Source organism: Lissotriton helveticus, chromosome 5_1 (assembly GCF_964261635.1).
Source record: "Lissotriton helveticus chromosome 5_1, aLisHel1.1, whole genome shotgun sequence".
NCBI classification, from domain to species: Eukaryota; Metazoa; Chordata; class Amphibia; order Caudata; family Salamandridae; genus Lissotriton; species Lissotriton helveticus.
The window spans coordinates 1864667906-1865215637 of record NC_136065.1 but is presented as its reverse complement, the minus strand read 5'-3'; the positions used below and the strand labels follow the sequence as shown (position 1 = coordinate 1865215637).

Below are 547732 nucleotides of genomic sequence, written 5' to 3'. Positions count from 1 at the left end.
AGCAGCTGTTGAACAGCACTTCGGTATTGAAAGCATTCTGTATATACTGTTGTCAATTTGTTTAAAAACTGCATCAAAGAACCGATATACATTAAATATTTTGCTATGCAATGACATTCTTAACATAAAATAGTCTGTAACAGCATTATGCATAGGAACTGTGTCTAATATTTTGCTTTCCTGATTATGATTAAAGAATACATATGTGGAAGAAAACAATATGTTTAAAGGTATGTTTAAATAGAAATAAGCCACACATAGAATTGCATTTTGAAGTAGGTGCATTAAATAGTGGAAATTATTATCTTAAAGATTTTTAGGCCAGGAATAGGCTCAGAGGATTAATAGAAACAAAAACAATATACAATATTTTGTAAATTGACTCTCTTTTTGGCTCTAAGCGGCATATGTAAATGTAAATGTTTGTATTTTATATAGCGCACTTCTACCCGGAGGCCTCGTAGCGCTGTATTCATACCACTGCGGAACCCATCCTGGCTTTCCTGTGAAATGTCCACTCCTGGGCACCCCCAAGGTGAAGCCAGGCATCCACAGCGCTGCTGGGGCCGTTGTGGAGATTAAGCAAGCTATTGCCCAGAGTCACAGAGTGGGGCCCATGATTAGACTAGGCACCGAGGCGAGAAATATCAGGTCCGGGGAAATTGAGCCCAAGACCCGCCGAGGCGGGACTTGAACCCTGGTCCCGGCCAGACCTCTGCATCAGGGTCTGCCGCTCTAACCATTGAGCCACACTTCTCCACATATTTGTAATCTCTAATTTCAATAAAGCATCTCTTATTTCTACATTATCTACATTATCACATATAAATTGATGTTATGTAAAAAAAGACTGTGAAATGGTTAGAGTTTTAAAGCTACTATAAAACTTGGCATGAACAGCGGGAAAAGACTGGTCTGACATTAGTCTCTTTAGCAATATTTAGGTTTAGGGACACATTGGGTTCCTGTCCTCCTTCTGATTAGATATGCCACATCATTAATTCCGCATAAGAATGTACATAAATAAGGGCATTTTTTCACTTAAAAAAAAAACCATTAGGGCGAAGTACAGCCTTTCAACCAGAAGCTGAATTAGAAGGAAATTCCTTCATATGCAGTTTTCAAATATGTGACATTACTGTGTACCGCAAATCAATGCATAGTGAAAGATTTCGATTATCATGTTTGATAAACACATTCATGATCTTAAAACATTGTTATGATTTTTATTATTGGCACAGTGTAGCAGCATTACAGTGTGTCTGCTGTGTGCTTGGCAATGGCAACCAGGCCCATATCCTGCTACCCTGATATCTTGTGAAGTGTCCTGTAAAACTAGCGAAACTAAGTGTTAATTGACAAAATAAGGTGCTTTTATATAATTGTACTTCCATATCAGAAACCCATGCATGTGTCTTTCTGACCAGAAGAGCTGTGATGTGTCATGCAAAGGCAATGCTAACAACTCCTTTAATACAAATATTCCACTATATAGTAAAATGTTCAGCGTATTTAAAACAAAGTACTTTTACGTTCTATTTCTTTTAAATTTCTATAATCAACCCCGCTTAACAAGAGCACAGTATCCAATTATTGAAAAGAAACCAATTTCTTATCTGATTTCCTACACAGACGGGGAAATCTAGACTACTTAAGTGCTTTTAAGACGAAACTTTGAATCAAGGTTTTTTTTCTGCAAGCACTGTATTTGAAATAGAAGATCAACATTTAGAATGCATTTATTTAGAGCTTGTTCATTTAATAAAACGGATTGCCTTAAGTTGTACATATGTATGTCAGTTAGATGTAACTGTCCAAATCGTATTGCCTTGCTTCAAATTTAGGACAATGCCATGTTATTGCTCACAATATATTCCATCTCTTAGCCTTTTTCACATTTTAACCTAGTGCATAATAATATCTCTTCTCAAGCGTACTGCGGTCTAAAAGGAAAAGTTTGCTTTGAAGTAAATGGACCTGACTAAATAGCATGGTGTTGCCCATGTGTAGTCATGCTGACTTCTGCAACCAAACTAATGATTGATAATTTGCCTTGACTGTAATTTTTGCTGAGGCTGATATTGGGGAATTTCTGTAATAGTTCTGGGCCCATTAACCCTTTAAGCAACAAAGAACAATGACAGAAAAACCGTAAAATAATGAAACAAGATATCCTCATGCATGTTGAAAAAGTAAAGTCAATAATGCATAGCAAACTCGCTTTGACAATCCTGCTTATGATAAAAGGAAAGCAAATTCTAATTGAAGAAAAATGTTTCCTTTTAGGTTTATACCATATGCTCTTGACCTCTTTGATTTTGGGCTGCTCATTGTTAACAACTAAAAGGTTAAAAGGCTAAAGAATGAAATTCTCATATCAAAGAAGAAACAGAAGTTTTTTTTTAAATGTGTCTGCCTACAGGTTTAAAGATGCCATAAATAATATTGTTGCTAAAGTCAAGCTGAGGGTCACTAAGCGCACCAGATAAGTGGCATACTGAAGGTTTATTTTAAAGTTCAAAATGAGGGGAGGTATTTTCGTGTATTACAGTAACAAGGAAAACACACCTTACGCCAGAGAATATACTGTTGGTTTAAAATTGTTGTGCTTGTTTAAAAAATACTTCCATCAGGAATAAGAATCAGTTGCTTTATTCCCTGAGAAATTTTTTGCTACTACCATAGGAAGTTAAAAAAAACTTTTACGGATCTCTTAGAACTCCTTTTCATTTAGCTGCATAGATGTCCAAGTTGTGATAGAACTAAACCTGCCTCTGAAGGCTTTTCATAACAACTGTTGATGATGCAGGTCATATGCTAGTGAATCCCTAGAAAACGCAAAAAATCTATTTGCCGAAACCTATTAGGAGCTGTACTAAAAGTTTCAGAGAGCGTTGCCAAAAAAAGATTCAATCAATGTTTAAAGGTATTGGGGTGGCAAATACATACAAACTAGCAAACACTCATAGAAATGTGTAACAAATACCCGTAGACATGTATTGAAAAACAAATTGCCATTTGAAACTCAGTGATGTGTTTACTGTTAAACAAAGCAGGGTAAATACACTTACAGTTCAAGTTATTTTAAAACTTTCGTGATCATTTCCACATTTCTATTTGTGCTTCTAGTAAAACAAAGTTTCCTCTTAGGCAAACACTTTGGCCCGAAAACTCAGTTTAACTGGCAAAATGTTTATGAATATGCCAGAAAACAGGGGCATTAAGGTATGTTGTGTGTCTGCATTTAGATGTTCTGAATTTGACAATTAGTCACTCATCATTTTAGTTTTTACCACCTTTCTCTTTTAATATACACAAATAATTAAATTAAATAATAGAAATATACTATTACAATTATCAAGACGAAACTGCTACTAATTTGCTGTCGAGTAGAGATATCTAGTACGAGGAATATGACAAAGGATGCTCTCACCAAAAGAACTTTGAGTTTTTATTGACTCCTTGTCTCAAATTAGTAACAACCCCTCAGGATACAGGTCCCATCTACCTTGCATGTCTTCAGGACCAGAGCATTGCAGTACACTCTGTGTTTCTCACACCAGTAAAGCATTGATATCTGTATCTTGTTTTGACGTTTCTGTCGCAGACCGGACATGAAATCATATTCCATGTTCATACAGTTGTTTATTTAAGAATGTCTTTAGTTGAATATTCCCTATTGATGACAATGTTTGCAGAATCATAATGTGGAAAAAATTGAGTTGTCTGTTTAAACTCTCTTATATTGGAGCAGCCAGGCCAGTAGGAGGAAGACAGTAGTGTGCAAGTAACAGGGACAAATTAAATTCTTACACTCATAATCTTGTTTATTGGCTATCACACAGTAATGTAATCATGTTAATATTCAAAACAAGTCATCCTGTTGAACTGAACATTACTTTGTTTCTATGATCTGGCGGAACAAATAGAGGAAATCAAATGCGGACATCATTGTGACTTTTGCTGCATGTTTGGAATTGGACTTTGGAAGTGTGACTAGTTGGCACAAAGATCAGAACAAACACCAGTTCACAAACTGAACTGCTAAAATTGGTCATCATTTTGTGGGAAAAATGTGTGAACATAAAACATTAAAAAAGTAACACGAAAAACTGCATTAACATTTTAGTGTTTAAATTCTACAGCATAATACCTTAAATAGCTATGACATAATTTTGCTCCTGTTCTCAGACGGAAGTAATATTTTGTTTGCTTTGTATATTTGGTTAATGTCTGCATGTGTTAATTTATATTATTTCTCAGTGGAGGTTAAAATCGTTATATATTATTTAGGATAAGCACTTTAAAGTCTTCAAATGTGATGTAAAAAAACATTTCGCCTAAATGATTTAATAAAACTTTATTCAAGTAAACTCTGCAAAGTGTCTGTAAAATGTATGACTCATGTTTGTTTTATGTGCAAGGTTTTGCAGTTAGTATTCAAATTTTTGACACCTGAACAGTATAATATTTTAATGCAAGCAACAATTTAAATGTGCTCAGTAAATGCATAGGTAAAAAAGATTGCTTTGCTGTGCATAGTTAAAATTGCTAGGGTACTAAATTATTAGTTAAAATAGCCGATGTTTCAAATGCATCATAAAATCAGCGACCTTTATCACTTTTATTCCATCACGATACTCCATTCCTAACTCTTGGTTAGGAATTCTACTTTTTATCCATAGTTGTTGACATGATATTGAGTTCTCATTTATTTTTTAGGTTTTATGGAGCATGTAAAGGTAAACGGGTTACAACATGCAGCCTGATTTGGAGTATGGCGGGCTGTATTTACTCTGTCCGGGCAACCGAGTAAAGTACTTGGTCAAGTACCCGTCTCACACATTTAGAGACGTCCGCTAGCCTAGTGGACATCTCTTGTATTTACAGGAACTGCAATTAAGGTGGTTCCTATAAATGCATTCAAAGTGTGCCGTGCAGCTCCTTCAACCTGAAGGATCTATATTTTTGTAGCTTAAGACCAACTTAATTCAATTAAAACCTGTTGTTAAACTGATTTTGTCACTTTTAACTTCGACAAAGTGGTAAATACTCAAAAGAGAAAAAGCTACACGGGAAATAGATTTTATAGAAATATCACTTTATATGTAATTTTCATCATCAAGGGTACAGTTTTATAAAAAAGAACAATGAAAATAAATCAACAATGAACAAATGGACAAGAAATAAATAAATTGTTCTTTAAATCCCCTTGCGTTGTGTTCCACTCTATATAGAAAAATGACAGTGTATCTTGCTGACTATACACAAAGATATCACTGTACAGAACAAATCTACGTAGAAAGATGTGGACAAGTAAGTCGACGTTTCGGCCTTATATTTGTAAAATCCTTAAGGCCATCTTCAGGACATTCAATCTTGTCAAAATTATGACCCCCTGTATATCCAGTTGATCGTCACCTACCACGTGATTCGTGTGGGACAGAGATTTCTAAATATCCTTCAAGTGTTGAGGTTTGGACATGCGAACAAGACCGATACAGCGTGCCCAGTCCGCGTCAACAGTAAATGTTTTAATGCGAAGCAGAACCTCCTCCGGCGTGGCGTAGTCTCACGGGAACTCTAAATCCTCGTTCATAAATGAATAACACACTCAAAATAGCACTAAGAAACAGGACATGTATTTTAAAATATTTATTTTAAAATCCTAATCTAGTTCTTAAAATATGAATGGTAACCACACGGAATGCAAAAACAAATGCAACTAAGCATGTTATAGTCCAGGAGAACAGCAGGAACATGGTTACTGAATTCTTAGCATCCTAACACCCGTGGGCTTTTTCTATGGGCTATGCTTAAATAGCAAGCCTTTTGAGTTTCTAAAGATGGATCACACTGTCACACAGTATACCCGTGTTCAAATAGCAAGTTAACTATTCTCTGTCAAAGCACGTTGAGGGCTAGAAAATAAACGGCAACAGGCTGAAGGGCACTTCTCGCTGTCTCCTCCAACTGAGACTGGTTGGCGCTGCAAACTGGCGTGACCTCTCGCGTGATAATCCTGCCGCAAAGTCCCTCTCTGACTATGGTTAGAGGTATCCTAATATCTGCCGATTTTATCTTTTATTCATGAAAACAAATGTAGCTCTTTCACACACTTAAGAATCAACAAGAATAAACGGTCATGGCGACAAATAATTCAATTTGATTATCATAATGATTACAGGTAATCAGCATTGTATTAATAAAAAGCCTTATTAGAGAGTAGGTGACCAGAATGCAAACATTTCTACAAATGCCTTTAGAACATCACAGTTTCTAAGAAGAAAATAACAAAGTCTGAAAGTAGACGTAGAAAAGAAATAGTAGAACCTGATACTACCAAATGATGGTAAACACAAAAGCTGATGTGGGAACGTGTTCTAGACATTGTGATAAAGAAAGTCATCCATCTTTTGGTGACAAAGGAGACAATGGGGATGAGTTCTCCCCTGAATATGATGATGATGACAACTTCGATTTGGACCTACAAGAGGCCATTGGATTGGACACTTCCCCTGAAACAGGGCTGGGTTCTCACCGTGGTTAGTAATTGGAAAAGACAGTCTCATTTGCTGTAATCATTAAATGAGCCGCTGAAGTTCTGGACTTACAGTTGCTGTCTGTTGAGGTGATAACCAATGTCCTCACTGCATCCTTGCAGCCCGGGCAGACCTCGTCCTAGCCCTTGCTTCCATTCAATGAAGCACTGACTGACACTCTCATGGGTACTTGGAATATGCCTTGTTCCTGCCCAACTGTGAATAGACAGATGGCACAACGCCAAAAACCTGCTCCAGGTGTCCCTACTTTCTTGATGTAGCACCCTAGTCCTAAAAGCCTGGTAGTTTAGACTTCTACTAACAGGATTAATCCCAGCCCATTCCCTAGCCCTAAGCTCCCCCCCACCCCCGATAGACAGTCAAAGAGAATTGAGGCATTTGGAAAACAAATGTTCCCTCAGCTAGTCTCACCCTTCGGTCACTCAGCGCGAGCTGCTTGCTCACTAGGTACTCCCATGCATTATGGCCAGGGCCACTGAAATTATGCGGCAGGAGAGCACCAAATTATGTGGTACATTTTTAAAATGTATTTCATTATTTTGTAATTTGTACAAATGGTAATCCAGTCTGGACAAAGATCTCACCATATAACCATCATTTTAACAACCAAATACATAAATAAGCAACTGAGAATTGACCAATTAATCTTTGCAATATCCAATGCGGTTGAATCTATATCGTCAAATTTTTAGTAACTTTTGATCCTTTCGAGCTGGAAACACATTTCGTTTTAATCTGCATATTACGCGGAAGATGATAAATTATGTGGCGAATTTAGCAAACCCTTACTCATGTTAAAAAAATCTGTGGCTGCAGAATTGAATAATTACAGAAGTCACGATTACGGCACATGGTTGCAGAGATCTTGCTAGCAGTTCCAGAGGAATTCCATGCCAATCTAGCACAAACTGTTTAGATTGGCCAAGACAATGCTAAATATGTCAGACACTTCAGTCTTTCCAGCTGTGTTAGGGATTCACCAGATAACGTCCAGGCCCATGGTGACAGTGTCCCCAACCCCTCTAGTAATAGTCTCCTATGTGCCCTTAGTGGCACATAGCCACCATGTGGGAGGCTGAATCAGTCATTTTCTCCTGGGGCAGCCGGCCAGTGGTGTAACACAGGCCCCTGCAGCCCCCACGGTGTGGGGGGCCACCCAGCGGCAGGGGGGCCTCAGCACAGCACTCTGGCCTGAGAGCTCCTGATTAAATCTGGGGCTGGAGCCCATCCATGTATCTTGCAAGGGGGCCCCCTCAAGTTTCATTACGCCACTGCAGCAGGCCATAACATCCGACAGGTGGGCCCTACAAATAAGTCACACTGACATTCCCTTCCAACACACCATATCTACCTCCCAACCAAATTGACTTTCAGAGGAGCGCTTTTGAATTTTGCTGCAGGAAGTTCAGGCTCTTGTGTAAAAGGAGCCATAGAGAGACTCCCAGCCTCGGAAATCAGAACTGAAATTTCTCCCACTTTTTCGTAGTGCTGAAGAAGAGTGGAGGCCTTCTTCCAAACACTCACAGAGAGTTTGGTGTCCCAAGCTGCATGGTCTTCGATCACCCAATCAGACTGCCCCTTCAGGAAGAACTTTTGTCACAGCAGCAGTGGGGGGTCCTCTACCCGAACCTGTCAACTCTTAGCCTTCTTGAGTGGAGATTGAGCTACAATAGTTGATAGCTTTCAACTGTCCTCCAATGTCTGTAGCATGATCTTGGCAGCCAGGCATCCCTCCACCAAGATAGTGTACACCTGCGGTTGGGGACAATTTGAGGCATGGTGTACAGAAAGACAAATCAATCTCGTTTCTGCCCCCATTTCTCCTAGTTCTCCTTTTCATCCTTTCTCTTGCACAGCAGGGCTCTGTTCTGGGTACTCTAAAAGGTTATCTCTGCTTTTTTGTGGTTGATTGACCAGCCATTCCTCTTCAAATCACCTATTGTAAATAGATTCCTGAAAGATTTGCAACATTTGTTTCCACCTTCCCCTTCCATTATTCCCCAGTGTGTCAGAAACCATCAAGGACGACACTGACGAGGCGATCTTGCAAGAGACTTCAACTCCCATAAGTCTCTATGACGCTCACGTCTATGACGTCATCGCGCTCCTGGTTGGGCGTATTTCTTCTTATGCGAGAGAACAGCAGTTGCCGGTTACTCATTCTGCTGAGACGAGTCCGTGAGGTCTGGTAAGGGTGCTTATGCACCGCGTTTCCTGATAATTACCTGTGTGCTATTTTCGTCATGTTGCTCAGCGGAAGCGGCAAATTCATAGACCCTCTTATTATTTTAACTGCTTTCCCGTTGGTTGAACCTTCCGGGTTCTTGCGGGGAAGAAGATTCTTTACTCCACTGCTTTCCCGCTTTCTGGGTTCGTGCGGGTGAGCAGAAGAATTAAGCCTGCATTTCCCGACTCCACGTAGGAGTTAATTTGGTTCAAGGAGGTGTTCTCTTTCCGAGAATAAGATTTCCTTGAGAGACCGCCTTGATACTTTTTGAGATCCGTGCTGATAACGGAGGGGAGCTTGTGTTTACTGTTTGACTCCCTTAATTCTGTTACCAACCTTAGTTCTGAGAGGAATCAGAACGCAAGATACATTAAGGAACAATCTATACACTTAAACCCATTGAGGAGTTGGATTGCTTCTGCCTTATGTTATTTTGGAGCATCACATGTGTGATTTGCTCAGTGTTTAAACTCCTGTGCCTGTACCTTGTATTCTTATGCTGTTTTGCTACAGGGGTTCCTGAATTTATCTACAGTCAGCCCTGCACCCCTGTAAAGCACAGTGCCACATATCCTTGGGTAGGTTGTTAGAACCAAGAGACAGGTGTTTGGGAAACTACATGATATAGTGCTAATGTGTTGTCTCCTTCTCTTAGATGTGTGCTATGAATTGATAACCAAACTATGCTGACAAAAATAAGAGAGAAGAGTATTTTCTTTCACAGGTATTTAGACCAGGTCATATATCATAGTGGAATTCAAATAGGATCTTGAGTGTATCGTGAAAGTGTATTACCAGAGTGTTCTTGTCGTTGCAGGTCTCCCTCCCTGCTGTCCCCTTCCTTTCCTTCCCCCACTTGATCACTCCATGGAGTCTGTATGTTAAGTCAGACCATGGTGGTATCAGGAGGTGGACCATAACGAGCAACATACGACCCTGAGGATCCTAGGCTGCGACACAGTGGGACCTCAATCTCGCCTTTACTTTTCTTATGAGGGCTCCTTTTGAGCCTTTGCACAATTGTTCACTTAGACTCCCTTCCATCAAAACTGTATTTCTTGTGGCTGTAACATCTGCCCAGAGAGTCAGTGAACTTCAGGCTTTATCACCCAAGACTCCATTCTTCAACAGCTACCCAGACAAACTGGTGCTTCGTATGAGAGTTTCCTTTCTACCGAAAGTGGTCACTCCCTTATATAGGCCAATCCATCACTCTGCCTACTTTTTATGCTTTGTTGTATCCTTCCAAGGAAGAGGACCGACTTCACTAGCTGCACTCAAAAAGAGTGTTGTCATTCAAGCTTGGCCGCACATGAGAGTTCCAAGTGGACGACCAATTATTTGTGGGGTATGTCAGAGCTAAGAAAGTATGGGCCGTGCAGAAGTGGACCATCTCCAAATGGATTGTGTTCTCTATCAAGATCTGCTACACTTTGGCTAAGAATCAACCCCCTGAGGGTTTGCATGCTTACTCCACCAGAGCGAAACCCGCAACCACTGCGTTAGCATGCAGAGTTTCGGTCCTGAACATCTACTAGGCAGCTATTTAGCACATGTTCACAAAGCACTACTGCCTGACAGTCAGGTCCGTTGAGGTAGGCATTTTGCCCATTCAGTCCTGCAGGGTTTCCGTGTATGAAATTGGTCCACAGATCCACCTCTAGGGATGGTATTGTTTGATTATCTTTTCTAATTACAAAACAAACAAATAACAAAAAAAGAGTAAAAGACAATATAATCTAATAATACCATAACCAGCAGGGGATCAGGAATGGTAGCAGGTATAACTAAAATAGAAACACACACATCATCAGGCTGCGGCAATACATCAAATAAGGAGGGAGAGCAAACCGAATCATAAAATTCCTGGTATCCGGGCATTTCACACGCACAGGCAATAATGATGTACAATCCATGATACCTACATGAGCCACTATACAGAAGGTCAGGGCTGCTCCGTCATTTCCAACATTAACAGATAGTCTCTAAGCAGTTACCAAATGTATTTGGTTCGTGCAGTAGGATTTTGCAATATCTGAAAGAGACACGTTAGTATTAGATTCCTTACCTTAGAATATCCCCAGGCGTCAGACTGGATCCGGAAATTTTTGCGTAGCAGTACCCTTGCGCGTCGGTAGGCGTCGTCTGCGGCTCCGCGTCCGTCGTCGGCGTCGTGGGCGCCGTGATGACGTTGTCGGAGTACTTAGACGCCGCCTCCGCGTGCTGACGTCAGTTCTTTTTTCCGCGCCAGCAAGCGCAGATCTGGAAAAAGCAGTAACCCTAGTCAATTTTGACTAAACTTTTTTGATCCTTTTTGATTACTATTTCGAAGTCTCTCGACTCCGAAAAGGTGCCGATAGGGATGCCCGGCTTCAAACCTTGTGACGATTGCGACCGGCTGATGTCGGTCACGGATCCTCACTGCGTCTGTTTGTCGTGTTTGGGCGTCGACCACGACGACAAGGCCTGCTCCGACTGCCGGGCCCTCTCTTCGAAAGCCAGGCGGGAGCGGTCCCGTAGGCGCCTCGAACTCCGGCAGTCGGCCCCGCGCCGTGAGAGGTCCCGATCCCATGGGAGGTCGAGGGACAGGTCGCGGGCCCGGAGCCACCACAGTTTCAAGAGTAGGCCGCACTCCTCCCGGTCGAAGTCGTCGTCAGGTAAGAGGCACAAGAAGTCCAAGCGGCGTCATCGCTCCTCGGACTCCCCCCGACGCTCGCGCGATGCGGCGGGGGGTTCGGGTGACACCGCCCACGCGGCTCCGTCGGAGTCGCGGGCGCCGCGTCCAGCCCCATACCCTACGGTCCCTGGGCTCAACGCGTCGCCGGAGGAGGTCGAGCGCTTCCTCATGGCCATGAGGAAACTCTCTCCTGCGACGGGCTCCGCGGCGCCTCCGGGCCCAGCGGACCCGTCTGGGAGCCCTAGCGGGCCGGCGGCTCCGGCCCCGACGCCGTCGGGTGCTTCGGCCCCGACGCTGCCGATGCCTTCGGGCCCGGCGCCGCAGGTCCCTGTTATCCCGACGCCGCCGGCGCCTTCGGGCTCGGCGCCGAGGGGTCCAGTTGTTCCGACGCCGCCGGCGCCTTCGGCCCGACGCTGCTGGTCCTCCTTCGGGATCTGGTTCGTCGCCAGTGGATCTGACGACCTCCCCGGCGTCGGACCCTCAGGTGTCGCCTCCGGTGCCGTCCTCGGGCGGCGCCGACCCCGGTCCTCCTTCCGTTCCTGTTCGGCCGTCGGGACGGCCCCGTTGGGCGCCGCTCCAGACGCCGTTGGGTGATTTTCACTTTAATGAACAGGCCCCATTGGTTGAGGACCCTGAATTTCAGGAGATGGGTGAAGGAGAGGACTGGGAGGGGTCTGAGGACCCTCTGACCAGAGAGTGTCAGTCTCGTGAGGACTGGACAGAAGACCTTGGGGAGGCCAGTGGCCTGGACACCTCTCCAGACACTGGGTTTGTCTCCCTTCCTACCGTGGCTTCGGAGGAGGGGGCAACATATGGTGTGGTGCTGATGAGGGCTGCCAAGGCCTTGGGCCTTGAGCTCCCCGTCGCGGCCGTGAGGACTCACCTCCTCACTGAGGTCCTTAAACCGCAGTCAAGCTCGGCCGAGCCTCTGCTGCCTTTTAATGAGGCCTTGACCGACGTTCTGCTGGGCACTTGGTCCAAGCCCGCTACGGGTTCGCCCGTAGATAGGAACGTGGCCAGACGCCACCGCCCGGCCCCGGGCGACCCATGTTTTCTGTCCTCCCACCCTACCCCCGAGAGCCTGGTCATCCAGGCCTCCAATTCCCAGACCGCATTCCCGTCCGCACCCCCGGACCGGGAATCCAAGAGGTATGACCAGTATGGGAAAAAGATCTTCTCCTCTATTAGCCTCGGCCTGCGGTCTTCTAACACCGCCTGCCTCTTGGGACGTTACACCCACTCTGTGTGGGATAAGTTCGCGGAAGTGCTGCCAGAGTGTCCGTTGGAGGTACGGGCCAAACTCGGCCAAGTCCTTGTGGAGGGCCGGGATGCAGCCAAATATTCCATCCGGTGTGGGCTGGATACCACTGACTCGCTGGGGAGAGCGATGGCAACGACGGTGGCGGTCAGGCACCACGCCTGGCTGAGGTCCGCCAACTTCTCGGCAGATGTCCAGAGCACGCTTATGGACATGCCGTTCGATGGCCGTCGCCTCTTTGGCGACAAGGCAGACCATGCGCTTGAGCGTTTTAAGGACTCCAGGGCTACGGCCAAGTCCTTAGGCCTCTCGGGCCAGCGCCAGCAATCGGCTGCCTATCACTCCTTTCGTGGCCACGGAAGGGGTGCGCCCACACGTGCCGCCAGCCACGCACCGCAGGGCAATACCCAACGCGGTGGCGGCCGTGGGAACCGCCGTCCTGGTGGTCGGGGGCAGCGGCGAGGTCAGTCCACACCTTCCCCCGCAGTATCCGCCTCTAAACCCTCCTAGTCCGTGCTTTCAGGCCCATGTGACGCCAGTGGGAGGCAGGGTTCGCCATCACCACCTTCACTGGCGCACTGTCACGTCAGACAGGTGGGTGCTGCAAATCGTCCGAAGGGGCTACTCCCTCCCCTTCGAGGCGACTCCTCCAGCCATGCCACCGCAGAACCACCGTGTATCGGGGGATCACTTGCAACTTCTGCGGGAGGAAGTTACGGCCCTCTTGGCCAAGGGGGCCATCGAGCGCGTTCCTGGGCCAGAAGTAGGGTGTGGTTGCTACTCCCACTACTTTCTGGTACCCAAGAAGGGCAAAGGGGGCCTACGCCCTATCTTGGACCTACGGAACGTCAACGGCTTCCTCCGGAAGGAGAAGTTCAAGATGCTGACACTGGCTCAGGTCCTGGCTGCCCTGGACCCAGGAGACTGGATGGTAGCGTTGGACTCGCAGGACGCTTATTTTCATATCCCCGTCCTGCCTGCCCACCGGCGCTACCTGCGGTTCATGGTGGGCCACGAGCACTTTCAGTTTACCGTGCTCCCCTTCGGCCTTACCAGCGCCCCACGGGTGTTCACGAAGGTGATGGCGGTGGTCGCAGCTCATCTGCGCAGGTTAGGGGTTTCAGTCTTCCCCTACCTCGACGACTGGTTGTTGAAGGCGGGCTCGCCCCAGACAGTCGTCAGCCACCTCCAGACGACGGCAGACCTCCTGCACCAGCTGGGGTTCTCCATCAATGTGCCGAAGTCACACCTGTGTCCCTCTCAGAAGCTCCTCTTCATCGGAGCGGTTCTGGACTCGGCGAGGTTTCTGGTTTATCCTCCCGAACAGCGGGTCCGGGAAATTCAGGCTCTGATTCCCATCTTTCAGCTGTTATCCCGGGTTTCGGTCAGGTTGACGCTGCGGCTTCTGGGGCTGATGGCCTCCTGCATCCTACTGGTGCATCACGCCAGGTGGCGGATGCGGGCTCTGCAGTGGGACCTGAAGTTTCAGTGGGCCCAGCATCAGGGCAACCTATCCGACCACGTCCTGATCTAGGAGGGCACTGCGAGACAGCTGCAGTGGTGGCTTACGGACCGCGATTGGGTCAGCGGCAGATCCCTCTCCCTTCCCCAACCGGAGCACGTAGTTGTGACGGACGCGTCCCTCCAGGGCTGGGGAGGCGGAGATCAGAGGCCTCTGGTCTCCGGCGGAGACCCGGCTCCACATCAACCTGTTGAAGCTCAGGGCGATTCGTCTAGCGCTGAAGGCATTCCTCCCCTCTGTCCGGGGGAGTGTAGTGCAGGTGTTCACGGACAACACCACCGCCATGTGGTACTGCAACAAACAAGGCGGGGTGGGGTCGTGGATCCTTTGTCAAGAGGCTCTTCGCCTTTGGCAATGGCTGGAACGCCAGGGCGTGACCCTGGTGGCTCAACACCTGGCAGTTTCTCTGAACGCCAGGGCGGACGAGCTCAGCCGTCGGTGCATGATGGATCACGAATGGCGTCTGAACTCGGACGTGGCGCAAGGCCTCTTTCAGCGATGGGGAGAGCCTTGGTTAGATCTATTCGCCACCGAAGAGAACGCGCAATGTCATCAGTTCTGCGTTTTGGAATTTCCAAGGCGGCACTTGCTCGGAGACGCTTTTCGTCGCGAGTGGAGTTGCGGTCTGTTGTACGCCTTTCCGCCTATACCACTTCTGCCCAGAGTGCTGAAGAAGATCAAGCGCGACCGGGCCCAAGTCATCCTTGTGGCTCCGGACTGGGCACGAAGGTACTGGTATCCAGAGCTACTCAGTATGTCAGTCGATCCCCCGGTTCGTCTGCCTCTACAGGAGGACCTTCTGTCGCAACAGCAGGGGATGGTCCTCCACCCGAACCTGTCTAGTCTCCACCTCCATGCTTGGAGATTGAGCGGCGACAGTTGAGGCCATTTGACTTGCCTCCTGAAGTCTGTAACATCATTCTGGCAGCCAGGCGTCCCTCCACAAAGTCGGTATACGCCTGCAGGTGGAACAGATTTGTGGCATGGTGCACAGCAAAGGCTGTGGATCCACTTTCTGCCCCTCTTTCTGAGGTTCTTCTCTTCCTTCTTTCTCTTGCCCAGCAGGGCTCTGCTCTGGGCACTATCAAGGGCTACCTTTCTGCCCTTTCAGCCTTTCTCAGGCTACCTGATCAGCCTTCTTTGTTCAAGTCCCCTATTGTTAACAGATTTCTTAAGGGCATCACTCACACGTTTCCTCCTGTTCCTCCTGTTCCGTTTGTGATGCCTCAGTGGGACTTGAACCTGGTTTTAACATTCCTGATGTGCGCTCCCTTTGAGCCACTTCACAACTGTCCTCTTCGCCTTCTGACGTTGAAGACTGCTTTCCTGGTTGCCATCACCTCTGCCAGGAGAGTGAGTGAGCTCCAGGCTCCAGGCTCTTTCTTGTACTCCACCTTTCCTTTCTGTCCATCCGGACAAAGTGGTGCTTCGTACCAAATCTTCTTTCCTGCCCAAGGTTGTCACGGCCTTTCTCATCGGGCAGTCTATCACCTTGCCAACCTTCTTCCCGCCACCGCATCCCTCTAAAGAGGAAGAGCGGCTCCACCGCCTGGACCCAAAACGTGCGCTCTCATTCTATTTGGATCGCACACGCCAATTCCGGGTGGATGACCAACTCTTTGTTGGTTACGTGGGCGCTAAGAAGGGGAAAGCGGTGCACAAGAGGACCATCTCCCGGTGGATCATCCTGTGTATCCAGGCTTGCTACTCCTTGGCTAGGAAGGAGCCCCCGGTTGGACTGCGGGCTCATTCTACCCGAGCGACGGCGACCACCACTGCCCTGGGCAGAGGTGTGCCCTTACAGGACATCTGTCAGGCAGCTACGTGGGCATCGCTGCACACGTTGGCGAGACACTACTGCCTGGACAGCCAAGTCCGGAGGGATGGCTTCTTTGGCCGTTCCGTCCTCCAGGACTTTCTGGTGTGATTATTGGTTCGCAGACCCACCACCGGGGTTGGTATTGCTGGGGTATCTATTCTAAGGTAAGGAATCTAATACTAACGTGTCTCTTTCAGGTGCACAAGTTACTACTTGTGTAACGATATATCTGTAAGAGACATTAGTTAGTATTAGATTCCTTACCGACGCACCCATCCTCCCCGTTCTGCGAACCAATATTCAGGGCCTTAGTTTCAATGGCACCAGTGTTGGTTTTTAACATGGCTCTGCGTTTCTGGCGCGGAAAAGCTGTGTCTAAGAACTGACGTCAGCACGCGGAGGCGGCGTCTAAGTACTCCGACGACGTCATCATGGCGCCCACGACGCCGACGACGGACGCGGAGCCGCAGACGACGCCTACCGACGCGCAAGGGTACTGCTACGCAAAAATTTCCGGATCCAGTCTGACGCCTGGGGATATTCTAAGGTAAGGAATCTAATACTAACTAATGTCTCTTACAGATATATCGTTACACAAGTAGTAACTTGTGCGTTGCGTAAACTTCACTTTTATTGTCACAATGAATCATTTTTTTCAACCATGCGTCTATGAATGGAAGATGACCACTACCCCAATGCAGGGCAATTTCCCTTTGAAACATGAAAAATGAGGGCCTACCCTGAACCAAATAGCTGAAGGGAAACTTCACAAGGGTTGTAAAAAAGCACTTTGCTTTTGTTAGTGTAACCCTCACCCACTAGGGTTTCCCCTGGGTGGCATGCTTCATCATAGGGTTCCTCCTGTTCCGCTGCGGAACCGGGCGTGCTGCTACCAGTGGAGTTACGGGAGCACTTAAATGTTAAATACCCATGGGTTGATGGAATAGGAGTAGGAGGGGTAGGAGGTGTAGGATCTAGAAATACCTGCCAGATAATGAAAAACTATGTTTTATTCCGTTCTTCAAGCGGTATAGTTAAAAAGGGAAGAAACAACCAAACCCTAGGTTATAATGCACATGGTTTCTGTATGATCAACACGTTTCAAGCCACTCTTCGCAGGGGCTATCTTAAGGACCAAGGAACTAAACTCCCTGAATCCACTCCTGAGTTCAATTGGTAGGTTGTGAACAATACATACACTGCATGCTTAAATAAGCATAAGTATCGATTTATTAAGATACAGTGTTGGTTTAAAAACAGGACATAACTAATGCCCCAAAGATCAGATGGTGGTGAGATGAACCTGTTTTCACACTTACTCCAAGGTCACATCCTGGCTCACTAGCCTAGAAAAGTCCACCGGGGTCTGAATGTACATTCATATCCCATGGTACTTCTCTAGGCTAGTAAGCCAGATGTGACCTTGCCACTGTCAGACCTATAAGTTAATTTTTAAGCTAGCCACTGGGGAGAGTTGCTTGAACCCCTATGATGAAGCATGCCACCTAGGGGAAACACTGGTGGGTGAGGGTTACACTAACAAAAGCAAAGTGTTTTTTACAACCTTTGTGAGTTTCCCTTAAGCTATTTGGTTCAAAGTAGGCCCTCATTTTTTTGTGTTTACATAGTCATGAGGAGGAGACCCCTCTAGGAATTCTTCTACTCTCCGTCTTTAATTCAGTACAATTTCCCTTTTAGCCAATAATAATACTATAGCAGTAAACCTACGGACCCCCTTCGGAACATTCCCAACGTACCGCAGGAATGCCAGAAGAAGATTAGGAGAAAGTGTAAAGTTTATCATCAAGGACAGTTGGGAGAACACCTTGATCCAGTATCCCCCACGTGCATACATGTCTATGTCAAATGTACAAAATCTGCTTCGTCTACATGGTACTTGGGACATTGAGGGGACCTAGAGGGGTCTTGTTTAGCTAAGGCCCTTGGCGTAGTATGCGCCCTATTCAGAAATTCATAATGGAGGCGCTTGTGTGTATAGTTGGGAGAGATCAATTTGATCTGATTACAACAATAATACCATATGTTGTCGGTCAAGGGGCAGCCTAGGTCCCATTCCAAGTTCCCCTGCACCTTCCCATTTAGCGCCAGGCATCATGGCTACGCATATATAAACACAAAAGTGCCCTCTTGCTCGGTCTGATCACTCCTTATGAGGTCACTATCCTTTAACACTTGTACCACGCAGACGTACATATTGTGTATTTATATTGATAAAGGAGCAGTACGTCTTTGGGAGAATTATGCTTCAATAAGACCCTAAAGTGTGTTTGCATCATGGCTATGCAGGCATGGTAAAGTCTAGAGACCAATCACCCCCGTCCCATCTTTGTCTATTATCATGAGTGTCAAAGTGGGGGGAAGTCATCAGGGGGCAGTGGATAGGAGGATATTTATGCTCGAAGCACACTGTGGATGTGTCTCAGAACACATAGATCCATGTATGTGGAATTTGTGAAGAGGGTATCGTCAGCATGAGCGAGGACATGCTCATCAGGGCAAAAGTTCCTAAATGTGCAGAAGTCGTGCAGTGAGAGAGTGTGTTGGACCAAAGCTTCTAGGGTTATTAGAATCTAAGGGTTATTCGCTAGGGAAAGAGCAGGTGAGTATAGAAGTCCTCCCTCCAGGATCAGGAGGAGTTTCAGCCATGCCCAACCGGTAGTTGAGAGTTTTTGGATGGCCATAGAATCCATCGAGATGCCCTTTGGGAGTATGGCCCAAAAGGGCACATTTCCTGCCTGAGCCGTCTTAGGTTTGGCATATGGGAGACATGCAACTGGGTGATACCAGTAGTGTGTGAACTGAAATTGAGCTGCGAGATAGTACAGTTGGAAATTGAGCACCCCAAATCCGCAAGCTGATACGAAAGTAACAATGTGCTCCACTTGATCCGGGACCGATGGCCGGCCTAGATGAATCTTAATCAGGCTTCTTAGAGTGGCAATGGAAGTGTTGGCAAGTGGGATGGATATGTTAAAAAATAAATATAAAAACCGGGGTAGCACCACCATTTGTATGATGGCGATACGGCCTGCTATGGAGAGCGGGAGCCGAAGCCAGCGGTCTATTTGAGTGGACAGCTTGTCAATGGACAGACCAATAGACAGACCATAATTCAGGCGAATCACCTGCTCCTTCTCAAAGTGCAGTATGATTCCTAAATATTTAGTTTACTCATTGCACCAATTGAAAGGATAGTCACTGGATACAGGCGAAGTGGTGTCAGTGAGAGGGAACAGTTTGGACTTGGACCAGTTAATATTGAGACCTGAAAAGATGCCAAACCAAATGATCTCCTGAACAATAGGGGTAGGTTGTCTGATTGATGATGGATAAACAACAAAATATCAGCCTTAAATAGTAAGAGGAAAAACAACAGTTGATGGACAGAATGAAGAACAATGTAATAGTCACCCTAGTACAGAGATCTGGGCCTAAATCCATCGTGTTTTTGCTCACCATGCCATTCCAGTTTGAACCCTGCCATATGCAAATCAGTCTTGACCCTGTGCCCCATGGGAACAGTCCAGCCCGAACTGCCAAGCCAGGTCCTCCTTGGACTGGAAACAAGCATCCAAGGACCGGTTTTGGGCTTTCTGCCCTCATCAGCCTGGATAGCTTGATTCCAGTGGCATGGAGAGCACGGGACTCACGTCTGAGCATACCCGTCCCACTCGGGGTGACAAATGAAAAACAACAGTTGATGGTCAGAATGCAGAACAATGTCATACATTCACCCCAGTACAGAGATCTGGGCCTAACTCCATCGTTTTTTGCTCACCATGCCATTCCAGTTTGAACCCAGCCATATGCAAATCAGTCTTGACCCTGTGCCCCATGGGAACAGTCCAGCCCGAACTGCCAAGCCAGTGGTCTATTTGAGTGTACAGCTTGTCAATAGACAATCACCTGCTCCTTCTCAAAGTGCAGTATGATTCCTAAATATTTAGTTTACTCATTGCACCAAGTCAAAGGATAGTTACTGGATACAGGCGAAGTGGTGTCAGTGAGAGGGAACAGTTTGGATTTGGACCAGTTAATGTTGAGACCTGAAAAGATGCCAAACCAAATGATCTCCTGAACAATGGGGGTAGGTTGTCTGATTGATGATGGATAAACAACAAAATATCAGCTTTAAGTAGTAAGAGGAGGGGTAGGTATCAGTATACAAGGGAACCCGTAAAATTGGCCAAGGACCACGGGTGGAACTAGTTATTTTTGTTTAACAGAGGTCCTAGGTTTTATGAGTAATATTTAGACAAATAATTAACACAGGCTCATGATGAAGGCTGTGTTTATCTTCTTCAATGTCCAGCCGGACCGAGAAGCATTTATTTTGAAAGCAATTTTTTGTATAGGCAGAATAAAGCGAAACAGGTCGCACATTGGTAACTGGGCACAAGCCTGTACCTAGTCAGAAGAAAACAATACAAGGGGAAAGAAAAAGGAGTTTACAGGCAAACAAGGAGAACAGGGTGGCTTATAATACAATACAAACAATTTTTAAGTAAGCACAAACCCACAGTAACTGCCGTGAAAAATCTGAATCATAAAACAGGCAGTACTGCAAAACAGTCGACGAACGTTTCGATCCCTATCTCCTAAGGTATAGTGGGATCATCTTCAGGACTATAACACCAGGCCATCGAGCCTCCAGACGGGAACCCATTGCGGCCCCACTACGAACTAATCACGGTTCGCACGGATAAGGCCCACGCTATTGAGCGCCATGCGGAAATTACAAACCGCTTATTACGGTTGAAACTTTCATTGAAGTTCCCCGTCGAGCCAACGCTAGATGCTAGGCTCCAAGGGTCTGAACTGAACCGACCTAACCGGGGTTATATCCGCACATTTCCTGACGCCGCTCGACCACGAAGCGGACACGGTAAACCCGGCCCTCCCAATTCTCTTTATTATTCCTCCCTGAATCTGCTATTTGCCTTGTATGATAAAGATATCTTCTTATAGGCATCAGCTATATCGGAAGCCTATTGCCCATTCGAAGTGTCTCCAGCCACTCCCGGCCAACATTGCCTCGTTTGTGGCTCACTCGACTAATCAGGCAAAGTCAATTATAGTCCTGAAGATGATCCCACTATACCTTAGGAGATAGGGATCGAAACGTTCGTCGACTGTTTTGCAGTACTGCCTGTTTTATGATTCAGATTTTTCACGGCAGTTACTGTGGGTTTGTGCTTACTTAAAAATTGTTTGTATTGTATTATAAGCCACCCTGTTCTCCTTGTTTGCCTGTAAACTCCTTTTTCTTTCCCCGTGTATTGTTTTCTTCTGACTAGGTACAGGCTTGTGCCCAGTTACCAATGTGCGACCTGTTTCGCTTTATTCTGCCTATACAAAAAATTGCTTTCAAAATAAATGCTTCTCGGTCCGGCTGGACATTGAAGAAGATAAACACAGCCTTCATCATGAGCCTGTGTTAATTATTTGTCTAAATATTACTCATAAAACCTAGGACCTCTGTTAAACAAAAATATTAAGTAGTAAGAGGAGCATGGGGCCATGCCTGAAGTGTGAACACGATGCAGATGCTTTTCTTGCAAATGACGGACCTTTTCTATGATAAAAGAAATGGCAACAGAGGACCTCCTTGTGTTGTTCCACCAGTAATTGTAAAGGGATCCGAAAAGGAACCATTGACCCACAAGCGGGCCTAGGGGTTGAAGTATAATAGCATAACAAGGAAGATGAATCCACAGGGCACTCCCAATTTGTGCAATGTCACCCGAAAGAAAGGGCATTCTAAAGAGTCAAGTGCTTTCTCTGCATCATGAAAGGCCGCAGCCGCCTGCAGTTCCGGGGAGATCCTATTTAATACTGCAAAAATAGTGCGCCGGTTTAGGGCCGTTGATCTGTGGGGAACAAAACTAGTTTACATGGGTGAGATAATCTTGTCAATTACCTTCGACAACCACATTGCGAGGACCTTGGCCAATATTTTATTGTTGAAATTAAGGAGCCATAGTGGGTGGTAGGAGGTGCTGAGGTTGGGTCCTTACCAGGTTTCAGTAGCAAAGTGGCCACTGCTTCGCGCAGCAATGGTGGGAGGACCCCAGCCTCAAGAGCCATGGCATACAAATCTGAAGGAGATGAGGTTGAAGAATTTATTTATAGGCTTTGTAAAATACACCTGGTGGCCCCTCCAGGCTGGGAGCACTGGAGCCATCCAAAGAATCAATTGCCTCACATGAATGGTCTCGCTCAAAAATTTTCATTGGCTGTCTGTTGATCAGACCAGCGCTACTTCGGCCAGATATTCCATCTGCGCTGCAGCGTTTCTGCTTACTTGCGATGTATATAATTACTTGTAGTATTGAAGAAACTCATGAATGATACCTTGATTGTCTGTTATGCACCCCCCCTCGCCCAGGTGCAAATCAGGGATATAGCTACTACCAAGGCTTGGTTGCAGGAGTCTCGCTAGTGTGTGACCAGGGCATTTCCCCTCACCATATTGTCGGGCTTTGGCATACTTCCCCAGATATGCATTTTCCCACTCGGCCAGGTCCCGGAATTCAGTGCGTAGTGTCACACTGAGGTTTAATTGTTGCCCATACTGCTGATGGGAGTCTGTCCTATTGATTGCTTGCAAAACAGCTTCTATACACGCTAAATGATTTTGCATATTCCACAACACTCCAGCACGTTTAGAAATGCACACCCCACGTATATATGCCTTAAAGGATTCCCACAGCGTTGCCTGCTGGGCAACAGAGCCAACATTGAGCGCAAAATACTTGACAATGGAGTCCTGAAGTTTGGAGTGAAAGACTGCGTCCAGCAGAGCATTACCCAGAAAGCTCCATTGGTGTTCTAGGCCCCTCCCCCATATGGCACCCTTAGCACCATCCGTATCAGGGAGTGATCCAAAAATGTATGTGGGAGATTCTGCACATCTACCAGCCATGGTGTGGCAGTCGCCAAGAGCAACTAATAGTATATACGTGTCCAGACCCCATGCGGTGCAGAGTAGAAGGAATACCCAGGAGTGGTAGCATGCTTCAAAGTGCACGCATGTCTCAAGGCATATGTGTAATAAATATCTCAAAGTAAGCGAAGCGATTGTGGTGTGCAACTCAGGCCGCTCCGGTGGAGTCCAGTGTGGGGTCGATTATCAAATTAAGGTCCCCTCCCAGAACAAGAATGTCAGTGTCTACCCGTCCTGGGATGGCCAAGAGGTTCAAGAAAAAAATCGAGGTAGTCTAAACTCGGTGTATACACATTAATCAGAAGGAGTCGGTGCCCTGCCACAGTGCCTGCAACCAGTATATATCTCCTATTTTTGTCAATGAAACTGGCGGTATGATTAGTAGGAATACTCATATATAAGGATGTATAGTCCATGTGAGTATGTACTGTAACTAGAGAAGTATCTATGGGGACTGAAGGAAGAGGATAAATTAGGAAACCTCAAGGTGGGAGATGCGTCTCCTGAAGAATGGCTATTTTTATGCTGTGTCTGAAGCCTGTTTTACAGGTGATTTATCAGATTTTACCACAAAAGCACACTGTCTCCCCTACCTTGCAAAACACCATACAGCGTATCTTGACAAGTTCAACACTGCCTTCTATTTTGCAAACGTAGGGCACTCTTTAGGTCTTGCCTAGCGACGCAGCACATGCGCTGCTCGCCTTGATGAGATCTATTGTTCCCAGGTTCCTGCGTGGACACGGATCCTCTGTATCTGTCGGCTTATGTGACCACACACTGGCCTGTTTCAGGGCCATTTTCAGGCTGGTAGTATTCACGACACTGGCTTCTGTCAGCCTCTGGCCTTCCTGTGAAGGGGAGGGGGAGACACAAGTGTGTGTGCTTAAGTGGAGATCAATTGGACCAGAGACCGCCAGACAGCAACTCCTGTTGCTTCTAACAACGTGTAAGGTCGTCACTATCTAACTCCCTCCGCTGCAACCCCCTCCCCCGAGTTTTCAGACATTTAAGGCCTGACATCACTGCTCGTGAAAAGTTATTCGCAGACTGTTACCTCGAAAAGCGGGTACGTCCACACTGCTTCGTGCGCCGTGTTTTTAGGAAGAAGGTGGAAAAATGACGCGGCTAGAATTACTCCGGCGTCTTGAAAGAGTTGACTGTGACTGCAACTTTCCCGGCATTGGTTTATTTTCCTTTCAATTTTTGATTTTTTTGCATTTTTATTTAGCGCGATCATCACCCGAAGTATGGGATTGCTTTACTTGAGACACAGTTACTTTACACAAGGACGCACCTCTTTTGTAGACATAGGGAGAGTAAGACATGCCCAGAATCGCAGGATGCTGAGCCAGCGCCGAGACTTGAACCTGGTTTCCCAGATGTGTAGTCAGCAGCTCTGACCGTTATGCCACATCCTCTACTTTAGGTTTACATACACTGTCATTGTCACTTTTACATTACAGATGAACTCCAGGTGTAGAGCAGCTGTCTTTTGTGGTCATTCTGTAGCCCTCGGTCGTGCAGGGAGGCCAGATTGTCAGAGAGCAGCATTTACTCACCAGGGATTCACTAATTACAGGGACCAATGAAAAGCCACCCCGTGGAGAACTACGGATGGGCTCCAACACCCTCTATGTTCTTGATGAGCGTACAATGGGACAGATTTACAAGAAAGTGATGCATCTATAGAGATGCGTCACGTTCCTTGTGGCACCCTAAAAAATGCTTGCGCCTCCATGGATGCGCTCTATTTACAATACGGCGCACCATGGCGGAAGGATTGACAGAGGCGTCAGAAATTCTGACGCATCTGTTGGGGCAAAAGTCACGCATTGCTGGAGTCGTGTCGCAAGCACAACGCTACTCCGACAATGCATTTTGTGGCTTATTCCCACTACACTGCGTCACTCCTTATGCCAGCTTGAAGCAGGCATAAGGTTTTGACGCAGTAGCATCCTAAAAGTGACGCAGTGAATCTTGTAGATTTCACTGCGTCACTTTTACAAGGCTTTCCTGTGTAGGAACGCCACCCCTGCATACATTATACCTGACGCAGGTATAAGGTGATGCAGGGCTTTACAATGTGACGAGTCTCCCTACATGCGTCACGTTGTAAATATGGCGCATTGTTTGCGCCGCCGTTGCATCACAACAAGTGACGCAATGGTGGCACAAAGAGGTGCAAGGGGCTTTTAAATCTGCCCCAATATGTCTCACAACTGTCTAGTAAGAGATACATAAAAAGGTTGCACTTGATACATTGTGTCTGATTATTACTAAAATATATATTGTCTTATCTTAAACACCAAGGGCCTGATCTAGAGTCGGATACTCCTTACCCTTCACCTTATTGCAAGTGCACTGTCATAGCCCTAGTAATAAGGCGGACCGGCTGTCCGTCACGTTGGGATGGAAAAACCCATCAGCCAAACTCTAAATCAGACCCCAAATCTCTTGTCACATTTCTGGCAGCCTGTCATACTGTGTGTAATACAATTTAAATAATGGCTTGCATATTCACAGTGCTTTCTTGCCGGCTGGCACCTCTTAGTACTATAAATACACATGCCAATATTCCCCAGTTCACCTACCAAGATTCAGTTCTGTGACTTGTTGAACACAGACAACTGCAGTGGTCTCATTACCCAATTCACCTCTCATAACATCAGGGCTTTAAGTGGGACGGATCTCACCGGTGCTGAGCACCACTAGTTTTTAGGTCTCACCTAGCGACGCAGCTCGTGCGCTGCTCGCCCAGAGGAGTCTATTGTCGTCGATTTTCTGCCAAAGGGGGACAGGAAATGTGCACACACCCGGACAGGCGATGTGCACGTGTACGACTCGCCGGCGTTTCAGCAGAACGCGCGCATGACTCACTTTCACTTTCCCAGGTTCCTGCGTGGACATGGATCTGCTGTATCTGTCTGCCAAAGGGGGACAGGAGATGTGCACGCGCCCGGACAGGCGATGTGAACATAGACGGCTCGCCGACGTTTCAGCAGAACGCACGGATGGCGCGCTTTCACTTTCCCAGGTTCCTGCGTGGACACGGATCTGCTGTATCTGTTCTATAACGCTATTCGGCTGCGCTTCAGCCGAACTGTAGACCATGAGTAACCTCTCAATGCTGCATTCCAGCTCGGCGCTTTCATGGGCTGGGTGTCTCCAAGTTGGGTTTTGTTCTGTGCACATGTGATAGCAGTAATGAAGCGTGTTCTGTGAGCCTCCGGCTCTCAGCTGTCTGCACTTGAGTAATTTGGCCCATACTGTCCATTTCCGCCTTTGGAGCGGCGCAGAGCATTTCCGGCAGCCCGGCACAGCCAGGACCGCCAGCCGAGCCAAAAGTGTAAAGAGATGAAGGGAAGCTCTGTGGCAGTGCATCTTGACCACGGAGTGGGTGCTGTCATCGCAGTAGGGGCTCACGATAAATACCAATGCCATTTATGCAGGCCGAAAAGAGGCGGAAACCTGCCAAGAAAGTGTAAGATCACCCTTGTTGTTTTCTGTCTCGTCTGTGTCATTTCTGCGGGGTTACTTCAGAGCATTTTGCATAATCGCCTCCTCGTGCAACGGGCTGTAATAAACAGTCCTGTCCCAAGAATAGCTGCACGCACGGGCACCTTGCTTTGCTTACTGAGATGCAAGCTGTGATACGTTGCGTGCATTCATTGCTACTGAAGTTAACATAGTATAGCACAAATACATTAATTTGTATTGCGGGCTGATAAAACTCATGCTTGGAAAAAGCAGGGGAGTGCAGTAAATACTATGGCTGATATAAGAACTAGAAACTTTCTCGAATTCATAAGAAAGGATTAGTTTCTGACAACCGCATAAACATGATAACTTTGTTTCCCAAAAATAAGAAATGTATCTCTAGAGTCGCGGAAACAATAGATAAGTATTTCACTCAGTCACTCGTGCATGCTTCGTTTCTACAGAGGTATAGAGAAATGGGCGTTTTCAATAAAAGGTTTTATTGAACAGTCTTCTTTCTCATGCAAGTAAAGTGAACTGCTACAATCATAATGCAGACTGCAAAGTATAATGTGTACAGCGAGAACAATATTATGAAATAATACTGTTAGAGCATTGTATGATTTCTAAACCATATATAAATACATACATAAATAACAAGGGCTAAAAGTACTCCACTGGTGCTTCTAAAATACGCCTACCCCAATGTACCTAACCTAAGTCTAGTACGTGGGAAGGAGTAAGTGTGGTGTAGCATAGGTTTCGTTTTTCCTTTCCAATAATCTATCCAAGCTTTCTCTAGGTTCTAATCAGCTCCATACCTTTAGTTTAGAATGAAGGAGGTCTGGTATCTCAGTCCCGGGACTCGATTCCCCAACACCACGCAAGGAGACCTTGGAAACACTGGAGCTGGATTATCGCCGAGAGAAATGCAGCGTCTTGATCAGTGCGTCAGCTGGAGGGTCGGCTTCCTTCGGCACTAGCTGTAGTGAGCTGCGTCGGGTAAGTAGATAGTCTAACTGCTCCGAACACCATCCACTCCGGATCACCAACCGACCCGTGCCCCCACCTAGTCTTCAACAAGGCAGACTCCACCATCGCACCCCAACTCCGGAACATCATCAACTCCTCCTTCAACACCGCCACCTTCCCGTAGTGCTAGAAGCATGCCGAGCTCACCGCCCTACTGAAGAAACCAACAGCGGACCCCACCGACCTCAAGAACTTCCGCCCCATCTCGCTCCTCCCTTTTCCTGCTAAAGTCATCGAGAAGATCGCCAACAGACAGCTGGCCTCTGTCCTCGAGACGAACGGACCTCTTGACCCCTCGCAGTCCGGTTTCAGAGCCAACCACAGCACCGAAACCGCCCTCATCGCAGCCACTGACTACATCCGAGCCCTGCTCGACAACGGGGAAACAGCGGCACTCATCCTCCTGGACCTCTCTGCAGCGTTCGACACTGTCTGTCACCGCACCCTAGTTCAACGCCTCAGCAACATCGGCATCCAGGAGAAGGCACTGGAGTGGATCGTCTCGTTCCTCGCTGGAAGAACACAGAGTTCGCCTCCCCCCGTTTCGATCCGAGGCCACTGAAGTCATCTGCGGCATTCCACAAGGATCATCACTCAGCCCCACCCTCTTCAACGTCTACATGAGACCTCTTGCAGCCATCGCACGCCAACACAACCTCAACATCATCTCCTACGCCGACAACACCCAGCTGAACCTCTCCCTCACCAGGGACCCCTCCACCGCCAGAACCAGCCTACATGAAGGGATGAAAGACGTCGCCGAATGGATGAAGACCAGTCGCCTGAACCTGAACTCAGACAAAACGGAAGTCCTCATCCAGGGACCATCACCCTCCGCCTGGGACGACTCCTGGTGGCCCCCCGCCCTGGGCACCGCTCCCAAACCAACAGACCACGCACGCAACCTGGGCTTCATCCTGGACTCCTCCCTCTCGATGACCAGACAAGTCAACGCCGTCTCATCATCTTGCTTCCACACCCTACGCATGCTCCGCAAGATCTTCCGATGGATCCCGACCGAAACCAGGAAGACGGTCACCCAGGCACTCGTCACCAGCCGACTGGACTACGGAAACACCCTCTTCGCCGGAACCACAGCCAAGCTACAGAGAAGACTCCAACGCATCCAGAACGCATCCGCCCGACTCATCCTGGACATCCCCCGACGCTGCCACATCTCCAGCCTCCTGAGGGACCTGCACTGGCTCCCCGTCAACAAGAGGATCACGTTCATGCTCCTCACCCACGCACACAAGTCTCTCCACGACCTGGGCCCCAAGTACCTCAACGACCGCCTGACCTTCTACACACCCACCCGCCAGCTACGATCGACCAGCCACGCCCTCGCCGCCGTTCCACGCATCCGAAGAGCCACCGCCGGAGGAAGATCCTTCTCCTACCTGGCGGCCAAAACATGGAACTCCCTCCCCATCCACCTTCGACTGACCCAGGACCATCTCGCCTTCAGAAGACAACTCAAGACCTGGCTGTTCGAACAGTAGCGGACCCCTTCCCCCAAGCGCCTTGAGACCCTCCCTTGAGACCCTCTGAGTAGCGCGCTATACAAGTGTTATGATTGATTGATTGATTGTCTTGCTAGAGCAAGTGAAGGCATATTTATACCTTGAAGGTGTCTAGTTTGACGTAAAGTCTGGCATAATAAGGTCAGGAAAGAACCCCAAAGGAATAGTAGTTCTTTGTAAAGTACATGAGTTCTTGGACAAATCAATATTCAAGCAAGGAAAGGTCCCTGACTGCTTAAGCCGATTTTCCAAGAAATCGTTGTGACGTTTTTGGTATGGGTAGAAGTAGCCATGCCTGTATTTGGTCTGCATGGGCTATGTCTAAATAAGGGAATGATTTATATGCCTATAGCAGGGCAGTGTGAATTGTACCTATATAAGGGCATGAATCGGGAAAATTCACTCGGATTCTAAAACGCCATACAACAGTGCGCTTGAGAAAACCTTCTCCAGTGATTGATTTAATAAAGCATATATTTTTCATGTGTAATTAGAACCCAGTCCACCCAAAGAGTGCACATAACAATTGACGTGCCTCTTAGTTCACTATTGACAGTGTTGTTGTCGGATTAAAGGGAAGAATGGATGTTTCTAAATTTATGCTTGATGCTATCACTTAAAAAAAAAAAAATCTCAATGTACTGATATAATATTATTTACTGAGATGAAATAGTTCTGCATGTTAATGACATATACTTTTAAAATTGGAAGAGACTTTAGCATATTTATACACTTTTGCTGCAAGATACTGTTAACATTGAAGGTCTTCCCAAAGTTAAGCGGTGCAGGAGACCCTAGTTACTTCCTTTCTTTAACTTCAGCTAACTTTTAAATACATTCTTACCTGTTGATTCAGCATTTTTTAATTTTAGTGCTAAATGAGTAAAAAGCAGCTTAATGCTGCTGTTGACTAGGGGGCCACATGTAAAGGTCAACAGGGCCTCATTCGGCCCCCAGGCCATACTTTGAGTATCAGTGATCTAAAGCAACAGTTCAGAAAGGTAAAAAAAGCTTTGTCAATATGGAATACCTCTACATGGGGAATACATAAAAGCCATAGTTGCAATGCCCTTGGCACCAAGGTCATCATATTAATAAATCTCCGTAACGCTGCATGCTTTTTCACTCAAATGTCAGCTTTAACTATATTTTGGAAATGCAACCATTATTCCTCAAACAGCTTATAAGTTCTGAGAATTCATGCATTTCATCCCAGATATAAGCATTGCAAATTTGGCATAATTAATTAATTGAACCAAACAAAAGCTTCTAATTTAGTTGGCTGAGCTGCACATAAGAGCTACTTCTGGGTAGCCGGAGACCTACCAGTAGCTCATAAGCTACTCATTGGAGAAGGCTGTTATAATCCCCCATGGAGTTAAATTATTCAGAGGTGCTTGAAAGATACTTATGTATATTCAGTAATGTTGACTTGTTATAAGAATTTGGTTGGGAACATGCTTTGTTGAACCATGCAATGCACGATAAATGGAAGCTTGGCGGGTTTCTATTGGTGCAATAACACATGCTTTCAATTAATCTTTTGCCAGGCTGTTAAAATAAACTGTTTCCAATTTCTCGAAGTGTAGTTCATTTCACACTCATTCACACGATTGTATTAACCAGAGTCTGAGAGTTTATGTTCAACTAGACATCCCCCATATTAGACTTGTTTTTACCCATGGTACCTGGTGTTGTAGGTGCTAACAAAACACCCCCATGTTGTGAAGGGCATTCTAGAGCAACCCAAAGCTTTTTACTGAAACAGTTTGGCATTGGTCATATGGAATACACCCCTCGATTATCTTATAGCATCCCTGTACATCATAATCAATCCATCATCCTCAAACGCCCCATCCCTTTCGCTACAAGCTCTTCGTCTCAATGTTTATTTATTTATGCGTTTTTATATAGCGCGGACTTTACCCAAAGGCGACAGAGCGCTTCACAATTGGAACAGTAATGATACATCAGGAGAAAATTACAAGTGAACAAATTACAAAAGCAGACGTTAAGTTACATGAGGTAAAAGTGACAATTGTGAGCAAACAAAATACATGAGGTAGCAAATAGTGCATTACAGGAGGAAAAAGTGACAAGTGTGCAGGTTACAAGAGAAAACAAAGTGCAATTAGAGGTATAATACTGCAATATTTGCTAGACACTCGGGCACAAGAACAAACGTTACGTAGGCAATGGTGGCACTTGTGCAAGTATCAAAAGCAAACAAAATGTGAGAGGTAGCAAACAGTCTGTTACAAGAGAAAAGTGGTGTGTGCATGTTACAAAAGAGTAGCAAACGCAGGTACAAGGATAATACTGCAATAAATGGCAAACACTCCAACCACAAGAACACACTGGGAAGGCACTTCCATAGTCATGGAGAATAGCATTTTCAGTAATGGGTCTTCCTTCAGATAATAAAGAGGGCGTGAATTACTTTTGGAGGTGTCTTTGGAGGAGGAGAACTTTGAGGTCCGTTTTGAAGGCCTCGGAGGAGGTGGTGGTGCGGAGCTGAGGCGGAAGGGAGTTCCAGATTCTCACCGCGTTGCCTGACAAGGATTGGGCCATCGATTATTCCTTTTTAAAGTGGGAGGCTCAAGCAGTAGATTTTCCACATTACGTGATGGTCTAGAGCCTCCAGGGAGGTAGCGAGGAGAGGAGGAGTGCAAGGCTTTGTGGGTGATACAGGCAGTCTTATAGATAACGCTAGCCTCGATGGAAAGCCAGCGGAGGGTGGATAACATCGGTGTGATGCGGTCGCTTCTTTTGGCCCCATAAATGAAACAAGCTGCTGAATGGAGAACAGATTTAAGGGGGGACAAGTGGGATTTGAGGAGGCCAGTAAGAAGAGAATTGCAGTAGTCCAGTCTGGAGAGGACCAGCGATTGCACCAGGGTTTTAAGGTCCTGCTCCGGGAAGAAGCGACGAATTCCCCAAAGAAGGCGCAGTTGGTATCGAGCAGACTTAGCAATGGAATTGATGTGGCAGATTAGATTTGAGTTTTTTGTTATTGTTAAGTAGATTCATCTGATCCATCCATGATTGAACCGGGGGAGGAGAGAGTGAGGAGGAGAGGAGGAGGAATTCAGTTTTGGAGGGATTCAGAATCAGTTGATGAGTTGACATCCAGTTTTGAATGCAGTCGAGAGTAGAGCTTAGGATGGAGAGATCGTGAGTAGAGGCAACCTTGAGGTAGATTTGAGTGTCGTCTGCATAGAGATGATAATGGATCCCGGATTTACCCAGTGGTTCTAAATAGAGATTGAACAATGTGGGTGCAAGTATAGAGCCTTGAGGAACACCTTGACCTACCGCCACAGGAGATGAAAGACTGTTCGCTATTTTGATCATTTGGGATCTATCAGAGAGGAAGGGAGCAAACCATTTAAGCACAGTGACCTCAATGCCCATTTTCTATTCAAGAGTATTGACAGGGTGTTGTGATTGACAGTGTCAAAGGCTGCAGAAAGGTTAAGGAGAATTAGAAGACAGGACCCCCCCCCCGAATCGAATATCCTCAGCGCGTCATCAACCACTTGCAGTAGGGCTGTTTCAGTGCTGCAGTTTTGGATGAAGCCGGACTGACAATTCTCAAGAAGATCATTGTCCTTGATATGACGAGAGAGTTATTTCGCTGCACATCTTTCTGTGATCTTTGCAAGAAAGGGTAGGATAGAGTTTTGATTAATGGTAATAAAGATTGATTGTCATGGTTTTGTATACAGTAATATTCAATGTTAACATGCAGAAAATAATATATGCAATAAAACATTCTCTTCTATACTGTTTAGTAACAAAATAGCAGTTAAAGAAATCACATGCATGTGTGTGAAAGGCTGTCTGTGCTTTCTCACTGTTACTTCCAGTATACCATGCCATGCTCTAACCCTTTTATCTGTATGTTTGACATTCTAGCAGTGGAATTGCTGAGTTCAGCTGCAATCTAACGAACAAAGAAAAATATTTCTTTCCCTAATAGAAAACCAAAAGATTCAAAACAAAGATCAATATTGGATTTGTTCGCTAAAAAAAGGAGTACCAAAGACCCTCCCACAGGTTCAATTGAATGCAGGCGAACAAAAGAGTTGTCTGATGTTGCTCTGTCTAGCAGGGAAGGCATATGCTCACATTCATATGACATCCCAGAAACATAATCTGCTGCCATTGGAGCTGCTTCTCCCTGTGCTGATGATAGTTCTGCCATTTTTGACATTATATTTCTTCACATGCTGACAGTGCTGAGTGTTCATTTCACGCTGAGGTTGAAGATTCATCTTCTTATGTTGGCAGCATCAGTACTTGCTTTTTTTTTTTAAGATCAAATTTTATTGACGTTTTGTGGTACATTATGGACAAAGCTGATTATATTAAAAATAAAATAATATTTCAAGATGAAATACGTTACAGAATAGTACCAGTATATCAAAACAAAAGCAAAAGCCTGTGAATAAACAGGCCAACGAAACAACCTTGGCACAGGCTACACATTTCGCTTCCCCACTTGCGTACAAGGCCGGGCGCTACCAGTCCAATGGATATGCAGAATTTAGTGACTGTACTGCCTGATTATGCAGGGTCTAGGGATGGCGGGGGGCTAAGTCTATACCCCTATCGATTGCCCAACAAGACGAAATCTTACTATGTTTTTGCGGACAACCTGGTGCTTGAAACACGGCTGTTTCCTTCCCCATGCATCTGTACATGGCCCGCTTCCACCCACTTGTCGATGGCGGAGAGATCCCCTTCCAGGATTGGGCAATATCCCGCTTGGCAAGTATGAGGCCTAAGAATAAGAGATGTTGCTTATAGCAGTTTACCCAATCCCCTCTGTACTGTGAAAGAGAAATTGTTTGGGTTCCAGGGCTAAACGCCAGGATAAGACCTGTTCCAGACAGGAGGATACCTTTCACCAGAACGGCTGAAGTGCCCCACAGCTCCAAACTGTGTGCAGGAAGGTTACCTCTACTTCGCCACATCTAAGACAGGTGGGTGACGGGATTGACACCCATAAGCCATAGGCTAGAGCATGTATAATATGCCCTGTGTACACAATTAAATTGAATTAAATTATATTGTGTGGCGATGGCAGCATCGCGGAGGCTGGCTAGGGCCTCAGTTCAATTGTTATCTGTGAGGTCTAGGACGTCTGCCTCCCATGCTGCACTTGTTGTGTTTAATGTAGTTTGGTTATGGGTAATCAATGTTTTGTAGATTTGCCGGATTTAGTGGGCACCTAGATAGCCCATCATTAAGCGTCCCTCAAGTGGGTGGAATTCCGGCATTCCTTCCATAAAGTGGATTGATGGAGTTAGGGCGTGACTACGCTGTAGATATCTGTAGAACTGTGTGCGGTGAAGGTGGTATTCGGTTTGCAGCTGCTGGAAGGACTTACATGTTGTCCCGTGCATTATGTCACCTAGCGTTGAGATCCTGATAAGATCCCATGCCTAGAAACCTGGGAGTGCGGAGACTGATCGTAGGTAGGTCCCATGCCGTAGCGGGGTCGTCTATGTCAGCACCCACCCCAGCTCTGCTTCCTCACTATGTGGCGCCAAAGCTGTATGACTACTTTAAGCTGGGGGTAAATTTTCGAGATTCGTTTGGCTATAGAGGAGGTCTTGGAGAGGGGTATTGCACATCGCGTTACTCTCCACCATGAAAGCAGGGTCCGTCTGTTAGTGTTACCACCACTCGTTAATGTTTAGTAAATGGGAGGCTGCACAGTACGAATATATGTCAGGGGGGCGTGGCCAGCAGTCGGCGGAAATGGTCGCTAGTTAGAGCGACTCCCCGGCCCTAGCCTGTTTATCCGCTACAAAGATCCGTTTCTAGGCGTGGGATCCCCGTAGTCGAGAGATCCCCAGCATCTACATCGTGTGCACGACCTAGATCCGAAGCGAAGATCTCGGAAGACGCTGATGGGGAGAGCGAGCCAAGTAAAGCACCGTCCCCGGTGGCTTCCCAAGATGGCGACCAGTACGACGGTGCATCTCGGCGCCTCATAACACCAACCACACCGGAGCGTGGACGACTCCGCCAGAGTGAGGGCGCACTCACCGGCTGTTTCCGGAACATACCTGGCGGCTCCCCCAGCTGCCTGGGGGACACCACATCCTCAGGAGGCCCCATGGTGGCCATGCGGTAAGGAGGTGGCTACCTGCATCCTGACATCGGGGCATTTGAGGCCTGCACATCTGCCGCTCGCAGCACTCCCGGGACCCTTGTATTGGAGCGCCCGCTGTGCCTCCCGCTCCAGATCACGACCGGAGGCCCCCCTGATCCCCGAGACTCCCCCTGCATGCTGGAGGGCACTATCTTGCCCGGATCTTCCGTGGCGGCGCTGCGGTAGGGGAGCGGCTGCCTCCATCCAGGCTCAGGGCGGCGCCTACGCGAGTTCCCCGGCATTGGGGCGTGCACGTCTGCCACCCGCATTACTCTGGTGACCATTGCATTGGAGTGACGGCTGGGCCTCCCGCTCTCGAAGACGGCCACCGCCTTCCCCTCCCCCCTGCAACCATTTTCAGACCCACACCCGGACACAGTGGTGGTTCCTGCTGAGGGCTTACGCTTGTGGCCTCTATTAAAGTAGGCCTACGCCGAGGGTGGCTGTACACAACGTGCTGAACCCTTAACAACCTGAGCGGCCCAGGAACACCCGTGGTCATCCTGGGGCGCATACGACCCCACCGGGGACAGTGTGGCAGTATATCTCGACCTTGGTGGCCAAACCCCGGTGCTGCGGCTGGGTGTGATGAGACGGGGCCCTGGGCCCCCTAGATATCTTCGGCCTGCGTCCTGCTGCTGGGCCCACAGGGCTGCCCTCCACGAGGAGCCTTCACCAGTGAGGACATTTGGCAGCTTATCCGTGAGTGACACGACGCTTTCTGTTACAGAGAAAACGTCTGGTGATAGGGTTCCGAGGATTATCAGTTCTAAGCTACAGATCCCCCAGGTCTGCCTTTCTAGTGGGGAAACGGATCGGCTACTCCTGCTCTGTTGGTAATTGCTCCTCCTGTTGCATAATTGTCCATGCTTGCTGTCGCGCCCGAGCAGGGGCGATTGCATACCTTCCTGATGGCCTCCAATAGAGGGAACAGACCGTCCACACAGAAACAGATCAACAAGCTTTCTTGGGGCCAAAGGGGATAGCAAAGACATGACTTCTGATGGAAAATCAAAGGTGGTACCCTCCTCGCCCGCAGCGAAGACACTTACCCTGGAGGATGTTTTGGAGGCGATAGCTGGGGTTCGGTCCTCTAGACTCTGTGAACATTCAGGTCACCTTGCTGCGGGCAGATCTTCGCAAAATGGACTCCAAGGTGAAAGACGTCGAGATCAAAACTGCAGCTCTCATGGACGACACTTCCACTCTTCAGCAGCAGGTGGCCCAACTCCAAAAGCAGCAGCGGCAAATGGGGGAACTCCTGGATGACTATGAAGGGAGGGCGAGACGGAACAACATCCGCATCCTAGGAGTTCCGGAGCGACTGGAGGGGCCGGCGGCCGATCTCTTTGTTGAGGACTTGATCTTGAAACATCTCCAGCCCAAACATCTGTCCAGCTACTTCTCGATTAAACGGGCGCATAGAGTCCCAGGAGGAAAGCCGAAACCGGGGGCCCTCCCACGCCCCATCATCGCAAGGGTCTTCAATTTTCGAGATCGAGACGTCATCCTCCAGACAGCATGGGCAGGGCCACCGCTGAAACTGGAAGATACCCGCGTTACAATTTTCCCCGACTTCACGATGAAGGTGCAGGCACGGAGGCGCAGCTTCCTGGAAGTTAAAAAGGCCTTACGAGACAAGAACATAAAGTACTCTCTGCTATTTCCTGCGAAGCTGCATATAGAATCGGATGGTAAAGCCTGTTTTTTCTGTCCCCGAGCGAGGCATGGGAGTGGTTGGAGGGATGGTGCCAGATGGGGAAGACTTCGAACAATCACAGGGCCTCAGAGATGCATCCTAGTCAGGACCCTCGGTCGGGGAGCCAGGAACTGTTCACTGAAACTAACCACGATGACCAGTGAGGTCCCCCCGCCACTATAGATATGGTCTGCACCATGGACAAAGTAATGTCTGCAGGCACTGAACTTGTTGGCGTGACTTTTAATCCAGGCGGCGACCTGCAGTTCGGGACTAATCCCCGCTCTTGTCGAGATATTCTGCTTGTCCGGATGTTATTGACTGACCAGTTTCAGCTGTGTTTTTGTAGAAGTTCCTGTGCACAATGGTATGTTTTGTTATGAATCTTATTTACCTGTATGATCACAATGATTTCAGGCAAGAGGCACCAACGGCTCACCATGTACCCCGTCAATGGTTGAGACTCTGCCAAGTTGGGGTGTGGATAGTTTAAGGTCCGCGGGCAGGGGGGCAGGGAGGTGGGGTGGAAGGGGTGGAGGGGGGGGAATGTGGTTTCAATTTTTGGTTCAGTTTCTTTTTGTTAGATGCAGAGTCTTCCTAGTTTTTGGGCACAATAGACGACAATGTCCGGCCCTGCATGGCCCTCTGAATCCGAGGTCTAGACATCCTCGTTCCCATCTGGGTCTCCCCCGGATCGCGACTTCACTAGCATTGATGGCTTCTAGGAAGTATGGGACTCCTTTGGGTGGGATCTCCAGCCAACTTTCACCCCACACGCCACCATGACACAATCCCCGACTAGGGCGCTCACCCTCATGACATGGAATGTTAACGGCCTTGGTAGTAAGATAAAGAGAGGGGTGGTATTGCAATACCTCAAGCGCCACACTCCTGACTTGGTCCTGCTGCAAGAGACACATTTGATGGGCAACACTTGTCAGGCACTCCGCCGGGGGGATATAACCTGCTAGTTCATGCGGGATTCACCTCTGGTTCCCGGGGCACTGGCATTCTTGTTAAGAAAAGCCTTGCACTTACATGCACGAAAACGTGGGCTGACCCTCTCGGTCGCCTTGCAGTGATAGAGGCCACTTGGGAGGGGCGACAGTTGAATGTTATCTCAGCCTACATCCCACCGCCACTGGGCAAGGAGGCGCTGCAGGCCCTGGAACGACTACTACTAGACCTCCCCCAGGGCTCACTGATTATCGGTGGAGACTTCAACATGACAATGAATGATGTGATGGACAGGCATCCCCAAAGCAGCCCCCATAGGCAAGGATCGGACCTCCTGGACTTTACACAGGCGATGGTACTAGAGGACTTATGGCGGACATTTCACCCTGACACTTCCTATTTCACACACTATTCCAATGCACACAATAGCATGTCCCGTATTGATTATTTCTTCTGCCCCACGGCGGACATTGGGCTCTTTCGCCATCCAAAGGGACTCCCTCGGGGTATCTCAGACCACTCCCCACTTACTGTTGAGCTTACATATCAAGACAAGCAACCCGAGGACCTATAATAATTAGCCCGTGGCTCCTGAAAATCCCTGACATTAAAGACAGCCTGCTTGACCACACAGAGTATTACTTTGCTGAGAACGTTGGATCTGTGCAATCAGCTGTCACGAACTGGGAGGCCTATAAAGCTGTGATCAAGGGGAGGGCACTGGCTCTCAAGACTGGATACCTATGTAAAAAGAGTGAACAGCTTCTCCAGGCTGAAACTGATTTGCTTCACCTGGAATTGGCCCACAATACTAACCCATCCGAGGAGACGGCTTGCCGTCTCCGGACCAAACAACTTGAATACAAAGCGTTGGCCCTGGGAAAGGCACAGGCTAAACTCCTTAAGACTCGCAACCGGGTCTACGAACTGGGTGATAGAGCGGGTAAAATGCTGGCTTGGCTAGAAAGACGCGAAAAGGGCTCCAGATGGGTCCCCCTGCTGGTCCGCTCCGATGACACATGCGTCACAGATCCGCAGGAGATCGCAGAGGCATTTGCGGACCATTTGGAGCAGGTCTACTCGGCCAGAGCACACTATACAGCAGACAAGTCTCAACTACTCCTAGAAGAAATGCGTTTGCACACTCTCTCTGAGCTTGATAGGGACGAATTAGAAGCGGATCTCACGGTGGAGGCGATTGGGAACGCTCTTTTCGCAATAAAATCGGGCATGGCCATGGGGCCCAATGGCGTCCCCATTGAATTCCTGAAGGGAATGGCCCAGGAGGTAATCCCTCATCTGAAGACTATGTTTGAGGAAAGCCGTGACAGAGGCAGTCTGCCGCTTGATCAGCGGCTGGATTCCATAGTTTTGATTCATAAACCTAATAAATCAACCACAGAAAGCGGCTCCTATAGGCCGATCTCTTTGATCAATGCTGAAGTTAAGATTTTAGCCAAACTTTTGGCTACCAGGCTCTTGACAGTCCTCCCCTCCCTAATCTATGATGACCAATCGGGATTCCTTCCGGGCCGAAATACGGCCCTGAACCTCTGCAGGGTGCGTAATGTTCTGGGTAGACAGCCTTACATACAAGAAGATGCCGCAATACTATCCCTCGACGCCACACTTGCGTTCGACTCAATAGAATGGTCTTACCTCTTCGAAGTCCTGGTACGCTTTGGTTTCGGTCCCAATTTTATTCAATGGATTTGATTGCTTTATACGGATTTGTTGGGCCAGGTACGAGTTAACAACCACACTTCCAGGCAATTTTAACTGCACAGGGGGACTAGGCAAGGATGCCCCCTCTCCCCACTACTATTTGCACTCACCCTAGAACCGTTAGCCCATAGGATCCAAACAGATGCCTCCATCAGGGGTCTTCGGTGGAACAGTGACACGATTGACAAAATCTCATTATATTCGGACGATATCCTTGTCTACGTTTCCTCCCCTAGATTCTCCATTAATAGTCTACTGCATGTCCTCACCAATTTTGGTAAATACTCTGGTTTCTCAATTAATTGGTCCAAATCGGTGCTCTACGGGCTGCGTGGCTCTCCGCCCGCCCTTCCGAGAGGATACTCGATTGCTGTAGCCCACGATGGGTTTAAATACCTCGGAATCTTTGTCACCCCAGATCCCAAATAATTCTATGACCATAACTTAAAAGGCCCACTGCAAAGACTCCACAATGATATATCTCACTGGCGTTCGTTGCCTCTATCCCTCCCAGGCAGGGCAGCTCTCTTTAAAATGTTGGCGCTCCCGCGATTTTTATATGTCCTTCAGAACTGCCCATTTCCTTGCCGATTCTTACTTTCGTGCGCTGGAGGGTGACCTACCATTCCTCTTATGGGATGGTAAGGCGCCCCGTATAGCCCTTCATAAACTCACCCAAGGATGGTATGATGGGGCATTGCCTTTCCCAATATGCGCCTTTACTACTGGGCCTCCCAATTGGTGGCCACTAACTCTTGGCTTCATGGATCGCCTACAAACCCGGCTTTTCATTTAGAACGATACCAAACGGGACGGGAGGGTTACCTAAGAGCCCTTTATAGTAAGCTTATATAGTAAGCTTCCCTGTGGTCGCTACGTGGGGCCCATGACACAAACTATAGCTATTTGGCACCGCGCCAATAAGAGTCTGGGGTGGTCCGACACATTTACTAAGGCCACACCGCTTTGGGCATCACAAAAGCTCGGTTCCCTTTGTTACCACCTGGGTTTTGATAAATGGGACATGATCGGCATCTCCACACTGGGGGACCTGATCCACAAAGGGAAATTACTCACTTTCACTGACCTCCAACAGAAATACGCCCTCACTCAGGGCGAGGCCTTCCAATACCTCCAAATTAAACATGCTATTCTCACGAACATATCCGATCTTTCCTCCCTTCCGGTGGCCTCACCTCTTGAAGATAGATTGCTCTCAGAGCCCCTCCAGACAAAGGTGATATCATGCACCTATTGCAAACTATGCAACAACATGCCTGACTCCTTCCAGACCTTGCGAGACAAATGGCAGGGGAACTTAGGACACCTAGAAGATGACGAATGGCGATCGGCATTGATGTCCCCCAGAGAAACGGCGATCAATCACCGTTTCAGACTGATCCAGCTTAAGGTTCTACATAGAGCCTATATGTCTGCTCCCCTCTTGGCTAGAATAGGTAGGCGCCCTGACGATGTATGTCTCCGAGGCTGCAGACTCACAGGCTCCTTTTATCATATCCTGTGGGACTGTCCTGTAATCCAACAGCTATGGGAGCGGGCAACCCGGAAAATGAATTAATTAATAAAATATTATTTAAAAAAAAGAATATATGTCAGCTGCGGCAATCCCTCTACAATATATAGATTGGATACAGGTTCGCAGCACGACCCGAATAACTCCACCCCCCTCCACAGAAAATGATTGAGGCTTGTGTTTACTTGTTGAAACCATGCTTGATAATGGTGTTGGGGAAATTTCGGAGCCGATATAGAATTTGTGGTAGAGACACCATTTTGAAGATTGCTGACCCCCCGAACAAAGACAAAGGTAGGGGTGACCAACCCTTTGTTTTCTCTCAGAGACAAGATGGTAGTGGGTGAATATTATGCGACCAAGATGTCATTGGACATGGCGAGATGTATACACCTAAGTATTGAAAGCACTCTGTGGCATGGGACAGCTGAGATTCCCATGCACCTCGCCCCTTGTCTCTGCATACTGGGAACAGCACCAACTTCGCTGAGTTAGTTCCGAGACCTGAAGTTTCCCCAAATACACAAAGTATTTGTAATATTCGCAGCCCCGAGAACCCAGGGTCTGTTAGGAAGAACAACACATCATCCGCGTATAACGCGATCCTGTCAGAGGCCTCTGCTGACCAATCATAATCCTGCACCAAGGGGTCCTGCCTCACCCATGGTGCCAGTGGTTCTATTGCTAAAGCAAATATCAGCAGGAAAGTGGACCCCGATTTGAAATTGCTCTGACTGTACTCCTGCCACCCACATGGAAGCAGAGAGATCCGTATGTTATAGCTGTATATAGGACAGAAAACGCGGTCCAAAGTTGATTGCTCAGAGGAGCTGGAATAAATAAGTACAACTCAGGGAGTTGAACGCCTTATCGATGTCGGCCGGCAAAAGGGCTGCAGGACGGACAAGTTTTGGGGCCTTCGCAATGGTGTTATGAACTCGCCTGATATTGTGTCAGGTGGATCGGTTTGGCAGGAACCCGGCTTGGTCGGGTGGGCAAGCTCATGGGCGTAAGTCCGAAGGCGATCAGCAAGAAACCTTGCCTAAAAGTTTGGGTTCAAAGTTCAGAAGAAAAATTGGATGGTAGGATGAGGGTTCTTGAGGGGGACTTCCTGGTTTTAGGAAAACCACAATTTCGGCGTGACGCCAGTCAGGAGGAAGAATGTGTTGTTTCAAAGCTTTGTAGAGCGCATTCAGGAGGTGCAGGCCTAGCTGGGGCATATGAGGTCATAAGAATTCACTCGGAAATACATTGCGAACCGCTGCACGGCCAGGGCGTATGCCCAACAGGGCCACACCAAACTCTTCCACCATGATGGTTGTGTCTAGTTGACCTCAGATATGATCAGGTAACACTTTAGGTGTTATATCTTTTAGGAATTTCTCCTATTTGATCAGACAATATAATTTCCTTTTTAGCATAGAGAGATGAATAATAGGATGCAAACGCTTGGGCGACACTGTCAGGGTGGTGCATAGAATCCCTTCAGCATTTCGCAGCACAGGCACTGGGGCAGGTGACTGCACAGCTTGACAAAGGCGATGAAGCACCTTACTCGACTTACCACCCCCTTGGTAAATTCTAGATTGGGGCGCTTGGCACACCTCTCGTTAGTGAGGTGTTGGTGTAACTGCTGTTGTGCCAGGAGGAGGCAGCATTTTGCAGCGGGGTCTTTGCCCTCCCCAACTTCAGCTTCCAGAACCCGGTGGCAATTTTCCTGGTCTACCATCCATACCAGGCGGCGGTGTTTTTCACTGAAGCGATAACTGATGGCTAGAAGCCAGCTCCTTCGTTACTGCAGTGAGTTTGTTTACTTTTTGTTGTAGTGTTGCGGCCGTGTCTTCAACAGGCGAATCCCGAGTTTCTGCCTCCGTAATGCGGTTGATGGCTTTCTGAGGTCTTGCCTTAAGAAGGAGACCTCTGATCCCACTGTGCTGATCTTCAAGTTCAGTGTGTCTGGGTTATCGCGGCGAGCAGGGCAGCATTGTAAGGAACTGGCCCCCACTGTCAGCACTACTTGCCGCGCCTGGGCCTGTAGTTAATTGGTCCAATGTACTCTGCTTCGAGGTGGGACCTGACGATTTGTCCTTTGTCGTGTGGCAAGGAGGGGGGCAACGTGCAGGCTTTTTCTCTGCCCCTGACAGGAGTAGCTTCCTTGTGGATCACCCCGTTGGGCTTCTCATCACCTCGGTGCTCCTCGATCTATGCGGCTGGATGAACCACTGTGGACCGGGCCTCACAGAAACAGACCACCCCAGGCCACATGCCTCACCGGGCCTAGCCCGGCAACCACTGCAACCTGGGGATGGACCGCCAAGTAGGCCCTCTAAAGGGACCAGAATCGCCGGGCCCCCAGCCCTCAGCACCCACCCGTGCGGTCACTGTCTGGCGCTGGCACCAAGACAACTATCTTTCCCATGATATGGTTAAGGGAAGTAGTCCAGACCCACAGGCCTTACATGACTGTTGTGGATCTGATGTCCCCACAACAGGAAACCAATCCGGGGCCCAGCTCCAGGTGCCCACCGCACCTCGTGTGAGCGGAGGTCCACCCGTACTCTCGGCGTCTCAGGGGAGGGTCCCGCACTGCAGGCCTACCTTACTTTCGCTGTTGATGTTCAGAGGATATGCCGAGCCCTGCCTGAGGCCCTGGAGGAACAATGGCCTGCGCTGTCTGTGTGCTGGGTGGGTGTCACAAGTGGATGCTGCTGCCGATGGGGCAACCACCTTCCCCATAGGGGTCTCCAAAGGCTGCCACTGGACTGACTTTAATGCCTGCGGCGGCCTCACCGTTCAGACCACTGCAATCTGGGCCACCGCTCTGTCTCTCCTCACTGCCTACACGGGCATCTCAGGCTCTCCACATGGTCTCGAGGCGAACTACAGCAATCCAGGTCTCTGCCGGTGCCAATCTCGCCGGGCCGCACCACCGGCACTCGCTTTCTTCGCCCTCCGGGCTCCTCGGGGCAGTGCAAGCCTCGACTGCAAGGCCGCAGCACCTCTCCCGCAGAGACGGGACACCTCGTCTAGCAGCGCACCTCCACTCCAGGACCAGACTCGCCGGATCCCACCAGGCCACTCCGAGACAGGGCTCACTAGATCTCGCAGGCCCGCAACTCCGGCTCTGGATTTCCAAATCTGCTGGGCTCCCACAGGGCGATACATGCCTCGATCGCAAGGCCGCATCTCCTCTCCTTCAGAAATGGATCGTCTCGTCCCACAATTCACTGCTGCTCCGGGACCAGAACATCAATCAGAGATTCCACTGCAAGAGGTATTGTTTCCCAGTCCATCGAGTGGGATTTTACGGTGGATTTCATTGGATCGTGGGCTTGGATGGTCGGAGCTCAACTAAGTGCGTCCGCCATGATGGCTGTCCAGGCCACGCCCAGTACTTCCCTTTTTTGAGGAGTGACATACAGAGGCACCTCGAATCAAAGAAACTAGTTAGACACAAACATGGCAGATGACTTGTCTCTGAATCATTATAGCAACCCAGTGCCACCAACACTTCAAACATTCCCCTTAACTGCATGCCGTAGGTTTAATGGAGAACACAAACCCCATCCATAGGTAGAGTATTCTGTTCTTAAAGATGCTGTTTATTATTTTGCATGCAGTGATTTTAGTGCTGCTTCTTTTTGAGGCGGAGGAGGACGTGATCCTGGCACTGTTGCATTTGTTGATATTGGCTTCAGTAAGTGGGAAAAGCTTACTCGTTCTTTGTCCAAACATTCACAGTCAGAGGCGCATAAATTGCCAGTTATTGCTTGGAACAACTTCAAAAGATTACAGCAGCCTAAAACCGTCAGCAGTCAGATTCTTCCATGATAGTAAGTGGTGCGAAGCAAAAAATTGAGAAGAATAGATAAGTGGAGAAGCTGCTAAAGCTAATATGTTTCTTAGGTAATCAAGGGCTTGCATTCCATGCCCCATATGAAACTGAGCATTCTCACTATAAGGGACATTTCATTGAATTATTAGAGATGATTTCTGATAAAGATGAGAGGTTAAAAGAAAGAATTTCCAGGAAGTAAAGGCACTATACCTCTCCTGATTACCAAAATGACAGGGCATCTGTGGTGTGGCAGCGTTTGTCTGTGAGCTTATTGTCAAAAAAGTGACAAAATATTTTACGGTGCTAGTTGAAACCAAAGATGTCACACATAAAGAGCAACTGAGTTTTATTATCTTCTTTGTTGATAGTGATGGAAATGTTCAGGAGAATGCACTAGGGTGTTACCATATGGAAACTTTAGATGCCTCCAGCCTTGCTGCAGCTATTGTTCAAGCAGTACAGAAAGCTGGACTTGACTGAAAGAAATGTGGTGCCCAGTGCTACGATGGAGCAGCTGTTATGAGTGGCTGTTTTAAGGGTATCCAAGCAAAAATAAGAGAGATCGCATCACAAACAATTTATATACACTGCCATGCCCATCACCTAAACATTGCATTAGTGCAAACAGTAACTAACATACAACCAGTACAACATTTATTTTTACCATTGCAAGCAGTTTGTTTTCTTTTCACAGGGTTCACTAAGGCAAGAGCTGAGCTCTTTGTGAAAGCTCAGAAAGAGAGTAATCTGTATATAATAGCGCTAGAAAGATTCTCAGGTACGAGGTGGATTTACTGGTACTCCTGTGTTAGAAAAGTACAGATGCTAGTTGATTCGATTATTGTTGTTGTCCGTGTAATAAAATCACAATAGTGTGACAAGGAGGCTAGTTCAGAAGCCAAAGGACATCTTAAGAACATTGCCAACTTTGGTTTCTTGCTTGGTGTATGGAACTCATTCTCTGAAAGATTCATAGTCTATCTGAAGTACTACAGAGCAAAGAAATTGTCTTGCTGAGAGCATGTGATCTAATTATGTCAACAAGAAGTGATTTAGTGAAACTCCGTCAAGACAGTCAGTGGACCGAATTGTTAAGTTAGGCTAAGGACTTAGCAGAGCAGTGTGGAATTGAGATTCAAGAAGAATCCAATCCAAGTTCTCCACCTTTGAGACACCGTAAATTGAGTAACAAACTGGCAGATTATTTTCTCAGTACCTCTGTAGAGGAAAGAACCAGTCATTTTGATGTCTCAGAAAGTAAAACTCCACTATCAGAGCGTTTAAACTGGAAGTTTATTTCTCTACTTTGGATAGATTTGTAAATGAGATTGATGCTTGATTAATAGACAACATGGGCCTCATGCCTTCTGTCGGAATGTTCAATCCATAAACTGCAAATTATTTGGCACTAGTTTTTGTTGACAAATATCCAGAGGCAGGTGCAGTAGACTGAAGTTTTCTACAATACGAACTGGAAACTGCAAAATTGGATCTTTCAGACAAGAATGTACCAGGTATTCACTCTGTTAGGCAGTATCACATGTATCTAGCAGGAGCGTTTCGTCAGGTTTTGGATCTTTTACATCTAGTTCTTATATTACCTACTATTACTGCTACAAATTAGAGATTCTTCTCCTGTATGAAAAGGGTAAAACATTATTTGTGCAATAAATATGGAGACAAGAGACTCAGAGATTTAATGATAATGGCTTGTGAACCTAATGAGGTTAAGCAGCTAAATTTGAATGCAACCATCGGCAGATTTGCTGACCAGCGCCAGAGGAGATGTCCTCTTAAAAAATTAGCTTGTCCTTTCCCTTATTCAGAGAAGCAGCCTCACACTTTGCCAGGCAAACAACAGTTACTCCTCAATCAGTCTCTATTCCCCCTTGAGGTCTATGCCACCTGAAGAAATCTGACAGTGATGACAGGCCAATCGCCTATGCAAGAGCACAAAGACAGCAGCTACCATGCAGCCATGCAGTACCAGCTTTCTCCTGATGGCCAGGCAAACAACAGTTACTCCTCAATCAGTCTCTTTTTCCTTGATGCCTATGCCATCTGAAAAAATCTGCCAGTGATCTTAGAAGCCAATAGCCTACGCAGAAGCACGAAGACAGCATCTCACACAGCCATGCATTATCAGCCTTCTTCTGATGGCCAGGCAAACAACAGTTACTCCTCAATCAGTCTCTATTCCTATTGAAGCATATGCCACCTGAAGTAATCTGCCAATAAAATCTCGTGAGCTAATACCCTATGCAGGGTCAAGAAAATAGAAGCTATCAAGCTTCCAAACAGTATTGGCCTTCTGCTGATGGTTAGGCAAACAACAGCTCTTGCCCAGTCAGTCTCTGTCTCTTCTCATCTTGAGACATATGCCCCCTGAAGATATCCGCCAGTGATCGCAGAAGTCAGTATCCTATTCAGGGGCACAGAGACATCAGTTACCATGCTGTCAAGCATATCCACCTCCTCAACATGGCCAGGAAAGATACTGCTGCTCTCCAGTAAATTTGTTTTCATCTTGAACCATTTGGTGTCTGAAAACATGAGCCAGTGATCACAGAAGTAGGTATCCTCTGCAGAGGCAAGAAAGATAGCATCTACAATGCTGCCATGCAGTTTCAGACTTCTCCTGATGGCCAGGGAACAATAGTTACTTCTCATTCAGTTTCTATTTCCCTTGAGGCCTATGCCACCTGAAGATATCTGCCAATGATCGCAGACGTCAGTGAACTATGAAGGGGCAAGAAGAGAGCAGCAGCCACCCTTCTAAGCACTATTGGCAATGTAACACTTGATGTCCATTTTGTTTCTTTCTGTCACAGTGGATATGCAGCCTCATCACATTAGCTTGTCATGTGTAGAAATATGTAAACAGTATTACAAAGCACTTTTAACCACCTTGATTTCCTGTAGCCATGCAGCTACTTGGCTATTTGTTAGACTAGCAATTATCAGTACTGCAGAAATTCTTTGAACCAGACAGTTGCCTATTCAGAGATCTGCATAAGATATCTGTGGCACTGACAGCCTCTTCCGGATTTCATATTAGCTGAGCATCAACTTACCATCAAGTTAGTCTCTACATAGGAGGATGCCTTAATCATCACTAGAATCAGCTGCTGCTCCTACCAGCAGATACAATTCTTTATGGGCGCGTGAATTGTTGGCCTCTTTCTATCCCCCAGTCAGCACCTTCTTCTTTTCCAGGAAACTGAGCAGCAGCATCTCTTCTTATCAGTAATGCAGTATCAACATGACAGCCAGGATCTTTGCCCATGTGAGTAAAAATCTGCCCAAAGTTTCTTTACACTCTTTAAATTTCTATTGGAGACATTGATCGACACAAGTTTACTGTACCGGTGATGTGCATGTTTTCTTTAGATGTAATTAATGATCACAAACCTGCAAAGGTTCAATGGCTCCACAGATTTAGAATTATGGATACCATGTCATGGAAAGGAAGGTTTCTGGGAGAACTATGAATGAATGAATGAATAAAAACTTTATTTTTGGTTACTCAAAACCATTAAATAGGGCGTCAAACTTCAAGACATTATTATCATATCAATGATAGAGAGATAACTTAAAAAAAATGAGTAAAAACATGTTTAAAGACTATCAGCTAGATTCATCATAGTCCAGTTTTGCGAGTCCTTAATAGCGAATATTAAGGAATCGCTATTAAGGACTTGCAAAATGGGATTCATGTAGGAATAGCAAAAAATATTGCGATTCCTACATCATTCCTATTTGCGATTAGCAAATTGCTAATCGCAAAAAAGGAATAACTTCCCATTCATTCCTATGGGCCTACAGGCCCATTGGAATGAATGGGGAGTTATTCCTTATTTGCGATTAGCAATTTGCTAATCGCTAATAAGGATGCGATTTCAAGGGTGCCAGGGGTGTCCAAAGGACACCCTGTAGCACCCCTGAAAAGCAAATGTACACAGGTGTTGCGCACACACAATGACCAAAGGACATGTGTGTGTGTAACATGCAACTGAGAAAAATGCACTAAAGTGCTTTTTTCTATTTTTTCGCTATTTACCACGAAGTCAGACTTCGTGGTAAATAGCGGCCGGAAATTGCGAATTCGCATATTTTAAAAGTTTCATGAATTGCATTTAAGGAATCTCAAATAGATTCCTTAAATGCAATTCCTCGCAAATATGCGATTTTGCTATTAGCGATTTTTGCATTTGGGATGATGAATCCCAAATGCAAAAATTGCGCTCGCAAAGGGCCAGATTCTCAGAATCTGGCCCTTTGCGAGCCTATTTTCCAATGATGAATCCAGCTGTAAGTTCATTAATCCATTTCTCCATGGGGTGATAAATCTCGTTGGCGGTTGTCGGCCAGTAGCCTAGCTGTGCGGGGCCATCAGCTTCCGGCGGGTCTGTTGGATAAATTTGCTGAACACAGCCATATCTTTCACTGTTTCCATTGTGAATAGATAGTAGACGGCCTCCTTTATCGTTCTCATTCCTTGTCTTAGTAAAATTGGTTTTAGGTAGCGGGAGAACTAGACCTACATTATATATCACTGTTATCTGCGTTCCAGGGCGTAGATTTAATTACATGATACTCTTAGTTTCTTAAACAAATGATAAAGTGAAATTGTTTTGAACATTATATGGCCATCAACGTTCCCATTTTATAAGTTATTTGGTATTGAAAATGGCTGATTTCAACTTGACTGGTGTATTCTCCATTGTTGTACACTATTTGATAGATTCTTAATCAATGCTACATTATCTTAATTGTCTATCTGAAGATACTACCTGAAACAATGTATGCAGTTGTAATTTCATTAAGATTTTAAGTATTTCTGTTTATAAGGTACTTCTTTTGTATAGGTAGAATTTTTCCAGCCTCTGTGTGTGATGTAAATAACCAAAAGGTAGATGCATCGCTTCCTTTGATAGCAGCAAGTCAAAGGTCATGCAATGTCGCTTACTTTGATTTCATGGGGGTCCAAGAATGGGTAATGTCACTTCCTGTGATGTCACCAGGTAAAAGTTTGTGTGTTGTCACTTCCTGTGACATTCTCACGGTGGGTCAAGGGGCAGGTGATGTCACTTCCTGTGATGTCATTAGGTCAAAGTTTGTGTGATGTCACTTCCTGTGACATTAGGCAGGGTTCACATGGCATGTGATGTCACTCCCGCTGCCCTTGGCATTTTGATGAATGTACATGTGGTTATCGAGGAGTGCTGGACTTGAGTAGGAGAGAAAGGCAACAGTCTGATGGACAGAGTAGATGATAGATAAGGAAGTGGTCAGATGAGCAGGTGGAGGCATAGGCAAGCTTGTAGCTTCCTGTGACAACTTGGTTTCTGGGAACTGCAAACTCAAATAGGGCCTTTGTCAGTGGAATAGCATGCATGGGAGGGAGGTAGATGGTTTGACCTCACGGTTTAACTTTAAGATAAAGAGAAGAACCGACATTGGGCCTCTAATCTATGTTTGGGTGGCGTCAGTATTGTGTAGGATGGTGTTTAGAGGGGATTGCATTAGCTTTCTGCCAGTGGGTTGGTCTTTGAGGGGGCAGAAGCATCAGCAATATGACCGACTTCCCATCCCATTATAACTACTGTAGGCATTTTATCACCCTTATTTGATCAGGGCTACAATTTTATCTTGCCTTCTGGTTTGTTTTGCATAGGCCCTGATAAGCCGGAGCTGTGCTAGTCTAATGCAACTGCTGGGGGCCTGACAGGCTAACAGAGTTATTGACACTGGGCCTGCTTCAGTACCCTCTGTGCTAAGGAATCCTGAAGGTTTCCTTAGTACATAGGAACCCGCAGCTGATTCATGCGCAATGAGCAGACTGCGGGCATTTAAAGATTGACATCCTTCTGTAGAGGTGGCACTCGATGTCTTGCTAAGAAGCTAACCAATGCAGCATCACAAAACGACTGCAGTACTGCAGAGAAAGAGATGTTACTGTCGGGAGGGCTCTGTCCACAAAACATTGCATCTCCAGAGCAGGAAGCAAGAATATGCAGGGAGAAGAAAGCACTTTCCATCTCGGCAGGAACTTTCAGCACCAATCGAGTGGTGTTAGTAAGCAAAGCAAATTTCAGTCAAATAGCAGCACCAAGTACATCGGTGGTGTCTAGCGAATATAAACAGCTGAGGCATAAGTAACTCATCAAGAAGCAAGGAAGCAAGATCTCCGTTGTTCCACGTCAACCCCAAAATCAAAGTAGCGTAGGTACCCCCTTGTACTTCAACACCTCTACATCTTATCCTCTACTCCAGTCCAAAATAACTTTAAAAAGTGGATGCATATTTTAAATAAAAATTTAATAAAAATATCATAGGTGTTACATGCTGCTTTGTAGTATAAATCACAAATTATTGCATTTCATGGTCTGCCGAGAATGTGCTATCCTTGCTATACCCAAGAGTGTTCCTGGGGTTTCACGTGTGTTCCCTTGCACCATTTTTTTTTAACATAATTGGGCCCGATAATGCATTTTGCAGCACAATTTCCCAAATGTTCTCAAAGCCTTTTGTTCAAATGCCTTGGGAGTGCCATATGACATGGCTGCCTACCATTTTCCAGAATGCTTTTATGTATTCTGATGGATATTTCTAACCACAGGTTCCTCACCTTTAGAATATTCCAAGAGGCCAGTCTGGATTGTATACAGCAGTCGCGCTTGTGTGCTGGTTGATGGCACCACTGAAATCTGCAATGACCTTAAGCTGCCCTGGAAATTAAGGTGCACAGACACCAATGCGTACTTGGTAATATCCAAAGCTGACGTCAATTTAATTTTTTTCCATGCCCTTCTACACGGATCAGGGGCGCCTCTCAACTTCATTGGTTCTACTGAAGCCTTAATTACACATAGACAGTGTGCCAGGGAAATGTCTTCCCCTTAAGACAGGCTTTAAAACATGCTGGAACTGCAGAAAGTGGATATCTGTTATGGCACTGCATGACGTGTGTTTGTAGTGCCTGCGTTGTAGTCAAGAGTCAAAGTCATGCGACAAATGCTCCCTAACACCCCCAAAGGCGAGCAGCAAGTGAAACTCCATAGTGTCGAAAACAAGAAGATGTTGTGTACAAAATAACAATCTTGCTCCAAGTTGTGGTGCCGGCGCCGCTCTGGTACCAAATTCTCATCTTGTTCAAAGTCTTCGGGTAAGTCCAAGTCTAAGTTGTGCCATAATCGCTGGAAGGCCTAGCAGACTTAGCACCCCTCTTGCCTCTCCAGAACAGGCAAGAAGCTGTGTAATTACCACTCCAACAGCCCACATCAGCAGATGTCTTCTGATTCTGAGTCCATTCTAAGGCTGGTCCTAGCAGGCCCAGAGTGCTCTGGGATGGCATCAACTCTGCAGTAAATAGAGGACTGCAAAGGGACCATGCTGCAAATCATTAAGTCGAAGCCAGATCCCTTTGGAGAAGCTTCAAGTTCCATGGAGAAGTGAGAATCTCAAAGTGGCACATCTACAGACCGATTATTCCTAGGTGCCAGCTAACTCTATTGGTCCTCCTCCCAGCTGCTTGCCGGAAGTAGTTGACAGTTACACTACAGCCCCTGAGACTACAGTGGTTCCTACCTCAAAGGTGCCAGCCCTGATTCTGGAGACCCTTGTGCCAAACCTATCCCGTTATCGGCGCATGTGCACCCTCCAATATTAGATAATCCCCAGCCTCTTCCCCAATGCTAGTACTACAGAAGGTTGGAGATCCTGTTTGGCTCAGATTCTGACAAAGTTCAGGGGCTTCAGAATACCAGATGGCAATGACAAGAAGGACAACTTGCTCCTCCCTCACTGCACTGATGCTGGATTTCATCTGGAACTGCAAAATACTAGTGAGTTAGACATTTCTCCTGACACTGAATTGAAATCACCACCAGGTCCACCCACAGAGGAAAGTGCCTCTTTGTTGATGCTTGTCTGCAGGGCAGCCAAAGTTCTTACAACAACTCCATGGTTGAAACAAATAATGTATTGATTGACTAAAATGTTACAACCTGAGCCTGCCACACTGGAGCCTTTGATACCTGATGCCTTTCAACGAGACACTGACTGAAATTGTAATGTCTACTTCAACAAAGCCATACTTGGCTCTTCCAGTAAGTCATCTAGTGGATTGAAGATATAGGCCAGACCCCGGAGACCCAGCTTTTCTCACCCAGCATCCACAGCTTAGTGGTGCAACATCCACAAGTCAACCCCAACGCCTTTCTTTGTCCACCACAGTGGACACATTTGGGAATGGGGTATTTTCTGACACCAATTTGGCCCTTCAGCCCTCAATGAGGTGTCCTCCTACTTGGCCATGTATACACATGCTCTCTGGGACATGAACAGCGAGATCTTAACCTCAGGATCTATCCATGACAAGTTAAGAAAAGTCTTTGTCAAAACAATGCAGGGCAGAAAAGACACTGCCAAATATGTGTTACGAACTGGTCTTGAAACAAAATATTGTATGGGCTATGCCATGGGCACCAGTTTTGTGATCAGGCAAAATGCCTGGATGTAGGCTAGTGAGCTATCTAGGGTGATGCAGGGGTCCTAAATGAACATGCCCGTCAATGGATCAAAGCAGTTGGACACGGCCCACTCTGCAGGATCACCCCAAACCTTTTGTCTATACTCCCTTCCTGTGCTGAAGCCGTTTTTGTTGGCTTTCAGAACTCTGTGCACTTTACCACTGCTAACTGGTGCTAAAGTGCTAGTGATGTGTCCCTAAAACGTCACAATTGGAGTATACCTTATTGGTACATTTAATTTACTTGTAAGTCCCTGGTATATTGTACCAAAGGCACCCTGTGCCTGTAAATAAATTAAATCCTGCTAGTGGGTAGGAGCATTCATTGTGCTACTAACTAAAGTAGCCTATTAAAACATGTCTCAGGTCTATTGCTGCAGCCTGTATGTAGTGCAGTTTTAATTGCCATTTTGAACTGGCATAATAAACCTTTTGCTAGGCCTAGACCTTACATTTAATACGTATAGGTCACCCCCAAGCTAGGCTCAAAACACTCAGAAGACATGGTGCATTGTATTTAAAGAATTGGACATGTGGTTTTAACCCCTTGTATGCGGGACGGATTCCCCCGCCGTGCTGGGGTGCGAGGGGGGGGGCAAGCACAGCGCTCCGGTGCTCATGACGAGCTCAGCTCGTCATGAGCCACGGTGCTCGTGTGCTCATGATGAGTTGAGCTCGTCATGACCACACCCGTTTGTGTAGAACGTTCGCACAGCAGGGGAATTTCCCCAGCGTGCGAGCGTTCTAACGGTCATGACGAGCTCAGCTCGTCATGAGCACACGAGCATGAGCATTCAAGGGGTTACGTTTTACATGCCCTGGTAGTGAAACTCCTAAAGTAATTTTCCACTAAGGCCTGTCTCTTCCATTATCTAACACTGGGCTACCTTATTACACGTAATAAGAGCTAACCTTGCATTGGGAACAGAAAAAAATATGCTGTGTAGACTCAAATGAATTTCAATTTAAAATTCTCTTTAATGGTAAAGTCAGATTTTATGTCTCAATTTTGAAAAAGTTGGCATTTTCTTGCCCTAACCATTTGTGCCTTCTGCCAGTAAACCCAGTCACATGACTGTGAATGACTCTGCTGTTGGGGTTTGTATATTCCTTACAGATAGTGAGCCAAATGAGTCTAGGTGTGGGCAGAATGGGCCATCCTCTCAATATAACTGCAGGCGGAGATATGCCTGTCCCATTTATACTTCAAGGGTTTGCCTCCATCACACACAAAGGACACTGACATCAGACTTTTGTCTCCCTCAACTTTCCAGAACCAGATACGGGGGTACGACAGGGTGTTCCCCCTCACCCCAAAACAAATGCTGGTACCTGGTATAAATATTGGACGTCCTGAGCCACTCATCAGCATACTCCTATACCGATGGACATTACAAAGGAATGTCTGCCCTGCCTCCAGAGGACTGACCTGCTTTTTGTGAACTGGCTTGCTCTCTGAGAAGGATGACTGGACCTTCTCCTTTCATCCCAGGCTAACATGAATAACTCCAAGGGTCAGTTTGCTGACCTTCTGTCTGGGCTACAGGAACACAAAAAGCTCCAGAATCCTCTATGCAACTACCCAGCTGACCTGCTGCGCTTGACCTGCCTGGACCTGCAACTAGATCTGCCTGAGCCCTTCTGGCCTCTGCTGAAGTGAGTTCCTGATCCCCAAGAGGTTCATCTCCCGGCCCTGGATTCTTGGCTGGTATCAGTGGAGCTGTTCTGGAGAAGAAAGGTGAAATCCTGAAGGTTTGGGCTCTTCGAGACCATGAACAGGCCCATTCGTGCCGATACTCTGCTGCCTGTGATGACCACCAACATGAAGTGCAGGTTAACCCGACTTTTTGCACTACAGCGACTCCCAGCAACAATGCCAAATCTGCACTTTACACCACAGCAATGACAGCTAGCAATGACCACCAATGTAAAGCTCCAACGACAGCCCTCGACGCTTAACCAGTTCTACACACTACAACAATATCAGCCTGCACTGCCCGGCCTGCTCTTTGCACTACAGCGATGAACATCCTCAATACTCTCCCTCATTCTCGCAGCCTCCTCCACCGCAAATGGAACTCTTCATGCCAGACTTTGAAAAAGTAACTTTTTCAGCAAGGCTAACCTGGTCTCTGTATCTGGCCCAGGCTCCATTGTGGTTAGACTGAACTTTTGACTTTCCCTGGTCTGCAATGACCAGATAACTGCAAGTGTCGCTGGTGTTTTGATGTGCTATATCTACCTAAAACTTTGAAATTGCATCTCTCCAGTTCTACTACTTGGATAGTTGTTGTTCTGCTATGCATTTTACTTATTAAACTATACTCTTTTTTTACTTTATTGCTGGTTGTGTGCTACATAAATACTTTGCACTTTGCCTCTAAGTTAAGCCTCATTGCTTTCGTGCCAAGCCAACAGAGGGTAAAGCAGATGTTAATTTAGTACCGTTTGTGGTTCACTCTGACAAGGATTATCATTGCTGCCTGAGTGGGGCTTTCACCACACCCCCTAAAACCAATAACCTGATTTCTTACACAAACTCTCTTGCAAGAGGCCCATTTGGCACTAGAAAGTTTCAAAGTTAATGGTGTTACAGCCCTCTTCCTAGGTATTGTGGTCCGCAGTGCTTGATTTGAAAAATGTTAAGTGCCATTCCACTAGTCTCTGCGGCACCCTCAGGTGCTGCCACTACTGCAGAATGGCAGTGCCGGCATTACCTACTAACCATCATACTTAAACAAGTGTGGCATTTTGACTTTTGCAGGTCATCCCAAGCTGAAGGAATGTCCTGGAAGTGTGAGTTTTATTATTTGATAATACACTGAATTACCAAACAGTTCTGCTTGCTAAAAAAAGAAAAATAGACTGAGAGTGCCACCATGTGGTGTACTCTCATAGATAAGCACCAGTGTTTATAAATTAGTGCCAGTGTTGTGCACCGGAAAACACCTGCACAATTGGCATTGTGTCTGATGGTTTTATTAGCAGTTCAGAAAATTCAGAGGATACTAACAAGGTCTGGCCTATTGACAGCAGCAGCCCTCACAATCAGATCAGCAGCCGACCCACATTTTTCGTGGCTTCAGAGGAAATGGTGGTGGATGAGGTTATGGCACATTGGAAGGAAAATGCTCTACAACCTCCTCTTCTGATGCAATAGCTTTTAAGTTACTTTGATTTCTGCTTGCAAGACCATGCACAGTGAGAGGGTGCAGAATTGGATATTTTCTACCCAGCTAGAAATTAATCACTTAGGGTAGGAGGGTACTGCAAATTGTTCAAAGAGTATTTTAATTGAACATCTTTTCTTCCCTCTTTGGATCACACCCGTTTAGGCTCAAGTGTCAGTAGATCATGCCGCCATCCTTTTATAGGAATTCAAGGCGAAGGGGTGCTCCAGAGGGTACTTAAATCATAAAAGTGCAAGGGGAGTTACTGCTGTTATTTTCTGGTGCCCAAGAAGGATGGAGCGCCCAAACTGATTTTAAACCTTCGTCTCCTTGAACCTCATTCTATGTAAGGACACATTCAAAATGCTAATACTGGCCAGGAACATTCTGCCCTGTCCCTGTAGACTGGATGGTATGCTTGGACTTGCAGGATGCATAGTTTCATGTGCCTGTCCCACAGACTTCAGATGCTACCTTCGATCCGAGGTGGAGTCAAAATATTATCAATCCGCTAGTCTTCCCTTCAGCTTCACTTCCAGCCCTTGGGTGTTTATGAACGTGATGGCAGTGGTTGCAGTCCACCTTTGCAGGTCTGGGATGCATCTGTTCCAATGCCTTGATGACAAGTTGCTCTAGACACTTTTGTCACGGTTAGTGGCAGACCACTTCTGAATGACAGCTGCCCGTCTTTTGTTGCTTGGAGTTTTCTATCAGCGAACCAAATTCCCAGTTCATGCCAATGCAGAGGATTCCCTTCTTAGAGGCCATCCTGGACACAATAGTGTTATAAGTTATTCGCCATGTTTGCCAGGGTGACAGCCCAGGTCAAGAAGCAGCGAGCGGATGTGATTTTCAGTAACTTCTCTGCAGAGAGCCCAGATGTGGTTTCCCATTCCTTGGAACCGTCCTAGAATTTTCCAATCCTCTTCTCCACCAATGCGATACAACTGTTGCACTCTTGATTTTCGAGGACTCGCTTCAACCTATGGCTTGGAGGATTACCTGAATAGTGGGTCAATTCTGAGACTTCTAAACAAGGGTTTGACTTTATCAACAGAAGTATACCAAAAAGTGATTGATGGAATGCTTGAATTGTTCTCAGCCAATGCAAATTGCTTAGGGCTGCATCCTAGTCTAGCATTATTTTGCGCATCAATTTGAATCCAGCCATATGCAAATCAGTCTTAACCTTGCTCCAGTAGTGTCAGTCCAGTCTGAATTGCTGGACAGGTCATTCCTGAACCAGAAGATGAGCAATGCAAGACCTGTTTTGCCCTGATTGGCTCTCATCAGTTAGGCCCAACTTGGTTCCATTGGCACAGTGAACACTGCACCTACATCTGGGTATACTCATCAAACTTAGGGTGTTGCACTGAAGTATACACAAAAACGTGTTGGATGGAATGCTTACATTTATCTCAGCCATTTGTAATTACTCAGCCCGCCTCCCAGTCCATAGTTACTTTGCACATGATGCCACCTCAGTTTGGACCCATTCATCTGCAAATCACCCTAGACCCTGCTACAACAGAAACAGTCCAACTTGAATTGTTTGCCAGGTCTCCCTGAACCAGTAGACGAGTATTACAAGACCGATCAGGATCTCATCAGTCAGGCCCAACTTGGTTCCATTGGCACAGTGAACACGGGACCACAACTGGACATACCGATCCAACTCAGGGCGTTGCACTAGAGTATACAAAAAAGTGATAGCTAGAATGCTTGAATTAATCTCAGCCACTGGTAATTACTAAGTTCTTACTTACTTTGCACACCATGCCACATGAGTTTGAACCCAGCAATATGCAAATCAGCCTTCTCCCTGCTCCATTAGGAACAGTCATGCATAATTGCCAGTCAAGTCCTCCTTGAACCAGAACACAGGTGACTTAAGACCAGTTTCAACCTCACTGGAGCTTATCAATTGGGTGCAGTTTGAATCCAGTGGCACAGTGGGCACGGGACCCACGTCTGGGCATACCTGTCACACTTAGGTCATCACACTGAAATATACAAATAAGTGAAGGATAGTATTCTTGAATTAATTTAAGCACATTATCTGTGTTCACTCCATAAGTGTCACACTTTTAACAGGTGGTTGTACAGCTCTCATCTTAGCAAGCCAGAAGGCATCCAGCCATAAGTCATTACGGCCTTTAACATTCAATTTTAGTTTATGACTGCCCATCCATTGCCATCTAAATCGCAGGGTTGGTTGTAGTATGTCAAGGGTTTGTGGTGTAGTCGAAGTAAAAGCTGGGAGTCGTCAGCTTTAATAAATGATCTGACATCCATTTCCGTTTCAGCCTTAGCTAAAAAGATCACATTGATATTGAACAGGTGGTAGGAAATTGAAGACTCTTAGGGGATTTCCCATGGCAACCCTAATTTTTGTAATCTAAACTCACTCCGCTTGGTGATCTGAAATTGGTCAGATAAAAAAAGATGTGAGCCACATTAGAGCCTGTGTCCAAATGCTGAGACCCTTGACACAATTCAAAAGGAAAGAATGATCAACCAGGGCCGGCTTTAGCGCTGGTGGTGCCCAGTGCGACAATGTTAGTTGGCGCCCCCAATGACCACCTCCACCACGGATTCTGTCACTAGCACCTTTTAACAGTGACCAAGTTTCCATGACCACTCTCTCTCAGATGATTTGAATTTGCTATAGCGCAACTCATGCCACTAAAGGATGTCAGAGCACTTTGCATCACACACACATTACACAGACAATCAATCATACATGTGTAAATCGGTGTACAGGAAATGTTACATAAGCCAAAGGACTAAAAGTGTAGGAGTCACATGACCACCATACTGGTAGGCAGTATAGTTTAGGAGTGCTTGATGTATGAGAAGCACAAACTCAAAGTCAAAAAAGAAACCGCATAGTTGGGAGTTTTCTTTAATAATAAGAATCAGTTTCCACCCAAATTAACCTTTTTTGTGACATTAATCAATGTTCTATACTTTGCAGAGTGTATGAAGTTCTATGATGAAAGTTAATTAATACCTCACTATTCTATATTAGGACTTTAAGTTATAAATTGCATGTAAGAAAAGGCTGGATCTTTTAAAAGCAGTAACCTGCTGATCTATTTACATTAAATGCACTCTGTAATCTACTTGGTACACGTTCTTTGCAGTAGGCATATTAACCCTCTGTGCTACCTTCACATATGTGAAAAACCTCAACTACACAAAACTTTGATCTCTGTCCAGGACGACCATTAATAACAGGAGTTATCTTAACATTTTTGTGAGGCCCCGTAATTGCAGGAGGAAAGGAACTCTGCAGTAGGTGCTTTAAAAGCATAATTAAGTTGTAAACATGGCGCCCCCCGGAAGCCAGCACCCGGTGCGATGGTACCGGTCGCACAGCCCTGTGATCAACTGTGTTGAAAAAAGAGAAGAGCTAATATAATTGATTAAAACTAAAACAAGGGCGACCCAAATATCCTTGCCAACTGGGTATAGCTGTGCAGTCATCGACAGCTAGAACAAGCTTTGGCATAGCCAATAGGTCTCGCCTCTGGGGACTTATAAATGTTTAGCCAGAGCTATTGACTTTGCCAATGTCTTTAAGCTGTGCTGTAGAGAAGTGTGGCTGCTGTGCAGCATGCTGAAAAGTTTCAATAAAAAGTGCCAGAAGCATTTTTGTTACCTATATATGACCAAGAAGGCATTATGTACAACTGAAAGACCATATTAAAAAAAATATTTACAAAAAAAAAAAATCCTCAGTTTTCTTTTGTTCTTGCAATGATGGCAACTTGTTTCTGCCTATTCCAATGGTTGTTTGTTAAAGCTTTTTTTTGAGGGGGCATAAACAATCGGAGGGTGAAGGTTGGGAACTAGTACCTGTATTATAACACTAGCAGCGGCCAGACGCTAGGGTAGAATCAACAGATGCCAGATTCCGAGAGCAGGCTCAGGTGGTGCTGAGTGATGCTGAGGTGGTAGTGGTGGTGGTGGTGGTGACTGGTGCGGAGATGATGCAGAAGTGATGCTGAATGATACTCAGGTCTGGCTGATTGATGATGATGTAGTGGTGTACTAGTGCAAAGGCGAAGATGAGTGATACTGATGTGGTGCTGAGTGATGCTGTTGTGGCGCTGAGTGATGTTGTGGTGGTGCTGAGTGATGCTGTTATTGCGCTGAGTGATATTGTTGTGGCACTGAGTGATGCTGTGGTGGCCCTGAGTGATGCTGTGGTGGTGCTCAGTGATGCTGTAGTGGTGCTGAGTGATGCTGTTGTGGTGCTGAGTGATGCTGTGGTGGTGCTGAGTGATGCGGTAGTGGCGCTGAGTGATGCTGTGGTGGCGCTGTTGGCGCTGAGTGATGCAGTGATGGCGCTGAGTGATGCTGTGGTGGTGCTGAGTGATGCTGTGGTGGTATTGAGTGATGCGGTGGTGGCGCTGAGTGATGCTGTGGTGGTGCTGAGTGATGCTGTGGTGGTATTGAGTGATGCGGTGGTGGCGCTGAGTGATGCTGTGGTGGTGCTGAGTGATGCTGTGGTGGCGCTGAGTGATGCTGTGGTGGCGCTGAGTGATGCTGCTGTTGCGCTGAGTGATGCTGAGTGATGCTGCCGTGACACAGTGTCTTTGCTAGTTACAGTGGTAAAGAACTCCCTCCAAATGTGCACGAGTGAATAACTAGTGCTGATATTTTGAAGCACACAGCTAATGTTACCTTGCCCTGTGGGATAATAAAAGAAAAATAACAGATTGCGCAAACCACAGAGTGAATGGTTAATAAAAAAAAGAGAGCTGTGCACGAGTAAATAACTAATGCTGATATTTTAAAGCAATGCGGATACTTTAAAGCGCATTCACTAATGCTGATATTTTGAAGCAATGCAGATATTTTAAAGCGCACGCCACACGCGTGCTTGTCACAGTAAAAGAAGAACCAGAAAAAGAAGCCGTAAATCAACTGTCTGTTTAGTGTGCAAAGAAGTTTGGCAAGCTCAGTAGTTTGTTGTTGGATAGCTTTGTGTGCATGTTTAAAATGTCCAGGAAGCATTCAAAACAAGGAGGCATTCGTGGCAAGTGGTGTGCGATGTGCGCGCGATGCAAGGGTGCCCGCCAGCGATGCGCTTAATGAGCCATGACGAGAGAGGAAAGCCAGATGGCGCCTGTGTGCGTAACCGCACGCTTTAGGCCACACAAAAAGCATGTGGTCAGGTTTTTGAAGCCCCCTTATTAAAAGTCTCGCCAGTGCAGCGCATGCGCTGGCTCAGGCGAGACCTAAAAAGGGCGAGTCCCAGAATACTAGAAACATAATCTAGAAAAAATGATTCCATCTGATATCCTAAGGACATCCCTTTCACTTCAATAGTCAATCGCCTGTATTATTACTGTCACTCCTGCTACTTCACTGTTTTGGCTATGGTCACATAAATCCCGTTTCAATACAAAGTTGTAGTTGGTGTGAATACACAACAGAATTCTATCTTTCCATTTTTGTCGGATTGTGATTGCAAATAAAATACGCTCACTTTGGCTGAAGTGAGTGTAGTAGAAGTACTTCTGTTTGTGGGCTGTTTTCTCATAAGTCATATAGGTTCCCTAGAATAAAAGAAATTATATTGTGTAACTATAACAAATGATATACATACTAACTCTATTGCATGCCATTTTTGGCTTAAATCGCGCAAGAAACTCACTCATTGCTAAACGTGTAATTTTTTGATTTAATGAGTTCCTTGTGAACAATTGTATTTTGGCTGCTCTAATATAATTGAGGCACTGGTGTGGCTGATGCCTTGATCCCATTTAGTTTCGTCTATAATTGACAAGAGCACTGTTTCCCTGCCATGGGCTGGTTCGAATCCTGCTGGGGTGTCAACACTTCTTGTTGCAAAGGTAGTTTCAAAGTTGTTTGGCAACATATCCTTCTGGTGTCTTGACAGTAAAACGTAGGAGGGATATCAGTTGAAAGATTTTCAGACCACATGGATTGACCCCTGGCTTTTTAAAAGCTTAAGGAACAATACTGCTGTCCAAGGACGCCTTACTTAAGGAAGTAAACACACTTCCTATCACTTGCATGAGCTGTTTAAAGACAGCCACTGTTCAGAGGTAATTCGTTAACCCTGACTCCTGATCGAGTCACTGCATATGATATGAGTCCATATAGTGCTTGTATTAAAAAGGTAGAAAACTCCCTGGGCAAAATATCATTAGATGAGATTGTGTTTGCAGGGAAAATCTGGTCCATCAAAGTCTTCATTTTATAGAAAAAGTGAGCATTAGGCTGGCTGCACAGTTTTTCTGAAGGAAGCATGTTAAGTTGGAGGCTAGCATCAGAGGTGGTTTATTATCTGGAAAGCTGTTTAATGAATATTGGTAAAAGATGTTATCGGGCTTTAATAAAATGCCTGTTTACATTTAAAAATCATTTGCTTGTAAGATATCATTTCAGCTTTATATGTGTCCTTATCCTCAATCTAAAGTAGGAAACATGCAGCAAATCATTGAAGGTGCCCTTATGATTGTCCACCGAATTCGGTAAAAAAGAAGGCCAACTTAGTCATTACAGCTGTTGCCTCTGCCAGGTTTAGAGGTCCAGTAACTAATTGTGCTTCTGAATGAATTGTTTAAGACCTTCCTAATATTAACAAGAACTGACCTCTTGAAAGGGGAATGGCCAGATGACAGACAGTGATTTACGGAAGTGATCCAAAGTGTGATCTTTCTCATTGGTAGGAACTTTCATAAGTTGATAAAGAGTGAGGGAGTAAAAAACTCACTAAAGTTAGCAGCGCTAGGTCCTCATTAGGGCAGTCCATCCGCAGATTAAAAGCTCCTACTGCTCCAAAGAGAGCATATGAGCAGGGGCGGCTCATCCATTAGGACCGAGGAGCGTTGCCCCACTGCTTTCTCACAGTGCGAGAAGCAGAAACATAACAAGGTATTTTAAATACCATTTTATGTTTCTGCTTCTCGTGCTGCGAAAAAACAGAATTGCTCAGACGTGAGTCCCAGGCTCTCCACGCTACTGGAGTCAAGCTATCCAGGCTGATGAAGGCTGATAGCCAGAAACCGGTCCTTGGATGCTTGATTCCGGTTCGGGAAAGACATGGCTTGGTAGTTAGGACTGGACTGTTCCCATGAGGCACAGGGTCAGAGCTGATTTGTATATAGCCAGTGTCTAACCCAGGGTGGTGTGGAGTGCAAAAAAACGATGGATTTAGGCCCAGATCCTTGTACTGGGGTGAATGTATGACATTGTTCTACATTCTGTCCATCAACTGTGTTTTTTGCAATTTTTACCCCGAGTGGGCTGGGTATGCTCAGACGTGAGTCCCAGGCTCTCCACACCACTGGAGTCAAGCTATCCAGGCTGATGAAGGCTGATAGCCAGAAACCGGTCCTTGGATGCTTGATTCCGGTCTGGGAAAGACATGGCTTGGTAGTTCGGACTGGACTGTTCCCATGAGGCACAGGGTCAGAGCTGATTTGCATATAGCCAGTGTCTAACCCAGGGTGGTGTGTAGTGCAAAAAAACGATGGATTTAGGCCCAGATCCTTGTACTGGGGTGAATGTATGACATTGTTCTACATTCTGTCCATCAACTGTGTTTTTGGCGAAAAAACAGAAGGCAGGGTATGCCTGGTTGAGGCCGGGCGGGAGAGTATGCCTGGTTGGGGGCGGGTGCGGGAGGAGTGGCTTGCCCACTGTTGTGGGCCCTAACTGTTTGGTTGGCCCTCTAGGGCCGACCAAACTAGTTATGCACAATCTAAATTTTCTCTATGTAGGCTGCATGCAGCCTACATAGAGAAAATGGCCTCCCTACAGGCGCCCGGCTGGACGCTAAAAACACCAATCACAACACTACCATTGCAGTGATGTGATTGGCTTAGGGGAGGGGAGGGAGAATGCCTGTTCCTGGAGAGCAGAAGGAAAATGCCAAACGCAGACCCGGCCAGGAGCCGAGGCGGCACGGGACCCAGTAAGGTATGTTTATTTTTTTAATTTTTAACCGCCCCCACCCCCTCCGGCGACAACCCCTGCATGACCCCCCACCAGCCCCCCCACCCGCGAGTCATGTGAGCCGCGACTGCATTTGAAGAGAGTCTGGGGCTAATCAAATCAAATAACTTATCATTTAAATTACTCATATCACTAGGAGGGTGATAATTAATAAGAATTAATATACTGAAATTGTTTAATCCTACGTTATTGGGCAGATCCATGTTAGTGATTTACTGCTGAGTCACCCATAAATCGTTCTTAAAAATGTACTATTGAGGGCAATATCTTATACTACTGTCCCTTTTTTTCTTCTGAAGTGTCAGATTCTCTAAACCATGAGATCATAACTCCTCAGAATCCAGGCGATGCAATAAAGGGTCCATCTCTCGACATCCCCAACTCCGATATTTGTATCACAGAGTATTAGGGCGATCAAGCGAGGGAAGGATTAAGTAAGGAAAAGCGGGGAAAGGAAACCTAGAAAACAAAGAACAATGCAATGAAGATATACATACACATTAGCTACTCTCATATGATCTCACTAAAAACCCACTCTACCTTTACCAATGACGAAAGCCACATCCAATCTTCCATTAACGAGGAAGGCTAATATTCTGTCAGGTTGAATACTTCTACACAGTAAAAAAATATGATAAAACAGAAAACCTTCTTTCTCTTCATTTGAAACTTCAACACCTCATATGACCCAGATACATACCAGTTCCTATATTAGAAAGGATATGAAGAATGAAAAGATGTCCAAGGAAAAAATGGATAAAAAAATAATCAAGAATCACAATCCAAAGTCTGATATAAATGTTCAAAACACAAAGTACACAGGGATAGGAGGATGAAGTGCCACAACCTTTAGCTATCCCTTCCTTAGAAATATTAGAACTCCTCCTATGCTATTTCCTCATAGCAACATAACGATGAGTCAAGAGAATTTACTGAATCCCAAGACTAGAGCAATTACATGTCTTACTATCTACCTGGAAGTAAATGAGGCAAAATGATGAAATTGGAAAATGTCCAGAAAACAAAGGCTAGCAGAGGCATTACGCTCCTACCTCCTATTGGGCATCTACGCAGTTCCACTTCACCGCAGCACGCCAAACTGCCAACAGGAATATCCGCCAGCAAAGCACAGGTTGTTGCAGTGCATGACCCCGAACGGCGTCTATGCGGTTACTCTCACCGCAAGACGCTGTGACTGCAACCAGTATCAGCAGTCAGCGCAGCTTGGTAGAGTGCAGCGCACGAATCCGAAGAGTGTCTAAGCGGTTCCTCTTCACCGCAAAACACTGGAAACGACCACCGAACAGGAAATACCGCAAAGCCCTCAACAAAACAAAGTAAGGGCTTCTCCATAAGTATTAAACTCTCTCGGCCAAGAGGAGTTCCAAGAATCGAGAATTACGCACGGTAGCCAGCGTGCGTCGTGGCATTATATAGCTGCTCCACCTCTTCACCCACAGCATTCTGGAAAAGGTAGTTCCACTGCAAGAATCACACATAGGACATTGAAATGTCACCAAGGAACCCCATACTGCCAAAACCAACATCCAGGAAGGAATGAAGGCCGTCGCCGACTGGATGAGGAACAGCCGACTGAAGCTAAACTCGGACAAGACGGAGGTGCTCATCCTTGGATCCACCCCCTTGGCCTGGGACGACTCCTGGTGGCCGACCGCACTGGGAACAGCTCCAATACCCACCGACCACGCACGCAACCTTGGGGTCATCCTCGACTCCACCCTCTCCATAACGAAGCAGGTCAACGCCGTCTCTTCCTCCTGCTTCAACACCCTCCGCATGCTCCGCAGGATCTACAAGTGGATCCCCACTGAAACAAGGAGAACGGCCACCCAGGCCCTCGTCAGCAGCAGACTAGACAACGGAAACGCCCTCTACGCAGGAGCCTCGGCCAAACTCCTGAAACGGCTCCGATGCATTCAGAACGCCTCCACACGTCTGATCCTCAACATCCCTCACTGCAGCCACATCACAGCCCACCTGAGAGACCTGCACTGGCTCCCTGTCAACAAGAGGATAACCTTCAAGCTCCTCACCCACGCACACAAGGCACTCCACAACACCGGACCAGTGTAACTCAACAGCCGACTCAGCTTCTACACCCCCACCCACCAGCTTTTCTCCGCCGACCTCGCCACTGTCCCCCGCATCCGAAGAGTGACCGCCGGCGGCAGATCATTCTCCCAACTCGCCGCCAAGACATGGAACACCCACCCCATCCGCCTACGGCAGACCCAAGACCTACTGACCTTCAGAAAACTCCTCAAGACCTGGCTTTTTGAACAGTAGCAGCTTCCCCACCCCGTAGCGCCTTGAGACCCTTACAGGTAAGTAGTGCGCTTTACAAATACTATGATTGATTGATTGATTGATTGATATGCAAACATTGAAATGTCACACGTAAGCAGGCTAAAAACTTGTCAGGCCTCTAGTATGCAGAGACCTCAATGCGAGTGAAAGTCAGACATATGGATATTGGGTTGAGCTCTCATTCACTCCTGGTAGGATGAACTAGAATATGAGCTCTAGCAGAGGCTGAACAGCAGCCACGGTGGTGTACAACATGGCTAAAACCATTGGTCGAAGTGGGTGAGATCGAAGGGGCACGACATGCCGCTACTTTTGTAATTTAACTAAAGTAGTTCCCCTACTTTCTGTGAAAAGATAACTGTCCCGGGATGGTTAAATCCGAGAGCTGAAATGCTTCAGCTGCAGTGCAAGGCAGGGACTATTTTGTGCTGTGAAACAGAAGGTGGGCAGGCACCTAAACAAGCCTTCTTCTTGCCAGAGTGCCTCCTGCTTGCATGAAAGAAATGTAAATGGGTCAATCTGTAAGTATAAAGAGAGCTCATATGCTGGTAGTGGTTTTCATTAATGGAATCACTTGACACTTCCTGATGACACAGATGTATTATTTTTAGTGGTTTTGGAAATGAGTTACCAGCTGAGTTGTGAAGTATGTGCTTTTTAAAGGGGCGTAACACAGGCCCCTGTGCCGGAGTGCCCTTTGTTACGCCTTTAACTATTCTCCACTGCTCCAATCTGGATTCAATTCTGTGGCTGTCTGGTTACAAACACAGACCTCTAATAGAGGTCTCATATAGTACGATAGTGCATTTCCCACTGAATAACTTTACTTGCACATAATTAACATTTAAGCTGTGTGCTATTTTATATGATAACTCATGGAAAGGGGGAGAGGGTCAATAAATCTCCGCTACCCCGAACCCCCTAATATAACATGTTAACACAGAGAGGGGTAGAGAGGAAACAACCAACACAAATACATTAACAGACGTGCAGTGGCACAAATCGTGTATTTTGAAAACTGCCCTCACTCACACACAAATGTGTGTGACATGCTTCATCATCGGGTCTGCTAACAAAACGCCCTGGCGTAGCCACACACAGGACGGAGCATAGGGAGGAGGAAACATAAAACAACACAAATGTGACAAAACAGTGATAACAAAGTGAGTGTTACCCTGTGACTGGGTGCAGTGTAAGAAAAAAGTGCAGCGATAGAAGTGCTTAAAACTGGCTCATGGATACCCTTCAGGTCTTTATTCATGGGTTCCACGGTCAGGATTAAAATAGTAAAGGATGGGAAGTGTTTATAGAGAATGTCAAGTTCCCAAAACACCCCTCCTTAAAATGCCAATGCCAACATGTTTCGACCGTCTTACTGTGCCCCCGCTGAGCAGGTCACGCCGTGTTAGGACCCGGAGCTCTTAGGGCATGTATTGAGTGTGTTGTACGGTATATTTTGCCTGGCAGGGACTACAAGTCCCAGAATGCCTTGGGGCGCCTTGCAGAAGACTATGATCCTCATGCACCAATCAGAGGCCGACTGGGAGGTTCTTATGTCTCCTTTCCCCTATCGGCGGTGCTTGGTTTTCAATTGGATTCCTGCCCGAGACCCAACCCTTGGATCATCAGTTGCAGTACTTGCTCCGTTGAACTGGTTTGTGTCTTTTTTCCTCGTCCTTGCATCTGAAGCCGCACGCGGCCGCGTCGGCTCAGGCAGTCTACTCATCTCTACTCTCCACGCGGCTTTGTGCAAGTTTTCCCCGCCGCGGTGAACACTGGATTGTTTGTGTCCTTCTTTCCTACCCGCTGCTGGTGGATCCACGAAGCAGCGTTCCTCGACGTCACCCTGTGAGCCTCCACTGGGCCCCTGCTCACTCTTCCCCGATACCGGGATAGCCGCAGAGGTTTCCCTGGCGTGTCAGTTACCTGACAGGACACTTGCCGAGGGATTTTGTTTTTCCTTTTCTTGTTTTTTGAAAGACGCCGAGTGTTAGCGTCCTGCATCTATTTCTTGGCGAGAAACGTCCGAGAAACAACTCCTCTGGAGAGGACTTTATTTTGTTTGCCTTGAGGATTCTGTGAGGAGTATCACGACCCTGGTGTACATTTCCTTCCTGACTCTTCCGTTTTGGGAAATATTCGTGACTGTGTTGCACACCTTCATTTCTTCAGTGGAATCATTCCATAAGAAAGAGAGACCTGAGTATCCACTCTCCTTTTTTTTTGGTTCGTATGTTTTGTTTTATGTGGATACCTTTTGGGTGCATTTCACACGTTGGGCAGGTAAGAGCCTTGCAGCACACTCAATGCAGAAAGCTGATACTAGAAGTTTATTATAGTATACTAAGCAGTGTGTTGTATGCTTGTGTTCTTCTCTCCCCTGCAGGCTGCGGCTTCCTATTTTGTGTACCACGTCCGAGTACCCTGTCTTCACACTAGGAGACCTAAGGGTTTTAGGTCTCTCTCTTTTCTGGCGTCACCGCCCTTCCTGTGTGTGCTTGCTAACCGCAGGGGGCGTTGTGTCGTAGGGACAGAGGGGGACACTGTCTACACTTCTGAGGAGCCGGTTTCTGCCCGGAATCTGTTGACCGCCCGACAGAAAACCAAGCCCACGTTTATTTCTCCTCCCGAGTGTAGACAGTCATGGACGACGCGGTCATGCAGGGAGAGACAGATGAGATATCACTTAGAGACCTAGCTACCACGGTGGTGAATCTACAATCTGAACTGAAATTGATGAGACACGAAAACCAGAGGTTAAGCGCAGAAAACACTAGACTGATAGAAGCAAGTAGAACACATGAGGTACAAGCTAGACATAGAAGAAATTATATACACCCTTCCCATTTTCAGGTGCCTAGTGGTAGTACCCATGAAGACCCCTCTCCTTCTGCCTCATCCGCCTCTCCTGTTCAGGTTACCGTAGTCACCCCACCTCAAACACCGTTAGCTATGCCAGAAAGGTTTAGTGGAGATAGTCAGAAATTTAAGATTTTTATGAACCAATGTCACCTAATGTTTTTGTGTAAAGCCTCCGCTTTCCCTGATGATGCGGCAAAGATCGCCTTTATTATTTCGTATTTAAGCGGGAACGCCGCCTCTTGGGCGGTAACACTGGTCGAGAATGACGATCCTGTCTTATACAATCTCACCCTATTCAAGGAGCGTATGAGAGGCCTTTTTGCTAGGCATACGTATATGCAGGCAAGTGATAATGAGCTCCTTAATTTGAGACAGGGTTCAAAGGATCTGTTGACCTACATCACCACCTTCAACCGCTTGGTGACAGAGACTAACTGGCCTGACGACAAAAGAACTTCATTATTTTACAGAGGGTTGAAAGACGAACTCAAAGATATCTTGTCACAAATAGTGGACCCCCCTGAAAATTGTTCTGATTTCATTGATCTAGTGGTCAAATTAGACCACCGACTGGCTGAGAGGAAGGGTGAAAAAACTCGCGGTGACCTCCCCAAATTTTTGATAACCAAACCTGAAAAAAGAGAAACCAAAGACACAAGTGAACCAATGCAGATAGGAGGAATACGCGGCCCCCTAACACCAGAAGAAAAAGAGAAAAGACATAAGTTGAATCTCTGTCTATACTGTGGCAAGGCTGGCCATTTCGCTCGAGAATGCCCGGTGAAACCCAAAGGCTCTTTGAGAGAAGGGGTGCCTAAATTCACTAAATCTATGCCATCGGGAAACTAGTTGACTTGGGGAGTATCGAGGTCGCTCTTCCAAGTCCTTTGCTGTCCCTGACCTCCAATCATGTGGCGAACGTCTATTCAGCCATTCCCAAACCCTTTACCATCTCGGTTGTATTTGTGTTGCCTTCGCAAGGAAGGCATACCATGTCTATTCTTCTGGATTCAGGAGCCACGGGAAATTTCTTGGATATTACCCTAGCTAAATCTTTGGGAATCCAGTTTATTAAGAAAGATATCCCTGAAAACGTTAGAGCTGTGGACGGGTCTGCCCTGTCTTCGGGAATGATAAAACACCACACCCCTGAGATCATTGTGTTGTGTGACAACGGACATAGCGAAAGTATATCATTCGACTTGATTGATACACCCAACTTCGGTGCGATACTAGGAGTGCCCTGGTTACAGACCCATAACCCCCATATCGATTGGGTCGCCAGAACTGTTACCCTACGCTCCGCTCACTGTCTTACCCATTGTTACAGAGACATCAACCACTGGCACACTCCGGTGTATTGTTCTGCGACCACCATCGATGGGGCTACGTTACCCTCTGAATATTTGCAATTTTCTGAGGTTTTTGACGATGTGAAAGCTGTAGCTTTACCGCCTCATCGTCCCTACGATTGTAGGATAGACCTTATACCAGGTGCGGATTTACCTGTTAGCCGCATTTATGCGCTTACAGAAACAGAGACCACATATCTACAAGAATATTTGCAAGACATGTTGGCAAAGGGGTTTATCAGTCATTCCACCTCTCCTGTGTCCTCCCCCATTTTTTTTATTCCCAAACGGGAAGGGGGATTGCGGGCTTGCCTGGATTACCGGGTGTTAAACAAAGCCACTATCAAGAACAAATACCCGCTCCCCCTCATTACCACTCTGCTCGATCAGGTTAGGAAGGCCACCATTTTTACCAAACTTGATTTGAGAGGAGCTTACCACCTTATCAGAGTCAAAAGAGGGGACGAGTGGAAAACAGCCTTTAGGACGAAATTCGGGCTTTATGAGTATAACGTCATGCCCTTTGGGCTCTGTAACGCTCCCGCAGCGTTTCAATTCTTTATAAATGAGATACTGCGGGAATATTTAGATCTCTTCGTCATCGTGTATATCGATGATATATTGATATACTCCTCTAACGAGTCTGACCATGTATCTCATGTTCGAGCCATATTGAGCAAACTGCAAGAACATCACCTATTTGCTAAACTCGATAAGTGCATCTTCCACACCCACCGTGTAGCCTTTTTGGGATTCATCATCTCTCCTAAAGGAATACATATGGATCCGGCCAAAATAACCGCTATCCTAGAATGGGCCAGTCCAAAGTCCGTGAAGGACATTCAATCCTTCCTGGGTTTCGCAAACTTCTATAGGAGGTTTGTGGATCACTTTTCAGACCTAGTAGCACCCATCACTCGCCTGCTCAGGAAGGGGGTTGAGTTCCATTGGGACAAGGAAGCAGAAAATGCCTTTCAGGCCCTTAAGGCACGTTTCACTTCTGCGCCCATCATGAAACATGCAGACGAAACACAGCCCTACTTCCTGGAAGTAGATGCTTCTCAATATGCGGTGGGAGGTGTGTTATCACAAAGAGATCATCTAAAAGGCACTCTCCATCCTGTGGCGTACTTCTCCAAAACCCTGACCCAATCAGAGCAAAATTATACCATCGGAGAAAGGGAACTCCTTGCAATCAAACGTGCTTTCCAGGAGTGGCGTCACTATCTGTTAGGGTCCTCCCATGTGATTACTGTTTATTCGGATCATCAAAACCTGCAATATTTTCGCACTGCGAAAGCCCTTACACCCAGACAACTACGGTGGGTTGCCTTTTTTGGGGAATATGATTTTTTGATACACTTCAGACCAGGAATTCGACAGGGCAAGGCAGATGCTCTCTCCAGGCTTGGAGAGGAGAACAAGTGGGTTCAGGAGAATCCTTTGCCTCTTGTTCCCGAGAGTAGAATAGTGGCCTTAGGAGTCCAGATCCCTGATTCACATACCTTCATGAACCTATTAGAACAGGCTTATGCACCCCTAGATCAAGTCACTTGGTTACAAGATCCAAACAATACCATCGTGGACCATCTGTGGTATCACGACAATAAGATCTTTTTGCCAAATGAAGAATTACACCGCCTTGTTCTACAATGGTGTCATAACACGCCCTTAGCTGGTCATCCCGGGGAGAATAAGACAAAAAGTCTTTGCCAACGATGGTTTTGGTGGCCGCAACTATCTCATGATGTTAGGCAACACGTCAAGGCCTGTTCTACCTGTGCCCGTCAGAAGGCCTCCCATACTGTACCTGCAGGGTTATTACAACCTCTTCCCGTGCCCAACAGCCCCTGGACTACCCTTAGTATGGACTTCATCACCGACTTGCCTAACGTTCATGGGTACACCACAATCCTGGTTGTTGTGGATCTGTTATCCAAGATGGCCCATTTCATCCCCCTGAAAAAGATCCCCTCAGCGGTGGATTTAGCGGACATATTCATCAAAGACATAGTCCGGTTGCATGGTTTACCTTCTGTGTTAGTATCAGATCGTGGTCCCCAGTTTATCTCCAGATTTTGGCAAGGGTTGTGTAAGACTCTTTACATTGATCACAGGTTGTCCTCCTCATACCATCCCCAGACCGATGGTCAAACCGAAAGGACCAACCAAACCTTAGAGCAGTATCTCAGGTGTCTGATAACTACTACATGCCAAGATTGGGTACAAGTGTCAGGGCCTCGATTGCTTAGCCCCCCCCTTTCCTGAGTTTCTCAGGAGCCTTACCCTAAAGCCTGCTAAACTCTGAATACTGGGATTCCCAGTTTACCTTGACCAAGGAATAAAACAAACCATAGAAGAACAAAAAACAAGAGTTGCTTTCCACCATGTATTCTTTATATTCAGGGTAATGAAATGGGATAAGTTGACCCAGGCAGAAAGCAATTACATTCATAACACATTACTCTCTAAGATTCATTAAAGGTTTCAACATCAGAATCAAGGTTACAGTTCTCAGCATAATACGTATTTATATTCTCAAGAACACTGTTCAATTCACAGCAATAATAGGATACTAGACATTTCTTATACTAGAGAACAAATAGGAAATCCCAAGGTAATTTGAGACTCAGCCTTCCTCTGAGAAATGCGTTTCTAAGCTTTAAGACGGAACCAGAAACTAAAGCCAGTTAGCCAATATCACTACGAAGACCTTAGTCCCATAAATCAGAGTTCAGTAAAGAAATGTCCAAAGAATGACAGAGGAAACGCCCTTCGCGTTCCCCCTCTACGAGCCTCTTGAAACTGTCACCAGCCGGTAAACAGAAGTTGGATAAATCCTACCTGCGTTTTCAGCAAGCGGATTTTCGCGGTAGACTACTACCATTCAAGCAGGAAGCTGGATAGCTGGAAGCCTCTTCGAAGTCCTCCGTTGACTGGAATGAAGAGCAGACCGAAGCAGGAAACCTCCGATCTCCGGAACCAGGAAGGAATAATCCGCGCGGTGTTTTGGGGCGTGGCCGCTTTATAGTCCAGGCCTGACACGTACGGAGGCTGCGGAGGAAGAAAAGACCTCGGCAGCAAACTCGAAATGGGAACCCAAAGACAGGGCGTGAACAAGCATTGGCAAAACGTTACCATACGAGGCAAAGGCGAAGAGCCGCAGCAACAAGCATTGGCACAGTAACTAGAAGCAGTAACACAGGAGCATTATAGGCACAACGAGCATTAACGCATCAGCATTAACAGGCAAAGATAATCGGCACAATGAGCATATAAATCGGCACAATGAGCATTTAACAAGCATAGGCACTTCACATAATAATGAGCATAATGGCACAAAGAGCATTGAAACGGCACATGCGCAAACCAAGGCGCCAGAACAACGTTCAGAGAGCAAGGATCCTGACAGTGCCCCCCAACAAAAAAAGAGACACCCCCCCTAGGACCCTAAAACAGAGAGACTGGGTGCCGGGTATGAAAAGAGCGCACCAAACGGGGAGCATGAACATTGGACTCGGAGACCCAAGAGTCCTCCTCAGGGCCATAGCCTTTCCAGGAAAGCAGATACCACAGCTTCCCCCTAACCCGCTTACAGTCCTTAACACAACGCACTTCGAACTCATCTTGACCTTTCACATGAAGTGCAGAAGGGCGAGCCCGCCGCTTGACAACTGCTTTCTTCAGCAGAGAAACATGGAACACAGGGTATATCCTCATACCTTTAGGGAGGAGCAGTTTGTAAGTCACTGGGTTCACACACTGAACAATTTTATATGGACCAATGAATTTGGGATGGAACTTGTAGCGTTTCCTGAACTGAAAATTTCTGGTAGAAAGCCACACCACATCTCCTACATGAAGGTCTGGCCCCTTTTGACGCTTCCTGTCCGCAAACTTTTTGTACGAGGCTTTGGCTTTTAATACATTTGTCCGTAAAGCTTTAGTGATGCGTTCCATTTCCCTGAAATGCAAATCCAAGGAAGGTATGTGAGTTTTGTGATGAGCCAGTAGCAGGGGTGAAAAATGAGGATGTCGACCATAGACGGCAAAAAAGGGCGACAAACCCGTGGAGACATTTTGTAGGTTATTGTAAGCAAACTCAGCTTCCCATAAGAGAGTCAGCCAGGAACCTTCTTTCTTGAACAGGAAACATCTTAGATACTGTTTCAGGACTTGATTAACTCGTTCAGTTTGTCCGTCCGATTCTGGATGAAAGCTCGTGGAGGTGTTGCAGGTGATGTGAAGAGCTTTACACCAGGCCTTCCAGAATTGTGAGACAAACTGTGAACCACGATCTGAAGTAATGGATCTGGGAAGCCCGTGTAAACGAACCACATGTTCCAGGAGTAATTGGACCAATTGAGACGAAGTAGGCAGCTTAGAGCAAGGGATGAAATGGGCCATCTTGGATAAACGATCTACCACCACAAGGATAGTGTTCATACCTTTCTCTTCCGGTAAATCAGTTATAAAGTCCATAGCAATGTCCTCCCAAACCTGTGTTGGGGTGGGAAGCGGGAGAAGAAGACCTTTCTTTCGACCATGTTCAGATTTAGCTTGGGCACAAACATCACAATTTTGTATGAAAGATTGAACATCCTTCTTCCAGGTTGGCCACCAGAAATTTCTCTGTAACAGTTCTTTGGTTTTTGTGATTCCAGGATGACCAGCCAAAAGACTAACATGGCACCACTGCAAAACCTGTGTTTGTAGTTTCTTGGTTGGAACAAATAAGAGACTGGAAAAGAAGGGTAGGTTCTGGTGAATGGTTCTATGTGGTCCATCCTGGATCCAGGAAAGTAGTTTAGGTAAAGGCATTGCTTGTCTAATCTGTTGAAAGAAAACATCGGACATAGTGGCTCCTATAATTTGTCTTTCGGAGAGCATACTAGTAGGTCTGGGATTTGAAAGGACATCATCTGGCTTATGGTCATATCGAGACAGAGAATCTGCTTTGTTATTCTTGATTCCAGGTCTAAAAGTTATGATGAAGTCAAACTCAGCAAAAAATAATGTCCAACGGAGTTGTCTGGGAGTTAAAGCTTTTGCACATCTTAGGAACTGCAGGTTCCGATGGTCTGTATATACGGTTACGGTGTGTCTTGCTCCAAGTAGATAGTGACGCCATTCTTTGAAGGCATAACGAATGGCCAAGAGTTCTTTCTCTGCTATGGTGTAATTAGATTCCGCAGGTAAAAATTTTCTGGACAAAAAGGCAATGGGATGTAGTTCATTGGTTTCTTGATCTTTTTGTGATAGAATTGCTCCTACTGCGAAGTCAGAAGCGTCCGCTTCTACAATAAAAGGTAAGTTCGAGTCAGGATGTCGTAAAACAGGTGCTTGAGTAAAGGTTCTCTTGAGATCTTGAAAAGAGGAGTCAGTGTCTGAGGACCAAGCGAATTTGACATTCTTCCTTAACAGTTGGGTTAAGGGCGTGGCCAAAGTTGAAAAATCTTTGATGAATCGCCGGTAGAAATTTGCAAATCCAAGGAAACGTTGGATATCTTTCACTGACGTTGGGGTAGGCCAATCTATGATTGCTTGGATTTTTCTTGGAGCCATAGTAATTCCAGATGGAGAAAGAATAAAGCCAAGAAATTCGACTTTGGTGGTGTGAAACTCGCACTTAGATAGCTTACAGAACAAACCATGAGACCTCAAGGTGTTTAAGATGATCTTCACATGTCGAATGTGTTCTTCCATTGAAGATGAAAAAATTAAGAGGTCGTCGATATAGGCTATGACGAACCTATCCAGGAAGTTCCGTAGGACGTCATTAATAAAAAATTGGAAAGCAGCCGGAGCGTTGCATAAGCCAAAGGGCATTACACGATACTCGAATAAGCCAAAGCGAGTTCGGAAGGCAGTTTTCCACTCATCACCTGGCCTAATACGGACCAAGTGGTAAGCGCCTCGCAAATCAAGCTTTGTAAAAATTGTGGCTGAGCGCACTTGATCCAGAAGCACCGGAATTAGAGGTAATGGGTACCTGTTCTTGATAGTGATGTTATTAAGTGCTCTGTAATCGATACAGGTGCGCAATTCTCCATTACTTTTAGGTACGAAAAAGAGCGGAGAAGCTGCTGGAGATTTGGAAGGTCTGATGAAGCCATTTTTCAAGAACTTATCCAAATATTCCCGAAGGTGGTTGTTCTCTAGGTCGGTCAAGGCGTAGATTCTGCTACAGGGTATCTTGGCCCCAGGTACTAGGTCTATGGCACAATCGTAGTCTCTGTGTGGTGGAAGGGATTCTGCCTTTTGTTCACAGAACACATCAGCATACTCTTCATAGATGGGAGGAAGAGCTATGTCTTGCTCAGCGGCTGTGGAGACATAAAGGGCAGATACTGTGCGCAGAAAGGAACTTGGAGAGTCTTTGGAATCTTTTGCCGATCCCCCATAGCATTCCTGTTTGCACCAGGAGGAGGTAAAATCAATAGTCCGCTCGGTCCAATTGATGGTGGGATTATGCATTGTTAACCAGGGGATGCCCAAGATAACTCCAAATTGGGGTGCGTCAATAACATCAAAAGATATTGTTTCTTGATGTTGTCTGGAACCCATATCACAAACCATTTCTAAGGGAGTGGTGCAGTGAGTGATCATGCCTGAAGTTAATTGGGTTCCGTCGACTGCGTAGACTATTTCGGGTTTCTCTTTCATGATTATAGGTATTGTTGTTTTTGCAATGAACTTGGAGTCTATGAAATTTCCGGTGGCACCAGAGTCAATCATAGCTGCCACCAAGATCTGGTTTAGGTTAGGTAGTCTGAAAGAAACGTTCAAGGTGAGATGAGGCACTGTTAGTTGCAAGGTATTTGCGATGACTTGTTCAGGAGGAGCTAGCCAACTCGAAAAAGTCTCCTGATCCAATTTCGAGTTCTCTAGTTTTCCGCCTTAGTTTCTTTTCTATCTCGAGGCCAAGGAGTCTTAGGTTTAAGCGAGCATTCTCTAACGAAATGTCCTTTCTTACCACAGTAGAGGCATAGACCATTCTTCCGCCGGTTTTCTTTTTCTTCGAAAGTCAAGGGCTTCCTCAAACTTCCTATTTCCATTGGTTCTGCAGATTCTTGGGCACTGGGAAGGGCCCTATCCTTAGCTCTAGAAAAGATTCTGACTTCTGTTCTTTTTTTATCTCCTTTGCGGTCAGCAACTCGGTGGTCAAGACGTAGACTGAGCGCAATCAGATCTGCACATGTTCGAGGTTGGGGATCGATTGGTGCTATAAGGTCTTTCAGCTCATCTCGTAACCCTTGATAATAAAGAGCTGCCCTCTTGGCCTCTGGCCAGTCAGTCTCTGCAATTAGACGATTAAATTGAGTTAGATAGTGTACTAGTTCCTTGTTTCCCTGTCTTAATTCTAGTAGTTCTCTATCGGCTGATCCAGTAATGGTTCGTCTATCAAAAATTCTCTCGAACTCTCGTTTAAACTGCAGCCAGTTAGACAAAATTGGGTCATCTGATTGGACCAGGGGAACCGCCCACATGGCTGCGTCACCACTCAAGAAAGAAATCAGAAAGGCAACTCGCGACTGAGAGTTCGGGAAAGAAGCTGGTTTAACCATGAAATGCAACTGCACCTGCGTTAGGAAAGTTTGGAATTTACTCGGTTCCCCACTAAATCTCTCAGGCTGGGCCAGTGGAACAGTAGAAGGAACAGTAACTGAAACAGTGGGCGATGAACCTGACACATTTGTTTGATGTAGACCTGCAGACGAAGTGGAGTCCAAACGTGATTGCAAATGAACAACCTTATTAGCTAAGGTTGCTGTTTCAGTTCTGCTAACAGTCAATTCAGTTTGTAAGCTCCCAATCATTGCACACAGATCTTCCATGGAGACATCCATTTGGTTTGGCTCGGGAGAAACAGAATTCGTGGGCGGATTATTCTGTCAGGGCCTCGATTGCTTAGCCCCCCCCTTTCCTGAGTTTCTCAGGAGCCTTACCCTAAAGCCTGCTAAACTCTGAATACTGGGATTCCCAGTTTACCTTGACCAAGGAATAAAACAAACCATAGAAGAACAAAAAACAAGAGTTGCTTTCCACCATGTATTCTTTATATTCAGGGTAATGAAATGGGATAAGTTGACCCAGGCAGAAAGCAATTACATTCATAACACATTACTCTCTAAGATTCATTAAAGGTTTCAACATCAGAATCAAGGTTACAGTTCTCAGCATAATACGTATTTATATTCTCAAGAACACTGTTCAATTCACAGCAATAATAGGATACTAGACATTTCTTATACTAGAGAACAAATAGGAAATCCCAAGGTAATTTGAGACTCAGCCTTCCTCTGAGAAATGCGTTTCTAAGCTTTAAGACGGAACCAGAAACTAAAGCCAGTTAGCCAATATCACTACGAAGACCTTAGTCCCATAAATCAGAGTTCAGTAAAGAAATGTCCAAAGAATGACAGAGGAAACGCCCTTCGCGTTCCCCCTCTACGAGCCTCTTGAAACTGTCACCAGCCGGTAAACAGAAGTTGGATAAATCCTACCTGCGTTTTCAGCAAGCGGATTTTCGCGGTAGACTACTACCATTCAAGCAGGAAGCTGGATAGCTGGAAGCCTCTTCGAAGTCCTCCGTTGACTGGAATGAAGAGCAGACCGAAGCAGGAAACCTCCGATCTCCGGAACCAGGAAGGAATAATCCGCGCGGTGTTTTGGGGCGTGGCCGCTTTATAGTCCAGGCCTGACACGTACGGAGGCTGCGGAGGAAGAAAAGACCTCGGCAGCAAACTCGAAATGGGAACCCAAAGACAGGGCGTGAACAAGCATTGGCAAAACGTTACCATACGAGGCAAAGGCGAAGAGCCGCAGCAACAAGCATTGGCACAGTAACTAGAAGCAGTAACACAGGAGCATTATAGGCACAACGAGCATTAACGCATCAGCATTAACAGGCAAAGATAATCGGCACAATGAGCATATAAATCGGCACAATGAGCATTTAACAAGCATAGGCACTTCACATAATAATGAGCATAATGGCACAAAGAGCATTGAAACGGCACATGCGCAAACCAAGGCGCCAGAACAACGTTCAGAGAGCAAGGATCCTGACAACAAGCCCTGCCTCTTGCAGAATTCGCATACAATAATTCCACTCATGCCGCCTCCAAGATCTCTCCGTTCTTTTTTACCACTGGTTACCATCCCAAGATAATACCTCTTGAGGTACTCCCCTCTGACACACTGAATCCTGCGGTTCTTGACCATCACCAAACACTGTCACAGATATGGGAGCTGGCGACAAAGGAACTAAAGCAAGCTAAAGAACTAATGAAGGCCCAAGCAGACAAACATCGAAGACCTGCTCCCGTTTATGCAGTGGGCGACAAGGTTTGGTTATCGTCCAAGAACCTAAGAATAGAAGGGCCACGCAAGTTACAACCCCGCTATCTTGGGCCTTTTGAAGTAATGAAAGTTATTTCTCCTGTTGCCCTCAAACTGGTACTGCCACCCGAGATGCAAATACATCCCGTTTTTCACACTTCCCTTCTGAAACCCTATGTGGCCCCAATACTTCCTGAACCCCCTCCTCCTCCTGTTTTGGTTGCAGGCGAAAGTGAATATGAAGTTAGGCGTGTGTTAGACTCACGTAGACACAGAGGCAGACTCCAGTATCTTATTGATTGGGTGGGTTATCCGCCAGAGGATAGAACTTGGGAACCTGCTGAGAACATACATGCTTCTAGACTAGTGCGTAGGTTCCATGCGCTCAATCCCTCCAAGCCTAGGCCCGTGAGAAGACCTTTAGGGGGGGGTACTGTTAGGACCCGGAGCTCTTAGGGCATGTATTGAGTGTGTTGTACGGTATATTTTGCCTGGCAGGGACTACAAGTCCCAGAATGCCTTGGGGCGCCTTGCAGAAGACTATGATCCTCATGCACCAATCAGAGGCCGACTGGGAGGTTCTTATGTCTCCTTTCCCCTATCGGCGGTGCTTGGTTTTCAATTGGATTCCTGCCCGAGACCCAACCCTTGGATCATCAGTTGCAGTACTTGCTCCGTTGAACTGGTTTGTGTCTTTTTTCCTCGTCCTTGCAGCTGAAGCCGCACGCGGCCGCGTCGGCTCAGGCAGTCTACTCATCTCTACTCTCCACGCGGCTTTGTGCAAGTTTTCCCCGCCGCGGTGAACACTGGATTGTTTGTGTCCTTCTTTCCTACCCGCTGCTGGTGGATCCACGAAGCAGCGTTCCTCGACGTCACCCTGTGAGCCTCCACTGGGCCCCTGCTCACTCTTCCCCGATACCGGGATAGCCGCAGAGGTTTCCCTGGCGTGTCAGTTACCTGACAGGACACTTGCCGAGGGATTTTGTTTTTCCTTTTCTTGTTTTTTGAAAGACGCCGAGTGTTAGCGTCCTGCATCTATTTCTTGGCGAGAAACGTCCGAGAAACAACTCCTCTGGAGAGGACTTTATTTTGTTTGCCTTGAGGATTCTGTGAGGAGTATCACGACCCTGGTGTACATTTCCTTCCTGACTCTTCCGTTTTGGGAAATATTCGTGACTGTGTTGCACACCTTCATTTCTTCAGTGGAATCATTCCATAAGAAAGAGAGACCTGAGTATCCACTCTCCTTTTTTTTTGGTTCGTATGTTTTGTTTTATGTGGATACCTTTTGGGTGCATTTCACACGTTGGGCAGGTAAGAGCCTTGCAGCACACTCAATGCAGAAAGCTGATACTAGAAGTTTATTATAGTATACTAAGCAGTGTGTTGTATGCTTGTGTTCTTCTCTCCCCTGCAGGCTGCGGCTTCCTATTTTGTGTACCACGTCCGAGTACCCTGTCTTCACACTAGGAGACCTAAGGGTTTTAGGTCTCTCTCTTTTCTGGCGTCACCGCCCTTCCTGTGTGTGCTTGCTAACCGCAGGGGGCGTTGTGTCGTAGGGACAGAGGGGGACACTGTCTACACTTCTGAGGAGCCGGTTTCTGCCCGGAATCTGTTGACCGCCCGACACGCCGGTCTTCATCAGGACTTCTACCAGTCCCAGTCCACTCTCCCACCTTACCTCAATCTGGATAATCGATGGGGTGAAAAAGATCACTATCGATCAGAATCGTGTGGAGGTAGTTCCTGCCATCACTGGTTACATATACTGTAGAGAAACACAAAAATATAAACATATGATATAGCTATCGCATATGCTATTTGGAGCATCCAGTGCAATTGGTGTGCTTCCTAGTGAATCTCTTCCTCCTACTGTGTTGCTATCAGTTAGTTTAACAGCCCCTCATTCAGACCTATAGTATAACAACTGTCCTCGTACAATTTGTATTGCTCTTTTATTGTTATTTTAAAATCTATTGCTGCTGAATAAAACCTTTACATCCTCTTTTTAGTATAAAACAAACTCATTAATTAGAAGATGGCACCGGGGAGTAGAAGCAATACCACCTGCAACATTCTGGCAACTCACCGAGTTTATCTGCGAGTCAAACTCGAAAAAAGCGCTAGGCAGGGAGAACTCCAAAGAACACAACCTGTGTTCGTAAAAGGAAATGAGCATAGCCGTTAGAGATTACAATAGCACGCTGGGTTCTCATGTTACACAACCATCCCAGAGTTTCCTCCATACGTATATGGCACACTCAAGATGGTAAAGTTAACTGAAGTACACCCCCCAGCCTCCTTACTGTTCCGATGGAAGTCCGCACCGATAGTGCCTGCTCCTGCGGCGCCGCGTAGAGTAGTAAGTAGAAGCTGACTCTGCCATTAAATGAGCATCTTCCGCATACGCCCACGCCTCCACCATCCGGTGTGCGCCTGCGCCAATGTGCGTGCTGACGTACAGGGCAGCCGGGTAATGTAGTGCCACAATGTTAGTACTGCGGTTACCTCCGTACTAATAGCACAAATCGTTATAAATGTGTACCAAAAACAATTGCCCAATCGACTAAGTCTGGCCCAGGTTATCAGATTACCGGACATTCTATTTTTGATCACATTTCTGAGCAATTACCCCGGTGGCTGTTAGTCATTGTTATTACCCTCGAACGTCTCCGTAGAATTTCTTCTAATACTATAAGATATATCTACGGGCACTGAAGCCCGATCCACTGGAGACTGAGATACTAAAAAAGACATCCCATCCTAGTCTATGTATAGCCACCTAGGATGTAGTGTAGTTCCTATTTTCCCAATAGGCTCTACGCATTGGAATAATATCTTCAATAGTGTAGACGTAGGACTGTGGTTAACTAGGTCTTCTACTGACGATATTAGACTTAAAGTTATGTGTGCCAGCTAGCTCAGAGTTCACTAGAAACTTTCTCGAATAGGCAAGGAGGAGTTTAACCTCCCTGGATAGACAAGAAGGGATTTAGTTTCTGACAACCATAGAACATGACAACTTTGCTCCCCCCTAATCAAGAGTATATCTCTAGAGTCGTGTGAAAACAAAAGACAACTATTTTACTCAGTCAGTACGTGCATTCTTAGTTTCACCAGTTTGTAGAGAAATAAGAGATGGGCGTGTTTCAATAAAAAGATGTTATTTATTGATCAGTCTCTTTTCTCATACAAGAGAAATGAATCGCTATTATTGCAATACTTATAGTTAAGTAAAGTGCATACAGTAAAAACAGGATTATAAAATAATACTGTAAAAGCATTTATATGGTTTCTTAGCCATATGATACTTAAAATGGATAAAAGATATACATACATATATACATTGACTAATCGTTCTCAACTGGTGCTTCTAACTACGCCTACCCCGGTGTACCTGACCTAAGCCTAATACGTGGGCGGGAGTAAATAAGTAGCAGTTTAAGTTAAGTTTGTTTTGCCAAGGATCTGACTCAAGAATTCTCTGTAAGGGGTTAGTCAGTTCAGTACCTGGGATTTAGAAGGATGGAGGGTTGGTATCTCTGTCTCAGGACTCGATATCCCAGTTACCCGCGAGGGCGGCTGGAAACGCCGGAGGCTGGTTTTCTCGGCAGGAGAAAAGGCAGCGTCTCTCTCAGCGCGTCAAAAGGGAGGGGCAGCGTCCGTGGGCTTTTCTGCATCAGCTGGGCTCTCCGGCAAGTAGCGCTGCTCCAAGCTCGTCACCACCGTGTCTCTGCTTAGGGCAGCGTTGGTATACTTATACCTGAAAGGTGCCGAGTTTGACGTAAGGATGGACATAAGACGTCAGTAAGAATGTCATAAGGACTGGTCGTTCTTACATTCTTTTCAGGAGTTCTCGAGCGAAATCAAAACAATAGCTGCGGGGGATTTCCCAGGTCTGCTGGAGGTTTGATTTGTTTTGAGAACTCGGTGTGCTTTCTAGGGGGCTGGAGGGATAGTGCTTGCTTAATGTGACAGCATGCGCTATGACCTAATCTGAAAACGGGTTTCTGTGCCGGTGAATTAATAACCGGACAAGGGTCAGAAATAGGAGTATCAATATAGGTACCTAGATAAACACACTACACCCACTCCACGATTTTATGTACATATTTACTAAACTAAGCAATAGTTAACATAACTAACAGTGCATGTGTATACCGAACCACCCCAAAAACATTTTTTTTTTTTGTGTAGTTGAAAAATGGCGTATGCAAAATGCACGAAATGAGTATAGGTACTGTATGCATTCAAGCAGTATAATCATTCAAAAAGGAGTTGCACATATTATATCAGCATGAATGAGTTGCGAAATTACACATGAAATGGCTCTTGATACAGAAAAAAGTTGCGAGACCATCTCATCACATATAAACAAAATTAATTGCATATAAGCTAGAGGTTGAGGTAATGTAATGTCTCTAGAATTCCTAAGAATAGAAGCTCTGTTCTCTAAGAATAGTTTTACTTTAAGCAGAAGATAAGTGTAAAAAAGGTAAATATTTTGGAATTGGAAAAAAAGTTTTCGTTTTTCAGGGGAGAAGAGAAACAATAGTTCACAGTCACTTTGTTTTCAAAAGACTGAAGGCCAAATTCAGAGTTCAGGGAACGCCGTGTGCAAGTTTGTTTAAAGTTATTCTCTCTGTTCCGGTGAAAACATCATTTCAGACAGACTCTCGAAAAAACAGTCTACAGCTTCTGGTGAAAGTTCGACCAGGTTGGAAAATGTCGCTACCATGCAGTCATGCGCATGATTGCTTTCAATGATGGTTCGATCAGAACTACTTACAGAAGGTCGTACCTGGTCGATGCTGCTTTCATCTTGTACTTCACTACCCTTCAATCGTAGTGGTGAAGTCTCCACGAATGCCGTCATCAGGATAGGTAGCCGCTGGGGACAGCACAATGCATGAGCCTTTACTGGACCCAACGAAGTATCTGCATCCAATGGTACTTCTGATTGTAGTGTAAGACAGGTGTCCAACACGCATTCTTCGCCGCATAGCATGCACCTTAATACAGGCATAACACAATTCTGCCAGATGGGTCTGAATGAAAGAAACCAGGTCATATTTAGATCTCGTAGCCGGGCTAAGCCAAGGACTTTAGTTATGCGGTCCCGGTAGCGGATAGCTAGGATCGTTTCTTCCATTGTTGCTGGAGTCTTGTCTGTGACATGGCTTGCCATAACGAAGCAAGAGTAGCAAGAATAAAATGCCTGCTACGAGTCCCAACAGGAGTGGAAGTCCCCCAAAAATGGAATGGACGAAATTTGGAAAAATACCCAGGATCGCTTTGAATGGTGTTAAAGCTCCTGAAAAAACTGTCTTAAATACACTTGCGATACAACTTGTATCAGAAATATTTAAGATTTCGTTCAGCATTTCTGCGAAGTGTAGGGGGCAATTTGTTGATAACATTGAATGAATCTCTGCCGTTGTCCTTGCAACTTGGAGATCATACGTTTCTTTTGATGACGTCAACTGGGTTGGCGTCTGTAGGAGCACAGTCTTCATTCTGCTTAAAGTATCAATTCGAATAGAAGAGATTTTTAAACTGGGCCATAACCTTCCCTCCCTGTCTGGAGCATCATTCGGGAACAATACTCTTTCACAGCACATGACCCTGGAAGTCACGCTTACAAGATAAGGTTTTCCTGGCAGCAAGCCACAACATCTGTGATCTACAATTAGAATGTAACTCCCGTTCGAAAGTCTTCTAAAGAATGGTTCTATTTGTGTTGCAGGTGTGCCTAACTGGTGACATGAAAGGTTATTTGAAGTCCCTTCACAGGCCCCATGTAAACTTATGCCTTGACACAGAAGTATACCACTTAGTGATTTTTCACAATTATTACCACTAAGAAATACACGTTGTCCCTTATTACTGTAACATGTGTGTGTATAAGGTAAGTTCCATGTTGACTTAATGTATCCTTTACCCAACCTTTCATACTGGCCTGCCTCTATATATTTTTGGCAGTATTGAAACTGGAAAGTTGTTATCGGAATATTTATTATCCCATGTATTATCCATTCAATGACAGGTCGTTCTGACATTGTCAATGGTAATCTCTCAAGTTTTTCAATGCTCAGAATTGTATAGTCAGCACCCTTTTGTGCCAAACTGATTTGTTTATCAGTAAGGTTAAAGATATTAAATAGTGACGTTGCGTTGATTAAACGCCAAGGCACATAGCCTGAACGCAGATTTTGTAACGTCCAGCCAAGCTTTACAATAGAACGTAATTGAGACTGACCGTGTTGCAACATCAGTAAGTCTTGTTCTATTATATCGATTGCAGAAGATACAATACTGTCCAGTGAATATATTCTGGAAGACAGAGTCATTAACCCATTGTCCACAACAGAAAGTGATTTTTCCAAATTAACAGGGTCAATTTCCCGTATTTTTTCTGCTGTCTCAATTTGAGTTACTTTCCAAGCTTCATTGTAAGCTGCATATATAGAGGCCGCTATGAAACGTTTCTGATGCTGTTTGCGTGGTCCGATGATGAAATCACGCAAGACAGCACCTTCTTTAAGTAAAGTTAAGTGTTGCTTAATTTCTGACAGTGTGGATGTATGTAGCCATTGAAGGCAGAGTTTCCCCACACTATAAGTAGTTACAATCCCTGGATGTTGTCTCTGGGAGTAACTTGGGTCTGGCCTGGTCAATGTGAACCCCTGTATTTTGTTCAGGAATCTGTCTTGACAGTTATTTGTGTCTGTGGGCCAGATCAACCATTGTTTCCAATCAGCATGTGTTCTGTTTTGGTTTAAAATATGGGATACGTCTATCTCAACATCCGTAGTGCTACTACTGGTAGGTGTTGGTTTTGGAATAGACGGTTTATTTAAGTCTTTAATTTTGGCTAGGCCAAGACAGGATGTTTGTTGAATTGTATCATTCAAAAATATAATTTGTTCTGGGATCATGCAGGCTCTAAATAATGATTCTATACCTTGCACTTGCCAATCTTTTGTGTCCCAGATCGTTTTCGTTTCAATGTTATTGTTCCAGAAATCAAAACCGAATGTATTTATTTTTTCAAAAAATGAGTCCGAATATATCAATTTTGTGTTTGTAAGCATGGTTTTCACTCCTGTCTTATTTAACAATTTGAAATAAAATGATTCTGCATTACTTGTGTTGAACCCTGAAAAGTATGAATATTTATCAAAAAATGTCTTTGAACTGCCTTTTGGTGGAGTTGCACAATGTTCCCATTGGTTAAAATTTAAAACATTTCTAGGTTGAGTAGATTTATGCAGATAATGGTTACCATAATGGTTGTAACAAAACATTTGATCGTAATTAGATGAACCTTGCAAATAATCATGTTCTGTAAATTTAGCTGACATTACTAGATCAGACATCATATCATTAATACTTTCAAAGTCCCAATCATCAGCGAATGTGCTTGGTTTTACAAAGTCACTTATGAAATCTTGAATTGATGAGGATACTTCAGGAGCTCAACCGGACCATAGATTTCGTAATCAGTTTTGTCCCATGCTACCCCACCGGGTATAGGATTGGCTGTGAAGTTTACTGAGGAAAGTTCTCTTTTCTCGATGTGTGAAGACTTGTGTGGTTTCAGGACCAAGTTGATGTTCTGACTTGCTGTGTCCATTGTAGCATATTTTCCCTCAATGAAATGTCCCAAGCATAGTACCATGATGAGCCAAAGTATGAGGACAAATACACCTAGTGACACCCAAATTTCAATCCATGGAGAAATCAGATAGGTTTCTTTTAGTTGATGAAAGAGTTCCTTTGCTTTGTCTTTAAAAGTTTTTGTTGTCGGCTGTTCCTCAGGTTCACTCAGATCCTCAGAAAAATCATCGAAGTTGATGAAGTAGCCGGATGCTGTTCTGTCAATTGTTTCAATTGCTTCTGGATTCCTTTTTGCTTTAGGTATTTGCTTTGTTTCATTAGCATAGTCTGTGGTTACATCATTGTATAATGGAGTTTCTTGATGTAAAGCTTTGATTTGGGTTTCAAGAGGTTTAAGTTCCATCGCTTTGTTGCATAGTCCTTGTTGAATCACTATAGGTTTATCAGGTGTGATTAGTCTTTCAGTTTGAACCTCTGTGTTTGTAGCAAACTTTGGTGTTCTACTACTTCTTGGGAGTCCACTTGGCCTACTACTTGTTATTGGCCACATGATTGTGGTTTAACCAGGTCGAGGGATACAACTCGGTTCTCAGCAAGGGGCGGTAGTACTACTGATCTTGTCCCGTTGACAGATAAGACAGGAACTGCTTTTCTGTAAGAAGGCCCAAATTCCTTCTTCACCGCGATCTTCTCTTTGACCAGATCCCCGAATTTTGGAATCCAGACAGGCATTGCTGGGACAGGTGGTTTCTCCTCAGTGGTTATTGGCTGCTGTTTCAAATTTATGTTGCTCAGGTCTTTTCTTGTTTCGTTTAAGTCCTGTAAAATAGCCAAACGATCTTTGATATCAAAGCATTTTTCTTTAACCACTGAAGTTTGACTATCGAGGTCCTGGATTAACATTCTAGTCCCAAACAATAGTTTGTACGGACTGAGACCTCTCAGAGAATTTCTTGGCAGATTATTAAGACTACGTTGAACACTTATTAAATGTTTGACCCACCCAGCTCCTGAACCTAATACCTTTGCCGTTATAGATTGCTTTATGTCACGGTTTTTTCTTTCCACAATTCCGTTTCCCTCAGGATGAAAGGGACAAGAGTACTGCAATGCAATGCCCATGCTGGTCATGGCCTCCTTATAAGCTCGAGAGCTAAAAGCAGGACCCTGGTCAGAATGTAGCATGCCAATTGCGTATGTGCCGATAAAGACTCGCAAATCTTTTATAACAGTTCTGGTGTCAGACGATCGCTGGGGCCACATCCATATGAATCTCGTGCATGAATCCACTGCGACCATGATATATTTATAGTTACCGTCCCTTTGTAAGGGACCGCAGTGGTCCAGGTAAACACAGGCTAATCGTTTATCTGAGATTAGAAGGGGCGTCTGGGCTGGTCGTTTCACTGTTGATACCTTCATTCTTTGACATATTTCACATTCTAGAACATAGTTCCTTGTTTGTCTCCTCATTCGTGGCCACCAGTATCTCTGTTTTAATAACGATACTGTGGCTGAAACGCCAGCATGTACAGAAGCAAGCCCTTCGTGTGCCGCTATAATGAGTCCTAACCTATTTTCCATGTTCGGAATTGCCCTATCCCCCACTCCAGGGATTCGAGCAAATGGAACGTTATTAGCATCAGTTATGTATGAGTACTTTACTGGAAAGCCTTTCGGGAGTGTTTCTATCGCATCTTTTACCGTAGCGCAGACAGCCTGTAATATTTCGCTGTCTATTTTTGTTTTTGACCGGGTGATGGCAGCTACGGAAGCCGTTTGCACAGCTGCCTTCGCTGCCTCATCAGCCAATGAATTCCCTGCAACGTGAACGCCATCACATTGATGACTCAGTGTATGTATCACATGAGTCTTTTGTAGTTCTCTTTGTAAAAGAACCACTTGTTCCCAAAGCATTTTATGCTTGATTGTGCCACCTTTTGCATCTTTAAAACCGTTCTGAACCCAGATCTGCAAGTATTCATTGTAAGACTGAACGCAATAGTATGAATCGCACACTATGAGTGTGGGGAATTCGCGATCTGTATTTTCAAGCGCCATCTTAAATGCTAGTAGTTCAGCTCGCTGAGCTGTACAGTCTCCTAGGGATTGCGTTTTAGTGACCAGTGGTTTAAATTTTCCCTCGTGCCACCGACCTTTAACAATCGCGCACGCAGCACTGTAAGCTTGTTTACCCCCAACTGCGGGTTGTGCTGATCCGTCCGTATATATTATACAGCCGTAATGTTCTAGAGGCAGAATTTCAGTCGGCAGAGGACATTCAAATTCATATTGGAGAAATTCTTGTGTTTTTAAATTATGGTCAAATTCGTATACCACGTCTGTTGCAGCAAGGGAATTAGCCCACTGTATCCATCTCGGATGTAGTGCTTTAGCATTCGGAATGCTTGCCTTTGTTACCGCCTCCCGGGCTGGTATTGGTGTCACGATGATTATTCGTTTACCTTGTGCTAGGGCTCTTTCTTTAGCTACAGCAGTCTGTACCGAGGTTAGAATTTTTTCCGTTGGGCTACATTTCATTTCAGCTTTTGTGTACAAGTGTGATTTGTAAGCTATTGGTACCGTTTCTCCCTCATTAGAGGTTAGGTATGTGAATCCGCATCTTCCTGGGATGACTCGAATCACAAGGTTGCGTGTGTTATCGCGTGTTTGCAGTTTTGTTTTAACTAACATGTCTGTTTGAAAAGATCTCAAAATTTCTGTGTGTTTTTGAGTCCAATTGATTGCAAGTTTTTCAGTGTTCTAGGTGCTTGGATTACAGCACATTTCTCTAGGAAATTGTCAGTCAGGCATTTGCCTTCACTTGATAATTCATATCCTAAAAATAGGACAGTCAGATGGGCAATTCTTGACTTTTTGAAGTTGAATTTGTAACCCTCTGCTGCGAACCCAAGTATTATGGTGTTCACTCTTTTCAAGTGAGTCTCCAAGTCATCATCTGTTAGATAGATGTCGTCGACATAAGATAATGCCTCATCATCATATAATTGTAGTAACTCTGTTACTCTCGCTGAGAATAATCCTGGGCTTTTCTTGAACCCTTGGGGCAAACGACAGAAATTTGCTGCGAGCCATTTATTGAGAAAGCGGTCAAATATCTGCTTTCTGGTGCTATATTTTGACAAAAGAATCCATTAGAGATGTCTAATGTTTTTTTTTTTGCGCACTATGCTATTCATTAGTGCGGCACTGTGTGAGTTTTGCACTGCAAACGTTTTGCAGCATGAGTTAAGGTGTCTGTAGTCCAAAACTAGACGATATGAATCATCTGGTTTGGAGACAGGAAACAAAGGATTGTTCATTTGTGAGGTGCATGTTTCAATCACCCCCTGGTATTCAAGTTGATCTAAGATCTCCCTGACCTGTTTTTTAGCTTCTTGCCTAATTGGGTACTGCCTCTGTGCAGTCGGTTGAGATTTTAACTGGATCTTGTGAGGAGGAGAGTCCTCATCCCATCCCACATGATTTTTATATAGTGCAGAAGCCTGGGCTACTGACCACTTTCTTGCAAGTGTATATTTTTTATGAATTGGAATATGATTTGAGAAGGCAGGCATAATCATTTCTTCGCCATGAGGGCACTCCCTGACAAACTCTGGTGGCCAGTCTTTTTCAGCTAGAAGGATGTCATAGCCCTTGGAGAGATTATCCCAAAATAGACCCCTTATTTTCCTAGTCTTATCTCCCTCTATACGTAAGGTTATTTCATATATTTTATGAGGTTTGCTAACTCTGGTATCTGCAGTTTCCACCTGAATGTATTCATTCGTGTCCACTGTCTCCAGATGATTCATCAGGATCTTGCGAGCTATGCTCACTTCTGCTGCGCTGTCTAGCATTGTCTGAGCCCACTCTCCGTTTTTCAGCTGTGTCCTCAGGATCCTCGGCATGTGTGATTATTTTAATGCTGGCTACCTTCTTCTTTGGAAATTGTAACTTTTTACTCTGATGAGCAGGTTCTTTGTCTTTGGACTTGACGTGCTCTTCCCTGTGTTCTGACCGTCCTCTTCTTTCCGATTTCTGCGAGGAAGTCTGAAAAGATCGAGAGGGACAGGTATCAATATCTTGATATCTATCAGGTTTCTTCAAATTATCCCTATTTCTAAGGTTGTATTGTTTCTCAGAGGGCTCCCTCTGGGGAGACTTGTGTCCTTGGTCCGGAGATCTTTCTCTCCGCCGAGGAGACCTTCCTCTGGACTGGAATCTTTTTTCTTTGGGAGTGGATTGTTTATTTCCATCCCAGCTCTTTTTCGAAGTGTTTAGATTATTTTTAATAAATACCTTTTCAGGATTTTCTATTAGTTGGGGTTTCACTGGTTTCCCACCCAAACTATCTCTTCCTAGTTCTTCATAGGATTTTTCTATGATTCTGGCAAGTTCAAATGGTTGTTCTGCTATATCTGTTTCCTTCAATCTTTCGCGGATTGCCACATTTGCTGCTTCCCCCTTTATGTTTGCTAGTAATATTGCCGAGACCTGCTTAAAGTCTTTCAGTAATCTCATACCCAGAGTTAAAGCAGGTTCCGGACCGTATTCATTTTGAATCTGTTTTAGCACCTCTGGTATTACCGACATGGACGGAACACCATGTGTTTTTGTGTAAATGGAAGCAAAGACTGTACCCCAAGTGTCACAGTCCTCCACATGTGGTGCGATCCCATTGGAAGACAGATAGTCAGAATTCTGTGTTTCTCAACAGGGGTGGTATCTGGAAATACCGCCTCTATTTGAGTGATTTTCTGTGCTAACCAGAATGGAATTTGTTCCCGTTTAATAGGTACTTTACCTAGACAGGACTGTATGTTCTGTGGTGTAATTTTATTTGTGTTCCCCTGATGAGGGGTGAGCTGTGGAATTTTAATAGCTGGTTGGACTGTTGAAGTCCGCATTACATATTGGACTAATTGTCTGGGTATTTTAACCAGTTGTTCTAGCTGTGCTAAAAGTTCTGGTTTGGACATTTTTCCAATGTCTGGATGTGGTGTGTAGCCGGCTAGAACCGGCCATGTTGCTCCTGGTCTACCTAGTGGACCGAGGCTGGTGATGTGATCATTATGTTTTAGGGCGCCTTTAAACCAGAGCAGATGCTCTTGGTATTTGAGTGGTATTTCCACCTCCTCGAAAGGGGTGTACTCATCCGGAGGTTCCTCTATCTTGTAATAGTGGAACTCCTTTGTTACAGCTTTTGCTGCTGGAAAATGTATCCATGAATAGAATACCTCTGTCTGCCGATATTCGTGTGCCTCAATTACGAATATGACTGTCCCACCTCTTGGTGTTAGTCCATTGTCTATAAGTTTAAGTGTTATAGTTTTTCTTATGCTGACCGGGATGAGTATTGCATCCGGGTCCTGCTCTAGGAGACTTCTGTCATCCGCTAGGAGTTGAGCTGCTATTCTAGCTGTCTCCCTTTCTTCTTCAGTTTCTGACATTTTACTGTCAGGAAGGGTTTTTGTTGCAGATCAGGTTTCCACGGAAACAAAGATTAGATGCACAATATTTTGGAACACTGTATCCTTCAACGTTGAATAAACCAAAAACCATACATAGGAGTCTCCTCCTACTAAGTTTGGCGGATTTAACCTTTCACCCACTCCAGACGTCTTTGGAGTTTTATGGGAAAAAGGGGACTGTGTGAAAAAGCACGACTGAGTTACTCTAATGTCTTGCGTTAGATTTATCGCCTATCCAAACCGTTGGGCGCCATGTAGTGTAGTTCCTATTTTCCCAATGGGCTCTGCGCATTGGAATAATATCTTCAATAGTATAGACGTAGGACTGTGGTTAACTAGGTCTTCTACTGACGATATTAGACTTAAAGTTATGTGTGCCAGCTAGCTCAGAGTTCACTAGAAACTTTCTCGAATAGGCAAGGAGGAGTTTAACCTCCCTGGATAGACAAGAAGGGATTTAGTTTCTGACAACCATAGAACATGACAACTTTGCTCCCCCCTAATCAAGAGTATATCTCTAGAGTCGTGTGAAAACAAAAGACAACTATTTTACTCAGTCAGTACGTGCATTCTTAGTTTCAACAGTTTGTAGAGAAATAAGAGATGGGCGTGTTTCAATAAAAAGATGTTATTTATTGATCAGTCTCTTTTCTCATACAAGAGAAATGAATCGCTATTATTGCAATACTTATAGTTAAGTAAAGTGCATACAGTAAAAACAGGATTATAAAATAATACTGTAAAAGCATTTATATGGTTTCTTAGCCATATGCTACTTAAAATGGATAAAAGATATACATACATATATACATTGACTAATCGTTCTCAACTGGTGCTTCTAACTACGCCTACCCCGGTGTACCTGACCTAAGCCTAATAGGTGGGCGAGAGTAAATAAGTAGCAGTTTAAGTTAAGTTTGTTTTGCCAAGGATCTGACTCAAGAATTCTCTGTAAGGGGTTAGTCAGTTCAGTACCTGGGATTTAGAAGGATGGAGGGTCGGTATCTCTGTCTCAGGACTCGATATCCCAGTTACCCGCGAGGGCGGCTGGAAACGCCGGAGGCTGGATTTCTCGGCAGGAGAAAAGGCAGCGTCTCTCTCAGCGCGTCAAAAGGGAGGGGCAGCGTCCATGGGCTTTTCTGCATCAGCTGGGCACTCCGGCAAGTAGCGCTGCTCCAAGCTCGTCACCACCGTGTCTCTGCTTAGGGCAGCGTTGGTATACTTATACCTGAAAGGTGCCGAGTTTGACGTAAGGATGGACATAAGATGTCAGTAAGAATGTCATAAGGACTGGTCGTTCTTACATTCTTTTCAGGAGTTCTCGAGCGAAATCAAAACAATAGCTGCGGGGGATTTCCCAGGTCTGCTGGAGGTTTGATTTGTTTTGAGAACTCGGTGTGCTTTCTAGGGGGCTGGAGGGATAGTGCTTGCTTAATGTGACAGCATGCGCTATGACCTAATCTGAAAACGGGTTTCTGTGCCGGTGTATGGACATTAGTGAATTAATAACCGGACAAGGGTCAGAAATAGGAGTATCAATATAGGTACCTAGATAAACACACTACAAGGAGAAGGAGGTATACATACACTGGAGCGGCGGCTTCTGTTGGGCTCTGTCATTCTTGTTTAAGTGATTCAGGACACTTGCCACCCCGTTCATTGCATCTGATTAATTATCCCCAGCAGTGGACACCCGACTATACTGCAAGTCCATAGCAAAGGAACCTGAGCCTCACCACCCCACAAGTCCAGAGGGGGAATTCTGCAGTCTGTACAGGCCCAATCATTGTCATCTGTAACCCGAACAAGTGGCGCCTCCAGGTATGGAAAACATATGAGGAGTTACCTACTCAGGGCATGCCATGGGATGTCATCATTCAGACCTACAATGTGACTCCTCAACCGGTAGACCCATTTCTGTTCTCTCAGAAGGAGCGCTCTGTTGTCACCCACCACATGCGCCCCCAGCTGTAGTTTTTCAATGACAGTCCACTCAAAGTCATCAGTGGTGTGCCCTGCCTCTAAGAAGTGTGTAGTCAACTTCGTATTAGACCTGCCACAGACAATAGTACTACGATGTTCCATAATTCGGGTCTTGACCTTCCTGCTAGTCATGCCTACATACTGTTTATGATACGGGCACGTGATCAAGTAAATGACTCCCTGCGAGTTACAATTGGTATGGCATCTCTCTTCCCATGGGGAAGACAAGCCTATATCAATGCGTTTCGTGGTGTGGGTCAAATGACACACACTACACAAGCCAAACCATGTATGGCCCGTAACTCAGGGCAGGCCAGTCGTTGTAATAGCTCCCCCGATCATTGATGGAGCCCGTGGTCTGGTGTGAACCAGTAAATCTTTCAGATTTTGGCTCCATTTGAATGAAAAGAGCGGTTTGTCCACCTTCAAACCACCTGAGTTCAAGATCTACCTGTTCCTCAGGACAGTCCGTCTGATCTGTTGCGAGGCAGTATTAAACGTTGATACGAACACTGGTTTGTTCATTGCTGGTCTGATGGTTTTAGACAATAATGATTCTCGATCGACATTGTAGGCCCTTTTCCTGTCTCGTTTGATCACCCTGTCGGGGTATCTCCTCTGTTGTAATTTTTTAGACAGAAGTCCCGCCTCTTCAATAAAGTCCACCCATTCTGAACAGTTCTGACGTAGTCGGAAGAAATGTCCTACCGGTAAATTTTCCCGCAGGGACTTCGGATGGAAACTGTTAAAGGCCAATAGCGCATTCTTATCAGTAGGTTTGTGGAAGACTTTGGTGTGTAATACTCCTTGAAGAACTGTAATCTTCAATCTCAGGGGTCTCACTAATACAAAGAACTTGGCACAGAAGCTGAAATATGAAAAGACATCTTTATTAAACTTAATTAAGTGAGACTACGTCACACAGGAGCCTTAGCAACCGAATGAGGCAGTCTAAAGAGTACAAAACACAGAGGCCTTTTATATGCTTAGGGTTACAAACTCAGCACAAAAGTAAGGGGCAGTCCTAGCTTTTGCAAGCATGCAAAATACCTAATATGGACATACAAGATCTGCAAAATATTAGCCAATAGGAAAACATTCAAAACAAGGCATCATATAACCAGAACGTCCCCTTTACGTCGTGTTTCTGCCCAACCCATAAGTGAATCAATTACAGCACCTATAGGTCAATCAGTAATGGCAGAACATGTCTGTATGCAGTTAGGCCAGCTGGTGTCTGAGATTGGTTTCAAAACAAGGACAGAGGGGGTTTTCAACACGTTGCAGTCCAAAGGGCAGAGACACTTCATGAATAGAGCAGCCTGTGTAAAGGCAGCGCATAACGACGACAAATGTAAGATGGAGTCAAAATTAAAGAACCTCATCCTCCTCTGGGTTTGATCACCAAATCCAAAAAGGGAAGGCTAGTTTTGGTATTAGTGGATGTGAAGTGGAGTAGGGGATTTCTTTGGTTGAGCCATTCTACAAAAAAAGGCCACCCGATGGTTTATCACCCTTCCATACCACCAGGACGTCATCGATGTATCAACGCCAGAGTTTTATATTCGGCCTCCATGGGCAAGAGATGTCATTAATCACAGAATGTTCGAAGGCCCCCACATACAACCCCGCCAGGCTTGGCGCAGAAACGCTCCCCATGGAGGTACCATGGGTCTGCAACTACAGGGTACCTTCAAATTCAAAAAGTTTTTTGTTAGAGCAATTTCTGCCAGCTGTAAAATAAATGCCCTGGGAACCCCAGCAATTTCTGCCAGCTGTAAAATAAATGCCCTGGTAACCCCCAGGGCATTTATTTTACAGCTGGCAGAAATTGCTCTAACCAAAAACTTTTTTGAACTTGAAGGTACCCTGTACTTGCAGACCCATGGCACCTCCATGGGGTGTTTTTGCGCCAAGCTTGGCGGGGTTGTATGTGGGGGCCTTTGAACATTTTGTGATTAATGACATCTCTTGCCCATGGAGGCCCAATATAAAACTCTGGCGTCGATACATCGATGACGTCCTGGTGGTATGATAGGGTGATAAACCATCAGTTGGCCTTTTTTTTAGAATGGCTCAACCAGAGAAATCCCCTACTCCACTTCACATCCACTATTACCAAAACTAGCCTTCCCTTTTAGGATTTGGTGATCGAACCCAGAGGAGGAGTATTACACACCAAAGTGTTCCACAAACCTACTGATAAGAATGCGCTATTGGCCTTTAACAGTTTCCATCCGAAGTCCCTGCGGGAAAATTTACCGGTTGGACATTTTTTCCAAATATGTCGGAACTATTCAGAATGGGTGGACTATAATGAAGAGGCGGGTCTTCTGTCTAAAAAATTACAACAGAGGAGATACCCCGACAGGCTGATCAAACGAGCCAGGAAAAGGGCCTACAATGTCGATCGAGAATCATTATTGTCTAAAACCATCAGACCAGCAATGAACAAACCAGTGTTCGTATCAACGTTTAATACTGCCGCGCAACAGATCAGACGGACTGTCCTGAGGAACTGGAAGATCTTTAACTCAGGTGGTTTGAAGGTGGACAAACCGCTCTTTTCATTCAAACGGAGCCAAAATCTGAAAGATTTACTAGTTCACACCAGACCACGGGCTCCATCAATGATCGGGGGAGCTATTACAACGACTGGCCTGCCCTGAGTTACGGGCCATACCCGGTGTGGCTCGTGTAGTGTGTGTCATTTGACCCACAACACGAAACGCATTGATATAGGCTTGTCTTCCCCATGGGAACAGAGATGCCATACCAATTGTAACTCGCAGGGAGTCATTTACTTGATCACGTGCCCGTATCATAAACAGTATGTAGGCATGACTAGCAGGAAGGTCAAGACCCGAATTATGGAACATCGTAGTACTATTGTCTGTGGCAGGTCTAATACGAAGTTGACTACACACTTCTTAGAGGGAAGGGCACACCACTGATGACTTTGAGTGGACTGTCATTGAAAAACTACAGCTGGGGGCGCATGTGGTGGGTGACAACAGAGCGCTCCTTCTGAGAGAACAGAAATGGGTCTACCGGTTGAAGAGTCACATTGTAGGTCTGAAAGATGACATCCCATGGCATGCCCTGAGTAGGTGACTCCTCATATGTTTTCTATACCTGGAGGTGCCACTTGTTCGGGTTACAGATGACAATGATTGGGCCTGTACAGACTGCAGAATTCCCCCTCTTGACTTGTGGGGTGGCGAGGCTCAGGTTACTTTTCTATGGACTTGCAGTAAAGTCAGGTGTCCACTGCGGGGGATAATTAATCAGATGCGATGAACGGGGTGGCAAGTGTCCTGAATCACTTAAACAAGAATGAAAGAGCCCAACAGAAGCCGCCGCTCCAGTGTATGTATACCTCCTTCTCCTAGGTGGCTACACATAGACTAGGATGGGATGTCTTCTTTAGTATCTCAGTCTCCAGTGGATCGGGCTTCAGCGCCCGTAGGTATATCTTATAGCATTAGAAGAAATTATATGGAGACGTTCGAGAGTAATAAAAATGACTAACAGCCGCCGGGGTAATTGCTCAGAAATGTGATCAACAATAGAATGTCTGGTAATCTGAAAACCTGGGCCAGATTTAGTTGATTGGGCAATTGTTTTTGGCACACATTTATAACGATTTGTGCTATTAGTATGGAGGTAACCGCAGTACTAACATTGTGGCACTACATTACCCGGCTGCCCTGTGCATCAGCACGCACATTGGCGCAGGCGCACACCGGATGGTGGAGGCGTGGGCGTATGCTGAAGATGCCTACCTTGAGTGAAATCACTCCCGGCCACTGTGCACTGTTGCAGGAAAAAGTTTTCCAATTTTATTTTTCAACCAAAAATATGTTTACTTTTAAGTGATAAGAAATTTGCTAATACAATTCCATTTTCAGCAACTCAATACATTGTGTTGATATTTAAACATTCATTTTTCATTATTTTGTTCATTATTACATTCATGAGCTATTGACAGCACAAAAGTTAAATCAACAGAACGAAAATGACTAGTTTTTCAGGCATAAACATTATATCCACTTTTCAAGAATGCCCGATGCATTTCGAGCCCAAGGTGGCTCTTCTTCCGGGGCCTGAAATCTAAACAAATAAAACACTCTATTAAATTGAAATGTCAGACAAGCATGGGGCCATATGATAAACATTTGATCATAATGATTGTGGTCCCTTGCGTGTCTGTTGTTTTGACCTCTTGAATTAACAAGTATATATCAGATGCTTGTTCTTGTGTATATGCTAATGTACTTGCCCTATGCTCTGTTGTGTTTGAAATTGCGTCAAATGACATGGCTGGGTGCTTTCTCACTTAGAACAAAGTAACTGATGAGAATACAGTGGAGATGCACTCCTCTGTGAACACAATATGTTTTAAATCTTAACAAAGTTTAGAAGCTCAAATGTGTGCGACAGTGGTAGCACGGTTGTCCTCACGTGCCTACTACTGAACCTTCCTACCTCGAGTGAAATCACACCTGGCCACTGTGCACTGTTGCAGGAAAAAGTTTTCCAATTTTATTTTTCAACCAAAAATATGTTTACTTTTAAGTGATAAGGAATTTGCTAATACAATTCCATTTTCAGCAACTCAATACATTGTGTTGATATTTAAACATTCATTTTTCATTAATTGTTCATTATTACATTCATGAGCTATTGACAGCACAAAAGTTAAATCAACAGAACGAAAATGACTAGTTTTTCAGGCATAAACATTATATCCACTTTTCAAGAATGCCCGATGCATTTCGAGCCCAAGGTGGCTCTTCTTCCGGGGCCTGAAATCTAAACAAATAAAACACTCTATTAAAATTGAAATGTCAGACAAGCATGGGGCCATATGATAAACATTTGATCATAATGATTGTGGTCCCTTGCGTGTCTGTTGTTTTGACCTCTTGAATTAACAAGTATATATCAGATGCTTGTTCTTGTGTATATGCTAATGTACTTGCCCTATGCTCTGTTGTGTTTGAAATTGCGTCGAATGACATGGCTGGGTGCTTTCTCACTTAGAACAAAGTAACTGATAAGAATACAATGGAGAAGCACTCCTCTGTGAACACAATATGTTTTAAATCTTAACAAAGTTTAGAAGCTCAAATGCGTGCGACAGTGGTAGCACGTTTGTCCTCACGTGCCTACTACTGAACCTTCCTACCTCGAGTGAAATCACACCCGGCCACTGTGCACTGTTGCAGGAAAAAGTTTTCCAATTTTATTTTTCAACCAAAAATATGTTTACTTTTAAGTGATCAGGAATTTGCTAATACAATTCCATTTTCAGCAACTCAATACATTGTGTTGATATTTAAACATTCATTTTTCATTAATTGTTCAATATGCATCGGGCATTCTTGAAAAGTGGATATAATGTTTATGCCTGAAAAACTAGTCATTTTCGTTCTGTTAATTTTACTTTTGAGCTGTCAATAGCTCATGAATGTAATAATGAACAATTTATGAAAAATGAATGTTTAAATATCAACACAATGTATTGAGTTGCTGAAAATGGAATTGTATTATCAAATTCCTTATCACTTAACAGTAAACATATTTTTGGTTGAAAAATAAAATTGGAAAACTTTTTCCTGCAACAGTGCACAGTGGCCGGGTGTGATTTCACTCGAGGTAGGAAGGTTCAGTAGTAGGCACGTGAGGACAAGCGTGCTACCACTGTCGCACGCATTTGAGCTTCTAAACTTTGTTAAGATTTAAAACATATTGTGTTCACAGAGGAGTGTATTGTAAATATGGTAGTCCTTTGTAGTCAGATGTGATGTAGATAAATAAGGTAGATTTATTGTTAAGATAGTTACATCAATTAATTACAGGAAGATGGTAAATCCATATAACGCCCCACCAGGAGCAGCCTCTGTCCTGCTCAGCCTGCCACCAACTGACACTCCACAGCTCCCTCAGCACCCAACATTCCACGATCACATCATACTCTCAACATTCTAGACATCTTCAGGCACATCCACTCACACACTGGCTGAGCAGTAGATAGGGGAACCATAGAGAAGGGAAATGCAGCAGTAGATTATAACAGAGTGCTTCTCCATTGTATTCTCATCAGTTACTTTGTTCTAAATGAGAAAGCACCCAACCATGTCATTTGACGCAATTTCAAACACAACAGAGCATAGGGCAAGTACATTAGCATATACACAAGAACAAGCATCTGATATATACTCGTTAATTCAAGAGGTCAAAACAACAGACACGCAAGGGACCACAATCATTATGATCAAATGTTTATCATATGTAGGTTGTGAAAGCAAGGCTAGGGGCTGAACGTCGTCTCGCACAATGTTCATGTGCCGATGGAGAGATTAGGGTCTACGCTCGCAGCGCGTCCTGGCAGTGGAAGAGACATTACATTTTAAAATCGGGCTGGTGGAGAGATTGGAGTTTGCGCTCGCAGCGTGTCCTAGCAGTGGAAGAGACATTACATTTTTAAATCGGGCCAGCGTATCTTTCAATGCTTGCCAACTCACCGTTTGTCGAGTCGGTGACGGTTGGTCTGCGGAGATCCTCTCAGTTCCCCTGTTGGAGTCCAACTGATGACGCATTTAGAATTCATCGACGACTTGGTGATGGGGATTCATGGGTAAAAACGAGACCTATTTCCTTAGGAAAACGACGTAAACGACGCTTTGGCGGCCATCTTAACACTTTGGGATAGATCTTTTTGATTTCACTGAGGATCGCGACGTTTAAGATTAACTGTTCTCTGAACATCGAGTCATTTGGTGTTCCTACTTCATTCACGATGTCTATCCGACTTCTCTTCACTTGTATTTGTCTTGGAATGCAGTGCTTGATTGTGACAATGGATGGTAGGATTTTCGTGTCCTTCTTGGTACCGCTACAAGACAATGGATTTCTTGGGCTTTTACCTTGTGGACTGATTGGAGCCACAGACTCTATGCTCGGGGATTTTGACTGAGGACACCCTCGCTGGTCATCAGAAGTCACTCAAATAAGGAATGTCTACTGAACGTTGTCATCAAGACTCGGACTATGGTACTTTTTGCGCTTTTGCGTACATCTGATAACACTGGTTCTAGCTTGTACCACATGGACTGCACATGAACTTTGGATGAGAGCCTACAAGAATTTCGGGTGAGGTATCACTCATCGATCCTAGACTACGGTGACCACGTTTGTTGTTTTAATTTGTTTTGTTACTGTTGCTTTGTCCCTATTTACAACTGGGTGTTACAATATTGTAATGGAGGCATATTGCAGTTGTCGCAGGATCTTTCTGATTATTTTAAATTTGTAGGGAAGAGAGGAGGAGAGAATGTGTTATGTTTATTGTTCTTGCTTGCAAACTTGGGTTGGTGAGTACTTAGTCTGACGTGGTTTTCTGTTATGGGTTGCCCTGAGTTTAGGGTATAGTGCTCATTACTGGTTTTTCCTAGATTTACATTTTTGTGTGTTACGATTCTAGTTAGATTGTGTTACAGATGACACATTCTTGTGAGATTTCACTGCTTCTTACCTGTTAAATGTTTGAATTGAAGCAATCTTGGGTTTTACCTGGTTATGAATCTTTTTGAGGTTTTCTTGTTTTACCTACGTAGTATTGGATTGATTTCTTTAATATGTCTGAATTTAATGCTTTCCGGGAACTCTTTTATTGTGATTCAAGGTGTGTGATTTCATTGACAATTGAATTGGCTTACATTTTCATCTTTGTTATATGTACTTGATTCATTTGTTCAGTGTATTTTCATGCATCTTTATTTATCCTTCATTATGTTTGGTTTCCTTAGGGAGGGGGATGTGTTATAATCTACTGCTGCATTTCCCTTCTCTATGGTTCCCCTATCTACTGCTCAGCCAGTGTGTGAGTGGATGTGCCTGAAGATGTCTAGAATGTTGAGAGTATGATGTGATCGTGGAATGTTGGGTGCTGAGGGAGCTGTGGAGTGTCAGTTGGTGGCAGGCTGAGCAGGACAGAGGCTGCTCCTGGTGGGGCGTTATATGGATTTACCATCTTCCTGTAATTAATTGATGTAACTATCTTAACAATAAATCTACCTTATTTATCTACATCACATCTGACTACAAAGGACTACCATATTTACAATACACTCCTCTGTGAACACAATATGTTTTAAATCTTAACAAAGTTTAGAAGCTCAAATGCGTGCGACAGTGGTAGCACGCTTGTCCTCACGTGCCTACTACTGAACCTTCCTACCTCGAGTGAAATCACACCCGGCCACTGTGCACTGTTGCAGGAAAAAGTTTTCCAATTTTATTTTTCAACCAAAAATATGTTTACTGTTAAGTGATAAGGAATTTGATAATACAATTCCATTTTCAGCAACTCAATACATTGTGTTGATATTTAAACATTCATTTTTCATAAATTGTTCATTATTACATTCATGAGCTATTGACAGCTCAAAAGTAAAATTAACAGAACGAAAATGACTAGTTTTTCAGGCATAAACATTATATCCACTTTTCAAGAATGCCCGATGCATATTGAACAATTAATGAAAAATGAATGTTTAAATATCAACACAATGTATTGAGTTGCTGAAAATGGAATTGTATTAGCAAATTCCTTATCACTTAAAAGTAAACATATTTTTGGTTGAAAAATAAAATTGGAAAACTTTTTCCTGCAACAGTGCACAGTGGCCGGGTGTGATTTCACTCGAGGTAGGAAGGTTCAGTAGTAGGCACGTGAGGACAAACGTGCTACCACTGTCGCACGCATTTGAGCTTCTAAACTTTGTTAAGATTTAAAACATATTGTGTTCACAGAGGAGTGCTTCTCCATTGTATTCTTATCAGTTACTTTGTTCTAAGTGAGAAAGCACCCAGCCATGTCATTCGACGCAATTTCAAACACAACAGAGCATAGGGCAAGTACATTAGCATATACACAAGAACAAGCATCTGATATATACTTGTTTATTCAAGAGGTCAAAACAACAGACACGCAAGGGACCACAATCATTATGATCAAATGTTTATCATATGGCCCCATGCTTGTCTGACATTTCAATTTAAAAGAGTGTTTTATTTGTTTAGATTTCAGGCCCCGGAAGAAGAGCCACCTTGGGCTCGAAATGCATCGGGCATTCTTGAAAAGTGGATATAATGTTTATGCCTGAAAAACTAGTAATTTTCGTTCTGTTAATTTAACTTTTGTGCTGTCAATAGCTCATGAATGTAATAATGAACAATTAATGAAAAATGAATGTTTAAATATCAACACAATGTATTGAGTTGCTGAAAATGGAATTGTATTAGCAAATTCCTTATCACTTAAAAGTAAACATATTTTTAGTTGAAAAATAAAATTGGAAAACTTTTTCCTGCAACAGTACACAGTGGCCGGGTGTGATTTCACTCGAGGTAGGAAGGTTCAGTAGTAGGCACGTGAGGACAAACGTGCTACCACTGTCGCACGCATTTGAGCTTCTAAACTTTGTTAAGATTTAAAACATATTGTGTTCACAGAGGAGTGCTTCTCCATTGTATTCTCATCGTAAGCGGAAGATGCTCATTTAATGGCAGAGTCAGCGTCTTCTTACTACTCTACGCGGCGCCGCAGGAGCAGGCACCATCGGTGCGGACTTCCATCGGAACAGTAAGGAGGCTGGGGGGTGTACTTCAGTTAACTTTACCATCTTGAGTCAGCCATATACGTATGGAGGAAACTCTGGGGTGGTTGTGTAACATGAGAACCCAGCGTGCTATTGCAATCTCTAACGGCTATGCTCATTTCCTTTTACGAACACAGGTTGTGTTCTATGGAGTTCTCCCTGCCTGGCGCTTTTTCGAGTTTGACTCGCAGATAAACTCGGTGAGTTGCCAGAATGTTGCGGGTGGTATTGCTTATACTCCCCGGTGCCATCTTCTAATTAATTAGTTTGTTTTATACTAAAAGAGGATGTAAAGGTTTTATTCAGCAGCAATACATTTTAAAATAACAATAAGAGAGCAATACAAATTGAAGGAGGACAGTTATTATACTATATGTCTGAATGAGGGGTTGTTAAACTAACTGATAGCAACACAGTAGGGGGAAGACCTTCACTAAGAAGCACACCAATTGGACTGGATGCTCCAAATAGCATATGCGATATCTATATCATATGTTTATATTTTTGTGTTTCTAATCAGTATATGTATCCCGTGATGGCGGGAACTACCTCCACACGATTCTGATTGATAGCGATCTTTTTCGCCCCATCGATTAACCAGATTGAGGTAAGGTGGGAGAGTGGACTGGGACTGGTAGAAGTCCTGATGAAGACCGGCGTGACCTGCTCAGTAAGACGGTCGAAACATGTTGGCATTGGTAGTTTAAGGAGGGGTTTTTGTGAACTTGATATTCTCTATATACACTTCCCATCCTTTACTATTTTAATCCTGACCGTGGAACCCATGAATAAAGGCCTGAACGGTATCCATGAGCCAGTTTTAAGCACTTTCTATCGCTGTACTTTTTTCTATCACTGTACCCAGTCACAGGGTAACACTCACTTTGTTATCACTGTTTTGTCATATTTGTGTTGTTTTGTGTTTCCCCCTCCCTATGCTCCGTCCTGTGCGTGGCTACGCCAGGGCGTTTTGTTAGCAGACCCGATGATGATGCATGTCACACACATTTGTGTGTGGGTGCGGGCAGTTTTCAAAATACACGATTTGTGTCACTGCATGTCTGTTAATGTACTTGTGTTGGTTGTTTCCTCTCTACCCCTCTCTGTGTTAACATGCTATTTTATATGTGCATACATGAAGGTCAAAGATTGCAACAAGTTACAGAATATTTTCATTTTTTAGCCACACCTTTAACCCCACCCCCAAACTTACTTGCCCTGCCCCCATTCAGCAGAGCTTCACAGTTCCCTTACTTTTCTTAATGCACTTCGACAAGTGGCTAAAACATATAGGCAAAGCCAATAGCTCTCACATAGGCGAGACCTATGGCTTTTCCAATGCTTGTTTAATACACTTCGAACTGGCCATTTCCTATCTCACGCATGAATGCTCCCCCTTTGGTCTAGCCAACTATACCAGTGACACTCAAAGTACGGCCTTGGGGCCGCATGGGGCCCTCCTTACTTTTACTTGTGACCCCCTCCTCAACAGCAAAACTCGGCTGCTTCTTCCCCAACTCAGCACCAACAGCATGGAGATGTTATGTAAACACGCAAGCATTTACTTAAAGGGTAATTGAAGTTAAAGAAAGGATGTAATTAGGGTGTCTTCCATGACTTAACTTTAGGAACACTGATTTTTAAAGCTAGCTTGCAGCAAAAGTTAAACAATATGAAGAAATGTCTACGAAATTCAAAATGTATATTTTATTAACATGCAGAACTGGTTCACCTTAGCACATTAGATTACATCAGTGCATTGAGAAGTATTTTTTTAAGTGATAGATTTCAAACATAAATTTAGAAACATTTATCCTTAAATCCCCCCCCCTCCCACTCCACCTGACAACAATGCCAATAGTGAACCAAGCGGCAAGTTAGTTGTTATGTGCACGCTTCGGGTGTCCTGGGTTTCTATACATTAACAACATTATAGTTAATTAAATCAAACACAGGAGAAGGTTTTGCAGGGTGCAAATCCTGAAGTAATGTATTTTGATGTCTTCTTATATTTAATAATGAAGAAAAAGGAGAGAAAGTGCACAAAAACAATTGCCTAGGCTGACGCAATTTGATTAAATGGACAAGCCGTGAATAATCCCAGGTTTTCTAGTTGCACACTGCGCAATTAAGCCACTAGATGCAGTGCTTATCTTATTGTGAGCCAGTGGTTTCTAGTGCTCAGCACCAGAACTTTATTGTCAACACCTAGTCTTAGAGCAGCCTGCCACATGGTGGCACTGTTAGTATAATTTTGTGAAGCACACAACAACAGTTGTTTAATAATTAAATATACATTAAAAATCACTAATTACTGCCACCCAAAGGTAAAAGAATAGTGTAGGTGGCATTCATTAGTAATTTTTAATATATATTTAAAGCGTGAATTGTCACACTTGTATGATTGTGATGGTTAATTATGATGATAATGTCATTGGCAGTGCTGGCAGGGTCAATTGGTGGTGCAAGGTGCAGTGGCCTCCTGACAAGGGCACTGGAACTTTTTTTTTTTTTTTTTACAGATTAACCCTGACTAGATGTATATGCTTTGCTTCCTCTACACCTTTTATTTATTTATTTTATTTGAAGAGTTTTATATAGCGCTGGCTTGACCCGGAAGCATCAGATCGCTTTACATGAGGATCAGTGAGATTACAAGTTACACATCTGTTACAAGAGCATAGTTAAACATAGGACAAAAAAAGCAATGTTACGGTAATTCGGCGGTGGGAGGGGGAGGAAGGAGACATAATAGGGAGATGGGGAGAAATTGTGCCCAATGTCCGGCTGGGTAGGTGGCGGTCGCGAGGGTGTACCAGGGCAATCTCCTCTATAGCTGTCTAGGCAGCTCCACCGGGCATCAGCCACATTGCTCGGACTCCGCTGTCAGGATAATGATCCATAGCTGCCAAGGTTTCAGATGACTTATGTGTGACATTTTCAGAATTTCATTGTAATAATGAGTGACATTCAACGACAATGAGTGACACTTTCTTGCGATCAAAAATCAAATAACGGAGACAAGGGAAATCTATAAATTTCAGAAATGACACCCATTTGAGCAACGAGAAACTCTAAGATTATCTTAAAACTGCTGCAAAGGACCAGAAATGGAAGGGCAGTCCCCCTCAACAGGTAGCAAAAGCAACACCACATCCTTCTTTGGCTTTCTTCCATGTACATACTCTTTCAAAACACCAACTCTCTCCTACAAAACTCTCATACATTAGCACAATCTCCTCTCATCCTACACTTTACACCTGCTCGCACCACAGAACCGCAGATAATTGACACTGCTCTCTGTTTTAAATTTGCCATTCCAAGCTACTACACCTTACCAGAGTGATCAGTAAATCCAAGGGCTGTCCACTATAGGTTCAGAAGGGCCAGTTTGGGTTAAGGTTTTCTGGCTATTAACATGAGGTAAATGTTCAAACTAATGATCTGAATCAAATTGTGTGTGAGTGGTTGTGAATGTATGTGAATTTTGTTTGTGGTGGGTGAATATGTGTGTATTAACATGTTTAGTCTGGGAAGACAAGCTCACAACCACCTAATGGAGTCAAGCCAGGTCTATGTGCACCATAGGCAGCATAAGTACATCTTACAGGGTTTGCTAGACCGAGGATGAGAGGCAGATGACTCACAGAACACAAGATAAAGATCCTCCAGGCATGGGAGAGCAGGCAGTCAATGAATACTGCAGGTGAGAAAGCAAGAGGTTGGGGGCGTTCAAGCATGGATGCTAGGGGTTTTACAGACTATGGATAATAAACAGGTTTCCTTGGCACTGAAAAAGAGGTGTTGAATAAAATCTCATGGATTTTGAGACACAGCAGAAGATGTCCAAGAAAAAGAAAAGGAAATGAGTGGCTTGAAAAAGAATGGTCTTCAAAATAACGCACACTCTCATGGTACATACTGACTTTAATGTTTATGACTATAGTGTGATTGAGTCCATGTAGAACCTACTCACATTCTGTCTTCTTGTTCAGGCACTTCCTCAACCCCTTAATTAAAAAACAAAATGTGTTTACTGAGCCTCTCACACCATAGGTGATCTTGAAAAGGTGTGATTATGCATTAGGCGTGGTGCTGTCCTATTTTTGAAAAACTGGCCCAGGCCAGCATCTCTCTAAAAAAAGGTACTATAGAATGTTTGATGTCAGACCGAGTTTTGAGATCTAGTCTGACAGTATTCATTAGATGGCCTCTTTAATTTGTTTGTGTGTTTTACAATGAGAGGTATCAAGAAACAGAGGCGAGTGTGCCTGTGTTGCAGTAAAGCAAAGCTTTAATTAAATTTAGTGAAAATCAACCCAGCCTTTGCATTCTGGGCCAGTATTATAGCCAGAGTCACTGTTGTTTGAGGAAGTCAGGCTGCGCATAAAGTCCAGACTGCACATAAAGTCCAGACCGCGCATAAAGTCTTTGTTGGTGACCCATTATTTTGGAAAGAAGAGAAGCAGGGGTGGAACCTTCTTTGTTTTTTGCACCTTCCATATGAAGCTCTTTTCTGAAACCAAAATGTTTTTTCCCAATGTGTACGCTTGTACTATCTAGTGGGATGTTGTAGGGAACACCCAAATGCTAGAAATTTGTACTAACATCACTTTTGCATCTCTCCAATGCCCAGGAGGCCTGGTCTATGCCACACAATCTGCTTTAAAATCCCATGGTATCCTGACCTTTAGGTGCCCACTATACCTAAAATGTGCTGGATTTATCTAGCTTTTACATGCCTTGCACATCTTCTGTTTGCTTGATGCAAGCTGCACTCGCCTCTCCCACAGACCCAGATTACTTGCTTTACTCAACCGGTCATCATCTAGACCACCATGTACTCACCTGTGCTTGACTCACCCATCCTGTAGTTTCCTTGCCAACCCTTGCTTACATCATGCAAGATGTGCTTGGCTCTTCCACTCTATATTGAGAAACTGTGTTTGATTTCAACCTGCCTTCCCTGATCCAACCTTTCTCTCCTCAAAATTCTCACCTAACCCAGCCAGCTCAAGGCACATTTGCCCTGCCTGTGCTTACCTTGCTTACCCTGGTGCCTCTCGTTGTTCATTTCATTCATTTTACATTGACATATGCTAGTTCAACTCATCCCATTGCGTTCATCTCAGCCATTTATATTAGGTACCTCATGCTCCCATTCAAGGAGCTGTGGATGGTTTTGATTGACCATAGTGGGTGCCTGCTGTATAATAGATGATGGTTGAGGAAGTATTGTAGTCTGATTTGTGTTCAAGACCAAATTTAAAATGTTCCCTTTCATTTGGGTTGGTTCTGTGACTTCACTTTTGATGTTTACTGTGTGAAAAGTAGAGGAGGCAACAGAGAGGAAAAGGATGTAAAGATGCAACGTGTACCCTGAAGAATGGAGGCCAAAAGGAATAGGCCTATCGTTAGCCAGGTTTCTTAGTCAAATTGCCTACAATAGCTGTTGTTGTGCACAATAGGAAAATTCATGACTTTTATGTTTCAAATGTGCAATAAACGTAACATTTTGCACATGGGAGGATAAACCAAATACTCTACAGATATCCGAAATCTTTCTGTATTATCAAGCACAATTGGCACCAAGAAAATGTGGCTCCCCTTAAATGTCTGCCTCCAGGCTCCGCCTCTAGCACCGCCCACAATTGTGCCGCCTCCATTCACTGCTTAACTTGACCTACACTTATTTTTTCCCATTTAAAGCCCTGATCTAAGCCCACCTTACCGCCAATCCCCTCTACCAACCTCACCCCGCCAGTGAGGGGGGGGCTGTATATAGAGATAACTCTTATCACTAGTATATGCAGTAGACCTCTGTACTCTCTACCATTCCTATGTGACTCTTAGAGTATATCCACTCGTATCCCTTCCCTATGTATATAGAGATAACTCTAATCACCAGTATATGCAGTAGACTTTTGTACTCTCTACCATTCCTATGTGACTCTTAGAGTATATCCATTTGTATCCCTTCCCTATGTATATAGAGATAACTCTAATCACTAGTATATGCAGTATACCTTTGTAATCTCTACCATTCCTATGTGACTCTTAGAGTATATCCATTCGTATCTCTTCCTTGAGTGACTTTACATCTTGTACATTTGCACATTTTTCTGTTTGTATCTTTTATGTAACGCATGTAATTCTAAGTCCTTATGTTTTGCAACTGGTTCTTATGTAAAGTGCTCTGACACCTTCGGGTAAAGTTCGCGCTATAGAAGATCGCATTAAATACAATAAAATAAAATAAATATCACTGGCTACATTTTTTTGGCCCCAGGAAAATCTTTGTGCGGAGCTCTAGGCACCACACCTCCTCGCCTGCACCACTGAGGCGCTCTAAATGCGGTCGATTCTAAATACATTTGAAGTCGCTGAAATAGGAGGCCGGCCCGGGGAGAGGCTTAACCGGAAAAGGCGGGTCTGATGGGCGGGGCCAGAGAAGGGGAGGCGGGCCTCTTACCTGCTGACAGGCGGTGGTGAGGGCTGGGACGCGTCAGAGCCACTCCTACTTTTCGGTTGCCCAGTCCAGGCGGGGGCCATGGCTTGCGTGCAGCCTAGGAAGAACTTTCGTTTCCTAAGGTCTTGCCTTGCGAGGGCCTCTGTAAAGGTGAACCGGACAGGCCGAGCCGTAGCCCAAGGGTTCCGAGCCCAAAAGTGACGGTAGGTGGAACTCGCTGTCACACGCAGGCCTCGGTAACATTTCGCAGTCACATGTGACGCATACATTAATCTCACTTCCCGAAATATGTGTACAGCACTAAATCTGACAGATGGCAGTGTCAACGCTCGTTCAAGACAGCACTGTGTGGTCCCCGAGAGAGTAATTTCAGATTACCCTTTAAACCAGATATTAATGTTGAGCAGTGTTTGAGGTAAGGCTATTTAGCATATAATGGCGTGAGGTTGCAAACATGAACCAAGCTTATAGGTTCCCGAGCTTGTGGACGTTACTGTAATCTTATCGTATTTACATTTTTAGAGGTACTTGTCTGCAATTTTGCTGAACATTTTTTCTATGCCCAGATATGCTTTTTACTTTAACAAGACTCTTACACAAATTATATAGGAACACACTCATTTCAGATTTCGCAGTCATAAAAAAATATATAGCAACCCTTACCTAGAGCTTTCAACCCACTGTAGTTGCATTGTCCACTGCCTCCAAATCAGTCACAATAAGCTCTCCGCCGTCCCTAAAATAGTGCGTCAGAACAAGGAGTCTTTCGTCTTGCTACTGTCATATTTGGGCATCAGTAGGCGATGGATACAGTGTGTGTTAAGAAGCTTCCAGGGCTTCGACAGTTTCTTTTTTTAATAACTTTATTGTTTTCCACATTGCAAACACAAACCTAATATATGTCAATAACATCTCTGCCATATCTCATACAACCTGATCGTCAAAATCTACAAGAGAAAAACCAATTAGAAGATGCTGAATTATTTAATCCATAATCGCCATATTCAGCTTCCTGTGGGGTGCAGGCATTTGAGTTCCCTTTAATACTCTCCACCAGTGGCCACCAAATATAACGAAGAGAGAATGGAAATCCGTCTGATCGCGTGGTCCCACCAGATGGTAAGCATGTTAACGTTGCCCTGTACGGCGACCTGAAGATAGCCGGTACTTCCAAATAAGTAAGCAATGGGGTATCCGATAAAGAGGATGTGAGTCAAAAAGCAGAATCTGACCTCAGGGGAATGCCCTACATTTTCTGGGTGGTGAACTGCATCTCTTGCGTAGGGAAAAAGGCAAAGAAGGTGGAAGGGAGTGGAGATCCACCAAATAGAATGGTTCTTACTGGTCATCTCACCATGTACCCAGTGAAATAAATAGAGGGGCAAAGCGTATAAAGGAAATAGGCTGGCCAATCCAAATTATTTTTCATGCAAGAACTACCTCAGCCTCTGCTTCTTTCCTGGAAGACTATGTCCACAGGTTGGGGCACCAGTGACATGCCAAAATAGTAGGATATTGGGATGTCCACTGATGGTGGACGACACCTTACAGAAGAGATGTAAAGCAGCTTTTCTTCTGGCAAGCATGGACTACAAGTACAAAGAGGCGCAGTCACTGCCAGCCTTGCTTGTAAGCACCGCCTGTAATTACAACGTGCGGTTTACGCACCACTTGCAGGTTTTCGAAACACACAAATAAAAGGCATTGTCATTTACAATGCCAATAGCTCAAACTCTCGCAAATGCGAGACCTATTGCATTGTAAATGCTTGTTTTTATCTTGCCTGCTGGATGCCAGCTAGATTTATTTTGTTTTCACAGTGTTCTTCTTTGCTGTTTCTAAATCGGATATCAAGGCCCAAATGGTGGATGGAGAAAAGGTCAATTAATTTAGAAAAAAGATCAATAATTCTCTCAACTAATTCTTTACAAAAAATTGTAAGTCTGTCGGGTACAAATATAATTTGCTTGAAAGAAGTCCTCCTGAAGTTTTAGGATTGTGTGTTGCCATTTGAAAACATTCAACAATATACTGTTCACCTACAATGTCAAATTAAAAAAAATTGTTACTTGCATGCTAAACCAATAAGACACCATACCAGACCCGACAACACAATGGCCAATTTAGATGTGCTGCACAATCATGTTATTCGCAAATCAACATATCCATGTACTTTGCTAATTCGCCGCTTAAGAAGATGCGTCTCCCAAACATCTCTTGCACCTAAAAATTTTCTTTTTCTTCTAAACAAATGTGTGCCTTCAAATTCTCTTGCTCACCACACCTTCCTATCAGGGGTCACACAAGCTTGATAGATTATATTTTAGTGAATCGGGAATCTTGGCAGCTGGTCGACGACTTTGTAATAAAGAAAACCATTGGAAGTGATCATGACTTAGGGATAGCATGTTTAAATGTTCCAGCAAGGATTACATCGAACGATACTCGCGTCCCAGAGTTGAGGAAAAGTGCACTACAATTAACAGCTATTAGACCTATAAACTTTTGGCATGTTTCCCCTGTCTTTTTGCTTTCTGACCTCCTGTTTTTGATGGTTTTGCTGGACTTTGTTTTTGCTAGTTTAGTGTCTCTGCGCACTTTCTCACTGCTGCTCAGTGTTAAAGTACAGTGCACTGTGTGTGCCCAGGGCCTGTAAATCAAATGAATGCTACTATGGGCCTGCAGCACTGGTTGTGCCACCCACACAAGTAGCCTTTCAAAGGTGTCTCAGACTTGCTACTGCAGTGTCTGCACATAGTTTTTATTTGCCATGTCGACTTGGCAAGTGCACCCCCTTCCCATGACTTAACCTTCCCTTTTCTTACTTGTAAGCCACCCCTCCGGTAGCCCCAAGGTAGCCCTGTGGTCCAGGTGCAGTGTATGTGAAAGGTAGGACATGTGCTAGTGTGATTGACATCCTGATAGTGAAATACAGCCAAGTTCGTTTTTCACTATTGCATGGCTATCTGTCACATATGTTAACATGAGCGCTGCCTTGCAACATCTTACAAGCGTAACTTTCCATTGGGACAAGATAGAGAAATGGAGGTTAGGCTTCCTAAACTCAGAATTTAAAAATATATCCTTTAGTGAAGATGATTTATATATTGTGTGTTAGAAAATGGCACTTTTAGATTGTTGGCTTTTCCTTGCCTGACCATCCTGTGTTTGTGTATTCACTGTCTGGGTTGAGAGTGACAGGAACCGGGGATGTGCATTCACACTAGACCTCCCCCTTGTGTCTACAAGGGGGAGGTTGAGGTGGCTCCTGCCTTTCCTGAGCGACTCCTAGCCAGGCTGAATGAACCTGACTGCATATGGAGTAGTGGGAGTAGTTGTCGCTTGCACTTGAATGCACTGTGGCTGCCTCTCTCAAAGCTGTTTCCCCCTCCTGGAGTGAACCGGGTCTGAGCCAGGCAGAACTGGTTTATGTATTTCAGAGGAACTTTGTTTGTACCAACTTCAAATGGAATTGGGGTATAAATATTGGGGCCCTGACCCCAGGACTTTAGAACTCTTGAGGATTAAGGAACCTGCCAAGAAGAAGAGCTTGAGAAGCTGTGAGGAGAGACTACAACTTAGCTGTGTGCTTTGCTGTGTTGGCCTGCAGTGGCTGCTTCTGTCTTGGGCAGTGAAAGGATTGGATTGAAACTTCTACAACTCCTTTTATTGAGTATCTCCAAGGGCTTGAGATAGAGCTAACCCCCTGTTCAAGAAGTCTCAGGAACAGCAAAGACTTTGCCTACCTCTGGGTACCTGCATCTGGAACTGTGTGTTTCAGCTGCCACAGCAGGGAAAAAGCAATCCGACGCCTCTGCCGGATCCATGACCTGAAGGCACCGCAGAGGGCACTGCCGCACTTTGCACTGCAACCCCGGTCTCACCGTCGCCGCCTGCCACTGCTTCACCCTGACTTGTGGGCACCACACTCCCCACCGCCTCGATTCACACCGCCACCATGTTCTCAACAACGACGCTGTAGCAAATTGACACTGCTGCCTGCACCGTGGTTTGAGGGCACCACAAGTAAGTTATACGACACACTGCCCCATCCCACACTGTCCCACCGAGGCCATTACCATTGACTCCACATCGTCAACCTACGCCGCAGCTCGCACTGAGACCTGTGGCCCGCACACTGCATCGCCCAGTCTTGCACCTCAGCTTTGGGTTTACTGACGACAGCGCTGTAGCACCGATGATACCGCTGCTTACACCATGACCTGCCAGCACCGCGGCGAGCACCGGTCCACTTTGCACCGTAGCCCTGGTCTCACGACGCCGCTGGATGACAGTCACCAAGCCGCTGCTTGCATCGCAACCTGAGGACGCCGCACCGCTACACTTCACGCCACTTGCTCGACGCCTGCCGGTGCTCCTGACTTAAACCTCACAGAGTTCGACCTGCATGTGTTTGACTTCAAGAGCCCGAAGACTCCTGAACCGACCTCTGGAACCGACGCCGGCTCACTGCTAGGTCCCCGATGCCCTGCATTTCTATAGGTACTGCTTTGCAGGTTTTCCCGACTTTGTTTCTGGTCTACGACGCCGCGGCTGACCTCAACCATTGGATTTGTTTGTTGATGACGCTGTTATAGCCCCAGACGCAGCTATCGACTTCAAGGAACTGTATTTAAAATCTATTATTGCATTATTCGTATCTTGATAACTGTATGTTGGAATTTCATCATTTTGGTCTTGTTTAACCCAAACAAATACTGGCGATTTTTCTAAAACTCTTGTGGTGTCCTTTTGTAGTGTTTTTACTGTATTACTGTGTGTTATGTGCACATGCATTTTACATTGCCTCTGAGATAAGCCTGACTGCTCCTGCCAAGATACCAAGAGGGTGAGCAGGAGTTAATTTAGAAGTGTACACCCTTATCCTGACTAGGAAGAAGGATTTCTACTTGGACAGGGTAACAACCTGCCAACTAGATACCAACATTTCTAACAACAGCTAATAGGAAGTCCATTGCTTGGCATAAATATAGCAGACCAGACTTGGGCCCCAACAGAGCTCGAACCCTCCTGCAAAAAGCAACCGGGGACTTCCAGGAGTCTAGTGACTTCAGTGAACCAGAGATCAATATAAGATTTGAGAATTTAATTAAATTGTCCCAGAGGCCTGGTGGTCGACAACCAGACTGTGGAAGCGGGCACACCAGTAATTGTAACAAGTTGCATATAGAATGGTTTGATCAGGATTGCAGCAAGTTAAATTCTGCACTTGTGTTGAAAGCAACAAATGTCACTCCTGATGGGGACAACCAGTTGAAAGAACTTAGGCAAAGGTACAAGCATCTCAGTACATATAAAAAACGCCAAGTCCTAGTAAGGCATAAAAGCACTCATGGAAGCTCTCCGGAGTAAGAACACCAGGTGCTTCAGGGAGCTAGTAAGGTGCGGATTGTAGGAGAGTGGGGTCTGCAATCCTATGGTCACCCCAGATTTTTGCTTTTTGCTTCACTGGTTTACGACTTTCCCTGGCTGTGGGCCTGCTAATCAGACCCACTGCCTAGCTGTTCTCTCTCTAAATTGACAACCATGTACTTTAGGTGCATTTACCAATTGGTACTGGGCCACCTTATCAGTCCCTGTACAGTGTACCTTAGGTATCCAGGGCATAGTTGTACCCAGGGCCTACCAGGGGCTGAAGCATGTATTGTGCCACCCCTGGCTGGCCATCTAAAACTGACACAACTGACTGCAAGACAGCTGGGGCAAGGTGGTGTAATCACCCTTTGCTATAGATATAGTATACCTATAAATGGACACATATATTCATATCAGTCACTCCTATGGCAGGCCTTATCAATCCTGAAGGCAGTGTGCTTGGAATTATGTGAGATGGTGCTCTGGCATGGGCTGAGCCCGTCTCCAGCTTGCGGAACCAAGTCCTAATAGCTGTTCCATGATAACGCTATACCATATACTCTTAAGTGGATTATCAACCTCGCGGTTAAATGCTAACTCTGGTATAGCATTATCAAAACATGTCGAGTAAGGTGTCATACGAATTGGAATACTACCCCCCTGCCAATTCTGGCGACGGGGGTAGCATTCCACCCTTCTGGAGGGACACGACATGTATGTAACTGTGAACCCCGGTTAAAGTTAACTCGAGCCTTGGCATCACAAAATGGATGCTGCCACCACAGACACAAGTCCGACCTCCTGCTGCTGGGAGTCCATCCAGCGAGGTAGGCTTGGACAAAGGGTTTCCTGCCTTGGGAGGTGCTAGCACCACCCCAGACAGGATTTTGTGTATTGGCTAGGATAGGCCTGAAAGGAGGGAGACATGCCTGGGGCACACAAGGTGCCCTGTGCATACACCGGTTCAAACCAGTTGCTGGGGCACTCCAGCCCCAGCTCTGGCGGGAAACCGGACAAAGGATAGGGGTGTAACCACCCCCCTTCCTGGTCCCACCCAGGGGAGGGACCTAGTCAGTAGTGCAGCCCCCTTTAGCAGGATAAAGGTAGGAGCTGGTCCCATTCCAAATTAGATTATCCTGAACAATTCTACAAGAAGAAACTCTGGACTTCGACGTTCTGCTCCACAGAAGACTGAAGAATCTCCCTTGTGGACAAGGAGTGTCCACCCTGCAACTGCAGGCACCATCAAGCGTCCAGCGGATTCACTTTGTCGTCTTCCCTCGAGGATCCAGACTTCAGAGCCCGACGAGACCCGGATTCCCAGACCTCTCCGACCTCAACTCACATCTGCAGCAAAGCTGAGACCCGTGGGTGCGACGAGACACGTGGGACCGGCCATCTTGAACGAACCTGCACTTCGCTTCCAGCACGACTCCCGAGGTAAACTCGACCAAGAGCTTTGGGGCTTGAGAAGCCCCAGCCCCGAGCAGCCCCTGCACCGAAGATCAGCCCTCCAGCTTCCACAAGATCTGGGCGGGGCCCTTCTGCTTGTTTGCTGCTCGACGCGTTGTCTGGTCACTTGCCGGCTGGCTAGTGGCCTCCTAGATGACGAACTTTGAAATCTTTGCTGCTGGTCTGGTTGCTCCAGACTGGCCCTTGCTCCCTTCCAAAAGAGGGGCACCCCGGACTCTCCTAGTCCGCACCAGACGTCTTTTCCACTCACCGCGTGGGTTGCCTTTGCCAAGGCCTGTTGACTCCAATTCCAGATCCGACACCGCCGACAGCGAGAGCCTGCGTGGGACAGCTCGTGCCTCCATCCTGGTCGTCGAAGACGCCTCCTGGTCCACGTGGCTGCAGAGTCAAGCGTCCACTCTTCACCTGATCGCGACAACAGCACCTGGTTCCTTCCTGGTTCCACACAGGTCACTGGCTAGTGACTTTGAACACTGTCCCCTCTGCTTTCAGGTCCTCTTCTTCACCGATCCAACCTTGGATCGCACCGGACATCTTCCTCCTGGTCGCCTGCAGCATCTTTTCTTTCAGGCTCCATTGACTTCAACGCGAGAACCCGACACACTTTGACACCTATGCACCCGCAGCCCGTGGGTGAGGTAACGAGAGCATTTGGGTGCTCAAGGGTAGTTTAACTGTCCTAGTGTCCAGTTCCACAGTCGTTTTAGTCCTACCTAGTCAGGATTGTCCGTACTTACCTTTAACTTGAACTGTACTGTCCATAGACGTCGTTACGCATCTCGCGTGTGAGTTCACACTCTGCACATGCGTTCCGTGGGCCTCCTATTACTTACCTAGAGTTATTGTAGCGTGGTCCCATCGATCCTACAGCCTCTGGACAGCTCCATTCCTTCTATCGACTTTCACATTCCACTTACTTAGTATATGGTTTGTCGTGCCCCTAGGGCACCATTGTAATTTTGTGCAACTTGTCGTATTTTTCCTAAGAGATTGTCATGTGCTTAGCCCTCTGACCTCATAAAGAGTTCAGAGGTGTTGTTATTAATAAATATACTGTTTATTTTCATAACAACCTGGGTGGTGTCCTTTCATCTGGTATTCAAGGGGTTATATTGTGGTAAAACAGCTGGCTTCACATGCCAAAAGAGTTTAGCTTAAGACTGCTTTGTCCATGCTACCATTAGGATAGCTGGTCTATAAGGTTGACTCACAACCAATCACCATAAGGGTTGTTTGGACTGATACAAGGTGATCATTAGAACTAGTGAGCATCATATATCAGGCCAACTTCTCACATTGGTGTGCAGCGGTTGGGATTTGAGCTTGCTGTTGTTTTTACCAAATATAATCTTGAAATATCATTTGAAAGATCACATAAGGTACTCTAGGGACATATAACAAGCTTAGAAATACTCTGAGTTCTACTGAACCAGCTATTGGAGTAGAAAGGGCCTAGCACACCTTGACTACAACTCTTAGCAAAGGATCAGTAGGAAAACCCCTAGTGTAGGTAGGTGCATCACTTACACCTCACTAGAAAGCATGTCTACCCATGAAGAGTCTTCAGAGACTCCCCTAGTGGTTAGTGACCCTCCACAGGTCCTTTCCAGATATGCAGCTCTCAGTTTCCAGGAGATGAGACAATTGTGTACCTCCAGGAAATTGAAACAGGGTTCTAACCCTACCACTCCTTTTCTGTTAGGTCTCTTAGAGACATATGATGCCAGGAGGGCTGCTACTGCAGGCCCCTCTAATCCAGATGGGAGCATGACCCCCTTAGAAGGTACTCCTGGAGATCCAGACCTCCCTGAAACAGAGAATGTAGATGAGGAGGAGGAGAAAGAAGAAGAACCATCTGGGGATGAGGCAGACAAAGGTTCTGTGATAGTCAGCAGACTCACAAGGGCCAACTTGGACCTACATAGGGAAGGACCTGGGGGACCCCCCAGTGCTGACCCTAAGCAGGCCTAACTTTGCAGTTAGAAGAGATAGATCTCATTCTAGGGACTCCAATAGATCTGTGCACTCTTGTGCCTCTCATGCATCTGCTCAGAGGAGGATGACTTCCCCTCAGAGGAGAGAGCATGAGGCAAAGATGAAGGAGGCTAATCTGAGGATCCAAAGGGAAGAACTTGCCCTTGCCAAAGAGAAGCTTGCCTTTGCTAGAGAGCAACAGTTGAGTGGGGTAGTCCCCACTGGTGGCAGCAATATCCCTAGGGATAGAGAAAGAGGTTTTGATACTAGAAACCTGAGTAAACTAGTGCCCTCCTATAAGACAGGAGATGATATCCACAAGTGGATAACTGCTTTGGAGAGAGCCTGCAAAGTACAGCAGGTACCCCAGAGTCAGTGGGCAGCTATATTGTGGCTCTCATTTGAAGGTAAAGGTAGAGATAAGCTCCTCACTGTTAGAGATGAGGATGCTAATGATTACCAAGTCTTGAAAATGCACTGATTGATGGGTTTGGTTTAACCACTGAACAGTACAGGTTAATGTTCAGAGACACCCAGAAAACTCAGGCTCAAGATTGGACTGACTTTGTTGATTGTGCCACTAAGGCTTTGGAAGGCTGGTTACTGGGAAGTAAAGTTACTGATTACACAGGATTGTATAATCTAATTATGAGAGAGCAAATCTTAAATAATTGTCAGAACCAGTTGTTGCATCAGCACTTGATTGACTCAGATCTGACCTCTCCCCAAGAATTGGGAAAGAAGGCTGACAGATGGGTCAGGACAAGGGTCAAGCAGCAGAACCAGAACCAGGGTGGTGGCCAGAAGAAAGCAGACCAGAAGGGTAATGAGAATAAGCAAAATGACCAGAAGTCTTCAACAGGGCCCCAACAACCTAAGGAGGGTGGGTCCCAAAATTCCCAAAAGAAGAATGATGGTCCTAAGAAACCATGGTGCCAATACTGTAAAAGTAAAACTCACTGGTTTAGTGAGTGCACCAAGAAAGGCCAAACTCCTACCACTACTGTCCCTAAGACACCTGCACCCCCTAGTACAGTTAGTAGTGGTAGTGTACCTCCCAAGGCTATAGTTGGGTTAACCCTGGAAACTGAGGTGGGTTCTGACTTAGTCAGAATTCCTACTCAGGCAGTTCTTGTTTGTACTGGGGACATGGATATGACCCCTACTGTAAGTCCTAGTACTCTGGGCAAATACAGACAAACGCCTTTAATCAATGGAAAAATGGCTCAGGCCTACAGGGACACATGTGCCAGTGTCACCATGGGACACCAACATTTGTGGACCCTGACCAGAACATGCTAGGTTCAGATTACCTAGTGACCAATGCTAGCAATGTCACTACCAATCACAGTATGGCAGTTGTTAATTTCTCCTGGGGAGGGGTAACTGGCCTCAAAAGGGTTGTAGTTAGTTCAGACCTCCCAGTAGATTGTCTTTTGGGCAATGATTTGGAATCCTCACTGTGGTCAGATGTGGAGTACAGGACTTATGTAGAAATGCTAGGTCTCTCCCCACATGTCCTTGCTGTGACTAAGTCACAGTCCAAGAAATGCCCAGCTGAACAAGTGCTGGATCCTGGAAGAATGGACCAGACACTACCCAAGAGAAGGAATGGTAGGGTTAAGGCAGAGCCTTCCCCCCTGCCTCAGGTTGAGGATCAGCCCTCTCAGGAGGCTGACCCAGAGACCCCAGAAGGAACTGTCCTAGAAGAGCTTGAACCTGATCAGGTTGATTTTCTTGGGACAGGGGGCCCTTCCAGGGCAGACTTGAGACAGGCCCAATTAGACTGTTCCTCTCTTGAACCCCTCAGACAGCAGGCTGCTGCTGAGGCTGCAGGGAATGCTACAGGTGCCCATAAGGTATATTGGGAAGATGGACTCCTATACTCTGAGGCAAGACACCCCAAACCTGGTGCTACCAGGAGGCTGGTCATCCCCTTGTCTCTTAGAGGTTTCCTTCTCACCTTAGCCCATGAGATTCCCCTTGCAGGTCACTTAGGCCAGAACAAGACTTGGGACAGGCTTGCCCCACACTTTCACTGGCCTCATATGTCTGAAGACACTAAAGAGTTTTGTCGCTCATGTGTCACCTGCCAAGCCAGTGGCAAATCAGGTGGCACAACAAAGGCCCCCCTCATACCACTACATGTGGTGGGGGTACCCTTTGAAAGAGTGGGGATAGACATTGTTGGACCAATGGACCCCCAACAGCATCTGGGCACAGATTTATACTGGTGGTAGTGGATCATGCCACCAGGTATCCAGAAGCTATTCCCCTTAGGACCACTACAGCTCCTGTTGTGGCCAGGGCCCTGCTTGGAGTTTTCTCCAGAGTGGGGTTTCCTAAGGAGGTTGTCTCTGACAGAGGTGCAAACTTCATGTCAGGATACTTGACTGCAATGTGGAAGGAGTGTGGTGTCAATTATAAATTCACCACACCCTATCACCCACAGTGCAATGGGCTTGTTGAGAGATTCAACAAGACCATCAAAGGGATGATAAAAGGGTTACCTGAAAAGCTTAGGCGAAGATGGGACATCCTTTTACCCTGCCTCCTGTTTGCTTACAGAGAGGTCCCACAGAAGGGGGTTGGTTACAGCCCTTTTGAGCTTCTGTTTGGGCATCCTGTAAGAGCACCCCTATGTTTTGTGAAGGAAGGATGGGAGTTACCTCTCAAAAAGCCTAAGCTTGACATAGTGGACTATGTACTTGGTCTCCGCTCCAGGATGGCGAAGGCATCTAAAAACCTTGAGGCCAGCCAAGAACTTCAAAAATCATGGCATGACCAAAAGGCTGTCCTAACTGTTTACCATGCAGGACAGAAGGTGTGGGTGTTGGAGCCAGTGGCCCCAGCAGCTCTCCAAGACAAATGGTCTGGACCCCATACCATCATTGAGCAAAAGGGAGAGGTCACCTACCTGGTGGACATGGGAACTCACAGGAGCCCCCACAGGGTGCTTCATGTAAACAGGCTCAAGGCATTTGTCAACAGGGAGGACATGGGCTTGCTCATGGCCACAGATGAGGGGCAGGAGGAAGAGAGTGACCCTCTCCCAGACCTGCTCACTCAGAACCCTGATGATGGGTCAGTAGATGGTGTAGTCTTTTCTGACAGCCTCTCTGAACATCAACAAGAGGATTGTAAACAGGTTCTTCAATCCTTTAGACAAATGTTCTCACTGACCCCGTCAGACAAACTGGTGCACCCATGAGGCGGACACTGGTGACAGTCTGCCTGTCAAGAGTAAAATCTACAGGCAACCTGACCATGTCAGGGACTGCATAAAGAAAGAAGTTCAAAAGATGTTGGAATTGGGAGTCATTGAACCCTCAGAGAGCCCTTGGGCTAGTCCTGTAGTTCTAGTGCCAAAACCTCACACCCAGGATGGTAAGAGAGAGATGAGGTTTTGTGTAGACTACAGGGGTCTCAATGCTGTCACTAAGACAGATGCCCATCCAATACCTAGGGCAAATGAACTGATAGACAAGTTGGCTTCTGCAACTTTCTTAAGTACATTTGACCTAACAGCTGGTTATTGGCAGATCCGGTTAGCTGAGGATGCCAAGGCCAAATCAGCATTTTCTACCCCAGGAGGTCATTACCAATTTGTGGTGATGCCCTTTGGTTTGAAAAATGCACCTGACACTTTTCAAAGGTTGGTGAACCAAGTTCTCACTGGGTTGGATGACTTCTGTGCAGCATATCTAGATGATATTGCTGTCTTTAGCTCCACCTAGGAGGATCACCTGATCCACCTGAGGAAAGTTTTGGAGGCCCTGCAAAAGGCAGGCCTCCCTATCAAGGCCACCAAGTGCCAGATAGGGCAGAGTCAGGTTGTGTACCTGGCCTACCTTGTGGGTAGAGGCCAGGTTTAACCCTTGGAGAGCAAGATACAGGCCATAAAGGACTGGGCTCCTCCACCCACCCAGACACAGGTCAGAGCTTTCCTGGGCCTGTCTGGTTACTATAAGAAGTTTGTCAAAAATTATGGGCCTATTGTGACACCACTTAATGACTTGACAAGCAAGAAAATCCCAAAGAAAGTTCAGTGGACAGTTAGCTGTCAGAAGGCATTTGATGACCTAAAGCAGGCCATGTGTACTGCGCCTATTCTCAAGAGTCCTGACTACTCCAAAACCTTCATTGTCCAAATAGATGCATCTAAGTTGGGTGTGGGAGCTGTTCTATCTCAACTGAATATTGATGGTCATGACAAGCCCATTGCTTTTATAAGCAGAAGGCTGACCCCTAGAGAGAAACGTTGGTCAGCTATTGAGAGGGAGGCCTTTGCTGTGGTTTGGGCCCTGAAGAAGTTGAGGCCATACTTGTTTGGAACTCACTTCAAGATTCAGACCGACCATAAGCCCCTCTTATGGCTAAATCAGATGAAGGGTGAAAACCCCAAACTTTTTAGGTGGTCCATTTCCCTTTACAGTGGAGCACTGACCATGGCAATGCAGATGGTCTCCAGGTATTTCCACGTAGAACAGGAAGACTCACCTGGTCAAGGTTAGTTTAATGTCCCTAACTTGGGGGGGCGGGGGGTTATGTAGGAGAGTGGGGTCTGCAATCCTATGGTCACCCCAGATTTTTGCTTTTTGCTTCACTGGTTTACGACTTTCCCTGGCTGTGGGCCTGCTAATCAGACCCACAGCCTAGCTGTTCTCTCTCTATATTGACAACCATGTACTTTAGGTGCATTTACCAATTGGTACTGGGCCACCTTATCAGTCCCTGTACAGTGTACCTTAGGTATCCAGGGCATAGGTGTACCCAGGGCCTACCAGGGGCTGAAGCATGTATTATGCCACCCCTGGCTGGCCATCTAAATCTGACACAACTGGCTGCATGACAGCTGGGGCAAGGTGGTGTAAACACCCTTTGCTGTAGATATAGTATACCTATATCTAACCCTAAAATGGACACATATATTCCTATCAGTCACTCCTATGGCAGGCCTTATCAATCCTGAAGGCAGAGTGCTTGGAATTATGTGAGATGGTGCTCTGGCATGAGCTGAGCCCGTATGCAGCTTGCGGAACCAAGTCCTAATAGCTGTTCCATGATAACGCTATACCATATACTCTTAAGTGGATTATCAACCTCGCGGTTGAATGCTAACTCTGGTATAGCATTATCAAAACATGTCGAGTAAGGTGTCATACGAATTGGAATACTACCCCCTCGCCAATTCTGGCGACGGGGGTAGCATTCCACCCTTCTAGAGGGGCACGACATGTATGTAACTGTGAACCCCGGTTAAAGTTAAACTAAGCCTCAGCATCACAAAATGGATGCTGCCACCAGAGACACAAGTTTGACGTCCTGCTGCTGGGAGTCCTTCCAGCAAGGTGGCCTTGGACAAAGGGTTTCCTGCCTTGGGAGGTGCTAGCACCACCCCAGACAGGATTTTGTGTATTGGGTAGGATAGGCCTGGAATGAGTGAGACATGCCTGGGGCACACAAGGTGCCCTGTGCATACACCGGTTCAAACCAGTTGCTGGGGCACTCCAGCCCCAGCTCTGGCTTGAAACCGGACAAAGGATAGGGGGTGTAACCACCCCCCTTCCTGGTCCCACCCAGGGGAGGGACCTAGTCAGTAGTGCAGCCCCCTTTAGCAGGATAAAGGTAGGAGCTGGTCCCATTCCAAATTAGATTATCCTGAACAATTCTACAAGAAGAAACTCTGGACTTCGACGTTCTGCTCCACAGAAGACTGTAGAATCTCCCTTGTGGACAAGGAGTGTCCACCCTGCAACTGCAGGCACCATCAAGCGTCCAGCGGCTTCACTTTGTCATCTTCCCTCGAGGATCCAGACTTCAGAGCCCGACGAGACCCGGATTCCCAGACCTCTCCGACCTCAACTCACATCTGCAGCAAAGCTGAGACCGGTGGGTGCGACGAGACACGTGGGACTGGCCATCTTGAACGAACCTGCACTTCGCTTCCAGCACGACTCCCGAGGTAAACTCGACCAAGAGCTTTGGGGATTGAGAAGCCCCAGCCCCGAGCAGCCCCTGCACCGAAGATCAGCCCTCCAGCTTCCACGAGATCTGCGTGGGGCCAACGCGTTGTCTGGTCACTTGCCGGCTGGCTAGTGGCCTCCTAGACGACGAACTTTGAAATCTTTGCTGCTGGTCTGGTTGCTCCAGACTGGCCCTTGCTCCCTTCCAAAAGAGGGGCACCCCGGACTCTCCTAGTCCGCACCAGACGTCTTTTCCACTCACTGCGTGGGTTGCCTTTGCCAAGGCCTGTTGACTCCAACTCCGGATCCGACACCACCGACAGCGAGAGCCTGCGTGGGAGAGCTCGTGCCTCCATCCTGGTCGTCGAAGACACCTCCTGGTCCACGTGGCTGCAGAGTCAAGCGTCTACTCTTCACCTGATCGCGACGACAGCACCTGGTTCCTTCCTGGTTCCACACCGGTCACTGGCTCGTGACTTTGAACACTGTCCCCTCTGCTTTCAGGTCCTCTTCTTCACCGATCCACCCTTAGATCGCACCGGACATCTTCCTCCTGGTCGCCTGCAGCATCTTTTCTTTCAGGCTCCATTGACTTCAACGCGAGAACCCGACACACTTTGACACCTATGCACCCGCAGCCCGTGGGTGAGGTAACGAGAGCATTTCGGTGCTCAAGGGTAGTTTAACTGTCCTAGTGTCCAGTTCCACAGTCGTTTTAGTCCTACCTAGTCAGGATTGTCCGTACTTACCTTTAACATGACCTGTACTGTCCATAGACGTCGTTACGCATCTCGCGTGTGAGTTCACACTCTGCACACGCGTTCCGTGGGCCTCCTATTACTTACCTAGAGTTAGTGTAGCATGGTCCCATCGATCCTACAGCCTCTGGGCAGCTCCATTCCTTCTATCGACTTTCACATTCCACTTACTTAGTATATGGTTTGTCGTGCCCCTAGGGCACCATTGTAATTTTGTGCAACTTGTCGTATTTTTCCTAAGAGATTGTCATGTGCTTAGCCCTCTGACCTCATAAAGAGTTCAGAGGTGTTGTTGTTAATAAATATACTGTTTATTTTCATAACAACCTGGGTGGTGTCCTTTCATCTGGTATTCAAGGGGTTATATTGTGGTAAAACAGCTGGCTTCACATGCCAAAAGAGTTTAGCCTAAGACTGCTTTGTCCATGCTACCATTAGGATAGCTGGTCCATAAGGTTGACTTACAGCCAATCACCATAAGGGTTTTTTGGACTGATACAAGGTGATCACTAGAACTAGTGAGCATCATATATCAGGCCAACTTCTCACACGGATCACAAGCATCCTCAAGACCACTGGAAAATACTATTATGCCTATTTTCTGATTCTTCCGTTTCCCTTGCTACATAGTCCTCCAAGACAGGAAAAACCTTAGTGTTGGGGGATTAAAACTGGGGAACGGAGAACACCTGAATAATGATTATCCTATGGAGGTGTCTCAAAGTACTATAACTTTGAAGCCCTCATTAGGATGTCGGTCGTAAGGCGTCCGACCGCCACCCTTGGTTTGAATTCCGAGAGCTGTATTAGGATTAAGGCGATCGGAATTCAAACCGGCCTGTCATTCCAGCTGGCTTCCGACAGGCTTATGGAGCCCATCCACCAGTCCGAAACCAAACACAATCCTGTGTAGACGACGTTCCCACTGTCGGGATTATGATGTCTGTTTCCGACAGGCATTCCATGTTGGGCTTTCCGACATGGAAAGCTTGACGGAAAGCAACTATCGGGCTTCCTTCTCCCTGTGGCCTCTGGCTGGGGGCCGGTAGGGCACCTGTGGTGACCCCCTGTAAATGCTTGCACTGTATGGCAGACACCGTGAGGTGTCTGCCACCTGGTGCAGGGATTTACACAAAATCCCATAGAGAAAAGGGAGTTTGTCGCATCGAAATACGGTGTTCGGAACCTCCTACCTACGGTCGGTCGGTTCCCACACCAAGACCGTGTCAGTCGAAGGCACCTCCAACAGACATCATATTAGGGGCCATAAGGTGGTAGAAGCCGAACCAACATACAAGGAATTTTTTGAGAGTGAAGTTTGATTGGCAATTCTCAGCCAGTAACCAAATCAGGGCCAAAGGTCCTGATTAGATTCCAGGAGACGGGTATTGATCGGAGCTTACTTCTTGGGTACCTATTTTAACTGCAGTGTACAATGCAATTTGGTTCCAGGAGTTGGTATCCGCATCATGGAAAGCTGCAATCATTTTCCCTTACACAAGAAAGGCCCATGGAACAACACCTCTAATTATCAACCAATCTCCTGTCTCGATGCAGTGGGGAGAATATACTCCAAGCTTTTGCACACTCGTCTAGATGACTGGCTAAATGATAATGGATCATCAATGCTTCACAACAGGTTTCCAGAACTGGCGAGGAATAATCGACCAAGGAATGCAACTATTTAATATCTGCCTGAAATCCACCAGCATCAAAAGTCAAAACTATACCGGACTTTTTTAGAACCAGAAATTACTTTTGACATTGTAAGCTGTGAGCTACTTTGGCAAATATTATTAGCTCAGGGCTGCCGAGCAAAATAAGTGTCAGCTAATAGGGAATTATATAGCACAAATACTTAATTGATCAGGTAAAGCCCAGGGGCGAAATTACTGAAAACGTTTTGGCTCCAGCCTTGTTTAACATTTTTATCAACAATGTTGCCGACTACCTGAGGGCCCTAAATCTTGATGTTCCGGTCTGTGGGAGACAAAAAATGCCCATTTTGCTTTTCGCAGATGATGTGGTGCTTCTGTCCTGTATAGACCTAGGCATGCACAAGCTCTTGTACGCATTTGAAAACTATTGTAACAAAAAGGATTTACGGATCAATACCAAAAAATATATGATTATAAAGGGAAGTCCTAAAATGAGGTACTCTTGAAAATGTCTGAAACATCGCTGGGTTGTGTTGACCACTACAATTACCTAGGAGTAAGGTCTGAATCCAAGTTTGCTTAGTTTGCCCAACTACGTAAAGGAGAGACGACATTGAGTCAATATGTTGGCGAGGTACTCAGTTTTGCCAGAAGAGCCGACTTATTAGCGCCTTGAAGCCTACTGAGCTCAAGTCCATGCTGCAGGCCTATATGGGGCTACAAAAATGTGAAAGGAGTGGCTAACCCGGAGAACCTCTTTCTACGTCACCTTCTTCTGCTTGGTCCTGGGACTCTTACAGATGCAGTGAGGCACGATCTGGGTGTTAAATTTATTGAGCCTTATGTCCCATTCAATATTGGGTAAGAATTTGGACTAAATCGGAGTTGGAACCCTACTTGGACATTATGCTAGAGGTAATGATGCCAAGTTATGGTGAGTCCACCGATCTCCAAAGATATCCTGTCAGCGCACCAAAATTGATGGTTAGTTGAGGTCTGTATAAACTAACAAGAGTTCATCTCAGAATGAAGGTAGGGGCCGGCATGTAAAATATCAGCTTATTTAATCGTATTTCTTAAGGCAACGTCTCTTTTCCTAATTTCGGTATATTTTGAGCAGATCCTTCAATCCAAAAAGGTTAGCAACACAGTGCCTTCTCCTAAGTAATAGATGACCGCTGTGTTGGCCGCCCAGTGACACACAGCGAAAACGAAGCCTTGCAGAGTTCCCCTTCCTCACATAGCCCAGCTGATGTGTCCAGACCCCATCCTCATGAACTCTCACTGAATCAAAGAGCACCCTTTAAAGTGTATAGGGGGAGCCTCTCTCTCTGCCTCCTTCTGTATGTACCATCCTGCTCACAGGAATGTACCAACACTATCTATCTGGGGGATTCTTCTACCTCCTCAGCTTCACAGTTCAGGCCTGGGCTTATGAAAGTGGAAACCAGGAATCACCATGTAATGTATCATTACAGGCACATCTGCACTCAGTGTATGTACACAACACACACACTGTCCAACACTGTTACCTCCATGTATTGAGCCACTCCAGGCACACATACATTCAGCACACACATTCACTGTACGTGCATTGCTCAGCACTGTAGCCTTTCTGCATTGTGCCACTTGGAGGTACACATACAGCCAGCACACACATTCACCATGCGTGTGCTGCATAACACTTCACCCTTCTTCTACTGTACTCCTCGCATGTCAAATACACCCAGTACAGGTCCTTACATGCATGCACTGCCTTGTATTACATCACTTATGTACTTTACTCCTCACAAGTACACATAGACCCAGTACACGCAATCACAATGCATGCGCTGTCTAGCACTACATCTCTCATGTACTTTACTCCTCACAGGTACACATACTTCCAGTACATGCATTCACCATTCATGCACTGCACAGCGCTCCTCTATCCTTGTAGCGTATCCTTCGCGGCACCCATACAATCAGTGCAGAGTCACCTCTCCTGCACTGCACAGCACTTCACATCTAACTGATGTAGGCCAAGAGTAAGTTAAGCACACAGCAGCAGAATTTTAAAAAGGTGAGTGAGCCTGTAGGCCTCACAACAGTAACATAAGTTAACTAGCATTTGCAATGCAAAAGGTCTCGCATTATTAAAGTTTGAGCTATTGGTGTTGCATTATTTAGAAATGCCAATAGCTCAAACTTTAATATTGCGAGACCTATTGCATTGCAAATGCTTGTTTATTTCACACTGTGCAATTCTGTTTTGCTGGTGCATAATAAAAGAGAAGCATTTATAAAATGCTGCAATTACTGCAAAAATATGAATGTATAGGTGAAAGCTGACATTTTGGACGCATGCATGAGTACGTCCAAATCCGGCCAATTGCAATGAGGCTCTGCTTATGGGGTGTCAGTCTTAAATCTGAGACCCAAATCCATGCAAGATTTTCAGCATAACACCAACTATGTAAATAGGTTCCATCCAGATTCATTATGCGCAAATTTATTTTATGGGGCTATCCCAAAAGTATTGCCAGGATCCTGCCCTTTTGGGCCAACATAGGACATTTCTGCTCCAACTGTATTCTGTGGCATATGTGGTTTTGAGCACCCATTTATTAATTTTAAAAAAGGGTATGTTTATTGTCGCAAAAGTCATGATTTTCAGGAAAACGCATCAAAGTCGAATTCTTTACAATTGTAACATTTTCTATAAAACGTTCATGAAGGTTGCAGAAGAAAAAAAAATCTTGCCAGCATGAAACACGCCTAATTTATATGCTCCTTAGGCACAGTAACTCACCTTCTTGGTGCAAACTGATAGACTGTACAATGCTGCAGGCCCAAAGCGCGAAAGCTCAAAAGTTGGCGAAAAACAGCAGGTTTGTTGAAACTACCAGAGTTTGCACCTGGTGCCTAGTCCAGCATATAGGTCTCTGTTTGCCAGGGACCAGCTGCCTGTATGCCAGTACCCTGTATTTCCCCACACGGCTCCCTCTGGGCCAGCACCAGGCACCTCTATGGCATTACCCACAGTGTACGAGCAGCGCGCCCTATATGCCAGAGCCATGCATTCTAACATTAGCCCAGTCACCAGTTTCCCTTCATTCCCATGCTCCCACCAACCAAAACTAGGACTAGTGTTTAGCCAGAGATATTGCCAAAGTTTTTAAGGTATGTTGTAGAGCAATGTATCTGTTGTGTTCAATACTGTAAAGTTTGTGCACTTTACATGAGCACTAGTTACGTTACACAAGGACACTTTAATGAGCCAGTGCACAAAGTTAGTAGCAGGGCAGCATCGGTATACTTCCTCAGCGGATTGAAACCCTGCAACACTCCTTGAAATAAAACAATAATTGGCTTTCAAGTAACTTATGCTGTAGCTGCTCAAATAATCTCTTGAAGCTGTTGTAGCCTTACTGGGTAGAGGGCTAGGCTGTGCTGTGCTATAAATGGCGCATACTCATCCAGCGACCGTTTTGGCCCTTCAGCATTGTCAGAAACAGAGCTTCTCCTCCCTGTGGCTATGTAGAGAGAATTGGTACTTCAAGACTAATTAGTCAGGAGTGAAGGGTCGAAGCCCCAATCTCAGGTCTTAAAGCTTGGTATATTAGGTTGGTAGATAGCTTAGTTATTTCAGTACCTGTTTTAGATATCTTTGTAAGTTCTCAATGAAACAGTTTCAGGTCCTTGAAAGGCCCAGAGATCTGGATATGCCGTCACACCACAACAATGATTCCCCTTGAAGCTGTGCCCTGAGGGCTGATGTGACATTGCCTATATGTAGCCTACCGCAGCTCACAAACCCAAATACACTGACAGGCTTCCCACTCCCATAATAAGACATTATGCCAGACCAGAGGACAGTCTCTTCACGCTGTTACCCAGGTACTAGTGGTTGTGGCAACATACTAACAGAATAGACTTTAACTTTACCTATCGGGACAGATATGAAACTACTCTATCTAAGTCCACGTTTAACAGTGCCTGGTGGCAAATATTATGTTGGATGTTCCATATAAAGTAAATAGAATATTGTTATGTGAATGTAGATCTGACAGGAATAAAGTCTTTGGACCCACTCATGCTCGGGCATCGGTTCCGTCAGGTGTGCTCACCTTCTCTGTTTGGAGGGAGAGGATTTCGCCAGCTTCAAGTGTCCCAACGACCCAGGGGTGCTCTGTGCCAGCCACAGGTGTTCTTTTTTAAACTTTATTTTTTGTTTTGCAACATGGAAAAGAACAATTCCCCCCCGAACTTGGCATCGAGCATGTGTACACAATACGATAACCTCATTATGGCACTATATGGTACAGTGAGTACAGTTCAGGCTAGCCACAGGTGTTCTTTCACGGGATCTTTTAGGAGGAAGGATTTTTGTGTGCCCGGAGTGCCCCCACCTCCTAGAAGGATTGTGTCAGCCTCAGGTGTCGCAGAGTCCCGTGCTCAGCACATGACAGCCTGCCCCTTACTCAGAGTACACTCGAGTACAGCTGAAGTAGCACAAACAAACACTCTTACTTCCTGCTTAAAGGGCCAGTCCCACATTCTGGCACCGACAACTTCCTGGACAGAGCGCCTGCTGACACTGTCAGGCAGTCTGCAACTTAGTTATTTTAAGATTTCGTTTCACATGACGTGACCCAGAGTTGCTGTTTATGAAGTGTGTGCAGGAATGCAAACTGTTAGCTCATCAATATAAACCATACATTTCCAAGAAAAACAACGAGCACTGTAACAGAGCCGGGGCATTCAGAAAGTGTGGCGGACACAGATTGTCCATCTTTTAGACGTGTACTAAGTGCTTTGAGGAAATTATAGATGAAAGTTGTAAATGTCACTGTTTAAGACATTTCACTGCATTACAAGGAGCATCAAGACATCAGCGGTTCTTTCCTTTAGTTGCTTCCCTGTGAAATGAATCCAAAAAAGAAGAAGCTTGCAAGTGGTGCGCGCGCCACAGCGAGCCATGTGTTTTGCATTATCGTGCACATGTCTGCGCACGATAATGCAAACCACATGTTACCCTGCGCGGGTAACAGACACCAATATGCCATGGGTGGAGCAATGCGCCCGCCTTTGGCCTATTGTGTATTCTGTTTCTGAAATACCAGCACGCAAAAGCCAATCCTGTCACAAAAAAAAGAAAAAGTACACGCACGAGCATGTGCAATTTCTAGGTACAGTTTTAAACCTCCTACAAAAGGGCCCTCGCTGCGCGAGCCCTAAAGAGAGCCTGTTCACTCCTACTGATCACTACACTGTATGTTGCCACCACTGCGCTCTTGTTGCATAACTCTTGATGAAGGCAGTGACATTCCACCACTTTCATGGTGTCACTTTGGGGGCCCCTTCTAGTACAGCAGTACGGCAATTCATGAGACAGGCCTTTGTCATGGCGCACATGGATGATCCATGTTTGCCTATAACAACAAAAATCAGCATTCCAGATCCAGACAACAGTATAGTTAGGCATTCATGGGAGGGGTGCACATCCATTACCATGCAGAAGACTTTTCCGTCCCAACAGAGATGATCATGAAGTTAAGATCATATAATATCATGACAGAGTGAGAGCAGGAGACTGGATAGGGGAACATAAGGGGAGGCATGGTACCTTTGCTTGTGTTATTTGGAATTTGGTACAAAAGGGGGTGGTGATGGACGGAGCATCTGAACCAATCAACACTCACACCCAGTCAACAGATCTGGGTTTAATCCATCACCGTTCTTTAGACCACTCTGCCACCCCAGTTCAGACATGGCCATATGCAAATCAGTCTGACCCTGTGCCTCATGGGAACAATCCAGCCCGAACTGCCAAGCCATGCCTTCCCTGGACCGGAAACAAGCTTCCGAGGACCGGTTTCTGGCATTTCAGCCGTCTCCAGTCCGGCTTGCATGAATCCAGTGGCAAAGTGAGCAAGGGACTCATGTCTGAGCATACCCTGCCAACTTATGGCGAACAAATTGGTACAAAAGGGGGTAGTGATGTACGGAGCATCTGAACCAATCAAACACTGACACCCAGTCAACAGATCTGGGTTTAATCCATCACCGTTCTTTAGCCCACTCTGCCACCCCAGTTCAGACATGGCCATATGCAAATCCGTCTGACCCTGAGGTCCAGGGAAGGCATGGCTTGGCAGTTCGGGCTGGACTGTTCCCATGAGGCACAGGGTCATACTGATTTGCATATGGCCATGTCTGAACTGGGGTGTCAGAGTGGTCTAAAGAACGGTGATGGATTAAACCAAGATCTGTTGACTGGGTGTGAGTGTTTGATTGGTTCAGATGCTCCGTCCATCACCACCCCCTTTTGTACCACTTTGTTCGCCATAAGTTGGCAGGGTATGCTCAGACGTGAGTCCCTTGCTCACTTTGCCACTGGATTCAAGCAAGCCGGGCTGAAGACGGCTGAAATGCCAGAAACCGGTCCTCGGAAGCTTGTTTCCGGTCCAGGGAAGGCATGGCTTGGCAGTTCGGGCTGGACTGTTCCTATGAGGCACAGGGTCAGACTGATTTGCATATGGCCATGTCTGAACTGGGGTGGCAGAGTGGGCTAAAGAACAGTAATGGATTAAACCCAGATCTCTTGACTGGGTGTGAGTGTTTGATTGGTTCAGATGCTCCGTCCATCACCACCCCCTTTTGTACCACTGTGTTATTTGGAAAGCAGAGTAGAAAAGGGAAAATATCAGTTAACACTCAAGACGTATGTATGAAGTTACCACGCGAGTCAGTACAACGCGTGCTGTTACATCGCGGTCGTTACAATGACTGCAATGTTACCACGCTATGCCATTACAACACAAGTCTTTACATCGACTTGCGCTAGATGGCGTGCTAACATTAGAAAAGTGTAATTTACTATTCCAACTCCAGTCCACTTAACAGTAGGGAAGGTATTGGGATACTAAACGTCACTGTTTGTAATGTTAGCACGCCATCTAGCTCAAGTCGATGTAAATACTTGCATTGCGTGGTTACATCGCGGTCATGGTAACGACCGCGATGTAACAGCATCGCGGTGTACTGACCGCGATGTTAAGGATGTTTCCCCTCAAGACTGACATCTGTTATAATCTGAAGATCAAAGCTCAGATCCTGACAAGGAAGACTTTGCCAATACAGCACGTAGAAATGACAGCAGTAAGGTTCTGAACGAGGTGCTACAGAATAGTACTGGTTATTGTAATGAATCTTGAGGAAATTGAAAAGGTTAAAGGAGCGGCAGTATTGTGTAAATAATGGTGCATGAGGGAGCAAGGTTCTTGCATAGGGCAGGGGTACATATGTAGGAATGACCTTTGAGGGAAGAGAGGCTGTTGGACATGGGTTGGGAATTAGGGAGAGCAGTGTTAATGACAGTGTAAATAAATACTATAGGACATGAGGGAAACACAGCTAGCAAGGAAAAAAAGGCATACACATGGAGCACAAGGCATAAGAGAAGTGCAAATATAGCTAATCCTGGGAGGGAGAGAGAACAGTCTGCTTAACCGGGCCACAAATGGTAGGACCACAGCCTCCGCTTGTGTTTCACAAAGGCAGGGTAGAAAGGGAGAGAGGCGGCTCTGCCAGCTGGCAAATTGGGTTAGTGAGGTAAGGTTTGCATCGTACATTTCATGTGCTCTGCAGTAATTACCTGAATGACCTAAATCTCGCAGGACCTTCATCTTTCTGAAGTCAGTAAATTGGTTATAATTGAACCAAGCAATTGTAACATCCATTATTTGTAATACTTACAATATTAGTCTTGAAGGGCTCCAGGATGATGAAGAGGTAATACTGAGGAAATGACAGGGCTATGTAAAGTATACTCCACAGATATGAGTATGTTCAAGGTACTTTATTAGCAACTCTGCATCTCATCTTAGCAGTCCAGCATCTTCAAATCATCTCCCAACTGTCCCCACATAGAATTCCCATGCCCCGTTAATTCGGTCTTCTACACAGTGTTGTAGGATACATTCCAAACATGGAATGTATCAACACCTAACATCCCCCTCCCGTATATGATAATAATACAACATTGAAAAACTATATACAAAAAATATACAATAAAACTATGACAGCACATAATCTCGGAGCTTGTGAGGAATATGAATGACTCTTCCCAATCTTCTTAGGACCCATTTCTGCTTGTTCTTGTACTTCTGCAGACCTCTCTATGGTTCTAACTCACCAAGTGTTTCTTCTAGCTCCACTCCATCCTCAAACTCATCCTCCCACAACCAATCATCAAATATGGCTGTAGCTCCCGCAGCATCTTCCTCCTGTGCTTTTTCAATATTCCTACACTTGGCTATACAACTCATATGCCATACACGATCGTCACTCAATCTTGCTGAATTTTTTAAATACTACCACCTTAAGTGGTTTAGAAAACACACTTTCTCCTTTAGCTACTTTTCCCCATTTTTTAGATTTTACCCAATCTCCCACATTTAGATCTTCCATCTTTGTCACATTCTTTGTATCAAAATTCTTTTTATACACTTGTGCCTTAATCATGTTCTCTTTTACTTTCTCTGGTGACCATTCAATATGTTTAGTACTATCCACCCATCCTATGTTATCTTTAGTGAATGGCTCTCTTCCTCTCATTAGAACAAATGGACTGAGACCTGTGACAGATGGTGTTAAACGATAGCCCCACAGCATTTGTTTTATCTCAACTTCCCAATTCTTTCTATTTTCACAAGCAATTGAATAGTGCCCTTAATAACACGATTAAATCGCTCAACTGCACCGTTCCCTGATGGATGATACACCGATGTTTTTGCGTGTACTATACCATTTCTTTTCGAAAATTGTTCCACTTTCAACGCCGTAAAATGTGTCATTGTCACTTACTATTCTTTTTGGCAATCGTTCTTTTAAAAACACATCACTTAAAAATGTATTTACTGTATCTGCATCAGCTCTCAACAATTTCCAACTCCACCCATTTACTCAAATAGTCTATTAAAACTATGATAAATTTACTTTCTCCATTTTTGGTTTGCACAGGACCAACAAAATCTACTGCTAATAAATCCCAAACCATTTCTGGACTTTCCATGGGTAACAATTGTGGTCTCATTGTTATTAAGCTCTTATCTGAATCCGCACCCTCCTTGCACTCCCTTACCACCCTTTCTACCTCAATATCTACTCCTGGCCACCAATATGAACATTTTACTCTTTTCTTAGTTCTCACAATACCGAAGTGTCCTTCATGACACAAATCTATTATTTTTTTCCTCAATCCTATTGGTGGTACCATTTTTCCTCCTCTGCTCATAAACCCTAATTCTACACTTAACTCACTCCTTACTTCCCAAAAACGTCTTTCTTCTACCACATCTGGTTTTCTTTCTCCCCATCCTTCAATAATTCTTTCTTTAATTATTTTCATCAACTCATCTTTTTCATATTCTAAAATCCATTTTTTCCTTTCAATAGATTCCAAACTATCATCCTCAACAACAGCAACTTGATAGTCATCCCAGTTGCTCCTTAGTACTTCTTTAATCGGTAATGGAATCCTACTTAAACAATCTGCAATTTTGTTTTGCACACCTTGAACATATTTTATACTGTAATTATAATCTTGTAATCTCATCGAAAGTCTTGCTATTCTTGCCGATGCTTTCACCCTTCCTCCTGCAGTTAACAAATTCACCAAAGGCTTATGATCTGTTCTCACATCGAATTCATTACCCCACAAAAATGCTCTAAAGTGTTCCATTCCGCACACACATCTAAGAGTTTCTCTTTCAATTACAGAATATAATTCTTCCGTAGGTGTCAAACTCCTGGAAGCAAAACCTATCACAACCTCCTTATTTCCACTTTCATTCTGTGTCCGTACTGCACCCAAACCCTTTCCACTTGCATCCACAGTTATTATACTCCTTAATTCTGTATCAAATCCCTTAATCGGTGTAGCATTACAAATATCTCTTTTCAAAGTCACAAAACTCTCTTTACATTTAACATTCCAATCAAATTTACTTCTTTGTTTAAGTAATTGTCTCAAATCATATGACTTTTCCGCAAAATTTCGTACAAATTTGGACTCCGCAAGTCCTAAAAACGAACGCAGTTCTTCTTTGTTCTTTGGTTCAGGTGCCTCTTTCACAGCTTCAATTAACTCCTTCTTTGGAGAGATTCCATCTTTCCCAATATTGTGACCTAACTATGCAACTTTATCTTTTGGCAAACTTACATTTTTCATATTCAGCTGTTAATCCTTTTTTCCTTGAACACATCTTCCAATCTCTGATCATGTACTCTCTTGTTTTCATCCATTATCAAAATGTCTTTTTGAAAATACAATACCCCAGGTATGTCTTTCAAAATTTCACTCCTTAATCTCTGAAAGACTGCCGTCGCGGAGGCTAGTCCGAAAGGCATCCTAATATATTGGAAACCTCCGAAGGGGGTTATAAATGAGGTTATTTTTTTACTCTCCTTATGTAATTGAACCTGATGGTATGCAGATGATAAACCCACTGTAGAGAACCATTTCATTCCTTTGGTTTTTGCCAATAGTTCGTTAATTTTTGGTAAAGGATATTTGTCAACTTGAATTTCCTTATTTACACCCCTAAAGTCCACACATAACCTAATTTTTCCATTTGATTTTCGTGCCACTACGACCGGAGACATCCACTCTGACGATTCAATCCGTTCAGTCACTCCTGCTGTCTCCAACCTAAGCAGTTCCTTTTCTAACTCACTCCTCACTACAAATGGAACACTCCTTACTTTAAAATTAACAGGTACTGCATTCTCCTTGAGTTTAATTTTATGTTTGAACCCTTTGAGCATACCAATCTTCCCTTAGAATACATCTTTTAAATCTTTTCTTATCTTCTTATCATCATCATCACTTAGTACTAATACTTGTTCTTTGCTGTTAGGATTTGGAATGATTTTCAAACTCCCTTGATCTTTCCAACCTAACACACTTGGTCCGTATTCAGCAACATACATCCTTCCTTATGCTTTCCTCCCTTTAAATTCAAACGTTACATCTCTGCATCCCACCATTGGAATACTTTCACCAGTGAAACTCGTAGGATTGACATCACATACATTAAATTCCTCACCAATTTCATTTATGAATTTCTCTTTCCACATATCCAAATTTACAATAGTGTAAGGCGACCCTGAGTCAGCCACTAATGTCACTTTCACTCCAGCCACAACAGTCTCACAAGATGGTTTGCTTCTTCCTTTACTCTTCACGTCTAAAACAGCATCATTTATCATGAAAACCTCATCATCCTCTTCTGAACATTGCTCTTCACTTTCTTTCTCTTCCCCTTTTTCTGTCACATATTTTATTTTTGTTGTTTTCTCTTTCCTGTTACAGGCTCGTGCATAGTGTCCAATTAATTCGCACACAGCACATTTTTGTTCTCTTGCTCTACAAGCTTTGCTGTTAGCTAGATGATTATAGCTTCCACACCTACACAGGCTAAATTTGCTTGAGTTTCTTTTCTATATTCAGTTCTTACTGGATAATTAGTTCTTCTTTCTCCTTTAAACTCTTTCGATTTATCTTTTTCAGGATGTTTATTGCTCGCCTTACTCTTTCTTTTTACAACACAAACTTCTTCTTTCTCTTTTCCTTTATCTTCATCTAGAGCTGCTTTGGCGCATCTTACAGATACTTCTGCTTTCCTCACAACTGCAAGTACTTTGTTCAGTGTGCCATCACCCATGGTCCATAATCTTAATTGTACTCTTTTATTATTCGTTAACATAATGATCTGATCTCTTATCAATTCTTCTTCTATTTGACCTAATCTACATCTCTCTGCCATCTTCCTCAAAACACTCCAATAATCATCTATTTTCTCGTTCTGCTCCTGTTTTCTTCTGAAAAATGTGTACCTATCAATAGCTTCACACGCAGTTGGTGCATAGTATTTTTCTAGATCTTCCAAGGCATTTGCGTAAACATCCACCTCATTTTCAACTCTTTCTTTTGCATTTGATGGTATTTTCTAATCCCTTCCGTTCCTAAGGAATGTAACAATATACCTTTTTTTATTTCCGATGTCATATTTTCGTTGTTTATAGTGACGATGTAGTTTATGAAATACAATTTCCGTTCTTGCCATTTAATGCGTGGCTTTCCTGGTTCTGCTAAGAATGATATTGGTGGTGGTAACGTAAAAGTTTGTGCTGCGCACATTTTACTTCCTTTTCCACTTCTTTTTTAAACAAATTTTCTTTTTAGTTTCTGGTCATCACACCACCTTATACATGTATATGTAAATTGTTTTTATTTCTTTTCCTTTGAAAATATCACAATGTGTTTCTTCAGACAAATCACGTGTGAATAGTATATGCTTTCCTTTTAAAATACCATAATGTATTATTTCAACAATATATATTAATAGGTGTGCATGTCTCCAACATGTAATTCATCTGTATAGATGCAATCTTAAACTCAACGCGCATATGCTTTCTACGCGCCCAACACAGAGGTCATGTTAAAGTGTTTACACACGTGTACCTCCATGCGCTACAGACCGGGTTAACGCGCTTTGTTTTACATTGTTTACATGCGTCTGCTTCAAAGCGCTTGACAAAGTATTGATGGTGTTACTCACCATACTCCAATGATAGTTCCCTTATTCGTCCAGTCCTTTAAACGTGGGGTTGTTTTATTTAACGTTTGTCGTAAATCAAGAACGTGTTGCCTCTTTTTATTTATTTTTTTAAACGCTTTCAATTTTTAAAAAAATGGTTCTTCAACACGTCGTCATGACGTCTTCCAATGCACTCCTATGACTGCTATCCTAATTCAAAATGGCTTCTGTACGTTTTTTGTCACTAGGTTGTGCGTTGCGCTTCAGCTTAGTGCCTCTTCTCTTTTTATTGCTCCTTTCGCCTGCCTCGCCTCTCGCGCTGTCTCGCATTAACTCCTTGTTGCCTCACGCTTGCCTCACACGTCACTTCAATCTTCTTGCGCTTCTCCTCGCGCTCGCAACTTCTACTGTAAGTACTTTCAACTTCTTTCTTCCTTTATTTTAAAATTTCAATTCCACCACACGCTTTCTTCCGCGTTTATCCTGGCTCGCACTCAGCTCACCTTGGTACCGGAGTTTCTTCTTTCTTTTTAAAAAAAAATGTGTTTTACTCTAAAGCTCCCTTTTCTCTTTTCATTCACTTCCCATTTCGTGCGTGGGTTCTTGCAGAGCTGCTCCCCTGTCACCAACTTGTAAAGTATACTCCACAGATATGAGTATGTTCAAGGTACTTTATTAGCAACTCTGCATCTCATCTTAGCAGTCCAGCATCTTCAAATCATCTCCCAACTGTCCCCACATAGAATTCCCATGCCCCGTTAATTCTATGTTCTACACAGTGATGTAGGATACATTCCAAACATGGAATGTATCAACACCACAGGCTGTCATTGAGCAAGGTTCTGCCCCAGACCAAGAGTACTGCAGTAGGGATGACGTGGTGTTAGATTAGAGGAGGGAGATCAAATGTCGGAGTGGCTGACATGGGGAAGTGTAGTGTTGGGTGCAGAAAGAGTGCAGGATGAGTTCTTAACAAAGGAAACACAAGAAATACCAAAGGCACATAGACCATGGCGTGCTGGGCACAGGAGAAGGAAGTGCCCTATGAGGGAGGGGTCTGAATCTCAGGATAAAAGGAGAGTATTTGAGTGAACCAGGCCACAAAGAGGAACACTGCAGCTTTTGCTTGTGTTACACGCATGTATGCAATAAACTGGAAGAAGCAAATGACCAAGAGCACTCCATAAGTTAAGGCTTACATTGACATCTAGTCTGGCCTGCTGATCTTCTCTTTCCAGCCTTATGAGGTCAGAAGATGCAGCTACGTTGCATTAAATTCGACTTTGATAATATCCGTTAGTTACAGTTCGTTGAAACTTGCAGGAGTGAGTATAGCATACTATAGAAAAGACCAATGGATATTATTCGTGAAAAACTGGAAGAGTCGGAGCACATCAGTTCTGGTGCTGTTGGCATCGGAGCTAATCATGTGGTATCGGGCGAGGTTGAGTCTGTATAAAGGTGAGCGATGTGAAAAGGATATTCTGAACAACTTCAAGAGAGACCACACATTAGCAAAGCCAGTTGGCCTGGCGTTGGCTGCCAGCCTTTTGCCAATTCTAGTTTTGTCATGGTTTTTGCAAACGTTTATTGTTCAGGAAGCTGCTGTGCCCTCATCAATCTAAACAAAAACATTGGCTGAAGGCAAAACATGTGAAAGGAAGAAGAAAGGAAGAAAGACACACAAGGAAAGAGAGCAAAGAAAAAGGAAAGAAGAAATAGAGGAAGGACAGAGTATGTAAGAAAGAGGAAGGCAAGAAAGAAAGAGGGAAAGAAAGAAGCAAAGAAGGAATGAATGAAGGAAGTGGGAAAGAAAGGAAAAAAGAAAATCAAAGAAGGAACGACAGAAAGAATGAATCACAAACAGTGTAGCAAAGAATAGGGCACCCTCATGAGCTTCTATTTAGATTTCTTGTGAGTTGCTGGTTTGGTGTGAAAAAGCAGCAGTTAGATAAACGAAGGCCTCTTCAATATGAATTCAGCGATGGCAAGAGACGGGAACTGATAATTCTGGTTTGTGTCCTGTGCTCTCATCTGGTAGAACGCTTTCTGCTATCACATCATTCTCTACAAACAAAGACAACACAAAAGTAATAATAAAGTAAAAATAAAAACACTGACACTGAAGGTAACTACTTTGTGTGTGGATGTGCTCCTTGTTAAAGGACTGAATGTAGTCACTCAAACTTAACTTAGCCAGTGGCTGAAGTATGCTGACCTATTTCTCCATGGTGTATGTTGTAGTTCGTAGAAGCAAAATGTGAATTGCACAAGAAAAGACCAATGTATGAAGAGAGGTGGCAGAGAAAGTGCCTTTATTTAAGTATATAACACAATAGACAATGTTCCTAAAGGAGTCATTCAATATTATTTTTTCAATTTTGTCACATAAGTGAACATTAATTTCACAATACTCAAGAGAAATGTATACAATGCCTTAGTTCTTTTATTAAATCATCTTATTTTTCATTTGCAATGTAAATCATAAATCCATCCATATACGGCAACCTAAATCTATACTGCTACTCAATTTAATGACATGCGCAGTATCTTGTGACACTTTTGTACATAATATATATGGACATTATTTACATATCTGTCATATATGCATCATTCAGCAATTCGATGTACAATTCGGATTCAGTGAGTGATGATACTATTTACAAAGAAGTGTCATGTCGTCGACGTTTCGGTCTCATACAATACAATTCATCGAGACCATCATCAGAACCCGTGTTGCGCCATGGACAACGAATAACACTGTGAGTCATCTATTCCTTCTGCCTCTTTTTTTAATTGAAACTCGGTTCGAGGGTAATCACAGAAGTACAATCTATCTGCTTCTTCGGGTATGAAGGGGAACAATCACCGCTCTGTAAACTTCACTTATTCGACAACCGCAAGCTTATAGCTTATGTAAGTGTAGCATGTATATAATTTAAGTATAATGACCCGTATTGTGCACAGGAGCGCCCGGCACCAATTGAGGGGGTAAGTGGGAGTAAAAAAATAAAAACAAATAGCTTTTCCCCCTTCCCTCTCTGCTATCCTCCCGCCGTCTATTATCCTGGCTGGTCTTCCAAACCGGAAGCACCCGGGCTGAGGCTCCCCTGAGCCAATCACATCACTGCAATGCAGCGTTGTGGTGGTTCCCCATAGCAAATCACAAGGCTGCAATGCAACCTTGTGATTGGTCTGAGCACCGTGGTTTGGCGGTCAGACAGAGGCTGGCGGCCTGGGCATGTTCTCCATGCAGGCTGTAATGCACCCTGCATGGAGAACATACAAAGTCCGAGACAACCAGCCAAGCAGTCATGCGCACTTTTTGGTGTAGGCAAATCACTCCTTTCCTGCTCTTCTGTCATCGGAGCAGCCCCTCCCGCAAAGCTGCCGACAGCAGGGAAAAATAAAATGATAATAACTTGTAGTTATCATTTTATTTTTGCTTTCTTTCACTGCTGCAAAACCGTGGGTAGACTCGCCTCCGCTTTAGTGGAGGAGCCCCCACTGAATGTGCCGAAGTGCTGCTGGTAAATTAAGTGAAAGTGAACAGATTATCAGCAGATGTACTAGTGTGGAAAGGTACATGTTATGAAAGGGAGACCGCTGTAAATGACAGCTAGTGTAGGAAAGCACATATTGAGTCCATGTTCCATGTTCGGTCTTAATTGAAATTAAACTTGTAATGCACGCAGCATGAAGACAACATGTGGGTGCAAGTAGTGTGCTCTGAAAGGCGACGCGGAGGAAGGAAATGTAGTATGGGCTTATCCGAAGAGATTGATGTGAGGAAAGAGCAGATACGAGAAGTGACTGGGTGCGAGGCAAATTAGAGCAATATTGCAAAGGCATTTGCAAGATAAGGCGGACGAGGGGCTCTCATGGGAAAAATCAGGAGCTTCGAACAACACTGCTCAACTCCAGTTAAAGGTTGTATGTGGGATATTCAATGCCCCAGAGCTCAGCAGCAGTGTAGAGAGAAAGTAGAGCACGTACAATTACCACTCATTTAAACATCAAGTGCTTGCCATGTGTGGACAGGAAATTGACTATGGTGGGCAAGGCACAATTCCTAATGAATTGTGTGCGGTTTCTAATTTTCAAATGCAAGTTATAATGATGTCACAGAAAGTGATTTCAAAAGAAGTGATATTATTCCCTTTTAATAATCCTAACATTAATGGTCAAGTGTCTGTTTTTAAAAAACAACAGATTAACATAATCGCAAAGGAATGTGAAAAAGAACATTTTTGTGTTTTTTAATTTTTATAGATCACGCATAATTTTTCTTTTTACATGTCAATTTGTAAATGACCACAGAAATGGCTGACAGTGGCAACATTTTTAAACAGCATTTTTAAACGTGGAAATTACATTTTGTTTTCCTTAACACATTTTATTGCATGTTTGTGATCATACAGCACGCCGGGCTACATACATATAAACATATTTTCATGAGTAATATTGCATCCCAATTATAATAAACTGTAACGGTGTATCCCGTGCACTTTTGCTGGAAATTACATTTTTAAACTGACTTTAGTGAGTAAACCAAATGTACTGGGTGTATTTTTTAAATAGTAAACTTAATGAGCGTTCGCTTCCTGATGATGTCCTTTATCAGACAATAGTTTAAAACATGACCCCCTCCTGGGCCTTTCTCACAAATGTAGGGAGTGCTGCCTGTGGAATAGAAGTTTACAAACATCCTGGGCCAGGTTACATGCATGTAGTATGTGCAATCCCAAGCAGCTACAATGCTGAAGCACAAGGTGACATTAGTAAGTGGTGGTGGGACTCCATACACCCACATCCACCTCGTGCCCTGGTAGTGGGTAAGTTCGATTTGACCAAAGCAGTCTGCATGCAAAGCAAAATGAATGCAATCAAAAGAATGTCTAACCACCCGTTAGCAATCACGTAGCTCAATATTGCTGGAAATGTCAGTCTCGCCATTGAACGCCGTGAATGGATCCCATGTTGCCCAACTATGCTTTAATAAGCAATTTACGTGAGTGCGAGTTATATTACACCAGCTCACATCTTATTTTTATAGACACTGGAAGAATAGATGATTTGTCCAGAATCACAGGATGTTGAGCTGACATCATCCCTGCTTGGACAATAACACATTGACAAAGCGAATAAATCTTGCATAGCCAACATCTATTGGATTTGCTAATGCTTGTTTAAAATCTGCAGAGAAGCAGCGGTTCCTCTCATTCTGTCTATCTATGTGTCAGGCACATGTCCTTGCAAGGATTCTACAGTAAATATTTTCAGAGAAGCAGTTCTAAGTTTCCCTCTTTGACCAGTTCCTTCAAGACGGGTACATGATTTTCAGGCACCTATTCTGTCCCCAATGCCATTCCTCAATGCGTCCTTGTGTTATACTTATGTGACTTTATAACCACTTAATGGTGTATTGTTCAAGTATGATTCTTCTGAATCTTCTTGTCTTCCTCATATAAACGTTATCACATGATATGTAAAGCTCTCTGATACCTTCGGGTCTAGCTAGCAATATATAAAACTCAAAATAATAAAAATAATTAGAGCATGCCACAGGTATTCTGTCTTCTAGGCGGCATGGCACTGCTTATCAGGTTTACTGTATTTTCTGATGGAAAGGCACATAATCAAAGATTTCATATTCCAGTCGGACTTCAGGTCTCTGTGGTTATACTAGGGCAAAAGACTCTACTTGTCCATCATACTATATAACATTACATTATGTTCTCCTTGACTCATATTCTGGGCATTAAGGATCGGAATTCCACATTTCGACTTCTCTTCCACAACATCCAAGGGTGCGGCTTCCTCTGAGATAATGACTTGGGAGTACAACCCAGCCACCAGAGAACCCATCTTAACTGTGGGAAGAATCTTTTCTGCAAATGTATGAAGTGGTGAAGTGGATAGAGCCTTGCAAGAAACTGTAAGAATGAAAGCGTGTCAACATTCGGCTTATTGCAGCATACCCCTTCTAACCCAGGCATGCAGAGGAAGGATGTCGGGCTCCTTTATTTTGATACTGACTGAAGAAATCTTCCAGAGGTCAGAAGTACGGCCAGATTTCCCCCTGAGTGCTGCAGCACCTCACTATGCTTACTAAGATGCAGTATGATTCTCTCTAATTCAGAAATAAAAAAACAGGAAGTGAAGTATGACTGCTTCCTCGTTACATTAGGCAGCAAGAAGAAGTCAACCATGCTCTGTGGTGGTCGGTGACCTTCAAAAGTGGAGAGTCGTTGAGCCAGTGCCAAACCCAGTGCCTGGTGCTGTGATGGATCACAATGCCTTTAGACTCGCATTCCAAAGCTCTCAATCATGGCTCATTAATAGATTTTATACCGGGCCGTGACTGAGAGCTCTGGAATTAAGGTTGAAGGCAATGTGAATTCGTCAGTGTGGCAAAAAATTAAATTTAAAAACCTACTTGCCTACGCTTCCTCGAGTCCTCCTGGAACCTCTGCCAATGCTCTCCAAATCCCAACCATGCTCTCATACTGCAGATGGGCAGCACGAGAGAATCGCCAGGATTAACTGGAGCGGGCCGTTTCGACGCACGGGGCCTGTACCTGCTCTCCACCCAGCTGTCTAAAACAGCTATGTGGAGAAGTTTACACTGCGCGTGTCAGACAGGCAAGACAGCTGGTCAAAAAGACATATACAATGTAAAATGATGGATTGAGCACCACTCCCCTGCTGTCATTCTGCAGCTGCCTCGCCCAAACACTGCTTGGCTGATAGCTCTGGAAAATAAAATAATTCATTTTACTACCATTTTATTTTTCACCTTTGCTGCCCTGGCAGCAGGGGGGTAACAACGCTCCTCTGCCCTAATGGGGGGCGAGGGGGGGGGGGGGGTACAGGCATGTGTTGCTCTCTCACTAATTGTATTAACTAGATCTTCGTTTTTGAAACTTTGCAGAGAATGGTCCGGTTTGGTGACTGGATCCTTTCTCAGATTACAAATTCCAGATAGAAAAGCTGTTGTTTTGGGCTAAATTGTTTTGTCAAGTTTACAATTAGAGTACAGATCTCCTCTGTTGTACCAGATCACTATCTGAATCCCACCTTGCATGGTGATAAACTGTTGCTTCTGTGAATTTTTGAAATTATTTCACCATCAACTCGCAAATGGAACTCTAGTGTTGGTTGTTGAGTAACCTTTCTAAACCTTGTCTTGAAAATCAGAATGATCTGTGCCAAAGTTCGTCAATTTTTATTCTAAAACCGTCCTCAAATATAGGGACCTAAAAAACCCTGCCATGGGGAGAAACACATTAGTTCATTTATTTTGGTCTAGAGAAATCTATTGTGCACCTGTCTGTATTCCAATTTTCAGATGGCTCCAAGCCATCATTCTTTGGTAGTTCCCACACACTAACGTTTGTATTTCAATTGCCATTCATTTCCTTCCCAGCTATTTAAGATTTGCCTACAGCCAGAGGTAGGATATGAAAAAGTTTATCTGCAAAGTAATCTGTAATTAATTTTTTTTTATTGTTTCCCTAGTTTAAGCATCTTTGTGTGTTCCTAGGACAAACCCTCAGCCGATATATACCAACCACTCTTCTCCAGTTCATATTTATTTTTCACCACATGGGTCTGCTTCTCTAAGTGCGCCCCCTTTTTTGACACTTCCTCACTTTTTTTCTCTCATTCTGCTTTGAAAATGGCAATTTCTATATTTTGTTCTTTGTCAGTTGGCTAAAAACATTGCTTTCTCTTTTTTTATTTTAGTCCGTTGATGGTAGGTTTAATGTTAAGGATTTCCAACAGAGGCCCACGAAAGATCGATCTATGGAAGCTGTTTATTAAAGTGAGTGGCTAAATGAATTCTGTGCGGATTCATTTAATTTACACATTTTTGTGTGGCTATTCTCACAATCTGGCTTGGAGCCAAACTTCCATGACCTAAGTTAGACACCCCTGCTTTAAAACAATGCATTGTAGGCAGAAGACAGATCCCTGCGACTGCTCCTCTCAATGCCTGCGTCTAGTGGCTGAGAAACTACTACCTGGTAAAGAGTTGGTAATGCATTAAAACTTAGGAACCGTCCAGTGCCTAAGAAGACTGTTGTCCTAATCATGGAGATGATGCTGTTATACTTGGGTAAATGGAGGTTAAGGATTTCAGAGATAATTCCAAAGTGAAGTCCCATTGGCATATCTGTACTAGACGCTGGTACTAGGGCAAGTCAAGAGAGGATAAAAAGTGGCTGGCAGGCAAATGTGTATCATAATTGGTATCTGTATTTTTACACATTTGTGATCTTATTATCTTCAGAAATGTCAAGTCTCTTCTTTACTACTGAATCTTGCAGCAAAAACATCAGTATCTTTTTATCTGAATCCATTGACGAGTCCGATACAGGAAAACACATATAATCTATTTGTATAATGACTGTTTCTTCACACTTCTTTAAGTTGAGATGGCCGTTCCACATTTGTCACCCAATGATTTATGCTGTCCTTTTTCTTTGATTTCCGAAAAGCCCGTAAGTGTTCTCACTAATCCTAAATACCCAGACCCAAAGGTACTAACATTTTTCCGTAAACAAAAGGTCTTGGTTTGATTTCCTCTCCTTCTGCAAGGTCAGCAAAATGTTCTGTCTCGAGAAGAGGAGTCTGCCCTCGCTGGAGTGGGTATGGGTGCCACCTCCCTTGCCTGCCACGATCAGATGGTATTCTGGACTACGGGGGGACTGCCTGACATCACAGGCTGTTGAGATCCTTCTTTTAAGAATATTTTCTCTAGTTCAAGAATTTATCTGACAGTCGGTACTGAAATTGTGTTTGGAGGTAGCATGGGCTGTCTAATGGATGCTGAAAGTATCCATGAAAATATTGTTTTGCTTAAATTCCTGATTTTGTTTTTGATTGCAGATGTGCTGCACATTTGATTTACCCCGTCGTCATTTTTTTAAATCACATTTCTGTGTTGGTCTCTTCCACCTCTCGTCAATGGTCCTTTCCCCAGTCTCTAGTGCTTAATCTGTTTCTACTTTTGAACTCTCAGTTCTCTAAAGTTTATCTTCAGCTTTTCATCCCTGCATAACTGTACACTATATTTGGCGTGCACATCCTCCTCCTGTAGCTAACTGTATGTAGTCTGTTTTCTGTTCCTCTCTTCCTGAATACTAACTCTGTTATATTGGGTATGGGTTTCAATCAGTAGAAGGGGATGATTTTATTTCTCTTGATACTTTGGTGATGCGAAATTGCATTTTATTTCTCAGCAATCCGTTTATCTGTCCCTAATTACTTCATTTATATTCTGCTACTACTGTTAATGATTTGTTCATAGCGTAGCACGTATTTGTACTTGCTGTGATTCATTTAGCCATTATTCCGCAAACAGTTCTTGTGCTACTCTATGAAATTCATTGCTAAATAGTAGCTTTTTATACTACAGAGTAATGCTTTTATGGTGAACCTGCTATAACTGCATATGACCAGCTATTGTAGTATATGTGGTCAGTCTTACGTCACGTGTCCTCTGAAGGCATTCTTATTGGAAGAAGCACCTTCTTTTCAACATCTCCTACAATTTGTTTCCTTAAGTTTCATCTGGATGTTATGTCCATCATGCCAAAGAGAAAATGACCTCAATCTTTTAAAGTAATGTACCCAACTAACCTATCCAAATATGTAACAAAAGAATATCAGCAGTACACACTAAAAGTATTTATTAAAACCCACCTCTCTGACCAATGTTACTACGTCCTTGAGTTTGTTCTAATACACACCTTATATTCTTCAGGCTTCTAATATTCGTATTCCCTAAAACCTACATGTAACACGCTGGCGCTTAGTATATGGTGCACACTTAATTATTCATGGTGATTTTGGTGCTCTTAGATAACCATAGAAAGCTCTCAAAATGGTATATGTGGAGAGCAGCCTTCAGGCTTATTCCAGAAGGAGTGATAAGCAACTAGTTTTACCAGAATGAATCATATAGTGTAGGTTAAACGAAACCACACAGTGTAGTTATAAAAATAGTATATTTTTTATACACACTCACTAACACATTGATATATTTCCTTCCCGGAGATATCAACACAATATTTCTAATGTAAAACAGGTAAGTAAGCACAATTGCATAGTGGTCTCCAGGGGGAGACCAACCCATATACTAAAGAAATGGAATGCGAACTACGACCGAAATCAGGACTTGGACCAGGAGACTCAGAAGAGCTGGGGACACAAGGAACCACCCGAGGTAAGTTACCAGGAACCCAACGGAGGCTGTGTGCCGAGTGGAAACACATCTGCTTACTCAATGAAAGTCAATGGGACAGTCGTGGTTGCAGTTTTTAAGAAGGACCCTTCCCAGTGGACCCTGAAGAAACTCTGTGGAAGGCAGAAGGTTGGAGTCTCACCCCACCCGTGGATACCAACACCAGGGAATCTGGGTGCAGAGGTGTGAAGTGATGTTGGAAACCCCCGTAGACCACAATGGAGGACTTCAGAAAAGATGCAGCTGGCGAAGAAGGTTAAAGAGTCCGATGGAATCCAATGATGGATTCTTGAAGAGGAGTAACCTGGAAGCTGAGGGTTATATGACACTCGTAAGTGACCATGAGGCTCGGAAAACTGATGATGGAAGATGCAGGAGTGATGACCTTGTCGCAGTAGCGGTGATGACCAGGTGACACTGTGGAAGACCAGGAGCTGTTTACGAGCTGTCCCTCGTCGTGAGTCACCAACCAGGGCGTCGGTGTCCGGCGGTAGCACCAACAAGCCTTGGCAGCAGCAATAGACGTGGTAAACGAAGAAGGTGCAGTGTTTGGACCAGCAAGGTCCAAGGGACTCACCAAGTGCAGGAGAGTCGGAGCAGGCCCAGAGCAAGCAGGAGAGCCCACTGAAGCCAAAGAAGAACCTCAAGAGGACCCACAGGCCGAAGGCACAGGAGTCTCAAGAGGACTTTGAGCAGCTCATCAAAGATGCTGGCCCACGGTGCAGAGGATGTGGTGAGGAACAAGATATTGTTAAGACGAGATGCTGAAGGTTTGAGCTTCTTGTAGCCCGAAGATCTCTAAAGGACAGAGCCAACAGGCCTTGGCAATGGCAAGCTGATGTGGTGCACATGAGTTCTGTTCCAGTGGTTCCGACAAGGGATTCTAGCCTCAAACTTGCTGAGGGGACAGTGCAGGCCTGAGGGAGTAGCAGAATCACCACCTGCGTTGCTGGGCCTTTCACAGTCTGTAGAACGTCTGGAGCCGCAGACTGGTCAGCTTCGTTACGGTGCCTGCAGACGCAGGGGAGTGAGAGGAACCTGGATGGAGCACAGGCACAGACGTTGCAGAAGACTGGCAGGACGACGAGACCAGGAGTAGCAGGAGTCTTCCTTGGTGCAGTCTTGATTCCAGGCGAAGTCCAACGAAATCCAAGGTGCCCAGGCGGTTGAAGTTGAAGTGGTTTCATGTTTGTATTTTGTCCCACGACGAATCTGAAGAGCCACCTACAGTTAAGCCCTTAAGTATGCTAGGGAAAGCGTTGGGACAATTCAAGGATTCCTTCCAGAGGAGGGTCTGGACAGAGGGGAGGATACTCCCATGTCTTTTGTCCAGTTTTGCGCCAGAATGGGAGCCAACGGACAACTGAACTTGCTTAAACTGGAATATGCAAGAAGGGCACCAAATATGCTCGGTCTTGTGGCTCAGTGGGCTAATGTGTCCTCTGCAGGGCCTTGTGTTTGACCTCATGGTCACCGGTTCAAATCCTGGCTGGTCCACTCAACCTTTAATCCATCTGAGGTTGATAAAATGAGTACCTTTTGAGTGGGGTAAATTAAACATCTGATATTCAGTCCCAATATAGCTACAGGTGAACGTGCGCTGTATAAATACGTGTTATTTTATGTTATTATTATGTTAAAGCAGTCTGGTGGCACTGGCAAGCGCCCCCACCCCAGCCCAATACACTAAGTCCTGTCTGGGAGGTGGTCACAACTACCTGTGGCAGGAAACCTATTGTTCTGTCTTCCCCTGCCCGAGCACAGCTCCGCAGCAGGAGGGCAGAAATGTGTCTGTGGTTGACAGCAGCGCTAGATTGCTGTAAGACCCTGACAGGCTGGAACTGGAAATACAGGGGGCACCTTGAGGAAGCCCCTCAGTACATGAGATCCTACATCCAACACTGAAATTGGTGTTAGGCTAGGATTCCAAACATGCCCGGTTTCAGTACAGCCAATATATAGTTAGACACCTCGTAATTGACTTGATGTCCACTATGTGTATTAAATGGCTGACTGCACTTAAAAAGACTGACAAATCGACTCCTGTGTTTGTAGAGCTGGCCTGCTCAGCACCCTAACCCTCAGGACTGAAGAGTCTGCCATAGGGGTGACTTATAGGTTTTAAGTTTAGTGACATCAGAAATAAGGAAACTTATATCTGTTGTAAGTGGTGCTATCACCAACTTAAACAGGCTGCAATGGCAGGCCTGTAGTCACAGTTAGATGGGTCTCTCATGGGTGGCATAGTACCTGCTGGTGCCCATGCGAGATCCCTGGTGTACCTATGCCCTGGGTACCTTAGTACCATATACTAAGGACTCACAGGGGCACACCAGTAGCCAATTGGGAAGGTCCCAAAGTACTTACCACTGTCAAATTTAGGGAGGAAGCACAGTGACTGTCCTGATTAGCAGGATCCCAGTCAGACTAGTCAGAAAACAAAAAGTGGGGTAACCATGAAATCAGATCCTACTTTCCTTCACCACATTTGGCTGCCGATAAGGTTAGCTGAAAACAGACATCATATTCTTCATCAAAACTCAGTTACTTAGAGGGGCGTGGCTTGGACGCTGGTGCAATGGCGGCATAGTTTTTGACCTCCTCCAAGCGGCTACAATCTCGCGCTCCTTAGAGCTGCCTTTTCGATCCCTTTTCGAATCCGACGGAAGAATCCAATGTCGGAACTTCATCTGAGCAGATCCTGAAATTTTGGGCGTAATTCGAACACGGAGCACGGTGAAAACCACCCTTTGTCCTGACCGCTGGTTCCCCGGACTCGACCGGAGCCTAAACCCGGCCGAGCCCCGTGAGACCTCTTGGAGCACCACGGAGACCTTGCACGCTTCGCTGCCGGGAGACGTCGGACTCAAACGGCGATGTCTCCACTTCGATTCCGCCTAGCAAAGGACCCATGAGTACAGGGTGCCTCAGAATAGCTGTGAAATACTTTATTTATGTAAAAAAAAAAACGGCGCGAAGACAAGGCTCAAAATGGCGGCTTGTCGATGCTCCTAACGCCACATATGAATACCCAGTGGCCCCGTGGCAGGATACATGCTCTCAAAACCAGACTTGCAGACAATGCTTCCTGATGTGTGATTTCAACTTGTATTAAATGGGACACTGAGCTGGGGTTTGGCGCCAACGAGGGAATACCCCTGAAATAACTGTGAAAATACTTTATCTATGTACAAGAACACTGCTTAAAAGGGCGGCTTACCGATACTCCTGACTCCGCGTATGATCACCAACGGCCCCGTGGCCATGATCTATCCCATGATCTATGCTCTCAAGCCCAGAGCTGCAGGCTGCAATACAATGCCCCCTAATGTGTGATCTCAACTATTACTAAATGGGACACTGGGTGTTCGGCGCCAACGAGGGAATACCAGACCAATGCACGCTATCTAACATTTTTGCACCAATGAGTTTCTGGGCCCTATTTGACTACAGCTAGTGGGATCAGAGATTTTATTGTTGTCCTTGTGTCAAGGTGAATGCCAGTAACCGGTAACCGTTGAAAGTTAATCACGCTCTGCAACACGTGAAGTAAGTCTTACAGTGGAACCTTTTTCTTTTGTGTCCCTCTGTGAGAGGTTGTGTTTTGATCACGACGGGGAGGTACATGTAACTGCCCACGCAAAGGAACCCACTAATATATGTTGCTGGTCTGATATAATCCTGCCACTACGTTCTAGCCTGGAATCATTGAGGAATTTGCCATAAGTGGAGTCTACTGTGTGTGAAAGTTGGGAAGAGTGCTGCTGGAGTACCCTCAGAGTGCCTTCTATACCGCCATAAAGCAACTGCCGCCGCCCGGTCCTACGATGGGTGACAAGGACAATGGGAAGACACCTAAACGCCTGAAATCTGACCCACCCACTCCAGTCAAAGGGAGGAAAGACATGATGGAGGCCATGGAGACCATCTTAAGTAGGCTGGAGGAAGTTGGGGACCTAGCCAAGTCAACCAAAGAGGAGGTTGTTGCTGTTCGCCAAGACATTAAAGATATCAACTCGAGGCTGATGGAATCTGAGAGCAGAATAGGCAAGCTTGACGATTTCGAGAACAAAGCCTGCGGTGCCATCAAGAAACTCACAGTATGCTCAGATCACCTGGTGAGGAAAGCTGCGGAGTTGGAAGACAGAAACAGGAGGGGGAATCTAAGAATTTTTGGTATGCCGGAAAAAGCGGAGGAATCCCTAGAATCATGTATAACCTTCCTGGAAAAGTGGTTCACGCAGGCCACGAATTTGACTTTCGCACAACCACTGGAGTTTGACAGAGCCCATAGCGTTCCGGGGCGAATCACCAAAGATCAGAAGGGCCCGAGAGCGATTGTGTGCAAACCACTGAGGTATCAACACACAGAGCAGATTCTCACATTCATGCGTAAAAATAACCATATTCTATGGAAAGGCCACAAGATCTTCATTTCACAGGACTTCAGCAAAGAAACCATGGAAATAAGGAAAGCCTTCCTTGCACTGAGAACGCAATTGAAATCTATGGGGTACATGTATGGTTTTATTGGCCCGACGAGATTCAAAGTAACCCTACAAGGCGTGACCCAGGTGTTCTCTGACCCACAAAAACTGCGACACCTGCTATTTAACCAAGGGGATGGCAACATGGAGGTTTCCCCTACATCTCAGATGAACGCCTCTACGTCTGGCCTAGGATGAGCTCTTACCTTTCTGCCATAATCATCCAATGCTCTCTGTTGCCGCACAACCTGCCTGATTGAGCTTCCACACCCTGGCTCAAGAACGTTGACTACTGCTACCTTCCTATGGGTTTGTGCTGCCTAATGGACTCCACTTGCTAGATATTCTGTACTGGTTTGACTACCCAAGTTGTGCAACCCTTTCCGATCACTTTTGCTACAGGTTTGCCCCTGGCAGTTTAGTCTGCCTGGACCTTCTTACATTTCCCAATGTTAAGATTGCTTTGCTAGTGTTCTTGCGCTTAGTTATTAATGCAACATGTTTTCCCAATGCTATTTGTCACGATGAGTAATGTTGATTCTACTTACACAGGTAATGTCAGACCTAAATTTATTGTTTGTTCTATGGCTCTGGTGATCGGTACGATTGCTAAGTTTAGTAACCGATGAACGCATTTACACCCTGTTTGAGCAGGCCTATGTTTACCGTTACTAATGGCCTTGTCCTCATTACATAACTCACCACTTTGTTGTCTGGCACATGCTACGCACAACTGCTTGGCTGTGGTTCACCTCAGGCCTCAGACTTCAAACCTCAAACTTTAACAGACCCTGGTCAGAACTAGTTATAGTGCTCAGTGGTGAGATTTTGTGCTAATAGTTTTACGCCAGTTTACTTGCAGATGTTTGCAGATTTTCACAGACTGTATGCTGTCTGTGCAATGCTCTTGTTTAGCGGACTGTTATTGAGCGACCATGCTATACACAGTACCCAACCAAGGTATAGTCCATGTTGGTTAGACAGATATGAGACTCTTGATATGTCTACCGGCCTGCTTACTCTAAGGTCTGTTAGATCACTACTCTGCAAGATGGTTCGGCTGATACGAGATTCTTGCTATGTCTACCTGCTCACTTACTCTAGTGTTTGTTGGACCTCTAATCTGCAATATGTTTTGCAGCTCCTATGAATATTATGTTTGAATAAGCTGCTTGGAGGCGGCCTCGCGGTCGTTCCTGAGTCGCCATGTTCTTTTTCTACTATTGGGGTGGGAGGGATGGGGGATGGGGTGGTGGGAGGTGGGAGGAAGGGAGGAGCGGGGGGGAGGAGTTGTATTTACACTGATTGTATTATTTGTATTTGTATTGTTTTGTTTTGACTTTGCTGATCCTTCAAATTTGCGCCCCATTGTACAATCTTGCATACCTCTTGCAACCATTTTGACAGTTATTTACGACATGTGTATCTTCTGCGTAGTGCTATGCATAGACCTACACACAACCTTTATCGACAATACAGCTCATGGCAATAAGCTTGATTATCACACATGGAAACGACGATGACTCACATTATAGATACTCCTATAGGGACGACGACCATAAATAACCTTAAAGTGCTATCACTGAATGTAAAAGGCCTGAACCAGCCGTTTAAACGGCAAAAGGTACTCGATTATCTCCGAAGACAGCATGGTGACATTGCCCTATTGCAGGAAACCAGACTAGAGGAAAAACAATTTCATACCCTACGCAATAAATTCTTTACTGAAGTCATAGGCTCTAGTGCTGTGTCCAAGAGAAATGGAGTAGTAATTCTGCTAGCTAAGAAGTCGAATGTGGAGGTGCTTTCCTCCGCTATAGACAACAAGGGGAGATGGGCCTCTGTGAAACTAGTTAAGGACGACACTGAGTTCTACGTTACAACGATATATGCCCCTAATACACATGAACCTTCCTTTTGGTCAGGGCTCACAAAACAGCTAGACACTATCCCAGACTCATCGGCCCATATACTAGCAGGGGATTTCAACCTACCCTTTGATCCAGCCTTGGATAGGGACTCTAGATGCACCTTCAGACCTGGCAAAGCGCATAAGGAATTCACTAGGCTTTGCAAAAAATTCCAATTGATAGACACCTGGCGTATCCAACACCCCGTTGGTAGGGACTACTCCTTCTACTCCCCCGCCCCATGACTCGTTTTCAAGAATTGATTACATTTTCATAACTAGAAATGCAGTTCCCAGAATAGATGAAACAGATATCGCACCGAGGCTTGTTTCTGTCCACTCCTGCGTTTCACTCACTCTGTCAAATGTCAAGCCAACAACTCGCCAATCAATGTGGCGCCTTAACGATGCCATTTTGAGTGACGAGAAACACAGAGAAACTATAGAAGCCGCCCTAAAAGACTACTTAATAATTAATAAAAAAGGTGACACCTCTGACTTAACTAGATGGGAAGCGCTGAAGGCTACAATAAGAGGACTGATCATAAAGATATCATCAGCAATGAACAAGGATCATAATGCCGCCCTACTAGCCCTGGAAAAAGATATATCTGTCCTACAACGAGAATATCTGCACAACAGAAATCCGAAATCACTATCTGATTTATCCAATCGAAAATACACCTATAACAAATTAGTGAGCGAAAGAGCGGGAGTCTGGCTAGACAAAAGGAAACACTTTAAAATTTGTGACTCTAATAAGGCGGGGAAAGGTTTGGCATCCTACCTTAAATTTAAAATTCAAAAGAACGCGACAGACTCACTAATGGATGACCAAGGCAACCCCACCTCGGACCCCAATAAAATTGCAAATCTATTCAAAGACTTCTACGAAAAGCTGTATGCTAAGAACAAAAAGGTAAATAAGGGAAAGGTGGTGGACTTTCTTGCCAAATGTACACTTCCAAAACTTACCCCCTCGGAACAGGAGTCCATAAACGAACCAATATCTGAAGCTGAGGTTACAAATGCGATCAAGTCCCTTAAGAGTGGGAAGGCTCCTGGCCCTGATGGGTTCACGGCAAAATTCTATAAATCCTTCTCGCACACGCTTACAGAACCACTTCGGAACGCGCTCACTGAGATCAGTGATACGGGCGAGGTAAAGGGAACGATGGCTGAGGCGGTGATAGCCGTGATACCTAAAGAAGGGAAAGATCCCAAACTGGCGAAGAACTACAGACCCATTTCACTGATAAACCTAGATTGTAAGCTATATGCCTCGATCCTCGCAAAACGCATTCAAAGAGTCCTACCCTCCCTAATCCATCCCTCACAAGCGGGGTTTTTGAAAAATAGATTGTCTAGTGACAATACCAGAATTCTAAGCCATGTCATAGAAAAGGCTAAGCTCCTCCCCTCGCCAACTGTGGCGATAACACTCGACGCAGAGAAAGCGTTTGACAAGGTAGACTGGTCATACCTGGAAGCGGTATTACAAAAATTCGATTTGGGCCCACTTTTAACTAAAATGATAATGTCACTATATACCTGTCCCACCGCTAGAGAGGGCTGGTGGAGCCTTCTCGTCACACTTCAAACTAGAACAAGGAACCAGACAAGGCTGCCCCCTGTCCCCATCTCTATTCCTCCTAGCAATCGAACCCTTTCTGTACCGTATCCGAGAAAATCATGACATACAGGGAACCCCATTCAATGACTGTGTTATAAAACTCACGGCATACGCCGATGATGTTTTGGTACTCAATGAACAGGCTGACAAAGCTGTACCCGCATTACTTTCCACGATCGAAGAGTTCTCCGGTGTATCCGGGTACTCCCTGAATAAGGACAAAACTGAGGTAAAATTGCTAAATAATCTGGGTAATAGTACCTCTTGGGTGACTCTTGGCTCACTTGGCAGCCTAAGAGCTTCAAATACCTTGGCCTGGAATTCGAGAAGGACCTGATTACGACGCTGAAAATCAACGAGGATATACTCTTCAAAAAAGTGAGCAAACTCCTGGAAGGGTGGTCCCCGAAATTCCTCTCGTGGTGGGGTAGGGCGGAAACGTTAAAGATGATGATCACCCCCTTGATCAACTATATGGCAAGCATGTTCCCTATGACCTTCACGGAGGACTTTCTGAAAAAAATAACCAAATTAGTTAGTATTTTCCTATGGAAAGATAAAAAACCGAGAATCTCTATGAAAAAACTGCAGCTACCCAAACAAAAAGGTGGACTAGGACTGCCAAACTTTCGGAATTACCAAACGGCCTTTTTATGTAAACAAGGAATCTCTTGGTTCCATGAAACTCCCGGCTACATGCCGCTATGGGTAAACATTGAGAAAGCTATAATTGGTAAGGCCCCTCTGTCAGCTATTTTAACTATGGACTTGTCCCACCTCACACATTCCAAATACATCATGCTTAATACTAAACGGGCTCTTCTCAGCCTTGACCGAACACATAAATCTGGCCTACAGATAGGAAAGTCGACGTCCTCATCTCTATGGTGTAATCCACTCATTAAGGTTAATGGCTCGTCCCCTCTTTGGAAGCATTGGTCAGACAAAGGTCTCAATGTTGTCTCTGATCTCTACGACAACCATGTACCACTGCCCTTCTCGTCTATTCAGTCTAAGCATTCCCTTGAACCAATTGACTTCTATGTTTTCCTTAAAATAAAGTCAGCTATATCTACACGCACATTCATACACGCGACACCATGGTTAGGAAAGATGCTCCCTCTCCTGCAATCTTCAGGTCATTTTGTATCTAAAGCCTACAAGCTGCTCACACCGAACCTGAGTAAAACACTAAGGCGTAACGAAATTAAATGGGAATCAGAGCCCAATGACACTGGTATAATTATTGACTGGGATAAGATACACGCATCAGCCCTTACACACAAAATATCGCCAATCCTCTCGCAGACTAAATACATGGTACTCAATAGGGTGTTCTGGACTCCCCAGAAATTATTTAAACTGAAACTGAGAGACTCCCCCACTTGTTGTTATTGCTCCCTGGCTGATGGAGATCTTCCGCATATGCTGTTTCACTGCACCATGTTGAAGAAATTCTGGTCTGATATATTCGACTATATTGAGCGCATATTTCACATCAAACCTGAGAGGGAATTTATTTACATTATTCTGGGGGCCATTGACCCATTGGTAGTTAAAGACCACGACCGACATCTCCTGGACTTGTTCCTCACTCTGGCCTGCAAGGTCGTCCTCTGCCACTGGAAGGCGGCTTCTGAGGTTTCTTTCAATGCCTGGAGGGAATGGTTGGCTTGTATTAGAGGGGTGGATAATCCGGCCCTAAATTCATCCCCATGGCGCACTACAAGCAAGAGACTCTGGTCTTCGCTGGACGCGACCTCTCTATCCTTCAAACCACCATGAGGTCCCCTCAACTAGGTATGCACATCATATTGTAATAGGCAGCCCTGGCACACGCTTGCATGTTGAATTCATTATGGTTGCACAACTAGGCTCGTAAGCTTTATAGACGCATAAACATATAGTCGGCAAGTGACCTTTTATAGTTTACAGAATTGATCATCAATCTAAGCCCACAATGTCATCATAAACACGTTGTTCTTATATTATTGCTTTGTTGCAGTTTGGCAATGTGGCCCATGACCAAACATTTGACACTTTACTTGTAGATCCATATCTCACACATCAATGTCAAATGTATGTCTGTCAAATGCTAATCGATGATGACGCTGTGGCTCTGATCTCCCTTATTTTCATCTCTTAGTTTCTTTTTTTCCTTTCTCCGTTTCCTATCTTCTTTTCACTTATTGATCACCGTAAATGTAACCTCATGACTGTATCGTATCAAAGCCTGTACATTTGCTTTCTGTTTTATTGAATAAAAATGATTTGAACACAAAAAAAAAACTCAGTTACTTACTTGGAAATAAACAGTCTCTAATAACCAAAAGATCTCCCATAATTAAAAATACCTTATGAAAGAAAAATAACAATTGCTCCTTTGATGTTAGCCACTTCCATTTTGAAGTTCAGCAAAGTCATGATTCAGGCTTTGAAAGCTAACCTTTAAACCTTTGAAATTCAATTCTAATCTATTTTGAACAAATGGGAGACATGCTGTCCTCCTACATCGAAACCAATTGCTACAGACCACGCTACACCAACTAGCAGCAGTCCTCCTTCTTCACACCTTAATTGTTCCCATTATAAGTCTCCAGTATGACCATATCTAGGTCCTGCATGGTCATACACTGTTCTTCAGACATGCAACCTCTGGAGACTGAATTGTAGGCTGAAGCTGCACTTTGTATTTGGATATATCCTTGAGCGCTCCTCTCTTCCAAATCTTAATAATTCAGAACTTACTGAATCTGTGACTATTTCCCTTAGCTCCTTACTGAAAGCAGTGTTAGTGGGACTTTGATATTTGCTTGTCTGTGAAGATAATCTGCTGAAAATGGAGGGCTGCTCTCAATCTTCTACTTCTTTCCCTCTACATAGTTGGCCGGAGCAAATCTCGTAACGTGCCTCTCTCTGAGAATGATCCCCTGGTGTTGGAACCAAATAGAAGCTCTCCGAATAGCAACCCATCTTCCTCGTACCAGCTCTGCCTCAGAATTTAAATGTTTGCCTGGCGTCCTCTACGTTAACTTTTACAACAAGCATGAAGTTGTTATTGAGCGAGTGAGACAGAGACTTGTAAACTTTGAGATCCCGAGAGGGGGGGTGGGGTGGGTTGGGGGGGGGAGACAGGAGACAGGAGACCACGGAAGAGAGACTCCAAGCGAGAAGGGGAAGGTTAAGAAGGATGCGACGGCGCCGGACAAGTAGAGTAGACAAAGGGTGAAGGGAGGAGACCCGGACACGGAAGGGCAAGTAAATAAGGGAGACATTGACAGCTGTTGAAAGGGAGAGTAGATAGGAAGATTGGGATGCAAATGATACGAGAAAGAGGCAGATAACGAGAACAGGGAGACATAGACGAGAAGGAAGACACAGGGCGAAGACCAGCATTGAAAATGTTAAGTCAGGTGCTGCTGCTGCCGCCCTGAAGATTGTCATGAGTCCACTAGAGGGCAACACATCATAAATTAAGCTGCATTCAAGTAAACTCTGGGCCGGAATTTAAACAAAATGGCATCGGCCTGTCCACATGCACTTGCACATTTCTGTCCATCGGTATGGGTGCATATTCCGCTTTGGCTGAATCGATTACCAAAGACCCTCGATAGGCAAGAGCACCGCTGTGCGCTGCAAACGCCAGGCGAGACCCAATTATACAATAAAAGGAGGAGATTGTCCACGTTACACTGATTTCCATACCACCCACCCCCACCCCCATTCCACCCATTCATGCTCCTCATGATTTGTTCTGTATTTGGTCCGTGCAATCCATATCTTTTCCCACTTCTAGGGACAGCCCCTGCTTTTGTAAATAACCTTTTCGGCCTGCTGGCACCAGTCAACATCTTTCTTCCAGTCTCCAGTCTTTGGAGCAGTCGAATTTCCCCAATCCCTCCCACCCTCCAAACCATGATGCCCCTGCTATATTCCTTTTTGCAACCTCGGTTACCAGTCTGAAATGGGTTCACTTTTTTGTTTTTAGAAATTGGGCTACTAACTTATTTACATGTTGCCCGTTATTGTTTTACACTGATTCCCCCTCAATTGTTTTGAAATGGCATGCATCAAACAAGTTTTACTAAATGACACCTCCAAAAAATGTTATCTAAAGTTAAACAATTTAGAAAAAATGTTTTATCAAGCTGCAATATTTTAAGCTGCAATAATATAAGTCCGAGGTGTGCAAGGAATTGTGGGTAAGGCACACCAACATGGAATTCCCTGGTAATGTGGTGTTAAAAAATGTCTATAGTTCATAGGTTTGCATGGGTGACGCCACAGCACTGCCTCAAATTCTGCAGCTGTCCCTATTGCTTATCTATCAACTTAGCACTTTAGGGCTTTTTGTCTCGAGGTCTCTTGGCTCACCCATACAAGTCGGGTACCGTACTTATCGGGGGACATGGGGGAACTCAGGGTGGTATGTGATTTGTGGTACCCCACAGATTCCAGAACCTTCCATCACAAAAATGTAAGGAAAATGTGTATTTTTTATTAAAGTTTTGCATTTGTAAGGGCTTCTGGATAAAATTACCTAGCGATAGCCACACAAAGAATACACCTCTGGACTCCCCTAGTTGTCTAGTTTTGGCAAATCTGCAAAGTTTGCTAGGTTTTCCTTGGTGCTTCCTGAGCTATGGCCCAAAATCCGCAGCTACCCACACTACAAATAAAATAGATTCAGTTTTTAGTGGTGTATCCATTATTAAAACTGTTTATTGATTTTTAGTTTTAGCTGCGTTTGCTTGCATGTTACACATTTAACATTTTGCTTTACTTTACAAGTGATAAATGGGTCTGATACATGCCAAGCAATAATTATGAACATACTGTCCCATTACATCAGAGTTGTCCAAGGCTTATGTGTACATTCAAATAGACCATACATTTGTGAAGCCAATCCACTAAACAATTATGTAACAGATTAAAACGTGAAAAAAACAAGAACCTTTGAGCATACTATTGCGGTTTCACTACACTGTGTGAGGTAAGCTGACTGGTTTGCAGCTCCCCCTCGAGTTGTAGACCATTTAATACCAAGAGGTTCGAGGTTCAACTTAACTGCGGTGGACGGCGCATGTGCTGCTGATAGTGTTTTTGGTTTATGTTGGGTATTGTATGGTGGCTGTGTGAGTTGCCACCACTAGGCCCATTCTGTTTGTGCCCTCTCTCCCATGCATCGTAACACCCCACAATCCCTGGTTACATAGGAATGAAAAAAAAAAAAAAAAGAAAGGGGTGGGGTCTTGAGAAGACAGGTGAGGCAACAACCTATTTAGTGGTGTATCCATGTTGCGTTTTGGTCAGTTTTCTGCAGCGGGCACTAGGCTTACCCCCGGACAAGTGAGTGGACCAGTAACCAGCAGCGGGCACTTGGCTTACCCAAACAAGTGAGTGTACCACTAAGATCTAAATGAGGCCGTTAGTTTCTTTGCGGAAACCTTGAGAGATTTACACATATGAGCCGTTACTGGATTTTGTCTACTTTTTAGAAAGCTATAGCTTTCCTGAATCGTCCATGGGTTTCATACTGGCAACTAAAAATAGGAAAAATTGTCTACCACTTTGAAAAAATACCAGGCACTTTTGTATGGAGCACTTTTTCCTATTTTTCTCAAAAACCAGAAAACTTTGCTATATTTTGCGTAGTTTTTCTGTGACCTCTAGGGAATCCGTAAACCTTTAGATTCCGCTGTAAGTTGGGGGAAAAAAGGACTCAAATTTGGTGTGGATAGTTAAGGTGGAAAAAAGTTACAAAGCCCTGACTGCAAAGTACTCCACATAGCCATTAACGACTCAAACCTGGGAAGAGGTGGGGGCGAGAAGGGGGCGAGAGAGGGGGTGCATGGGAGAAAAGGTCCAGTAGTTAAGGGTTTAAGTCACAGTAACAACAATATTAATATACCTGTTTATATTTGTATTCTTTGCAGTTAAGGTTCGAGCATAAAGGTAGACGCTCGTTCTTGCTGGTAAGTTTCATTTAAACCATTGTGGATTGCAGTGACATGGCTGAGAGTTCACGGCATCCAGGTGAAAACATATCTTTCCTCTGTTTTGATAGGTTTGCTGAAATTCAGTTACACAGCGACAGTCCAAGAGTACACCAGTATGGTTTGAGGATATGCAGCACCAGCTAACGTTTTGCTAGATAATTATTCTCAAGTCTGTGACTGCATTAAAACCTTGTCTGCGTCGAACGTTCAGCTCCAGTGCTGAACGTTCGAAAAACGGGTGGGGCACCGTCAGCCAACGGACGTTCGCAGCACTACCAAGGTAGTGCACGTGACGACCGTTGGCCGACGGCAGCAGCCAAGAGGTTACGGTCAGTAGTGCACTTCAGAGGGACCAGGAAGTAAGCATGTTTGTGAGCCACGTGCTATGTTGTTGCATAGATTGGATTTGTTTGTGTCCACTTTTGGCAGTGTATGAGTGATCTGTACTTTTTAATGTTTCTGTGTTAAAGTGGCAGTTGTTTGAACCTGGTCTAGGTCTAGGGCATTGCTTCCTAATCTTTTTACGATCACAACTGACTTCTGATTTTGACACACTTTAGCAAACCTACCTAGCTTTAATAGACATTAGGTAGGCGATATTTTAATGTAACCAAAGCATCATGTGGCAGCGCATTGTCATTCACATTTAGCAAATTTTCCATTGAAATGGTTACTGGATTGGCACAGGCATAAAGTTTTAATGTTATATAAAATAGAAGAGGGGACTGGTAGCTAATAAAACTCCAGGACCCATGCTGCGAAAACTCTAAGACACTAATGCATGGAGGTACTCTTCCTATACAGAAAGAAGGAGGTAGATCTTTAGGATAATTTCTTGGTGCCCTCACACATCAAAAAGGATGTCATGCTTCATCATAGAGCATGCTCCTCATAGGGCCGGCACTGCAGTGCCGTACGGGCCCCACAAAGGGTCATGCTATCGGAGATCTTTTTATTTTAAGCCGTAATGAAGCATGCATGTGTAAGGGCGTGGAATGTGTGGTGTGAAGTAAGTCTGTGAAATAGGGTGAAGTGAAGCTAAAACTGTTTAAGGGTACCAAATTAAGTTTAATGAGGGTTCTGTGTATGGTTTTGAGTATGCAGGAAGAATGGCGCCCTAACCTGGTAGCGGTGTGTTCAAGCAATTTACAACAAAAAGGAGGGTACGGTGCTACTAGGTCAGAGGAAACCCCTATAACCCGTGATGGGAGTGGCAAGGGTCCACTCAGTAAATGCGACAAAAGTCCTGTGCACACGTTAAGGTAGATCTAAGTGAGTGTCTGTTCAAATATATTTTCACCTTAAAAGAAACCGTCTACTGGTGTCTACCCTGTCTCCATTTCTGCTGTTACATTGTATTTCTTGAAACAGACACTCACTTATATCTACCTTAACGTGTGCACAGGACTTTTGTTGAAATTAAGTTTTATGTTGTGGTTCCCTCGGAAGGGTTCAAATCGGCGAAGTGAGGCAGTTGTAAGGGCTCAATATACTCAAATAGACTAAATGAGTGGATGTGGTCAGGTCACACGTTGAGCGCCTTATGGTCCAGCCAGATCCTCGGCGCTTTCAAAGGACCTATAAAATATCCCTCCACCACACCTAGGAAGTGATATATAGTGTTGGGTACCCCCCTATAAAAAATACCTTAATAAAATGATGTTCCAACCTAAATAAAAAAGAAATATAAGAAGACATTAGGTAAACCAATTGTCATATTACATGGTGAGGTGCTTCTAAAGTTTAGCACAATATTTTATCATGTCTCCTAATGGTAGACATGCTCATGCTATTATTGGCACTGACAAGTTGTCACAAAGTAAAGAGGTGTACACACAAACGCACACAAAAGACAGGTCAGGGAAGTGGACACACATTGTACGAATAGAAGTCCAGCTTATATTTATACATATAGAATGTAGTGAGCTGTCATCAGGTGAGAGCAAAAGATCTTACCCTTTGGACCAGTCTGTAGTTCCCCTTAGGTCAAAAGCAAAGGGTAGCACACAGCTACTAAACTGTTAAAAAATGACAGTAATACCAATTAAGGCATAGTAAATCTAGGAGACCTGGGAGCGACCTTCGGTAGGCACTGGAAGGTGATGGTAAACTAAGGTTCAAAGTCACAATGGTACTCAAGTGGTCCTGCACGAAGAGCGCCAGAGACCTGCGCTCTGCTCGCCTGGATCGGGAGTGAGCAGAGGATAGCAAGCGGTATATAAAGTACCTGTGATTAAAGAAATTGGAGCCAGGTGTTATAGTTGCGGCCGCAAGATTAGTGGGCAGGGTCAGGCATGGATGTACGGTGACCAGTGGGCAGAGTCACGAGCACAGTCGAGGTATTTTGGGGCCAAATGTGATTAACGGCTAGTGTACATGCATTTGCTTGCATCAAGGTAATAGCGGCAACCATCTTGGAGTGTACATGAGGGCGTCTATAGCCCTAGAAAATGTTTCACTGGGAGCCTCTGTAGTGGCACTTATTCTGACTCAATGCCTGGAAAAAATTAATAGAGACGTGGTCTAAAGACCAAATGTAAATATAAAGTATACATCACAGGGCTTGGTCGCCCCACTCACTGCTGCCGCTCCTGCCTGCCTTTGCCGCCTCCTGCCTGCAGATTCCTTCGCTCGCTGCCCGCTGCTCCTGGGAATTTCCCGCTGCTCCTGGGAATTTCCCGCTGCTTCTTGGAATTTCCCGCCGCTGCCTCCCTGCGGCCCCGCCCCCCTGTGATTCCATTCGTCGCCCCGCTCCCGCCACCCAGCTGCTCCTCCCTCCCGGCTCCTTACTTATGACGCCCCCAGAGCGACTGCGCAGCGGACGCGCGCAGCGGGAGCGCCGATTGAGCGCCGAAGGTGCGCCAAAGGTAAGCCCGTCTGCGCCCGGCCCGCGCCCAGCGCCAGGACCCCTGGCCCTCCCCGCCGAGGCAAGACGACCCGACTGACCTACGATGCCGCCACTCTCAACGCACTCAATGCCGGCCGGACCCACGCCTGCTGCCGAGCCACCCCGATACGCACCCACGGACCCTTCACCTGCTGCACCTGCAAGTTCACCTGCCTCCGAACCTGCCCCGCACCCGCCAAGACAAACACCAGCAGCAACCACCTCAAGTGCATCCTGATCAACACCCGCTCCGTCCACAGACACGCCGTGGAACTCTGGAACCTCCTCGACGCTACATCACCGGACGTCGCCTTCCTCACGGAAACCTGGATGAATGCCTCCTCTGCACCCGACATCGCCATCGCCATCCCGGACGGGTACAAGATCATCAGGAGGGACCGCATCAACCAGACCGGAGGTGGCATCGCCATCGTCCACAGGAACACCATCCGCATCACGACCGACGCCAACAACTCCTTCGCCACAGCCGAACATCTCCACTTCCAGATTCACACCGACCCTAAGACGACCCTCAGAGGCACCCTCGTCTACAGACCCCCGGGACCACGCACACAATTCAGCGAAGACATCACAGACTTCATCAGCCCGCACGCCCTCCCCTCCACTGACTACATCCTCCTCGGGGACCTCAACTTCCACCTGGAGAACAACAAGGACCGCAACACCACCGCCCTGCTGGAAAACCTCACCAACCTCGGACTCAAGCAACTGGTCAACACCCCCACCCACGACGCCGGCCACACGCTTGATCCCGTCTTCTCTTCCAGCAAGTACATCACCTTCAGCCACACCACCGGACTCCACTGGACCGACCACAGCTGCGTCCACTTAGCTTCAAAAGATCCACGACCCACCACCACCCGCAACAGGTACCTCACAGGAATTGGAGCAAGATCACCTCAGACCAGCTCACCACCTCCCTCAGCCAGAGCCCACCCGCCAACACAACGGACCCCAACGAAGCAGCCCGCAACTTCACACAGTGGCTGACCGCCTGCGCCGACGACCTCGCGCCACTAAAGAACCCTCCCAGCAGACCCAGAAGCAAGAAGGCATCCTGGTTCACCGACGACCTCAAGGACTCCAAGAAGACCTGCCGCACCCTCGAGAAAGCCTGGCTCCTCGACCGGACCACCGACAACATGACCGCCCTCAAACACGCTACCCGCAAGCACCACCAGCTCATCCGCACCACCAAGAAGATATCCCTGAAGGAACGACTGGACAACAACGCCCACGACAGCAAAGAGCTCTTCACTATCGTCAAGGAGTTCTCCAACCCCAGCGCCGGCACCAACGACATCACTCCGTCACAAGACCTCTGCGACTCCCACGCCTCGTTCTTCCACCGCAAGATCGCCGACATCCACAACAGCTTCGGCGCCCCACCCACGCACCCAACCGTCGAACCAACGCCCCCCACCGCCACCCTTCGCACCTGGACCACGGTGACCACAGAAAACACAGCCCGCACGATGAACACCATCCACTCCGGATCACCGACCGACCCGTGCCCACACCACGTCTTCAACAAGGCCGAGTCCACCATCGCACCCCAACTCCGGAACATCATCAACGCCTCCTTCAACACCGCCACCTTCCTGGAGAGCTGGAAGCACGCCGAGATCAGCGCCCTCCTGAAGAAACCTACAGCGGACCCCACAGATCTCAAAAACTTCCGCCCCATCTCGCTCCTCCCTTTTCCTGCTAAAGTCATCGAGAAGATCGTCAACAGACAGCTGACTGCCTTCCTTGAGACGAACGGATCCCTCGACCCCTCGCAGTCCGGCTTCAGAGCCAACCACAGCACCGAGACCGCCCTCATCGCAGCCACCGACGACATCCGGACCCTGCTCGACAAGGGGGAAACAGTGGCCCTCATCCTCCTGGACCTCTCCGCTGCGTTCGACACGGTCTGCCACCGCACCCTAGTCCAGCGCCTCAGCAACATCGGTATCCAGGAGAAGGCACTGGAGTGGATCATCTCGTTCCTCGCCGGAAGAACACAAAGAGTCCGCCTCCCCCCGTTTCGCTCCGAGGCCACCGAAGTCATCTGCGGCGTCCCGCAAGGTTCTTCACTCAGACCCACCCTCTTCAACATCTACATGAAACCTCTCGCAGCCATCGCACGCCAGCACAACCTCAACATCATCTCTTACGCCGACGACACCCAGCTGATCCTCTCCCTCACCAGAGACCCCGACACCGCCAGAACCTGCCTACACGAAGGGATGAAAGACGTCGCCGAGTGGATGAAGGACAGCTGCCTGAAACTGAACTCGGACAAGACGGAAGTCCTCATCCTGGGATCCTCGCCCTCCGCCTGGGACGATTCCTGGTGGCCCCCAGCCCTGGGCACCGCACCCAAGCCAACCGACCACGCACGCAACCTGGGCTTCATCCTGGACCCCTCCCTCTCGATGACCAGACAAGTCAACGCCGTCTCCTCATCGTGCTTCAACACCCTGCGTATGCTTCGCAAGATCTTCCGCTGGATCCCGACCGAGACCAGGAAGACTGTCACCCAGGCACTCGTCACCAGCCGACTGGACTACGGAAACGCCCTCTACGCCGGAACCACAGCCAAGCTACAGAAAAGACTCCAGCGCATCCAGAACGCCTCTGCCCGACTCATCCTGGATGTCCCCCGACGCAGCCATATCTCCAGCCACCTGAGGAACCTGCACTGGCTCCCCATCGACAAGAGGATCACGTTCCGGCTCCTCACCCACGCACACAAGTCTCTCCACGACCTGGGCCCCAAGTACCTCAACGACCGCCTGACCTTCTACACGCCCACCCGCCAGCTACGGTCCACCAGCCTCGCCCTTGCAGCCGTACCACGCATCCGAAGAGCCACCGCCGGAGGAAGATCCTTCTCATACCTGGCTGCCAAGACTTGGAACTCCCTCCCCATCCACCTTCGGCTGACCCAGGACCATCTCGCCTTCAGGAAACAACTCAAGACCTGGCTGTTCGAGCAGTAGCATACCCCTCCCCCCAAGCGCCTTGAGACCCTCCCGGGTGAGTAGTGCGCTATACAAATGGCATGATTGATTGATTGATTAATAGCACGCAGGAGCATTGTGAGGGCATATTGAAGTCAATTGTGATGGACTGTTGGTGCATCTGCTTACGTCAATGTTACAGCGGCCACCATGTAGAAGTGTCAAGGGGTAGTCTGGAGACCGTAAATAATGTGCTATGTCAGTTAGAGAATTGGTGTTGGCAAGTTGTTCAAACTGACCACACCCACTCATTTAGGCTATTTGGGTACATTGAGCCCTTACAATAGTCTCCATTCGTCTATTTTAACCCTGCCTAGGGAACCACTGCATAAACATTTGGCATCGTTAGATAGTTTTAGCTTCACTTTGCCTTATTTCACACACTCACTGCACCCCACATGTTCTATCCCCTTGCACATGCATACTTCATTAAGGCTTAAAATAAAACGATCGCCTATAAAGTGACCCTGTGTGGGGCCCATAGGGTCATACAATTTGAATGTTCAAACTATATTGCACATAATGTCTTGATATGTTCTGATCATTTTAAAATCTTTATTTCCATCACACTTCAGAATTACCCAGATATTTACTTCTTTTTTTTCTTTTCTAACTGCTAAATGTTTACAGTTCACTTCAAGGTATTTACCTTTTGTTGTGTGTTATAAAAATTGGCTACTTTTTCACTTCATGTGCCCCAGCGTGATGATCACATAAGTCGTTTTACTTTTCTTTCTCTGACTGCACATTGACAGAAGTTTGTAAACGTTACAAAAATAAGCAGCAAAAGACATAGCCTGTCATTGGACCAGTCTCTTTAAAAGCCAAACCAATAAAGACCAGGCGTCTTTATTGGTTTGGCTTTTGTGACCCACCAAGAATCAGCTCGCAACCCACAGTTTGTGAAACGCTGGTCTAGGGTTTCCTGACTGGATGTAATACGTTCTCTTCATCACCTAAATTTCAGTGAAACTTAACTGTTCTTGTAGGCCAGATATTTAAACATTTGGTACATGGTTAGAGGGCATTTCACCTCAAACTTGTGTATACTAAACTGGTCAAGCATTTAGTTATCAAAACATCCATTCCATCTGGTTCGTGGTTCTAATTGGCGGAGGACGTAAAACCACTTTCTCACCCTTGCTGAGTGGAGTATGTAGACTTTGACGAGCAACATGGGGTTTGCTTGAATTCTTTCAAGAGTTTTGATTTCAATTAAGGGCTTGAAGACTGTTCAGTTTACATTATGCAGTTTGGAAATTTAATTGATCAATATTTTCTTTTAGGTTTAGCGAGTAACAGTAAAGTATGGGAAATCAAATCGACACCCTAAAAAATGGAGAGGTCACACCTATTTTATCGAGCCAAAGTTCTGATGAGGAGAAAATCTCCCCCTATTTGAGCGTTAATGAGGAGGGAGGAGCTTCACCGTCCTCTTACGAGATAATTGAAAGTCACGCCACCTGCTTCACATGTCAGGGAACAGGACGAATTCCCCGGGGTATGTATACATTTCTGGAGGAATCTAGAGATAAATATAAATGTTAATTTTCACCACACTTTTTTCAAGTAACAGAAACAACATGCAAGTTCTGATTGTTTTTTTTTTTAAATGGTGGTTCTTCTTTACAAAATGGTATACATTAAACAGATGAAAGTGGGAGTAACAATATTTAGGGTAGTGAACATTTTTCCTCTTAGAGATAGTTTTGGGAGGTGGGTAACTTAGGATGTACCTTTTTTATTTGATAGTTGTTTTCAAGTAAACGCAAGAAAATCTAAATACATGTTCTTCTGGATTAAAGGAATTGTCCTTCTTATGAAATATGCTTCCAGAAAACAGATGAAGGTGGGAGTAACCATATTTAGGGAATAATCTTAGGCATGCCATTCAGACAGTCACTAACTGTAGGCATTCTAAAATTAGAAAACTTACCAGAGCGTTTCATTTTTTTTATGAAGAGTTTGCACTTTTAGTTTTACCGAAACATGGGCTAGGGACTCGTCCGAACCGGATCTGTTAAATGCTATCCCTGATGGGTACTCGCTGGCCAGGATGGATAGAGTGGGTCGAGTGGGAGGAGGCTTGGGTATATTGTACCACAGCTCCATAAAATGTCGGACTGTCCATCTGTCCTCCCCGCTCGAACGCCTTCAGGCAATGCATTTCACTCTCAACCCCTCCCCCACGATTTCCTTCTCTGGAATACTGATCTATAGACCCCTTGGTCTTAGGTCCGCGTTCAGTTTAGAACTCCTTAAGATCATAGAGCCCTATACTGATGGGCCTAGTTTAACCATCTTAGGGGACTTTAATTTCCATTTGGAAAACTACAATTCCCCTGACACAGCCCATCTGTTGGACTCCTTATTCTCCTATGGTCTGCCGTGCTAGTGACTGGGCCTACCCACTTAGCTGGGCACACCCTGGATGGGGTTTTTAGCAACGATTCACGCCTCCTAACTGGTACCCCTTTCCCCCTGTCGTGGTCGGAGCACTTTGCTGTTCCCTTTGATTTTTTTTTCTCCTCCTAGCGGCCCTCGGTCTGATCACACCAAGTGGGTATTGAGAAGGAACTTTGGGGAGATTACCAACGACTCCCTCACTCCTTTTCTGGCCACACTTAAACCCCATTCTACCGGGGATGTCCACATAGCGGCTCTTGATCTCTCTAATACCCTGACGGAGGCCGTCCACTCGCTTGCCCCAGCCGGCAAATCTATTCTGCCAGGAAACTACCTTCCGCCCCATGGTATTCTGAGTCCCTTAAGACTCTCAGACAAGGATGTAGGAGGCAGGAAAGGCTTTGGAGAACACACTTGGACCCCTTAGAGAAGGATAAACATAAATCCCTTCTCAAAGGTTATAAGGCTGCGGTGCTGACAGAAAAACAGGCCCACTACTCCAAACTCACGTCCTCGCTCAAATCTCCTAGTGACTTGTTTAAGATAGTTGACAACCTCTCCCTTATTCAGACTCCCGACCCCATAACAGCCTCCCAGGTTCTGTGTGACCAGATCTCCACATTTTTCCATGAGAAGATCTCGGACATTTACACAGACCTGGAAACACTTAATTCCAGCTCCCTACTTGCCTCCTCTCCGATCTTGAGTTCGGAAACCCAAGCTCCTGTCCCTTCATATTCTTTTTCCCAGTCCCCCCCATTATTCCTACACATCTCAGTACGTTGTTGGACGAGCTAAAGTACGGGTCACCATCAGACCCATGCCCCTTCAAGGTCCTCAAAGATTGCAGACATACTATTCTACCCCCTCTGTTGGAGGTTATGAATCTGGCCATTTCAGAGGGGGTATATCCCCTCTCTTGGAAACTGGCCACTGTCAAGCCACTATTGAAAAAATATACCCTGGGATATTAAAGAACTTCCGGCCCATTTCCCTTCTCCCTGCCCCTGCTAAACTCTTGGAGGCCCATCTTAACCTTCATCTGAGTGCTTTCCTTGATAGTACCAACTCCCTTGATCCTTCACAGCACGGCTTTTGTAGGACTCATAGCACTGAGTCGCGCTTACAGTGGTTGTCGACAGCATCCGGTCCAGGGTCGACACCGGTCAGACCACTCTACTGGTGTTACTCGACCTTACGGCGGCTTTCGACACCCTGTCCCCTACCATTCTGGTTAGCTGACTCAGTGAGCTGGGAGTCAAGGGCTCTGCACTCAGCCTCCTAACATCCTAGCAAAGGGTTAAGCTAGGCGAGTATATGTCACCCATTAAACCTGTGAAGTGTGGGTCCCTCAGGGCTCCTCGTTGAGCCCGACGCTTTTTAATATCTACGTTGCCCCACTCGCCAAGCTCATAAGATCCTTTGGGTTAGAAGTTCTTTCCTACGCCGTCGACACGCATATTATGGCCTCCATATCTCAATCTGTTCGCATAACTGCTCTCAATTTTAAAAACTGTATGGAGGCGGTCGCCGGATGGATGGTTAAGAACTTCAAGTTGAATGGGGAAAAAACGAAGGTTCTCATTTTTGGGGGCAAAAGTGAGACCTGGTCTATGGAATGGTGGCCTTCTGTCCTTGGCGCCTGCCCCTCGCCGTCCCTTTTCGCCCGCAACCTCGGGGTCATTCTGGACACTACTCTCTCACTAGACAAGCAGGACTGTGTCCACCTGTTGCAATGCTCTTAGGATTTTAAGAAAAATCATGCATTATCTTTCCCCTGAGGGTAAGATAATGCAGGTAGTAATGGCGCTTATTGCCTCCAGACTGGACTATTGCAATGCACTATATTTTGGCATTAGCAATGGTCTGGTCCAGCGCCTCCAGACTGTGCAGAATGCGGCTGCCCGGTTTGTTGTGGGTGCCCCCAAACGCTCCTCGGGTACAGCCATCAGGAAAAACCTGCACTGGCTTCCCATGCAGGCGAGGATTAATTTTAAGGCCTTTTGCCTTATACATTGTGCCCTTAATGAGTCCGGCCCGGAGGCTATCCGTGCTCTTGTTGCCTATTATACCCCTGGTAGAGCACTTCGCTCTTCCAGTAAAAGCTTACTAGTTGTCCCTCGTATATCCAAGGCCAGATGGGGTGGAAGGCCCTTTCGCTTCCTTGCACCCAGACTCTGGAATACACTCCCCAACGACCTGAAGGTGATCTCTTCCCACACTCTGTTCCGTAAAGCGCTCAAGACCTGGCTATTTCAAGAAGCTTATCTCTAATCCTTCTTTGGGTGATTTTTGAGTTTTCAGCCTACCATCTTCCAGCGCCTTGATGCCTACGGGTTTAGTTGCGCTATTTACAAATTTCTTTTAATAATAATAATAATAATAATAATAATAATACTAATAATAGTTTTACAGAACCCACAGGGAGTAGATAGTTATAGAAACATCTAAATTTATAGTAAGACTAATTCAGTCTGACTATTTTCTGCCTACCTTGCAATTAATTTTATTGATCAGAGTTTCAGTTTAAATTTGTTCTGGTGTCCTGTGGGGAGTTTGATATTTTTCTGCTGATCTGCACATAAGCTGAAATGCTCGAGTGGGAAAAGGCTACTCATGATGGAGAAGTAGGATTGCGAGAAAGTAACATTTACTTCCTTCCTTTTTAAACATAAATGTAAGAATTTACATTTATTTATTTAATTTGTCAAATAGCACTATATAAAAAATCTGAGTTGGACTTGGTGGAGCTTTCCCTTTTTTTAACAATATTACTGTGCTCACTAAAAGTGCATGGTATTTGCTTATGTTCATCCATCCCTCACAAGAAATCCTTCACCCATTGCAGTCCTCTCTTATTCCAAGTTTGTGGTGTGTATTACTCTGGGAGGCAAATGGCTGTACTGTAGACACGTTGATCTCAAACTAGATACCCAAGTGTGTTAGGCATTGCAAAGTGTTTGCTTGGTGATTTCTTAAGCAGATTTTTATTTCATGCTTTCAAATCTGGACTGAACATGCTGTCTTGTTCTACCATTCATACATATGACATAGGATCCCCTGATGGAGAATGCACAATGACCTACTTGTAATCTTAGTTCTCGTTCACAGGTATTTTTCTTTAGTTCATCAGTATGCCCCCTAAGTGATCAGAATCATAGTATTGGACTAATGTCTTGTTAGTTCTGATGGACACTACTAGCTGCAGATTCCTTACCTTTAGAATATTCCCCAGGCGCAAAATTGTATATGAAAGTTTTACAATAGTGCCCACACATGCTATTGGGAAACGTGTAGCTCACATGGACCTTGTTCTGCCCCGGGTGTGATGCTACTCCTGTGCTCTCACATCAGTTCTTTCTTTCTGCGCCTTCAAGGGCGGATCCGTAGCACTGCTCACCATTTGTCGGTTGACTTTTTCCTTTCATAATTGTTTCCAGTGTTAAAGGCCACAGAGTTCAAGTGACTACTGGAAACAGGTGTTGGGGATGGACCCACCGAGGTGGGACGCTGGTGTATGGGCTCAAGGCACGTAGTATGAAGAGTGTGCCCTCATGCGCCCAAAGGCAATCCTGGACTGTGAAGCTAAGCTGTACCTCCCCAAACACTGAAGGAAGTCAGGAAATTGCATAACTCACATTCCAGCTCCAGGTCCACTCCTGCTACACTTCCTCTTTGCAGTCGAGGTCATTGGTTAAGTCCAAATCGTAATCCAAGAAGCAGCAAATTAAGTTGAAGCAAGACTCCACCCCAGCCCGCAACTCTCTGTCTGAAGAAATGTCAGGGGGGCATCAATGTGCCATCCAAACTCCTTCCCGATCAAAAAGCCGGTACCTCAACTGGTCGCCTTGCGCCCAGGATTTCTTGAGCCATCAGCGATGCTACAGTAGGCAGAGGATTTTAAGGTGGCCAGGTTTGTAATATCTAGCACTCTTCCATTTCCCTGCTGTGCATCTGTACACCTCAAACATCTTCAAGGGCCTATAGTTGGAATATCGCTGCTGGATCCATCTTCATCACCATGTGGGCTTCTCAAAACTGTCTTGGGTTCCACACAGACTCCCTTGCTGACGTACATTTAGGCCCCAAGATCTGCATTGGTTCCTTCTCCGCTGATACTGATGTCTCCAAAGCTGAAGGATGAGATTGTGCTAACTCCATTGTTTGACCTCAATCAAAATCTGCTTCAACCCCATCCAAGGTCACTTCTTGAATCCATTCTATCTCTGATTCTGACAAAATACTTTCTTTTCCACAAGGTATTCCTCAAAGCCCTCATTATCTTTTTCACTTGGCTTCTGATCAACCTGATTATAGAGATGATTTACCTCGCATTATTATGATGTTGATGTACATATAGATTTGCAGGAGGTCCGTATGCTGATATCTAACCTAACACAGCAACGGAGAAGAGTGCATCATTTACAGTAGTGATTGGAACTTCAGCTTCAATCAATCAATCAATCCATCATTTGTTAAGCGCACTACATACCCGCGAGGGTCTCAAGGCGCTGGGGGGGAGGTGGGGGCCGCTACTTTTCAAACAGCCAGGTCTTTAGTGTCCTCCTGAAGGTCAGCAGGTCTTGGGTCTGTCGTAGGCTCAGTGGGAGGGTGTTTCATGTCTTGGCGGCGAGGTGGGCGAAGGATCTCCCACCGGTGGTTGTTCTTCGGATGCGCGGGACGGTGGCGAGTGAGAGGTCGGCGGAGCGTAGCTGCCGGTTGGGGGCGTAGAAGAGCCGTTTGTTGAGGTAGGCTGGGCTGGTCTTGTGGAGGGCCTTGTGTGCGTGGATGAAGAGCTTGACGGATATCCTCCTGTTGACGGGGAGCCAGTGCAGATTTCTCAGGTGGTGGGGGGATGTGGCCCTGTCGTGGTACATCGAGGATCAGTCGTGCCGAGGCGTTTTGGTTGCGCTGTAGTCAGTTGATGAGCTTGGTCATGTCTCCTGCGTAGAGGGCGTTTCCGTAGTCGAGTCGGCTGCTGACGAGGGCCCGGGTGACTGTCTTTCTTGTATCTGTCGGGATCCATCTGTAGATCTTGCGGAGCATGCGGAGGGTGTTGAAGCAGGAGGAGACGGCGTTGACTTGCTTGGTCATTGAGAGCGTTGAGTCGAGGATGATTCCCAGGTTGCGTGTGTGGTTGTTGGGGGTCGGAGCTGCCCCCAGTGCCGTTGGCCACCAGGAGTCGTCCCAGGCTGACTGGTTGGAGCCGTGGATGAGGACCTCAGTCTTGTCCGAGTTCAGCTTCAGACGGCTGATCTTCATCCAGTCGGCGACGCCCTTCATTCCTTCATGGAGGTTGGCTTTGGTGGTGATGGGGTCCTTGGTGAGGGAGAGGATCAGTTGAATGTCGTCGGCGTAGGAGATTATGTTGAGGTCGTTCTGTCGGGCGACGTGTGCAAGCGGGGCCATGTAAATGTTGAACAGTGTCGGGCTGAGGGAGGATCCTTGGGGTACACCGCAGATGATCTTGGAGGCTTCGGAACGGAACGGGGGGAGGCTGACGCTCTGGGTTCTGCCGGAGAGGAAGGAGGTAGTCTATTCCAGACCCTTGTCTCGGATCCCTGCTGCGTGGAGCCGTTCCCGTAGTGTGCGGTGGCCGATAGTATCGAAGGCGGCGGAGAGGTCTAGGAGGATTAGTGCTGCAGTCTCCCCGTTGTCTAGCAGGGTCCTGATGTCGTTGGTGGCGGCAATGAGGGCTGTCTCGGTGCTGTGGTTGCTGCGGAACCCTGACTGGGAAGGGTCCAGGATTCTGTTCTCTTTGAGATATCGGGGTAGCTGTCTGTTAACGATTTTCTCGATGACCTTGGCTGGGAAGGGAAGCAGAGAGATGGGTCGGAAGTTCTTGAGGTCTCTTGGGTCTGCCTTGAGTTTTTTTAGTAGGGTGTTGATCTCGGCTTGTTTCCAGCTCTCTGGAAAGGTCGTGGTCTCAAGGGAGAGATTGATGACGTTGCGTAGGTGGGGTGCGATGGAGATTGAAGACGTAGCTCTGGAATGGGTCTGACGGAGAGCCAGAGTGGATTGTGCTCATGGTCTTGATGGTGTCATCGAGGCTCACGCTGGTCCAGGCTAGCAAGGGTACGTGGTCGATGGTGAGCGGAGGGTCTGTTGTGTTGCTGTCAGTTGGGGATGGCCGGGTGTTGAAGCTGTCGTGGATGTCTGCTATCTTGCGGTGGAAGAAGGTGGCGAGGGAGTCGCACAGGGCTTGCGACGGCAGGATATCGTTGGTGTTGGAGTTGGTGTTGAAGAGTTCCTTCACGATGTTAAAGAGCTCCTTGCTGTCGTTTGTGTGTTGTCTTTGAAGGAGGTCTTCTTGGCAGCCCTGATGAGGTGGTGGTGGTTGCAGATGGCGTCCTTGTGTGCTGCGTGGCTGTCCGGAGTTTGTTCACTATGCCATTTCTTCTCTAGTTTCCGGCAGGCTTGCTTGGAATCTAGGAGTTCTGCGGTGAACCAGCTGGCCCTCTTGCTGGAGTCTCTGTGGGGGGGTTTCTTCAGCGGGGCGAGGGTGTTGCGCAGTCCTCGATCCAGCGTCTGAGGTTGTGGGCAGCGACGTCGGTGTTGGATGGTTCGGTGGGGGGGCTGAGAGCGAGGTTTGCATGTAGTTGGTCTTCGGTGATTTTGCTCCAGCGGCGGCGGGGGATCTGTTGGGTGCGGTGGTGTGTGGTGGGTTTCTGGAAGGTGAAGTGGATGCAGCAGTGGTCTGTCCAGAGGTGTTCGGTGGTGTGGCTGACGGAGACGTGCGGGCTTGAGGAGAAGACTGGGTCGAGCGTGTGGCCTGCGGAGTGGGTGGGTGTTGGGACGAGTTGTTTCAGTCCGAGGTTGGCGAGGTTATCGATCAGGGTTGTGGAGTTGTTCTTGTTCTCAGGTCTCTGAGGAGGATGTAGTCGGTGGAGGTCAGGGCGTGCGTGCTAATGAAGTCGGCGATGGAGTCGCTGAACTGGGGGTGGGGTCCGGGGGGTCGGTAGAGGAGGGTGCCTCTGAGGGTGGAGTTGGGGTCTGTGTGGATTTCGAAATGCATGTGTTCGGTGGTGCTGAGCGCGTCGTCGGTGCTAGTCGAGACCATGATGCTGTTCTTGTGAACGATGGTGATTCCTCCTCCGACTCCGTTGGTGCGGTCTCTGCGGGTGATCTTGTAGCCGTCTGGGATGGCTATGGCGATGTCGGGTGCGGAGGAGTTGTTCAACCAGGTCTCTGTCAGGAAGGCGACGTCGGGGAGGTTAGTTTCTGGACCTACAGTTGCCTTCCGTTAGTCAAGACAAATGTCCTCATTGAGCTTTTATACCCCGGGTCTGCTTCCTCAGAATCCTTGTTCCTATTTAATGAAGCCATGGCTGTCACTCTTATGGTTATTTTAGCAAATCTTTGTTATTCCACTGCAGTGAACCAACAGGCATCCAGGCTCCACTGACTGCACTGGCAAACCATACTTCTTTTTTATGCAACTCCTGAGAGATTGGTGGTCCAAGCATTGATAAGCAAAGTGAACTCTAATGCATTCTCCATGACTTCTCCAGATATCAAGTGAAAGAGGGTTGAGGCGTTCGAGAAGTGGGTGTCCTCTTATGCCAAATTGCTGTTGAGGTCAGTTAGTATAGTCTGCCTCTTGGGCAGTTATATGCATTCTCGAACATACAGTAGAATGGGGGCCCAACGAAGCCCTGCCTGTTTGAGGAAGAGTGAGACCAGTGAGTAAATTGGCCCAAGGGAATACACTCTTCCCTAGTGTTTTAGTACGAAGTCAAACATGGGGTATTCCTTGCCTGTTTAAAGAAATTCCTTTTCAACGAGGATACCCAGTCAGTCATTAATTAGTATTTCATTTCTTTTTGTAAGACCCTCATCCACTCTAGTAGTGACATGCTTCATCATCGGGGTCTCATCCTGGCCCCTTAAAACCAGGATGGGCTTGACCATGTTCCAGGGAGGTCTTTTGATATTTCTGTGACCAGGGTGACCAGAAAGTATAAAAATACCTTAGACAAACATTTATTGATGGTTAAGGTGTGGGTATAGATTAAAATTTATATTGAAGGGGGCTAGGATGTTTTGTTCCTATCACCCTAAAATTACTGTCAACTTGTTTCAGCCCTTTCTAAGGCCTCTAAGGTCCAGGAATTTCATCAGGACCTTAGAATATTGTCTGCCCCCGTATTGCATTCGTTCACTGCTTTTTATAAAAGGGCATGCAATGCTAAATTGGATACCAGGTGAGTTATTTCACTCACTTTGTTGTAGGATCTATGTTCCTAGGAAGAAAAAGCAATACATCATCAAGGTATCCGATTAATTTAATCTTAATGTGGGATACCCCCCTCTCCCCAACAGGAAAGAAACTGGAACAAATTAATGTATTTGTTCCCAACGCACTCATTTGATGGTATATGTGACCATCAACTAAGGATTGACAACCTGTGCATATTTGTGTTGAATTGGTGTCAAACTCATGTGAGCCACCCCACTTGATCATAGACCACATGTTTTACTCGTTGTTTTCGTACTTAATGCTACACATATTTTGTGATCATTGTTTTCATGCCTTAATCGCAAACCATGCTTTATTTCAAATATGCAAAATAGCATATACGAGGTACAAGCACCTCCAACTGTCTGTTGGTCACTTACAGCCTTTGGGATTATAGTCCTGCTACTCAGGAGTTAGGGGGAAGCATGTCCCTGTAGTCATACACTTGTATTTTTTAGCATCCATAAGGCTTGACAGTTCACTACCGTGAGAGAAACAACAGTGAAAATGAGTTTTACTGGACAATAGTAGAAAAAGGCCACAACACATTGAAAATACGAAATTACTCATGTAAAAGGAACAACGATGGGTGTACAAATTAAAGTCACAAAACCAGCCTCAGTGAGGAGATCCCATGGAACCAATTAAATTATTTTCATTTATGAGGACAATAGAAGGTGCAGCATAGTCCTGATTAACATTGGGACTCGCACACTTTTCCTCTGCAAAGTTTTTTTCCACCAGGCCCACTCTTGAAGTATAAGACGCACTGAGGTCCCACACCACCATCCATGGGCCGATATGCATACTGACTCCTTAAATATACCCCCTCTACCCCACCACTGCCCCACATCCATAAAGTGGCTCATAAAAGGGTGATATTTAAAGAAGTAATCAACATAATATAGAGGGATCGCATCTCTTCAAAGCCACGATTTAATATCAGAAAACCGGGGTTTTTAGAAAGCGAGGTTCATTATGAAGGCTGTTTTGATTAATGGGTTTTTATTTTCCTTCCAGCTCATGAATTATATCTCAACATACACACATAGAAAAGAAGAGCTCAACACAAGTGTCATAATCAATAAAGTTTGGTTATAATTCGGTTCTGTTGACTGTAGGAGTAATCACTCCATGCATATACCCCTGGTTCATTCAAATCTTTTCAAGTAGCGTAATTGAACAACACTTACCGTGATAAGGGAACCCTGATTCTGATTCCCATTATATTATATATATATATATATATATATATATATATATATATATATATATATATATATATATATATATATATATATATGTATATATATATGTATATGTGTATGTATGTATATATATACATATAATGCATATACCCGCCGCCGCCGCGCATATCAAATTGAGACGAGCTAGTAGAGTATGGTCACTGAGGTAGGTAACAGAGAGGCCTGTTAGCCTTGATGTGGTAATTGGAAGACTCTGTCGTCTTAACTTCGGCTATTACGCACATTGTTTTGTTTTTCTCACTGTTTAATACCTTGACTCCACTATTTACCTTTCGGCGGTGGATGAAAAATACCACTGTGTAACCCCCTCCCCCGCCCCCACTCCCGAGTGGTAGGAAAATAATTCCAAAAGCAGTAAGCGACCAACAGTAGACAGTGTGAATGGTGGTGCTTGCACCTCGTAAAAGATGTTGGGTATGTTGCTTTACTGCCACTAATGACACATGGTTTGAGATTAAGGCACAACAACCATGATCACTAAAAATGTGTAGCATTAAGTATGTAAACAACAAGTGAAACACGTGGTGTAGGATTGAATGCAGTGGCTCACATGAGTTTGACACCAATTCTACACAAATAAACATGGTTTGGCACTCATTAGTTGATGACCAGGCCCAAGTCATCCTAGTGGCTCCACATTGGACCAGGCTAGTGTGGTACCTGGAACGTGTAGGCATGAGCATTTGTCCTCTGATTAGACAACCGCTTGAGGAGGCTCTTGTGTCCCAGTAGTAGGGCAGAATTCTGCACCCATGCCTGAGCAATCTACATCTTCATGTGTGGAAATTGAGTGTTAACTGTTTTCATTCCTCCACCTGCGGCTGTGGAAGTCATCCTCTCAACCAGTTGTCCATCCACACAATCTGTTTGCATTGGAACATATTTGGGGCCTGATGTGGAATCTACAATACAGACCCCCTGCGAACCAAACTGTCGTATGTGATGTTGTTCATTTTATCTTTGGCACAGTAAGTGGGCTCCATTCAAGGTTTCTTGTCTGCTCTTTTGGCCTTATAAAATTGGCCGGACCCACCATTCTTGTTTTAATTCACCTGTTGCTATCCGGTTCAGTAAAAGCTGACACGCATGTTCCCTCCTAAACCGTTTGTAATCCCGCAAGGGGATCCTAATTTGGCCCTCATGTTCTTCATGTATACCACCTCTGAGGCAATGCACAGCGGCTCATTGTCTGTTCTGACTTTCAAAACAATTTCCCTCATCGCTATCACTTCAGCTTGTTGCATTAGTGTGCTCCAATCTCTCTCGATGCAGTTGCTCCAAAGAGGAGAGACTCCATCTACTAGACTCAAAAGAGCTTTGAACGTTTACATCAATCACACCAAAGACCTTTGAGTGGACAAACAGCTTTTTGTGGGGTCTTTTTTCGGAAGGACTGAGGACTCATTCCTCCAGGGTCTAGGCTACTACCACTGTGTTGCCACGCTGAGTGCTTCTTCTTGACCTCTGCCATGCCGCTATGTGAGGGTCAGTGCACACCTTCACAAAGTACTACTGCCTTGGCAGCCACTTCAAACGGGAAGGGCATTTTGTATGTTGGTCCTTACAAACTTTGTGATCAGAGCACATGCCACATACGCTCAACTTGGGTATTGTATTGGTATTTGTTCTAAAGATGAGGAATAGGCGATTAAAAGTATCCATCATTAGAACAAGCTTCATACCTTCAGTAACGCTTTTTCTACGGATACTCTGTCTAACCACAAATTCCTCTCTTCTCGTTCTGTGGAGTGGCCTCTTTTTTCCTATCAAAAGGTCCCAAATTTGAGTTCTGGCCAGTAGTACGGACCGTTATTTTGAACTCTTTGTCTGAACGTGCAGAAAGAGTCATAGAAGAGTCTGACACCAGCGTGCAGGCATGGTGCCTATGGTTTGCAGCCATTATCCCGCATTTTTTATCCCGCGGACTTTCAGGCCGCATACCATTTACCTGCAAGGACATTGACCTCGCATACCATCATGCCGCATTTTTTCAAAACGCATGTGTATTTATCACGCATGCCTTTACAACGAATTACGTTGTAAAGACATGTATGGTAAATGCATATGCGTTTTGAAAACCACGATGACGACAGAGGTAAGGGGGTTCGGGTAAATTTTTTAGGTGTGGGGGTTGTGCTGGGGTAGTTATTGTGTAGTGTAGTGTTGCGTTAATGTAGTGTAGAGTTGTGGTGGTTGTTTAGTGTAGGGTCGTGCTGGGGGAAGTGTTATAGGGGTTAGGGTAGTGTTGTAGTGTAGGGTCATGCTGGGGGTAGTGTTTTAGGGTTTAGGGTAGTGTTGTAGTGTTTGTGTAGTGTAGGGTTATGCTGGGGGTAGTGGTTTAGGGTAGTGTTGTAGTGTTTGTGTAGGGTCATGCTGGGGGTAGTGTTTTAGGGTTTAGGGTAGTGTTGTAGTGTTTGTGTAGTGTAGGGTTATGCTGGGGGTAGTGTTTTAGGGTTTCGGGTAGTATTGTAGTGTTTGTGTAGTGTAGGGTCATGCTGGGGGTGGTGTTTTAGGGTTTTGGGTAGTGTTGTAGTGTAGGGTCATGCTGGGGGAAGTGTTATAGGGTTTAGGGTAGTGTTGTAGTGTAGGGTCATGCAGGGGTAGTGGTTTAGGGTAGTGTTGTAGTGTTTGTGTAGTGAAGGGTCATGCTGGGGTGTAGTGGTTTAGGGTAGTGTTGTAGTGTTTGTGTAGTGTAGGGTCATGCTGGGGGTAGTGTTTTAGGGTTTAGGGTAGTGTTGTAGTTTTTGTGTAGTGTAGGGTCATGTAGGGGTAGTGTTTTAGAGTTTAGGGTAGTGTTGTAGTGTTTGTGTAGTGTAGGGTCATGCTGGGGTGTAGTGTTTAAGGGTTTAGGATAGTGTTGTAGTGTTTGTGTAGTGTAGGGTCATGCTGGGGTGTAGTGGTTTAGGGTAGTATTGTAGTGTTTGTGTAGGGTCATGCTGGGGGTAGTGTATTAAGGTAGTGTATGTGTAGGGAAGTAAAGTGCTTTATGGTAGTGTTGGGGGGTCGTGCTGGGTTGTGTAAATGTAGGAAAAGGACTGTGTGTCAAGGGTGGGTGGTGCAGGGGTACTACATTACAGTGTAGGGTTGGGTAGGGTATTCTTACCTTAACTACTTTAACAACGAGTATACCTTCCTAATATGCATGCCTTTTCGTTGTAAAGGCATGCGTGTTAAAGGCATATTCGTTTTAAAAGTATTCGTTCTTTTTATTTGCGGCCTAATAGTACTTGGGGGATCAAATTTGCGGTATGATGGTATGCGGGATGTTTGTCTGCGGTCTGACATCATATATTCGGTGCCTATATATGACTCTGCTCAGGTTGTTCTCTGGAGGGACAAGGTCGACGTGGAGTCATAGAACTCCACCAAGTGGCGGATGGGAGCACTCCTTGAAAAACCTCCGGATCCAGTCTGGCAGCTGTGGAACATTATGAAGGTGGGGAATCTGTGGTTACATAGTGTCCACTAGACAAAGCGCTACTGAAGGTAAGTAACTTGTTCATCTGACCATCAAGAACAGACTATCCGATTGAGTCTCCACATATATAATGAGCTGTGGCTGCTTCAAGTATTTTGAAAGTGTACAATCCGATTTTTCACTCTTCCATGGACTAGGTTTAAGGATATGATTATCTTCCTTGTTTTTCTTTCAAAAATGCTCTTTGGTGAAATTCCATTTTCATCGAATGCATTTCATCATTTCAAATGTAGGTATTTGGAGCATTTTAAAAATAGAAAGAAAATGGTACAATTTTTGAATTCAGAAGGAATTGCTTTAATATGAAACTAGGATTGAAAGTAAGTAAATGTAGTTTTCCAGCCACAAAACAGGTAGAACTGTGGTAGGAAGCTCTATGCAAAAATAAGTTACAATGAATAGGTATAGTCTATATTTGAATGTGGTCATTGAGGTCCTATTGTGTCTCATTTTTGTAGTCTATTAATTTCCAATGCTCAAATTGTAGAACAACAAACCGACGGTAAGAATGCTTGAATCATACTTAGCCCCTGGTGATCACTCGGGTCACGAATACCTGAAATAATCTCATCCACTTGTGTTTCATTGCTGGACTTGGATGCAGCACTGAGTAACTAACAGTGGCTGAGGGGATTTCGAGCTTTCCATTCATCACTGTTTTGTTTTTCTCAGTTTAACACCCCAGGTGCGATGGGTATGCCCCAGACGTGGGTCCACAGAATATTGCATACCACATACTATAAAGGCAAAATGGCTTATGACACTACAGCTGATATCGCCATCCTACCTGACTGGAGAGCATATTCTGCAAGTTATTGTAACTACTCCTTCAAATGTGCCACAACATTGTTTTCTTTCATGACCGCCTAGAAAGAGGTGCTGCAAAGTTAAACATCTGTAGCTCAACAGACCATAATGTTTGTTAATTTAAAAATACCTCAGATTGAACAATATCTAAACCTGTGTTGAATTTAACGTTTGGTTTCATCAAACCAGGATTAGAAGCGCCAGCATGTATGACAACCGTGATCTTACTTTTTTTAGGAACTCTAAAACACCTTCAAAGTGAGAAATTCTTAATAACTCGCCTGTAACTTATGTAAGAAAGGGGCATTTCAGCGGGCGCGCCGATTGTGCGCCGAAGGCATGCCAAAGGCAAGCCCGTCTGCGCCTGTCCGCGCCTGGCCTGCGTCCAGCGCCAGGACCCCTGGCCCCCGCCGCTGCAAGACCACCGACGGACCTACGACGCCGCCACCCTCCACGCACTCAATGCCGGCCGGAACACAGCCTGCTTCCGAGCCACCCCGAAACGCACCCACGGATCCTTCACCTGCAAAGCCTGCCGCTTCATATGCTTCCGAACCTGCACCGCACCCGCCAAACCGAGCACCAGCAACAAACACCTCAAGTGCATCCTGCTCAACACCAGCTCCGTCCACAGACACGCCGTGGAACTCTGGAACCTCCTCGACACAACTTCACCAGACGTCGCCTTCCTCACGGAAACCTGGATGAACACCTCCTCAGCCCCCGACATCGCCATCCCGGACGGATACAAGATCACCCGGAGGGACCGCGTCAACCAGACCGGAGGAGGCATCGCCATCGTACACAAGAACACCATCCGCATCACGACCAATTCTGACAACATCCTCACCGCCGCTGAACACCTCCACTTCCAGATACACACCGACCCCAAGACGACCATCAGGGGCACCCTCATCTACAGACCCCCGGGACCACGCACACAATTCAGCGAAGACATCGCAGACTTCATCAGCCCGCACGCCCTCCCCTCCGCTGACTACATCCTCCTAGGGGACTTCAACTTCCACCTGTAGAACAACAACGACACCAACACCACCACCCTGCTGGACAACCTCGCCAACCTCGGACTCAAGCAACTGGTGAACACCCCCACCCACTACGCCGGCCACTCGCTTGACCACGTCTTCTCCTCCAGCAAGCACATCTCCTTCAGCCACTCCACCGGACTTCATTGGACGGACCACAGCTGCGACCACTTCAGCTTCAGAAGAACCACGACCCACCACCACCCGCAACAGGTTCCTCGCAGGAGCTGGAACAAGATCACCGCCGACCAGCTCACCACCTCCCTCAGCCAGAACCCTCCCGCCAGCGCAACGGACCCCAACGAAGCAGCCAACAACTTCACACAGTGGATCACCAACTGCGCAGACACCCTCGCACCACTGAAGACCCCTCCCAGCAGACCCGGCAGTAAGAAAGCCTCCTGGTTCACCGACGAACTCAAGAACTCCAAGAAGAACTGCTGCACCCTCGAGAGAGCCTGGAGCAACAACCAGACCAGACAACATGACTGCCCTCAAGCACGCCACCCGCAAACACCACCAGCTGATCCGCACCACCAAGAAGACCGCATTCAAGGAACGACTGGACAACAACGCCCACAACAGCAAGGAACTCTTCAGCATCGTCAAAGAGCTCTCCAACCCCTGCGCCGGAAACAACGACATCACTCACTCGCAAGACCTCTGCGACTCACTCGCCTTGTTCTTCCACAGCAAGATCGCCGACATACACAACAGCTTCGGCGCACAGACCACGCACCCAACCACCGCGCCAACGCCCCCCACCACCACCCTCTGCGCCTGGACTCCGGTCAGCACCGAAGACACCGCCCGCGTGATGAACACCATCCACTCCGGATCACCAACCGGACCCCTGCCCCCACCACGTCTTCAACAAAGCCGACTCCATCATCGCACCCCAACTCCAGGACATCATCAACACCTCCTTCAACACCGCCACCTTCCCGGAGAGCTGGAAGCACGCCGAGCTCAGCGCCCTCCTGAAGAAACCAACAGCGGACCCAACCGACCTCAAGAACTACCGTCCCATCTCGCTCCTCCCTTTTCCTGCCAAGGTCATCGTGAAGACCGTCAACAGTCAGCTTGCCGCCTTCCTCGAGACGAACGGATCCCTCGACCACTCGCAGTCCGGCTTCCAAGCAAACCATAGCACCAAGACCGCCCTCATCGCAGCCACAGACGACATCAGATCCCTGCTCGACAACGGGGAAACAGCGGCCCTCATCCTCCTGGACCTCTCCGCAGCGTTCGACACGGTCTGCCACCGCACCCTAGTACAGCGCCTCAACAACATCGGAATCCAAGAGAAGGCACTGGAATGGATCATCTCGTTCCTCACCGGAAGAACCCAGAGGGTCCGCCTCCCCCCGTTCAGATCCGAGGCCACCGAAGTCATCTGCGGTGTACCACAAGGATCATCACTCAGCCCCACCCTCTTCAATGTCTACATGAGCCCCCTCGCAGCCATCGCACGCCAACACAACCTCATCATCATCTCCTACGCCGACGACACCCAGCTGATCCTCTCCCTCACCAACAACCCCGCCACCGCCAGAACAAGCCTTCACGAAGGAATGAAAGATGTCGCCGAGTGGATGAAGAACAGCCGCCTGAAACTGAACTCCGACAAGACGGAAGTCCTCATCCTGGGATCATTGCCCTCCTGGTGGCCCCCCTGCCCTGGGCACCGCTCCCAAGCCAACGGACCACGCACGTAACCTGGGCTTCATCCTGGAGTCCTCCCTCTCGATAACCAGACAAGTCGACGCCGTCTCGTCGTCGTGCTTCAACACCCTGCGTATGCCCCGAAAGATCTTCCGATGGATCTCCACCGAAACCAGGAAGATGGTCACCCAGGCACTCATCACCAGCTGACTGGACTACGGAAACACCCTCTACGCCGGAACCACAGCCAAACTTCAGGAAAGACTCCAACGCATCCAGAACGCCTCCGCACGACTCATCCTGGACATCCCCCGACACAGTCACATCTCCGGACACATGAGAGACCTGCACTGGCTCCCCGTCAACAGGAGGATCACATTCAGACTCCTCACCCACGCACACAAGGCTCTCCACGACCTGGGCCCCAGGTACCTCAACAACCGCCTGACCTTCTACACTCCCACCCGCCAGCTACGATCCATCAGCCTCGCCCTCGCCGCCGTTCCACGCATCCGCAGAGCCACCACCGGAGGAAGATCCTTCTCCTACCTGGCAGCCAAGACATGGAACTCCCTCCCCATCCACCTCCGACTGACCCAGGACCACCTTTCCTTCAGGAAGCAACTCAGGACCTGGCTCTTCAAGCAGTAGCAGACCCCCCCCCCCCCCACCCCCCCTAGCGCCTTGAGACCCCTCCGGGTGAGTAGCACGCTTTACAAATGCCATGATTGATTGATTGATTGATTTCACAGCTTCCTTATTGGACAGTCAACTAAATAGAAGGAGAGGCGGAAGATGAGGAAAGTCGGGTAACCTGTTGGTAAAGTGCAAGCAAAGTCAGGTGGTACTGTGGTTAATACTGCCACATGTTGCTGTATGAAGAGGAATGCCAAATAACATTGTGTAGAGTTGGTGAAGCAGCTGGATTATTGTTTACTGATTTGGTTCATTATTCAGGTTTGCCCATCAGCTGGGGGTGGAAGTAGGTGCGGTTTCCTTTGTACATATCAGGTTATTTGTTCATTTTTAAACGGGTCTGCAGATTTGAGTTCATATGACAATTATTGTAATGGCTGACCATCCATACATTTGTTGAAAAATACAAAGTGATCATTTTTCATAGCAGCAGTACCAATGGGAGGAGGGCAGTCATTAACCTACATGGATTTTTAGGTCTGGCTTGACAGTGCAACTGTCACCTGACCTTTAAACCTTCACCAATATTATTCTACAGTTCTTTGCTTTCACACAAATACTTATCAATACTCGTGCTATTTACTGGTGATGCTTCACATTACTATACAACATTCCTTTAAAGCCATACCTACTGGCATTGCCAGTGCTTGGTCTTGAGTGCTGGAAGTGTTACATTGGATACAAGTTAATTATTTGTCATGTAAAGTCCCTTTCAACATTGTTTGCACGAAGGTAAAAATGCAGCCTGACAGGTTTAAATTAAGTGTAGACGAAAAGGAAGCCTTGCCCTCTAAACTGCTTTGAACTAGAAACTGTTGTTTACTTGTCTAACTAATTTTTTTGGCCTGAATGCCATCCATATTCACCAGCTGCCCTTCATCTGAAAGCAAAAAATCAGCTACTGATGCCCACAAGGTCTGCGTAGTTTGCCTACCGGTGTTTCATTCAATCAAAGAGTGTGAGATTTGTATTTAAAAAAAGACAAGTTACAAAGGACACTAAGACAGAGAAGGTATTAGACTGAGAGGCTTGTTGTGGATATGAAGACCAATGGAGAAATAGAAAAAAAAGGATGAGGATCAAAAGATGTGCTTTTATTGTAAGTATACCTCCATCTGAGAGAGACTTCCACATAGAGATCTTTGGACAAGAAAACCCCTGGCAAACACAGGTTGACCGCATTTCCACTGGCACCGATCATCGACTTTGAGATCTACAGCGTTGCTCTTGGCGGGCTCAGTCCTGGCCTATTTGTTATCACAAGATATGCAGTAACTCATTGAGACCGCCATTACCTCAAAATCTTTGCTGTCAAGACTTTCAAGATCAACATCGGGGAGATCATCGTTGCTTCCAATGTCAACGGCACAGGTCAGATGGGTGTCAACCCATTTACTGCTGCCAAGTAGACCGTGATCGAGGTCAATGCAACCCTCTTTTACATGGAAGAGACCTAGGTTGCCAGCGTCTTGGTCCCCATCACACGTCAAAAAGGCTAGAAAGATGTCAGCTCCTTTATCATCAGTGTTAAAGATATTGCAGATCATACGATCATCATCACTAGGATGGTCTGGGTATCCTTTATTAAACTCTGGACGTTCTCTGCTACACACCACCACCAGTTAGAAAAGGAGAGAAGAAACTACAGTTTGACAATGGCAGTAAATCCGAACCCGGATCTATTACGGTTTTGACAATTGAGACCTTTCATCGATTAAGAAGACTTGGAAGGCAACATCCATGTCTTCTCAGAGTAGGTGGAGGTCTGCTTCTCCTACAAGTACACCCATCAACAAAAGAACGAGATCGTATTCACGCTCCAACTCTCATTAATTCTGATACAACTCATTTGTCCTGCAGACAAAGTGGCTCCCAGCCTGCCCTTGCAGCCTGGAAAGACGTTTTATACTGCTAGTCCGACTTTGCTGTGGATGCCCAAGTCGACTTGTATGTCCCATTGAAGCAAAAGGAACTTTTGGAAAGTTGCCACTTTGTTGCCCAGTTTATATGGTGGCCATTCACAGTTGTGGGCCTCCAAACTGCCTTCTGTCCTCGTGGAGAGTAGTGTGGATGACTCCCAGGCTCAGGAACAATAGAAGCTTGCCATAGAAGGTGTTACCTCCCCTTTGCTGGAAGTCACACAGAGTGTTGGCCCAAACGCCGAGCTGCAAATCAACCTGCCTTTGGTGGGCAAACAGTGATCACCATTAAGGAGGGTTGCCCCTTTTGTTTAGCTGGCGGCAGGAACAGAGCAGGGAAGCCAATTGCCAAACCGGTTTTCCCCTGGGCATGTAGACCAAAGGTAGCCACACCAAACCCCTAACAGCCTAGGAAGGGTTAAAACATATTGAGAGTGGGCAGAATAGTGCATTCTGGGATTGCTAGATGCCTCACATAGCTGCAAGTCATCAGGGGTTGGAAAGAATTCTGGTATCCCATTGGCAAGAGACTGCATCATTTCCCTAGGGTACTTTCTGGCCTTAAATACGGTACCCCTGGCACCTTGGACCTTCGATCACATTTGGACTGGAGAAAGGACTGCTCTGCTGACCCCTGGACCTAGAAAGGGAGGCTGCACTATCCTTCTGGACTGCACATGTTGCTCCTTATGCTAGAGAGGACTGTGCCTGTGATGCCTGCCTCTTGGTAAAGTCTCTCCAGAACCCCAGACAGAAAAAAATTGGTCGACTGGCCCCTGTTCCAGCACCAGGGTCATAAAAGCTGAAGTAGCCCGCTCTGCCAAGTCAGTAGCTATCTTCAAGGAGTAACTGCTGACTGTCGACGTTTAGCCAAGAAGACCTCCCCTCCCCACACTCAAACTGTGCACTTGTGTCTGCCGAACTTGGAAGAGTCATCAGAGTGCAGACTGGTGATCAAAACTGGACACTAGTCCTTACTAACCCCTTGCATGCCCATCCGACACCGCGGTGGGCGTGTGCGGCCGGGAGCTGTCCGATCTGCGCATGTGTGGAAATTTGACGCACCACAGCGTAATTTCGGCCACGCCCAAGGTGTTAAAGGAAACCGCTGGACTCACTGGCTGGAGATCAGTAGTCTAGCGGTCGCTGAATTTTCATCTGCTCAAAGAGGGCATCCAGGGACACCGATTCTTGTGGCCAAAGTCACCCAACCTTACCTGTAGACCGAGGAATAACCCCAGGAAGACCCCTGTCCACCCCAGAACCCCCAGAACATCTTTCAGAATCCTGTATCCCCAGCATCAGGACCACTCCATTGAGATCTTTAGCTGTCCTTGCTTAAAGTGTGGAACTGCACTCAAGACTGCTGTGGTGACCAGGTAACTGTCCAAAAACTACTTTCTGGCCTGTCTAACCTTCTCTGTGTCAGAATTGGTCGCCCAACCTGGGCTGGAATAGTTAAACACAACTCTTCCAAATGTTTCAAATGTTTAAAAACGTTACGGTTACTAATCCTTGTTGGTACTTTGGATTGAAAAAACCCTGAGATTTATATTTTACTCAACTTGGTGTCTAAAATTCATTAAAATGTTTTTTTTTATAAATTGGTGTCGGGTTTATTTTGTGTTCGGTAACTTTCTTATTCTTTTTGGTGCATGTAAATGCATTACACTATTTCCTTAGTTTAAGTCTTGCTGATCAAAGCCACAGCTACCCAGGGTTGACCTAGAGGTTTTACAAACGAGCCTGACTGGACCCTATCTCGTTACAAATGCTTCAAACGAGAGCAGCTCCTAGACCACTTTTACTTCTCCTTCCGGGTCTTCTGGATATTGCAGAGGAAAAATACCTCACACCTGCAGCGGTTAAGGCAGCAACCTCTAATCTTCTAAAACATATATGCCTTCTCAACAAGACCCTGAATTCCTTAAAACCGATCCAAAACCAGACTTCTTCACTGTCACAGTTGTCAGAAGGAAACATGATTCAATCCCAGTGTGGGCTGCTCTACCAGAGAGGGAAATTAAAAGGTTGAATGCAACAGGAAGAAAGATATGTGGGACAGCCTCCACATAATAAACAAGCATTTGCAATGCAATAGGTCTCGCATTAGGAAAGTTTGAGCTATTGGTATTGTAAATGAAATTTTTTTGATTTATGTGTTGGTTTTGAAAATAGCGAAATGAATAGCTTTGTCACTTACAATGCCATTAATTTTAACTTTTGCAAATGTGACACCTACAGCATTTGTACTGCAATATGTGTTGTATTTACGTGACTTAGATGTATTGATATTACAAATAACAATGGCTTTTTATTTTTTAAATATTTAATACTTAAATGAGTTATTGTAATTTATAATGGCAATAGCTTAAACTTTTGTAAATGACTTTTGTGAAGATTATGTTTAGTGTATTTTATTGTGATGAAAATCCAAGAACAGAAGTGAAATATTAACATCTTTTTGTGACATTTGTAATAAAGCTTGAAACATTGAGAGAACATATTTGAACCAGTTGTTGTTGAATGGTTGCACAGATTGATGCTGTGGTGGTGCTGAGTGATGCTGTGGTGATGCGATAGATAGATAGAGGGAGGGCGATAGAGTGAGGACGATAGATAGAGTGAGGACGATAGATAGAGTGAGGACGATAGATAGAGTGAGGACGATAGATAGTGAGGACGATAGATAGAGTGACGGCGATAGATAGAGTGAGGATGATAGATAGAGTGAGGACGATAGATAGAGTGAGGACGATAGAGTGAGGACGATAGATAGAGTGAGGACGATAGATAGAGTGAGGACGATAGATAGATAGAGCGAGGACGATAGATAGATAGAGCGAGGACGATAGATAGATAGAGCGAGGACGATAGATAGATAGAGCGAGGACGATAGATAGATAGAGCGAGGGCGATAGATAGATAGAGCGAGGGCGATTGACAGAGCGAGGGCGATTGACAGAGCGAGGGCGATTGACAGAGCGAGGGCGATTGACAGAGCGAGGGCGATTGACAGAGCGAGGGCGATTGACATATAAGCAGACAGACAAGATATATATATATTTATATATATATATATATATATATATATATATATATATATATATAGATAGATAGATAGATAGAGGGCCATAGATAGAGTGAGGGCGATTGACAGATGGAGTGAGGGCGATTGACAGATGGAGTGAGGGCGATAAACATATAAGCAGACAGACAAGATATATATATATATATATATATATATATATATATATATATATATATATAGAGAGATATAGAGAGATATAGAGAGATATAGAGAGATATAGAGAGATATAGAGAGATATAGAGAGATATAGAGATATATAGAGATATATAGAGATATATAGAGATATATAGAGATATATAGAGATATAGAGAGATATAGAGAGATATATAGAGATATATAGAGATATATAGAGATAGATATATATATATAGAGATATATAGAGATAGATAGATGGCCATAGATAGATAGATAGATAGATGGCCATAGATAGATAGATAGATAGATAGATGGCCATAGATAGATAGATAGATAGATAGATGGCCATAGATAGATAGATAGATAGATAGATGGCCATAGATAGATAGATAGATAGATGGCCATAGATAGATAGATAGATAGATAGATGGCCATAGATAGATAGATAGATAGATAGAGGGCCATAGATAGAGTGAGGGCGATTGACAGATAGAGTGAGGGAGATTGACAGATAGAGTGAGGGCCATAGATAGATAGATAGATGGTTGTGTGTGTGGGGGTGTTGTGTGTGTGTGGGGGTGTTGTGTGTGTGGGGGGGTGTTGTGTGTGTGGGGGGGGTGTTGTGTGTGTGTGGGGGGGTGTTGTGTGTGTGGGGGGGGGTGTTGTGTGTGTGTGGGGGGGTGTTGTGTGTGTGTGGGGGGGTGTTGTGTGTGGGGGGGTGTTGTGGGGGTATTGTGTGGGGGTGTGTGTGTGGGGGGTTGGGGGTGTTGTGCGTGTGGGGTTGTGTGCGTGGGGGGCTGTTTGCGTGGGGGGGATTGTGTGCGTGGGGGGGATTGTGTGTGTGGGGTGTTGGGTGTGTGTGGGGGGTGTGTGGGTGTGAGGGGTCTGGGTGTGTGTGTGTAGAGAAAGGGAAACGGAGAAGCGAGGTAAAGAGATGAGCATGAATGTTGTGATTGGTGAGGTAGAGAGAAAAGATACCTGATGACAGATTGGGAGGTACGGGCGTGAATAAAGATTGTGGGAATGACTGCAGGGGGTGCACTAATCGGGCGTTAGGGATGGGAGAGGAAAATCCTAGGACCAGAGGAGTTAGTGAGAGAGGGAAGGCATGAAAGATTAGGAATTGTGAAAGAAGAAAAGGGAACAGAACATGGATAAAAATGATGGGCAGACTCGAATCTGAGCGACGTCATGGTATTGGAGAAAGCTAAAGAAGTGAGGGATGGGAAACATAAGGAGCAGGAAGGAGCGAGGATCTTGGAAAAGAGGACTCGTTTTATTAAGAATACATAATTCAATAAAAAAGCTAACCTGTATTTGACGATTTATCTCCTGTTGTGCTTCAGTTCACAAGCGGCCCATGCAGCCGGTGTCTGTTCACGAGAGGCCCTTACAGGAAGGAGCTCTTGGTGCACAAGCGGCCATTACAGCAGTGTATTGTGCACATGTGATGTTTACGCTTTTATGAGAATTTAGGCACGTTATAATGGGCTAACCGAGAAGAGTAAGATATTTATTTTTCTCCCCGGAGGATTATTACACCCCTCCTCCACCCTCCTAAGTGTGGCCAATTATTTCAGAATAAGACATTTCAGCCCGACAAACATTTATCATTTGGACTGCCATTTCCCTAACACCCACCGGTTGCTACGGTCGGTGTCACAATATGCACTGTGTTGAGAAATTAGAACAAGCATACCGTGGACTAGATGAAGATTCGCGTCATCGGAGAAGATAAAAGTCCTGTGTACAGCAGTGCAATAAAGAAATGAGGATCCGTGCAGTTTGGCTGTGGGAGGAGCTGCACATGGCATTTCCTACTTCAATCTGGGGTGGGGTCGAACTGCTCTGAGGACCGGCTTCACTTCCGACCTCACTTTCGTGGACAGATAGGAAAGTATGTTTAAGTCAGTACTTCTCGCGTCAATGACCTGTGGAACTGACTTGCCTGTATGTGTAACACTTCTTGTGTGGGATGAGGAATCAAAGCAGCCTTAGCTCAAAGGGGGTCCGGGCCGTAACTCTTGATGGGCAGTTCCTGCTTATGTTACCACATAGAGGGAGGGGGGGGGGGGTGCAACTACCCACTTCGGTTTACGTAGAGATTGGCTTCGCGAATAGACAAACTAACTACCTATTATACGTAAGAGGCGCAGTGTGCTCCCACTTTAACCCAGGTCGGTCAGGCTAAGGACCTCAGATCATTGAGCTGGGTGACAGTCTGCCAGTCAGAGGGCGGAGGGAGGGCTGTCTGGTTTATCTAGCTTTAGTGCAGAGCAAAGCTATGCTTACCTAACACAATATTTTCAGACTAGAGTGTTTAATGGATCATGAAAACAACAGGGAGCCGTCTCATATTCCCATCGCTCATCACAGAGTAGAGTCAGTTCGCTACCAGTCAGGGTGTCAATCAAACAGTTTCTTATTTAAAACAGGAAGGAGAACCCCGTGACTTCAATGTACCCACAACTACCCACTTCGGTTTACGTAGAGATTGGCTTCACGAATAGACAAACTAACTACCTATTATACGTAAGAGGCGCAGTGTGCTCTCACTTTAGCCCAGGTCGGTCAGGCTAAGGACCTCAGATGGCAGCGGGTCAAATAGAAGGTAGGGGATACATTCAATGAGTAATCCAGAATAAAAGTGGCGGCGCGAACAAATACGCTTTAAAGGGAAAGCGCGAGACATTCATGTCAAAGTATGGGCTAACTGAATATTAGAAAAGACCTTCAAGAAGCGTTTTACAGTTTCAATAAAAATAAAATGTATCCTTTTTGCCTTTATCTGGCCGTATTTTTTGCGGTATTTGTAATGCGCAGTAACATCATTCATTCTTGATGACTAAACATTATATTTTGCACGAGGGTTGATTCAGTGACAGGTCGCTATACCAACATGGCCGCCGGTTGGGAAAGAAAACGAATGTCCTACTTCCATGACAACTTCCCTGTGTTCAGTCGAACTCTCACAGGTGTTAGCCAGCTGGAAATATTAAACAGTATGAAAGGCGGGGGTTGTGTGCGTTGTTTGGGTGGGGGCAAAGATAACTCCGTCAAGCACAGCTTAGTTAATTACAAGCAACAGTTTCCAACCAGCAACACGAAAAAAAGCGAAACCGAAAGCAGCCCGGGCTGAGTGAGAGGGCGGGGGCTGCCCGCGCATGCGCGCTCTTTGTTACGTCGATTGAAGTCCGGCAGCTGAAGTCCCAGTGCCAGGAGGGGGCCCGGGTGAAGACCAGCGCTGCGGAGGCAGCTCGAGACTGACCCACTGGCTGACGAGAGAGACAGGGACACGGAACACGCTGAAAGAGCCCGGTGAATGGGGGGGGGGATGTGTGCGCGTGTGTGCGTGCGTCTGTCTGTGTGTGTGTTGTGTGTGTGCGTGTGTGTGCCTGCGTGTGTGCCTGCCTGCGTGTGCATGTGTGTGTGTGTTCAGGGAATCTGAGGCAGGGGATGTGCACGGCGCCGGCCTGGACGTGCGCGTCCCCATACACCAATCGGCGCGCGTGCCCGACCCCTGTCTCAGATTCCCAGGAGACGGGCGACTATAGTTGTCGAGCTGGATGCATGCTTCGCATGATATAGATATATAGATATAGATAGATAGATATAGATATAGATAGATAGATATATATAGATAGATATATATAGATATATATAGATATCTTTTGACTCTGATTTACTATCACATAAACAAGATTTCATTGAGATACTGAAAGAAGGTTCTATGCTGTGTAATCAAGTGATAACCACTGCAGTGGACTCAGCTGAACTTTCTACAGATAGGTATTGTCACGGACCTTCGCTAAAAATATTCTCATGGCTTGTTTATCTTCTTTGAAACCTGAGACACAGCTAAAGATGTAAAACTTACCATTCTGGAGATCAGTACTCTTCAGCTAGCACACAGGAGAAGAAATGATAAGAATGAAAAATGAAGTGGAAACTTTGAAAGCAGCAGGTCTTGAAAAACAGAAAAAGGGTTTCAAACACCAGTACACACCAAAAAACAAAAGGTATTTCCATTAGGGGGATACAAACCCCACAATACTAAATTTTGTTACAACACAAAGACAGTATAATTGAAGACAACAAAAACAAAAAACACTTCCCCTTAAACAACTCACTCGAGGGAAAAACTCGTCCAGCAACGGACAACTACAGACCAACATTCCCCCCCTGAGTTACCCACTCTTGTAGTGGAAGCTTTGACATCGATCTTGGAAGAGTGGAAACCCATTACTATGATGGATGGGAGTTAAACATCATTTAGAAGAATTACTCAATCCAATTCAAGGCTTGTCTTCCACCTGCTCCACCAAAAACCATCAAAATGTCATCTGTCTGATTTGCAACACTCCATACACCCACAATTGTGACATAAAATGTTCTAGCATTGTGGTGTACCAGTGGCAGCTCCAATTCAAAAGAAAAATCCAACCCATACCATAGTCACGGAGGTCTCTCTACCATAGTCACAAATGCCTCTCTGTCAGGATGGAGAGCATATTGGGACCATCTGACAATTTTAAGTCTAAGGTTGGAAAAAAAGGAAACCTATCACATCTGTTTACTGTAACTGAAGGCAGTGCACTCGGCTATCAAAGCCCTTTTACTATTACTCTCAACAAAATAATTGGTGATTCAAACAGTCTACACCACCATAATATATTATATCAACATACAAGGAGGAACCAGATTAAGACAATTCCTTGCTGGCTCAAACCTTGTGGAATTGGGCCCACGCTAGAGGTCTAACATGCACAACTTGTCTTGGGCGATTATGGCAACTTTGGACCTGGTCAGCCTGATACTCTTCAGAACTCGAGGCAGGAAAGGAAGCGTTGGGAACATCTAAAGGAGACATTGCAGTCAGAATGCATCTGGCAGGGACTTTCTTGAAGGAAACTCCAGTGTGCAGTAGATTTAATACTGCTTGTACTTGATGGTGGCAAACTATTCTAACAGGGCATCCCCCAGTGGTCGAAGATGCCCTTTGCAACCTCAAAATGGAGATGCCACTCATAACCACCTAGCCAACATCTTAACAGCTTCTTTGCTCTGGTATTTAGAGCTCCTCTTAGATTGTTGACTGGCTACCAGAAAGATGTTCTGCTGGTCCAACAGTCTTTTAGGGATGTAGGAACTCCTGACACAGGATCCAGGGTGCCACTCTTACCTGTTTGTTGCAATACTACATGTTGGTCATATTGTCTGGTAAAATCTGCCTCAGCCTGCCCTTAATGAACGGCCAGAAGGTATTCAAGGCTGCATGGAATGCCTAGAGCTCCAGAAGATTGCTAGAGCATTGGGTGTCTGCTGGAGGCCAGAGGCCTCGTATCTACACCTTCCCCGGTAGCAGTGATGCATGTGTCACAAGTGATTAGTTTGGATGGTGATTTGAGAGTGGCCTTCCTAAGTAAGGTAGGCTCTAGTTTGTCACCAACAAAGGTTGTGAGCTTGTCTCCTGCAAAATATTGAGGTTCTGCTTCAGGCCCTGCATATGCCATCTTATGTCTGGAACGAGGAGGATGCATTGCCAGGAGTCCAAGAAGCCTCAGAGCTGTCCTCACTGACACACAGAATTGAGTCGAAAATCATAACCGGATCATATCTTAAATGTCTTGAACTCGTTGGTGTAAAGTTATTGAACGCTGCTGTGTTCAGAATAGCCCCAAGGAAGGAAATCCTATATGAGGGGCTCATGTGGGACTTTGGCTTGTCGATGGAAAACACCGCAGATGTCAAGAGTTTGACTGTCGTTTGGAGGTTGCCTGCTACAGACTTTGATGAGTCTGGCTTGAGCAGGCAAATGTCGAGGTACTGGAACAGATGTATCCCTATATTTGAAGATTGGGAACGACCACGACTTTCATGAATGTCTGAGGGGCTAAGGTAAACTTGAAGGGGAGCACAGCAAATTAGAAGGGCTTCAACGCCATTGTGAACGACAGATAACGTTTGACAGATATATGAAAATACATGTCCTGCAAGACTGGGGGCACATCAAGTTTCCTAAGTCCAGAGCAGAAAGAATCCGAGACTGGGTGAGCATTTTCACTTTCTTTCCTCAAAAGGGTAACTAGTGGGTGGAGGTCCATTATAGGTTTGAGGTCTTCATAATTCTTCGGTAAGAGAAATGAGCACAAATAGCACCCCTTTCTTCTCTCTGAAACCCGCACCCTTGGCCTGCAGAAGGTTGACTTCCTGCAGCAAGATTGCAGAGTAATCCACTGAGTCGTTCTTATATGTGGAAAAAACTAGATGGAGAAGAAATGAAAGGAAGGGTGTAGTTCCATTGTACTACTTGCAAGACCCATCTGTCCGATGTGAGGTATCTCAGTCTGGGATTAAATCTTTTGTCCTGCTTCCGAACCGCGAAGTGTCATGGCATCAGTTTTCAACCATCTATCAGGCTGGTAGTTCGGAAAAGCATTTGGAGTGATTTTGTTTGTTGACGCCTGTGCCACCAGACTTTCAGGTGTAGGATTCCTTGTGAAAAAATCTGAATCACCAGGGGCTAATTTCTCACTTGACCACATGTCGACAGACCGAAGCCTCCGGGCGCGACTAAGACCAAGTGATCATAAGAGTGTCTGTAAGAGAGTTGTTAAATAACAACAGTAACTTATAAGAGGTTGGACCTGATTGAACAATCTTAGTTAATACATTTGTTTTACTTTCAGCAGCAGGCAATTGTAAGTCTAGCACTTCTGTTTCCATTCGTGCTACCATTGCAAAAGAGTCACATACTTCCGTTGTGGGCCAGGTAGCTAGTCTAGCTTAGTCCCTTGAGATGTATCTAGCTGACTGGCATTCTGTAAATCGTGGTATAGCCCGTTATTGGTATAATGAGGGTGGATCAGGTTGTCTGCCTTTTTCTCACTGTCATGGGGGACATTTTGCATACCCTGCAAGTCTGATCCAGAAACGGCCTCTAGCCTTAGATAGCATGGGCATTGAGGCAAAAGTCATAAATTGTTGGCAGGTTGTAAACTGACTGTTTGCACTTTTGTAAGGCCATAACTCGACATAGACCTGGAGCGAGCCAACAAATGCTTGAGGTCGGGAAACCAGCATTGAAGTTGGGTCTGGGGTTATATTCTGCTACGGTGCCTGCACAGAAGGGACTGGTATGGACCAAGGGGTCAGATTGGAGGTCTAAGCAGGCATAAGTACAGGCCCGGGAATGGGTACCATGGTGTCAGTTGGTGTGGCGGGAGAGTCCTCCAGCAGAGCTCAACTTGAGCCTCTTTTGGCTCCATGGGGCGTAAGCCTGAGGGGGCCAAAAACATCTGAAAGTGCTGTGTTATGATCTCACCGAATTCTGCTATTTATTGCAGGGTCGACAACAGCCAAAGGAATTTTGCCACTCCAAGAATTTTGAGTTTTGGGATTGGGTCGCGTCTTGCATAGCCAATTTACTCATATAGTGTTCTCGACATACCAGGGAACAGAACTTTGCGTTGGTCGGGCTTCGTGACCAAGAATGCGAGCAGGCTGATGACTTGGAGTTGGAGAAATTGGACTGTGACCTCTACTTATGTCCGGCGATGTAGAGATTCCTCTCCCAGTCGCTTATCGCCTTCAGGTGGATGAGGAGATATTTATAGAACACATTTTAGTGTTGTGACCCACGCATCAGCTTCCTCTATTTGCTACATGGTTTAAATCCTATCACTTTTGAACTCAACGGCATCCCTAGCACACTGTGATAAATTAGGAATCCCAGAATAGGCAGGTAGTGGACCACTTTAAGGCACTGAAAGAAATTAAATTACAGCAGGACGCAGGGGTGACACATACATGCAGCTCTACTAAACTGTTTCTCTTGGAATCTGGACCCATCAGTGTGTAGGAGCATTGCAGAAAAATCTACAGGATCGAGTCTGGAGACTGGAATTATTCTAAAAGTGGGAAATCTGTAGTTATTACTGTTCATCAAAGATGTGTCTTTTGCAGCGGTTCCTAATCTGTGCTCCCTTCACCCTGGTACGCTGACAAAACTAGCCAGAGGCGCCGCAAACAGATGCCCAAGTAGTGACAACAAGCCTTGGTAAATGCATAAGTTGTATCTTGGTGAGTAGTTGTGCAATATAAGTGTGCTGACTTGTTTTTTGAGAGGCAATATATTGTGCAGTAACTGGTGGCAGTATTAAGCAGGAAGATTAGTTAAAGGGCGGAGGACAAAGAAAGAAAAACGTGCAGGCGACCAGTATGCTTGAAATGCATGCTGATACGAGGAGATTCAATTAAAAATGTCGGACAAATAAGACGGCACGGATGTCACGTAGCAAGTTAATTCGGAGCTGGTATGATGGAGGCGTTGCCCTCCCAGATATCCAGTTGTATTACTGGGACGCCCATTTAAAAATAATAAATCAATGGCTGCACGCATCACAAACGGAACCAGCATTCCAAGCTGACAGATATGAGATTGGGGAGGCGGGAATTCGTTCTGTACTGTATGACAAAAAGGGCACATCGTCCCTCCTTGGCCCAACAGCACACACAGTGGGCATTTGGTACGCTGCACAGACTCGTCTCCAGTGCAAGGACACAATTACTCAAATGACTCCGCTATGGGCCACACACAGACTGGGCAAACTACACAACAGCAAAGGTTTTAGAGAATTGGACCTGATGGGAATCTCGCCGGCAGGCGACCTATGGAAGAGAGGTGCAATTATACCATTTGACCAACTTCAAACCCAATATGACTTAACGCCCACTGAAAAATTTAGGTATTTGCAGATCAGCCATGCCCTACGGTCGGTTATCCCACCAAATACTGATTTGCCTGAATCAACTCCGTTGGAAGACAGGTTACTTACTGAACATATGCATAAAAAAGCGACGTCTTTTACGTATCGCAAGCTAGTCAACAACTTGCCAGATCCAACCCTGAAGCTAAGGAACAGTTGGTCTAGAGACTTGGGGGAATTTGACGAGGCGGACTGGCAGACAGCATTATATTACCTGAGTGAAGTGGCCATACCCTCTAGACTCCGCCTGATACATTTAAAAATACTCAATCGTGTGTACTACACTAGGACTACTCTGCACATCATAGGACGTGCCACACACCGCCTTTGTCTGAGGGGCTGCGGGGAGGAAGGAACATTCTTCCATACCATATTGCAATGCCCTCTGGTCGCTGTATACTGGACTAAGGTCATGAGGACGATGTCGCAGGTAGTGAATTCATCTGTATTACCTGAGCCACGGTGTTGTTTATTAAACATCTGGGACCCGAATGACCTTACTCACTCTGCTCAAGACTGGGTGACGTTGGGTACAATGTTCGCCAAGCGAAATATCGCCAAATACTGGGGCGCTGGGGAGGTACCCACGTTGAGAGACTGTAGCACAGATTTGGATGCGGCCATGCTGGCAGAGAGAGTGGTATACCTGCACCGGGGTTGTCCCCGAAAATGGGATAAGATTTGGGGTGCCTGGAATGAATACAGGGGGCATCTGTGCAATCCACGGAGGCCAGATGAGGAGAGTGATTCTGAAGTTTAGACGGGAGGGGGTGGGGGGCTATGGGACTGTACCAATGGACTTTGAGCAATGTTATTTGACTATTTTACATAATGTACTGACACTGCCTTTTACATTGAACTGCCTTTCATGCTGTATGTACCACTTGTCTACTAGGAGCCCTATTATTGTTCTCAATAAAAACAATAAAAAAAAAAAAAAAAAAATGCAGCCAATAAGCTTTAATTGTGCGTTCCAATGGAGTGCAAGCTACATTGTAGGAGTTAAAGAGACGTACAAGATGTCAAAGAGAAATACAAGATGAAAGAAGATGGTTAACAAGGGCAGGATTCTAATGAAGTCTTCTAATGCTGTAATTTACATTTTAATCCATTATATGTCTCCACACCAGTTATAAGCCAAACATAAATAAAGCCCTAGAGACTGGTTACATTTTTCCAAATATGTCGCAGTGGGACGTGCCACTAATTGTTATGAAAGAAAGCCACTTATTTGATGATCATACATAAATATCACTGCCATTGGTGTTGAGTGCAGTGGCATAGAGTGCATCTGTATAAATTTGAGTGATGTAGTGGCATAGAGTGGATTGGTGCATAGTGGAATAGAGTGGCGAAGACTGCAGTTGCATAGAGTAGATTGTTTCAGAGTAGAATGAAGTGGCATTGTGTATAGTGTCATATAGTGCAGTGCTGCAGAGTAGAAAAAGGTGGATTGGAGAAGAGCTCTGAGGCGGAGAGAGCAGTGTTGCAGAGTAGAGTGACCTAGAGTGAAGTCACAGACTGGAGTGGTGCATAGTAGAGTGGACAGGTGTGGTTCCTTAATTGGGGCGCCAGGGCATTGCGCCCCCTATTGATTTTGTCCCTTTAGCTCTGCCCTAAATGAAATGTAAATTTACAATTGGACTACGGCTGGCATTTTTTCCCAGCCGCTGCCGGGCCTGGTTGCAGACAGTAGCTGGAGAGTGACGGTTATGAAGCATGCAGTGGTAAGGCTTAACCGTGACATCAGATAGCCAACATGAATGTGAATTGCTTATTGCATGCACAAGTGCGCATGTCAGGGCGGCCGGATGCCTTTCGGTGTCCGGTCTGACATGTGCACTGGAGTCTAGAAGCCTCATCCTGCGCAATTAGAGAACTGTGGTGGGGTCTAAGCACCAGCCCCCCAGACTCCTAGAGGGTGCTGGGTTCGCCTTACCAAGCCAATCCTGGTGCTGCTCTCATGTTTTAAGAGCAAGGGAGCAGCACTTGGATTGGCTTAGGCAATCGGTTAATACGTAGGTCTTGTCTAGTGTAGTTTTCACATCAGCTGCCCATCTGCACTGCCTGGGCAGGTTAAATCCGCTCCCGCCTGGACTGCTCCTCCTTGTTCCTCCCCGGAAGCTCACGGTCACTATCCCATGCCCTGCTGTGTCTCGTCTCCGTCCTCGGACACTGTCTGCCCTCCCACAGCGGACCCCATGCTGAGGAGCACCTCACTCCTGGTCGGGTACTGAGGACAGCGCACAATGTCTCGGCTGGACTTTCTCAGGGGAGTCTGGCAGCTGCCGTCCTGCTGGTACAGGCTGATAGTAAGCACCCTTTCCTCTCTGAAATTTAACGCAAGCTGCTATAGTATGGAGAACGTACCAGTGGAAAGGAAAGGGCTTTAAGTGGGATGAAAAACTGGGGGAGGGGGTCTTTCAAAGGGGCGTTGCCGATGTAATTAAGCTTGTGGCTTAAAAATACAAAGCAAAAAATCTGTGTTTAGCTTAATGTCCGCACGACTGGTATTTTGCTATTTCTTTCGTTGTATCCAGATATATAATGCAACAAGTAACAGTAACAAGTAACAGTATACCTACAACAAGCCAGCACTATTGGCTTTGCCAAAGGTAGTTAGTTGCATTAGAAAAAAAGCAACAACTGATGAGACTGTAGAAGAACTATACAGATTCTCTTTAAGGTTAAATCAAAGGCAGTGAATGGTGGTACTGCTGTAGAGGTAAAAAAAATGTCTCCCCTGAGGGCAAAAACGGGAGCCTGATAGGTACCCATCTCAGAAGCTGCTTTTTTAGGTCTCGCCTACTCAGCGCGCATGCGCTGCATAGGAGGAGACCTTTAGGAATCTATTCACTTTTTAGGCCAAAAACGTGCACGCTTTGCATTGCTTTCAATGGCAACTCGTGCACGTTTGGCAATTCCCTTGTGGGAGGGAGCTTTGAAATCGGTTTGTAATTAACTTGCAACCATATAGTGCCCCTGCTCGCTCCCGCAAGGGAAACATGCGAAGGCCCCCTCCCCCTGCTGCCTCCTCCTCTCCTTGTTCCGTTTGGCATGTTCTTCCCGGACACCACATTCCCCTCCCTTTAGCTCTCTGTGTGGATTTGAATTGTTTTGGAGGTGACCCTCCCTGCTCGCACCCGCAAGGGAAATGCGCCACTGAAACACCTATGAGTGGTGCAGGAAGGGTTAACCGGCTAGCATTGGGTCAGGTTCAGTGAGTCCTGCTGCGGAGTCAATCCTCACTGCCTCTTCACTGCATTCCTTCCCTCTCAGCAGCAGTAGTCCCAGCTCTTCCCCTTCTTGGAGTACAGAGAGCAGAGACCTACAGACACCTGGGGAAGAGGCTGACAAAGAAAACACTTTTGTTAACCCCCTTCCATTTACCATCTACATTTGAGGGCTAAAAAAACACAGCCCTAAAAAAACATAAGTGCAGCTTTTTCACTCAAGCTAAAGGCGATATGTAACCCTCTCCAGCGCTCTGTGTGGAGGAAGAGGTGCCTAGACTGTGGGTCGAGACATTTTTTGTTTAGTGCAAGTTTTCCTGGTGACCTGGGCAGCTGCGGGGGCAGACACGCTGCACTCGAGTAGCACAGACAACACGGAGCGCTATCTTTGGCGCAGTGGTGAGTACAGATTTATGGCGCATGTGGCAACATTTTCCAATTCATGTATGGGTGCGCTACCTGTTTGTATTTTCAACTGAAAGTGCGTAAAAGAGTTTTAAAGAACGCACTAATGGAGGGGTGAGTTTGGGGGCATGTATGTTTTTTTATCTCTGTGCTTTTGCGTTCCCTACTTGTGGAATAGTCCGGCGTGTTTACAAATCTGTTTTCCCCTAAATGGCACGCAGAGGGAGGCACCATCTGTTTTGTATGTTGGGCTGTGGTGACCCTGTGTTCCTGTTTGGCTACCACCCCACCAACCCCCTTTCGGATACAAGCAGAGAATGGCATCATTTTTAGTAAACCACCCTCAGTGGTTGTCGGTCCGTGCACCAAAAGTTGGTAAAGCACGTGAATTAGTAGTATGATGACGTAGCAGGGATTTATGACCGGAAGGAAACGTTTATAAGTGTTGGTGGTTTTTGCCACTATTAATGAGCTGTTTTGCAAGCTTTTAAGAATATTTAATGTTCAGGTTTGAACTGGGAGTCACTACTGAGGTAGTTCACTAGCACTTAGGTGGCAAAGAATGCTTTAAGTGTTATTGTTAAATGCAGGTGCACGCCAGTGGACTCTCTCACTGTGGTGCACCTCGGGTTTCGCCCAGCACGCGTGACAGTCTTGCAAAAAAGTTGTGTGTGAAATTCCATTGTTCAAAACTGTATGTGTGCACAACGCGTCTGTAATAAAAAAAAAACACGCAATGCAATCATCATTACACTACTTACCAGAGGAGTGAACAATTTAGGACAGAACGCCACCCAACACACAATTCCGAACATATACACAAAATGCAGAAGGAAACTAGTTCACCAGAACATGTAATTTGTATACAACAATTCAGTTAAAAGGGAGTGCGTGTTTTGGTAAAACTGTCTGTAAAAAAGCTGACTGTCACACAATAACTACATTATTTCAGCATTTCCCAAAGGTAACATTTTACAGACTGGCCCAATAAAAGACAACTAGACATTTTGTTCACTTTGGATATGCCTTCTTTTATAACAAGCATTAGCATATCTAATAGGTCTCGCCTTTGGGACATTATAAGTGTTTAGCCATGCAACAGTTGATGTTGCACCAAAGATATTGTGCTGCATAATTAAAAACTTATAAGGTCCCAAGGGCAAGACCTATTGTCTATGCCAATGCTTGTTAGAACTGCAGGTGCTGAGCCCCGACAGGACCCAGCCCACTTAAAGCCCTGGGAAAGAATGTCATGCTCGTTACATACAGATCGATGCTCGTTCTATTTCTGTGAGTCTGCAAAGTAGTGCTCTTCTGTGTATCCAAGTCTCAAATATGCCATCCCGTGAGTGCCCGCCACTGCTGTGAAACTCTGCTGATGTACATTCCAGCTTCACTCACTATAGTGCCAGAACATCAGTGGTATTCATCCCCGGGGGAGTGGTCTAGAGCCAAGGTGAGAGGCTCGATCAGAGAAAACATTAGTGTGGTGCCAATATTTGGATGAACTCCGTATCTTTGAAGTAAAATAGAACAAATAATAATGGACTTGTTTTTTTGATTTTCATTCTTTTTACACTGATTACATTGTAAATGAATACTTCAGTGGTAAAGTTGACCCATGTACGAAGCATTGAACAGGCCCGTGCTTAGACTGGGTGAATGGGGCTCTTGTTTATGGTCGCCGTGGTATCTTTGCGAGCTGGAGCATTAAACATCTTAAAGATTTTGGGGGCCCGTGCCAAATGTATTTTGGAGGGCCCTGTTTGAAATGGCTTTGAATTTATGATCTAATTACAGTTTTTTCATGCCCACTTTGGCCAAGTCCCTGACTCGCTGACAGACACACCAGCTCCAATTCTAAATATTTTCCATCTAATAATGAGGGCCCATGATATCTACTTACAAATATGGCAACTTTCAATTTGCCCCCACACTCTTTCGACCCAATTGACTCAAGTGCAGTGTAAAGTCAGTGGAGGAGTAGGAGGAGGGTGAAGCCTGGGCATAAATATGCCTTTATTATTTTTCACTGGCTCCCATCAAACTGTTGTCACCGAAGTTAACGTAGTACCCGCCTGGAGACAAACCCATCAATCCATTTATAAAGCCCTCATCCAGTTAGACTTTGAAACTCCACAAGCCATTGCCATCTCCAAAATGTACTTTGAAAAGAAATAGGATTGGCAATAAAACACGCTTGTCAGCAAAGCGTTATTTAAACTACTATTTTGAATTGAATTTTATTTGAACAATTGCTTGGTTACTTAAAACCCTTGAAATATTTACAGAATATATATTTACATAGTAAGTTACGATCTCAGTAAAATCTTCATTTATCAAATATATCCGTAAATATCTACAAATCAGACACTCATTACACACAGCCTTTCCATCCACCGCAGATATACCTGAGTCGTCGCCGCTGGAAGACCGACTACTCAATGGACCCCTTCGAACTTAGGCAATATCCCTAATTTACAAGAAAATAAGCAATAACCTCCCAGATACTTTTCCGAAACTCAGGGAATGCTGGCAAGAGGATATAGGCCCCCTCGAGGACGAAGACTGGCAGAAGGCGCTAATGTCCCCAAGTTAGGCGGCCATACCTCAGAGATTTCGTTTGATCCAACTTAAAATACTCCACCGGTCATATATCACTGGGCTAATATTGGCCAAAATAGGAACCAGGCCGAATGACAGGTGTGTAAAAGTGTTTAAGGCCCTGGGTAAAGACATAACATTAACCCCACAACTCGGACTACCAAACATCTGGGAGGCCACTGACTTAATGGAGATCGAACAACTGTTCACAACACTGGGATACACACTGGTGAAGAGGGAAATAGCCAAGGGTTGGGGAGATCAGAACCCACCCCGTGTCACTCTATGGGTCAGGGCAGTGAACAGATGCATGTTGGCAGAGACAGAGGTCTATAAGGCGAGGGGCTGCCCTAAGAAATGGTACAGGAAATGGTCACACTGGAACAAATACTGGGGGGACCTGTGTATTTCACCCACGGTTGAAATGGAACTGCATAGACCGGAGAGGATGATAGGAGATGTATCCAAAGTAACCTTGAATGATGTTGAACGGAAAATTTTATGGTAATGTGCAATATGTCATTCAATCCAATCATGTAATGTAATTCTGATTTTCATTCAATAAACAAAGTTTTAAAAAAAAAATATATATATATATATCAGTAAAATATTCATTTATCAAATGTAACATATTAAAAAGTCTAGTAGCTTCAACTTAAAATTGAAAAAGCTAGTACGCGGAAACATTTCAATTTGAGTATATGCCCAAAGATTAAAATTCGCCCTAACGGCCTACCAATTTAATATTGTCATTTGATAGTGACTTATATATACATAATAAAACCAGAAATGCATAATGAGGCGGAGTTCGAAAAAATTATCTGTAATATCCAACTATTTCTAATGGAAGGGGGGAACATAGGTCTAGAACATTTACATTTGTTGGTTGTCCTTAAGGGGGTTCAGTTAAAGTCAATAGTTCAACCACTAGTAATGTTATGGGGACTCTAGTTTGCTTCTAATTGTTTGGTAAACAGTTGAATTGCTTCTATGTAAAAAACACTGAGTGATTTTCATGTTCTTTGCTCCACTTTCAGTAGAAATTTGACAAAACAGCAATTTAGTTGAGTGTCCCCTGGATCGAACCAGGCTAAAATAGCCTGTCTTCTTGTTCGGATTCCCCTTTGGTTGAAAGCTTTTGTTAACAGTTGCTTTCTTTCTTCCCTTACAATGTTGTAGGAACAGACCAAATGCAAAAGATCCTCCTTGCTGCTCCCACAGAGGCGACAAGTGACTGGTAGACTACCGCGTTGCCAGGGAGCCATATGTTCTTTGGCTGGTAGTAACCTCAGCCGATATCTTAAAAATTGCTGCTTAATAAAAACTGGATATCCGGTGGCAAAGTAGTCTTGTGGTGAGACGGACTTATAAATGTTTAGTGTCATCCACCCATGTGCCTTTTGAGCTAGTGTGGCTTTTTCTTCTGTTGCTGATTGAATTTTAAGAGACTTATTTACTAAGCGTTTAAAAGCCTGTTGGTCAATTGACATTTCCCAAAGCTAGACGAGACCTGTATGCTCAAGAGACTTTTGCAGATACTCTCTGCCTGGTGATATAGGACGATTCTGTAGCTCATCCCACAGCATATATTTATTGTGTTCAATTCTGCTTTCCTGATTTTTTCTCAGCATGTTATATATGAGCAGTGCCTGGCTAGTGATTGCTTGACAAGTCCGAATTCAAGCCTTATCTGGGCCAGGGAGGTATAAGCTTGGGGAACATCGTTGTCCAACGTGGTTGCATCCTGCCCTCTTAAAGCCTCACTTCCATATGTTATTGTTGGAAGGAATTTGGCTCTTATGACTTCCAGTAGGGGCGACAAAACCGGTCCAGCAACCTTTTTCTTCAAATTTTTAAAAGTTGTAGCTAAAACCAGGCCTTTCTTTTTGATTGCCTCCGTCTGTGCAGAAAAGTTCCCTTTATTGTCTATGATTACTCCAAGATATTTGTATTCGGCTGTATTTTTCAACTGCTCTTTACCCTTAAACCAAGATTGTGCTTGTGTTGACTAGCGCTTCGCTGATATGTTTGCAGTTGCTCATATGATACACAGGGAAGTTGTACGGATTGTGGGGAAAATGTGTAGTTCCCGAAGGGCCCTACTTTCTAAAAGACCCGCCCCCTATTCAAAAGTATTAGGCTCAGTGCTGACGGTTCGGGCTGGATTGTTCCCATGAGGCACAGGCTTCAGACTATAGCTGGGTCTGCACCGGAGTGGCGAAGTGAGCTAAAGAATGATGATGGATTCAACCACGATCTGTGATTGGGGGTGAGTGTCTGAAAAGTTTCAGCGCTCCATCTATCATCTCCTTGTATTTGCTCAGTGCTATTGGCACCATTGAATAGATGCGATTGTTTGCTGGTGACACTCTCATTTCAAATATATTTTGTGTTCAGTTCTGCACGGCCGGCCTCGTTCTTATTTAATGCTATCCTGTTTACACGGGCCTCGGCTGCTTATTAATTTCTTTATGGGATTCATTCTTGCTCACTAGTGATTACTGTTCTAATGGTTTCTAGCGAAATCATTGAAACTACTGAACACTGCGGACAACCACGTCTCTTCTATCCTTTCATTACAGTGTTAAACGGATGTAACGAACCATACAAATGTCACTCTGAGAGTTTATTGATTGCATGAGCACATCACTACATATGAAAGCTTAATTATTCAGGTTTTATAAATATTTGTAAGATTATCTGTCTGCATTGTACTCGTAGCTCAGAGAGAATAAAGCTCCTTCACTGCCCCCCACAAGAGCCAGACACTGCTGTGGTATGGGCCCGCTGGCAGCCACCCCTCCATTACATGGGGTTGCCGTCCACGTTAAGGTCTGAGGAGTGGCTGTTATGATTTTGAAGCCTGCTGTCCTCACCATGGTGCGCATAAAGGAAGCAGACCCCTCAATGTGCTCACCTGCCTCCAGTGCACTGTGAAATTTGCACACTACAGTAACTTAAATATTTTAATTCTGTAAAATAGTGTTTTTCATGAGTTTGAATATTTCACGTCTGCAGTATCACAATTGTTTTATAAACAATCTTGCATCATTAAATGTGCTTTAAAATGCTTATTTTTCCAACTGTTTTTTCAAATGTTCTCGATGGAAGAACCCTTGAGCCCCACTTATGACAGTCTTGTTTGCTCGTGACACAACACCAGCCAACAACTTTTACGGCCCACATTTTTCAATTGTCACCAGCCGTCACGAAGAGTGGAATGATGTAGAGTGCATTGACATAGAGTAAAGTGGAATGTGGCATAGAGTGCAGTCCTGCAGAGTGGTGCAGAAAGCAGTGACGTGGAGAGTACAATGACATAAAGTGCAGTGTGAGACTTCATTATGACTTGAACTATTTTCATGCCATGGACACAGACTTGTACAGTCAGCAACTCTATACTGCATATGACTATGGTGTTATCAGTGATATCATCAATGATGTAATTTGAGAAGCCATGACTGATGTCATCAATTAAGATGTCATGAGTGAAATAATGAGTGAGGTCACAAGCAGGGCATGGCTGGCGCAAGTTCTCATTATGACAAATGGTAAATTTCAGGTTTTTTTTGGAGGGGTGGGTTACTAAACATTAGTTTTAAATCTTTTTTCAACACCTAACTGGAACTTTACTTTAACCTTTTATTTTTTTTCAGGGAACATATGTGTACTTGCCGCCGTATGCACACATTGTCACATTAAAGTCTGTAGGTGCTTTTGTGACATATTGTATGCAATGGTTCACCAGTACTGCTTGATACATGCTCCTTTAGATATGTATAAGATTCTGGAAGAGTTAACAAACAGCTGTGATAACCATAAAGGCCATTGGAGCCAGTGTGCCAGGTGAATCATACACTTCCCACCCACATACATAAATACAATTATAGGAGTACAGGTATTTTTTTTTTAGCTCCGGAGCCACATTTTTAAAGAGAAAAGCTTATTGTTATTTAGTACACTAAGGAAGCAGTTCCCTTTTCTGCACCAGCGGTGGCTGCATGTGCAATGTTTGCAAAGTGGGTCTCGTTCATCTTTGAATAATAGATACTCTGTGAGAACCAAGCTGATCTAAAACAGAGCACCAAGCCAAAAAATGCAACCCAAAACAAGACGATCAAGAAATACTCTACTTTCTGGACTGTCTTGTAGCTACACTTACAGCGAGGCACTACCCCCCTCCAATCAGCCCTCAGGTCAAGGCAAGAGAATAATCCGAAACTGAAGGTTTCATTTGTTTTCAACTTGTCCTTCTGGTTTCATGAATACAAACTATTGTAATCTTTGATTTACCAATTAACCATGTGCCACAAAAGAATGAAAACATTTAATGACAAACACGAAAAACATTACTGTATGATGGTTTTATGCCTGGCTGGAACAACAACACCTGACTTTGTGCGTGCTATTACAACCACAGTAGGACAATTGGAATTATGCAAAGTCTCCTAAAAGTTGCATTAATTATAACCGCTGTATTCACGTTCTTCACCGCCTGCCATCTAGGCACACACTCCAATATATTACTAAGCTCTGAATACCACTCACAAACCATTTGCATCACCGAATATCATTTACATTTCACACCTTAAGCACATTAATTTGTTAAAGGGTCATAAAAAACTCACCTAATAACAACATTCTCACCAATCTAGGTTAACACAATTGTACAGATCTAGCTAGGATGAAAGGCTGATCAACCACATTGGAGTACCAGTTTCTGCTGGAGGAGCTAAGCGAAAAGGACTGCAGTGGTGTGATTTTTCCCAGTCATTACTCTGCTTTGTGAATTTACGAATTTGAGGCCTAAAGGTGTCTAAAGGCAGGCACAGGCAAACTCAGCTAGTCTTGTTTTTACCTTTGTATTTTGGGACTTGTAGCGCAGTCATTTTGTAAAGGGCAAAATGAGAACGACTGGCACCAGAATACGACTAGAAGACAGAGTGTAACACTCATGCCTAGATTAACATACCTCTGGTTCTTGTGATCGAAGTGGTTTTCAGAAAGTAATTTACCCTGCAACACAGTACCAAAAAACAGCACTGCACTGGGGGTCTACAGCACTCCTGAATCGCCCAAGGGTATGGTGTGCATTTTTGGTGAGACTGCTTCCAAGACTTTGGGTTCCTCACAAACCTGAGCCTTTGGTTTGCCTAGGTCCATGAGTGAGTACTGCATCCAGTCGAAGCTTTCGATTCCACACAATCTAGATTAATGCCGACTCATGCAGGAGCCCCCTTTCCAGGACCAAACCTATGCCCTCCTCGATCCCCTTGTTCCTCCTGTTCTCCCTAAATGCGGTACCCAGGGCCCAGAAGCGGTGACACTGGTGGGTTCGTGGTGGGTGCCTGAAGCTCTTTTCCCATGTGATTGGTTTTGATCATAGCAAATAACAAGCCCTACAAGTGTTCCTGAAGTAAAGGCATTAGAATACACGTGAATGATACTGCACCAGCCTTACCTGCCTTTCTAAAGCACAGGCCTGTAAGAAAGTGTCCTGAACTACTTCTATCCCAGTCTGCCTCCAGAGCTGTGACTAGAGTGCCATGGGGTTGAAGTGCAGAAATACAGCTGCTCTGTCTTTGCATGTGATTGCGGCCTGCGGGTTCATGGGAGAAGGCACGCAGAAATAGGAGAAACAATAGTGGAGGGGAAGGTGGTAGTCTTCTCAACCTTTGAAAGATACCACAGTAGTGACTTTCTTGTGCCCCATTCTTCCTCAATTAAGTGACAAGCCCTTGTTCAAGTGAGAAATGTCATTTTCCCCACAGTTGGATTCCAATTGCAAAACACTTCTCTGCCTGAAAATGGTTATAAGGGACTGGATGAGGACTGGGGCTTCTTTCCCGTCTCTTGTTACCTTTCACAACAATCTTAAACAGGCATATGTCTATTTATGTATACGAGCTTCGTGGAGAGAGCATGGAGGAGGAAGTGGTGGGTTAAAAGGGAGTGCTGCCACAAAGATGTGTTGAAATGCATCGGCTAAAGTATGAACACATTAGTTATGTCCGATGTCAACGCGAAGAAATGTGTGCAGGCAGGGAAAGCTAATTAAAGGCCCAATGAAATAATTAATGTTGTCAGAGAAACAAAGGAATGAAGACGTGCATGCTGCCACAAGAGTTCTTCAAAAACGCAAGGTAAAAGGAATTGGCTGCCAATCATAACGTGATAAAAGTAGTTTCAGACATAAAAGCGGAAAAAAATGAGTAGTTGGTCCACAGGATACCGATGCCAGAAGCACATCTCAAAATAAAGCTGCAGCCAAAAGAAACAAAGAAAAACAAAAGTGACAAGCACTCGGGATGTAAGACCCTTTTAAGATATATTGATTAAAATAGATTTTACAAGCACAGCGCAACAGCTGTGCAGGCAAAACCTAAAAATGAGGCTATTTTCAAATAAGAAAATAGCAGACCTTTCATTTAGCTCAGATCTTTCAAAAATATGCACGATGTCTAGCAGCACAAAATGGAGTCCAGGTCTAATCAAAGCAGAATCTAAAAGAAAGAGGTTAACAGAAGAAACTTCTACCTACCTATAGGAAAGGAGCAGAGGCATACAGATACATTCAAGTACATGGAATTTGGATAAAAACCACCCCCTGCCACTAAACAGCTACATCTTGCTAGCTGACGTAAAGAGAGGGGACAAGAGCAGAGCCTCTCCCAAATGATGAAATTTAAGGGTAGTCCATGCTGCTTGATAAACTAAATGTTCTGCTAAAATACTCCACTCCTTTTAATCTAGAAGGGTCAACGTTTACAGATGATCATAAACACTACCCACTCCTTTTAATCCAGAAGGGTCAACGTTTACAGATGATCATAAACACTGCCTGCAACCCGAGAATATTAAAAGCATTTCAGCAAGTGAGGAAAAGATAGTAAAAAAACAAAAAGTACATGGATTGCTGGGTAGCAGGTTCAAGTAACTCATTCAGCCAGCACCTGACAAGGTGCAGATCTCCCCACAGGTTTTCTATGCTTTCAAGCGCTGATAAACATATGCTTTGCTGCCGTTGAAGCTGCTAGACTGGTATAGGTTGGCGGTGCTGACTGCTGATGGGGTCTCTCTGTGATTGGCTAGGGGATGCATTTGCTGACCACTCAGCTGCCCCTGCAGTACCACTCACTCTGCAGCCCGCACCAGTTCTTGGATACAGGTGGCCGATTTTCCCTACGAAAGTGAGCTCGCAGTTTCAGGGATTAGTGAGTTAAAGTTAGAGAAATCCGACTTCGGTGTAGAGTGCACGATCACCACTAATGGCAGCTCAACTGCATTAAGATGAGTCAGAGGACTATTGTGGCTCAGTTTGCTGTGTCAGTCTCTTCTCTACAGGCTCTGCACCATTTCCGATGGCAGCCACTGAAGAGAATACCGTTTAAGGCCTTGCCCATCTTGGAATACAACAGTAAGTGTCGGTAGGTTTCTTTTCTATGTTCATGACGCTGTTTCCTCTCAGTATGTATCATATCTCGTCCTAGTGGTTATTGCAGGCAAACGCGGCTGGTCCTGCAAATCAGTAGTGGGGCAGGGGGCGTTGAGGGCAGGGAGAGGTTGAGGGAGGGGGGAGAGAAAGAAAATCACTTATCTGTCTGTTGGCTAGCTTCTGCCTCTCTTCAGTCCTCTTTCTGGCTTCTGCTGGAACAGAAAGCAGAATAGGCTCCCCTGAGACAATCACAACGCAGCGTTGTGATTGGTCTGAGCGCTGTGGTTCGGTACTCAGATGGGGAATGGAAGCCTAGGCATGTTCTCCACCCAGGCTGTAATGCAGTGTGGGTGCAGAACGTGCTAAGTGCGCATGAATGTTTGTTATCCCAGAGGGCCGGACAAACATTCATGTGCACTTTGGAGGGTGTCACCATTCCTCCCACCTGCCCAGCCCTCCCGACCCACAAAACTGCCCAGCCCAGAAAAATTAAATGAGAATTACATTGCGTTATTTTATTTTTCCTTTTTTGCTGTGCTGGAAGGCAGTAGGGCGACACTCCTACGCCTTAGCTATGGAGCCACTCCTGGTTACAGGACCCTCATTCTAACATAGTGTGCTAAAGTACTACAAATGAAGACCCTGTTTGAAATGTGTTGGTTGACCTGCTCCCAGGCCCTCGCATACCCTCGCCCTCTCAGGAGAGGAGTCCCTCCCTGTGTCAGAGACTTGGGTGTGGGGGGTTCTAGTCGTCAGAGAGAAAGAACTGACATCCGTGGCCACCACCCGTGAGGTGACTCAGGCCATCATGCAGCTACCTGCAATAACATGTCACAGTAATGCTTGGGCTCTCAGTGACCCACACTTTAAGGTGAGTGCTCAACACTTTTATAACACGCATCTTTAGTTACCCAAAGGGAATTTCTGAATATTTTATGGCGGTTAAAGGTACCTGATGCAGAGTACCTGCACTTCTGTTTTTTCATTTTCAGCACTGGTAATAATGATGACTAGATGTGTATTTTTCCTTGTCACAGTTTTGACTCCTCTTAAATTGGGGGTTATGTGCCTCTGCAAACCACGTGTAAAATGCAGAACACAGATTTGTAGTTTGTATTGAAAGATCAGTGAGGTACTGACCTTGTCAAAGAGATCCTCGTTTTACTTCAAGTTCATAATATTGAATTATCTTAGTTTATCACAATGAGATGTACACTTGCACCAGCCAGCTGCTTTCAAACTTCAGGCACATTTAGAACATTATTGCTGTTTTTCCCCTCAATGTTATGTTATTGTGTGGTTGCTAAAAAGCATTCGCATCATTTAGGTGTCGCTACTGCAACTCTTAGGTTGCCCCTGGCATTGCTCTTCCGGCTCCTGGTTTATAATACTGTGGAAAATGATTGTTTTGTACTTTTTGTAATTTTATTATGTAAACATTTTTTATACATCTTTTTATTGAACAATAAAACAGTTCAGCTAGATACATAACACATTACGATTAGTCATACAGTTTACTAACATCAGTTTATCGGGAGTTTAGGTAGGTCCAGACAATGGGGGGCAGGGATTTCACGGAGTTCCACATAGCAAACGTGTTTCAGGGAATGTGCCCGGATTCTTACCCTCGTGGCCATCTCTTAATCTAGGATCTATATGTCTCCCAGGGGCCCCATATCTTTTCCCACTTCTTGGGACATCCTCTGCTCTCATATACCACCCTTTCCGCCAAACAACACGAATCCAAGGCTTTTTTCCAGGCAGCTACTTTAGGAGGTATCTGTGCACCCCACAAGCGTGCTATGTTGCGCTTAGTAAACCAGGCAGCCACCAGTAGCCACGTGTTGGAGTGTGTAGGCCATCTTTCCTCTCCAGTAATACCCAGCAAAAACCAACATGCCTCTGCTTGGATGTGAGTCCTCACCACCCCCGGCATTACTCCGGCTACTTTTCCCCAATACCGTTGTACTACTGGGCACTCCGATAGAATATGAAAGAATGTACCGGGCAACCCACAGCCTCTTAGACAAGTGTACGAGTCCGCCCGCCCAATCCTATGTTGAAGAGTGCGGGAATAGTATGCTGTATGCAGGATGCGTAATTGAATTAGTCTGAATCTGGCCACCATATAGCAATCTCTCCGGAGCTCTGTATCCCCTCTTGCCAGTCATCGTCCTCCAGTAGGCCAATGTCCGTTTCCCAGGTCGCCCGAAGCGGGCCGAGGGGGTCGGGTAGGGTATTCATTAACCTTTTATATGTAAGGGAGATTGCTTTATTGCTAATGGGGTCCATCAACAGCCGGTCTTCTAATGGGGCATACTCAGGAATAGTTTCTCCGTTTTTGACGTGACTCCTTAATGCGTGTTTCAATTGAATGTATCGGTACTGCTCGGTATTGGCCAGTTGGTACTCTCCTTGGAGATTGAATGATTGTGTTTTTTAAACATTTTCCCCACAGTTCGTTTCAAAAGCATCTGCGACCTCTGGCTGAGCTTACTGCAGGAGTGCACAATCCCCAACTTGAAACTGCCACTTTAGCTAGAATAGCCAGGGTGTTACTTGGCAACGATTCTACCAAGGCATTCCTCGTCCTAAAAAAAGTTTGCAGGCTCTTCAAATTGACCTCGCACATCATCAGACATTCTCAGGCCTCCAATAGGAAGCATCCATTTTCGACTAGTCCATTTATTTCTGCTCCAGTCCGATAGTTCTCTCAAGAATGCCCATTCTTTTTAACATTCATGAAATACGTTTATTTATTCAGCACTTTATGGAGTTATGCTCCAACACAACTGAAATATTTTTTAGACGAGTTTTTAAGATTTGGGTTCAGTACAAGTTTAATGTTTAGACACTTGTCTTTAAAGAATGAGTACATAAATGCAGTTTAAAATAGTGCATTAATAATTGAACCCATCTCGGTCACCACCCCTCTATACTTTCAAGTACAGATAAGATCTTCTGATCATACACCAGTAAAATAATCACTTGAGTGCACAGTATCCCAACTTCCCTCCATACGTAGGGACAGTACTTCAGCCCCATAGAGACATTGATTGGGGACCATTGCATTGTAGGCTATTAGAAGTGGGGACCATGATGGACCAACAAAGTTATACTTAAAATGAACTAGGCCCCGTATAGTTGAGGGTGCCCGCGTCTCAAACAATTTTTTCTGGAGACCCCAGTTCAGCTTTTTGGTGAACGTCATACCTAAATATTTGTAGGAAGATACCACCTCCACCATCCTATTACAAAGGGACCACTTAAATTATTTGGATATTTTCCCAATGGGGATTACTTCAGTTCAGCTTCCTCTGTAGGCATACTTGGGTGAGGTCTAAAATCGACAGATCTTCCGCAAAAGGAGGCACGGCACATGTCTGCCCCCTATTTTCAGCAAAAAAGACTCGGAAGCACCCAGCACATCCGGAGGATCTGCAAGGAACAAGGAGAACAATGTTGGGGCTAAGACGCAGCCCTGACTTGACCCATTTTCTAGAGGTATTTTTCTGCTAAAGCTCTGTCCAAATCAAGCTCCACTTGGGCTCAGTTCTGAGAGTGTAGTTCCTGCAAGATTACTAATAAATTTAAAGGAATATCCTGCTGTCTTAGCGAGCTAAAGTTGATGAAACAACAGAACAAATTTCCCGTAGTTTCCTTTGCCTTTTGCAGCAGAGCCCACAAGCTGACGCAATGATCAATCGTTGAGTGCCCACTGTTGCAGCCCCCTTGATCCACTGGGAGCGTTTCATTGCACTCCATACAGTTCCTTAATGAGATGATCATGATCGTAGAGTGCAATTTTGCACCAACATCTAGCAGGCTTATCAAGTGGTAGTTACCGGGTACATCCATGTCCCCTTTTTTATGTATTGGTTTGATTACTGCACCCTTCCAGCTGGACGGAAATGTACCTGACTTTGCCAATTATCTCTCACAAGGGCCAACACTCATGGACCAACCTGGTTACGTCTTCTCACCAACATTGGTCTTCTTGATACATATACAGTAGATATCCCCTGATTCTCCCCCCCTTGTGCCTGAAGCTCATCACTGCCCAAGGTTCGGGAAACTACTGGCCTTACAAGCGAGGGCATACAGGAGTTAATAGATTTTAATTCACAAAGGATTTCCTTTAACAGTCAAGCCTCCACTCTCAAGGACTCATTTGCGGCAGGGGAGGCTTCAAATAGTCCATGTAAATGTTTTTGCATAAAAGAACATCCAGCATTGGAGAAGGACCTATCAGTAGGGAGTCAATATTTGCCAAAGTCCCTTGATCCCCACCATGGAGTGCCCGGATGGTCATAACATGCATGGAAGGCAGCACTTTCCCCGTCAGGCAATATACAAATTCTTCCTTGCTATGTTTATTCACTTCTACACTCTCTGCTGCCCTAGTCTCCTCTCTCCCGCCATCATCTGTGTGTCTTTTTATTGTCTAACGCAGCAACCCAGTGGCATAGCCATGAGGAAGTTGCCTCAGATGCAACAGACGTCGTCATCCTCATATACATTCCATGAATTAGCCTATTCCAATGTACACCAATATTAAGTATTCTAAATATGCCTGATCAATAACGAATGAACAAGATGCTTCTAACAGAGGACTCGAAAATCGACCTCTGAACTCAAGCCACATTAATATTGTGCATTACAGAATTGTAGTCTGTTCTCTGTCTTGCCACAATATAACAGATTTTTGTGGTAAACGTTAAATACTCAAATGTTAACTGAGCCTATTATAATTTTTTATTGTAGTTCGCCTTATTTGCTTGTACCTTGTAGCCTTAATTAGAAATACTAGACATTCAAGTTTAGATTATTTCCAATCCTGTAGTATCATAAAACTTTAAATTGATCTTTATAAGAATGTATAAGGCAGCTATTGAATATTACTGTAGGTTATTTGTGCTCCTTCACCTGCAGATTTTAACACACTTATGGGAAGCAACATTGTGTCAAATTACAAATGGAGGAAGGGAGGCACAGTGAGACTGTGTTTGAGGAACATTTATCCTGACAAAAGGAACTGTAACACAAAGAAGTACATTTACATGGATTTGTTTATCATTTCCAACTTTGTTTTTCCCATCCATTCACTGTAATATATTGTGAGAATACTATCTTTGCACTTTTAATAAATAAAAAATGTAATGTGAAACATTTTCTGCGATGCTTCTGAACCATTTTGTGATATACATACATTAATCGTTTAGAATAAAAACAACAATATATCAAAATTGTAAAGTTGTGATTAATGATAATTTTTGTTTGCTACGTACCTTTTGGCAGCATTGCGATGAGCTTCATATTGGGGAGAAAAATAAGATCATTGGAAGTGTCGCTTTACTAGGTTGATCACAGTCCGGAGCTAACTGTGTTTTTTTACCTGGAGATAGTATGAGGCCAGGATTGTAACAAAAGTCTGTTGCAGCCCCTGCGACGCAGGTATGTTGTCAACCTGTTAGTGAGTCCCCATCCAGTCCAAGTCCAATGAATATCTGTGAAATATGGCAGACCTTGGGCTCCCTATTCGTATTCTCTAGGGGGGCCTAATTTTGCGTTACGCCACTGCATGAGGTTGTAATCTGATACAGTACAGGACATCAATCCCTCAACGAACATCACAATAAAGCTTAAGCCAACTAAGTCCTCAGCCGCTGAACTCCACAACTCAGCCACTAATACCGATAAGAGCAAATTACTGTTAACACCAGAGTAAGTCACTCAAGGCCTGCACAACATATTAAATTGCAGAAACATAATCCGGCTTTTTAAATTAAACCCGGAGCTGTGTAAGCTGGAATTAATAGACATACTCGCCATCGAATTTAAACCCAGTATCAGCCCCCAAACTGGAGAATCGACCCTAATTACATTAGCGTCTAAAGCCACAAGGGAACTGGTTCAATCTAAAGCTGACCAATTCTGGGGAATAATCATAGCAACGCCCAGAGTTCCCCGATACCCCTCAATACTCGTACCTAGCCAAGCCCCAGCTTCAAGCATAAGCCCCACCCCTTTTTCCATTCTGAAGTCAGCCAGAAGCCGCTCTCCAGTCAGCAATGACCAGTGCAGTGAAATACAGCAAGCCCCCAGAAGTGCAGACTGGTCATGGCTGCCAGCAGCTCTTTCCCTAAGTAGGATCAATTGAAATAACTTGGATCATGGTTCAATAATTTGCTCCTGGAATATCAACAAATTGCAATCTCCAGACACACTTGGATTCTTAAAAAAACACATTCTCCAGGAAACTGGCTATCAACCAGCAACCCAATCAAAGAGTACCTGGAATTCACATCGCCCGAGCAAGTTCGGCAGACTGTGCGGTGGACTTTCAATCTATGCATCAACTAGAATGTCTGCACGCATCAAACAGCTAAAATTTGAAGTTGGGTCGCTGGTATCGTGGTTGAAAACTTCACATCAGAGAGCAAGCTACTATTGCTAAATGTCTACATCAGACCGTCTAAATTGGGTGAATACGCAGTCCTCCAATTCAGCAGAATAGGTTATATAGTAATAAACGGTTGCTCATCCACAGACAACTCCCCCCGGCCTGGACAAGAACTGATGGCCAAACTCATTCATTTCTGGACTTTACATTAGGAAATAATGAAATGCTCACCTTAATCGAGTGTCATTACATCGCAGCACAAGGAGAGAGTGACCATCGGCCCTTAAATAATATTATCTCTCAACATGCCTCACTATCAGGCACTCGTTCACACTATATCAGACAGTCATTCGGAGAACCTAAGGCGAATTAAATGGACGTCCAGCGCTGTCCCCACTGTCACGGGGAAATAAGGTGCTTTTCTACGCTTACAATGCGAAAAAGACACGCCTATCATCGATGACTGGGAAGCACTTGTGAACAGTTTATTAAACTGATTTCCATCCAAATCTTACTCCAGGCAAGACACACCACCCTACGCCGGACCAGAAAAAAACAGGGAAATGCAATTCTATTTAACTTCTTTCAGCAAGCTCAAAAAGCTTTCAAGGCATCCGTACACAGAGACAAACAATCCGTGTCCGATCAGTTCTGGTTGAAGTTAGTCTACGCCACCAAAAAGTCCAACACAAAGTTATTCTGGTCCCTCGTTAATAGAGGCCCATTAGGAGGCAGAGGACACAGCATCGCAAACATAAGTGCTGACGACTGGACTGAGTTTCTATTCAACCACTTCAGCGAACATTTAGCAGGACAGAGCACCCCAGACCCCATTCAACATCCAAATTTTGGCCAACTGAAGGCGGCTGCACAGGCAACACTGGGTCCACTACCACAGTTAAAGGCGCCCCGGATGCAACAATAATTGAGAGAAAGGAGCCACGAAATTATACAACTCCAGAGGCGCTGACGAAACCAGGACTTTTAAGAAGCACCATCGCCTGGATAATTAGGAAAGGCAGGTCAGACGGAGGCCCTGGCCCCAATGGACTACCTCAGGGCTTGTTCAAGTCAGATGAAACGTCGTGGTCAGGTCTCCTTGCACCCCTGTTTTTACATTGCAGGCTCAACAACCACATCCCGGACTCCTGGAAAGGTGCTATCATTCATCCCATCTACAAGACTGGTAAAAGAAATAACCCCAAAAATTATAGAATGATTTCCCTTCTTGACATCGAATCCAAATACTATGCCAGCATTTTACTGGAAGAACGGTCAACCTTGGCTGACTCAACTCAGCGCCTCCCCTTTAATCAGACCGGCTTGGTAGCTAATTCAGGTACAACCAGAAAACATTAACTGTTTTGATGGAGAAGGCAGACGTTCGTCGTATCCAACTATAATGCTGCTTCGTCGACTTCAAGGCGGCTTTTGACCGGGTGCCCCACGGCCGCCTATGGCAAAACTTGGAGCGCTGGGGTATACCCCCGCCCTCTTACGAGCCATAATCCAACTCCACACATGGACCTGGATAAGAGTAAAGTTGGGAGACTAGTCCCATGTCTCAAAAAAGATCCAAACAGGAAGTTGTGTTAAACAAGGCTGCGTGTTGGCGCCATTTCTTTTTAACCTGTTCATCTCGGACCTATCCTTCATACTTGGTAAGGTTAACTCCCACCTGCCTCAACTGAATGGAACCCGCATTAGCAACCTTGTGTTACAGAGCCACACAAAGGTAGGCCTGCAGAGGCTACTCGACAAACTCCTTCCTTACACACTTGACAATGCTCTCGAACTGAATCTGTCAAAAACAAAAATACTTCATTTCAGCAAACAGAAGCAGCGGAAAAGTAGGTGGTTTTTCAACAATAAAAGCATCGACATAGTGTCACATTATAAATACTTGGGAATCTTCCTTGACTCCATAAGTTCCTTCACTAAACAAAAAGATGCCGTCAAGGCTAAAGCACTGTCGCTTGAGGTTGCGTCGGCAAAATTCTCAAAACATCTACTAGGGCCAAGCCTAACTTCACTGCTCAAGGTGATGAAGGCCATAATCACCAACTCCTTATCATACGGACACGAGATTATGATGGGCACAACAAATATCCTATTAAGCAAATCAACCACCTGAATCTTTAAACGAGCATGGCGCCTGCCGAGGTGTTCATCCCCAGCACAAGTCAGAGTAGAACTTGGCCTGTCAGATCATAACGGTGTAGAGGCTAGCGCGTTTATTAAGTACTGTAACACACTGCGCAACTTCCGGGACGGCAGTCTTAAGGCCAAACTTTGGAATGAAATATCGACCAGCACATCTAACCAAACATATCGGCACCACTTGGCCCACTCCCTACAGCTACTCAGAGTCACAGAATATTGGGGAACAAACCCATCACAACAGGCATTAAAGAACATAATCAAGCGAAGAGTCCGGCTCTGGTCTTTTCTCTCCGACAGGGCAAAATTATCCAGAAGGAAAAACGTCTGGGCTGTTGTCTCCGATTACAAACCGGGAGTTGAGTCATCCTACCTATCAAGCACATACTCACTCTTTTGGAAGGTTAAGTCCATGGCCCTAAAGCTGGGCGGGTGGCCTTTTTTAAAGCATCTGCCTCAATGGCGGCGCACCAGTCTCAATATTGAATGCAGGGAATGAGGCTACCACTCCGAAAGCATGGAGTATGTAGCCTGCGCATGCCCAGCTCTGCTTAATGACAGAAGGAATTTATTGTGAGAAGAGTGAAACAAACTAGGTGCTCGCACATGTCGTCAAATCATAGTAGCGGCTATGAATTCAGAAAATATAAAGCTGAACATTCGTTTCACCAAATTTGTCATTAGAGCTGCTAAAATGCTGGGGAAAGAAAAGGCAGCAAATCTTCCGCCGGTTGGCCACGCCACCCCTTTGTAATAAAATTTTAGCGGCCGCCGGCCCCTTCTGCTTGGCCTACCTGAACATTGTCTTCAGTTTTTTAATACTAACTGTCACATTTATTTGTCCCTTTTTTAGACTTTCTTAAACTATCCCATGACTGTTTACTAATAACTTTTAATTTGTTTTACTTCTCTCGCGCTGCTACATAGTTCGCGCTGCTACCTAGTCTGCAGGCTCTTTCTCCGCTGGACATTGGGGGACTCATAGCGAGGTTCTTACCTGCACCTTAATTGTTGGATCACCCGCACTTTGCAGGGCTTAGGTAGGGGGACATTGGGAACTGCTCGCGGCGTCTTTGGCCGCCATCTTGGGTAAGGGTTATCCTGCTTTGGGCCAGTTTCAACTGAAAACGACACAGGGTCGTGACTCTTAACCAGCAGGGCTGAGCCTAAATTACCTGAAAACAACACAAATGCCAGTACTGGAACTATTAGGATTAATTTAAGTGAAGACCCCTAAGGATAAGTCATAAGGATCAGATTTTTATTTTCAACACTAGTTTATTGATTTCTTTAGCACTAGTGGATCAACATTAATTTTATGTAACTTATTTTCATGTGTATGTACAAGAATTAAGAAAAAGAATTAAGAAAAAACACATTACAATAGACAACATGTCATACAATGAAATTTATACAATATTTACAACATACCCACCCATTCATTTTGGCCAAACACATTCATCCATCTCCAATCATACCAAGAAGCGCAAAACAATACTAATAAGGGTCTAGTGTCATGGTAATGTTTTTACATGAAAAGATAGTAACCAATGAATATAATAAGTGGTTGATCTAATGAACACTTATAACTCTGTTCAATCCTATTTAATAGGTCCTATTTGTGTATTAGTTCCAAATATTGACACCAGAACCCAGTGAAGTAGGTCGACGCGTTTCGAAATCCTCAATGCGGATTTCTCCTCAGGACCAACAGTCTAAAAGAATATAAAAAAATAATAATACATACAATCAGTCAAAAAACATCTATCCTACATATTCCTGCTAGTAGTGCCCCACCAATCAGACACCTATGTCCATACCTTGTCATTAAACTGAAACCAGTCTTGTTAGCAGATGATGTGCAGCCAAACAGACACTGTTAATAAATTGGAGAGATCGTACATGGAGGGTTAGTCCACTATATCCACGTATTACACAAACATTGAACAATAAATGGAAGTTGCGACTGGTCGCTTACCTCGAGTGAGGCTGAGTTACTTTTATTTGGTCTGCGGGGGAAAGACAAAAGTGTATAAACAACACTCTTATTTTGGGCGACATGAGTGTGGTAACGTAGTAAAGACATGAGCATCGTTTCAGGCGCCATCTTCTAGCGGGTCTAGAGGCTCGACTAACAGGACTCCCGCGCGGCATATTATAAAAGGGGATGGACGACCAAGCGCGCAGCGTGGGCGCGCCGTATACGCGCCGAAGGTGTGCCTGAGGTAAGCCCGTTTGCGCCCGTTCGCGCTCCGTACGCGTCTAGCGCTAGCCATGCTGCCCTTATTGCCACAAATACCTTTGTGTATTCCAGGGAAGAGCTATGTCTGTTGGATCCCCATTCTGGCACGGGTAGGCGGCTAACCACCCCTACTCCTTCTCAGGGGACTCTTTTATGTGGGCTACTTAATGTCCGCTCACTCTGCAAATACCATGCAGAAATCGCCCTTTTAGTCGAATCATCAAGGCTGTATGTCTTATTTATGACCGAGACCTGGACCAGGGCGGACAGTGGAGTGGAGCTCGGTTGGGCTTGTCCCCCGGGGTACACGATTAAGCATATCCCGCGAGTCACAGGGAGAGGAGGTGGAGTGGGCTTTATTTTTAGAGACTCACTCGCCTTATCACAGCTCGTTGTTAGAGAGGTCTTGGGGTTTGAGCTCATGGGCTTCTCTTTAACGAACCAGGGTGGTGTACTATTGGCTGGTCACCTGTGCTATAGACCACCGTCTATGACAGTTTCGTCTCTCCAGCAGCTAATTGATCTGGTTTACGATCTATTCAATTCGCATGCTAGATTTCTAATCCTGGGTGATTTTAATCTGTGGCCCAATGGCCCTCAAGACCTTGCTTATAGAGTGCTTTGCCAAGCCTGTAGCAATTTACATCTTGACCAGCTTGTGCCTTCCTCTACTCATGCAAAGGGCCACACACTGGACTTGGTCTTTGCGGATAGCTCTGCGGTTTCAGTCCAGGAGGTTGCAGTCCAATGCTGGACAGACCATGCATTGGTCCTTTTCACCATTCTTATGCCAGCAGGCTCGCTCAACATTGGTGGCCCTGGTAGGTATAAGTTCAGCAGGCAATGGTCGCGCCTCCTGAAGGGCACGAGTTTGCCCGCGCTACTGCCGGGATTTTCTCTTTGGGGGAGAGCGTGGAGGAGAGCTACTCCGTCCTATGCCAGCAGATCCTGGAATCTTTAGATAAGTTGGTCCCTTTGCGTAAGGCAAAGGACAAGCCTATGAGAGCCTCTCCTTGGTTTTTTGGTGAGCTCCTTAAGCAGAAACTCTGCTGTAAACGGGCGGAGCGTGCTCGGGGAAGACACTATCTGGAATCTGATAAACTGGTTTACAAGGAAGCCCTTCAAGAATATAAAACGCAGATACGGGTGGCCAAAGCAAAGTTTCTGGAGGATACCTTGGCTAAGGCCACGAACAAGTCCCAGGCATTGTTCAAATTTGTCAACAATCTATCCAATCCTTCTTGCACTGCGTCAGCTATTCCGGCGTCTCAGGAGTTATGTGACTCCTTGGCCGTCGCCTTTGAGGAAAAAATTAGAAACATTTTACTTGCCCTTTCGGACTCTGGTCAGACTACATCGTTTGTGCCTTCCTCTGCAGAATCGGCCAGTACAACGACCCCAGAAGTTCCTGGGGCAGAGTCAGAACAGTCCTTGTTGACCTGTTTTCCTATTCCTTCCTTGGAGGACTTCTGTTTGGTGGCAAATGGTGTCTCTTCTGGCTCCCCACTTGATCCTATGCCCCACAGGTTTTGGAAGGTGTTTCAGACTGAGCTTTTTCCATCGCTCCACTCCATCTGCTGTCAGTCACTTGCCACAGCTACGGTTCCAGATAGTTGGAAGCTGGCAGTGGTTTCACCCTTGCTAAAAAAAGCCACCTTGGACCCTTCGAATCCGGCCAATTATAGGCCAATTTCGCTTATGCCATTTTCTATAAAAAATCTTGGAGAAATTGGTTACAAGGGCCCTGTCTAAGTTTCTGGAAACCAATGCCTGCTTGGACGCGGCCCAGTTTGGCTTCAGGCCGGCCCACGGTACGGAGTCTGCCCTAGTGGCCGTGTTGGATGACCTGCGCTCGCGTGTCGACATGGGCAGAGCGTCATTTTTGGTGCTGCTCGACATGTGGGCCGCGTTCGACACGGTTGACCACGCGGTGTTACTGGGCAGGCTTCAGAAGGCCGGGGTGACTGGTCTGGCCTTGGACTGGCTGACTTCCTATCTTTGCAACAGGCAGCAGGCTGTGGCACTTCCACCTTTTCGGTCAGCAGTGAAGAATGTAAAGCAGGGCGTGCCTCAGGGATCGGCAATTAGCCCGATCCTTTTCAATTTATATCTTCGTCCACTAATAAGTTTGATTAGGTCATTCGGCATATCTGTTATTAACTATGCCGATGACACTCAACTTATTTTTTCATTTGAAGGAGGTGGTGCGGTTTCGAGGGAAACCTTTCACTGCTGCATGACTGCAACGGCTGATTGGTTACGCCACAACTCACTCAAATTCATTGGAGCGAAGACTGAGGTGCTCCACTGCTCCCTGGACCGGTTGCCTCGCCCTCTACCTGATGGGTTCTGGCCTTCTTCAATCTTGGGCACAGTGACTGCTGCTGACTCGGCCCGTAATCTTGGCGTCAGGTTCGGGCCTAGCCTGCAGCTTGACGCTTTTGTTAACAAAACCACGGCGACCTGTATGCTCCTGCTCCGCACTTTACTGAAGATCCTTCCGTTACTTCCAACTGCGGCCAGGACAGAAGTGGTGCGTAGTACCATTCTCAGTAGGTTACACTACTGCAACGCACTGCTTCTAGGAGCCCCTAACATCTTGGTTTCTAAGCTGCAGAGGATTCAGAACATGGCTGCCAAGCTGGCCCTCTCTCGTCCACGCTCAGCGTCATCATCTTTGGCGCTTTCGGACCTTCACTGGCTGCCTGTTCAGCAACGGATTCATTTCAAGGCCTCTTGCCTTGTTTTTAGGGCCTTACATAAGCTGGGGCCAGTGATGTTACAATATCTTTTCTCCTGGTACTCAGCCGCAAGACCGCTGAGGTCTTCCTCAGCCTTCCTGGTAGTTGTTCCCAGGATTAAAAGGGTGAGGATGGGCGGCCAGTCGTTCAGTTTTGCAGCTGCAAAAGTTTGGAACTCCTTATCTCTGTCCCTGTGGAGCTGCCAGGACTTGGCGGCTTTTAAAAAGGGTTTAAAAAGCTATCTCTTCCCAAGAGTAGTGTAATGCGTAACATCTGTCTGTAATGTTTTGGTCATAGTGCCAGGATACCCTTTTGGGTGACAGCTGCGCTCAATAAATACGTATTACATTACATATTACATTACATTACATTACATTACTGTTGGGTTATCCAAAGACCTAGAACTACATAGGCAAATAAATATTCAGACAACTTTTAATTTTAACCCATTTTTATCGCAAAATTAATGCACTGTTTGGCACTAACCTGGGTCCTTTTGTTCTTTCTTTTTAAACTTTGTATATGTACACATGAGTTACATGGTTTTAACATTTTGTTATGGCTTTTAGTAATCAAACAATAACATTTGAATTGAATTGATTGTAGCATGGTTGCGCTGTGCCTACTTATTGATAGTAATATTTTGTCCGTAGATCAGGAAAAGGATTTAGTGGCTCTGATCCCATACAGTGACCAAAGACTGAAGCCAAGACGAACGTAAGTATATAGTGTATCTTTTAAATATTTGTTGCGTAAAGCATGGTGCTCTTTTCAATTAGCTAGTTCAGGTAGCTTGCCTGTTGAACACAGAGTTGAATGAGTTGCTTTAACATCAGAAAAGTCTTTGTCTCATCTAAAATGTGCGAGCAGTTTGGAGGTAGACCGAAATGAGTGCTTAAAAGTTAGGCAATAGCACCTGGTACCCATTGCAAACTGCAATAGAGTTTGTATATACGCTGTACAAATGTCACTTTTTTAGCTCTCCACCATTGTATCACATATAAAATAACACATTTTCAAAAGCCCAGCCACCACAGTACTATCTTGGAGAACTTCTATGAAACGAATTGCTGGTGAGTAGTTTTCTCTCTCTCTCTTTCTTTTTTTGCATTGGAGTTCTATGCATTTTTTATGAGCCAATAATCTTTTTATTTGTGGCAGTGTGTGTTTTTTATACTGCGAAAAGCACTGCTAATGAGTGAAGCTTGTCTTTGGCAGTGTGTTTTTTTCTTTAAATAAAAAGAAATGTAATTATACTATCAGAGCTAGTAGGAGACGCCAGAAGCACCCTTATACCCAGCTTTGCAGCAACTATTGGCATGTACTGAAGCAGAAATAATCTGCAACACACTCCAGTTCTAGGTCTGCTAACATTCTTCAAGGCCTTTATCTTTACATCATAAGATGAGGCCATCATATGAAAAAAATGTTAATTCCCCATCATGGGAGTTTAATGCGATATTCAGAAATGGTACATAAGTATTATGAATGTGCCGAACACTGAAGTATTCTTCTAAATTTTCATAAACCAAATGCAGTTTGCTAAATGAGTCATAATAAAGTATATTTGACTGAAAGCACCTCTCTAGTAATCTGTTTTAAAAGAATATGTGGAATGATTCTATAGATTAGTCACAATTTAAGTTGCTGTTTCAAAGTCATTAAAAGACGTCCTGTGCTATCAAGTACAGCATGGAGTCAATCAGGCTGTTTGTTTTTTCCCCACTCACTGAGCTTGGATCTTGAACACTACTGCCTTTCCAAAACACTATTTTCACTGAAAACGATTCTGCCTTTTTAGAGTTACTCGATGTATAAAGACGAGTGGTTCGATATTATTTTTGTCTTCTCCTTTCTTTCCTAGGTATGAGCATTTTCTTGCTGCTTGTTGGCTGCTATATTCTTTTTTTATTATTTTATTTTTTTAAACTTTATTGCTTATTTTCAGCCTTCTAACAAGATACAATCATATTCGCATAATCAAATCACTCTGTTCATACCCTTTCCCATGTTTTCAGCTCTCATATCAATTATAGTACATAGGTTGATTCCCTCCTATGTTCTCTACTTCACCCCCTTCATTCCAAAGATCACAATCAGATGATCGTATTAGGAGTTGCTTTATCTTTTATCCTCCATTTCATGCTGCTGTGCACTATGGTCTGACATAGGAGAGCCAGACACCTGAGGTGTCTGGCTGGTGTCTGGCTCTTCCATGTCAGACTATCGGCATTCTCTATCCACCCTAGATTTTCTCGAACTTCCACAGATAATTCCTCCCTGCATGGACCACTCTTTCCACCTCCATACACATGCTCATACTAAATAGGCACTGTTAGATAGGGGCCTGACTCTTGTTTAGATGTCAACTTCCCACAGGTGCACGTCCTGTAAGGGCTCTATCTCCATTTCCTTTGAGTATCACAAAGAGTGTAAGGTTTAATATTGATTATGGTTATGTATATTTGCGAGACCGCCTTGGTCTTGAACCCTTTACCCAGTAGTCTGCTTTCAGGCTGGCTGTAATCTGCGATCTCCGCACAGTTAATCCCTTCTGCTCTTAAGGCATATTGTAATTGTAAATATTTACATCCCAAGTTGTAGTTTAGTTCAGATTGTCCCAGTATTGCTTCAGATTTTTTTATCAGTTTCAAACTCGTCACCTCTCCTATTGTGGATATGCCTAAGGTCTTCTAGCTTCCCTCCCTTGTTGTGTGTCGATTTAGATACCGTATATAGGTTTCCTGATGTATGCCCTTATATAGGCACAATTCACATTGCCCTTATTTAGGCATAGAAACCCAACCCTTATTTAGGCATTATCCATGCTAACCAAATACAGGCATGGCCAGCTACATCCGTTCATCCACGTCACAACGAGTTCTTGGAAAATCAGACTCTTAAACCTTTAGGACTTTCCCTTGCTTGGATTATTGATTTCTCCAAGAACTCATTTATTATGTTTGAACATCTATTCCTTAGGGTTTCGTTCATGATGATCCTCTGCCTGACTTTTACCTCAATACTGGCATTCTTAAACACCTTAAAGGTATAAATATACCTTCCCTTGCCATGGCAAACCACGGTTTGGCTGCATACTTGCACAGCTACGCAGCTCGCCACGGCAAGTTCGGAAGGAATTAGAGTCCTGCCTGTCGCACTGACCAGACGATGTCATCGTCCTCACAGAGAATCTAGCTCCAGGGTTTCTGACTCCCCTTGCGGGGTGTGAGAGATCGAGACCCGGAAAGAGATTCCAACCTCTCTCATTCTAAGGTATGGAGCAGACTAAAACCTAGAGGGACTTTTGGCAAATCTTGGCAACACCAATCCTTACTATAGCTAAACCAGACTATAGAAAAACAGCACCTACTTCTTACCTCGTACTACACTTCGGTTAGGTACACTGGGGTAGAACTAACTAGCAGCACCAGATTAGTATTCATATTTTAGCCTGTTATTTATATATGTATTTTTATGAATGTCATAGCTACAAACCATGCTATTGCAGTATTATTTTATCTTGCTGCTAACGCTGTACGTATTATACTTCGCCTTCTGTCTTACGATTGTAGCAGCTCATATCTCTTGCACGAGAAATAAGACTGTTCAATAAACCCTTTTTATTTAAACGCCCAGCTACATATTTCCGTGTAAACTCTGTAGAAACGAAGCATGCACGATTGACTGAGTGAAACTGTTATCTATTGTTCCCACGATTCTGAGACTGTTCCGATTCTAAGGGAAACAAAGTTGTCATGTTTATGCGGTTGTCAGAAACTAATCCCTTCTTGTTAATTCGAGAAGTTTCTAATGACCTCTGAGCAAGCTGGCACACACAAGTAATTTAGATTAATGAACTCTATAGAGACATACTGACCTCAGTCCTATGTCAAAACTATAGTGCATGTTATTCCAATGCGCAGAGCCGATCAGGGATATAGGAATTACACTACATGGCGCCCAGCGGTTTGGTAAGGCACTAATTTAAAGCTAGATACTGAAGTAACTCAGTTGTGCTTTTCTCAGAGACCCTCTGCTCATAAAACTCAATAAGACGTCTGGAGTGGCTAAGGATAATATTCACCGTAGCTGAGTAGGACGAAAATCCTATGTATTAGCTGTTAGGTTTGTTCAACGTTGAAGGATACAGTGTTCCAAAATATTGTGCACCTTATCTTTGTTTCCTTGAAACATGCTCTGCAATTTTCATTAAACAATGACCGAAAACTGCAATAACACTGACACTGGTGGCGCTGTACCCGACGATGTCGCAGCGACTTCTGATTATACAGGTTTTAATGAAACCAATGAGAATGCTATAATCATTCCTCCAAATTTAAGGAGAGCCATCAACCTAAAACTTATAAGACATGGCCTAACACCAAGAGGTGGTAGAGCAATTTTTGTGATAGAGGCACATGAATCTCCCCTGACAGAGGTATTCTATTCATGGATATTATTCGCTGAATCACATCCAGTAACTAAAATGTTTCACATCTACAAAGAAGATGATCCACCTGAGGAATATATTCCTTTCGAGGATATTGAAGTTCCACTCACATACCAGGAGCATGAGCTCTGGTTTAAAGGCGCCCTAAAACATTTAAATCCCATACCAGGCTCAGTCCACTAGGTAGACCAGGAGCAACCTGGCCGATTTTGGCCGGTTACACACCTGACCCCGACATTGAATCAATGTCGGATAAGGAATTACTTTGTAACTTACAAAAGTTAATAGAATTATACAGTTAAACCACAACTGTCTGGACGTCCTGAGGAGGACTCTATTAAACGCAGTCCTACCTCTGCTAAAAAGAAGTGGCAAAATAACAAACAACACTCAAAAGAGAAACTTTCTCAATCCCGAGGTATGTCTTCTCAAAAGGAGCACTCTGAAAGGAGGTATAACCTCAGGAATAGGGATAATTTGAGAAAACTTGACCGGTATCAATATACTTATACATGTTCCTCCCATACCTTTCACATATCATCACAGACGTCCGAAAGAAGAGGACGGTCAGACCACAAGGAAGAATGCGTGAAGTCCAAAGACGATCAACATGTTCAGAAAAACAAACCAAAACCTAAATTCACAAAAAAGAAGCTAGCAGTTCTGAAGATCAGACATGCCGAGGATTCTGAGAACACAACTCAAGAACGGAGAATGGGCTCGGACAATGCTGGACAGTGTAGCAGAAGTAACAATAGCTCGCCAGAACCTGAAGGGACTTCTGGGGGACAGTGGACTTGAATGAAGACATTCAAGTTGAGACTGCAGACACCAGGGTTAGTCCTCCACATAGGTTATATGAAATAACTCTCTGGATGGAGGGAGACATACCAAGAAAAGTGAAAGCATTCTTTTGGGAGCGACTTTCAAAGGGTTATGATATACTTCTAGCAGAACAAGACTGGCCACCAGAATTTGTCAGGGAGTGCCCACATGGCGAAGACATCATAAAATGACAGCCATCTCCAACGATGTCACAGTACATTTAAAATATACTTATTCCAGGAATAACAAAAATCATGTATGATTGGATGAGGACTCACCTCACCACAAGATCCATTTAAAAAATCAACCAACTGCACAAAGGCAGTATCCAATTAAGGAAGAAGCTAAAAAACAGGCCAGGGAGATTTTAGATTAACTTGAATACCAAGGGGTGATTGAAACATGCACCTCATCAATGAACAATGCTTTGTTTCCTGTTTCCAAACCAGACAATACATATCGTCTAGTTTTGGATTACAGACACCTAAACTCTTGTTCTAAAACATTTGCAGTGCAAAATGCACACAGTACAGCATTAATGGATAACATTGTGTGTAAAAAATATAAAACCACATTAGACATTTCTAACGGTTTCTTTTGTCAAAACATTGCACCTGAAAGTAGGTACTTGGGAGCTTTTGCAATAATGGGGACCCAGCGTAAATTTTGTCGACTCCCACAGGGGTTCAAGAACAGCCCGGGGTTATTCTCAGCAAGAGTAACAGAGTTACTACAAATTTTTGATGACGAGGCATTGTCATATATCGATTAAATCTATCTGACAGACGATGACCTAGACAGGAACTTGAACAGGGTATACACCATTATACTGGGCTTCGCCTCTGAGGGTTATAAATAAAATTTAAAAAATTCAAGAATTGCCCATCTCAACGTCCATTTACTAGGATATGAACTATCAAGTGAAGGCAAAGCCTGGCATCCAACTTTAGAAAAGTGTGCGCTGCTTCAACCTTCAAAAATGCTGGAAAACTTACTTGATTCTAGGTTTCCTGAACTTTGGAAGAACTTACATTCTAAACTACGCAGAAAGAGTTGAACATCTCTACGAATTAATCAAACCTGACACTGGAACACACAGAACTCTTGTGTTCACTACAAGCTGATATGTTAACAAATCACTTACAAACACACGTAAATGTACGCAACTTAGTGATCCGAATAATTCCGGGTCAATGCGGATTCACCTACTTAACTTTTAACAAAGGTGAAAAAGTACCAATTGCATACAAATCACATTTTTATACACAAGCAGAAATGAAATTTATATCGACAGAAAAAATTCTGACAGCAGTTGTAGCAAAAGAAAGAGCCCTAGCACAGGGGAAACGCATTTTGGTCGTAACCCCTCTACCAGCCTTAGAGGGAGTTACAAAAGTGAGCATTCCCAATGCAAAAGCTTTACATCCAAGATGGATACATTGGGTTAATTCTCTTGCTGCAACTGATGTTGAATATGCTTTTGATCCTTATTTGAAAACACAAGCATTCCTGCAATAAGAACACGAATGTCCTCTGCCTACTGGAATTCTCCCACTTGACTAGTATGAATTTATAGTGACGGATCTGTACAACCCGCTACGGTGGGTAACCGAGCTTATTGTGCAGCATTCGCGATCGTTGGCGGTCTTGTGCGCGATGGCAAATTCAGGTTTATGGTCACAAAAACGCAATCTCTAAGAGATTGTACAGCTCAGCGAGCTGAACTACAAGCATTCATAATGGCACTTAAAAATATGGATTGCGAATTCCCAACACTCATAGTGTGCGATTTCTTTTTACTGTGTTCAATCATAAAATGAATATATACAGAATTGGCTTCAAAATGGTTTCAAAGATGCAAAAGGTGGCACAATCAAGCATAAAATGCTTTGGGAACCAGTAGTTCAGTTGCGAAACGGACTACAAAACACTCAAGTGATACACACTGAGTCATCAACGTGATGGTGTTCACGTTGAAAGGAATTCATTGGCCGATGAAGCAGCGAAAGGGGCTGTGCAAACGGCTTCCTTAGCTGCAATCACTCGTTCAAAACCGAAAATAGACCATGAAATGAAATAATACTGGCTGTCAATGCTTCAAGGAAAGGCAGCTGTGCAGTGTTACCTAAAAAGTTTCCGCTCATATATAATTGATGCAAACAGCGTTCTGTTTGCTCGAAATCCTGGAGTGGGGGATAGAGTAATTCCAAATGGGGAACGTAGGACAGCTTTGATTTATGAAGCACATCTGGGAGAAGGTCTAATACATCAGGGGATCTCGAAAACGATATTAACTTTAAAAGAGATGCACTGGTGGCCAGGAATAAATACACTGATTCACATCTTTATCAATAACTGCATGGACTGCAATAGAGATCGCAGTACAGAACACCACCAGATACCTGACTACAGCACAGCCAGCCCAGTACAGACACCATTGTTAGACCTCATTAGACTATTTACATGCAGGCGTCCCTTTGGACGGATGCAGTCCCACAAACACTAAGTCAAGGTTCCTATGGATGTGGCCTCAGCGCTCAGCTGACGCTCAAACTGTTATAAAAGATTTGCGAGTCTTTAGCGGCACATCGCAATAGGCACACTACACTCTGACCTAGGCCCTGCGTTTAGCTCTCGAGCTTACAAAGAAGCCATGGCCAGTTTGGGCGTAGCATTGCGGTACTCTTCTCCATTCCATCCTGAGGGAAATTCTGTTGTGGAAAGAAAAAACCAGGACATAAAGCAGTCTATAACAGCTAGGGTATTAGGTTCAGGTGACGGGTGGGTCAAACATCTTTATGAGGTCCAACGTGCATTAAACAATTTGCCAAGAAGTTCTCTAGGGGGTGTCACTCCGTATGAGGTCCTATTTGGGACTAGAATGTTGGTACCGGACTTTGACATGCAAGGCACAGTGGTGGAAAAGAAGAAATTTTATATCAAAGATCGTTTAGCTGTTTTACAGGACTTAAATGAACTAAGATCGAAACAAAGCAAAGTGTTCCTGAAGCCAACCACCACTGGGGAAAATCCGGCCGTCCCAGCAAGGCCTGTCTGGATCCCAAAGCTTGGTGATCTAGTCAGAGAAAAGATCGCGGACACGAAGGAATTTGGGCCTTCTTACAGACAACCAGTACCTGTCCTAGCATCCATTGATCAAGAACAGTACTTTTGCCGCCACTTGCTAGTAAAAAGGAGAAAAGATGTGTGTCCATCGACCTGATCAAACTATACTATGTGGCCGATACTAAAGAGTAGGCCAGGTGGACTCCGACAATGTAGCAGACGCACTCCTTTAGCTTCAATCCAAGAGGTTCAAACTGAGAGACTCATCACCTTTGAAGATTCTACAGTAAGAAATGAAGGACTAAGCAACACAGCTATGGAACTCTTTCCTCTTAAAACCCAAATAACAGTTCTTCCTGATACACCTGTCTACAACAAAGTAACAATTGATAAACTCGCTCCAGCGATTTCAACGGATCCTGATGCAATTCCAACCATTGACAGAACTACCTCTGGCTATTTCATTAACTGTGATACGTTTTCTGAGGATCCCAGCGGACCTGAAACAACGCCAGCACAAGGAACATTCGAAGAACAAGCAACAGACTTTTTTCATCACCTGAAAAAGACTGATCTGGTTTCACCATGGATTAAACTATCGATTGTTTTGGGAATATTTTTCTTTCTACTTTGGTTAGCACTGGTAATAGCTCTGGGTATGCTGATAAATGGAAGATATATTCAAATGGACACAGCAAGTAAAAGAGTGAACTTACTTCTCCAGCCACACAAATAATCACATCGTTGAACAAGAGACTTATCAGCATTGAAAATCATAGCTGTTCCTATACCAGATGGTATAGTTTGGGACAAAACCGAATTACATTTTTGGTCCGTCTGAACTTTTTTTTTTTTTTTTTTTTTTATCCTCATTTGTGTGCATAGCTCCAATCTATCAATACCGAGAAGAAAACCACCACAGAGCGAATAGCCAGAAGGTCTTGTACTATGCCAACACAGCCCTGAAGCTGGTGAGGGATTTATCTATCGTGAGGTACGGTCAGTTCCCCTTTGGCACTAAATACAGCGACCACTCTTGAACTCGCTTAAGATGATACCTCAGTTGATAGAGCCCGAATCATCGAGACCCCCTTGGAATTTAGACTAATAGTCTCAATAGTCAAGGTAGGCGATGCTCACATTAATCATAGGACCTGGGGGAAAAAAAAAAAAAAAAACCCCAGGTGAAGATCACGACTAACCAAGCATTGCCCAAAATGCTCTAGTATTCGAGTTTCCTACCCTGGCTAAGTCCAGCTTAGAAATTTGGAGAAGTGATGTTCGCCATTCATGCGCAGTAGGTGGTATAGCGTCTTTCCAGTGTCTACATATCTCCCTCCGTGCTGCAAGGATAGAATAAAATATTAATCTTGTTGCAGCATCGCGAGTATTGTTCCTCAGACCAAAAATCACGAGCTTAAGGTCTATTGTGATGTTTTCGCCCACAGCATGCGACAACTTGTTTTTAATGACTTCCCAATATTCAGATAAGCTAGGACATTCCAAAAACATATGTGTATCAGTTGCTGCAACAAGCCCACATCTAGGACAGGAAACTGGGCCAGTCAATGAGAATTTTGTTAACCTATGCGGGGAATAGTATGCCCTATGCAAGGTGAAGAGATGATTCCGACGAAGCCACGATGGTTTAACTAGATCCCAGAGCAATGAACAAGAAGCACTCCAGAGCTCTTCCACTTCCTGCCCCGGCATTAGTTCTGCCCATAAGTTTGTTGGTAATTGAAAACTAATGTCGATTTCATCTAATATTTTGTTATACCACCGGGAGATTTCTTTTTTCGCCACTGGGTTATCTAATAAGGAAGTTATCAAGTCACTGACACCACCTATAGGCTGCTTACAACGTCTCATTGACTGTCCATAATATGTCTGGGCCCAGCTAGAAATCTGAATATATTTAAATCTTGACAACTCAGGGCCGACTTTGTTAATAAGATAGTCCCATGGGAGTAGAGCCCCATCCATGAACAAGTCGTCCCAACAGTTAATACCAGCTTCTAGTAGAGGTTTATTTAGGGCGTCTGTTGTCCATAAGGGGGGAACGGGTAAATTCCATATCGATGCCCTAGCTGAATAGTAGCCAATCTTAATCGCTTGTCTTATTTTATACCAAGTAGATACAAAACCATTTAGAATTTTCAGTTTAATTTTTTTAAAGAATTTGGGGTCACTGAACTTAAACAAAAAACCCGAGTGATTAACACCCTCACTAAGCAATAGAGTAGAAAAAAGAGGGCCCATCCCAGTGGATAGCGGAGTTTTGAGCAACATACGCATGTGCGATAATTGAAAAGCCCATGCATATATTTGAATGTCTGGTCCAGCCAGCCCTCCCTTCTCCCTCCGTCGTCTTATTTTTTTCCACGAGATTCTGGCACTTTTATTGTTCCAAATAAAACTAGTGATAGCGCTCTGTAGCTTGGAAATTAATTTTGTATCAAAATAAAGTGGAATTGAATTAAATAAAAAGGAAACTTTCGGTAGAATACTCATCTTCACGAGACTGAGCTTTCCCAGAACAGAAAGCGGGAGATGAGACCAATCTCTCATGAGTTTCCTGCACTCTGTGGCGACTTTATTGAAATTGAGAGAGGCGATTACATTGATATCCTCAACTATATTCACCCCTAAATAACGAATTTGGTTTTTAAATGTCCCGTTATTGTTAGTCCTGTTACAGTTCCAGGACATTGCTTCTGTCTTGAGAGCATTAATCTCATACCCCGAAACTTTCCCAAATATGTGAGCCTGTTCAATTATTTCTGGGTACGCCTCTTCGTAATCTGTGGAAAAAATCATAATATCGTCCGCATAAAGTGCCACCTTCTTATCCCAGCCACCATAAACAAAAGGTTTAATGAGTATGTTATCTCTAAGAATCTGAGCAAATGGCTCTATATATATATCAAAAAGAAGGGGGGACAGGGGACAACCCTGTCTGGTTCCTCTCATAATCTTAAAAGGTTCTGTCAGACCTCCGTTAATTAGTAGGGAAGCAGAGGGGTTACGATATAGAAGCTGAATTGTCCTCCGAAATCTATCTCCAATACCAAAGCTCTTCAAGGCCTCCGATAGGTACAGCCAATTCACCCTATCGAAGGCCTTGGTGGCATCTAAAGTGAGAACCACCAGTGGAATTTCTTCCTTGGTAGCAATATCAATTGACCCAATCAATTCGTAGGTGAGCTCACAGAGCTGTCTCCCTTTTATAAAACCCTTTTGGTTCAAAGCTATTATATCCGGAGCTATCCGCCCCAGTCGGTTTGCTAAAATGGAAGTAAAAATTTTATAGTCGGCATTTAGTATAGAGATGGGCCTGTATGAGCCACAGTCAGAGGCGGGTTTACCAGGTTTCAAAATTAGGGTTATGACAGCACTGTTCCATGACTCCGGTGGTGTTTTCCCCTCTCTAAGAATTTGGTTGAACAAAATGACTAACACTGGTGAGAGTTCCGAAATAAGTTTTTTATAAATCTCGCTAGGCATGCCATCTGTGCCAACCGCTTTTCCGTTTTTTGCTTTCTGTATGGCCTCCTCCACCTCAGCTATAGTTATTTCCCCATCTAAGTAGGAAGATTGTTCTTCTGTTAGAGAGGGAAGAGGTATGCCCTCCAGCCAATTGGTTACGTCACATTGATTCGGCCTAAGATCGTCTTGATAGATGGTTTCAAAGAACTCTCTAAAGACTGCTCTGATATCCTCATCCCTAGAGAAAGTACCTTCCGCTGAAATAACTGAACTGATGTTGTTACGTGCCCGGTCAGATTTTGCTTTCCAGGCAAGTAATTTACCTGCCCCCTCGCCATATGAAAAATGGGCGAGCTTACTTGCTTCCCACCTCTGCATGACCCGCTTCTCCAAAACTGCTGACAATGAGAGTTTCTGCCTGCTCAATTCTGCTTGTTTAAGGGCAAAAGTAGGATTTTCTGTGGGATCAATGCTATCCATATCGTTTTGTACTCTCAAAACGTCTCTCTCAATAGAAGTAACCTCTTCTAAATATTGTCTGCTGCGGAAGGCTACTTTATTCTTAATGAGGCCTCTTAGAGTACACTTAAACGCATCCCAAATTGTCCCTATTGGAGCTGAATCTTTATTAGTACTAAAAAAAAACTTTGTCTCTGATTGTAAAAATACAATATCCTCTGTTGAAGAGAGGAGAGATCTATCAAAGGACCATGTTTTCATGGGAGATGTTGTGGCTAATTTTAGTACTAGTTCAATTGCAGAGTGGTCAGAAAGATGTATTGGGGTATATTGTATGGAAATTGTATTTTCAGCGAAAGCTCTACTTATAAGAATAAAATCAATTCTAGACTTGTGTCTATATTTATGATTCCTAAATGAGAATTCTTGCCTTTGACCCTCTTTAAACCGCCAAATGTCTAAGTAGTCGTATTGACGCATCAAACCTAACAGGCAGTTCCTAGATTTAGAGGTTATTTTCTGCCTACTATTGGGGTTTTTATCTAAAAATGGATTCAACGTAATATTAAAGTCCCCTGCTATTATCACTGGGTCTGGGAAACTAAGCAAGTTGTTAAATAAGGTTTCCAGTGTTGAGGGATCATCTATATTGGGACCATATCCCACAAGTGTTAATTTTGTGTCCCCTAATTCTACTGCCGCTATAACCCATCTACCTCCGGTATCTGCTTTCTGCTGCTTAACTTTGAATACGACAGATTTTCTGAAGAATATCGAGACCCCCCGTGTGTTAGAGCTTTGTGTTGTAGAGATTGATGATTCTATCCATCTATTCCTACGGACCAAGTCAAGTATCTCACTCTCGACTAAGTGAGTCTCCTGGAGGATAATGATTCCCGCATCAGTATCGCGAAGATACTGCATAATTTTGTTAGCTCGTGGTTTGGTGCGGAGACCGTTAACATTCCAGGACAATATTTTTAATTTAGTCATTTGGTTTTAGATTTGAGACATTTATTAGGGCTGGCTGTGACAGGACGAAGATAAGTGATTCAAACAAGTTGTTACATCGCGTCTTAAGATGAGAAAATAAAAACATAATGTTGAAGAGAAAGCTATTTACATATAAAGATTGGAGCTTTTTACTAATAGTGTGATTTTGCCCCCTAACCCCCCCGTACCCACCCCGACACCCTCCCTGGGAAAACCCCGTACTCACCCCCCGGAAAACTTCCGGAAGTAAGTGCTCCTAGCTCTTCCCCGTCTCATCACCTCGTGCCCATACTTTATTGAAAGTGACTCGCCAAACATGGCTGTGTAAATCGTATATTTGCATCGTATATTTGCATTCGTGAGTTATATATTCTTTTTCTTTTTTTTTTTTTTATCTATTTATATCCTTTTTTTTTTTTTTTTTTTTTCCTTTCATCCCCACTTATATATATTTTTTTTTTTTTTTTTTTTTTTAAGGTTGTTGTGTGTTGTTTTGTTTTTTTCCCCTTATTCCTTGTATTTGTTTATTTATTGTGCTTTCATTTGTTCTTTTTTTTTTTTTTTTATTTCGTTTGATTTTCGACCTTAGGGCCTACCGGCATTTCAATGCACTTCTCCGATACTTTGCCTCCTCTGAGTCTAAGTTTAGGGGTTAATGGAGATACTTCTTCTCCAAATACGAAACTTTATTCATTCTCCTTGCTTTGCTTCTTATTGCCAAAGGCTAGCAAGAGTTCATCCGCGGCTTGCACAGACCTGATATTGTGCATTTTGTTATTCAACATGACTTTAAGGGATGCAGGGAACCCCATTTGTACTGTGGCACCAAATTTACGAAATGCATTCCTGCAATAAGAACACGAATGTCCTCTGCCTACTGGAATTCTCCCACTTGACTAGTATGAATTTATAGTGACGGATCTGTACAACCCGCTACGGTGGGTAACCGAGCTTATTGTGCAGCATTCGCGATCGTTGGCGGTCTTGTGCGCGATGGCAAATTCAGGTTTATGGTCACAAAAACGCAATCTCTAAGAGATTGTACAGCTCAGCGAGCTGAACTACAAGCATTCATAATGGCACTTAAAAATATGGATTGCGAATTCCCAACACTCATAGTGTGCGATTTCTTTTTACTGTGTTCAATCATAAAATGAATATATACAGAATTGGCTTCAAAATGGTTTCAAAGATGCAAAAGGTGGCACAATCAAGCATAAAATGCTTTGGGAACCAGTAGTTCAGTTGCGAAACGGACTACAAAACACTCAAGTGATACACACTGAGTCATCAACGTGATGGTGTTCACGTTGAAAGGAATTCATTGGCCGATGAAGCAGCGAAAGGGGCTGTGCAAACGGCTTCCTTAGCTGCAATCACTCGTTCAAAACCGAAAATAGACCATGAAATGAAATAATACTGGCTGTCAATGCTTCAAGGAAAGGCAGCTGTGCAGTGTTACCTAAAAAGTTTCCGCTCATATATAATTGATGCAAACAGCGTTCTGTTTGCTCGAAATCCTGGAGTGGGGGATAGAGTAATTCCAAATGGGGAACGTAGGACAGCTTTGATTTATGAAGCACATCTGGGAGATGGTCTAATACATCAGGGGATCTCGAAAACGATATTAACTTTAAAAGAGATGCACTGGTGGCCAGGAATAAATACACTGATTCACATCTTTATCAATAACTGCATGGACTGCAATAGAGATCGCAGTACAGAACACCACCAGATACCTGACTACAGCACAGCCAGCCCAGTACAGACACCATTGTTAGACCTCATTAGACTATTTACATGCAGGCGTCCCTTTGGACGGATGCAGTCCCACAAACACTAAGTCAAGGTTCCTATGGATGTGGCCTCAGCGCTCAGCTGACGCTCAAACTGTTATAAAAGATTTGCGAGTCTTTAGCGGCACATACGCAATAGGCACACTACACTCTGACCTAGGCCCTGCGTTTAGCTCTCGAGCTTACAAAGAAGCCATGGCCAGTTTGGGCGTAGCATTGCAGTACTCTTCTCCATTCCATCCTGAGGGAAATTCTGTTGTGGAAAGAAAAAACCAGGACATAAAGCAGTCTATAACAGCTAGGGTATTAGGTTCAGGTGACGGGTGGGTCAAACATCTTTATGAGGTCCAACGTGCATTAAACAATTTGCCAAGAAGTTCTCTAGGGGGTGTCACTCCGTATGAGGTCCTATTTGGGACTAGAATGTTGGTACCGGACTTTGACATGCAAGGCACAGTGGTGGAAAAGAAGAAATTTTATATCAAAGATCGTTTAGCTGTTTTACAGGACTTAAATGAACTAAGATCGAAACAAAGCAAAGTGTTCCTGAAGCCAACCACCACTGGGGAAAATCCGGCCGTCCCAGCAAGGCCTGTCTGGATCCCAAAGCTTGGTGATCTAGTCAGAGAAAAGATCGCGGACACGAAGGAATTTGGGCCTTCTTACAGACAACCAGTACCTGTCCTAGCATCCATTGATCAAGAACAGTACTTTTGCCGCCACTTGCTAGTAAAAAGGAGAAAAGATGTGTGTCCATCGACCTGATCAAACTATACTATGTGGCCGATACTAAAGAGTAGGCCAGGTGGACTCCGACAATGTAGCAGACGCACTCCTTTAGCTTCAATCCAAGAGGTTCAAACTGAGAGACTCATCACCTTTGAAGATTCTACAGTAAGAAATGAAGGACTAAGCAACACAGCTATGGAACTCTTTCCTCTTAAAACCCAAATAACAGTTCTTCCTGATACACCTGTCTACAACAAAGTAACAATTGATAAACTCGCTCCAGCGATTTCAACGGATCCTGATGCAATTCCAACCATTGACAGAACTACCTCTGGCTATTTCATTAACTGTGATACGTTTTCTGAGGATCCCAGCGGACCTGAAACAACGCCAGCACAAGGAACATTCGAAGAACAAGCAACAGACTTTTTTCATCACCTGAAAAAGACTGATCTGGTTTCACCATGGATTAAACTATCGATTGTTTTGGGAATATTTTTCTTTCTACTTTGGTTAGCACTGGTAATAGCTCTGGGTATGCTGATAAATGGAAGATATATTCAAATGGACACAGCAAGTAAAAGAGTGAACTTACTTCTCCAGCCACACAAATAGTCACATCGTTGAACAAGAGACTTATCAGCATTGAAAATCATAGCTGTTCCTATACCAGATGGTATAGTTTGGGACAAAACCGAATTACATTTTTGGTCCGTCTGAACTTTTGAAGATTCCACACTTGTTTAACATTTCATTAAGTGACTTTATTACCTCTAGTACCTTTTCTGATGATTGGGACTTCAAGACTGTTAATAACATGATGTCTCATCTAGAAATGTCTGCAGTATTCACAAATCATGACTATTTAGAGGGTTCATCAGATTATGAACAGCTATATTGTTATTACCATTATGGTCATCATTTCTTTATAAAACTGCAACACCTAGAAATGTATTTATGTATAACCAATGGGAACATGGTCCTACACCACCAAAGGGTAGCTCAAAAACTTTTACCATGAGGTTTCCATATTTTTCAGGGTTCAACTTGTCAAATCCGGAAACGTTTTACTTTAGAAATGTTAACAAGACAGGATCGAAAAATATGTTAACCCATACAAAACAGATTTTTTTCTGCAGCCTTTATTGCTCAACTGTCTAGACAGGGTTTTGACTTTTGGAAAGACAACATTGAGACAAAATCTGTCTGGGGTACAAAAGATTGGTAAATGTGCAGGGGTTGGAAGCTTTGATTAGAGCCTGTATCATCCCTGAGCAAATTTTGTTTTTGAATGACACTATCCAACAAATATCTTGCCTTGGGATAGCCAAGATCAAAGACATGAACACTTCGTCCATACCTGCAAGTAATAGCACCACACAGGGGGAGGTGGCGTACATACTATTTTGCATCACAACACATCAAATACAGATTGGAACAAATGGTTGCTCTGACCCACTGACACAAACAACTGTCAAGATTGATTCCTGAACAAAACACAGGGTTTCACTATCAATAGGCCAGACCCACACTATGTTCAAAGACAGCATCCAGGGATAGTAACAACTTACAGTATAGGCAAACTTTGCCTTGATTGGCTACAGAAAGCTACACTAGCGGATGTAAAACTACACTTATCTTTACTTAAAGAAGGCGCAGACCGTAGGGAAATCTTGCTAGGACCAAGAAAACCGTGTCAATAATGTTTCATATATGCCGGTATCTACGCTGCTTATAATGAAATATGGAAGGTTGCCCAAGCAGAAACCGCAGAAAGAATATGAGAAATTGATTGTATTAATTTAGAGAAATCTCTCGCTATAGTAGACAATGGGTTAAGCACTCTGTCGTCCAGGATATATTGATTGGACAGCATTGTGTCTTCTGCCATAGACATCATAGAACAAGACTTGGTTATGTTGCAACATGGTCAATCTCAATTACGTTCTATCTTTCTATTAGGCTGCACGCTACAAAACTTGTGTGCAAGCTATGTGCCTTGGCGTTAAATCAACACTACGTCACTGTTTTCAGCATTCAATCTCTCTGATAAACAGGTCAAACTGGCACAAAGGGGAGCAGACTATACGGTGCTGAGCATTGAAAAACTGGAAAAATTACCATTCACAGTGGCAGAGAAACCAGCTACTGAGTGGATCATACATGGTAAAATGACTCTGCTTATCACAACGTTCCATTTTCAATATTGCGTAAAACATATATCCACAGGCAAATATGAAAGGTTGGGTAAAGAATACATCAAGACATCCTGGGATTTACCTTACACACACACATGTTGGAGATGTTAAGTGTTTCTTAACGGTACAAACTGTGAAAACTCACTAAGCGGTTCTCTGCTATGTCAAGGTATTAATTTACACGGGCCTGTGATGGTTCCACTACAAAGTTATCCTGCCACCTGCAAGGTTCACCTGCTGTAGTGATTAATCCAATTTTTGGCCAACTTTCGAATGGAAGTTACCTCATGTTGAATGATCACAGCTGTTGTGGCATGTTGCCAGGTATCCCATATGTAGTAACTCTTACATCCAGGATCACTTGCTGTATGCAAGTCTTGTTCCCTTCGATCTAGTCAGCCAGGGAGTCGCCTTTATGGCCTTCACTGAACATCTCTTCTATACGAATTGATACTCTAAGCAGAATGAAAGCCATTCTTTTGCAACAAACAGTGCCACTGACCTCGGCCAAAGAATCCTATGATCTACAAGTCGCAAGGACTTCTCATGAGATACATGCCCTTTTGAATACAAACTACCCTATATATTTCTCAGAAGTGCTGAAACGTATCTTAAACATGTCTGATACGACCGATATTTTACATGTATTTAAGAACCTGTGTTCAGGACTGCTAGCAGCTTTTCAAGCAGTCCTCAGAATAATTCCCAACTTCATGCGTGTGTTTGGCTGACTGCCACTACTTTTAACACTTGTTGCAGGGATCCTGTTTTTGCTCCTACTGCGATATGGCAAGCCAAATCGCCAGCGTCACTCCAAGCACCATAGAGAGAGCTCTAATGGAGATGAAGTGTCATGAGCGCATGGTTAAAATTTTGGGTTTACCTCGTCTACGAGAATTAAATACCACATGGTTTCTGTTATTCAGACCAATCTGGCAAGATTGCATGCATCTTACCTGTGCTACGCTGCCTGCTTTGCGGTGAAGAATGCGTGCTAGAAATCTGTCTAAACACTCCCAGTAGTCATGCCGATGGATGTCGATACTCTGCTGGACCCAGTAACGGCCCATGCTGTGTGTTGTCCCCAGCGGCTACCAATCCTGATGACGGCATTCATTGAGATCTCACAGAAGCAAATTGCTACTGCTGAGATACGAGTGGAAACAACAGGCACGCAGTTAACATCCGATACGAACATTGCTGATGCGACCAATGCTGAATGCGATGCTTCTCATCTATGTGCGGTTAATATTCTAAACCAGGTATTCTAACTCTCACCTACAACGGTAGATGACTTTTTGTCCTCAGAAATAGAAGATTTCATGTTTTCTCCAAGCCCAAACACTGACTTTTGATCTGGCACACAGTGTACTGGGAAACTCTGAATTTGACTTTCATTTTTAAAAACAAGGACTAACTTTGGAACTTTTTTCCTATGATACATTTGTTTTTTCTACAAATTTGTATTTTTCATTTTTGGCACAGTAATCTGCTTATAGTAGAACTATTCCTAGAGAACAGAATTCTGTGAAACCCTTTGAGAGACAATATGTCACCTTGTCAACAACAATTGATTCATGTAATTTGACATGAAATGGTTTCGGCCCTTTTTCTTCTGTATTTACGAGCCTTTTCATCGTGTGTATATGTTTATGGTTCATTCAGTTAGCATTCAAATATCAACATATGCTTAGAATGAAACATTGCTTTAATATGTACAGCACCATTGCATTTTATTCATTGCAACACGTTTGAATGCATTTTTAAGAAATATGTTTTTAGACATGTTTTAGCAAATCATGCAAAACTCTATTTTAGATATGTTTAACATGTTTATGTTTAACATGTTTAGGATTTAGTAATGTCGTTCATACAAAACTGGAGTGGGTGTTGTGTGTCAATTTAGATACTGTATATTGGTTTCCCGCTTTATTCGCTTATATAGTCACAATTCACATTGCCCTTATTTAGTCATAGAAATCCAACCCTTATTTAGGCATTATTCATGCTAACCAAATACAGGCATGGCCCCCTACATCCGTCCAACCACGTCACAACGAGTTCTTGGAAAACCAGACTCTTAAGCCTTTAGGACTTCTCCTTGCTTGGATTACTGATTTCTCCAAGAACTCATTTATTATGCATGAACATCTATTCCTTAGGGGTTCATTCATGATGTTCCTGTGCCCATCGTTTACCTCAATACTGGCATTCCTTATCACCTTCAAGGTATAAATATACCTTCACTTGCCATGACGAACCACGGTTTGGCTGCATACTTGCACTTCACAGCTACGCGGCTTGCCACGGCAAGTCCGGAAGGAATTTGAGTCCCCGCCTGACGCACTGACCAGCCGCTGTCATCCTCCTCACAGAGAATCCAGCTGACTCCCCTTGCGGGGTGTTAGATATCGAGACCCTGAAAGAGATTCCAACCGCTCTCATTCTAAGTTATGGAGCAGACTAGAACCTAGAAGGACTTTTGGCAAATCTTGGCAACACCAATCTTTAATATAGCTAAACTAAACTATAGAAATACAGCACCTACTTCTTACCTCGTACTACACTTAGGTTAGGTACACTGGGGTAGGACTAGCTAGAAGCACCAGATGAGTATTCACATTTTAGCCTGTTTGATTTATGTATGTATTTTTATGAATATATGTCATAGCTACAAACCATGCTATTGCAGTATTATTTTATCTTACTGCTAAGGCTGTACGTATTATACTTCACATTCTGTCTTACGATTGTAGCAGCTCATATCTCTTGCACGAGAAATAAGACTGTTCAATAAACCCTTTTTATTGAAACGCCCGTCTACATATTTCTGTGTAAACTCTGTAGAAACGAAGCATGTGCGATTGACTGAGTGAAACTGTTATCTATTGTTTCCACGATTCTGAGACCGTTGCGATTCTAAGGGAAACAAAGTTGTCATATTTATGCGGTTGTCCGAAACGAATCCCTTCTTGTTCATTCGATAAGTTTCTAGTGACCTCTGAGTTAGCTGCCACACACAAGTAATTAAGTTTAATGTACTTGATAGAGACATACTGACTTCAGTCCTATGTCAAAACTACAGTGTATATTATTTCAATGCGCAGAGCCTATCAGGGCAATAGGAACTACACTACACCCTCTTTCAACATGTGATCCTTCTAGACCTGAGTCAGTTTGGTTATCCTCCCTTGCTACATTAGTATTGTGTGGTTTTATCCCAGGAATGCAGCCAGCCAAGTGAGCTCCAGCAGGTGCCTAGTAGGCCTTCCCATATTTGTAATGAATGTGTGCTTCTCATTCATTGCTCTTTCCAGCCTCGTAGCTGGATCTGCATTTTAGGTGATCACCCAGTCGTTGATGGTCTTCTACCTGGATAGCTCATTAATACGCCTGACTTCTGGCAGAGCAATGCCTCAATGTACACTGTTCTCTGCAGGGCTTGCAATGCTGTTCAAGACGTCAATCCATCAAAAAGAAGCACTCAAACTGTCCTATCAATCCTGTTGAAGGAGGTGTTTGGTATGAAGTAGGAGGTGCTCTGTAAGATATACAACATTTTTTGGAGGGTAATTGCCAAGGACAGTTGGAGCTTCCTCTATTTCTGCACATGTAACAAACTACCGAAGAACCTTCTCTAGTGTTCTGTGGAAAAACTGGGATTTGTTACCGGTTACTTAGATCCCGAAATAACTAAAACCTTCTGTTGACACCCTGACATTACATTGTGTCCCCTATATTAGTCCACATGCCCAGTACCCCTAGCACTGATTTACTCCAATGTGGCGCCTCGGGGTCGCTATGTACGGCTAGCGGGGCAGGGGTCGGGACTACAGTCCCTTCAAACAGACTGACAGAGACCGGTAGTCGGGGTAACGCAGGTTTTATTGCTTTAAACGTTCTTTTAAGGGGTACTGTCTTTCTGTAGTATGGTAAGGCTGTCTCCGCCTCTTCTGAGAGTCTTTGTAGGCGTTTCTCCCGCTCTGCTCTTCGCACGTCCCGGTGGGTTCTGGGACTGGGGGTCCTGGAGCTCTCCTCCACGATGTCGAGCCGTCCGCCGTGCAGGGGAGAAAAAAGAACAGCGTTTCAGCTGACTGTTTGAATCCGAATCACAGGTAAGGGAGTGAGGGTTCACACGTGCACAACTCCTTCTATGGACTACGGTGGTGGTAGGTGAGGGAGGGGTAGTGCATTAGGGTGTGAGTGCCAAACTACTTTCGTGGTCTAATCCACTTAAAGCCCACCCAGCCTGGAAGCCGTGAACGTACCTCCGGTAGCCACACTTCCCTCGATGAAGTGTGGCTGGGCGAAGCGCCTTCCTGGTGGCCTCCTGGCTTGTCGGTTTCTCCCTTCCGCTGTCGACTCTCCGTGCTTTTTTCACTCTCCTCGTCTGGGACCGCCTCCTCGCTTCTTCGCCGTTCTCCCGCTCTTGCCTCTGCCTCTGGCCTCCGATGTTCCTTCGTTTCCCGGCTCCACTCCGCTCCTCTGTCTCTCTCGCTCCTCAGGTCTCGGCTCTCCTCCTCCTTCGTACTCCTCTCGCCTTCGTCCTCTCGCCTTCGTCCTCTCCACGCCAACCGTCCGTCTCTCCTTCTTCACCTCCGGGTGTGTAACACACCTGTGCGGAGTCATGGGCGGCTTTTACCTGCACATAGGGGGCGTGTTCAGCGACGTATTCCCTGTCCAGCTCCGCCCAATTAAAGTAGCAGGACTCTCCAGCCTCCTCGGGGTCCGGACCGTCTGTGTCCTCCGCGTTCCTCCAGGCGCCGGCATGCTGTTCAAAGAGAGGGGAGACAGGTAAGCCAGGCCTCCCCGGACCCACCCCGTCACACCCCTCCCCCCTTAGATTCTCCCGATCGGGGAGAGGAAACCGGGATAGAAAGTCCGCATTGACATTGTCTTTCCCCTTACGGTGCAGTACTTGGAAGGAAAAAGGTTGCAACGATAGGAACCACCTCATGACTCTCGGGTTGTTGGAGGCGTTGCGGCTCATCCATTGGAGCGGGGCGTGATCTGTGTACAGTTTGAATGTGTGACCCTCCAGGTAATACCTCAGCTTGTCCACTGCCCATTTTATCGCCAGACACTCTTTCTCGATGGTGGGGTACCTCACCTCCCTGGGGAACAGTTTCCTGCTGTTAAAGAGGATAGGGTGCTCAAGTCCTTCCTCTGTTATTTGTGACAGGACAGCCCCGATCCCAAAATCGGAGGCGTCCGTGTGCAGAACGAAGGGTCTGGTGAAATCAGGGGATATGAGAACTGGGTGTGAGGTGATTGTCTTTTTGAGGGTAAAGAATGCTTTTCTCATCTCCGGGGTGGGATTCCGGAAGTCCGACTTCGGGGTTTTCTTCAGGGTGTCTGTGAGGGGGGCTGCAATGTCCGAAAAGGCGGGTATGAATCTCCGGTAGTATCCCACCAACCCCAGGAAGGCCCTCATCTCGCGGAGGTTGGTGGGAAAGGGGGTGTCTGCGATGGCCCGCACTTTTTCGTTTTGGGGTTCGATGAGCCCCCGTCCCAACACGTAGCCCAGGTATTTCACCTTCTGGAATCCGATCCTCGATTTCCTTGCGTTGATGTGGAGCCCGGCTTTGGTTAACTGCAGCAGGACGGTCTCTAGGTGTCGGAGGTGTGTTTCCCAGTCCGGGCTGAAGATGATGATGTCATCCAAGTAAGCTGAACTGTATGCCTGGTGTTCTCGTAGCACCTCATTCATTAACCGCTGGAATGTTGCGGGCGCTCCATGTAACCCGAACGGGAGGACCGTAAACTCATATAAACCGTCCGGGGTTGAGAACGCTGTTTTCTTGCGGTCTTCTTCCCGTAGTGGCACCTGCCAGTATCCCTTGGTGAGATCTAGGGTGCTGATGTATCTGGCCTCGCCCAACTTTTCGATTAATTCGTCTATCCTTGGGATTGGGTAGGCGTCAAAAGAAGACACAGCATTCAGGGCCCGGAAGTCCATGCAGAACCTGCTACTCCCATCCGGTTTGGGTACCATCACGATCGGGGATGACCACTCACTTCTCGAGGGGCGGATGACTCCCAGGCGGAGCATTTCCTTCACCTCTTTGCTTATGGCTTCTCTTTTGGCGGCCGGTATTCTATAAGGACGCTGCTTGACAATGGTCCCCTTTGGTATGTCGATTCTGTGTTCGGCCAGGTTCGTGGATCCCGAGAGGTCGGAAAAAATGGTCTCCCGACGTGTAAGAACCCTTTGTAGCCCTTCTCGCTGCTCAGGGAATAGCTCTTCATTGATAACAAGATGTTGTACGGTGTTTTCCTTCTTGGTGTCTTTAGCGGGGTGAGAATAGGCTATGACGGGAGGGGCTCCTAGCCATTTCTTCAGGACGTTGATATGGAAAACCTGGCTTCTTCTCCCCGATAGCCGTAGCCGGTAGGTTGTGTTGCCAATGCTTTCGATGACCTGATAAGGTCCCTGCCACTCCGTTTGAAACCTCTTCGAGGTGGAGGGTAACAACACTAGTGCCCAATCGTTTGCTTCCAGCTTTCTCCATTTCTTTCCTTTGTCGTAGTGGTGTTTTTGTTTCGTTTGACTCTTCTCCAGTCGTGAATAAGCCAGCTCCCGTATTTTCCCTATTTGGATTTTCAGGGTTTGGCTATACTCAAGGAGCGTTTTCGTGTCTCTTGTAGGCTCAGCCTCCCAATACTCCTTTGTCATGTCTAACAGACCCCGTGGCTGTCTTCCATACAGCATTTCAAAGGAAGAACATCCCAGGCTGCTCTGGGTTTGGCCTCTAATGACATAGAGAGCAAGAGGAAGTAGCCGGTCCCAGTCCTTGTGGTTTGCTGTCAGCATTTTCTTTAGGATGGTCTTGAGTGTCCCGTTATATCGCTCCACAAGACCGTCCGTCTGTGGGTGATATATTGATGTCTTGATCTGATGCATGTTCAACAGGTGGCACACCTCTTTCATGACTCGTGACATGAAGGGGGTGCCTTGGTCGGTAAGCACCTCCTTCGGGAAACCGACTCGGGAAAAAAGTTCCAGGAACTTCTCGGCTATATTTTTGGAGGTGGGGGACTTCAGGGGAAAGGCCTCGGGATATCTGGTGGCGTAGTCCACAATGACCAGGGCGTATTGGTTTCCCCTAGTCGTTTTTGGGAGCGGGCCGATGAGATCCATTGCCACCCTCTCGAAGGGGGTCCCGATGATCGGTAGCGGCTGTAGGGGGGCTGCTGGGGGTCTGTGTACGTTTTTGCGCTGACATACGTCACAGACCTGGCAGTGGGTCTTGATGTCTTGGTAGACTCCTGGCCAGTAGAAATTCCTCAGGATGTTCTGGGTGGTTTTCTCGCTCCCGATGTGTCCTGCTAGGAGATGGGTGTGGGCGTAGAACAGAATCTGATCCCTAAAACATACCGGGACCAGAAGTTGTTTTGGGTCGTTTTCCTTCGCCTGTCTGTATAACAGGTCCTCCTGTATCAAAAACCGAGGGTATCGGGGGCTCGGGTTGTCCTGCTCTGCATGGGCCTGTTCCCAGGCATTGAACAACGTTGAGTCGTTGGCTTGCGCAAATTGGAAGCTCCGGTCGCCCTCCCACGGGTCAGGGGCTATGAGCACTGATTTTGGGCCCACCCTCCCTCTGTTCAGCTTCTCAGCAAACAGGTCTAGGAAGTGGGGGTTATCAGTCCCCAGTAGGAGCTCCTCTGGAAGGTTGTCCATTATCCCCACCTTTACAACCACCTGCCGCCCCCCCTCCATCTCTATAGGGACGCTGGCGACCTGGTAGCTCTTTACGTCTCCATGCATGCACTTGATATGTACCAGGGAGTCGGGCATTACCTGGGAGTCACACACAAACCTACCCTGTATCACTGATTGTTTGCACCCAGAGTCCAACAGGGCTTTTACCATCCTGCCATTTACTAGGACACTCACGTGATAAGCGCCTCCAAGCTCCGCTGAAAACAGAACAGCACGAGGTAAGTAGCCAACCTCCATGGGTTCTTCTTGTATTCTCTTCTTTGGGCAAAACCGGGCTATGTGGCCCCATGTGCCGCAATCGAAACATTGAGGGCCTCTCGCAGGAGACACATCTGGGTTCAGAGGTCTGGGTGCAGGAAGCCCGGGAGGAGGTCGGGGTTTCCGGTCTACTCGAACCGGTGGTCTTGTGGGTTTTTCGGGTTCCGTCGGGTGTAGCCTGGGTTGGGCCCGTGAATAGGTGGAGGCCATCTCCATCGCTTGAGCTGTGGTCAGGTTGGAGTGCTGTCGTAACCAGCGCTGGGTCCCAAACGGCAGAGCCTCCAGATATTGCTCTAGGTAGATCTTGTCCATTATGGCCTCCTTTGTACTCAGGGCTGGGGTCAACCACTTGTCAGCCGCCGCTTTCAGCCGGAAAAACAGTGTTTTAGGGTTTTCGCCCGGGGTTCCTCTCTCCTTGCGGAAGCGGGCGCGATAGGCTTCCGCATCCAGCCCTAAGTGATCAAGGATGATAGTCTTTATCTGCGCGTACGGGGTCTGTCCATTTCCGTTGGCCACTTGATATGCGGCCTGGGCTTCTCCTGTCAATAGCGGGGCCAGAAAGAACGGCCACTTCTCCAATGGCCACCCACACGCCAGGGCAACTCTTTCAAAGTTTATCAGGAAGGCATCCGGATCGTCCCCAGCCACATATTTTTGTAAGGAGATGCCGGATGGGGTGGGGGTGTGTTGTCTTACTACTTCTCTCACCGGGTTACCGGCGGGATCGGTCCTTAGCGGTTGCAGTTCCTCAATCGTCTTTACCACGCTTTCTCTGAGTGCAACCCTGTCGGCCTGGGCGGTGACTAACTGCTGTTCCACGGCCCAGCCCAACTGCTCCTGTCCTTTCACTAGACGTTGTAGCAGCTCTTCCATCTTTGGATCCCAGATGGCTATCGGTATGCCCGCATTATCCACCACTTGTGGCGCCTCGGGGTCGCTATGTACGGCTAGCGGGGCAGGGGTCGGGACTACAGTCCCTTCAAACAGACTGACAGAGACCGGTAGTCGGGGTAACACAGGTTTTATTGCTTTAAACGTTCTTTTACGGGGTACTGTCTTTCTGTAGTATTGTAAGGCTGTCTCCGCCTCTTCTGAGAGTCTTTGTAGGCGTTTCTCCCGCTCTGCTCTTCGCACGTCCCGGTGGGTTCTGGGACTGGGGGTCCTGGAGCTCTCCTCCACGATGTCGAGCCGTCAGCCGTGCAGGGGAGAAAAAAGAACAGCATTTCAGCTGACTGTTTGAATCCGAATCACGGGTAAGGGAGTGAGGGTTCACACGTGCACAACTCCTTCTATGGACTACGGTGGTGGTAGGTGAGGGAGGGGTAGTGCATTAGGGTGTGAGTGCCAAACTACTTTCGTGGTCTAATCCACTTAAAGCCCACCCAGCCTGGAAGCCGTGAACGTACCTCCGGTAGCCACACTTCCCTCGATGAAGTGTGGCTGGGCGAAGCGCCTTCCTGGTGGCCTCCTGGCTTGTCGGTTTCTCCCTTCCGCTGTCGACTCTCCGTGCTTTTTTCACTCTCCTCGTCTGGGACCGCCTCATCGCTTCTTCGCCGTTCTCCCGCTCTTGCCTCTGCCTCTGGCCTCCGATGTTCCTTCGTTTCCCGGCTCCACTCCGCTCCTCTGTCTCCCTCGCTCCTCAGGTCTCGGCTCTCCTCCTCCTTCGTACTCCTCTCGCCTTCGTCCTCTCCACGCCAACCGTCCGTCTCTCCTTCTTCACCTCCGGGTGTGTAACACACCTGTGCGGAGTCATGGGCGGCTTTTACCTGCACATAGGGGGCGTGTTCAGCGACGTATTCCCTGTCCAGCTCCGCCCAATTAAAGTAGCAGGACTCTCCAGCCTCCTCGGGGTCCGGACTGTCTGTGTCCTCCGCGTTCCTCCAGGCGCCGGCATGCTGTTCAAAGAGAGGGGAGACAGGTAAGCCAGGCCTCCCCGGACCCACCCCGTCACATCCAATTAATCCTAAATACAGAGTCCGGAATACTGACAGGGCTGCCAGGATGGACATCATGGGGTTGGCGAGGTAAAGACCAGAGGCTCTATACATTGTGCAAAACGCAGAGGGGAGTATGGGCAGCCTTGTCTGGTGCCCCTTCCCATTGGAATCGGTTCTGATAGAGCTCCATTTACTTTCACGGTTGCTGTCATGGCCTTGTATAAAAATGCCACTCAGTTAGAGAACTTGGGTCCAAATCCAAATGTTTTCAGGGTCTGACTCAAGGACACCAGTCAATGGAATCACATGCCTTTTTGTCATTAAAATACACCATGGTCATTGGCTCCCGCATGTGTGCCTTATTTCATTGGTCCATTTGTTTATTCTTCTGAGCTTTAACCTGGTTGCCCTCCCTGGCATGAACCCCGTCTTACCTTCATATATCAGAGGGTTGATTATTTGACAAGTCAGATTTTACTTTAGCTAGTAGTTTTGTTTTGGTATTAAGTAGTGATATAGGTGTTGCAACTCACATGGGTTCTCAGACTTTCCTGGTTTGTGTATAAATGCTATAGTTGCATGGCATAGGTCTGTTGGAAGCTCACCCTCTCTCCCCACCTCTCGAAACATATTCATGAGATTGGGTATCATCTATGACTGGAGTTATTATACAATTCTGGGTCTTGGAGAATCCCCTACCCAACTCAAACAATTTTATGAAGCCATGCACCTCATCTTTGGGCGGCCCAACCCCTCTGTAGCACCTTTGGACCCCACAGGTCCATGAAGGCCCCTACTGGTTTTCCGTCAGCAAGTTTGAATTCAACGCCACTCGGGTTCCAGAATCCAGTTACCGGAGCGGCGACCTCAACCTTCCTCGTCACCTGCACCAGTGTCAAACCCCTGCCCCACCAATTCCCCTAAGACCCTTCCCCCGATGAGACCGATGACACAACAGTGGCTCCTCCCCCATCGTCATTCCCGACTCTGACTCGGAGCTGGACGAGCACCATCCGACATTGGTTGCAGTGTCAACTGGGGCAGACTCCCCATTTCGGAGCCAGTGCCTTATTCTTATGACAGACCTAGATTGGGTGATGAATGGGAGGGTTCTGGGGACACTTGTGGTTACCAGCCCTTAGATGACCTTCAGGCAGACCAGTGAACTGGACATCTCCCAGGACACTAGCCTGATCTCTCCCTACCATGTCTACAGAGGAGGGTCCCTCATTCGCAAAGTGAGTTTGGAGGTGGCTGAGGTCCTCGACCTTAAGCTACCCTCTGCGGAAGTCAAGATAAATGTTTTGATGGACGTTCTTCAACCGGAAGTTGCCCCCACCGAACTATTACTTCCATTTAATGAAGCCCTTATAGACTTCCTACTCGGGCCTGGTCCAAGCTCTGCACTGGTGCACCTGTGCATAGGACAATTGCCCACCGCAGTCAGCCTGCCCCTAGGGGCCCAAGTGTCCTCACCCAGCACACCACCCCAGAGAGTTTGCTGGTCTAGGCCGCCACTTCCAGATTGAATCCTGGTGCATTCCCTATCACTCCACCATATAGGGAATCGAATGGGAATGGGGAAGAGGATTTTCTTTCTGTCAGTTTGACAGTGTGGTCGGTGAACACCACGTGCCTCTTGGGCCTAAATTCCCAAATGATCTTGTAGTCGGAAGCCCAAGTGCTGTCCTTAGTCTTGAAGAAGGTCTGAGCCATACTCTCTCAAGCAATTGCTGATTGGAGGGATGCCAATTTCACCATAAGATGTTGGCTGGACATGACAGACTTGCTGAGCAGATCGATTTATTTGTCGGTTTCCGTTTCGCACCATGCCTGGTTGAGCACGACTGGCTTTTTGGGGATGTCTAGGCCTCGCTCATGGATATGCCTGTCTGTTTGGAGAGAAAGCGGATGAGCGCTGGAGCGCTTCACGGACAGCAGTGCTATGGCCAGGTCCTTGGGCCTTTCCATGGCCCCTTGCCAACCCCAGTCTGCCTTCTGCACGTTTTGTGGCCACAGAAGGAGCTTTCAACCACTTCTATACTCTCCGAGCCACCACGGCCAGCCAACTTTGCAATCCTTTCGTAGCTGAGGATGCGGTTCCCCCAGACCATGTGGGACAGGTGACCAAAAATCAGTCCAAATTCACCTCCCCTTTAGTTTGTCCTCCCACCATCATGGGCATCCAGTGGGGGGCATGGGACGCTATCATCCGCACTACTGTAGGTCAGTAACACCCTACAGTTTGGTTTTGCAGCTCGTCCAAAGGGGCTACTCCATCCCCTTTGTGGCCACCCCTTTACCCATCCTACCCACTCATGACAGGCTGATGGAGGCCACTTCTCCATACTCTGTCAGGAAATTTTGCTTTCTTAGTCAAGGGAGCTATAAAGAAGGTGCTGCCTTCAGAAGTTAGTCTTAGTTGCTGTTCCTGCTACCTTCTGGTCTCCAAGAAGGACGTAGGCCTTTGCCCTATCCTAGACCCCTGCCCTCTCAACGTCTTCATGAAAAAGGAGTAATTCAAGATGCTCACTCTTGTGCAAGTCCTGCCTGCCCTGGATCCAGGAAACTAGATGGCCGCATTGGGCTAGCAGGATGCATATTTTCACATCCCCGCCATCCGGCCCACAGACGTTACCTGCAGTTCATGGTGGACCGAGAGCACCACATGCGCTCCATGAAAGCAGCTGTCTTGGGTACCTTATTTAAGACCTGCTCCTTACTAGTGACCTTAGTGCTCACAAACTATTCCAAAATATCCCGATCTTCCACATATACATGCATAAGATCTTCTAGATCCATGGCCACAACCTGGCCTGAACTGTATACAAAGTCACTTATCCCAGAGAGAGTTTTCACTGCTGCCATCCTAAGTTTCTCTCCTTCTCAGGGCTATCTCTTCCCTTTCCAGGTTCCTTTCCTTTTTCCTCAGTTTCTCCTCTGCTTCCTGCAATTCCTCCTCCCGGGCTCGTTCTTCTATTTTATTTTATTTTATTTACGCAGTTTTATATAGTGCAAACTTGACCCGAATCGGATATCAGAGCGCTTTACATAGCACCAGTCGCATTACATGAGGACACATTCATTTTTGTTAGGCACGGGGAGATTAAGTGATTTGCCCAAAATCACAGGATGGTCAGCGTCATTGCCGAGACTCGAACCTGGTTCCCCATATTCGAGGTTGACCGCCCTAGCCGTTAAGCCACCTCCTCTCCCAGTCTCTCCCTCCTCCTCTTCTCTTGTTCCCAGTGAGCTAGTTTTAGCTTCTCCCTCTTAACCTCGCTGGCTTTCTCTTCTTCCTCAGCCTTAACTTTCTGTAGTACCACAGATAGGGGTTTATGGGATGGGAACTCTGTCAGAGATGTCAGGGGGAAGTGGAATCTTCTCCTGCCCTGCCTTTGCTAGATTTTGCAGAAGGTAGTGGGCTCAGTCCCTTTGAACTTCTTTGTGGACAGCTGGTGCTGGGGTCCACTAATCTTAGTTAGAAAAGGGTGGGACGGTACCTCAGAATCTTCACAAAGACATGTAGTAGACTGTGTGATTCGCCTCAGGAAGATGATGGTGCAGTACATGAGTAAGGCAAAAGAAAGCCTTCAAGCTAGCCAAGGACTGATGAAGGAATGGTATGACCAGAAAGCTACGCTGACTGGATGTCGGAAAAACCAGGAGGTGTTGGTGCTAAAGTCTATTTGTCCAAGGCCTTTGGAGGGTAATTAGTGTGGAACATACAAAGTAGTTAAAGTGTCTGAGGTAAACTATTTGGTGGACATAGGTGCCACAAGGGAACTCAAGAGGTGTTCCAGGTGAACAGGCTGAAACGTTACCTCTGGAGAGACTACACGGCAAATGTTATGGCTTTGGTAGAGGACGTTGAGGGAGACGGTGAGCCCTATTCCTGACTTCCTGCATAATTACATGAAGGATGGAAGTTGAAGGGGTTCAATTAACCCCTGAGTTAATGCCCGATTAGCAGAGTGTAGAGAGGTGTGCGGACAGTTCACCAACCTGACTGACTCCAGGGTTGGCACCTGTATGTTTGCATGACATAGACACAGGTGACCGTCTGCCCGTGAAGGGCAGAATGTACAGAATGTCTGACCGGGTTCAGACATACATTAAGCTGGAAATTGCCAAAATGTTGGTCCAGGGAGTGATTGATAAATCTCGAATTCCTTGGTCTGTTGTTATAGTACCGAATCATGGGTCTTCTGACTTGCAGTTCTGTGTGGACTACCAAGCCCTCAATAAGGTAACCTAAACTGAAGCGCATTCAAATCTAAGAGTGGATGAGCTTGTGGATTGGTTAGGTGCTGCAAAGTATTTGAGCATCTTAGATCTGACCAGCAGATATTGGCAGATTGTTTTGGCACTAAATGCTAAGGAGAAGATAGCATTTCCTACGCCAGAGGGGGTGTATCAGTTTAAGGTTATGCCTTTGGGTTGAAGAATGCTGCTGCCAATTTTCAATGCCCGTGAACCATGTTCACGCAGGGTTGAAAGTTCTGTGTGGCCTACTTGGATGATATAGCGGTGTTCAGCAATTCATGGAAGGACCCCTTCAGTCACCTTGAACAGGTGTTGGCAAAGTTACATGTAGTTGTTAAGCTGATGCCAGTGGGCCGACACAGTATTTACATGTTTTAAAGAAAAAAAATGATACAATATTGCAACATGTGGTGTCTTATGCTGCATGGTTTGGCTTTTCTGGCCTCACAATTTAGTCCACCCTGCCGCATAATTCTGTTTTGCCCAGCTAATTAAACAGTGGCTATGCCTAATCGTGAACAATATCAATACTTACAGTGGACCTAGGATCCACCCATAGCTTACCACGGATTGCCTTTCTCATCACTCATTTGCTTGAATCTTTTTCGGTGGTGTTCCTTCCTCTTGTGTTTGTCCTTTCCTTGAAGCACAGCTTTCTTCTCATCCTTTTGACAGAGTAACTTGTTATGTTATATGGATATTTCTTGAGCGCACGTTCACCATCAGTCTCTTGGTGCTAAGTTGAGGCAGGCTCACATTTTTATTGATTTCAGTATGCTGGTTGCTTTGACACCTCTGCATGTGCCTGTATGGCATTTCATATGATTATTTTTGTGTGACTAACCCGGTTACTGCACAATGTTGTCTAACATGAGCTTTGGTGTACAGTTGTGATCCTGAGATGGCATGGTTGGAGTGAGAGAGAAGTGAAAAGATCAGTTGAAATGGGAATTTTTATTATCATCCCATATCTGAGTGCCTTTGTGCGATGTAAAGAAGCGGTCAGGGTGTATAGATATTTGGGACCTGCAGTGGTGGACTATATTAAAGTCCTCCAAATTGTCCAGCAGTGTACGACAGACCTCTACAGTTATTCCATGCCTTTGTATGTGGTGATGGTTGTTTTCTTGGTTGTACAATACGGGTGATGGACAGACCGTCATTGCAGATATGTCTTATGTGAATTTAGGAGATGTAAGTTATAATTTGATTCTGATGGCTGAGTATTATGGTTTTAGTATTATCGTGGCCCATAACTATTTATTTTGTGTGTCTGTGCCTGTGTGTGTGTCTGGTCTGTCTATGTCTCTCTGTCTATCTGTCTTTCTGTAATGCCAAAGTGAACAATTTATCATCCCTTCTTAGCTTACCTGTATATTGAAAGCAGTTTGTTGGTTGAGTTGTGTGCAATTCTTGCTTCCGTTACTGAAGTAACGTGGGATCAATTCTGCATATCTATTTCAACCAATTTCACTTTTATCAGCCCTGGCTGAGCTCTTAAATACTATGTTGCAATGCCTGTCTGTATATCTTGAAGTGAACTATACCTGTTATGTCTAGGCAGGCTTCGGGCCACATGGAAGTACTGAGTCAGAGGTGATGTCCTTTGTAGACTGCTTGCACTTGACCTCCGTTGTCAGTGTCTGCAGAGTTATCCTTTTGAATTTATCAGTATTACTATACACAACATGTAGTTGTAGGCAAAGTTTTACCTCTAAATAATATTTTTGTGTTTTTATACAAAAAAGTAAATTTTGAAAAACTTTTTGTGTTCAAAAGTTTCCATTGGTTGTTTTCCAAACAATGAGTACACAGAACATACACAATATAATGTAAAACTCAAAACTACTAATAAACTATACAAAATTAGGCCCTTAATCCAACCTATAGAGTAAAGTAAAATTCCACATATAACAAACATTGCTAGTAGACTTCTACTTAGTAGTTACAATGACAAAGTACAACGTACCTATGGTTCCCTGTGAAAGGAAATAATTAGCAGTTGTGTGTAAGTATGGCTATGGAGCGGCTACAGACCGCCCCTAAGTCTTCCCTCCCTAATGATTTTAGTTCACAGCGGTTTGTGTGATTCAAAATATGTATCAAGGCTATCCCACATGTGTCTGAGGAGGGGATTCCATGGTGAATTTAGGAGGGCGATTGTGTCAGCGCCCCTAAGGTTGGAGACCCAATTCAACCAGCATGTAAATGACGCTTTGTTTGTGTCCTTCCAGTTATTTAAGATTACTTTAACTGCGGCCATCAAAAGGAGGTCCAGAAGGGCCCTGTTGTTATCACTCAGGGATTGTACTGTGAGGAAGCCAAAAAACAGCGTAGAGGCTTCTCCTTTAAGGGAGCATGAAAATAGTTTAGAGACAAAATTAACAATATTATCCCAGAATGGTGTTACACACTTGCAATAATACAACAAATGTGCGAGGTCCCCAGTTTCATCTCTACAATTCCAGCAACTGGAATCCGCCCTGATGGTATGTAGGTGTAGGCGTGCTGGTGTCCATTATGCCTTGTGTAGTAGCCAGAATTTTGTCTGCGATAGGACTGGCGAAATTTTATTCCTAGTGACTGAGCTCCAAGTTTTAGACCAGAGCTCTTTGGAGATCGGAGAGGAGGAATAGTCCGTGACCTTCTTGTTAAGGCCAGATTGCTTGGGGCGAAGAGCTTTGTATATCCAGGAGACCTGGTGGCCCAGTCTATTTATTTTCTCTATGTATTGTGGGAGAGATGGGGAAGAGAGTTGAAGGTTTGCTTTTGTGATTTCTGCCTTTATTTTTAAGAAGTTATAGAACTCCAGATGGTCTAGGTTGAATTGGTTCTGTAGGTCGTTGAAGGTAAAGGGGGATGTTGCGTCTACAAATTGGCGAGGGAAGAAGATACCTTTGTCGATTCAAGAACTGAAATGGATAGTGCTTCCTCTGTATCTGATCTTATTGTTGTCCCACAGAGACTCCATATTCGAATGTTTTATGCTAAGATCTAGTTTTTTTATCCAGTGTCAGTAGAGCATGTTTCGTGTTTTTGAATATAGATTTTGAGCAGCTAATATGTGTGAACTTGGAGGCAAGTAGGGCTGCTGGGGCCATGTTCCTGAGCAGCGCCTTTTCGATTTCTAGCCAGACTGGAGTATATCCCACCGGAGGAACGAACCAATAGGAGCCCTGTTTGACTAAGAACGCTGTTTGATAGTCTGCCAGGTTTACTCCTCCAAGGGATTTCTCCAGCCTGAGTTTTTTCAGGCTTATTCTGGCCTTTTTGCCTTGCCATATGAATTTGGAAAGAAGGTTGTCCAGCTTCTTATGGAACTCTTCCGTCAATGTGAGGGGGAGCATGGTTATTAGGTAGTTCACTAAGGGTGTAACCATCATCTTGATGTTTTCGATTCTACCCCACCAGGTAATGAATCTAGGGGACCATGCGTCTAAGAGTCTTTTAATTTTCTCTAAGGTGATGGTTTTGTTCCTTTGTAAGGATTCCAGCAAATTACTGTCGAATTCTATCCCTACATATTTAATAAAACCCGGTTGTCAGGCGAGGCCCAAGTCACCTATTATCTCTCTAGTGCAGTAGATATTAAGGGGCTTGACTTCTGACTTATCTCTATTTAGCTTATAGGCGGAATGGGAGGAGTAGGTTTCCATGGTTTGCATCAAGGCTGTAACAGAGGAGCATGGATCCTCGGTGACAATGAGAATGTCGTCCGCGTGGGCAGCCAGTTTCACCTGGTGGTCTTTAAAGGATACTCCCTTTATGTCAGGGTTCTGTTGAATGTCCTGGAGTAGTGGTTCAAGGACTAGGAGAAAGAGGGAAGGGGATAAAGGGCAGCCTTGTCTAGTACCCTGCTCAAGTGTACAGGCATCTGATAAGGCTCCATTAATCGCGATACGTGCGGTGGGTTCTGAATACATTGCCATGGCCATATTAGTGAATGAGCTTCCGAGGTTAAAAGACAACATGCAGTGTCGTAGAAATGACCATGAGACTCTGTTGAACGTCTTTTCGGCGTCTAAGGTAATGGCAATCGATGGGACAGTTTTTTGCTTTGCCTGTTGTAATACGTTGCTGAGCAAGCGGGTGTTGTTGTTGGACATCCTACTTTCTAGGAAGCCAACTTGGGAATTGCTACTAATTTTAGGGAGGACCGCGTTCAACCGTGCTGCTAATATTTTGGCGTAGATCTTGAAATCCACATTAATCAGTGAAATTGGCCTATAGTTCTTAGGTAAGAGTGGGTCCTTCCCCTCCTTTGGTATGACAATGATCGTGGCTTCTTTCATTGATTTGGGTGAATATCCTTCCCTGGTATGGAATTAAAGACTTTCAGTAGGGTTGGTTGTAGAGAGTCGCTAAATGATTTGTAAAAGGCCACCGAGAAACCATCCGAACCCGGGGCCTTATTGCTTTTCATGGATCTAATTGAATTGGTTAATTCTGTTTCTGAGAATGGTTTACTCAGAGAATCGCCATCTGCCTTTGAATGGCGCGGGATATTTAGAGATTCTAGGTATCTGGCACACTCTTCCGAGTCTACTGTTTGATGATTTTTTATAAAGATCCTCATAAAAAGATTTGAATGCACTCAGAATCTCTTTTTGTTTAATATGGGTTGTGTTAGTGGAGTCCTTTATCGAGGAGATGGTAAATTGTCTCTTACTTGTGCTGGAGGTAGGAGGCTAGCAGCTTTCCTGCTCTGTTTCCGTTGCATAATTTTAGAGCCTTAAATTTGTTGATCCACACCCCTGGTCTTTTACTTACAATTTTGTTGTATAGATATTTTTTCTTTATGAGTTGGTCAAATATGCCAGCGTTTGTGTGGGAGAGTGGGATGTGTACCTGCTAGTTTTGTACTAATACAGGAGTGGTCTGAGACCAGTATATGAGTGATCTTGGTTTGGTCAATGAGGTGGGTAAAGGAGCCTGGTATTAAAATCTATAAGATCCTAGTACAGGAGTTGTGTGGGGCTGAGCAGAATGTATAATTGCGCTTGTCTGGGTAGTGGAGGCGCCAGGCGTCCTTGAGGCTGAATTTTGAACAGATTTTGTGAAGGACCTCATGGGATCGGGTAGATTGGTATTTACATTTTGATTGCCGGTCAATTAGAGGATCTAGAGGTAGATTGAAATCCCCTCCTACAATGACGAGTTCGTCTTGGGGAATGGTGTCTATCGCATCTGACACCCTTTCCCAGAAACTTTGCTCATCCGAGTTAGGGCCATAAATATTGATAATATGTACGTTATCCTCCCCTTTTTCAGGTCTCGCACCTGGCGACGCAGCGCGAAAGCGCTGTCGTCTGTTATATCTATTGTCATCGACTTGCCTCCGAAGTGGTACAGACCGGGGCACGCGCTGTGCTTTAGCGATTGAGGTCAGTGGACGCGCTTGTGAAGATGCGCTTGCTTCGAAAGTGTATACAGCTGGTGCGCTTTTAATTAGGCGCGCATACAGTAAGTACACACACACACATACTTACACACTTTTGCTTTCCCTTTCCCTCCCTCCGGCGTTTCAGCCCAGACTCTCCGACTCGACCCGCTCTCACCTGTTGTACTCAATCAGCGCCATTGGGTGACACAGCCTGTCCGTTTTGCTGTGCCAGTGGGCGGCAGGAGGCCGGGGGCAGCGGAAGAGCCCCGGTGACCGGGTGGAACGGCAGAGGTGGTGACTGGGTAGAACGGGGAGAGTCCGCTGAGTGCGGCTCTGCAGGAGCAGATGCAGCGCATCATGTGCCAAGAGCCACTTGGGACGTGTGTGCGTCACTTCCTGCAGTGCTCTCCTCCCGGGTCTACCGGTACAGTGGCCTTGGACGTGGCACTTGAGCTCTGGGGCTGCTGCGAGGGCGGTGAGTAGGGCTCTCCGGGGGTCTGCATCCTCTGCAGAGGTGGGGCTGGTTCCTCCCCTTGTGTCCGGCTCCATGTGCGTGCATTGCACAGAGCAGTGCACGCTGGGAGTTGTAGTCTTGGTGGATTCGCCTGGATTAACGCACCTGATCATGATGATCAGTTACAGGGAAGCACAAGACTCATTTAGCACGTGCACCCCTCATGTGCAGAGCAGCGGCTCCCATTCAAGTACAAGGAAACAACATGCTTGGAATCAATGTCAGGCTATCTGTAGGTTTTTATTTGTAGCTATTTTTTGTATAAAGCAGACTAGAAACAAGTTTCGCCCAAGATCACACAGTCTAATCGGAATTCCAACTAGGCTCCACTTTCACTACTTTGCAGCATTGCATTTTACACATCCTCTGTAGTTTTCTGTTTGAAACAGTTCTTGAAATGGAGCCACATAAGTGCAGGTGCTCGCTAGCCCGGAGTACTTGTTTACTTGTGTGAATTGCCGCTGCTCTGCCTTTCACATAACAGAAGTGCAGGTACCTGCCAGCACTTCACTCGGAAAACAATCCCATAGTGCTTGCTGCCTCAGTCTTAGACCTTAGTAGCCGTGTGAACAATGGGCTTTAGAGCTAAATGGATGAAAGTCCAATAGACTCCCGGCTCCATCCGAGATTCTTTTAGCGCGAACTCGACCCGAAGATATCCGGTATCCGCTTAGCAGGAGCACTAGATAGTTACAGGACACGGTCATTTTTGTTAAGCACAGGGAGAATAAGTGATTTGCCCAGAATAACAAGATGTTGAGCGTCCCAGCAGAGACTGGAACCTGGTCGACCGTTCTTGCCTTTGCTAACAGCCAAAGAGCAGAGGTAAACAACACCAGGAGTGGATGCGTTATCTGAGCACAGATGTATGTATGCGTCCGCTGTATTAGCCCACCAAGCTACCTTCCCGGTTTGTATTGATCACGTATTTCTGGTCTCCAAGATACTCGCTCCTCCGTTGCTGTCACAGACTTGTCGATTGATTTATGTATTCCTGTTTAAGGCGTGGCGGCACTTTCCCGTCGCAGACTCGAGTGTAAGGAACAACTGTAAGGCCAGAGGGAACCCCCGCTGCGACAACTGACCCTCAGGGCCGGGGACATCGCAGCTGTTAGTAGGAAAGTGGCATCCCGCGGCAGCAGGAGGAGCAGACCCCTACGGAGTGGAGGTAAGGCCTGTGAGTCCCTAAACGCCCTTTGCTGCCCTCAAGCTCTGCTCTTCAGTCCCCGTACCTGCAGTGAATTATGACAGTATCCCTGGGAGCACCCCCAAGCCACTGGGAGCTTTCTCGAGCTACGTCAGGCTAGATTCCTGTCGAACAACCTAGCAAAGTCCTTGGGAGGACTGTATCATATTGTATGTACCGCAGTGTTTACTTGCTGAAGATGCCAGTGCGAGCTGTGCGTCCTTTGCACCGCCACTGTACCACATTTACCCATGCGGGGCAGATGACCGTCTCACCCATCAAGCAGGAGGGGGCCTGCATCAAACCCGCCTTGCCGGCTTCAGTACCCCATTCACTCTCTCTGGCTCGCCGCTGCGTTTTGGACAGAATACTTCTCTGTTTCGCACTTAACTTTCTCCTTCACAATTTCTTCTGGTCATTAGCTTAATAGACCCAAGCTAATATCTGAGTATGTCCTTCAAAATTGTGTTACAATTTTAAGAATGTTCTTTAAAGATGTCCCTTACTGTATAAATGAATATGTAGTTGTTACATGATGTGAAGTTCTGGTGACGTATGACCGCGAATAGGATCATTTGTCTAGAAAGAAAGTGTACTACTTGTTCCCTGTGCGGGGTGCAAAGTGTTGAAAACTTTATTATCCACCGCATTATGTCAAAAGAACATGTATGATTCAATTGTGTACTGGATTAGATCTGTGTAATCACCCAAAAAATAGAAGGTGATAGAATGTATACTGACATGTACCATGTGATATTACTCTCTGTAATGAATTTCGAATATAGGAAAGAGGATTTTACTGTCAGAGTTTTGTATAGTTATAATCTGCCTTATCCTCATCTCCATACCTTTTTATACCTTTCTATATGCACAATTTGGATATTCATGGCTGATGTTTTCCTTTACACTACGTTAGGTTGCGGTGCATTTCATAGAAATTCATGTTCCCACTTCAAGTTTTGAACATTTTAAACCTCCCATAACAAGAAAGGACTACCAAAATGGCGCTGACTTTTTATGTACTATTACGCACTACTTAGGTTGACCGCTGACGTCTAATAGCACGAAATGGGCACATGGCGTTTTTCCCGGTTCCTTAGTGGCAATACCAGTATAATGTTCCCTTTAATGGCTTAAAAACTGATAGTTTTATATCTATTCTTTACCTCCGTGTTTTGTCTGTATTAACATTACGGAAAGTGTCATTATACACATAAGCAGCTGATAATTAACTTTTATGGCATACCGAACAACGGAGACTTAGAAATTATAGCTTCTATATATAATTTTTGGACTACGACGGAGGGCCTTTAAACTACCAATATGGTGGTGTTGCACGTGTTAACACGTGACTATGTTGAAAGATCACATGATGACAAACGCGGGCAAGATGGCAGCATTTAAACAGGGAGATAATTCGGCCACAAATAGTATACCATTAGGAAGGGAAACTGCGTGGACCATACTACTACAGACATTGGAGGTAAGTGCTTCCAAACGCGCAGAGCGGTTTCATGAACTTTTTAAACTAATTTGGTAGCTTACATGGAAGCATTTAACCGTATATGCATTGCCTAGAACTAAATAGCAGCAAGTTGAGTAATGGCTGCGTTTTGTTTATTTTTTACCTTTCGATAGCCTAAAACTGAATTCGAAATATGGGCTTGCACTGACATTTTGTCCCGTCTTTGGACATCGCTAAAATGTTTTGAAACACTGTTTATGATCCCTTCCACTAACTAAGGAGGTGAGCGCGTTTCTATTTACATAATCGTGAATTAGTACTAGACAATGACATCCATTGATAAGTTAAAAGGATTAGAATAACATGGAGATGTGCTTTTTCTAAATTGTGACACTTAAGTGTTTCCCGATTATTTTCTAGTACGAGCGAGGAAACACCCGGTGACTATTTATCAATTTCTGAGTTCCTCGTTTCTGGAACCAATAACTACTTCTACTATTTAAACTTCAAAAAATTGAAGTTAGTATATTTTTAAAAAAAGACTATGAGCTACTAAGGTACATTAGTTTGATTACTTGGAGCTATTTGGGTGGGCAATCTGTCTAGGTGACCGTTTCTATGAACAACATAGTAATAGTTGGGTGATGCATTTTTAGGTTTTTTTCTCCCTCTCACCATAGGAATGTCATATGGGAAATGTAGGGAGTCTTTTAAAATTAATTCGGGTAAAGGTGTTTGGCCACCATATATACATTCTGTACAATCTGCTGAAGAGTTAAAATTTTGTTTTTTGCGTTTTCTTTCTCTCCACACGTGCCAAAGGAGTAATTTTTCACGGACGTGAGAACACTTGATTGGTTTTTCTGGACTAATATATCCAGCTACATCGTGTTTGACTTAACATTCCAGACACGTGATCTTGACATTAAACGACAATTTTCTTTAGAAGGTATTTATCTTCACATCCACATATGGATTTGCAAACACAGGGTTTTTCTTTCCAAGGTGATTGGATTCTTTTCTTATCTTCCTTTTGTGTTTTTTTGGAACCGTTCTTTGTGCACTCTATGCAATCTGTATAAAACACTGCTTTATGACCTTTTTTCTCACCTAAAGAAATGGGGCGAGGCTTCATAATCTTCTTTGCATGATTCATTGATCAAGCCTTTCGCGCCAACTAATTTTCTTGATTCTTTCTCCTTGTTTTTCCTTATAAATGGAGGGAATTGTGTTGGTCTATTAAAACACTAGATGTTTTTTAAATAAATGCATGAAATCTCTCCAGATGTAAAAATAACTGATTACAACAAAAATGTATTTTGTATAATTCTGTTAACAGCCTTGAGAAAGTCGCAAGGCGCGACAAAACACGTGTCGGCTGTGGCTGTGTCAATGTTGTAACCACAAAACATCTGTCAAGAATTTTGTCTGCTGAACAGATTTCACTGGAAGAATTTTGCATTAAATAATTTAACTGGTTAGGCTCAACCAGTCTTTAAAACATCCATTGTTGTGCTCTGTCTATATGTTCAAATAGCTTAATAGACCACGTGGCCAAGTCCCAGTGCATTATGGTAATTGTAGTTTTTCATTTGGTAATAGCTCACCAGGCTCTACTTCAAGGCTGCCCTTTTTTCTGTCATTGGAAATGTTCCTACTGAGATTGCCTTACATTTTGCTTCAGTGCACCCCCTGATATGTGTAGCCCTTTACAGCATAAAGCCACGTGCACTGGTTATTAACATGATTTTCTGCAGGGATCGCCTGCCCCTAGGCAGCCCCAGTCGAGTCCCAAACACAACGTGTGTGCACTTCCATAGATCATCTCCATCCTTTCCGGCGTGTTTCTTGCTTTTATAAGCCTCCCTCCCTCGCTGCTCTCCCTTTGACACACGCATGGGCCTTTAGTCAGTCTGCTGCATCCAGTTCTCACCTGTTACTGCAGTCCCAATGCTTTCTGCTCATTGTAGATGCTGAAGTGGTAACACATTCCCTCCCGTGTTTCTCCAGTGCTACTCCAGAGAAGTATTTTGCTCTCTTTGGAGCTCATGAGCCTAGTCTATGAGAGCGAAAGGCATCTCTGGAGTAGCACTAGGCTGCCTAGCGGTGCCAGTGACGCAAATGTTTTATTAGATAAATAAAGAAACTAGAACTTCTACTTTGTTCTTTGAGATGGCTCATTAACCCCCATGCAGTGTTAATCAGTCTTAAGTTACACACAAGCCCGTAAGATGGAGTCATTCCTTGTCCATCTCCTCCCCCCTCATGGATCTGGACACATGACCATGATGGCAAAGCTGAAACAAAACAAGCACTGGGCGGACAGCTGATGCCAGACCAATTGCCTTTTCCAGTGGTTGTTTCTTTCATGTACTTAGATTTATTTACCCCTGTTACCAGAGGTTTATACTTCAGGCTACAGCCCTTGTGTGCTTCTGTATAGATGGCAAGCCCTTCCCTCAGGGGCACATCACAACAGTAACAGGAGGGACGATTAACATGGATGAGTCCACATAATGTTGATGTTGAACTGAAATAATGCTCCATTCCCCTGACAAGGCCAGACCTTCTGGTTCACATCATGTTCCAGAGCATCCTTTCATGGTCCATGGCTGATAATATGTTCATAATTTGTAAGAGGTTTAGTGAGGTGTGTGATGTTTAGAGATGTGCTCTGAACATGATGAAGCAGGCAGGTACCTGTGCATTGAGCCAGTCACAAAAGGATGATACACGCTGCCTACCATGTTAGCACACAATTAGCCCAGATGCATTGTGCAAAATGCAGTGCATGATTACACTCACATGAGTCTTTAGTATTCACCATTTTTGGTGCAGCATTGCTCAGTTCGCCCCAGTTCACTATGGGCAATGCAGTGCATGATCCCACTTAACTTCAGTGGCAGCCTTTAGTTTTTTGGGTGCAGGCAGTGCTGTATATCACTAGACACATGTTTCAGGATTGTTGTCCTTCTGTAGTAGAGAGAAATACATGAAAGTTGAGGCGCATAAGCAATTACCATTGTAAATGATAATGCCTTATATTTATGTGTTATGAAAACGTTCAAGTGGTGTGTAAACACAATCACTTCGTACTTATAGTCGTTGCTTGCGAAAAGCAAGGCTGGCAGTAAATACACTTCTTTTACTGCCAGCCTTGCTTCTGGTAAGAAAGGAATGTAGGTATGAAGTGTGTGTTTTCACACCGGTTGCAGTATTTCAAAACACATAAGTAAAAGGCAATGTCATTTACAATCCCAATAGCTCAAACTCTCGCAAATGCGAGACCTATTGCATTGCAAATGTTTGTTTTAAGTGTGTAATTAACAGTCTCCCTTCATCATCGTGTGTGCGCGAAATATTGGAGATATTGGATTTTCTGGCTATAAGAGTGATGATCCCTTTTTAGGTCTCGCCCTGGAATTCGCATCCGAAGGATGCGTCCAGGGCTGGAGACTTAAAGCTGTCCGATGCCGGGGAATGAGGGACAAAAAACTGTCACGAGCTTTAGCAGGCGGATTTGGCTGCGCGAACGCGCACGTTCCGTCCTGCGCCGCCCTCCCAGCCTACCGCGCATGCATGCATGCACACAGACACAGACACACACACACACGTCGCAGACAGACACTCGCTCACACACACACACCCCCTCCCCCACAGTCACACACACGCACTCCAAGACACATACATACATACACGCACGCACACACACACACACACACACATACACAGGCCGCCCCCGCACGCGCGCGTACATGCTCCCCCCCTCCCCCCGCCCGCCGCTCAGCAACGCACTCACCGGCTTCCTCTCCTCAGCTGCAAGGCCCGGCAGCAGGACTCTTCTTCCCTCCTTCGGCACCGGGGCGCAGGGTAGGCTCCTGCCTGCTCCGGTGCTCCCTGCTCCCAACACGGCTCCAATCGCGGCTCTTCCGTGGGAGGCGGGGTAGGCTCCCGCCCTCCTACTTCCTGTTTCCGGGTGTCGCGCCGGCCTGCCTGACTTCCTGGTCGCAGGCCGGCAGAGTAACGAGGATGTTTTGCGGTATGTATTTATTTAGTTAATTATGCATTTTTATATAGCGCAGACTTTACCCGAAGGCGGTATTTATTTATTCATGTATTTATGCATTTTTATATAGCGCGGTTTGAGTTAGTACTATCATTGTAGTCTAATTATTTTTTCCCACCATTAGTGTTATTTTTCACTGTTTAACTACTTATTCCCATCTCTGTACTCCGATGCACTTGGTAAAGCAAAAAAGACTTCCCTGTCTGGTAGTGGTATACAGCAAAGGAAACAAATTAAAGTGAACAGAATTCCGCAGGTTAACATCGCGGTTATCTGAGGGAGGTAAATGCTTGCCTTAGAAGAATTTGTTCAATGTAGAGGCGCTGAAACAAAAGATCAGCGTCACTTATACGGATCTGTCAAAATGTCAAGCTGAATAACTTCAGACGTTTCCACTGTGATGCTCAGTTTATAATAATTAGTGCAATTTTGTAGCAAGTATTTCAGATTGTGCAAATCTTCCCATCTGCACGCAGTGTGTGTTTTAACAGCGGTATTTCAATAATAGACTGCCAATTTATCATGATCAGTTAAAGCGCTTGCCTAGTTAATCTATCCATTTCCCTTCTTTGTACATAAATTAAACGGGGTAGATTGACATTCATTTAGCGATCAATGTTGACAAGATAGCTATTATTCCAGCAACAGTGCCCCAGCTTTAAGGAACCAAGGACACAAACTAGACACTTTGGTAATGAGGCGCTTGTTATTGGTATTAGCTATTTATAAAGGGCAGATCTTGTCTGAAGTAAGAGTGCTCCACGGGAGAGCGGAGGGAGAACAAGGCAGGGGTGCTATATTTGGGGATAGGAGAAGCACCGATAGCAGGTTGGCCACAAAGAATGGGGTTGACTATGAAGGAAAATATGGTAAATGGAGTGCCTTTTCAGCTTCTTTCTAAAGAGGAAGAGAGCAATCAGCAGCACTTGTACTTAAAAAAAAACTAAATTGCAATTAGTGCGCAAATCACTAGCAAATGTAAATGGTAAAGAACTACTGAATAAGGTTTAATCATCCGTGAACAACAGGGAGAGAGAAATGGTCTTTATTCTGAATAATTCAAGACAACAACTTAGACTGGATCTGAAGTAGATGAAAAAAGCTCTCTCTGCGACCCCCACTGTCAATGTCAGTAGTGGTTTATTGCATTGTAGTAGCGTTTATAAAACGCTTTCCATGTAGTATCCACATTCAGCATGTCCCCATAGGAGCAACACAATGTAGGTCTTGAATGCTTTACTGTAGGTAAATTGTCACATTTTATCGCTTGCTTGTATTGTATATGCGATCTGCCATTTGAATGATGCAGGTTGGTGCACCCAATCACATGCACAGCAACAATCCATTCAGAGTGCAGTTCCATATGAGACATACCGTTAGGACCTTTTTAGGTCTCGCCCTGGAATTAGCATCCAAAGGATGCTTCCAGGGACGGAGACGTATAGTCAGCTGTCTCGAGGGAAGGACGGACGAGAAGGTGCACGAGCGCAGTCCAGGCTGGATTGCTGTGCGCGAACGCGCACGTTCCGTCCTGCGCCGCCCTCCCAGCCTACCGCGCATGCATGCATGCACACAGACAGACACAGACACACACACACACGTCGCAGACAGACACTCGCTCACACACACACACACCCCCTCCCCCACAGTCACACACACGCACTCCAAGACACATACATACACGCACACACACACACACACACACACACACACACACACACACACACACACACACACACACACACACACACACACACACAGGCCGCCCCCGCACGCGCGCGCGTACATGCTCCCCCCCCTCCCCCCGCTCAGCAACGCACTCACCGGCTTCCTCTCCTCAGCTGCAAGGCCCGGCAGCAGGACTCTTCTTCCCTCCTTCGGCACCGGGGCGCAGGGTAGGCTCCTGCCTGCTCCGGTGCTCCCTGCTCCCAACACGGCTCCAATCGCGGCTCTTCCGTGGGAGGCGGGGTAGGCTCCCGCCCTCCTACTTCCTGTTTCCGGGTGTCGCGCCGGCCTGCCTGACTTCCTGGTCGCAGGCCGGCAGAGTAACGAGGATGTTTTGCGGTATGTATTTATTTAGTTAATTATGCATTTTTATATAGCGCAGACTTTACCCGAAGGCGGTATTTATTTATTTATGTATTTATGCATTTTTATATAGCACGGACTTTACCCGAAGGCGGTATTTATTTATTCATGTATTTATGCATTTTTATATAGCGCGGACTTTACCCGAAGGCGGTATTTATTTCTTCATGTATTTATGCATTTTTTAGCTTGTACTCCAACATCCACTCTCGCACCAGACAATTTATACTACCCTGTCTTGTAGTTGGGCTTGGGAATTCATATTCCGGACAAATCGAACTCTCTGGGAGACCCAAGCTGGGGCCTTCAGAGGCAAAGTAATTAAGTCGAGAGGTCCCACCTTTTTACTAGATGATAGATAGACAAGTTTTAGCCAATTTGCAGCTTCCTTGAAAGTTCAAGACCCTTTTATTTGCTGAAAAGAGATTAATTAAATATTGCCGCGCTTTCTGAACATTCCCATGAGATGGCAGTCCAACGATCCCTTTCCAGGCAGTAGCTTCAGGTGTCACGGAAGCAGACAAGGAAGTGAGCCCCTTAATTGGCATTCCTCGCGGTTTTGACACAAACCTTAGTTGCCTCAGTGGAATTACTGGAGTGCGCATGTGTTTACACCAATAGCCCGCGCAGACCTACCAAGGACCTTTACAGTAAAGCCAGCATATTGGTACGTCCCTGGTAGCACCGTGGGCCCGTCTAGCCCCAATTAACCTCTTCTTTATTGGTTTCCAATAGGTTTACTCGATGTGATTAGCACCTTCAGGGGCAGAGCTACACAATCTTAGTGTCTCTAACAGGAAGGCAGCCAGGTTCACAACACATATTGCATTGCAAATGCTATAGGTGTCACATTTGTGAAAGTTAAAACTATTGGCATTGTAAATGACAAAGCTATTACTTTAGCTATTACTATAGCTAAATAAAAAAAATGTAATTCGCAATACCAATGGCTCAAACTTTCCTAATGCGAGACCTATTGCATTGCAAATGCTTGTTTCCTATGTTCAGCTGGTGAGCAGAACATATGCGAGATCCAATTGTGTTTAATAAAACTAACATCCTCTGAAAGTTTAGTTTCTTGGAGGAGGATAATGTCTCCTTTTGTATTGGCTAGGTAGTTGAAGATTTTCCTGTGCTTGACAAGGTGATTGAGCCCCTTAACATTAAGGGATACTATGTTGATATCTTTAATTATGTTTTTGTTTTGAGTCCAATGTGGAATAATGTCCAGCTTTATCACTTTGGAGCACTTGCTACCTCAACGTGAACGTGGCTCCCTGTGCTCTTATGTTTTTTTGTTTTTGTTTGTTGCCCTGGTAGAAGTTTGAAAAACTGACTGCTGTGGAAGTTTGAAAAACTGACTGCTGCACCACTGACTTTTTCAGGCCTAGGTGGTAGTAGTGCTACAGATGTTGATATAACTACAATAACTTAATTACAGTACAGGGATTACTATAGCCAGATGCCAAGAGATATTGTTTGGGGTCAAGTGCATCAAGTTTTCATGTGTTATTTGTCCTTGAGACAAGTAGGCCCAACCCCCTACAGCACAAACCCTTTGGCTGCCAGTTTACAATACCACAATATGGGTCATAGAAGGGCATTGTCTGCAGTTAATATAATATTTCTGTCCAAGTGTTAGAGCTGTTCAACCTTGTATTTATGGTTCATTAATTGAAAGCCTTTATTATTTGGGTGAGAACTCTAAGTAAATGTTGTAAGCTCTGACTGCACTACTGACAGTGGTTCCAGTATAAAAATGTATGCACACATTTTCAAAGTTTATCAATATGACGCTATGTATAATGCTCCCAGACACGCTCTGATTTGATGCAAATCTTTGCAGAAGCTTGAAAACAAGATTGATGATTCTTTAAAAATTAAATGTTCATAGAAAAGGAAAGTAGGAAAAAAATTACATTTAGCTAAACTACTAATTTTAGGTACCATTTTTTTTGCAGCATAATTTATTAAAATGTGTTGACGTATGGTACTACTCAAAAATATTCATAATGAAAAATCAGTTTAACCAATTTCAATAAGATTATGGCAAACATACAAATAAACAACCATTGGCAAAGTCAGTAGGTCTGAAATTGGTGGTCAGCTAATTGGTTTTTGTAAAACCTTATTGGTGGGGTAGCTGCAGAGCCCCCACCATTATAACAAACACTAGCAAAAGCAAAAATAGTTTTTGGTCTCAAAAATCACACAGTGCCACAGTCGTTCCTGGCACTAAACAAAAGTACTTTGTGCACTGATATGATCCTTGTGAAAGAGCAGAATGCTTTCACTCAGTGAAGCCAGTCAATACAGAGATATACAGAATTTTGATAAATACAAAAGGTCATGGTTAACGCCAGACCTATCCGAAAGAGACAATTAGATATAGATTCCTTACCTTTAGAATTACCCACAGGCGTCAGACTGGATCCGGAGCAGTACCCCTGCGCGTCGAAAGTTGGCGTCGGTCGGCTCCACGTTCGTCGTTGGCGTCGTGGTCGACGAGATGACCTCGCTGTAGCTTAGACGCCGCACTTGCGCGCTGACGTCAGTTCTTTATTTTCCGTGCCAGCCAGCGCAGATCTGGAGAGAGCGGTACCTCCTGTCACTTTTTGACTGATCATTTTGCAACTTTTGTCGACACCGTTTTTGAGTCTTCGACTCCTGGTGCACATAGGAATGCCCTGTTTCAAGGCTTGAGGTTCCTGCCGAAAGCTGATGTCGGTGACTGTTCCGCATTGTGTGTGCCTGTGGTGCCTGGAGCGCGACCACGACCCCAAGTCGTGCTCTGACTGCCGTACCATGAATCCGAAGTCTATGCAGGTGAAGTTCCCGAAAGCTTCTCGAGGCCCTGCAGTCCGCTACGCACTGTTCGAGGTCCCGGTTGCACGAGAGGTTGAGGAACTGGTCACGAAGTCACTACCACTCGCCATCAAAGTCTTCGCGCTCCTCAGGTAAGTCAAAGCACAAGAAGAAGCCTAAAAAGCATTGTCGCTCTTCGACTTCTTCCCGTCCGTCGGCCGACATGGTATGCGGATGGTGGCCGCACTGCGGCTCCGCGTTTGGAGCCCTGAAGGGTCGACTCCGGGTCTCCCTCCCTTTCCGGGAGCCAGTGCGAACCCTGCCCAGCTTCGGAGTTTCTTCGAAGCAATGCCCGCCATCTTTGGGCAGCCCGACTCCACTGGCATGTGTTCGGGCCCCGTGGACTCGGCTGGGGGCAATGAGGCTTTGAAACCTGCGGCTACGGCCTCTGCACCGCAGGGTCCCCTTGGATGCATGCCTGGAATCAGATCGGCACCAGTCAACTTGACTCCACCTCCCCGGCACTGATTCCACCGGCACAATGTCCGCAGCCGATGCGGGTGGTGCCCGCAGCCACGTCGACCCCGGCCTCCACCGTGATGTGGACACGGAGCCGGACCGGCGTCGACCGACACCGGATCCAGGACCGACGGGTACTTTTGTACCCCTGTTCTACCCTGGTGTTCCTCTCAGGCCGATTGGCAACCAGAGGAGGGTGAGGAGGACTGGGAGGTGTCTGGAGACCCTTTCACTTTCCAGTTGGATGAACCGGACTGAAGAGAAGAGTTGGGGGAAGCCAGTGGTCTGGATACCTCCCCAGACCTTGGCATGTCTCCTCCTACCGTGGTGGAGGCAGCTTCTTACGCCGTGGTGTTGCGTAGGGCGGCCGAGGCTCTCAACCTCAAGCTACATTCGGTGGCTGTCAGGACTAACCTCCTGACAGAGGTGCTTCAACCGGCAGCAAGCTCTTCGGAGCCCCTGGTGCTGTTTATTGAAGCCCTAACTGACATCCTTTTGGGCACCTAGTCCAGGCACAAAACAGGGGCTCCTGTGGATAGGATGATCGCCGACGCCACTGCCTGGCTCCGGTCGACCCCTCTTTCCTCTCCCAACACCCTACCTCTGAGAGCTTGGTGGTCCAAGCCTCAACGTCCAAATGCGCATTCCCTCTCCACCTGATAGGGAATTCAAAAAGCTGGACCATCTTGGGGAGATGTTTTCTTCCTCCAGTGGCCGGAAGGGGCCTGGGCCGTACTCTCCCATGCAGTTGCCGAAGGGAGAGACGCAGCCAAGTTTACCATACGATGTGGGCTTGACACCGCTGACTCTCTAGGTAGGGCGATTTGAACGTCGGTAGCCTTTCGACGCTACACCTGGCTGTGGTCATCTAGTTTTTCCAGGGATGTCCAGGCTACCCTAATGGACATGCCTTTTGATGGCCGACGCCTGTTCGGCGACAACGTGCTAGAGCACCTCAAGGGCTTTCGTGCTGCGGCCAAGTCCTTAGGCCTCTCCACTTGCCCTGCGAAGTCTGCTTTTCGCCCCTTTCATGGCTATGGAAGGGTTGCCTCGCCATGTTCCGTCCAGAGCCACAGGCCGGTGCAAGCTGCTCAGCCCCTGCACGGCCGGGGATGTGGGACCCACCGTCGTGGGCCTGGGGGCCAGTCCATCAGTGCCCCCTCTGCAGCAGACTTCAAACCCTCCTAGTCCGACCTTTCAGAGCCACCGATCGCCAGTGGGCGACAGAATTCGCCGTCACCTTCCCCACTGGTGCCCCATCGCGTTGGACAGGTGGGTTTTGCAGATAGTCCGAAGGGGCTACTGCCTCCCCTTCGAGACTACTCCTCCATCCATGCCACCTCAGTACCATCGCATGTCGGAGGCTGATTTGGCCCTTCTCCTACAGGAAGTTACGTCTCTCTTGGCCAAGGGAGCTATCCAGCGAGTTCCTGCCTCAGAAGTAGGTCAGGGTTGCTATTCCCACTACTTTCTGGTGCCCAATAAAGACAAAGGCCTGCGTCCTATCTTGGATCTCAGGAACGTCATCCGCTACACCCGGAAGGAGAAGTTCAAAATGTTGACTCTAGCTTAGATCCTGTCTGCCCTCGACGCTGGAGAATGGATGGTAGCGTTGGACTTGCAGGATGCTTATTTTCCCATCCCCCTCCTGCCGGCCCACTGGCGTCATCTGCGGTTCACGGTAGGCCATGAGCCCTTTCAGGTTCCTCTGCTCCCCTTTGGCCTTATCAGCGCCCCCTCGGGTGCGCCGATCAGGGTTTCCAGTCTTCCCCTATCTCGACGACTGGCTGCTGAAGGCGGGCTCGCCCCAGGCTGTTGTCTCCCACCTCCAGACCTCCTGCATTCGCTGGGGTTCTGTATCAAACCTGCCAAAGTCACACCTGACTCCTCTTCATCGGAGCGATTCTGGACGCGACGCAGTTTCAGGTCTATCCTCCCGAGCAGCGAGTCCGGGATATTCGGGCTATGATTCCGGTCTTTCAGCCTCTATCCCGGGTTTCGGTCAGAATGACCCTGTGGCTCCTGGGCCTCATTGCCTCCTGAATCCTGCTGGTGGATCATGCCAGGTGGCAAATGTGGGCTCTGCAGTGGGACCTGAAGTTCCAGTGGGCACAGCATCAGGGGAATCTCTCCGATTGCGTTCAGATCTCGGAGGACACTGCACGACAATTGCAGTGGTGGCTCACGAACCAGTTTAAGGTCAATGGCAGAACCCTCTCCCTTCCCCAACCAGATTTCATGGTGGTGACAGATGCATCGCTTCTGGGATGGGGGCCACATGGGGAGGCGGAGATTAGAGCCTCTGATCTCTGGCGGAGTCTGAGCTCCACATCAACTTTCTGGAGCTACGGGCGATTTGTCTTGCACTCAAAGCATTCCTTCCCTCTTTCTTGGGAAGAGTAGTGCAGGTGTTCACGGACAACACCGCCGCCATGTGGTACTGCAGCAAACAAGGCGTGGTGGGGTTGTGGACCCGATGTCAAGAGGCTCTTCGGCTGGAACTCAGCCGCAGCTGCATGATGGATCACAAATGGATTTTTCACTCTGAGGTGGTGCAAGGTCTCTTTTAGCAGTGGGGAGAGCCTTGGTTAGATCTTTTCGTCACCGAAGAGAACGCGCAATGTCAGCGGTTTTGCATGTTTGAATTTTCAAGGCGTCGCTCGCTCAGCGACGCTTTTCGTCATGAGTGGAGTTGCGGTCTTCTATACGCCTTTCCGCCTATACTATTTCTGCCCAGAGTGCTGAAGAAGATCAAGCGCGACCAAGCCCAAGTCATTCTTGTGGCTCCGGATTGGGTACGAAGAGTCTGGAATCCCGAGCTCTTAGACATGGCCATCGATCATCCGATCAGACTGCCTCTTCGGGAGGATCTTCTGTTGCAGCAGCAGGGGACAGTCCCACCTGAACCTGTCCAGCCTCCACCCACTTGCGTGGAGATTGAGCGCCGACAGTTGACAGCCTTCGACCTTCCTCCCGAAGTCTTTGATGTTATCTTGGCAGCCAGACGTCCCTCCACTAAGACTGTATACACCTGCAGATGGAAAAAATTTCTGACATGGGGCGCAGCAAAGGCTATGGATCCCCTTTCTGCCCCTCTTTCTGAGGTTCTCTTGTTCCTCCTTTCTTTGGCCCGGCAGGGCTCGACTCTGGGCACTCTTAAGGGCTATCTCTCAGCCATTTCAGCCTTTCTTAGGTTTCTTGATTAGCCTTCTCTTTTTAAGTCCCCTATTGTAAATCGCTTTCTTAAGGGCATTACTCATCTTTTTCCTCCTGTTCACTTCGTAATGCCTCAGTGGGACTTGAACTGGGTTCTTACTTACCTTATGTGCGCTCCCTTTGAGCCACTACATAACTGTCCTCTCTGACTTCTCACTTGAGAGAATGCCTTTCTGGTTGCCATCACCTCTGCTCACAGGGTGAGTGAGCTCCAGGCTCTTTCTTCAAAACCTCCTTTTCTGGCGGTTCATCTGGACAAGGTTGTCCTTCAAACTCGTCCCTCTTTTCTTCCCAAAGTGGTTACTTTTTTCCACATTGGTCAAACCATCACTTTGCCCACCTTCTTTCCGGAAGAGTGGCTTCACTGCCTGGATCCAAAACGTAAGCTATCCTTTTATTTGGATCGCACCAAGCTATTCGTGGTGGATGAGCCGCTCTTTGTTGGCCACCTGGGTGTTTTGTGCACCCTTTGGCAAAGGAGGAGCCTCAAGTGGGATTGCATGCCCATTCCACTAGGGCGATGGCAGCTACCACTGCTTTGGGACGGGGTGATCCCCTCCATGACAGCTGTCAGACAGCTACGTGTGCATCTCTGCACATGTTTGCAAAACACTACTGCCTAGACAGCCAAGTCCGGAGAGACGGCTTCTTTGGCCGTTCTGTTCTCCAGGACTTTTTGGTGTTAACTTGATTCGCAGACTGACCTCTGTGGTTGCTATTGCTTGGTTATCTATTCTAAAGGTAAGGAATCTATAACTAATTGTCTCTTTCAGATGAACAAGTTACTTACCTTCGGTAACGATATATCTGTAAGAGACAGATTAGTTATAGACTCCTTACCGCCCCACCCATCCTCCCGGTTCTGCGAACTGACTTCTAGGGTCAGGGAATCCCTTTCAGGGCCCTAGTTTTGTGCACCAGTGGTCAGTGTCTTGCATGGCTCTGCGCTTGTGGCGTGGAATGTCGTGTAAATAAATGAAGTCAGCACGCGAGGGCGACTTCTAAGTAGCTAACGCAATGCCATCCAGGCGACCACGATGCCAACGACGAACGTGGAACCGATTGACGCCACCTTCCGACACACAGGGGTACTGCTGACTAAAAAGTTCTCCCGATCCAGTCTGACGCCCGGGGGAAATTCTAAAGGTAAGGATTCTATAACTAATCTATGTCTCTTATCGACACCGAAGGTAAGTAACGTGTTCAATAAGGGGCCCAATTATTAAACAAAGTCTCAAAAGTGCACCCATGGTCTATGATCTTGCATGAAGTGCAGATATACGGCTTACATGAATTCACAATAATAAACAGAAGTAGGGCAAGAAATAGTATTCCTAGAAAATATTTGTGAACTGCATTGTAGCATGAGCAAAAATGCACGTGTAGATTTCCTCATGCGTAGGGTGTCTAGTTCACTTTTCCTCTAACCACTTTTTTCCCAACTCTGGAAGACGTTTTACATCTGCCATTGTCAGGAGTAAATTTCCAACATTTGTCAGTATGGGAAAAGATTAGAGATGGATTGGTGAAAATCCTTAAAACATGTAATTTGGTAGGTTTCACAGACTCAAGAGGGCATTACAACCAGTAGAGGCTCCTCTGCTCTGGCGGAGGAATGTCGCCACACTGCTATTAAGCAGTTGCAAATAGAAACATAAAATGGAAACAACTTAAAGTTATCGTTTTATGTTTCGTGTCCTGCGGGTGGGCGGGCTGCGCTTCTCTCGGAGCAGGGGAGGAGTGGTTTACCCACTCCCAAGTGTGCAATAGCTGTTTGGTCGGCCCTTTCAGGCCACCCAAACCAGTCATGCGCACTATCCCTGTTCTCCATACAGCCTGCATTACAGCCTGCGGTTAGAACATGCCCACCCCTCCTGCCCCTGGCTGAGCACCGTGACACGGCTCTCAGACCAATCACAATGCAGCATTGCGATTGGCTTAGGGGAGGGAGCCCAGTTGCCTGCTTCCGGTTCCTGGAGTCGGAGGCAGGAGAGCAGGAACGCGGGACCCGGCCTCAAGTTAAGTTCATTTTTTTATTCCCCCCTTCCCCTGCAGCCCCCCTGCAAAACCCCGACACCTAGAGCCATGTCGGCCGCCACTGATTCCAACGCTAGAACTATTGCTTCCCACTAACTTCAGCCCAAGTATGTAGGACTGCGGAAACATTGCAACATAAGTGAAGTACTAGTATTCAAACACTACTATGGTATGAACCTTGGCATAATCAGGTATATCAAAGCTCTTGTATAATGAGATTGCTGTCATAATTTGTCGCTGCATTAAATGCATAATAGGGACAAGTGGATTTTGTTCATGACCAGTAGATTTATGAAGCAACCTGCCCCTTGGACAAGTAGATATTTTAGTAAATTCAACACCTCTGATTGTGCAAGCTGCTCATAAGCTAGGGCCGAAGGATGGTGTTGTTGATGTCAAAGGCTGTGTGTACTTCTGTCATGTTCCGCGATGTAAAGCAGTGTGCACGGGTCCCGGGCTGGAGACGGAAGCAAGAAAACTACAGTTCCCGGCATGCTGCACGTAATGCACGTAGGACGTCATGTGCGCACGCATGCCAGGAAATAAAGAAGCGGAACTAACGGCCGTGCAACGCCGATAATTCCGAAGTCCCAGAAGAGAGTGCGGAGCTATGGTCCTTTTGGCAGTGTCTGACTTGTTTTCATAGTCCGTCAGAACCGTGAGTAAGGGGCTTTATGGCGGCGGTGTGAGGCGTTGGTTCCATCGATCCCAACAGCACACCGGCCGGCCGCCACCGAAAGCTCCCAGCAGTGATAAATGTTTCTGAGCCCTGTTTGTCATTTCAAGGGCAGTTTGGAGCGGCAATAACCTGGCGCTGCTGCGTAGCCAACCATTAATTGTATATATCTGTATATTCTGAGAACAAGGAAAAGCGAAGGGACTCACTTACACCAGGACACTGAGCCTCGCTATTCCATTAGCCCTGCAGGAGTATAACTACGACTCCTTTATTGAGACAGGGCACAATAACTCGGGGGGATCGCGGTGTGACGTCAACACTGCGCTCCGTACAAGAAAAAGGAGCCTTTATCTTGGTGCATTCAGGGGAGGTTCCACAAGAAGCAAAATTTATGGTTCTTATATTCTTTTCATTTCTGCAGGAGACAGGAGAGGTCATGAGAGAGGGGCTTGTGAAATACCCGTACAATCTGATATAAAACCGTATTCAGGGTATGTGTAGGGTATTTACTGGCATACCGCAGTTAATCAGGTTACCTTGCACCAGTATATGTTATACCGTGTATGTTTTGTTTTACAGCTGGGTACAAGTCCTCTTACCTCCTCCACAGCAGTGTCTCCGCTAGGAATAAAGCCTTGTGTATTTTCCTTTACAGGTATTATTCAAGCATAAAGAGAAGTACACTGTTTTAGTAAAGGGCACTGTGAATACCCGTTAGAGTGAGGGAGATAGGGTGTGCTAATCTGGTGTTCTTTGTCGTTGCAGATCTCCCTCCCCGCTGTTCCCTTCCTTTCCCGCGCCCCGTTGAATTACTTCGTTTGTTCGTGTCGTTGCATATCGAGCATTGGGGTAATTTAGTAGGGCCGGGTATTGGACTCTCAACTCAGCCCCGAGGAAGCCTAAAGCCGAACCTTGACAGAATTATCGGCCCAAGGAATTTACCTCCTCTTGGCTGTGTTGAGAGCCGCCATGACAACCTTAGAGGATGTTCTGGCTGCTTTGGCCTTAGTACAAGTAGAGTTGGCCGCGTCCAACAGAGAGGTAGCCGCCTCGAGGGCAGAGAATGCCCAATTGCGGGCTAGGGTGGATAGATTGCCGCAAGCCTCCACAACCCAGGGAGCTACCGGTGGCTCTTCCCCTACCACGTCTGTGGTGGTTGAAATGCCTGCCCAGATACCCCTGGCTCCACCGGAACGATACCATGGGGACATTAAAAAGGTGCAGGTGTTTATGACGCAGGTTCAAATGCACTTTATGTGCAAACCAAAAATGTTTTCCACACATCAGGCAAGGGTGGCTTTCCTTATATCGTATTTAGGAGGGGAAGCTGCTCAATGGGCGGTTCCGATAGTCAGAAGGGATGACCCCCTTCTGTATCACTGGGACAATTTTAGAGAAGAATTCGAAAAAACATTCGATAGGAGGGCTGAAACCTTCACGGCGGATCGTGAGCTGCTGAAGCTGAAACAGGGGGATGCCGATCTTGTCACATATCTCAACAACTTTAGACGACTCGTGGCAGAAACAGATTGGCCAGAAGCCAAGAGAACCGCGTTGTTCTATCAAGGTCTTAGCGAGGAAATGAAGGACGTGCTGGCACAGATCGATCCTCAACCACGTACATGCACTGCACTTATAGAGCTCTCCTTGCGATTGGATCATCGTATGAAAGAAAGAAAGGGAGAACATAAGAAAAAGGACAAGACCGTGATGCCCTATGAACAAGCTGGTAGTGGTGAAAAACAGTCTACTCATACCGAAGCAATGGAGGTAGGGGCAGTGCGAGCCTCATTGACCACGAGCGAAAGAGACCACAGGCGCAAACAAGGGTTATGTCTCTATTGTGGCAAGAAAGGCCACTTCCTGCGTGAATGCCCGGTGAAACCAAAAGGTAATAGATACAAGGGAGGTCAAAGCCTCGCCGGAGTGACAGAAAAAGAGTCGGGAAACTACACGGCTTGACGGCGGAGGAAGGGAAGCCCTCAAGCTCGCATGTTATCCCTTCGCTCTCCCCAAGCACAGAAGCAGAAAAAACTCATTTGTTTCTGTACATGACCATGACGATAGATGGAGTACAACAGGATGTACGTGTGATGATCGACTCTGGTGCTACGGGTTGTTTTATGGATGCCACTGAAGCACGGAGACTAGGAGTGACGCTAGTACCAAAAAACACACCAGAGACGGTCTACGCCGTAGATGGAAACTAACTACAAGCAGGACCCATACGCTACCACACGCAGGAGTATGAACTGGTTTATGATAATCATCATCAGGAAATGCTGGTGTACAATATCATAGAAGCCCCACAGTATGGCATCATACTGGGTCTCCCATGGTTACAGAAACACGACCCCGATATACGGTGGACCACTAAAACGGTCCAGTTTCTTTCTCCATACTGCAGCGAACACTGTATGATGAAGCCTTGGAACCCTGCTTCCGCCTTAGCTTCTATGCAAACTATAGCCACAGCAGCAGAAAAAGACGTGACGTTGCCTCCTTGTTATGCAGAGTTCGGGGCGGTCTTTAGCGATAAAGAAGCAGAAGAACTTCCACCTCACAGAACCTATGATTGTCGCATCGATCTCCTCCCAGGCTCTGAAATTCCTAACGGGAGGATCTACGCGCTGACGTTGCCAGAAACAGAAACCCTGAGAGATTATCTTGAGAAATATTTGGCTCTAGGATTTATTAGACCTTCCAGATCCCCTGCAGCGTCTCCCTTATTCTTCATTCCGAAAGCAAACGGAGAAAAAAGGTGCTGCATTGACTATCGCGCGCTTAACGCCATCACGGTAAAAAATCAATACCCTTTGCCCTTGATCCCGGTACTCCTGGAACAAGTCCGTGCAGCACGTATCTATACCAAGTTGGATCTGCGTGGGGCATACCACCTTGTACGCATTAGGCAGGGTGATGAGTGGAAAACGGCCTTTAAAACGCGGTATGGGCTCTATGAGTATTTGGTGATGCCCTTTGGGCTTTGCAACGCCCCGGCCGCGTTTCAATTCTTTCTCAACGAAGTGCTTCGAGACTTTTTGGACCGTCATGTGGTCGTTTACATAGACGACATTCTGGTCTATTCAAATTCAACTGAGGAGCACATAACCCATGTTAAATCGGTATTACAGGCTCTTAAGGAACACCATCTCTTTTGTAAAATCACCAAATGTGAATTCCATGTCACAACAGTGGAATTTCTGGGTGTGATACTGACGCCCTCGGGACAAGTGATGGCAGAAAGAAAAGTGCAGGCCATAGTGGAATGGCCTGTACCCAAGAATGTCAAGGACATACAGAGCCTGTTGGGTTTTGCAAACTTCTACAGGAGATTCATAGCAGGGTTCTCAGGAATGGTGGCACCCCTCACGAAACTTACAAAGAAGAACACCCGGTTCGTGTGGGACCAGGAAGCAGAGCGTGCGTTCAACGCATTAAAAACTGCATTCTCCTCTGCCCCGGTGTTGACGCATGCCAATCCGGATCTCCCGTTCATCGTAGAGGCAGATGCCTCTGAGATAGCTTTGGGGGCAGTTTTGTCCCAAAAAGAGGGTACCTCGGGTGTTCTACACCCAATTGCCTATATGTCGAGGAAACTCAGCCCTGCAGAAGTAAATTATACTATAGCGGAAAAAGAACTGCTTGCCATCAGAGACGCTTTCTTGACCTGGCGACACTGGCTGATGGGAGCCAAACACCTGATCACGGTGTATACTGACCATCGCAATCTACAGTTTTTAAGAGCAGCAAGACATCTGACCCCCAGACAGCTTCGGTGGATGTTGTTCTTCGAAGAATACCGCTTCATGGTGACGTTCAGGCCCGGCACCAACAACAGAAAAGCTGATGCACTGACACGAAGAGAAAACCACCTACTCCCTTTGGAGAAACCTGTTCGATCTATCATTGAACCCGGACAGGTGATAGGAGTAACACACACCAACGATTTCCTTACGGGTGTACGGAGAGGAGCCCAAACCTGTGTGTGGCGCACTTGGCTTCGGCATCATCCTGAGTGGAAGATGAAACAAGGCATCCCCATGAGAGGAACACAGGTTCTTATACCTACGGCTGCGTTGCGGAAGACGGTCTTCTCCTGGTGTCACAACGCCCCGTGTGCGGGACATATGGGATTCATTAAAACGTTGGAAAAGACCCAAAGACAATTCTGGTGGCCTTCCATTAGACCAGATTTGATCCGATGGGTGGCGGAGTGTGTCACCTGCAATCAGATGAAATCAAACCGACAACAACCGCAAGGGTTGTTACAACCGCTTCTCACTCCTACCCTTCCATGGGAAAGATTCTCAGTGGACTTCATTGTAGGACTCCCAAAAGACCAAGGCAAAACGGCTATAGTGGTTGTGGTGGACTTCCTAACAAAGATGGGTCACTTCATAGCCTGTGATCAGGTGCCCTCTGCGGGCCAATTGGCTCAACTCCTACTGGTGAACGTAGTAAGGCTACATGGTCTACCCCGTGATATCGTATCTGATCGCGGGGCTCAGTTTACAGCCAGATTCTGGAAAACATGGTGCACCGCCTTACACATCACCTCGTCTGTGTCCACAAGCTTCCATCCGCAAACAGATGGACAGACGGAGAGAGTAAACCAATCCCTAAAACAGTATCTCCGTTGTTATGTTCAAGAAAGCAGCGATTCCTGGGTAACTTGGTTGTGGGTGGCAGAGGTGGCCTACAATAGCACCCAACACGCATCCACTCTCCACTCACCTTTCTATTGTTCCTATGGGCATCACCCCCGGTTCACCCCCATGCTGTTACCATCAGATAATGTGAAATTACCTGAGGTGAGGGAGAGATTGCTGCGTGTGCGCCAAATTCTTTTGGATACGCGCAGGAATCTTACAAAGGCCAAAGCTAGGTACAAACAACAGGCCGACAGGCACAGGAGACCCAATCCAGTCTATCGGAAGGGGGATCTGGTGTGGTTGTCCACTCGTAACATCAAGTTTAAGAGTCCCAGCGTGTTTAACCCCCGGTTCATCGGTCCTTACCGAGTGGTGGAACATGTGAACCCTGTGGCTGTGCGTTTGCGTCTGCCGGCGCAGATGCGGATCCATCCGGTTTTTCATGTGTCGCTCTTGAAACCCTCTAGGTGTCCTGTGCGCAGATCACCTCAGCCTGTCTGGGTACATCAGGATAAGGAGTATGAGGTACGGAAGGTGCTGGACTCTAGATGGGTGAGGGGTCGATTGCAGTACTTGCTGTCCTGGAAGGGGTATGGGCCGGAGGAGGATTTCTGGGAGCCGGCCAGGGCAGTTCGGGCTCCCAGGTTGGTGGCTCAGTTCCATCGGTTGTTTCCTGCGAAGCCCAAGGCGGGCAGGTCCCCTTTGTGAAGGGGGATGTACTGTCATGTTCCGCGATGTAAAGCAGTGTGCACGGGTCCCGGGCTGGAGACGGAAGCAAGAAAACTACAGTTCCCGGCATGCTGCGCGTAATGCACGTAGGACGTCATGTGCGCACGCATGCCAGGAAATAAAGAAGCGGAACTAACGGCCGTGCAACGCCGATAATTCCGAAGTCCCAGAAGAGAGTGCGGAGCTACGGTCCTTTTGGCAGTGTCTGACTTGTTTTCATAGTCCGTCAGAACCGTGAGTAAGGGGCTTTATGGCGGAGGTGTGAGGCGTTGGTTCCATCGATCCCAACAGCACACCGGCCGGCCGCCACCGAAAGCTCCCAGCAGTGATAAATGTTTCTGAGCCCTGTTTGTCATTTCAAGGGCAGTTTGGAGCGGCAATAACCTGGCGCTGCTGCGTAGCCAACCATTAATTGTATATATCTGTATATTCTGAGAACAAGGAAAAGCGAAGGGACTCACTTACACCAGGACACTGAGCCTCGCTATTCCATTAGCCCTGCAGGAGTATAACTACGACTCCTTTATTGAGACAGGGCACAATAACTCTGGGGGATCGCGGTGTGACGTCAACACTGCGCTCCGTACAAGAAAAAGGAGCCTTTATCTTGGTGCATTCAGGGGAGGTTCCACAAGAAGCAAAATTTATGGTTCTTATATTCTTTTCATTTCTGCAGGAGACAGGAGAGGTCATGAGAGAGGGGCTTGTGAAATACCCGTACAATCTGATATAAAACCGTATTCAGGGTATGTGTAGGGTATTTACTGGCATACCGCAGTTAATCAGGTTACCTTGCACCAGTATATGTTATACCGTGTATGTTTTGTTTTACAGCTGGGTACAAGTCCTCTTACCTCCTCCACAGCAGTGTCTCCGCTAGGAATAAAGCCTTGTGTATTTTCCTTTACAGGTATTATTCAAGCATAAAGAGAAGTACACTGTTTTAGTAAAGGGCACTGTGAATACCCGTTAGAGTGAGGGAGATAGGGTGTGCTAATCTGGTGTTCTTTGTCGTTGCAGATCTCCCTCCCCGCTGTTCCCTTCCTTTCCCGCGCCCCGTTGAATTACTTCGTTTGTTCGTGTCGTTGCATATCGAGCATTGGGGTAATTTAGTAGGGCCGGGTATTGGACTCTCAACTCAGCCCCGAGGAAGCCTAAAGCCGAACCTTGACAACTTCTTTCTGAAGCCATAATGGATGGTCATTGTTTTCATACTGTTCTGCCTCCTTAACCCCTTCACTGCGGTGGCTATTCCGCCGCAGTGCTAAGGGGGCGGGGCGGCGGGCGCATGCTGGTGACGGAACCGCTCCGTCACCAGCCGCGGTTGCGCTGTGCTCATGACAGAGCGGTTCCGTCAAGGCCCCGCCCGCTCAATGGAACGCTCAGCGCAGGCGCGGAATCCGTGCCGAGCAGGCGTGCCGAGCGGGCCGTGACGGAACCGCTCCGTCATCAGCACAGCGCGACCGCAGCTGATGACGGAGTGGTTCCGTTACCAGCAGGGGAGGGGTTAAACATGCTAATGGTGTTGAGGAAATTATTTGCGATGTTGTGGGTATATTTTTTGAGTGGTGTTTCCCGAGTGGATAGCTGCTTTAATTTAAATTTTTTCCAGCGGTCCCCATACAGCCTACAAGGCCATAACTTTTTTTCCAGATCCTGCTATATAGTATGGTGAGACACAGAAAGTTTTTCAAGAGTTGCTTAATTGAAAGAATGATTTTAGTTTAAATTTGAGCCTTGTGGCTTCCTGACAGGCCCAAACAGTACGGTCTTTTGTGTCTCTTATATACATTTCTATGATTTTATGAGTTGTGGTACTGTCGGACCTAAACAGGGTACTGCAGTACTTCTGTCTCTCAGTAAAAGCAAATTCGATTGATTGAAATGTCAGTGTTTATTTATTATGAAGGAAATCCCACCCCCATACCCTCATTAGGAATATCCACTCTGGTGTATCTATATCTTGTTCAGTGTCCTGTCTCTTTTTTGCAGAATATATCTATGTTTAGCAAAATATAAATAAAGCATTGTATTTAGAGGAGAGCAGAGACCAGGTGAACAGTGCAGGAGGAGCAACCGAGGACCTCGACAGACAATTGTTTTCTATTTCAGCTGCAGAGAAAAAAGTGTCGGCTAAAGTGGTCACATGCACTCTGTGCCACAAAGACTTTAGGAGCGGTACTACGACAAAGTACTCCTTCGCTTCGTCAGGAATAGTAAAGCACCTGGCCAAGTAGGGACCTGACTGCTGCAAAGCGTAAATATGAAGGGGGAGGGGGAGGAGGGGAGGAACTTCGACATCTGATGCAGGTCCATCTGCTCAACCTGGTGACTCTATACTACCGGAAGTACTTGCCAGTTAGCAAGATGCCAACCTATTCTATGGTAATTTAGGGTTGTACTGTATTAAGTGCTCTAGAGTAGGACAGCAGAGTGCTGCAAACTAGGATAACCAGGTGGCTGCACATCAGTAGCAATGCAAAAAATTTGGTTTTGGGATTAAAGTTCAGCTGCCATTTTTTTTTAATGCCAAAACAAATTGAAAAAATAAAACATTTTCAAAGTATCAAAAAGCTAAGGCTGTCTTTAGAATCGTCTTTATAGGTTAAACATTAGAAACAAAAAAACTGTTGTTTGCTATGTCTGTTAAACTGTTACTATATTCTAAAGGGGAAATGCTTGGAGAAATAAGTGTGTTCGAGGCATGTGGGCTGCTGAATTCATATCTATAGCATAGATCGCCGCCTAGTGTTGGGTCCGGATGATTGCCCATTGTTGTCCTGGAAGAGTCTTCGAAGTATCACGAGATAGGTGGCTCCTCCACTGGACTACAGTGCGCATGGGCATCGACTCCATCCCCAGATTGTTTTTTTCCGCCATTGGGTGTGGATGTATATTCGACATCTCCAGTTCGGAATCGATATAGACTTTTCTTAAGGCCCGAAGGCCTTATCCTATACCGTCGGTATTGTTTGCGTTCGGCCCCAGCTCTGTTCCGGCTCAGTTTCCGAGTCGGACGTCCAGAGGAGTCGCGTGGCTCTTCGGTGCTCGGGGCCCAGTCGACGCAGCAAGACTTTTGACGACATCATGGAACGGAGTCCGCTCAAGAAATGTCCCGTGTGTGGATCCAAGTACCCACACATCGACGTCCACCCTGTGTGCAACAAGTGCCTGTCGCCGGACCACGATGAAGCCAACTGTATGGCTTGTTCTAGGTTTCGTTCGAAGAAAACAATTCGACTTCGGCGCGTGGCGCGCCAGGAGGCCCGGCAGTCGGCCCCGGCACCGGTGGACATCTTTGACAGAGAAGAGGCAGGCGAGCAAGAAGTTCATCTGCAAGTTTCCCCTCCGGCGGAGGACATAGACTACGGATACGACGCGGACGTCGAGGTGGTCGAGGCAGTGGGAGTCGTCGACGAGGTAGGAGACGACAATGAGGCCTACGGGGCCACGGAAGATAGCTCGTGTGAAGAGCTAAGCCCCGTACGAACAATTACTACGGCTCAGGTCGAGGGATCGCCACATGGCCTTACCCAAGACCTTCCACCCAGATCCACGGCCTCGCCTACGGGCCCGGCTACGGACACTTCTGCGGAGCGGACGTTGGTCAAAACGAAACCGAAACCTTCGGTGTCGACAAAAGCGAAAGTAATTGAGACGCCATCAAAACAGAAGACGTCTGTCCCTCCGGCCGCCTCCTCGTCTTCAGACACGTCGGGGCAGCCAAAGCCGAAGAAGGCTGTCGACTCGGAAGTCGACCAAGGGTGCCGATCCAAAGTCGGTCAAGGCCGTCGACCCAAAATAGGCAAAGGGCGTCGAAACGAAGACTGGGGCCCCGCACCCCGTAGTCAAGGTCACCAGCACGAAACCGTCGGCGCAGAAGGCAGTCGACACGGAAGGAGGACACAGCGCACCGAAAAAGGCTGATCCTGTACCGGTTAAAAACAAGGCATCGACGCTCGAGTCTTCACTCGCTGGTGGACCGAAGACGTCTGTCGGATCGACGAAACCGTCCGCTTCCTTTACGAAGCAGGTGTCGGATTCTCTTCAACGCATCAGGAACAAGGCTTCCGCGTCCGCACCGAAGGATGCTTCCGCCGCGTAGCCACCTGCCACAACGCCGAAGTCTTCGACGCCACTCCTGTTTACGTTGCCGCCGAAGGTAGCACCAAAGGCCTTCGCACCACGGTCGGTCACCGAAGCGCCCGTACCTGTGTCTACGGCGCCAAAGCCTTCTCAGCCACATGGGAGCTTGAAACCTCGACAACCCTCGGTGGAGGAGCAGTCGGAACACTATTTCGACGCCGACACCGGGAAACTCACCCTCTACAAGAGGAAGATCACGGAAACCCAGTCTTTGGAGTCCTACACGATTCCTTTGAAGCTCAAAAAGCCTGCTGCGGAATCCCCAGTTCTGGTGGAGCGTCTTGTTCCACGGACTCCTCGAGTGACTACACCCTCACCCACTTATTCGGATGTGGAGGGTGCAGATGGTGATAACGAGGAGTATAGCTTTCCTGCCAACACTGATCCTGAGGATCCCCACGACTCATGGGCAGATGCAGGTGACCCGGGGGATCAGCAAACTGCCCAGGACCCTCAGGTGTACGCTGTCAGGACCTCTCCTACTGAGGATTCGGCTGCATTTAATGCTCTCATTGAGAGGGCGGCAAAAAACCACGACGTGGAGCTCCACACTGACCCTATCGAAGTGGACTTCCTTTTTGATACCTTTTCCACAGCAGAAAAGACTGTCAAGACTCTCCCCATGCTAAAAGGGGTTCTCAAACATGCTGCGGACATTTTTAGGGAACCCACACGGGCCAGGGTGGTCAACCCTAGGATCGAGAAAAAATATAGGCCGGCGCCTGGCGACCCCACCTACATCAAGGGCCAGTTGCCATTGGACTCTCTGGTCGTTTCTAATGCCCGGAAGAGGGCAAACTCGCAAACCACTGGTGATGCTCCTCCCCCAGACAAGGAATCTAAAGTGCTGGAGGCATCAGGGAAGAGGGTGGCGGCTCAAGCGGCCAATATCTGGCGTATCTCTAACACTCAGGCGCTCCTGGCCAGATATGACAGGGCCCACTATGACACACTAGAGACCCTGTTACAACATCTTCCAGATCAGTATAAAGAGGCAGCTGAGATGCTTATTCAGGAAGGGAAGCTTATCGCCAACACTTCGATTAGGTGTGCACTGGACGTGGCGGACACCGCGGCCAGAGCCATTAACACCAGTCATGTTGAGACGTCAGGCCTGGCTCAGAATCTCCGGGTTCAAGCCGGAGATACAAACTACCATCCTCAATCAGCCAGTAAACCCAGACAGATTATTTGATCCTGAGGTGGATACCACCTTAGAAAAGATAAAAAAGATACCGAAACTGCAAAATCCATGGGGGCTCTCCAGTCCCAGCAGTTTCGGGGCAGCACTTTTCGTCGCTCAAGCAATAGAGGTGTTTCCAGAGGCCAGATGTCTCGGCCAACGCAATACAATAAAGGTGGGGCGCAGTCCTCTTACACCAAGCAAAGTAGAGGCGGCTATCGGGGCAACAGCACCAAGGGCAGAGGTCGTGGCAACAACAACTCCCGCTCCTCTGCCACCGGTAAACAGTGACGCCCTGTCACTGCCCCCCGACCATACTACACCTGTCAGGGGGGAGACTCCAGCAGTTCCTGCCCATCTGGAAATCCATCACCACAGACAGGTGGGTCAGGAAACTTATCCAGTTCGGTTATTGTCTGGAGTTGACATCCACTCCACCCAACATGCCACCAAAACACTGTCCTATGTCCACAGAGCATTTGCACTTATTGCAGCAGGAGGCACTAGTCATGCTGCAAAAAGGGGCAATCGAGCTCGTGCCAGTGGAGGAAGAAGGCACGGGAGTGTACTCCCTGTACTTCTTAATCCCAAAAAAGGACGGATCCCTCAGACCCATACTGGACCTCAGACCCCTGAATCAGTACATTCTATCGGAACACTTTCATATGCTCACACTGCAGCAGGTTCTCCCGTTGCTCAATCAGGGAGACTTCCTCGCAACCTTGGTTCTCAAGGATGCCTATTTCCACATTCAACTGCATCCATCACACAGAAAATACCTCAGGGTCGGCATTATCAGTTCAAGGTCTTGCCTTTCGGGGTGACCACAGCGCCCAGGGTGTTCACGAAATGTCTGGCGACAGTAGCTGCGCACCTCAGGAGGCAAAACGTTCACGTTTACCCTTATCTGTGGAGTAGTGTGGCTCACTGGTTAGAGGCGGCAGGGCCGAGAGCAGAAGTCTGCCTGGGACCAGGGTTCAATTCCCAACGCGCCAGGGTCGTGGACCTTGGTCAGCGGACTCGATAATTCTCGCTTCAGTGCTTACTCTAATCAGGGGTTCCGCTCGGCAACTCTGGGCATTAGCTTGCCTAATCTCCACAACGGCCCCACCAATTCCAGGGATGCCTGGCTCCACCTTGGGGACTCCCAGCAAGGGACCATCCCACAGGGAAAGCCAGGACGGGTTCCCCAGAGTTATACAGCGCCAGGAGACCTATGGACGGGTAGCAGTGCGCTTTACCAGCTCAAAAACATTCACATTTACATTATCTGGACGACTGGCTTGTCCAAGCAAAGTCAGCCCAGCAGTGCGCCGCCAGCATGTCCCACACCATTCACCTCCTTCACAATCTGGGATTCTCACTGAATTATCCCAAGTCGCACCTTCAGCCAGCCCATGTGCGGCAATATCTGGGTGCGACGATCAATACTCTGGCAGCCACAGCTCAGCCGAATTCTGTAAGGGTCGACAGCATTCAGTCACTGATCCAAAAGCTCAGACCGCAACACTCGCTTCCGGCAACAGTGTTCATGCAGCTGATTGGCATGATGGCCTCATGCATCTTCATATGCCCGGAAGCAAGGCTGCATATGCGTCCGCTCCAAGAATGCTTGGCTCATCAGTGGACTCGGGCTCAGGGACAGTTGAACGACCTAGTGTTGGTGACCGGTCGGGCATACAGCTCTCTGCATTGGTGGATTCCACACAACCTTTGCAAGGGCCGACCGTTCCAGGAGCCTGTGCCACAGATTATCCTAACGACAGACTCATCTCTCCAGGGATGGGGAGCTCATGTACTCCACTACACGGTGCAGGGACTATGGACAACGCAGCAGCAGAAGATGCACATCAACTACCTAGAACTGATGGCAATCTTCATGGCATTGAAGGCATTCAAAGTACATTTGTGCAACAAAGTCGTGTTGATCCGGACGGACAACATGACGGCCATGTACTACATTCAAAAGCAGGGAGGTACACACTCTCCGCAGTTGTCTCATCTGGCTCAGAGCATGTGGAAGTGGGCCATTCAGAGGAACATCTTCCTCATGGCGGAACACCTCCCAGGCAAGGACAATCAGATGGCGGATCTGCTCAGCAGGTACAGCCACCAGATGCACGAGTGGGAGATGCATCCATCAGTACTCCGCCCGTACTTCCAGCAGTGGGGTCATCCAGAGATAGACCTGTTTGCCACAAGGGAAAACGCAAAATGCCAAAGCTTTGCCGCCAGGTTCCCTCACCCACAGTCGCAGGGCAATGCGATATGGATGAACTGGTCAGGCAGATTTGCGTACGCTTTTCCCCCAGCACCTCTCATACCGCTGGTGGCACGAAAGATAAAGCAACACTCGATGACACTCATCCTGGTTGCTCCAACGTGGGTACGCCAACCATGGTACACCACGTTTCTAGAACTCTCCGTGGCACCGCATCAAAGGCTGCACCTCACACCCAGGCTTTTGACGCAGAGCCGTGGCGACATTCAGCATCCAGACCCGCAACAGCTCAACCTGGCAATCTGCCTCCTGAAGTCTTAGAGTTTGGCTACCTTGACTTGCCTCCTGAATGCATGGATATCATACGGAAGGCTAGAAAGCCCACCACCAGGGCCTGCTATGCAGCGAAATGGAAGCGGTTTGTCATTTACTGTAATGAACACGACATCAACCCGCTAGATGCATCCATTCCCAACATCATCTGTTATTTGTTACATCTTTACAAATGCAATCTAGCATATGCTTCCATTCGGATACACTTATCCGCCATAGCGGCTTATCTCCAGAACAGGCAGCATCTCTCCGTTTTCAGAGTGCCTGCCATTAAAGCCTTCCTAGAAGGACTTAAACGGGTCATCCCTCCCAGGACCCCTCCAGCTCCTGTGTGGAACCTCAATGTGGTCCTCACCAGGTTGATGGGCCCACCTTTTGAGCCTCTACATTCCTGTGAGATTCAGTTCTTAACATGGAAAGTGGCGTTTCTCATTGCCATTACGTCTCTGAGACGTGTTAGTGAGCTAGAGGCGCTCACTGTACAGGAGCCATTCATACAAATTCACTCCAACAGGGTGGTGCTCCGCACTAACCCTAAATTTCTTCCTAAAGTGGTTTCGCAGTTCCATGTCAATCAGACCATTGAGCTGCCCGCGTTCTTTCAAAACCCAGAGACAGTGGCGGAAAGAATGCTCCACACTCTTGATGTCAAGCGAGCTTTGATTTACTACATCGATAGGACAAAGGATTTTAGGAAGACACAACAACTCTTTGTTGCCTTTTCAGCCCAGCACAAAGGCAACCCCATTTCCAAAGCAGGTATAGCCAGGTGGATCGTTAAGTGTATTCAGATTTGCTATCACAAGGCTAAGCGCACTTTAACGGTCCCCCCCCCAGAGCCCACTCCACCCGCAAGTTGGGGGCCTCTATGGCTTTCCTTGGTAATATCCCTTTGGAAGACATTTGTAGAGCAGCCACATGGTCTACCCCACACACATTTACTAAACACTACTGTGTAGATGTATACTCCAAACAGCTGTGGGGCAGGCTGTTCTAAAGACACGTTTTCAGACATCTGCAGCTGGCACAGGCGGCCGCCGTTAATGGAGGGACTGCTATTTATTCTATGCTATAGATATGAATTCAGCAGCCCACATGCCTCGAACTGAATATGCTACTTACCAGTATGCATCTGTTCTTGGCATGTAGGGCTGCTGACATTCATATCGCCCGCCCTCCTCCCCGGCACCTGTAGCGGCTGCAGGATTTACACTTACTCTTAGCATGGTCATCGCTCACACTGTTACACTCCATCTTCGCCACAATGGCTAAAAACAATCTGGGGATGGAGTCGATGCCCATGCGCACTGTAGTCCAGGGGAGGAGCCACCTATCTCGTGATACTTCGAAGACTCTTCCAGGACAACAATATGCAATCATTCGGACCCAACACTAGGCGGCGATCTATGCTATAGATATGAATGTCAGCAGCCCTACATGCCAAGAACAGATGCATACTGGTAAGTAGCATATTCATTCTCCTTGTTATGCCTACCTTCACCGGGTGCTATGTTAGGAGCCAAATCCCTGTGTATACATATTAGTATATAACATGCATCAAAATCGGAATTGGCATTGCAAATTACATCCATTCACAACACTTTCCACTGTGTTTGTTAGGTAACTAACACAAGCCATGCACAGTGTGTTAAGTTGTCAGGGACCCAATTAGTAACAATTTGTCATTTTGTATTTATTTTCCATTGCACAACTCAGCGACAATCCCCCGCCCCTGAAGCAGCCAACCTGCAGCCAGGCCTTGCGGTCACCACCCCCCATAAGCCCAGCACTGTGCAGCAGGGGTTGGCTGCAGGCCCTGGTGCCAGGCCCCTTGTTCAATCTCTTGGGGTGGCAGCAGGGATTGACCACAAGGCCTACGGATGGGTCCTGCGCTTAACCCCTGAGAGTGGCCAACCCCACTGCGCAAGGCGCACACACAAGCTGGCATCAACAATAACCTTTCTTTTTCACAACAATGGAGAGAGAGAGGGAAAATAATAATGCTAGGCACTATGTGAGGTGGGAACTCCTGGTCCCCCAATTAATCTGAAAAAACAATAGAGGAGTAACCCCTCGTGGATAGAGAGAGAAGTAACTCTCTAATAATGAGCAATAGTGCTCTGGCTAGCACATTTTGCCCCAACCTGTTACTGGATAAAGCATATCCTTATAGAAGACCCCTCACTCACCAACCTAGTTGGTGACATGCTTCATCATCGGGGTCCCACCCCATAGGCCGAGTGCCCACAGGGTGTGCTGCGACACCTGATTACAGTGGAGCTGGTTTTGTTTTTATGTGTTCAAAGACTATCAAAATTGTGTATTTAAAAAGGGCCAACACTACTCACTTCAAGATTTATTCTTGAGCGCTTGAACCCTTATTAAAAATAAAGTGTGGCACCTTTGCCTAATTAGGAAGGCTTCGGTGTCAAAAGTCGTGTTAAAATATATAAAAATAGCGAAAAGTGTGCTATGTGAATATACAAAATTATTGTTTTAAAAGGTCTACATGTTTCAACCCAAACATGGATTCAAGGGTTTTCGTCAGGACCGTGGGTGATTTGAACTGGGTGGTCCGCCCGCGCTAAGGAGCGTCCTGCCCTAGTTCAATTTAGAGATCGTAAATAGGGATCTCGTGAAAAAAGCTGCGTTTGTTCAATTTTGAAAAAACGCTTGAAAGCGAAACTCTCGCTTCATAGGCACCAGCGTAACCAAGTTGACAGGATTCCGTCTCTTGTCGCTTCTGTTCATCAGACCGATTAACCTACTTGGTTCTTGCTCGGCGTGCCCCGTGGAGTGTCTCCGGTGCCTGTTTGCCGGTAATGTGAACACTTCCTTGTTGTTTTTCACGAGATCCCTATTTACGATCTCTAAATTGAACTAGGGCAGGACGCTCCTTAGCGCGGGCGGACCACCCACTTCAAATCACCCACGGTCCTGACGAAAACCCTTGAATCCATGTTTGGGTTGAAACATGTAGACCTTTTAAAACAATAATTTTGTATATTCACATTCACATAGCACACTTTTCGCTATTTTTATATATTTTAACACGACTTTTGACACCGAAGCCTTCCTAATTAGGCAAAGGTGCCACACTTTATTTTTAATAAGGGTTCAAGCGCTCAAGAATAAATCTTGAAGTGAGTAGTGTTGGCCCTTTTTAAATACACAATTTTGATAGTCTTTGAACACATAAAAACAAAACCAGCTCCACTGTAATCAGGTGTCGCAGCACACCCTGTGGGCACTCGGCCTATGGGGTGGGACCCCGATGATGAAGCATGTCACCAACTAGGTTGGTGAGTGAGGGGTCTTCTATAAGGATATGCTTTATCCAGTAACAGGTTGGGGCAAAATGTGCTAGCCAGAGCACTATTGCTCATTATTAGAGAGTTACTTCTCTCTCTATCAACAATAACCTCCCCTGCAAACTCCGGAACACCCAGAATGCCGCCACCAGACTAGTCCTCAACCTACTGCGCCACTGCCACATCAGCCAACACCTACGGACACTACACTGGCTCCTCGTCGAGAAGAGAATCAACTTCAAACTTCTCATCCATGCTTAATTGCCCTTCACAACACCGGACCCGCTTACATGAACCACCATCTCACTTTCCACGCAACCCAACGATCCGTCCGCTCGGCCTAGCTCTTGTCCCTTGTGACGGTACCTGGCATCAAGAAGACCAGAGCAGGAGAACGCTCCTTCTCCCTCCTCGCTGCCAAGGCATGGAACTCCCTCCCTCTCCACCTCCCACAAACTCCCATCCCTCCACACGCTCTTGAAGGACCTCAAGACCTGGCTCTTCGACGGAGCTTTGTGAACTTCTGGGAGCTGATTGATTGATTGATTGATTGAAGGCCTGTGGTCTTGTGCATTGGGGGTTGGTTGCAGGGCATGGCCTGCAGCAAGGCCCGTAGCCAACCCGCCATGGGAGTCCCAGCCCTGGTTGCACATGGTCTTTGGCCATGCACAGTGGGGGTTGGCTCCTGGGCCTAGAACCTGCACTCAACCTGCTACTAGACAGCCAACCACTGCTGAACACGGCCTTTGACCAGGGGTTGTGTGCAGAGCAAGCTTTTGGCGAGGTCCTGCGTCCAGCCCTCTTGGAGCAGCTGGGAATTTCCAATGGATAAGCCCTACTCCCAACCCATTGTGGGGCAGCTAGCCCCATTGCACCCATCCACCTTGGAGCCTGACCGTTTGCAACGAGGGTTGACTGCCGTAAAACTGTGCTGGAGGGCAGACTTCAGTCAAAAGTAAATCCAGAGAAAGCAATATCTCTCGTTTACAAAAAGAATATTCAGAACACTCCAGACCCCTTGGTGGATCTTATGGGGAAATGGGAGGCAGGTCTGTGCTTTTTCAAGGAAGGTGACTAGGAGAAGTTAGCTGAACCAAGGGAAGTAGCAATACGCGCAAGGTTCAGGCTGGTGCAGCTGAGGAGGACCCTGCACATGGGCATAATTAACCAGCGTGCTGCTATCAAGGATTGGTTGCATGGAGACAGATCGATGCTTGCACAGTTGTGGCTTAACCTCCTGCGCGTTAGTGGTTTTCCCGCTGTACGCGGCGGTTTTTCAAAAACCCGCGTATTACATGACGAGCTGAGCTTCTCATAAGGGTACGAGAGGCGTAACTCATGACGAGCTCAGCTCGTCATGAGCGTCGAAGGGGTTAAAGGATACCTTTGTGCACACACTCTGGACCTGCCCAGCCAGAGATCCTTTTGCCTGGTCCTTGAACAATGCCTTACAGACATAGCTGGCCTACAGGACTCTCTCATGGGAAAAACGGGCAATTCTTGAAATGTGGGGTGAAGTGACGCTGCAAAGATATGCCAAGTTATTCTGTAGGATGGGTCTCATAGTGTCCAGGAGAAATGGGCTCCGGGATGGGTCTCGCCTCACCCTTCAGACATTGAACAGTGGAAAAAGGACACGGATTGTTGTTTACTGATGGAAAAACACATTTGCCTTAGCAGAGGGTGCCCCAAAAAACTGGAACAAATTTACCATCCGTGCAATGACACGAGAAATGGGCTTTGACTGTACAATGGAGATGGAATATGCTGTGAAGTTGCACAAGAGAGGCACAACGGAGAAAGTAAACCTACATGTACTGTCATAGGGGCAGTTCTTGTTTCATGTAGCGTATGTAGACAATGTGTGCATGCAATGTTGTTGGATATGTACTATGCAAATAAAAAAAGTGGCACCCAAATTACGGGATCGGGTGCAGTGTGAACCTGAAAAACAGATTAGGCAGTGTATCCCGACAATAAGCTACAAACAGCGTTGTAAAATGACAGTCAAAAAGAAGAAAGTACTGACTCAACATGGGAGTGTGAGATCTGTAAATTATAGAAAACCATAAAGGTTTATTAAAATATTAAAGCACAACACAAAAGGTCAACATATAGCTCAGTTCAAGAAATAAATAATAGGGCAAATCATCCAATTGACGTAAATGCTGGCAGCAATAGAAATAAATGCAATAATGAGCAATAAAAGAAACTGTGCAAGTCCAAATTATCCATCAAAATCGAAAATATTCGGCAGCATTGCTAAAAGGCTTAGAAAAGAGTCACTGACCGCCAATTTAAAATGAATTTCAACATAAATGCAAAAAAAAAACCTCCACAGTTTGCATTGGATGAGCAAATGTAACTTTCCACAGCAAATAGCAATTCACAATACTAAAACGTCGTATAAATCAACGATGTAAGTACTAGCCCACTACATGAATATTAATTCGCACCTTTTGACCTTAATGTTATTGAGGTAACTGAACAATGTGTTACAATGAAGAATTGAAAGTCTCGTAAGTGTCTGGTCTACAGCATGCAATCACGAAGAGCCTTCAATGTTGCAAAGGCTTCTCTGGAGTTCTTCGAGAACAACATTTCATTACAAACAGTACACATTTTACAGTGTGCAGTGTCAAGTAAGGGTATATGTAATCACGATTATTATTATGAAAAAACTTGGCCTCGACTCCATCTTCAAAAAGATGGCTGCTGCTGAGGGCTAGTTAAACATAGGCCAGAAAGTTACACTTCTAAATATTTCAGTGCTTTAATTTTAATTTCAGTTAATTCAAATGAATGTGCGCGTCTGATAATAATCAGAAAATAGCTCCAACAAATTGATCTGAGCTGTGGTGGCCTCTATGGGTAGAAGGAAGCCCTGGCACTTCCACCTCATAGGTTGAAGTTCCAGTTGCTTCAAATGAAGTGGAAGTGCTACTAAATAAATATTGTTTTTGAGGCCTGTGGCCATTTCAACACTTGTTTACTGCGATTTAAATGTACCAGGGATTCTCAGCCTGACAGTGGGGAAAGAATCAAGCATGTGACTAAATGGAAGAGATCAACACTGTAGAACTGGAATTTCAGTTAACGAACTAATTTCTTGCAGGAGCTTAATTAATTGGTTTTTGGTCTGCAGGAGCTTAATTGTTTTTTGGTCATGTGCCAACTGCATGTGTTACTCTAGTTAACTAACTTGGTAGGAGCCTTCTAAAAGCAAGCATTCTCCATTATGTGATAATGATGAAGATCCCAACAATTGTTAATAATGTCTTATGAATGTTGTTTTCTTTTGTAGGAAGCTCTATGTCTCTGTGGCTGTAGTGGCTTGTGTATTTGCATTTTCCTTGGTGGTTTTCTTTTTGTTTCCTCGCTCGATTGAGTTGGTGTCTGGAGGGTTGAACTCATCGACTGTATCTTTCAGCACCACAGTTCCACAAAGCATTAACCTTAAAACAACAGTAAGTACACCTTATTTCTCACAATTTTGCCATTAAATGCTTAGGACCACTACTGCAGTGTGCATACACTTTTAACAAATTAAACTACTCTAAAACAAGTTATTTTGGTTATTTCCTTTTTTCAAAACTCAAGAACAGTGTAGACTTTGTAAAGTAGTCTTTTACTGCGTGCTGCAAGAATTGATTTCCTAATTTAGCAAAGTTCTGATGAAAATGCCAATTGTGACTTACACAAGGTAATTTTAAAAGGTCAACCGATGTAGTTGCTTTTTCCAGATTGTTTTTAGTCATGTTCATAGAAGGTTCAGGTTCAGAAACAAGTTTATTTAGACATTTGTCCATACAACTTTCTAAAAAAACACACTTAGCAATTAAAACATTTAAAAGGACCCCCCTCCTGGCTACCCTTCCCCCACCACCCCAACCCATTACATTTCATCATTAAAATTCTGTTTGACAGATCGTAAAAAACGTGCAATTCCAACTGCCACATCTAAATAAGACATTTCAGACAATCGCTTCACAGCTTTGTTCCTAACAGAGGTCTTAAAAACTTGATTCGATTTGCGAAATAAAAGACACAGTCTATAAGAATATGCACAAGGGTACATTTAACTTTCAAGGGGCAGGGGCAGAGACAACTATTATTCTGCACCATAATCCTGTGTGGGCGGGATGTTTAGATTGGATTACATCCCACCCTAGCCCTCAATATTTTCTTTTTCAATCTTGGGTCTGGTAACCGTGATAAATAAAAGAAGAGACTATCCTGGCCCAATGTTGCAATTGAGAAGCTAATGGATTATTTCTTCTTTAGATACAGTAGGTCAATCGATTCTGACACCATAGCAACAGGTTCTCCCAGTGCTTGTTTGCCTGGGAAGGGGAGCCAAGATGTAACTGTACCACTATTTAAATGGAGGTTGCTAAGTGCAATTATTCTAGTTCTTACGGCCTTTGGCCACATCCTTACACTGCTTTGGATCTCTTGCCAACACAATTTGGAGACTTTAACCAACCTCATCCTCCTCCAACAATGTGTTAAAGTATCTTAGAGGCCGCCATGTTCCAAGAGTTCAGATTGCACGCTATCCTTATGGCCTGAACCATAGTGCCTTTGGGGAGTGATAGAAGTCTTTTAAGCATTACCCCTTCCAGTCTATCCCATTCATAGGTTGGATCAAGGAAGAAAACCTCTCCCCCATACAGGCTTGGCGGAGGTATCTTTCCAGCATAAGCCTTTAATAATGGGATATAAGATAGTCATAGCAGGGTACACAATAGCTTGTGTATGTGATTATTTGTCTCTCTTCCCTTTTTCTTTGATGGACAACTAAACCATTGTATTGACTATGTTTCGACACCGATGGCTGAAAAATATCACCTTTAATTTGGAACCACTTTGCATCACTTTTGTGAATTATTATGTGAAATTATTGTGCTTTTGAAAGTGCCTGTCTGAGAATGTTTAGTATTGCAATATTTCTCATGCAGCTAATGTGCTTCTAGTTATAATTTGAGTAAACGGCCTTTAAAACTCTAACCCTATTCAGTTTGTGACTTGTCTTCCAATCACATTATTGGTAGAAAGTGACCAGCAGCCCTGAGGCCATGAGCTCCTTTCCTTTAGTGAGCTAGTAAACCATCTCTGATATGAACAGTTATGAACAGTTTTTTTGTCATCAGACCATGTGGGATTTAATTCAAAACACTTCTACCGTACACAAGGAACACATAATGTCACAAGTGAGACCAGCAACCCACTTCTTTTTTACGTTTCTGCAATGTCTGGGACAGTAAGTACGTTTTAGAAAGTGACACATAATTTTAAAAAACACATATTTACACTTGCCTTTTGTCTGTTCTGTGATATCACAGAATTGTTTTGGGCGTTTGAATAGTCCAAAAAGCAAACTATAAACTACACTTAGATGCATATTCTGTTTCCCTAACTTGGAGTTGAAGTGAGGCTTCAGTCTTAAATTCATTTCAGTAGACTGCTTTCATCAATAAACTTGAGGGGCAGGTTCATGTATTACCCAATGTGAGCCACTAGGAATTATATCGTAAAGTTCCTATTCAAGATGGAGTTGTGCCGATAGAAGCATTTTAAGAGTATTTTCATACCATTCATGAACTGAGGGAAAATAAAAGGGGGTATTCTTTTATTTTTAGAAATCAGAGTTTCAGAGTTTTTCTCTAGTGGGATTGTATTTATTTATTTTTTAAACTTGTAAAGCGCGCAAATGCCCAGAGGCCTCTCGGCGCTATTTTACATTTGTTTGTAGTGTAATTGAATGAACTTCATATTGCAGAGCTGTGAAGGTTGTCACTGACTCTTCTGAATATAATAAAGTCTGGTAAATGATTACTTCTTGCTCTACAGATTCTTATTGCTTGAATGCATTTAATATCATCTAAACCTGTTTTTCTTTGCAGCATATTGTGAACGTAACCAACAAAAATTATTATGGACTTAGTGTCACTCAGCTTGATGTAGAAGTTATACTTGTAACTGTTGTCATAGGAAAAGTCACTGTTAAGAATATAACGCGCATTGTTCCACTGGGAAGTACTCAGGTAAGCTCTACATTTTTTTAATATTCTTTTATGTTACTTCACTCGATTCTTTGTGAACTTAATTTGGTTACCCTTGTTAACTCATTCTGGGCACACTACGCATCTTCCTGGGATTTTGTTTTTGACTATGGTCATAATGGCCTATTGTTATGTTTTGTAGCTAAAGGCTGATCTGTTGAAAGTAGTCTTTTATGGTAGTTTGTGTTGGTTCAGTTGGATGATAATGTTGTGTCCTATCATATTAGAGATGTTTGTTGTGTAGTTTGTGTATGAGTGAATTTTTTTAAATAGTATGTTGGTGTTCCAGCACTGTTAAGTGACTGCATCACATTTATGCTACATTAGGGTAACCCACATTAAGTAAGAGAGACTCCATACATGCTGTTGTACTAAATGCAACAAAGGTTAGCACTGTCTGTGAGAGCATCCTGGTTTTTGAGTTTAAGCATCCAATGCTATGAGTAGCCAATGGTGAACAGATTTTTTAGTTGCGTTGTTGTAAATATTTGTGGTGTCTTTGCGGAGGTTAATAGCATAATAAATAATCGCATATTCATATTCCAGTTCAAAAATGTTTCTTTATTTTGCAAAGATGTATTCTTCCTATTAAAAGAAGTCCTTCAAGTTCAATATTTGCTTCACAAAATCAGTGCGGACACAGGTTACACGTGTTTTTAAGGACCTTCCTCTATTTCACTGCTGCGTAATAAACAGTCATATAATTTTCTTAAGCTCCAAGTAAAAGCTTATACTAAACAAAAGGTAAAGATCATATGACAAATTAAACAGAGCTACATTATTCCTCTATAGTCCTAATCCTAATTGGGATCTTGTGCATTAAAACTAATATGCAATATGCCAGCTGTAGTGGGCTCTACCGGCCATTAACCCCTCCTATGTTCATGACGAGCTCGTCATGAGCCACGGTTCTTGTGTGCTCATGACGAGCTGAGCTCGTCATGACCGTTAGAACGCTCAGGTGCGGGGCTAATTCCCCTCCTGTGCTGAGCGTTCTAAAGAACGGGTGTGGTCATGACGAGCTCAGCTCGTCATGAGCACATGAGAAACGTGGCTCATGACGAGCTCAGCTCGTCATGAGCACCGGGGCGCTGTGCTCGCCACCCGGCACAGCGGGGGGGAATCTGCCCCGCAGCCAAGGGGTTAAAGCACAGCTCCAGCGTTAAAAGCCTCAGCTGAAAGACTTCTCCCCATTCAGAAAAGGCCTGGCCCTGGGGGATGGGGCCCCCAGGGCTGAAATTGGCCCAGGGAACGGGGGCCACATGCCTCCCCCTACTCTATTGAGATGGAAAAAAAGGTTTATAAAAAGAGACGGACCAGTAAGTCACTGGAAGCACTGCCCCCTTTCACCACCACTCTGCAGACGCGCCTCCTGGTTCACAACTATTTGGGGGATGAAGTCCCCTTGGATGCTCCGGGTCCTTAAGGGGGGCCAATAAGCCCTTCTGTTACCTTTAGTAAGTCCCACACAGTGGGATTGCTGAGAGCCCTTTGGAGGCCACAACCCCTTTCCCTATCACTCTGCAAACGTGCCTCCGGGTACATTATTGGTTGGGGAATGAAGTCCTGTTGGATACTGAGGGTTCTTGGAGGCTAAGAAGCCCTCCTGTTACCTCCAGTAAATCCAAACCAGCGGGATTCCTGAGAGTTGGTTGGAGGCTCTGCTACCTTTCTCCACCACTCTGAAAACGCAACTACAAGTTAAAAAAATGTAACTTAACTGGAAAAAAACATAGGTTACACGGACGTTAGAGGTTCGGAAATAGAATTTGATACAGGGACGTTATAGTTGCACTCTGATTTCACTCGTACAAAACCATAGAAATTCAGCAGTTCGTTACCTGAGCTAACTATAATTTACGCCCCTGCAGTGCACTGCTTATGACCTTACATATTACATCACTTGTGACCTGGTCAGTGGCATCACTGATGACATCTCACATGACAGTGTTGCCCTATGGACTGCCATTATACGAATGCAAAAGCAGCGTCTGCACCTCTAAGGGCCCAAAGACCACCAATATCCCATCATGCTCAGCCGGTCGTAGTTGCTTTAGTTCTTTTTTCCAGCTTCCGGTGACCAGCTCTTGGAGCACTGAGCTCAGGCTTTTTTTTTTTGTTCAACTGATCCATTCGATTAATTTAATCTGCCCCTGTGTTTTTCTGTCAGGATTATTTTGTCATTTGTCAAATAAAATGGCATTGTTTTTTGACAAGTGTCCTGTTTGCGGAAGAAAGAAGGACCAGGTCAGACCCTCATGATGTCTACATCATCATCTGCCTTCCTGAGAGCCATGTTCCTGACTGTAGTTCACATTGCAGGAAGTTTTCCAGACGAACCTTGAGGGAAAGGTAGAAGATTCGCCTCCATGTTACAGAGGAGCGCTGCAGGCAGTGAGTGCAGTCAGAACGTGGGACTTCCAGAGAGCGAGGAGAAGGAAAGTCCTCTTCCGGGGCTCTTTCACCTTCCTCTGAGGACTCCAGGTGTGGGAGATCCAAAAAGAGAAGCACAGTCCAAAAACAACATTGTTCTAGGTCGATGTCGAGAGTATCTACGTCGAAACACAGTAATATACCTATAAGTTCACCGTTGAGGGCTAGGCCAAAGTCAAAGAGGAGCCGAGGCTCGTTGTCGAGACACAGAAAGTCATCTTCAAAGGAGACTACGACGTTGAGGAGTGTGTCGACGTCGAAGGATAGGAGAAGGTCGAAGTCAAGAAGTAGGTTGATGTCAAGACTTGGGAGAAAGTCAACCTCGAGTAGTCAGTCGACATTCAAGACCATCCAGATCTGCAAAAAAGGCCAAAAAATGAAGACAAAGATGTCTACCATCATCCCTGAACGCTGAGTATTCCAGGGTATACCCACATTTGTCGCCTATAGTTCTGCCAGACTCTCCTACTCCTCCGTCTCCCATCTTCTCCACTGCCTCCACTTCCAGCACCTTCTCTGGTACCTCTTCCATTTACAGCACCAATACCTCTTCCACAACCTGTGGAAGCTCCTCCGCTTAGGTCTTTACCTTTTCTGCGAAAATCGAGTTCCAGATCTCACCATCGTTCGCACCACTACAGGCATCGCCACAGGTCTTGGCGTTCCTTATCTTTGCCATTCTCCAGACGCTCACAATTTTATTACTTTTCTTAAGCCACATAATGCAGCCATAAGAACACTAGGGGTACCTGTTTTCCCAATTTATTTATTTATTTATTTATGTTTGGCATTTGTACAGCGCTCTGTTACCCGTAGTTGTCCTGGCGCTAAGTGTTGCTCCTGAAAAAGAGGCAGGTAAGGGAATCAGATGGTAAAATTTGAAGAGCAAAAGCTTCAGCTTTTGGAATGCTTAAAAAAATGTATTACATTTCTAGGGTCATGTTGTATAGACTCCAGGAAACGTAGGCTAAATTGGTTTAAGCAGTTTTGTGGGCCTGCTATACTCTTTGCAGTCCCCCCACAACATTTAAGAAAATATACTGGTGTTGCCCCCTGACCAGATTGGAGCACCACCATGAATGAGAATATATTTAAATTTGTACACGAAGGCCATTATGGGGCGCTCCTTCCCAGTCCAGTGAAAATTAAATGAATGGCTCCAGCCTCTCATTTAATCTTCATTTTTGATAATGTTGTTTTAGTGGTTCTCCCACTCCACATGGGACAACCACAGCTTTTGTTTTGTTGGGGACCACAGGGGGATCTCCGCTGCCCCTGCAGGGACCCATTATGGGTGCTGGCGGGAGCCAGACACTTTTTTGTGTATGGCCCTGTGCCCACTGAGGCACCCACATCTTTAAAATAATTTGGGGGACTGCGGGGGAACCCCACGGCACCTGTGAAATCTCCAGCCAGCTCCCTTTTTGGGTGCTGGCGGGAGCTAGCGGCAAATATGCTCCTGCCATGTGGTAGCAGATTTTCACTCTGCTCCTGCAGCGAGGACTTAAAAAAGAAAAGGTCAGATCTACGGTGCCACCATAAAGACAATAGTGTTTCATCCATATGAATTGCAGATCACACACTATGCTTAGATCGCCATCTGGTGTTGGGGCTGGATGTTTGGAGTTTGTTATTGTCTTGGAACAAGTCTTTGGAAGTCACAAGATAGGCGACTCCTCCTGTGGACAATAGTGCGCATGGGCATAGACTCCATCTACAGATTGTTGTTTTCCGCCATCAGGCTCGGACGTGCTCAACGCGTTCCAGTTCGGTGTCGTTACCGATCTACCTTTCGACGCGCAATCCTTTAACCTTTCTTCGGTATTTTCTTTGATCGCATTTCCCATTCGATGCACATCTCTACAAACTTAAACTCTTCAGTTCAGATCGTCGACGCAGCCCTTTGGCTCATGGAAAGGACTCCTTTTACAAAGTGTCCTCAATGTGGATCCAAGTTTCCACACGCCGATCTTCATGAGGGGTGTAACCTCTGCCTTTCACCTGAGCATAAGGCCAAAGACTGTCCAGCGTGTGCCTCTTTCTGCTCCAAGAGAACCATACTAGATCGTCCAGCTCGAAGAAGCATGGTTCGATCATCAACATCCATACCGGACGATATCTTCCTAGAAGGCATCAATGTACCGGAGCAGGAGCACATCAAAGAGGGCACCTTTAGCACCTCCGAAGTCGAAGAATCTGACGTTGAAGACATCACTCCAGGGCAGCGGGTTGTAAGTACTGACGTCGACCCCATCCCCCCCCATCCATCCATACAAAGGCTTCGGTAACACCTTCACCTTTGGGCCTAGGCACACACCGGTATAAAACTTCCCATGCACCACCTTCGGGCCCGGCAAAGAAGTCAACATATAAGCCTTTAGGTCACTCTGGATCGAGCCAGCCTACCGTCTGTGCCAAAACCCCATCCTCTGCACCGACAACAAAAGACAAAATGAAACAAAAACCGTTGTCTTCCTCTGCACCGAAGCCTGGTTCCACATCGGCGCACTCGGCACCGAAATCCACAGCCACTGAACCTTCAGATCCAAAAAAATCATCGGAACCAAGGAAACCACCAGTTCCGAAAACCACTACCAATGAACCTTCGGATCCAAAAAATCATCGGAACCAAACAAACAACCGGTTCCAAGACCAGACCCCAAGCAAACCTTCGGAATCCAAGAAAACTCCTGGGTAGAAAAGAAATACAAGTCTGACCCAACTGACCCTGTTTACATTAAAGGCCAGCTTCCCTTAGATTCTCAAACGCCAGGAAAAGGGCTAACTCTCAGACGTCAGGCGATGCTTCACCGCCTGATTAAGAGTCAAAACTCCTGGATGCATCTGGTAAAAGAACAGCATCACAAGCAGCCAGCATGTGAAGAATTACCAACACACATGCCTTACTGGCTAGGTACGATAGGGCACACTATGACAAACTAGAGACCCTACTACAACACTTTCCAGAACAATATAAAACAAGGGTCAATGATCTCATCCAGGAAGGTAAACTAATAACCAATACCTCCATTCGATGTGCTCTAGATGCGGCAGACACAGCCTCCCGAGCTATTAATACAAGTGTTCTCTTATGCAGGCATGACTGGCTACGGATTTCAGGGTTCAAACCTGAGGTTCAGACTACCATATTAAACCAACCCTTTAACCAGGAACATCTATTTGGGCCTACTGTAGATTCATCTTGAGAGAAGATGAAAATACAGATACTGCCAAATCAAGGGAACTTTGCACTCGCAAGCTCCCAGAAGTTCCTTTTGTCGCTCCTGTTATAGGGGCACCTCTAGAGGGTTTAACACAGATAACTCATCCACCTACTATAAGAGTCCCCCACAGACATCCTTTACCAGAGGTTACTACAGAGGAGGCTACAGGGGCAATAATAATAACAAAGATAGAGGCAAAACTACCAATACTTGCACTGCCTCCACCTCCAAACAATGACTTCCTGCTGCGCCCCCGGACCATTCTACTCCGGTCTGGGGAAGATTGATACAGTTACTACCTGTCTGGAACACCATTACCACAGACAGGTGGGTGAGACAAATCATCCAATCCGGTTATTGCGTGGAGCTCACCTCAACTCCCCCAAACATACCACCCAAACAGCGTCCAATGTCAACAGAGCATTTAACGCTTCTAAAACAAGAAGTGTTTTCCCTCCTACAAAAACATGCAATAGAACCAGTTCCTCTGCACCATCAAAACACAGGGGTTTACTCCCTGTATTTTCTGATACCAACGAAGGATGGAACCCTGAGACCAATCTTGGACCTCAGGCCATTAAACCTAAACATACAATCAGACCATTTTCATATGGTCACTCTTCAACAAGTCCTTCCTCTACTCCTCTAGTCCTTCCTTGCCACTTTAGATCTCAAGGACGCCAACTTTGACATTCCCATATACCCTGTTCACAGGAAATATCTTCGACTTGTAGTGGACGGTCAGCATTACCAGTTCAAGGTTCTCCCATTCGGAGTCACCACAGCACCCAAAGTATTCCAAAATGTCTAGCAGTGGTAGCAGCCCAATTAAGAAGACAACAAATTCACGTCTTCCCATACTTGAACGACTGGCTCATAAAAGCCAAGTCGCATACCCAGTGTGTAAATCACACACACACCACAATCCAACTACTTCACGACTTAGGGTTTATAATAAACCTCCAAAAGTCTCACCTCCAACCGTCCCGCATCCAACAATAGCTAGGTGCCACAATAGACACCTCAAAAGGCCTTGCATATCCCAATCCAGCCAGGATAGTAAGTATGCAAGCCTTTATATCAAAATTCCAACTGCAGCACTCACTTCCAGCTTGAGTGTTTATGGAACTAATAGGGATGATGGCCTCTTGCATATTCATAGTACCTCATGCAAGACTCCAGATTTGCCCCTTACAGGAATGCTTAGCATGTCAGTGGTACCAAGCTCAAGGTCATCTAACAGATCTGGTGTTGGTGGACGGCGGGACACATCGCTCTCTGCAGTGGTGAAAAACCCAAAACCTTTCCAAAGAGCGACCGTTCCTAGAGCCGGTTCCACAAATCATGTTGACAGCAGACTCATCGCTCACCGGCTGGGAAGCTCATCTACTACATCACACCATACAGGGCAAATGGACACCTCTGCCAAAGCTACTCCATATCAATCATTTGGAGCTAATAGCAATCTTTCTGGCATTAAAATAATTCCAGAAACACATATCGGGCAAAGCTGCCTAAGTCCGGACGGACAATATAAGAGCGATGTATTATCTACAAAAACAAGGGGGGACGCACTCTCTGCAGCTCTCTCAACTAGCACAGAGCATAGGGAGATGGGCTATTCCTCAAAACATATTACTTTTAGTCCAACATCTTCCAGGAATACAAAATCAGATGGCAGATTTGTTAAGTCGTCAGACACATCAGATTCACGAGTGGGAACTTCATCCACAAGACCTTCAACCGTTTTTCCAACTGTGGGGCATCCAGAGATGGATCTCTTCGCCACACATTCAAACACAAAATGCTCAAGCTTTGCCACCAGATATCCACACACAATTGTCCAAAGGCAATGCAATATGGATTAATTAGTCAGGCAGATTTGTGTACGCTCTTCCGCCTCTCCCACTCATTCCAATAGTGGTAGGCAAGCTGCAACAACAGTCCCTAACACTGATCCTAGTTGCTCCAACCGGGGCCAGACAGCCATGGTACACAACATTTCTGGAACTATCAGTAGTCCCGCACCAAAAACTACATCTCTCCCTTACAACTCTTAAAACAGAACCATGGAGAGATCAGACACCCAGATCCAGCACAGCTCAACCTAGCGATCTGGCTCCTAAAGTCCTAGAATTTGGTTACCTCAGTCTTCCACCTGATTGTATGAACGTTATCAAGGAGGCTAGGCGTCTCACCACTAGAGCCTGCAGCCAAGTGGAAAATATTTATGATATACTGTACCAATAAAACAATCAATCCTCTAGATTCATCCATTCAACACATCATATGTTACCTGCTGCATCTTCAAAGATGTAATCTAGCATACACATCAATCAGATTACATCTCGCTGCCATAGCAGCCTACCTGCAAAATAGACAACATTTGTCATTATTCAGGGTACCTGCCATTAAAGCATTTATGGAAGGCCTCAAAAGAATATTTCCTCCCAGGGTACCACCCTCTCCGGTGTGGAATCTAAACATCATCCTTACTAGGGTAATGGGGCCTCCATTTGAACCTCTACATAAATCTGAGCTACAATTTCTTACATGGAAAGTCGCTTTCCTGGTGGCTATCACATCTCTCAGAAGAGTCAGTGAGCTACAGGCACTAACTATTCAAGAACCATTTTTACAACTCCACCTTAACAAAGTGGTTCTCCGAACAAATCCCAAATTCCTTCCTAAAGTTATTACTCCCTTCCATCTTAACCAATCTGTAGAGTTGCCAGTCTTCTTCTCGCAACCACAAACAGTAGCAGAAATAGCTCTTCATACACTAGACGTCAAAAGAGCACTTCTTTACTATATTGACAGAACAAAACCTTTTCGCAAAACAAAACAGCCTTTTGTTTCATTTTCACCACCACATAAAGGCAATCCCATATCAAAGTCAGGAATTGCAAGGTGGATTGTCAAATGTATACAAATTTGCTATCAGAAAGCAAAACATACACTTTGTATTCCCCTGAAGCCCATTCTACCCGCAAAATAGGGGCATCCATGGCATTTTTAGGGAGCATTCCCTTAGATGATATCTGCAAAGCAGCTACATGGTCTACACCGCACACATTCACAAAACACTATTGTGTAGATGTGCAAGCAAAACAACAGGCTAGTGTTGTCCAGGCTGTACTCAAAACACTATTTCAGACTACTGCAACAGATACTGGTGGTCGCCGTTAGGGGACAGTACTGCTGTGCAATCTATGCATAGTGTGACATCTGCAGCTCATTTGCCACAAACGGAAAATGCTACTTACCAGTATGCATCTGTTCTTGGCATGTAGAGCTGCAGATTCACACACGCCCACCCACCTCCCCGGCTACCTTTATCTGTTCCAGTATTATCTTAATTAGATACAACATACATGGACATCTTTCTGTTTTTCACAAAACTCCGTCATTTCCCTAGTTGGTGAAAAAACAATCTGAAGATAGAGTTGATGCCCATGCGCACTATTGTCCACAGGTGGAGTCACCTATCTCGTGACTTCCAAAGACTTGTTCCAAGACAATAACAAACTGCAAACATCCGAGCCCAACACCAAATGGCGATCTATGGATAGTGTGTGAATCTGCAGCTCTACATACCAAGAACAGGTACATACTGGTAAGTAGCATTTTCCTTTTGGTCCCAGGGGCCCCCCACCACTTCTCATACCTGCCCCACCCACTCACCCTTATCCTGCCCCTATATATAGGTGGCAGCCAGTCAGATATGATCTTGAGATCTGTCAGAACCGCGGATCCTCTGGGGCACGAAATATACATACATTTTGACCCTTACTTTCTCCAAAACTAATTTATACCAAAGCATGCTTTCTGGACCAAGATCTAGTTTTCTACCAGCCGTTTTGGCTATACCAGTTTTCAATTATTTTATATTCACGGCCTCTATGGATGATACATAGTTTCTGCTCTCCTGGACATCCCCCAAGAGCTGAGACTGCGTGCCTTCTTGTATATTATATCTACCCGCTTTCATTTTTATCCCACATGTAGCTTGGATTTTGGACTTCGTGGTCCTACTGTATAATGTATCCCTATCTTTCCCAATTTGATCCCTCCCATCCTTACGCTTTGTATTCCTCCCCCTCAACCCTGTAAAGCGCTCTGATACCCTCACGGGTCTGGTTCGCGCTCCATAAAACTATAAAATAAATAAGTTCGAGGCATGTGGGCTGCAAAATTCATATCTATTGCATAGATCGCCGCCTAGTGTTGGGTCCGGATGATTGCACATTGTTGTCCTGGAAGAGTCTTCGAAGTATCACGAGATAGGTGGCTCCTCCCCTGGACTACAGTGCGCATGGGCATCGACTCCATCCCCAGATTGTTTTTTTCCGCCATTGGGTTCGGATGTGATTTCGACGTCTCCTAGTCGGAATCGAATAAAACTACTTCTAAGGCCAAAAGGCATTTGTTACCTCGTCTGTATTGTTCGCGTTCGGTCTCGTGCTTCATCCGACTCTAGGAGTCGGTCTTCTGCGGAGTCGAGTAACTCTTCGGACATCGAGGCCCTGTCGTCGCAGCAAGACCCTGACGAAACTACGATAGAACGGAGTCCGTTCAAGTTCTGCCCCGTGTGTGGTTCGAAGTACCCACACATAGAAGTGCATCCAGTCTGTAACAAATGCCTCTCGCCGGAACACGACGAGGCCAGCTGTATGGCCTGTTCGAAGTTCAGGTCGAAGAAGACGATCAAGATTCAGCGCGCGGCGCGCCTTGAGGCCCGGCGAACCGCTCCGGCACCAGACGACATCTTCGACGACTCCGAGGCAGAAGGCCCAAGCCATCGTCTGCAGATTTCACCACCATCGACGGAGGTCGAGGCAGATTCCGGAGAACCCGTTGAGGGCCAGGACCTGGAATACGTCGAGGAGGTAGGGGACGACGAAGAAGTTTATGGGGCCGCGGAAGATAGCTCGGAGGAAGAGCTATGCCCCGAAGGTTACATGACTCAGGCTCAGGTCACGGGATCGCCACTCGGCCTTACCCACGACCCTGCACCGCAATCCCCGGCCCCGCCTTCTGGCCCGGCCACGGACACATCAGCGGAGCCGCCATTGCGCATATCGAAACCGAAACTTTCGGATTCGACCACAACAAAGATGGCCGACGTACCATCGAAACAGAAGAAGCCTGCTACGTCATCGGCTCCGTCGCCTTCAGTGGCTCCGAAACCGAAGAAGGCTGTCGAGCCGGCACCGCTACATACGGTGGCCAAGGAGCCGACCTCAAAGAAGGTCGTCGACCACGTGTCGAGCACGGTTGCTCCACCAAAGTCCACAAAGACTGTCGAACAACCATCGGACGCGACTGCGCCGCCGACAGGCAAACTCCCGGTCGAAGCGCAGTCGACGAAGGGCCCCGAGCCGAAGTCCGGAGGCCCTACGCAACGGCACAAAGAAGCCGGTCCAAAACCAACGGCATCGGCGCATAAGCCTAGGAAGGAGGCCCGAACCATTGGGGTCGAAGATGCGTCGGAGGCTCCAGTACGCACAGACACCTCGTCGACGCTAAGGTCCTCCGATGGTGACGGGCATGGGTCATCGGTAACTAAACCCTCCGCTTCCTTCACGAAGCAAGTCACCGACTCCCTCAAACGGATTCGGGAGAAGACTTTGCCGTCGACGACTCACACGCCGTCAGCCACAAAATTGGTGGACGCACAGAAGAAAACTGCCACGCAAATCCTCTACACTCTGCCGCCGAGGGTGGCACCGAAGGCCTTTGCACCCCGGTCGGTGTCAAAGGACACAGAGGCCTCACAACACTCGATGCTAGGTGGCCATTTGAGTCGACATCAAGCTTCAGAAGAACAATCTGAACATTATATCGACGCCGATACGGGAAAATTGACACTCTATAAGCGAAAGATTACTTCCCAGCCATTGGAATCATATGTCATCCCTCTGAAGAAAAAAAGGCCAGCACAGGACCTTCCTGCCCTTGTTGAACATATTCACCCTCAACCCAGGAGGAGCCCATCACCCTCTCCCAATGCTTCAGGGGGAGATGACGATGACCAGGATGACCAGTACAATTTCCCAGATAACAATGACCCTGATGAGCAACAGGACTCATGGGTGGACACTGGTGACCAGGGAGGCCAACAAGTGGTACAGGACCCCCAGGTTTATGGTGTACGGACATCCCCAACTGAGGATTCAGCGGCATTCAATGCCTTGATTGAACGGGCGGCTGCAAATCATAATGTGGACATGCATGCCGACCCGGTGGAAGAAGATTTTTTGTTTGACACTTTCTCTGCCGCAGAAAAAACTGTTAAGACGCTTCCAATGCTAAAAGGTGTCCTCAAACATGCACCGGAAATCTTTAAGGAACCAACCAGGGCGAGAGTGGTGAACCCACGTATTGAAAAGAAATACAGACCGGCACCTGGAGACCCAGCATATATTCGGGGACAGTTGCCTCTAGACTCTTTGGTGGTCGCGAATGCCAGCTAACGGGCGAACTCCCAGACGACGGGTGAAGCTCCTCCCCCAGACAAAGAGTCGAAAGTGCTAGAGGCGTCTGGTAAAAGGGTGGCTGCACAGGCAGCCAATATCTGGCGCATATCGAACACACAAGCACTGTTGGCACGATATGATAGGGCGCATTACGACACCCTAGAGCAGCTCCTTCAACACCTTCCAGATGAGTTTAAAGAGGCAGCTGAGATGCTGATACAGGAGGGCAAGCTCATTTCAAACGCTGCAATTAAGTGTGCGCTTGATGTTGCAGATACGGCGGCTAGAGCAATTAACACTAGCGTGATGTTGAGGCGTCAAGCATGGCTTCGCATATCAGGGTTTAAACTTGACATTCAAACAACAATACTCAACCAACCCGTTAATCCCGACAGACTGTTTGGCCCGGACGTTGACACCACCCTAGAGAAGATTAAAAAAGACAATGAGACAGCTAAATCCATGGGGGCGCTTCAGTCTCAGCAATTCAGGGGGAGCACTTTTCGTCGCTCAAGTACCCGTGGTGTTACCAGAGGACACTTGGCACAGCAGACGCATTTCACCAAAGGTGGCGTGCAGTCCTCGTACCCCAAGCAGGGTAGAGGGGGTTACAGAGGAAACAGCGCCAAAGGCAGGGGCAGAGGCAACAACAACAACTCCCGTTCCTCTGCCGCCAACAAACAGTGACTCTCTGTCACTGCCCCCCGACCATCCAACACCTGTCGGGGGGAGACTCCAGCAGTTCCTGTCAGTCTGGACGTCCATCACCACAGACAGGTGGGTGAGAAAACTTATCCAATACGGTTACTGTTTGGAGTTGACATCCACTCCACCCAACATTCCCCCAAGACAACGTCCTATGTCGGAAGAGCACTTGCACTTATTGCAGCAGGAAGTTCTTGTGATGCTACAAAAAGGCGCAATAGAGCTCGTACCAGTGGAGGAGGAAGGAACAGGGGTCTATTCCCTGTACTTCCTCATCCCGAAAAAGGACGGATCCCTCAGACCCATTCTGGATCTACACCCCCTCAACCTGTATATCCTATCAGAACATTTTCATATGCTAACACTGCAGCAAATGCTTCCCCTGCTAAACCAAGGGGACTTCCTAGCAACCTTGGACCTCAAGGATGCTTATTTCCACATACCACTCCACCCCTCCCACAGAAAATACCTCAGGTTCACCATCAAAAACAGGCATTATCAGTTCAAAGTCCTTCCCTTCGGAGTGACCACTGCCCCCAGAGTGTTCACCAAGTGTCTGGCGACAGTAGCGGCGCACCTCAGGAGACAAAATATACATGTCTACCCTTACCTAGCCGACTGGCTGGTTCAAGCAAAGTCGGAACAACAGTGCGCCGCACACATGTCCCACACTATTCACCTCCTTCACAGTCTGGGGTTCTCACTGAACTACCCAAAGTCGCACCTTCAGCCTTCTCACGTGCGGCAGTATCTGGGTGCGACAATAAATACTCTGACTGCTACAGCTCAGCCAAACCAAGCGAGGATCGACAGCATTCAGTCGCTCATCCAAAGGTTCAGACCGCAACACTCCCTACCAGCGAGAGTGTTCATGCAGTTGATAGGCATGATGGCCTCCTGCATCTTCATAGTCCCGCACGCAAGGCTGCATATGCGTCCGCTCCAAGAATGCTTGGCACATCAGTGGACTCAGGCTCAAGGACAGTTGAAAGACCTAGTGTTGGTGACCGGTCGGGCATACAACTCTCTGCATTGGTGTACTCCACACAACCTTTGCAAGGGCCGACCGTTCCAAGAGCCTGTGCCACAGATTATCCTCACGACGGACGCATCTCTCCAGGGGTGGGGAGCTCATGTGCTCCACTACACGGTGCAGGGACTGTGGTCAACGCAGCAACAAAAGATGCACATCAACTACCTGGAGTTGATGGCGATCTTCATGGCGCTCAAGTCCTTCAAAGTACATCTGTGCAACAAGGTTGTGTTGATCCGGACGGACAACATGACAGCCATGTACTACATCCAGAAGCAGGGAGGGACACACTCTCCACAGCTGTCTCATCTGGCTCAGAGCATGTGGAAGTGGGCCATTCAAAGGAACATCTTCCTCATGGCGGAACACCTCCCAGGCAAGGACAATCAGATGGCGGATCTGCTCAGCAGGTACAGCCATCAAATGCACGAGTGGGAGATACATCCATCAGTACTCCACCCGTACTTCCAGCAGTGGGGTCATCCGGAGATAGACCTGTTTGCCACAAGTGAAAACACAAAATGCCAAAGCTTTGCCGCCAGGTTCCCTCACCCACAATCGCAGGGCAATGCGATACGGATGAACTGGTCAGGCAGATTTGCGTACGCTTTTCCCCCAGCGCCTCTCATTCCGCTGGTGGCAAGAAAGCTAAAGCAACACTCGATGACGCTCATCCTGGTTGCTCCAACGTGGGCACGCCAACCATGGTACACCACGTTTCTGGAACTTTCCGTGGTACCGCATCAAAGACTGCATCTCACTCCCAGGCTATTGACGCAGAACCATGGCGACATTCAGCATCCAGATCCGCAACAGCTCAATCTGGCGATCTGGCTCCTGAGGTCTTAGAATTTGGCTATCTCAACCTGCCTCCTGAATGCATGGACATCATCAGAGAGGCAAGGAAGCCCACTACCCGAGCTTGCTATGCCGCAAAGTGGAAGCGGTTTGTCACTTACTGTACAGAACATCACATTGACCCGCTTGATGCATCCATTCCTAACATCATCTGCTATTTGTTACATCTTTACAAATGCAATCTAGCTTACGCTTCCATTCGGATACACTTATCCGCCATAGCGGCTTATCTCCAGAACAGGCAGCATCTCTCCGTTTTCAGGGTGCCTGCCATTAAAGCCTTCCTGGAGGGACTGAAAAGAGTCATTCCTCCCAGAACACCACCAGCTCCTGTGTGGAACCTCAATGTGGTCCTCACTAGACTGATGGGCCCACCTTTTGAGCCGCTACATTCATGCGAGATTCAGTTCCTGACATGGAAAGTGGCCTTCCTCATTGCTATTACATCTCTCAGGCGTGTTAGTGAGCTGCAAGCGCTCACTATACAAGAGCCATTCATACAAATTCATTCAAACAGGGTAGTGCTTCGCACTAACCCCAAGTTCCTTCAGAAGGTGGTGTCACAGTTTCATGTCAACCAAACTATTGAACTGCCCGCATTCTTTCAGAACCCACAAACAGTGGCGGAAAGAATGCTCCATACGTTGGACGTAAAAAGGGCACTCATGTACTACATTGACAGAACACAACAATTTAGAAAGACACAGCAACTTTTTGTTGCCTTCTCAGCCCAGCACAAAGGCAACCCTATTTCCAAGGCAGGAATAGCCAGATGGATCGTTAAGTGCATTCAGATTTGTTATCAAAAAGCTAAACGTACTTTAACGGTCCCCCCAAGAGCGCACTCCACACGCAAGTTGGGGGCCTCCATGGCTTTCCTGGGGAACATTCCTTCGGAAGACATTTGTAGAGCAGCCACGTGGTCTACATCACACACGTTTACAAAACATTACTGTGTTGATGTGCATTCCAAGCAGCAGGCAGCTGTAGGTCAGGCTGTTCTCAAAACACTTTTTCAGACTTCTGCAGCTGGCACGGGCAGCCGCCGTTGATGGAGGGACTGCTATGTATTCTATGCAATAGATATGAATTTAGCAGCCCACATGCCTCGAACTGAATATGCTACTTACCAGTATGCATCTGTTCTTGGCATGTAGGGCTGCTAACATTCATATCGCCCACCCTCCTCCCCGGTGCCCGTAGCGGCTGCAGATCCTTCTTGCATTCAATCATTAGCATGGACATCATTTACACTATTTCACTCCATCTCTGCCACAATGGCTAAAAACAATCTGGGGATGGAGTCGATGCCCATGCGCACTGTAGTCCAGGGGAGGAGCCACCTATCTCGTGATACTTCGAAGACTCTTCTAGGACAACAATGTGCAATCATCCGGACCCAACACTAGGCGGCGATCTATGCAATAGATATGAATGTTAGCAGCCCTACATGCCAAGAACAGATGCATACTGGTAAGTAGCATATTCAATATAATGCATGGGGAAAAAGTGTTGTGGGAAAACCCCCAAATTTCAGCCCCATCTAGATGGATCGTCCCGAAACTTTCCAGGAAGGAGCTAGGGTGGATGAGACTTTTTTTTGTGGACTGTTCATGACGATTCGCCAAACAGCACCAAAGTTATTAGCAAAACAAAAAATCTATTTCTTAAGAAAACGTGGTCCTAACTATAGCTACCCAAAGGTGACCTTCACCGGGTGATAAAAATATAGATTTTCTTTTCATACAAGTGGTATATTAAAAGTTTTCTGGGATCCAAGCATGCAGGTGTAATTTTTTCCATGTTTATGCTTTCTGTGAGGATCCCTACAGTGCAAAAGCAGGATTACAGAAAGGAACATTTTCTTTCTTTCATACATCCATTGGAAAATTGCCTACATGTTTTAGCCTTTATAATAGCCCAGACAGGTCTCCGGCTTTCTTCAGGGCTAAACTAATTCCTGCCTGATTGCAATAAAGTTCATGCAATTTAGCCGAGCATAAGACTTTCATACCGTTTTTATCCACGTATTTAAATGATCTGTGATGTGTTTTAAAAAATATTACCTTATAACTATAGTAAACATTTTACTTTGACAATAGGCGTTAACTTCACACCCGTTGATGAACACAGCAACAACACACTCCATGATAGCCCCAATAAAATTGGAGTACCGAGCACACACATATCAACTATATACATATCTGTACACACTTACCTACCAGCGTCCATACATTTGTATATAATGATATAAAAATAATGAACTCCAACTGAGTGTCACAACTTACCCTGTTGAGGGCTTTTTCTACTTCATAGTCCAGGAGGAGGTCTGGCGCTTCCCTGTAGTGACACAAATTTGAGAGTTAGATTTTTATATGAGTGGACACAACTAGCATGAGTCTGATGCGGGTATAAATAGCTCAATAGGGCAAGTTGACAAAGTAAGTTACCAAGTACCTCCAAGAGTAACCCTCATCTGATTTTTACTGGGCCACTTTTAAGGATAAGTGAGTGAATGTTGAAGCCTGTATTTGTCCGTATTCTATAGGAACTGCACTGTGAAAGAACCTGCTACTGTAAGATATGCATAAACAATATAACCATCTTGAATACAGAACATTTCTCATGGCCGATTTTCTCCTTTCATGTATGATAATGAGATACCATGTTTAATTATATGTTTAAAAGGCAAGCCATGGTAAATCGCTATTGATGTGAGTTATGTCCTGTATGCTTTTTTATTTATTTATTTATTTATTTTTAAATCCTCATTTTGCGATTATATGGATAAGGAGGTTTCGGGAGTCTGATGATCTTTCGTTTTTTCCTTTGCCTTCACTGCCCCATCGTTTTCAGATGTTTTTTGGGGAGTATCCCTTTCGATGTTATGATCCATCAGTTTATCTCCTCTTGCCCTTTATCGTTTTCAATAATTCCATGGTTTAGTGGGGGAGCTAGCCAATTTGGCTACTCGGCAGTGATGATTCCTGCCTAGAATTATTGTCATCGCCTTAATCATTGGATTTTATTTGTCCATATCCCAATAGGAGTTAATGAATTATTTGAAAGTGCTGTTCCCAAATTTCCCAGAAGTTTATCCTCTTCGAGTATTTCCCTTTTCTATCAAGATTATTGATTTTTATTATATAGTTTAGCCAGTTTGCATGACTTGGTGAAACTGGTTTAACCCAGTTAATGCAGATTTCTCTCCGCGCTAGCAGTATCAGGACGAAAAGTAAACTTTCCTGTTTTTTACTTAGTTTATTTATACCACCGTCTATATTATTATATATCCCAAAAATAATAAGAGAAGTACTTACAGTTATGTGGGTTCCCAATACCATATTCAGCGTCTTACCAATCTTAAGCCAATAGTTGGTTATTGCGGGACATTTTTGGAACATATGAATGTCATCCGCTTTAGCTTCTCCACACTTAGGGCAGGACTTGACGTTGGTTCCTTTAAATTTGGACAATCTTTTTGGGGTCCAATACGCTTGATGGATTGTATACAGGTGGTTCCTCTTTAGTGAGGCTGATGTTATACAGGACCAACATTTTTCCATAGAGTTTTGCCATACGAGTTGTAGGTCCAGTTCCTGGTCAGGTATATCTTTCCTCCAAGTTTTTTCCGGAACCAGAAATTCTTCCTCTCCGGACTCAATGAGTGCCCAGTACCATTTTGATATTTCTTTCCTTATTGGTGTTATTTTTATCATTTCACTTTCTAAGTTCTCGTTACCATTGTTTTTCTCTTGTGAAGATTTAGCCCAGTTAATTAGTTGGTAATATTTAAACTTTGACATCTTGCCATCTGTAAGTTCATATAGCAAATCCCACGAGATTTTCTCTTTTTCATTCAACAATTGGCCCCATTTTTCTATTCCTGCTGTTTTGAGTGGTACCGCTAACGAGTCTTTTAAACATTCCGGTGTCCCTGGGGAATCCCATATTGGCGCTTTTGTACTATAGTATGATATATTTACTATGCTTCTGATTTGGAACCAAAGTCTAGCCGCATTGTGTAAAATCTTTAGTTATTTTTTTTTTAAATTTTGGATGGCCAAACTTGAAAAGGAAATGGTCTGCTCTTTCAGTCATATTTTGCAGGAAACTTGGGTAATATTGGTACTTCCTCAGTAGTGGTCTAAAGTTCTTAAATTGAAATGACCTATAGTACTCAAATATATCCGGGCTAGCAATTCCGCCTTGGTCTTTCCTCCTCCTAAGCTTACTCCAGGCTATTCTCGTTCCTTTTGATGCCCAGATAAATCTAGCTATTTCGCCCTGGATCTTCTTTAAGGGTTCTTTTTTAAAATCCAATGGTATTGTATTAAAAAGGTAAGTGAACTTTGGAATAATGGTCATTTTTATTAACTTGGATCTTCCCAAAAAAGTTAGTGGCAGTCCCGTCCATGTTTTAAGAAGTCTTCTCATTTCTTTGGCGATTATCATCAGGTTTAATTGCGTGACTTTCTCGATTTCTTTTACCAAAGTGATTCCTAGATATGTTATTTTATCCCTACTATATGGTGTATTTGGATTGATGTTCCAGCTCATTGCCTCAGTTTTTCCTTTATTTGTCAGGTAACCTGAGACTTTACCAAAGTTGTTCATCGTGTCTTCCAATGCTTGGTAGGCATTTTCATAGTTAGTAGTAAATACCATTAGGTCGTCCGCATATAGTGCTACTTTCTTTGACCAATTTTGATGTTTAAAAGGAAGAATTAGTGGGTGATTTCTAATCAGAGAGGCCAGAGTTTCGATGTAAAGATTAAAAAGTAGCGGCGACAACGGACAACCTTACCTTGTACCACGTTGTATCTCGATGTTGCTAGTCAGACTCCCATTAACTATTATTTTAGTCCTTGGATTCTTGTATACTTCCTTTACTATATGGGCAACTCGTTCCCCCAGGTTATATTTTCCAATGATTTCATTTAGAAAGGCCCAGTTAACTCTATCGAACGCTTTGGCAGCATCGTAGGTTATTATAGTCGGGGGAAGTTTTTCGCAGGTGGCTACATCTATTGCTGCAAATAGCTCATGAATGGTCTCATGGATTTGCCGCCCTTTTATGAAACCCTTTTGGTCTAAATTAATCAGTCTTGGCATTACAATCTTTTTGCTATGACTTGCATGAAGATTTTGTAGTCACAGTTAAGTAACGATATTGGTCTGTATGACTCACACAGTTTTGGATTTTTTCCAGGTTTTAGGATAATGCTAATTGTCGCATCATTCCAGGTATCAGGGATTTTCTCATGGTCCAGATATACAATATTCATTAAATCTGTTAATTTGTCAACTAGGGATTCTTTTAACGCTATATAAAACTCATTTGGGAGAGCATCAGGGCCAGCGGCTTTTCCTCTTTTTAGGCTGCTTATAGCTGCTCTAACTTCCTCAGGCGTAATCTCGTGATTTAATTCTATCCTTTCCTCTTCTGTTAGTTTTGGAAGAGAGATAGCCTCAAGATAATTCTTGATTTGTTCTTTAGTTGGATTTATGTCTTCTTTGTATATACCCGAGAAGAACTTTGAGAACTCCTGTCTTATTATATTATATTCAGAGGTTTGTGATGGTTGGTCTGGGATCTGGATGCCATGGTATGTTATTCCTAGACTGCTCAGTTTTTATTCTCCATGCTAGCAGTTTTCCGCATCCTTCTACATATTCATAGCTAGCTAATTTGCTATTTTCCCATTTTTCTCTCACTATGTTTTCCAAATAACTCGCTAGGGTTTCTTTAAAATGTTGGTGTTTTTTCTCTAATTCTTCCCTTGGCTCTGAGTAGGTTCCATTCTCTAGTTGTATCTCCACAGTTTTAATGTCTAATTCCATTTTTTTTTTTATTTCTAGTTTCTTTATTTTTGTTTTGTGTGCCCCTAAACTTAGTAACTTTCCCCTTACCACGGCTTTATAAACATCCCAATTAGTTTGCTTCGAGGTGCCAATTGCGTTATCCTCAAAGTAGTGTACTGAGGTAATTTCTAGCTGGTTAACATTTTGTGAGTTGTTGAATAGGGATCGGTCTACTGTCCATCTAGGAGGAGTTATATCTTTGGGCAGATGGAGAGTTAGTTTTACCGCCGAGTGGTCAGATAGATGTGCGGGGAGATGTTCAATACATTCGATATTATTTTGAAGAGACCTATTTAGAAGAAAGAAATCTATTCTTGATTTATGGCCTAGTTTCTTGTTCTGGAAAGTAAAGGGATATGTTTTCTCTCCTTTTTGTAGCCACATATCTTCTAGGTCTAGGTCTTTTTTTTATAGATTCTTAGCCATTCCCTCATTTTAGGTAGATTCAGTTGGTTATTAGGAGGTGATCTATCTACTTTAGGATCGAGTATAATATTATAATCTCCTCCTATTATTATGGGGGCAGAGGTTGATAGGAGTTCCGAATATAGATTTTGGAGGGGGTTTGAGTCATCTAAGTTTGGGCCATAGTATCCAACTATAGTGAGTATATTGTCATCTATCCTAATTTTCGCTACAGCCCATCTTCCTTTACTATCTACTGCCTTACTTTCAACTTTTGCTTTTAAGGATTTTTTTAAGATAATTGCTACCCCCTTCACATTACAGTCTTGGGTAGTATATATACAAGAATCCACCCATTTTAATTTTTTTATAATTTGATCCCACTCGGTACTTACAAGGTGAGTTTCTTGGAGTATGATAATCTCACTCTCCATTTCCTTTAGGTATTCCAAGATTTTTCTTCTTCTATTAGGTGTTCTAAGTCCGTTAACGTTCCATGAGAGGACGTTTATTATTTTTTCTCTCGCCATTTCTTCTTAAAAATTGCTAAGTTCTGGGTTATGCTACGGCATTTTTTATGTAATCTAATAGAGACCCCTTTAACTCCTATTCTTTGTTTTATGAGGACATTTTTCTGATTTTTTTTCCCTATTTTGCCCCCCACCGGTGATTTAACATAACTTACATTATAAACTATTTGTGAGGATTGCTTTTCCCACCCTGAGGAAGCCTCCCTTCTTCTTTTGGGTGGTATTTCCACCCGTTTCGAGCTCCGGTTTCACCAATTTACTTACTTCACTATTTTATTTAAAAGGTCACTTTCCTTCTTTGATTAAACTGATCCTTTAAGTTTTTTGAGAAAAGGTTCCTTCTCTAGTTAGTTTTCTCCCTTTGTATCTGGTCCTTTATCTGATTTATAAGATCCTCTACCTCCTGGGGCTCCCTTATGTTATGCATTTTATTGCGCCACATGATTCTTAGCGCTGCCGGGAATTTCATCTGGACATTAGCCCCAAGAGATTTTAGCTCTTGCATATGTTGCCCCAGTTCCCACTGTCTGTCTTGTGTGGCTTTACATATGTCCGAGCGAATTTTGAAAGACCAGTTGTCCTTGTTTTGTGTTCCACCTTTTAGGCCCTCGCTTAATATTTTCTCTTTAAGGGTGTAGGTCTTAAAGTTAACTAACATTTTTCTTGGGGTTTTCCTTTCTTTGCTTTTCCTGAAAGGATCCCTGTGGACCCTTTGAATGTCCTCCATCAGGCTGCAGCCTTTCGTCCACGGGAAGAATTCTTCGAAAAGGGAAACAATAAATGATTTTATATCTGAGCCCTCGAGATTTTCCGGTACATTTAGTACTCTAAGATTGTTCTTCCTTCCTTGGTTTTCCAATGATTCCAGTTTCTCTTTAACCGATCGTTCACTGTCTTTTAGGTACCAGATCTCTTTTTGATTTATGCTCACCTTTTTACTAAGAGTTTCAACTGCCGCTTCTACTGCGGTAACCCTCTCCCCCAAGTCGTTTAGTTTTTGGTCCAAGCCTTCACAGACCTCATATCTTGTTCTGATTCCCCTCAGAGACTAGAAATTTTTCTCTCATTTCACCCATTAGTTTTTTCCACGAACATCTCCATGACTTTTTCAGTTTGATTTGCTACTAAGGGGTCGTTGGATACTTGTTCTGTAGTTCTCTCTGGAGATTCTATTTGCGGTGGTGGTACAGAAAAGTCTCCGTTTACCTCCATTAGTGGTATAGTGCTAGTGCTAGGAGCTATATTTGGCGGAATAGTAAGTTCCGTTGACATTTCGCCCCTAATTATCTCTGACGGCCCCCTAGTTTTTAAGTCTTCTAAATTGCCCTCCGACGTGAGGGTTTTAGCTGAGCAATCACCAGTGCTTGAAGATGGTACAATGGTCTCGTTCTGGATAGAGAAATGACCTCCTCTTACTTGTACTGATTGCTGAACCTTAAAATAGGACCTTAGGGAGGGGGTAACTTTAATTTTCTGTTTTGAAGTGAGCGATCCTTGTGGCTTTGATTTCGTCGATCTTGATTTTATGTTTTCTGACAGTTCTACTAAGTTGGGGGACACTCTGTTTTCTTTTAGTGCTTCTTGGGGTCACACTCTTTTTCGGTGGGACAAGCTGTTGAACTAGCTGACGGCTCCTCAGGCAATAGGAGGATTTTCCCCCACCTCTCAGCCCTTTTCTGCCTCAGTTAAAGTTTCTGTTTCTGCTCCATTTTCTACTTTCCTCGGGATTTTGTATAGTATAAAGGTGCCCCTACTTGCGTTTGATTGTCGCTCCCCCCTTTACTTTCTACAGTGTCCTTTTGTTCAGTAATGGTGTGTTGAACACAGCTTGTAATTAAGTCCGGCGTTATTTTTTTCAATCCACTCACTTCTCCATGTGCCTGTATTTTCGTTCCTGTAAGAATTCCCAGCTTTCCCAATACCTTGGGCTGCCTCTGTTCGCTGTTTGTCCGTAGTTTTGAGGGCAATTCTGTTATCTCTCCAGTTTTCTCTCCGTAGAGCAGAGGAGACTCCCTCTCCTTATTTATCAACAGAGGAGAGTTTAAAATTTCAGGGGTTGTTAAACTGTCTAATTTTTGTCGACTGACCTCCCTACTTCTCTCTGTACTTGCCCTAGTGTCTGGTCAAGAGTTCGTGTGATTAGCAGACTCTCTGAGTCCGTTACCAAACCTGAGTCCACGGGCAACTGTGCTGAGTCGATCCGACCGCCTCCCTGCTTCAGCTCCGTCCCGCTGACTCTGCCACTCGTGCCCCGGAACAGGAAGACAATCCTCTGGAACGCCCTCCGGCAGCTCCGCGTAGTTCTCCGCGCTACAGTCCAGGCTGCGTCGTACGGTGGTGGCTGCTGTAAAGATTGGGGTTTGAGAGGTACGTTCTGGTTCTGGCTCCACGGGCTTCCGCTTACCATGTCGTGCCGCTAGTTTGAGGGTAATTTAGGGTTTTAACTCGCCCGTTTAAAGAAGTTCTTGTAGCTGGAGGGAGCTTCTATCAGCGTTCTTCGTTTTTGTAAATTTTTGTAACTTTACCTTTTCCGTACCATTTCATTCTGTACTTCCCCCCCCATGCCTTGATGGAACCGAGTGCCAAGTTGATAAGAAGCAAAAAGCCGTAGAAAATCCATAGAAAGGTGTATCTTTTTACTCCATTGTGGCTGGTGAGTCGGAGCTCCCGACCGAGCGTCTCAGCCGGCCGCCATCTTCTTCCCTCGTCGAGGCCTTAGCCACTATGTCCTGTATGCTTATATGCGTATCTGTTTTCGTAGCAAGTTTCATTTGGGTCTCTAACTATGTCAGGAAATGAAAGAATTATATTGACATGCCTTTCATAAAAATCTATCTCTCAAAATATGCGACTACAGAGAAGTACCACTCCTTCTTGATGATGGAGGAACAAAGCCATGAGTAGGGTAAGTTGGGACACTCCTTTGAGGTGCACACTATTTTAGATCATTATATTGATATGTGGAGATGCTGACAGGCAAATGTGGGCTGGGATAGTTTCCACCTCATTGCCTTCCTCCTCCTCTTCACATGGATGGAACTCTTAGCAGCCCACACACACTTCTACGTGAAAGATTGGGGAATCTCGCTTCCAGACAGGATCAACGCAGTCTCCCTTAGTGCTGCCAATGTGATGTTCTCCCTTAAAGGTCTGTGAGGCGATCACTCTAGCACTGCTCTTCTTCTGTCCACCTTCGGTATGATATTGGTTCAGCAGGTGAGATGAAGCATGTCCTGTCTCTTTGCCGTGAATCTACATGTCGCTCTGGTTCCAGTTGGACCTAGGTGAGGGACAAGTGAGGTGGGAGTGCATGTCTCTTCGCTATTTGGGAATTTGAATATTTCATGATGAAAAGAACCTCCTAGATGGCAATTTAACAGCCGCAGTGAAATCCCTCTGCACTCAAATAGCTTTTTGATATTCCCTTCCTTCATCAATTTCAGGTTGTATTGCAGTCTCAAAGATGGTGATGCTCCTATGTTTTTCCTATTCCCTTCGCCAACCTCCCATCTGTACTCCCCTAGAAGCTATTTGGAAACCTTGACAAATTATTAGGTAAACGGATGTGGTATAACTGCCGCAGTCGGGTGGCCCTCCTTTAATTGCAACTCCACTGATCAGGGAATCCTAGGCACTCCCAATTTTGAATATTATTACTTAGCAGCCTCAGTACATTGGTAACCCGCTGGATATTGAAACATTCGCTAGAAGTACCCTCAATCTGCGAGGCTGCTGTCCTGGTGGCCACAGAAACCCACCCCTGGAGTGGACTCCTCCTTCTCGTACTGGTGGATTTGGCACGCCTAGCCAGGGAATCCGGGAATTGAGTTACCAAGGAACACTCCACCCACGCTCCTACAATACCTCCATTTGCCCTCCCTAATTCTCATGGGTACCTAACCATACAAGATTTAAGGTTATGGGACTAGGCAGGTATCCCCACACTCGGTGACCTTTTTTCAGGACAGCCAACTCCATTTATTCTCGGTCTTGGGGATTCAATTTTACATCCATGAAGGTCTGTTCCTTGTATACAGAATCCTGTGATGTGCCCTCTGAGCCTAGGGATGGTGGTAGAAGCATAGCTAGCCACCCACCAACTCCTACACTCCGTACATATGATGGGTATGAACTGTAGACCTATAGTCTGCCAGTCCAGAGCCCTACTTGCCCAAACGTGGGCCTCTCTCTAAACCATAAGATAGATGTGGAGAGAGGCGTGGCCAAGCAGCCAACATGGCAGAAGTCTTTTAGAAGGGCTCCAGATCAGGATCTCACCTGTTTGAACCTCCGAAAATCCCTCCCTACCTATCAATTCAGGGGGAAAAGATTAGCTCAGGGTCCATAGGTGCTTGTGGCGGCGTCCACTATCCCTCAGCTTCCCCTCGAACCTGGGGATGATTGGGGTCAGCTGTGGCGGTCCAACCACGATGCTGTAGGCGCTGCCCGGACATATTGAAAACTGGGGCTTGGTAACTTGGCACCTGCGGCTGTAACGCTCTAATCCTTCCTGTTTGTTGGCTGAGAGAATGACTTTACCACTGGAGATGTTTAAATGCTGCCTTAAGTGCTCCCCTTGTGGAGAAGAGGCCGCAGGCAACACCGATTTCCTGAGTCTACTCGACATAACTTACACTGTCATGACCAAAGGACTTAACAACCTGATTGTGAAGTCCAGTAGTCGGTGACTGAATATTAGAGCCTCATCCCCAAATGACCATGCATTCTTTTTCGGCCTCCCTGTGAACCCTGATGACTGAGGTGGCCTGCCCACGTTTCCACAGGCATCACCCAAACAACCTAGAAACTGGTGGATGGTAACTTGGCACCTGCGTCCGCAAAGTTCAGTTCCTTCCTGTGTCCCATCTGAGATAATAAGGACTCCCAACACCATTGGAGATAGGATCTGACCTCGGGGGCATTCCTGCTGGAGAGACAACCAACATCACTAGCATTCTCGCCGGGCTTGCCAAGCATAACATCAGAGCTGTGATTGCCAGGGGCACAGTGGGACTGATAAGCGAGCCTGGGAGTTGATAGGCAGCAGTGAGAGCCTCTCGGAGGAGGAGGGACCTACCTGACTGAGCCGGCAAGGACAGGACACACATAGGGGTCGATGGAGAACTGAGTTAAGAGCTAGGGGTGGTGCAAAATGGACTGAAGGTCCTGGGGAACAATAGGGGTAACTGGGTCCACTGCCAAGGCATGTGGTAAAGCCTCAAACCTGAGCTCCTGGTGCACCCCTGCCCCCAACTGTGTTGACTCTTTAATTGATTATTCAATGGCTGAGGTATATATATGAACATCTAGAGAACTACTAACCTGATGCCGTCCCCACACTCCTTGCAAGTAGATAACCTTGCCAGAACCCTTGATATGACTGCTGATCATGTGCATTGGGGACCTGGGCCGTCCTCTCCGAGACCACCCACTAGAAGACAGGGTTTGCTCATCTTACTAGTGCCTCGAGGCCAACACTAGTGGATATGACTGGTTAAGAAGGCCTTTGTATATTTGGTCCAATCTGACAAAATCCTCCACGTGTGACACACCAATACCATCTCTGTTCGAAATATGGGCCGATCCAAATCAATCAAAGCTAGCACAACACCAAATGAGGCAGATGATGGATACACCGATGGGGCCACTCCCTCAAGTTTACCTGATAAACTGGAAATAATCCTCCTGGCCATCAAAACCTTGAGGACATCGGTGGAAGTGAAGGTGGATGTGATTGCCATAAACCTTAACATCCTACAGGATGACCATAGGAAACTGGTGGACCTAGTTGGTCAGTCTGAAAAAACAATTCTAGAGCTGCACTGTCAGAACACGGCAGTCTCACAAGTAGGAGACCTCCAGTAGCTCGTCCATTTCCTCAAAACTAGGGGTGAGAATGCAGAGGGGTGCACCCGACGCAATGATATTCAGATTATAGGATTGCCCGAGAGCTGCGAGGAACAATGGATGATTGACTATCTTGAAACCTGGGGTAAGAGCTTCATGGTCCCGCAGAACTTGAGCCCCATTTTCACTTGAACAGGCCCATCCAGCGACTAGGGCACCACCAAGACCTGTGGTTACTCAGCTTTTACATTATTACTATTAAGACTCCATTCTGAAAACCACTCAATAAATGGGTCGCCTAGAAGTAGACAACCATTGGATCCTGTTGTTCACGGACTATACGTTGATGGTGTAGCAATAAAGATCGACATTTCAAGGAGTAGAACCGAACCTATTGGAAATTAATTGAAAATATGTGTTATTTTTCCAGCAAAGCTCAGTGACTCTAGGCCAATGATCATATTCCTTCTTATAAGAGGCCTGGGACTGGGTGAGGCAGCAGGATGCTGCTACACCAGCTGACGGGGCTGAGGGTGTCACCTCAGGGGTGCCTCAGACGACGGGCCAACTGACCTACCTCGGTGGTGCTACACTTCAGTGAAATCACTTTCTGCACTGCCCTCCTGCGACCAGGCACAAGACAGCCATCGGTCGGCGTGGTAGGTGGCAGTCACCTTCCACAGCGTGGTGCCTTCCATAACTATGGATGGCTCATAAACATTGGAAATTTGTCGTCCTCTGACTGAGAGGCCTTGGGCCTGACTTCCCAAGGTGACCTCACAAACAGCTGCTGAACTCCTTTACGGTAGCCTTTTATTTCTGCCCTTCTCCGCCCCACCCAGACGAGTGCATGTTTCTTTAAAGACACTTTATTGGCCTCACTCTCTGACAGGCAACAAATGTCATTTTTACTTGTACCCCTTTTGTAGGTCAGACCTCACTATTCACGTATTCCCCTTTCCTTTTAGGCATCTCTGCATCCCGACTTGGCAGTTGTCTATCTCCAGTGGCATGAGCCCCAAATGTACTCTTTCACCTTGTGGATACGGTTTGGACGGCAGGCCATTTTCCCCTCTACTTTACACTGGTTAGTTTTTGGGTCGAGCCTAGAGCAGCGGATGTGCTGCTTGCTCGACTTTTAGTAAGGGGTTTTTAAAAGTGCTACCCACAAGCTTTTCCTGGCCTGAAGCTTCTGCCTTCGGCCTTTCTTTTCTCTTTATCTCTTGACATTTGTCCAGGCTCGCAGGACAATGGCAGCAGTGTCCGCACGCATAAAAGAACACCAGGCTTTCTCCCCTCTTGTCAGAACCAGCATCCGCCATTGTTTGATTCGGATAGCTTTGCAGAAGCAAAATACGACTTAACCACAATTAACTAGGCACTTCCAGTTCCTTATTAATTAAACACGCTAAATTATCGGGGGGGGGAAACGGCAAAACAGGCTAACTGAAGTGTGCTTACCAAAACTATTGAAAGCGAACCGCGAGCTCTCCGTGCCAGTGTCCTTAGTAACAGCTGCTTCTGTTTCCATTATTTTTCCTTTGAAGGAGCTTCTTTGGGTGAGAGGAGAAAATGCTGTCGATAGGAGTACGAATAAACCGCTATCGGGTCTGGGCAGATACACAGATGTGCAGTGACACCACTCAGTTTCTGTTTGTGCTTTGCCCAGTAATAATCATTGTCAACGCTTGGCCAGTTATGAATTGTGACGCATCCTTTTTTACCTGCTGTGTATTTCGGCAGCTTGTAAATGCACAGGGAATAATGATGCCCTAGTATAATACGCCATTTATTTTTGTAGTTTTAAATAGTGCAAACTGGGCCCAGTTGCTGTCGAGCGCTTTACACTAAAGCCAGACCTCAGACATTATTTTATTTGTAAAAAAAAAATTGTCACAATGCGATTTTATCTTTCTACACCATCGCCGTGAATTTGAAGTGTGAGGCACAATATCTCTTGGAGCTTGTGGATTCGACGGCTCTTTGGTAATATTCTTAGCCGGGCTGTAGTGCGGGGCTGTAGAATGTCTTTCAAGATATTGGCTAAGGCCGTGTGGCGATGCCTCGACCTGAGCCTGTTGAACCATGGAGGTGAACGTATAGGCCGCCGTAGTTACGGTTGGGCCCGTTTCGTCACCGGAGTCGTCCTCTACGGCTCCAATCCCTTGCTCGTCGTCCCCTACCTCGACGATGTCTTCTTCCTCGTCGATGTAGTAGTCGAAGTCATGCTCTGATCCTTGATCCGACTGCCCTTCATATTCTTCTGCCTCGACAAGATAGTCTTCGTCGCCGAAGATATTCTCTGGCGCTGGCACGTGTCTCTGCATGGTGAGTCTAGCTGCCCGTCGAGTTCGAATTATCTTTTTTGAACGAAACTGGGCACAGGCTAGACAGTCCGATTCATCATGTTCTGGAGATAAACACTTGTTACATACAGGGTGTTTATCGATATGTGGGTATGTGGAGTTACATTGAGGGCATCTCTTGAATGGGCTCCGTTCCATCGACGAATGGTCGCGTGTCGCCGAGAAGGCCCGCGGCCCAATTCAACGTCTCAAGTAGTATAAAGTTTGTAAGAAAGTGTCGGCACCGATACGAGACAATACCGACGATAGCGGAGGTCTTTTGGCCTCTAGAAAGAGTAGTTTCGATTCCGAACTTCAAATAAAGGAAGATACATCCGAACCCAATGGCGGAAAAAAACAATCTGAGGATGGAGAGCATGCCCATGCGCACTGTAGTCAGAGGGAGGAGCCACCTATCTCGTGATACTTCGAAGACTCTTCCAGGACAACAACGTGCAATCATCCGGACCCAACACTAGGCGGCGATCTATGCACAGATATGAATGTCAGCAGCCCTACATGCCATGAACAGATGCATACTGGTAAGTAACATATTCCTTTGGAAGCAACACAAGAATAAATTAAAAGCGCAGCCGCCACTTGCAGCGTTTCCAACCGCGCCATGGGAGTTGCCACTGTTGCGAGAACAAACAAAAATCAGCAACTGGCAGGTACATAGCAAAGAAAGAGAACGGGGCAGGATTTGTCAAACATATTGAAAATGATTGCAGCTTCTCTCGCGCTCCAGGGAGGAAGCAGTCCTGCTGCTGGCCTCCTTCGGTTTTTCCCGCCAGAGCCCCTCCTAATAACTTCTTAAAGCTTGAGCAATTTCATCCCAGATTAACAATTTCTGGTTGTCTACTGAGTATCAGTTCAGTTCAACTTTATTCGGATACAACAGTACCCATAAAAGCACAAAAACTACATATTTAAAATTGACCATTAAAATATTTAAAGAAATTTCATTATACAAATCCAAAGTTATTTTATGTTTTCTGAAAAAGTGAAGCTGCAGTTACTATATTTCCACTTTTATTTAACTCACGATGGCACCTTTGCCTGAGGGTACCGTTTGGGCTTTAGTGTTATAAGAAGCCATACACGGTGCTTCTGATAGATACATCTGCCGTGTGGATTCCTCACCTTGTGAATATCCCCTTGCGTCAGCGACATTCGGAAATTCTTTTTGTAGCCTCGCGCCGACGTGGATCCGGACGTCACAGAGGCACGGCATCGCTCGCGACTCCGCTGACGTCACCGACGCCTATAATAGGCCCACGCCGGCGTGATGACATCAGTTCCCTTTTTTCCGCGTCGTCAACGCTAACGGTTTTCTGGGATCGTACTGTAGCTTCATAGTAACTTTGTTACTGTTATTCTATTATTACTGTATCTATCTCTATTTTCTTCGAGATGTCGTCGAAGAAGACTGGCTTTAAGGCTTGTGGTGAATGTGGCAAGACAATGTCTATTACCGACCCACATGAATGCTTTGTCTGGTGCCTGAGTTCCGACCATGACGTCGAGGATTGTCCTTGCTGTAAGAAGATGACCCCGAAGGCCCTACGAGAGAGGGAGACGAAACGCCTCGTGGCAAAACTGAAGAATAAGAAAGTTAAAAAGACTTTGAAGTCTCGATCTCGACGTTCGAGGTCGAGGTCTCGATCGAGGTCGCGCTCGGAGTCGTCATCGGCTCATGTTTCGAGGTCTTCGAAGAAAAAACACAAGAAGAGGAGCCATGAGTCCCATCATCACTCCGGAAAGGACTCTGGTTCGAGACCGAAGTCGCAGGTCAAGCTTCTTAGTAAGGAAGTGGAGATTTCGGCGTCGGAGGATCATGACTCTGTTGGTGAGGCTTCACATCCGAATTCGCCCGAGTCACCGAAGCAGGTCCATTCTCCAGATCCGTCCTATCCTTCTGGTCAGGAGGATGAAGGTGAGGAGCAGGGGGCTGGTGAAGTCGAAGTTCCGGTGCCTGCGGATTCGTCGACCCCGGTTCCCGGACTCGATGAAGAGGTCGACGGCGTATTGACTCCGCCTCCTCGGGAACAGCCCGGAGGACCGTATCCAGAATTTCCGGCTCCAGGTCAGGATCCTTCACAATTTCTGAACGCCATGTTTGGTGTTTATTCCAGGGCGATGTTCCCGTCTGGTGCACCTGTTGGTCCCACGGGTCCTATGGCTTTCAACTTGGGTGTTCCCCAGGCTTATGCTCATGCGCCCTTCATGCCTTTTATGCCGGCTCTACCACCGCATTGGCATTTTCCGACACCTCCTGTGTCGTCGACGCCGAGGCATACGACGCCGACTCTGTCGACGCCGGTACCATCGACGCCGGTGCCTACGACTCCGAAGCAGGATTCTGCTCGACCTCGTACAAAACGACCTCATCCGACTTCGGGTTCGACGCCGGCCCGACCCCGTCGGAGTCGATTCCGAATCCTTCGACTTCTATCGTGAAGGAAAGATCTCGGAGAGAAGTCCAGAGACTTCTGGAGGAAGATCAATATCATTATGCAGAAATGGAGGAAGGAGAGTTACAGGATTCTGAAGATCCTTTTGAGGACCTGGGTGAAGCCAGTGGGCTTGAACTGTCTCCTGAGTGGGATTTGGCCTCAGTATCAAATGTGCCTTCAAAAGATGTGGTACCTTATCACACTGTCATCAAAAAGGCGGCAAGTTTGTTGAACATTACTCTGCCCACTACTGATTATAAGCCGAATCTTCTGACTGAGGTTCTTCATTCACCCTCCTCTATTATTGAACCAATGTTGCCCTTTAATGATGCGTTGACTGAACCCATCTATGAGGTTTGGAAGAAGCCTTTGTCTGCTCCTGCAGTTTCTAGAACAGTGGCGAGGAGATACAGAGTTGCACCTGGTGACCCTGAATTTTTGTCAACACACCCCCTGCCAGAGAGTTTGGTTGTGCAGGCTGCCTGCTCGAAGAGGTCTGCTGGTGCTTTTCCACAGGTTCCTGGGGATAAAGAATCCAGAAAGCATGATCAAACTGCCAAGAAGGTCTTCTCCTCAGCCAGTATGGCGTTAAAGTCAACCAACGCAACTTGTCTGATGGGAAGGTATATCCATGCCTTGATGGATTCTGTCAAACAGTTGATTCCGAAAATCCCTTAGAACGACAGAAAGGATTTTCAGGAGGTGATATCGGACACTCAGGCAGCTGCGAGACCGGTGATTCAGAGTGGTCTGGACACTGCTGATTCGGTGGCAAGGGTCATGGGATCTTCCGTAGCCACTAGGAGGGCCGCATGGCTTAAAACATCGGAGTTCTCTGCAGACGTTCAGTCTGTTTTGATGGATTTACCTTTTGATGGTTCAGGATTGTTTGGCAAGAAAGCTGATGCTGCCTTGGAGCGTTTTAAGGATAGTAGGGCCACTGCGAAATCTTTAGGCCTTCAGTCCAGGGGTACTACTGGAAGGCGCTTCAGAGGATTTGGCAGATCTTCCTTTCGTTCCTACAGACCATCTCAGCAGCAGCCACAGCAACAGCAAAATACGCTGTACAAATCATACAGGGGCAGGCAAACAGCCCGTCCTAGAGGCCGTCAGGCTTCCTCCTCCTCTTCCTCCCCTTCCCAGCCCCCTGCCAACGCAGCAAAGCAGCCCTAGATCCGCCATTCCGGATCATGTGGTCCCAGTGGGGGGCCGGCTTACCCATTTTCTACAAGATTGGGAATTAATTACATCGGATCTTTGGGTTCTCAATCTTGTAGAGAATGGGTATGCTCTTCCCTTTCGGGAATTTCCCCCAAATTACCCTCCTTGCCAGGGTTATTGTTCGGAGGACCATCTGCTTCTCTTGCAGGAAGAAGTCCTGGCACTGTTTCGAAAAGGTGCGATAGAGGTGGTTCCAGAGCAGGGTCAGGGGTGCTACTCCCGGTATTTCCTGATTCCCAAAAAGGATGGCAGGCTTCGGCCAATTCTGGATCTCAGGATCTTGAACCTTTACCTGAAACAGGAAAAGTTCAAGATGCTCACTCTTGCACAGGTTCTTTAAGCGCTGCTGGAAGAAGACTGGATGGTGTCAATCGACTTGCAGGATGCGTATTTTCATATTCCCATCTTGAAGTCGCACAGAAATTATCTCCGTTTTACGGTTGGGTCACAACACTACCAGTTTGCGGTCCTTCCGTTTGGCCTTACTACTGCGCCTCGAGTCTTCACCAAGGTGATGGCAGTGGTGGCAGCTCATCTCAGGAGGTCGGGGATACCTGTATTCCCGTATCTGGACGACTGGCTGATCAAAGCGGTGTCGCCAGAGAAGGTGCTCCATCATCTGCAGGAGACAACTCAGTTGTTGCACAGGTTGGGTTTTTCGATAAATGTACCCAAGTCTCACCTGGTGCCCTCCCAGCGCAACCTGTTCATAGGTGCTGTGCTGGACACAACTGTATGTCGTGCATTCCCTCCTCCTCAAAGGATTCGCGACATACAGGAAATGATTCCTTTATTTTTCAATGGAGCGGTCATTCCAGTCCTGAAGGTTCTTTGCCTGCTCGGTCTGATGGCTTCTTGCATTCTGTTGGTCAATCATGCACGCTGGCACATGAGGGCACTCCAGTGGTGCCTCCGCAGACAGTGGTATCAGCACAACGGAGATCTCAGGGAGTCAGTGAGGATCTCCAGAGAAGCTGCAGCGGATCTATCTTGGTGGAGTGTGGAAGGCAATCTGTCACAAGGAAAGCCTTTTCAACTTCCTCCATCGGTGGCCACAGTGATAACGGATGCATCCACTCTCGGGTGGGGTGCTCATCTGGGAGACCTGGAGGTCAAGGGTCTTTGGTCTCCAGAGGAAAGGTTGTTTCACATCAACCTTCTAGAGTTGCGGGCGATACGTCTGGCACTCAAGGCCTTCCTCCCTTCCCTTCGCGGTCGGTCAGTGCAGGTCCTGACGGACAACACGACCGCGATGTGGTACATCAACAAGCAGGGAGGAGTAGGGTCGCAGTGTCTCTGCAGAGAGGCTCTGCGCCTCTGGTCCTGGGTTCAGGACCATCAGATTTGTCTGATGGCAAATCATCTTGCCGGGGTTCAGAACGTTCGTGCAGACAGTCTCAGTCGGCAGTTCTCTGCCGATCACGAGTGGAGGCTTCACCCGGAGGTGGTTCGCGACATCTTTCTGATGTGGGGGACTCCTCGGGTGGACCTGTTCGCTACTCGCGAGAATGCTCACTGCCTGTCATTCTGCAGTCTCCAGTATCTGATGCAAGGAGCCTTGGGGACGCGTTTCAGTTGAGTTGGAATTCGCAACTCCTTTACGCGTTTCCTCCCATACCTTTGATTCCTCGGGTTCTGAGGAAAATTCGCCAAGACCGGGCCCAAGTTATATTGATCGCCCCGGATTGGCCAAGAAGGGTGTGGTACTCAGACCTTCTCCACCTCTCCTCTCACCCGCCGCTCCGTCTCCCTCACAGGGCAGATCTCCTCTCCCAGATGGAGGGGCAGGTTCTACACCCCCACCTCCAGACCTTACACCTTCATGCCTGGAGATTGAACGGGGCAACCTGATCTCTTTTTCTCTCTCGCCTGATGTAGTGGATGTCATTTTGTCAGCCAGGCGTGACTCCACTAAATCCATCTATTCTTATAGGTGGTCAAAGTTTGTTACTTGGTGCAGGGAGAAGTCTATAGACCCTTTGAGAGCCCATTTATCTGATGTTCTCCAGTTTGCCCTTTCTCTGGCGCAACAGGGGCTTGCTGTTGCCACAGTGAAGGGCTATCTTTCAGCGCTGTCGGCTTTTATCTGTTTGCCTGACCAGCCTTCATTTTTTAAATCTCCTGTGGTTTTAAGGTTTTTGAAGGGCCTTACAAATAAGTTCCCTCCTACTCCTTTTATTGTGCCTCCAGTGGGACTTAAATCTTGTATTGACTTTTTTGATGGGTGCTCCCTTTGAGCCTCTTCACAAATGTCCTATCAGGCTTCTTACTCTCAAAACGGTATTCCTCGTTGCTATAACCTCGGCAAGGAGGGTAAGTGAGCTTCAGGCTCTTAGTCACAAGCCCCCTTTCTTGACCAATAATGCTGACCGAATGGTTCTTAGGACCAGGGCTGCACTTCTGCCAAAGGTGGTAACTCCTTTCCACCTTGGTCAATCCATTACCCTTCCTACCTTTTATCCTCCCCCACACCCTTCCAAGGAGGAGGAGAGATTGCACCGTCTGGACCCCAAGAGGGCGGTGTCTTTTTACCTGGACAGGACTAAAGACTGTTGAGTGGATGACCAGCTTTTCATTGGCTTTGCTAGCTGCAAGAGAGGAAGAGCGGTCCATAAGAGGACTTTGTCAAGATGGATCGTCCTCTGTATTAAGATCTGCTACTCTTTGGCCGGTAAGGAACCACCAGAGGGTATAAGGGCTCATTCTACTAGAGCTAAGTCTTCGACCTCAGCATTGGCTAGAGGTGTGCCTGTTGAAGATATTTGTAGAGCGGCAACTTGGTCTTCCCTCCACACATTCGCGAAGCATTACTGCTTGGATTCCGAAGTGAGGAGGGACGGTCACTTTGCACGCTCTGTCCTCCAGGATTTCCTGGTCTAGAAGAGTGGACACCCTCCTCCGGGAGTGGGGACTGCTGTGGGACTCTATTCACAAGGTGAGGAATCCACTCGGCAGATGTATCTATCAGAAGAACAAGTTACTTACCTTCGGTAACGCTTTTTCTGGTAGATACAATATCTGCCTGTGGATTCCTCACTGACCCACCCGCCTCCCCGTTGTCCACTCTTCTATTCCAGAGTTTCTGTTATATATTTGTTTATTTCAAATGTTTTTTTGCATTTGCTTCACACTGTGTGTGTGTTACCTTGATATTTGTACTGCGTATACTGTGTATATATCTACTGTCATTGGTCCTTCCGTGTGCCTCGAAGGCACGGAAAAAAGGGCGGAACTGATGTCGTCACGCCGGCGTGGGCCTATTATAGGCGTCTGTGACGTCAGCGGAGTCGCAAGCGATGCCGTGCCTCTGTGACGTCCGGATCCACGTCGGTGCGAGGCTACAAAAAGAATTTCCGAATGTTGCTGACGCAAGGGGATATTCACAAGGTGAGGAATCCACAGGCAGATATTGTATCTACCAGAAAAAGCGTTACCGAAGGTAAGTAACTTGTTCATCACTGGTATACAAAAATTTGCATTGTAGTGTAAACCTATGCATGTCTGCAATTGTGTAAATCTTCACTAGAAAACCTTTTTAAGTCCCTTCTCTGAGTGGACAGAGCCTTTGGTCTCGCAGTGACGACTTACCGCATTGAAAATAATCCGAAAGAAGGCTCATTTTCAATTTCTTTACACTATTTAAAAATAAATACATACAGAGAAACAGGTGGTGGTCTGACTGTATCTGTAAAAACAAATCCGCAAAAACAGTAATCGGGTGCATTAATAATAAGTACTTCTTAAATAACTAAGGAGTTTCGTAACCTGGTAGAGAAAGGAAGATTAAGTTCCAGTTTCTAAATTTAATTTAATGTTGTGAGAAGTTGGCCTGATGTGCAGTGTTCACTATTCTAGTGATCACTATATATCAGTCCAAACAACCCTTATTGATGATTGGTTGTAAGTCAACCTTATAGACCAGCTATCCTAGTAGCATGGATACGAGCAGTCTAAGGCTAAGACTCTAGAGGGCGTGTTAAGCCAGCTGTTTTACCATCACATTACCCCTTGAACACCCAGTGAAAGGACACCACACAAGTGTTATGAAAATAAACAGTGTATTTATTAAAATCACAACAACCCTGTACTCTTTATGAGGACAGGGTGCTAGGCACACAACAAAACTCTTACGAAAATACTTAAGTTAGCACGTTATACACAAATGCCCGAGGGGCACGAAAAACCATATACTTTAAAAGTGGAATGCGAATTACTAGCAGGTAAGTAACAGTTCTAATAGGCTTTGGAATCGCTAGGACTGGACTAGGGAATCGTTAGATTACTACTAGGAGACCCAGGGGACTCGGGTGCAGAGTGTGCACTCTCACGCGGGATGCGGGACAAAGTCTATGGAGGCTAGTAAAGGCAAAGTTAGTGTTCACGGGCGAACCCGACCTGGTAGGAAGAAAACGACAGTGGATCCTGACCCTAGGATAGTGAGGCTATGCTGGGACACCGAAGTGCCGAAGTTACCTAGCCCAGGGGCTGCAGCTGCATAGGTCTGAAAAGACGTCGGGGATCTCGTTGCCGGACCAGGAGCCTGGAAGAAAGAAGTTGCTGGCAGGCGACCAGTGAAGAAAAGTTCGATGGATCCAAGCCTGGATCAAGGAAGAAGGAAACCTGAAAGCAGAGGGGACCAAGTTCTTGAATCACTAGCCAGTGATTAAGTGGGCACCAGGATGGCACCGGGCGAAGTCACCGCAGTCAGGTGAGTGGGCGCTGCTGGGCTCTGCAGTCTCTCGGACCAGGAGGCGTTGTCGGCGACCAGGATGGAGGTGCGAGCTGTCCCACGAAGGTTCTTGCTGTCGACGTCGCTGGACCCAGGATTGGGCAACAAGTCTTGGCAAATGCAAGGCCCACGCGGTGGACCTAAAATGGCGTCTTGGGTGGACCAGGAGGGTCCAGGGTACTTCTCCGATAGGGGGAAGCAAGGGCCAGTCGGGAGCAACCAGACCAGCAGCAGAAATGTCGTCGGGCGTCGTCAGGAAGGCCACAAGCCAGCGGGCTAGTAGCCAAACAACGCGGTGAGCAGCAAAAAGCAGAAGGGCCCCACGCAGATCGTGGAGATGCTGGGGGCTGCTCTTCGGTGCTGGAGCTGCTCAGGGTGGGGGGTTCTCGGACCCCAAAGCACTCACCAGGAATTCACTCGGCGGGCTTGCTGGAAAGAAGTCGTGCAGTCTTGAAGATGGCCGGTCCCTCGAGGTCTCGTCACACCCACGAATCTCAGCGTGACTGATGATGCAGGTAGAGGTCAGAGGTGCCAGGGAAGCCGGTTCTCGTCGAGCTGGGCAGTCTTGATCCGGAGGAGAGACTTGCAGCAGACCGCAGTGTTCTTAAGATGGTGCCTGCGGATGCAGGGTGACTACTCCTTAGTCACAAGGGAGAAATCTTAGGAAGAAGTCTTGAGTTCCTTTCGTGGAAAGTAGTTTCAGGATTCAAAGATGATCTGATTTGGAAGGGGGCCAGTTCCTACCTTTATCCTGTGAAAGGGGGCTGGCACGCGACTAAGTCCTGCCCTATGGGTGGGACTAGGAGGGGGGTGGTTACACCCACTTCCTTGGCGGGCTTTTCCCCAGCACAGGGTCTGGAGTGACCCTGGAACTGGTTCCAGCCAGCCTATGCACAGTGAGCACCGGGGTGCCACGTGCAGTCACCTTCCTCTAAAGCCCTGCCTACCTACAATACACAAAACCCTGTCTGGGACGGTGCTGGCACCGCCCCTGGCAGGAAACCCTTTGTCCTTATCTCCTGCTCTGGGAGGACTCCCAGCAGCAGGAGGGCAGACTTGTGTCTCGGTGGCAGTATCCATTTTGTGGATGCTAAGGCTCTGTCTGACTTTAACCGGGGTTAGGGGTTACATACATGTCGTGTCCCTCTAGAAGGGTGGAATGCTAACCCCGTCGCCAGAATTGGCGAGGGGTTAGTATTCCAATTCGTATGACACCTTACTCGACATGTTTTGATAAAGCGATACCAGAGTTGGCACATAACCGCGAGGATTATAATGCACTTAAGAGTATATGGTATGCGATATCATGGAAACGGCTAAGGGATGGATCCCGAAAGCCGCAGACAGGCTCAGCTCGTGCCAGAGCACCATCTCACACGATTCCAAGCACTCTGCCTTCAGGATTGTTAAGGCCTGCCATAGGAGTGACTGATAGGAGATCTGTGTGTCCATTTTAGGGTTAGATATAGGTATACTATATCTAAAGCAAAGGGTGAGTACACCACCTTGCCCCAGCTGTCGTGCAGCCAGTTGTGTCAGTTTTAGTTAGTCAATCCAGGGGTGGCACAATACATGCTTCAGCCCCTGGGAGACTTCTGGGTGCACCTCAGCCCTGGGTACAGGGACTTGGAGAGGGCCCAGTGCCAATTCAGTACCTAAGTACAATTTGGATAGAGAGAACAGCTAGGCTGTGGGTCTGATTAGCAGGCCCACAGCCAGGGAAAGTCGTAAACCAGTGCAGCAAAAAGCAAAAATCTGGGTGATCATAGGATTGCAGACCCTACTCTCCTACATGACCCCCCCCCAAACTTTGGGACAATAAACTAACCTTGACCAGGTGAGTCTTCTTGCTCTAAGTGGAAATACCTGGAGAGCCCAACAGCATTGCTGTGATCAGTCCCAGGTCTATGCTCCACTGTAAAATCCATCCCCTGTAGGGAAATGGACCACCTAAGCAGTTTGGGGTTTTCACCCTTCATCTGATTTAGCCACAAGAGGGGCTTATGGTCTGTCTGAATGGTGAAGTGAGTGCCAAACAAGTAGGCCCTCAGCTTCTTCAGGGCCCAGACCACAGCAAAGGCCTCCCTCTCAATAGCTGACCAATTTTTCTCTCTGGGTGTCAACCTCCTACTAATGAAAGCAATAGGCTGATCATTACCATCAAAATTCAGTTGAGACAGAACAGCCCCCACACCCAACTCAGAAGCATCTGTTTGGACAATGAATGGCTTGGAGTAATCTGGACTCTTGAGGATAGGTGCTGTGCACATGGCCTGCTTTAGGTCATTGAATGCTTTCTGACAGCTTGCTGTCCACTGAACTTTCTTTGGCATCTTCTTGCTTGTCAGGTCATTAAGGGGGGTCACTATGGACCCATAATTTCTGACAAACTTCCTATAGTACCCAGTCAGGCCCAAGAAAGCTCGAACCTGAGTCTGGGTGATTGGAGGAGTCCAGTCCTTGATGGCCTGTATCTTACTCTCCAGTGGCTGAACCTGGCCTCCACCTACAAGGTGGCCCAGGTATACAACCTGTGACTGCCCTATCTGGCACTTTGTGGCCTTGATAGTGAGGCCTGCCTTTTGCAGGGCCTCTAACACTTTCCTCAGGTGGACCAGGTGATCCTCCCAGGTGGAGCTAAAGACAGCAATATCGTCAAGATAAGCTGCACAGAAGTCATCCAGCCCAGTGAGGACTTGATTCACCAACCTTTGGAAGGTGGCAGGTGCATTTTTCAGTCCAAAGGGCATTACCACAAATTGATAATGCCCTCCAGGGGTAGAAAATGCTGTTTTAGGTTTGGCTTCCTCAGCTAACCTGATTTGCCAATACCCAGCTGTCAAATCAAATGTGCTTAAGAAGTTGGCAGAAGCCAATCTATCTATAAGCTCATCTGCTCTTGGTATTGGGTGGGCATCAGTCTTAGTGACTGCATTGAGGCCTCTGTAGTCTACGCAAAACCTCATCTCTCTCTTACCACCCTGGGTGTGAGGCTTTGGCACTAGAACTACTGGGCTAGCCCAAGGGCTATCTGAGGGCTCAATGACTCCCAGCTCCAACATTTTCTGCACTTCAGTTTTGATGCAGTCTCTAACATGATCAGGCTGTCTGTAGATTTTACTCTTGACAGGCAGACTGTCTCCAGTGTCAACATCATGGGTACACCAATCAGTTTGGCTGGGTGTCAGAGAGAACATATGTCTGAAGGATTGCAAGACTTGCCTGCAATCCTGTTGCTGATGTTCAGTGAGGCTGCCACAAAAGACAACACCATCAACTGATCCATCATCAGGATTCTGAGTGAGCAGGTCTGGGAGAGGGTCACTCTCTTCCTCCTGTCCCTCATCTGTGGCCATGAGCAAGCTCATGTCCTTCCTGTCAACATATGCCTTGAGCCTGTTAACATGGAGCACTCTGAGAGGGCTCCTGGGAGTTCCAAGGTCCACCAAGTAGGTAACCTCTCCCTTTTGCTCAATGATGGTGTGGGGCCCAGACCATTTGTCTTTCAGAGCTGCTGGGGCCACTGGCTCCAGCACCCACACCTTCTGTCCTGGCTGGTACACAGTCAGAACAGCCTTTTGGTCATGCCAAGCTTTTTGAAGTTCTTGGCTGGCCTCAAGGTTTTTAGATGCCTTTTCCATATACTCAGCCATCCTGGAGCGGAGACCAAGTACATAGTCCACTATGTTGGTTGCAGGCTTTTTGAGAGGTCTCTCCCATCCTTCCTTCACCAAACACAGGGGTCCTCTTACAGGATGCCCATACAGAAGCTCAAAAGGGCTGTAGCCAACCCCCTTCTGTGGGACCTCTCTGTAAGCAAACAAGAGGCAGGGGATCAGGACATCCCATCTTCTCCTAAGAGTTTCAGGTAGTCCATGAATCATCCCTTTCAGGGTCCTGTTGAATCTCTCAACAAGCCCATTGCATTGTGGATGATAGGGTGTGGTGAACTTGTAGTTCACACCACACTCTTTCCACATGGCAGTCAGATATCCTGACATGAAGTTTGTACCTCTGTCAGAAACGACCTCCTTAGGGAAACCCACTCTGGAGAACACTCCAACTAGGGCTCTTGCCACTACAGGGGCTGTAGTGGTCCTAAGGGGAATAGCCTCAGGATACCTGGTGGCATGGTCCACCACCACCAGTATAAACTTGTGTCCTGATGCTGTCTGGGGTTCCATTGGACCAACAATGTCAATCCCCACTCTTTCAAAGGGAACCCCCACCACAGGTAGTGGTATGAGGGGGGCCTTTGTTGTGCCACCTGACTTACCACTGGCTTGGCAAGTGACACATGAGCGACAAAACTCCTTGGTATTCTCATTCATATGTGGCCAGTGAAAGTGTGAGACAAGCCTGTCCCAAGTCTTTGTCTGACCTAAATGACCTGCAAGGGGAATCTCATGGGCCAAGGTGAGAAGGAAACCTCTCAGAGACAAGGGGATGACCAGCCTCCTGGTTGCACCAGGCTTGGGGTCTCTTGACTCAGAGTACAGGAGTCCATCTTCCCAGTATACCCTGTGGGCACCTGTGGCATTCCCTGCAGCCTCAGCAGCAGCCTGCTGTCTGAGGGGTTCAAGGGAAGGGCAGCTCAACTGTTCCTTCCCCAGGTCTGCTCTGGAGGGTCCCCCTGAGCCCAGAAACTCAACTTGATCAAGTTCAAGCTCTTTAGGCTCAGTTTCCCTCAGCTCTTCTAGATCAGCCTCCTCAGAGACTTGATCCTCAACCTGGGGCAAGGGGGAAGGCAAAGCCTTACCCTTACTGCTCTTCTTCTTGGGAGGTGTCTGGTCCATAATTTCAGGATCCAGCACCTGTTCAGTGGGGCATCTTCTGGCCTGTGACCTAGTCACAGCAAGCACATGTGCTGGCAAGCCTAACATCTCCATGTGAGTCCTCTGCTCCACTTCTGACCATTGTGATGACTCCAAATCATTGCCCAACAAACAATCAACTGGGAGGTCTGAACTGACTACAACTTTCTTTTGTCCTTTCACTCCACCCCAGGAGAAAGCCACAATTGCCACACTATGACTAGTAGTGACATTGCTGGCATTGGTCACCAGGAAATCAGTACCTGGCATGATCTGTCCAGGGTCCACAAAGTTAGGTGTCACCATGGTGACACTGGCACAAGTGTCCCTATAGGCCTGAGCCATTTTGCCATTAATCAAAGGTGTCTGCCTGTATTTGCCCAAAGTATTGGGACTTATTTCAGGGGACATATCCATATCCCCTGTACAGACAAGGACAGCCTGAGTGAGTGTGCCAACTAAGTTGTCAGACCCCTCAGTACCCAAGGTTAACCCAACTAATGCCTTGGGAGTGACACTACCACTACTGACTGTACTATGGGGTGCAGTTGCTTTAGGAGCTGTAGTGGCAGGAGTTTGTCCTCCTCTTTTGGTGCACTCACTAAACCAGTGAGATTTACTTTTGCAGTACTGGCACCACCTTTTTGACTGGCCTTCTTGAGTCTTCTTCTTCTGGGAAGCCTGACCCCCACCCTCTTTGGTTTGTTGGGGACCTGGTGAAGACTTCTGGTCATTTTGCTCATTCTTAACATTACCCTTCTGGTCTGCTTTCTTCTGACCACCCTGGTTCTGGTTCTGGTTCTGCTTGATCCTTGTCCTGACCCATTTGTCTGCCTTCTTTCCCAATTCTTGGGGAGAGGTCAGATCTGAATCAACAAGGTGCTGGTGCAGCAACTGGTTCTGACAATTGTTCAAAATTTGTTCTCTCATCATTAGATTATACAATCCTGTGTAATCTGTAACCTTGCTACCCAGCAACCAGCCCTCCAAAGCCTTAGTGGCACAATCCACAAAATCAGACCAGTCCTGAGACTGAGTTTTCTGGGTGTCTCTGAACAGCAACCTGTACTGCTCAGTGGTTAAACCAAACCCATCAACCAGTGTGTTCTTCAGGACCTGGTAATTGTTAGCATCCTCCACTCTTGTAGTGAGGAGCTTATCTCTACCTTTACCATCAAAGGAGAGCCACAGTATAGCTGCCCACTGACTCTGGGGAATGCCCTGCACAGTGCAGGCCCTCTCCAGAGCAGCCATCCATTTCTGGATATCATCCCCTTGCTTACAGGGGGGCACTATTTTAGTCAGGTGTTTAGTATCTAAACCCTTCTCTCTATCTCTTGGGAGATTGCTGCCACCAGTGGGAGCTAGCCCACTCATCTGCTGCTCTCTTGCCAGGGCAAGCTTCTCTTTGGCCAGGGCAATTTCTTCCCTTTCAATCCTCAGTTCAGCTTGTCTCATCCTAGCTTCATGCTCTCTTCTCTGAGGGGAAGTACATCTCCTCTGTGGAGGATTCCTTCTCCCCTGAGAAGAGGCATTAGAGTGCAGAGATCTATTGGAGTCCCTAGAAAGAGATCTATCTCTCCTAACTCCAAGGTTAGGCCCACTTCGGGTTAGTACTGGGGGGCCCCCAGATCCTAGCCCAAGTAAGTCTAAGTTGGTCCTAGTTAGCCTTCTGACTACCTCAAGACCTTTGTCTACCTCATCCCCAGAGAGTTCCTCCTGATCCTCCTCCTCCTCAACTGCTGAATCAGTGTTGGGGAGATCTGGATCCCCAGAGGTTCCCTCTAAGGCTGGCATGTTCTCATGTAACTGAGAAAGCTTTCTGGCATCATATGTCTCTAAGAGACCTATCAGAAAGGGAGTGGTGGGGTTAGACCCCTGCTTCAGTTTTCTGGAGACACAGATTTGTCTCATCTCCTGGAAACTGAGAGCTGCATATCTTGAAGTGACCTGTGGAGGGTCAACACTGACCAGGGGAGTCTCAGTAGATTCTCCCTGGGTAGACATGCTTTTCTAGTGAGGTGTAAGTGGTGCACTTACCTACACTATATGTTTGCCTACTGATCCCTTGCTAGAGTTGTAGTTTAGGGTGTGCTAGGCCCTAGGAGCTACAACAGCTGGTTCAGTAGAACTCAGAGTATTCTAAGCTAAGTTATATGTACCTTTAGTACTTATGTGATCTTTCACAAGATATTCTTAGGGCATGTGTGGTAAAACAACAGCAAGCTCAAATCCCAACCGCTGCTCACCAATGTGAGAAGTTGGCCTGATGTGCAGTGTTCACTATTCTAGTGATCACTATATATCAGTCCAAACAACCCTTATTGATGATTGGTTGTAAGTCAACCTTATAGACCAGCTATCCTAGTAGCATGGATACGAGCAGTCTAAGGCTCTAGAGGGCGTGTTAAGCCAGCTGTTTTACCATCACATTACCCCTTGAACACCCAGTGAAAGGACACCACACAAGTGTTATGAAAATAAACAGTGTATTTATTAAAATCACAACAACCCTGTACTCTTTATGAGGACAGGGTGCTAGGCACACAACAAAACTCTTACGAAAATACTTAAGTTAGCACGTTATACACAAATGCCCGAGGGGCACGAAAAACCATATACTTTAAAAGTGGAATGCGAATTACTAGCAGGTAAGTAACAGTTCTAATAGGCTTTGGAATCGCTAGGACTGGACTAGGGAATCGTTAGATTACTACTAGGAGACCCAGGGGACTTGGGTGCAGAGTGTGCACTCTCACGCGGGATGCGGGACAAAGTCTATGGAGGCTAGTAAAGGCAAAGTTAGTGTTCACGGGCGAACCCGACCTGGTAGGAAGAAAACGACAGTGGATCCTGACCCTAGGATAGTGAGGCTATGCTGGGACACCGAAGTGCCGAAGTTACCTAGCCCAGGGGCTGCAGCTGCATAGGTCTGAAAAGACGTCGGGGATCTCGTTGCCGGACCAGGAGCCTGGAAGAAAGAAGTTGCTGGCAGGCGACCAGTGAAGAAAAGTTCGATGGATCCAAGCCTGGATCAAGGAAGAAGGAAACCTGAAAGCAGAGGGGACCAAGTTCTTGAATCACTAGCCAGTGATTAAGTGGGCACCAGGATGGCACCGGGCGAAGTCACCGCAGTCAGGTGAGTGGGCGCTGCTGGGCTCTGCAGTCTCTCGGACCAGGAGGCGTTGTCGGCGACCAGGATGGAGGTGCGAGCTGTCCCACGAAGGTTCTTGCTGTCGACGTCGCTGGACCCAGGATTGGGCAACAAGTCTTGGCAAATGCAAGGCCCACGCGGTGGACCTAAAATGGCGTCTTGGGTGGACCAGGAGGGTCCAGGGTACTTCTCCGATAGGGGGAAGCAAGGGCCAGTCGGGAGCAACCAGACCAGCAGCAGAAATGTCGTCGGGCGTCGTCAGGAAGGCCACAAGCCAGCGGGCTAGTAGCCAAACAACGCGGTGAGCAGCAAAAAGCAGAAGGGCCCCACGCAGATCGTGGAGATGCTGGGGGGCTGCTCTTCGGTGCTGGAGCTGCTCAGGGTGGGGGGTTCTCGGACCCCAAAGCACTCACCAGGAATTCACTCGGCGGGCTTGCTGGAAAGAAGTCGTGCAGTCTTGAAGATGGCCGGTCCCTCGAGGTCTCGTCACACCCACGAATCTCAGCGTGACTGATGATGCAGGTAGAGGTCAGAGGTGCCAGGGAAGCCGGTTCTCGTCGAGCTGGGCAGTCTTGATCCGGAGGAGAGACTTGCAGCAGACCGCAGTGTTCTTAAGATGGTGCCTGCGGATGCAGGGTGACTACTCCTTAGTCACAAGGGAGAAATCTTAGGAAGAAGTCTTGAGTTCCTTTCGTGGAAAGTAGTTTCAGGATTCAAAGATGATCTGATTTGGAAGGGGGCCAGTTCCTACCTTTATCCTGTGAAAGGGGGCTGGCACGCGACTAAGTCCTGCCCTATGGGTGGGACTAGGAGGGGGGTGGTTACACCCACTTCCTTGGCGGGCTTTTCCCCAGCACAGGGTCTGGAGTGACCCTGGAACTGGTTCCAGCCAGCCTATGCACAGTGAGCACCGGGGTGCCACGTGCAGTCACCTTCCTCTAAAGCCCTGCCTACCTACAATACACAAAACCCTGTCTGGGACGGTGCTGGCACCGCCCCTGGCAGGAAACCCTTTGTCCTTATCTCCTGCTCTGGGAGGACACCCAGCAGCAGGAGGGCAGACTTGTGTCTCGGTGGCAGTATCCATTTTGTGGATGCTAAGGCTCTGTCTGACTTTAACCGGGGTTAGGGGTTACATACATGTCGTGTCCCTCTAGAAGGGTGGAATGCTAACCCCGTCGCCAGAATTGGCGAGGGGTTAGTATTCCAATTCGTATGACACCTTACTCGACATGTTTTGATAAAGCGATACCAGAGTTGGCACATAACCGCGAGGATTATAATGCACTTAAGAGTATATGGTATGCGATATCATGGAAACGGCTAAGGGATGGATCCCGAAAGCCGCAGACAGGCTCAGCTCGTGCCAGAGCACCATCTCACACGATTCCAAGCACTCTGCCTTCAGGATTGTTAAGGCCTGCCATAGGAGTGACTGATAGGAGATCTGTGTGTCCATTTTAGGGTTAGATATAGGTATACTATATCTAAAGCAAAGGGTGAGTACACCACCTTGCCCCAGCTGTCGTGCAGCCAGTTGTGTCAGTTTTAGTTAGTCAATCCAGGGGTGGCACAATACATGCTTCAGCCCCTGGGAGACTTCTGGGTGCACCTCAGCCCTGGGTACAGGGACTTGGAGAGGGCCCAGTGCCAATTCAGTACCTAAGTACAATTTGGATAGAGAGAACAGCTAGGCTGTGGGTCTGATTAGCAGGCCCACAGCCAGGGAAAGTCGTAAACCAGTGCAGCAAAAAGCAAAAATCTGGGTGATCATAGGATTGCAGACCCTACTCTCCTACAAATGTTTTATTTTATTTTGGTGTTTTGTAAAGGGTTTTTCAATGGCCTCAGATTGTCTAAAACCAGGAAGCTGATAGAGACTTATTCCTTACTACAATGGTCACATGCACACTCTTTGCCCAAAGCCTTGCAAGATCTCTAGCCTTTTGTTTCTCCTGCTGAAATAGGTTCTATATAGAATACATTTAAAAAGTTTAGTGTACAAAAAATCTCAAAAATGTGCAGTTTCTAAATTACTGTAAACACATTCAAACCATGTTTATGTAAGTCCCTTATGGGAACTGACTTTGTGGTTTACAATTAGGGCTCTAGGTTTTATGTTTGTTTTACCCCTCTCTCTACCTCTCTCTCTCTCTACCTCTCTGTCTCTCTCTCTCTCTCTCTCTCTCTCTCTCTCTCTCTCTCTCTCTACCTTTCTCTCTCTACCTCTCTACACCTCTCTCTACCCCTCTCTCTCTACCTGTCTCTCGTCCTAGCTCTCTCTACCCCTCTCTCTACCCCTCTCTCTACCCCTCTCTCTACCCCTCTCTCTACCCCTCTCTCTACCCCTCTCTCTACCCCTCTCTCTACCCCTCTCTCTACCCCTCTCTCTCTACCCCTCTCTCTCTACCCCTCTCTCTCTACCCCTCTCTCTCTACCCCTCTCTCTCTACCCCTCTCTCTCTACCCCTCTCTCTCTACCCCTCTCTCTCTACCCCTCTCTCTCTACCCCTCTCTCTCTACCCCTCTCTACACACCTCTCTACACACCTCTCTCTTCTACACACCTCTCTACACACCTCTCTCTCTACCCACCTCTCTAAACACCTCTCTCTCTACCCACCTCTCTAAACACCTCTCTATCCACACCTCTCCCTCTCTCTCTACCCACCTCTCTCTATCCACACCTCTCTCTATCCACACCTCTCCCTCTCTCTACCCACCTCTCTCTCTACCCACCTCTCTCTCTACCCACCTCTCTCTCTACCCACCTCTCTCTCTACCCACCTCTCTCTCTCTACCCACCTCTCTCTACCCACCTCTCTCTCTACCCACCTCTCTCTCTACCCACCTCTCTCTCTACCCACCTCTCTCTCTACCCACCTCTCTCTCTACCCACCTCTCTCTCTACCCACCTCTCTCTCTACCCACCTCTCTCTCTACCCACCTCTCTCTCTACCCACCTCTCTCTCTACCCACCTCTCTCTCTACCCACCTCTCTCTCTACCCACCTCTCTCTACCCACCTCTCTCTCTACCCACCTCTCTACACACCTCTCTACACACCTCTCTACACACCTCTCTACACACCTCTCTACACACCTCTCTACACACCTCTCTACACACCTCTCTACACACCTCCCTCTCTACCTCTCTACACCCCTCTCTATACCTCTCTCTACCCCTCTCTACACCCTTCTCTAGATACCCCTCTCTCTACCCCTCTCTCTACCCCTCTCTCTACCCCTCTCTCTACCCCTCTCTCTACCCCTCTCTCTACCCCTCTCTCTACCCCTCTCTCTACCCCTCTCTCTACCCCTCTCTCTACCCACCCCTCTCTACCCACCCCTCTCTACCCACCCCTCTCTACCCACCCCTCTCTACCCACCCCTCTCTACCCACCCCTCTCTACCCACCCCTCTCTACCCACCCCTCTCTACCCACCCCTCTCTACCCACCCCTCTCTACCCACCCCTCTACCCACACACCTCTCTCGCTCTCTACACACCCCTCTCTCTCGCTCTCTACACACCCCTCTCTCTCGCTCTCTACACACCCCTCTCTCTCGCTCTCTCTCTCTCTTTCTCTCTCTCTCTCTCTACAAACTCACTCTCTCTCTCTCTCTCTCTACACACCTCACTCTCTCTCTCTCTCTCTCTACACACCTCACTCTCTCTCTCTCTCTCTACACACCTCACTCTCTCTCTCTCTCTCTACACACCTCTCTACCTCTAAGTGGCAGCCGGAGCCTGATAGCACTGCTTGTCCTTTAAAAAAAATAGCATTGGCATAGCCAATAGGTCTCGCCTTTGGGGCCTTATAAGTGTTTAACCACGCAACAGTTAATGTTGTTGCACCAAGGATATTGTGCTGCATAACTAAACACTTATAAAGTTCCAAAGCCCAGACCTATTGGCTATGCCAATGCTTGTTTAATTTGCATCCTCGGGTTTTGTGTGTACTGTTGTACTTTACTAGGCTGAAACTGACTGCTACAAAGGACCACCAACCTTACTGGGTTGAGACCTCATTAATAGGCCCCGGTGAAGGGAGTGGGAATATACACCTATCTCCGTGATTTCAAGATCTGCCATTCGCACCCTGCACTACTCCATAATGTTCTGGAAAATTAGAGGCATACCTACCTCATTGAAACGGTATGAAATCCATTCACTTTGAAGAGAAATGGGACACAAATCACACTAATTGATGAATCTTACATTAAGGAAGAAAGTGCAAATATATCATACAAATTACTCAATCTTTATAGAGGAGTATTGATATGTATTAATTTGGCTTAAAGTGGTTACTCCGTTTTTTTATCAGCTCTCGGGTCATAAATACATAAGGTAGATTTAATTGCTACAAGCGTATCTAGATAGCAGCCCCTGGTACATAGGAGCATTTATGCCCCCAACATCAATCAATCACAGTTCCTCAAACAACTCTCCACCCAGCTAGCTCCTGTGGCACACATTCAATGGATATTAGCGGGGATTTTAATTGTGTATTTCATACTGATTAGATAGATCAAACCCTTTATTCCCCACAGCACCTAAGGTCTCCAGTGCCAGTGCCCTTGCTTTCTGGCTGTTCCACTGGACCTCAAAAGACATGTGAAGGCACCATAACTTCGACTTTATCCTCACTACTCGCCCGTACATGATCCTTACGTATCCCTGGACAGAGTGGTCTGTTCAAATGCCATTATGGACATCCCCTGATTATCTAGGAAAGTGTCGCAGATCACAATTCCCTCAAAGTCCAATTAGACTGGGCCCAAATTAGTGCACCTATCTCCACATAGTGCATTCTACTAACCACATTCGACGATTTAGCTTTTCGGTCTATAATAGAGAATAATATGAAGGAATATTTTGTAGTAAATGAAGGGATGGCCTCTCCACATTAGAAGAATGTGAAGCATTTAAAACTGTTATGCAAAGGCATTGTATCTGTAGCATTATAGGACCCAGGGGAACCCTTGAGCATGACCTGAAAAAAAGAGGCAACTATATAGATACTGAACGCCGACTAGTTGATGACTCTACACTACGGGGCTCTCTAGGAGCTTTACACAAAAAAGAAGCTGCACTCACTGTACGTCTGAGGTGCCTAGATTACATGGCCTACAGGGCTCGCACCCATTCGGCGGGGGATAAATAAGCCCGGAAAGTTAACACAGACTATTGATACCAGCCATAGATTACCTACCTTCGAGATCCTGCAGGCACTCTTGTGAAAATGAAATACATAGGTCCTTTCTTTTATTTATAGCCCTTATTGTAGCCACCCACTTTGGAACTCACACATTACCTTGCAGGTCTAACCCTACCAATGATTCCCATGTTTCTTTGAGATGATATTGAGGCCCCAATAACCATCCTGAAAGTAAAAAAAAGCCATTACAGACCTGAGCCCTGGGAATGTCCCAGGTACAGGTGGACTTCCAAATGAATCTTGCAAACCGTATGCACTTCTCCTAGCTCCAAAATTAACCCTACTTATGAAGCTGAATTAAAGGCAGGTAATCTCCCATACACCCTCTGTGAATCCTCTTCCTTTCAATCCTAAAACCTAGCAAGGATCTCCCAGACCCAGCCTCAAATCGTCATATCTCCATTCTTAACCTTAATTATTATTTTTTTGGTGAGATATTAAATGCTGTTTAATGCTAATGGATGCAGCCTCTCTTTGTTGGCCTGAAGCAGCCCGTAGTATCCAAGACCTCTATAAAGCTTTTCATACCCTCCATTGGAGCTACCATATCCAGGTCATCGTCTGGCTTTGGGCCGTGGACCATGGGGTTTATTATGTTCCTTTATGCCTCTCCACTAGCCAAAGTCCGATTAGGAAAACTAATCTCAACCCTGCTTCCCATATGTTGCAGACATGACAGACAGGGCTGCACTCTCTCCTGTTTGCTTTAACTATGAAGTCCTTAGTGATTTGAATGAGAGCTGAGGGGAGTGCCTGGGGTTTTCCTCTGCATAGCACTACCTGTGCTATATTCCTATTTGCCGATGATGCCATATTTTACCTACAGGACTTGCAGGAAGACCCCTCCAATGTGGTGCACTTTGGGGAGCTATCCGAGGTCCAGGCCAGCTGGCAAAAAACCTATCTCTTCCTCCCCTTACACTCTCCCCTAGCAGAAAACCCTTAGGTCTGGGGTGGTGTCCCAGTTCATTGGGAAGAGACCTCCATCCGTTACCTAGGATTTAGGTTGGCAACAGAACAGGGCAGGCTGGGGGTCCAAGATTATCATCATTATTACCGGACTGTGCAATTCCAGTGGTTTCTCACTGGTTGGTGGGTAAGAATTGGGAATTTTATCTGGTGTGAACGCCATTTTCAGGTCCCCCAACCTTTACAAGCTCTTGCTCCTGAAGAGTCAGACCTTCCAGGAACTACTCGATCTCTTTAGAGCAGAGACGTCGCCATTTTGGGGGTGGTTACCCCCTGTGCCCAACCCATACAGGGCCTTCAATACTTGCAGGTTTGTTTTACAAGCCCAATTCTGCACCATTGGGAAACCGCTGGCATCATGACATTTGGAGACCTATTCCTAGATGTACAACGCTTAGCCTTCTCCTCTCCCACCGAGCAATATCAGTTACACAAGGGGTAAATTCCTGGTGTATGGTTCACTAACCCACACCCTCCAAGCTAAATGGACAAGATTAAACCTCTGTCCCATACAGTGGTACGAACCATTTACAAAATTGGCCGCGGTCTCCATCTAGTTAGTTGGCTTTACAAGGCGATCCATGCTCAAACCCACATTACACTGCTATCTTCTCGATAGGCTTGGGAAATCCGGTTCCAAAGGGAAGTTAATGTGAGAGAATGTACTAGGGCACTGCAATACTCCTCTATGGTGACACAGTATGCCTGTTTTACACGGACCCAATTCTACAGCTCCACGGGGCATACTTCTCACCTTCACAAATTACCCACCTATTCCCGTCAGGGATTACAACCTGCTCCTGTTGCGGAGCCCTACAGGCAGCTTTTTGCCATATGCTATGGAGTTGCCCCAACTTAACAACTTTCTTGCTTGTGATTCTCCTACGACTAGCAGACCTGGCGGGGCTTTCTAAGGTTTACTCCTGGGAGCCGTCACATTAAGCATTCTCACGTGCCCCAAAAAAGCAGAACAGCACTGTGTTTTCTTGACCATGCATTATTACTAGCTAAACTGGCCATTCTGATCAAATGGCAGTCCCCGACTCTCTTGTGTTCGACACCTGGCGTTGAAATTTTCTTTACTTGACAGAGTTCAAAAGCACATGGCAGAGTGCAGAAGCACAGCCTTGTATAGGGAAGGAACCTGGGGCCTACATCAATGCCTGATGACGAGAGACTGGTGCAATATGTGGCAATCCTTAAAGAATACCCATGGCGTTGATTCCCTTTCCCCTGTAAAAGTCCCTTCCTTCCCTCACTGGTTGTCTTGGTCCTAGAAAGTTACTCTTGATCGCCACAGAACATCTTAGACCCTAGAGAACACATGATCCGGTTCACCTCCCACCATCCCCCCTTCACACTAACTGAAATTGACGTTTACCATCACACAGGTACCAAAGTTCTCCCCTGAACTCAACCGTATATTATACCGTCGATGAAAATCTATAATAAGCTTGCAGAACCTAATTAGCCTAAGTCTTTTTCCTTGATCGTTGCTTCTAGTTAATTGTTTTTTTTAACTTTCATTGTTGTCAACACAACTGTAATGTGTATCCACTCGAATATCGAAACTCATGTTTACAGCATTATCAATGATGATAAGTTGTATTATCTATAAAGTGTTTGAAAAGCCAATAAATATAATACATCTGGGAAAACTAATTTGACAGAGCCTTGCTTGACAAAGAATGGGCGAAAGCACTGGAATAACTTCTCCTATACACATTTCCAAGTTTCAGATTCTCAAAATACTACTGTCTCTCTGTGATATCTCGCTATGCTGATTGGTAGTCGTTAATATCCGATTTTTCCCACCTTTACTCAGATACTGATCGACAGGCTATTTGTTTTTTAAAAGTATCCACATTTATATTGTGATTGAAAAAATATATAAAGGCAAGCCCCATGTAAAAAGGGCTGGAAAATAAGTCTCTGGGCAGTGAAGGATCAAAAAGGCTGCAACAGAATATTGGCAATAGTCTTTAAACATCAGAATGCTTCTGTAGGTGGAAAACTCTAACTTTATTACAATCAGTGGGTCAGCATAACACCACACCATTGGGTTTTGGCTCTGTATAATCAAGTCACACTCTGCATTTTACCCAGAAGCTTCCAATGATCCCACCTCTCAAAATACCATATCAGCATTATCATCTATTGCAAAAAGAAGCCATCACCATTCTGGAAAAGGGGCTATAGGGATGGGTCTAAAAATCCCAGTGAAATTAAGGCTTTTATTCATGTTTCTTCCTGATGAGATAAAACAACGGGTGAGAGGAGGCCAATATTAGATCTACATAATCTAAAAACAAGTATCTAAAAAGCAACAATTCTGCATGGTCACCTAACAGGACGATCTACAACTTCTCAAAAACAAGGTTTTTACGACATCTTTAGACCTACCAGACGTGTATTTTCATATCTGCATTTACTTCGCTCATTGGCATTTGTTAGGATTCCAAGTAGCAGGCGGCTGTTATCTGCTCCAAGTCTTTTCCCTTTGCCCTCAAATGTGCCCCAAGAATATTCACAAAGTTCAAGGTACTAGTAGCCCCCCCCCAATCTAAAAAAACAAAGTCACATGAGCCTATTCCAAGAGGCAGTGGCTGCAGAAAGTGGGTTCATCCCACAACCTGATACAAGTAACACTCCAGCTGAAACGGATACAAATTTGGTGGGTTCAGCGCAAGAAAACCACTGTCAGCTTATCCTTTCTTTAGTAAAAAGCCAATTTCATAATCACAATGAATGTCTCAGTAGAAGGTTGAGTCCCACACTTGCGTGAGTTAAGCCAATGGTAAGTGGTTTGTGAAGGAAAATCAACTTCACTTCTATCTCTATATAGTGGAGAAGTGTGGCTCACTGGTTAGAGGAGGCAGACCTGGAAGCAGAGGTCAGCCCGGGACCAGGGTTCAATTCCCGGCTCGGCGGGGTCTTGAGTCCTAAAATGTCCATGGACTTGATAATTCTCGCTCCGGTGCCTACTCGATTCATGGGTTCACACTCTGCGACTCTGGGCAATAGCTTGCTTAATCTCCACAACGGCCCCTCGCGGCGGGATGCCTGGCTTTCACCTTGCGGATACCCTGCCGGGGTTATCTCACAGGGCGGGTTCCCTAAGCAAGCGCTTAGAAACCGCTCGGTGATTTGCGCTATATAAATTCCTGTACATTCTATCTCCTCCAACTGAGACTATTCGCTATAGGAGTGCACTCTTTCCTTCCAAGAATAAGCAGCTCTTCATTGTTGATAACTTAAGTCAACAAATATGGAGGAACACAATCCTTCCTACTATTCAAAGTAGCTCAGAACTTATGTGATTGGGCGATTTAAAATCATATTCAGATCAAAATGGAACATGTTCTCTGAATAAAAAACTCGTAGGCTGACAAAGGAGTGCTGCAAGTGGAAGCTAATTCAAACTCAAGTGGAGAGCATATTTCATAACCGGGTCAAAACTAATCTGGATCGGTTTCCTACCAGCTGTAACAGGAAATGCCAGTACTTTGCAACCACCCACTTCCGTCTCTAGTCATGGGGGCATGCGTTTTTGGTAAATTGGTCAGTAACTTATGCTTACCCATTTACTCCCACTTCCTCTGAGTCCATAGATAAAGAGGAAACTGCCCCATCTCATTCTAATCGCACTATGGTTGCTCATATAGTATTGTTCATGGAGCTAATTCTCCTCTCGGAAATACCGAAAAATTCAGTTGAATTCGAGTCCGGACCTGCTGTATCAGTGCAATGGGCAGATTCTCCACTGAGATACACGCTCTCTGAGTTTGTTGGTATAACTCTTAAATGCAATGAATTTCTGAGGAACTTCTGTTCAGAGCAATATCTACAAATACTCCGGTTGCAGCGAAATGGAAACGTTAATGCATCTGGTGTACTGAGCAGAATTTTCTCTCTGCTGGGTTGCTTCCTCAACCACATCTTCTTCACCAAGCAAATTCAGGCCTGAGTCACACCCGAGTCTGGGTCTGGGTCTACTTGGCTGCCATTTCGCATTTCAGAAGAACATTGAACCCGCCATCTCTTTGGTTTAAGAAACTCATTAAAGGGTTCCCTAAGCGTCTTTATAAAGTCTTTCTGGCATAAGATATCCCCCACCTTTATGGCAGCTTAATGTGCTTCTATCCCAGTTGATTAAGAGTCCTTTTCAGACAATACATAATGCATAATTACCTTATCTCTCCTGGAATATAGGTCTCATTTTAGCCCTGGCATCTGCTAGAAGGGTCAGTGAAATTCAAGCTTTTACAATCAATTAACCATTCCTCCAGTGAGGAGCTAATAGTCCTACTAAGGACGAATCTGCATTTTATACCTAAAGCTCCATCTGATTTTCATTTGAATGAGACCGTCATTCTGAAAGCATATTTTCCAAATCTAAGTACTGCAGCCGAAAGAGCACTACATACTCTAAACGTTAACATTTGTTGATGTTTTAAACAAAATCAAGCTATTCAGGCAATCTAACAAACTGCTAGTGACATATGATCACCCAAGTAAGGGGCAACCATTATTTAAGCAAGGTATAGCTCGCTGGGTATCTTCAGCTATACTCTTGTCTTCAACTAGCTGCTTGTTCTCTCCAAGGAAGAACAAGAGTGCATTAGACAAGTTTGTTCACATCCACAGGTCTCTTTTCCAGCATACCCATTTTAAACATGGCATGGCATGGTATGGCAGTGACATGGAAGAGCCGACATACCTTTACCTGGCGTTACTTACTAAATCCGACCTGGAACTAAGCAACCCTGCTGTCCACTGCTATCTGTGACCTGCTATCCACAACACAGTGAGTTTTTTTTGGAGTGGCTAGAAAGAAGATATCCAGGATCTTGGAAATTATGTCTTTCAACAATTTTGATCTCCGGAGGACCATGACAGGATGGCTGTCTGAGAAAGATGTGCAGTCTGTGGTCAAGGTTTCCTTTTTTGCTCTGATTGGTGCATTTTATTTTGAGAAATGCAGTTTCAATGTGACCTTGCATTCATGATAACTCGTCGAGACTTGCCCAGCTACTGCTTTCAGACGTATCCTAATGGAGGATCTCGAGCTCTAAAAAAGTGTCTAAAGAGACAAAGCGCAAGAGTAGAAAACACTGCAAGGTGATCCAAGAGGTGAGCCAACTTCAGTGGCTACCTTTTAGGTCTCGCCTAGACAGTGCATGTGCTATCTCTTCAAGACATTTTGTATGCTATCTGTGGGCTTGGAGATCGTCCATTGCTTGCAATTGGTTGACTTCATTGTAACTCTCCTTTGCTAACTTCTTATTGGTAAACTGCTACAGGCTTCCTTCCTCTGTGTGTTTGTTCCTCACTTGAAGCATGGATGCATTACATGTGTCCTTTCCCTGCTTCTGTTTTTAGGCGCTACTTTTTATTTTGTGTTTAAGTGCTCTACCAGAATGTGTCTTTTTCATCTGCCTTCCTTCAATGCCCCGTGTTGTGGTTTGCCCTCCCTCCCGTTTGTTTGATGGTGTGGCTCACTGGTTAGAGGTGGCAGACCCGGAAGCAGAGGACGGCCCGGGACCAGGGTTCAATTCCCGACGCGGCAGGGTCGTGGACCAGGGTCAGCGGACTCGATAATTCTCGCTTCGGTGCCTACTCTAACCAGGGATCACACTCGGCAACTCTGGGCATTAGCTTGCCTCATCTCCACAACGGCCCCCCACATACACCGGGGATGCCTGGTTTCACCTTGGAGATACCCAGCAGGGATCATCTCACAGGGAAAGCCAGGACGGGTTCCCCAGTGGTCTACAGAACTGGGACGCCCCATTGCTGGGGTAGCCATGCGCTTTACAAGACAACATAACATAACATAACAACATAACATATGTGTGCCTTTTCTATGCCTTTATCCCGCATGGTAAGTATAAGGTAAGTGAAGAAATCTATCTATCTATCTATCACCTCTCTCTTTAGCCCTCTCTCTATGTATACATATATATTTACATATAATATATATATATTCACACAAAAAAAGGGTACAGGGACATTATTGTTAGGTTCACATTTTACATGTACAAATCCATTCAAATTGAGCAGTTATAGTTTATCTCAAATAATTAGAACTCGTCCCTTGGGGTGACTATAACTCGCGCCCCAGCCATGCATAGTTTTCTCATCAGTAATTTTATAGCAAATATTGAACTGATACTGTCAATGATGTCATAGAAGATGTCATGAGTGATTTAATTGATGGGGAATTAGCAGTCCATGGTGAGGGTGTGAGTTATAGTTGCCTTCGGGCCGAGTTATAGTTGCATTAGATTACTATAACTACTGAATTTGTATGGTTTTGTGCATGTAAAATGGGAACCTAACTATAATGTTCCTGTAACCTTAGTTTTTTTTGTGAATGTCTAAGGTTTTTTAAATGTTATTTCCGAACTATATAGTTCCTGTAACATTTAATTGAATTTCTATGTTTTTTTAACGCAAAGTAATGTTTAATTACCATTGGCCATGCGCAGCGTGGGTTTAGTTGCAGGGCTTGGCTTCCAACTAACCATTTGCATGCAGCAAAAACACCACCTCGCACAGGCCCTGTGGCCAACCCCCAAAAGGCAGTCAACATTGTTTGGGGCGTGCATCCCCCCTCTCTGGGCCAATTTCGGCCCTGGAGACCCCATCCTCCATAGCCTGCCATCTTTTTAAGGAGGAGAGGGATTTATGCCTCCCCCCCCCTCTCACCTGGCCATATTTGGCCCTGGGGCCTAGCTATTATCTAAAGGGGGAGGGAAGCACATAGTCCCCCTCCTCGGGCCAATATTGACCCTGGAGACCCCATTCCCCGAGGCCACACCTGTAAATGGTGGGTGCCCTGGCCTATCCCAGGGCACTCAGTTTCTTTTTCTTGGGGACTGCGGGGGAGCCCCAATGCCCCTGTAATCCCTGCTGATTCTCCACCTCCAGCAGGAGCTGGCATTGCTCGCTCACTCAAGGAGCAGCAAAACATGCTGCTTCCTGAATGCCGGAGACATTTCTTCCATCTGTTTCCCTGTCCGCTCAGATGAAATGTCCGTTCTCCGCAAGCGTTGGCATTTTTTGTGCTCTTGCATGCTGGAAGCTGACTTTTTGTTTGCTCTTGCTTGGCAGGGGCTTTAAAGTGCCCCTGCCAAGCAAGAGTTCCCTAGGACATAGCAGGAGCGCGGCCCTGTGGGTTGGGGTGCCCAGGGCCATTCATGGTTCCGGTAGGGAAACGTGCTGCCCCCTCCCTTTTGATAGCCTGGCGGGGCCTCGGGGATGTTGTTCCCTGATACCTATAACTGCCCGGGGTGGGGAGGAGGTCACCCGGCCACCCTTCCCCTAATTCTGTATGACAGGGCACCTGAGGGTTGCAGTCCCCCGGCGCCGAAATTGGGCGGGTGAGTCACACGCACCCTCCTACCCCCCTCCTAATCACTTATCCATCCACGGGACCTCGCCCACCCAGCTAGCTATAAGCGCTGGAGCCCACATTTTTTTTATTTTATTTTTTTTACACTGATTTGTGGGTAAAAATCCTATGTGACACAACACCAGGCCTAGGACGTCAGGGTATTTCTACCCTAACCTCCTTTTTTCTGCCTTTTTTCTTGGGATGAGTCTGAGTCCCAAGATCGCTGGCAACATTTATGGTTGAAGTGTTGGCAGCCAATCAGATCTCAGCACGAAATCTGCCAGATCTTCAGAGGATTTCTGTCTCTAGCTATACAAATTACTTTTTTCATTTATATCTCTAAAACTACTGAACAGATTTACACCAAATTACATAAAGGGCTCTTTCTTGACTAAGAGAGAGGTTTCTACCAAATTTGGTGTAATTCCGCTTAGCGGTTCAGGCTGAAATTGCTTGGGGAAACGTGTTTGGAACACCCTCCCCCTTTTTTCTTGACAGATCACCCTGAAATTTTCCAGTCGGCAGCTGAAGTGACCAGTATACTACTTTCGAACATTTTATGAAGATTCGCCATATGCCACAGTTAATAGCGAAACAGAAAAAGCTTTGTCTATGGAAACTGGGTCCTAACTAGAACTACCTCCTAGTGACTGCCAGTTGGAGATATATATTTTGTAATCCAATGCACATTTGCTGACATCCCCCGCCTCTTGATGCTGCAAGCCCCTTACTCTTAAATCACCACTCCAATCCACTTTATAAGTTCAATTTGTACAAAGAGAAAACGGGCCACGGCTCAGTTTCGTTGTAGCATGCTTATTTACTCAATCCAAAGCAGCACAATCTGCCCAACGTTTTTCGGAGCTCCCATCTCCATGATCACTGGTCAGGTTAGGTTTGCTTTCTCCATACATAAATACACCACGTGATGCATTTAATTCCACAAAATAAAACTAGGACTTTCATTCATCGTCCAATGTCCATCGGATGCAGTGACCATTTTAACAAATTTTGTACATGTAATGCTCTTTTATAACGCCCTTGTACAGATTAAATAAGTACAAATGATAATACAATGCTCTCCGCATGTGTTCAACTAAATTTTAGATATCAATTGGGAATTTGAATAACAAATGGCAATTGATATCCGGATAACCCTATTATGCTGACCTTCTTTATTTAATATGGAATTTCCCTCTTCTCACATTATGATATTTTTTTATATAAATCTGTCTGCTCCAGCTCCTTTGGCCGCCTTTGGAGTAATGGGAGATTTTGATATAAATATATCACCGGGGAGGACGCTGTATAGTTAGGACCACATTCCCATAGGAAAAGCACTTTTTGTTTTGTTAGAAACTTTCCAACCATTTGATGCATCTTTAAACTACTTTCTAAAACTGAAGTACATTTACCACTGCTCCTTTCTGGTAAGTTTTAGGGTGATCCGTCAAGCAGGGGCGGAGATAAAGGAAGGGGTCTCAGAACACGTTTTTCTCATGTATTTTTTCATAGGAAAATCAGACACCGCTTCAGCTAAAAAGGCTCAAGGGAATTAACCAAATTCAGCAGAAAGCAAGTTTTTTGTCCATTGGTGATTTTATGCAATTCAGTTCAGTAGTTTGAGAATTCAAGGTTAAGAAAATAGATGTTTTGCACAGCGGACGATCCTTGGAGCTGACTGACCTTAAGTTAAGATCTGATTGGCTGCCACCACATTAACAAAGGTGTGATGGCAGCAATTTTAGAACCCAGGGACTGCATCCCCTGTCCTGGAAATAAGTCTATAACCATTTTTATTTGGGGGGGTGATTCATTTTTGTCCACGTAAAGTAAAATAAAATTTGTTCAATTGTCCTCCGTAATAGCATCAATGATGTCATAGAACACATCATGGGTGTTGTAATATGTGAGGTCATAAGCAGTGCATGATAAGAGCGCGAGTTATAGTTATTTTAGGGCATACATTATAGTTACTTGTGATAACTTACTGGTGCATTTCATTGGTTTTCTTAGTTTAAAACGGTACACATTAACTAACATTTTCATCTGAATAAAACGTCATTTTAACAATTGTGTTTTTCAGTGAGTTTCTAAGTTTTTTTAAATGTAAATTGATATAATTACAATTACTAATTATACTGTCACTTTGACCTCTAGTTTTTCAGGGAAATACTAAGGTTTTACAACGTAAAGTCATATTTTATTGCCATACCTAAAGCCAGCCCCAAACCGTGGCCATCCTTTGCCATGCATTGCTTGTGGTTAGCCTCAGGGCCAGGCTGGTGAGGGAGTTGGGCGCAGGGTCAAATTCATCAGTGCGCACTGCCGACTGTTAGAATATAAAATGTACTATTTTAAGTAAGGCAGAACAACTGACTTTGTCAATGGGTCAGAACACCAAAATATAAAAGTGGGCCTATTGGCTTTATGAAGGGGTTAGCATACCAGCATAAATAAAGCACACCTATTGTCTTTGTCAAAACATCACCACAGATCTAATCAAATGTATGTTTCATTAATTTATACAGTGTAACATGTAATACAAGTGATTATCATAAAAAATCAAAGTTTTATTAAAAAATATAAACATGTCTTTGTTTTCTTTTTTTTAAAACAATTTTCAAGTTACAAAATGCAGCTATGGAACCAATCACAAGAGGGCTCTGCACTCCAGCTAAAGAGTATAGTGCTCCTGTGTTCAAGAAATGTTTAGAAGCTCTCCAGAGGGCATGGACTTATTGATACAGAATAGTTAGTGCATTTTTTTTTATCTTCTTGTAAAATTTCACTTCTCCAAACATATTCAGGAAGTGAGGTTCACCCCCTCTTACGCTTTTCAGCATTGCCTTAAACAGGTTCCCCAACCCCACTGCTTCCTTAAGTAGACACCTACAGTTTTTGAACTGTAAAGCCCATGCATAAATCTGGAAGTCTGGAAATGAGATCATTCCCTTATCTAGCCTACTACGGAGCATCTTGAAGAAGATCCTTGTTCCCTGTGACGCCCAAATAAACGTATTAATGTTTCCTTGTAACTTCCCCAACCACTCTTTCTTAAAGTACAAGGGGATTGTTTTGAAAAGAAGGTACATTTTGTCAGGATAGTCATTTTTATCAGATTGATTCTGCCAAATATTATTAACAGTAAATGAGACCAGCTAGCTATCAGTTTACTAGTTTCCTCCATGACACATCTTGCGTGATTTGTATTCCAGGATATTTACTCTCTCTTTGAACTACTTTAACGCCCTCAATTTACTACACCTTTATTTCCGTTTTCGAAGAATTTGCTGCATACCCAGACACCGCACCAAAGTTTACCAGCGCTTGATGATCGGGAGAGCAGTTTGTAAGTTTGTAGTGTAAATCAAGTAATCTGCATACAGGGATACTTTCTTTTCCCAGATGTTGTATCTAAAAGGGCTTAGCTGACTCTCCTTTCTCAACTTCTGTGCTAATGGTTCAATGTATAGATTGGAATAGTAATGCCCGTACCTTTTGTAACTTTAAACTCTGGTGTTAACCTACCATTTATAGGAATCTGGCTGAGAGGTTCATGTAGCTTGACTGAATTATCCACTAGATTATATAGTTTTAAGATTGCATTTTGATAGGACCAGTTAACCCTATCGAAAGATTTAGTACCGTCCAATGTCAAAACAGCAAGTGGACTTTAAAGGTGGTCGCGAAATCTATTGAGCTTATTAACCCGTCAGTCAGCTCGATATCTTCCCTTCATGAAACCCTTCTAACCATCATGAATTAAGTCCCCCACTATCTGACTCAATCTCTTGCTAGAATGTTAGCCAAGAAATCATAGTCCCTGTTCAAGAGTGATTTGGGCCTATAAGACTTGCAACAGCTTGGGTGTGTCCCTGATTTAAAAATTAGAGTAACTGTGGCTTCCCCTATGATTGTGGCAACGGTTCCCCATTCTCTAGCATTTCTCAAAACAGCCTAGTCATGAGAGGTATTATTGAGACTCCAAGCACTTAAAAGAATTAGTTGGGAAGACCATCCGTGCCTGCTGCTTTTCCTCTTCTGCTAGAGTTGACTGCATGCCAGACTTTGTTTTGCGTGATATCTTGGTCTATTAGTTCTTTCTGATCCTCTGTGAGTTTATTTAGTGGGTCACCCTCTAACCACTCACTAACCTTTTTCTCCATGATTGTCAAATTCTCCGTATATAACTCCCCAAAGAATTTAAGAAAGGTCTTTTCGATATCTTGGATATTTGTTAAATGTGATCCTGTCCCTTCACTCTTTATCTCCGTCGCCACATTCCTGGCTTGTTCTGTTTTAATTTTCCATTCCTGCTTCCCAGTACATTCCCCATATTCAAAATGTGCCATCTTACTTGCCTCCCATCTTGCTTTTACTCTAGTCTCCAATAATAACGTAAGCTGATCTTCCTTTCTTGCAACTTTCTCTCCAATGATGTTCTATTACAGACTGACTGCTACTGAACGAGTAGTTGTCACTCCAGGAGGCCCATTTCTTCCTCGAATACCTCAATGTCTGCTCTCTCCTCTCCATAACTTGTTCTTCTGGGCTGTTATACTAATCAACTTCCCCCACATATACGCCTTAAAGGCATCTCAGACTACATTCAAAGGAGCTGAGCCTACATTTAAATTCATAAACTCTTCCGTTTCTACTCTCCAAATGTCAATAACCTGATCTCGCAGAAGAGTGCGACCTAGGGTCCACCTCTTTGAATCTTGTCTCTTAGTAGGTTTAATTTCTAAGATAACCATTGCATGATCGGAGAGATGTGCAGTTACAAACTTAATCTTCTTAATGTCCTCACTTACTTGATGAGTTAATTTGAAATCTCGCCTAGATTAATGACCATATTTTTTGTTGTAAAATGTGTATCTTCTGTCCTTCCTGGCTCTTATTCTCCAAATGTCGCACACACCTAACCGTCTCACCATGTTCTTAATGTATGATTGCATTTTGGGGGCTGTTTTAGCCCTACTATTGTTGGATATATCTAAGTCGTTACCCATGATGGTATTAACATCTCCAGCCATGATAATTGATGCAGAGAACTCCAATAATTTTACAAAGACCACCTTGAGGGAGTTCGCATCCTCCACATTAGGCCCGTAATATCTTACAAAGATTCATCTTTTGTTGGTTAATTGTAAGCTAACAATAACCCATCTGCCCAATTTGTCTCATTCTCTACTATTGTTGCCTCTACCTGTTGTTTTATTAAAATAGCGAAACCTTTCGTATGACAATTTTGATCAGTGCAAATCACTGGTTGCACCCACTTCTATTTACAAAGCAAATCCAAGCATTCTTTTTCTAGTCAAATGAGTAGCTTGTAAGACAATGACCCGAGCAGTTGAGTCTCCTAAGTACTGAATTATTCTTCCTCGTCGCCTGTTTGTCCTAAGCCCAATTACATTCTGTGATATAATTTGAACTGGTGAATTTGAACCGGTGCATCTGATTGTAAAGTCCACCTATAACTTGTTATACTGTTGTACGGGACAATGTTTTGGACAAGCATTCATACTAAAAGAGGTTTTCATCCAGGGGATACTCATCAATAGTCATAATCTATGAATATTCCCCGCCCATGTGCGAGATCACGGAGCATATAGAAAATACATATATATATACATATATATGCAGATGTGAAAACATATACATGCAGCCTAAAATGTTTCCAACATGGCAAAAATGCCGAAAACATAAGTTTGCATTGTAGTACCCATACCTTCCTAACCCATAAGGAAAAGAGGAAGCACTAAACAGTTGTCATACAACAATGCTTTATTGCCATAAAGAAAACCTGTAATTGCAGGCATTTGCCTGTAGGCTGCAGCAGAGTACTAAGAAACAAAGAAAACTGAACCTTGCCTTTAAGGCATTAGAGTAGGGGTACCGTGCCTTTAAGACCTGCAGGAGACCCCTTGCTCCCATGATGCACCACAGGTAGCAGTTAGGTCAATTCTTTTTTCCGGCTCCTTCTGTGAGGATCCTGGAGCTTGAGCTCTTCAGTTTTTTGACTGAAAGTGATTTCTTTGAGATTTTTCTCACAAAACTCGACATTTTCTGACTTCTGGCTTATTCTACTGATTTTTTGGTTTTACCAACGTTTTTTCCAGTCAGAATGCCAGCCTTATTTAGGAAATGTCCTTCCTGTGGCAAGAAGATGGCACTGGCTGACCCTCACTGTGTGTATTGTGTGTCTTCCATCTCACACAATCCTGACCAGTGTTACCATTGCCAGAAGTTTTCCAGGCTGACTCTGCGCGACAGGGAACACATTAAGCTGCATGCCCAGCTGGAGAAGGACAGAAGCCATCATCGAGGTGACCATGGAGATTTCAGAGCACGTTCTTCAAGTAAGCAGCACAGAAAACGGCGACATTCCACCTCTCCTGAGTCCAGAAAGAAGAAGGTGACGGGAGATTCGCTGTTGAGGTCGTAGTCGAAGAGGCCTAGACACTCTTCAGTGTCGAGGGACAGATCGCAATCTCGACGTCGAGATTCTCCGCCGCATACCAGTAAGTCGGCGTCGAGGCACAGCACATCGGGCTCGCAGTCTGTGGGTCCAGAGAGACCTGAAAAAACTGTCGAAGTCGAGGCTTCCGTCGGCGTCGAGACACTCTCCACCACCCTCGAGGGGGTCTGCGTCGAGAGTCACGACGGCGAACAGCACGCCACAAGTGGGCTTGTCAACGTCAAGAGCGTTGTCGAGGTCCCATCACTCGACGTCGAGAAGGTCGACGCCAACACAACGTCATGAGAATTCGAGGTCGCAGACGAAGGTCGACGTCAAGGTCTCCACATCGCCGTAGCCGATCGACGTCAAGACTACCATCGGGGACAGGATCACCACGATCGACGCAGATGATAGCGCAGACTTCCTCGACGTCGAGGCACGGAGGAGACCCGGCGTAAGTTAATATCAAGATCAAGATCGTCATCATCCCCAGGGCTGCATGTTGTGCTGATTTCACCAGAGAAATCTCCCAGAGCTGCAGAGAAGAGGGCCTACGGTCTGTCACCTCGATGGCTGCAGGGTGTTTGGACAGCTGACCGCAGAAGTCCGGGCCCGGACTACTCTCGCACATACTCGCCATCCAGGACCTCTCCTGATAAAAGTGCTCCTGCTAGACCCTTCAAGTCTCCTCCCAGAAGACCAAGATCGCTTTCCACACACCGATCATGGTCCAGGGGTCGTCGCAGCTCTCATCACAAACGTCCCCATAAGAGAAGAGGCAGGCGATCACCCATATGGTCTTCCTCCACAAGGTCATCTGTCCGGGACTACTCTCTGACATTCTCATTGACTCCTCCATCTCAGGTGTCTCCCATCGATGACATTGCAACTTTCTCAGACGTTCTGAGTAGGGGAGCACAGAAATTAAACATCACTTTGCATACCCCTGTAGTACCCACATCCATCATATTTGACTGCTGATTTGGTGCCAGGATTCTTGGAATCAGCTTTAGCCACTTTCCTCACTCCTGTTACGGTGGGGTCCGGCCCATCCAAGATTGCCAAAAAGTATAAGGCCCCAGCCGAGGATCCCTTATTTCTTAGAGCTGATCCACTAGCGGACTCTGTCATTGTGGCAGCAGCCATGAGGTCACATTCCGCATCCTCATCCTCTTCTGTTCCCCCGGAGAAGGACAGTAAACAGATGGACTCCTATGACAGAAAATGTGCAATACTTCCGAGTCAACCCTCCTCGGGTGGTATGACGGATCTCTTTGGTACTCCCTGGCGAGGTATACTGAAAATCTCCCCAAAGAAGACTTTAACGAGATTCTGCAAGAAGGTGGGCTAGTAGCCAATCAGGTCATAAGCGCGGCGGCGGACGCCTCAGATCTCGCCGCTCACGGCTACTCCCATGGCATCTGTTCACGGTGCTTAGCCTGGCTGCGCCTCACAGGCCTCAAACCATAGGCACAGAAAAAGATCCTAAACCTTCCGTTTAATGGCTCCTCCTTACTCGGGGCTCATGCCGATGAGGTGATGAATAAGATGAAGGCAGAGCTGGATACTGTCAAGGCTGTTGGTTTGGAGAAACTGAAGGAGTTCCGAAACCGCTTTCGACAGGGCGACAAACGTCCCTTCGAACAGAGGGTTCAAACCCCTCAATGGTCCTCCCAGAGCCAGCAGAGGTGCACTGGAAGGGGAAACAACAAGCAGCAACCGTCCACCTCTAAGCAGCCTCCCAAGCAGTGAGGCATTGCTTTCTCCGCACCCGTTCGCCACTCCGGTAGGAGGGAGTATCGTTTTTCATCTGGAAGAGTGGCAAACCATAACAAAAGACACATAACAAAAGACACATGAGTGCTGAATATTGTGAAGCATGGTTACTTGCTGAGGTGCAAGTCTCCCCCTCCGCAAGTGCCCCCGCAATTGAAGCTCCTTCCTCAACATCAAAGTCGACTGTTACAGGACGAAGTATCTATCCTCCTCTCCAAGAGGGCCTTAGAGAAGGTCCCACCTCTCCAGAGAAACCAGGGAGTATATTCTCGGTACTTCCTAGTCCAAAAATGAGGAGTAGCCAAAGAGTACAGACCTATCCTCGACCTGCGCCTGCTGAACAGGTTTATAAGAAAGGAAACATTTCGAATGCTAGCTGTTAGTCCTGTCTGCTTCTGGGTGTTTCCTACCAATTATTTATTTATTTTGTCCCCTTTGGCCTCCGAGTGTTCCCATTTTTCATGTTCACCAGAATTTTTAGTGTTGTCTAGGGGCTAGGTGACACCTTTCCCATTGTCATTTTTCTTTAAGGCCTAGCCCCCCCTCATAAAAAACTGTTGAACACAGTGACACAAAAAGGTGGCTTGCAACTGCCATAATCTTTTTACCTCAGGCCTTGTGGCAATAGGAAACTATGGAGAGGTTCTAGAACCTTCTGGCTGGTTCTGGTAGCCAGAGCCTAGCCTATATAAGGCCAGAACCCGGGCGGCCATTTTAGATGTGACCAGAGAACTTAAGATAACTGAGGTCAGGAGTGGGGCGACTCTGTAGGGAGGATGGCGCACTAGGTTAGGGTAGATCGTCCCTTGGGTTGGCTGCCCCTCTTGAATGACGTATCCCCCTACCTGTTGACCTAGCCCTACCATCGCTGGATTACCCTGGTTTCCTTCAGCCTGACCAGTGTCCCTTTTGAACTGACCCTGAGCCATCTCTGGAGACAGTGCGGGTGGCTGGACTGGGGAACCACAGAAACGGGGGTGGCTGATCCTGTGAAGTCGCCGAGAGTGATGGTGTTTTCTGCCGATCCCACTACTCCGGCTGGCACGCACTGATTAACAGAAAGGCAAGACCTTATACTACATGCCCAAAACCCAGGTCCCTGTGAGTTAATCAAAGCGGAGCATAGATCTCACCGTATTGGCTTCAGAAGGCCTTCTGCGAGGTGCTGACTGACACGAGCCTCCCCCCCTCCCCACCCCCCTTATCTTCTCTGCGGGAGCGCCCCAGTCAGAACCCTTCAGCTGGGTGAGCTTAGCCGGCAGGGTTTCTATGACCACGAAGGAGGCGGGGAGACGCTAGAGGAGTCTGGCTGTGGGCGGGGATCTTCCGGCGTGTGGAGACGGCGAGGAAAAGCCGTCGGTAGAGCTGTCTGACGCACTAAGAACCAGCGGAGCGGAGGCTACAGGATTCCGCTCCGGACAGGAAGGTGAACGAACCCGGCGGGTAGTGAAATCTTCTCCGGTCCCCGGGCAGCGGATCGGACTCGAGGTGGAAGCGGACAGTAAAGTCTACCAGAAGAAAGTAAGCCGGGAGCTCTAGGCTGGAGGGAGGTGAGGAGTTATTTTGGGACTGACGCGGGACAGCGTTATTGTCCATGAGTTCTCACCCAGGCTTCAGGACATTCCTCCTTTAATGAAACTGCGGCATTGATACTACACCTTAAGAACGAGACTTACTGATCACAGTGCCTTCCCTAATTAAGCGTGGACATCTTTGGGGGAGAACTGATCGAGTGAAGGTTTAGTTTACCACTAAAGGTAGCCAGGGGAATGGGACTGTTTCAAGGGTAGAGAAGCCTTAGCTTGGGAGTGATCTTTTATGAAGAACCTGCGGGGCCTGAGAGTGATACGGTGGGAGCCTATTAGCCCATTGTGATTGTAGAGTAAGCTAAATAACTTTACGAAGTGAAGTAATATTTTGCCTGTCTCTATTCAGTTTACCAGCTGCTCGCAGTAAAGCATAAGTGTGCCATTATTGGAACTGTTGCTGAGAACCTGCACCATCCTGATTGTAATGTTTTGAGATTTCTGGGGTAATGTACAGCCTCAACTTACTGTAAAGAAGCTTGATAATTGCTCAATACCTAATCTAAAATTGTAGTGTATGTATACTGCTTTCATAAATTGCAGGAGTCATTACTGAGTTGCCTACATTTGTGGGAGAAAAGTATTGTTAATAGCAACTGGAACTGGGTACAAGCTAATAATTGAATGAGAAGTAATGTAATGTACTGAATTGAAATTCTGCTAAAAAACCAAAAACATACCAAAGAATTTTATAAATCAGACCGTATTTTTCTAAATAGGTGTGGTGTCATTTTTGGTGGTGTTACACTGTGTTACTGCATTGGGTGTGTCGCAAGTACAACACAGAAGTCCTGGAGTTAAGCCTTACCACGTGAGCCAGGCTATCCTAAGTGGACCGGTGACTCCGGGTCCAACACTAGCCCTGCATCAAATCTTTCCGCACCTTCACCAGGGAGACTGGATGTGTGCCATCGACCTGCAGGACTCTTACTTTCACATTCCTGTTTCAGTGAAACATCGCACATTTCTTAGGTTTCAGGTTTCTCGCCAGCACTATCAGTACAGAGTGCTTCCGTTCGGGCTCAAATCCGCCCCTCGGACATTCTCCAAGTGCATGGCGGTGGTGGCTGCCTTACTCCACAGGCGGAAGATCTTCCTCCATCCCTTCCTAGACGACTGGCTCCTGAAAAGTTCCACACCTGCACTCCTCCAGAGCCATCTCTCTTACTGCCTCAACCTGCTGCATTCCTTGGGGTTGCAAGTCAACTACAAAAAGTCGGTCCTCAATCCCAAGCAACAGATACACTATCTGGGCGCCTCCCTGGACTCCGCAAAGGCAAGCGTGTGTACTTCGGAGGAGAGGTTGTCATCAATGCTTCTGAAGTGCCACACTCTTCTCGACTCTGCTTGTCCCACAGTCGGGCAAGTGTCTTCACTGCTGCTATCAATGGCCTCATGCATATACATTGTGCCCAAATGCAAGGCTTCACATGCGGCCTCTACAACAGTCCCTCGAAGATCAATGGTCACAGAGGTCAGGCCGTTGGGAAGATCGTGTGTCTCTTCATCAAGCTGCCAGGGACTCCATCAAATGGTGGATGAAACGCTCTCACCTTCTGCAAGGGGTCCCTTTTCATCAGATACCTCCGACCCAGACAGTGGTTACAGATGCCTCAATTCAGGGCTGGGGAGCTCATATTGGCCAGCTTCAAGTACAAGGTCTCTGGTCCGAGACAGAGAGAAGTTATCACATCAACTTCTTGGAGCTACGGGCGGTCAATCTTGCGCTCAAGTCCTTGTACCCGTCCCTTCAATCCAGTTACCTTCAGATTCAGACGCACAACACAACAACAATGTTCTGTCTGAACAAACAAGGGGGCACCAGATCACGAGTCCCGTCTTTGGAACCCCAGACCATATGGAAATGGCTGCTGGCGAGGGGTCTCTCTATCGTAGAAGTTCATCTTCCAGGGACTTTGAAAGTGCAGGCAGATGGGCTCAGCAGAGACTTCGAAGAAGCGCACGACTGGGTGCTCAGCCTCGACGTCGCTCAGGACGTCTTTCGGCAATGGGGAGTGCCAGACATCAATCTGTTCGCAGACGCAGCAAACACAAAATGCCCCGTCTTCGTGTCCAGATTCCCCCAGCAGGGATCACAGGGGAATGCACTTTTGATCAGCTGGTCGCAGACATTGCTGTACGCTTTTCCTCCACTCCCTCTGATCCCGGCAGTCATACAGAAGGTTTACAGGACCAACACCAGAATGATCCTGATAGCACCAGAGTGGCCGCGCCAGTGGTGGTACCCGGATATCCTACAGCTGTCAGAGGTTCCACACCGGAGGCTGCCCTGCCGCCCGGACTTGCTGACGAAGAACGAGGGGAGAGTATTTCATCCCAACCTCCCATCTTGCCGATTGACTGCGTGGCTCCTGAAGTCATCCAGTACGGACATCTATACCTTTCTGCTGACTGTATGAACATTCTTAGAGAAGCAAAGAGACCCTCCACCAGAAAGTCTTATGCTTTCAAGTAGAAGAGATTTTACCTATGGTGTAAGGACAACGTTCTTGATCCGACCCAAGGTCAGGAGCAAGTGATCCTCCCATACTTATTGCACTTGGCGAGGTCAGGCCTGAAGTACCCCTCTATCAGGGTCCATCTAGCTGCTATCACAGCCTATAGAAAGTCTCCTACCCAGACCTCATTCTTCCAAATGCCAGTGGTCAAAGATTTTCTAGAGGGGCTCCAGAAAGTTTTTCCGCCAGTGAGGTCCCCCTCTCCGCCCTGGGAGCTTAATATTGTCCTCACCAAGTTGATGGGTGCTCCTTTCGAGCCTATTCATAAGGCGTCTTTGCAGCATCTGACCTGGAAGGCTGCGTACTTAGTAGCCATCACTTCAGCCCGCAGGGTGAGTGAGATTCAGGTGCTGTGCTGCAAGGAACCTTACACTGTGTTCCATGCCAATAGAGTGGTGCTACGGACACATCAGAGCTTCCTCCCTAAGGTGGTCTCGGATTATTACACTGCCCACTTTCTTTCCTCAACCAACTACTCCCCCAGAGAGATCTTTACAATCTCTAGATCTCCGGAGGGTATTGAAGTTTTACCTTGCAAAAACCCTACCACTTAGGAAGTCTGACTGGCTTTTTGTCAACTATGGTGCTACAAATATCGGTCTAGCTGCTTCCAAAAGATCTATTTCTAGATGGATCGTCTCTTGTATAGCTTTATCCTACTAGCTAGCTAACAAGACCATACAAGGCAGACCAAGAGCACACTCTACTGGAGGGAAAGCTTCTACCACAGCTATCCTTCGCAACATTCCTCTATCTGAAATCTGTAAGGTGTCTACATGGCGCTCAGTACATACCTTTACACGCCATTACTGCCTAGATTCAGATGCCCTGGCCGATGCCCAGGTTGGACAGGCTTGTTTAAGAAATTTGTTTGCATAATTGCAGTTTGAATGTGATGTTACTTCATGTTCTGTATACTCTTTTGCTTGTCCGCGAGACTTTGGGTATGGGCTTGCTACTCTATTCATAGATTATGACTATTGATGAGTATCCCCTGGATGAGAAGGATTAGTTACCTGTAATCCTAGTTCTCATCCAGGGGTATACTCATCAAAGTCATAAGCGACCTCCCCGGACGAGCATTTTGGAGTTATTGTATATTGATTGCAAGTCTACTCAGGTGCCTATACACCATTAAAAAGAACTGACCGAACTGCCACCTGTGGTGCATCATGGGAGTAAGGGGTCTCCTGCAGGTCTTAACCCCTTAATTGCTGCCGTCGGCCAACGGTCGTCACGGCCACTACCTCCCCAGTGCTGCGCACGACCGTTGGACGTCCATTCAGCACTAGTTCCAATGGACAGCGCAGCACTGGGGAGGTTTATTTACAAGCTCTAAAGGGGTTAAAGGCACGGTACCCCAACTCTAATGCCTTAAAGGCAAGGTGTCCGTTTTCTTTGTTTCTTAGTACTCTGCTGCAGCCTACAGGCAAATGCTTGTAATTACAGGTTTTCTTTATGGCAATATAGCATTGTTGTAAGACAACTGTTTAGTGCTTCCTCTTTTCCATATGCGTTAGGAACGTATGGGTACTACAATGCAAACCTATGTTATTTCGGCATTTTTGCCATGTTGGAAACATTTTAGACTGCATGTATTTGTTTTGACATATGCGTATATATGTATTTTCTATATGCTCCGGGATCCCGCACATGGGCGTGGATTATTCATAGATTATGACTTTGATGAGTATACCCCTAGAAGAGAACTAGGATTACAGGTAAGTAACTAATACTTTACGAGGACTTTTATTTTCTTTTTCCCCCATATTCTCCCCACCTAGTGCTTCCCAACCCCTTACTCCCAGCTTGCCCCTCACCCCGCCCAACCAGAGAACCCTCCCATACTTTCTCATGGCCATTAAAGCCCTTTGAGTACTCGCTGGGATGTAAAAAGAAGGAAAAAAGAACTGAAGAAAAAAAGATGTCAGAGGCAGAATGACTCCTAATTTATACCATCCACTAATCACTTGTGTAACCCTGTGACATCTTACGATGACAAATTAACATAAGCCAGTGTTCCTCATTATCCTTGTGGCAGATTTCTTTTTCTTATAATTTTCATGAGCTCATCCGCCTTCTTGTGGTCCCTTAGGTTATGTATTTTGTTATTGTACCTTACCCTAAGAGTGGGGGGGGGGGGATCTGAACTGGGTTGTAGCACCCAGCTTCCTTAGTTCCTCTAACTGGTTTCCCACTTCCCTCCCTGTGTTGGTTCTTGTCCTGACCTGCCCTCTTTAAAGTGTTTTTGCTTGCCTCCGCCTGCCCTCCCTCCCCTGTTTTAGCTTGCCCCCAACCATCCCCATAATAAAACAAGCATTGGCATAGCCAATAGGTCTCGCCTTTGGGACCTTATAAGTGTTTAACCATGCAACAGTTAATATTGTTGCACTAAGGATATTGTGCTGGATAACTAAACACTTATAAGGGCCCAAAGGCAAGATCTTTTGGCTATGTTAATGCTTGTTTATTATACTAATAGTGAACAATATTACATTATTCGCTGTTCGTTTAATAAAAAATGGAGTACAAATAGTTGGAACATGACTTTTCCAGAATACTGAGGTAAGTAAAAAAAAAAATGCTCTTAAATGATGTATGTTGTGTGCGTGCTGGCTGTTGTGAGTTTGTTTATGTAAGAGAGAGTGTGTATGTGTGTGCGAATGTATGCAGAGTGTGTGTATGCATGTGTGAATGCCTGTGTATGTAGAAGCATTTATGTGCGAGTGAAAGTCAAAGGGCATGTGATGTCACTTCCGCTACCGCAGGCATTTTGGTGAATTGACACCTTGAAGTGCGCTAGAGATTAAGCTGTCTGGCACCACGAAGAGACCAGAATTGAATTCTGGCTTCTCACTTGGGGAAAGTGTGTGATCCTGGGAAAAACGCTTTCACCTTCCGCCTGAATTACCTAATCTGCTGAAACACGGGAGTCTGTGAACCTGACTAAACCGCATACGACCTGCATAAACTACTCCTGGATGCTTGATTTAATCCACACCACGTGCAGCGTTACCCTGCCAAAAAGCATAGTTTAGGGGCATACGCTGCCCCTCTGTGTTACTGCATCTCCTGTAGGATATCCAGGTGTGAAGAGGTATTCAGAAGGTATCACCAGGGGTCTGTGGATGAGCCCGTAGGTGTGTGACTCCCTGGCACCAGGGACGGAGGGAAAGCTTGGCGATCAAACTGCCCCCTCTTTATTGTGCAAATGGTGCTGGACTGAAGGGGACAATAGCCGCCCGGGCAGGTGGGCCAGTCGGAGTAGGGATAACTGAGGCACTTCCTGCTAGGAGCATTTAATGTGGTCATTAACCCAAGCACTAGAAACCTTCAAAGCTCCCCCGCCCCAAAGCCGTGCACCTTTCCCAGGCCGAAGCCCGCCCTCAGGATGACATTTATAAAAGTGCAGATTTTCACATCAAAAGTGTATTTGTGTACTGGGGGCAGGAGCGGGATCCCGACTAGGGGTGGGCGGAATTTGCGCAATCGCGTTACGCAAATCTCTGCAAAACGGTAAAAAATCTCCGCGAACACGCAGAAATTCTGCGAACACGCGGAATTGCTTGTTCGGGATGCTTTTTTACTGTTCGCAATCGCGGTTTGCGTGCTCGGGGGAGGAAAAATCTCGCAAACATGCATTTGAGACCGAAAACAAGCAAATAATTTCGTGAAGTCGCGGAACGCAGAATTTTGGGCAATTTCGTGTTCTCCGCGGAACGCGAAATTACCCAAATTCCGCAAACGGAACGGAATTTACCACCCAGACCTCTTCACGACATGCAACAGCTGACTACTACATCACTTTAATTTAACGGTGACGCCTGGGGGAGGGGGTGGAAAAGAGTGTCAACATCCTCCCCGCGTGCACAGTGCAGCCACCCCTCAGCTTCTCTGTGCTGGACCACCTTTCCTCAGCATTTCACTCTGATTTCACCATTTCAGCATGAGTGCTAGTGGAGAGTACCCAAATATTCGTCTGCACAGTCCTTATCGCATAGGAAATACCAGTGGAAGGCTGCACGTGTAAAGATTCATTCCACAGCAGAAAAGGGAAAATCCGCTTTGTACAAAACTTGCTATTAGTGTAAAAAAAAAAAAAAGAGTACATGGTACCTAACCTCGGTCCATAATCTTGGAAGGCTGCACCACGTTGAAAACGGAACACTTTTTGCCAACTGTGTAATAGAAATAAAAGGCTATATTGCGCCACTTTAAAAAAACAAGTAGAACAGCAGGCAGAAGCCCCCTTGGCAGGCACCGCTTCCTGGACATACAGTTTGCTCATCTTGTTTTCGCGTGAGCATCATCATTAAAACATACAAGTGTAGTCCAAGGAAGAGGGTCACATGTACTCAGGGTAAAAAGTACTAGGGCAGGTCGGAGGCTTGTAACCGGAACGCAGCAAGGCTATGATCTCAATCCGGCAGTGAGGTGGGCCTGAGGGAATTCCCTTAGGGGGCAACTGGCAGAGGAACCCTACTGGCGTCCCTTCTGTGCTAGAACGCAACAAAGGTTCTCTGGCCCCACGAGTGGGATACAGACCAAATAATCCTAAAGCAACACGAACAAGCAATAGCCGCGCAGCCGTGAAAGTGACAAGGCTGCGCGGCCGCGAAAGTGAAAGTAATGGCCAGTGATGCGGAGGAAGAGATAAGAAAGGCAGATGGCGGCTGTGCGCGTGCACACGAGCGTGTACGCAAGCTTGAGGCCAGAAAAAGCTTGTGGATAACACTTTGAAAAACCCCTTACTAAAAGTCGAGCAAGCAGCTCTAGGCTCGATCTAAAAAAGTGTTATGTCGCTGCTGCTTCAACGCACTTTTTTTCAACTCACCCTCCTCTTCCATGTTGACTTCATCCATGCATTTCGTACGGGGAGTCCACGATCCTGCCACCAACTGACTATGTAGGTAGAAATCATCAAATTTCTTGTTTCTATGGAGATATTTGTTTTGTGTTAAGCTGGTTGCCAGTGTGGAATTACATTGTATATTATCTCAGTACTCTACACTTTTAAACATATGAAACTATAATTCATACATTTTCCTTCTGCAGAAGTTATCCAGTATTGTTCTTGATTACCTACGTGTTCTGTTTCATTTTTAGATCTACTTAACTGTGGATAGCGCAATAAAAGATGAAAACACATAGTAAGTTTTCCCTGACCATTCCTTACTGTGTGTATAAATTGATAAATAAAATGACATTTACATAGCATGTAACCATATAGTATTCTGTAACCTGGTGTCTGGAAAAGTGATCCTTTTGTGGGCAAAAGGTGATTTTTTTTTTTTTTTAGCATGTTCATGTAAGCTCTGACAAAGTCTTCCAAGGGCATTGGGGTATTGTGCAATACAAATATAAATAATGACATGTATTGCAATGAAAACTATTTAAATACAGGGTCAGCCAGAGGCAGTACACATGAACCAATCCGAGATCCTTCAGAAGAGCTGTAGTGCCCGGTTGTTTGAAGTATTTTCTCCAGAATTATTCTTTTTCAGAAATTTATAACACTGTTATCACAGTGCCCCGTGATTTGCAAATACCAAAGTTTGCGCGTGCTACTTTTCCAAAATCACCTGCACATTACATCGTAAGTTAATCCCCATATGCCTGGAGTCATGTTACAGTTGTATCAAAGCTGTAGTCAAGAGCTGCCACATTTTATTTTGGCATTTAGTCTGATAAGGTGTTATCCCATTTTCATCCTTCAAAACTGCTGTCTAGAAATATTTGTCAGGTTTCTAGGATTTGTTTTGCAGATGAGTGCAAATTTGAGGTAATTCGCTCCCCACTAATGGGCTTCATGAAGTTCATCAGCAGGTTTGGTCAGCGAGCTAATATTGGAAGTACATTTAGGGATGTGTTGTAGAACTCTTTTACTTGCAATGGAGATGGTGTTATTGAGTAAAATGAAAATTTCCTAGCCGTTCTTGGCTGTTCAGTTCTATAAAGGACACGGAGGGAAGCATTATGTCTTTCAACTGCCACTTTATTTTTAACAGCAGCGAAAAGAGCAGTAAAAAAAAACTACATTTCCTTATACCCACAAGGGAAAAATGCAGTCTAGACATTAATCAAACACCAGAACCACTAATTCGCTGATGAAATTCCAAGAACTCCACCGAGTTCTTTTTTTTTTTTTTTTCATGCAACATCAACTAGCTTTAAACATCCCACGATTCTGTTCCTGTTTTTTGATCGGTACCTGCATCAAAATAAATCCTGCATTACTAACTGAACTGTTAATCCAGGTCACAAGCATAGCAGCAACCTATCTAATAACATCAATTCATGCCTCATTGCATATGTATTTGCATCATCATTGAATCCTAATACATCTGACGAAATTCAAGACTCCTTCCTTACAGTCAGTACCTTAAACGGGAGGGTAGCAGAGTAGAATCCATATCTCGGATTATGTTCTTACTAGGTGGGTTAATCATTATCTCCATGTCCTTACTAGAATTGAAAACTTTCCTTCACAGCAACCTTTTTATTCGATGTCTTGACCGTAGGATTATGGAAGTTCAAAGTAACCATCAATGCCACATCCATGGTAGGTTTGAAGTAAAAATGCTTGAATATGGATTCTGAAGACCAGTGGGCTGCATTCATCTGGTCTTCCAGCCAGGCACCCAAAGAAAAAGCCTTTGGTCCCATGGCCTCTCTTGCTGAACATTCCCCAAATGTGTACATATCAGGGCCTGCCTCTTGCATAAGCCACTGTAATCCTATAGAAATAATGGCAGACGAGAGCAGCCATAAATGCTTTACTGAACTAAATAAGTAGCTCATTGACTTCTAGAGGCCCTAACTTCCTCCATCATGGCTTCAGAATTATTGATGGAGTGCCCAATGCAAGGTTCACTACACTAATCAGTGATGGATGGATTGCTTGAATTAATCTCAGCCACTGGTAATCATTTGGGCCACATCCCAATCCGTCATTATTTTGCACACCGTGCCACGTCAGTTTGGACCTAGATATATGCAAATCAGTCTTGACCCTGCACCAATGGGAAAGGTCCAGCCCAAACTGCCAAGCTAGGTCCTCCCTGAAATGGAACACAAGCAATCCAGGACCGGTTTTGCCCTAGTTATGGGCTCATCAGCCAGTTCCAGCTTGGCTCCAGTGACCGGTGTGCATGGGACCCATGTCTGGGCATACCTGTCCCACTTAAAGCGACAAAGTTAGGGCACAAAACAGTGATGGATGGAATGCTTGAATTAACAGTCACTCGTAATCACTTAGACCGCATCCCAATCCATCGTAATTTTGCACACCATGCCACCTCAGTTTCTACCCAGCTATATGCAAATCAGTCTTGAACCTGCTCTAGCGGTAACAGTCAAGCCCAAACTGCGAAGCCAGATCCTCTGGAACAAAAGTAACCCAATGTCTTGCTTTACACTCCGAAATAAAAGAAATTCAGCACTCCCAAGCAGATCACTCGGTAAAGCAAAAAAAAAAAACACCTGGAAAGGGGGCTCCACACTCCTGAAATGAGGGAAATCAAAAGACAATTCCAAAATAAAGTGTGGGATTTTAATAGTGCAACTCTCTCGAACAGAAAGGCTTTCCCAGATGTAAAATCAATCAGGTAAAACAACATGCAAGTGTAAATTTACATATTTGGATCTATGTGCAAGCAAATAAGGAAACATTCACAAAATGATCAAATGCCTGGGCTAAAACCCTGGTCCTTGACCTATTTTTTGAACCAACAGAGTCAATCATTACATAGTCATTATTCAACACCATTACAGAGCATGTCCATTAGATCATCTCTAGCTAATAAATACACCAGTCAAAAGAAAGGAATGCAACAGCACCAATCCAAAACCATAAACAATTTTAATTCATTGTATCTTAGATTAAATGCGATAAATCACAGTTTGTAAATTACTAGAAGTATATAGGTTGCCCCAGGAGGCGTGCAAAGGAGAGAAGGGTGAGTGGGACAGTGTGAAGTGATTGGGAATAGAAAAAATTCAAGAAGGTAGTGACCTAAAATTATTTACAATAATGCTATACAAAGGAACGGTTAAATACGTCACCGTCCTAACAAACCTGGCCACAAGAATCAATTATGTACACATTTTTCAATTCTTTCAAAGAAACACACAGTGTTTATTTCCTATTTACACATATAGCAAAAAAATGGGGTCCAGGTTGGGGAATAACAAGGGCGTCAACGTTTCGAATCGTCTTAGGGCCTATAGGTTAGTTGGATCTGGGCCATGCGAGTCTTCATCAGGACTAAAAAACGGGACAACCAAGGTTGTTGATGACCCCTAGGGACAGGACCAAGGAGTGTATGCTCACTGTGTATCCCAACATTCGAATGTTGCTGACTCAACCGGGATAGAGTGATTAACCCTAGTACCAGCAGCGGAACGCCGCCTGATCAAAATTGACAGAGGCTTAGAAATATACACATGAATGATTACAGTGTAGACCAGGATTAATAATTAGAAGTGGACCTACTCAGTGATAGAGGCCCGCCTCTCGATTGGAGCGACTTGCCATCACACCATCATCCTTGATAAGGTGTGGACATTACAATTGGGATAAACCGTGAGCATACACTCGTTGGTCCTGTCCCTAGGGGTCATTAACAACCCTTGGTTGTCCCGTTTTTTAGTCCTGATGAAGACCCGCATGGCCCAGGTCCAACTAACCTATAGGCCCTAAGACGAGTCGAAACGTCGACGCCCTTGTTATTCCCCAACACGGACCCCGTTTTTTTTGCTATATAATGTGTAAATAGGAAATAAACACTGTGTGTTTCTTTGAAAGAATTGAAAAATGTGTACATAATTGATTATTGTGGCCAGGTTTGTTAGGACGATTAAGTATTTAACGTGCCGAAGTTCCACGTGATTCCCTCCCAGAATCTCCTCTTCATCGGAGTAGTTCGAGACACGGTGCAGTTTCAGGTTTATCCTCCCGAACAGCGAGTCCTGGACATTCTGGCATGATTCAGATCTTTCGGCCCTTGTCCTGGGTTTCGGTCAGGACGACCTTGAGGCTGCTGGGACTCATGGCCTCCTGCATCCTGCTGACCAACAATGCCAGGTGGCAAATGCGGGCTCTGAAGTGGGACTTGAATTTCCAGTGTGCGCAGCACCAGGGGTACCTGTCCAACTATGTCCAGATCTCGGAGGGCACTGCTCAGCAAATGCAGTGGTGGCTCACAAATCAACATCGGGTCAGCTCCAGATCCCTCTCCCTTCCCCAACCCGGAGCACACAGTGGTGACGGATGCGTCCCTCCTAGGATGGGGTCGGCCACATGGGAGAGGCGGAGATCAGAGGCCTCTGGTCTCTGGTGGAGTCCCGGCTCCATATCAACCTTCTAGAGCTTCGGGCGATCCTTCTTGCACTGAATGCCATTCCTTCCCTCTGTCAGGAGGAAGGTGGTGCAGGTGTTCATGGACACCATCACCGCCATGTGGTATTGCAACAAACAGGGTGGGGTCGAGGACCCTATGTCGGGAGGCTCTGCGCCCCTGGACATGGCTGGAACGTCACGGCATTTCCTTGATGGTTCAACACCTGGCGGGTTCTTTGAACGCCAGGGTGGACGAACTCAGACGCCGGTGCCTGATGGATCACGAATGGTGTCTTCACTTGGAGGTGGCGCAAGGTCTCTTTCAACAGTGGGGAGAGCCTTGGTTAGATCTATTCGCCACAGAAGAGAACGTGCAATGTCCGCAGATCTGCGCGTTGGAATTTCCAAGGCGGCACTCGCTCGTTTTCGTCGCGAGTGGAGCTGTGGTCTGTTGTATGCCTTTCCGTCTATATCTCTTCTACCCAGAGTGCTGAAGAAAATCAGGCGCAACCGGGCCCAAGTCATCCTTGTGGCTCCGGACTGGGCTTGAAGAGTTTGGTATCCTGAGCTACTCAGTGTGAGCCTGGATCCCCCGATCCGACTGCCTCTGCGGGAGGATCTTCTGTCGCAGCAGCAGGGGGACGGTTCTCCACCCGAACTGGTTCAGCTCCACCTACATGCGTGGAGATTGAGCAGCAACAGCTGATTCCATTTGACTTGCCTCTCGAAGTCTGTGATGTCATTCTGACAGCCAGGCGTCCCTCCACTAAATCGGTATACGCCTGCAGGTGGAACAAATTTCTGGCATGGTGCACAGCCAAAGCTGTGGATCCCCTTTCTGTACCTCTATCTGAGGTCCTTTTGTTCCTACTTTCTCTGGCCCGACACGGCTCTGCTCGGGGCACTATCAAGGGCTATCTTTCAGCCATTTCAGCCTTTCTGAGACTTCCAGATCAGCCTTCTCTTTTCAAGTCCCCTGTTGTACAGAGATTCTTAAAAGGCATTACTCATATGTTCCCTCCTGTTCCTTTCATAATGCATCAGTGGGACTTGAATCTTGTTTTAACTTATCTCATGTGCAATCACCTCTGCCAGGAGAGTGAATGAGCTTCAGGCTCTTTCTTGTGAGCCTCCTTTTCTGTCTGTTCATCCGGACAAGGCTGTGCTTCGCACTCGTGCTTCCTTCTTGCCAAAGGTTGTCAGTGCCTTCCACATCGGCTGACTATCAACTTGCCCACTTTCTTTCCGCCTCCGCACCCTTCCAGAGAGGAAGAGAGGCTCCACCGTCTGGACCCAAAACTTGCGCTCCCCTTTTACCTGAATCGCACACAAGCATTCCGGGTAGATGACCAGCTATTTGTTGGCTATGCAGGCGCCAAGAAAGGCCAGGCTGTTCACAAGAGGACTATCTCCCGCTGGGTCGTCTTGTGTATCAAGGCCTGTTATTCAATGGCTAAAAAGGAACCTCCGGTGGGGCTGGGTGCCCATTCTACCAGGGCGACAGCAGCTACTACTGCATTGGGACGTGGTGTCCCCCTGCAAGACATCTTCAGACTGCCACGTGGGCTTAGCTGCACACTTATACAAAGCATTATTGCCTTGACAGTCAAGTCCGGAGAGACCGCTTCTATGGCCGTTCTGTTCTCTGGGACTTTCGGGTGTGATTTTAGTTCGCAGACCCACCACCGGGGTTGGTATTGCTGGGGTATCTATTCTAAGCTAAGGAATCTATCACTAACATGTTTCTTTCAGATGAACAAGTTATTTACCTTCGGTAACGATTTTATCTGTAAGAAACATTAGTTAGTGATAGATTCCTTACCGCCCCATCCATCCTCGCCGTTCTGTGAACTGATTTCTAGGGTTAAGGTCATCCTTTAGGGCACTAGTGTCTATGCACCAGTGGTCAGTATCTTGCATGGCTCTGCGTTCCTGTGCGAGCGTGGGCGCGTCTAAGTAGCTCCAGTGACGTTATCTCAGCGAATACGACGCATGCAGAGCCGTACGGCAACGCCTATTGACGCACATGGCTACTGCTGACGAAATATTCTACGGTAAGGAATCTATCACTAACTAATGTTTCTTACAGATATATCGTTACCGAAGGTAAGTAACTTGTTCTATTGGCCTGGCTTTTTCATAGGTCAGTCAATCAACAGTAGCAAGTGAAGATTCAGACCCCATTAGGATATCAATACCGCTGGTGGTTTGTTAGTGGGGCGGGTACTAGGGCTATATTTTATTGTATAACAGTATGCGTCGGGAAGCAGCATCTAGCCTCTAGCGCTACAAGGTTGTGGCCGATATTCCCATCTTTAAAATGCAACTTCATGTAATCCATTTCAGAGGTGTGATCAGCAAGTCTTTTAGCCCATAGAATGTCCTCCCTGATAACTGATCTGCACCCCCTCACTTTACGGATCCAATGTACAGCTTTATTAGTCAGAGAGTGTTTGTCTTCATACTCTGTGTGAAGTAATTTTAGGCACATTTGTCATATCTATGCTCCTACCCTGGTGTTGAACCTGGTGCTGGCTTTAGTTCACTTTTCAGCCATTGGTAATTTGCATTCTACCATGACTTTGCAAATCTTTCTTGTTGAGGGCAGAGACAAAAGGGCGTGTGGGAATAGATATTAAGGGGACTATGGGATTTAAGTTGGTAACAGAACCTTGGGCAGAGCCAGTTTCTGGCTTAGAATGAGTTCTTTTAATAGAAATGCTTCTCTCTTGGAGAAGCTTAACTTGGTCAGTAAGGGCTGCAATTAGTGTTTTAAGAGAGGTAACTTCAGCCCTTAGATCCAACACAGTTAAGACCAGATCCTGACCCCCTACTGGTAATACATCTAAAGGGCCCTTAGCCTTCTTGTTCTTTCGCTCAGAATGCTCCCCACAGAAGAAATGCTCCCTGATTTATTTGCTCCATTTTCTTTGTCTTGGGCCAGATTCTGTAGAGGCAGAACTCTATTAGTCAAAGCGATATTAGTGTCAGTTATTATGTCAATGTTATCGATAATATCAGTGGTATCTATAGTTGTATCTGTAGAAGTAGAAACATTAATGGCACTAGCTAATACCCTATTGTCTAATCTTTTGGATACAGCTGTGTTGACACTGTCATTAGGATTAACTTGGGTGGCTGTGGGAGGGTTTCTATTGCTGTGTGTATTCTGCTTGTTAAAAATAGCGGGTACACATCTCTCAGGAATAGAAAGAGGATTGGAATCCAGAATAGGATTAGCAGTGGAAGATGCGTTGTTAGGGTTCAATACCTCCACTCGAGGGTACAAAGTGCCTAATGTATTGGGAGGAGTAACAGGAGCCAAGATGTCCTCACATTCCTCTAATAAATGATCAATACGATTAAAAATACCATTATTCGCTACTGATTTACTAGCCAATTTGCGTCTAGTGGCCTTCGGGCAATGCCCTTCAGTCCCTCCTCACTCATTGCCGATTTTCTTTTACCCATTACCTTTGTGTAATTTGTGATATATGAGTAAGAAAATGTTACATCTGGTCTCTCCTAGATCCTTGCTGCTCAGCCTGTGTGAGTGTGATGTAATAGAATGTTCATGAGTGCATGGTTTGGATGAGTGGTCAGTTGGAATGAGTGCTCCCGGTGGGGCCTGTACCAGCTTACCTGTAACTGAATAAACCTACATTATCTACACTACTGGCTACTGGATTGATTACATACAAAAACCCTACTTCGTTTACAAAAATGGCGAAGATTTTGAAAAGAACCACGCGGGAAGAGCCAAGATATTACATAAGAAACTAAAAGATTGCCAGAGTCTGAAAAGAAGCCTGAGCAACGCCTGGATGCCCCACCACAGTCTACACATTGGAAGCTTTGGGATTGGACATTAGGTGCCTTGAAACCTGCTACTCCACAGACATCCTACAAAATGAAAGATTTGATGCGTGACCTGTGTGGCTTAAAGACCACCAGCCTACAGTTAGCCTACAAATTTTGACAAGTTGGGGGGTGCTTAACCTTAATGAATTGATTATGTTACCGCCTGCAGCATTTGTCAGTTTCTGAAGTCTTTAGTGCCTAAAAGTTTGGGATTGGCATGTTAATGAGCTCATTTTTGCTTAAACATGCATGTGGGAATTATAACCTTACATCAGAAAGTTGCTGAGAAAACAGGACATATTACATTACACTGATGCTAACTGCTGTAGAGATTCTGGCCACGATATGGTGAGTTATACAAAAACTTTATGGTGATGCTGTGCAAGTAATTTTGGATTGTGTTCGGGGGCACTGATCGAGCCCCAGTGTGAAACTATTTTGGCTGCTCCCTGGGAATAATTTCGTACCCTGGCGCATGCAAGAGTTTTGAAGTCTTAATTTCTTCCTTGTATGCGGTGAACAGCTGTCAGTTTGGCTAGTCGGCAGTGCAACTGACGAAGGGAACCCTGGACATGTGCGCCGAGCTGAACCAAGTCCCATTATATAAAACTTTACTGAAGTAAGCCCTAGGTGCAGTTGTGACAGTTGTCTACCTTTAAAATTCGAAGAATACACTAGAGGGTCCTTCATCAGCAATGTCACAGCAGCTACATGATTCTGCTGTGATGTGGGGCGGGATCATTCTGGAAGCAAAACTTTGTGATCATTCTCGCACCTGCGTGATTGCTGAAGATGCATTGTGGGCGAAACTGTTATAGGTCTAGTTGTTAAATAGTGTTGTCAATTCCTACTGGTTACCAGGCGCGCGGACAGTTGTTCGGTCTAGCGTGTATATAACTGACGTCATTGGAGTGATACTGACAGACATACCGTGACTCTGTGTAGTTACTGCTCGTGCCACAAGCTCTTTTACTTCATGAATAAAGTTCCTTAAAATTCATTCCTTTTCTTCTGAAATTTCTTCTCATCGATTTCACTACATATGGCGACGAGGACGGGACGAAAGAGTTAAGAGCTTGTGGCGGAGATTTCTTCGGGTGGACTACACCTTATTTCGAGGCAAGTGTCTACTTTCTTTTCAATTTCAGGAAGCATTCTCATTGTAAATCGCTTCTTTTCTATTTTCGAGTCATAATTCAGACTGGAGTTTTCAACGTTCTTCAGTTAAGTGCTGCATGAGGAAGAGTGTTTGAATCTGTGTAGCTGCTTAAAGTTATTTATTCAAGTGGAGTAAAGTCTTCCGGTGTGAGGCAGTGTCAACGCAAGAACATCACGTGGATGCATTCGCACTCGCTAAGCTGTTTCAAGAATATTTTCAGGCAAGTTCAGAGCGCATTTTCATTCCAACAGAAGTTTCATCTTGTTGGTCGTGCTTTTTCAGTCAACTTATATGTTCGCAGCGTTGAGGTAATTGAAGTGCTGTGACGCGCGTCTAAGCTTCAGTCACAGTTGACGGTCACGTCTATCCAACTGTCACCTATCAACCGCCTCAGCTGTGCAACAAGTTTTCTGTTCACACGTCATTGCGCCTGTGACGTAGGTAACGCGACGCCATTTTATGCTCCGAGTTCGAAGTGAAATGCACAGCCTCATCTTTACACGTACCGGAACATCAAGGTATCGTCCGAAATTTGCATGTTGTTTTCACCTGGGATAATAGCGGAGACAATATTCATGGTCCCTTCGTACCACAGAAAATAAGTGTTCATCGATTTAAACGATATGGGGTTGTTTCTAGGACGATAATATTCCTGCGTCAAAGCTGTTTTCAACTCAGAAGTGTAGGTGCTTTCATTCAAGTGTCTATTCTAAGGGAACTGATAAAGAGAATTTCAAGTAGAAAAATCTGCTTTAGTACATTAAAACGTTTTTCATGTCATGATCAAATGTACATGCAGGTTTGTAATTAATTTATTTCGCTTAATATCAATATATCAAATCATCTTTGAAAAGATATATATATATATAAATATATATATATATATATATATATATATATATATATATATATATATATATATATATATATATATATATATATATATTTGTTTTATGTAAAAGCCCTTTGTTGTCAGTAGCATTTAGGGTTGTCAGCAGCAAGTTAAGGTGAACATAGTTCGCATTTCCAACACTTAGCATAACAGAAAAACAAACAAAACTTAACATAAATGGAAAACGTATGAATTTCTTATCATTAATGAATTAAACATTCTTGTCTTAGTATTTTGTCACATTCAAAGTGTAACTTTCTTCATGTCGGTTTAACTTTAAGAATCTGTTTGAGTACCGTGTACAATTTTATATATATATATATATATATATATATATATAAACTTTTTTTATTAAAAAAAATTAATTCCATTCTAATTGTCAAAACCCTGCTTCACAATTGATATCATAATTAAAAGAGTCAAGTGAAGGAAGTCAAGTCATGTCCAGCGAGAGTATTTTCAATGCTCCAGCACATTTTCTAGAAATCCCTGGTAAACCGGTGACGAAATGGAAGATATGGTACTAGGCTTTCGAAAATTATTTGGTGGCGATTAATGGAAAAAAAATTGACGCCGAAGGTAAAAAAGCCATTCTTTATGGACTGTTAGGAGTTACAGGCCAGGAAATTTTTGAAAGCCTACCAGAATATGAACCTGTTCCGGGACAGTTCATTCCCCTTGATAAGTTTCAGGAGGCAGTGAAAAGATTAGAAAAACAATTCGATGAAGAAGAGAACATTATGGTGGGCAGACATCGATTCGCATTAAGGAAACCATTAGAATCAGAAAATGTTGAGGAATATATTGGGAGTTTAAGGTTGTTGGCCACTAAGTGCGATTTTGGTGACATGGCGGATATGTACATCCGTGACCAATTTGTGTTTCATTGTTTTGAGCGTAAAATACAGGAACGATTGCTGGCCTTTAAAAAAAACCTACTTTGTCTGAAGTGGTAGACATTGCCAAGGGCATTGAAAGGTCACTAGAAGGCAGGAAAGAATTAGCAAAGGTAAATGAAGAATCTTGTTCTAGTGTGTCTTATGTAAACGACAGAAGGAGAAGAGAATATGACAACGAAAAACTTAACAGATCTAACTATAATTCTAATTCTTCCCCTATAGTATGTTTCAGATGTGGTTCCCTAAACCATAAGGCTGATTCCATAAGTTGTCCAGCAAGTAAGAAAAGATGTACTAGCTGCCTAAAGGTGTAGGGCATTTCGCAAGTGTTTGTGGCAAATTTGACCAAAAGTACAACGGAAGAACAAATATTAATGTAGTGGAAGATTTTGATGAGAATATGTGTTCCAACATTGTTATATAAACAATTCCATGGTGTTATATTAGTGTCCCTCCATCTCTATTCCCTTCCATCTAATACCAGTTGTATTATCTACCATTTAAGGGACTTGTAATAATCATAATCTGACATGTTGTAGGATAGGTTTCATGCGGAATAGAGTAGTCATACCAACATATTGAGCTAATAGTAAGTACAGCAGTTAGAAGAACTTATAAGAAGTAATCTTAAGTAAGGTGTTATATGATAAATTTGTCCATTAAACTAATGAATTCATTTCAAACATAGATATTCAACACTGGGCTAAGAAAGAACTTTGTGGAAATGGAAAAGGACCTCGGTTCAAGGGATGCTTCCTGCTTTAATCATCTTGCAAGAATCCCAAGAAGTAATGTTCAAAAGGATGGCTACAGCGTAGACCATATCTTCCTACGCTCAGTTGCTGCACCAAAAATAGAGACTTCTTCACACACCCTCCTAATACTAAGAACTTATTGGAAGAACGCAGACCTCTTCTGGGACTATTTCACAAGTTGTGGCACCTTTTCCATTATTCAAAAAAAAAAAAAAAACACATCATACTTGAACCTAGTGTCATTCTTTAATATTTAAAAGAAGCAGATGTTGCCTTGTTTCCACGTATATATTGAATCAGATTCCTTCAAGTATACTGGGGGAACACTATCCTAACCAGGCAGTGTATTTATAACGTAGTTGTAGGATCTCACCATGGTTAAACCCCATACTATACCTGGTTTAATGTTCCGAAGTATTTTATATCAACGTTTTCCTCCTTCTAGTTTGGTTATTTCCCTAGGTGCTTGGAGGGGTGTAAGGAGTTTACCTTTTGCAGTATGAGCCCTTCACAACTGTTACATTTAAAGTGTATCGTTAATTATTTATCCCATAAAAAGGGAGATGTTATAGGTCTAGTTGTTAAATAGTGTTGTCAATTCCTATTGGTTGCCAGGCGCGCGGACAGTTGTTCGGTCTAGCGTGTATATAACTGACGTCATTGGAGTGATACTGACAGACACACCGTGACTCTGTGTAGTTACTGCTCGTGCCACAAGCTCTTTTACTTCATGAATAAAGTTCCTTAAAATTCATTCCTTTTCTTCTGAAATTTCTTCTCATCGATTTCACTACAGAAACCTTGCTCTGAGGTCGGTGCGTTCCTTTTGACACAGCCCGTTGCAAAATCTGGCTGTGACATCGGTGCGTTCCTTTGACACAGCACGTTGTTAAGAAGACCCCAAGTCGCAGATTAACTTTATTCAGCAGTAAATGAACAACACACCAACAATACCCGAGGGATCTGTGTCCGCTGCAGGGCAACAGTCCACTGTCAACGGTGTAATTATCAGCTGGTGTTCTAGAATGCCAGCTGATCACATAACAATGCCAGGGCGAGGGTAGGGGAAGCGCGAGGAGAGGGACGGAAACCTGGGGGGGACAAGCGAAAGGGAAAGTGTGTATTACAGTGCAACACAGCTCCTTCCCGAAGGGAGGAGAAAGGGGGGTAAGAATATGCTGGAAAAGAGAATAGGGTAAGTGCCCATCAAGGCAATGAGTCATTATTCACAAACAAAGTCTTTGTACTTGCTGGCTTTAACAACAGTGCGTCCAAATCTGCTTGTGCCACTAGGAGGGTAGGGGAAGCGTGAGGAGAGGGACGGAAGCCTAGGGGGGACAAGCTAAAAGGAAAGTGTGTATTACAGTGCAACTCAACACACGTTTTTTTTTTAAGCCACTTAAGGTGATCATGACACGGTATCCAAGGAACGCGGTTTGTGTCGGACATGATTTTTTGTCAAATCTCTGATCAAGACTGCGCGAGCATTGAGCGTCTCAGCAGGTATTAAACACACTGTTCAACTGGAAGTTGCTAGCCATGGACAGTCTAGTAGAAGTGAGCCTTGGAGAAACACTGTTTTGGTAATGTTGGTAATAGTGTAGAACAAGTCTTTGAGTCAACGTGGCATGCAGAGAAATCTGGAACTGTTTAACTGTGAGTCGAGTTCAAGATCTATTTCAACTATTGGCAATTGAGTTCGGTTCTTTTTAAAATAATGTGACTAGACCACTAAACAGCTGTGTTTACAGCTTATGGGCTATGTTTAATATGGAACTACTAATACTATCCCAGCTCAACGACAAAGATGATTCAACATGTGTGTCTATGAAAGCTATCAATTCTTGGTAACTAGCATACAGGTAGGTGACTTTTTCTTCCCTAAGGATCAGTGTACGTTTACATACTTGGCCTTGGAATTCCCTATTATGTTAAGTAATTGCTGAAGTGGCTTGCCCAGCCTTCTTTTTTAAAGCAATTGTGCTGTGAATGTAACAGAAGCAAGGTTTACACTCTTTTAAAGCTACTACCGGAATATTAATAAAACGTTACTAAGAAGCCCCTATATTGGTACACACTCATTGTGGAAGTATCTAGATTTTCCATTGCCTTCATTTATTGCATCATGCATTGAGCCTAAAACTGAGTGTGCTTGGAGTTCTAACAATACTAAGAATCGAAAGAAAATGCTATAATGCCTAGACAACTTGCAACCTAAACAGAACTATAGGAGTCTTTACTGCCGCACCAGAAGGCAATGTTTATAGTGCTGTAACACTGGGTGCACACTTGTCTCAAATGCAGTCTTCAATTGTGAAACTGTCAAATATCCACAAAGAACGTGCACTGCTCCCTAACTGAATTGCTATGAGACTGCCGGTCTGGAGTCGGAAGAGATGGCATCCAAAGAGATGCTGCTACCTCCTGCTCAGAAGTCTCAATTAAAAAAAGAGACATCTACATAGTTTTTGTGTTTGTTTACTGAGTCGCACCCAATGGCTGGAGCCACTTGAAAGCTCGACCCTAAGGAGGTTTTGCATGCAAGCAAAGTTGTATACCAAGAGTGGCTTTCAAAGGGAGTCACCAATGGTCCACAAAGATGACGATTTCACTTAATAATAAACTAATGACACTCGGATACCCTTTCTTTATTTTATTTTTTAGCTTTTATAGTTTTATATGCCGGAGTCATTATCTTGTCATTAGGCTGGAAGTCACACATCTATTTACATTAGCATTCTTTACTATTAACATGCCTGAAATGCATTAATACATGCACATTTAGTAGCCAGAGCCCTTAAATGGAAAATATCCAGATTCCAGCAAATGGTATAAGAGAATACTTAACTCCACTCCCCCATCTGGAAGGCCACATTTCTTCAGATTTCTGCTGTGCGTGGTGTGTGAATGAGCTCTTCTCATTTACACAGATAAATTCTATTATTTCAATTATATTTTGACACTCTCTCTTTATTGGTCTTCTTCCACCCATTCGCCTTTTTACCTTCAAAGATGTGTCTTTGAGCCCTGAATGAGGGAAGATTTTGACTTGCACTTCATGGCTCTATTAGATTTGGGGTTCTCTAGATGGCACAGGTAGGTACTTGTGACAAATAGGGACCCTTACCTCTAGTCAGGGTAAGGGGGTACACTCCTAAAATAACCCCTGTTCACCCCCTTGGTAGCTTGGCACAAGCAGAAAGGCTTATCTCAGAGGCAGTGTGTAAAGCATTTGTGAACACATACAGTAATCAAGTGACAACACTACAGATGGACACCACACAGGTTTTATATCAAACATAAGTATTCGTTATATAGATTTAACACAAGACCACAAACAACAAAAATCCACAATACTTTACTTAAAATGGTATAATTAACTTAGTTCTCTTTAGTTCTTAAAATGTGACACTGAGTCAATGTACCTTACGATGCATCATGCTTCCACAACGAAAGTGTTGCAAAGATGGAAATGCGGCAAAGATCCGGTGCAAAGAAATAGACGTGAAGTTCTTTCTGATGCAGCACGCTTCTCCAATGTTGCGAGAAGTCTCGACTCGATGCGTCAACTGCAGCGGCGGACACCCTTGTTCAGAGATGCGACAACAGCGGCTTTGGCGGTGACACTCTTCTCCGACGATGCGAGACGCTTCCGCTCGATGCGACAACTGCAGTGGCGACACCCTTGTTCAGTGATGCGATGAGAACAGCTCCAATGGCGGCACGCTTCTCTGTGGATGTGAGGCGCTTCTTGTGATGCGGTGCAATGCAACAGCTACAGCGGTGACATCCTTACTCAGTGATGCTGCGACGGCGACATGCTCCTTCCTTGTTGCGAGACGCTTCTCTTGATGCGGTGCAATGCGGCGGCTACAGCGGCGATATCCACGATGCGACGGTTGTGGCTGCGACACGCTTCTTCCGGGTTGCGGGACGTTTCTTGAGATGCGGTGCAATGCGTCGGCTATAGCGGCGGCATCCACGATGCGACGGCAGCTGCTGTGCCGGCAACACGCTTCTCCCTCTTGAGTCGCGCTTCCAGCTCCTTGTGATGCGCAGTCCCAAAACAGCAGCAGGCACTTCCAAAGAACTCTGGGGAGCTGGGGGTTGAAGTCTGTTGTCCCTGAGACTTCAGCAGGAGGCAAGCTCTTTTCTTAAGCCCTTGGAGATCCTTCACAAGTTGAAATAAAGCACACAAAGTTCCTTTCTCCTTTCTTTGGCAGTCAGGCAACCACTGCAGGCCAATCCCCCAAGCAGCACTTCAGCTTAGGGATAGTCTCTCCTCAGTTTCTTCACGTTCCTCTCCTCAGCAAAGGTTTCTTCTTGTTGCCCAAAAGTGATCTAATTTTTTGGGATCAGACCAGTTCTGGAGCACTCTGTTTACATGACTCCTTTCCTTTCACAGTGCAGGGCAGAAACATCAGACGCCCCGCAGGAGGTAAAGCCAGCATTGTGGAGGAAAGGCACAGCCCTATTCAGGTCCCAGGTGCAACTCCTCCCTCCTATCTAAATGCAGATCTCTCTATTCACCACTGGGCTGACTCATCCTGTCTCCTGGAATCCCCCAGCCCTGTCACTCAAACTCCAGACAAGGAATACACAACCTAGCAGAGGCAGGCTTGGATAGTTAGAAAATACCTACTTTCTAAAAGTGGTATTTTCAAACGCAGAATGTTAAAACTAACTTCACGAAAAGATGTATTTTATCATTCCGGCATACTAAACTCTAATTTCTACCATGTTCCCTGAGTCAGTTAGGATTATAAAATGTAATATTCCAACTGCCCATTCTGGCTTATGGAGAGCAGTTAGCCTTGCAATAGTGAAAAACGAAAATGGCTGTAATTCACTATTAGGACATGCCACACACACCAGGGCATGCCCTACCTCATACTTACAATGCACCCTGCCCTTGGGCCTACTATAGGGGTGTCTGATATGAAGATAAGGGAAGGTTTAGGGACTGGCAAGTGGGTACACTTGCCCAGTCAGCATGGCAGTACCAGACTTCACACAGGCTCTGCAATGGCCGACCTGAGACACACTTTTACAGGCTGCTTCTGTGGGTGGCACAACCAGTGCTGCAAGCCCACTAGCAGCATTTGGTTTACAAGCACTAGGCACATTCAGTGCACTGTACTAGGGTCTGACCAGTAAACCAAATCAGCCAATCATGGAATCATTAATTCATACACCAATTTACAATAGGGAGCACTTGCACTGTGGCACTGGACAGCAGTGGCACAGTGCCCAAAGCATCTAACACCAGCAAAAACACATGAGGCAACAGCAAAATTGGAAGGGAGACTCACGCCAGGTCTAACAGGCCCAAACTCGTTTGTTCTCTTATTTTAAGCAACGTGGCTCGTGGAAGGAAAAAAAACCTATGTGGTCGAGCGTATACATTGCTTATATTGTAAGCATAAGGCAAATGTCTGCTGAACGTTCTGGGTGGCCTCCTGCATTATCTCAATAAGGCCATATCTAAAGCAGCCTGTTTCACTGAGCAAAAATCTACGCAGGGCACTCCACGTGTTTAAACATTTTTTTTTTAAGGAATCCACCGGATCCCTCCTTTAGGGAGCTGTCCTCTGTTTCCCTTGAGCCTTAAGCAAAGGCCGCCAAGAAGTCAGGCGAGAAGGGATAAGAGCCTTCTATGAAGCCTCTTGGTAGGTACAAAGTATCTTACACAAAGCAATCACCAGCCTGCAGTCAACACTCACTACTGTACTGTTATCCTGAATGTGTTCAGTATATGGCTAGCAGCAAGGGAGTTTAATCAGGTGGGACTGGATAGGCAGAAGATATCTTTAAGATGATTGGGGACGTGGAATGGCTTCTGGTAAGAAAAGGGGATGCTGTAATAAAAATGTGTATACAACCTGAACCACTGTATCAAAGTGAATGGGTGCCCATTGCCAAACCTCAACCTGTTATTGAGTGCTGTGGGGTTAGCAGAATGGATTTGGGAATATTTTTTCTCTTTGCCTACCATCTGATTATGCTGTGTTTTGAATTGCTCCAACTGATGTCTGTTAGAGCTTACATTTAATTTTTCATTTAATTCCTTTTGGTTTGGGATTAGCAGCAAATGTGTTTCACCGGGTGATTCAGTGGTTAATCATGGGGACTCGGGTTGTAACGTTCTTTTAGGACCACATCTTTATTAATAGTTGGATGTAGTATGATTTTGAGAAGTTATTAAAGGAAGTTATTGATGCACAATACTAATTGACAGTTGCCAGCTGAAGTTGAAAGACGTTAGTTTTTTTATAAATACTATTTCATTGTAAGATCTACTTATCAAGGGCACTTTTCAGGATTCATTGATCGCAGGTGGAATACCTAGAAGTAAAGGGTAAGGAGAATATTTCACGGGTTGAAAAGGTAGTTAATACATCTCTTTTGCTGATCATCTTTTCATTGTTACATTGTGGTGATAAAAAGTGTCAAGCATCTGATGAGTGGAGATTTTGGTCAATGCAGCGCCCAGTTTGCACAGCTACAATGTAATTTTGAAATAATACTGATTGTTGATGCCAGTGAAATAGTTTTAAGGAAAGGCAAGCACAGTATGTATTTGTATCTATTTATTCACCAGTTTTCTTAGAATTGACCTCGTCTGAACTAACCAGAGACATTCACTTAGAACCTCAAAAGAAGTAAACTATATAAAATGCAGATAAGTTAGCTTACTTGTCCCCAGTGATGATTGTTGTATTCTCAGTGAAATAAACCATAACATGCTGCAGTATATATCCTTAACCATTGCTATTTTTATTTTAATTTTATTTTAATTAATATTGAGGAGAAAATAAAATATGTGCATAGTTGTGCTGTTAATATGAATGCGATTTGCGTTTGTGTTTTATTTTCATTCCCCTATTAATTATGTTTTATTGTTCTTTTCAGTAAGATATGCACGTGGCCCAAAATTAAAGTTCACAATCTTTTGCTGCACATACAGTAAGTTTTGAATAAGTGAAAAAATTGTGGTAAAGTTTGATAAAATATCACATATATGAATGTTTAAGTCGTAATTAGAAAGATTTGGCAGTTTGCTAGCTTTGAAATTAGATCTTAAATGCATATTTCCTTAATTTGAAAGAAATAGAGATAGGATTTGGTCCGAGAAAGGGGCGTCGGAGAAAGGCCGAACAAGATGGATTCACTTTTATGTGGCTCCTTCTGTTTAAGGTATTATCCAACTGCATCAACCTACATCAAGGCCTGTAAACGTTGACTTGGGAAGGGGGTGAAAAGCCCCCCTCGAATCATTGTTGGATCCCTTGTGAAGCACGGTGGGTCCGTGCAGCCTGTGATGGCACAGCCTCGGAGTGACTGGTAATGCAGAATTGCCATACCAGGGATGTCGTGTGCACTTGTGGTGGGCTGGACCCCGCGAGCAACGGGTCTGACATGCACTTATACTGGAGAGTGGCACCTTGGGAATGCTTTTAGGGAATGCTGTTAGCAGCAGAAAGTTGGAAACAGACCAGTGAGTGAATGGGCTAGCTGATGGTCTGGATAGTGATCAGAGGCCCACTGGATATCGGAGCCGGGAGGCGATGACCCACAGCTTTTCCCTCTGAGGTCCGTAAACCTATTGGGCCGTCTGCTCCATCCCCCTTTTCAATATTAATCCTGCTTCTATCGGCATTGACTAACTGATGGTGCATCAAACCTGGCTGTCTGTCTGTCTGTCTAAGGTTCCTGCCTTGCCATTTTGGACCTGCAATCTGACACCACACACTCCTGCCAAATGCGGACGAGCTCCTATACATAGGAGGCCGCTGTGCACCTGGAAACACTTTCAGGACTTCTCTGTGTCATCCCTGCCCCCCACTCCCCGCCCCCGACGGTTGGATAAGCATGTCAACTGTATGGGAGGTATTCAGTGTCACCATATGTGATAAATGTATAGCTAAATGTAATGAGGTCCTGCTCTCCCTTAGATCTCACCTTTCACGCTTAGAGTCAAACATTAAAGCGCCAGAGCAGGTACGTACGTAACTACACAGTGGCAAGGGCATTTTGGGGGGCGGGGGATAGATCAGGTAGGTCGCTTGCAGCCATGCTAAAGAAAGACTGGCCTGCAAATTCGGTGGTGGATATTGAGGACTCTCTATTTATTTTTATTTATTTATTAAATTTATAAAGCGCCTGGTTACACTAACTAGTGTGTCCCCGCGCTGTATCTAGCCCTAATCAACTCATTCTTAATAGATCTTCATTGGCAGGTCAGGCGGCATCCCAGTCCTAGTCCTTAGGAAACAGGAAGGTTTTTAACTCTTTACGGAATACCGGCTCTGACGTTTCCAAGCGAAGTTTCTGCGGGAGCTTGTTCCATTGTTGAGCTGCCAGGACACGAAAGGAGTGTCCACCCATTCTCACTCTGCTAAACTTAGGGACTAGTACCTGTCCCGTCCCGCTGGATCTTAACTGACGGGTGGGATGGTAAGGATCTAGCAGATTAGGCAGGTATGTGGGTCCTTTCCCCTGTAAGAGCTTTGAATGTCACCCGCTCCCTAATAGGTAGCCAGTGAAAAGATTTGAGTGCTCTCTTGGAAGGGGCCCTCCTGGGTAACAAAAGAATCAGACGGGCCGCGACGTTCTGCACGCGCTGCAGCCGTTGCGTGCATTTTGCACTGGCCCCCAGGTACAGGACATTCCCATAGTCTAGACGTGATCAAGGCATGGACCATGGTCCTTCTAGCTGGTAAAGGCAGTATGTCCAATCTTTTCCTAAGGACCCTCAGGATGCCAAAGCAGGTCCCTGCCAGCTGTTTGGTCTGTTGTTCGAACGAGATCTTATTGTCGAGCCAAAACCCCAGATTTTTCACTGGGTTCCTGTGGATAGGTAGGGGGCCCAACGCAGGGGGACACCATGCCGAGGTCCACACTGATGGAGCCTTCCCCACAATCAGAACATCCGTCTTATTGCCGTTAAACTTAAGGCAATTATTTGCCATCCACGCTGCAAGCTGCTGCAGACAGGAGATGAAGTTAGTGGCGGCTAGCTCTTTCGATTGTGTCAGGGTCACGACCAATTGCGTATCATCCGCGTAGGTCACGGCCTTCACTCCAAATGAGTCAGTTATTTTTGCTACGGGAGCAACATACAAATTAAAAGGTCGGGCTAAGGCTAGACCCTTGCGGCACTCCTTGCTTCAGGCTAATGCTCTTAGACCGAAAAGGCCCCTGTGCCACTTGGAAACTCCGGTCAGACAAAAAGGATTTCATCCAATCCCATGCTTTACCCACCACTCCTCCACTCTTCAGACACTGTAGCAATGTGTGGTAGGCTGCAGTGTCGAAGGCGGCACTGAGGTCAAGCAAAATCAATGCCGCCGTTTGACCCTCGTCAGCATATTTCCGTAAAATCTCTGTAGATAACAGAAGTGCTGACTCGGTCGAGTGGAGATGAACGAAAGCCTGATTGTGTGGGGTGGAGTAGTCCATTAGCCTCAATATGGGCTGACAGTTGGTTATTCACAACCTTTTCCGCAATCTTTGCGAAATACGGCAGTAGTGAAATGGGTCGCAAGTTCTCAAATTGCTCCATGCTCAAATTGAGCTTCTTCCTCAAGGGGAGGACCACTGCCTCCTTCCATGTTATTGGCACCTGCCCTGAGTAAAAAGAAAGCTCCAATAAGTGTCTGATGGAGGGATCTAGGATGTCCATACTGCCTTTCAGTACTTTGGGCATGGCCGGGTCTTTCGGGTAACCTGATGTGATATTATTTGCAATACCGCATAAGGCTTCCTTAGAAGGAACCCTAAAACAGTCGAGGCACTCCACATCAGAGTTGATAGGCATTTGCCCGCTAGTACACTCCTCCCTGGCCGTGTCCGGAAAGGAGGAGTAGATTTTATTTACCTTTTGAGCAAAGAACTCTGCCACCTGATTGCAGGATTTCTCCGACCCGATCATAGGGGTCGCCACACTTGAGAGATCAGATATCTCTTTATAAACTAAAAACAATTCCTTCACAGAATTATCTGCTCCCTCAATCCTGCTACAGCAATATAATTTCCTCTATGCCACCCTTGTTAGGTTAGTGACCGGATTCTGCTGTTTTTCTTCTACGAGCGAGGCTTATACGCCACCATTGGTCAATTGTCTGCCTTGTCCATCCAGTCCTACTTGGAGGATAGGGTTTTGGACTAGTTGAGGATTCACAGCACTTTTTCCTGGAGCAGCCCTTCATTGTTGATGAGATATTAGGAGTAATAAGGGAACCGACAATGGACGAGGTCCCTTGCACAAATGGTCCACCAGCCTTATTTTATAAACGATATGCTGGAGTGTTGGCCTCACATCTTCTAGCAGTGCTCAAGGAGGCGCAGCTGCATCGAGTTTACCACCCCCCTACTATTTTTGATGCCATGATAATAGCACTACTAAAGCCTGAAATTCATACCACCCCCTCTACCTCGTGAACTGTGATGTCATGGTGCTGGCCAAATTTATTGCAAACAGACTGAGATTACTGCTTCTAAAGTTGGTGCGGTCTGATCAATCGGGGTACATACTGGGGTGCGCAACAGCGCATAAATTACACAGATTATCCGCTGTAGGATGTAGACTCAGACCTAATGCTGTGGCCAAATTGTTCTATGCGTGTTTAGCATTCTACTCCTGGACTGGGAGAATCTCTGTGCTATTCTGGCTCAGATGGGGCTGCTGCGCCAATTTATAGATTAGATCGATCTCCTATATACATGTCCTACAGTCAAAGTTTGCATAAATGCCATATTATCTAAACCTACGATGTATTGCAGGGAACAAGGCAGGAGTGTCCGCTCTTCGCCATTTTCTTTATGAGGGCAATGGTGTTCCTTGCAAATAAGCTCCTACGGTACTACTCGGAGTTTGCCTTGAGATACATAATTCGCCCTATTCTCACCTTGCTATATGCAGACGATATGATGCTGTATGCCAGTGACCCGAATCGCTATCCTAATGTGCTTATGAGGAAGTAACTTCCTTTTGGGAACCTCTCTGGGGTGTTCGTTAATTAGAATGAGACGCAGATATTCATACTTACAGATAACGTAGCACACTTCATGCTGGAATTTCCCCTTGCATGATGTACGGACTTTCTTAGGTATATGAGTATCTGGATACACAGAGAAAGAGTGGTGGTGGTGAAAGAAGACTATGGTGCGACCATTGTTAAGATATCAGACCAAATAAACAGTTGGATTTCCCTCCCCTTTCCCTAGATGGCCGAGTCAGCCTTATTGAAGTGGTGATCCTCACGAAACTCCTATACTTATTAACCAACATTCCACTGCCTCTAATTAAGGCTTTCTTTAGTACACTTAAAACTGAATTGGTGAGGCTGACATGGGCAGGAGGACTACCGCGGATCAGATGGTTACTCTCATCTTCCACCGCGGGGGATTCAGGCTCCAAATTCTGAATTGATTTATCTGTATGCCCAATCCTGCTTTGGCCACTATTGACATCGACAACACCATATCTCCCCCATTTGGCAGTAGAAACAAGACAGCATGGCTACCTAAAGCTGTATCCCCTATTATTGAGAAATGCTCCACCCACCACATGTGCGATGTGTGTACATATATATGGCCAAATACATGATTAGAGTATGGGATTTGCTGAACGGGAGGGCTGGACCCGGTTATGTTTACTGTCCAACTCTACCTCTGACATAACACTCAAAGACATTGGAGCCCACTTACGGCGTTTCTACTATTGTAAATAGACAAATACTGCTACGACAGCTCAGACGGGCTGAGATGACCCCTGTGTGTGCCCATGACACAGTATAGCGCCACTGAAGGTCATCATTCACTCATGGTTTATAACGGCCGGGCCACGAGCCATAAACAGATAAATTGTATGCTACACTCTGGCCATCATGGGAGTGTGGCCCTGTGATCTGGTGCACCCTGTGCTATTCTTCAATAACATTTGCGGAGGGTGTTGGTTCCTCCAGCTTGTACGCTTTATAAGCATTGTATGCTGTCATCTTTTTGGCATGGAAAGTTTTATTTTTTTTAATATAAGGGTGGGTGTTAGACCTGTCAGCCCTTTGGGTGGTCCCTCCTATTTATTTATTTATTTATTTTTGTCCCCTTTTTGCCCCTCAATCTTTTTATTTTTATGTCTACTGGACTTTTCAGGTGTTGACCTAGGGGTTAGGTGCTCTTTGCCCTCAGTCTTTTTCCCGAGGCCTAGGTGCCTCTCTGACTGAATACATAGACACACAAAATGGTGGCTTGTAACTGCCACATTCTTACCTCAGAGACCTGAGCCATAGGATTACACTAGGAAGGTACTAGAACCTTCTGGTGGGTTCTGGTAGCCAGAGCCAGTCTATAAAAGGCCAGAACCAGGGCGGCCATTTTAGTTGTGATGGGGAGTGACCGGAGAGCTTAAGTAGAACCTGGTGAGGAGTGAAGCGGTAGAGTGGGGAGGAAAAACGCCCTGAGAGGGGGATAGAACGACCCACGTGCCGGCTACTCCACTTGGCTGATGTGAACCCCTACCTAGTGACTAAGCCCTGCCATCGTGTTGTTATCTTCAGCTCTCCAAACCTGTTAGTGCCCCTGGGAAGGATGACCCTGAACTGCTTGTGAAGAGCTATAAAATTAGCATGGGAATTCTACAGGGAGAGCAACGTTCCATGAGAGGGACTTCCCCCTTCCTTCGTGACCTGTTCTGAACAGCCCCCATAGAGAGAGTGCGGAGGGAAGGTCTGAAGCGGCACCGCTACTGTTCCCAAGTGTTCTCTGAGCCCAAAAGATCGTGACAAGAACCCTACCTGGTCGCGGCTGGCGGCTGAAGTCCCTGTCGCTACATTACTGGCCCCGAATGACGGACCCCCGCTGAGGAGATTCGGTGGGGAGGGCCCAGTTTTCAGTGGCGGAGCAGTGGGCTGTGTGAGGCGGTACCGCGGAAGCCAGTGTGAACTGACGCAGTTGCGCGCTGAGAAAGGGGGCGGGCATCGGAAGAGGCTGGTCCGCTTAGCACCCTCCCTCGCTGACGACGGAGCCGAGAGAAGCGGAGACGCGCTGAAGTACCGGCCTAGACAGCTGTGAGGAGCCTGCAGCGCTGGAGCCGGGATCGTCAACAAACTGCTGCAGCGTGGACCGAGCAAGCAGCGAGAGCGAGTGAGGTGACTGGGGCGAACGGTCTAAACCCGGTAAGGCCTAAAGTGAAGTGCGGGGCTGAGCGGGCCTCGCTACAGTCTCAAAAGCTTTGGCGGGAAGGGAGAGACAGGTTAACACGGCTCACCATAAACTAGTTAACTGACAATGACCGGTGACTCTGAACTAGCACCACGGCTTTGGGGGAGACCCCCATCTGTTATCCTGCATCAATAAAACTACCTCATGATCGTGTGACACTGTGTTTACCGTACACTTCCTGCTGGGTTAAAGACGCTTGTGGGAAAGAGACTCCTGAAGAAAGTTCAATCTAACGCTCATGGAAGCCGAGTGAAAGGGCCTGTGACAGGAGGGGGAAAGCATTGGTGGGGAGGGGGCTTTGCTTCTTTGATGCAGGGTTAATTAGAGCCTGAGAATGTCACTGGGACCAACTGTCAATGCACTGTGATTCTAGAGCAAACTACATGGCTTAGTGAAATAACATTGAGTCCTCAAGGGTGATGAACAACTGTGCATAGCTGTAAGGAAACTGTCCTTTTGCTGATTACTGTAACTAAGTCTGTAGAATATACTCTGGTACATAAGGTGCAGGAGTGCTACTGAGAGCCTTACAATTGAGGGAGAAAAATGTGTCAATGCTATATGAAATTGTGAATAGGATAGTAATCTAATGCAGAGCTGTTTAATGTGCTGAACCTAAATACTGCTGAGAAACAAGGGTATTGAAGATCTTTTATAAAACAGCTCGTATTTTCCTAAGACTGGTGTAGTGTCTTTCTTTTCTTGTGGAAGGGCGCTGAGTTACTGAAGGGTGTGACGTAATCTTTACACATGTGCCTTTGGGATAGGCCTTCCTACTTTGTGCCAAGCTACCCTATGTAGACTGGTAACCCCAGCGTCCAACATAATTGGTGGCAGCGGTGGGATTTTCCCCCTTCATTTGCATCAGCCAACGAAGGTGTCGGTGGTCGGTCTGAACCAGGAAGTGCGAGCCAAACCGGTATGGCCGCAACTTCTTCAGAGCCCATACCACTGCAAAGGCTTCCCGCTCAATTGCACTCCACTTCTGTTCCTGGGGAAGCAGTCTCCTAGACAGGAAGACAACAGGCTGATCCAGACCCTCTTCATTGAGTTGCGATAACACTGCCCCAATGCCATGCTCTGATGCGTCTGTCTGGACAATGAACTCCTTGGAGAAATCTGGGGCCCTCAGGACCGGTGCTGCACACATTGCTTGTTTCAGCTTCTCAAAGGCTTGCTGACAAGCCTCCGTCCAGACTACCCGTCTAGGTTGTTTCTTGGATGTGAGCTCAGTGAGGGGTGCCACAATAGTGCCATACCCCTTCACAAAGCGACGGTAGTAACCTGTGAGGCCCAGGAAAGCTCGGACCTCAGTTTGGGTCTTGGGGGGCTCCCAGGCCATGATTGCCTCAATCTTTGCCTGGAGGGGCTGCACTGCTCCCCTGCCCACCAAGTGGCCCAGGTACACAACCGACCCCTGCCCGATCTTACATTTACTGGCTTTGATTGTCAAGCCAGCCTGTTTCAGGGCTTGGAGAACAGCTTGTAAGTGACACAAATGGTCCTTCCAACTGCTGCTGAAGACGGCAATGTCATCCAGATAAGCAGCGGAGAAAGCATCCATTCCAGAAAGGACCTGGTTCACCAGCCGCTGAAAAGTGGCAGGGGCGTTCTTGAGCCCAAAGGGCATTACACAGAACTGGTGGTGGCCCTCAGGCGTGGAGAAGGCTGACCTTTCCTTTGCTCCATCTATAAGGGAGATCTGCCAGTACCCTGAAGTAAGGTCAAAGGTACTCAGATATTGGGCAGCTCCCAGCCGGTCAATAAGTTCATCCGCCCTAGGGATCGGATGTGCATCAGTCTTAGTCACTGAGTTCAGTCCCCGGTAATCCACACAGAACCTCAGTTCTGGAGTGGTGTCCGGTGGGGCAGCTTTTGGTACCAGAACCACCGGACTGGACCAGGGGCTGCTAGAAGGTTCAATGACTCCTAGCGCCAACATCTTGGTAACCTCACCGTGGATGCTGGCCTTCACCTTGTCTGATAGCCGGTAGTTCTCTTCCAGGGGATCCTCATCAATGGTCATAAGCATTAGAATATATTCCCGCCCACGTGCGGGACCCCGGAAACACTATATTATATGTGCCCCACATATATATATATATATATATATATATATCATGCAATAGCAGCCAAATAAAGAGCAGAGCTGAAATATGCTGTAAAGAATTTCCACCATACATGAGTAATAAGCATTAAAAACATGAGAAAACAACACAAGGTTTGTTTTAGAGACTGTTTTAATGCTCAGAAAAGCAGCAGAAATTCTCATAACTCACTGGAAGCATAGAAAGCTCCCAGGCTGCATTGCAAACACAGTCTAAAAAGACTGAAAAGCTAACCTGTAGCTGCATAGCAATAAACTGACACCATGCCTTTAAGGCACCCATGACCCCCAGTATCCCATCATGCCTCAGGGGTGACAGTTAGGTCAGTTTTTCTTTCCGGCTCCTTCAGAGAAGGACCCTGGTTACACAGCTCCACTATTTTTTCTGTTTTTGACAGAAAAAGACTTCACTTTTGACAATTTTTTGCTCTTACTTGACATTTTACATCTAGTTAAGTAAGATACTGCCTTTTTCAGTCATTTTTGTGAACATTTTCCCCTGAGAATGCCTTCACTCTTTGACAAATGTCCTTCTTGTGGCAACAAGAAGGCCAAATCAGACAATCACGACGTCTGTATCCTGTGTCTGCCTGAAGTTCATGATCCAGGCACCTGTCCTCATTGTGAACACCTGTCAGGAAGAACTCTGAAGGACAGGGAGAGGATTCGCATTTATGGCCTAGCTCATAGGTCATCAAGAGGAAGATCTCCGGTGAAGAAGGGCTCCAAGAAGACTCATACATCTTCCAGAAAGAAGTCTTCACACCTTTCACCTTCAGCGTCGGGCTCGGCGCTGAGAAAAGAACCACCGGTGGATCATTCATCGTCTAAACTACCGTCGACGGCGGGCTCGCCGTCGAAGAGAAGACCAGGTACGTAGACGACGTCGAAGGATCCAGTTCCATCGTCGAAATCCCCTCTGCCGGCATCAACCGGGCGACGTCGAGGAAGGGAACTCCGCCACCGTCAACCGGGCGACGGTCGGCGTCGAGATCCAAGACCCCTCCGCCGTCGTCAACCAGACGACGACCGGCGTCGAGGGAGGTCACCCCTCCGCCGTCGTTATCCAGGCGACGACCGGCGTCGAGAAGTGTGACTCCTCCGCCGTCGTCAAAGAAACGGCGTTCGGCGTCGAGGACCAAGACCCCTCCGCCGTCGACAGGGAAAAGTCGATCGGCGTCGAGGAGGCAGTCTCCGTCGGTGTCTCGTCAGCTCTCGGCGTCCAGGGTGCCCAATACCCCTCCGCCGTCGTCGCACAGACATTTGACGTCGAGGCAGAAAACTCCTTCGACGGTTGATCATCACCGTTCGACGTCGAGGGAAAGACCTCTGTCGACGACTGGACATCGTCACTCGACGTCGAGGCAGAGAGCTCCGTCGACGACTGGACATCGTCGTTCGACGTCGAGAGAAAGACTTCCGTCGACGACTGGACATCGTCGTTCGACGTCGAGAGAAAGACTTCCGTCGACGACTGGGCATCGTCGTTCGACGTCGAGAGAGAGGGCTCCGTCGACGGCCGGTACTCGCCGTTCGACGCCCAGACAGGGAACTCCGTCGGCGGCTGATCATCGCCGCTCGACGTGAGAGACCATTCCTCCTCGCATAGACAATCAAAGACAAGATTGTTTGATCCGCTGACTCCCCGAAAGCACTCGACGACGAGGGAAGATCGCTCGACGTCGAGGTGTTCAGATGTAGTTATGGTAACGGAGTCAGCTTCCCGTCATTCCACTTCAAGGTCCTCTGGCTCCTCAACTGCATCTTCGAAGTCCAGAAGTCCGGTGCGCAAATCTCCTGAGCGTCGGACAGAGCCTTGGGCGGATAAAGTCAGACTATCACCTAGATGGTACAGATCTTTGGACCATTGGAGAGATTCTGGGGCTGCAAAACGTATGCAAGACTATGCCAGCTCACAGCACAGGTCTCCTCTTCAGGATCTGGTAGAGGAAATGGACAAACATAGTCCTCCCAGGCGCAAATCTCCTGTGAGAACACCAACCAGATCTCCCAGAAGGCCCCGATCTCCCAGAAAAGAACCAGAGGATCGGGTCAGGTCTCGCTCTCCTAGACGGGAAGAGCGTTCAAAAAGATCAAAAGAGGAGGCACAGTGTTCACCGTAGACGTCGACGAACTCCGTCTACTTCATCTACCTCTTCTACCAAGTTGTCCAAGATGGGCTACTCCCCTACGTTGACGGACAGTCCTATGTCCAGATCCTCCCCAGTGGATGACATTGGCACGTATCTAGATGTCTTGCAAAGAGGAGATCAGAAGCTGAGCATTGAAATGTCTGTCCCTCAGGTTACAACGACAGTCATTTTTGAGACTTTACACAAAAAAGCGATCTCCCGTCCTCTACTGCCATTAGTCCCGGGGATTATGGATCCTGTCAAGGAGGTATTCCTAACTCCGGCGGCTATCAGAGCGGTGCCAGCCCGCATTCAGAAGAAATACAAACCGGCCTCTTCTGACCCAGTTTTTGTAAGATCTGACCCTCCAGCGGACTCTGTAATTGTGGCAGCAGCGAGGAAGACACACGCAGTTGCCGGTTCTTCTTCAGTCCCACCAGACAAGGACAGCAAGACTCAGGACTCCTGGGGTCGTAAAGTTTGCAACTCAGCTGCTTCGACTCTTAAGGTTTCTAGTGCGGCTGCGCTTCTGGGTCGATACGACAGAGCCTTATGGGACTCTATGGAAAGGTTCAAAGCCAAGCTGCCAAAAGAAGATCAGCAGGATTTTGAAGAGACCGTGACTGAAGGATGTCTGGTGGCGAACCAGATGATAAGCACGGCTGCGGATGGTGCTGTCCTTGCGGCGCATTCCTATTCACATGGGGTTTGTGCCAGGAGGTCGGCATGGTTGCGCCTTACAGGCCTGAAGCCAGATGCTCAGCATCGCATCCTTAATCTCCCCTTTTCGGGTTCCGCTCTCTTCGGGGAGCATGCGGACGAGGAAATGACCCGAATGAAGACGGAACTGGACACAGTGAAAGCGGTGGGCTTGGAGAAGAAGAAAGAATTCAAGCGCCGTTTCAAGACCAACAGGGGGAGAGGGGCTCAACAGAGGGTTCAAACCCCTCAGTGGTCCCAAAATAAGAACCAAGGGAAATCCCAGTTTCGAGGTAAACCCGGCAGAGGTAGAGGAGGTCACCAACAATCCTCTAACACCACAAGAGGAGGAAAGGCCTGAGCAGTGGCTTCCTCTGGCGCCGTTACCCACTCCAGTGGGAGGATAGTGCTTCACAACACCTGGCAGAGTGGGTCAGCATCACAAAGGATCAGTGGGTGCTGAATATACTGCGCAATGGATACAAGCTACGTTTCCGTGCGCCTCCGAAGAGCATCCCTCCAAAGAGCGCTTACCCTCACCAACTAAGCTTGCTCCGAAGAGAGGTGAAAGTCCTACTACAAAAAAGAGCGATAGAGGGGGTTCCTCTCGCTCAAAGAGGAAAGGGAGTTTACTCCAGATACTTTCTTGTCCCCAAAAAAGATCAGGAGGACAAGTTCAGACCAATACTCGATCTGCGACTTTTAAACAAGGTCATCGTCAGAGAAAAGTTCCGCATGTTAGCGCTTCACCAAATATGCCCACATCTTCAAGTCGGAGATTGGATGTGTTCGGTGGACCTGCAAGATGCGTACTTTCACATCCCAATTGCTCAACATCGCAAGTACTTGAGGTTTGTCGTAGGGAACAAACACTACCAGTACAAAGTGCTACCCTTCGGTCTCAAGTCCGCACCACGAGTCTTCACCAAATGCATGGCAGTGGTGGCGGCCTTTCTTCACAAGAAGGGGCTCTTCATCTACCCATACCTGGACGACTGGCTCCTGAAAGGTCCATCTCCGGTACAAGTAAAGCACGATCTACATCTGTGTCTGCTCCAGTTGCACAGGCTCGGCCTCCATGTGAACCTGGAGAAGTCAGTCCAGCGGCCTACACAGTCAATCCAATACCTAGGCTCCGTTCTGGACACAAAAGTGGGAAAAGCGTTTCCTTCGGAGGAGAGACTTTTTTCCATGAGTCAGAAATGTGGAATCCTGCTAGAATCTCGGCTTCCAACAGCCCGACAAGTAGCATCCCTGCTGGGTTCCATGGCGTCCTGCATCTTTCTCATCCCAAACGCCAGGCTGAGAATGCGTCCTCTACAGCAGGCTCTGGAGGATCAGTGGGACCAGGCGACAGGTCTTTGGGAGGATCGTATCACGCTTTCCCAAGCAACGAAAGATGCCATCAAGTGGTGGACACGGAGAAAGAATTTGCTGGTGGGGGTACAGTTTCACCAGCCTCTTCCAACCCAGTCTATAGTGACGGATGCCTCTCTGCAAGGTTGGGGAGCGCACATGGGTCCGCTTCAAATTCAAGGCCAGTGGTCTGCGCAGGAGCAGACATACCACATCAATATGCTGGAACTCAGAGCGGTATTCCTGGCTCTCAAAGCTTTTTTCCCAGCGATAGAGTCCAACTCAGTCCTTGTTCAGACGGACAATACGACCACCATGTTCTATCTGAACAAACAAGGAGCACAAGGTCTCGCCCTCTTTCTCGAGAGGCTCAGGCAATCTGGCATTGGCTCCTCTCTCGAGGCCTCACGGTAGTGGCAGTGCACGTTCCAGGCAAGTTGAACGTGAAAGCAGACGCACTCAGCAGGCACTTCGAAGATCAGCCAGACTGGGTGCTAAACTACGAAGTAGTAGAAGAGCTTTTTCGTTGCTGGGGTCGTCCAACCATAGATTTGTTTGCAGACGACGAAAACTCCAAATGCCACGCCTTCGCGTCCAGGTTCCACCGGCCAGGGACTCAGGGGAATGCTCTACTGATGGATTGGTCAGGGACATTCGCTTACGCGTTTCCTCCCCTGGCTCTGATTCCGAGAGTAGTTTCCAAGCTCTGCAGGTCGAACATGGAAATGATCCTGATGGCTCCGGATTGGCCGCGGCAGTGGTGGTACCCGGACCTTCTACATCTGTCTGTGTGTCCACACAGACGACTCCCTTGCAGGCCGGACCTGTTGAGCAAGATGAACGGGAGGATAATGCATCCCAACCTCCCATCACTGAACCTAACAGCATGGCTCCTGAGGTCCTGCAATACGGACATTTTAACTTGCCTCCGGAATGCATGAACATTTTAAAGGAGGCTAAGAGACCTTCCACGAGAGCGTCCTATGCGTTCAAGTGGAAGAGGTTTTTCTTATGGTGTAGGGATCATCACCTAGATCCGACTAAAGGACAGGAGGATGTCATCTTGCCATACCTCCTTTCCCTAGCGACTGCTGGTTTAAAATACGCTTCTATTAGGGTGCATTTGTCAGCCATAGTAGCATACAGAAAATCACCTGATCAGATTTCTTTCTTTCAGATTCCAGTGGTTCAGGACTTCCTCCAGGGGTTGAAGAAAGTGTATCCCCCTGTGCGAAATCCTTCTCCTCCATGGGAATTAAACCTGGTTCTATCCAGGTTAATGTCACCTCCTTTCGAGCCCATCCACAAGGCCTCTTTGCAACATCTCTCTTGGAAGGCGGCCTTTTTGGTGGCTATTACCTCTGCTCGCACAGTCAGCGAGATTCAAGCTCTTTGTGCGAAAGAACCATACACTGTCTCATCATAATAGGGTAGTCCTAAGGGCTCATCCAACTTTCTTGCCTAAAGTCATTTCTGATTTTCATATAAATCAGTCCATTTCCCTCCCTTCATTTTTTCCAAATCCTACGACCCCAGCTGAGCGGTAACTTCACTCCTTAGATCTTAAGAGAGTGCTAAAGTTTTATTTGGAAATGACCAAAGGGATTAGGAAAACGGATCAACTGTTTGTGAACTATGGTTCAATGCGAACAGGTTTTCCAGCGGCCAAGAGGTCCGTTGCGAGATAGATTCTTGCATTAAATTGGCTTATCAGCTTGCAGGCAAACCTTTGTTGCAGTCACCCAAAGCGCATTCCACTAGAGGGAAGGCCGCTACAGTAGCCTTCTTGCACGACATTCCAATGTCGGAGATATGCAAGGCTGCGACATGGAAATCAGTTCATACCTTTACGAGACATTACTGTCTCGAGTCTGATTCCAGGGCCGATACTCAAGTAGGACAAGCCTCTTTGAGGAATCTATTTGGGTAGCCTACGGCCTGTACAAGCTTAGTAGTTACTAGGCTTAATATAGTTATTACTGTATTGTTACTCCTTTGCCCGCAGGGAGATGAGGTGAGGCTCGCTATTCTATTCTAATGCTTATGACTATTGATGAGGATCCCCTGGAAGAGAAGGATTAGTTACTTACCTGTAATCCTAGTTCTCTTCCAGGGGTATCCTCATCAAAGTCATAAGCAACCCTCCCGCCTCCCCGGGCAAAGGACATTCTTTAATAAGGAGATATTGTTAACCTATTTGTTACTGGGTTTATTTTCAGCATCCGAAAAGAACAACTGACCTAACTGTCACCCCTGAGGCATGATGGGATACTGGGGGTCATGGGTGCCTTAAAGGCACGGTGTCAGTTTATTGCTATGCAGCTACAGGTTAGCTTTTCAGTCTTTTTAGACTGTGTGTTTGCAATGCAGCCTGGGAGCTTTCTATGCTTCCAGTGAGTTATGAGAATTTCTGCTGCTTTTCTGAGCATTAAAACAGTCTCTAAAACAAACCTTGTGCTGTTTTCTCATGTTTTTAATGCTTATTACTCATGTATGGTGGAAATTCTTTACAGCATATTTCAGCTCTGTTCTTTATTTGGCTGCTATTGCATGTTTTTTATATATATATATGTACATCTTTTATATTTGAGTGTATATATATATGTGGGGCACATATAATATATATATATATAATATTTCCGGGGTCCCGCACATGGACGGGAATATATTCTAATGCTTATGACTTTGATGAGGATACCCCTGGTAGAGAACTAGGATTACAGGTAAGTAACTAATCCGTCTTAGACTTCACTGGTGGGCTGTCTCCAGTGTCCACATCATGGGTACACAGGTGGGTCCTTCCCGGGACAAGGGAGAACAGCGAAGAGTACTGCTCCAAGACCTGGCGGCAGTCCTCTCGCTGCTCAGGAGTTAGGGATGGGGACAGAATCACTCCCTCCACCGACCCATCCTTTTCCCGCCGACCCATCCTTTTCCCGAGACGAAAAGAGATCAGGGAGAGGCTCGCTTTCCGCTTCCTCTGCTCCATCAGTCACCATCATCAAGATGACCTCGGGCCTCTCGTGGTGGGGTTTGAGGCGATTGGCATGTAGCACCCGTAGGGGCTGTCGAGGGGTCTTAAGATCCACCAGGTAGGTGGCCTTATCCTTCTTCTCCATCACCTCAAAGGGGCCTGTCCAGCGATCCTGGAGGGCACTTAGCTCTCCAGGTTCCATCACCAACACTTTTTGGCCAGGCTCCAACTCCACAGGGTGAGCGTTGTGGTCATACCACTCTTTCATCACTGCTTGGCTGGCTTCCAAGTTGTCAGAAGCTTGCTTCCACAACTTAGCCATTTGGCTCCGGAAAGCCAGCGTGTAGCTCACCACCTCCTGGGGAAGCTTCCTGGGAGACTTTTCCCATCCATCTTTCAACAGGCTGAGAGGTCCACGCACAGGGTGCCCATACAGAAGCTCGAAGGGGCTGAAGCCCACTCCCTTCTGTGGCACTTCCCTGTAGGAAAACAGCAAACAGGGTAGGAGGACGTCCCATTTCCTCCGCAGGCTCTCAGGCAGACTTCTTATCATGCATTTCAAGGTCTTGTTGAATCTTTCCACTAGACCATTGGTCTGTGGGTGATAAGGAGTGGTGAACCGGTAGGTCACTCCACACTCCTTCCACATAGCCCGCATATATGCTGATATGAAGTTGGTCCCCCTGTCGGACACAACCTCCTTGGGGAAACCTACTCGGGTAAAGATCCCCATCAGGGCCCTAGCCACTGCAGGTGCAGTAATGGTCCTCAGAGGTGTTGCCTCTGGGTACCGTGTGGCGTGATCCACCAGAACCAGGGCGGCCATTTTAGTTGTGATGAGGAGTGACCGGAGAGCTTAAGTAGAACCTGGTGAGGAGTTAAGCGGTAGAGTGGGGAGGAAAAACACCCTGAGAGGGGGATAGAGCGACCCACGGGCCGGCTACTCCACTTGCCTGATGTGACCCCCTACCTAGTGACTAAGCCCTGCCATCGTGTTGTTATCTTCAGCTCTCCAAACCGGTTAGTGCCCCTGGGAAGGATGACCCTGAACTGCTCGTGAAGAGCTATAAAATTAGCCTGGGAACTCTACAGGGAGAGCAACGTTCCATGAGAGGGACTTCCCCCTTCCTTCGTGACCTGTTCTGAACAGCCCCCATAGAGAGAGTGCGGAGGGAAGGTCTGAAGCGGCACCGCTACTGTTCCCAAGTGTTCTCTGAGCCCAAAAGATCGTGACAAGAACCCTACCTGGTCGTGGCTGGCGGCTGAAGTCCCTGTCGCTACATTACTGGCCCCGAATCACGGACCCCCGCTGAGGAGATTCGGTGGGGAGGGCCCGGTTTTCAGTGGCGGAGCAGTGGGCTGTGTGAGGCGGTACCGCGGAAGCCAGTGTGAACTGACGCAGTTGCGCGCTGAGAAAGGGGGCGGGCATCGGAAGAGGCTGGTCCGCTTAGCACCCTCCCTCGCTGACGACGGAGCCGAGAGAAGCGGAGACGCGCTGAAGGTCCGGCCTAGACAGCTGTGAGGAGCCTGCAGCGCTGGAGCCGGGATCGTCAACAAACGGCTGCAGCGTGGACCGAGCAAGCAGCGAGAGCGAGTGAGGTGACTGGGGCGAACGATCTTAACCCGGTAAGGCCTAAAGTGAAGTGCGGGGCTGAGGGGGCCTCGCTATAGTCTCAAAAGCTTTGGCGGGAAGGGAGAGACAGGTTAACTCGGCTCACCATAAACTAGTTAACTGACAGTGACCAGTGACTCTGAACTAGCACCACGGCTTTGGGGGAGACCCCCATCTGTTATCCTGCATCAATAAAACTACCTCATGATCGTGTGACACTGTGTTTACCGTACACATCCTGCTGGGTTAAAGACGCTTGTGGGAAAGAGACTCCTGAAGAAAGTTCAATCTAACGCTCATGGAAGCCGAGTGAAAGGGACTGTGACAGGAGGGGGAAAGCATTGGTGGGGAGGGGGGGTTTGCTTCTTTGATGCAGGGTTAATTAGAGCCTGAGAATGTCACTGGGACCAACTGTCAATGCACTGTGATTCTAGAGCAAACTACATGGCTTAGTGAAATATCATTGAGTCCTCAAGGGTGATGAACAACTGTGCATAGCTGTAAGGAAACTGTCCTTTTGCTGATTACTGTAACTAAGTCTGTAGAATATACTCTGGTACATAAGGTGCAGGAGTGCTACTGAGAGCCTTACAATTGAGGGAGAAAAATGTGTCAATGCTATATGAAATTGTGAATAGGATAGTAATCTAATGCAGTGCTATTTAATGTGCTGAACCTAAATACTACTGAGAAACAAGGATATTGAAGATCTTTTATAAAACAGCTCGTATTTTCCTAAGACTGGTGTAGTGTCTTTCTTTTCTAGTGGAAGGGCGCTGAGTTACTGAAGAGTGTGACGCAATCTTTACTCATGTGCCTTTGGGATAGGCCTTCCTACTTTGCGCCAAGTTACCCTATGTAGACTGGTAACCCCAGGTCCAACATAATTGGTGTCCAGCGGTGGGATGAGAACTGTGTTTGCGTCCACTCTATAGTAACCTAGTGTACTCCACAGGCCTACACCTGGAGTCTTCTCCTGGCGGACTTCCTAATTATTTCTTTTGGTTTTTCCAAATTTCCTCCTGGCGGTGGGTGGAGGTAGCTTCTAATTACCCTTTGAACCAATTCCTTCCGGGTGGTTGTCCCTAACACTCTTTGGCAAAAATGGAATTCGCATTGGAGGAGTTAGAAACCTATACTGTGGCTCAACTCAGAGAATTGTGTCAGAATATGGGAGTGTTTTTCAAGCATGGTGCTACGAAGGGGGAACTTCAAACCAGCTTGAGGGCGTGGGTGGCAGCTCATCCAGATGGGAAGGAGGAGGAGGAAACAGACAGGGAAACGGTCATCGGGGTAGATGTGCTGTTCCAATCTGAGAGGGAGAACTTACTGACAGGTCCCAGAACACTCTCAAGAGAGGGCAGCAGTGTCTCAGCGAGAAGCTTGACTGAAGCCGAACTAGCGGACAGGAGGGAAAAAAGACAACTAAAATGGGAGTTAGCCAGGTTGGAAAAGGAGAAGGAGGAGCAGAGGATGGCTCACGAGTTGAAACTCAGAGAGTTAGATCTCAAGGTCCTACAGGCAGGGACTCCCAGTTCTCCAAATGGTGGCAGTGAATCAAAGGATTTGTTCAGGGAACCCAGACCTTACCTACCTAAGGATGTAGTCGCCAGCTACAGTACAGGGGATGACATCGCCAAGTGGCTGGCCGCCTATGAGGTCTCTTTAAGAGCCCATGGGATACTGGAGAGAAACTGGGGGGGTGGCTTGTATAAGTACATGCCTCCTACAGGGAGGGATACCCTCTTGGCTCTAGAGCAGGGAGAGCAGACCCACTACCCCACCATGAAAGTGGCGCTAATCAGAAAGTTTGGACTGACTCCAGAAAAATACCGTCAAAAGTTTAGGGGTAGTCACAAACTAGGCACACAGAATTGGGTGGATTTCTTGGACTACGCAAAGAAGGCATTGGAGGGCTGGGTGCAAGGCAGCGAGGTAGAAGACTATGAGGGGTTGTATGACCTTATACTCAAGGAGCACCTACTCGAGAAATGTTTTCCCGAGCTGCGTCAACACCTGGTGGACAGCAAGCTGACCAACCCCCGGAAGCTTGCAGAGGAGGCGGACATCTGGGCAAGTACCCGGGTGTCCTCAAAGGGGACTGGAGGGGATTCTCAAAGGGTCGGACAGGGCGCCCCCCAGAAGAAAGAGGGGGGAGATAAAGAGAGGGAGTTCTCCAAAGGCCCCCAAAACAGTTTCCAGGAAAAGGGAACAGGATTCACCCCTATGGCTAAAGCGCCCAGAAAACATCATCCTGGCCAAAGTCAACAGCCAAGGGTTGTCCACTGCTTTGAGTGTGGTGGTGTTGGACATTATAAGGGAGATGTCAAGTGCCCAAAGAGACCACCCCCTCCCACCGGAGGAAAAGCCCCGGGAGTAGCTAGTGTAGTGCTCGGGGAGGAGTTGCCCTTAGATAAGGGGGGTGAGTGGGCGCGTGTCACCTTAGTGTCCCTGGGAGATCGGGAGATGGTTCCTAAGATCCAGGTGCCCTCAAATACTGTAAAGTACGGGCAGTGGGTCACCATCAATGGCCAAAGAGGGGAAGCTCTGAGAGACACAGGAGCCAGTATGACTATGGTAAGGAGTCAACTGGTGTCTCCAGAGCAGGTGATTCCACATGTACTCCACCCCGCCGCGATGGCTGACGGCAGATTGGGCCACTACCCTGTGGCCGAGGTTCCCTTTGAGTGGGAAGGGGTTGCAGGTTCACTTCGAGTTGCCGTAAGCCCTGCCGTGCCAGTCGATTGGGAAATGACATGGAGCACAATTCTTGGAAGGAGGTGGAATACCGGACTCATTCTGAGATCCTGGGTACACCTGAGACAGATCGGCCACCTGCGGTGGTGGACCAGGAGTCCATGGGGAGGGAAGTAGTCTCCCTGGAGGACTTACCTATCCCTGCTGAGTGGCATGTGGAAGGAGGGCCTACCAGAGAGAAGTTTTGTAAGGGCCAGAAGGAGTGCCCTACCCTTGAGGGACTGAGGCGACAGGCCGAATCCCAGGCAGCAGGGAACGTTGCTGGGAACTACCACATTTACTGGGAGGATGTACTCCTCTACAGTGAACCAAAGATACCTTTGCCCGGTTCCTCACGGGCCTTGGTAGTCCCTCAATGTCACCAAGCCTTTCTTTTGGAACTGGCTCATGAAATTCCCTTGGCAGGACACTTAGGACAGGACAAGACCTTTGCCCGGCTTGTCCCCCACTTTTACTGGCCTCAGATGAAAGTGGCATCCGACACATACTGTCGGACGTGTGTATCCTGCCAAGCCAGTGGGAAGACAGGGGTGAAGCTGAAAGCTCCCCTGGAACCACTTCCAGTCGTTAGCACCCCATTTGAAAGGGTGGGCATCGACATTGTGGGGCCATTGGATCCACCAACTACAGCTGGTCACAGGTTTATCCTGGTTCTGGTGGATCACGCCACACGGTACCCAGAGGCAATACCTCTGAGGACCATTACTGCACCTGCAGTGGCTAGGGCCCTGATGGGGATCTTTACCCAGTAGGTTTCCCCAAAGAGGTTGTGTCCGACAGGGGGACCAACTTCATGTCCGCATATATGCGGGCTATGTGGAAGGAGTGTGGAGTGACCTACCGGTTCACCACTCCTTATCACCCACAGACCAATGGTCTAGTGGAAAGATTCAACAAGACCTTGAAAGGCATGATATGAAGTCTGCCTGAGAGCCTGCGGAGGAAATGGGACGTCCTCCTACCCTGTTTGCTGTTTTCCTACAGGGAAGTGCCACAGAAGGGAGTGGGCTTCAGCCCCTTTGGGCTTCTGTATGGACACAACTAAGTGGGGCATCAGTCTTTCCGCCCCCTTCCCCTGAGGGGTGGTTGGGGCAGAAGCTCACTAGACATCAGGGAAAGCTTCTTGTAAAAAAAATGTATATATATAATATACACACAACCCACCATGCGCATGGCCATGCCCCCAGAGCAAAGTATTTCTTCCCCTCTGACAAGTGGTTTGGGGTGACTACCCCAATCTTTCCCCACGCCCTACCCCACCAGGGCAGGGGGGGTCAGGAAAGCCCACTAGACACCAGATATTTTAAAAGTAATATAGGGGTAGGGGCTGCATGTCCCCAAACCGGAGCAGACAGTCTTTCTGCCCCCCCTCCAGGGTGGATTACCTCCTTTCTGCCTCCCCGGGATGCACAAAACCCACTAGTCACCAGGGCATTTTTTTCTTTTTAAATATATTAGGAGGCAGCAGACAATGGGTATTGCCATGCCCCCACCCTAAATAAATGCGTTGACTGTCTTTCTGCCACCCCTGAGGGACCGAAGGGGGTGATTACCTGCAATCTGCCCCGAGTGTGGGGGGGTGGAGAAAGCTCACTAAACAGTAGGAAAAAACAAAGCAGGCAGTCTCTCTGCCCTCCCTAGGGGCAGATGAGTGTGATTAGCCCAATCTTGCTCCAGAGGGGTGTCAAGTCCACTAATAATAATAATAATAATACAGAAATTTATTGAGCGCGAACAGCTACCTCTAGGGAGGTGTCCCGGCGCTAGAGAGTCCCACAACAAGAGTAAGTAGTCAGGAAGGGGGGCAGGATTATTGCGTAAAAAGCCAGGTTTTTAGGAGTTTCCTAAAGCTTGCTTCTGACGTGGCGGATTGGATGGCAGGAGGCAGGGTATTCCAAAGTTTCGCCGTGCCGGCCGAAAAGGACCTGCCTCCAAGTCTCGCTTTCCTTATGTGCGGTACAGTTAGCTTGAGTAGGGAGTTTGAGCGTAGCTCACGTTTTTGGTGGTAGCGGGGAAGTCGGAGTTTCAGATAGTTTGGACATGTGCCTTTTAGCGCTCTGAAAGCCAGGGTTAGCACTTTGAACTTAATTCTGCTTGCCACTGGTAGCCAGTGCAGCTCGTGCAGATGCGGAGAGATATGCTGCCTAAAAGGGACCCGTTTTATTAATCTCGCAGCCGCATTCTGCACGATTTGTAAGCGTTGCACTGCATATTTAGGTAGACCAAGATAGAGGCCATTAGAGTAATCGGGTCGAGAAGTGATTGTTGCGTGAACAACCGTTTTCCGGCACTCGACTGGTAGCAAAGGCAGAAATTTCCGCAAATTTTTGAGTTTATGCAGGCAGCCCGTGGTGAGCTGTTGTATATGCGGCAAGAAAGACAACTTCTCATCCCATTTTACTCCTAGATTTTTTGCATGGGGGCTGGGAGATGGGGCAGGGCCCATTTCCGTTGGCCACCACAGATCCGGAGGGGGATGTTTGGGGTTACCAAAGAATAGCACCTCCGTTTTGCTCGCGTTCATTTTAAGTTTGTTTGTGTTCATCCACTTGGCCACGTCTTGCAGACAGCCCCTGATTTTGCTAAATGCTGCCTCGGACATGTCTGTGTATGGGAAGACTAATTGCGTGTCGTCCGCGTAGGATATTGCCTTGACCCCCCATTTGGCAATCAAGGTAAAGAGTGGGGCCAAGTATACATTAAACAGCAGGGGGCTGAGTGCCGACCCTTGTGGGACGCCACACCAGAGATTTTTTGGTCCAGAAGAGAAGGGGCCCAAGGCCACTTTCTGGGAGCGATTAGTGAGGTAGGAGAGTAGCCAGTTGAGAGCTTTGTCTCCAATACCTATGTCCTTAAGTCGGGTCACCAATCTGCTGTGATCTACAGTATCGAAAGCAGCTGATAGATCCAGGAGCACCAGCATAGCTGATGCCCCTGAATCTAAGGACCACCTGATAGACTCGGCAACCTCAATGAGGGCCGTCTCGGTGCTGAAACCGGCCCTAAAGCCCGACTGAGTTGCATTTAGACAATATTTATTTTGGGGTTGCTAACCCCCCCCCCCCCCCCCCCCGCCACCACTCTGGGGCCCAATAGATTTTCTGCCCCTCCGGCATGGGGGCAGGAAGACTGGATAAGAAGTTTATCCCCAATCTGCCCCCGGCCCTGGGTTCAGAAAGTCCATTAGACCTCAACTTCCACCTGGAGAACAACAACGACCGCAACACCATCACCCTGCTCGACAACCTCGCCACCCTCGGACTCAAGCAGCTGGTGTCCACCCCCACCCACCTCGCAGGACACACACTCGACGCCGTCTTCTCGTCCAGCAAACACATCGCCTTCGGCCACACCACTGGACTCCACTGGACGGACCACAGCTGCGTCCACTTCACCTTCAGAAAAACGACGATCCACCAGCAACAGGTTGCTCGAAGAAGCTGGAACAAGATCACAGCCGACCAGCTCGCCGCTTCCCTGAGCCAGCACCCTCCCGCCAGCTCAGCGAACCCCAGCCAGGCCGCCGACAACCTCACGAAGTGGATCAGCAGCTGCGCGGACGAACTCGCCCCACTAAGGACCCCGCCCAGCAGACCCGGCAGCAAGAAGGCCCCTTGGTTCACCGACGAACTCAAGAGCTCCAAGAAGAACTGCCGAGCCCTCGAGAAAGCCTGGAGAAGGGAACCAACACCGGACAACATGACCACCCTCAAGCTTGCCACCCGGAAGCACCATCAACTGATCCGCGCCACCAAGAGAACTGCATTCAAGGACCGGCTGGACAACAACGCACACAACTGCAAGGAACTCTTCAACATCGTGAAAGAGCTCTCCAACCCTAACGCCGGAAACAACAACATCACCCCATCGCAAGACCTCTGCAACTCCCTCGCCTCCTACTTCCACAACAAGATCGCGGACATACACAACAGCTTCAGCACGCAACCGACGCTAGCCACGACCGAACCACCGCCCCCCACCACCATCATCCACGCCTGGGCTCCGATCAGCACCGAAGACACCGTCCGCATGATGAACTCTATCCACTCCGGATCTCCAACCGACCCCTGCCCTCACCACGTCTTCAACAAGGCCGACGCGATCATCGCACCCCACCTACGGGACATCATAAACGCCTCCTTCGACACCGCCACCTTCCCGGAGAGCTGGAAGCACGCCGAACTCAGCGCCCTGCTAAAGAAACCTACAGCGGACCCCACCGAACTCAAGAATTACCGCCCCATCTCGCTCCTCCCGTTCCCAGCCAAAGTCATCGAGAAGACCGTCAACAAACAGCTGGCCGCCTTCCTCGAGACGAATGGATCCCTCGACCCCTCACAGTCTGGCTTCCGAGCCAACCACAGCACCGAGACCGCCCTCATCGCTGCCACCGATGACATCCGAGCCCTGATGGACAACGGAGAAACAGCGGCCCTCATCCTCCTAGACCTCTCCGCGGCATTCGACACGGTCTGCCACCGCACCCTAGTACAGCGCCTCAGCAACGTCGGAATCCAGGAGAAGGCTCTGGAATGGATCATCTCCTTCCTCGCTGGTAGAACACAGAGAGTCCGCCTACCACCGTACAAGTCAGAGGCCACCGAAGTCATCTGCGGCGTCCCTCAAGGATCGTCGCTGAGCCCCACCCTCTTCAACGCCTACATGAGCCCCCTCGCGGCCATCGCACGCCAACACAACCTCAACATCATCTCCTACGCTGACGACACCCAGCTGATCCTCTCCCTGACCAACGACCCCGCCGCCGCCAGAGCCAACCTTCTCGAAGGGATATAAGACGTAGCCGAGTGGATGACGACCAGCCGCCTGAAGCTGAACTCAGACAAGACGGAAGTCCTCATCCTGGGTTCCTCGCCCTCCGCCTGGGACGACTCCTGGTGGCCCCCCGCCCTGGGCACCGCACCCAAACCGACAGACCACGCACGCAACCTGGGCTTCATCCTGGACTCCTCCCTCTCCATGACCAGACAAGTCAACACCGTCTCCTCGTCCTGTTTTAACATCCTGCGCATGCTACGGAAGATCTTCCGGTGGATCCCCACCGAGACCAGAAAGACGGTCACCCAGGCCCTCGTCACCAGCCGACTGGACTACGGCAACGCCCTCTACGCCGGAACCACCGCGAAGCTCCAGAAGAGACTCCAGCGGATCCAGAAGGCCTCAGCCAGACTCATCCTCGACATCCCACGACACAGCCACATCTCCGGACATCTGAGAGACCTGCATTGGCTCCCCGTCAACAAAAGAATCACCTTCCGTCTCCTCACCCACGCACACAAAGCCCTACACGATCAAGGCCCGAGCTACCTCAACAGTCGCGTCAACTTCTACGCTCCCAAACGCCAGCTCCGATCAGCCAGTCACGCCCTCGCCGCCGTCCCCCGCATCCGAAGAACGACAACAGGAGGAAGGTCCTTCTCCTACCTGGCCGCCAAGACCTGGAACTCCCTCCCGACCGACCTGCGCCTGACCCAAGACCACCTCTCCTTCAGGAGGAAGCTCAAGACCTGGCTCTTCGAGCAGTAGCAGCACAACCCCCCCCCCCTCAAGCGCCTTGAGACCCTCCGGGTGAGTAGTGCGCTTTATAAATATCTGATTGATTGATTGATTGATTGATTAGACACTAGGCCTTTCAAAAGGACGCCATATTGCAGCCCCAGTAGGGTCAGTAGATACTTTTCGACCCCCTGGGAGGCTGATAGGCTTCCCCCAATTGTGGAGGCTGCCCCAATGGTGCCCCCAGATGGGGGAGGGAGTAGAAAATCATATTGGGAGACTCAGGCGAATGCTGGGTGGAAGGAAGTTTGGGGTTCCCTGCAGATTCCAGAACTTTCCATCACTGAAATGTGAATCAAAGTTTGAGGTTTGCAAGAGATTCTGGGTAAAAAAGACCCTGGTGAGAGCCACACAAGTTACCCCACCCTCGGGGCCTAGTTTTTAAAAAATGTGAAACTTTGCTACGTTTACAAAGGTCCCGGCTGAGCTGGGGCCGAAACTCCACAGCTACCCACTTTAAAAGTGGAAAAATGTGATGTATCCATTTGCCTTGTGGGCTGTTTCCTGTCTTGGGCACTAGGCCTACCCATACCAGTGAGGTACCATTTATATCTGGAGACGTAGGGGAATGCTGGGTGGAAGGAAGTTCGTGGATTGCCGCAGATTCCAGAACTTTCCAACACTGAAATGTGAGGAAATGTATTTCTTTAGTCAAAGTTTGAGGTTTGCAATGGATTCTGGGTAAATATTCTGGGGAGCCACACAAGTCATGCCTGGATTCACCCAGGTGTCTAGTTTTAAAACACATGCAAGATAAAAGGTTTCGCTAGGTGCCCGCTGAGCTCGGACCCAAATTCCAGTGCTACCCACATTGCAAGAAAGGGTCTGTTTTGAGAGCAAAAATGTGATGCATCCATGTGTTTTGGCTCATTTCCTGCCATGGGCACTAGGTCTATCCACATGAGGGAGGTACCATTTTTATTGGGAGACATCTGGGAGCATAGAATTGTATAATATTTGTTATTGCCAATTGGATTTTGCTGCTTTTGTGGTAAATGTAATCGAGTGTGCAAGACATTTTGAAAAATACCCTCTAAATCATATGCTAGTACAGGTACCCACAAATTCAGATATGTACAAATAACCACTGCTTCTAAACACCAAATCTTGTGCCCGTTTCCTTGCTACAAAAAAAGTTATTGTCTGCGAAGGGTGAACACTTTTGACGGACAGTTTATTGGTGATTTTCCTCCCCATGGAGGTTGTTACAAGCTTTTCCACACATGCGCAGGATGGAGTTTGAGAGCACTGACAGAAATATGTGTTCGAGGCATATGAGCTGCAGATTACACACTGTGCATAGATGGCCACCTAGTGTTGGGCCCGGATGTTTGCAATTTGTTTTTGTTGTAGAAAAGTCTTTGGAAGTCACAGGACAGGTGACTCCTCCTTTGAATCATACTGTGCATGGGCATCGGCTCCATCCCCAGGTTGTTTTTTCCCGCCACCGGGCTCGGATGTGTTTCCAGCTCTCCGTGTTGGAACCGATTTCCTTTGACGCGCAATCCTCACTAGCTTCCAGAATTTAGTTTTGAATGCGTTTCCAGTCGACGCTACTCTTCAACATCGAAGATTTTGATTCCGGTCGTCGACGACCGCCTTCGGGCCTAACTAGGCCTCGACTCCAGCTCATGGAAAGGACGCCATTTAAAAAGTGTCCTCAATGTGGGTCAAAGTTTCCCCACACCGACCTTCATGAGGTGTGTAACCTCCGCCTCTCCCCGGAGCACGAGGCCAGAGACTGTTCCGCTTGTGCCTCCTTCCGCTCCAAGAAGACGATCCGGGACCGAAGAGCTAGGAGAACAATGGCTTGATCTTCAGCTCCGATTCCAGACGACATCTTCGCAGAGGGCGTCGATGTTCCAGAACAACATGGCGTCAACAGCAACTCCGAGGCAGAAGATTCCGAAGTCGAGAACATCACTCCAGCACAGCGGGTCGTAAGTAAGACCGTCGACCCCAACCCTTCCTCGACACAGTCAAAAAAGGCTTCGGTCACACCCTCGCCCTCGGGCTCGGGTGCACACCGAGTCTCTGCTTCTACTGCCCCACCTTTGGGCCCGGCTAAGAAGATAGCTAAGCCTTCCGGTGACTCGGGCTCGAGTCGGCCTCCCCACGGTGGTGGCGCACACCTACCGGCACCGAAAAAGACAACATCACCTACCACGCCAGCATCGAAACAAACGGCGCCGAAACATACCGCTACTCCCTCGGCACCGAAACCCAAGTCAGAACCAAGCAAACATGCTTCGGATTTAAAAAAAACACCGGAACCGAAAAAAACATCAGATCCGAAAAATGCACTGGAACCGAGAAAACCATTGGAGCCGAAAAAGACTCCTGCTTCTCCTGTTAAACACATTGCCAAAAAACCAGAAGAAGCTATTTCGGTGCTGAAACCTCCCTCCGCACCAAAAGATCGACCTCCTGCAGAGGACTTATTTCACTCAGACCCTGCACAAAAGACTCTGGTTAAAGATGCAATCACTGGTCGATTAACTCAAGTTAAAAAAAACGACCACTGGATACACCTGCACCGGCTCCTCATCCAAAAAAGGACATGTCTACCTCTCCTCTAAGAGCTCCTTCCCCTTCTCCTCCACCTATGCCATCACCACCTGTGCCCCTACCACAACATTCCCCTACATCCTCTATCATGCCAGATGATGACAACAGGGATGACCGCTCTGATGATATAGGGGGTAACGCAGATGATCCACCTATTCCTCGAGGCTCACCTGACCCGAGGGATGATTATAACACCCCAGTAATCCCTAATATCCCTCAAGACGACATATACCCCTCTAGGCCTTCTCCACCAGAAGACACTATGGGCTACAATCAATTAGTACACAGAGCTGTGCAGTATAATGGGTAGACATGCATACAGACCCTGTAGATGAAGACTTCCTAATGGATACCTTTGATAATGCACAAAGATCCTCATCCATTTTACCCTTGCTTAAAGGAGTGATTAAGCATGCTCCTGAAGTCTTCAAAGACCCAGTTAGAACTCGGGTCATAAACCCACGAATAGAGAAGAAATATAAAGCTGCCCCTTCAGACCCAGCATATATTAAAGGCCCAGTACCACTAGACTCGCTTGTGGTTTCCAATGCACGCAAAAGAGCAAATTCACAAACCGGTGAAGCTCCCCCACCAGATAAAGAGTCTAAGCTCCTTGACGCATCGGAGTAAAGAACTGCGTCTCAAGCAGCAAACATGTGGCGTATTGCCAATACACAAGCATTATTGGCAAGATACGATAGGGCACATTATGCCGAATTAGAATCATTAATGCAGCACCTCCCTGATAAGTACAAAGATAGAGCAAATGAACTTATCCAAGAAGGAAAACATATTACAAACACCTCCATTCGTTGTGCACTTGATGCAGCAGACACTGCCTCCAGAGCAGTTAACACCAGTATTTTGTTGCGTAGACATGCCTGGCTACGCATATCAGGGCTCAAACCTGAAGTCCAAAGTGCTATACTTAACCAACCCTTTGATGAGCAACACTTATTCGGACCCAATGTAGATGTATCCCTTGAAAAGATGAAAAAGGATACAGATACGGCCAAATCTATGGGAGCCCTGCAGTTGCAGGCTCCCAGACGTTCATTTTGCCGCTCGCTCCTGTTACAAAACAACTTCCTTATCAAGGACGCCTACTTTCACATTCCTATCCACACAGCGCACAGAAAATATCTCAGATTTGTGCTGGACGGGCAGCACTACCAGTTCAAAGTGCTCCCATTCGGAGTCACAACAGCACCAAGGGTGTTTACCAAATGCCTAGCAGTGGTAGCAGCACACTTAAGAAGACAGCATATTCACGTCTTCCCATACTTAGACGACTGGCTCATAAAAGCCAGCTCATACAGCCAATGTGTACAACACACTCAGGCTACGATTCAACTGCTCCATGTCTTGGGATTCACAGTAAATCACACCAAGTCACATCTGCAACCTTCACACATACACCAATATCTCGGCGCTACAATAAACACCCAACTAACACTAGTCTATCCCTCTCCAGCCAGGATAACAAGTGTACCAACTCTCCTAACAAGATTCAAACTACAACACTCGCTTCCAGCTAGAGTGATCATGCAGCTCATAGGAATGATGGCATCTTGCATATTTATAGTACCTCACGCAAGACTGCAAATGCGTCCACTTCAAGAGTGCCTAGCATGTCAATGGAACCAGGTTCATGGTCAATTAACAGACCTAGTGTTGGTAGACAGTCAGACTCCTTGTTCTCTGCAATGGTGGATCACCAAAAACCTTTCAAAGGGCCGACCGTTTCTAGAGCCAGTTCCTCAAATAATCATGACAGCGGACGCATCGCTCTCCGGCTGGGGAGCTCACCTACTGCATCACACCATGCAAGGCAGGTGGACACCGCAACAAGAGTTACTCCACATCAACCACTTGGAGTTACTAGCTGTTTATCTAGCCCTAAAAGCATTCCAAAAACAAGTATCAGGCAAAGCTGTTTTAGTCCACACAGACAATATGACAGCCATGTACTACATAAACAAACAAGGGGGAACACACTCTACAGCTCTCTCAGTTAGCACAGCAGATATGGAGATGGGCTATATCACTAATGCTCTTACTCTTAGCCCAACACGTTCCAGGAGTTCAAAACACCATGGCAGATCTGCTAAGTCAACAGACACAGCAGATCCACGAGTGGGAACTTCATCCACAAGTTCTTCAACCGTACTTTCAAATGTGGGGACAACCTCGGATGGACCTCTTCGCCACCCACGAAAACGCAAAATGGCCAAACTCCACCGCCAGATATCCACACCTGCTGTCCAAAGGCAATGCGATATAGATGAACTGGTCAGGCAGTTTGCTTACGCTTTTCCTCCTCTCCCACTACTTCCGTTAGTGGTACGCAAGCTACAGCCACATTCACTAACACTCATTCTAGTTGCTCCAACTTGGGCCAGACAACCGTGGTACACCACGCTGCTGCAACTATCTGTGGTACCACACCAGAAACTAAGCCTATCTCCAAGCCTATTAACACAGAACCATGGAGAGATCAGACACCCGGACCCAGCTCAGCTCAACCTAGCGATCTGGCTCCTGAAGTCATAGAGTTTGGTTACCTCAACTATCCTCCAGAATGCAAGAACGTTATTAAAGAAGCTAGATGTCCGACTACTAGAGCATGTTATGCTGCTAAGTGGAAACGGTTTGTAATATACTGTCAAAACAACCACATATATCCTTTAGATGGGTCTATTCAACACATCATAGGATACCTATTACACCTTCAAAAGTGTAATTTAGCCTACACGTCTATCAGACTACACCTTGCTGCCTTTGCAGCATATTTACAAAATAGACAACATCTATCTCTTTTTAGAGTACCTGCTATAAAAGCTTTCATGGAAGGACTCAAAAGAATAATCCCTCCCAGAAAGCCACCTTCACCAGTGTGGAACTTAAACATTGTTTTCACATGGTTAATGGGACCTCCCTTTGAACCGTTACTTAAATGTGAATTGCAATTCCTAACTTGGAAAGTAGCTTTCCTAGTAGCTATTACTTCTCTCAGAAGAGTTAGTGAACTACAAGCATTTACCATTCAAGAACCCTTTCTGCAAATGCATCATAACAAAGTGGTTCTACGTACTAATCCTAAATTCCTTCCAAAAGTAATTTCACCATTCCATCTAAATCAATCTGTTGAGCTGCCCTTATTTATCTCGCAGCCACAAACAGTCGCAGAAAGAGCTCTACACACCTTAGAAAAGAGCATTACTGTACTACATCGAAAGGACACAAACTTTTCGTAAAACTAAACAACTTTTTGTGTCTTTTTCACCACCACATAAAGGCAACCCCATATCAAAATCGGGGATAGCTAGGTGGATTGTTAAATGCATACAAATATGTTACCAGAAAGCCAAGCGTACGTTAACAATTCCTCCAAAAGCCCATTCTACAAGGAAAATAGGGGCTTCAATGACATTCTTAGGGAACATTCCCCTAGATGATATATGCAAAGCAGCTCCATGGTCTACACCGCACACATTCACAAAACACTATTGTGTAGATGTGCAAACTAAACAACAAACCACTGTGGGCCAGGCTGTACTAAAGGCTCTGTTTCAAACAACTGCAACAGATAAGGGTAGTCGCCGCTAAAGGTAGGTACTGCTATACAATCTATGCACAGTGTGTAATCTGCAGCTCATATGCCTCGAACGGAAAATGCTACTTACAAGTATGCATCTGTTCTTGGCATGTAGATCTGCAGAGTTACATACGCCCACCCGCCTCCCCGGCTGCCTTTATCTGTTCCAGTATTATCTTAATTAGATACAAATCACATGGACAGCACTACTTCTTGTACAGCTCCATCACTTCCCGAATGGCGAAAACCAATCTGGGGATGGAGCCGATGCCCATGCGCAGTATGATCCAAAGGAGGAGTCACCTGTCCTGTGACTTACAAAGACTTTTCTACAACAAAAACAAACTGCAAACATCCGGGCCCAACACTAGGTGGCCATCTATGCACAGTGTGTAACTCTGCAGCTCTACATGCCAAGAACAGATGCATACTGGTAAGTAGCATTTTCCTTATCCCTGATGAAGTCCTCTTGGCGTTGGCTGGATTTTTGTATGTGAAAAATAAATGTCTTTTGAAGATTCAAGATGGTCTGCCGTGGATCTATGAATTGAATGAAGAACTTTCTATCTTGACGGACTGATTGGTGATTAATTCAATGTTCATATAATTTAATCACTCAAGTGCTCTTTTGATATTTAGTAGTGCTCCCTGCATTGTTGAGAATTGCTTCACAAGAAGGTTGGGGGCCCATGAGCTATAGGCCCTTTTGGAAGGTGTAGCTCTGTACTTTGATTTATATGTAATAACGCTTGTGCTGTCCTGGAGAGCCACTACTTTCATTTTTGGAGCATAGAATAGTATAACATTTATTACCAACTGGATTTCGCTGCATTTGCGTCTTTCAAATGTAAGCCAGTGTGTAAGAAAAAAGACATTTTGAAATTCAGAGATGTACAAAAAAACACTGCTACAAGGCGAAGTGCGTCCCTCTGGGAACCTACGGGGCAGAAGTTTGGGGTTACACTTTTCTAGATTCTTTACAAATAATTGAGAATGTTTCTTTGTAGGCTGTTAGTTACCCCTAGGAGCACTGCCAGGTTAATCACCGATCTGGAATCTGGCCTTTCTTTTCTTGAAGATGCAGTCTTAGCTGCCCCATTGCTTCTGTGGATTAAAGTATGGACCGCCCCGTTTTGGTCCTTCACCAAAGAAATTTTGAAGGACTGTCTAAAATTAGAACAAGTTAATGCCATCCCCTGGTTGTCTTACATAAGAAAATCTTGATCTTCCCTATTTCTTTTTTCCCCAAACAAACTTACTGGAAGTGCAGAAGATGAGATGAAAACAGCTTTATACCTTCATAGAACCCAGTTGAGGCAAACAACATTTTTCAGCTTCAATTTCATGCTATTTAGTTTTCAAACAAGAGATGGTTGTTGAATGGTATCTCCTTGGATCACTAATATAGAAGATAGGTTCTCCCTTACCCGTTTTAGATTAGGCACGGTCCACTTTCTGGTAGCTCACCCCCAACCGGTTTCATGTTTTCAGGGTTTACCCCTTTGTCCCTGTGATGGCCTCAAAAAATAATCTCTTGTCCATTTGATGTTTTTCTACTGGTTTTATTCCCAACTCGGAACGTCTTTTTTTACAAACCATTCTGCTGTCATTTGGGGTTGGAAGTTATAATGCCAGCTTATCAGCATCTTTTACGACTAGATTCAAAACATTTTTTCTTTGCAATTACTAGTTTTATCTATGCAGCTTTAAAAATCAGAAATGGAATTGGCTCAACATTTTTAACAGTTGAATTTTGAATATTGACCCTTTTAACTTTATCAGGTATCCTTTATAATTGATTGCTTTTTACAGGTGTTACGAGTGTAGCTCATTATAATACGATTTGCTCAAGTGGTATGTTTTATGCCACTTGTCGGTTTTACACAGCCCCACGTAAAACGGATAGATAATTTGTCTGACTCTTTTCCGTAATGACACCCTGAGTAACTTGGTGCACCCTTTATGTAATCTTTTATGGGCAATTTATAGGTTTTAGTTTTCTCAGGCTTGCCTTAATCATATGGTATTCTAGTGTAATGAAATGCTGTAAAATGTATTCAATTTTATTTTGTGCTTTTGCACTGTCCTGTATTTTGTGTTTTTTTTAACATTTATCCTGTTTAGTTTTTTGGGTTCCCTTGAACCAAATAAAGATGTATGACTGACTGACTGAACTACTGCTCCTAAACTCCACATCTAGTGCACATTTCAGAAATACATGGGTTTCCTTGAACCCCATTTTCACTCTACTTATTTCACCATATGAAATGCATGGTACACAATGAAAAAACATTGTACATAGTTCCTCAGAATTGCATGATCTCTCCCTATAGCTGTTGAAATCCATGGATTTAGCGCAACCTTTCACTTGATAAAACATGTTGCAGTTGTACTTGTTACTTCCTTTGCTGTTCGTGAAAACATGCATAGTTATGCGCCATTACTCCTAAACTTTAAGAATCGGTGGCACTAAGGTGAGTCTTACATAACATAACAATGCTGATACATAGCATGTGCATTGATGAAATATACCAACACTACAGAGCTGTGCCTTGCAGCATTACATTTCCAGCCTGTAGATTTGCTGCTACATCATCTGTTTCAACAGCACCTTTGGATCGCTCACCAGCAACGCTTGCCCACATATCTGCCAAGAGGTGCGATGTCTTTTGTGGACAGTCTGACCTGGTACACCAATAAGCAGTCGTCAAATATAAAATATAATAGAGCATCTATTGCAGTACCTCTTATTAGTACATATTGGCAATTACCAGTGTGTACTTTTGGGTTAGCCCCACTTTCAATTCAAAAGGTATTTTTTGATTTGCCTAGAACTTTGGACCCCATGGACAGATCTGAACTAAAGTTGTGAATTTATGTGCAGGGGGCAAAAATGGCTGGATGGGTTTGAAACATATTTTTTCCCATGTTATCTCACAGTACAACATTTTGTCGAAGGCACGTGAATAATTAAAAGGCTGGCAACAAAGAGTAAAATATCGAGGGTGTTTGTGTACGTTATTTAACACAACTTGTGAATTTCATGGGTTTTTGGGGTTTTATGTTTGCTGAACCATAACTAACCTAACTAAACCATCACTAACCTTTCTTTTAATGTATATATTTTAAAGACTCAAACTCCCCAGATGATGAAGAAATGTCCTTACATTTGCCATAGCTTGACTTGTGTAACGTATGTAACTTGTGAGCAAAATGTACCTATGCAATTTCCTCTCTTAACTCTCCTCTTGCTTAACTCACAGGATGACGGTAACTTGCTCACTCATGGGTCATTCCGAACAATTATTTTTTGAAGACTACCAGTATGTGGATTGCAGAAGCAACAGCACAATTCCTCACCACATATACAGTCTACCACCCTGAAATAGTTGAAAGATGGTTGCAAAGTAATTTTGTATAATCCGAGATCTACAACGTGTGTATCCTGGAAGTGCCCCCACATAGACTTCAGCTTTGCAGAAATTACTTCTCAGCCACAAAATGTTTGCTTTAGACCTTTCTCAGCAAAATATTTTCACAGTAACTGGCATTTGCCATTTTAGCTCGTAAAGGCTTTGTTGTTTTTACACTAAATGTGAATTCTAGAAAATGTATGACCTACATCTCCTGTTACGTATTATTAATTTTTCATAATCAGTTTTTTAATTTGATTTACTTCACAAAGCTGTGGATTATATGGCCAGCAATCCCGTAAAAATGTCCCTGTGGTTTTTTATATCCTATATAGAAAGGAGTGGCTCTCCTACCAGAACCAGTGGCAATAAAAATGTACTTAACATATCAAAACGAATTCCAAATTGTGCCACGTATGCCATAGGGCAGCGTACCACCCACAGTGTGTGTGCTGCAAGTAGATCACAGAGAATAAGACAATGATTTGTACTCGCACAATACATGATATTAAATCATGTACTCTTTTTTGATTGTTTTAAAAGCAAAATACTTTTTAATGTGTATTTTGATTGAGCACAATAATGTTTCCAAATGCATGCTTAAGTATTTAGGGGTAATGTAGGTGGCTTTCTCACAAACGTTAAATGTAGAAATGATCCATTATTTGTTTGAATTCGATGTCTGGGAATTTTCCTATGTGGATAGAAGTAGTTAGAATGGTTTGTTAGGTTTTATTGCCTTTTGTATACCCAAGTGCACTTCGGTTTTTATACTCCTGTTCGATTTGAGGGATACGTTTCAGGTGCATGTTCTGATTTGTACCATGATTTGAAATACTTTGAACAGATAAAAGGCCTAAAAAATGTGACCAGTTGCTGGTTAGACCCAGTGATGCATGCATCGTAAGCAGGTCACTATACCGAGCCTTGTATTCTGTTGGGTCAAGGTGAGTTGGGGCTCTCTGACAAACCACGAAAAGTATATACCTCTTAGTAATGTTGGCACTGTTTCACCACGAGCCAAATCTAATGTTCTGCCTAACATCTGCAGAATGATGAGCAGAGTGCTTTTTGTGTAGCCCATTTTAACTTGTGGTCTGACGTCCGAGTCAAATCTCAAACTTCAGATTGTTGAGTTAAAGTTGTGCCTGAACTGGAAAGGAGGACATCGTTGTTTGCATTTTAAAGATCGAAACAGAGACTTTATAATGGCAGTCAGGCCTTCATTGTCAGCTGCTCTTCAACGGATGCCTTCCTATGTTGTATTAGTCCTCCACTGTGTTAAAATACATACCAGCTCCTTTTTTTGAGGACTGAATCTAGTTGTTCTAGCACCCTCACCTATTTACATAGATTACTCATTTGAAGGAAGTATGTGAAAGGTAATTCTCATACAGAGAGTATAAAATTGTTACTTTTGGGACTTGTTACATATAGACGACAGTGAGATGCCAATAGTCTGATTCGTTGTATCACCAGGGCATACATGTAGTTTTTCCTAGGACTACTAACTGCTCAAAGAGTTCTTTTCGTGCTTTTAACAGCAAACACAAGTCTTAAGCAGGAAATGAAGGTTACATTCTGTTATTGTTGATAATTTTCAGTTACTGTGAATAGTGTGTTAGATTATTCTGCGTGAGATCGTATTTATACGTGTAAAATATTTCACCTATCATCGTTTAGTGAACATGTATTTCACTGTTAGACTTTAACAGACTTTGATCATCTCTCTCGTGACTGTCTAAAAGGGATTTTCTTTTTACATCTTTCATACATTTTGTATTCCAGAGTTGGTATGTGACACTGCAATAATGCAACTTTGAATCTTTTTTTATACCTGCTTTGATACATAAACACCGTGTATGTTGGGGAAAGGTTAATTGGAAGGTATTGTGAAATTTGTCATATAATATGTAATTTACTAGAAAGGGAAATTAGTGTGCTATTTGATTACTTGGACTTGTGAATGCTACCTTCCCTATTGCCACAGAGAGTGGCATGCTTAGTTTTACCAGAGTACATTGTTTAATGTTTATTTAATTTACTTCCACTTCCACAAATGATGATAAAGTAATTCTAATCACTTTCTTTTTTGCTCTGTTTGAGCCACAGTTAGACATCTGGCATTACTCTCATATTTTTCCTGTGCTGTGGTTTAAGAACTCTGGCGCCAAAGGAAACTTTGAAAGTCAAATGCATGACAGCTTGTCTGCTTTTACATGTCTATTCTTTGTAATAAATCTCAAGTCATGCATATACAGTAACTTTGTGGCACTCTGAATGAAGAATAATATGTGCAAATTTTCATTGATTGCTTGAATAAATCAATGTATTTTGTAACTGCTCCCAGAATGGGACCTTGGATTGGAACTCTTTCTTTGACTGATATGGGCAAAATGAAATAATGCTTGATGGATGTAGTATGCCATTCACCTGGGGCACCGCGCACAGAGCCAGAACAAGCGAGTGACTTGTAGAAAACAAATTGGGTTTCCTTTAGCTCATTGGTACCCAGAGGAGGCCAAGTACGACAATAAAAAGGTACAGATACTACAGATCTGACTTAACATTACAAAAGTGGTAAGTTTACCTCTCTATTAGGAGCCACAATACGCTCTTAGAACACACCTTGGTCCTGACAAAAGCCTCTAGAGTTTTCCACGAGGCTGAAGCATGTTGACCAATATCAGTGCAGAAGATTAGTAACCGGATCTACATACGCACCACTATCCTTTTTTAATTTCCCACATCACAACTTCTCCAATAAATACTTGTGATAAAGTGTTGTAGGGAATTTGAACTCGCTACACCAGAGCACGTACACGCCGTCCCTTTTTTCATTTCTATCCACTACTGACAAACCAGGTGGTCTTCCTCCAGGTGGAGGTAAGCATATTTACAAAGATAAAGATCCAATGATGATGCAGTAACAGTACACTGAGGCAGAGAATCAAGATATATCGCCAATTGCCTTGTTCATATATGAGAGTTTTTATGACGGTTCCCACACGAACAAAGACCCTGGTTATACAGGACAAGTTGTCCATTCTCCCCGCTCTCTGATTTTTGTAGTGTGCCATAGACCGCAAACCTGGTCAGTCTTTGCGTGCAAGGGCCATTCTGTTGTCATTGTCTTTCAATACTGAGACTGTTAAAGTTATGTCATCAGACATAATATTAAAGCATACTTGAGTTGTAAAGATCAACAGATCTAATAGTTGACTTTCAGATCATGTGTTCATGTTGTAAAAATCTTTCTGGCAAACTAGTTTGTCACTCTGTCCAATCTGGTATGGGATTGCTGGGATTACACGCAATACTAGAACATCTTCATACCAAGAACTCCACCCTTATATTAATGCACCTAGTATTTTTTTCATCTGGCATTCAGGAAATAGGGATTGCTTTTCTTATGTTTACCCAAAATAAATTCATTGCATAGTTAATAAAAAACAATTGCATGTGATGCTCAAAAAGTGCTAGCAGTTTGTGCCAGATGTCATATGACTTCTAGTTAAAAAGAGGAATAAATACATAATACATAAGATAAAAAAATCGTCTGATCTTACAGGTGGGGCATAGCCTGTCAGTTTCTGGATCTGTGCTTCCTTTTTCTTATTGATCTCCAACAACATTGATAAAAACCATTGCATTTAAAGCTAGAAAGTGCTAACAATTCATGGAACGTATTATGTAAACTTCTGGTTAAAAAGAGGAATACCTACATAATACATAAGGTGTGAATAATACTTTCTTACAGTTAGGGCATAATCTGTCAGTTTCTGGGGCTATGGTCCTTTTTTTTTTGTTTGTTCTCCATCAGCGTGCTCTTAAAGTGCCTGTGTATTGTGCAAGTAGTCTTTGTTTTTTTTAGTTTGTAAGGTGCGGTTTAACCCTTTCTGATGTCTGTGATCAGAATAATGCGCACCTGATGTCCGCTACGCCCTTATTAATTATTCGTGATCTTAAATGTGCAAGAGTGTTGAGAAATAAACAACCTGGTCAATGACCCTAGTCCCGTGTGCCACCGTAATGATTCTCCACCAAATGTAAGAATTATTTTCCCTGGCAGGCTAGAGGTATTGTAATTCCACTCAACCAGGGGATGATAACTTGCTTGCAGGTACGGATGTGGAGTGTAAAATACAATGGTTTAAGTAGCTTCTTTATTTGTCCCCAAACTAGTGCGGGTGCAAAAGATGTGGGTGATTATCTCTGTTTTTATATCCACATAGATGACATCGTGGATGCGCAGGCTGCCCTTCCATGTAGGAATGAGATCTTTTGTGTCGAGGTGCCTAAAGCAGTATAGCATAAACAAACATTTTAAAGGTAAAGAAAAATTAGCTGTCAAATGATTGGGGCCTCAAACTGCAGTGTGTATTAACTACTGTCCAGGCATGTCGTCTCTTTGCAAATATATTATTTTCCTGTAGCTGAGACAAAAGCTTTGTTGAAGAATTAAGTATTCGAAAGAAGGCCGTTCTTTCCAGGCTGCTTGCCCATGCTACTTTAATGCCTAGTTAATCTATTGTCACTCCTAAGTAGTCACCACAACATTTTTTTTTTTTCTTCATCTGACCCTGGATTTCCAACCAGCATAGGTTATTCAGGGCACCACTCTCTGAGGCACGGAGTCTCCAACATAATTTGACGAAAGCACGCAAACTATGCTGCTTTTGATTTTAAAATATATTTTTTTAAAGAACATTTCGAGCTGGACCTGGGCTGGTGAAGTTGATTTTGTAGGCATTCGTTTGTAACAAATTCACGATGGCCGTTTCCTTTCCATGCATGATCCCCAAGTTGTATCCTAGAGTTGGAATAAGTTGGGCTGACATTATTGTCAGCAGATATTCAAGCAAAGGGCAGCTGTGTTTCTTTTTTATCAAGTTAAATGCAAATGTTAATTAATGCTCTTTCACCTGTAGTATGGCCAGATGTTGTTTAATGGGCAGCTGGCACGCCATGTTAATCCCCAGATACTTCTATGAAGGTACAGTCTCAACGTCTTTGCCCTTTATAAACCAAGTGAATGAGTTGTGTTTTGAGTTGGCAGCTAGGTTCAGCTCTAAAGCCTGCTGCTCTATGTTACCTGCTAATGCATCGGTAGACCTTTGAAGCTCAATGTGAGTTTGGCTCAAGATGACGATGCCATAAACTTATTGCAAGCGTGCAATTTTCTCGGTTGCTGGTTTTGGTGAAGGCTTTCCAGTTGTGTCAAGTAGCTTTCTATATCAGCAAAACACAAGTTGAATAGACTTGGGGTTAAAACACACCCATTTTCAGGCCATTCATTGTGTGGATTTTTGACGTTACTCTGCTTCCATTTCCATCTTTGACCTGGTCTTATGTGTCACTTTACAGAGCTATTATTGCGTGTAACAGTTTCCTTGAGAGACCCCATTGTGCCAATTTTGCCCAGAGAAGGCCGCAGGGGAATCTTATCAAAAGTGGATTTGAGCTCAATGAAATGTAAGCAAATAGTATTTTTGCTGTATTGCCTTTTCCTCTAAGATAGTTAATACTGACAGGTTTGTAATTGTCCCCAGGCCTGATCTAAACCCTGTTTGTGTTTTTGGTATTGTTTTTTTCATTAACCAGGTTTGAAGGTCTCGAAGTAAGCAAGAGGCATACAATTTGTCTTCTACGCCATTTATCACTAGTAGCCGGTAGTTAAGAGGCGACTAATGACTGCCAATCTTATAGATGGAGTGGAATATGTTCCCTTTTCCAAGTTGGTGGAATTATGTTTACCCGTTTTCCCTGGTCCCACCTAAGTGTCCTTCTCCTATCACCATTTGGAGTCTTGACAGTTTTTCCCGATGCAGGGCTCATCCTTGTCAGCAGATTGATTCCAATGTTAAAAAATACTAAACCAGAGTTTTCACTTCCATCGCTAACCCTGTGCAGGTGGAGTCCTTTCAGTCACCTATGCCAGATCTCTTCAGAACTGACCTTTTACCTTCTAGGTCACTTCGGTACAGCAGACTAAAGCCTGCAGATTGTATTAATTTGGTGGCTCCGGCTCTGATGCCACCTGGCTCTGCCCCTCCACAGAATCCAGCCTTTGTGTCCTTCAAGGCGCTCCCACCTTCGGTACCTTTCTCGAAGTTGGATGAGTGTATTAGAGTGTCAAAAGTGAAATCTAAGGTTTGTGTTAATGATGAGCCCTTGGTGCTGCCTCTTTGCAGGGCCAGAGATTTGTCTGAATGAAAGAAATTGTTGGGTCTGATTCTGATGCTCTTGCAATGCCTGATAGGGATTATTACCAAAGATGATGACTTATATGCTGATAATGTCTTCTTCTCTTACAAAACAGACACTGGTGCATACTTTGACTTCTAAAAGTGCAAGTATTTTGGATATTGCTCTTGAAGGGGCTATCTGTTATACCTTTGGTCACCTTCAGTGGCAGTTTATTCATTCCCCATGGTGGTGCGAAAAGCAGCAGAACCATTGGTACTGATTCTACCCTTTGCTCAGCTAAAATCGATCATTTTTTAATGTTAATCTTGCAGCTCTCGTCAACACTTTCATAGCATTTGCTCCCTATTATTGGGGCATTCCTAGAGCCCGACATAGCTGCTTTGATAAACTTTTTCTCTGGCCCAGGATTTAACAGATTATTAGAAGGCACAAACCTGTCCCGTGTGATCTGAAGTACTTGTTATGCCACCATTCACTAGGGGCTGGTGATCCAAGCCTCCTCCATAAACTTGAAACCAATATCTTTCTCATAATGGCAACTTCAGACTGAGAGCCTAAATGACGGATTCTATTAGACAAAAAGCCTTTTCACTGACGGCCTCGCCCTCTTCATGACATACACCTGGTGTCTCTTGTCCATGCCCTGTGGGAGCAAGCAAAAATGACTTAACAATCTTCCAGATTACTTCAAAACTGGCTAAAGATGGTTTTGATGTGACAAAACTAATCCTGAAGTCCGCTTTGACTCAATAGACACCTTGACTTAACTGTGGGCATGGCTTTCACCTAAGTCATCCTGCTTGGATGCACTCCATGGGCCTCTTTCGAGATGTGCAAGCCACATTTATCAACCTCCTTTGATGGCAAATAGCTACTTGGCAAGTAGGGTGTCTAAGCACTGGAATGCTTGAAGAACTTACTAGCCCCTGCTCCCATTCCACCTCTTTCTTTCACAGCAAGGCTGTTCCACAGGAAATATCCTACCTATTCTGATCAGAGGCAACCTGTACAGCCGATCTAGGTGCCTCAAGAACCGTACCTCTCTGTTTAGGGCAGGCGTATCAACAGCAGCAGCAGCTTCTCCAGCCTTCACCATCTTCCACTGTCTCTGCTACCTCAAAGCATCTCTGACTCCTCGCTGGATCCCTGTTTATGAGGACATGCTCTCCAGTACACACCTTGATTTTGGAGCCAGAAGTTCTTGCACTTCTGAGCAAAGGGGATGAGAGGTGACACCTGTGGGGACAAGCTGTACGGGCTTCTACTCTTTATTTCTTAGTTCATAAGAAGGATAACGATCTGAGACCCATTCTCAACGTCCGCCTCGTGAAGCTGTTCTTTCTACAGGACAAGTGCAAGATCTTGTCCCAGTGCCAAATTCTACAAACACTCAATATGGGTGATTGGGTGACATCCTTGAACGCTCAAGATGCCTATTTTAATCTTTCATCTATTAATTCTCCCCACCCACAGATGTTACTTTAGGCACACTGTTGAGTTCAAGCACAGTCAGTTGACAGTCCTTCTCCTTGATCTGACAACCACAAAGCATGTTTACACAAAAGTGTTAGCAGTTGTGGTGGGTTTTCTGTAGAAGTCAGGAGTTCATGTATTGATATTTGGATGACTAGCTGGCCAAGGAAAATTTTCAGGGCACTAGGACCTCTCTAAGACTAGAACTTTACGATTAGCACCCACAAAATGTAATCTTACCCCTAGTGCGAGAGAATTAATCAGTGGGCGGAGTTCTGATGGCTCCCGGCCATCATGAGCACACGCCCACTGTGATTTAAGACGGCCGGAAGCCATGCCCAACCCCGCCCCCCCCCTCGCACCGCGGCGGAATTCGCGCTGCGGCTAAGGGGTTAAATACGTTTTGTGAATAACTAATGCGCACCACACCAGCATGTGAGTTAGTGAAGCTTGCTTATGTGTTTACTAATGATAATAGCATGAACGAAGGACTAAAATGGTTCTAAACTGGTAAATCTTTATTGTGCATGCGTCAACTGTATCTACGCAGTATGACGAGCTATTGCTTGGAGGGAAATTCTTGCGCATGAGCAGAAGGTATATAAATGGAGTCTTGAAGACTCGCGTGCTTGGCATCTGCTTGCTGCCACTAAATCGAGTGATTTTTACTAATGCGGGGATAAGTCTAATAAATAAACTGGGATAGAGTAGAGGTGTTTGGTATACAGTGAAACCATTTTTTTTTTTAAAGTAACATCTGTCTTTCTGTGCATATTCGGGCCTCTCAAGTATGGCTGGAGTGGGCTGAGTCGTGATAATTGCGCATGACAACTGGAAGTCAATTCGGAGTGATGAAACAAAGGTTGGAAGGAGGACAAGGTTGCAGAGTGGCCGAGCCTGAGAACGTACGGAGAAAAGTTCAACTGAATGGACCTACATGTTTTTTAACAAATGTTGCAGATGAAATGTGAATACGGGTGGGAGAAAACATGAATAAAATTTAAGGGGATGGGTTTGTGAACAATGGGATTACTGAATTAAAAGACAGAAAGCATGGTGTGATGATCTTTCCCTTTTGCCTGACCAATCAGATTTAGTATTTTTACGATATTGAAATATTAATGGGTGGTACATGAAGAACAAAAGGTATAATTGAAATAGCGTTAGTTAGCACAATTTGAGATGCTGTTGCTGCGGGAGGTGCTGTTGCTGGGAGGGATGCTGTGAGATGCTGATGAAGAGCCGAATGCAGAACCTTCTATCCTAATTTAATTAGGGTTAGACAGAACATCGTGGGAGAATCTCGAGGAGGAAGAGACTGTCAGAGAGGGGTGCTACGCAAGCGTCTGTATTCTAGAGAGGTCATCTATCCTGTCCTAAAGTCTTTGTCGCTTGATATATCCCGGGGGACCCTTACCAGCCCTTTGGCTGGGGGGGTTGGTCTTCACACCATTTTTGGTAAATATATTTTTACGCTATTTGCAGATGTTCTTTTCTCTCTGTCCTCTCCCTTTCTGAGCATTGATCATTGCAGGAGTCCAAAGTTTTGTTTGAATAATTAATAGAATTTTCTCTCCTAAAGATGATGGTGACTGAACTGTGTATTTGAGATGGTTCACATGTGTTGAAATTTAGTTAAAGCTTTAAAACTTTCCAGAGTCTGTAGTTATTTACATTAAATAAAAGAATAAGTTAGCTTATGTCATTTTCACCATCAACTAGTTCAACTAATGGTCCATCGACCAGAGGAAAGAACTTTTTGGTCCGTGAAAGGTTAGTTGGGAATAATAAAATAACTAATCTTGAAACCTGTGGGAAGATTATTAACTTTGACTCCAGGGGTTTACTCAATTGTGTATGTGTCAATGGGCCCAGGTGAGTATATGGTAGTGGAGTATTTGTTGTTGGTACGCCGCTGGATCCGGTTTTCAGGTAGCAGAGCTATGGTTATTATTGACTTAGTTTGATGAGAAATATTGTTTTTTGATTATTGATTTATGTTTAACAAAAAGAATTAGCGTCTTGTTTTATGTTGTCTGGAAAATCCCAGGGAAATGAATAGCGGGTGGTGACAGAAGCCACACTGCTGTGAGGTTACTCGTCTGTTGGAACAATACTGAGAAGCTACGTAGGGCTGGCAGTATTAAACTAGGGACTATGTCGTATAAAAGTAGAGTGTGAGTGATAGCAGAATGTTCGCTAGGGACACTTTTGTCTTATTTCCTAGTAAGGGTAACACTGAAGGAGTAACAGGTTCTCTCGAGCTTGAATGAAGGGTAAACAGAGGTTTTTACTCACAGTGGAAGAGAAGCCATTCTGAGACTCCAGAATGAGTTGGAAATCTATCCTTTGTTTAGTGGAACAGGCGAATGTTTTTATGTTGTTACTAACGGATTTAATTTAATGAAAAGTAAAGGTTTTTCATATTACCTTGTGAAGGAAGGGTCAGTCGCTGGAGTTGTACTGACGTCTCAGACAGCCGTGCTGGGATTGCTTGAAACAGCGGGCGTGAGACAGAAGCAGATTGTAAAGGAGGGGTCAGTAGTAAGGAGTAAAACTGACGTCATAAAAGGCCACACTGGCATTGGTCAGACCACGAGCATGAGCCTAAGTCTGTTTGGTTAATAGATAGAAGCTGCACTAGGATTGACTGAAACAAAGTTGTATGTTGGATTCTGATTTGACAGCTGGTTTGAGTCGCAGTAATAGAAGACTTCAAGGGTTTACGGAGTATTCTTTCATATATCGTGCATCTAGAATGTATGGAGAAAAGAGAAAAATGTTGTTTATAAAGAAACTTAGGAATTTCTTTAAGAAAGATAAGCCTGTGTTGACTAGAGAGGGAATTCCTATCCCTCTGCCGAAAACGCCTGCTTCCTTTATGATGATGGAAAGAGGATATCATACTTGTGTGTGGTTAGCGAAATGGATAGAATATACAAAAGGTGATGGAGTTCTAGCTTTCCCAGAAGATGTACGTTTAATAGGATAATCCTTCAAATTTTGATAATGAATTATTTGGAACCAAGACCTAGGTTAACTCCGTAGGTGGCTTTGGAAGAATAGGAGACTGAGTTATTTGAGCGAGAGAAATGCAGAGGTACAAGATATAGAGGATTTCCCCCCAGATATTTGCATGAGTCACACGAAGGTCAGATGAAGCAATGGAGAAGAGCTATGGTATCAGAAGGTTTATATCCAGTGTTAATGGCTGAGGAACAGTCAGGAAGCAAGTGTAAGGAGAAAACAAAACACATAAATGTGTCCGGATATGGTGAATCAGATGATGAATTGTTGGAGGATATCTTAACTTAAAACCGTCCACTGTTCCAAGAAGGACCTAGTAGAGTCACCCCAAGTGCACTGGTTATGGGAACACCCTTAATTCCTCACATTTTACACAATACATCGGGCAATAGGCTGCTCCAAGATAAAGGAAGAGAAGCCTTAAGTAAAACTAGGGAGGAAATAGTACAGAAAATAAGTCCATTGAATTACTGAAGCTTTGACCGTATCATTGACTATAGGTCCTGTTATTCCGTTATACGGAGATAAAATAGGTTTCCCAAAACCTCAAACTGTAACAATTCCTTTAAGTAATCCCAGAAAAGAAATAATATCTGATGATCAATCCAGAGAGTGAGATTGTCATTTCATTATTGGACCTTCCAATACGAGAACCTGTAATTGAAACACCAAAAAGAGCCACATTCAGAAGTTCAAAAGAAAAAGGGTCAATGGTGCCTTTAGGAAATAAAAGCTCTACAGCAGTCACCACCAGAAGATTTAGAGAGGTGGGCACAGGGAATAGAAAAACAAAGCTCAACTCCAAAGATCTTAGATATTTACAGATTGAAAGTAGAGTTGGAAGAGATGATAGCTGGAAATGTAGGAGTAGAAAGGTTGAACCTTTACAATGATGAAGAGTTGTTGTTTATATGTAGAGGTATAACCAGGAATGCAATATTGTTCCATGAGAGATTGACAGAGATTGGAGTAGATATAGGGAGATCAAAACTATTACAGAAACCATATTGAGTGGAGTTCACTAACAAGGATTTGGAGGATATGAATGTGTCTGGTAGAAGATTACAGATAAAGGAATTAATGAACATTTTGCAAAAGTGGGGAGATATTGATAAGTCGAAGACTAGGTGGACAAAGAAGAAGGAGGAAGCACAAGCAAACGGAGATTCATCGGCATTCATGCTGAAAGAATCCAATCAAGCAGAGAGATTGTGTCCCATGAGAGAGGTTCCTGGTGGTGGATATGTCCACGTTCTATGGAGCAGACAGGATATTTTGTCATTTACAAACCATTTTCCTCGGTTGAGAGAGAAACCTGTTGAATGGTACAAACAGGTCGAAAGATTTGTAAAAGTTTTAAAGATTTTGTTGAAGGATCTGGATGGTTTGTTTGATATCGTAGTACCTGCTGACTTATGGACTCAGTGTAAGATTACAGTTGATTGGCCAAGTGAAGAGTATGCTAGAGACTCGAAAACAGGACCACCGCCAGAGGAGGTGATGAAGAAATATCACCAAGTAATTACTTTTCTGAAAGGGAAAATCCCTCCTAACAAAACAGATTGGGTAAAAATAGATAGGACAACTCAAGAGCTAAAAGAATCTATGCATGCATATTATGAGCGGTTGTTGCAAGTTTTTGAGCAGTACAGTGGTTTTGAGAACATTGGTGATAAGGATATGGGATATTTTGTGTATCGGTTTGTGTATGGTTTGAAACCGGAGAGTAGTCAGATGATTCATCAGCACATGCTGTGCTGGCAGAGTAAGATATATGAAATTTTGAAATATGCCAAATATTGCGGAGACGATATTGAGGCAAGGCGTAGGAAGCTAAAGGAGCCCAAGTGAAATTGGCAGAACAGCAAGAGAATAAATTGAATACCCAGACTAATAATCGGGTGAAAGAGCAGAATGATCAAGCGGTGAATGGTGGTAGAGTAAGAGGACGAATGAATAGAGAGGAAGCATAGAAGTTTCCTTGGCATGCGTGCGTGAAGCTTCGACATTGGAAGAACAAGTGTAAAAGCGTTCTGAATAATAATGGGCTCAATCAAAATTTAAATCCAAAGATGCAGAATGAAGTGGTTATGAATCAGCCGCAGCAGGTAGTTACTCCACAGTATAAGGTGCCACCAGCTCCTAATCCAAACTTTTTGAACCCTCAAAGACACAGTGTGAATGCTGGATTTCAGGGAGAAAGTGGTAAGAAAAAGTCTGGTTACACAAACATTTTTACACAATGATAATGGTGAAGAGGAGTATCTGCAATGACGGTGCCTGAGGGGGGAGGAAGAGGAGTGCATGCATGACGCATCCTTGCCGGTAGATCAGTCAGGTCCATTTATTGATGGGAAAGTGGAAGGTAGTGATATCACTTTTCTATTGCGTACTGGCGCTACCCGGTCTACTGTGAGCACAGCAGACATCCCAAACCTACCCCTCTCGGGAGAGTCAATCCATGTTGTAGGAGTGTCGAATCAACAGATTAGAACCCCAATCACAAAACCAATGGGAGTACATATTGGAAATTTTAAAGATATGCATCAGTTCGTAGTTTGTGATTCCAGTCCAGTAAATCTCTTGGGAAAAGTTCTATTATGCAAAATGAATTGCACGATCTATTGTACACCAGATGGTGTTGCTTTCCAAACGCCTGATGAGGATATTATATATAAAATGATGCTTGCTAAGCAAGGCACGTAAGTAGATGAGTTGTATTCTTTGATGACTGAAAATGAATTACCAGAATAGTTGAGAGCAACAGTGAATCCCGAACTGTGGGATTTTACAGGAAACGATATTGGGCTAATGTCAAATGTAGATCCAGTAAAAGTGACCGTGAAAGAAGGTGCAATTTATCCAAACACGCAACTGTACAAAATGAGCCCAGAAGTGAAAGCAGGAGTTGCTCCAGAAATTGATCGGATGATTAAACAAGGCATTTTAAAAGAAATAATGAGTAGACCTTGTAATTCGACAATAATAGGACTTTAAAAGCCTAGCGGAAAATACAGGAAAGTGCAGGATCTGCGAGAGATTAACAAAATTGTAGTGCCTTGTAGCCCAGTAGTGCCTAATCCAGCAGTGATTATTTATCAGATACCCTGGAATGCAGGCTGGTTTACAGTAATTGATTTATAACAAGACTTTTTCTCTATTCCTTTACAGCTAGTATTTATTCACATTTAGGTTTGAAGACCATGTCCTGGCATGGTGCCGAGTTCCTCAAGGGTTAACAGAAAGCCCCTCAATCTTTATTCAAATCCTGAAAAAGTGTCTAAAAACATTGGTCATGCCCAGAGATTCAGTCCTGGTTCAGTACATTGATGACCTACTAGTGGCATCCAAGTCTCGAGAAGATTGTGTCACTGACACAATTGCATTACTGAACCACTTGGCCGAAGGAGGACATAAAGTGTCTCCAGAAAAATTGCAATCTGTCAACAAGAAATTAGATATCTAGGGCATAAAATAGAAAGAGGAGTTAGAAAAGTGACCCCAGAAAGAATAAAGATAATCAAGCAGATGCAACTTCCTCAGACGCAAAAGGAGATGAGAATATTTCTCAGAGTGGTTGGATACTGTATGCAGTGGATAGTTGGGTTTTCCCTGCTGGCAAAGCCCCTTAATTCAGTTAACCCGAAAAGAGCAAAAGATCGGATTGTTTAGAATGATGAATGTGTGGAAGCCTTTGTGAAATTGCGAAATTGTTTGTGCGAGGCTCCTGCCTTGGGCATGCCTGATTACATGAACGAATTTGCACTGTTCTGTTGTGAGAGAGAAGGTTGTGCACTTTCAGTTTTGACTCAAAGGCAAGGATTGAGCCGACGTCCAGTAGCATATTTTTCTGCTACTTTGGATCCTGTGGCTTCAGCATTACCTGGCTACTTAAAAGCAGTAGCTGCTACTTGTATGAGTCTGGAACAAAGTGAATCGATTGTGATGGGTCATCAAGTCAAAGTATAGGTTCCCCATTGACACAGTACCATACCCCTAGTCGGATAACTAAATAAGAAAGAGTGATTCTGGGAGTAGAAAATGTGACAGTTATCAGATGTACAATAGTGAACCCTGACACATTATTACCAGACCCATGCTATGAAGAGGTGAAAGATGAAGTGGATCGTGATTGTCTGGATGTGACTGAGTTTTGTACTAAGCCCCGCCCTGATATAAAAGAAACTCCCTTAAAGGAATCCAATCATGAACTATTTGTAGATGGTTCATGCATGCAAACCGAAAAAAGGAGGGTAAAACTGAAGCATCCTGTTTACCAGGTGTCAAGTCTGCACAAGTAGCCGAATTGGTGGCCTTAACAAAGGTATGCAAAATTGGAAAAAATTGGAGGATAACCATATTTACGGATAGTCAATATGGTTTCTGTGTTGTGCATGACTTCGGCCAGCTTTGGATGCGGAGGGGGTTTCTGACTTCTTCAGGATATCCTATATGAAATGGCGAAAATGTGAAAGAATTGTTGGAAGCAATACAATTGCCAAAGTAAATAGCAGTGGTCAAGTGTGCTGCTCACCAGTCAGGGAATGGGCTATGTGGCAGCAGGTAACAGATACGCTGACCAAATTGCTCAATATTGCGCAAGAAATCACATGGCACTTAACCGGAAAGTTGAAACAAGTTAAATCAGCTGCCAACTTATGTTTTGTCTCAGCTCTAGAAACATGGGATGAGACAGTTGCTGGATGAAGTTGAGGCAAGCGAAAAGGAAATCTGGATAAAGACAGGTTGTGAAAGAAGGACAGAAGATGATGTATGGGTATACACCGATGGCAGACCAATTATGCCAGAATGCTTACTCTCTCAAATGGCAGGAATGTATCATGGGGACTCTCATGTAGAAAGGGACGCCATGATTACACTATTCAGACAGATTTGGTACAATCCAAAGTCCAGGATCGTTGCAGAGAGCCTCTGCCAAAGATGATTGACCTGTCAGCAGTTGAATCCAGGCAGGAAACCAGTGGTCAGTTGGGGAACAATTGGGAAGGCTGAAGGACCATTCATGAGACTGCAGCTTGACTTCATAGAGTTGCCTCCAAGCAATGGAATGAAGTACATCCTTGTCATTGTGTGCTTGTTTTCACGATGGGTGGAGGCATATCCCACTAGGAGAAAGGACAGCCTCACAATTGCTAAATTACTGTTGAGGGAGCTTATCCCTCATTTCGGTTTCCCAGTCACTTTGGAATCAAATAGAGGACCTCATTTTAATAATGAAATATTTGGATTAATCTGTGAAGCATTCAAAATTGAACAGAAACTGCACTGTGCATACCGTCCAGAGGCTTCTGGAATAGTTGAGCAATTTAATGGCACAATCAAGTCCAGGTTAGGGAAAGTGTGTGCTTCCACATCACTGAAATGGCCTGATGCATTGCCCCTTGTGTTGTTGGGACTCCGAAGTATTCCTGACAGAAAAACAGGATTGAGTCCACATGAAATACTCATGGGAAGGGCAATGAGACAAGCATTTATTCCTGCTCATAAATTGATGAATATAACTGATGACTTTGTATTAGACTATTGCAAAAGATTGGCTGACCTAGTGCGTTGTCTCTCACCAGGTTGAAGAAGACGCAGTTGCCAAGTAGCCAACACAGGCGCATGATTTGAATCCTGGAGACTGGGTGGTAGTGGAGAAACACGCCAGAAAGTCGTGCCTAGCACCCAGGTGGGATAAACCACGTCAAGTCATACTGGTCACTACCACAGCAGTGAAGTGTGCAGGTTTACCAAATTGGATACATGCCAGCCATACCAAACGAGTTCCAGACCCTACTGAAGAACAACAACTGAGTCAACCAGTTGAAACAGCTGAAGGTTGTGAAGTTGAAGAATCAAGAGCGATAGATTCTGAAGTGATAGACAAGGAACAGCTGAGCACAAGTCAGGAGGATTGGATACTTGTGATTGATACACCTAAAGTTGTTATTCAGACAAGAAGAACCAGATTAGAGAGACAGGAAAGTAGTGAGCATCAGATAGGTGTAGAAGAACACGTTCAGGAAGAAGTGAACAAAGCTACTCGAGATCCTGAGCAGGACCAGACGGAAAGAAGAAGATACTCAGGCAAAGACAATCAGACCTACTCAAAGAAGATTGAAGGTTTTTAATAAAGTAGCATTGGGTGTCTCCTCAGGTTCACCCCAGGACCCTCTTACCCATAGGGTTTGGAAAGCCCTAGGCGCTGAATTATTCCCTTTGTTAAGACAGCTATATAGCCAATTCTTGTTCAGCGGGATGGTCCCAACTTGCTGGAAACAAGCAGTTGTTTTCCCCCTTATTGAAAAAACCTTCACTTGACCTAGCTTGTCTAAAAAATTACAGGCCTATCTCTCTCCTTCCTTACCCAGTGAAGATCATTGAGCGACTAGTAAGCAAGGTGCTCTCCCAGTTTCTGGAGGCAAATGATATTCTGAAGGACGTGCAATTTGGCTTCCGCCCAGCACAAGGGACGGAGACCGCCCTACTGTGTTGGACGATCTTCGCATGCGTGCAGACAGGGGTCATTCTGCCATACGGATCCTGTTAGACCTGTCTACCACATTCAACACAGTCGATCATAAGGCCCTCCTGAAACGGCTGGAAGGAGTGGGGGTTGTGGGTCTGGCGCAAAAGTGGCTGCATACTTATCTGGCTGACAGATGTCAGGGAGTGACCCTCCCCCCCCCCCCCCCCTTCGCTCAAAGTTCACCAAGATGCGCTATGGGGTTCCGCAGGGATCTGCGATTAGCCCTATATTATTTCATGCCTATATGCGTTCCTTGGTGGACGTCATTAAATCGTATGATATAGGCCTGGTGAACTATGCTAATGACACCCAGCTCATCCTTTCCCTGGAGGGTGATCAGTCAACCACTCTACATAATTTCCATGCCTGTATACTGGATGTAGTACATTGGCTGAGAGACAATACTCTGCAATTTAACAGATAAAACTGAGATTTTATGTATTGGGGGTGGGAGAGTGCCATACTCTCTCCCTGCAGACGTTTGGCCCATTCCTGCTGATCCTCCTTTTGCATCGTCCAAGATGATTCGCAATCTGGGAATCTGTTTTAATGAGAAGTTGACCTTGGAAACACAAGGCCGGCGGGAGCTGTTTCTCCCTTATTAGGGCCCTTAGGAAAATTATTCCCATGCTTCCTATTCAGACACGTGCACTGGTAGTAAGGAGTGTCATTATGAGCAGACTGGATTACTGCAATGCTGTGCTGCTGTAAACCCCTAAAGTATTTAACTGGGAGATTATAGAGAATCCAGAATGCGGCGGCAAAGCTGGCCTTGATGAGACCCCGTCAGTCCACTGCCTCCCAGGCCCTGGCGGAGCTTCATTGGCTCCCAGTCTTGCAGAGGATTCATTTTAAATCCCTTTGTGTTCTGTTTAAGGCACTGCATGGTCTGGGGCCCTTACAGCTGCAGAACAAATACAGCTGGTATGCTCCTACTCGCAGTCTTCGGTCATCCTCTGCTAACTGGGTGAAGGTACCCCCGGTCAGAAGAGTTAGACTGGGGGGGTGAGCCTTTTGTGTCACTGCAGCAAGACTTTGGAACAGCTTACCGATGGAGTTGCGACAGATGAAAGATCTACTGCTGTTTAGAAGGAAAATTACATTTACATTACATTACAAAGACCTGAGCAGGGACAGACAGGAAAAGAAGAACACGTTCAGGCAGCAGAAGAGCAAATTGTAGTAAGACCTGAACAGGACCAGTTAGAAGAAGAAGAGCAAGTTTGGGCAGAAGAAGAAAATCAATTCGAAATAAGACCCAAACAGGACCAGATAGAGGAAGAAGAACAAGTTCAGGTGGATGAAGTGACAATAATAAGACCTGAACAGGAACAGGTAGAGAGTGGTTCAGAACAAGAACAGATTGTGCCTAGACATGCTAAAAATAAAAGAGCTCCAGAAAAAGACAAAGAGTGTGAATGTGCAGTGCAAGTTAAAAGGGTCAGAAAAGGTGGTAACTGGCCGGGTGGAGTGAAAAGACCGAGATACTATCTGAGAAAAACAAATGAAAGACCAGAAGAAGTGAACAAGGTTACAAGTCAAACTCAGCCTAAACAGTCAAATGTGAGAGATCCACGAAGAAGACCCAGACCCAGATTGAGAATTCTGTATAATAAATACAAGGCTCCTGAGCGGACCTATGTAATACTAGAAGAATTTGAAAATGTAGATTTGAGTGAGGAATCAGAAGTAGATGCTACACAGATTAATGAAAGAGAATTGAGACCACCATAAAACAAGAGCCTGAATATCCAAGTGAAGAAAGAAAGAGGTGAAATGATCTTCTCAAATTAAAATGGTGAAAAATAGAAAAACGAAGTTTCACACAAAGATGTTGTAGAGTTTGCATATGTAGCATTTTATTAGTGATTACAGTATGGATATTTCTAACAGTGGCTGTGCCCTATTTGATGATAACAAATAGAAAGAATGATACAGTTACTAATGGAAAGACAGCTACAATTAAAGGAGATAGAGTATAATTAGAAGCAAAAGATGAGACAGATGTTTATCACACAGTATCTGATAATGACACGTCTTTAAATGTCTTCACAAAGTTATTTCAATATGTAGATACAATGGAGATTAGTAATTATTATGTTTGTATGAAATTACCAACTTCAGTATCAGAGGGAGTCGCATATCACCATTTACCTTTGACATATGGTATATCATGTAGTGTTCTAGCAAGTTGTTTTATGCAACAGGAAAACTTCATTATTATTATTCAAACGTAGATGTAGTATTTTCAGAACTTCCTATTCAAAAGAGTATGAATCCAGTACTTAGTAGTCGAGATGCACAGTTTATGGGTGAATTTTTCTTAACAATGAAATCAATAGATATAGTCAAAGCACACAAGAATAACCGAACATGTATATTACATGAAGAAGAGACAGTGTTTTTGAATTTAGTTGAGGAAAGGAGACCGGATTTCCAAAGGAAAGCTGCTGAACAGAAAACCCATGTACCTCCATGGGCTGGGAAGGAGGGAATTTATGCAACTGGCAAGGCTAATGCTGAGATGTCCCTTGACTTTGAGAAGAAATGGAAAACCTGCCTCCATAGGTTAAAGACAGATTATAATAGCACATTTATTAGTTCCAGTGAATGTGAACAAAACTTCCTATTTTTGGGAGGTTGGGGACTAAAAGGGGGACTGATCCAGTATTTCCTGGGGTTTACTATGTGTGTGGGAATAATGCTTATTATAAGTTGCCTGCACGGTGGTACGGAAGCTGCTACTTTGGGATAGTGTTTCCGAAAATATATCATGGAAAAAGAATCATTGGAAGCAATGAAAACACTAATGCACTAACACGAAGAAAGAGAGGTAGTTTTTCAGAAATAGTAGGTGACATATTTGGTGCATTGATACCTTCAGTGGGAGTCATTCTGAATTCACATAGAATTTGTAAATTGTCAACAGTAGTTGATCGTCTCGACTGATACTGCTGGGGGTTTCTTGATGATAAACACAGAAATGGTTGCAATTAGGTCTATGGTCTTACAAAATCGACTTGCTCTTGATATTCTATTGGCAAAAGAGGGCGGAGTCTGTAGAATGTTGAAAGTTCAACATTGTTGGACATACATTCCTGACAAAAGTAATGAAATTAGAGGGTATATAAAGAATATTACAAAACTTCAAGAAGATTTGAAACCACTGGAGGTTGACAGTGTATGGGAGAGACTAACAAAGAGTGTTTATTCAATAGGGGCTTGGTTTTCTAATTTAGGGAAAAGTATTTTAGGTCAAATAATTCTTTCAATAGTTGGCATAGCAATAATAGTTTTAGCATTAATGATTTGGTGCAAATGTTGTAGAAACAAAAGAAAGGGAAGATATGAAGTGAATGCAAAGGGAAAGAAAAGGAAATCCAAATGGAGGAAAAGAAAGGAAAGTTATATAAAAAGATGAAAGATTTAGAAAACAAAGATGGAATTAAGAACGACAAAGATGGAAAAGAAACTGAGATGTGCTAATGTTGGCATCTGGTTGGGATGGGTAATTTTGCGATGGCTCAAAATGCCATCAGAGAGGGAATTGATGGAACAAGGACTCGTAGAAAGAGACTTGCTCGGAAGGAATCCGCTTCTTTAACTCACTAACATATTATTAAATAAGTTTTGTGAATTAACTAATGCGCACCACACCAACACGCGGGTTAGTGAAGCTTGCTTATGTGTTTACTAATAACATTAGCATGAACGAAGGAGTAAAATGGCTTTAAATGGGGAAATCTTTATTGTGCATGCGTCAACTGCATCTGCGCAGTATGACGAGCTATCGCTTGGTGGGAAATTCTTGGCCAGAGCAGAAGGTACTAAAATGGAGTCTTGAAGACTCGTGTGCTTGGCATCTGCTTGCTTGAACTAAATCGAGTACTAATGCTAACACGGGGATAAGTCTAATAAATAAACTGGGATAGAGGAGGTGGGTGGTATACAGTGAAACCATTTATTTTTTTAAGTAATATCTGTCTGTCTGACTTTATTACTAGTGCGTATTTGGGCCTCTCATGTATGGCTGGAGTGGGCTGAGTCCTGTGATAATTGCACATGACAACTGGAAGTCAATCCGGAGTGGTGAAACAAAGGTTGGAAGAAGGACACAGTCGCAGAGTGGCCGAGCCTGAGAACGGACGGTGAAAAGTTCAACTGAATGGACTTACATGTTAGATTTTAAACAAATGTTGCAGATGAAATGTGAATGCGGGTGGGAAATAAAAATATAAATAAAAACTAAGGGGATGGGTTTGCGAACAATGGAATTACTGAATTATAAATTATGGTGTGATTATCTTCCCCTTTTGCCTGAACAATCAGATGTAGTATTTTTATGATATTGAAACATTAATGGATGGTACATGAAGAACGAAAGGTATAATTTAGATAGCTTTAGTTAGTTAGTTAGTTAGCGCAATTTGGGATGCTGTTGCTGCGGGAGGTGCTGTTGCTGGGAGAGATGCTGTGCGATGCTGATGAAGAGCCGAATGCAGAACCTTCCATCCTAATTTAATTAGGGTTAGACAGAAGATTACGGAAGAATCTCAAGGAGGAAGAGAGTGTCCGAGAGGGGTGCTTCGCAAGCGTCGGTATTCTACAGAGGTCATCTATCTTGTCCTGAAGTCTTTGTCGCCTGAACTATCCCGGGGAAACCTTACCAGCCCTTGGGCCAGAGTGTTGGTCTTCACACTAATCTTGGTAAATATATTTTCACGCTATTTGCAGATGTTCTTTTCTCTCTGTCCTCTACCTTTTGGAGCATTGATCATTGCACTATTCCAAAGTTTTGTTTGATGAATGAATTGAATTTTCTCTCCTAAGGATGATGGTGACTGCACTGTGTATTTGAGATGGTTCATATGCTTTGAAATTTAGATAAAGCTTTGACTCTTTCCCGAGTCTGTGGTTATTTACATTAAATAAATGAATAAGTTAGCTTATGTAATTTTCACCATCAACTAGTTCAGCTAATGATCCATAGACCAGAGGAAAGAACTTTTTGATCAGTGAAAGGTTAGTTAGGAATAGTAATGAACTAATCTTGAAAACTGTGGGAAAATTATAAACTTTGACTCCAGCAGTTTACTCAATTGTCTGTGTGTGTTTATGGGCCAAGTTGAGTATATGGTAGTGGAGTATTTGTTGATGGTACGCCGCTGGACCAGAAGTATCCACTTAATTATTTGTTTTCTCCCATACCCTTAATTTCTGGGGTTTTAGGGAAGATTCCCTAAGATTGGGCCCAGGGGACACCTCATTATGCTGGACTAGCCGAGACAGATGTGGTACACAGACCTCCTGCACCTCTCCCTGTGACCTCCGCTCTTTATCCCTCTCAGGTGTTGTGTTTCCTGCATGGCCCATTGTTTTTTGCCTATGTTAGCCTAGTTCTGCATGTTGTAGGCTGCATTCCTCCTCACACGTTATTATATAAACACGCTTGCTTTTGTGCCACATTGTATTTTCACACAGATTCTGCATATGTTTGCGTGTTCTGTTTTTTTCCTGGAATTTAGTCTGAACACCATAGACAAGGTCAAACAGCAATGCTCCCTGTTATTCTTTCTGGACAGGCACTGACATCTAGACAGAATATGAGAGTGCAGCTGCTGCTTCTAAGAAAACATTTATTTGTCATCAATCAACCATGCCATTTGTATAGCGCACTACTCACCCGGGAGGGTCTCAAGGCGCTTGGGGGGAGGGGTATGCTACTGCTCGAACAGCCAGGTCTTGAGTTGTTTCCTGAAGGCGAGATGGTCCTGGGTCAGCCGAAGGTGGATGGGGAGGGAGTTCCAAGTCTTGGCAGCCAGGTAAGAGAAGGATCTTCCTCCGGCGGTGGCTCTTCGGATGCGTGGTACGGCTGCGAGGGCGAGGCTGGTGGACCGTAGCTGGTGGGTGGGCGTGTAGAAGGTCAGGCGGTCGTTGAGGTACTTGGGGCCCAGGTCGTGGAGAGACTTGTGTGCGTGGGTGAGGAGCCGGAACGTGATCCTCTTGTCGACGGGGAGCCAGTGCAGGTTCCTCAGGTGGCTGGAGATGTGGCTGCGTCGGGGGACATCCAGGATGAGTCGGGCGGAGGCGTTCTGGATGCGCTGGAGTCTTTTCTGTAGCTTGGCTGTGGTTCTGGCGTAGAGGGCGTTTCCGTAGTCCAGTCGGCTGGTGACGAGTGCCTGGGTGACAGTCTTCCTGGTCTCGGTCGGGATCCAGCGGAAGATCTTGCGAAGCATACGCAGGGTGTTGAAGCACGATGAGGAGACGGCGTTGACTTGTCTGGTCATCGAGAGGGAGGGGTCCAGGATGAAGCCCAGGTTGCGTGCGTGGTCGGTTGGCTTGGGAGCGGTGCCCAGGGCTGGGGGCCACCAGGAGTCGTCCCAGGCGGAGGGCGAAGATCCCAGGATGAGGACTTCCGTCTTGTCCGAGTTCAGTTTCAGCGGCTGTCCTTCATCCACTCGGCGACGTCTTTCATCCCTTCGTGTAGGCAGGTTCTGGCGGTGTCGGGGTCTCTGGTGAGGGAGAGGATCAGCTGGGTGTCGTCGGCGTAAGAGATGATGTTGAGGTTGTGCTGGCGTGCGATGGCTGCGAGAGGTTTCATGTAGATGTTGAAGAGGGTGGGGCTGAGTGAAGATCCTTGCGGGACGCCGCAGATGACTTCGGTGGCCTCGGAGCGAAACGGGGGGAGGCGGACTCTTTGTGTTCTTCAGGCGAGGAACGAGATGATCCACTCCAGTGCCTTCTCTTGGATACCGATGTTGCTGAGGCGCTGGACTAGGGTGCGGTGGCAGACCGTGTTGAACGCAGCGGAGAGGAGGATGAGGGCCACTGTTTCCCCCTTGTCGAGCAGGGTCCGGATGTCGTCGGTGGCTGCGATGAGGGCGGTCTCGGTGCTGTGGTTGGCTCTGAAGCCGGACTGCGAGGGGTCGAGGGATCCGTTCGTCATGAGGAAGGCGGTCAGCTGTCTGTTGACGATCTTCTCGATGACTTTAGCAGGAAAAGCGAGGAGCGAGATGGGGCGGAAGTTTTTGAGATCGGTGGGGTCCGCTGTAGGTTTCTTCAGGAGGGCGCTGATCTCGGCGTGCTTCCAGCTCTCCGGGAAGGTGGCGGTGTTGAAGGAGGCGTTGATGATGTTCCGGAGTTGGGGTGCGATGGTGGAGTCGGCCTTGTTGAAGACGTGGTGCGGGCAGGGGTCGGTCGGTGATCCGGAGTGGATGGTGTTCATCGTGCGTGCTGTGTCTTCGGTGGTCACCGTGGTCCAGGTGCGAAGGGTGGCGGTGGGGGGCGTTGGTTCGACGGTTGGGTGCGTGGGTGGGGCGCCAAAGCTGTTGTGGATGTCGGCGATCTTGCGGTGGAAGAACGAGGCGAGGGAGTCGCAGAGGTCTTGTTACGGAGTGATGTTGTTGGTGCCGGTGCTGGGGTTGGAGAACTCCTTGACGATAGTGAAGAGCTCTTTGCTGTCGTGGGCGTTGTCCAGTCGTTCCTTCAGGGATTTCTTCTTGGTGGTGCGGATGAGCTGGTGGTGCTTGCGGGTAGCGTGTTTGAGGGCGGTCATGTTGTCGGTGGTCCGGTCGAGGAGCCTGGCTTTCTCGAGGGTGCGGCAGGTCTTCTTGGAGTCCTTGGAGTCGTCGGTGAACCAGGATGCCTTCTTGCTTCTGGGTCTGCTGGGAGGGTTCTTTAGTGGCGCGAGGTCGTCGGCGCAGGCGGTCAGCCACTGTGTGAAGTTGCGGGCTGCTTCGTTGGGATCCGTTGTGTTGGCGGGTGGGCTCTGGCTGAGGGAGGTGGTGAGCTGGTCTGCGGTGATCTTGCTCCAATTCCTGTGAGGTACCTGTTGCGGGTGGTGGTGGGTCGTGGATCTTTTGAAGCTGAAGTGGACGCAGCTGTGGTCGGTCCAGTGGAGTCCGGTGGCGTGGCTGAAGGTGATGTACTTGCTGGAAGAGAAGACTGGATCAAGCGTGTGGCCGGCGTAGTGGGTGGGGGTGTTGACCAGTTGCTTGAGTCCGAGGTTGTCATATAACTGAAGACAGGAATTCTAAAAGAAACCGAGTATGACGGTCTTGAGAAAAGATTGCTGCATCAGCTGAGAAGTAGAACGTCCATCTAGGTATGCTAAGGTAAGGGGTACACCAATATTCCCAGAGATCTGTAATATGTAATCTTTTAGCTTCATTATATAACATGACGGGGCTTTTCATGGTAAATGGTTTGTTAACGATACTAGCAATAATTTTCATATGCATTTGTTTTCTAATTGTGGCGCAAATACTGCATCTTAGAGCGTGATAGTTTAAATAACTATTCTAATTTCCTTTGTGTCTGGTTTATCTTATTTTGAGCAAGTACGAGTGAAAGGGTGTGTCCTGTTACCGCAATCCCTGAGAGGGTTGTTTTCTGGGGTGCCAACTCACTTGTCTCTCTGGTAATGTTAGGAGAGCAAGTGAAGCACTAGGTGGTATGGTGACTTAGTCCCTACTTGCCGATGTTCTATGGTCCCAAGCAATGTTCCCTCTAATTTTGACCTCCGTGTGCGGCAGAGTAAGGTCTCTGTAGCTGCAGCCAAGGCTATGTGCGCCAAGAACCCACCGCACATGTACGCCAGGGCTTTAAGTGGAAAGAAAAAACTAGGGGGTCTCGTAAAGGGGCGTGACTGATGCAATTAAAGGCATGGCGTAAAAGCAAGTAAGCTAAAAATCTGTGCTTAGCATAATTGGCCACCTGACTGATATTTTGCTTCTTCTGTCATTGTATCCAAATATATAATAAAAGTAACATTACACCCACAAGAAGCCAGGACTATTGGCTTTGTCAATGGTTGGTTGTTGCATAAAGTTGTATATAAGATTGAAAATGATTCCTCTCTTGTAGTAGAGGTTGTGGCCTAATGCTCGAGCTGCCGACTTAGAAGATGGGTTTTGAGTCTTGGGCCAGATTAACATCCTGTGATTCTCAGCAAATCAATTAATCACCCCATGCATACAAAAATAAATAAATAAATCATTTAAATCACTCCAATACTTTTGAGTTGAGTTCACACTATATAAAACTTGCTGCATTTCTTTTCTACATGTGGGGCTGATGTTTTGCCTTTTGAAAGAATTTATGTTAAATGCAGCCCATGACGGATGCTGTGATCAGGGGAGCAACTAGTCCTGAACTTAGGGGGGGGGCTAACACTCCCAGCCAAGGCTGGCCCTGTGCAACAATCTTTTTTGGCACCCCTCCCTTCATTTCCTCCTCTTCCATGAATTCCTTCACTACCACTCACCAATAATGAACCTCATCTCTCTATAGCACCTTTTTGACAAACATTTCATCTTTTAATAGTGCTGCTCCTAGTTTATTCACACTTCAGTTCTGTGATCTGCATGGCACACGTTCTTTGTAGCAGGTACATAAACCCTCTGCACTGTGTGGGTGGCTGGCGTGCCCATGTGAATGCACGGTGAGCGATGCAACAGTGTAAGAGATGGGTAAGAGGAGTGACTGCAGGGTGAGTGAGGTGACCATATGAATTTGGGTGCGGATGGAAGTGCAGAGTGGGATGAATGAATGCATGGTTAGTGATGGACTTGTTTGAGTGAGATTTCAGATTGAGCAGTGAAGGGGCAGGTGAAAGAACTATCATATGAGTGCAGGGTGAGTAGTGTGCTTGTGTGACTGCAGGGTGAACAGCACAAGTGTATTGTGACTGCAGAGTGATCACTGAGTGCAGGGTGAGCGGGTGAATGGCATGAGTGCATGGTGATCAGTGTGAGTGCATTGTAATCAGTGTGAGTGCAGGGTGAGTGGGAAAGTGAAGGGCGAGAATGAGGAGTGAGTTGTCTGAATGCTGGGTGCATTCCCAGGCACAGAGACTATATGACTGGAAAGGTGAGTGTATGTGGTGCAAGACTGTAGTAGAAGGTGAGTGAAAATGTGTGAGAGAACATTTGTTAGTGTCTATACATTCAATGGAAATATAGTAATGGCACATTGTGTACTGTACAACAGCTGAACAAAAATACCCAGGGCCCCTGGAATTCTGCAGCAGAGGAAAGCACCAAATTATGCAGCAGTGTTGGCTAAATTATGGAACAAGAATAGGCAAATTATGTGGGATAATACAGTGCATGCTTTCATAGTGTTACTTCATCCTTTTATACTTTTTTATACATGGTAATCTGGTTTATAAAAAATTGTCATTTTTAATTTTCTTATAAGTTCCTAGTAAAGTGGTACCCCATGTACCTAGGGCCTGTAAATTAAAGGCTACTGGTGGGACTGGGGCAACTTATTTTGCCACCCACTTAAGTAGCTCAGTAAACATTTCTCAGGACTGCCATTTAAGCCTGTGTGTGCAGTTTTAAACTGCAATTTCGACCTGGCAAAAGAACCCTATTGCCAGGCCTAACCCTTCCTTTTACTACATATGTCACCCCTAGGGTCAACCCTACATAGCCCATAGGGTATGTGCATTATATTTAAAAAGTTGGACACATACTTTTAAGTTTTACATGTCCTTTTAGTGAACAACTCTCAAATGTGTTTTTCAATACAGCAAGACCTATCTGTCCTGTAGGACAACTTTGGGTTACTTTATTACATTTAATAAGTAATAACTTTCAATTTGTATCAGGTAGGTATATTGAGTTTGGTGTCAGAGGAATTGTAATTTAAACCCATCTTTATGATAAAGTTGGATTTTAAGTTGCAATTTTGAAAATGGCAGTTTTAGAAAGCTGTCATTTTGCCTGCCCTGTTTAGTGCCTGCAGCTTGTTTCTGTGTGGCATGACTGGGTGTAATTTGCAGTTGGACTTTGTTTATTCCTCCCTGACATCCACACAATAGAGGGATTCGGTGTGCCTAGATGGCCATCAACTGGCAGGATGAGGGGCGGATTTGGAAACAGCCCCACTTGCAACTGCATAGGCTGTGCCCTGCCTTCACTCAAAGAACTTGTCACCCCTGCATTGTTTATGCAGCCAGCTGGGAATCAGGCCAGAGAAGTGACGTCAAGGCAGGAAACTTCAAAGGGAATTCTCTAGAACCTTCTCCTACTTCAAAGTGGACACCAGATATAAATATTGGCCCCTCAGTCCCAACTCTTCAGTACACTTCTGGACCTGTGGAAGACTTAGAATGATTGCTGTGCTGCTCTACATGAAGGACTGCTGCTCTGTTGTCCTGTTGCATTGCTGCCTGAGTGAAGGACTGGACCTGCACCTTGAATCCAGGACCACCAGAGTGACTCCAAGGGCTAGTTGGCTAGCCTTCTGATCAGAGTCTCAGAGACAATAAAGGCTGCAACCACCTTGAACCCTGCACCTGGACTCAGTCTGTGTGAGTCCTACCCTGCAAGTGCTGGGCACCACCCCTGGACCCTGGAAGTAGGCCCCAATGTGATCTACCAGCCCAGCTGTGGACCTGTGAGCAGAACCAATGCAGCGTGATGCATCTCCTTGCAGTTGCATCAGAACCATCGCAGTGTGACTCATCCCGACGCTGTACCTCGCATTGCAGCCGGCAGTCTTCTTTGAACCGCCACATCATGATGCAGGCTTGTGCATCGCAAGCCTTTCGATGAGGACACAAGACTCTGCACCGCAGCCCCGCAGCTTCTTCAGAACCTGACAGCACGAGGCTGCAGCTTCGACGCAGAACTTTACATTGTAAGACGCTCATGTACTGCATCTTCGATGATGACGCAGGACTCCAACTTGTGACGTTGTTCCAGTCCGGCGCAACCAGATAACCACAGTTGATGCTTTCTCTATCTAAGCATTATTTTCACTTAAATCTTTAAAATTGCATCTCTGGTTCTACTGATAGAACTCTGGTCATTTTGGTCTCAAAAACGTTATTAAATCGTATTCCATTCTTCAAAATAGGTGTTGGATTTTTCCTGTGTTGTGTTTTCACTTTATTACTGTTTGAAGTGCTGCATAAATACTTTACACATTACCTCTAAAATAAGGCTGCCTGTTCCAATAGTGGATACTGCTTTGAAATCTACTTAGAGGTGAGAAATCTGCAGGTAGAAGCATCCATCGAAAGAAAAAGTTGCTCACTCTGTAACAATATTTCTGGTGTATACTCTATCTACCTGCAGATTCCTCACTGACTTCACCTTACCACCCATTCTGTAGGAAGGTTATAGGCCTTCTAATAAGATACCAATTTGAATTACTCTGGTGCACCGTAACAATGACTGATGTTTCACCTCTTCTGCACCTCGATAGGCATGGTTAAAAATGGACAAGACTTAATGTCAGGCGTTGACCCCGAGCCTGCGCCCCTGCTGGCTCAGGAGAGCTATATCAGAAGTTTCCAATTCCAGTCCATTGCGTGGGATATTCAAATATAAGGATTCTCCAGGTAGTCAAGGAATCCACCAGAAAGATTGTTACCAAAGGTAAGTAATCTTTCTTTCGTATTTGTTATGGAACCTGGGTGTGCTTCTCAATTTTTAAGACGCTATGAAATAAACACTTTTAATTCAGCAGAATGATTACCCTTATTGGGATGATATTGCAATTAAAATGGGCCTACCTGTCTTGTGTCTGGTTGGACACCACATTGGTCCAAAAAAAGATGATTATTTAAAAGAGTAAATGTAATAAACATTTAATTCATTATGAGTGGTGCTACGTTGAATTCAATAAAAACAACACAATGGTGTGATTGTCATATGTTCACTTTAATATTTTTGAGGCATTTTAACTTCTATAAATGTATTGAGTGAAGATGCAAGAGCTGCATGCACGGGTACACGTTGATAGGATTGTTAGCAGCTTGGGTGTTCGCAGATGTCTACCACTGCTGACCATACTGCACAGACTGTAAAGGTAAAAACATAAATTAGAGGGTATTTTCCTACAGCCATCCTTGTTGTTGTCAGTATTTGGCTTCTTAAATTTGTATTTTACAAAATGGGCTTAGGAACACTTTGCACTTTTTTAACCATCCATGTTTGCAGAAACCTCACACAAAACATATACAGTAACTCAAAAAAAGTAAGAAATGTTTAGTCTAAGCCAAAAACATATATATGCTTGGCTACAATTTAAAATAAATGTATGCATATGACATATGGTATAAAGTGTTCCCGCCTGCAGAGGAGTGCCATGACAATATAGAGGAATGAGGCCTAAGGCTGAATTTCTTATAAAGCCACGGAACTCCAAACCAACTGATAATACCTTTTAAGGTACAGCAGGGGGGTATTTTATTCCTTATAATGCATGGTCACACTATCGGCCATCCCCAAAACTACATAAATCCTTGGTGTCCTACTTCTACAAATGAAGGAAATAGTATGGCTGTTGACATTAAGTATACAACCAGACTCTACACAACAAAAAGCAGCTAGTAATGTGTTGCAAAAGCATATTACAATCAGTTTAATGTAAGTAATATTTTTATTTAAGTTGTAGCTCCTAATGAATAGTAACATGAAGAAAGATTATCCTGTAATGATCTATAGCACACAAAAAATATACATGTTGCCGTAAATATCTCCTGTTTGCTGATCTCGGTTCGTTTTAGAAAAACGCATCATAAGAAAGAAAGAAAGATATTTAAACTCAGTAAATGCAGCTGTGTTAATGATCTGTGACCTGTTTTCCAGCATGGATCTACCTCTGGCAACAGGCATTATTACATCAGCTGCTAATAAGCTACTTCTTTTGAGCTGCTACATCATTATTTTCTTACTATAGATGAATAGAGATGTCACCGCTCGTCTGTAATAAGAAAATTAGAGACATGTTTTGTACTGGGATACCAGACTACTATGTATTTTATTTGTATAATACATAAGATTCTGTGATCCCTGTATAAACAGCAGTCTCGATTTTCTTTATAATCAGCTACTTGTGACTTACTCAGTTGGCAATTATAAAGAAAAGACGTCAGAGCTCGACTATTATAAGTTATTACAGTCAAGTTCTGATGTCACAATGCCTGTTGCCAGAGACAGCAGCCGAGGTGAAAGGCAAGTCAGGCCTCAGAGCATTATTGAAGCAGCTGTTTAAAGCAATAAAAACAGAACGTTGCTTTTCTTTCTCATGCTCTATTTTTCTAGCTTGCCGTGAAAACAAGAGAGAACATGCTTTCTTTTTGCACACCTTGAAGCAGGCAAGATTTTTTTTTTGCATGTTTATACACATTCCGCGCTATTGCTGTTCTTTTGTTTTAAAAGAAAAACCTGACTTGGATTGACCTGTTTCTAATATCTGTTTGCAACAAATATCTAACCGGTCTTTCATGTGTTTAATTTTGCACTAGAAGTTTTATTTTTATTCTTCATGTTTGCAAACATGCTTATTCTTTCATATGAAAGAACCGCACACCAAGGTTTTTTGCGGTTTGTGGAAAAGGTGATGATGTGACCATGTATTATATAAGATAAAGTACCCCCTGGTGTACACGATAGGTAGTCACCGCGGAGTTCCATAACCTTATACAGGAAGTCTGCCTTCGGCCTTGTTCCTCTATATGGTTATTGAACTCCTCGGTGACTTGCCTTATCCTTATAATGTATGGCAGGTGATACTTTATCCTTTAAATAATAGGAACATAGCAGAAAGACAGCCAATTGCTCAATGGGGTTGAAAGCAACATTGCAATCAAAGTAAATGTAGGTGGGGCTTCAGAGAATGAAGTGCACTTTTTACTGTGTTGCAATGTTTTGTTCTTGAAATAAGCATTTCTTAAGCGCTTTCCTATATTGAAGATGGATAGGTGTGGCCCTTAAGGATATGTTGATCAGGGGCGGCTCCTCCGTAATGACAGAGGAGCTTTGCACCACAGGTCAGAGTCAGTCACAGAAAAATGAAATAATGATAAAACAATATTATCATTTTATTTTTCTGTGACTGGATATGTGTAGGGCAGGACGGGGCTGGGCAATGACAGGGAGGAGGCACTTAAAGTGTGCATGTCAGTTTGAGAGGCTGTCTTAGGCCGGCCAAATAGACATGTACACTTCCATTTCTCCAACCCAGCTGTGTTGCACAGCCGGGTTGGAGAAAAGCAGCAGCCTTCTCGGTACTGTCTGAGCACCAGACCAGACCACTCAGACCAATTCCGGCGCTGCTCTCATGCTAGGTATAGCATGAGAGCAGCGTCTGGAATGGGTGGGAAGTATCTGTCAGGAGAGAGCACCGAGGTGGCCATCGGCGGCAGCAACAGGTAAGGTGTTTTGATATTATTATTTTTTCCCTTAAATCCCCCCCCCACACATTTGTTTTGATGCAACAACCACTGATGGTGATGTCATTTCAATTCATGGGTGTGTTCATAAAACCTTCCAATTATCTTCATGTCTAAAGAAAGATTCAAGTGGATTCCATCATGGAGCAGAAATGCTTGAGGAATGCAAGAATGTGCAGATGCAACTTACATTGTATCTGCCAATTAGTCTTGCTCCATATTTTCTACGATCTTCTTCTGAGATTTGATCCATGGGTTTTTCTGAAAGAGAGGATATGCTTGGTTTAATAAACTCTGATAAATCTTAAAGTTCAACACTAATAATGGTCCTGTCAAAAAAATATACACTTATATTGGTTCTGTCAAGAAAAATATTTTCCCTGATTACGGAAAGAGGTATGTATTACAGAAGTAAAATTGTACCAAAGGTAGTACTTGTAGAGGAGGTTTCCTAACAGCGCTTGTGCTTCCATAGAGAAAGGAAAGGCAAAAACAAGTATTAGGATGCCATCCAGTGATAGTGGTAAATTACTACAAAAGGCCAGAAAAAGTGCCTCATTCTAGTCTTTGGGAAGCTCTGCTGCCAGCCATGTGCTATGACCTTTGAAAATCCTCCGATTTTCAGTAGTTTTAAACCATTTAGGATTAAGAGAAGGAGGGACTAAGTATTACCAAAGGTTGTTTCCAGTGGATAGTAGTATTTGGAGGACTTTGTATAGGTTTTGACATTTGTTCTGTATAAGCTCTATAAGGGCATCTAGTTGCTAGCAATGGTGTTCCACCCTTACACCTGCCCATAAAGTGGATATTTCATTAGTGATGTCAGTGTTGATGTGACATGTGGAGTCACCAGTGTTGTGATCTATAATGTGATTTGTGATGTCATTTGTGACATCATATGTGAGGTCATAAGTAGAGTATTAGGGTGGGTAATGCATCCTTTTTATAGGTTTTGTGATTACTGTCATGATGTTCCATCAACTGAAGATTTTGGGTGATCTTATATAATATTAATTCCCTTCATATTCATTGTATTGAATAGTAAATCTACCCTTGCCCTAAGTGCGTGCTGTGCATGGACTTGGGCCACGCTCATCAGAATGTGGGTGCAGTCGTACTCTCCAGAGGAAGCAGAGCACAACCTTAGATTGTCCCCAGGAGGTTTATATGTATTGTCTAGACCCCACACTGCTCCCAGTCCCACCACCCTGCCAGCAGAGACTGTTCTAGGATTTTGGGGGCCCTGGGTGAAAAGAAAATATGCGAGGCCCCACTAATTTGCATTGAGGGTGACAAATTCAGGGATGTTAGCATATCAATAAGACCCTGCTCCTGAAGCTGATTTATTCAGATCCATTCTTCGCAGCAGCCCCTCCCTCTCAGCCACCTACTAGCACCTCTTAACAGCTCATAAAGGGCTCAATATGTGAGAGTTGCTATTAGGCTGAGACGGTTAAAACTGGGAAACAATGGGTGTCCTGTGATGCCTCTTTATTGGCAGCAGGGCAGGAGGCCTGATTGCAGGGCACACCTGCAGTATGTGTCTCCTTGCAACTGGGCCCATAGGAGCCCTCCCCCTCACCATGGACACAATTAAAATGAGGCACATCTCTCTTAATTGGTTGGGCATGGGTGAGGAAAGGACCGGTGTGTAGTGGCCTGGGGGTGTCGCACTGGTGCGAGGCTCCATGTTGTTGGGCTGAGTGCAGGGGCCTGGGCAGCTGCCCACATTACCCATGCCAAGCACAATGCACATGGCAGAGCATGGAAGAAGCTGTAGTTCAGCTGTCAACAAACTTCAGTGAACAGACTCCAGTAACTACTCCTTCCTCCAGCAACGATGGCCAGCTGACCATTGCCATCTGGACCCCGGTCACCACTAAAGATACCCCCAAGACCATAAAGAGCACTCACTCAGGAGCCCCCACAGAACCTTGCCCCCCGCACATCTTCCACAGAGCCGCCGCCATAGGACCCGAGCTACGACACACCATCAACGCCACCTTTGAATCTGGCACTTTCCCCGACGACTGGAAATGGGCAAAAGTCAAGCCCCTCCTCAAGAAACCATCTGCAGACCGAACAGACCTGGAAAATGACCAACCCATCTCTCTCCTTCCCTTCTCGGCCAAAGTCACTGAGAAGATCGTCAATGCCCAACTGACAAACTTCATTGAGAACGTCATCCTCGACCCCTCCCAATCCGGATTCCGCAGCAACCACAGCACTGAGACCGCCCTCCTCGCCGCCACATACGACATCCACCCGCTCCTTGAGCAAGGCCACACCGCAGCCCTTATCCTACTAGACCTCTCCGCAGCCTTCAACACCGTCTCCCAGTGAACTCTCACCTCCAGACTCCACGACGCTGGTAATCAGGGAACTGCCCTTAACTGACTCCGATCCTTCATCACCAGCAGAACCCAAAGAATCAGACTCCTCCCCTTCTTCTTCGCACCCACAGAGACCAACCGCAGAGTACCCCAAGGATCATCGCTCAGTCCCACGCCCTTGAACATCTACATGGCCCCCCTCGCCACCATTGTCAGACAGAAAGGACTCAGCATAGTAGATCCTACGCTGACGACACTCAACTCATCCTCGCCCTCATGAAGGAACCCGACGCCACCAGACTCCGCTTCCAGGAAGGAATGAAAGACATTGCATCCTGGATGAGCAGCAGCTGTCTGAAGCTCAACTCGTAGAAGACAGAAGTCTTCGTCCTCGGGCCCACCCCCTCAGCTTTGGACAACACCTGGTGGCTCATCGCCCTTTGCAACTCCACCCCACCCCCACAGACCACGCCTGGAACCTCGGCATCATACTCAACTCCTCCCTCACCACGGCCCGCCAGATCCACCTGCTTCAACACCCTCCGCATCCTTCGCAAGACTTTCAAATGGATCCCCCCCCCCCCCTGAGTCTGGATAGACGTCACTCATGCACTCCAACCATGACAGGTTCAGCATTCGGTCATTATATCAAGAATGCTCGCAATATGCTAAGAATTAACACCAATAGGGCAGGGTCAACATTACCGCGCAACCCCACATTATGCCAAGAATTACAACTGTTACGTCATGTGCAGCGCTATGTTGGGCGCAGATGGCATCATGCCATGAGTGTGTACACTTTAGAACGAACAGCCCCCATAATGGTGGGGCCAGCATTATGCCACATGTGGATATCATTGCTATGTAAAGAGTTACCATCACTATGCCATTTGGGAACTTATTTATTTTTTTAGGCTGTGTGAGTTGGCACCAAGTACATGCCACATATTCTAAATGATATACATTAGCAATTGCAACATGTAAACTTTAAAGTAGCTGTGCCTCTTGGGATGGATGATTTCCAGTTTCCATACTGCCTTTGCATAATGCACGCCTACACATTTACAAATGCATGTAGCTGTGGGAATTGCACTGTGCTGGGTACTCAACACCTTCCTAACAGTCAAAACCTTGAAATGGCTGTAGGATGCAGCTGAGCCTATCACCTTGATGGGAGGTATGTGTTGTGCAATCACAATATGGGTTAGTAGTATAAGAATTAAGCCATATTTGAAAAGTAGTGCACAAACAAAGATATGGCATGAAACAAGTTTGCAAAGGTAATCTCAAACATTTCATAATATGTAACTGGGCATATGGATTCAAACTTCCTGTTTACTAATAAGAACGTAAAACTATGGGTGGCAATTTAAATCTGGGCGAGTAATACCATTCACCAACATTCAGAATAGGATACCTAGAAAGACGCCAGGCATAGGTTGCCTTGCGTACTTCTGGGAATGCCATATAAATATTCACATGGCCTCCTATGACAAATGTGAAGTTATGCATTGCATAGAAATGTGCACAAGGGAAGTCGAGCCTCCTGTGCAAATGCAGATTTTTTTCTACAGGAAAAAATAATCATGGAGTCAACTTTTCCCCTACACCCCCACTAAAGCTAGAGGTGATCTATCCCCTTTCCCATCCTTGATGGAGAGATACTGCAGGATTTGGCTGTATTAAAATGTCTGACGATTTCCAGGGTGGAAAGGGGTCAGAGAAGGGTTTGGGAATTCCCTCAACCGTACATATTTGTGGGTGTTCCAAACTCTGATGTCAAACCAGGGCCCACTTCTCAACTATTGAGTGGGGATTGCTCTGCATTTGTAGTGGAAAAATCTGCCGCAGTAAATGCATTTACGCCTGCCAGGAATACCTTTATAAATTCCTGGCAGGTGCAAGAGAGGTATTTCTGGTTCTAAACCTTGTGTTTTTTCCTAAAATACATTTGCGAATAGGACCATATGTATTTAAACTTTATTTGGTAAGGTGTCTATTTTTAAAAGTTTTTGTTTGCTTTTATATTGAATTATCAAAATCATTATGTGGTGTATTCATTTATTTAGCTACTAGAACAGAATACCGCTTAGAAAAGAGTATGACAACACATGGTATTCTATAGTGTAGTTTTACTTGATATAGGGCCATATGTATCATAGTTCCGTTTTGCGAATTCTAAATAGCAATTTTTAAGGAATAGCTATTTAGAATTCGCAAAACGGTATGTATGTAAAAAATCGCTTCTTTTTAGCGATTCCTTACCATTCCTAATTTGCGATTAGCAAATTGCTAAACGCAAATTACCCTTTCATTTCTATGGGCCAAGAGGCCCATAGGAATGAAGGGGAAATTTGCGATTAGCAATTTAGGAATATTTTCAAGGGTGCAGGGGTGTCTCAAGAACACCCTGCTGCACCCCTGAAAATGACATGTGGGGGCATATGGCGCACATGCATGCCCTAAGGGCATGTATGAGCGTCATATGGCACCTTTGGTTTTTTTGAAAAGTGCTTTTTTATAAGAATTCGCAAGTTACCACCAACTAGAAGTTGGTGGTAATTTGCGAATCCTTATGGGCATTTATGAATTATTTTTTCTTTGATACATTGCATTTAAGGAATCACAAAATTTGCGATTCCTTAAGTGCAATCGCAAAATAAGGAATAGCAAATTTTGCGATTCCTTATTTTGCAGTAAAAATGTTACATACATACCATTTAGCAAATTAGCATTCGCAAAGGTTTTGCGAATGCTAATTAGCTTGATACATATGGCCCATAGTGAATGCATTGATATAGTGAATGCATTGCCCGACTTTGTCTCACAATGTTACAGCTGCTATAGGCTTTGCTTTGGAGCAAAGACAACCTCATCCAGTGACTCTAAAGTTTGTTGGCTGCTCTCACCTAAATGCATAATTTACCATTTCTCCATGGCGACGACATCTACAAACGGTATTTGTCATGCAATTATTTTCAATGATTTTTAGTTATTTCTGTTGCTACATTTTTGTACATTTACATCAGCCGTGGCCGGTAGTGGGAGTACTGGGCAAGCGGTGACGTGGGGGGGGGGGGGCAGCAGGGTGGGGGGTAGTAATGTATGGATTACGGACTTTAACAGGTAATTTAACATATAAATAAATAAAACGAATTTCGTTGCGTGCACTGCATCACCAAATGCGATTCAGTGCTCGCAACGAAATTAGTTTTATTTATTTATATGTTTACTTACCTGTTAAAGTCCGTAATCCATACATTACTACCCCCCACCCTGCCCCTCCCCCTCCTCAGATTACCGCCCGGCTGGTACTCCCACTACTGTCCGCCGCTGATTTACATGACAGTTTTGCCTATGTTTCTCTATTTTTTTTTCTTTTTGTTTCGTTACATTTCCTCCTTTTGTTCCTGGTATTTTCTTTTCTTTGTTTCGTGTTCCAGTTAACACCATGACAGGATCCATTGTAGCCCCAGCGCTGCTAATTAAATGCCCACTGTATCTGGAGATACTTCGAGGCTTTTTAAATGAGTGCAGAACAGCCACCAATATCCGTTGGTCTTGTACCGTGGTAATGGTGAAACACTGGCCCAAGCAGACTCATACGCAGGGCCGGTCCCTCTATAGGAGCTTGGGGGCTTTGACCCCCTACCGGGAGCCCCCACAGGCCGAGACACTCATTAAAATATTTTCCCTTATCAAAACTTACCCATATGCCAATCGTTGTTTTTCCACTGGGGGCGGGGCTACAGCACTCTCCCCTGTGACGACAAGGAGTAGCTGAGGTTATGGAAACTGGACTGCGCGTGTCATATTGGCCGATGTTTTCACCATGCCCCACCTAACATGCGCAGTTTAGGCTTCGATGGAGCTTGAATGACAGACACACAGGCCCCTCATTCTCCCATGGAGCGTAGTGCTTGCCTGACCTAGCCAATCCCGGCACTGCTCTTGTGCTGTTTCGTATCATAGGCAGCATGAGAGCAGTGCTTAGATTGGCTTGGAAGCATTTCTCTTGAATCAGTATTCACCTATTTTCCAGCCAGTCGGCGAGACGCGGGAGAATGTACTGCAAGCTGATGTATGCTGAATGAAGTTGTCAAGCCAAGTTAGTGTTTATTATTAAATTAATTCATGCTTCGAACGGTAAATGCTTTATTAATAGTATGTGCCTGATCACCTCTGCAGGACGAATTTCACTTTGCAGCTATGCTATGTTTCAAAATGGAATTCGCATTTGCAGAGGTGTTCAGGTTGGTACTATTTATTAAGCATTTGCTGTTCGTTTTAAATATATTGCACTTGTACGTGCCTCTCTTCTTTCTAAGGCCATCAGCCGCCACACCTCATACGCACCTGACTGGGGTAGGATATGTTCTTCACATCTTTTTGTCTGTCTGGTAGTATTCAGTTCATTTTTCGCCGTCTGCAAAACACATGAACCAAATTATGTAAATACTTGTACCAAGAAGTGCTTGCCCTAGACCAGTGCTTCCTAAACTTTTTATAACCACGACCAACTTTTAGTACCACACTTTCGCAGCACATGAGCTTTAATGAACATAAGGTGGGTCATTTTGTAATGTAATTAAAGCATTGTATGGTAGCAGTGTCATTTACAGACAGCACATTTTTGTATTGAAATGGTCACTAAATGTGCACGCTTACAGTTTTACTGATCAAATTATATTGGACACAAATGATAATGAAGTGGAAATCGGGGTTCAGTGAATACTTATTATTTGTGCATCAAGTAAAGTGTCCTGATTTGTTCTGATCCTATTAAAATCTTTGATTCTATTACACTTCAGACTTGCAAAAAATGTACTTCAATTTTGCATTTCTATTTGCTGAATATGTATAGTGCACCACCAAGTATAATTTACATTTTGTTATGTATTGGCAAAATAGACTCAGTTTACTTTTCTTTCTCTGACTGCAAAGTGAAATGAGTTTGTAATCACAACGGCAGGATTTCTTCCCAAAGGTCAGAGGAGGCCCCCCCACACGCACTGTTGCGCAGAAGGCGTGAAAAATAAAATGGAAATAAAATAATTTATTTCCACTTTATTTTTTTCCTGCTAGCCGAACCATGTGTGAAGGTGGAGCGGGGCCAGTGGTTCATTGTTGCTGATTGGCAGCAGCGAGAAGTGGCCATTTCAGTTTAAAGTGCGCATTTCGGTTTGGCCGGCTACATTGCACCAGCCAACCTGACTTGTGCAATTCAAACCGCTCCAGCAGGAGCTGTCTTAGACACCTGGGTGGAGAGCAGCCACAGGCCTCCAGTGACTTCAGGAGAACTGAGCCAGCTTGCTCCAGCCAATCCTGACGCTTCACTCATGCTGCTTGACGTTATTAACAGCATGAGAGCATCATCTGGATTGGTTAAGGGAGTTGGCTGTGGGACCTCATACTCAGAACCAGGGACTGTGAAACATTGAGGACGTGCTGCAGGCTTCTAAGGGAAGTTAAACATTTATTTTTTCTTTATAAAATGTTTTTTTAATGTAAATAGTGTAATGCAACTAGTGCTCATGTTAAGCTCTGCAATAGCTTTGGGTCAAGTTTGCACAGCATGCTATAAACAAAAATGCTGCTCATATAGTGCCTCACCATTTTTGTGTGTCACCAACCGCCACTGGTACACCCATGTTAAATAAAATAACCAGCAGTAGACATAGCCTGACATTTGTCCTCTGTCTTTGAGGCGCAGCAAATGTGACAAGATAAATACAGAATTTAAAGGCATATTTATTTATTGGTTTGACTTTTGCAACCCACCAAAAATCGCCTGGGTTATGAACCATGGTTTGGGAAATATTGCCCTAAATACATTTTGCAAAGACATAGCAAATATGTTCACTGGAAGCAACATCTCACATTTGTTAGTAGTGGTTCATATCAGAGTTGTCAACCAGTGTGAATGTAGTTTTTCCTCTATTTGCCAAACCTGTATTTCCTAGTTTAGTACCAATGATGATTTAGCACAGTGTATAGCAAGGAGGGGAGGGGGGGGGAGGGGGAAGGGGGAGGCATAAGGGAAACAGAAAGACACCTGAGCTCGATTTACTAAGGTTTATGTCTCAGGTCTCAGCGCTACTCTACTGTGCACTGTGCGAGTGACGAGTCATGAGTTGGTGACAGGGTGGAGCCTGCAAGGATTTCTCTTTTCAACTTGGCTTTGCAGTATAAAGTGTGTCTGATTTTCACTGCTGCATTTGATTTGGCAGCGATGAGGAGAACCACTTTAGTAACACACCATTAATGTCCACTCGATTCTAAAGGCTATTGATCAGGTGGTATAGTTGACTATATGCAAGACAGCTGCAAAAAGTTATTAGCACATTTATGTAGGAAAGACTTAGGTCCAGGAAGCAGATCATTGACAACTTGTAGAAGAGCAGTGTCAGTGCTTCAATCCTGTCTGGAACAGATTGAAAATTGGCCAAGAGATTTGCCCAGTGCAAAATTAGGTCACAGGGAAAGATGCTGGTCTCAGAGATTATGGGTTATCATGTATTTCTACAGGAATGTGATATTCTTTCCTGGGGGTTGGTACATGAATAGCAGAGGTATTGTCAGTAGAGAGTTTTAGAGATAAGCATTATTGAGGTGATATTGGTCCCTGAGGAGTTCTTGGGCCATATTATATTATTGTCAATCTACAGATCCAGTGACCCGCCTGTCTTCAGGATTACATCGCAGGGTAGCGTATATTGGAGGGAAGAGAAGATTAAAAACATGAAGACCACTGTAAATGTAAGGCATGGATGGAGCGTCCCCAGTAGATAGGACAGATGCAGGGATCACCTCCAGTAGATATGGTGAATGCAGGGAACATCTCACAGTATAGCTAGTGAGTTCACTGAACAGCCCACAGTAAATGAGGAAGATGCATGGCCCAGTCTCCAGTAGAGGTACGAATTGTGGTGAAAACATTCAACATAGACATGGAAGATGCGCGGTGCGTCTACTGTTAGAGAAGGTAGGTGCATTAAACAGCAAACAGTATATGTGGTGGATGCATCTCTCTGTTAATGTACTGCATGCATGGAACCATTAGAAGTCCCCAACACATGGAGCACTTCACAGTCAATGTGATGGATGTAGCCGTGTGAGTATATAGTGTGACGGCAGTGAGTGGAGCCCGATAAAGTCTGAGCAGTGTGTAATGCGGCTCCTGTAGATGTGAAGAGCCACAGATCAGCCTCAAGTCAATGGGCTGCATTCACGAACAAGAACTTAGTAAAGGTGGAAGATAAATGGAGCAGCCCCCAGTAGAGGTGATGAAGGCAAGGGATAGCCATGCATACGCAGAGGAAGCCTGGAGCAGCCCAATGTTGAGGTGGAGTATTGAGGGCCTCATTTATGAGGTGACGCATCGCTGCGTGAAAACAGCGATGCATCACTTCTGTAGTAGGAGATCTCTGTGTATAGTCATAATCTAGTGAATAGTCCCGCCCATGTGCGTGGACCCCGGCAATCAAAAATAATCTCTTAAGTTGTCAGAAAATTGCAGAACTGCAAAGACACTTAAGAGAGAATTTAAAGACAAATAATGCAGCCTATATTCACAGGCTACACTGTCCAGTACTTCAACTAGAAATTCCACCAAAAACAACCACACAAACAGCACAGCCTGCCCAGTTTCCTCCACAGAGAAACTTGCCTCTACCAGTAAAAGCCTCTGGAATGATAGAGAGGAAGGCATGGACAGACAGGCCCCATAGGCTGCCATTATGTGGCTTAATTAGGATACTGTGCCTTTAAGAGAACTTTCCAGAACTTCCCCCAGTATCCCAGAATGCACAGCAGGTCCCATTTACTTTCAGTTCTTTTTTCCGGCTCCTGCTAACAGGACCCTGGTGCATTGAGCTCTCCCTTTTTCAAGGGTTTATTGGAATTGTGTGCACTTTTTGATTTAAAAGTGTTTTCCGTTGATGTACTTGGTGTCTCCCTTCTCTTCTGTGTATTTGTTCAGGCTTTTTAGGGCTCTAAAATGCCTGCTCTATTCGACAAGTGCCCAGCATGTGGAAGGAAGAAGGCCAAGACTGATCCACACGACGTCTGCATACTCTGTCTTCCTGAAGCACATGTCCCTGAAGATTGTGACATCTGTCAGACCTTTTCTACAAGGACCCTGAGGGACAGGCTGAAGATTAGGCTTCAAGGCCTGGAAGAGAGACGGCTGCAGGCTGCAGGTGGGTCTGGGCAGACTGGGAAGGCTCCCTCTGCCTCTGCTGAGGCCTCTGGGGGGCTCCCCAGAGGCAGGAAGCCCAGCAAACGGTCCCGGTCTCCGTCGACGTCGATTGCTTCGACGACGACGTCGAGAGGGACGACGACGGTGTGTTCCCCATCTCCGCCGGGCTTTGGGTCGAGACGGCGTGAGAAGTCGACGTCGAATTGCCTGGGTAGGCCGCCGTCGAGATCACCGTCGACGTCAGCGTCGACCCATCGACGAAGAAGAAGCGACACCGCCGATCGACGTAGAGGGGCTCCTCGACGTCTAGGACCTCTGACAAGCGGTCGGCACCGAGAAGGAGTCGACGCTCATCGTCGAGGACTACACGCTCGACGTCGCACAAGGGGCGCTCGGCGTCGAGGAAGAAGCTGTAGTGTGTTATCTAGGAAACCTGAATCGATATTCCTATTTTATGCCCTTGTCCGGCTATAATCAATAATATCCATACAACGGCATAATAATCATATCCATAATTCAGTCGTAGCACATGCTGTCACATTAAGCAAGGCTACTTCTCCGGCCCCCTAGTAAGCACACCGAGTTCTCTAAACAAAACCAAGCCTCCAGCAACCTGGGAAATCCCCCTTGCTATTGTTTTGATTTCGTCCTAGAACTCCTGTAAAGCACTGTAAGAACGGCCAGTTCTTAGTGACATCTTTATTGACGTCTTATGTCCAACCTTACGCCAAACCCAGGCACCTTTCAGGTATAAATATACCAACGTTGCCTTAAGCAAACACACGGTGGTGAATCTGGAGCAGAGCAGCTATCTACTTCCGAAAGCCCAGCTGATGCGAAAGCCCACGGACGCTGCCCCTCCTTCTTGACGCGCTGAGAAAGACCCTGTCTTTTCTCCTGCCGAGAAATCCAGCTCCGGCGTTTCCAGCCTACCCTTGCGGGTTGCTGGGATATCGAGTCCTGAGAGAGAGATACCAGACCTCCTGCTTTCTATTGCCCATGTACGGAACTGACTAAACCCTCACAGAGAATTCTTGAGTCAGATTCTTGGCAAAACAAACTTAACTTAAACTGCTACTTACTTACTCCCTCCCACGTATTAGGCTTAGGTCAGGTACACCGGGGTAGACGTATTTAGAAGCACCAGTTGAGTACGATTAGTCAATGTATATATGTATGTATATATTTTATCTATTTTAAAGTATCATATGGCTAAGAAACCATATCAATGCTTTTACAGTATTATTTTATAATCCTCCTTTTACTGTACGCACTTTACTTTACCATGAGTATTACAATCGTGGCAATTCATTTCTCTTGTATGAGGAAGAAGACTGCTCAATAAATAACACCTTTTATTAAAAAACGCCCGTCTCTCTTTTCTCTGCATTCTGGGGAAACTAAGTACGCACATTTGACTGAGTGAAATAGCTGTCTATTGTTTTCACACGACTCTAGAGATACACTCTTATTCAGGGAGAGCAAAGTTGTCATGTTGTACGGTTGTCAGAAGCTAATCCCTTCTTGTCTATCCAGGGAGGTTAAACTCCTCCTCGTTTATTCGAGAAAGTTTCTAGTGACCTCTGAGCTAGCTGGCAAACCTTAAGTCTAATATAGTCAGTAGAGACCTAGATAACCTCAGTCCTACGTCTACACTGCTGAATATATTATTCCAATGCGCAGAGCCTATTGGGAATATAGGAACTACACTACAAAGGGCTCGACGTCGCGGAGGCGGCGTTCGACGCCGGAGTAGCGATGCTCGACGTCGAGAAGAAAGAGGTCGGCGTCTCTGAGGCTTTCCAGCTCTCCTAAGCGGCGCAGAAGGATTTCTGACTCCAGAAGTCACGCTGGATCTGGTGGAGGACGCCGGAGACGGCGATCACCTACTGGAGGGGCTGATTCGCAGTCCCCTCCCCCGAAGAAGTCACCGGGCTCGGTGTACTCGTTGGTTTATACACCACCTCGGCCTAAGACGCCTCCGCCTCCTTTACCTAGAGAGGATCCTCCCATCAAGCCTCCTCTTCCACCACTTCCTCCCGCAGGACAACCACCGCCGCCGATTCCTCCACATGGGCCTGCTCCTCGGTCGGAGATACCCGTTCCTACACCGAGGTCGGTGTCCCTGCCTCCGCTCCCTACACCGCCTAAGGGGACTCCAAAACCCCTACCCCGGGATAGGCCAAGGGAGTCTACTCCGCAGAGGCCTGTGGAGCGTCCACGAGCTGGGAGATCGCTCTCTCGCTCCAGGAGGAGGGAACGATCGCATAACAGGTCATCCACGAGGTCGAGACGACGCCACAGGAGGCGCAGGTCTCGTTCCCAGACGAGGTCCTCGCGGACCAGGGACTATTCTCCGAAGTCGGAGTCACCGGAGACAAGGGTGTCCCCAGTTGACGATCTGGTGTCCTTTCAGGATGTCCTTCTAAGAGGTGCGGCGAAATTGGGCATCTCGTTGGCGGTGCCCACGCCCAAGACGTCGGTGATCTTCGAGACACTTCACCAGAAACATCTGTCTCGTCCATTACTACCACTGGTGCCGGGGCTGGAGGAGCCTGCCATGGACCTTTTCCTCACCCCGGCGGTGACTAAGGCGGTCCCCTCAAGACTGCAGAAGAAGTACCGGGCTCCCGACTCGGACCCGGCTTTTCTGAGGGTGGAACCCCCTCCAGACTCTGTGATAGTGACGGCAGCTCGTAAACAGCATGCCACCACTCCGTCATCCACAGTCCCACCAGATAAGGAATCTAGATGGATGGATTCGGCTGGGAGGAATGTTTGTGGGACATCGGCGACCTCCATGAAGGCTGCGAGTGCCACGGCTTTGTTGGGGCGGTATGACCGAGCCCTCTGGGAATCCCTCCAGCAGTTTGTGGAACACCTGCCTCGTGACAAGAGAGAAGATTTCCAGGAGGTGTTGAATGAGGGGATGCTGGTGGCGAATCAGGTCATCAGTGCTGCAGCCGATTCTTCCTTACTGGCGGCGCATGGCTTCTGCCATATCGAGTCCTGAGAGAGAGAGATACCAGACCTCCTGCTTTCTATTACCCAGGTACGGAACTGACTAAACCCTTACAGAGAATTCTTGAGTCAGATACTTGGCAAAACAAACTTAACTTAAACTGCTACTTACTTACTCCCTCCCACGTATTAGGCTTAGGTCAGGTACACCGGGGTAGGCGTATTTAGAAGCACCAGTTGAGTACGATTAGTCAATGTATATATGTATGTATATATTTGATCTATTTTAAAGTATCATATGGCTAAGAAACCATATCAATGCTTTTACAGTATTATTTTATAATCCTCCTTTTACTGTACGCAGTTTACTTTACCATGAGTATTACAATCGTGGCAATTCATTTCTCTTGTATGAGGAAGAAGACTGCTCAATAAATAACACCTTTTATTGAAAACGCCCGTCTCTCTTTTCTCTGCATTCTGGTGAAACTAAGTACGCACATTTGACTGAGTGAAATAGCTGTCTATTGTTTTCACACGACTCTAGAGATACACTCTTATTCAGGGAGAGCAAAGTTGTCATGTTGTACGGTTGTCAGAAGCTAATCCCTTCTTGTCTATCCAGGGAGGTTAAACTCCTCGTTTATTCGAGAAAGTTTCTAGTGACCTCTGAGCTAGCTGGCAAACCTTAAGTCTAATATAGTCAGTAGAGACCTAGATAACCTCAGTCCTACGTCTACACTGCTGAATATATTATTCCAATGCGCAGAGCCTATTGGGAATATAGGAACTACACTACATGGCGCCCAACGTTTGGTAAGGCGATAAATCTAACGCAAGACGTTAGAGTAACTCAGTCGTGCTTTTTCACACAGACCTTTTTTTTCCCGTAAATACTCCAAAAGACGTCTGGAGTGGGTAAAAGGTTAAAAATCCGCCTGAACTTAGTAGGAAGAGATTTCTATGTATAGTTTCTGGTTCAGTCAACGTTGAAGGATACAGTGTTCCAAAAATATTGTGCACCTAATCTTTGTTTCCTTGAAACTTGATCTGCAACAAAAACCTTTCTGTCAGTAAAAATGTCAGAAACTGAAGAAGAAAGGGAGACACCTAGAATAGCAGCTCGTCTCCTAGAGGATGTCACTAGTCTCCTGCAGACCGACCCGAATGCTATACTCATTCCGGTCAACATAAGGAAAACTATAACTCTTAAACTTATAGAGAATGGACTAACATCGAGAGGTGGTATAGTCGTATTCGTAATTGAGGCACATGAATATCGGCAGAAAGAGGTATTCTATTCATGGATAAACTTTCCAGCAGCGAATGCTGTCACACACGATTTCCACTATTACAAAATAGAGGAACTACCGGATGAATACACTCCTTTCGAGGAGGTGGAAATCCCATTAAAATACCAAGAGCATCTGCTCTGGTTTAAAGGCCCCCTAAAACATAATAATCACATCACCAGGCTCGGTCCACTAGGTAGACCAGGAGCAACGTGGCCGGTTCTAGCCAGCTACACACCACATCCAGACATTGATAAAATGTCAAGTGAAGAACTCTTAGTTAAAATAAAAGAATTAACACAGGCATATAGAGAGTTGGTTCAATTGGCAACGGAGGATATAACATTCCTCCAGAAATTGAAAGAAACAGATATAGCAGAACAACCATTTGAACTTGCCAGAATCATAGAAAAATCCTATGAAGAACTAGGAAGAGATAGTTTGGGTGGGAAACCCGTAAAACCCCAACTAACTGAAAATCCTGAAAAGATATTTATTAAAAATAATCTAAACACTCCAAAAAAGAGCTGGGATGGAAATAAACAATCCACTCCCAAAGAAAAAAGATCCCAGTCCAGAGGAAAGTCTCCTCGGCGGAGAGAAAGATCTCCGGACCAAGGATACAAGTCTCCCCAGAGGGAGCCCTCTGAGAAAAGATACAACCTTAGAAATAGGGATAATCTAAAGAAACCTGATAGATATCAAGATATTGATACACGTCCCTCTCGATCTTTTCAGACTTCCTCGCAGAAATCGGAAAGAAGAGGACGATCAGAACAAAGGGAAGAGCACGTCAAGTCCAAAGACAAGGAACCTGCTCATCAAAGTAAAAAATTACAATTTCCAAAAAAGAAGGTAGCCAGCATTAAAATAGTCAAACATGCCGAGGATACTGAGGACACTGCTGAAAAACAGAGTGTGGGCCCAGACAGTGCTAGACAGCGCAGCAGAAGTGACCATAGCTCACACGATCCTGATGAATCATCTGTAGACAGTGGACACGAATGAATACATTCAAGTGGAAACTGCAGACAGCAGAGTTAGCAAACCTCATAAAATATATGAGATAACATTACGTATAGAGGGAGATAAGACTAGGAAAATAAGGGGTCTATTTTGGGATAACCTTTCCAAAGGCTATGACATCCTTTTAGCTGAAAAAGACTGGCCACCAGAGTTTGTCAGGGAGTGCCCTCATGGCGAAGAAATAATTATGCCTGCCTTCTCAAATCACATTCCAATTCATAAAAAATATACACTTGCAAGAAAGTGGGCAGTAGCCTAAGCTCCTGCATTATATAAAAATCATGTAGGATGGGATGAGGACTCTCCTCCTCACAAAATCCAATTAAAATGTCAACCAACTGCACAAAGGCAGTACCCAATTAAGCAAGAAGCTAAAAAACAGGTCAGGGAGATCTTAGATCAACTTGAATACCAGGGGGTGATTGAAACATGCACCTCATAAATGAACAAATGAACAATCCTTTGTTTCCTGTCTCCAAGCCAGACGATTCATATCGCCTAGTTTTGGACTACAGACACCTTAATTCATGTTGCAAGACATTTGCAGTACAAAACTCACACAGTGCAGCACTAATGAATAACATCGTGCGCAAAAAATACAAAACAACATTAGACATCTCTAATGGATTCTTTTGTCAAAACATTGCACCGGAAAGCAGGTATTTGACCGCTTTCTCAATAATGGGCGCGCAGAAAATTTCTGTCGACTCCCACAGGGGTTCAAGAATAGCCCAGGATTATTCTCAGCAAGAGTAGCAGAGTTACTACAAATGTATGATGATGAGGCATTATCTTATGTCGATGACATCTATCTGACAGATGATGACTTGGATAATCACTTGAAAAGAGTAAACACCATAATACTTGGGTTTGCTGCAGAGGGTTACAAATTCAACTTTAAAAAGTCCCGAATTGCCCATCTAACTGTCCTGTTTTTAGGATATGAATTATCAAGTGAAGGCAAAAGCCTAGCAGACCATTTCTTAGAGAAGTGTGCTGTACTCCAAGCACCAAAAACGCTGAGGAACTTACAATCAATTCTAGGTTTCCTGAATTTCGGAAGAACTTACATTCTAAATTATGCAGAGAGGGTTAAACCTCTCTATGAATTAATAAAACCTGATTTTAAACCAATCAATTGGACTCAAAAACGCACAGAAATTTTGAGATCATTGCAAACAGACATGTTAGCAAAAACAAAATTGCAAACTCGCGATAATACAGGCAACCTTGTAATCCGAGTCATCCCAGGAAGATGCGGATTCACGTACCTGACCTCTAATGAGGGATAAAAGGTACCAATAGCATACAAATCACACTTGTACTCACAAGCTGAAAAAACATTCAGTCTTGCGAAAAATGTTTCTCCACTATGCCAAAAACGCTTCCCCCAACAGAGTGGGTAACGGATGTAGGGGAAGTAAGCGATCAGGGCCTAGACCCAGCCGGGCCTTTAGTCGCTGTTGCTGACTGTTGGCCGCCTCTTCCTTTCTGTCGCTTCTGGAACGGCCTTCGGAACTGCTGCTGTTGTTGATGCTGTTGCTGTCCTGAAGCCTGGCCACGCCCTCTGCCCTCTCCACCGAACCGTCTCTGGAACGGGCGGTACGATTTCTTAGTATCCTTGGGCTTCTCCAGGCCGTGAGCGTTTCGGCCCCCGCCTTCATGCGGGCCATTTCGTCATCTGCGTGTTTTCCAAACAGGGTTTCGCCAGAGAATGGTAAATTGGCAACCCTTTGTTGTGCGTCAGGTTTAAGTGACGTGAGACGTAGCCAAGCGTGTCTTCGCTGGTTAATCCCATGGCAGAAGCCATGCGCCGCCAGTAAGGAAGAATCGGCTGCAGCACTGATGACCTGATTCGCCACCAGCATCCCCTCATTCAACACCTCCTGGAAATCTTCTCTCTTGTCACGAGGCATGTGTTCCACAAACTGCTGGAGGGATTCCCAGAGTGCTCGGTCATACCGCCCCAACAAAGCCGTGGCACTCGCAGCCTTCATGGAGGTCGCCGATGTCCCACAAACATTCCTCCCAGCCGAATCCATCCATCTAGATTCCTTATCTGGTGGGACTGTGGATGACGGAGTGGTGGCATGCTGTTTACGAGCTGCCGTCACTATCACAGAGTCTGGAGGGGGTTCCACCCTCAGAAAAGCCGGGTCCGAGTCGGGAGCCCGGTACTTCTTCTGCAGTCTTGAGGGGACCGCCTTAGTCACCGCCGGGGTGAGGAAAAGGTCCATGGCAGGCTCCTCCAGCCCCGGCACCAGTGGTAGTAATGGACGAGACAGATGTTTCTGGTGAAGTGTCTCGAAGATCACCGACGTCTTGGGCGTGGGCACCGCCAACGAGATGCCCAATTTCGCCGCACCTCTTAGAAGGACATCCTGAAAGGACACCAGATCGTCAACTGGGGACACCCTTGTCTCCGGTGACTCCGACTTCGGAGAATAGTCCCTGGTCCGTGAGGACCTCGTCTGGGAACGAGACCTGCGCCTCCTGTGGCGTCGTCTCGACCTCGTGGATGACCTGTTACGCGATCGTTCCCTCCTCCTGGAGCGAGAGAGCGATCTCCCAGCTCGTGGACGCTCCACAGGCCTCTGCGGAGTAGTCTCCCTTGGCCTATCCCTGGGTAGGGGTTTTGGAGTCCCCTTAGGCGGTGTAAGGAGCGGAGGCAGGGACACCGACCTCGGTGTAGGAACGGGTATCTCCGACCGAGGAGCAGGCCCACGTGGAGGAATCGGCGGCGTTGGTTGTCCTGCGGGAGGAAGTGGTGGAAGAGGAGGCTTGATGGGAGGATCCTCTCTAGGTAAAGGAGGCGAAGGCGTCTTAGGCCGAGGTGGTGTATAAACCACCGAGTACACCGAGCCCGGTGACTTCTTCGGGGGAGGGGACTGCGAATCAGCCCCTCCAGTAGGTGATCGCCGTCTCCGGCGTCCTCCACCAGATCCAGCATGACTTCTGGCGTCAGAAATCCTTCTGCGCCGCTTAGGAGAGCTGGAAAGCCTCAGAGACGCCGACCTCTTTCTTCTCGACATCGAGCATCGCTTCTCCGGCATCGAACGCCGCCTCCGCGACTCCGGCGTCGAACGCCGCCTCCGCGACGTCGAGCGCTTTGTAGTGTAGTTCCTATATTCCCAATAGGCTCTGCGCATTGGAATAATATATTCAGCAGTGTAGACGTAGAACTGAGGTTATCTAGGTCTCTACTGACTATATTAGACTTAAGGTTTGCCAGCTAGCTCAGAGGTCACTAGAAACTTTCTCGAATAAACGAGGAGTTTAACCTCCCTGGATAGACAAGAAGGGATTAGCTTCTGACAACCGTACAACATGACAACTTTGCTCTCCCTGAATAAGAGTGTATCTCTAGAGTCGTGTGAAAACAATAGACAGCTATTTCACTCAGTCAAATGTGCGTACTTAGTTTCACCAGAATGCAGAGAAAAGAGAGACGGGCATTTTTTAATAAAAGGTGTTATTTATTGAGCAGTCTTCTTCCTCATACAAGAGAAATGAATTGCCACAATTGTAATACTCATGGTAAAGTAAAGTGCGTACAGTAAAAGGAGGATTATAAAATAATACTGTAAAAGCATGGATATGGTTTCTTAGCCATATGATACTTTAAAATAGATAAAATATATACATACATATATACATTGACTAATCATACTCAACTGGTGCTTCTAAATACGCCTACCCCGGTGTACCTGACCTAAGCATAATACGTGGGAGGGAGTAAGTAAGTAGCAGTTTAAGTTAAGTTTGTTTTGCCAAGAATCTGACTCAAGAATTCTCTGTAAGGGTTTAGTCAGTTCCGTACCTGGGTAATAGAAAGCAGGAGGTCTGGTATCTCTCTCTCAGGACTCGATATCCCAGCAACCCGCAAGGGTAGGCTGGAAACGCCGGAGCCGGATTTCTCGGCAGGAGAACAGACAGCGTCTTTCTCAGCGCGTCAAGGAGGAGGGGCAGCGTCCGTGGGCTCTCGCATCAGCTGGGCTTTCGGAAGTAGATAGCTGCTCTGCTCCAGATTCACCACCGTGTGTTTGCTTAAGGCAACGTTGGTATGTTTATACCTGAAAGGTGCCTGGGTTTGACGTAAGGTTGGACATAAGACGTCAATAAAGATGTCACTAAGAACTGGCCGTTCTTACAGTGCTTTACAGGAGTTCTAGGACGTAATCAAAACAATAGCAAGGGGGATTTCCCATGTTGCTGGAGGCTTGGTTTTGTTTAGAGAACTCGGTGTGCTTACTAGGGGGCCGGAGAAGTAGCCTTGCTTAATGTGACAGCATGTGCTACGACTGAATTATGGATATGATTATTATGCCGTTGTATGGATATTATTAATTATAGCCGGACAAGAGCATAAAATAGGAATATCGATTCAGGTTTCCTAGATAACACACTACACCCACTCCACGAATTAATGTCCATCATTACTAAAACTTAAGCAATAGTAAACATAAAAGGTGCTTGTGTATACCAACCCAGCCCAAAATACATTTTTGCATTTGAAATGGTGTATGCGAAATACATGAAAATGATTATAGGTACTGTACGCGTTTCAAGCAGTGTAATCATTCATTAAAAAAGGGTGCATATATATATCAGCATGAATGATTTGCGAAATTTACACATGAAATGGCTCTTAATACAGAAAAAAGGGTCGAGACCATTCCATCACATATAAATACAGTCGCTGTAAATGTGCTATAGGTTGACGTGATATATTGTCTTTTAGAGTTCCTAAAATAGAAGCTCTGTTCTCTAAGAATAGTTCTACTTCAAGCAGAGTACATGCGCCAAAAAAAAAAAGGTAAATATTTTGGAATCAGGAAAAAAAATAATTTCGCTTTCAGGGGAGAGAGAAAAAAATATAGTTCCAAATATGTTCAGTAGCTTTTGTTTATCAAAGCCGAAGGCCGAATTCAGAGTTCAGGGAATGCTGTGTACTAGTTTGCTTAAAAGTTATTCTTTTTGTTCGGGGGAAAACATAATTTCAGACAGACTTTCAAAAAAGCAGTTTACCGCTTCAGGTGAAAGTTCGACCAAGTTGGAAAATGCCGCAACCGTGCAGTCGTGAGCATGATTGCTATCATCGATGACAGGATCAGCAGTGCTCACAGAAGGTCGTACCTGGGTGATGTTGCTCTCATCTCGCACTTCACTACCCTTTAATCGCAGTGGTGAAGTCTCAACGAATGCCGTCATCAGGATGGGTAACCGCTGGGGACAACACGATGCATGAGCCGTTACAGGACTTAGCAAAGTATCTGTATCCAATGGTACTTCTGATTGTAGTGTAAGACAGACGTCCAACACGCATTCTTCTCCGCATAGCATACATCAAAGCACAGGTAAGATACAATTCTGCCAGATGGGTCTGAATGAAAGAAACCAGGTCATATTCAGATCTCTTAGCCGGGCTAATCCAAGGACTTTAGTTATGCGGTCCCGTTAGCGTATAGCTAGGATCGTTTCTTCCATTGTTGCTGGAGTCTTGTCTGCGTTTTGGCTTGCCATAACGAAGCAGGAGAATCAAAAATAAAATGCCTGCTACGAGTCCCAACAGGAGTGGTAGGCCACCAAAGACAGAATGGACAAAATTAGGAAAAATGCCCAGAACTGTTGTGAAGGGTGTTAACAGTCCCGAAAAAATTGTCTTAAATACATGCGGGATACCTCCAATATCGGACATATTTAGGATTTGGCTTAACATTTCTGCAAAATGTAGGGGTCAATTTGCTGATAAAAGGCTATGTATCTCTGCCGTTGTCCTTGCGACTTGCAGATCATACGTTTCTTTTGATGACGTCAAGGGCACAGTTGTCTGCAAAAGGACTGACTTTATTCTGCTTAAAGTATCAATTTGATTAGAAGAGATATTCAAAAATGGCCAAATGTTTTCCTCCCTGTCTGGAGTGCTGTTTGGAAACAATACTTGCATACAGCAAGTGACCATGGAACTAACGCTCACGAGATAAGCTTTCCTGGCACCATGCCACAACATCTGTGGTCCACTATTAGAATATAGCTCCTGTTAGAAAGCTGTCTAAAGAATGGCTCTATACGAGTTGCAGGTGTGCCATGCTGGTGACATGAAAGGTTATTTGAAGTCCCCTCACAGGCCCCATGCAAGTTAATACCTTGACACAGAAGTATACCGTTTAGTGATCTTTTACAATTATTACCACTAAGAAATACATTCTGTTCCTTTTCACTATAACATGTGTGTGTGTAAGTTAATTTCCATGATGACTTAATGTACCCTTTACCCAACCTTTCATACTGGCCTGCTGGTATATATTTTTGACAGAATTTAAATTTGAAAGTTGTTATCGGAATAGTTATTATTCCGTGTATTATCCATTCAATGACAGGTCGTTCTGACATTGTCAATGGTAATCTCTCTAGTTTTTCAATGCTCAGAATTGTATATTCTGCTCCTCTCTGTGCCAAGCTGATTTGTGTATTGTAGTGTAGTTCCTATTATCCCAATAGGCTCTGCGCATTGGAATAATACCTTCAATAGTATAGGCCTAGACCAGACGTTAACTAGGTCTTCTATTGTCGATATTAGACTTAAAGTTTTGGGTTTGCCAGCTAGCTCAGAGTTCACTAGAAACTTTCTTGAATAGGCAAGGAGGAGTTGAACCTCCCTGGATAGACAAGAAGGGATTTAGTTTCTGACAACCATAGAACATGACAACTTTGCTCTCCCCTAATCAAGAGTGTATATCTAGAGTCGTGTGAAAACAAAAGACAACTTATTTTACTCAGTCAGTACGTGCATTCTTAGTCTCACCAGATTGTAGAGAAAAGGAAGAGACGGGCGTGTTCAATAAAAGATGGTATTTATTGATCAGTCTCTTTTCTCGTACAAGAGAAATGGATCGATATTATTGCAATACTTATGGTTAAGTAAAAAGCATACAATAAAAGCAGAAGTATAAAATAATACTGTAAAAACATTTATATGGTTTCTAAGCCATAAGGTGGTTTAAAATGGATAAAATAGATACATACATATATACATTTGACTAATCGTACTCAACTGGTGTTTCTAACTACGCCTACCCCGGTGTACCTGACCTAAGCCTAATACGTGGGCGGGAATAGAAAGTAGCAGTTTAAGTTAAGTTTGTTTTGCCAAGTGACTGACTCAAGAATTCTCTGCAAGGGGTTATTCAGTTCTGTACCTGGAATCTAGGATGAATGAGGGATGGTATCTCTCGTCTCTGGTCTCGATATTCTAGGCTGCCTGCGAGGGCTACCCGGAAGCGCCGGAGCTGGATTTCTCGGCAGGAGAAAGCAGCGTCTCGTTCTCAGCGCATCAGGAAGGCGGGGCTGCGCCAGCGGGGTCTGCTCTGCTCTGGGCTTCGGTAAGTCTGGCTGCTCCGATCTCGTCACCACCGCGTGTGTTTGCTTAAGGCAATACCGGTAATATTTATACCTGTAAGGTGCCGAGATTGACGTAAGGATGGACATAGATGCGTCAATAAGGATGTCATACGACTTGGTCGTTAGCACATTCTTTTGCTGAAGTTCTCGATGAAATCAAAACAATGGCCGCAGGGTTTTTCCCAGGTTGTCATAGGTTTGATTTGTTTTGAGAACTCCGTATGCCTTATCAGGGGCTGGAGGAATATCGCTTGTCTAATTAGATGGCAAGCGTTATGACCTAATCAGATAACACGTTCCTGTGCCGTAGTGTGGCTTAATCAGATAACGGTTTCTGCATCATGGGATGGCTGCTAGTTAACTTGTTAACCAGAACAGGGTCAGGAATAGGGGGATCGATACAGAACCTATAGGAATACATCACACCCACTCCACGCTAACTATGGCCATGTTTACTAATCTAGGCATAGTAAAACATACTGTAGAGTATCGTGTATACCTTACCACCCCAAAATACATAAAATGCATTTTGAATTTATCTAATATACGGAAATAACAGTCACATGTATTATATGCACTCAAGCTGCTGAATAATGCTAAAGTAATCACGCATATGTATACATTATTGCTAATAGGTATATGAGAATTTACACATGAAATGGCTCTTAATACAGAAGAAAAAAGGTTCGAGACCATTTCATCACAGAATAAAAATAATTATGAACATACCAGCGGGCAGCTAATGTCTATAAAGTTTCTAAAAATAGAAATTTTAGTTCTTCAAGAATAGTTCTTACTTTAAGCAGAAGATAAGTGTCCCGAAAAATCGTAAAAATATTTTGGGGCTGCTGAAAAATTGCTGTCCGTGAACTGGAGGGAAAATTGTTCATGGTATTCTGTTATTAAAGTTGAAGGCCAAATTCAGGGAACGCCGTGTGCTAGCTTACTCAAAAGTCTCTATTTCTGCTCTGGTGAGAACATCATATCATTTAGACTGTCGAAAAAGCTGTCAACAGCTTCCTGGGAGAGTTCCACTAACTCGGAAAAGGATGTAACCATGCATTCATGTGCATGATTGTCTCCATTGACGTTTTGATTAGTATTGCTGACAGAAGGTCGTACCTGATCAATGCTGCTTTCATCTTGAACTTCACTACCCCTTAATCGTAGTGGTGAAGTCTCCACGAATGCCGTCATCAGGATTGGCAGCCGTTGAGGGCAGCACAAAGCATGAGCCTTTATTGGGCTCAACAATGTTTCTGCATCCATAGGCGCATCCGATTGTAGCGTCAGACAGGTGTCCAACACGCATTCTTCTCCGCACAGCAGGCACCTTAATACAGGTAAAACACATCGATGCCACATTGGTCGAAATGAAAGAAACCAAGTCATGTTCAGGTCTCTAAGCCGGGATAGTCCCAGGATTTTTGATATCCGGTCCCGGTATCCCATGGCTCGGATTGTTTCTTCCCTTGTCGCAGGTGTTTTGTCTGTGACACGGTTTGCCATAACGAAATATCAGGACCAAGAATAGGATTCCTGCAATTAGTCCTAAAATGAGGGGAAGTCCGCCAAAAATCGAATGGACGAAATCTGGAAAAATACCCAGTATGGCTTTGAATGGTGTTAATGCCATCGAAAATACTGTCTTAAATACTTTTGAGACTCCATTGGTATCAGAAATATTTAAGATTTCATTCAGGATTTCTGCGAAATGTATGGGGGAATTAGTTGATAACAATGAGTGAATCTCTGCAGTCGTCCTTGCGACTAGGAGATCATATGTTTCTTTTGATGACGTGAGTCTGGTCGGCGTCTGAAGAAGCACTGTTTTCATTCTGCTTAAAGTGTCTATTCGAATAGAAGTAATTTTCAAGTTGGGCCATGTCCTTGCCTCCCTGTCTGGAAAGGAGCTGGGGAACAATAAGCGTCCACAGCACTTGACCTTCGCAGTCGTAGTTACGAGATAAGGAGTCCCGGGCATAAGACTACAGCATCTGCGGTCCACAATTAGAATGTAACTCCCATTCTAGAGTCTTTGAAAGAATGGTTCTATCTCTGTAGCAGGTGTGCCTAGCTGGTGACATGAAAGGTTATTTGAGTTCCCTTCACAGGCTCCATGCAAACTAATTCCATTACACAGAAGTGTACCGCTTAGTGACATCGCACAATTATTGCCACTAAGAAACACTTTCTGTCCTTTATTACTGACACATGCATGTGAATAGGGCAAATTCCATGTTGTTTTAATGTACCCTTTTCCCAATTTTTCGTACATGCCAGCCTGTATATATTTTTGGCTGTATTGAAACCTGAAGGTTGATATTGGAATATTAATTATCCCATGTATTATCCATTCACTGACAGGTCGTTCTGACATTGTCACTGGTAATCTCTCGAGTTTCTCAATGCTCAGGATTGTATAATCAGCACCCTTTTGTGCCATACTGATTTGTTTATCAGTAAGGTTAAAGATATTGAATAGTGACGTTGTGTTGATTAAACGCCAAGGCACATAGCCTGAACGCAGATTTTGTAACGTCCAGCCAAGCTGTACAATAGAACGCAATTGAGACTGACTGTGTTGTGACAACAGTAAGTCTTGCGATATTATGTCGATTGCTGAAGACACAATGCTGTCCAAAGAAAAAATTCTGGAGGACAGAGTCATTAACCCATTGTCCACTACAGAAAGTGATTTTTCCAAATTAATACGGTCAATTTCCCGTATACTTTCTGCTGTTTCAATTTGAGTTACCTTCCAGGCCTCGTTGTAAGCTGCATATATAGAGGCTGCTATGAAGCGTTTTTGACGCTGTTTGCGTGGTCCCATAATGAAATCACGCAAGTCAGCACCATCAGTAAGTAAAGTTAGGTGTTGCTTAATTTCTGCCAGTGTGGAAGTTTGTAGCCATTGAAGGCATAATTTGCCCACACTGTAGGTGGTTATTATCCCTGGGTGTTGTCTTTGGGAATATCTAGGGTCTGGCCTGGTCAATTTGAACCCCTGTGTTTTGTTCAGGAATCTGTCTTGACAGTTATTAGTATCTGTGGGCCAGATCAACCACTGTTTCCAATCAGGATGTGTTCTGTTTTGGTTTAATATATAGTTTACGTCTATCTCTTCATCTGTAGAGCTATTGCTTTCCATTGTTGTCTTTGGAATAGACGGTTTATTTAAGTCTTTGATTTTGGCTAAGCCAAGACAGGTTGTTTGTTGAACAGTGTCATTCAAAAATATAATTTGTTCTGGGATCATGCAGGCTCTAAACAATGATTCTATACCTTGTACTTGCCATTCTTTTGTACCCCAAACACTTTTTACGTCAACATTTTTGTCCCAATAATCAAACCCAAAAGTATTCATTTGTTCAAAAAACGAGTCTGAAAATATCAATTTCGTGTTTGTTAGCATGGTCTTTGTCCCTGTCTTATTTGACAATTTGAAATAAAATGTTTCAGCATTACTTGTGTTGAACCCTGAAAAGTATGAATATTTGTCGTAAAAGGTTCTTGAGCTTCCTTTTGGAGGGGTTGCACAATGTTCCCATTGATTATAATTTAAAAAATTTCTAGGTTGTGCAGATTTATGTAGAAAATGGTTACCATAGTGGTTGTAACAGTACATACTATCATAATTAGTCAAACCCTGCAAATAATCATGTTTGGTAAATTTAGCAGACATCACTAAGTCAGACATCATATTATTTATACTTTCAAAGTCCCAATCATCAGCAAATGAGCTTGTTTTTACAAAGTCACTCAACGAGATCTTGATTTGGTGTGGATATTTCAGGATTTCAACCGGACCATAAATTTCGTAGTCAGTATTGTCCCATGCTACCCCACCCGGTATAGGATTGGCTGTGAAGTTGACTGAAGAAAGTTCTCTTTTCTCGACGTGTGAAGATGTGTGTGGCTTGAGGATCAAGTTGATTTTCTGACTTGCTGTGTCCATTTTAGCATATTTTCCCTCAATGAAGCGTCCCAAAGTTAGTACCATGATGAGCCAAAGTATGAGGATAAATGCACCAAAACCCACCCAAAATTCAATCCATGGAGAAATCAGATATGTTTCTTTCAGTTGTTTCAAAAGTTCTTTAGCTTTATCTTTAAAGGTTTTTGTTGATGGCTGTGTTTTTGATTCACTTAGGTCTACAGAGGAATCATCGAAGTTAATGAAGTAGCCGGATGCAGTTCTGTCAATTGTTCCAATTGCTTCAGGATTACTGTTTCTTGCATATTCGTTTGTTACTTCATTGTAGGTTGGTGTGTCTCTACTAAATGTTTTTATTTGGGTTTTCAGAGGTTTAAGTTCCATTGCATTGTTGCACAGTCCTTGTTGTTCTTCTGTAGGCGTTTCGAATGTGATTAGCCTCTTAGTTAAGACCTCTGTATTGGTAGCAAATCTTGGTGTTCTACTACTTATCGGGAGCCCACTTGGCCTACTGTTTGTTATCGGCCACATGATTGTGGTTTTACCAGGTCGATGGATACAACTCGGTTCTCCTTTTTACCAGCAAGCGGCGGTAGTACAACTGATCTTGTCCCGTTGATGGACAAGACAGGAACTGCTTTTCTGTAAGAAGGCCCAAATTCCTTCTTTACCGCGATCTTTTCTCTGACTAGATCCCCGACTTTTGGAATCCAGACAGGTCCTGCTGGGACAGGTGGTGGTTCTTCAGTGGTTGTTGGCTGTTGTTTCAACTTTATGTTGCTCAGGTCTTTTCTTGTTTCGTTTAAGTCCTGCAAAATAGCCAAACGATCTTTGATATCAAAGCTTTTTTCCTTCACCACTGAAGTCTGACTGTCGAGGTCTAAGACTAACATCCTAGTTCCAAATAATAATTCGTATGGACTGAATCCCCTCAGAGAATTTCTTGGCAGGTTATTTAGACTACGTTGGACACTTATTAGATGTTTGACCCACCCAGCTCCCGAACCTAATATTCTTTCCGTTATAGATAGCTTTATGCCTTGGTTTTTTCTTTACACCGTCCCGTATCCCTCAGGAAGGAAGTGAAAAGAGTCCCGCTATGCTATGCTCATTTGGCCATGTTTCCCCTCAGGCTTAAGGCTAAAGTGAAAACAATGGTCAAACGTAGCATGCTCCTAGCGTATATGCCATTTAGACTCGCCTATCTTTGTATAACAGTCCGGACGTCAGCCGAGTGCTGGTGATCCACATTATAAGTGGAAACTAGCCTGTGTATGTTAATCGGACGCTTTGCTTTTTGCTGTTGATCTTTCCTGGAGTGAAACGCCACGGTATTATACCGTTTCTCTCACCACTGCGATTTCTGTTACAGTTTGGGCAGTTTTTTACAAAAATGGTATGATGCAGGCTCATGCCTGGCCACCAGTACCTTGATTGTAATTCTTCCAGAGAATCTTTTAGTTTGAGGTGTCCGAGACCCTCACCCATATGTGCGTCTGCAATTAACAAGGTTCTCCTGTCCATGTTTGGAATTACTCTGTCCCCCACTCCAGGGATTCGAGCAAAAGGGACGGAGTTTGCATCGATTATGTATGTATAATTGAGTGGATAGTTGATCGGTAGCGCTGAGCAGTCGCCTTTTGATGACGTTTTCACCGCCAGCACTGTTTCACCGTCAATGTACTTCACTGTACGCTTTTTCCGAGCTACGGAAGCCGATTTAGTTGCTACCGCTGTGGCTGTCCCAGCCAATGAATTCCCTGCAACGTGAACGCCATCACGCTGATGACTCAGTGAGTGTGTCACGTGAGTCTTTGGTAGTTCTTTTTGTAAAAGAGCTATTTGTTCCCAAAGCAGTTTTTGCTTTATTGTTGCACCGGTGTCATCTTTGTAACCGTTTTGAATCCATGTCTGCAAATCGTTATTATATGATTTGACGCAGTAGTATGAATCGTACACTATTAGTGTTGGGAATTCGCGATCCGCATTATCTAGCGCCATTTTCAATGCTATTATTTCAGTCTGTTGTTCTGAATTAGTTTCTACTGAGTGTGTTTTTGTTAATAGAGGTCTTAGTTTACCTCCGCGCCACACTTCTTTTGTAATCTCACATGTGGGGTTGTATGCTTGTTCTCCCCAAACGGAGGGTTGTGCCTGTCCGTCTGTATAGATTACACATGCGTATTGTCGTAAGGGCAGAATGTCGATTGGCAGAGGGAATGTTCTTTCATAGTCTAGATTTTTTAGTTCCTCTAGTTCTGGATCAAAGTAGTAGTATACTTTGTCCGTTGTAATTGAATTCACCCATTGTATCCATTCCGGATTCAATGTTGTTGTTGGTAAATTACACGGTGTTGTTAATGCCTCAAAGGCTGATTCTGCTGTTCTGACTGTGATACGTCTACCGTCAGCTTTATCTTTTTCTCTAGCTATTGCGGTTTGAACTGCATGAATAATGTTTTCTTTAATGCTGAATTTCTTTTCAGCTTCTGTGTACAAGTGTGATTTGAATGCAATTGGTACCTTTTCTCCCTCATTAGAGGTCAGGTATGTGAATCCGCATCTTCCTGGGATGACTCGGATCACAAGATTGCGTGTGTTATCACGTGTTTCTAATTTTGTTTAACATGTCTGTTTGTAAGGATCTCAAAATTTCTGTGTGTGTTTGAGTCCAATTGGTTCTTTTAATATCTGGTTTTATTAGATCATAAAGGGGTTTGACCCTTTCTGCGTAATTTGCAATGTATGTTCTTCCGAAATTTAGGAAGCCTAGAATTGACTGTAGGTTTTTTAGTGTTCTAGGTGCTTGGAGTACGGCACATTTCTCTAGGAAATTGTCAGCCAGGCTTTTGCCTTCACTTGATAATTCATATCCTAAGAACAGGACTGTTAGATGGGCAATTCTGGATTTTTTAAAGTTGAATTTGTAACCCTCTGCTGCGAACCCAAGTATTATGGTGTTCACTCTCTTCAAGTGAGTATCCAAGTCATCATCTGTTAGGTAAATGTCGTCGACATATGATAATGCCTCGTCATCGTATGTTTGTAGTAATTCTGTTACTCTCGCTGAGAATACTCCAGGGCTGTTCTTGTATCCCTGGGCTAACCGACAGAATTGTTTTTGAGTGCCATTTATTGAGAACGCAGACAAATATCTGCTCTCTGGTGCTATATTTTGACAAAAGAATCCATTAGAGATGTCTAATGTTGTTTTGTATTTTTTGCGCACTATGTTATTCATTAGTGCTGCACTATGCGAGTTTTGCACTGCAAAAGTTTTGCAACATGAGTTAAGGTGTCTGTAATCCAAAACTAGACGATATGAATTGTCTGGTTTGGAGACAGGAAACAAAGGGTTGTTCATTTGTGAGGTGCAAGTTTCAATCACCCCCTGGTATTCTAGTTGATCTAGGATTTCTTTTACCTGTTTTTTAGCTTCTTGCTTAATTGGGTACTGTCTTTGTGCAGTAGGTTGTGATTTTAACTGGATTTTGTGAGGAGGAGAGTCCTCATCCCATCCTACGTGATTTTTATATAAAGCAGGAGCTTGAGCTACTGCCCACTTTCTTGCAAGTGTATATTTTTTATGAATTGGGATATGATTTGAGAAGGCAGGCATAATTATTTCTTCGCCATGAGGGCAGTCCCTGACAAACTCTGGTGGCCAGTCTTTTTCAGCTAGACGGATGTCATAGCCCTTGGAGAGATTATCCCAAAATAGTCCACTTATTTTTCTAGTCTTATCCCCTTCTATACGTAAAGTTATTTCATATATTTTGTGAGGTTTGCTAACTCTGGTGTCTGCAGTTTCCACTTGAAGATATTCATTCGTGTCCACTGTCTCCAGATGATTCATAAGGACTTTGCGAGCTATGCTCACTTCTGCTGCGCTGTCTAGCATTGTCTGAGCCCATTCTCCGTTTTTCAGTTGTGTCCTCAGTATTCTCGGCATTGTTAACTACTTTAATACTGGCTACCTTCTTTTTTGGAAATTGTAATTTCTTATTTGGATGAGCAGGTTCCTTGTCTTTGGACTTGACGTGCCCTTCCCTGGGTTCCGATCGTCCTCTTCTTTCCGATTTCTGCGAGGAAGTCTGAAAAGATTGAGAGGGACGTGTATCAAAATCTTGATATCTATCCGGTTTCTTTATATTATCCCTATTTCTAAGGTTGTATTTTTTCACAGAGGGCTCACTTTGGGGAGACTTGGGTCCTTGGTCCGGAGATCTTTCTCTCCGCCGAGGAGACCTTCCTCTGGACTGGAATCTCTTTTCTTTTGGATTGGATTGTTTGTTTCCATCCCAGTTCTTCTTTTGACTGTTTAGGTTATTTTTAATAAATATTTTTTCAGGACTTTCAATTAGTTGGGGCTTCACTGGTATTCCACCCAAACTATCTCTACCTAGTTCTTCATAGGATTTTTCTATAATTCTGGCAATTTCAGCTGGTTGGTCTGCTATATCTGTCTCTTTTAACCTCTGGCGGATCGCCACGTTTGCTGCTTCTCCCTTTATATTGGCTAGTAATATAGCCGAGACCTGCTTGAAGTCTTTCAGTAATTTCATACCAAGAGTTAAAGCGGGTTCTGGACCGTATTCGTCTTGAATTTGTTTTAGCACATCTGGTATTACCGAAATGGATGGAACACCGTGCGTTTTTGTGTAGATGGAAGCAAAGACTGTACCCCAAGTGTCACAGTCCTCCACGTGTGGTGCGATTCCCATTGGAAGACAGATAGTCAGAATCCTGTGTTTATCCACAGGGGTGGTGTCTGGAATCACCGCCTCTATTTGGGTGATTTTTTGTGCTAACCAGAATGGTATTTGTTCCCGTTTAGCTGGTACTTTACCTAGGCAGGACTGTATGTTCTGTGGTGTAATTTTATTTGTGTTCCCCTGATGAGGGGTCAGCTGTGGAATTTTAATTGCTGGTTGGATTGTTGAAGTCCGCATTACATATTGGACTAATTGTCTATGTACTTTTATTAATTGTTTTAGTTGTATTAGAAGATCTGCTGCAGACATTCTTTCGATGTCTGGATGTGGTGTGTATCCGGCTAGGACCGGCCACGTTGCTCCTGGTCTACCTAATGGACCGAGCCTGGTGATGTGATTGTTGTGTTTTAGGGCGCCATTAAACAAGAGCAGATGCTCTTGGAATTTAAGTGGTACTTCCACCTCCTCGAAAGGAGTGTATTCTTCAGGAGGTTCCTCTGTTTTGTAATGGTGGAAGACCTTTGTTACAGCGTTTGCTGCTGGAAAATGTATCCATGAATAGAATACCTCTGTCTGCCGATATTCGTGTGCCTCTATTACGAGTATGACTGTGCCACCTCTAGGTGTCAGTCCATTTTCTATAAGTTTCAAAGTTATATATTTCCTTATGTTGACCCCGATGAGTATTAAATTCGGGTCTGCTTCTTGCATAGTATTATCAGCTGTTACGAGTTCAGCTGCTACTCTAGCTATCTCTCTTTCTTCTTCAGTTTCTGACATTCTACTGTCAGGAAGTTTATTTTGTTTAGTTGCAGATCAGGTTTCTTTATGGAAGCAAAGATTAGATGCACAATATTTTGGAACAGTGTATCCTTCAACGTTGACTAAACCAAGAACCATACATAGGAGTTTCCCTCCTGCGAGGTTTGGCGGATATGACCTTTCACCCACTCCAGACGTCTTTGGAGTATTATGGGAAAAAAGGGGTCTGAGTGAAAAAGCACGACTGAGTTACTCTAATGTCTTGCGTTAGTTTTATCGCCTTTCCAAACGTTTGGGCGCCATGTAGTGTAGTTCCTATTATCCCAATAGGCTCTGCGCATTGGAATAATACCTTCAATAGTATAGGCCTAGACCAGACGTTAACTAGGTCTTCTATTGTCGATATTAGACTTAAAGTTTTGGGTTTGCCAGCTAGCTCAGAGTTCACTAGAAACTTTCTCGAATAGGCAAGGAGGAGTTGAACCTCCCTGGATAGACAAGAAGGGATTTAGTTTCTAAGCCTAATACGTGGGCGGGAATAGAAAGTAGCAGTTTAAGTTAAGTTTGTTTTGCCAAGTGACTGACTCAAGAATTCTCTGCAAGGGGTTATTCAGTTCTGTACCTGGAATCTAGGATGAATGAGGGATGGTATCTCTCGTCTCTGGTCTCGATATTCCAGGCTGCCTGCGAGGGCTACCCGGAAGCGCCGGAGCTGGATTTCTCGGCAGGAGAAAGCAGCGTCTCGTTCTCAGCGCGTCAGGAAGGCGGGGCTGCGCCAGCGGGGTCTGCTCTGCTCTGGGCTTCGGCAAGTCTGGCTGCTCCGATCTCGTCACCACCGCGTGTGTTTGCTTAAGGCAATACCGGTAATATTTATACCTGTAAGGTGCCGAGATTGACGTAAGGATGGACATAGATACGTCAATAAGGATGTCATACGACTTGGTCGTTAGCACATTCTTTTGCTGAAGTTCTCGATGAAATCAAAACAATGGCCGCAGGGTTTTTCCCAGGTTGTCATAGGTTTGATTTGTTTTGAGAACTCCGTATGCCTTATCAGGGGCTGGAGGAATATCGCTTGTCTAATTAGATGGCAAGCGTTATGACCTAATCAGATAACACGTTCCTGTGCCGTAGTGTGGCTTAATCAGATAACGGTTTCTGCATCATGGGATGGCTGCTAGTTAACTTGTTAACCAGAACAGGGTCAGGAATAGGGGGATCAATACAGAACCTATAGGAATACATCACAGTATCAGTAAGGTCAAAGATAGAGAATAATGACATTGTGTTGATTAAACGCCAAGGCACGTAGCCTGAACGCAGATTTTGTAACGTCCAGCCAAGCTGTACAATAGAACGTAATTGGGACTGACCGTGTTGTAACATAAGCAAGTCCTGTTCTATTATATCTAAAGCAGATGATACAATGCTGTCCAGTGAATATATTCTGGAAGACAGAGTCATTAACCCATTGTCCACAACAGAAAGGGATTTTTCCAAATTAATACGGTCAATTTCCCGTATTTTTTCTGCTGTTTCAATTTGCATTATTTTCCAAGCTTCATTGTAAGCTGCATATATACTGGCTGCTATGAAACGTTTTTGACGCTGTTTGCGTGGTCCCATTATGAAATCACGCAAGTCAGCACCGTCTTTAAGTAAAGTCAAGTGTTGCTTAATTTCTGCCAGTGTGGATTTCTGTAGCCATTCAAGGCAGAGTTTTCCTACACTGTATGTTGTTACTATCCCTGGATGTTGTCTCTGGGAGTATCTAGGGTCTGGCCTGGTCAATTTGAACCCCTGTATTTTGTTCAGGAATCTATCTTGACAGTTATTTGTGTCTGTGGGCCAGATCAACCATTTCTTCCAATCAGGATGTGTTCTGTTTTGGTTAAAAATATGGGATACGTCTATCTCAACATCTGTAGTGCTATTATTGTCAGGTGTTGGCTTCGGAATAGACGGTTTGTTCAAGTCTTTAATTTTGGCTAGGCCAAGACACGTTGTCTGTTGAATGGTATCATTCAAGAATATAATTTGTTCTGGGATCATGCAGGCTCTAAATAAAGATTCTATACCTTGGACCTGCCAATCTTTGGTACCCCAGATGGTTTTTGTTTCAATATTGTTTTTCCAAAAATCAAAACCAAATGTAGTCATTTTTTCATAAAATGCTTCTGAATAGATTAATTTAGTGTTTGTCAGCATTGTTTTCATTCCTGTCTTATTTAACATTTTGAAATAAAAGGTTTCTGCTTCACTTGTGTTAAACCCTGAGAAGTATGGGAATTTCTCATAAAATAATTTTGAACTACCTTTTGGTGGAGTTGCACAATGTTCCCATTGATTATAATTTAAAACATTTCTAGGTTGAGCAGTTTTATGCAAATAGTGATGCGCAAAGTGGTTGTAGCAGTACAATTCGTCATAATTAGATGAACCCTGCAAGTAATCATGTTCTGTAAATTTTGCTGACATTACTAAATCTGACATCATATCATTAATACTTTCAAAGTCCCAATCATCAGAGAATGTGCTCGGTTTTACAAAGTCACTCAATGAAATCTTAAACTGGTGTTGATACTTCAGGAGCTCGACCGGGCCATAAATATCGTAATCTGTTTTGTCCCAAGCTACCCCACCGGGTATTGGATTGGCTGTGACATTCACGGATGATAGTTCTCTTTTCTCGATGTGAGATGACTTGTGTGGTTTTAGGACCAAGTTGATGTTCTGACTTGCTGTGTCCATTGTACTGTATTTTCCCTCAATGAATTTTCCCAAACAAAGAACCATGATGAGCCAAAGCAGGAGGAAAAGTACACCTAACACAATCCAAAATTCAATCCATGGAGAAATCAGATAGGTTTCTTTGAGTTGATGAAAGAGTTCTGTTACTTTGTTTTTAAAAGATTTTGTTGTTGGCTGTTCTTCAGGCTCGCTTGGATCCTCAGAAAAGTCATCGAAGTTGATGAAGTAGCCAGATGCAGTTCTATCAATTGTTGGAATCGCTTCCGGATTATTATTTGCTTTTGGAATTTTCTTTGTTTCATTAGCATAGTCTGTGGCTACATCGTTGTAGACAGGTGTTTCTTGATGAACTGTTTCAATTTGGGCTTCAAGAGGCACAAGTTCCATGGCATTATTGCATAGTCCTTTTTTAATCACTGCAGGTTTATCAAATGTGATTAGTCTCTCAGTTTGAACCTCTTGGATTGTAGCAAGATTTGGTCTTCTGCTACATCTTGGGAGTCCACTGGGCCTACTACTTATTATTGGCCACATGATTGTGGTTTTACCAGGTCGATGGATACAACTCGGTTCTCCTTTTTACCAGCAAGGGGCGGTAGTACAACTGATCTTGTTCCGTTGACTAGGTACTGCTTTTCTGTAAGAAGGCCCAAAGTCCTTCTTCACCGCGATCTTCTCTCTGACCAGATCCCCAATCTTTGGAATCCAGACAGGCCTTGCTGGGACAGGTGGTTTCTCTTCAGTGGCTGTTGGCTGGTGTTTTAGCTTTACGTTGCTCAGGTCTTTTCTTGTTTCATTTAAGTCCTGTAAAATAGCCAAACGATCTTTGATATCAAAGCATTTTTCTTCTACCACTGAAGTCTGACTATCGAGGTCCTGAATATGCATTCTAGTCCCGAACAATAGTTCATACGGACTGAAACCTTTTAGAGAATTTCTTGGCAGATTGTTAAGACTAAGTTGGACACTTGTTAAATGTTGGACCCACCCAGTACCCTTACCTAATACCCTCGCCGTTATAGATTGCTTTATGTCTCGGTTTTTTCTTTCCACAATCCCATTTCCCTCAGGATGGATGGGGCAAAGAGTACCGCAATGCAATGCCCATGCTGGTCATGGCCTCCTTATAAGCTCGAGAGCTAAAAGCAGGACCATGGTCAGAATGTAGCATGCCAATTGCGTATATGCCGATATAGACTCGCAAATCTTTTATAACAGTTCTGGCGTCAGCCGAGCGCTGGGGTCTACATTTTAAGTGAATCTAGTCTTAAATAATATACATAGGGACGCATGTTTCCTGTTTAATCATGCATATAGATAGCCTTATGCTTTCTATTAGGTGTTCTGGTACTACTTCGGCCGGTTCGCCACTGCGATCTCTGTTGCAGTTTTGACAGTTTTTTGCAAATTTGTGATTATCCACGCTCATTCCCGGCCACCAGTATTCTGATTGTAATTCTGTCAGAGATTCCTTGATCCTTCGGTGCCCTAGACCTTCACCCATGTGTGCGTCTGCTATTAGCAAGACTCTCCTGTTCGTGTTTGGAATCACTCTATCCCCCACTCCAGGGATTCGAGCAAAAGGAACGGAGTTTGCATCGATTATGTATGTATACTTGAGTGGATAGTTCACGGGTAATGCTGCACAGTCGCTTTTTAAAGACGTTTTTACCGCCAGCATGGTTTCCCCGTCTATGTATTTTTCTGAACGCTTTTTTGTGGCTACGGAAGCCGGTTTAGTTGCTTCCGCTGTGGCTGTCTCAGCCAATGAATTCCCTGCAGCGTGAACGCCATCACGCTGATGACTCAGTGTATGTATCACGTGAGTCTTTTGTAGTTCTTTCTTAACAAGAACTACTTGTTCCCAAAGCGATTTTTGCTTAATTGTGGCACCTGTGTCATCTTTGTAACCGTTTTCAACCCATTTCTGCAAGTCTTCATTGTATGATTTGACGCAGGAATGCGAATCGCACACTATTAGTGTCGGGAATTCGCGATCGGCAATGTCGAGAGCCATATTTAAAGCTATTAATTCAGTTTGTTGACCTGAATTGTCTTTTACAGATTGTGACATTGTGACCAGTGGCATCAATTTACGTCAGCGCCACCGGCATTTGACAACCTCGCACGTAGTGTTATAAGCTTGTTTTCCCCAAACTGAGGGTTCTGCATAACTGTTTGTGTATATTACGCAGGCATAAAGTTGTATGGGCAGAATGTCGTCAGGCAGAGGATATACTTTTTCATATGTTAGATATTTAAATTTTTTCATTTCCGGGTCAAAATAGCATTTCACTTTTTCTGTAGCAAGAGAATTTTCCCATTGTATCCATTTTGGATCTAATGCCACGGTAGTTAAATTACTCAGGACAAGTGGGTGCTGAATATTGTTTGCAATGGATACAGTCTTCGGTTCACCAGCCCGCCTCCAGCAATTTCACCGGTCAGCTCGCAGTTTCAGCTGCGCGAGCTCCAGGCGGAGGCCGATATCCTGTTAAGGAAAAGGGCGATAGAAGACGTACCTCGGTCTCAAAGAGGAAGAGGTCTGTACTCCCGGTTCTTCCTGGTTCGCAAGAAGGACAAGAACGAGTTCAGGCCCATTCTGGACTTGCGACAGGCAAACAAGTGGATTCGCAGAGAAAAGTTTTGCATGCTGTCGTTGCATCAGATTTATCCTCAGTTGCAACAGGGGGACTGGCTATGTGCTATAGACCTACAAGATGCGTACTTCCATGTGCCCATTGCACACAAACACAGGAAGTTCCTGCAATTCCAAGTCGGCGCCAATCATTATCAATACACAGTACTGCCATTTGGACTGAAGTCTGCGCCGAGAACATTCTCGAAGTGCATGGCGGTGGTAGCGGCGCACCTGAGAAAGAACAAGGTGTTCGTCTACACGTACCTGGACGATTGGTTGATCAAGGCCTCCTCCTTCTCGGAAGCTCAAGCCCACTTCCAGAAGACGTGCGCTCTCTTGAACAAGCTGGGGTTGCACATCAACATGTCCAAGTCTGTCCCGACTCCAGTCCAGTGCATTCAGTACTTGGGAGCCTCCATCAATACGCTGTCAGCAAGCGTGTCTCCTTCGGAGAAGAGACGATTATCACTGCTTTGAAAGGCTCAGGCTCTTATGATCACTCCATCTACAACAGTGAGGACGGTGTCTTCTCTAGTGGGATCGATGGCCTCTTGTATCTTCCTAACGCCACACGCACGACTGCACATGAGACAGTTGCAGGAGTGCTTGAAGGACCAGTGGGATTAGAGGAAAGGATCTTGGGACGACAAGATACGACTGTCTCTGCATGCTCTTCAGTCTCTGAAGTGGTGGTGTTCAGCGGAGAATCTCCTCAGAGGGGTCCCTTTCCACAAGGACATTCCCACTCAGACTGTCGTGACGGATGCTTCTCTCCTAGGCTGGGGGCGCACTCCGGAGACTTATAGATTCAAGGAACGTGGTCCCCGATGGAGGCCACGTATCACATCAATTTCCTGGAACTCAGAGCTGTTCACTTGGCACTGAAGGCCTTTCATCCGTCCTTTCAGACCAACTCGCTGCTTGTACAGACCGACAATACGACCACAATGTATTACCTCAACAAGCAGGGGGGCTCGAGATCGCGCACCCTGTCGCAGGAGGCGCAGGCGATCTGGCACTGGCTTCTAGCCAGAGAATTGGCGATAACGGCTACCCATCTGCCAGGTGTGCAGAATGTCCAGGCGGACGCACTGAGCAGACTGCTCTAGGAAAACCACGAATGGGTCATAAACGACGAAGTACTAGGAGAAGTCTTCGCAAGGTGGGGGACTCCAGACGTAGATCTGTTCGCCACCGCCGAAAACAGCAAATGCCGAGACTTCGCCTCCAGGTACTACCAGCGGGGGACGCTGGGGAATGCGCTATGGATCAACTGGTCGAACAGCTTTCTGTACGCTTTTCCACCCATTCCCCTGATTCCGGCAGTACTCATCAAGCTGGCCCGGTCCAGGGCGCGGATGATACTTATTGCTCCGGAATGGCCCAGGCAGTGGTGGTTCACGGACCTGCTTCACCGGTCTCTCCTTCCTCACATATGGCTGCCGTGCAGGCCGGACCTTCTCACGAAGTTCGGGGGACAGATGCTGCACCCCAACCTCTCGTCTTTGAGTTTGGCGGCATGGCTCCTGAGATAGTGCAATATGGACATTTGAATCTGCCCGAAGATTGCATGGACATACTTAAGGAGTCTAAGCGACCTTCCACTCGGACTTCCTATGCTTACAAGTGGAAGAGGTTCTGTATCTGGTGCAAGTCTAAGAACTATGACCCTACGACGTGTAAGAAGGATGTCATTCTTCCTTACCTTCTACATTTGGCGCAGTCTGGCCTTAATGTTCATTCCATTAAGGTTCATCTCGCTGCATTGACTGCCTACAGGAAATGCCCTTCACAGACTTCCTTCTTCCAGATCCCTGTGATCAAAGATTTTCTGGAAGGCTTGAAGAAAGTATTCCCTCCTGTCAGGCTTCCTTCGCCTTCATGGGAATTGAATGTGATGCTGTCCAGACTGATGAAGGAGGCTTTTGAACCTATTCATAAGGCTTCGTTGCAGCACCTGTCCTGGAAGGCGGCGTTCCTCGTGGCCATTACATCGGCCCGCAGGGTGAGTGAAATTCAGGCGTTGTGCTGCCAAGAACCTTATACTGTATTTCATGCTGCTAAGGTTGTTATGCGTACTCACCCTGAATTTCTTCCCAAGGTTATTTCTGATTTTCATGTCAACCAGACCATAACTTTACCTACGTTTTTTCAGAACCCTTCATCTCCAGCGGAAAGGTCTTTACATTCCCTGGATGTTAGGAGGGTGTTGAAATTTTATCTGGATAAAACCAAAGATATTCATAGGTCAGACCAATTGTTTATCAATTATGGATCGGTCAGGACGGGTCTTGCGACCTCGAAACAGTCCATCTCTAGGTGGATTGTGTCCTGCATACAGCTGTGTTACCAGAAAGCTAATAAGACCTTAGGGGGTAAACCTAAGGCTCATTCCACCAGGGGTAAAGCTGCCATGACAGCTTTGCTCCGTAATGTTCCAATTGCAGAAATCTGCAAGGCGGCCACTTGGAAGTCGGTCCACACCTTTGCTAAGCATTACTGCCTGGACACTGATGCCAGGGCAGACGCTCAGGTTGGGCAGGCTTCGCTGCGAAATTTGTTCGCACAGTAGTGGTGTTATTTCTTGTTCTCCACCGCCGCTTGGTGTGGGGATGGGCTTGCCATTCTATTCACTAGATTATGACTATACACAGAGATCCCCTACTACAGAAGGAGTCGTTTCTGTCCTGTAACTCCAGTTCTGTAGTAGGGGTATCTCTGTTATAGTCATAAGCGCCCGCCCTCCTCCCCGGTGGAGAAAGATATTCATGTAAGGAATGCTACAGGTCTGGCGTGTTGCGCCTTCAAAAAGAACTGAAAGTAAATGGGACCTGCTGTGCATTCTGGGATACTGGGGGAAGTTCTGGAAAGTGCTCTTAAAGGCACAGTATCCTCATTAAGCCACATAATGGCAGCCTATGGGGCTTGTCTGTCCATGCCTTCCTCTCTATCATTCCAGAGGCTTTTACTGGTAAAGGCAAGTTTCTCTGTGGAGGAAACTGGGCAGGCTGTGCTGTTTGTGTGGTTGTTTTTGGTGGAATTTCTAGTTGAAGTACTGGACAGTGTAGCCTGTGAATATAGGGTGCATTATTTGACTTTAAATTCTCTCTTAAGTGTCTTTGCAGTTCTGCAATTTTCTGACAATTTAAGAGATTATTTTTGATTGCCGGGGTCCACGCACATGGGCGGGACTATTCACTAGATTATGACTATAACAGAGATACCCCTACTACAGAACTGGAGTTACAGGACAGAAACTACTCCTTCTTATTGCGCCCTCCTTGTTACTTGATTGATGCGTCATAATTACTGTATGACGCATCATGTCATAAGGCGTTACAGATACATCAGTATTCCTGATGTATCTGTATGGCGCAAATGTGACGCATTGCTGGAGTGTGTCACAAACGTGACGCAGCTCCAGCAATGTGTCCTTTCACATGGGGCAAGCCCCATGTCAAAGGGCCTGCGTCAGTCGTATGCCTGTTATGAGGCAAGCGTAAGATATTGACGCATTTGCGTCCTAGAATCTGTCGCAGGGAAATCTTATAGATTTCACTGTGTCACTTCTATGGCCCTTTCTTGCGTCAGAACGCCCCCCCTGCATACATTATACCTGGCATAGGTATAATGTGGCGCAGGAGTTTACAAAGTGATACATCTACCTAGATGCGTCACTTTGTAAATACGGTGCAACAAGGCACCTTTTTTACGCTGCTGGGGCCTCACAAAAAGTGATGCACCAGCGGCGTAAAAGTGACGCACAACCTCATAAATAAGGCCCTTATAGTTTAGTTCTCATGAAAGTGGAGGAGCAAGTGAGTAGCCTTCAATAGACATTATGACTGTTTGGGGCATCCCATATAGATGTGAAGGATGCATGATAGAGCCCGAGGTAAATGTGGGTAATGAGTTGAACACTAAACTGGAGTTGTTAGGAGCAAGGCTTAGAAGAGGAGAATGGTGCATGCAGCATCTTCTTGTAGAGGTGGTAGTTTCATGGAGTGGTCCCCAGTAAAGGTGGTGATTGCACTGAGTGATTCACAGTAAACTAAGTCGCTACATAAAGCTTGCTGATATTGAGGCGAGAGAGAATTAGGGCGTAGACAGCAGTAAGTTTCCTTATATTTCAATAGTATTAAATGGGACTTTCTACATCAGCACAGATGTTGGTATGCATTAAATATTTTATGCATGGGTATCTGAATCCAAAAAGCCTCAAACATGTATACAGGAATTCTTCACAAGAGGAAGATGCCATAAGCATCTGTTTCTTCTATTATTGACATGACAGTTCAATTTCTTTGTTAAGTTTACCATATTGATTATTTACTGTTAGGATAATATATGTATTACTGAGGAGCTGGCCCAGTGATGAGATAAGAATGTATGTTGACAGCTGCGGTGAGATTGTGTGAGCTGGACATACATTAGGACAGGAGAGCTTCTGTTCTGCAATGCATTGCTTCGAAGGATCGCCTAATGTATTTATTATATTGAGATTTCTGCTGGTAGTGTTAGTTGGTCCTAGACTATCTAAAACAAACTAACTTTTTATTGTTTTGCTTTTGCTCTGTAGCAGGCTTTCTAAAGGTAATGTAGTCAGAAATAAAGACGAAAGCCATACGCATTGGCTTTGCTAATGCTTGTTGACAGTTTCCGCCCCCCTCAATGTAACACATGCTGTTCTAAAGAGGATCATCCCTTCACTTAGGCCACCTGACACTAGTCCACTCACAATGCATAGTGTCTCTTCCTGCTCTGTGAGGAGAGACCATTACAGAAATCACATAGGTGTCTGCAGTTGAATGAGCAAGGAGGGCCTACTACCATCACCGCATTGTATGCAACCTGTCAACCTCCGCCATTCTCCAGTGTCCTCGATTGGCACTTGCCGATGAGCTCTGAAGGAGAGGTTTTGGGTTACCTGCAATAGATCTCCAGTCTACTCTTACACCTATCTCTTTGCAAGCAGGAAGCGCCCATTAACTTTGAATGACAATACACCTGAGACAATCCACCCCGCAGCCGTAATATGAGAATTTGGCTCAATGTTGCGTGCAAAACAAGGTCTGAATCAGTGTCAGTCAAGCTACAAAGGCTTACGTGCTGCAATTTTGCTGCTTTTATTAATGGTGCTTAAGCTTCCTACCTTCTTTGTATTACCTGGATCAGAAAAATTCTGAGTATTCAGAGCTTGTAAACTGCACCACCTGGCGCTCTATGCTTAGGCCTTGAATGTAACTTGCCATTGACGGATGCAGTATTGATCACACTTGTGAAAATCTGATGGGTGCTTTACTGATCAAAATCTCCATGTTCAGTGTTTACCAGGCCTTTCCCCCCCATTAAATTGCGGCAGGTTTGGCCCACTGAAATTTATATGGGTGATGCAGACATTATCACACTGGGTAATGACTGGATCCAGGCAAACCCTAAGAAAATGGGGGTTTATGCAGTAGTCGTTAATTACCGGGGCACTGGAAGTCAATTAAAAGGTACCACATCCTTTGGAATATGTTGCACTCTGGCCATTAAAAGCCGTGTTCAAATTAGAATCAAGTTTGAAATAGGCATGTGAAAGAGGCATAAATCCATTTGTAGCATAAATCCATGTTTTCTCCTAAAGCCTTTGTAGAATTGTGCTTTGTTTACTTCCTGTGGACAAAATAGCTATCCCAATCAAGTTTTCGTGTATCCTGGTTCCAGTACACCCACACAGTGCCCAAATCCAACAAGTATTGGCAAAGTCAATTGGTTTCGTCTATACGATTTCTATTGACTTTGTCAATGTTTTTATTTTACATAATGTAGAACAGTTGAGCTGCTGTGCAATATAACTTAAAGTTAATAGGGCATAAAAAACATTAACAAATCCAAACTGTAGAACAATTTGGTGTTATCAATGTTTTTGTGTCATGCTGCCTGTATGGTTGAAAGTAAAAACATAAGAGTGTGTTAAAGCAGTCAGCATTGATGACATCATAGCTATTTTTTTAATATTACTTTTAGCCATGCTGCTGGACAACATGTCTGAAAAATTGTAACGTGGATAGATCTTGCGTGACCTATTGGTTTTGCCAATGCTTTTTTACTTAGATTTTTGGAACTCAACAACATAAAGCACCACGCTCAGAGGATACAGGCGGGGTTCTACAAGTCTAGTGAAGAGCAAACATTTAATTTGAGCTCCGAAGTTGCAGCTATTTTAAGAAAGTTGTTTAAAATTTTCATGTGAACTGTCCCTTCCAGGGTTGCTGCTTGCATTGATCTTCAGAATCATCAAGTGCCAGGTTCATGCATCCTTAGGCACAATTAAAGGAAAGATGTATCGCACTGGCGGCATCTCCCACAATGCGGGTGGCTGCTCTTATAATGTGCAGTAGGGATGGGCAGTAGGGTTGGGGTAATGGAAGGGTTGAGTAATGAAACTGGACCTGCACATGTGGCACCGTAGTTTTGGGGAAATCAGTCTTTCTACCTCTGCACAACTGAAACACCTAAGGAGTTAATACCTACAGCCACACAACGGACATACATAAAACCTGGTATCAAATTTCCCCGGAAAACGAAACTGATATTGGCCACAAAAAACCCACAACATAATTAAAAAGTAAATATTCAATTGTAAGCATAGTGGTGATGCTGCCACTAGAGGAGGGGGAGGAGGTATTGCCACCTCAGCCTGTCGCCACCAGCCCTGTCTACCGGTGGGAGAGGAGTGCAGCCGTAAAAGGGGTCCGCGCCGATGGTCATGTGATGTTTTGCACAACTGGACAGGAGAGGAGCAGAAGCACCAGCAGTACCCACCACCCACAGATAACCCTGAGCACTGGAGCGAGGGCACCAGGTAGTCTCATGTAGCATAAGGGTTAGATCAGCCAACCTTAAATCTGGGGAACACGGTTCGAGTCTTGGCAGGAGGCTCAACATCCTGTGGTTCTGGGAAAATCACTGGCAGTGAAAAAAAATTATGATTGCAATTAGAGGAACCATTTAGAGGAACCATCCTCGGAAAGAAGGCACTGTGACAGAGAATGGGAAGAGGGAAGCGGTGCAGATGGCGTGTCGCTGGCAATTAAAATAACAAAGAAGTTCAAAGTGGATAGAAAAGGAGTACTTCATGCCATGGGACACTGATAAGAAGTACACACAGAAGAGCATGTGGAAATGGTATGCTACAACCAAAAGAAACGGAGGAAAAGTAAGTGGTAAGTGTACAAACCAATGAAATGCAAGGGCGGGATGTAATCCTCTTAAAATTTTTATTAAATACAATTGATTTCACAAGCACAGCAGAAGCACTCCGCAGGCGAAACCTAAAAACAGCTATGCTTCCCCGCACATGTTGCACTGCAACCTCCTAGATTGTCAGTTGAAAGACTGGTGACATAAACCTTTAATTTATGTATTACAAATCTGTGCCATTAGGCAGTGAAGATGCAACATTTTGTTAGACCTTTTGATTTCCAAATTGGTGTTCAATTATCCAAACCTGACAATCCTTTTCTTTCTGAATAAATCATCCATTGCATTTTTAATGCTCAAAATACAAAATTATTTTTACGTTATGAAGAGTCAATAAAAATTAACACATAAACTAAATGCCAGGACTTTCTTCCTTCGTTATTCTCTTTGCCAACCATAACACTTAATCAGCAGTATTCACCCCTGAATCAAAGGGTAAGGTCAAGTAATTCAGTCATTCAAATCAAGAGGAGGAAACATGCCATTCATTGTTGAATATTTTTGAGAGATGCTTGCAGCGGCATCTTTAATGTGATACTGCATCAGACTATGACATTCTTCTAAACTTTGGCAGATCCTGGTGAAGCTAAAAGTGTTCATTCCTCCATGAAGTGTTGTGTTCCCAAAATTTGTATTTGTGCATCGTTTCTTAGAAAAACTCGTACAAAAATGATATTCGGGTGCGCAGAGGTGGATATGAGGATGCGGAATGGTACATTTATACATTGAATTCTATAAATGAATTAATTTGCACTTCCAATACTAAAGGGGGTGTCAATGTGTTGTTGTCCAATGAACTGAGACATATTTGACACATTCAGACGTATAAGTAGTACGAGATCAACTTGAACACCCTGCCCCAGCCTGCAATTACCATGGTCACGTCCAACTTAATCCAATCTGGAACCTAGCTGTGATGTGTACGTGTCATTCAATGTCCTATTTTGTTTTGTTTTCTTTAGTAATGCTAGGAGGAACAGTGGCTGCCGCTCCACTAGAGCAGAGGAGCACCGCTCCCCCTGCCACCACCAGCAAATAAAACGATAATGAAATGGGCTTTAAACCCGTTTTTATTATTGTTTTATTTTAATCCCCTTGACCCACCCCCAGGACTCTGACGAGTCTTGGGGGTGGGTCCAGAGAATGACACTGCTGGTGGGGGAGTGGTGGGCACTCCCTTCACTGAGCATGAGGGTTTGGCCAGCCGTCTCACGCCAGCCAAACCCTCATGCTCAGTGAAGCTCTCTCCCGCAATAGCTACATTGCTGAGGCTGGAGCTATAATTAAATTAGTCCTTTTCTTTTTGCTGTATAGAGTAAATATCTTCAGAAGATTTGGCTTCATGCTATTTACACTGTACTTCTATACAATAATGCTTAGATTGGTTTATATTAAGCAGTTTTTTATTTGAAATACACTTACTAACTTGCAACTTAGTTGTCGAACTAGGTTATTGTGTAACAACATTGGGCACACTGTAGTCGAATCTTGATTTGAAAGTGATTACCCCTTTACATCTCATGCAGCAAAAATGATCATCAACTAAGCGTTATTGTGTTAATGGCCCCAGGGTCTTTCAGCTGCATGCTCAACACTAGGCAAGCACCTTGCATCCGCCGCACAGGACCAGTAGCTAGGCTTGCCCCTTGGCTAGTTTTTACCGGCCTGGCCAGTGTTTTTCTACGGAAGTCAGCAACAAAAGGTGGCAACCCTACCAGTTTGCCACACCAAGTTAAAGTATGGCGTCATCTACAGTCCTAGCAGGCATCTTACATCTCCCCTCTTCCTTCCTATTACCTAATAGACCTATGCTTCCACCGTCCTCCCAATAGAACGAATGTCGCTCCACAGAAGTTCATTCACTGCTTCCTAGCACGCTCCAGAGTGACCGTCCCCACCCAAAAGCCCGTTTCTCTTTATGTTTGCTAATTTACCTACTCATATGAGGCATGTTCCTCAACATCAACTTAGCATGAGGAAACATTAGACAATCGACAAGAAAGAGCTTGATCAACAAGGTAAAAACGTAAAAAGAAATATTTATATGTATTTAATGCCCATGCGAACTCCGACAAACCTCAATTCTCTGAAAGAAGTTTGGGGCATATTAGTAAGGCATGCGATAAATATTGCAAATCGCGCATAGCGCATATTTTTTTATCGCTGGATCTGATCGCAGAGGTAGCGCGTTATTACCAACGTTTTTCTCCAATGCGATAAAAGATCCAGTGATAGCGGCGAAATCCACCAAAAACACAAGTAAAACAGTGATAAAACTTTTATCGCTAACGTAAACCTTGCTAATAGGCAGGGGAGGATTCAGCCTTAGAATCCACCTCCCTTTGGGAATAATGGCTAAGTCAGGATTTTAGCAGGTGTAAAAATTCCTGCGATAACCCCGGTTAGCGCCACTTTTTACATCGCTAACCGGGGCTTCATTGCTAATAGGCGTTAGGTCTGTTAGCTGCTGTTTCCGTGGTCTTTTAGTCGGGAGCGCCTACTTTGCATGTCATTAGTGAAAAATATCGCTGACATGCAAAGCGCCCCCCAAAACGGTCCCTTTTGCCAGAAAGCTGTCGCTAACAGCTGTTAGGGCGATAAAAATATCGCTGCTTTAGCGGCAAAAAGTACCCCTAAAGTGGTGATATTGCCCTTGCTAATATGCCCCTGTGTTTTAAATCTGGGGAGCCATCACTTGGTAATCTCTACCTCCCCTCAAAAGATGTTTGAAGTGTGCAATTCTTAGCACCAGCAATGACCCAGAGTGTGGTGGCATAACATGCATATATGGAGTAAAAGTGAGTGAGAAGAACTGAGGATTATCTATAAAGAAAGCCTGGTAAATCAAGCAAAGGGCCTTCATCTGAAAATGCTGCATTTTGTCAAGCCTACGGAATCAACATGCAAACCTATCAGTCATCTTCTAAAGCTGCTGAAGCTTAGAGATCAGGGACTCCAGAGACCAAGATAGAAGACATTGTTGAATTGACTCCCACAATCACAGCACCCTTAGTGGGAGGGATTAAGAGAAGAGTTTTTCTTAGGATTATTATTTGGAGCCAGTGGACCACACTCTCTGGGTCTGAGCAGAGAAGGAAAGCCCTGGTCAAAGAGAATACGTACATGTTTTCATAAAGTTACTTTGCTAGGACGTCTGCCCAGGGTTGTGAGCTAGTTTGGAGGACCACCATGTTATGTAGACTTCCACCATCTGCTGCTTCCCACTTCCACTCATCCATCTAAGCGCAACACAAAATGTCATTCTTAACCCACATTTACACATTCCACAAAGATTTGTTTTGAGGCCAAATTGTCGATTGGGTTGTCCTTTAGAAGGGCTTCTAGGGCATCAATGGATATTCAGACTATCTATCATGAATGTGCTCCCCATTTTCTCATTCTTCTTGGGGGTGAGAGATATGTGTATGAGGAGTGTGGCTATACATGAGGTCTGGCAAATAAAAGTATGAGGTTGACTTATATGTATGCAGGCCTAGGATTGTGGAGTGCTCCCTAGGGATAGTGGTAGTCAGAAAGTGTGTATGCTCTTTCTGCCTGTACCGCTGTGCCCCACTCTGTCCCACTCTGTTCTTCGGTCTCTTTATGCAACACCTACTGTAAGCCAGAGGTTGTGTGCCTGATCCAGAACTCACAGCCCCTTGAAAGGATTAGAAAGAAGGGAGCAGATCTACAAGAAACTGCCACAGTGCGGCACCGCAAGCCCTTTGACTGCGCCATGCTGCAGCACTTTCAAAGCACAATATGTCGCATTCCTGTGCTCTGCGCTGGTGCACAAACTGCTGCCATGTGCCGGCACAGGCACCCTTACACCATGGTGCAAGGGTGCTTGTGCCATAGGGAAATTGTTTTTGCGCAGGAAGGGGCACCTTCCTGCACAAAAACAACCACTACTGGCATTTTCCTAATTTAATGTGTGCTGTAGAATGCAGCACGCATTGAAAGAGGAAAAAATGAGGAGAAATGAATACATTTCTCCTTGTTGCACCTCCCTACGCTTCCCCTAGGGAGGCGAAGCATTCACAAGCATTTCCAGATTCACAATTCCTCGTAACTCTGGAAATGTGTCTCGTTCCATGGGTGTTGCGTGGGAACACCCACAGCAACACCCATGGAATGCCCATTTTATGCAAAGTGCTGCGTGTGAAGGGGCCATATTTACAAGGACTGGAAAAGCCACGCAGGGTGGCTTTTTTTGTCCTTGTAACTAAGGGGCAGTGTATTGTGCAGCCAGTGCGTCACAAAAAGTGACGTACTGGCAGCGGAAGGGGCTTGTAAATCTGCCCCAAGATTTTCTGTTTACCTTCTCTGGATTAAGATAGATAACGATATATGGTAGAAACTCCAGTGCAGTGATGTAGGGTAGAAACTCGGGTACACTGCACGTAAACACAATAAAATAAATGGATTGTCTAGTCAGTTCTATTTGTTTTATAGGTAAAGCATTTTTATTCTATTCCACAATTGCAACCTATGACTTAAGAAAAGTAAGGAATGAGCAAAGGACTGGACAAAAGCCTGGCTACATCAAACCGTGTAAACCAGGGGTCTTCAAACTGTAGGGCGCGACCCCGAGGGGGGCCGTGGAGTGATAAAAGGGGTTCCGCATTCCCAGTCACACTTCTGCCCAGGCCCGTAGGACTAAAAGGGCTTCAGCCACGCTCCCCCCCGCTGTGTGTTTCAGCCCGGGCTGCTGCAGTATAGCTTGAGCTGCTGTGGGCTCAGCTGGGCAGTATCTGGAGTCTTATCTCCGGCGTGCTCAAGTTGTTCACAGATCTTTAAAAAACATTTGCATATTTACATGCCTTTGTAAACTGGTTGCCAAGGCTTACATTTCTATCAGTTTCCAGTACTCCCTGGACCCCCACTCTGCCTGTTCCTTACATTTGTATTTTATATTTACTGCTGTCGTGTGAGAATGCATTTCATGAAAAGGAATATAAAGTAGGGTTGCCAAAAGAAATATGCCTGACTGTGTTGTTTAAAGAGCCTCCAAAGACCTCCTCTTGACAGTAATAAATAAAAAAGTATGTATTCATTTGTTATGTGACTTTTCTGTCTTTGTTCTCTTTAATTATCACTCATGGGTCATTGTGGCAGCCCTAGAACACAATTAAAAGTGTGTTCTATTTATATTTGCTGTTCCAAGTATGCACAGATAAGTGCTGAGAATATGGCTTTAGGTGACTGCTTATTTTTGTACCGTCTGGGCCATCAAAATAATGAGCTGGCAACCCTAACCATAGGACTGGAAGTTTGTTGCAGGATCAGCATATTATTTATTTCCTCCATCCCTGATAAATGCCATTTTAGCAAAAGTTTAAGTTGTATCTTAAACCCTACGCCACGATCAATAACATGCTGAGTTACTTCAAGTGTCTGGGAATGTACCCGGCATTCAGACAACTCACTCCTCATTCTCCCCTTCACTTTCACGCTCACCCTGCACTCACAGGTATCACAATGTACTCACACTGATCACCATGCACTCACACCATTCACCTGCTCACCCTGCACTCACAGTGATCACTCTGCACTCACAATGCACTTGCGCTGTTCACCCTATACCTCACCCTGCAGTCACACGAGCACACTACTCACCCTGCACTCATGTGAAACTTCACTCACCTGTCCCCCTCACTGCTCAATCTGCAACTCACTCAAACAAGCCCATCACTAACCATGCATTAATTTGTTCCACTCTGCACTTACATCAGCAACCAAATTCATATAGCCACCTCACTCACCCTGCAGTCACTCCTCTTACCCTACTCTCACACTGTTGCATCGCTCACCATGCACTCACATGGGCACTCTTGTCACCCACACAGTGTAGAGGGTTAATGTGCCTGCTACAAATAACATGTACCATGCAGATCACAGACCTGAGTGTGAGTAAATTATGAGTAGCGCTATAAAAAAATTCTGGGGCATATTATCAAGCCCCAGCGATAATTATAGCTGAGCGCGCTTAGCGCGCTTTTAATTATTGCTAACTATTCCTGGAATACATCACCAAGCTACTGCTGTATTATCAACGCTTAGCGCTATAGCGATAAATATTCCAGCGATAAATATTCCAGCGATAGCGGGGTTTTCCATGGAACATCGCTGGTTTTCCAGCGATCTTCCATGGAAAATGGCGATAAACTTGATGATAGGCCCTGTGGCCTTAGCCCCACCTCCACCTCCCATTTTAGGTATGCCTTAGTCAGGAATTTAACAGATGTTAAATTCCTGAGTTAAGGCAGAGTTAGCGCGATTTAAATTATGGCTATGCAGTGTTGTTAATATCGCGAAGCTGCCTTTGCGATATTTTCCCATGTTGTTTTCACAGCCACGCCTACTTTGCATCTCATTATCAATGTGAGGCGTCTGAAAAACGTGAGCTAAGTTAAGGAAACACGCGCTAGTGTGTCGTAAATAATGCGATATACCCGAAAAACGGACGCTAAAGCTGCGATAATTGCGGGCCCTTGGTAATATGCCCCGAAATGTTTGTCAGAAAGGTGCGATAGAGAGATGAGGTGCATTGTTGGTGAGTGATAGTGAGGTAATTCATGGAGAAGCAAGAAACAGGGGCACCTAAAAAGACTTGCACCGTGTGAGACGAGTGCTAGGGCCAGCCCTGGCTGGGATTGTTATCCCCCGACCCAGAAGTTCGGGTCTAATGGGTCCCCTGCTTCTGCCTATTATTATTTATATTTGTAGTGTGCTACTGTTACCAAAAGGTGTCCTGGGGTTCATAACCATCTGCTGCCTGAAGGCAAATGAGAAAACACACAGAAGGGGAAGGAGAACCAGCCTAATGGGGGTAACCTAGAGAGCATAGAGCCAGGTTTTTATATCTTCCTAAAGGATAATAGATTCTTGGTGAAGCGAAGCAAAGGAGGGTGCAAGTTCCATAACTGCGCGGCCTGCTCCAAAATAGCAAGACAGACAATTCATGCCTTCCTGAATTAGGGAACAATAAGCAGAGTGACACAGGCCGAGAGTAGCATACGGGTCCGATCCATATGCTCGGTGGGGAGAGATAAGAGGATGAGAGAGGACTGCAAGGGAGTGGAAGAATTTGATTGAAGAAGTCAGCACCGGAAACCACCTGCTCAAATTAGGCACTAGTGCAGAGGTAACAGGGGAGTGGGACGTTGGTTCAAGAAGGTGTGGAATAACAAAGGGGAGATGTGAAAGATGAATGGGGGACTGGAGAGGTATAAGATACAAATAGACAAAAATTTGAATGGAGAGACTTAAGGTGAATGAGAAGTGCTGAGGGGCATGGGAGGTGACAGTGCCAGAGAGGCCATGAGATAAATGTGAGAGACTGTTAGTGATGAGGGCAGTGAAAAGACAGAATGGCAAGAGGTGATTAAAGGTGAAGTGAGAGGTTGAATGGGAAGAGTTCTGAGGTTGTAAAAAGGGGTGAAAGAAAATGGCCTGCAAAGTGAGAGAGGGATCCGGGTTTGGGAATCGAAGCGACCTTCGCCATGGTGGAAGGGAGGGGGGTGAGAGGAAAGCGGCATGGGTAAACTGCTGAACTCTGCACAAGACCGCCAGGGTTTTAAGGGACCCCTGCTGCTCCCGGCCAGGTGAGCTTCTAATGTGGCAGCACGTATTGCTGCGAAGTGGAAGGCCCTTCACAAAGGTTGACTATACTTCTTTCTGATGTTAATTGCTGGATTTTGGTTATAAACTGGTACTGATGGGGTGAAATCTTTCCTCTGTGTTATTGTGTGTAAAAAATTTCAAAATAATGAAGCAATGCTATCCCAAAATACGCGGCATCACATAACATTATTTACATTTTCTTCCCACACACTTTTGTCAAGCCGGTCGCGTAATTTGGGCCTCACCTGCCTCATATTTCCAGTGGCCCTGCCTACAGGTTTAGACATTTTTGTCGGGAGGACGTCGTTACGCCTGAAAATGTTGACAGGGGGGTCTCTGCATCCAAAATCTTGAAGACTGCTGACCTAAACCAACATGATGAACCTCCTGCCCATCCCTTGCATCCTGTTTCCAGGTGTGGCAAAGAAGAGCTGAGACAACAGCCACTGATTGGCTGAAGGAGTGTCTGGGTCACGTACATAAACCCAACGGACATTATGGGATGCCTGACCATCACCAAAAGAACCAGTATGACTGCACATTTTGGATACTAATTTGCAGGGAATGGTTACATTTCTACAGCAGGATTCACTTGGCATTGATTGGATCTTACCAACATTTCAAGAGAAAACTACAATCTGAGTGATCGCTTGCCTTGTTACCGCTGTTTCTGAATGTAGAGTGGCCTATGAGTCGGGTAGGCGAGTTCACCATTTGATTAGAAGGAAAGGACAGAACTAGAGGCAGGAAATGTGGGTGTCTCTTCTGAAAGAGTATGCACCAGGTGCCAGGACTGAGGAAAGCTGTGCTACAACATGAAGGAAAGGGAGTTAGACTGACCTGAGTGATTAGAGCCTGCCTCCACCAGCAGCAGACCTATAAGCCCAGCTGCTGAGAGTGCTACTGTGGCCAACAATGAAGAACGCATAGTACCAATGACTGCACTGACGCTGTTCCTCCCTCATCATCCCCCGTGGCAACCGAGGCGCTGTGTCAGTGGTGTTATGAGGAGGAAATAACCCACAGAGCCATTCCGGGCTAACTGCTACCGTTCAGCAGGTCTCCTTGAAGTGCTCGTCCTCCCCTCTGCTGTCACCCTCTAGCTCTGAGCAAGCGAGGCTTTCTGCTCGGATCTCCTTTCTGATGCTGAGAAGGAAGTACCACTCCAACGCTGCACGGTCGTTGAGTGCACGTTCTCTCTCAATGCTCGCTGCTGACATGCCCCTGTGCCAAACAAGGGCTGACGTGTTATCTCACATCATCTTCCTATTAGGGGGACTTGGCTCCACGTGTCCGATCTTTCTTCCCAGCAGGTGATTGATGGAATAAAGGATGCTCTTGCAACTTCACCGTCTTATGCTTAGTGGATCTTTATGCTAATGTGCTGCAAGTGCACATAAGTGTATAGCTAGGTTTGCAAACCGCTGAACTCACAAACCAGACACACAGGCCCTGATTATGAGTGAGTCCGTGTTTTCAACCCCTGCACAATCGCCTGTTTGTGCAGGAGTCGGAATTACGGTTTGCAGGGCCGGCTCTAGGCATGTGCAAGCTGTGCACCTGCACAGGGCCACCAAACCCCAGGGGCCACCACGCCAATATATATCCTTAATATATTAATCCTCTGAGGATGGATACATATTTGCGTGGTGGCCCCTGGCAGGGATTTGGCGGCCTCCGGCTCTGTTCCACTTCTAAACACCCTGACCCCCCCCCCCCCCGTCCTGAGCTCCGGGGGGGGCCCCCGCCCGGACCCCCTCTTCCGGGGCACCCTACCTACGCTCCCAGCCCAGGGCCGCCATGAGCCTAGAGCCGGCCCTGCGGTTTGGGTGATATTTATCGCATTCGGTGATTACCAGGGGGCATATTATCAAGGGCGTTTATCTCTGCTTTTTTGGCTTTAAAAGCCAAGAAAGCGGAGATAAAATTATCTCCCTATTACCTAGCTGTCGCTAACACCAGTTAGCGACATCTAGTAGGAGATAGCGACCATCTTGGGCCCCACTTTGCATGTCAGTGATATTTATCACTAATGATATGCAAAGTGGGCGTGCCAAGATGTTAGCGACTGGAAACAGTCGCTAACATTGCTATCTCCTATTACCAACTTTTGGAGATATTCGCGCTAAGCGCGAATATCTCCAAAAGCTAACACCTGCCCCTGAGCAGTTCTTAGCCATGTTATCCAATGGTAGGTGGATAACATGGCTAAGAGCATTAGCTCGGTAATGCATGAATATCGCTGACTTTTCAGCGATATTCATGCATTGCGGCCGTTTTTTATCGCATTTGCGATAAACCTTGGTAATACCAAGGTTTATCTGCGGTAAAAATCGCCGCAGCTTAGCGGTAAAATTTTGTCTCTAACCAAGCAATAGCGATAATTATCGCTATTGCTTGGTAATATACCCCCAGGTGTGTTAAATATCTCACCCTTCATTAAATTTCAGCAGGTCAACTACTAGAAACATGTATAGCATTTACCGTCCATGACATTTGTGGTGATGTATGCAGCAAAATCCACATGGTCCCCAGCTAATCACAAAGGGCGCTATTTATCCCAGCGTATGCCAGGTTATCGCTATTTATCTAGTTCAACAAAAATCACCTTGATTACGAAAGACTCAGGATCATGGCCCCTGTGTTTGGATTGGACACAGGTATCCCTCTAATGCAAATTTCATAGAAAGCTGTTATCATTAAAGAAAGTTGTTACCTCTGCATTAAGGTAGAATTTTTGATTAAATGCAAATCTATTGCTTATACTATGGTTTAAGACTTAAATAGAATGAAATTCCTTTACTTATAACATGAATACTACTGACTGGACAATCCATTTATTGTGCAGTTTTCATATGCAGTGAACCAGAGTTTCTAACCTTCATTAAAATTTAAAAGTAACCTCTAACCCTCGACCTTGGTATTCTCTGGAAGTCAAACTCTAGGAAGTAATAGCTTGGAGTAGCATCCGGTTCCTGTGGCTTAAGAGAAAACAGGCAATGCTTGCCACAACCACTGCCCGCTTGCTTCCAAAAACCCTTTGAAAGTACCTCTGGAATGACGAGAATTATGAGGCTGCTTCTTTCCCCACATTCTAATGGAGTTACTTCACTTGGCATGTAATCTATCATTTAATGCATAATCTGCTGAAGTCAGCTAAATGTCAAATAAATGGTAGCAGAAAGAGATCAAACTTTATTAAAAATACAGTGGGAGACTTTAAATGTTAACTGGTCAACTTTCAGTTGGGGATTGCTGTTTTCGGATGGTAGACTGGTGATAGTGAGTTATAACTTTAGCTCAAACAGTATCAATGTGGGTTCAAAAGATTGAGGGGCAGATTTATAAGAAATTGACGCATCTCTAGAGATGTGTCAGCTTCCCTGCTCCTCCATGTGAAACCCTTGCGCCACCATGGATGCACTGTATTTACAATACGGCGCTCCATGGCACAAGGATTGACAGATGCATCAGAAATTCTGAGCATTTGTAGGCACAAAAGGCACGCATTGCTGGAGTCGTGTCGCAAGCACGACGCAACTCCAGCAATGCATTGGGAGGCCTATACTTATAGTGCTGTGTCACTCCTTATGCCACCTCCAAGCAGGAGTAAGATTTTGAAGCAGTGGCGTCCTAGAAGTGGCTTAGCAAAATCTAGTAGATTTCACTGTGTCACTTCCACGAGGCTTTACTGCGTGGGAACGCCCACCCTGCATACATTATTCCTGATGCAGGTATAATGTGGCACAGGGCTTTACAAGATGACGCATCTCTCTAGATGTGTTAAGTTGTAAATGGGCTGCAATGTGCGCATTGTTTACACCGCGTCACAAAAAGTGAAGCGATGGAGATGCAAAAGTGATGCAAGGGGCTTGTAAACCTTCCCCAAAATATGTATATACTGACAGACTGTGTCGCATATGCAGCATAATTTGCGTTTTCTTAAAACAAAATTTAGTCAACTCTGGGGCAAAGCTGGTCCTCCTCCTTCCGCTTAATTCCAGTGGCCCTGCCCATAAGTGCAAGAGGGCTGGCAGGATGAAGTAACCCACCTCTTCATTCTCGTGCCGCCTCCTGTCCAACAAGTACTGCCTTCGACGGGCTTCCCAGTGGTATGCAGAGGTCATCCTGCCAACAGCCCAACTCTTCTAGGCTAGAAGGGAAGCAAAGACACACCTGGAGACTGTGCACTGTCACATGCTGCTGAAGTGTGCAAGGGGTCAAAGGGCGACGGACCTTCAGTGAAACCTCTTTTATCGATGACTTCTGCACTCGAGTCAACTGCGCTCCACTTCACTCGCACACGTCACCCGCTCCATCCCACCTACATCGGGGGCCTGCATTCTCCTACATCGCCGCCAAGGCCTGGAATGCCCTCCCCTCCACCTCCAAATGTTGGTTTTTATCATGCAGATTTATATAGTGCAAACTCGACCCAAAGGTATTGGAGCGCTTTACATGAGCACTGGTTACATTACACAAGGACACATTCAGGAACAGGAAGATTAAGTGATTTGCCCAGAATCGCAGGATGTGGACGCGACCCCGAGGCTCGAACCTTGGTTTCCAGCACCAAAGTCGGCAGTCTATCCGACGGATCACATCCTCTCCCCAAATGGCACTCTCACTTGCAGACTTCGGAAAGCGACTCAAGTCCTGGCTTTTCGATGCAGAGGCGGCAACTTCAGCCCCCCATACCTCTAGGGGTGATAATGTTGCGCTTTATAAATGATTGATTGATTAATGACTCAAAGGCACAAAGGGTAGCACTGCTCCAGTCCTGCATTTTTCTATTACAAATCATTGTTTTCAAGTGTGTTCACCGACAAGAATTTGACACTCATGAATGCATCAGCATCCCATACGAAAAGCTAAGACATGAGCACTGCATTCTGGGTAACAAGGTGGTCATCTGGGAGGGGAAGCACAGGGCACCCCTGTGAGAACAGAACACAGCAAACACCTGTCAACACATGCACACACAGGGCAGTGCGGTGGGGCTCCATCGACACAGAGTAGTGACAATAAGGGAGGGGACCGCCTGCACCACAGACACGGTACTATATGGAAGGGAACCATGCCAACACAGAGACAGGACAGTACAGACAGGGGGCAGTGTGAAAGAGAAAAATATCACCAGAGAGCAGAACAGCATGGAAAGAAACATCTTCATCAGCACAGAGAAAGGACAGTGTGGAAGCAAACACTTCTATCAGCACAGGTACAGGACAGTTTGGAGAGGAATACCTCTATCGGCACAGGACAGTGCGGAAGGGAACATCTATATTAGCACAGATACGGGACAGTAGGGAGTCGAACACCGTTATCAGCATAGATACAGGACAGTGTGGAAGGAAATATCCCTATCCGCACGAGAGACAGGACAGTAAGGAAAGGAACACCTCTATCAGAAGAGACAGAACAGACAGGGGACAGTGTGGAAGGATAAACCGCCCACATAGAGATAGGACAATATATGGAAGTGAACAGCTCTATCAGCAGAGGGATAGGACAGTGTGGAAGTGAATATCCCTATCAGCACAGATACAGGACAGTGTGGAAGGAAACATCTTTATCAGCACAGATACAGGACAGTGTGGAAGGTAATATCCATATTAGGCCAGTGTGGAAGGGGACACCTCTATCATCACAGAGACAGGACAGTATGGAAGGGAACATCTCTTTCAGCCGAGAGACAGGACGCCGAGGAAATGAACACCTCTACCAGAAGAGAGACAGGACAGACAGAGGACAGTGTGGGAGGGAAACTATCCTCATAGAGACAGGTCAATATGGAAGTGAATATCCCTATCAGCACAGGCACATGACAGTGTGGAGGAATCACCTCTATTAGCAGAGAGGACAGTGTGGAAGGGATCACCTCTTAGCAGCCAGAGAGACAGGACAGTGTGGAGGTGTCACACACGAGTGGGTACCTCGGGGCGCTGGCATCCGTCAGTCTGAGCAGTCGCTGGAAGCTGTCTTTGGACCCGGGAGGGAGGACCGCTCCCCTGCGGGGACCCTCCCATGGCCGCCTCCTCTTTGCTTGAGCTCCTCCTGCCCGGGGACAATGATTAGCATCACAATGTGGTTGTCGGGCAACAGAGGCCTCAACAAGAGCCGTCCATTCTCTCGTTGCTATAGATGCCCCTATTCGGGAGCGCACATGGTTGAGTCCCCGTCCACCCCCACGAAGCATTCAAGGTCAAGCAGCCGAGCCGATAGCTCGGTCGATTAATGCACGCACTGCGCTTATCTGCATGTAACTCGAGAGTAGCAGATTTTGTTCTGAGGCCAGAGTAAGTCCAAGCACCAACTGACATAGAACGAAACATTTGAAGACGTGTGCTGTAAGTGTGTGCTTCTTCTATCGTTTCTGTTCTTCCTGCACCCCCTCCTAAGTTTTGAACGGCAGGGGGGATACAATAGTCCCAACCAGCATGAATAGTCCCTTCACAGAGTGACCCATGCCCCTCACAACACACACAGACATGTCTGAAAACAAAAGACAGCGCTTAGTATCTGTTACCATGGAGCGCCCCCTGCAGGTTAAGGTAAGGTCAAAACACCCGGAGGCACCTTTGGAGCAAATAGATTCTTCAGCTAAATGGAAACTCGCGCATGCGCTCGGGTTGTCTCCATAGTGAGCGAGAAGACACCACCAGCAGTGCACAGCTCTCTGCTGATCCTCATTTTAAGGGCCTCGTTGGTTAATCGTTGAAATTACATCTATAGTAACGAAATAAAATACGTTCAAGTGGCCTGTTATCAGTAGTTTATTCTGTATGCCCTTGCTGTCAGGTGCCTGCGGCAGGTAGTACAAACGAGTTTGCAGGGGTTAATGTACTAGGTGAAGGACTGCAAAGGGCCAAGGAGTTCCGTTGCAGCCTAATCTTGACCCCCCATATCTTTTTCTTCTTCCACCCTACACTTCATCGCTCATTACCTCTCAGTTGCAGGCTTTTTTTCACTCATGATTTCTCCTGCTGTCACTATTTTCTCATCTTACTCTTCCTCCGTTCCTCATTTGCATCTTTTGTGCCTTTGTCAGTCTTGCTCAGGGTCAAAGTCTGTTGATGAAAAATAAGTCCTGGTCCCCAAAAATGAGTGCATGTGCCCAGTACCTGCTACCACTTGCACAAATTAAGCAATGCTCCAGTACCACTTATTCCACAATATCAATCACACTGACCGGATGTGTGAGCTGTTTCAATTATATTAGCCCAGTGACTGTGATAGTGATGGGCCGCCTCCCCCAAACACAACAAGATGATGGATAGAGTGCTAAAACTTTTCAACCTCTCACCCATCAAGAGATCTGGATTTAATCCATCGTTCATTTGCTCACTATGCCACCCCAATTTGGACTCAGCCTTATGCAAATCAGGATTGACCCTGCTCCTCATGGGAACAGTGGCCAGGTTCTCCCTGGACTGGAAACAAGCATCCTGGGACCGGTTTCAGGGTATCACCCCTCATCAGCCAGGCTAGCTTGATAGCGGTGGCATAGAGGGCAAGGGACCCACGTTTGGCGATACCCTTCCCACTTAGAGTGAATATGCAACACAAAAACATGATGGGCCGAATGCTGAACATTGTCAAACATTCACCCCCAATCACAGATCTGGGTTTAATCCATCATTATTTTGCTAGCCACGCCATTCCAGTTTAGACCCAGCTGTATGCAAATCAGTCTTGATCCTGCTCCCCATGGGAACAATCAAGCCCGAAGTGCCATGCCAGGTCCTCCTTGGACCAGCAAGAACAGCAATTTAATTTATGCTGTAGCTTGGTATACATCTTTCAGTCTCAGAAACGTTTCCGAAACACTTGTACTCACTGGATGATGTCAGTAAATTTCTAGGGTTTTTTACATTCTATTTAGAGCTATAACATCCCTGTAACCTTTTGTTTTTTCATTGAATTTGAAGGTTTTTAAAATCTATTTTCTAACTATATTGTCCTTGTAACCTTTGGTTTTTCAAGTGAATTTCTAAGCTTTTTTAAAATTCTATTTCCTAATTATAATAACCCTGTAACCTTTGGTTTTAAGTGAATATAAAAGATATTTTAATTGTATTTCCTAACTGTCACCTGCAGCCTTTTAAAGTGAGCATGTGTGTCTCACTGGGAGTGTGAGTGGGTGCATAGGTGTCTGAGTGGGTCTGTGAGTGCCCGAATGGGTGCATGAGTTTCTGAGTGTCTGAGAGTGTTTGAGTGGGTTTGCGAGTGCCTCCATGTGTATGTGATTCAGTCTGAGAATGAGTGCATGAGTGTCTAAATGGGTCATGTGAGTGGATGTATGAGTGTCTCCCTAGGTGTGTGAGTGGGTACATGAGTCTGAGTGGATCTTTGAATGGGTGAATGAGTCTCTGAGTGGGTTTGTGAGTGAGTGGGAGAGTGTCTGAGTAGGTTTGCGAGTGCCTCCATGAGTGCATCAGTCAGTCTGTGAGTGACTGCATGAGTGAGTGTGTCTGTGGGTGGCTGCACAAGTCTCTAAGTTGGATTGTGAGTATGTGTATGAGTCTCTGAGTGGGTCTGTGAGTCGGGGCATGAGTCTCTGAGTGGGTTTGTGAGTCAGGGCACGAGTCTCTGAGTAGATCTGTGAGTGGGTGAGATCAATCAATCAATCAAGACATTTGTAAAGCGCACTACTCACCTGCGAGGGTCTCAAGGCCCAGGGGGGGGGGGGGTGAGGGTGGAGGGGGGGGAGGGTGCTGCTACTGCACGACTATCCAGGCTGCTACTGCTCAAATAGCCAGGTCTTGAGGAGCCTCCTGAAGGTTAGTAGGTCCTGGGTCTGCCCTAGGAGGATGGGGAGGGTGTCCAGGTCTTGGCGGCGAGGTGGGAGAATGATCTGCTGCCGGTGGTTGCTCTTCGGATGCGGGGGACGGTGGCGAGGGTGAGGTCGGCGGAGCTGTCAGTTCGGGGTGTAGAAGGTGAGTCGTCTGTTGAGGTATGCCGGTCCGGTGTTGTGGAGCGCCTTGTGTGCGTGGGTGAGGAGCTTGAAGGTGATCCTCTTGTTGACGGGAAGCCAGTGCAGGTCTCTCAGGTGTGGTTTGATGTGGCTGTGGCGAGGGATGTCGAGGATCAGGCGTGCAGTGGCGTTCTGTATGCGTTGTAGTTGTTTCAGGAGTTTGGCCAAGGCTCCTGCGTTGAAGGCGTTTCCGAAGTCCAGCCTGCTGCTGACGAGGGCCTGGGTGACCATTCTTCTAGTTTCGGTGGGGATCCACCTGTAGATCTTGCGGAGCATGCAGAGGGTGTTGAAGTAGGAGGACGATACGGCGTTGACTTGCTTGGTCTTGGAGAGTGTTGAGTCGAGGTTAAACCCCAGGTTGCGTTCATGGTCGGTGGGTGTCAGTGCTGTTCTCAGTGCAGACGGCCACCAGGAGTCGTCCCATGCTGAGGGGGTGGAGCCAAGGATAAGGACTTCCGTCTTGTCCAAGTTCAGCTTCAGACAGCTGTTCTGCATCCATTCGGCAACAGCTTTCATTCCTTCGTGGAGGTTGGCTTTGGCGGTGAGGGAGTCCCTGGTGAGGGAGAGGATCATCTGGGTGTCATCAGCATAGGAGATGATGTTGAGGTCATGCAGTCGGGCGACGTGGGCGAGTGGTGCCATGTAGATGTTGAACAATGTCGGGCTGAGGGAGGATCCTTGGGGTACGCCGCAGATGATCTCGGAGGCTTCGGAACGGAAAGGGGGGAGGCGGACGCTCTGGGTTCTGCCGGAGAGGAAGGAGGTGGTCCATTCCAGAACCTTGTCTCGGATCCCTGCGTTGTGGAGGCGTGTGTGCAGGGTGCGGTGGCAGACAGTGTTGAAGGCGGCTGATAGGTCCAGGAGGATGAGGGCCGTGGTTTCGCCATTGTCCAGCAGGGCCCTGATGTCATCTCTGGCAGTGATGAGGGCAGTCTCGGTACTGTGATTGCTGCGGAATCCAGACTGGGACGGGTCCAAGATGTTGTTCTCCTCGAGGTAGCGGGTCAGCTTTCTGTTGACGGTCTTCTCGATGACCTTCGCCGGGAACGGGAGCAGGGAGATGGGCCTGAAGTTCTTGAGGTCCTTCGGGTCGGCCTTGGGTTTCTTGAGTAAGGCATTGATCTCGGCGTGCTTCCATCTCTCTGGAAAGGTCGTGGTCTTGATGGAGATGTTGATGGCCTTGCGAAGATGGGGTGCGATGGTGGCGCTGGCTTTGTTGAAGATGTGGTGTGGGCATGGGTCTGACGGAGAGCCAGAGTGGATGTTGTTCATGATTTTGATGGTGTCGTCGTTGTTTATGTGGGTCCAGTTGAGCAGGGGATCGATGTGGGTGGTGGCCGCGGGGTCTGAGAAATCGGTTGGTGTCAGGGCGGTCAGGTTGTTGAAGCTGTCGTGGATGCCAGATATCTTGTGATGGAAGAAGGTTGCAAGGGAGTCGCACAGGTCTTGCGATGGTGGGATGTCGTTGGTGTTGGAGCTGGTGTTGGAGAGTTCCTTCATGATGTTGAAGAGCTTTTTGCTGTTGTGCGCGTTGTTGTCCAGTCGATCCTTGAAGGAGGCCCTTTTGGCGGATCTGATGAGGAGATGGTGTCTACGGATGGCGTTCTTGTGGGCTGTGTAGCTGTCTGGTGTCTGTTCGCGGTGCCATTTCTTCTCTAGTGTACGGCAGGTTTGCTTGGAGGCGTGAAGGTCTGCGGTGAACCAGCTGGCTTTCTTGTTAGTGTGTCTGTTGGAGGATTTCTTGATCGGGGCGAGGGTGTTGGCGCAGTTGTCAATCCAACGCCTGAGGTTGCAGGTGTCGGTGCCGGTGTCGGTGGGGTCAGCGGGGGGGCTCCGGGTAAGGGTGGTGTTTAGCTGGTCTTTGGTGATTTTTCTCCAGCTGCGGTGGGGGATCTGTTGAGTGAGGTGGTGTGTGGTGGGTTTCTGGAAGGTGAAGTGGATGCAGCGATGGTCGGTTCAGTGGAGTGCGGTGGTTTGGCTGAAGGTGACGTGGGGGCTTGTGGAGAAAATGGGATCAAGCTTTTGGCTGGCGGAGTGGGTGGGTGTTGTGACGAGCTGTCTGAGTCTGAGGTTGGCGAGGTTGTCAATCAGGGTGGGGGAGTTTGTGTTGTTGTTGTTCTCAAGGTGGAAGTTCAGATCTCCGAGGAGGATGTAGTCTGTGGAGGCGAAAGCGTGCGTGCTGACGAAGTCGGTGTTGGAGTCGCTGAACTGAGTTCAGGGTCCGGGGAGTCTGTAGACGAGAGTTCCTCTGAGGGTGGTGTTGGGATAGGTGTGGATCTGGAAGTGCAGGTGTTCGTCGGTGCTGAGGGTGTCGTCAGTGCTGGTCAAGACCCTGAGGGTGTTCTTGTGGATGATGGCGATTCCACCTCCTATTCCATTGGTGCGGTCCCTGCGGGAGATCTTGTAGCCGTCCGGAGTGGCTATGGCAATGTCGGGTGCCGAGGAGACGTTCACCCAAGTCTCTGTCATGAAGGCGACATCCGGGGAGGATGTGTCGAGCAGGTCCCGGAGTTTGACGGCGTGTTTGTGTGCGGAGCGGGTGTTCAGTAGTATGCATCTGAGGTGGTTGCATTCTGTCACGGTGGGCAGTGTAATAATAAAAAATAATAATCCACATTTGTATAGCGCACAATCACCCGTTAGGGTCTCTAGGCGCTAGGGGGCCGTCGGGAAGATTAAGCAAGCTATTGCCCAGAGTCGCATGGTGCTGGGCTAACCTGCCGCCGGAGCCGGGGATCGAACCCTGATCCCCAGATTCCAGCGTCAGTCGCCCTGGCCGCGGCGCCAAGGCAGCTCGGAGGCTGGTGAAGTTGCAGCTCCGAGGCTGGTGAAGTTGCAGCTCCGACAGAAGAAGGGTCCTTTGCTGTGCTTCGGTGCAGCTAGGAAGCAGGTGTGCGGTCGTCCGGTGTTGAGTGCGTGGAGGATGTTGGCGTCGGGTGTTGTGGCATTCGCGGGTGCCAGGAGGTCTGGCACGGAACGCAAATTACAATACAGGAACAAAAGGGGAGAATTAGCAGAATTAAAAAGAATACAGCGCAATTACAGAATCAAAAAACAGAATACAACACAATAACTGAACGTCAATTACAGCAAGGCAGATAGGCAAAACGGGGGCAGAGCGAGCAGAGTGCACCTATGGCCTACCACTGTCCACCAGAGATGAGGCACAGGTAGTAGCCTACGGGTGGAGGCGGGCCTTGAATTTCTGGCAGTGGCAGCAGTGGGCTTAGGGGCACGGACACACAGGTAGTGCTGTGCGGAGTGGGGAGTGACCTGCCTGAAGAACAGGGTCAAGGATCGCTCTCCTCACCGTGCAGCGGCCACCATATAAGAGAAGGTGGGAGGTTGGAGCAGCAGGATGGCGGGAGCGGGGAGGCGAATGTGCGAGCATGGGTGCGAGGCTGCAGGGGATGCATTGGCGGGAAAAACGGGAGGTTAGAACAGAAAAAAAATAACAGAAGGGCACAGTACAATACAGGAGGAAAGAAGGGGGAGAAAGAGCAGAATTAATTAGAATACTGCGCAATAACAGATTCAAAAACAGGATACAGCACAATAAGGGAACGCAGATTACAATACAGGGAAAAAAGGGGGAGAAAGAGCATAATTAAAAAGAATACAGCACAATAACAGAATCAAAAAACAGAATACAACACAGTAACGGAACGCAAATTACAGCAAGGCAGATAGGCAAAACGGGGGCCGAGCGAGCGCACTTGCCCTACGGCCTTACGCTGGCCATCAGGGATGAGGCGCAGGTGGTAGCTTATGGGTGGAGGTGGGCCTCAAACTTCTGGCAGCGGCAGCAGCGGGCTCAGGGGCACGGACACACAGGTGGTGCTGTGCGGCGTGGGGAGCGACCTGCCTGAAGAACAGGGTCAAGGGTCAGGAGAGAGAGTATGAGGGATACTGTAAGTGGGTGCATGTGTGTCTGGGTCTGTGAGTGGGTGTGAGAGTATCTGAAATTGTTCTGTGAGTGGGTGCATGCGTGCCTGAGTGGGTTCTGCTTGCTCAGTGCCAATTTTCTGCCTTTTCTGCTCAATTCGGACCTTTATTTTGCCTCTTTCTGCTCATTGCTGACCTTTATTTTGCCTCTTTCTGCTCATTGATGGCATTTATATGGCCTCTTTCTACTAGTTTCTGGCCTCTACTTTCCCTCTTTCTGCTCATTTCTGACCCCAATGTTGCCCCATTCTGCTCGTTCTCGATCTGTTTTGCCTCTTTCTGCTCGTTGTTGGCCTTTATTTTGCCTCTTTCTGCCCTTTGCTGACCACTATTTTGCCTCTTTCGGGTTGTTTCTGACATCTTTTTGACCTCTTTCTCCCCATTACTGATCTCTATTTTGCCTCTTTCTGCCTATTGTTGGCCTTTATTTTGCCTCTTTCTGCTCGTTGCTGAGCATTATTTTGCCTCTTTCGGGTTGTTTCTGACCTCTATTTGACCTCTTTCTCCCCATTTCTGATTTCCATTTTGCCTCTTTCTGCTTAGTGTTGGCCTTTATTTTTCCCTCTTTCTGCTTGTTTCTGACCTCTATTTTACCTCTTTTTGCTTGTTTCTGATCTCTATTTTGCCTCTTTCTGTTTGTTGCTGGCGTTTATTTTGCTTCTTCCTGCTCGTTTCTGATCTTTAGTTTTCCTCTTTCCGCTTATTGCTGGCCTTTATTATGCCTCTTTCTGCTAGAATCTGACATCTATTTTGCCTCTTTCTGCATTTTCTGACCTTTATTCTACCTCTTTTTGTTTGTTTCTAATTTCTATTTTGCCTCTTTCTGTTTGTTGCTGGTGTTTATTTTGCTTCTTCCTGCTCATTTATGATCTCTAGTTTTCCTCTTTCCGCTTGTTGCTGGCCTTTATTTTCCCTCTCTCTACTCGATTCTGACCTATATTTTGCCTCTCTGCTAATTCCTGACCTCTATTTTACATCTTTCTGCTTGTTTCTGATCTCTATTTTGCCTCTTTCTGTTTGTGGAGAAGCGTGGCTCAGTGGTTAGAGGCGGCAGACCTGGAAGCTGAGATCAGCCGTGGACCAGGGTTCGATTCCCCGCCTCGGCGGGTCTCGGGCTCAAAAATTCCACAGACTCGACAATTCTCGCTCCGGTGCCTACTCGACTCACGGGGTCACACTCTGCGACTCTGGGCAATAGCTTGCTTAATCTCCACTACGGCCCCTCGCGGCGGGATGCCTGGCTTTCACCTTGTGAATACCCTGCTGGGGTATCTCACAGGGGAATACCAGGACGGGTTCCCTAAGCAAGCGCCTTGAGACCCCTGGGTGATTCGTGCGCTATATAAATCGAAATACATTTACATTTGTTGCTGGCGTTTATTTTGTTTCTTTCTGCTCGTTTCTGATCTCTAGTTTTCCTCTTTCCTCTTGTTGCTGGCCTTGATTTTGCCTCTTTCTGCTCTTTTCTGATCTCTATTTTGCCTTTCTGTTCATTTTTTTTAACTTTATTTTTCAGTTTATACATCATAAACAATAACACACAACTGGCATCCATTCAGTGTATGTACGCAGATCGATGACCTCATTAGCAGCACTTAGGACTACAGGCGGCATCAGGGAGGGAACGGACTCATGGGGAAGGGATACAAAAGCTCAATAGCATCGTGAGAAAGGAACCAGGCATGGCGCTGATACAGGTGGTGAATATCATTGGGGTCCACCCCCCTGCTCTCCGTCAGACCCAAACCCAACGGACGTGTCCAACCCACTGCTCCCACTTTCAGTTGTGTCATGTGAGGAGAGCTCCTCTTCTGGCAGCCCCGACGCAAACATAACGCGCCAGGCCATTAAATCGTCCTGTAACTTCTCATCCCTCCGAGTGAGTTGCATGTGAGTTTCCTCGTCCAGGGACCACTCCTGTACATCTCTGAGCCAGTGGACACCTCTGGGGTCCTCTGCCCCATCCATGGGTGGAGAAGTGTGGCTCAGTGGTTAGAGGCGGCAGACCCGGAAGCTGAGATCGGCCGTGGACCAGCGTTCGATTCCCCGCCACGGCGGGTCTCGGGCTCTAAAATTCCACTGACTCGATAATTCTCGCTCCGATGCCTACTCGACTCACGGGGTCACACTCTGCGACTCTGGGCAATAGCTTGCTTAATCTCCACTACGGCCCCTCGCGGCGGGATGCCTGGCTTTCACCTTGTGGATACCCTGCCGGGATATCTAACAGGGGAATACCAGGACGGGTTCCCTAAGCAAGCGCTTAGATACCGTGTCGGTGATTTGCGCTATATAAATACATGTACATTTACATTTACATCCAAGTTATCGCCACCGTGCGCCTGGCTAGCACCAACATTAATTGCAGGAATTTATACGAAAGTTTCTTTTTCTTGGGCTTCCGGACCAGTGCAAGCAGACAATGCAGGGGTTCGAGTGCCATCCGAAGGCCTGTGGCTGCGACTATTCGCTCCACCACCCCCACCCAGAATTGCCTAACCAAAGGGCAGTCCCGGGGAGGTAGAGGTCCCAGGGGCGCAGTTGGGCCCCGCGGGCCCTCCTACATACATAATTTTAAATGCCCCTGGGAGGTGGCAGTACCCAGGCTCAGCCCACATACATACTTTAAATGTTCCAGGGAGGTGGCAGTCCCCAGGGTGCGGGGTTTGCCATGCAGGCACACCTGCATAAATTAAAAGCAATGTTCCGGGGGTGGTGCCACTAGCCTGGGGTTTTATAAACCAAGGAGGGGGCCCCATGCTTCCCCCTCCTATTTTTGTGTTATGCCCGGGGGTCATTTAAAAGCAAGCACGGGAATCCACGCATGTTTTGAGATGTCATCAGTGATGTCTATGACCATGTCATGAATGATGTAATATGTGACGTCATCAGCAGTACATTGGTGGGGCGCGAGTTATAGTTAGCTCATCTAACTATAACGGCAGAATTTCAATGGTTTTGTATGAGTGAAATGTCCAACTAACTATAACGTCAATGAAACCTATGGTTTTTTCAGTGATTATCTCGGGTTTTTAAATGCTAATTTCTAACTATACCTTCCTTGAAACCTTTGGTTTTTTTCAGTGAATTTCAAAGGTTTAAATGCTAATTTCTAATTATTTTCTTCATTAAACCTACAGTTTTTTCAGTGATTTTATGGTTTAAATCTTTTTATTGAAGTTGTTTTTATCCCATACAGAAACTTTTATGCAGGTGTAGTCATCATGCTAGTAATATTGCTAAATTCAGGACCCAGAAGGGACACACCAGCGTCGATTGTGCGGCAATGGGTCTATGCCAAGTTAGGAAAACCTTCCCTGCAATATAATTAACAAGAAAATAACATAACAATATGCAAATATCATAAACCCTCCCCTTCCCACTCACCACCCGTGTTCCAAGTCCACCACCTAAGCTATCTAGACTATGTCCGGTCTCAAACTCTATTCCGTCGGCTGCGTATCCGAGAGGTGTAGTAAGCGGAGATATCGGGGGCAGGTAAATTCCTGGAATTCAGAGGCCAGTATGGACAGAAAGGGCTACCACCGTTCAACATGTTTGGATCTCTCCCCCGCTATTGTCAGTATTAGTTTCTCCATTCCAAGTACATGCCACAGGCGGTGCAAGAGGGGGTGGTGATGGACGGAGCATCTGAACCAATCAAACACTCACACCTAATCAACAGATCTGTGTTGAATCCATCACCGTTCTTTAGCCCACTCTGCCACCCCAGTTCAGACATGGCCGTATGCAAATCAGTCTGACCCTGTGCCTCATGGGAACAGTTCAGCCCGAACTGCCAAGCCATGCCTTGCCTGGACCGGAAACAAGCTTCCGAGGACCGGTTTCTGGCATTTCAGCCGTCTTCAGCCCGGCTTGCTTGAATCTAGTGGCAAAGTGATCAAGGGACTCACGTCTGAGCATACCCTGCCAACTTATGGCGAACAAAGTGGTACAAAAGGGGGTGGTGATGGGCGAAGCATCTGAACCAATCAAGCACTCAAACCCAGTCAACAGATCTGGGTTGAATCCATCACCGTTCTTTAGCCCACTCTGCTGTAGGAGAGTAGGGTCTGCAATCCTATGGTCACCCCAGATTTTTGCTTTTTGCTTCACTGGTTTTTGACTTTCCCTGGCTGTGGGCCTGCTAAACAGACCCACAGCCTAGCTGTTCTCTCTATAAATTGACACACATGTACTTTAGGTGCATTTACCAATTGGTATTACGGCACCTTATCAGTCCCTGTACAGTGTACCTTAGGTACCCAGGGCATAGGTGTACCCAAGGCCTACCAGGGGCTGCAGCATGTATTATGCCACCCCTGGCTGGCCCTCTAAACAGACACAACTGGCTGGTAAGACAGCTGGGGCAAGGTGGTGTAATCACCCTTTTGCTGTAGATATAGTATACCTATATCGAACCCCAAAATTGACACATATACTCCTATAAGTCACTCCTATGGCAGGCCTTATCAATCCTGAAGGCAGAGTGCTTGGAATTATGTGATATGGTGCTCTAGCATGAGCTGAGCCTGTCTGCAGCTTTCGGAACCAAGTCCTTTAGCTGTTTCCATGATAACGCTATACCATATACTCTTAAATGCATTATAATCCTCGCAGTTATTGCTAACTTTGGTGTAGCATTATCAAAACATGTCGAGTAAGGTGTCATACGAATTGGAATACTACCCCCTCGCCAGTTCTGGCGATGGGGGTAGCATTCCACCCTTTTAGAGGGACACAACATGTATGCAACTGTGAACCCCGGTTAAAGTTAAACTAAGCCTCAGCATCACAAAATGGATGCTGCCACCACAGACGCAAGTCTGACCTCCTGCTGCTACGAGTCCTTCCAGCAAGGGAGGCCTGGACAAAGGGTTTCCTGCCTTGGGAGGTGCTAGCACCACCCCAGACAGGATTTTGTGTATTAAGGTAGGGAGGGCTGAAAGGAATGAGACATGCCTGGGGCACACAAGGTGTCCCTGTGCATACCCCGGTTCAAAACAGTTGCTGGGGCACTCCAGCCCCAGCTCTGGTGCAAAACCGGACAAAGGATAGGGGGTGTAACCACCCCCTTCCTGGTCCCACCTATGGGAGGGACCTAGTCACTAGTGCAGCCCCCTTTAGCAGGATAAAGGTGGGAGCTAGTCCCATTCCAAGTTAAATTATCCTGAACAACTCTACAAAGAAGAAACTCTGGACTTCGACGTTCTGCTCCACAGAAGACTGAAGAAATCTCCCTTGTGAGCAAGGAGTGTCCACCCTGCAACTGCAGGCACCATCAAGCGTCCTAGCGGTTCACTTTGTCGTCCTTCCTGCCGGAACCAGACCTCAGAGCCCGACAAGACCCGGATTCCCAGACCTCTCCGACCTCTACCCACATCTGCAGCACAGCTGAGACCCGTGGGTGCGGCGAGACACGTGTGACCGGCCATCTTGAAGAAACTGCACTTCGCTTCCAGCACGACTTCAGAGGCATCCTCGAGTAAGTGCTTTGGGGATTGAGAAGCCCCAGCCCCGAGCAGCTCCTGCACAGAAGACCAGCTCTCCAGCATCCACGGGATCTGCGTGGGGCCCTTTTGCTTGATTGCTGCTCGACGCGTTGTCTGGTCACTTGCCGGCTGGCTAGTGGCCTTCTAGACGACGACCCAAGAAATCTACACCGCTGGTCTGGTTGCTCCAGACTGGCCCTTGCTCCCTTCCAAAAGAGGAGCACCCCGGACCCTCCTGGTCTGCACCAGACGCCTTTTCCACTCACCGAATGGGTTGCCTTTGCCAAGGCCTGTTGACTCCAACTCCGGATCCGACACAGCCGACAGTGAGAGCCTGCGCGGGACAGCTCGTGCCTCCATCCTGGTCGTCGAAGACACCTCCTGCTCCACGTGGCTGCAGAGTCAAGCGTCCACTCTTCACCTGATCGCGACGACAGCATCTGGTTCCCTCCTGGTTCCACACCGGTCACTGGCTAGTGACTTTGAACACTGTCCCCTCTGCTTTCAGGTCCACTTCTTCCTTGATCCACCCTTGGATCGCACCGGACATCTTCCTCCTGGTCGCCTGCAGCATCTTTCTTCAAGGCTCCATAGACTTCGATGCGGAAACCCGACACACTTTCACACCTATGACCCCGCAGCCCGTGGGTGAGGTAACGAGAGCATTTCTGTAGTAGGGGATCTCTGTGTATAGTCATAATCTAGTGAATAGTCCCGCCCATGTGCGTGGACCCCGGAGCAATCAAAAATAATCTCTTACAGTGTCAAAAAATGCAGAAAATGCATAGACACTTAAGAGAGAATTTAAAGACAGATAATGCAGCCAAAAAGGCTACACTGTCCAGTACTTCAACTAGAAATTCCACCATAAAATCCACAAAACAGCAAAGCCTGTACAGATTTCCCTTGCTTAACAGCAAAATCCCTCAGGAATGATAGAGAGAAGAACCTGGACAGACAAGCCCCATAGGCTGCCATTATGTGGCTTAATTAGGATACTGTGCCTTTAAGGAACCTTCCAGAACCTTCTCTCAGTATCCCAGAATGCATAGCAGGTCCAACTTAGCCTCAGTTCTTTTTTCCGGCTCCTGCAAGCAGGACCCTGGAGCATTGAGCTCTCCCTTTTCAAGGGTTTTTGTTAGTGTTTTACACTAATTTCGATTTTTGGTACTTTTAAAGTACTTTGGTGACTTTCTTTCTGTGTTTCTGCACTCTTTTTTGTCCATAATGCCTGCATTATTCGACAAATGCCCTGAGTGCTCAAGAAAGAAGGCCAGGTCAGACTCCCATGAGGTCTGTATTCTCTGCCTTCCCTCTTCCCACATTCCTGAGGAGTGTGTGATCTGCAGAAGCTTCTCTGGAAGGACCCTGAAGGAGAGGAAGAAGATCAGGCTTCAGGGACTTGAGGAGAGAAAGTTGAAGGCACGAGGTGGGTCAGGAGGGGCTCCTTCTACCCATGCTGAGGCCTCTGGGGGGCTCCCCAGGGGCAGGAAGACCAGCCCTCGCCCAAGATCTCCGTCTGGGTCAGTTGCGCTGACCACGACGTCGAGGGGACGGTCAACGGCCAGTTCCAGGTCTCCCCAGGGCTCTGGGTCGAGAAAACGTCGCCCGTCGACGTCGAGGAACGTGTTCCGGCCGCCGTCGAAGCCGGTGTCGATATCCTCGTCGTCGCTGTCGGCGTCGAGTGGTCGACATCGGAGGGCCCGGCGTCGGCGCTCGCCGTCGA

At 45.7% G+C, this 547732-nt stretch overlaps 2 protein-coding genes across 3 annotated transcripts; one reads left to right on the top strand and one right to left on the bottom strand.

Annotated features, from left to right (window-relative positions):
• Positions 1-111786: 111786 nt before the first annotated feature.
• TMEM106A (transmembrane protein 106A) lies at positions 111787-444604 on the top strand. Its single transcript, XM_078645301.1, has 8 exons — positions 111787-111992; positions 173064-173278; positions 233172-233235; positions 308551-308713; positions 311153-311293; positions 388451-388494; positions 407163-407216; positions 442115-444604. Exons 2-8 carry the CDS (start codon positions 173086-173088, stop codon positions 442233-442235), a joined length of 780 nt encoding a protein of 259 aa, XP_078501427.1. The 5' UTR covers positions 111787-111992; positions 173064-173085; the 3' UTR covers positions 442236-444604.
• A 27558-nt stretch (positions 444605-472162) lies between these two features.
• On the bottom strand, positions 472163-533613 carry CCDC200 (coiled-coil domain containing 200). Of its 2 annotated transcripts, none has more exons than XM_078645300.1 (5): positions 533529-533613; positions 531645-531745; positions 481389-481458; positions 474890-474960; positions 472163-472323 (listed from the first exon to the last, which is right to left on the bottom strand). In XM_078645300.1, the coding sequence occupies exons 2-5, from the start codon at positions 531717-531719 to the stop codon at positions 472297-472299; spliced, it is 243 nt and encodes an 80-aa protein (XP_078501426.1). In that variant the 5' UTR covers positions 531720-531745; positions 533529-533613; the 3' UTR covers positions 472163-472296. The 2 variants fall into 2 exon arrangements, with proteins under 2 accessions (XP_078501426.1, XP_078501425.1); XM_078645299.1 differs by having other exon boundaries at positions 533474-533557.
• Between the last annotated feature and the right edge of the window lie 14119 nt (positions 533614-547732).

Bases quoted from the DNA above. Each gene is read 5' to 3' on its own strand.
- CCDC200 (XM_078645300.1), bottom strand. From the start codon at position 531,719: ATGACCTCTGCATACCACTGGGAAGCCCGTCGAAGGCAGTACTTGTTG. The intron at 481,459-531,644 runs GTGGGTTACTTC...TGTGTTTTGCAG, and splicing joins GGCGGCACGAGAATGAAGAG to ACGGCGAAAAATGAACTGAA. The intron at 472,324-474,889 runs GTAAGTTGCATC...TTACCTTTACAG, and splicing joins GACTAATTGGCAGATACAAT to TCTGTGCAGTATGGTCAGCA.
- TMEM106A (XM_078645301.1), top strand. From the start codon at position 173,086: ATGGGAAATCAAATCGACACCCTAAAAAATGGAGAGGTCACACCTATT. The intron at 233,236-308,550 runs GTAAGTATATAG...TTTCTTTTGTAG, and splicing joins AGACTGAAGCCAAGACGAAC to GAAGCTCTATGTCTCTGTGG. The intron at 407,217-442,114 runs GTAAGTTTTGAA...CTTAACTCACAG, and splicing joins AATCTTTTGCTGCACATACA to GATGACGGTAACTTGCTCAC.